The 450466-nt window shown below is 44.0% G+C and overlaps 1 protein-coding gene across 2 annotated transcripts; it reads left to right on the forward strand.

The window, feature by feature from the left end:
• Window positions 1–34572: 34572 nt before the first annotated feature.
• PPP2R2C (protein phosphatase 2 regulatory subunit Bgamma) lies at window positions 34573–416565 on the forward strand. Of its 2 annotated transcripts, XM_038745077.1 has the most exons (10): window positions 35184–35256; window positions 151828–151984; window positions 268379–268476; window positions 272664–272829; window positions 275137–275249; window positions 293399–293576; window positions 335098–335262; window positions 383088–383257; window positions 402060–402151; window positions 415331–416565. In XM_038745077.1, exons 2-10 carry the CDS (start codon window positions 151936–151938, stop codon window positions 415620–415622), a joined length of 1323 nt encoding a protein of 440 aa, XP_038601005.1. In that variant the 5' UTR covers window positions 35184–35256; window positions 151828–151935; the 3' UTR covers window positions 415623–416565. The 2 variants fall into 2 exon arrangements, with proteins under 2 accessions (XP_038601004.1, XP_038601005.1); XM_038745076.1 differs by lacking the exon at window positions 151828–151984 and having other exon boundaries at window positions 34573–35256.
• The last annotated feature ends 33901 nt before the right edge of the window (window positions 416566–450466 follow it).

Here is a 450466-nt window from a genome sequence, read left to right on the forward strand (position 1 = left end):
CCCCTTTTAGACTGTGAGCCCACTGTTGGGTAGGGACTGTCTCTATATGTTGCCAACTTGTACTTCCCAAGCGCTTAGTACAGTGCTCTGCACACAGTAAGCGCTCAATAAATACAATTGATGATGATGATGATGTTTGTTTTTGTTCTCTGTCTCCCCCTCTAGACTGTGAGCCCACTGTTGGGTAGGGACTGTCTCTATATGTTGCCAACTTGTACTTCCCAAGTGCTTAGTATAGTGCTCTGCACACAGCAAGTGCTCAATAAATACGATTGATTTATTAAGTGCTTACTATGTGCAAAGCACTCTTCTAAGCGCTGGGAAGGTTACAAGGTGATCAGGTTGTCCCACGGGGGGCTCACAGTCTTCATCCCCATTTTACAGATGAGGGAACTGAAGCCCAGAGAAGTTAAGTGACTTGCCCAAAGTCACACAACTGACAACGGGATTTGAACCCATGACCTGTGACTCCAAAGCCCGGGCTCTTATATTACTCTATTTATTTATTTATTTTACTTGTACCTATCTATTCTATTTATTTTATTTTGTTAGTATGGTTTTGTTCTCTGTCTCCCCCTTCTAGACTGTGAGCCCACTGTTGGGTAGGGACTGTCTCTATATGTTGCCAGCTTGTAATTCCCAAGCGCTTAGTACCGTGTTCTGCACACAGTAAGCGCTCAATAAATACGATTGATGATTGATTGATTGATTGAGCCACGCTGCTTCTCTACGTGTCATGACATTGTCCTTCCCACATGATTTACCTTAAAATTCTCCACCTGCGCCCTGCCTGAGAGGAGATAAAATAAATCTGACTGAAGTCCGATCACGGCTGTGGGCTCAGCTGGCAAGATGGACACGGAACCGACACCCCTATCCCTGTATTATGGCATCTGTTAACCGCTACTGTGTGGCTAACACCGCTCTAAGCCTTGAGGGTCGAGGAAAAGCAAAATTGCCTAGTGGATAGAGCATGGATCTAGGCCTCAGAAGGTCTGTGGGTTCTAATCCCGCTCCACCACTTGTCTGCTGTGTGACCTCAGGCGAGCCACTTCACTTCTCTGGGCCTCTGTTCCCTCATCTGTAAAATGTAGATTGTAACTCCCTGTAGGCAGGGAACATGTCTTTCAACTCAGCAGCATTCATTCATTCAATCGTATTTATTGAGCGCTTACTGTGTGCAGAGCACTGTACTAAGCGCTTGGGAAGTCCAAGTCGGCAACATATAGAGATGGTCCCTACCCAACAGTGGGCTCACAGACTATAAGGGGGAGACAGACGACAAAACAAAACATGTTAACAAAATAAAATAAATAGAATAAATATGTACAAGTAAAATAGAGTAATAAATATGTACAAACATATATACATATATAGATATATATTCATTCATTCAGTCAGTCATATTTATTGGGCGCTTACTGTGTGCAGAGCACTGTACTAAGCGCTTGGGAAGTACAAGTCGGCAACATATAGAGACGGTCCCTACCAAGCAGTGGGCTCACAGTCTAGAAGGGGGAGACAGACGACAAAACAAAACATATTAACAAAATAAAATAAATAGAATAAATATGTACTAGTAAAATAGAATAATAAATATGTACAAACATATATACATATATACATTCATTCATTCATTCAATCATATTAATTGAGCTCTTACTGTGTGCAGAGCACTATACTAAGCGCTTGGGAAGTACAAGTCGGCAACATATAGAGACAGGGTCCCTACCCAGCAGCGTGCTCACAGTCTAGAAGGGGGAGACAGATGAAAAAACAAAACATATTAACAAAATAAAATAGAATAAATATGTGCAAGTAAAATAAATAAATAGAGTAATAAATATGTACAAACATATATACATATATATACATATACATTCATTCATTCAATCGTATTTATTGAGCGCTTACTGTGTGCAGAGCACCATACTAAGCGCTTGGGAAGTACAAGTCGGCAACATGGCCTAGTGAACAGAGCACTGAAATGGGATTCAGAGGGACCTGGGTTCTAGTCCTGGCTCTACCACTTGCCTGCCATGTGACCTCAGAGATGTCACTTCACTTCCCCGTGCCTCGGTTCCCTCCTCTGTAAAATGGAGATTAAGAATGTGAGCCCTATATGGGACAGGGACTGTGTCCAACCTGATTATCTTGTATCTTGCTTTGCACATAGTAAGCGCTTAACAAATACCATCATCATCATTAGACTGTGAGCCCACTGTTGGGTAGGGACTGTCTCTATGTGTTGCCAATTTGTACTTCCCAAGAGCTTAGTACAGTGCTCTGCACATAGTAAGCGCTCAATAAATACGATTGATTGATTGATTGATTGATTGATCATCTACCCCAGTGCTTAGAACAGTGCCTGACACATAATCTTTCATTCAATCATATTTATTGAGCACTTTCTGTGTGCAGAGCGTTCTACTAAGTGCTCGGGAAAGTACAATACAACAATAAACAGAGACATTCCCTGCCCAGAGTGAGCTCACAGTCTAGGCAGGGGGAGACAGACATGAATGGAAATTTAAAAAATTAGAGATCTGTACATAAGTGGTGTGGGGCTGGGAGGGGGGGAGAGCAAAGAGAGCAAGTCAGGGCGATGCAGAAGGGAGTGGGAGATGAAGAAAAGTGGGGCTCAGTGTGGGAAGGCCTCTTAGAGGAGAAAGTAAGTGCTTACCGAATACCTCTATTATCATGATTATTATACTCTGCACCCAGTAAGCATCCAATAAATATCACTAATTTATTGATTGGCGGTAGCAGTTGCAGCATTTATTGGGCACCCAGGTGGTGTGGGGCAATATATTAGGTGGTTGGGAAGTATGGAATAAAACAGAGAAGCTGCGTGGCCTAGTGGAAGAAGCACAGGACCTGGGTTCTAATTCTGGCTTTGCCAACTGCTTGCTATATGACCTTGGGCAAGTCACTTCACTTCACTGTATCTTTATTTCGTCAATTGTAAAATGAGGGTTTGCTCTCAAGGCCCTACTGAGAGCTCACCTCCTCCAGGAGGCCTTCCCAGACTGAGCCCCCTCCTTCCTCTCCCCCTCATTCCCCTCTCCATTCCCCCCGCCTTACCTCCTTCCCTTCCCCACAGCACCTGTATATATGTATATATGTTTGTACATATTTATTGCTCTATTTATTTGTTTACTTTACTTGTACATATTCTATTTATTTTGTTAATATGTTTTGTTTTGTTCTCTGTCTCCCCCTTCTAGATTGTGAGCCCATTGTTGGGTAGGGACCATCTCTTTATGTTGCCAGCTTGTACTTCCCAAGCGCTTAGTACAGTGCTCTGCACACAGTAAGCGCTCAATAAGTACGATTGAATGAATGACTGACTGAATGAATGACGGTTAAATCCTATTCCTTCCTATTTAGACTGTGAGCCCCGTTTGGGACAGGGACTATGTCAATCAATCAATCATATTTCTTATGCACTTACCATGAGCAGAGCACTGCACTAAGTGCTTGGGGGAGTACAATCCCAACTCCACCAATTGTCAGCTGTGTGACTTTGAGCAAGTCACTTAACTGCTCTGGGCCTCAGTTCCCTCATCTGTAAAATGGGGATGAAGACAGTGAGCCCCTCATGGGACAACCTGATCACCTTGTAACCTCCCCAGCACTTAGAACAGTGCATTGCACATAGTAAGCACTTAATAAATGCCATCATTATTATTATTATTATTATCGCCTCACATCCTGGACATCAGAAAGACCTAAATGGAGGCTCTGCTCATTCTGTTGTACTCTTCCGAGTGCTTAGTACATAATAAGCACTCAGTAAACACCCCAGATTGATTGATCAGGGGTAGACATTAATATAAATAAATTACAGATATGGACATCAGTGCTGTGGGGGTGAGGGAGGGGTGAATAAAGGAGGCAAATCTTAAGTACAAGGGCGACGTGGAATGGAGTGAGAGGAAAGGAAATGAGGACTTAGGGAAGACTGACACGGGGAAGTGAAGTGATTTGCCCAAGGTCACACGGCAGGCAGGTGTCCCATAATCCTAGATTTTGGGTAAGGACACACCGCAGACCTGGTTTTCCAGAGAGGAGGAGTGGGATTTTTAGACTGTGAGCCCGTTGTTGAGTAGGGATTGTCTCTACCTGTTGCTGAATTGTACTTTCCAAGTGCTTAGTACAGTGCTCTGCACACAGTAAACACTCAGTAAATACGATTGGATGACTGAATAATCAAAGAATGTGTTTAATGGGTTGTGTGCTTTCTCCCACTCCCTTCTGTGTTGCCCTTGAAATTGGATAGAACTTGGGAGAGAACTATATAACAGAGTTGGTAATACTAATAATAATAACAATAATGGCATTTGTTAAGTGCTTACTATGTGCAAAGCACTGTTCTAAGCACTGGGGAGATTACAAGGTGATAGGGTTGCCCACGGGGGACTCACAGTCTTAATCCCCATTTTACAGGTGAAGTAACTGAGGCACAGAGAAGCTAAGTTACTCTATTTATTTATTACTCTATTTTACTTGTACATATCTATTCTATTTTATTTTGTTAATATGTTTTGTTTTGTTCTCTGTCTCCCCCTTCTAGACTGTGAGCCCACTGTTGGATAGGGACTGTCTCTATATGTTGACAACTTGTACTTCCCAAGTGCTTAGTACAGTGCTCTGCACACAGTAAGCGCTCAATAAATATGATTGATTGATTGATTGATTGATTAAGTGACTTGCCCAAAGTCACACAGCTGACAATTGGCAGAGTCTGGATTTGAACCCATGACCTCTGACTACAAAGCCCAGGCTCTTTCCACTGAGCCACGCTACTTCTCAGTCATAATCCTTGGAATCCTTGGTCGACGAAATCCTTGTCCAGTCAATCATATTTATTGAGCGCTTACTCTGTACAAAACACTTTACAAAGGGCTGGGGAGAGTAGACTATAAAAGACACATTCCCCGCCCACAATGAGCTTACAGTCTAGAGGGAAAGACAGACATTAATAAAAATCAATAAAATGACAGATATGTACGTACCAAGCTAGCTCTCTTTTTCCCTTCAAAGCCCTACTGAGAGCTCACCTCCTCAGGGAGGCCTTCCCACACTGAGCCCCCTTTTTCCTCTCCTCCTCCCCATCCCCTCCGCCCTACCTCCTTCCCCTCCCCACGGCACTTGTATATATTTGTACAGATATACTGCTCTATTTATTTTACTTGTACATATTTACTATTCTATTTATTTTGTTAATGATGTGCATATAAGCTATAATTCTATTTGTTCTGACGATTTTGACACCTGTCTACATGTTTTGCTTTGTTCTCTGTCTCTCCCTTCTAGACTGTGAACCTGTTGTTGGGTAGGGACCGTCTCTATATGTTGCCGACTTGTACTTCCCAAGCGCTTAGTACAGTGCTCTGCACACAGTGAGTGCTCCATAAATACGATTGAATGAATGAATGAATGCTGTGGGGCTGGGAAGGGGGATGAATAAAGGGAACCAGTCAGGGCAGAGCAGAATATTCCAGATGGGGAAGATTGACATCAAAATCCATTAGAGATGGGAGAAGAGATTGGAGGAGAGTAGCAGTAGTAATAATTACGGTATTTGTTAATAATAATAATAATAATGATGGTATTTGTTAAGCACTTACTATGTGCAAAGCACTGTTCAGCGCTTACTGTGTGTCAAGCACTAAGAGCTGGGGTAGATACAAGATAATCAGCTCCCACGTGGGGCTTACAGTCCAAGAAGGAGGGAAAAGAGGTGTCCCCAATTTACAGATGAGATAACTGAGGCCCAGAGAAGTGAAGCGACTTGACCAAGGTCACACAGCAGCCAAGTGGTAGAGCCGGGATTAGAATCCAGGAGCTCTGACTCCCAGGACCGTGCTCTTTCCGCTGGGCCCGAGGGACTGTTTGGAAGAAATGACTTGGGGCCTGGGGGATAATTTGAGGCCGGTTGAGATTTTAGGAAGGTTTTTAAGACAGGGAGAGCGGTGGTCTAATGGATTTTGGGCAGAGAGGGTGATGCGGGCTGGGGAAATTCACGAGCAAAGGTCAGAGTTGGGCAAGGAGAGGGAGGTGGGGGAAAGTTAGAAGGCTATTACAGAAACATCCGTGCAGCAGAAAACCAGAACAAGGGAGAGTGCGCTCTACTAGAAAACACTGCAGGAGCACAAAATCTGTTCAACTTCGATAAATGAGCCCAGTCGGGAAACAGAAGAGAGGTGTGAACACAACAAAGAATGATTTAATCCGACACCAGTAGGAGAGACCCAGTGGAATGGAGGAGAAGTCTAGAGTTTGAATAATATATCAGGAAATTTCTCTGCTGGGAAATCCCTTAGCAGATAGAGGAGCTTTGCACCTGGTTGTATCACTTCAAACTTGACTCCCCTTAAGGGGAAGCAGTGCAGTGTGGAAAAAGGGGAGGACGTGCATTGTAGGTAAGCGAATCATGTAAAGTCATGTGACTAGGCTTGCCAACTTGTAATTCCCAAGTGCTTAGTACAGTGCCCTGCACACAGTAAGGGCTCAGTAAATAAGATTGTATAAATGAATGAATATTGGATCTGTGCGGGGCACAGGGCTACCGACCGTATCTGAGCGTTATTAGAATGGAAAAATTCAAGTTGAAGCGGCATGGCCTAGTGGAAAGGGCACGGGCTTGGAAGTCAAGGGATCTGGGTTCTAATTCTGGTTCCACCATTGGTGTCCTGCCTGTCCCTGGGCAAGTCACTTTACTTCTCTGGGCATCGGTTTCCTCATCCGGAAAATGGGGATAAAGACTGTGAGCCCCCATGTGGGACATGGACTGCGGCCAAATTCAATTGAATGATTGAATGTGTCCAACCTGATTAGCTTGTATCTTCCCCAGTGCTTAGTACAGTACCTGGTACATAGTAAGTGCTTAACAAATACCACCACCACCGCCCCTGCAGAAGAACAAGTTGAACTACCAAATTTGCAGGTTCCCATCTCAGTTTCCCCTACTTTCTCTCACATCCCCTGTTCACCCACAGGGACTCAGAGGACTTGGGTTCTAATCCCAGCTCCTCCACCTGCCCGCTGTGTGATGACTTCTCTGTGCCTCAGTTTCCTCCTCTTTGAAATGGAGATTTAATTCCTATTCTCCCTACCCACTAGACCCTGAACCCCATATGGGACAGGGAATTTGTCCTTCCTGATTATCTTGTATCTACACTAGCAATTCCTTGTGGGCAGGGAATGTGTCTGTTTAGTGTTGTATTGTCCTCTCCCTTCTAGATTGTGAGCCTATTGTTGGGTAGGAACCATCTCTATATGTTGCCAACTTGTAATAATAATAATTATGGCATTTATTAAGTGCTTACTATGTGCAAAGCACTGTTCTAAGCGCTGGGGAGGTTACAAGGTGATCAGGTTGTCCCACGTGGGGCTCACAATCTTCATCCCCATTTTACAGATGAGGTAACTGAGGCACAGAGAAGCACTCAATAAGTACGATTGAAGGAAAGTGCTTAATATAGTGCTCTGCACACAGTAAATGCTCAATAATTACGATTGAATGAATGAATGAAATAACAGTGCTTAGCACATAGTAAGTGCTTAACAAATGCTATAAAAGATAAAAACACCCTCATCATTCATCAGTAATAATAATAATAATAATGATAATGATAGCAGTTATTAAGCGCTTACTATGTGCAAAGCACTGTTCTAAGCACTGGGGAGGTTACAAGGTGATCAGTTTGTCCCATGGGGGGGCTTACAGTCTTAATCCCCATTTTACATATGAGGTAACTGAGGCCCAGAGAAGTGAAGTGACTTGCCCAAAGTCACACAGCTGGCAATTGGTGGAGCCGGGATTTGAACCCATGACCTCTGATGCTGCTGGATTTACTTCTGAGGCAATTTAAGCAACTCCCCAGGAGTCTTATAACCAACTCAGTCAGTCACTAGGATTTATTGAGCATTTACTATGTGCAGTGCACTGTACTAAGCCCTGAGGAGAGTACAGTATAACAAAATGACAGACACATTCTCTGCCAACTCTACCTCGTATCATCATCATCATTATCATCATTATCATCAATGGCATTTATTAAGCACTTACTGTGTGCAGAGCACTGGCCTAAGCGCTTGGGAGAATACTCCTCTGTCAAGACGGGGTTATAAGAGTACAGTGCGGCACAGAACACATTCCCTGCCCACAAGGAATTCATTCATTCATTCATTCAATCGTATTTATTGAGCACTTACTGTGTGCAGAGCACTGTACTAAGCGCTTGGGAAGTACAAGTTGGCAACATATAGACAGTCCCTACCGAACAGCGGGCTCACAGTCTAGAAGGGGGAGACAGACAACAAAACAAAACATGTTAACAAAATGAAATGTGCGGAGGGAGGGCATTCCAGGCCAGGGGGAGGACATGAGACTTCCTGACTCCCAGTTCTGTGTCATCTGCTCTTCATTTTTCATCTTTGCTTTGCTTGTAACCTGTTTCAACTGCTCAAATATCTATTAGCAGCAATAATTACAAATAAGATAATCAGAAAGAACAAATTCCCTGTCCCCTATGGAGTTCAAAGTCTAATGGGGAGGCAGAACAGGTATTAAATTTCCACTTTAAAGTGGAGAAAACTGAGGCACAGGGAATAATAATAACAGTAATAATAATGATGACAGTTATTAAGCGCTTACTATGTGCAAAGCACTGTTCTAAGCTCTGGGGAGATTAAAAGGTGATCAGGTTGTCCCACGGGGGGCTCACAGTCTTAAGAGAAGTTATAGAAGTTATCGCACTCCAGGCAAGTGGAGGAGCTTGTGGGACGGGAACTGCTTCCGATCCGCTTCCTTGTATCTACCCCAGTTCATTCATTCATTCGTATTTATTGAGCGCCTACTGGGTGCAGAGCACTATACTAAGCACTTGGAAAGTACAATTCAGCAACAAATCAATCAATCAATCAATCGTATTTATTGAGCGCTTACGGTGTGCAGAGCACTGTACTAAGCGCTTGGGAAGTACAAGTTGGCAACATATAGAGACAGTCCCTACCCAACAGTGGGCTCACAGTCTAAAAGGGGGAGACAGAGAACAAAACCAAACATACTAACAAAATAAAATAAATAGAATAGATATGTACAAGTAAAATAAATAAATAGAGTAATAAATATGTACAAACATATATACAGGTGCTGTGGAGAAGGGAAGGAGGTAAGATGGGGGGATGGAGAGGGGGGCGAGGGGGAGAGGAAGGAAGGGGCTCAGTCTGGGAAGACCTCCTGGAGGAGGTGAGCTCTCAGTAAGGCCTTGAAGGGAGGAAGAGAGCGAGCTTGGCAGATGGGCAGAGGGAGGACTCAGTTCCTAACACATAGGAAGTTCTTACCAAATAACACTGTCATTATCATTCTCATCATTATTTATGCAAAGTTCTCCCAAGCAGGAATTTTTATTTATTTGAGAGAAACATTCTGACCTGACAGAGGAATTGGGTATTACGATAATAGTAATAGAATGAATATTCTACCGATAAAGCTCCTTTCCTCTAAGGAACTCAAAGTGCTTTCCAGACATTAGCTCATTAATCTCTTCAATATGCCAGGGAGACAATGCTTTATTTATTTTGTTTGATATATTAAACATACACGCATTACAAATGCACTGTCAACAACTAAATTAAATTAAATCCAGGAGCTATGATTTCCCATAAAAATGAGAAAAATTGAAGACTTAGTACAGTACACAGTAAGCACCCCATAAATACAGTTGATTGATTAATTGATTGACAGTTCATGGATCTGCACACAGTAAGAGCTCAATAAAGATGACTGATTGATAATAACTATGGCTTTTTTTAGCCATTTAGTATTTGCTGAGCATTAGAATAGATATAGAAGAGGTCAGATACTGTTTCTGTCCCACCCAGGGATCACCTTCTTCTCACTGTGCCTTGATCTCTCCTGTCTTGCCGCCGATCCCTGGCCCATGTCCTGCCTCTGGCCTGGGATACTCTCTCTCCTCAAATCATCATCATCATCATCACCAATCGTATTTATTGAGCACTTACTGTGTGCAGAGCACTGTACTAAGCGCTTGGGAAATGCAAGTTGGCAACATATAGAGACAGTCCCTACCCAACAGTGGGCTCACAGTCTAAAAGGGGGAGACAGAGATCAAAACCAAACATACTAACAAAATAAAATAAATAGAATAGGTATGTACAAGTAAAATAAATAAATAAATCCCACCGACAATGACTCTCCCCCCACTTCAAAGCCTTCCTGAAGGCCCATCTCCTCCAAGAGGACTTCCAAAACTAAGCCCCACTTTTTCCTCATCTCCCACTCCCTTCTTCGTCACCCCGACTTGTTCCCTTGGCTTTCCCCCCCTTCCAGCCCCACAGCACTTATGTCCATAGCCATCATTTATTTATTTGTATTGATAATAATAATAATAATAATGATGGTATTTGTTAAGCACTTACTATGTGCAAAGCACTGTTCTAAGCACTATTGATGTCCCTCTCCTCCTCTCTAGACTGTGAGCTGGCTGTGGGCAAGTATAGTCACTGTTCATTATTGTGCTGTACTTTCCCAAGTTCTTAGTACAGTGCTCGACACACAGTAAGCGCTCAATAAATCTGATTGAATGAATGAATCTGTTTTAACCCCATTTTGCAGCTGAAGAAACTGAGGGCCACAGTGGATATGTTTCTTCAGAAGCAATGTGGCCCAGTGGATACAGAACAGGCCTAGGAGGCAGAGGACCTGAGCTCTAATCCCAGCTCTTCCACTAATCTGCTCCGTGACCTTAGTCAAGTCACTTCACTTCTCTATGCCTCAGTTTCCTCATCTCTAAAGTAGGGATTAAATACCTGTTCTCCCTCCTACTTATACTGTGAGCTTAATGTGGGGCAGGGACTGTGTCCCACCCTATTGTCTTGTATCTACCTCATTGCCTACTACAGTGCTTAGCACATAGTAAACACTTAACACAGGAGAAGCTGCGTGGCTCAGTGGAAAGAGCCCGGGCTCTGGAGTCAGAGGTCATTTTACTTGTACATATCTATTCTATTTATTTTATTTTGTTAGTATGTTTGGTTTTGTTCTCTGTCTCCCCCTTTTAGACTGTGAGCCCACTGTTGAGTAGGGACTGTCTATATATGTTGCCAATTTGTACTTCCTGAGCGCTTAGTACAGTGCTCTGCACATCGTAAGCGCTCAATAAATACGATTGATGATGATGATAGGTTTAAATCCCTGCTCCACCAGCTGTCAGCTGTGTGACTTTGGACAAGTCACTTAACTTCTCTGGGCTCAGTTACCTCATCTGTAAAATAGAGATTAAAACTGTGAGCCCCCCATGGGACAACCTGATCATCTTGTAATGCTTTGCACATAGTAAGTGCTTAACAAATACCATTATTATTATTATTATTATTAAATACTTCAAAAAAGGAAGTTGTGATAAGTCCCTCAAGATCTATAAACGAAGGAGCGTAGATTTCAGAGCCGGATTGCATTCCTGGGGATTTCCTGGCCTCTCATCCCTTCCTCACAGTTGTTATTATTAAGTGCCATCAAGTCGTTTCTGATTCGTAGCAACTTCATGGATATACTTTCTCCAGAACGACCTGTCCTCTGTCATAACCCGCAACCTTTCTAACGGTTCTTCCGTTATCGTCATTATGGTCTCTATCCATCTACCTGCCAGTCTACGTCTTCCACATTGTCCCTGGACTTTTCCTAGCATTAGTGTCTTCTCCAGAGAACAGTCCTCCTGACTGTGTGTCCAGAATATGCTAATCTAAGTCAAGTCATTTGGCCTTCCAAAGACCATTTTGGCTTAATTTGCTCCAAAATCCATTTGTTTGTCTTTCAGGCAGCCCACGGTATTCCCAAAAGCCTTCTCCAACACCACATTTCAAAAGAATCAGTGTTCTTTCTATTCTGCTTTGTCACTGTCCAGTTTTCAGGTCCATGCACTGTCACTGGAAATACCAAAGAGTTGACAGTTTGTATTTTTGTGGCAATCGTTACATCATCACATTTCATGACTTTTCCCTGGCTCTTCATAGCTAGTCTTCCTAACATTAATCTTCGGCGTATTTCTTGGCTACTAGTTCCTTTATTACTGATTATCAATCCCAGGAGAGAAGAACTGTCAACGGTTTCAGTCTCCTCTCCCTCCACTACAAATGTGTTAAAACTTACAGTTGTCATGAACTTTGTTTTCTTGTCATTCAAATGTGGGCCCATCTTCTTGCTCTATTCCTTAACTTTTAATAATAAGCCCTTCAAATCTTCTCCACTTTCTGCTAGTAGGGTTGTATCATCGGCATAACAAAGGTTGTTTATATTCCTTCCTCCAATCTTTACTCCCTGTCCGTCTTCATCCAAACTGTCTTCTCTCATTAGGTATTCGGTGTAAAGGATGAACAGATAATAATAATAATAATGATAATGGCATTTATTAAGCGCTTACTGTGTGCCAAGCACTGTTCTAAGCACTGGGAAGGTTACTAGGTGATCAGGTTGTCCCATGGGGGGCTCACAGTCTTAATCCCCATTTTACAGATGAGGTAACTGAGGCACAGAGACGTTAAGTGTGGCTCAGTGGAAAGAGCGTGGGCTTGGGAGTCAGAGGTCATGGGTTTGAATCCCGGCTCCACCACTTGTCAGCTGTGTGACCTTGGGCAAGCCACTTAACTTCTCTGTGCCTCAGTTACCTCCTCTGTAAAATGGAGATTAAGACTGTGAGCCTCAAGTGGGACAACCTGATCACCTTGTATCCCCCCAGCGCTTAGAACAGTGCTTTGCACATAGTAAGCGCTTAACAAATATCATTCTTCTTCTTCTTATTATTATTATTAAGTGACTTGCCCAAAGTCACACAGCTGACAAGTGGTGGAGCTGGGATTTGAACCCACGACCTCTGACTCCAAAGCCCATGCTCTTTCCCCTGAACCATGCTGCTTCTCAAGGTGATATAAGGCTATAAATTACATCCTTCTCTTACACCTTTACTGATGGGAAGCCAATCTGTTTCTCCATATTCTGTTGTTATTGTAGCTTGCTATTTGTTATGCAGTTTCTGTATTAATGCAATGACATGGTCCTGCATGCCCATTTTCCTTAATGTGCTCCACAGTTTCTTGTGATCCACAGTCAAAAGCTTTACTATAATCAATGAAGCACAGGTTAACCTCCTTTTGATATTCTTTTGTCCTTTCGATTATCCAATGGACATCGGCAATCATTCATTCATTCATTCATCCAATCGTATTTATTGAGCGCTTACTGTGTGCAGAGCACTGTACTAAGTGCTTGAGAAGTACAAGTTGGAAACATAGAGACGGTCCCTACCCAACAGCGGGCTCACAGTCTAGAAAGGGGAGACAGACAACAAAACAGAACGTGGACAGGTGTCAAGTCATCAGAACAAATAGAATTAAAGCTAAATGCATATCATTAACAAAATAAATAGAATAGTAATTATGTACAAGTAAAATAAATAGAGTAATGAATCTGAATATGTAATTTATTTATTTCTATTAGCATCTGTTTACCCCTCTAGAATGTAAGCTCACTGTGGGCAGGGAATGTTACTCTTCCAAGTTCTTAGTAAGGTGCTCTGAACACAGTAGGTGCTCAATAAATATGATTGAATGAATGAATGAATTCAAATTCATGGGCCTGAGAGTCTTAGAACCTGGGTTCTATTCCTGACTCTGCCACTCATCTCCTGTATGACCTTGGGCAAGTCACTTCACTTCTCTGGGCCCCAGTTCCACCACCTGGAAAATGGGTATTAAATCCATGTTCTCTCTTCTGTTTGGACTCGGAGCCCCATGTGGGACCAGATCATCTTCTATCTGTCCAACTGCTTACTATAGTGCTTAGCACATAATAAGTGATTAACGAATAGCATTTTTATCATTGTGCTAATAATTCATATCTCAGAAACACTGGGCAGTTTCTCATCTGATTGTAACTGTCCTACAGAGCCCAGGATAGAAAGTGCATAATTGTTGACCTCAAGGCTCCTCCTCATCTTATCTTTTCTTGTCTTGTCTTACGCCACTGAGTCATCTCCCACCCATAGCGACACCATGGACACATCTCTCCCGGAATGCCCTGCTCTCGATCTGTGATCGTTCTGGTAGTGAATCCACCGAGTTTTCTTGGGAAAAATCCCGAAGCGGTTGACCACTGCCGCCTTCCGCGCAGTCAACTCGAGTCTCCACCCTCGACTCTCTCATGTGCCGCTGCTGCCCAGCACAGGGGAGTTTTGACCTGTAGCAGATTGTCTGCCACTTGCTAGCCACTGGCCAAGCTAGGAATAGAATGGACAGGCCTCTGCTTGACCCTTGACCCTTCCTTTTATCTCTCCGGTCGTTCATTCTCAGTCTCTTTTGCAGGCTCCTCCTCCTCCTCCCATCCCCTTACTGCGGGGGTTCCCCAAGGTTCAGTGCTTGGTCCCCTTCTGTTTTCGATCTACACTCACTCCTTTGGTGGCCTCATTCGCTCCCACGGCTTAAACTATCATCTCTACGCTGATGACACCCAGATCTCCATCTCTGCCCCTGCTCTCTCTCTCTCCCTCCCTCCAGGCTCGCATCTCCTCCTGCCTTCAGGACATCTCCATCTGGATGTCTGCCCGCCACCTAAAACTCAACATGTCCAAGACTGAACTCCTTGTCTTCCCTCCCAAACCCTGCCCTCTCCCTGACTTTCCCGTCTCTGTTGACGGCACTACCATCCTTCCCGTCTCACAGGCCCGCAAACTTGGTGTCATCCTCGACTCCGCTCTCTCATTCACCCCTCACATCCAAGCCGTCACCAAAACCTGCCGGTCTCAGCTCCACAACATTGCCAAGATCCGTCCTTTCCTCTCCATCCAAACCGCTACCCTGCTTGTTCAAGCTCTCATCCTATCCCGTCTGGACTACTGCACCAGCCTTCTCTCTGATCTCCCATCCTCGTGTCTCTCCCCACTTCAATCCATACTTCATGCTGCTGCCCGAATTGTCTTTGTCCAGAAACGCTTTGGGCATGTTACTCCCCTCCTCAAAAATCTCCAGTGGCTACCAATCAATCTGCGTGTCAGGCAGAAACTCCTCACCCTGGGCTTCAAGGCTGTCCATCCCCTCACCCCCTCCTACCTCACCTCCCTTCTCTCCTTCTCCATCCCAGCCGGCACCCTCCGCTCCTCTGCCGCTAATCTCCTCACTGTGCCTCGTTCTCGCCTGTCCCGCCGTCGACCCCCGGTCCTCGTCATCCCCCAGTCCTGGAATGTCCTCCCTCCCAACATCCGCCAAGCTAGCTCTCTTCCTCCCTTCAAGGCCCTACTGAGAGCTCACCTCCTCCAGGAGGCCTTCCCAGACTTCCCTTGCTTCCTCTCCCCCTCATCCCCCTCTCCATCCCCCTTATCTTACCTCCTTCCCTTCCCCACGGCACCTGTATATATGTATATATGTTTGCACATATTTATTACTCTATTTATTTATTTATTTATTTTACTTGTACAGATCTATTCTATTTATTTTATTTTGTTCGTATGTTTGGTTTTGTTCTCTGTCTCCCCCTTTTAGACTGTGAGCCCACTGTTGGGTAGGGACTGTCTCTATATGTTGCCAACTTGTACTTCCCAAGCGCTTAGTACAGTGCTCTGCACACAGTAAGTGCTCAATAAATACAATTGATTGATTGATTGATTGATAGACGAGACTGGTAGAGGACTGGAAACTCTCCAGATGCCATCTAGAGAGGGGTCCCCATCTTACCTATCCCTGCTTTTGCAACCCAGCATGCCCCAAGTCATACCCTTTGTTTATCTTAATTCCGCAATAGTTCTGATTGAGCATCTACTATGTGCAGGGCTATCAAATGCTTCAGTGTTCAGTGGAGGTTTTTTTTTTTTTAAATGTTATTGGTTAAGCATTTACTGTGTGCCAGTCACTGTACTGTTTGGATAGATACAAGCTAATCAATTTGGACACAGACAGTGTCCCACATGGGGCTCCAGTGTATCATAGTGGATAGAGCACAGGCCTGATAGAAGGTCATGGGTTCTGATCCCGGCTCTGCTGCTTGTCTTCTGTGTGACCTTGGAAAAGTCACTTCACTTCTCTGGGCCTCTGTTCCCTCATCTGTAAAAAGGGGACTGAGACTGTGAGCCCCACAAGGGACAGGGACTGTGTCCCACCCGATTTACCTGTACCCACCCCAGCGCTTATAGTACAATGCCTGGCACATAGTAAGGGCTTAGCAAATACCATAATTATTATTATTATTATTGTTATTATTTACAAAACAGCAGGAAAAAGAGGCACTAAAGTATATTGTAGATACAGGGAAGTCATGGAGTATAAAGATATGTAGATGAACGCTTTGGGCTCAGATGTTAGGTGGTGTGGAAGTGCTGAGTGGGAGTTAGGGCAATAGTGGATCAGGAGATGAGAGATTAATCTTGGAAGTCTTCCTGGAGGAAATGAGATTTCAGAAGGACTTTGAAGGGGTGAGCATTGGTCTTCTGGAGCCGAAAGGAGAGGGAGATCCAGGCAGGAGGAAGGACGTGGGGCAGGGGTGGGTGGCAAGAGAGTAGAGAATGAAGCAAAGTGTGTAAATTAGCTTGAGAGGAACAAAAAGAGCGAGCTGAGGAAGAGTGGGTAAGTGGGAGGAGAGAGCAGATTGAGTGAAAACCAATTGGCAGGAATTTCTGCCTGATGCAGGGAGGAATAAATAAATAAATAAATAAATAAATAAATAATAATGACATTTGTAAAGCACTTACTATGTGCCAAGCACTGTTCTAAGCACTGGGAAGGATACAAGGTGATCAGGTTGTCCCACGGGGGGCTCCCAGTCTTCATCCCCATTTTCCAGATGAGGGAACTGAGGGCCAGAGAAGTGAAGTGACTTGCCCAAAGTCACCCAGCTAACAATCGGTGGAGCTGGCATTTGAACCCATGACCTCTGACTCCAAAGCCTGTAGCTCTTTCCACTGAGCCATGCTGCTTCCCCAAACACTGTTCTAAGCACTGGGGAATTTACAAGGTGATCATAATAATAATAATGGTATTTGTTAAGCTCTTACTATGTGCCAAGCACTGTTCTAAACACTGGGGTAGATACTAGGTTTTCAGGTTGTCCCTCGTGGGGCTCACAGTCTTCATCCCCATTTTCCAGATGAGGGAACTGAGGCCCAGAGAAGTGAAGTGACTTGCCCAAAGTCACCCAGCTGACAGTTGGCGGAGCCGGGATTTGAACCCCTGACCTCTGACTCCAAAGCTCGGGCTTTTTCCACTGAGCCAGAGAGGGAATGTGGAGGAGTCTTTAATAATAATCTGTGGAATTTGTTAAGTGTTTACTATGTGCCTAGCACTGCTCTAAGCACTGGGATAGATACAAGGTAATAATAATAATAATAATGGTGGCATTTATTAAGTGATTACTATGTGCAAAGCACTGTTCTAAGTGCTGGGGAGGTAACAAGGTGATCAGGTTGTCACAGGTGGCTCACAGTCTTCATCTCCATTTTACAGATGAGGTAACTGAGGCACGGAGAAGTTAAGTGACTTACCCAAAGTCACATAGCTGACAATTGGCGGAGCCGGGATTTGAACCCATGACCTCTGACTCCATAGCCCGGGCTCTATCCACTGAGCCACACTGCTTCTCTATTACCTTCTCTCTAAGGTAATCAGGTTGGATGTAGTCCTTGTCCCTCAAGGGGCTCACAGTCTTGATCCCCATTTCGCAGATGAGATAACTGAGGCACAGAGAAGTGAAGTGACTTGCCTAAGGTCACAGTGTGGACACACAGCAGAGCCGGGATTAGAACCCATGACCTCTGACTCCCAAGCCTGGGCTCTTTCCACTAGGCCACGCTGCTTTCCCAGGTTGTGTTAGAAAAATCATCCAGGCTTTGGTTGAAGGACAGACTGCAGGCAGGGAGGTCTGCAAGGGGACGGAATGGAGGCAGGGAACTTGGTGAGGAGAGAGGCAGGAGGCAGGGAGGTTCATGAGGGAAGAGGCTGGAGACAGGGTGGTCCACGAGGGAAGAGGCTGGAGGCAGGGAGATCCACGAGGGGAGAGGCTGGAGGCAGAGAGGTCAGTGAGGGAGAGGCTGGAGGCAGGGTGATCCATGAGGGGAGAGGCTGGAGGCAGGGAGGTCAGTGAGGAAGAGGCTGGAGGCAGGGAGGTCAGTGAGGGAGAGGCTGCAGGCAGGGAGATCCACGAGGGGAGAGGCTGGAGGCAGGGAGGTCAGTGAGGGAGAGGCTGGAGGCAGGGAGATCCATGAGGGGAGAAGCTGGAGGCAGGGAGGTCAGTGAGGGAGAGGCTGGAGGCAGGGAGATCCATGAGGGGAGAGGCCGGAGGCAGGGAGGTTCATGAGGGAAGAGGCTGGAGGCAGGGAGATCCACGAGGGGAGAGACTGGAGGCAGGGAGATCCACGAGGGGAGAGACTGGAGGCAGGGAGGTCAGTGAGGGAGAGGCTGGAGGCAGGGAGGTCAGTGAGGGAGAGGCTGGAGGCAGGGAGATCCACGAGGAGAGAGGCCAGAGGCAGGGAGGTTCATGAGGGAAGAGGATGGAGGCAGGGAGATCCACGAGGGGAGAGGCTGGAGGCAGGGAGGTCAGTGAGGGAGAGGCTGGAGGCAGGGAGGTCAGTGAGGGAGAGGCTGGAGGCAGGGAGATCCACGAGGGGAGAGGCCGGAGGCAGGGAGGTTCATGAGGGAAGAGGATGGAGACAGGGAGATCCACGAGGGGAGAGGTTGGAGGCAGGGAGGTCAGTGAGGGAGAGGTTGGAGGCAGGAAGATCCATGAGGGGAGAGGCCAGAGTCAGGGAGGTTCATGAGGGAAGAGGCTAGAGGCAGGGAGATCCAGGAGGGGAGGGACCAGAGGCAGAGAGGTTCATGAGGGAAGAGGCTGGAGGCAGGGAGATCCACGAGGGGAGAGGCTGGAGGCAGGGAGGTCAATGAGGGAGAGGCTGGAGGCAGGGAGATCCATGAGGGGAGAGACCAGAGCCAAGGAGGTAAGTGAGGGAGAGGTTGGAGGCAGAGAGATCCATGAGGGGAGAGGCTGGAGGCAGGGAGGTCAGTGAGGGAGAGGTTGGAGGCAGGGAGATCCATGAGGGGAGAGGCTGGAGGCAGGGAGGTCAGTGAGGGAGAGGCTGGAGGCAGGGAGGTCAGTGAGGGAGAGGCTGGAGGCAGGGAGGTCAGTGAGGGAGAGGCTGGAGGCAGGGAGATCCACGACGGGAGAGGCTGGAGGCAGGGAGGTCAGTGAGGGAGAGGCTGGAGGCAGGGAGATCCATGAGGGGAGAGGCCGGAGGCAAAGAGGTCAGTGAGGGAGAAGCTGGAGGCAGAGAAGTCAGTGAATGGAGAATAAGTGCTAAGTAAATATTCATTCATTCAATTGTATTTATTGAGCACTTACTGGGTGCAGAACACTGTACTAAGAGCTTGGAAAGTACAATTCAGCAATAAAGAGAGACAATCCCTGCCCACACCAAGCTTACTGTCTAGGGGTGGGGGTGCGGGGTGGGGGGAACAGACATCAAAACAAGTAATCAGGCATCAATATACATGAATATAATTATAGATACATACAAACTAAAACAAGTAGATAGGCATCAATATAAATAAATAGAATTATACAAGTGTACATCTATACATAATAATAATGATGGTATTTGTTGAGCGCTTACCATGTGCGAAGCACTGTTCTAACCATTGAGGGGATACAAGATAATAATAATAATAATGATAGCATTTATTAAGCGCTTACTATGTGCAAAGCACTGTTCTAAGCACTGGAGAGGTTACAAGTTGATCAGGTTGTCCCACGGGGGGCTCACAGTCTTAACCCCCATTTTCCAGATGAGGGAACTGAGGCACAGAGAAGTTAAGCGACTTGCCCAAAGTCCCACAGCTGACAATTGGTGGAGCCGGGATTGGAACCCATGACCTCTGACTCCAAAGCCCGCGCTCTTTCCATTGAGCCACGCTGCTTAGGTTGTCCCACGTGGGGCTCCCAGTCTTAATCGCCATTTTACAGATGAGGTATTTGAGGCACACAGAAGTTAAGGGACGTGCCCAAAGTCACACAGCAGACAGCTGGTGGAGCCGGGATTAGAACCCGTGACCTCTGACTCCTAAGCCCGGGCTCTTTCCATTGAGCCACGCTGCTTCTCTTAAGTGCTGTGGGGTGGGGAGAGAGGGGGGAACAAAGGGAGGGAGTTGAGGTGATGTGGAAGGGAGGGGGAACTGAGGAAAATGGGGGCATTGCTTGACTGATTTTTCTTCTCTCGTTGGTTAAGTACCATGCTGTGTAGACAGTAATTGTCCAGGTCACATCTTTGATGGATTGAGGGATGGGTAGAGCGCCCTTCTCCTCTCCCTGTATCATCATCATCAATCATATTTATTGAGCGCTTACTATGTGCAGAGCACTGTACTAAGCGCTTGGGAAGTACGAATTGGCAACACATAGAGACAGTCCCTACCCAACAGTGGGCTCACAGTCTAAAAGGGGGAGACAAAACCGAACATACTAACAAAATAAAATAAATAGAATAGATATGTACAAGTAAAACAAATAAATAAATAGAATAATAAATATGTACAAACATATATACATATATACAGGTGCTGTGGGGAAGGGAGGGAGGTAAGATGGGGGGATGGAGAGGGGGACGAGGGGGAGAGGAAGGAAGGGGCTCAGTCTGGGAAGGCCTCCTGGAGGAGGTGAGCTCTCAGCGGGGCCTTGAAGGGAGGAAGAGAGCTAGCTTGGCGGATGGGCAGAGGGAGGGCGTTCCAGGCCCGGGGGATGACATGGGCCGGGGGTCGATGTATCACCCTTTGGCCAGGAGAAGTGGGCTCCTCCTCTCTACAGGGTTGGGGGGCTTGACTATGTTTGTACATATTTATTACTCTATTTATTTATTTATTTTACTTGTATATATCTATTCTATTTATTTTATTTTGTTAGTATGTTTGGTTTTGTTCTCTGCCTCCCCCTTTTAGACTGTGAGCCCACTGTTGGGGAGGGACTGTCTCTGTAAGTTGCCAACTTGTACTTCCCAAGCGCTTAGTACGGTGCTCTGCACACAGTAAGCGCTCAATAAATACGATTGATTGATTGATTGATTGACTAGGCCCCTATGCACTCATTCATTCATTCATTCATTGAATGGTAATAATAATAATGATGGTAATTTTTAAGTGCTTACTATGTGCCAAGCATTGTTCTAAGCGCTGGGGTAGATACAAGGAAATCAGGCTGTCCCACATAGGGCTCGCAGTCTTAATCCCCATTTTACAGATGAGGGAACTGAGGCACAGAGCAGTGAAGTGACTTGCCCAAAGTCACACAGCTGACAATAATAATAATGACATTTTTTTAAGTGCTAACTACGTACAAAGCACCGTTCTAAGCTCTGGGAAGGTTACAAGGTGATCAGGTTGTCCTACAGGGGCTCACAGTCCATCCCCATTTTACAGATGAGGGAACTGAGGCTCAGAGAATTTAAGTGACTTGCCCAAAGTCACACAGCTGACAATTGGCAGAGCCGGGATTTGAACCCATGACCTCCGACACCAAAGCCCGTGACCTTTCCACTGAACCATGCTGCTTCTCAGCCACGCTGTTTCTCAAATGGTGGAGTCTGAATTAGAACCCAAGACCTCGGACTCCCAAGCCCGTGCTCTTTCCATTAAGCCACGCTGAGTGCTTACTGTGTGCAGAGCACTGTACTGAGCACTTGGGAAAGTACAATACAACAGTAAATAGTGACATTCCCTGGAGGAGTGGGGTGGACTCTTCCTTAAACCTTGGGCTTCATAGTGAGATGGAACGCCCTCCCTCTTCATATTTGACAGACAATGACTCTCCCCCACCTTCAAAGCCTTATCGAAGGTCCCTCTTCTCCAAGAAGCCTTCCCTGACTAAGCCCTCCTTTCCTCTTCTCCCACTCCCTCTGGTGTCACCCTGACGTGCTCCCTTTAATAATAATAATAATAACGATGGTATTTGTTAAGCACTTACTTTGTGCAAAGCACTGTTCTAAGAACTGGGGGGCTACAGGGTAATCAGGTTGTCCCACGGAGGGCTCACACTCTAAATCCCCATTTTACAGATGTGGGAACAGAGGCCCAGAGAAGTGAAGTGACTTGCCCAAAGTCACACAGCTGACAATTGGCGAAGCCGAGATTTGAACCCATGACCTCTGACTCCAAAGCCCGGGCTCTTTCCACTGAGCCATGCTGCTTCTCTTTCATCCCCCTTCCTAGCCCCACCGCACTTTTGTATTTCTGGCACTTTTTAAGAGCTTACGGTGTGCCAAGGACTGTACTAAGCATCAGGGGAGACACAAGTTAATCAGGTTGGACACCGCCCCATCCCATGAAGGGCTCACTGTCTCAATCCCCATTCCACAGATGAAGCAACCGAGGCACAGAGAAGTCAAGTGACCTACCCAAGGTCAACCAGCAGAAAAGTGGCAGAGCTTATGTCCATATCTGTAATTTATTCATTTCTATTAAGGTCTGTCTCCCCTTCTAGACTGTAAGCTTATTGTGGGCAGGGAACGTTTCTACCAACTCCATTCTATTGTAATCTCCTGAGTGCTTAGTACAGTGCTCTGCATACAGTAAGCGCTCAATAAATATGATTGAATGAGAAGCAGCGTGGCTCAGTGGAAAGAGCCCGGGCTTTGGAGTTAGAGGTCATGGGTTCAAATTCCCGCTCTGCCAATTGTCAGCTGTGTGACTTTGGTCAAGTCACTTCACTTCTCTGGGCCTCAGTTACCTCATCTGTAAAATGGGGATTAAGACTGTGAGCCCCCCGTGGCTACTCCATCAGCCTCCTCTCCAATCTCCCATCCTCGTGTCTCTCCCCACTTCAATCCATATTTCACGCCGCTGCCTGGATTGTCTTTGGACAGAAACGCTCTGGGCATGTTACTCCCCTCCTCAAAAATCTCCAGTGGCTACCAATCAACCTACACATCAGGCAAAAACTCCTCACCCTGGGCTTCAAGGCTGTCCATCCCCTCACCCCCTCCTATTTCACCTCCCTTCTCTCCTTCTACAGCCCAGCCCGCAACCTCCGCTCCTCTGCAGCTAATCTCCTCACTGTACCTCGTTCTCGCCTGTCCCGCCGTCGACCCCCGGCCCACGTCATCCCCCGGGCCTGGAATGGCCTCCCTCTGCCCCTCCGCCAAGCTAGCTCTCTTCCTCCCTTCAAAGCCCTACTGAGAGCTCACCTCCTCCAGGAGGCCTTCCCACACTGAGCCGCCTCCTTCCTCTCCCCCTCCTCCCCCTCCCCATCCCCCCCGCCTTACCTTCTTTCCCTCCCCACAGCACCTGTATATATGTATGTATGTTTATACATATTTATTACTCTATTTATTTATTTTACTTGTACATATTTATTCTATTTATTTTATTTTGTTAATATGTTTTGTTTTGTTCTCTGTCTCCCCCTTCTAGACTGTGAGCCCCCTGTTGGGTAGGGACCGTCTCTATATGTTGCCAACTTGTACTTCCCAAGCGCTTAGTACAGAGCTCTGCACACAGTAAGTGCTCAATAAATACAATTGAATGAATGAATGAATGACAACCTGATCACTTTGTAACCTCCCCAGTGCTTAGAACAGTGTTTTGCACATAGTAAGAGCTTAATGAATACCATTATCATTATTATTATTATTATGAAAGAATGAATACAGTCAGTGATCAATAAGTAGCACTGATGGGTTGATTGAGGCCCCGGAATAGGGAATGGGGCAAGGCTGAGGAGACAGGGAAGAGCAGCGAGAGGTGGGAAAGCTGGAAGGAATAGGGGAGTGAAGGAATAGGGAAGCGATGGGAAGGTTCTTCAGGATCATTTTTATGGACTGTAGAGAAGCAGCATGGTGTAGTCAATAGAGCAAGAACCTGGGAGTCAGAAGGCCACGGGTTCTAATCCTGGCTCTGCCATTTGTCTGCTGTGGGACCTTGGGCAAGTCACTTCACTTCTCTGGACCTCAGTTACATTCATTCATTCATTCATTCAATCATATTTATTGAGCACTTACTGTGTTCAGAGCACTGTGCCAAGCGCTTGGAAAGTACAAGTTGGCATAGTAGAAGTTACACCCATCTGTCAAATGGGGATCGAGACTGTGAGCCCCATGTGGGACAGGGACTGTGTCCAGCCCGATTTGCTTGACTCCACCCCAGTGCTTCGTACAGTGCCTGGCACATAGTAAGCACTTAGCAAATGCCACTATTATCATTATTATTATGGAAGACTTGGCAGTGGTGTTGGTTGGTTAGTGCAATGTAACTGAACTAATTCACTGCTTTCGAACATACCCACGTCTCCCCCAACCTGAAAAACCCTCCCCTGGCCCCATAGTTCCCTCCAGTTATGTCCCCATCTCCCTCAAACCTTTCCTCTCCAAGCTCCTTGAGCAATTCGTCTACACTCACTGCTGCAAATTCCCCTCCTCCGACTCTCCCCCAGACCCCCTCCAATCTGGCTTCCATCCCCTTCACTCCACTGAAACTGCCCTCTTAAATGTCGCTGCTGATCTCCTTCTTGCCAAATCCAATGGCTCCTACTCCATCCTAATCCTCCTCTATCTCTCAGCTGCCTTTGACAATGTGGACCATCCACTTCTCCTTGAAATGTTCTCCAGCCTTGGCTTCACTGACTCTGTCCTCTCCTGGTTCTCCTCTGATGGCTGTTCATTCTCAGTCTTCTTCGCTGGCTCCTCCTCTGTCTCCCACCCCCTAACTATGGGGGTCCCTCAAGGTTCAGTTCTTAATCCCCTTCTATTCTGCATCTACACTCATCTACATCTCCCTTGGAGAACTCATTCGCTTTCACAGCTTCAACTACCATCTCTATGTGGATGCTCCCCAAATCTCCATCTCCTCCCCTGGTCTCTTTCCCTCTCTCCAGGCTGGCATCTCCTCCTGCCTTCAAGACATCTGTACTTGGATGTCCTCCTGTCACCTCAAACAAAACCAAAACAGATCTCCTTATCATCCCACCCAAACTCTGTCCTCTCCTGGACTTTCCTGTCACCGTGGGTGACACAACCATCCTTTCCATCTCACAAGACCACAACCTTGGCTTCAGCCCTGATTTTGCTCTCATTCACCCCATATATCCAATCTATCCCCAAATCCTGTCGGTATCACATTCACAACAACACTAAATCCACTCCTTCTTCTCCATCCATATCACTACCACATAAATACAATCACTCATCCTATCCCACCTAGATTACTGCATCAGCCTGCTTGCTGACCTCCCAACCTTCTGCTTCTCCCCACTCCAGTCTATACTTCACTCCGCTACTGGGATCACTTTTCTACAGAAACGTTCAGGGTATGTCACCCCCCTCATCAAAAATCTCCAGTGGTTGCCCATCCACCTCTGTATCAAACAAAAACTCCTCACCATTGACTTTAAAGCTGTCCATCCCCTTGCCCCCTCCTACCTCACCTCCCTTCTCTCCTTCTACAACCATGCTGGCACACTCGACTCCTCTGGTGACGCTAACCTTCTCTCTGTGCCTTGTTCCCACCTGTCTCGCCGCCGACCCCTGACCAGGTCCTGTCTCTGGCCTGGAATCCCCTCCCTCCTCAAATTCCACAGACAGTGACTCTCCCCCACCTTCAAAGCCCTACTGAAGGCTCATCTCCTCAGGGCCTTTCCAAACTAAGCCCCACTTTCCCTCCTCTCCCGCTCCCTTCCATGTCACCCCGACTTGCTCTTTTTTCTCTTCCCCCTCTCTCTGACCCACAGCACTTATGTAAATGCATCTGTAATTTCATTTATTTATATTGATGTCTGTTTACATGTGTTGATTTCTGTCTCCCTCCTCCTAGACTGTTAGCTTGTTGTGGGCAGCGATTTTCTCTATTGCTGTATCGTACTTTCTCAAGCACTTAGTACAGTTCTCTGTACACTGTAAGCCCTCAATGATGATGATGGCATTTGTTAAGTGCTTACTATGTGCAAAGCACTGTTCTAAGCACTGGGGGGGGATACAAGGTAATCAGTTTGTCCCACGTGGGGCTCACAGTCTTTAATCCCCATTTTACAGATGACAGAACTGAGGCTCAGAGAAGTTAAGTGACTTGTCCAAGGTCACACAGCAGACATGTGGCGGAGCAGGGATTCGAACCCATGACCTCTGACTCCAAAGTCTGGGCTCTTTCCACTGAGCCAAGCTGCCCCTCCTCAATAAACTTGTACTTCCCAAGCTCTTAGTACAGTGCTCTGCACACAGTAAGCGCTCAATAAATACGATTGAATGAATGAATGAATGAATAAATACGATTGATTGAATGAATGAACTAATTGCATATAAGTGCATGAGTAGATGCACCCCCTGGTAAGACCACTCCATTCTGGAGGAATGTAAACCCATTTTGTCTTGGGTTATGCTCCCATAGGGGAGAAGTAGTCCAGGCTAATAGAAAGAGACCAGTCCTGGGAGTCAGAGGAAGTGGGTTCTAATCCCAACTCCACCACCTGTCCTCCGGGTGACCTTGGGTAAATCATTTCACTTCTTTGGGCCTCAGTTTCCCCATCTGTAAAGTGAGAATTGAGACTGTGAGCCCTATGTGGGGCAGGGTCTGTGTACAACCCGATTATCTTGTATCTACCCCAGCACTTAGTTCAGTGCCTGGTACATAGTAAGCATCCAATAAATACTATAAAAAGAATACAACATGATAATAATGATTATGTTGTCACCTACTTTAATTTATTTCATTGATCAGATTAATCTGGTGTTTAAGCATTATAAAATGTCAGTGATTATTATCATTTATGGTCCATGGCGAATCAGATTCAATCAGTCAGAGAGACTTATTGAGCTATGTTTTATCAATTTCTTGAAGGTAGGGAACGTGTTTTCCTACTCTAACGTACTGTCCAAAGTGTTTAGTTCAGTGCTCAGCACACTTGAAATATTCAATGAATAACATTGATTCAGTAGTAAGTTAATAGTCTTAGAGAAGCCATGTGGCCTAGTGGACAGACTATGGGTTTGAGAGTCAGAGGACCTGAGTTTAATCCCAATCCATAATTTTCCTGCTGTGTGATCTTGGGTAAGTTACCTAACTTCTTTGTGTCTCAGTTTCCTCATCTATAAAATGGAGATTCATTATCTGTTCTCCCCCCCTCCCTAGACTGTAGTCCCCATGGGTGACAGGGACTGTGTGCAACCTGATTAGCTTGTATCTACCCCAATGCTTAGAAGAGTGCTTGGCACATAGTAAGTGCTTAACAAATGCTATTCTTATTATTTAACAAATACAACCATCAAGCATTATTAAGCACTCTGTGGCAAAACATTGTGTTAACCACTAGAGCAGATACAGTAATAACAATTAAGAACTATGGTACTTCTTAAGCACTTGCTACCTGCTAAGCACTGTTCTAAGCCCCAGTGTAGGTACAAGTTAATCAGGTTGGCAGAATTCCTGTCCCACATGGGCTCACTCTCTTAACCCCATTTTACAGATGAGGAAACTGAGGCCCAGAAAAGTGACATGACTTGACCAAGGTCACATGGCAGACACATGGCAGAGTCGGGATTAGAACCCAGGTCCTTCAGACTCCCAGGCCTGGGGTCTAGCCACAAAGCCACACCTCTTCCAATAATAATAATAATAATAACAATAACAACTATGGTATTTGTTGAAGTGCTTACTATATGCCAGCCTTTGTACTAAAAGCTGGCCATGTAATAAGTTAAATCAGATCAGTCAGAACAATAATAACAATAATAATGATGGTTTCTGTTAAGCGCTTACTATGTGCCAAGCACTATTCTAAGCACTGGGGGAGATACAAGGTTATCAGGTTGTCCCAGGTGGGGCTCGCAGTCTTTTCATCTGTAAAATGGGGATTAAGACTGTGAGCCCCCCCATGAGACAACCTGATCACCTTGCAACCTCCCCAGGGCTTTGAACAGTGCTTTGCACATAGTAAGTGCTTAATAAATGCCATTATTATTATTATCAATCCCCATTTTACAGATGAGGCACAGACTAGTTAAGTGATTCACCCAAAGTCGCAAGGTCACACAATCCCTCCCTTCCATGAGGCTCCCAGTCCAAGAGGAAGGGAGAGTGGGAATCTTCTCCCCACGTCACAGATGAGGAAACTGAGGCACAGAGGCAAGGGCTGAGCTGGGATTTGAACCTGGCTCCTGTGCCTCTTGGACTCATGTTCTTCCCACTAGATCATACCGCCTCTCAGATTCGAAGTACACTTTTGTTGCCTGGCAACCATGAATCTCCAGTTTCTTAAGATGCTCAGTATCTGTAGCACCACCCGACAGAGGACGGTCTTCTCAGTATTTGTTTTCTTACATCAATTAATCGATGATATTTATTGAGTCAGGTATTAGTACAGTGCTCTTCACAATGAACATTCAGTAAATTCCATCAATCGATTGTTGGATAAATTTTCCCCAGTGCCCAAATTCTTCTCTGGGAAGGAGTCCGGTGATTAGTAAGACATGTCCTGATTTAGTGCAGTGAGAGAGTCCATTTTAAAAGAAATAATGCCCTGCTCTGAGCACTTTCCAACAAAGGAGTGATTTTGGTACTGCTTTAGGGATTGAGTCCACTTACTCTATTGCACTGTACTCTGTCAAGTGCTTGTTACAGTGCTCTGCTCTCAGGAAGCTCTCAAAATGTCACTGGATCAGGAAAGCTAGAACCTACTATTTTTTAATTCTCACCCGGTAGGACCTTCTAGGAACAGCATATCAATCAATTGTATTTATTGAACACTTACTGTGTGCAGGGTACTGTACTAAGTGCGTGGGAGAGTAAAACACCACAATGTAACAGACACACTCCCTGCTCACAATGAGCCAGATGAAGTGCTTTGTACCTGGTGCCAAACAAGCAGAAGTCACCTCTGTGTTCTCCCATTTTTTTATGGTATTTATTAAGTGCTCACTATGTGTCAAGCACTATTCTAAGAACTGTGGTATGTTCAAATGAATGAGGTCAGACAATCAATCAATCAATCAATCATATTTATTGAGCGCTTACTGTGTGCAGAGCACTGTACTAAGCACTTGGGAAGTACAAGTTGGTAACATATAGAGACAGTCCCTACCCAACAGTGAGCTCACTCTCCCTCATGGGGCTCCCACTCTAAGTAGCGGGGAAAATAAGTGTGGCCAAATGGATAATGCAGTGCTTAGTACCATGTGCCGCACACAGTAAGCGCTCAATAAATACAATTGAATGAATGAATGGGCCTGGGAGTAAGAAGGACCTGGATTCTAATCCTGCTTCCGTCACTTGTCCGCTGTGTGACCTTGGGTAAGTCACTTCACTTCTCTGGGCCTCAGTTATCTCAAGTGAAAAATGGGGATTGAGAATGGGAGCCCCATGTGGGACAGGGATTGTGTCCAACTCAATTTGCTTGTATCCATCCCAGTGCTTAGTAAAGTGCCATAGGAAGTGCTTACTACTTGTTTTGTTTTGTTTTGCTGTCTGTTCCCCCTCTCTAGACTGTGAGCCCGTTGTTGGGTAGGGATTGTCTCTATTTGTTGCTGAATTGTACTTTCCAAGCGATTAGTACAGTGCTCTGCACATAGTAAGCACTCAATAAATACAATTGAATGAATGAATGAATGAATAAATAAATAGGGAAGCAGCATGGCCTAGTGGATAGATCACGGGTCTGGGAATCAGAAGGTCAAGGGTTCTAATCCCGGCACCGCCACTTGTCTGCTGTGTGACTTCACTTCTCTAAGCCTCAGTTCCCACATCTGTAAAATGGGGATAAAGACCCTGAGCCCTGTGTGGGACAGCGACTGTGTCCAACCTCATTATCTTGTATCTACCCCAGTACTTATGTATATATGTATATATGTTTGTTTGTATTTATTACTCTATTTTATTTGTACATATTTAGTCTGCTTATTTTATTTTGTTAATATGTTTTGTTTTGTTTTGTTGTCTGTCTCCCCCTTCTAGACTGTGAGCCCGCTGTTGGGTAGGGACCGTCTCTATGTGTTGCCGACTTGTACTTCCCAAGCGCTTAGTACAGTGGTGTGCACACAGTAAGCGCTCAAGAAATACTATCGAATGAATGAATGAATCCTTAGAACAGTGCTTGGCACACAGTAAGGGTTTAAGAAAGACCATTATTATTATTACTAATATTATTTAGAGTGGGTTGATGGACAATAGCAGGGAACCACTGAGGGGAACAGTCTTTGATCTACCAAAGGATAACCGGCTAGTGGAAAGGTCGGAGCTGGGAGCCAGAAGATCTTGGGAGAAGTGGCGGTGCTAAACCCCGCTCTGTCCCTGACCCGCTGGGGGACGTATAGCATGTCCGACAGACAATGACTTTCCCTCCCTGCAAAGCCTTATCGAAGGCCCATCTCCTCCAAGAGGTCTTCCCTGACTCAACCCGTCTTTCTCCAACTCCCTTCTGCGTCCCCCTGACTTGCTCCCTTCATTCATTCATTCCCCCTCCCAGCCCCACACCACTTTTAATAATTATGGTATTTGTTAAGTGCTTACTAGGTGCCGGACACTGTACTAAGCACTGGGATGCATACAAGCAAATCAGGTTGGACGCAGTCCCTGTCCCCTTTGGGGCTCATATTCTCAATCCCCATTTTACAGATGAGGTAACTGAGGCCAAGAGAAGTGAAATGACTCGCCCAAGGTCACCCAGCAGAGAAGTGGCAGAGCCAGGATTAGAACCCATGACTTTCTGTAATTTATTTATTTCTATTAATGTTTGTCTTCCCCCTCTAGACTGTAAGGTCACTGTGAACAGTGAATGTGTCTGTTTTCTATTGGACTCTCCCAAGCACTGAGTGCAGTGTTCTACACACAGCAAGAGCTCAATAAATACTATTTGATGAAGTGAATGAATGAACTTCTCTGGGCCTCAGTTTCCTACTCCACAGAGAAGCATGAGAAGCAGTGTGACTCAGTGGAAAGAGCACGGGCTGTAGAGTCAGAGGTCATGGGTTCAAATTCCGGCTCCACCGGAAGTCAGCTGTGTGACTTTGGGCAAGTCACTTAACTTCTCTGTGCCTCAGTTCCCTCATCTGTAAAATGGGGATTAAGACTGTGAGCCCCCACCATGGGACAACCTGATCACCTTGTAACCTCCCCAGTGCTTAGAATAGTGCATTGCACATAGTAAGCGCTTAATAAATGCCATCATTATTATTATTATTATTATTATTATTATTAATACAGTGACATATGGGGGTTCTAACTGAAGAGGTAGTTTTTCCCATTTTGGAGTGTCAAACAAGTCGAGAACTTTGAAGTAGGGAAATCTAAACAAGGAATCTTAGGGTACAGCATGCAGTAGCCCCCAGGGTAGGTTGACCTATCTTCCCTAGCACTTATGTTCCGAGAAGATTGGAAGAGGGAATGCTGAAGCAGTTGTTGACAGACACTACCCCTTTTCCCTTCAAATTTCCTAGGGGAGAAGGTCCAGAATCCTGCTCTGGGCCTTTAGAACGAAAATGGCATGCATGCAGCCTGCCTGCTTGCAGTCGTACCACATGTTTTATTTTGTTGTCTGTCTCCCCCTTCTAGACTGTGAACCCGTTGTTGAGTAGGGACCATCGCTATATGTTGTCGACTTGTGCTTCCCAAGCGCTTAATATGGTGCTCTGCACACAGTAAGCGCTCAATAAATATGATTGAATGAATGAATGAATCGTAGCACACGGGCATCAAGTGGACCGTATATAACCTTTATAAGTAATTCTGTCAAGTCTTGGAGAAGCAGTACAACCTAGTGGAATTCGCACGCGCCTGGGAGTCAGAGGACCTGGGCTCTAATCCCGGCTCTGCCGATTGCTTGCTGTGTGACCTTGGGTAAGTTACTTCACTTCTCTGGGCTTCAGATTCCTCAACTGTAGAATGGTGATCAAGTCCCCATTCTCCCTGCTACTCAGACTGTGAGCCCCATGCGGTACAGGGACTTTGTCCTACCTAATTAACTTGGACTTACCCCAGTGCTTAGCACAGTGTTCAACACATTATAAGTGCTTTAACCATAACCATTTAAAACAAAAAAAAAACCTATAAAATGGGGACAGCTACACCTGCTTCTTCCTACTTCCGAGGGACGATGTGAGGAAAATAAATAATAGACATGAAAGACAGCATTTCCTAGTGGAAAGAACAACAGCCTGGGAGTCAGGGGTCCTGGATTCTAATCCTGGCCCTGCCAAGTGTCTGCTGTGTGACTTTGGGCAAGTTATGAAACGTCTCTCTGCTTCCGTTTCCTCTTCTGTGAAAATGGGGATTCAGTACCTGTTCTCTCTCCTACTTAGACCGTGAACCCACAGTGGGACAGGAACTGTGTCCAACCTGATTATCTCATCTGTACCCCAAGGCTGAGCACAGTGTTTGCTTAAAACAAGCATTTAAATACCTCAGTTATCATTATTATTATTGGACATGCTATAGACATATAAGGCCGCATATTTTTTAATGGTATTAGGAAAGGCTTACTTCCTTCCTCTCCCCCTCATCCCCCTCTCCATCCCCCCATCTTACCTCCTTCCCTTCCCCACAGCACCTGTAGATATGTATATATGTTTGTACATATTTATTACTCTATTTATTTATTTATCTTACTTGTACATATCTATTCTATTTATTTTATTTTGTTAGTATGTTTTGTTTTGTTCTCTGTCTCCCCCTTCTAGACTGTGAGCCCGCTGTTGGGGAGGGACTGTCTCTATGTGTTGCCAACTTGTACTTCCCAAGCGCTTAGTACAGTGCTCTGCACACAGTAAGCACTCAATAAATACGATTGATTGATTGATTGATTATGTGCTAGACACTGTCTGACATGCTGGGATAGGTGAAAGGTAATCAGGATGGACACAGCCCCTGTCCGCCATGGGACTACCCATCTTAATCTCCATTTTGCAGATGAGTTAACTGAGGCCCAGAGAAGTGAAGTGACTCACCCAAAATCACACAGCGAGCAGGTGGCGGAGCTGGGATTAGAACCCAGGTCCTCTCCAGGAGGCAACGCTGTTTCTCTTAATATTATTTTATAAAAAGTATTCACCAAACAGGAATGACAGCAGCTAGCCAAACTCACGTCTTAGTGGACTTACCGGTCGGAACAAGTTGAGGCGTCCACCTGGTCTCGCTTCTCTTGTCCGTCAACTTGTCTTGCATCTCATGGTGCAGGTGGGCAGACCATTTCCCCTCAGCGGAGGAATTGAGCAATGTCTCAGAGACTCTTGTCCTTCCATCCTCAAGGGCTCCTTCTTCATATTCCCTTTGCAAGTGAAACAATAACCGTGAGAAGAAGCAGTGTGGCCTATTGGATAGAGCCCAGGCCTGGGAGGTAGAAGGACCTGCATTCTAGTCCCGGCTCCGCCACTTGTCTGTCGTGTGACCTTGGGCGAATCACTCCACTTCTCTGGGCCTCGGTTTCCTCATCTGTCAAATGGGGATTAATGCCTTGAGCCCCTTGTGGGACATGGACTGTGGCCGAACTGATTACCTCGTATCTATCCCAACGCTTAAAACAGTGCCTGGCACATAGTAAGCACTTAGCAAATGCCATAAAAAAAAATTGAAGCTTGAAACCGCTTCCCCTAAGCTTGCATTGGCAAGTCTTGCCCTTCTACCTCATTCATTCCTTCAGGAGCCAGAGGTTGTGGGTTCTAATCATGGCTCTGCCACTTGTCAGCTGTGTGACTTTGGGCAAGTCACTTAACTTCTCTGTGCCTCAGTTACCTCGTCTGTAAAATGGGGATCAAGACTGTGAGCCCCAAGTGGAACAATCTAATAACCTTGTATTTATCCCAGCACTTAGAACAGTGCTTGGCAGGTAGTAAGTGCTTAACAAATACCAACATTACTATTATTCAATTGTATTTATTGAGCACTGACTGTGTGCAGAGCACTGTACTGAGTGTTTGGAAAGTACAATTCAGTAACAAATAGAGACAATCCCTGCTCAACAATGGGCTCTCGTCCTTCTTCCCCTCTCCTGATTCTGATCCTGGGGGTCCGGGGACACTCCCCACCCAGCCCTCGTCATGAGGATGTTTTCCATTTTCCATTTAGAGAAACAGCATGGCATAGTGGATAGAGCCCGGGGCTGGGCGTCCAAAGGTCATGGGTTCTAATCCCAGCTCCAGCACTTGTCTGCTGTATGACCTTGGGCAAGTCACTTCACCTCTCTGGGCCTCAGTTCCCTCATCTGGAAAATGGGGATTGAAACTGCGAGCCCCACATGGGACGGCGACTGTGTCCAACCCGACTTGCTTGTATTCACCCCAGAACTTAGTCCAGTGCCTGGTAATCGCTTAACAAGTAGCATAATAATAATCATTTTTCTCCCCTCGTCCATGGTCCCAATTCCTTTCCCAACCAGGCAGCATCTCCCATCCTACTTCCAGAGAAACGGTCCTTTCCCCAGTTGCTACCATCATCCACATTGGCGTCACCCAGAAAGGGAGCTCTCCAGCTTCGACCCGGCGCGGAATCCCCCTCCTCCGACCCCTCCACACTCCCTGAAGTTTTCTCCTCCTTCTCCCCTTCCTCCTCGCCCCTCTCCCCAGCAGCCGAAGGGATTCGACCCGCATTCTCATTTTTCACTTTAGTCCGTGCAGTTCTCGTGTGGTTGGTCAGGGAGAGGCGGGTTGGGAGGGGCCTCCCCTGATGCAGTAAAAGCCTCTGACAGCAGCAGCAGCAGGAAAAGCAAGAGCAAGAGCAAGCCGAGAGCTTCCAGTTTTTGCTGCAGTCTGCTGATCGCCCCCCACCCCCTTTCCTAGAGACCCCGACGACTGCAAAATCAGGCCAGCACTGGGACGCCGAGCTGGACCTCACCGACTCCGAGCCGACCAGATCCAAGGACCGGCCGCCGTTCCGACTACGACCCGAGAGCATCGCTTGTCGATCGAACCATCGCTCCTTCGCCTTCTTGGTTTAGTGGACCGACCATCCCCGTTCCCTCTTCCCTCCACCTCCCCAGGTCCCCCTCCCCTCCCCGTCCCCCCCACCCAAATCTGGGTTGCATCGCTCTCTCCCTCATTATGCCGGGCTCCACAGGCCAGCCTGCTGTCCACCTCTGCTAGGCATAAGCAGCATGGATGGCAGACCCGCGAAGCCCTCTGCTGATTCCACCAGTCCGCTGCGGATCGGCATGCTGAGTAATTCTGCTCTAAATGGGCGAGGACACGGACACGCGAAAAATTAACCACGGCTTCCTCCGAGACCACAACTATGTGACTGAAGGTAACCCCCGTGTTGTCATTGAATTCTCCTGTCCGTGAGTGTCGGGAGGAGCGGAGGATGTGGGCTGCAAGGAGGTTTCGATGGGTAGATCGCATTTTTTGGGCTCCCCCCCAGCCCCTCGACCTTTCCCCTCCGAGCGGATGATTTAGAAGCCGGGATGGATTTGCTCAAATGCAAAAGTGTTCCCTGAGTCTACCCCTTAGGCCTAGCCAACTGGGCAGAATGGCCCATTCTGGGTTTTACGCTAGTGCCATTTCGGGGGCCGGGTGGGGGAGATGGGGAAGGAGAGAGGTAGAAGTGATGGTTGAGAAGATGAGGGCTTCTACCGGTGGAGAAATCACGCTCCAAGTTAATGACGGGAAGGTGTTGGCCAAGATTTCGCTTTTCATTTCGGCACCCATCTCAGGCGGAACGTGGAGGGAATTTTCTAGGTGGCTCACCCGCTGGGAGCATAAACGAACCTTGAGGAAAGATGTCCTTCTGTCTGTGCTGTCTGTTCCTCATCCTTAACATCTTCAAGGAAAGCAGGCTTTGAATTGGGAAAAGGTGGGGGGCAACAGACTGGATTTGCTGTTTTTTCATGATTTGTCTTAGACCAAGGTGACAGGAGTTATAACTGCCCCTCCCCACCCCCCCACCAAACTGGAGGTCAAGTGGATTTGAAAATCTACCTCATTTCCTCTCATAGAGAACGTTTCGGGTTCCATGTCTGAAAACTGGAAAGTTGGTTTTATAAAGCCAGGCCTTCCGAAGATGGGTCGAATCGCATGGAAATGGTGAAAGAGCAGGCCCCTCCCCACACGCAGTAACTTCCAAGAATATGCCGTTTTAGCCTTCCTCGATCGGAATGTCTCTGCTAATTTATTTACGTGCCAGCCACCAGAGATGATTAGAAGAGGGTCACCCCCAGATATTAGAGAATGAATTTCCAATAGTCCTCGGAAAAAGATTTAACCACATGACCCACCATCCCACTGCAATTTGAAAACCTGACCGGCGGATACTCTCTTGATGATTTTTTTTTTTTCAAAAAGCGAGGCCATTTCCCAGAATTGGAAATATGGAACAGGTTTTCTCTCTGTATTTAAGGAACATGGTGAAGCTCCTAAGCAGTCTCAATCAGTCATTCCACTGAGTAGCCCTGAGTGATTTTTATGTGCCTTTTCCTTGGCTGAGGGAATCTGTGCCGCGATTGACAGAAAATGCCTTTACGGAATTTTTGATTTGGAAGTGGGATGAGTTTGCTGTCATTCTAGTGTGTGTGTGTGTGTGTGTGTGTGTGTGTGTGTGTGTGTGTGTGTGTGTGTAAATCCTCATTCCTTCTTTTAACCCATGCAACGACAAAGAGCGATTGAAAAGAGGCTCGGAATGGGCCGGCAGAAAATCGATAAAAGCCGGTGACTTGGACCTGAAAGGTTTGGAGGTGGGGGGGTTTCTCCCAGGACATCGTGAGCCAACAGAATAGAGTTCCTCCTTTTCACTGGAGGGCTACCTGAGGCGGTGGGGAAGTGTTCATTTCAGGCTAGCTGCCGCTACCTGGTCTTGATCTGCATTTTAGAAGAGAATATTGAAATGTAAAGCAAAACTTCCTCGTCATCCCTCTGCTGACTCATGAATTGATTAAGGTTTCTGTCTCTGCTTCTGCGGAGGGGGTTTTCTAGGCCCTGACACAAAGGCTCTTACCTGACTCTCTCGGTGACATGCAGGATACGATAGAGCTGCAAAGTCCAAATTGCTGGTGTTTTTTTTTTTATTTTTGACTTCATGCGGGGGAGAAAGGAACATTTTAGTCTGTGACATTGATGGAAGGATGAGGAAGGGAAGCAGCATGGTCTAGTGGAAAGAGCATAGGCTTGGGAATCAGATGTCATGGGTTCTAATCCTGCTCCTACTCTTGTCTGCTGTGTGACCTTGGGCAAGTCACTTCACTTCTCTGGACCTCAGATACCTCATCTCTAAAATGAGGATTAAGACTGTGTGAGCCCTATGTGGGACAGGTATTGTGTCCAAACCAATTATCTTGTATTGACTCCAGTACTTAGTACAGTGCTTAGAACAGTGCTTTGCACATAGTAAATGCTTAATAAATGCCATCATTATTATTATTACAGTGCCTGGCACAAAAAAAAGTGCTTAGCAAATACCATGATAACTATTATTACTATTATTGTTATTTGGGGCAGTGTGGCTATTTTTATTTTTGCTGGACATAGGAGACCACATGGTAACTGGCTGAGAAGACAACTTTTAAACACTTTTCCATTAAACCTGAGGGTAATTCCTGAGGTGGATGCTTACAGGAAAAGCTTGGAAGTTGGGGCGAAATGGCCTCTTTCTTTAACCTGACACTGTGATTCGCTCCCTCCCCCCTCCCCGAGATTTGATTTCAAACAGCAGATTCCTCAGTTAGAAGGTCTCATATTAGGGAGAGCAGGATTAGATTTGCTTGGAGGAATTTTTTTAAGCCACTGTCTTCACGTTGTAAAATAAATTGGTATTAAATATGTTGCTGAAGGGAGAGCAGGGGGAACTATTTTGGCTAAGCTACTTCCACACATTTTGGATTAATGGAAAATTGGAAATAATGCCCAGAGTTATAGGAAAGAGATGGATTTAAAAATAAATTTATTTTGACGTGTTATTTTGACTTGGCCTTAAGCCAAATCTCAAATTTGCAAGGAGATAGCTTTAAAACATCCATTTTCTGTCAAAACAGAGAAGCGGCGTGGCCTCATGTGTAGAGCAAGGACCTGGGAATCACAGGGACCTGGGTTCTAATCCTGGCTCCACCACTTGTCAGTGTGACCTCGGGCAAGTCATTTCCCTTCTCTGGGACTCAGATCCCTCACGTGTCAAATGGGGATTGAGGCTGTGAGCCTCATGGGGGATGTGGACTCTGTCTAAATTGATCAGCTTAGATCTACCTCAGCACTTAGTACTGTGCCTGGCACATAGTAAGCGCTTAAACAAATACTGTGAAAAACCAAAAAAGCCCCCACTGAAGGAAAGACATCTTTTCTGCCTTACTAATGTTCAACAGAAAATCTGTGGGCTGTTTCTTAGTTTTAGAATCTGACACGGTTTGGCTAAAAATAGAAGTGCCTTTTCAGTCTGCCATCTTTTGATCTTGGAAAATGAGGAATTTGTCCTTTTTACAGAGTTCAAAGCCAGCAAGGTTTCTTCTGTCTTCCCAAATCTTTCTGTTTCAAAAAAATTATAGAGATATTAATTATATCTGTAATTTATTTATTCATATTAATGTCCATCTCCCCCTCTAGAGCAGAGAACCTGTCTATTAACTCTATCATATCATTCTCTCCCATGTGCTTAATACAGTGTTTTGCACTTAGTAAGCACTCCATAAATTCGGCTGATTGAACAATTAAAGGAAATTCCCTCAGCTTTCACTCCTGTAATTCCAAGGCGAACCACCTCCACCCCACCCCTTTCATGGTGTTTGTCAACCACTTTACTATGTGCCAGACACTGTACTAAGTGCTGGGGTACGTACAAAGTAATTGTGTGGGACACCGTCCTTGTCCCACATGGAGCTTGCAGTCTTAATCCCCACTTTACAGATGAGATAACTGAGGCCCAGAGAAGAGAAGTGACTTGCCCAAGGTCACACAGCTGACAAGTGGTGGAGCCGGGATTAGAACCCAGATCCTCCTGACTCTCAGGCCTTTGCTCTATCCTCTGGGCCATACTGCTTCTCTGTTATCCTGTAATCCTGGAGAAAAATAAACTAGTGAGAATCAAAAGGACACATCACAAACCCTCTGTCTACAATCCTGGTATTTGTTGTTTTTATTTAACACCCATCCCCTTTACCATCCACTAGACAGTAAGATTTTTGAGGGCAGTTAGCATGTCTTCTAACTGTATTGTATTGTCCTCTCCCAAGCCTTTAGGTAGTGCTCTGCACACATTAAGCGCTCAATAATTACCATCGATTGATAGGTTGAAAACAGAAGTAAAGAAGGTCCAGGTTTCTTCAAGAATCCCTCGGGGAACTGATCAACATATTCTTTAGATTTAAGTGAATGGGATGATCTATGTTCATCCAATTGTAGAATCCATCCAACCATCCTCTGTCCCCAGTTAGAAAGAATAAGGAAACTTTTCCTCATTTCAATTTTTCCACAGAGTGTTCTTTGCAATGGTGGGCCCAGGGCGCTGTTGAAGGAAATGCATGTTGTCTTCTTAGTGAGTCCCACATTGGGTTACAACTTAGTGATAGATTCTAAAAAAATTCCTCACCATTGGCTTTAAAGCAGTCAATCCCCTTGCCCCCTCCTACTTCACCTCATTACTCCTACTCCAACCCAGTCTGCATTCATTCATTCATTCAATGGTCTTTATTGAGTACTTACTGTGTGCAGAGCACTGTACTAAGCGCTTGGGAAGTACAAGTTGGTAACATACAGAGATGGTCCCCATCCAATAGTGGGTTCACAGTCTAGAAGGGGGAGACAGACAACAAAACAACACATATTAACAAAATAAAATCAATCAATCAATCAATCATATTTATTGAGCGCTTACTTTGTGCAGAGCACTGTACTAAGCACTTGGGAAGTACAAATAGAATATGTACAAGTAAAATAGAGTAATAAATCTGTACAGACATATATGCAGGTGCTGTGGGGAGGGGAAGGAGGTAGGGTGGGGGGGATATGGTTGGGGAGGAGGGGGAGAGGAAGGAGGGTGCTCAGTCTGGGAAGGCGTCCTGGAGGAGGTGAGCTCTCAGTAGGGCTTTGAAGGGAGAAGAGAGCTAGCTTGGTGGATGTGTGGAGGAAGGGCATTCCAGGCCAGGGGTAGGACATGGGCTGGGGGTTGATGGTGGGACAGGCAAGAACGAGGCACAGTGAGGAGGTTAGCGTCAGAGGAGCAGAGGGTGTGGGCTGGGCTGGAGAAGTAAAGAAGGGAGGTGAGGTAGGAGGGGGCAAGGTGATGGACAGCCTTGAAGCCGAGAGTGAGGAGTTTTTACACTTCGCTCCTCTAATGCCAACTTTCTCACTGTACCTCGATCTCATCTATCTCACCACTGACCTCTCGCCCACATCCTGCCTCTGACCTGGAACTCCCTCCCACTTCATATCCGACAGACAGTCACTCACCTCCACTTCAAAGCCTTATTGAAAGCTCTTCTCCTCCAAGAGGCCTTCCCTGAATAAACCATCATTTCTTCTTTTCCCACTCCCTTCTGCATCATCCTTGCACTTGAATTTGCTCCCTCTATTTTCCCCTCCCTCAGCCCCCTGGCACTTATGTATCTATCAGTAATTTACTAATTCATATTAACTTCTATCTCCCCCCTAGACTGTAAGCTCACTGTGGGCAGGGAACAAACCTACCAACTCCGTTACAATGTACTCTAGAAACAGTGTGACTTAATGGATAAGGCACAGGGCCCAGGAGTCAAAAGTATCTGGCTTTTTTTTTTGATGGCATTTGTTAAGTGCTTACTATGTGTAAAGCACTGTTCTAAGTGCTGGATAATAATGATGGCATTTGTTAAGTGCTTACTATGTGCAAAGCACTGTTCTAAGTGCTGGGGAGGATACAAGGTTATCAGGTTGTCCCACGTGGGGCTCACAGTCTTCATCCCCATTTTACAGATGAGGTCACTGAGGCACAGAGAAGGCTTCTAATCCTGACTCCGCCACTTCTCTGCTAAGAGACCTTGGGCAAATCACTTCACTTCCCTGGGCCTCAGTTACTTCATCTGTAAAACAGGGATTAAGACTGTGAGCCCTATGTGGGACATGGACTGTGTCCAGCCTAATTAGCTTGTATCTATCCCAGCACTTAGTGCAGCATCTAGCATATACTAAGTGCTTAAAAAATACCATAAAAAATCACCTAGTTCTGTACTCTGCACAAGATAGGCGCTCAATAAATATGACTGATGGATTCATATCTGACGGACTATTTCCCACCCTTACCCTTGGATTTGCACACTTCATTCACCACATCCTCAGCCCCACAATTTCATCCACAATTTATTTATTTTAATGTCTGCTTCCAGGTCTAGACGATGATCTCCTTTAGGGCAGGGAACGTATCTACCAACTCTTTTATACTATATTCTTTCAAACGTTCAGGACGGTGCTCTTCACACAGTAAGCACTCCGTAAATAGGATTGGTTGATCAATTGCTTGATTGATTGAATGGGTCTGGGGAAGCATGCTTTGATTGAAATGAGGTACTGCTTTTTAGAAATGCAATGAGTTACCCAGTTCATTTCTGTGACTTCCGTTGTAACATTTTCACCTGCATACTTTGTTGCTTTACAGAGGTTTCCTTTATAGGAGATAGGGTTTTTTTCCTCAGTTCAAAAGTCCCAGCTACAAGAAATGTTCTCATTTAAGTTTAATGGAAATCTGACTCAGGGTCAGTCAGTTGAGGCCAGAGAGTAGCAGGGGCCCTACTTGCTTTCGAAAATGAAGATCAAATTTTAATAAAGTTGATTGGAGCCATACCTTGTTGTATTCTTCCTGTCAGTATCATGAGGCTTACTGTTAAAAACTTCCACGTTGAACTGGGGAAAGGTTTGGGCTTTAGGTCCTGTGCACAGGGAATGCCTAACTGTGGTTCTCGAAAGGGGCGGAAACTGATCTTACTCTTCTGAGGAAAAAAAAGCATTCTTCGTTAACAAATCCTCTTTTATTCATTTATTCATTCATTCAATCGTACTTATTAAGTGCTTACTGTGTGCAGAGCACTATACTACGCGGTAGGGAAAGTACAATACAACAATAAGCAGTGACAGTCCCTGCCCACAACGAGCTCACAGTCATTAGAAGGGGAGACAGAAATCAAATGAATTTCTGTAATTCAGAAATTACAGAATGAATTTCTGTAATTCATTACAAATGACAAATGAATAAAATGACAGATATGGACATAAAGTGTGTTGGGGCTGGGAGGTTGGGGGAAGAGCAAAGGGAGCAAGTCATGGTGATGTAGAAGAGAGTGGGAAATGAGGAAAAGTGGGACTTAGTCTGGGAAGGCCTCCTGGAGGAGATGTACCATTGAAAGTGGGGAGAGTCATCGTCTGTCAGATTTGAGGAGGGAGGGCGTTCTAGGCCAGAGGAGGGATGTGGGTCAGGGGTTGGCAGTAAGACAGGCGAGATGGAGGCCCAGTGAGAAGTTTAGTGGCACCAGAGGAACGGAGTGTGCGGGCTGTTTGTAGGAGGAGAGAAGGGAGGTGAGGTAGGAGGGGGCAAGGAGATAGGGAGCTTTAAAGCCAATGGTGAGGAGTTTTTGATATGGAGGTGGATAGGCAACCACTGGAGTTTTTTGAGGAGGGGGTTGATGTATCAGCATTTTTGTAGAAAGATGATACGGGCAGCAAAGTGAAGTACAGACTTTGGAAGGTCACACTGGAGAATTCAAAGACTTTGGTCTGGTCTAGGCTTGGAATCGGTAGAGTTCCCGTTACCCGTGTTCGAACCCCGTTTCGACTCACTTGGAAATAATAATAGTAGTAACAATTATTGTGGCATGGGTTAAGCACTTACTATGTAGCCGGTACTGTTCTAAGCACTGGGGTAGATACAAGTTAATCAGTTTGGACACAGTCCCTGTCCTACATGGGGTTCACAGTCTTAATCCTCATTTTAGAGATGAGGTAACTGGGACCCAGAGAAGTTAAATGACTTGCCTAAGATCACACAACAGACAAGTGGCAGAGCCAGGACTAGAATTCACAGTCTTAATCCTCATTTTAGAGATGAGGTAACTGGAGACCAGAGAAGTTAAATGTCTTGCCCAAGATCATACAGCAGACAAGTGGCAGAGCCAGGACTAGAATCCAGGACCTTCTGACACCCAGGCCCGGGCTGTAAGGGGCATTCGTTCGAGGATGGTTGCGAACTCTGGTGTTTGCAGGGCCTCCTGGCCATGTTCGTCAGCTCCTGGCTCAGTCTTGTAGCCCCAGGAAAAATAAAATTGATATCCTCATCTAAAGGCCTACATGTCTCGCCATGTTATTCTCAGTTAAGAGGACATCATTCTCCCTTGCTGCTGTATTAAGGAATAATTAAGGCTGTCCATCACCTCGCCCTCTCCTACCTCACCTTCCCTCTCTCCTTCTCCAGCCCAGCCCGCACCCTCTGCTCCTCTGCCGCTAACCTCCTCACTGTACCTCGTTCTCACGTATCCCACCATCGACCCCCGGCCCACGTCCTCCACCTGGACTGGAATGACCTCCCTCTGCCCATCCGCCAAGCTAACTCTCTTCCTCCCTTCAAAGCCCTACTGAGAGCTCACCTCCTCCAGGAGGCCTTCCCAGACTGAGCCCCCTTTTTCCTCTCCTCCTCCCCCTCCCCTCCGCCCTACCTCCTTCCCTTCCCCACAGCACATGTACATATGTTTGTACAGATTTATTACTCTATTTATTTTACTTGTGCATATTTACTATTCTATTTATTTTGTTATTCTGATGACTTGACACCTGTCAACATGTTTTGTTTTGTTGTCTGTCTCCCCCTTCTAGACTGTGAACCCGTTGTTGGGTAGGGACCATCTCTATATGCTGCCAACTTGTACTTCCCAAGCGCTTAGTACAGTGCTCTGCATACAGTAAGCACTCAATAAATGCAATTGAATGAATGAATGAATGCATCTAGGTTTATTTCTATTTATTCTGATGACTTGACACCTGTCCACATGTTTTGTTTTGTTGTCTGTCTCCCCCTTCTAGACTGTGATCCCATTGTTGGGTAGGTCCCTTCCTTCTCTATATGTTGCCAACTTGTACTTCCCAAGCACTTAGTACAGTGCTCTGCACACAGTAAGTGCTCAATAAATACGATTGAATGAATGAATGAATGGTATTTTGGCATAGTGGATGGATCCCGGGCCTGGGGGTCAGAAGGTCATGGGTTCTAATCCTGGATCAGCCACTTGTCTGCTGTCTGACCTTGGGCAAGTCACTTCACTTCTCTGGGCCACAGTTACCTCATCTTTAAAAACAGGGAATAAGACTGTGAGCCCCATGTGGGACAGGAACCGTGTCCAACATGATTTGCTTATAGCCACCCCAGGGCTTAGCATAGTGCCTGGCTCATAGTAAGCACTTAACAAATACCACAATTATTAAGGAAGAAAGGGATATGAAAAATAAAATGCAGCAAAAGACAATCCTCTTGATTTTGAAGGATTCAAATGAAGAGAGGCAGTCTCCCTTTTGTGGTCTAATATCAAAAATTCTGGTTCCAAGAGAAAATGGTAGTACTAGGAGATTGGGAGCATACAGAATAGCAATAAACAATTCACATTTCCAGCCCAAGCTATCCATCATTAATAATACCAATAATAATGATTATTATTATTATTATTCTTATGGGGTTTCTCAAGTGCTTACTAAGTGCCAAACACTGTACTAAGCATTGGGGTGGATTCAAGCAAACGGGGTTGGACACAGTCCCTATCCCAGGTGGGGCTCACAGTCTCGATCCCCATTTTACAGATGAGGTAACTGAGGCCCAGAGAAGTGAAGTCACTTGCCCTGGATCACACAGAAGAGAAGTGGCAGAGTTAGGATTAGAACCCATGACCATCTGATTCCCAGGCCCGGGCTCTAGCCACTGTGTCATGTTGTTTCACTTCATTGGTTTTTCATCCCTTACAGTAAAGCATCACATCTCTCCCCGATCTCTACAGAGAGGAAAGAGCAGAGAAGCCATCCTGTTTTTTTGGATGGTATTTGTTAAGCGCTTACTACATGTCAAGAACTGTAATAAGTGCTGGAGTAGCTATCATCTAATCAGTTTAGACACAGTCCATGTCCCCGAGGAGACTCACAGTCTCAATCCCCATTTTACAGATGAGGGAACCGAGGCCCAGAGAAGCAAAGCGACTTGTCCAAGGTCACCCAGCAGACAAGCAGTGGAGCTGAGATTAGAACCCAGATCCTCCTGACTCACAAGCCCATGCTCTATCCACTAGAGCACACTGCTTCTTGTGTTGGCCCTGAGGGGAGGGCAAGTAGGGTAAATGGAGGCTGGGAAGGCTACACGACCGAGGCATTTAGCCCTGCCCATAAATCTAAACCTTGATGCCCCCTCTGTTCGGCCAAGACTTTGGATCTGGACCAGTTCCTGTTGGGCTCTGAAAAGGCATTGCCTCAGAACTATCTAAAGTGGCCTAATAATAATAGTTGTGGTATCTTTTATTCGCTTACTATTTACCAAGCACCAGGGTAGATACCAAGTAATCACATTGGACACAGTCCCTGTCCCACATGGGGCTCACACTCTTAATCCCCATTTTACTGATGAGATCACCGAAGCACAGAGAAGTGAAGTGGTTTATCCAAGGTCACACAGCAGACAAGTGGTGGAACTGGGATTAGAACCCATGTTCTCTAACTCCCAGGCACGTGCTCTTCCACTAGGCCATGCTGGTAAGGGCTTACAATGTGGCTGTCACTGTACGAGGCACTGGGGCTGATATAAGGTAATGGGTTGGACTCAGTCACTGTCCCACATGGGGCTTGTAGTCTTAATGCCTATTTTCTAGATGACGGAACTGAAGCCCAGGGAATAATAATAATTATTATTATGGTATTTGTGAAGTGCTTACTATGTGTCAGGCACTGTACTAAGCGCTGGGGTGATACAAGCAAATTGGGATGGACATAGTCCCTGCCCCGCAGAGGGCTCACAGTTTTAATCTCCATTTACAGATGAGGCACAGAGAAAAATGACTTGCCCAAGACCACACAGCAGACTGTGGTCTGTCTCCCTCCTCTAAACTGTGAGCCTGTTGTTGGGTAGGGACTGTCTCTATATGTTGCCAATTTGTACTTCCCAAGTGCTTAGTACCTGCACACAGTAAGCACTCAATAAATACGATTGAATGAATGAATGAATGAGCTGAGGTTGAAACCCATGCCCTTCTGACTCCAAAGTGAAGCAACTTGCCCAAGGTCACACAGCAGACAAGAATTAGAACCAGGATCCTCCTGACATCCAGATCCGCTTTCTATCCACTAGGCCATGGCTATTTATTGAGTGCTTATTCCGTGTAGAGTACTGTACTAAGCACTTGGGACTATTCAGTATAACAGAATTAGCAGACAGGCCTACGGGTGGGTTTCTCAAGCTTGACACTTGTTTGGAAACATTCATTGGAATATACTTGTTGGTCCCTGCTTGCCTTGAGAGAAAAATTTAGATTATTTCCTCCCTGACTAAAGCAGATGTTACATGAACATGCAGTAACTAACCATTGAGGGGGAAGAATAGTATATGCAGCATAACTATCACCATAATAGTGATTCCATTTTGCTTTTGAAGATCTTTGGAACTTCTGCATTCGACCTAATTTACCACAGTTCGATGTGGCTAGAGGATTTAGAGGTTGACAGATGTGGGTCTCGCATCAGTCTTAGGTGCAAAACTATAAAATAACATTGAATATTTTATAGTCCAGAAATAAGGGTGTATCACCACGGCAGCCAGGAAAAGATCATCCATCATTCCAATTTGCAGGGGACCACTGTTATTCCTCAGTTCCAGAACTTCATGTTTGTATGTGTTCACTCCCTCGAGTTTTTACGTGTTCACTCTCTCACATCAATAGAAGTTCGAAGTGCTATTTCTGCTAAACTAACATGAGGTTTTTTTTTTTCCTGAATAAAACCATTCCAGTCAGCTTTGATGGGGAAAATAATGTGTCTGCACAGCTGGTCTCTAGAGTAATCTGAAATTACAGGGGCGTTTATCATGAAATCTGTCTACCTCTCCTCTTCTCTTGCTTCCTTCTAATAATAATAATAATAATAATGGTGATATTTGTTAAGCACTTACTATGTGCCAAGCACTGTTCTAAGAGCTGAAGGGGATACAAGGTGATCAAGGTTGTCCCACGTGGGGCTCACAGTCTTAGTCCCCATTTTACAGATGAGGGAACTGAGGCCCAGATAAGTTAAGTGACTGGCCCAAGGTCACACAGCTGATAAGTGGTGGAGCCGGGATTCGAACCCATGACCTCTGGCTCCCAAGCCTGTGTTCTTTCCACTGAGCCACACTGCTTCTCTTCTACTTTCCCTCTCTTCATTTTTCTACAACTCTTCCTCCCCCCAAGGAGCCTAGACCATCTAAGCCCTCATTTCTTCTTCTCCCTCTCTCTTTTGGGTTACCCTTTCACTTGGATTCACACCCCTTATTCATCACACAGCACTTATTTCCGTGCCCAGAATTCATTTATTTACATTAATGTCTGGCTCCTGACGTAGACTGTAAGTTCCTCGTGGGCAGGGAATGTGTCTGTTGATTCTGCTGTACTCTCCCAAGTGCTTAGAAAGAGAAGCAGCATGGCATACTGGATAGGGCACGGGCCTTGAAGTCAGAAGGTCAGGGGTTCACACTTTTCTGCTGTGTGACCTTGGGTAAGTCACTTCACTTCTCTGTACCTCACTTACCTCATCTGTAAAATGGGGATCGAGCCTGTGAGCCCCACATGGGACAGGGACTGCGCGCAACCCAATTATCTTGTATACACCCCAGTGCTTAGTACAGTGCCTTGCACATAGTAAGGTCTTAACAAATACCATAATAATAATAATAATTTACTATTACTTATACACAGTAAGCACTCAATACATAGCCTTGATTGAGTTATTGATTTAAATAAGAAGATATATCCATTCTACCACATTGTGACCTTTCATCTCTTCGATCCCAAATATCACCAGGCTTTGGATATGATTGAGATGTACTGTGCCTGAAACCCTCTGTGTATGGGTGAACACTTGTCTTCTTGTCTTGTTGCCAACTTGTACTTCCCAAGCGCTTAGTACAGTGCTCTGCACACAGTAAGTGCTCAATAAATATGATTGATTGATTGATTCAAGGCAGAATGAGCTAAAGCCTGGAAAAGAGAAACAAAAGTCAAGATTTTCTGTTGCAAGAAATGATCAATGCCATTTTCAAATTCAATCAAATGTATTTATTCGGCCCTTAGTCATTTATTCATTCAGTCATATTTATTGTGCTTACAGTGTGCAGAGCACTATAACAAGCACTTGGAAAGTATAATTCAGCAATTAAGAAAGACAGTCCCTGCCTACATCAGGCTTACAGTCAAGAAAGGGGGGAGACAGACATCAAAACAAGTAAACAGGCTTCAATATAAATAAATAGATTTATAGATCAATCAATCAATTGTATTTATTGAGCGCTTACTGTGTGCAGAGCACTGTACTAAGCACTTGGGAAGTACAAGAGCGCTTGGGAAGTACAAGATATATATATAAACATAAAGATATATTTATATATAAAATATATAAATATATGTTTATATTTATATATTTTGTATATATTTATATATTTATGCATAAAAGATATATATGATATATATAACGTATATATATATATATATATATATATATATATATATACATATACGTTAGTGCTGTGGAGTTGGGGGGAAGAGCAAAGGGAGTGAGTAGAGCAGATGTGGAAGGGAGGGGGAGCAGAGGAATGTGGGGACTTAGTCTTTTTAAGGCCTCTTGGAGTTGATGAGCCTTCAGTAATAATAATTATAATTATGGTATTTGTTAAGTGCTTACTATGTGCCAAATACTGTTCTAAGCGCTGGGGTAAATACAAGGTAATCAGGTTGCCCCATAGGACTTTGAAAGGGGGAAGGGTGAGTGTTTGGCGGATTGGAGGAGGGAGGGTATTCCCGGCCAGAGGTAGTACATGGGACAGGGGGCAACGGCCGGACAGGTGAGATGGATTCTGAGATCGAGCCTCACTGTGCGCAGAGCACTGTACTAATTACTTGGGAGAGTATGGTAATAATAATAATAATAATAATAATAATAATGTTGGCATTTGTTAAGCGCTTACTATGTGTAAAGCACTGTTCTAAGCACTGGGGGGGATACAAAGTGATCAGGTTGTCCCATGTGGGGTTCACAGTCTTAATCCCCATTTTACAGATGAGGTAACTGAGGCTCAGAGAAGTTAAGTGACTTGCCCAAGGTCACCCAACAGATATGTGGCGGAGCCAGGATTCGAACCCATGACCTCTGACTCCAAAGCCCGTGCTCTTTCCACTGAGCCACGCTGCTTCTCTAGCCACGCTGCTTCTCTGAAGCAGAAGGTAGAACGGAGTTGGTAGACACGTTCCCTGCCCACAAGGAACTTCAGTCTAGAGAGGGAGGGGAGACATTAATATAAGCAAATACATTACAAATATACAATACATTACAAATATGGACATAAGTGCTGTGAGGCTTATGGACGGGTGAATAAAATGTGCAAATCCAAGAGCAAGGATGATGCAGAAGGGAGAGGGTGAAGTGAGTGGAATCCTAGGTAATCTTTTCATAGTGGGCATGGAATGTATCTAACAACTCTGTTATAAGAGATTCTCCTAAGTGCTTAGTACAGTGCTTCACATACTGTAAGCGCTCAATAAATAAAATTGATTGCTGGATCTGATAACCCTGTATAGAATATACTGTATACTGTTTTTTGCTGGTTAAAATGCTCTGTTAACTAAATCACACATGGGAACTGGGTTGTTTTAATGAAATCAACCTATCATTCAATCAATGGTGCACTGTATTAGGCACTTGGGAGAGTACAATATAATACTAATAATAATCATGGCGTTTATTAAACACTTACTATGTGCAAAGCACTGTTCTAAGCGCTGGGGTGGTTACAAGGTGATCAGGTTGTCCCACATGGGGTTTACAGTTTTAATCCCCATTTTACAGATGAGGGAACTGAGGCCCTGAGAAGTGAAGTGACTTGCCCAAAGTCACACAGCTGACAATTGGCGGAGCTGGGATTTGAACCCATGGCCTCTGACTCCAAAGCCCGTGCGCTTTCCACTGAGCCATGCTGCTTCAGTTGCTAAACATGTTCCCTGCCCAAAATGAGCTGAAATCTAGTTAATTACAGTATTTAAGTGTTAAATATGTACCAAGCATTATAGGTACAACATAATCAATCGATCTATCGCATTTTTTGAGCGCTTACTATGTGCAGAGCACTGTACTAAACACTGGGCAGAATTAGCAGATACATTTCCTCCCCACAGAGTTCAGGGCAGACACAGTCCCTTGTACCACACGGGTTTAATAGTCTAAGTAGGAGGGAGAGCTGGTATTTAATACCCAACTTGCAGATGGGGAGACTGAGGCACAGAGAAGTGAATTGCCCAAGGTCACACAGCAGGGAAGTGGCAGAACTGGCATTAGAATCCAGTCTAACACTTATTATGCTCTTCAACGACTTTAGTGAATTATCAATATGGCAGAGGATCTGGATCTATTTCATTACTACTGCTCTGGATTTTTCTTCACGTTCACAGATGCCTTTTTAGGCACGGCAAGGGCAGAAACATCAGATGGTATTAGTTTTACGTGACTTTCTGTAATCTATTTGGAGCTCGGAGGAAAAACACACAAAATAAACTCTGATTAGTTTAATGACCATTATTTTCAGCATAGATAGAATCTAAATAGGGCATAATTGATTTTATATTTTATTTCTTTAGACCAGCTGATTTCATTGGTAATGTGGCAAACTATTTCAAGTAGTTTATTGCTTGGCCCAGTGAAGCTAGATGAAAAAAACTAGGGCTGATTAATACTGTTCTGTAATTAAGCTGATGGCCTGATCATATAAAACTAAGAAAGAGTCCAGTGTTCTCCTAGGCCTTATCTAATTCATGGACTTTTGTGGATGAACTAAGCACCTAGTACAGTGCTCTGCACAAAATAAGCACTCAATAAATGCTATTGTTTGAATGTTTGATTGACGTCAACCAACAAATAGAGTATTGTCTCATTTTCCTTGTGATACCAAAAAATCAGGCTTTCAAGAGCAAAGACTTAAAGCACATTGTACTTTTGAGAGCAAATAGATGTGTGTTCACAAACTTGTTTTTGTCCCCTGTTCGGCTTTTTACCCTAAATGTTGCAAATTGATAGCCAAATAGAGTTTGCAAAGCTCCCGGTAGGAAAATATAAACTGAATTTCTCAGCTGTAAATATTTTCAACTCAAGAGCTCAGGATATAATGATTAACAAGGAGTTGATTTACAAGGTATTTTTACTACTACTACTACTACTAATAATGTTGGTATTTGTTAAGCGCTTACTATGTGCAAAGCACTGTTCTAAGCACTGGGGTAGATACAAGGTAATCAGGTTGTCCCACGAGGGGCTCACAGTCTTCATCCCCATTTTACAGATGAGGGAACTGAGGCCCAGAGAAGTGAAGTGACTTGCCCAAAGTCACACAGCTGACAAGTGGTGGAGCTGGGATTTGAACTCACGACCTCTGACTCCAAAGCCCGTGCTCTTTCCACTGAGCCACGCTGCTTCCCACTACTACTACTACTAATAATGATGGCATTTATTAAGCGCTTACTATGTGTGAAGCACTGTTCTAAGCGCTGGGGAGGTTACAAGGTGATCAGGTTGTCCCACAGGGGGCTCACAGTCTTAATCCCCATTTTACAGATGAGGTAACTGAGGCACAGAGAAGTTAAGTGATTCGCCCAAAGTCACACAGCTGACAATTGATGGAGTAGGGATTTGAACCCATGACCTCTGACTCCAAAGCCCGTGCTCTTTCCACTGACCCACACCGCTTCCCAAACAGACTCTATTTTGACCCTTCGTTACTATTTATTTGGATACTAAATATTTTATTTTACTAAATCTTTCCCTACATTTCCTGACCTTTTGATTGAACCAGTCATTGACACAACTCACTCACTATATTTTTCTGAATCTCAATTCTGAAGTCCTTATTACTGGAATCATTTTCTAAAAATGAGATTTAATGAGAAAGGGTGCTCACCCACATCCTACCCCTGGCCTGGAAAACCCTCCCTCCTCATATCAGAAAAATTAATTGCTCTCCCCAACTTCCAGTGCCTAGTACAGTGCCTGGCACATAGTAAGCGCTTAACAATTACCATAATTTATTCAAAGCCTTATCAAAGGCACATCTCCTCCAAGAGGCCTTCCCTGTCTAAGCCCTCCTCTCCTCTCCTCACACTCCCCTCTGAGTCACCCTGATTTTCTCCCTTCATTCTTCCTCCTTCCTAGCCACACAGCACATATTTATATATCTGTAGATATGTTATTTATTTCTTTCTATGTGTATATAATTGTCCATCTCACCCTCTAGACCGTGAGCTCTTTGTGGGCAGGGAATGTGTCTGTTTGTTGTTATAATGTACTCTCCCAATTACTTAGTGCTTTGCACACAGTAAAGTACTCAATAGATACAATTGAAGGAATTTTTCATGCAAAGTGGTAATATGATTATACTATCCTGCATTATATGTGTGTCCTATTTTTTCATCCAGTTGGCACTTAACTAGGACAGTTATGTGACTTTAAGGTAGGGACAAAGCCATAGAGTCAAAGGATGCTTACAAAATCGTGGTTTTCTACTCCCAAATCTTATATAGAAGAGAGGAAGGAGAGAGGAGAGAGAGACAGAGAGAGAGAGACAGAGAGTGTTAGTTTGACTGTTAACTCGTTTTGGGCAGGGAATGTGTCCATCTATTATTATACTGTCCTCTCCCAAGTGCTTAGTACAGTTCTCTGTACACAGTAAGTGTTCAATAAATATGATTGAATGAGTGAATGAATATGTGTGTGGCAAGCAAAGAAATAGTTATCAATTAAGCAAATACACTGTCACATAAATCCATATAAACAAGTATAGCTATTTTAAAAAGGGTTTCCAAGAAAAATGCGGAAGTTCACGCCTCTCTCTCCCTTTAGATTGTAAACTCCTTAATCAATCATTCAATCGTATTTATTGATTGATGTACTGTACTTATTGTGTGCAAAGTACTGTACTAAGTGCTTGGGAAAGTAGAGTACAAACATTGGTAGTCATGTTCCCTACTCAAAAGGAAGGACTTTCTCTCTTGTAGGGAGCCTGTCTATTAATTTATTGAATCCATAACTCAGTCAGTGATATTTATTGAGCACTTACTGTGTACAGATCACTGTAGTAAGCACTTACACTCTCCCAAACACTAAGTACAATCCTTTGCACAGAGTAAATGATCAATGAATACCATTGGTTCATCAACTGAAGTGGGGAATTTGGGTATTTAAAAGTAGAAGAGCTGGGATACTGGACAATATTATTTGGAGAAACTGCCTCTGAGCCAAATAGACTCTATTTTGACCCTTCGTTACTATTTATTTGGATATTAAATATTTTATATTAGAACTTATAAATTCATGGCATTCAGGCCATGCTGCAATGGGAGTTGTGAATATGAACTTCATAACACATGCACAGACACATGCACAAGTACTTGTCATCGTGGTAGGGAATGGTATTAAATCGGAGCAGCTGGGATGTGTAAGACAGTGGAATTTCTCATGTATTCTAAAATGAGTTTTTCCATGTTGGCTCCTTGAGCTCTTCAGATTTTTTCCCTGCAACTTTTTCATGCTAGGGAAGAAGCGTGGCTCAGTGGAAAGAGCACAGGCTTGGAAGTTAGAGGACTTGGGTTCTAATCCCGGCTCCACCATTTGTCTGCTGTGACCTTGGGCAAGTTACTTCACTTATCTGGGCCTCAGTTCCCTCATCTGTAAAATGGGGATTGAGACCATGAGCCCTCCTTCTCCCCATCCCCCCCACACCTCCTTCCCCTCCCCACAGCACTTGTATATATATTTGTACAGATTTTTTACTCTATTCATTTTACTTGTACATATTTACTATTCTATTTATTTTGTTAATGATGCGCACATATCTTTAATTCTATTTGTTCTGATGACTTTGACACCTGTCTACATGTCTTGTTTTGTTGTCTGTCTCCCCCTTCTAGACTATGAGCCCGTTGTTGGGTAGAGATCATCTCTATCTGTTGCCAACTTGTACTTCCCAAGTGCTTAGTACAGTGCTCTGCACACAGTAAGAGCTCAATAAATATGATTGAATGAATGAATGAATGACAGGGACTGTGTCCAACCCCATTTGCTTGTATCCACCCCAGTGCTTAGAACAGTGTCTGCCACTGTTTCCCCGTTTTAGACTGTGAGCCCACTGTTGGGTAGGGACTGTCTCTATATGTTGCCAACTTGTACTTCCCAAGTGCTTAGTACAGTGCTCTGCACACAGTAAGCGCTCAATAAATATGATTGATTGATTGATTGCCACATAATAAGCACTTAAACAAATATGGTAATTATTATTTATTATTATTATTATTATTAATAATAAAGGTGGCCAAGAACTCACTCCCCTTAATATGACAGATCACCACTCTCCCCAACTTTAAAACTCTCCTAAAGTCACATCTCCTCCAAGAGGCCTTCCCCGATTAAACCTTCATCACCCTACTTGCCTTCCCCTCTGAGTCAACTATGTACTTGGTTGTGGATCCCTTGAAACCTTTTCTTATTCACCCCAGCGCTCGATAAATAGTACTGAATGAATGAAATGAACAGCAGACCTGTGGTGGAGCCGGGATTAGAACCTACATCCTTCTGTAATCAATCAGTGTTATTCATTGAGCGCTTACTGTCTGCAGAGCACCGTACTAAGGACTTGGGAGAGGACAGTATGGCAATATAACAGACCCATCGTCTCCCAGTCCCACAGCATTTATCTGTAATTCATTTATTTCTATCAATGTCTGTCTCCCTGGCTCTAGAATGTAAGCTCGTTGTGAGCAGGGAATGTGTCTATTTATTGTTCTTTCACACTCTCCCAATATATATCCTTATATTCTATTATTTGCCCTCTCTGGAATGAATTTTAACATCTTCCTCCCCACTGTAGGCTTTAAGCTCCACATGGACAGCTATAGTGTCTACCAATTGTATTTTATTGGACTCTCCAAAGCGCTTACTACAGTGCTCTGCACATAGTAAGTGCTCAATAAATAGCACTGATTGATGAGGTGCTCAGACCGTGGAGCAGGTTCAGTCCAAGATTACCGCACAGATGAGGGCCTTTCACTGATCAATCAATCAAAGGTATTTATTGAGCGCTTACTACATACAGAGCACTGTCCTAAGTGCTTAGGAGAGGACAATACAGCAATGTTAGCAGACACATTCCCCCGCCCACAAAGAGAAATGCTCACAATGTACGTGTAGTAATAATAATAATGATAATAATAGTACTTGTTAAGTGCTTACTATGCGCCAAGTGCTGTTCTAAACACTGTGGTAAATACAAGATAATCAGGTTGGACAGTCCCTGTTCCATATGGGGCTCGCAATCTTATCCCCATTTTACAGATAAGGTAACTGAGTCACAGAGAAGTGACTTGCCCAAGGTCGCACAGGAGGTGAAAATTATTTCTGAAGTGCCTCACAAAATAATCAACATGGAAATTATTTCATGTAAAACTCAAAAAGTAATCAAACAATTGAAACTCTCTGCCTTTTTTGGAAAATTAAATAATGATTACTTAAACTGCCACGAAAAGTCAAACTTTGGATTCACAAATATAATGGAGGAAGTTGATTTTGATAAGAGTAGTTATCGCTAGCTGAAGGCACTTTAAGTTCCAGAAGAGTTCACTGGTCTGGCCAATTATATTATTTATTAGCTACTGGTTAACAAATTGTAACCTAGCAGTTGTAAAAACATTTTTTTTTATTATTTAAACCCCTTTCTAAAACATAAATACCATCTTTTTTCTCATTTTAGGCCTTACAGGAGCATGTATGATAGAAAATTTAAAAATTTTATTCACTTTACTCAACTACTGCAATTTCAAAAGCCGGTCAATCTGAGCTGGTGAATGTGGAAATAAATGTGTGTGCACAATCTGTAAACATTAAAGAAACACTTAGAACAGTGCTTTGCACATAGTAAGCGCTTAATAAATGCCATCATTATCATTATTAGTAATCAGAATTTTTTTTTTGGCAGGATAATCAAAAAGCCAAAACATTTTTTATCATCATCATCATCATCAATCGTATTTATTGAGCGCTTACTATGTGCAGAGCACTGTACTAAGCGCTTGGGAAGTACAAGTTGGCAACATATAGAGACAGTCCCTACCCAGCAGTGGGCTCAGCACACTGCACTGCAATATAGTTACAATTTACCTTTAGTCTTTAAATTGCTGCAGTATGAGTGTATGGACTCTATCATGGAGAAATTTATTCCAAACCACCTATAGCAAGAGCTGTGTAGAAGAAATGCTGACTACGGTTTCCGTGTTTGGGCTAAAGACTCAGTGTTACTTTTCTCCGTCTCAAAATAAAGAAAGCCTCGTTTTATGTGCTTTTCAAAGTTATCTGTACCACTTCATTTGATATATTTTTTTAAAAAGCAATTTATCTTTAAATAGACTTATTTGAAACGTCCATTAGCTCTCAGTCCTCTTCCAGCATCATTAGTTGGTGTCCACCAGGTAAGAACTCATATTTCATAGTTGACTATATTTTCAAAAAAGCCCTCATTTATGATATCTGTTCTGACGACTTGACACTTGTCCATGTGTTTTGTTTTGTTGTCTGTCTCCCCCTTCTAGACTGTGAGCCTGTTGTTTGGTAGGGACCGTCTCTATATGTTGCCTACTTGTACTTCCCAAGAGCTTAGTATAGTGCTCTGCATACAGTAAGTGCTCAATAAATACGATTGAATGAATGAATGAATTGGCAGAGTAAGCATAAAATCATTGCTGCCCAAATAGTGTATTTTCTGTCCAAACCTCTTCTGATGGTGGGCAGGGAATGAGTCTGTTTACTATTCTATTAGATTCACCCAGGTACTTAGTCCAGTGATCTGCAAACAGTAAGCGCTCAATAAATAGGATTGAGTGAATGAAAGGAACAGCGGACATGTGGTAGAGCTGGGTTTAGAACTCACGTCCTTCTGTGATCTATCAGTGCTGTTCATTGAGCACTTAATATGTGCAGAGCACTGTACTAAGTACTTGGGAGAGGACAATATAGCAATATCATAGACCCATTGCCTCCCAGCCCCACAACACTTATGTCCATATCTGTAATTTTATTCATTTCTATTAATGTGTGTCTCCTCCTCTAGACTGTAAACTCACAGTGGGTGGGGAACGTGTCTGTTATATTGTTGTGTTGGACTCTCCCAAGTGCTTAGTATAGTAGCATGCACATGGTAATCTCTTAAGAAATTTGATTTACTGACTGCCCACAGCAAGCTTGCAGTCTAGAGGGGGAGTTAAAGTCTTACAGGACCCCAAAGGCTTTGGAGAGGATGGGTTCTGAATGGTTGTTAGTGAAATTCCATGAAACCAGGATAAGCATATTCACGGAGAAGCTTGGAGATAGTAGCTCAGGTGGACTGTATCCAACCCGATTTGCTTGTAATAATAATAATAATTAATGATGATGATGATGGTGGTATTTGTTAAGTGCTTACTATGTGCCAAGCATTGTTCTAAACTCTGGAATAGACACAAGATGATCAGGTTGTCCCACATGGGGCTCACAGTCTTAATCCCCATTTTATAGATAAGGTAAGCACTTAGTACAGTGCCTGGCACATAGTGAGTGCTTAGCAAATACCACAACTGTTGATAGATTCCAGAATAAATGAAAGGAAAGAGAGGCAGCATGACCTCGTGACAAAGGCACGGGCTTTGGAGTAAGAGGACGTGGGTTCTAATCCCAGATCTGCAAGCCACTTAACTTCTCTGGGCCTCAGTTCCCTCCTGTGTAAAATGGGGATTAAGACTGTGAGCCCCACGTTGGACAACCTGATTATCTTGTATCTTCCCCAGTGCTTAGAACAGTACTTGGCACATAGTAAGCGCTTAAGTACCATTATTATTACCATCCTGATTAATAAAGGAAAAGCTTTTTCACAGAATCAGAAGGATCTAGAATCCATTAGCACAGCAGGACAGGCAGATTGAATAGAGAAGTGAATTCCAAAGACCAGAAGCTTCCTCTTCTCCTACTCCCTTCCCTGTCGCCTTTGCACATGGATTTGCTCCCTTTATTCCCCCCTCCCTCCGACCCACAGCACTTATGTCCATATCTGTCAATTATTCATTTATATTAATGTCTGTCAGTCCTTCTAGACTGTTAGTCAACTTGTACTTCCCAAGCGCTTAGTACAGTGCTCTGCACACAGTGAGCGCTCAATAAATATGATTGAATGAATGAATGAATGAATGAGTCCACTGTTGGGTAGGGATCGTCTCTATGTGTTGCCAACTTGTACTTCCCAAGTGCTTAGTACAGTGCTCTGCACACAGTAAGCACTCAATAAATATGATTGAATGAATGAATGAATGAATGTCTCCCCCTCTAGACTGTAACTTTTCTGTGGGGAGGGACCGTGTCTTCTATTTTGTTGTACTGTACTCCCAAGCTCAATAAATACGATCAATCGATTGATTAAGGGGTCTGTATTGGTTTATTAAGGGGGAAGGTTGAATCTGCTAGAAAGCACAACAAAGATGTGAATGGATTCATGACAAGGGATGTTCAGTGGGTTTTTAGAGGTGAAATTTAGGGGTGTTGGATGGTAAATTTCCAACCCAAAGGAGAGTTTAACAGATGATAAAATAGGGTGCCTTCATGTGCTTTTTGGAATAACAATAATAATAATGATAATTGTGGTATTTGTTAAGCACTTACTCTATTCCAGGCACTGTACTAAGCGCTGGGGTGGATACCAGCAAATCGGATTGGACACAGTCCCTATCTCACGTAGGGCTCACAGTCTCAATCCCTTTTTTACAGATGAGGTGAGGCACAGAGAAGTTAAGTGACTTGCTCACGGTCACACAGCAGAAAAGTGGCAGAGCCAGGATTAGAATTACTATCAATCAATCGTATTTATTGAACGCTTACTGTGTGCAGAGCACTGTACTAAGCACTTGGGAAGTACAAGTTGGCAACTTACTACCTTCAACTCCCAGGCCCAGGCTCTAGCTACTCATGCTGCTTCCCACGAAGACTATTAGAAAAGCAGCATGGCTCAGTGGAAAGAGCACAGGCTTGGGAGTCAGAACTCATGAGTTCTAATCCCGGCTCCACCACTTATTGGCTGTGTGACCTTGGGCAAGTCACTTAACTTCTCTGTGCCTCAGTTACCTCATCTGTAAAATGGAGGTTAAAACTGTGAGCCCCATGTGGGACAACCTGATTACCCTGTATCTACCCCAGCGCTTAGAACAGTGTTTGACACATAGTAAGCGCTTAACAAATATTATTATTATTATTATTATTATTAATAAAAGATTGCCTGACTGGGCAAACCAGTAAGTCTGTTCTGTCCAGCTTCATCTGTTGCAGAGATGCAGAGCAATGGTAATATAGGGAGGCAAAGAAATCCATATTCACATGTCTTTTGGAAGTCTTTTAGAGAAGCAGCATGGCTCAGTGGAGAGAGCACGGGCTTTGAAGTCAGAGGTCATGGGTTCGAATCCCAACTCCACCACATGTCTGCTGTGTGACCTTGGGCAAGTCACTTAACTTCTCTGAGCCTCAGTTACCTCATCTGTAAAATGGGGATTAAGACTGTGAGCCCCACATGGGACAACTTGATCACCTTGTATCCCCCCAATGCTTAGAACAGTGCTCTGCACATAGTAAGTGCTTAACAAATGCCATTATTATTATTATTATTAAGTCCACCATTTCCAATATGGTGTTCCTCTACTGAAGCCCATTTTGGGCAGGGAATGTGCCTATTATATTGTTACATTGGACTCTCCCAAGCCCTTAATTCTGTGCTCCACACACAGTGAGCCTTCAATAAATACGATAGACTAACTGAATGACTAAGGAATCTTTTAAACAATGGGAAAGCAATCGACTAAGGCCGAGCTTAAATTTTATTAGGCCTAATTCTGCCAAGGGTAAGGTTGGCTTTCTGTCCTGTACACTCTCCGTCACTACCACCGGTGAAGGTGTCAGCATGGAAGCAGCGGGGCCTAGTGGAAAGACTGTGGACCTTAGAGTCGGGGGATCCGGGTTCTAATCCTGACACTACCCTTCGCCTGCTGAGTGACCTTGGGTAAGTCACTTAACTACTCTGGACTTCAGTTTCCTCATCTGTAAAATGGGGATTCACTACCTGTTCTCTCTCCCCATGTTGGACAAGGACTGTTTCTCACCAGATTATCTTGTATCTACCTCAGCACTTAGTACGGTAACTGGCTTTTGCAATCCCTTAACAAATGTTAGTATTATTATTATTATAACTCTGTCTACCATGAATCTGGTATGAATTTGGTAGGACTCCTGGTGCTCAATATTGCCAAACTCTGCCCCTCTATCTCCCAAAGAATATGTTGGCTTCTTCTTACTACTACGTGTTCCTCTTTCTACTATTTTGTCCAACCATCCATGCGTCATTGGATAAAATTGTACCTGATAACACGGCATTTGGTGACAGCAATAACCTACATACTCCCAGTGAAAGAATTTGGTTGGATTAAGGGTTTCTCTGATTCTTGTTCAATTGTGTGCTGATTTTGAACTTGATAGCACAAAGCATTTCTCAATAATCTACATATCTTTTTTATGGTCTGTTAGATGCTTAGTATGTGCCAGGTACTATATTAAGAGATGGGGTAGATACAAGCTAATCAGGTTGGGCAGTATCCTTGTCCCACAGGGGATTCACAGTGTTGATCCACATTTTAACAGATGAGGTAACTGAGGCACAGAGAAGTGAAATAACTCACTCAAGGTCACAAGATGTGGTCATCAGCATGTCTGTCTTCCTGGGTCATCATCTCAAGGATTTAATGATCCTCTGCTGGATTATTATCTCCTTCAGGGCAGGGATCATGTCCACCAACTCTGTTGTAGTCTCCTGAATGCTTAGTACAGCACTCTACACGGAGTAAATACTCAAGAAATATCATTGATTGCTTCTCATAGGTACAAGCTGCAGAAGTGACCTGACTAAAATATTTTTGTTGAATTACAGTCATACATGGGGGCCCGTATCTAACATCATGGTGTAGTGGATAGAGCATGGGCCTGGACATCAGAAGGTCATGGGTTCTAATCCTGCCTCCACCACTTGTCTGCTGTGTGTCTCTGGGAAAGTCACTTTTCTGTACCTCAGTTACCTCAACTGTAAAATGCGGATTAAGATTGGGAGCCCCATGCAGGACAGGGACTGTTTCCAACCCTATTTGCTTATATCTACCCCAGTGCTTAGTACAGTGCCTGGCACACAGTAAGTGTTTAAGAAGTACCACAGTTAATATTATTGTTACTATAGGGATTGAGACTAGGAGCTCCATGTGGGACAGGGACTGTCAACTTGATTTGCTTGTATCCACTCCAGTGCTTAGTACAGTGCTTGGCACATAGTAAGAGCTTAAGAAATACCATTATGATTATTACCACCCTCCTCCCAGTTGAAGGAATTGATTTCTGGCCCGTTAATGAACCGATTCCCTTGATTGGTTCCTCTAGACAGGATCTGATTGATTGGAACATCTGCCACTCACACACAATTTTTCTCTCCGTTTGTTGCTTGTCATTACACCTTGGGGGAAGAAATTTCAGGCTACTGATGTTTGTTTGTTGTAAAAACTCCAACAAACCTCACGACACCAAATCCCAGCTCCTTGGGGGGCGATGGGGGTGGTCCTCGTGATCCATAAAATGTTGCGTCCCAGCTCCTTGGGGGCTGTCATTCATTCATTCATTCAATCAGATTTATTGAGCACTTACTGTGTGCAGAGCACTGTACTAAACGCTTGGGAAGTACAAGTTGACAACATATAGAGACGGTCCCTACCCAACAACAGGCTCACAGTCTAGAAGGGGGAGACAGACAACAAAACAAAATATATGGACAGGTGTCAAGTCATCAGAACAAATAGAATTAAAGGTAAATACACATCATTAACAAAATAAATAGAATAGTAAATATGTACAAGTAAAATAGAGTAATAAATCTGTACAAACATGTACAGGTGTACAGGGAAGGGGAAGGAGGTAGGGCAGGGGGGATGGGGAGGAGGGGAGGAAAAAGGGGGTTCAGTCTGGGAAGGCCTCATGGAGGGGGTGAGCTTTCAGTAGGGCTTTGAAGGGAGGAAGAGAGCTAGCTTGGCGGATGTGTGGAGGGAGGGCATTCCAGGCCAGGAGGAGGACATGGGCTGGGGGTCGATAGCGGGACAGGCGAGAACGAAGTACAATGAGGAGGTTAGCGGCGGCAGAGGAGCGGAGGGTGCCGGCTGGGCTGGAGAAGGACAGAAGGGAGGTGAGGTAGGAGGGGGCGAGGGGATGGACAGCCTTGAAGCTGTTGCATAGGTTGATAGGCAGCCATTGGAGATTTTTGAGGAGGGGAGTAACATGCCCAGAGCATTTCTGCACAAAGATCAATCAATCAATCAATCAATCTTATTTATTGAGCGCTTACTGTGTGCAGAGCACTGTACTAAGCTCTTGGGAAGTACAAGCTGGCAACATATAGAGACAGTCCCTACCCAACAGTGGGCTCACAGTCTAGAAGGGGGAGGATGATCCAGGCAGCAGCGTGAAGGATAGACTGAAGTGGGGAGAGACAGGAGGAGAGGATGGGAGATCAGAGAGGAGGCTGATGCAGTCATTCGGCCGGGATAAGATGAGAGATTGAACCAGCAAGGTAGCGATTTGGATGTCATGACTGTCATTACTGTCACCTCAGCTCTGGGCGTTCCCCTCTGTAACTCCAGCTCCCACCCCTCCATGAGAAGCAGCATTGCTCTGTGGAAAGAGCACAGACTTGGGAGTCAGAGGTCAAGGGATCTAATCCTGCCTCCGCCACTTGTCAGCTGTGTGACTTTGGGTAAGTCACTTAATTTCTCTGAGCCTCAGTTACCTCATCTGTAAAATGGGGATTAAGACTGTGAGCCCCATGTGGGGCAACCTGATCACCTTGAAATAATGTAATAATGATGGTATTTGTTAAGCACTTACTATGTGCAAAGCACTGTTCTAGGCACTGGGGATGTTACAAGGAGATCAGGCTGTCCCACTGGGGGCTCACAGTCTTCATCCCCATTTTACAGATGAGGGAACTGAGGCCCAGAGAAGTGAAGTGACTTGTCCAAAGTCACACAGCTGAGAGTTGGCAGAGTCGGGATGTATCCCCCCCCAGCACTTAGAACAGTGCTTTGCACATAGTAAGCGCTTAACAAGTGCCATTATTATTATTATTATTATTATTATTATTATTATTATTATGAGAAGCAGCATGGCCTAGTTCATTCATTCAATTCATTCATTCAATTCATTCATTCAGTCATATTCATTGAGCGCTTCCTGTGTGGAAAGCACTGTACTAAGCGCTTGAGAAAGCACAGCACAACAATAAACAGTGGCATTCCCTACCCTTAACGAGCTTACAGTCTAGAGAAGCAGCATCACCTAATGGAAAGAGCATGAGCCTGGAAATCAGAGGATGTGGGGTCTAATCTCGTCTCTGCCACATCTACTGTGTGATCTTGGGCAAGACACTTCACTTCTCTGTGCCTCAGTTCCCTCATCTATAAAATGGGGATTAAGAGTGTGAGCCCCTTGTGGGATCGGGACTGTGTCTGACCTGATTAGCTTGTATCTACCCCACCACTTAGTACAGTGTCTGGCTACTAGTAAGTGCTTAACAAATTCTGTAATTATTATTATTAATATTGTTATAGGATGCACAGAGGGTCTCTGGAGGGGTTTGCGGGACAGAGAGGTGACAGCGAGCTGGGGAGAACTCCAAGGATTGCAGGACCAGCGCTTAGTACAGTGCTCTGCACTCAGTAAGCGCTCAATAAATACGATTGAGTGAATGAATGACCAGTATCACAAAATGCCCCTTTTCTTCAGCTCTGCCCTCTCATCGCTAAGCTTGTGACTACGTAGTTCCCACCTCCTATACAGTGGAGGTGTCAAAGAAATCAAGAGGCCGTTTAGCTGGACATTTGTTCATTCAATCATATTTATGAGTGCTTACTGTACTAAGCGCTTGGGAGAGTACAATAGAACAATAAATGGACACATTCCCTGCCCACACTGAGCTTACAGTCTCTTGAAGGATTTCTCCAGATGAAGGGACGTGGTGATAACAGTAACAAGTAGTTCAAAATAAAGCTGTATAGTACAGTCCCTGGCACATAGTAAACGCTTAAAAAATGCCCGTAAAAAATGGCCGTGGGGACTTGGGGGTGAGGGGTAAAAACAAAGGAGGAGGGGTAGGTGATAGATCCAGGTCAGAAAAGACAGAGAGGAGATGATTGTGATAGTGGTCATTTCATTTTCCCTTTCTTCCCCCTGAAAGTGTCATGCGAGATTGCTTTTGGGGATAACCAGGTTCTTGGGTTTCCAGTAACTGATTACATTTTGCCTTTGTAAGCAGGCTTTGCCCTTAAGCCTATCAGTATTCGAACCCCACCTCCTTAAAAAATGTCCAATGAATCCATAACCCAGAAAGCTTCAAGGTTAATAGGCAAAACCTAAACCGAGTCTTCCGTCAAGTCGTCATACTTTTGTATTTCGTCGAGGAATTTACGATGCACGTTAGGATTTAATGTATTCCAAATTCAATTTTGCAAATTCATACTGTAGCCGGGGGTAGGGTAGAACCAGTAAAAAGCATAGACAAGAAAATGGATGCATTCTCTCCTGGGTTGCTTGATTGACTGCCTTAGAGGTCTTGAAGAAACTGAGGCAGGAAGTGACTAGGAAGCCTGTCTGTGTTTAAAAATGCAAGTAATTGTATCTGTTGCTCTTTCCCTCCCTCCCAGCCCCTCAGCACTTATGTTTATATCTGTAATTTTATTTATTTGTATTGATGTCTGTCTCCCCACCTCTAGACTGTGAGATCTTTGTGGACAGGGAATGTCACTCTTTATTGTTGTATTGTACTTTCCCAAGTGTTCAGTACAGAAGAAGTGTGGCTTAGTGGAAAGAGCACGGGCTTGGGAGTCAGAGGTCGTGGGTTCTAATCCCGGCTCAGCCACTTAGCAACTGTGTGACCTTGGGCAAGTCACTTAACTTCTCTGTGCCTCAGTTGCCTCGTCTGTAAAATGGAGATTAAGACTGTGAGCCCCACGTGGGACAACCTGATTACTTTGTATCTACCCCAGTGCTTAGAACAGCGTTTGACACATAGTAAGCACTTTCAATTTTAGAAGAAGCAGTGTGGCTCAGTGGAAAGAGCACGGGCTTTGGAGTCAGAGGTCATGGGTTCAAATCCCGGCTCCACCACTTGTCAGCTGTGTGCCTTTGGGTAAGTCACTTCACTTCTCTGGGCCTCAGTGACCTCATCTGTAAAATGGGGATGAAGACTGTGAGCCCCACGTGGGGCACCTTGATCACCTTGTAACCTCCCCCAGTGCTTAGAACAGTGTTTTGCACATAGTGCTTAATAAATGCCATGATGATGATGATGATTTAGTACAGTGCTCTGCACCCAGTAAGCACTTAATAAATAGGAATGAATGAGTGAATAATAATGATGGTATTTATTAAGCGCTTACAATGTACAAAGCACTGTTCTAAGCACTGGGGGGGATACAAGGTGATCAGATTGTCCCACGTGGGGCTCACAGTCTTCAGCCCCATTTGACAGATGAGAGAACTGAGGCACAGAGAAGTTAAGTGGCTTGCCCAAGGTCACACAGATGACAAGTGGCAGAGCTGGGATTCAAACCCATGACCTCTGACTCCCAAGCCCACGCTCTTTCCACTAAGCCACGCTGAATCTGTCTCTGGTTCAACTTGGGAGCAGAGACTGTGGAACCATACTCACCTCTGGAAAGGGATTCACTCTATGTGTAGAGAAGCAGCATGAAACAACATGGGCCTAAGAGTCAGAGGGCCTGAGTTCTAATTCTGGCTCTGCAAGTTGCTTGCTGCGTGACCTTGGTCAAGTCACTGACACCCGTGCCTGTTTCCTCAACTGTAAAAAGGGATTAAATACCTGTTCTCCCGCCTACTAATAACATGAACCCCCAAGTGAGACAGGGATTGGGTCTAACTCCATTCATTTGTATCCACCCCAGTGCTTAGAACAGTGCTTTATACATCATCATCATCATCATCAATCGTATTTATTGAGCGCTTACTGTGTGCAGAGCCCTGTACTAAGCGCTTGGGAAGTACAAGTTGGCAACATATAGAGACAGTCCCTACCCAACAGTGGGCTCACAGTCTAAAAGGGGGAGACAGAGAACAAAACCAAACATACTAACAAAATAAAATAAATAGAATAGATATGTACAAATAAAATAAATAAATAAATAAATAAATAGAGTAATAAATATGTACAAACACATATACCTATATACAGGTGCTGTGGGGAAGGGAAGGAGGTAAGATGGGGGGGTGGAGAGGGGGACGAGGGGGAGAGGAAGGAAGGGGCTCAGTCTGGGAAGGCCTCCTGGAGTAGGTGAGCTCCCAGTAGGGCTAAAGTAAATGTTTAACAAATGCAATGATAATAATGATAATAATAATTTGTTAATGGTGGTGTCCTTTAATGCTATTGGATTGTGTCTCATAACCTTTCTCTTTCCCAAACGTATGTCTACTTTAGTAGACCAGAGGACATTTCCTATATGCAGAATTCATCTTCAAGGATCTAGGTTGAGCAGAACATCTTAATCATTTCCCTTTTCCCCAAGGCAATTTGGCTTAGAGAGCAAGTATTTTTGAATGCCTGATTTATTTTTTTTTTTCTGGATCGAATGAAGTGCTGGTCATTCTGTGAGATAATTTGTTGAAATTTTTCCCCTTCAAAAACTACTTTGCACTAAAATGTCCCACTCCCAATCTGAAACTAATCAACAGACTTTCTCGTCAAACTGACAGTGCTTCAGAATAAAACACACTTTTAAGTTGGAAAGCGTGGAATAAGCTAAATGAACAACCTTTCCTAAATGTCAAGATCTGCCTGAGGGAATGATCAGGATCTTATTTTTGAGGGGTTGATAACGGTGACTGAGATTTTTTTTTTCAAATTAGCGTCATGGTATTTTTCAACAAACATGAATCGTTTTCAACTCAATGGCAGAGTAATACTGTATTCAATCAATCAGTCCATCATTGGTATTTATTGAGTGTTTACTCTGTGCAGGGCACTGTACTAAGCACTTGGAAGAGCACACTATTAGGAAGGAACATTGTACTATTCCTGCTTCAGTGTAGCGAACACAGTTTTTCCCTTTTCACTTTATTCCACTTTATAGTACCAACAAGTACTCAATTCTTACAGTAATGACTGCATGGATCCCGGCTCTGCCAATTGTCAGCTGTGTGACTTTGGGCAAGTCACTTAACTTCTCTGTACCTCAGTTGCCTCATCTGTAAAATGGGGATGAAGACTGTGAGCCCCCCGTGGGACAACCTGATCACCTTGTAACCTCCCCAGTGCTTAGAACAGTGCTTTGCACATTGTAAGTGCTTACTAAATGCCATCATTGTTATTATTATCATTACAGAAGGGTAAGGTGGTACTGTAATAATGCTTTAAATTACCTGGAAGGTTGTTAAGGGAGAATGGGAAGAAGTGTGGGCTAGTAGAAATAGGTCTGGGAGTGTGATCTAGGACATGTATTATAATCTGGCTACCACCCCTTGCCTGCTGTGTGACCTTGAGAAAGTCATTTAACTTCCCTGTGCCTCAGTTTCCTCATTTGTAAAATGGGATTTAACACGTGTTCTCCTTTCTACTTTGATTGTGAGCCCATGTGGGACGGGGGATTGTATCCATCCTGATTAACTTGTACGTACCCCAGTTCTTAGTACAGTGCCTGGCACATCGTAAGTGCTTAACACATTGAGTGTCATTTGACTGTTTTTCATATGCCAAGAAGACTAGAAAGAAGGTATTTTAAATCGTGAGAGATTTTATCATCTATCAGTCCGTAGCATTTATGGAGAATCTACTGTATCCTAAGGACTGCACTGATTGCTTGGTTAGTTAGCATCAATCAAGTAATCAATCAATCATAACTGGCCAATCAGTTAATCCATCAGATTTATTGAGTGCTTATTATTCATACATTCATTCAATCGCATTTATTGAGCACTTATTATGTGCAGAGCACTGTACTAAGCGCTTGGGAAGTACAAGTTGGCAACATATAGAGACGGTCCCTCCCCGACAACGGGCTCACAGTCTAGAAGACTGTGGAATGTGGAATGTGCAGAGCACTGTATTAAGCACTTGGGAGAGTACAATACAACAGAATTAGCAGACACCTTCCCTGCCCATAATGAGCTTACAGTCTAGACGGGGAGACAGACATTAATATAAATAAATTTTGGATATAATAATAATAATATGTACATCAGTCCTGTGGGGCTGAGGTTGGGGGGCGAATAAAGGGAGCAAATCAGGATGATGCAGAAGGGAGTGGGAGAAGAGAAAAGGTGGCTTAGTCAGGGAAGGCCTCTTGGAGGAGATTGGCCTTCGATAAGGCTGGAAGGTAGGGAAAGTCATGGTCTGTCATATATGAAGAAGGAGGGCATTTCGGGCCAGAGGCAGGACGTGAGCCCCATGTTGGACACGGATTGTATCCAACCTCATTTTTGTTTATGTCCACCCTAGTGCTTAGTATTACTGTCTGGCACATAGTAAGCATAGTACTTTTGGGTGGGAAGATGAGTTCTGTTTTGGGGGGTAGGTGGAACACCCAAGTAGAAACAGTGATTTTGAAACCACAGTGACATGGGTTGTTCATGATGGCTGATCATTCACTCATTCATTCGTATTTATTTATTCGTTTGTTAATGAATACCATATAAAAAATTTACATCTGAAGAGAAATGCAGGGAATGTCACTGTTTATTGTTGTATTGTAGTTTCCCAAGTGCTTAGTCCAGTGCTCTGCACACAGTAAATGCTCAATAAATATGATTGAATGAATGAATGAATGAATGAATGCATGCATGAATGAATGAATGAAATGGATTTCAGAAAACTTCACCAAGGGAATGGCACATCATCTCCCTGCCAAGCAAAAGCTGAAGGAGAAGCAAGCAGCCAGCGACACCAAGCCCCCAGAATAGCCATGACAAGAATTCAGGCCTGAAAAGTTTTTGCGATACCTATCAAACATTTCAGATAGAATATACTAGATTCAGCATGACTTCTCTGAAAAAATGATGGAAAAAGAACAACTATATAAAAGCCCCCAACCTATGAACCTTTGCTTTTTTTATAACCTCATCCTAACTGGGTGTCTTTTCAAAAGATGCCATGATTGATGGGGGGGACACAGCTTCTGTTAGACACTCAACAATGAGGTGCCATTGATTGCTTACGCTATGATTAATGAAATGAACTTCAAAGCCTCTCTCTCCACTTCAAAGCCCTATTAAAGGCCCTTCTCCTCCAAGAAGCCTTTCTTGATTAAACCCTCCTCTCCTCTTCTCCCATTCCCTTCTGCACTGCTCTTAATTGATCCTTCATTCATCCTCCCTCTCATCCCCACAGCATATATTAAATATATATATATATATATATATATCTGTAATTTATTTGTTTATCTATTTATTTCTTTATATATATTAATGTCTGTCTACCCCTCTAGAATGTGAGCTTGCTGTGGGCAGGGAATGTGTCTGTTATTCTTTTATACTCTCCCAAGTGCTTAGTGCATGCTTTGCACACAGTAAGTGGTCAATAAATACAATTGAATGAATGAATGCATGAATTTGCACACAGTAAGCACTCACAAATATGACTGAATGAATGAACTGCTGTGGTTATTCTAATAGAAAGGTCAGAACTAGTTCTGATCTTTTTGGATGGTATTTGTGAAACCATTGCTATGTGCCAGTCACTGTACTAAGCACGGGGGTAAATGCAAGCCAGTCAGGTTGGGCACAGTTCATGTTGTTCACAGTATTAACCCCATTTGCCGGATGAGATAACTGAGGCCCAGAGAAGTGAAATGACTTGTCCAAGGTCATTCAACAGACAAGTAGCAGAGAAGGGATTAGAACTCAGGACCTTCTGACTCCCAAATCCTGGTGTCTATCCTGGTGTCTATCCACAGAGAAGCAGTGTGGCTCAGTGGAAAAAGCACGGGCTTTGGAGTCAGAGGTCATGGGTTCAAATCCTGGCTCTGCCACACGTCTGCTGTGTGACCTTGGGCAAGTCACTTAGCTTCTCTGAGCCTCAGTAACCTCATCTGTAAAATGGGGATTAAGACTGTGAGCCCTACGTGGGACAACTTGATCATCTTGTATCCCCCCAGCGCTTAGAACAGTGCTTTGCACATAGTAAGCACTTAATCAATCAATCAATCAATCGTATTTATTGAGTGCTTACTATGTGCAGAGCACTGTACTAAGCGCTTGGGAAGTACAAGTTGGCAACATATAGAGACAGTCCCTACCCAACAGTGGGCTCACAGTCTAAAAGGGGGAGATGGAGAACGAAACCAAGCACACTAACAAAATAAAATAAATAGAATAGATATGTACAAGTAAAATAAATAAATAAATAAATAGAGTAACAAATACGTACAAACAAATGACATCATTATTATCATTATTATTATCCACTAGACCATACTGCTTCTTGAAGGTGGGGTCTATGACTTTGTTTTTCTCCCTTGTTTCGAATCTTAAAATATAAATTGGGACCGTTGGGAGAGTTTGAGGTTTGACTGTTCTGTATCACTTTTATTTTTCAAATGAGTGTTAGGAGTGCAGAACCCCCCTCAGATATGAGGTGCAGATGAGAGGAGAGAAGATTGGAGGGTCAGCCAGTAAGTCTTGTTTTCTCTTAGGCCGCGGAGTCGTCTCCCACCTAAAGCGACGCCGTGGACGCATCTCTCCCAAAACGCCCCACCTCCACCTGCAATCGTTCCGGTAGTGGATCCACAGGGTTTTCTTGGGAAAAATACAGAAGTGGTTTACCATTGCCTCTTTCCGACCAGCAAACATGAGTGTCCGCCCTCGACTCTCTCCCATGCCGCTGCTGCCCAGGACAGGGGAGTTTTGACTTGTAGCGGATGGCCTGCTGTTCGCTAGCCACCGGCCAAGCGAGGAATGGAGTGGGTAGGCCTCTCCCTCTTGTAGACCAGACTGGAAGAGTGCTGGAAACTCTTCAGGTGCCATCTTGACAGGGGAGTCAATCAGTCTGTCAGTCAATCATCATTTATTGACTACTTACTGTGTGCAGGGCACTGTACTAAGCACTTAGGAGAGTATAAGAAGCAGCCTGGCTCAGTGGAAAGAGCCTGGGCTCTGGAGTCAGAGGTCATGGGTTCAAATCTCAGCTCTGCCACTTGTCACCTGTGTGACATTGGGCAAGTCACTTCACTTCTCTGTACCTCAGTTACCTCATCTGTAAAACGGGGATTAAGACTGTGAGCCCCCCATGGGACAACCTGATCACCTTGCCACCTTCCCAGCACTTAGAACAGTGCTTTGCTTATAGTAAGTGCTTAATAAATGCCATTATTATTATTATTATTACAATAAAAGAATATACTGGACACATTCCCTGCCCACAATGAGCTTACAGTCTAGAGGGGGAGGCAGGCAGTGAGTCAGTCGGTTGATTGTATTTACTGAGTGCTCACTATATGCAGAGCACTGTACTAAGTGCTTCGTCCCCCTCTCCATCCCCCCCATCTTACCTCCTTCCCTTCCCCACAGCACCTGTATATATGTATATATGTTTGTACATATTTATTACTCTATTTATTTATTTATTTATTTATTTATTTTACTTGTACATATCTATTCTATTTATTTTATTTTGTTAGTATGTTTGGTTTTGTTCTCTGTCTCCCCCTTTTAGACTGTGAGCCCACTGTTGGGTAGGGACTGTCTCTATATGTTGCCAATTTGTACTTCCCAAGCGCTTAGTACAGTGCTCTGCACATAGTAAGCACTCAATAAATACGATTGATGATGATGGGAAAGTACAATGTAACAGACACATTCCCTGCCCTCAGTGAGCTTACAGTCTAGAGGAAGAGGCAGACATTAATATGAATAAATAAATGACAGCTATGGACCTAAGTGGTGTGGGGCTGGGGTGGGGGGGAGAATAAATGGAGCAAGTCAAGGTGACACAGAAGGGAGTGGGAGAAGAAGAAAGGAAAGCTTAGTCAGGGAAGGCCTCTTGGAAGGCTTGGAAGCTGCAATGAATAATTGTCGAGCACAGGCTTGGGAGTCAGAAGGATCTGGGTTCTAATCTCGGCTCCGCCACTTGTCTGCTGTGTGGCCTTTGGTCTAGCCATTTCACTTCTCTGTGCCTCAGGGATCTTATCTACAAAATGGAGATTAAAACTCCGAGCCCCAAGTGGGACAGGAACTCTGTTCAGCCTGATTTGCTTATATCTACCTCAGTGCTTAATGCAGTGCCTGGCCCATAGTAAGCGCTTAATAAATACCACAATTAGTTTTATTATTGCTATTGGCTTGTATCTACCCCAGCGCTTAGTACAGTGCTTACCAAATAGTAAGCACTTAACAGATGCCATCCTTATCGTTATAATTATTACATGAAGAGGGAGGGGTTTCCAGGCCAGAACTCAGGGGCGTTGCATAACTAGGTAGCGTGGAGGGTGTTTCCAAATTTGCACGGGACCAGAGCTAACACGGCTGTCCTAATGATGAATTAGCATCCGTGGAAGGGATTTTGGGAACCAGTTTGAATTCCACCGGTGTCTGACTGGAAATGTGTTGGGATAATCTTGAGAGAGAAAGTTTCTCCGTCTGTCCACCCTCTGGCCCGGACCAGAGAGGTCATTTTTGGAGATGCACTTTATGTGGGAAAAACCTCAGAAGGCAATTAGGAGAAAGAACCATTTTCCATAATTAACAAAGGGCAAATATTCCTTTGAAAACTTTAAGCTGGGAAAAAAAAAAAACATCTGGTCATGAAAGGATGGTAGCATGCTGATTTCTTCTCATTTGCTCATAAAACCATTTTCAGTATTATTAGTCTTTTATCGCTCATTAACACTTCCAAGGAAAGGCCGAGAAGCAGGTGCCAGAAGTGACAAATTCTACTTTTATTTTAATTCATGACTTCCATTGTCTGGAAAGAGTCATAGCTCTTAGTTTTTGCTTATGTGGGGACCATGTTGAAACTTGACCTTCAGCCAAATGTGGGGGGGAATCTGCCTGCCTAATCAGAGTTATTTTTGCAGAGAGACTGGAATTAGCAAATTTTCTTAATAAAAAAACCAAACATACTTTGACCAAAATGTCCTAGGGTTCATTTTCAAGGGCTTCAATCAATGACATTCCCTGAGCATGGGTTCACTGAGCTATGTGACTTTGGGCAAGTCACTTAACTTCTCTGTGCCTCTCATCTGTAAAATGGGGATTAAGACTGTGAGCCCCACGTGGGACAACCTGAACACCTTGTATCCTCCCCAGCACTTAGAACAGTGCTTTGCACCTAGTAGTGCTTAACAAATGCCATCATCATCATCAGAACACTGTAACAATGTAGCAGAGAATTATAGCTTGTTGTGAGCAGGTAACATGTATACCAACTCTGTTATATTGTACTCTCCCAAGCGCTTAGTACATTGCTCGGCACACATTATTATTATTATGTTATTTGTTAAGCACTTACTATGTGTCAGGCAATGTCCTGAGCACTGGGTTGGATGCAAGCAAATCAGGATGGACACGGTCCCTTGTCTCACGTGGGGCTCATAGGCTCAATCCCCATTTTACAGACGAGGGAACTGAGGCACAGAGAAGTGAAGTTACTTGCCCAAGGTCACCCAGCAGACAAGTGGTGGAGCCGGGATTAGAACCCAGGACCTTCTGACTCCCAACCAGGCCCGTGGACTCAATAAATACAATTGATTAATTGACTGCGAGTACAACTGATTTAGTCGACATGATCCTTGTCCACAAGAAGCTTAATTTGCGTCAGTCAGTCATATTTATTGAGTGCCTACAGTTTGAAGAGCATTGTAATAAGCGCTTGGTAGAGTAGAATATAACAATAGATATATTCCCTGCTGGAAGGCAAGCTGTTTCCATTAGGCTTGCTTTTGTATGCTCCTTTCCTCTAGATTATAAACTCACTGTGCGCAGGGAATGCATCTTTTAGACTGTGAGCCCACTGTTGGGTAGGGACTGTCTCTATATGTTGCCAATTTGTACTTCCCAAGCGCTTAGTACAGTGCTCTGCACATAGTAAGCGCTCAATAAATACAATTGATTGATTGATTGATTGATCTGTTATAGTTCTATTGCAGTCTCCCAAGCACTTAATACAGTGCTCTGCACACAGTAAGTGCTGAATAAATACGATTGACTTTCTGACTGAAGTTCTTTCATGTCGGCCTTTTCTGTTTCCATAGCAGCCATTCCCAATTGCTTATTTCTAAAACAACATATGGTAGAAGCAAAGTCTGTCTTGTTGATGTCCATTTGTCTCCAGCTTACAGTGATTCCTACTGATTTCTGAGGAGATATGCCTTTCAGTGCTCCTATATGAATGTGGAAATAATCCACCTGTCTCCAAATTCACTCATTCAATCGTATTTATTGAGCACTTACTGTGTGCAGAGCACTGTACTAAGCGCTTGGGAAGTACAAGTTGGCAACATATAGAGACGGTCCCTACCCAACAATGGGCTCACAGTCTAGAAGGGGGAGACAGACAACAAAACATATTAACAAAATAAAATAAATAGAATAGTAAATATGTACAAGTATAATAAATAGAGTAATAAATCTGTATAAAAATATGCAGGTGCGGTGGGGAAATGCTTATCTCCAGCTGAATCACTTTAGTGGCAACACGGATAAGCCGTTCAGAAGCCACTCTTCAAATTTTAAAGCAGCGTCCAACAATATATTGTCCTTTATTCATGGTTCAAAGTAAAGCACACATTCATCAGCCTAGAAAAAATCTAGAAGATTAGAAGTGAAGTTTACTTTACCCACCGGAAACCCAGGGCAAGGAAGTGTTACCAAATGTCGAAATGGCCATTATGTTGCAGCATGTTATGAAATAGCACTTGTCTGTGGTCTAGTGAAAAGAGCACTGGATTGATTGGAACACATGACCTTCTGACTACGAGGCCTGTGGTCTGTCCACTACGCCAGGCTGCTTGTCTGCTGGGTGGACAACTGGATCTCCAGGTCAGGGATGGCATCCCAGATCTGCTGTTGTCCAAAGACAATTAAGAGTATAAGAGAATGCAACTTCAAAAGAGGATTAATTTCTTTCATTCATTCATTCAATTGTATTTATTGAGCGCTTACTGTGTGCAGAGCACTGGACTAAGTGCTCGGGAAGTACAAATCGGTAACATATAGAGATGGTCCCTACCCAACAATGGGCTCACGGTCTAGAAGGGGGAGACAGACAACAAAACAAGTAGACAGGTGTCAATACCATCAAAATAAATAGAATAGAGTAGTAAATATGTACAAATAAAATAAATAGAGTAATAAATATGTACAAATATATACAAGTGCTGTAGGGAGGGGAAAGGTGTAGGGCGGGGGGGGCGATGGGGAGGGGAGGAGGAGGAGGAGAGATAAAAGTGGGGGCTCAGTCTGGGAAGGCCTCCTGGAGGAGGTGAGCTCTCAGTAGGGCTTTGAAGGGAGGAAGAGAGCTGGTTTGGTGGTGGATGTAGAGCTGGTTTGGCAGATGTGTGGACGGAGGGCATTTCAGGCTAGAGGTAGGACATGGGCGAGGGGTTGATTGTGGGACAGATGAGAATGAGGCCCAGTGAGGAGGTTAGCAGTGAGAAGTGGAGTATGTGGGCTGGGCTGGAGAAGGAGAGAAGGGATGTGAGGTAGGAGGGGGCAAGGGGTTGGAGAGCCTCGAAGCCGAGAGTGAGGAGTTTTTGCTTGATTCGAAGGTTGATAGGCAACCACTGGAGATTTTTGAGGGGACTGACATCCTGGGGCCTCCTTTTGAATAATAATGTTGACATCTTTTAAGCACTTGCTATGTGTCAAGCACTCTTCTAAGCATGGTGGAAGATACAAGCTAATCAAATTGGACAGAGTCCCTGTCTTATATAGGGCTATCAGTCTCAGTCCCCATATTGCAGATGAGGGAAATGAGCCCCAGTACTGCTTCCCCTCACTCCTAATCACGCCATTTCTCGCCTGTCCTGGAATGCCCTCCCTCCGCACATCCACTCTCTTCCTCCCTTCAAAGCCCTACTGAGAGCTTACCTCCTCCAGGAGGCCTTCCCACCCTCCCTCAGCGCCCCCTTCCTCTCCCCATCCCCCCGGCCCTACCTCCTTCCCCTCCCCACAGCACCTGTATAGATGTTGGTACAGATTTATTACTCTATTTTACTTGTACATATTTACTATTCTACTTATTTTATTTTGTAAATATGTTTTGTTTTGTTGTCTGTCTCCCCCTTCTAGACTGTGAGCCCACTGTTGGGTAGGGCCCGTCTCTATATGTTGCCAACTTGTACTTCCCAAGTGCTTAGTACAGTGCTTTGCCCACAGTAAGCGCTCAATAAATACGATTGAATGAATGAATGAATGAACATGCCCAGAGCGTTTCTGTACCAAGATAATCCAGGCAGCAGAGTGAAGTATAGACTGAAGTGGGGAGAGACAGGAGGATGGGAGATCAGAAAGGAGGCTGATGCAGTCATCCAGTCGGGATAGGATGAGAGATTGAACCAGCAAGGTAGCGGTTTGGATGGAGAGGAAAGGGCGGATCTTGGTGATTCTTCCGTCCATTAGGGCATGCTGTAGCAGCATGGCTTAGTGGAAAGAGCCCGGGCTTGGGAATCAGAGGTCGAGGGTTCTAAACCCAGCTCCACCACTTATCAGCTGTGTAACTTTGGGTAAGTCACTTCACTTCTCTGTGCCTCAATTACCTCATCTGTAAAATGGGGATTAAGACTGTGAGCCCCACATGGGAGATACTTTGTATCTCCCCCAGTGCTTAGAACAGTGCTTGGCACATAGTAAGTGCTTAACGAATACCATCATTATTATAATTGGGAGGTTCTGGTTTCAACTCACAGTCCAGTCACTTGTCTGCTATGTGACTTTGGGCAAATCCCTCAACTCCTCTCTGTCTCCCCACCTGTAAAATAGGGATAAAATACCTCATCTCCTTCCCTCGAAGACTGTGAGCCTTGTGGGGGCTTGTGGGGGAAGGGGACTAATCCTGATCTTGCTATCTTGTTTCTGCCCCAGTGCTTAGCAAAGTGTTTGGAACAGAGGAAGCGTGAATAAATGCCATTATGCTGATGTTGATCAACATTAGTGGTATTTATTGAGAGCTTATCATTCATTCATTCATTCATTCAATCATATTTATTGAGCACTTACTGTGCGCAGAGCACTGGACTAAGCGCTTGGGAATTACAAGTTGGCAACATATAGAGATGGTCCCTATCCAACAGCGGGCTCGCAGCCTAGAAGGGGGAGACAGACAACAAAACAAATCATATTAACAAAATAAAATAAATAGAATAAATATGTACAAATAAAATAAATAAATAGAGTAATAAATACGTACAAACATATATACATATATACAGGTGCTGTGGGGAGGGGAAGGGGGTAAGGCGGGGGGTTGGGGGCGAGCACTGTACTAAGGGCTTGGGAAAGGGCAGTACAGTACAGAGTTGGTAGAAATCAATCAATCAATCAGTGGTATTTACTGAGTGCTTACTGTCTGCAGAGCACTGTACTAAGCACTTGCTAGAGTATAAGGCATGTTCCTTTCCCACAGTGAGCTCTAGTCTAGAAAACGAGACAGACATCAATATAAATAAATGGTTTACGGATATAGACAGAAGTGCTGTGTGGCTGAGGGAGGGGTGAATAACAACAACAACAACAATAATAATAATAATAATAATAATAATAATTGTATTTGTTAAGTGCTTACTATATGTCAAGTACTGTTCTAAGATAAGATACAAGATAATCAGGTGGCCCCATGTGGGGCTCAAAGTCTTAATCCCCATTTTCCAGATGAGGTAACTGAGGCCCAGAGAATAATTTAATAATAATAATAATAATAATAATGACATTTATTAAGCGCTTACTATGTGCAAAGCACTGTACTAAGCGCTGGGGAGGTTACAAGGTGATCAGGTTGTCCCATGGGGGGGCTCACAGTCTTAATCCCCATTTTACAGACGCAGTAACTGAGGCCCAGAGAAGTGAAGTGACTTGCACAAAGTCACACAGCTGACAATTGGTGGAGCCGGGATTTGAACCCATGACCTCTGACTCCAAAGCCCGAGCTCTTTCCACTGCACCACGATGCTTCTCTGACCTCTGGCTCTCAAGCCCAGGCTTTTTCCACTAAGCCACATGGCTTCTTCATGAAGAATAAAGGGTATAAATCCAAGTGCAAAGGCAAGACAGGACAGAGAGGGAGTAGGGGAAAAGGACCTTAGTGAGAAATGCTCAAGCAACTGATCAAGCAACTGGGAAGCAGCGTGACTTAGTGGATAGAGCCCAGGCTTGGAAGGCAGAAGATCCTGGGTTCTAATCTTGTCTGCTCTGTGAACTTGGGCAAGTCACTTCACTTCTCTGGGCCTCAGTTACCTCATCTGGAAAATGGGGATTAAGACTGTAAGCCCTCTTTGGGACAGAGACTGTGTCCAACCCGATCTTGTATCCTCCCCAGCGCTTACAACAGTGCCTGGCACATAGTAAGTGCTTAACAAATACCATTATTATTATTATTATTATTAATCCCAGCTCAACCACAAGTCTGCTGTGTGACCTAGGGCAAGTCACCTCACTTTTCTGTGCCTCAGTCACCCCATCTATAAAATGGGGATAAGAGTGTTAGCACTATATGAGACAGGGACTGTGTCCAACCCAATTAACTTATAATAATAATAATAATGATGGCATTTATTAAGCGCTTACTATGTGCAAAGCACTGTATCTCCCCTAGTGCTTAGAACAGTGCCTGGAACATAGTAAACACTTACCAAGTACCATAATAATTATTATTATTGTTCAGTCAGCCATATTCATAGAGTGCTTACTGTTTTCAGAACACTGTACTAAGCACTTGGGAGAGTACAATGTAATGATAGACACATTCCCCACCCCCGATGACTTTACAGTCTAGAGATTCAAGTATATCTTCCAATGCCTGCACACCAGATCACTGCTTTTCTCCTTCTCACTGGCTTTGGGAAAACAGTCTTTTTTCAGTTAGCAAAGTACTGAAAAACGGACTTTCTGCAATGTTGTCAAGAGAAGCAGCATAGTGTAGCGAATTGAGCATGGGCCTGAGGATCGGAAGGCCATGGGTTCTGCTTTGTGACCTTGGGCAAGTCGTTTCACTTCTGTGGGCCTCAGTTACCTCATCTGCAAAATGGGGATTGAGACTGTAAGCCTCACCTGGGACAGGGACTATGTCCAACTTGATTTGTTTGTAACCATCACAGTGCTTAGTACAGTGCCTGGCATGTAAGAAGTGCTTACATGCAAGTTCAAATCGCGGCTCCTCCACCTGTCAGCTGTGTGACTTTGGGCAAGTCACTTAACTTCTCTGTACCTCAGTTCCCTCATCTGTAAAATGGGGATTAAGCCTGTGAGTCCCCTGTGGGACAACCTGATCACCTTGTAACCTCTCCAGCACTTGGAACAGTGCTTTGCACATAGTAAGTGCTTAATAAATGCCATTATAAAGTGCTTACCAAATACCATTATTATTATTATTATTATTATTATTATTATTATTATTATTATTATTATTATTGTTAAGGTATTGTGAGGGAAGCCAGGTGAAACTTGCAAAGGGGTAATGCAAATGGTATCATGCACTTGGGTGAGATTTGCCTATTTTGCCATATGCGTAACCCACAAAAGAGCCCTATAGGGTTTTATTTATTTATCTTTAATAGGACTTTCAAAGACGGATTCTTTTTTGCAGTTCTCTTTTGGGCATTTCTCCCTTTTTCACACTTCCAAGGGAGAAAGTGACACTTCAGAAATGGGCGTTGAGAACAGATCGAGCCAAATTTATCCCTGGCCCGCGGTTAAAGAAATCTATCCAAAGTTCTCTCAGCGGAAAATATCCCCGCAGCCTTCTCTCCTGCTTGGATCAAATCGTGAGGGGAAAACCATAGCCTTCTTTACCATAAAAGGACAGCTGGGCGATATTAGGTCAGTGAGATCTGGGTGTCGTCTTCCCGACCCCTGGAGTCCTGCAGAATTTAGAAAGAGCAGGGTTAATTCCTCAGGGGACAGACTCCTAATCCCTTCTGATCTAGGAGTCAGATCAGATCAGATCAGGCTCTGGTCATGTGTGGGCATATGTGTGTTGCCTTAATCTTTCATACACCCAGCCGAAATCCTCTCTGTCTCTGGTCTTCGGTCATATTCTGGTTCATGAGGAGCATTCACGCCTTTTTCAGGCCTAGTCCTGTCAGTCGGGTTACATCTCTTACCTCAGAGGCCATCTGCTGTGGTTGTGAGGTGGGCTACTGCCTGTCGGATTTTATTGCTCTCCAAATTGTAAGCCAGTAAGTGAGTCAGTCGTATTTATTGAGCACTTACTGTGTGCGGAGCACAGGCCTAAGCACGTGGGACAGCATGATAGAACAATAAACAGACACTGCCCCTCCCCACAACAAGCTTACAGCCTAGAGACCTGTATTAATATCAATGCTTAAATGTCATATAGACATAAGTGGTGTGGGGCTGGCATGGAGGGGGAATATTAAAGGGAGCAAGTCAGGGCAACGCAGAAGGGAGGGGAAGAAAAATCAGTCAGTGACTCAATCGTATTTATTGAGTGCTTGCTGTTGGCAGAGTGCTGTCCTAAACTCTTGGGGGAGCACACTACAACAATAAACAGTCACGTTCCCTGCCCAAAGTGAGCTTACATTAATATGAATAAATAAATTACAAATATGTACATATTTGCTGTGGGGCTGGGAGGGGGGTGAGTAAAGGAAGCAAGTCAGGGTGATGCAGAAGGGAATGGGTGAAAACTCAGTCAGTAAGTCAGTTGTATTGATTGAGCGCTTACTGTGTGCAGAGCACTGTCCTAGATGCTTGGGTGAGTACACTACACTGATAATAATAATAATAATTATGGTATTTGTTAAGAGCTTACTATGTGCAGAGCATTCTAGTAAGCGCTGGGGTAGATACAAGGTTGGACACAGTCCCTGTCCCATATGTCCCATATGGGGGCTCACAGTCTTAATCCCCACTTTACAGATGAGGTAATGAGGCACAGAGAAGTGAAGTGACTTGCCCAAGGTCACACAGAAGGCAAGTGGAGGAGCCAGGATTAGAACCCATGACCTTCTGATTCCCAGGCCCATGCTCTATCCACTATGCCATGCTGCTTCTCCATGATAACAGACATGTACTCTGCCCAAATCAAGCTTACAATCTAGAGGACTATTAAGGGCTCAATAAATACCATCAATGGATCTATTGTACTCTGCACATAGTAAATTCTCAATAAATACGATTGAATTAGAACTGATTCCTCAGGAGACGGTTCTATTCCAGCCGACCTGGAACGGAAATCCAGGCTTTTGGTCTGGGCTTTTCATCGTCAACGTCCAGCTGCTTTCCACCTCGGTTTTCCTGTAGCCCAGCTCCGTGCTGAACACACTAGGCTCCTCTGCCATGGGCTGGAAATCAGAGGACCTGGTTTCTAATCCTTTCTCTGTCACTTGACTGCTGTGTGAGGTTGGGCAACTTGCTTAGTTTCGCTGTGCCTCAGTTTCCTCATCTGCATAATGGGGATTCAATACCTGTGCTTCCACCCTGGGAGCACTTTGTGAGATAGGGACAGTGTCGGACCTGATTGTATCCTATTTACTCCAGAACTTAATTTAGCACTCGGTACCTTGTAAGCAGTTAGAGAATGCCACGGTTATTTTTATTATCATTATTGATTTGTTTTTGTGGAGACAATATATCACAAAATAAATGGAAGACTATTAATTACCCACTTGGTTTGAGGAGAAGGTTGATACAGAGGCCGAATATATATTAATCATAAGCTTTCATGTCACACTTTCTATCTGTGGCAGGTGGGATTTTAGAACTTTAATCAATCAATTGTATTTCTGTAATACAGTTGTAAACTCGTCCTCTAGACTGTAAGCTCGTTGTGGGCAGGGAAGGTGTTTGTTTCTTGTTATACTGTATTCTCCCAAGTGCTTAGTACAGTGCTTTGCATAGAGTAAGAGAACAATAAGTATAGTTGAATGAACGAAGCACTTGGTGCAGAGAACTGCTTTTAATACTTGGGAGAATTCAGTAGTTAGTAGACTTAATCCCTGCCCTCATGGATTTTACAAGTAAAGAAAGGCAAGAGGGTTAAAGCTAAACATACAACTCATGGGGCCAAGACGAAGGAGTTGTAGGACAGACTGTAAGCTCCTGAAAAACAAGGATCTTGTCTACCAAGTTTTTTGCACTCCCCCAAGGGTATAGTACAGTGCTCTGCACACAATAGATGCTCAAAAAAATTAAATTGACTGAGGGGTCATTGTTTTAAGATTACCAGCCGAGTTCACAGATTTCACTGAGATAACCATAGGTATTCAATCATGTTTATTCAGTCATATTTATTGAGTGCTTACTGTGTGCAGAGCACTGTACTAAGCGCTTGGGAAGTACAAGTCGGCAACATATAGAGACCCAAGGCCCTACTGAGAGCTCACCTCTTCCAGGAGGCCTTCCCAGACTGAGCCCCCTCCTTCCTCTCCTGCTCGTCCCCCTCTCCATCCCTCCATCTTACCTCCTTCCCTTCCCCACAGCACCTATATATATGTATATATGTTTGTATATATTAATTACTCTATTTATTTATTTTACTTGTACATATCTATTCTATTTATTTTATTTTGTTAATATGTTTGGTCTTGTTCTCTGTCTCCCCCTTCTAGACTGTGAGCCCACTGTTGGATAGGGACCATCTCTATATGTTGCCAACTTGTACTTCCCAAGCGCTTAGTACAGTGCTCTGCATACAGTAAGCGCTGAATAAATAAATAAATACAATTGATTGATATAGAGACAGTCCCTACCCAACAACGGGCTCACAGTCTAGTAGGGGGAGACAGACAACAAAACAAAACATGTAGACAAGTGTCAAAACCATTAGAGTAAATAGAATTATAGCTAAATGCACATCATTAATAAAAAAAGAGTAGTAAATACGTACAAGTAAAATAAACAAATTAATAAATACGTGCAAATACATACAAGTGCTGTGGGGACGGGAAGGAGGTAGGGTGGGAGGGTGATGGGGAGGAGGAGAGGAAAAAGGGGGCTCAGTCTGGGAAGGCCTCCTGGAGGAGGTGAGTTCTCAGTAGGGCTTTGAAAGGAGGAAGAGAGCTAGCTTGGCAGATGTGTGGAGAGAGGGCATTCCAGGCCAGGGGAAGGACGTCGGCCGGGGGTCGACGGCAGGATAGGCGAGAACGAGGCCCAGTGAGGAGGTTACTGGTGGCAGAGAAGTGGAGGGTGCGGGCTGGGCTGGAGAAGGAGAGAAGGGAGGGGAGGTAGGAGGGGGCGAGGGGATGGACAGCCTTGAAGCCCAGGGTGAGGAATTTTTGCTTGATTCACAGGTTGACAGGCAACCACTGTAGACTTTTGAGGAGGGGAGTGACATGTCCGGAGCGTTTCTGTACAAAGATAGTCTGGGCAGCAGAGTGAAGTATAGACTGAAGCAGGAAGAGACAGGAGGATGGGAGAAGCAGTATGGCTTAGTGGAAAAAGCACAGGCTTCGGAGTCAGAGGTCATGGGTTAGAATCCTCGCTCCGCTGCTTGTCAGCTGTGTGACATTGGTCAAGTCACTTAATTTCTCTGTGTCTCAGTTACCTCATCTGTAAAATGGGGATTAAGACTGTGAGCCCCATGTGGGATAATAATCATAATAATAGCATTTATTAAGCACTTACTATGTGCAAAGCACTGTTCTAAGCTCTGGGGAGGTTACAAGGTGATCAGGTTGTCCCACGGGGGGCTCACAGTCTTAATCCCCATTTTACAGATGAGGTCACTGAGGCACAGAGAAGTGAAGTGACTTGCCCAAAGTCACACAGCTAACAATTGGCACATCCGGGATTCGAACCCATGACCTCTGACTCCAAAGCCCAGGCTCTTTTCACTGAGCCATGCTGCTTTTCTAATTTTCTAAAATGTCCCTCATTTTCTAATGAGGGACAACCTCATTACCTTGTATCTACCCCGATGCTTAGAACCTGGCTTGGTAACAAATACCATCATTGTTACTATTATTATTATTATTATTAAGCAGAGGCCAAAGATATGCCAGAGGGAATGACATTTATTGTTTTAGAAAGTCTATTGACCTACCCATTGAAAACTTTTAGGACTATTAAGCCTATCATCCGTGTCTGTGACCATAGGTATATTTATTATTCCTGCCGTCCGCTTTCTCTTGGTTTCTGTCATCCGACTGTGGCATAAATAGGCCGGTAAGACCATCTTAAATGAGCAGAGTAAAGGTTAAATCTGCCCACAGGCACCGGCTAATTTATGCATCGGTCCGTTTGGTGATGGTGGGAAGTACACGATCCATTTTGCAAAGTGTTCGAGCTTTAGTCTATTGTCCCCATTGCCGCTTTTGAGTGCCTTGCCCTTTCGATGCATAAAAGGCTTGGCATTTTGGGAACAATGGGTTTAATTAATTGGGTAAAGTGCCTACCTTACTTGAAAAAGAGAATCCATTATGTTGATATTTCAAGTGGATTTCCATGGAAACCTATATGAAGGAGGCCTCATTTCTAGACTTTCAAGAATTTGGGTCTTATTTTAAAAAATTGGTTTCACTTACCTATTCTGTGGCAGAGAGAGAAATGGGCATGGTTATCGCAGGGGTTTCATATGCAGCTCTGATTGGAGTGCCAGGGATATTTACAGAGAAGGCAACTCTGATATTCTGGCCAGTGTAATAATAATGATAGTAATCATAATAATTACAGTACTTGTTAGGTGCTTACTATGTGCCAACCACTGTTCTAAGCACTGAGGTAGGTACAAGTTAATCAGGATGGACACAGTCCCTGTCCCACATGGGGCTCACAGGCTTATTCCCCATTTTACAGACGAGGTTACCGGGGCCCAGAGAAGTGACTTACCCAAGGTCACACAGCAGGCATGTGGCAGAGCCAGGATTAGAACCCAAGTCTTTCAGAGTTAGGAATGAGAAAATTAGGGCATGCCTGGATGTTAATGAGGCAAGATCAATGGAAGCAAGCAGTCAGTCACTGGTATATATTGAGCGTCAACTGTGTGCTGAGTACTGGACTAAGTACTTGGGAGGGTACTCTGCACAAGTAAGCGCTCAATAAATAAGATTGAATGAATGAATGGTAAATGGTATTTCTATACCCATTCTCCCTCCTACTTGGACTGTAAGCCCCATGTTGGCAGGGTCTGAATTCAACTTAATTATCATATATCTACCAGTGCTTGGCACAAAGTATTTGTTTAACAAATACTGTTATGATTATTATCATCATCATCATCATCATCATTGAGGTATTTGTTAAATCCTTACTATGTGCCAGGCATTGTACTAAGCTCTGGGGCAGATACAAGGTGAACAAGTTGGACACGGTCCCTGCCCCACACTGGGCTCCCAGTCTTAATCCCCATTTTTTTACAGATGAGGGAATGGAGGCACAGAGAAGTAAAGTGACATGCCCAAGGTCACACAGCATCAAGGTGGCAGGGCTGGGATTAGAACCCAAGTCCTTCTGACACCCGGGCCTTCATTGGATCTACAGTCATCATCGTCATCATTATAGGATTAGCAGATGTGATTTCTGCCCCCAAGGAGTTTACTACCAGTTGGAGGGAGTGATAAAGTATTTAAAATACGATAATAATGATAATTGTGGTCTTTTTAAGTGCTTACTATGTGCTAGGCACCGTACTAAGTGCTGGGGTGGACATGAGCAAATCAGAGTGGACACAGATGAAAATAACTGAGGGCAGTTGAGCACACTGAGGCCCAGAGAAGTGAAATGACTCACCCAAGGCCACACAACAGGCAAGTGATGGAGCCGGGATTAGGACCCATGACCTTCGGTCTCCCAGGCCCATACGCTCTCTCTCACTCCACTCCACTCCACCATAATTATAATAATAATAATGATGGCATTTATTAAGCGCTTACTATGTGAAAAGCACTGTTCTAAGCACTGGGGAGGTTACAAGGTGATCAGGTTGTCCCACAGGGGGCTCACAATCTTAATTGTAAAATTACCTGTAATAGTAAAATTACCTTACCTGTAAAATGGGGATTAAGATTGTGAGCCCACATGGGACAACTTAATTGCCTTGTATCCGCCCCCCCCCCCAGCACTTAGAACAGTGCTTTGCACATAGTAAGCGCTTAACAAATACCAGCATTATTATCATTATTATTATTATTAATCCCCATTTTACAGATGAGGTAATTGAGGCCCAGAGAAGTTAAGTGACTTGCCCAAAGTCATACAGCTGACAAGTGGCGGAGCCGGGATTTGAACCCATGACCTCTGACTCCAAAGCCCGGGCTCTTTCCACTGAGCCACACTAGCGCATGGAGGTGAGGGGAGAGAGCACTTGGGCGCTTAGGTGGCATGATGCAAAAGTGCTGATGAGACAGCAGTAGTGTGAGACTTGGGGGATATTTATGGGAGATTAGAAATGAATTGGGCAAGGCCCCTGGCAAAGAATCATATGGTGTTGGCATCAGTGTTTCATACTTGTAAAATGGGGTTAATATTTGCACCTGCTTACAGTGATAATAATAACACAGTACTTATGTATATATCTGTAATTTTATTTATTTGTATTGATGTCTTTCTCCCCCACCCTCCCTGCCCAAGTCTATGAGCGTTGTGGGCAGGGAATGTCACTTTTTATTGTTGTATTGTACTTTCCCAAGCACTTAGTACAGTGTTCTGCCCACAGTAAGCAATTAATAAATGCAATAGAATAAATGAATGAATAATTAATAATAATTATTGTACTTGTTAAGCATTTCCTATGAGCCAAGTATTCTTCCCAAATGGGGCTCACAATCTTAATCTCCATTTTACAGCTGAGGGAACTTAGGCCCAGGGAAGTGAAGTGACTTGCCCAGGGTCACACAGCAGACAGGTGGCAGAACCAGGATTAGAACCCAGGTCCTTCTGACTCCCAGTCCTGTGTTCTCTCCAATAAGCCATGCTGCTTCTCCAATGACCCACACATGTAAAATCTTAGAATCCCGGGGAAATGAAGTGTGTTCACTGCCTTTTGCAGAGGATGGTAAACTAAATTGTAAACTCAAGGGCAGAGATCATATCTACTGCCTCTAGTGACTTCTTCCAAGCTCTTAGAATTGTGCTCCACACACAATATAATAGTTATGGTATTTGTTAAGTGCTTACTATGTGCCAAGCACTGTTCTAAGCGCTGGGGTAGATACAAGGCCATCAGGTTGTCCCATGTCACAGTCTTAATCCCCATTTTACAGATGAGGTCACTGAGGCATGGAGAAATGCCTCATGTAGAGAGTCAGTTGGTCTAGTGGAGGGAGCATTGGCCCTGGAGTTAGAGGACTTGGGTTCTAGTCCTGGCTCTGCTGCTTGCCTGCTGTGTGGCTTTGGGCAAGTCACTTTACTTCTCTGTGCTTCAGTTCCCTCATCTGCAAAATGGGAATTCAGTATCTGTGCTCCCTCCCACTTAGAATGTGAGCTCCATGTGGGACCTGATTGACGTGTGTCTACCCCATAGCTTAGTACGGTGCTTGGCCCAGTCTTCTGAAAATGCCTTCAAGTTGTTTCTGACCCATAGCGACTCCATGAACACATTCTCTTCAGAATGACCCATTGTCTATTATGAAGTCTCTCTGGTATGTGTATCCATAGAGTTTTCTTGGTAAAGATACGGAAATGGCTTCCGATTGCCGCCTTCTGCACAGTAAAAGCTTGAGTCTCTGCCATTGTCTTGGATCAATATTTTGATCCCTTAATCACCTGCCTTTGACTCTTTCCCATGCCTGTATATTTGTTTGTACATATTTATTACTCTATTTATTTATTTTATTTGTACATATTCTATTTTATTTTGTTAATATGTTTTGTTTTGCTCTCTGCCTCCCCTTTCTAGACTGCGAGCCCACTGTTGGGTAGGGACAGTCTCTATATGCTGCCAACTTGTACTTCCCAAGCGCTTAGTACAGTGCTCTGCACACAGTGAGCGCTCAATAAATACGACAATGAATGAATGAATGAGAAATGAAGAAGCTTGCCTAAGGTCACGCAGCAGATGAGTGGTGGAGGCGGGATTAGAATCCACATCCTCTGACTCCCAAGCCCGGGCTCTTTCCACTAAGCCACGCTGCTTCTACCATCCCCTAATGAACATGTGCCTTTACCACCTCCCTTACCCTTTTTCTTAACATTGTTTCTTTAGACTGCAATCTCATTATGGGCAGGGAACGTGTCTGCCGGCTCCTTTGTATTGAGAAGCAGTGGGGCCTAGTGGATAGAGAACTGGCCTGGGAATCAGAAGGACCTGGGTTCTACTTCCCATTCAACTCTCGTCTGCTGTGTGACCTTGGGTAAATCACACCACTTCTCTGGGCCTCGATTCCCTCATCTGTAAAATGGGACAGGGGCTGGGTCCAACCCAATCGGCTTGTGCCTTAGAACAATGCCTGGCACCTGGTAAGTGCTTAACAAATACAAATAGCAGCAGCATGGCTTAGTGGCAAGAGCCCGGGCTTGGGAATCAGAGGCCATGGGTTCTAATCCCGGCTCCACCACTTGTCTGCTGTGTGATGGAGCAAGTCTCTTTATTCCTCTGTGGCTCAGTTACCTCACCTGTAAAATGGGGATTAAGACTGTGAACCCCACGTGGGACAACCTGATTACCTTGTATTTCCCCCAGCACTTAGAACAGTGTTTGGCACATAGTAAGTGCTTAACAAATACTATTATTATTGATAAGTACCACAATTATTGCAATTATTATATTACCATAGTCTCCCAAGTGCTTAGTACAGTGCTCTGCACATAGTAAGCACTCAATAAATACCATTGGCTGCTTGACTAGTTCCTAAAGTGTAAGCTCCCATTAGAATGGCAGTTCTTTGTGTTCAGAGAACGTATCGCTCTGTCATCCTGTACTTCCCAAGCGTCTGGCACAAAGTAGGTGCTCCGTATTTCTTACTTTGAAAGTTAGGCCCAGGCAGGCCTTTTTGATCACTTACCTAGCCGGTGGCACCGTTCTAATTTTGCAAAAACTCACATTATTTTGCTCTTGCTGTTAGGATCTAATTTAAGGATGTTCCCTGAGAGAGAGAATGTGTCACTGAGGTGAAGCAAAGTTGTTTACAGTATTCCTTCACCTTAGAAATCATTTTAATGGGGAAGGATTCCCTGGGGACCCCTTGGCTAACATGCATTTCTCCGATGTTATTCGGTGTAGGACGCTGGGAGACAATTGCCGTGGAAAATCTGCTCTGAAACTAATTGTGATGAAAGGCATAACAAGATGTAACCTGAGGGAATACTTTAAGACAATTGTCCTTTTCTCATTGAAAGACAATATTTCCATAGCTAGCTCTTTATCCAGGGCGACTCCTTCCAGTTTTTAACAGATTCTTCCCAGACAATATGAATATTACATGTGGGAAGCAGCATGTCCTAGAGAGAAGAGCACAGGCCTGGGTGACCGAGGACCTGGGTTCTAGTCCTGGCTCCGCCATTTGTCTGCTGTGTCGCTTGACTTTGCTTTGCCTCAGTTGCCTCATCTGTAAAATAGGGAATAAATCCTCCTTCCACCCGCTAGCTTAGTCTGGGAGACCCTTGTGGGACAGGAGCAGCGTGGCTCAGTGGAAAAGAGCCCTGGCTTGGGAGTCAGAGGTCATGGGTTCAAATCCCGGCTCTGCCAAATGTCAGTTGTGTGACTTTGGGCAAGTCACTTAACTTATCTGTGTATATGTTTGTACATATTTATTACTCTATTTCTTTATTTATTTTACTTGTACCTATCTATTCTATTTATTTTATTTTGTTAGTATGTTTGGTTTTGTTCTCTGTCTCCCCCTTCTAGACTGTGAGCCCACTATTGGGTAGGGACTGTCTCTATATGTTGCCAACTTGTACTTCCCAAGCGCTTAGTACAGTGCTCTGCACACAGTAAGTGCTCAATAAATACGATTGATTGATTATCTGTGCCTCAGTTCCCTCATCTGTAAAATGGAGATGAAGACTGTGAGCCCCCGTGGGACAACCTGATCACCTTGTAACCTCCCCAGTGCTTAGAACAGTGCTTTCCACATAGTAAGTGCTTAATAAATGCCATCATTTAAATTAAATTAAACCTTGTCCAACCTGATCATCTTGTGTCTCCACCCCAGTGCTTAGTACGTCTAACTCATTGTTGTTGTTGTCGTCTTATGCTGTCGAGTTGTGTCTGACCCATAGTGACACCATAGACTCATCTCTCACAGAACGCCCCATTTCCATCTGCAATCGTCCTGGTAGCGCGTCCATAGAGGTTTCTTGGTAAAAATCCGGAACCTCCTTCCCTTCCCCACAGCACCTGTATATACGTATATATGTTTGTACAAATTTATTACTCTATTTATTTATTTATCTTACTTGTACATATCTATTCTATTTATTTTATTTTGTTAGTATGTTTGGTTTTGTTCTCTGTCTCCCCCTTCTAGACTGTGAGTCCGCTGTTGGGTAGGGACTGTCTCTGTGTGTTGCCGACTTGTACTTCCCAAGCGCTTAGTACAGTGCTCTGCACACAGTAAGTGCTTAATAAATGCCATCATTTAAAATTAAATTAAACCTTGTCCAACCTGATCATCTCGTGTCTCCACCCCAGTGCTTAGTACGTCTAACTCATTGTTGTTGTTGTCGTCTTATGCTGTCGAGTTGTGTCTGACCCATAGTGACGCCATAGACTCATCTCTCACAGAACGCCCCATTTCCATCTGCAATCGTTCTGGTAACACGTCCAGGGAGGTTTCTTGGTAAAAATCCGGAACCTCGTTTCCTTCCTCACAGCACCTGTATATATGTATATATGTTTGTACATATTTATTACTCTATTTATTTATTTATTTATTTATTTATCTTACTTGTACATATCTATTCTATTTTTATTTTGTTAGTATGTTTGATTTCGTTCTCTGTCTCTCCCTTCCAGAGAGGTTTCTTGGTAAAAATCCGGAACCTCGTTCCCTTCCCCACAGCACCTGTATATATGTATAGATGTTTGTACATATTTATCACTCTATTTATTTATTTATTTATTTATTTATTTATTTTTGTATTTATCTTGTACATATCTATTCTATTTATTTTATTTTGCTAGTATGTTTGGTTTTGTTCTCTGTCTCCCCCTTCTAGACTGTGAGCCCGCTGTTGGGTAGGGACCGTCTCTATGTGTTGCCGACTTGTACTTCCCAAGCGCTTAGTACAGTGCTCTGCACACAGTAAGCGCTCAATAAATACGATTGATTGATTGATTGATTTTTTACCATTGTTGCCTTCCGTGCAGTAAACTCGAGTCTCTGCCTACGACTCTCTCCCACGCTGCTGCTGCTGCCCAGCGTGGGTGAATTTTGACTTGTAGCAGATGGCCTGCCACTCAGTAGCCACTGGCCAAGCTAAGAATGGACTGGGTAGACCTCTGCTTCACTCTCCCTCCTGTCGTTGTGACTGGTAGAGGACCGGGGACTTTCCGGGTGCCACCCTGAGAGGAGGCCTGACACGCAACAAGGACCATTTAAAAAGATAAAAGATCACATCTGTTCCTCTAGACTGCAAGCTTGTTGTGGGCAAGGAAAGGATCTGTTATACTGTACTTTACAAAGGGCTTCATACAGTGCTCTGCACAGTAATTGCTCAATAAATATCATCAATCATATCTCATCAATCGTATTTATTGAGCGCTTACTATGTGCAGAGCACCGATTGATATATGATATATGATTGATCGATTCTCCTCCCTGAGTGCCTCACTAATAATAGTAATAATAATAATTATTTAGGTATCGGTTACATGCTTGCTCTGCGATATTTGTTCGAGGCCAAACACTGAGCTAAACTCTGAGGTAGTTGCAATCCAATCCAATCAGATGTAGTCCCTGACCTAGACAGATCTCATCAACTAGGAGAGATGGGGAACCGGCATTAATAATGATAATAATAATAATAATAATAATAATAATAATGGCATTTATTAAGCGCTTACTATCTGCAGAGCACTGTTCTAAGTGCTGATAAATGCGATTGAATGAATGAATGCATGAATAATTATAATATACATAATATACAGTATAATTTATCATTATAATTATTATATTATATAATAGCAGCAAGCAGGTGGTGGTGTCAGGATTAGAACCCATGACCTTCTGACTCCCAGGCCCGTCATCTTTTCAATAACTGAGGCACAGAGAAATTAAGCGAGTTGGCCAAGATCTCACACAGCCAGTAAGTGGTAGAGCTGGGATTCGAACTCAGCTCTCCTGACTCCGAGTTCTGTGTTCTAGCCACCGGGCTACGCTGCTTCTCCCACCAAACTCCCCCATTTAAATTTGGACGAGGAGACACAATACATTTAAAATTGGCCAGTGATGGCTTTGTGCAGTAAAATCAGCCAGTAAAAGGTACCTCCAAAATACGTACAAAATATTTTGGAGAGTGTGTGTGTGTGTGTGTGTGTGTGTGTGAGTGTGAGTGGTGTGTGTGTGTACACACATAAACCCTCTCTATATAAACATTTTATACAATGAAATCAAAAGAGTAGAGTACCCATTAATACTTTCTTACTGAGAATTTCAGTACTTGGAACAGCGATTAGCCAAATCTGTTTAACCCGAATCTACCCCAATGTTTAACAAGCATTAATAATAATTCTAATAATATTATTCTATTTATTTATTTGTTTTACTTGTACATATCTATTCTATTTATTTTATTTTGTTAGTATGTTTGGTTTTGTTCTCACTGTGAGCCCACTGTTGGGTAGGGACTGTCTCTGTTACCAACTTGTACTTCCCAAGCACTTAGTACAGTGCTTTGCACACAGTAAGCGCTCAATAAATGCGACTGATTGATTGATTGATTGATTGAATAATATTTAATAATAATAATAATAATGATGGCATTTGTTAAGCGCTTTCTATGTGCACAGCACTGTTCTAAGCGCTGGGGGGGACACAAGGTGATCAAGTTGTCCCACGTGAGGCTCACAGTCTTCATCCCCATTTTACAGATGAGGTAACTGAGGCTCAGAGAAGTGAAGTGACTTGCCCAGGGTCACACAGCAGACATGGGGTGGAGTCGGGATTCGAACCCATAGCCTCTGACTCCAAAGCCCGGGCTCTTTCCACTGAGCCACGCTGCTTCTCTAAATTTATTTAAATTTTTAATTTAATTTAATATTTAAATGCTTCCTATGTGTAAAGCACTGTTCTAAGCTCTAGGGTGGATACAATTAGTGTCACTGGTCACAGTCTAAGTCAAAGGGAGGACAGGAACTATGATCATTATTAATTATTAATAATCATAGTATTAATAATTGATAATAATGATAACGATTAATAACCAATTAATTATTATCATTATTATTATTGTGAGAAGCACAGTAGCTTAGTGGAAAGAGCCTGGACTTGAGAGTCAGAGGACATGGGTTCTAATCCTGGCTCTGCCACTTGTCAGCTGGGTGACTTTGGGCAAGTCACTTCACTTCTCTGGGCCTCAGTTCCCTCATCTGTAAAATGGGGATGAAGACTGTGAGCCCCACATGGGACAACCTGATCACCTTGTATCCCCCCAGAGCTTAGAACAGTGCATTGCACATAGTAAGCACTTAAAAAATACCATTATTATTATTTTTATTAATCATTATTATCAATGTTTTATTATTCTTGTTATTCTTGCTGTTGTTATTATTATTATTAGTGCACAGAGTTGGCGGCAGGTTTAGGCTGATAGCCTCTAGAAAGCCTTGAGGAATCTTCTAAATGGTGTATCAGTAAACCTACGGTCCAAGCAACGAGTCCTGTAGGTTGGAGAAGTGTGTCTTTCTAGGGGATTCTTTCCTGACAAATCAATCAATCAGTCAATCAATCAATCATATTTATTGAGCACTTACTGTGTGCAGAGCACTGTACTAAGAGCTTGGGAAGTACAAGTTGGCAACATATAGAGACAGTCCCCACCCAACAGTGGGCTCACACTCTAGAAGGGGAAGACAGAGAACAAAACCAAACATATTAACAAAATAAAACAAATAGAATAGATCTGAACAAGTAAAATAAATAAATAAATAGAGTAATAAATATGTACAAACATATATACATATATATATAGGTGCTGTGGGGAAGGGAAGGAGATAAAACGGGGGGGATGGAGAGGGGAACAAGGGGGAGAGGAAGGAAGGGGCTCAGTCTGGGACAAATCACAGCCATCCTCCCTTCTAGAATGTGAGCCCACTGTTGGGTAGGGACCGTCTCTATATGTTGCCAACTTGTACTTCCCAAGCGCTTAGTACAGTGCTCTGCACACAGTAAGCGCTCAATCAATATGATTGAATGAATGAATGAATCCTCATGGGTCGAAGCCATATTAAAATCCCCCTTGTGCAGGAGTTCATGGCTAGCTGCACCCAAGCAGGTGTGCCATGTTGGATAAAGGGAAGCAGCATGGCTCAGTGGAAAAGAGACCGGGCTTTGGAGTCAGAGGTCATGGGTTCAAATCCCAGCTCCGCCACATGTCTGCAGTGTGACCTTGGGCAAGTCACTTAACTTCTCTGAGCCTCAGTTACCTCATCTGTAAAATGGGGATTAAGACTGTGAGCCCCACATGGGACAACTTGATCACCTTGTATCCACCCACAGCACTTACAACAGTGCTCTGCACATAGTAAGCACTTAACAAATGCCATTATTAAATTAAATTAAATTAAATTAATAAACGTTCCACAGTTCCCTCCGACGCTCTGGCCCACGTCCAGAGTGAAACCCCCGTGATCGGGGCTGGTGTCTTGTAGAAAATTTCAAAGCTCCAATTTAAAAAGAAAGTTATATGAGAAGCCTCATCAGTTTAGCATAAGTCTCTTTTTATATGGTGCTTTTTAAGCACTTACTATGTGTTCGGCACTGTACTAAGCCCTGGGGGAGATAAAAGAGCTCTCAGTTTAAATGAGGGAGAAGGATTTTAATTCCCATGAGGTAATAAGAATAATAATGATGGTATTTGTTAAGCGCTTACTTTGTGCCAGGCACTCTTCTAAGTGCTGGGGGAGATACAAGGTAATTCATTCGTTCATTTATTCATTCATTCACTCGAGCATATTTATTGAGCACTTACTGTGTGCAGAGCATGCTTGGGAAGTACAAATCGGCAGCATAGGATGATGATGGTATTTGTTAAATTCTTACTATGTGCCAGCACTGTTCTAAGCATGAGGGGTGGTGGGGGAGACAAGGTGGTCAGATTGTCCCATGTGGGGCTCACAGTCTTAATCCCCATTTTAACAGGTGAGGCAACTGAGGCCCAGAGATGTTAAGTGATTTGCCCAAAGTCACACAGCTGACAAGTGGCAGAGCCGGGATTTGAACCCACTACCTCTGACTCACAAACCCGGGCTCTTTCCACTGAGCCATGCTGAATGGTCCCTACCCAACAACAGGCTCCCAGTCTAGAAGGGGGAGACATACAAAAAAACAAAACAAGTAGACAGGTGTCAATACCATCAGAATAAATAGAATTATAGCTATATACACATCATTAATTAAATAGAGTAACAAATATGTATAAATATACACAAGTGCTGTGGGGAGGGGAAGGGGATGGAGCAGAAGGGGGGCCCCTCAGAAGATGAATCTTTAAGCAAAATGGAAGCCAGATTTGCTTTTAAAAAGACAAACAAATACAATGCAGTTACAGCTTATTAAACACAGCCACTGGATTTGAGTTAGAATCCTACATTTCTTCCAATAGTGCACACCTGTTTCAATACAGTAACTCCTCACTGACATTGGCAGTGGATAAACCAAAATAAAATTCACCACTGCAAAAGATTTATATTACCGGTGTCTAGGCATAATGTAGGAAAATCCCTCAAATTACAAGGATGTTTACAGTCAGACGAGAGAGCATAAAAATAAATGCAGCTTGGAGTGACATCTGGACACTCATAAAAGGAGACACTTTCTTCCTGCAGCTAGAAAGCCCGACATCTGGCATTTGAAGAGGCAGGTAAGTTTCTGTCAGTTTGGTGAGGATCACATTCCGTATTCTCCCAAGTGCTTAGTACAGTGTTGTGCACACAGTAGGAGCTCAATAAATCTGACTAAATGAATGCTTGAAAGAATGAGCTGGCTTCCAAAGAAGCAGCGTGGCTTAGTGAAAAGACCATGGGCTTGGGAGTCAGAGGTCTTGGGTTCTAATCCCGGCTCCACCACTTGTCAGTTGTGTGACTTTGGGTGAGTCACTTAACTTCTCTGTGCCTCAGTTCCCTCATCTGTAAAATGGAGATTAAGACTGTGAGCCCCACGTGGGACAACGTGACAACCTTGCATCTACTCAGCACTTAGAACTATGTGCTTAGCACATAGTAAGCATAGTTCCCCCTCGTCCCCCTCTCCATCCCCCCCATCTTACCTCCTTCCCTTCCCCACAGCACCCGTATATATGTACATATGTTTGTACATATTTATTACTCTATTTATTTATTTATTTTACTTGTACATATCTATTCTATTTTGTAGTATGTTTGGTTTTGTCTCCCCCTTTCAGACTGTGAGCCCACTGTTGGGTAGGGACTGTCTCTATATGTTGCCAATTTGTACTTCCCAAGCGCTTAGTACAGTGCTCTGCACACAGTAAGTGCTCAATAAATACGATTGATGATGATGATGAGTAAGCACTTAAGAAATACTGTCATTATTAATCCAAAGGGGAGTTCAGTCAAAGCCTCCATTATTATCCTGAGAAATGAACTTCACAATCAGGGTGTTTTCAAGCCTACCATTGCCTTGATACAAGAGATGGATTGGATTGCCTCCTCATGAAGTTCTCTGTAAGCTCCCTGAAGGCAGGGATCATATCTTCTAACTCTGCTGTCCTCTCCCAAGCACTTAATAGTCACTCAATCAGTCAATTCTATTTATTGAGCACTGACTGTGTGCAGAGCACTGTACTAAGCACTTGGGAGAGTAGAGTAGAACAGTATAGTTGACACATTCCCCCACAATGAGATTATGGTCTAAAGGGGGAGTTTGTAATCTAGAGGTCTAATACAGAATAGACCATAAATTCCTCAAGGGCAGGGCCTGTGTCTACTAACTTTCATTCATTTAGTCAGTCATATTTATTGAGCACTTCCAGGATGCAGAGCACTGTACAAAGTGCTTGGAAGGTACAATTCGGCAGCAAGTAGAGACAATCCCTATCCAACAACGGGCTCACAGTCTAGAAGGGGGAGACAGAAAACAAAACAAAACTAAACAAGTAGACAGGCATCATTCCTCTCCCTGTGGTTAATACAGCACACAGTAAGCACTCAATAAATATGAGGAGTTGATTGATCGATTGATTGATCGATTGATTGTTTGGTTTTGTTCTCTGTCTCCCCCTTCTAGACCGTGAGCCCACTGTTGGGTAGGGACTGTCTCTATATGTTGCCAACTTGTACTTCCCAAGCACTTAGTACAGTGCTCTGCACACAGTAAGCGCTCAATAAATATGATTGATTGATTGATTGATTGATTGACAGGGAGTATTGTTATTAACTCTATTGTACCCTCCCAATCCATCAATCTATGGTATTTATTGAGCTCTTAGTCAATAGTATTTACTAAACGATTACTATGTGCAGAGTTGTGCACTAAGCACTTGTAAGGGTACACTATAACACATGTTCCCTGCACACAATGAGCTTACAGTCTTGAGGGTGGGAGCCTCTGCTCCTCTGTTGCTAATCTCCTCACTGTTCTTCACTCTTGCCTGTCCCGTCATCGACCCCCAGCCCACATCATCCCCCTGGCCCGGAATGCCCCCCTTCCGCACATCCGCTGGCGTGGCTTAGTGGAAAGAGCACGGGCTTTGGAGTCAGAGGTCGTGGGTTCAAATCCCCGACTCTGCTGCATGTCTGCTGTGTGACCTTGGGCAAGTCACTTAACTTCTCTGAGCCTCAGTTACCTCATCTGTAAAAGGGGGATTAAGACTGTGAGCCCCACGTGGGACAACTTGATCACCTTGTATTCCCCCCCCCAGTGCTTAGAACAGTGCTCTGCACATAGTAAGCACTTAACTGTCGCCTGTCGCCTGTCCCGCCATCGACCCCCGGCCCACGTCATCCCCCAGGCCTGGAATGCCCTCCCTCTGCCCATCCGCCAAGCTAGCTCTCTTCCTCCCTTCAAGGCCCTGCTGAGAGCTCACCTCCTCCAGGAGGCCTTCCCAGATTGAGCCCCTTCTTTCCTCTCCCCCTCGTCCCCCCCTCCATCCCCCCGCCTTACCGCCTTCCCCTCCCCACAGCACCTGTATATATGTATATATGGTTGTACATATTTATTACTCTGTTTATTTATTTATTTATTTATTTTACTTGTACATTTCTATCCTACTTATTTTATTTTGTTGGTATGTTTGGTTCTGTTCTCTGTCTCCCCCTTTTAGACTGTGAGCCCACTATCGGGTAGGGACTGTCTCTATGTGATGCCAATTTGTACTTCCCAAGCGCTTAGTACAGTGCTCTGCACATAGTAAGCGCTCAATAAATACGATTGATTGATTGATTGATTGATTAACAAATGCCATCATTATCCGCCAAGCTAGCTCTCTTCCTCCCTTCAAAGCCCTACTGAGAGCTCACCTCCTCCAGGAGGCCTTCCCACACTGAGCCCCCTCCTTCTTCTCCCCCTCCCCATCCCCCCCACCCTACCTCCTTCCCCTCCCCAGCACACCTGTATATATGTTTGTACAGATTTATTACTCTATTTATTTTACTTGTACATATTTACTATTCTATTAATTTCATTTTGTTAATATGTGTTGTTTTGTTCTCTGTCTCCCCTTTCTAGACTGTGAGCCCGCTGTTGGGTAGGGACTGTCTCTATATGTTGCCAACTTGTACTTCCCAAGCACTTAGTACAGTGCTCTGCATACAGTAAGTGCTCAATAAATATGATTGAATGAATGAATGAATGAGGGGGAGATGGACATTATTTTAAACAAAATTACAGAAATGTACATAAGTGCTGTGTGGCTTGAGTGCTTACTGTGTGCTTAATGAAAATGACTTGCCCAAGGTCACACAGTACACAATTGGCAGAGCAGGGATTAGAACCCAGGTCCTTTGACACCCAGGCCTGTGCTCTCTCCACTAGGCCATACTGCTTCTTTTTCTGGGGGCACCACTGGTTTCACCTTTGAAAGGTTTTCTGGTTTTTATTTAATGGTGTTCGTTAAGCTCTTATCATGAGCTAAACACTGTTCTAAGCGATGGTGTAAATAAAGGCTGATCAAGTTGGACACAGTCTCTGTCCCTCATGGGGCTCATAGTTTTAATCCCCATTTTACAGATGAGGTAACTGAGGCCCAGAGAAGAGTTACTTGCTCAAGGCCACGCAGCAGACAAGTGTCGAGGCAGGATTAGAACCCAAGTCCTTCTGACACCCTGGCTGGTGTTCATTCATTCATTCATTCATTCAATTGTATTTATTGAGCGCTTACTGTGTGTAGAGCACTTGTACTAAGTGCTTGGGAAGTACAAGTTTGCAACATATAGAAACGGTCCCTACCCAACAGTGGGCTCACAGTCTAGAAGGGGGAGACAGAGAACAAAACAAAACATATTAACAGAATAAAATAAATAGAATAAATATGTACAAATAAAATAGAGTAATAAATACATACAAACATATATACATATATACAGGTGTTCTATATACAGCTGTTCTATCCACTGGTTATAAAGTTCATTTCATTTTTGCATAATTATGGAGGTATGAGGGATTCTTCATCACTCATGAACCTGTATGCATCTGAGCAGGAGCAGATCAAGTAATGGAAATTTCTTTTCACATTTAAAAAAAAATTCACGGAGCCTATTTTCTGATCGTGTGATTTTGTTTGTGGCGATGAATGTTGAAGTTAGGCTGCAAAATGGTTTCCATTAGTCTTGGATTTGGTTAGCGTCATGAAAATTGCACTTTGAAACATTATAATTTGTTTACAGCTAAGAACTGGAGAATGCGTTTGAGGAAAAAATTTGGTGAATGACATCTCGATTGACAGACTTGGGAAATAGATATTTTTTCTGACACTAGAGAAACAGGTGCTACTGTATGTGTCTGAAAACAACTGAACTGAATAGTCTGGCTGGATGGATTGAGTCCAGGGGTTGTTTTTTAATGGTATTTATTGAGTGCTTCCTATGTGTCTAAGCACTGGGGTAGCTATAAAATAATCAGGTTGGACGCAATCCCTGTCCTGCTTAGGGCTCATTGTCTAAGTCAGAGGATTTAATCCCCACTTTACAAATGAGGTAACTGAGGCACTGAGAAGTTAAATCCTTTGTACATGGCCACACAGCAGACAGGGTCATATTCAATTGGCCAGCTGACCTTCTCTGTGCCTCAGTTACCTCATCTGTAAAATGGAGATTGAGACTGTGAGCCCCACATGGGACAGGGCTGTGCCTAACCCGATTTGCTGGTATTCACCCCAGCGCTTAGAACTATGCCTGGCATGTAGTAAGCACTTAACAAATACCATGAAAATAATAATTATTTTTGTTATATAGCGTGTTGATCTCCTGGAGCCGTGGAATCAATCAGTGCTACTTACTGAATGCTTACTGTATACCCAAAGCCTCACTAGGTCCTTGGGTGAGAACGATACAGTAGAGTTGGTAGACATGTTTCCTTTTTATTTTTTTCTTTATGGTATTTGCTAGGCTCTTACTAGGCATCAAACACTGTTCATTCATTCATTCGTATTTATTGAGCGCTACTGTGTGCAGAGCACTGTACTAAATGCTTGGAAAGTACAGTTCAGCAACAAAGAGAGACAATCCCTGCCAACAACGAGCTCACAGTCTTACAACATTGTTTTAAGTGCTGAGGTAGATAGATGTTACTTAGGTCAAACACAACCCCTGTCCCGCCTGGGGCTCACTGCCTAAGTGGGAGGGAGAATGGGTATTTATTTAATCATCATTTTCAGTTGAGGAAATGGAGGCCCAGAGAAGAGAAGTGACTTGCCCAAGTTCACACAGCAGACAAGTGACGAGTCGGAATTAGAACCCAGGTCCTCAGTGATCTTTCCAGTAGGCCATGCTGCTTCTAAGTGTTTTGGAGGGTTTTGGAGGCACTTAAGAGGGGAGATCCATGGCTCCTGGAGTTCACAATGCAGTAGGGGAAACAAATATTGAAGGAAAATGAGCTCTGGACATGAATAAGTACCTCGTTGGTTTGGCATGGCAGCTATGCTTACCAGCAGTATCACAAGGAGAGATCTCCTGCCTCTTCTCAAAATCCAGTCCTGCATCTCTATCAAGCACTTAGTAAAGTGCAAGCTCGCTCTTAGTACAGTGCTCTGCACACAGTAATCACTCAAAAAATAAGATTGAATGAACTCCATCCCTTCACACCTTATCAAAATATTTGGTCCTTCTCTTCTTCCCTCCCTGACCTCCATCTTCAACTGTCTATTCTCCAGCGACTTCTTCCCCAACTGCTTTCAAACATGCTCATGTCTCTCCGAACCTAAAAATTACACCCTCCTTTGACCCCACGGCTCCCTCCAGTAATCGCCCCATCTCCCTCCTACCTTTCCTCTCCAGACTCCTTGAACAGGTTGCCTAGGCCCGCTATCTCATGTTCCTCTCCTCCAATTGTTGCCTTAACCCCTTCCAATCTGGCTTCCACCCACTTCACTCCACAGAAACCGCCCCCTCGAATGTCACCAATGATCTCCTTCTTGACAAATCCAGCTGCTTCTACTCCATCCTAATCCTCCTCAACCTCTCAGGTGCCTCAACACCATCGACCGCCCACTTCTCCTGGAAACGTTATCCAACCTCAGCTTCATTGACTCTGTCCTCTCCTGGTTCTCCCACTGTCTCTCTGCCCACTTATTCTCAGTTTCTTTCTCAGGCTCCTCCTCTGTCCCCCACCCCCTAACTTTGGGGGTCCTTCCAGGTTCAGTTCTGGGTCCTCTTCAGTCTTCAGTTAATACTATTTATAGTGCAGAGTACTGTACTAAGTGCTTGGGAAAATACACTATAACAATAAACAGACACATTCCCTGTCCACAATGAACTTACACTCTAGAGGGAGTGACATACATGGATATATTTTAAATTCAATTCTCCATCTACACTTGCTCCCATTAAGAAATCATTTGCTCTCAACTATACTTCCATTCGGATGATTCCCAAATCTCCATCTCCAGCCCTGTCCTCTCTCCCTCTCTGTGGTCTCACATTTCTTCCTGCCTTCAGGACATCTCTACTTGGCTGTCCTGTCGTCACCTCAAATTTAACACATCTAATGTAGAACACCTTATCTGCCCACCCAAGCCCTGTCCTTCCCTCTCTTTCTCATCACTGTAGACAGCACCATCCATCTACCCATTCATTCATTCGATCATATTTATTGAGTGTTTACTATGTGCAGAGCATTGTACTAAGTGCTTGGGAAGTACAGGTCGGCAACATATAGAGACAGTCCCTACCCAACAACGGGCTCACAGTCTAGAAGGGGGAGACAGACAACAAAACAAAACATGTAGACAGGTGTCAAAATCATCAGAACAAATAGAATTAAAGCTATATGCACATCATTAACAAAATAGAATAGTAAATATGAATAAGTAAAATAGAGTAATAAATCTGTACAAATATATATACAAGTGCTGTGGGGAGGGGAAGGAGGTAGTGCGGGGAGATGGGGAGGAGGAGAGGGAAAAGGGGGCTCAGTCTGGGAAGGCCTCCTGGAGGAGGTGATCTCTCAGTAGGGCTTTGAAGGGAGGAAGAGAGCTAACTTGGTGGATGTGTGGAGGGAGGGCATTCCAGGCCAGGGGAAGGACATGGGCCGGGGGTCGACGGGGAGACAGGTGACAATGAGGTACAGTGAGGAGGTTAGCGGCAGAGGAGTGGAGGGTGCAGGCTGGGCTGTAGAAGGAGAAAAGGGAGGTGAGGTAGGAGGAGGCGAGGTGATGGAGAGTCTTGAAGCCAAGAGTGAGGAGTTTTTCCTTGATTTGTAGATTAACAGACAGCCACTGGAGATTTTTGAGGAGGGGGGTAACATGCCCTGAGCGTTTCTGCACAAAGTTAATCCAGACAGCAGAGTGAAGTATAGACTGAAGTGGGGAGAGACAGGAGGATGGGAGATCAAAGAGGATCCACCATCCTTCCTGTTTCACTAGCCCATATCCTTGGCATTAACCTCAAATCTTCTCTCTTGTTTACTCTACATATTCAACCCGTCACTTAATCCTGTCAGTTCAACCTTTACAACGTGGCTAAAATCCACTGGTTCCTCTCTGTCCAAATGGCTACTATGCTGGTCCAAGCACTTATCCTATCCCACCTGGATCACTGCATCAGCCTCCTTGCTGACCTCCCCACCTCTTGTCTCTCCCCACTCCACTCCTTATTTTGCTGCCCAGATCATCTTTCTAAATCATCGTCATCATCAATCATATTTATTGAGTGCTTACTGTGTGCAGAGCACTGTACTAAGCGCTTGGGAAGTACAAATTGGCAACATATAGAGACAGTCCCAACCCAAAAGTGGGCTCACAGTTTAAAAAGGGGAGACAAAACCAAACATACTACAAAATAAAATAGAATAGATATGTACAAGTAAAATAAATAAATAAATAAATAGAGTAATAAATATGTACAAACATATATAAATATATACAGGTGCTGTGGGGAAGGGAAGGAGGTAAGATGGGGGGATGGAGAGGGGGGCGAGGGGGAGAGGAAAGAAGGGGCTCAGTCTGGGAAGGCCTCCTGGAGGAGGTGAGCTCTCAGCAGGGCCTTGAAGGGAGGAAGAGAGCTAGCTTGGCGGATGGGCAGAGGGAGGGCATTCCAGGCCCGGGGATGACGTGGGCCGGGGGTCGATGGCGGGACAGGCGAGAACGAGGTATGGTGAGGAGATTAGCAGCAGAGGAGCGGAGGGTGCGGGGTGGGCTGTAGAAGGAAAGAAGGGAGGTGAGGTAGGAGGGGGTGAGGTGATGGACAGCCTTGAAGCCCAGGGTGAGGAGTTTCTGCCTGATGCGCAGGTGCACAGATTGATTGGTAGCCACTGGAGATTTTTGAGGAGGGGAGTAATATGCCCAGAGCGTTTCTGGACAAAGATAATCCGGGCAGCAGCATGAAGTATGGATTGACTTCCTAAATGAAAATTAAGCCTCCATTTCTCCTTTCCTCAAAAACTTCCAGAGGTTACTCATCCACCTCTGCATCAAACAGAAACTCCTTACCATCCTTTTAAAGGACGCAGTCACCTGGCTCCCTCCTACCTTCTTACTTCAATCCTACCTCAATCCAGCAAGCTCACTTTGTTTCTCATATGCCAACCTACTCAGCGTATCTTGATGCCATCCATCTCACCGCTGAACCCTCGCCCACGTCCTGCCTCTAAGCCAGTAACTCCCTTCCCCTTCACATCTGACACACCACCATTAGCCTATGTTCAAAGCATTATTCAAAGCACATCTCCTCCGAGAGGCTTTCCCCAACTAAGCTCTTATTTCCCCTAATTCAACACCCTTCGGTGCTGTTCTTGGATTTTCACCCTTTATGCACCCACCCTCAGCCCCACAGCACTTAATGTCCATGTCCATAATTTAGTTTGATGTCTGTCTCCCCTTCTAGACTGTAAGATCCCTGTGGGCAGGGATTGTGTTTACCAACTCTGTTGCATTGTGTTACCCCAAGCACATGGTGCTTGCACACAGTGAGTGCTCAGTAAATACAACTGACTGTTTGTTAATAGCTATGGGTTGTAAGTCCTCAGAGCTTCAAAGTAGCACAGAAATGCCTAAGCCGGAGTTGGGGTGTAGGTGGGGTGGAATTTAAGCAGAGTGGATTAAGAATTTATCAGGAAAGCCCTCCTGAAGAGGATGAGATTTCAGAAAGACTTTGAATAGAGAGAGGGAGCCATAATCTGATTTGAAGGGGAAATGAGTTATCTAGAAACAGCATGGCTCAGTGGAAAGAGCAAGGGCTTTGGAGTCCACTAATTGTCAGCTGTGTGACTTTGGGCAAGTCACTTAACTTCTCTGTGCCTCAGTTAGCTCATCTGTAAAATAGTGATTAAGACTGTGAGCCCCCTGTGGGACAACCTGATCACCTTGTAACCTCCCCAGCACTTAGAACAGTGCTTTGCACATAGTAAGTGCTTAATAAATGCCATTATTATTATTATTATTATTATTATGGTGGTTATGTGGAGGAAAGGATTTGGCAGGGAAATAGGGTGGGACATCCAGGTACCGATGTCCTGGAGGCAAAAGGAGATGTAAGATTGCAGAGAATAGGAGAGTTCAGGGTTGGCTAGCTAGATTTGTGAGTAAATTCCCCAAGAGAGTGAGTGAAGAGCTCTGAGGGATGGTCAGTGTTAGCGGTTGAGAGGCAGAGCCAGAAAAGCAGATTAATTAAGGTCAGTTTCTCTGGTACTACTACTACTACTAATTCTGCTATTTGTTAAGCACTTGCTATGTGCCAGACACTGCACTAAACACTGGGGTAGATTTCACAGTCTAAGAGGAAGGGAGAACAGGTATTTTATTCCCATTTTAGAAATGAGAAAACTGAGGCGCAGAAAAGTTAAATGACTTGCCTGAGTTGACACAAGAGGAAAGTGTCAGAGACAGGTTTAAAACCCTGGACTCGTAACTCCCAAATCTAAAATCTTTCCACTAAGTCATGCTCCTGTCTCACATTTCCCTCATTTTCCAATCCTTCTTTCCTAAACTTGCCACTAACCAGCCTTTACCTGCCGTCGACACCCTGTCCCGCCGTCAACCCCCGGTTCACGTCCTCCCCCTGGCCTGGAATGTCCTCCCTCCTCACATCCTCCAAGCTAGCTCTCTTCCTCCCTTCAAAGCCCTACTGAGAGCTCACCTCCTCCAGGAGGCCTTCCCAGACTGAGCCCCCTCCTTCCTCTCCCCCTCCCCATCACCCCCACCCTACCTCCTTCTCTTCCCCACAGCACCTGTATATGTTTGTACAGATTTTTTACTCTATTCATTCTACTTGTGCATATTTACTATTCTATTTATTTTGTCAATGATTTGCATCTAGCTTTACTTCTATTTATTCTGATGACTTGACACCTGACCACATGTTTTGTTTTGTTGCCTGTCTCCCTCTTCTAGACTGTGAGCCCGTTGTTGGGTAGGGACCGTGTCTATATGTTGCCAACTTGTACTTCCCAAGTGCTTAGTACAGTGCTCTGCACACAGTAAGCGCTCAATAAATATGATTGAATGAATGAATGAATGGGGTGGATACAAACAAATCTGTTTGGACACAGTCCCTGTCCCACATGGGGCTCCCACTCTTAATCCCCATTTTGCAGATGAGGGAACTGAGGTACAGAGAAGTGAAGTGACTTGCCCAAAGTCACACAGCAAACAAGTGGAGGAGCCAGGATTAGAACCCACAATCTTCTTACTCCCAGGCCCGGGCTCTATCCACTAGGCCATGCTGCTCTGCACATGGTATGACTTGACACCAGTCCACATGTTTTGTTTTGTTGTCTGTCTCCCCCTTCTAGACTGTGAGCCCGTTGTTGGGAAGGGACCATTTCTATATGTTGCCAACTTGTACTTCCCAAGCGCTTAGTACAGTGCTCTGCACACAGTAAGTGCTCAATAAATATGATTGAATGAATGAATGAATGAATAGAGTCAGAGGTCAGGGGTTCAAATCCCCGCTCTGCCAATTGTCAGCTGTGTGACTTTGGGCAAGTCACTTAACTTCTCTGTGCCTCAGTTACCTCATCTGGAAAATGGGGATTAAAACTGTGAGCCCTGGTGGGACAACCTGATCACCTTGTAACCTTCCCAGTGCTTAGGACAGTGCTTTGCACTTAGTAAGTGCTTTATAAAATGCCATTATTATTATTATTATTATTATTATCTAGAATAAACTGGCTAGATTTTAAACTCTTTGAAAACAGGGATTATATCTATTGAGTATTCTACTCTCCCCAAGTGGTTAGTACAGTGCCTGGAATACCGTGAACACTTAGTAAATACTACTGAGAGAAAGAGAAGTTCCCAGAAGCAGAGAGGGTATGTACAAGATGTTGGCAAAAGGAGAGAAGAGAATTTGTACTGCAAAGTAGGGACAAAGCCAATTTGGGGTTAGCCACCCTAGTTCTATTCTCTTTAGAGTAATTCCGTTCCAAGAAGTGATGCCCTAGTCTTTCGCATAAAATCACATTTGATGAGGACCACGTATTGGATTTCTTGATAAGACTAAAGCTTAGTTTTCAAAGATTGAACCCAACATTTATTTACTGGGAGAGCCCTTTGTTTTCACAAAGCCTCTATGAACCGTCATTTTTTACAATGATCTTGTGCAGCTCAGGCCTAAATTAGAAAATGATTTTGTATTTTAGGATTGACCAAAATGCTGAAAACTCATTTGTTTCTGCCTCCCGAAATCTATACATAGCAACTTTCTCATCCTCTTCAATCTCATCCTTTTAATTCCCTGTGAAATCTCACCAGCTGATCTGGATTGGATGGGTTTTACTGTATTTGTTTATAGAAGGTCCTGGAAAGTTGCAAATGAAATCTGCTTAATGAATCAAGCACCAATGTGATTATCATATGATAGAGCAATGGGATGAAGCAGTGTGGCATAGTGGATATAGAGCAAAGGCCTGGGACTCAGAAGTCTTGGGTTCTAATCTTGCCTCCACCACATTCTTGCTGTGTGACCTTGGCAAGTCATTTAACTGCTCTGTGCCTCTGTTTCCTCAAAATGGGGATTCAGGTCCTGTTTTCCCTCCTACTTAGACTGTGAGACCCAGGTGGAACAGGGCCTGTGACCAGTGGGACAATCTTATATTTACACCAGTGCTTAGTACAGCGCTTGGCACATTGTAAGTGCTTAACATATACCGCCATTCTCATTGTTGTTACCATTACCATTATTATTACCATGAGAAGCAGCGTGGCTTAGTGGAAAATTACCACTATTATTACCACGAGAAGCAGCATGGCTTAATGGAAAGAGCCCGGGCCTCAGAGTCCCTGGTAGTGGGTTCTAATCCTGGCTCCTCCCCTTGTCAGCTGTGTGATGCTGGGCAAGTCACTTAACTTCTCTATGCCACAGTTACCTCAACTTTAAAATGGGGATTGAGACTGTGAGCCCCAGTGGGACAAACTGATTACCTTGTATCTACCCCAGCACGTAGAACAGTGGTGATGATGATGATGATGATGATGATGATGATGATGATGATGATGGTGATGATGGCATTTGTTAAGCGCTTACTGTGTGCAAAGCACTGTTCTAAGCGCTGGGGAGGTTACAAGGTGATCAGGTTGTCCCATGGGGGGCTCACAGTTTTAATCCCCATTTTACAGATGAGGTAACTGAGGCACAGAGAAGTTAAATGACTTGCCCAAAGTCACACAGCTGACAATTGGCTGAGCCGGGATTTGAACCCATGAACTCTGACTCCAAAGCCCGGGCTCTTTCCGCTGAGCCACGCTGCTTCTCTAGCCATGCTATGTATTTATATTGATGCCTGTTTACTTGTGTCTATAGCTATAATTCTACTTATTTACAGATGCCTGATTACTTGTTTTGATGTCTGTCTCCCCCGTTCTAGACTATAAGCCTGATGTAAGCAGGGACTGTCTCTCTTCATTGCTGAATTGTACTTTCCAAGTGCCTAGTACAGTGCTCTGCACACAGTAAGTGCTCAGTCAGTACAACTGAATGAATGAATGAGGAGATTAGTGAGGTGGTAGACATGATCCCTGTCCTCCAGAAAATACAATCTAATGGCTATTATTATATTTGGTAAGTGCCTACTATGTGTCAAGCACAGTTCTAAGCACTGGGGTAGATACGAGATAATTGGGTTGGCCCCAGCCCATGTCCCGCATGAGGCTCATGGTCTAAAAGATGCTTCGACTGTAAAGGGGAGCTGCCAGATGAGCAAACTGAGGTATATAAAAAGCACAGATGTGATTTATCACACAACAGATTAGTGGCAGAGCTGGCCAAGAACCCAGGCATTCTGGCTCCCAGACTTGTGGTCGCTAAACCATTCATTCATTCATCCAATCATATTTACTGAGCGCTTACTGTGTGCAGAGCACTGTACCAAGTGCTTGGGAAGTACAAATCGACAACATATAGAGACGGTGCCTACCCAACAATGGGTTCACAGTCTAGAAGGGGGAGACAGACAACGAAACAAAACAAGGAGATAGGTGTCAATACCATCAGAATAAATAGGAGTATAGCTATCTACACATCATTAATAAAATAGAGTAATAAATATGTACAAATATATACAAGTGCTGTGGGGAGGGGTAGGGGGTAGGGCGGAGGTGCGATGAGGAGGAGGAGGATGGGGAAAAAAAGGGGGGTCTCAGTCTGGGAAGGCCATCTGAAGGAGGTGAGCTCTCAGTAGGGCTTTGAAGGGAGGAAGAGAGGTATTTTGGCCTATGTTTGGAGGGAGGGCATTCCAGGCCAGGGGAAGGACGTGGGCCAGGGGTCGATGGCCGGACAGGCAAGAACGAGGCCCAGTGAGGAGGTTAGCGGCAGAGGAGCGGAGGGTGCAGGCTGGGCTGGAGAAGGAGAGAAGGGAGGTGAGGTAGGAGGGGGCGAAGTGATGGACAGCCTTGAAGCCGAGAGTGAGGAGTTTTTGCTTGATTTAAAGGTTGATAGGCAACCACTGGAGATTTTTGAGGAGGGGAGTGACATGCCCAGACGTTTCTTTACAAAGATAATCCGGGCAGCAGAATGAAGTATAGACTGAAGCCGGGAGAGACAGGAGGATGGGAGATCAGAAGGGAGGCTGATAGGATGAGAGATTGAACCAGCAAGGTAGCGGTTTGGATGGAGAGGAAAGGGCAGATCCTGGCGATGTTGTGGAGGTGAGACAAGCCCTGAAATCCAGAGGTCAGTAGGAGTGGAACTAATACAAGTGTGTAAGGACAAATTACTCACCCATAATGCAAGTCTTAATTAATAGCCACGTATGCAAATGACCTGATCGTACAGTCCCCATAAAAATGGGAGCTTCAGGTACTGTCTGGATATTCTTTTAAATTTGCTCTAAATTATTGCTTCTAATTTTTGTGGGCAATTTTTTCTTATTATTCTATATACATATTCCCTTTCTCGAATTGCATGGCATCTGTGGAACAGGGACCGAGTGTTCACTGCATATTTTTTGTGTACCTCAGTGTTTATTAAAGTGCTTGTTGCAGAATAATCCCCCAATGAATACAAATACTAGTAAGTATTCCTAAATCATAGGTATGACCAATGAGTGTTCATATATTCATGTGACCCAAGACACCACCAATAATAATAACTGTGGTATTTGCTAAGCACTTGCTATGTGCCAAGCACTGGGGTACATATAAGATAATCAAGTCAGACACAACCGCTGGCCCATACAGGGCTCACAACAGGTATGTGACAGGCCTTCCCAGACTAAGTACCCTTTTTCCTCTGCTCCCCCGCATTGCCCTCACCTGCTCTTTATGTATAATTATATTTCTATTTATTTTTATTAATGATGTGTATATATCTATAATTCTACTTATTTATAAAGACACTACTGATGCCTGTTTAGTTGTTTTGATGTCTGTCTCCCTGCTTCTAGACTGTAAGCCTGTTGTGAGCAGGGATTGTCTCTATTTATTGCTGAATTGTACTTCCCAATTGCTTAGTACAGTGCTCTGCACCCAGTAAGTGCTCAATAAATTCGACTGATTGAATTTATAGATGAGGAAACTGAGGCACAGATAAGAAAACTCACTTTGAGTAGGGAATGTGTCTGCCAACTCTGTTATACTCTCTTAAGCGCCTAGGATGGTGCTCAGCATGCAGTGAGCACTCAATATACACCAAAGATTAAGTAATTTGCCCTGGGTTACAAAGCAGGCAAGTGGTCCAACTTGTACTTCCCAAGCGCTTAGTACAGTGCTCTGCACACTGTAAGCGCCCAATAAATACGATTGATTGATTGACTGATTGATTGGTGGTGCCAGGCCCGTGCTCTTCATTCATTCAATCTTCCCAAGGCCACGACTGATAACAATAATAATTATAATGATGGCATTTGTTAAGCGCTTACTATGTGTGCAGCGTAGCTCAGTGGAAAAACAGCACGGGTTTTGGAGTCAGAGGGCATGGGTTCAAATCCCGGCTCTGCCAATTGATAGCTGCGTGAATTTGGACAAGTCACTTCACTTCTCTGGGCCTCAGTTCCCTCATCTGCAAAATGGGGATGAAGACTGTGAGCCCCCTGTGGGACAAATAATAATAATAATAATAATAATAATAATAATAATGATGGCATTTGTTAAGCTCTTACTATGTGCAAAGCACTGTTCTAAGCGCTGGGGAGGTTACAAGGCGATCAGGTTGTCCCACGGGGGGCTCACAGTCTTCATTCCCATTTTAGAGATGAGGTCACTGAGGCCCAGAGAAGTGAAGTGACCTTCCCAAAGTCACCCAGCTGACAGTTGGCGGAGCTGGGATTTGAACCCGTGACCTCTGACTCCAAAGCCCGGGCTCTTTCCACTAAGCCACACTGCTTCTCTAAGCAAACTGATCACCTTGTCACCTCTCCAGCACTTAGATCCTGGGTCACAGAGCGGATAAGTGGTTGATCCAGGATTGGCAGCCGGGTTCTTCTGACTCCCAGGCTGCTCTTTCCACTAGGCCATGCTGCTTCCCAATTGACAGTAAGCCATATATTCCAGCTGGCCATTTCAGGCAAGTCACAAGTTGCTCTGAGCCTCAGTCTACCCACCTGTAAAATGGGGGTATTGATATAATTCTATTTATAGCTATAATTCGCTTCGCACATAATAAGCACTTAACAAACAGCACGATTATTATTATTATTAATAATAATTTGTACTTATTGTAATTTGCCAATTTGTACTTCCCAAGCACTTAGTACAGTGCTCTGCACATAGTAAGCGCTCAATAAATACGATTGATGATGATGATGATTATTACTACTGTGTGACCTGGGACAAGTCACTTAACTTACCTTTGTCTCCATTTTTCTCAGCTGTAAAAATGGGGATTGGATACCCATTTTCTCTTTCCCTTAGACTATGAGTCCTATTGGGAGAGATACTGTGTCCAATCTGATTATCCCATATGTACCCCAGTGCTGAGCACAGTGTTTGGCACTGTAAGATGGCAATCACCAACTGATGGTGACGTTCTGATGATAGACATGCTGTAACTTAAAAGACCAGTATCCCATTGCATGGTGCAAACATGAACACATGTCTTTGGCTCCCACCTGCTTTTTTCCAGGAATAATGAATTATCTCTAAAGGTTTGACAGAAACTGGATCTGAAAGCCCTGGAGATTGCAGCTTCTATTTAAAAGAACTCTGGGAAAAATTGCATGAGTATATGCTCAAAAATGGTAGAAATAGTAGAAACAGAGAAGTGACGTGGTCCCTGCCCATATGGAGCATATGCCATATGGGAAAGAGATGCAAAATATGTAGAAATAGAGTCATCAAATGTGAAATTGTTGTCTCTAATATGTTTCCCCTACTATTTTGCATGCTGTTCGATAATATTTTTTTATCTTGTCTATCTCAGCACCGACTTCTTGCCCACATCCTGTCTCTGGACTGGAATGCCCTCCCTTTTCATATCCAACAGTCAGTTACTCTCCCCTCCCAATTCAAAACTTTATCGAAGGCCCATCTCCTCCAAGAGGCCTTCCCTGATTAAGGCCTTCTTTCCTCTTCTTCGACTCCCTTCTGTGTCACCCTGACTTGCTCCCTTTATGTCCCTATCCATCATTTATTGTTTTTAAATTTATGTTTCCCCCTCTAATAATAATAATAATAATAATGTTGGTATTTGTTAAGTGCTCACTATGTGCCAAGCACTGTTCTAAGCACTGGGGTAGATACAAGGGAATCAGGTTGTCCCATGTGGGGCTCACAGTCTTCATCCCCATTTTACAGATGAGGAAAATGAGACCCAAAGAAGTTAAGTGACTTGCCCAAAGTCACATAGCAGACAAATTGTGGAGCTGGGATTAAAACCCATGACCTCTGACTCCCAGTTCCGTGCTCTTTCCACTAAGCCACGCTGTTTCTTGTAAAATTATATCTAGACACTACGCTTATTGTGGGCAGGGAATGCTTCTGTTATGTTGTTATATTATCCTCTCTAAATGCTTAGTACAGTGCTCTGCACACAGTAGGCATTCAATAAATACCATTGATGTCATTTCTACACCGATGTTTTGCATCTCAGCACTGTCTTGGAGAATTATTTCGTACTTTAGGATTGACCAAAATTTGAAAATTCATGTGCTTTTGTCACTGCCAACACTCCATTAATTGTATTTATTTTGTATCTACTGCATTTATTTGGCACTGTACTAAGTGCTTCCCCTCTCAGCGTGGCACCTATAGAGTTTCCAGTACTCTACCAGTCTCAGCTATGGGAGGGAAAGTTAACCAGACTTCCCAGACTGAGCCCCTTCCTTCCTCTCCCCCTCGTCCCCCTCTCCATCCCCCCATCTTACCTCCTTCCCTTCCCCACAGCACCTGTATATATGCATATATGCTTGTACATATTTATTACTCTATTTATTTATTTATTTATTTATTTATTTATTTATTTATTTTACTTGAACATTTCTATCCTATTTATTTTATTTTGTTAGTATGTTTGGTTTTATTCTCTGTCTCCCCCTTTTAGACTGTGAGCCCACTGTTGGGTAGGGACTGTCTCTATGTTGCCAATTTGTACTTCCGAAGCGCTTGGTACAGTGCTCTGCACATAGTAAGCGCTCAATAAATACGATTGATTGATTGATTGATTGATTAAGCAGAGGCCTACCCGTTCCATTGCTAGCTTGGGCAGTGGTTAGAGAGTGGAAGGCAATCAGCTAAAAGTCAAAAGTCACCAGTGCTGGGCAGCAGCGGCAAAGGAGAAAGTTGAGGGTGGAGACTCTAGTTGACCATGTGGAGAAAGCATTGGTAAACCAATTCCGGATTTTTACCAAGAAAACTCTGTGGATTCACTACCAGAACGATTGCAGATGGAGAGCGGGGCGTTCTGAGAGAAATGTGTCTGTGGTGTCTTTATGGGTCAGAAACGACTTGATGGCATAAGACAAGACTAAGCGCTGGGGAGAGTTGATAGACACATTCTCTATCCACAGGGATCTGAGGCACAAAGAAGTTGAATGATTTATCCCAGATCACTCAGCACAAAAGAGGACAAGTTTTTAGAATGTGAGCCCACTGTTGGGTAGGAACTGTCTCTATATGTTGCCAACTTGTACTTCCCAAGCGCTTAGTACAGTGCTCTGCACACAGTAAGAGCTCAATAAATACGATTGATGATGATGACAAGTACTAGAGCTGGGATTAGAAGCCAGGTCTGCAGACAGAACCGCTGTAAGAACAGGGCAACAGAGTTGGTAGACATGATTCCTGCCCTCATGGAACTTACAGTCTTTAGGGGGAGACTGACATTAAAACAAATTACAGATAGGAGAAGTGGCAGAGTATAAAGATATGAATGTAAATGCTGAGGAGCTGGGGGGAGGTGAGAAAATACTTACATAGGCAAGGAAGACTGGAGACTGGATGGGATGAGGGAAAGGGAGATTCTTGGAAATCAACCAGTTGTATTTAGAGAAGCAGCGTGGCTCAGTGGAAAGAGCCCGGGCTTTGGAGTCAGAGGTCATGGGTTCGAATCCCGACTCCACCACGTGTCTGCTGTGTGATCTTGGGCAAGTCACTTAACTTCTCTGGGCCTCAGTTACCTCATCTGTAAAATAGGGATGAAGACTGTGAGCCCCACGTGGGACAACCTGATCACCCTGTATCCTCCCCAGCACTTAGAACAGTGCTTTGCACATAGTAAGCACTTAACAAATGCCTATTATTATTATTATTATTATTATTATCGAACACTTACTGTGTGCAGAACATTGTCCTAAGCACTTGGGAAAGTGCAATATAACAGAGACTTATTCCTTGATCACAACGAGTTTACAGTCTAAAGAGCATTTATAGAGCTTTTACTATGTGCAGAGCACTATACTAAGCCCTCAAAAAAGTACAAGAGTTGGCAGGCATGTTCCCTGCCCACAAGGAGCTTACAGTCCAGAGTGAGGAGGCAGACATTAAAAAAAATTACAGAAATGTACAGAAGTGCTGTGGGGCTGAGGGAGGGGTGAATAAGTTGTGAGCCGAATGAAGGCCTTTTTCCAATTTTGAATGGCCAAAACCAGGCCAAATTGGTCAAACTGAACCAAGGGGAAACAGACGCTACTATAAATAAATAAATTATGGATATGGACATGTGCTTTGGGGCTGAGGAAGGGGTGAATAAAGAGTACAAATTCAAGGGCAAGGGCAACGCAGAATGAAGTAGGAGAAAAGGAAATAAAGGGCTCAGTCAGGGAAGGCCTCTTTGTAGGAGATGTGCCTTCAGTAAGGCTTTGAAGATGGGAAGAGTCATTGTCAGGTAGGAAAAGGGAGGAAGTTCCAAGCCAGAGGTAGGACATGGATAAGAGGTCAGTGGAAAGCTAGACCAGATCGAGGTACAGTGAGTAAGTTGGCATTCGAGGAGCAAAGTGTGTGGGCTGAATTGAAGTAGGAATGCAGCGAAGTAAAAGTAGGAGGGGGCAAGGCGATTGAGTGATTTAAAGCTGATGTTAAGGGGTTTCTTTTTGATGTGGAAGTGGATAATAATAATAATGGCATCTGTTAAGCGCTTATTATGTACCAAGCACTGTTCTAAGCAGGGGTAGATACAATGTAATCAGGTTGTCCCACGTGTGGCTCACAGACTTAATCCTCCTTTTAACAGATGAGGGAACTGAGGCACAGACTAGCTAAGTGACTTGCCTAAAGTCACACAGCTGACAAGTGGCGGAGCTAGGATTAGAACCCATGACCTATGACTCCTAAACCCGTGCTCTTTCTACTAAACCACGCTGCTTCCATGGGAATTTCTTGAGGAGTGTGGAAACATGGCCTGAACATTTCTGTAGGAAAATGATCCAGGTAACAGAGTGTAGTAGGGACTGGACTGGGGAGAGACAGGAGGCAGGGAGGTCAGAGAGGAAGCTGATGCAGTAATCCAGGCGGAATAGGATAAATGCTTGGATTAATGTGGTGGCTGTTTGGATGGAGAGGACAGGGCAGATTTTAGTGATGTTGTGAAAGTGGAATCGACAGGATTTAGTGACAGATGGAATATGTGGGTTGAATGAGGGAGATGAGTTGTTGATCATACCAAGGTTACAGCTTTGTAAAGCAAGAAGGATGATGGTTCTGACTACAGTGACAAGAAAGAGAGGGAGGAGGACAGGGTTTATATGGGAAGATAAGAAGTTCAGTTTGGGACATGTTTATGTTCGAGGTGTCAGTGGGACATCGAGGTAGAGATGTACTGAAGTCAGGAGAAAATGAGAGACGGCAGAGAGGGAGAGAGATCAGGGTTTGAGATGGAGATTTGGGTATCATCCACCTAGAAGTGGTAGTTGAAACCATGGGAGTTCTCCGAGGGGAGTGATGGAAAATAGAAAGGGACCCAGAGCCTTAAGGTACATCCACAGTTAGGTGTGGCAGAGGAGGAGCCCATGAAAGAGACTGAAAATGAGATTAGCTAGAGTCAGAAGAACCAGGAGATGACTGTATCAATGAAGCTGAGGATGGAGGATTTTTCCAGGAGAAGGGAATGGTTGGTAGTGTTTAAGGCAGCTGAGAGGTCCAGAAGGATTAGGAAGGAGTAGAGGCCATTGGATTTAGCTAGAAGATCATTTGTGATCTTAGCTGGGCTGTGAAGGTGGACAAGCGGGGGTCTGTCAGATAAGAAGAAGGGTGGAGGATGTGGGCAAAAAGTCGAGGGCAAGAGAGATGAGATGAAGGTGCGGTCGTTAGGTTGGTGTTAGAGGAATGATGTGTGGAGGCTGGGTCATAATAGAAAAGAAGTTCAGTTAGGCCGGAGGGGGAGAGCCGATGGGTAGACTAACAGCAGAGTGGTTGCAGAGTGGTGTTCTGATGACTTGACACCTGTCCACATGTTGTGTTTTGTTGTCTCTCTCCCCCTTCTAGACTGTGAGCCCTTTGTTGGGTAGGGACTGTCTCTACATGTTGCCAACTTGTGCTTCCCAAGCATCATCATCATCATCATCAATCGTATTTATTGAGCGCTTACTGTGTGCAGAGCACTGTACTAAGCACTTGGGAAGTACAAATTGGCAACATATAGAGACAGTCCCTACCCAACAGTGGGCTCACAGTCTAAAAGGGGGAGACAGAGAACAAAACCAAACATACTAACAAAATAAAATAAATAGAATAGATATGTACAAGTAAAATAAATAAATAAATAAATACAGTAATAAATACGACCAAACATATATCCATATATACAGGTGCTGTGGGGAAGGGAAGGAGGTAAGATTGGGGGGGGATGGAGAGGGGGACGAGGGGGAGAGGAAGGAAGGGGCTCAGTCTGGGAAGGCCTCCTGGAGGAGGTGAGCTCTCAGTAGGGCCTTGAAGGGAGGAAGAGAGCTAGCTTGGCGGATGGGCAGAGGGAGGGCATTCCAGGCCCGGGGGATGACGTGGGCCGGGGGTCGATGGCGGGACAGGCGAGAACGAGGCCTGGTGAGGAGATTAGTGGCAGAGGAGCGGAGGGTGCGGGCTGGGCTGTAGAAGGAGAGAAGGGAGGTGAGGTAGGAGGGGGCGAGGTGATGGACAGCCTTGAAGCCCAGGGTGAGGAGTTTCTGCCTGATAACGCAGATTGATTGGTAGCCACTGGAGATTATTGAGGAGGGGTGCTCTGCACACAGTAAGCGCTCAATAAATATGATTGAATGAATGAATGAATAACTGCCAAAGGTGACCTGGGAGCCAAGAATACTCCGAGAGGTGAACCTTGCCTGTGGCTTAGTGTTCCGAGCCTTAACAAACCCGGAGGGATAATCCAGATCAAGTTGGCGCCTTGTAATCACTTAACCATCTCAACCCTGCATCTGTCATGCCCCTCCAACCCCATCGAGTCTGAATTTACTAAACAGTATATTCTTGTAGGAACAAGCGAAGGGCAGATTTGTTAAGAGAAAATTAGCTAAACAAACGAGCCATATTTGTAACCGTGACTTTTCATGGTTTGTCCAAGGGTGACACACTTTGCATTCTAGAAACATTCATTCATTCATTCTTTCAATCGTATTTATTGAGCACTTACTGTGTGCAGAGCACTGTACTAAGTGCTTGGGAAGTACAGGTTGGCAACATATAGAGATGGTCCCTACCCAACAACAGGCTCACAGTTTAGAAGGGGGAGAGAGATAACAAAACAAAACATGTGGACAGGTGTCAAGTCATCAGAATAAATAGAAATAATGCTATACACACTTGTGTATTCCATTCCACTTGAACTGAGCAAGCCCAAGTCCCGGCGCCTGAAAATCCAGCCTGTTCTTTTCTTAGACGACACAAACACCAGGATAGAGAAGAATGATTTATCTTAATATAATCATCGATATTGTTTGAGGAGTGCCTACTCTGTGCAGCGCACTGTGCTAAGAAGTTGGGATAATACAGTAGAGTTAGTAGATGTGATTCCTGGCCTCGAGGAGTTTGCAATCTAGGAGTGGAGCCAGCCATCAAAATTCATAACGGAGAGGAGGAAGGAGGGAAAGGGGATTTGTATCAGAAGTATTAGAGAAGCAGCATGGCTCACAGGAAAGAACACGGGCTTTGGAGTCAGAGGTCATGGGTTCGAATCCCTGCTCCGCCACATGTCTGCTGTGTGACCTTGGGTAAGTCACTTAACTTCTCTGAGCCTCAGTTCCCTCACCTGTAAAATGGGGATTAAGACTGTGAGCCTCACGTGGGACAAGCTGGTCAACTTGTATTCCCCCACCACCAGTGCTTAGAACAGTGCTTTGCACATAGTAAGTGCTTAATAAATGCCATCATCATTATTATTATTATTATTATTAAGTGTAGAGAAGCAGCGTGGCTCAGTGGAAAGAGCACGGGATTTGGAGTCAGAGGTCATGGGTTCAAATCCCAGCTCTGCCAATTGCCAGCTGTGTTTTTTTGGGCAAGTCACTTCACTTCTCCAGGCCTCCGTTACCTCATCTGTAAAGTGGGGATGAAAACTGTGAGCCCCCGTGGGACAACCTGATCACCTTGTAACCTCCCCAGTGCTTAGAACGGTGCTTTGCACACTGTAAGCGCTTAATAAATGCCATCAAAAAAAAAAAAGTGAGACTAGAAGAGATGCATTAATAAAGGAATGATCTGTGAATGGTCAGAAAAAAAATGATAACCAGTGAGAATTCAAGCTTGGAATTCCCCTTTCCCCATCTAGATGGACAGGAATTTTCTTCCAATTGTTGAGAAGCAGCATGGTGTAGTGGATAGAGCACGGGCCTGGGAATCAGAAGGTCTTGGGTTCTAATCTCTGCTCCACCACTTGTCTGCTGTGTGACCTTGGGAAGGTAACACAGCACCTGTATATATGTATATATGTTTGTACATATTTATTACTCTATTTATTTATTTTACTTGTACATATCTATACTATTTATTTTATTCTGTTAGTATGTTTGGTTTTGTTCTCTGCCTCCCCCTTTTAGACTGTGAGCCCACTGTTGGGTAGGGACTGTCTCTATATGTTGCCAATTTGCACTTCCCAAGCACTTAGTACAGTGCTCTGCACACAGTAAGCGCTCAATATATACGATTGATTGATTGAACCTCATTTCTCTGGGCCTCAGTTACCTCATCTGTAAAATGGGGATGGAGACTGGGAGCCCCACATGAGACAGGGACTGTGTCCAATCTGATTTGCTTGTATCCACCCCAGTGCTTAGTACAGTGCCTGGCACATAGTAAGTGCTTAACAAATGCGACAATTATACTACAATTACGAGAAGGGTTCACAATCTCAATGGGAGGGAGAAGCAACATGGTTTAGTGGAAAGAGCCTGTTTAGAGGTCATGGATTGTGAGCCTGTTGTTGGGTAGGGACCATCTCTATATGTTGCCGACTTGTACTTTCCAAGTGCTTAGTAAAGTGCTCTGCACACAGTAAGTGCTCAATAAATACAATTGAAAGAATGAATGAATGAATAAAAAATCCCGGCTCCGCCACTTGTCTGCTGTGTGACTTTGGGTAAGTCACTTAACTTCTCTGTGCCACAGTGAACTCATCTGTAAAGTGGGGATTAAGACTGTTAGCCCCATGTGGGACAACCTGATTACCTTGTATCTACCCCAGTGCTTAGAACAGTGCTTAGCATATAGTAAGCACTTAGCAAATACCATTATTATTATTGTGCTTTCTTTTCCCCTAGCAATTGTTTTCCATGGTTCATTTTTTTCGTCTACCATCATTCCCGTTTTTGGAACTGATTTTAGTTTGGCATTCTCCTTTCAAACCTGAGTGGGCACTCTGCTATTGTTTAAATCACAGTTTTTCTCTCTTTGGAAGTAGCTTTTTTAGCGTTTGAATGAGGTCCAAAGTCAGGTGTGAAAATGGTTGTATGGGCTTCAAGTGCGTTTGCCCGTGATGTTTTTTGCACAAATCTATGTAGGCGCATACCGACTTTTATGGTATTTTTTCACTGGATCCTTTAAAGTTTGTCGTAGTTGAATCATCCTGACCATCTCTCCCGCCTCCAGCTCAAGGTCATGGTGTTGAGATTGCCCATCCAATTCTCCCCTCAAAAATTCCCATCCACATCACCGAACAAGAACTCACAAGCAAATCTCCCATCAAGAATTTCCATCCAAATCTCCCATCAAGAATTTCCATTCACATCTCCCATCAAGAATTCAAATCCTAAGCTCCAATCAAGAATTTCCATTCACATCTCCCATCAAGAATTCATATACAAGTCTCCCATCAAGAATTCCCAACCAAATCTCCCATCAAGAAGCAGCGCGGCTCAATGGAAAGAGCCACACTCCAAAAGGCTTTGGAGTCAGAGGTCGTGGGTTCAAATCCCGGCTCTGCTACTTGTCAGCTGTGTGACTTTGGGCAAGTCATTTCACTTCTCTGGGCCTCAATTACCTCATCTGAAAAATGGGGATTAAGATTGTGAGCCCCACATGGGACAACCTGATCACCTTGTATCCTCCCCAGCACTTAGAACAGTGCTTGGCACATAGTAGGCGCTTAACAAATACCAAAATTATTATTATTATTATCTCCCATCAAGAATTCATGTGCAAATCTCCCATCAAGAATTCCCATCCAAATCTCCCACCAAGAATTCTCATAATAATAAAAATAATAATTATGGTATTTGTTAAGTACTTACTATGTGCTAGGCCCTGTAATAATAATAATAATGACATTTATTAAGTGCTTACTATGTGCTAAGCACTGTTCTAAGTGCTGGGGAGGTTACAAAGTGATCAGGTTGTCATTCATTCATTCAATCATAGAATAATAAATATGTACAAGTAAAATAAATAGAGTAATAAATCTGTACAAACATATATACAAGTGCTGTGGGGAGGGGAAGGAGGTAGGGCTGGGGGGATGTGGGGGAGGGGGAGAGGAAGGAGGGGGCTCAGTGTGGGAAGGCCTCCTGGAGGAGGTGAGCTCAAAGTAGGGCTTTGAAGGGAGGAAGAGAGCTAGCTTGGCGGATGGGCAGAGGGAGGGCATTCAATCAATCAATCAATCGTATTTATTGAGCGCTTACTATGTGCAGAGCACTGTACTAAGCGCTTGGGAAGTACAAATTGGCAACACATAGAGACAGTCCCTACCCAACAGTGGGCTCACAGTCTAAAAGGGGGAGACAGAGAACAGAACCAAACATACAACAAAATAAAATAAATAGGATAGAAATGTACAAGTAAAATAAATAAATAAATAAATAGAGTAATAAATATGTACAGGCATATATACATATATACAGGTGCTGTGGGGAAGGGAAGGAGGTAAGATGGGGGGATGGAGAGGGGGACGAGGGGGAGAGGAAGGAAGGGGCTCAGTCTGGGAAGGCCTCCTGGAGGAGGTGAGCTCTCAGCAGGGCCTTGAAGGGAGGAAGAGAGCTAGCTTGGCGGAGGGGCAGAGGGAGGGCATTCCAGGCCCGGGGGATGACGTGGGCCGGGGATCGACGGCGGGACAGACGAGAATGAGGCACAGTGACTAGGTTAGTGGCAGAGGAGCGGAGGGTGCGGGCTGGGCTGGAGAAGGAGAGAAGGGAGGTGAGGTAGGAGGGGGCGAGGGGATGGATGGACAGCCTTGAAGCCCAGGGTGAGGAGTTTCTGCCTGATGCGCAGATTGATTGGTAGCCACTGGAGATTTTTGAGGAGGGGAGTAACATGCCCAGAGCGTTTCTGCACAAAGTTGATCCCGACAGCAGCGTGAAGTATAGATTGAAGTGGGGAGAGACAGGAGGATGGGAGATCAGAGAGGAGGCACGGGGGGCTCACAGTCTTAATCCCCATTTTACAGATGAGGTAACTGAGGCCCAGAGAAGTTAAGTGACTTGCCCAAAGTCACACAGGTGACAATTGGTGGAGCGGAGATTTGAACCCTTGACCTCTGACTCCAAAGCCCGTGCTCTTTCCACTGAGCCACGCTGCTTCTCACGCTGTACTAAGCGCTGGGGTAGATACACACAAATAGAGTTGGACACAGTCTCTGTCCCACATGGGGCTCACAGTTTCAATCCCCATTCTCCAGATGAAGTAACTTAGGTCCAGAGAAGTGAAGTGACTTGTCCAAGATCACACAGGAGACAAGTGGTGGAGCTCAAATTGCAACCCAAGACCTTCTGAGTCTCAGGCCTGGGCTCTATCCATTAGGTCGTGCTGTCCAGCCAAGTTTGCACTACCAATAGCAACTCCAGTTAATGGTATTTATTGAGTGCTTAGTGTGGGCACAGCACTGTACTGAATGCTTGGGAGAGTACAAGACACGAGGGGTGGTAGACATGATCTCTGTCCATCAGGGGTTTAATTTTGAGATTGTCCTCTTTATCCTACAACTTATGTCAATTTGGATTTATTCCAGAGTAGATGAGAGTGGTTGTTCTTAGTTAAATATAGATTCCAAAGAGTCAGTACTTGAAAAAAACTAAACTTCTGAAACCAAATTCTAATTTCTTAGGCTTTTCATGAAGACAAACGTTTGAAGTATAGCCTAAGCAGAATATTCAAGTGCTTAAACACTAGCTCAGCTACAGAGCAATTCTCCTTTTCCTCCTATCTAGAATTAATAGTTGTGGTATTTGTTAAGCGCTGACCAAGTGATAAGCACGGTTCTAAACTCTGGGGTAGAAACAAGTTCATCAGGCCTCACATGGGGCTCACAATCTCAGTGGGAGGGAGAAGCGGCGTGGCTCAGTGGGAAGAGCCCGGGCTTGGGAGTCAGAGGATGTGGGTTCTGATACCGGCTCTGCTACTTGTCTGCTGTGTGACCTTGGACAAACCACTTAACTTCTCTGGGCCTCAGTTACCTCATCTGGAAAATGGGGATTAAGACTCTGAGTCCCACATGGGACAACCTTCCCAGACTGAGCCCTCATTTTCCTCTGCTCCTCCTCACCTCCCTATTGCCCCTACTCCCTCTCTCTGCTCTTCCCCCTTCCCTGCCCCACAGCACTTGTGTATATTTGTACATATTTGTAATTCTGTTTATTTTATTATTGATGTGTATATAGCTATAATTCTATTTATCTATTTTGATGCTATTGATACCTGTCTACTTGCTTTGTTTTGTTGTCTGTCGCCCCGTTCTAGACTGTGAACCTGCTGTTGGGTAGGGACTGTCTCTATGTGTTGCCGACTTGTACTTCCCAAGTGCTTAGTACAGTGCTCTGCACACAGTAAGCGCTCAATAAATATGATTGATTGATTGTTGCTGAATTGTACTTTCTAAGTGCTTAGTACAGTGCTCTGCATACAGTAAGCACTCAATAAATATGATTGAATGAATGAATGACAACCTGATTACCTTGTATCTACCCCAGCGCTTAGAACAGTGTTAAGCAAATAGTAAGTGCTTAACAAATACCATCATCATCATTATTATAGCAGGGATTGAGAAGCAGCATGGCTCAGTGGCAAGAGCACGGGCTCTGGAGTCAGAAGTCATGTGTTCAAATCCCAGCTCTGCCAATTGTCAGCTGTGTGACTTTGGGCAAGTCACTAACCTTCTCTGTGCCTGTTACCTCATCTTTAAAATGGGGATGAAGACTGTGAGCCCCCTGTGGGACAACCTGATCACCTTGTAACCTCCCCAGCGCTTAGAACAGTGCTTTGCACATAGTAAACACTTAATAAATGCCATTATTATTATTATTATTCCCATTTTGCAAATGAGGGAACTGGAGTCCTGAGAAATGAAGTGTCTTGCCCAAGGTCACACAGCTGACAAATGGCAGAGCTGGGATTAGAACCCAGGCCACCTGAGCCTGAGCTTCTTCCACAAGGCCTTGCTGGTTAATTGTTTAGGGTCTGTTAGATTATAAACTCCATGAGGGCAGGGTATTGTATCTTCGTACTCTGCTGAATTCACCCAGGTGGTTAGTAGAGTGTCCTGCTTACATTAGGTGTGTCAAAAATTCAATTCAATTCCATTCTATTCAACTGTATTTTTTGAGCACTTACTGTGTGCAGAGCACTGTACTAAGCACTTGGGAGAGTACAGTATAACAATAAACAGACACATTCCCTGCCCACCATGAGCTTACAGTCTAGAGGGGGAGACAGTTATTCATTCATTCATTCAATCGTATTTCTTGAGCTCTTACTGTGTGCAGAGCACTGTACTAAGCGCTTGGGAAGTACAAGTTGGCAACATATAGAGACAGTCCCTACCCAACAGTGGGCTCACGGTCTAAAAGGGGGAGACAGAGAACAAAACAAAACATATTAACAGAATAAAATAAATAGAATAAATATGTACAAGTAAAATAAATAGAGTAATAAATACATACAAACATCTATACATATATGCAGGTGCTGTGGGGAAGGGAAGGAGGTAAGATGAGGGGGATGGAGAGGGGGATGGGGGGAGAGGAAGGAAGGGGCTCAGTATGGGAAGGCCTCCTGGAGGAGGTGAGCTCTCAGTAGGGCTTTGAAGGGAGGAAGAGGGCTAGCTTGGTGGATGTGGGGAGGGAGGGCATTCCAGGCCAGAGGGATGACGTGGGCTGGGGGTCGACAATATAAATATAAATATACATATATCAATATAAATAAAGAAATGACAGAAATGGACATAAGTGCTGCAGGGTTGGGTGGGGGGTTGAATAAAGGGAGCAAGTCAGGGAGATGTAGAAGGGAGAGGGAGGAGAGAAAAGTAGAGCTTAGTCAGGGAAGGCCTCTTGGAGGAGATGGGCTTTCAATAAGGCTTTGAAGTGGGGGACAGTCATTGTATGTCAGACTGGAAGATAGAGGGTATTCCAAGCCAGAGCAACATTGGTTGATTGAATTTCATTAGCACGTCAACTCACAGTGCTGATTTACTCCAGGTAAAATGGGGTTTTCTTCTCTACAGAGTCAGTCAGTAGAAGCCTGATCTGAACACAGGGAATCAGAGTCACCTAGGGAACAGAACTCGGGCCTGGGAATCTAGGGACCTGGGTTCTAATCCTGGCTTTGCCACTTGCCAGCTTTGTGACCATGGGCAGGTCACTTAGCTTCTCTGTCCCTAAGTTATCTCTTCTATAAAATGGGGTTTCGATACCTATTTTCCCTCCTATTCAGATTGTGAGCCCACTGAAGGACGGGGACCTTGTCCAACCTGATCGTTTTAGAGTTTAGGGGATGAAGGCTTAGATGGGAATAAATTCAATCAATCAAACAATCAGCCAGTAGTAGCATGGCTCAGTGGAAAGAACACGGGCTTGGGATTCAGAGGTCATGGGTTCTAATCCCTGCTCCACCACATGTCTGCTGTGTGACCTTGGGCAAGTCACTTAACTTCTTTCAGCCTCAGTTACCTCATCTGTAAAATGGGGATTAAGCCTGTGAGCCCCACGTGGAACAACCTGATCACCTTGTATCCTCCCCAGCACTTAGAACAGTGTTTGGCACATAGTAAGCACTTAACAAATGCCATCATTATTATTAGTGGTAGTATTTTGCAAATACCATGGACTGCCTGAAAGACAAACAAATGGATTTTAGAGCAAATTAAACCAAAGTGGTCTTTGGAAGGCCAAATGACTCCACTTAGATGAGCATATTTTGCATACACAATCAGGAGGACTAATTCTCTGGAGAAGACACTAATGGTAGGAAAAGTCCTGGAAAAAGGTGGAAGAGGCAGAACATTTATTCATCATTCAATCGTATTTATTGAGCGCTTACTGTGTGCAGAGCACTGTACTAAGCACTTGGGAAGTACAAGTCGGCAACATAGAGAGACAGTCCCAACCCAACAATGGGCTCACAGTCTAGAAGGGGGAGACAGACAAAGAAACAAAACACGTGGACAGGTGTCAAGTCATCAGAATAAACAGAAACAAAGCTAGATGCACATCATTAACAAAATAAATAGAATAGTAAATATGTCCAAGACCAGCGGCTAGCTGGATAGAGACCATAACAGTGAGAACGAAAGAACCATTAGAAAGGTTGCAGATTATGGCAGAGGACAGGACGGTCTGGAGAAAGTCTATCGATGGAGTCGCTTTGAATCCGAAAGGACTCGACGGCACTTGATAATAATAATAAACTATGTTCAGCTTACTCAAGGCATTTGGAGTTGGTTGGGCTAAATTGGCACTGTAAGACTGTGGGACAGGGACTATGTCCAACCTGATGATGTTGTATCTACCCCAGCGCTCAGAACAATGGGTGGAACATAGTAATCACCCCCCCCCAAATTCATTCATTCATTCATTCATTCATGCAATTGTATTTATTGAGTCCTTACTGTGTGCGAAGCACTGTACGAAGCACTTGGAAGATTACTGAAAACAACAGACACATTCCTGCCCACAACGAGCTCACAGTCTAGAGGAGGAGACAGGCATTAATATAAATGAATAAGTAGATTAAATAAATAAATAAATAAAATAATAATAATGATGATGATGGTATTTATTAAGCGCTTACTGTGTTCCACACACTGTTCTAAACACTGGGGTTAATGATAATAATAATGGCATTTGTTAAGTGCTTACTATGTGCCAAGCACTGTTCTAAGCACTGAGGTGGATACGAGGTGATCAGGTTGTCCCATGTGGGGCTCACAGTCTTAATCCCCATTTTACAGATGTGGTAACCGAGGCACAGAGAAGTTAAATGACATGCCCAAAGTCACACAGCTGACAGTGAGCCCACTGTCGGGTAGGGACTGTCTCTATATGTTGCCAGCTTGTACTTCCCAAGCGCTTAGTACAGTGCTCTGCACACAGTAAGCGCTCAATAAATACGATTGATTGATTGACAGGCAGCGGAGGCTGGAGTAGAACCCATTACCTCTGACTCCCAAGCCAGTGCTCATTCCACTGAGCCACTCGGCCTTGGTAATCAGGTTGTTCCATGTGGGACACACAGTCTTAATCCCCATTTTACAGATGAGGTAACTGAGGGCTAGAGAAATTAAGTGACTTGCCCAAAGTAACACCGTTGACAAGTGGTGGAGCCGGAATTAGAACCCACAACCTCTTACTTCCAAGCCCATGCTCTTTTCGTTAAGGCCACACTGTTTTTCTTTTATTGATTTTTTAATGGCATTTGTTAAGCTCTTTTTTATGTTCCAGGTACTGTTCTAAGCACTAAGATGGATACAAGATCATCAGGTTGGATACAGTCCCTGTTTCACATGGGGCTCATGGTCTAAGTCATAGGGAGGAGGATTGATGTCCCATTTTACAGATGATGTCACCGAGGCACAGAGAAGAGGAGCCACTTGTCCAAAATCACACAGCTGAGTCGGGATTGGGACCCCGATCTGTGCTTTATAATAACAATAGCATTATTATCAATAGTATTAATAATAAATCAATGGTATTTATTGAGAACTTACCATGTGCACTTACTGAGAAGCAGCATGGCTTAGTGGAAAGAGCAGGGGCTTGGGAGTCAGAGGTCATGGGTTCTAATTCTGGCTCTGCCCCTTGTCAGTTGTGTGACTTTGGGCAAGTCACTTACCTTCTCCATGTCTCAATTTCCCCATCTGTAAAATGGGGATTAAGACTGTGAGCCCCACGTGGGACAACCTGATAACCTTGTATCTACCCCAGTGCTTAGAACAGTGCTTGGCATATAGTAAGCACTTAACAAATACCATTATTATTATTATTATTATTATTATTATTGCCATAATCATAACAGCTACAATAATAATTATAATAATAACATAATAGCAGTTGGGATCTTTGTGAAGTGCTTATTATTTGCCAAGCATCATACTAGGGCAGATACAGGATAATTAGGTCCCACATGGGGCTCACAGTCTAACTAGGAGGGAGAACAGGTATTGAATCCCCATTTTACAGATGAGGGAACTGAGGCAGAAACTTTAAGTGAACAAGGGAACAGCAGACAAGGAGGGAAGCTGGGATCAGAAACCAGGTCTTCTGACTCCCGGGCCCAAAAAGCAGCGTGGCTCAGTGGAAAGAGCCCGGGCTTTGGAGTCAGAGGTCAAGGGTTCAAATCCCGGCTCTGCCAATTGTCAGCTGTGTGACTTTGGGCAAGTCACTTAACTTCTCTGTGCCTCAGTTCCCTCATCTATAAAATGAGGATTAAAACTGTGAGCCCCAAGTGGGACAACCTGATCACCTTGTATCCGAACAGTGCTTTGCACATAGTAAGCGCTTAACAAATGCCATCATTATTATTATTATTACCCACTACACCACACATTCTCCAAGGGAATTGTCTCTGGGAATTGTCCTCTCCCAAGCGCTTAGCACAGTACTCTGCGCACTGCTCTCAATAAATCGGATCAAATGAATGAAGTCACCATTCCTTGTACATAGCCAGATGGAGACTGGGGTTGGGTGAAGAAGACCCTCCTTGGATGGCCAAGCTCTCCAGAGAAGGCCTTGGCGCCGATCCAGGGCAAATAAGTCATCTTGGATGGCAATCCAAAGCCGCTCAGCCTTCCTGGCTCAAGGCCTGGGCTACATCGCGGATTAACCGGAAACATTAATGAGTAGAGGCAGGTATTCAGGGAAAACCCCTGCCCTGCCAGGCGTCTACTTAGAATCCTAGTGAAATCACATTTCTATTTTCATCTCAAATCCATTTTCTATGTAACGTATGAAAAGTTTTAATAAAAGGCCCCGTATAAATATCAAGCTGTAAATCAATATGTGTCCCGTAACGCAGAGCGAGTCATTTCTACAAGAGCGCACATCGGTACGTTTGTAATAAATTGAATTCTTTCTCTTTTTAAGATTTAGATGAGAGCAATTAGTCATTTCAGCAGATAGGGGCACCGCAAGGAAGATGTTGTTCTAATTTTAAACCAATATCGTGAGCGGTTTCGCACGCGCTCTAAGAGTCTCTCTCTCCATGGCCAAACAAATATTCCACTTCCTTGTAGACGTTCCATGTAATTCTTAGTTGTGGAGAGGAAGGGAGGAATGGAGGAAATGGAAAAGGTCTGATAGCCAAAGTCCAGCCGACAGCTTGCCTCCCTTTGGCACGACTGTCGTCCCTCTGGCAGGTGTCGTGGTTTCCGTGGCTTAAATCACGAGGGTCTCAGTTGCAGTGACTTTTAAATGAGACTAGCTCGGTTTTGAGGTCTTGGTTGCAGAAGCAGAGAGAGGCGTCTTTTAATGCCAATTTCTTCTAGTCTACGAAGTGAGGTGACAGAATGCCAAATCTATTCCCTGAAGGCAGGGCAGAGGTGAGTTCAGATGGAAATCAAGTGGACAGCTTGGCCTAGCAGATATTCAGCCAATCATATTTACTGGGCGCTTACTGTGTGCAAAGCACTGTACTGAGCACTTGGGAGACCGCAGTACAGACAGATTTCCTGCCCACAATGAGCTTACAGTCTAGGATAGAGCACAGACTGGGAGTCAGAAGGAACTGAGTTCTAATTCTGGCTCTGCCACGTCTTCTGTGTGGCCTTGGGCAAATCACTTCACTTCTCCATGCCTCAATTCCCTCGTCTGTGAAATGGGGATTTAGACTGTGAGCCCCATGTGGGACAGGGACTGTGTCCAACCTGATTTGCTTGTATTCATCCCCACGCTTAGTACAGTGCCTGGCACTTAAATACCACAATTATTATCATTATTACTGTTATTCCCTCCCTGCTCTCCTCCTCTCTTCCCTCCCTGACCCCTTACCTCTCTTCCCTCCTTGCCCCCTCTTTTCACTTAATGATAATGATAATAATAATAATAATAGTATTTGTTAAGTGCATACTATGTACCAAGCACTGTTCTAAGTGCTGGGGTAGATACAGGGAAATCAGTTTGTCTCCAGGGGGACTCACAGTCTCAATCCCCATTTTACAGATGAGGTAACCGAGGCCCGGAGAAGTTAAGCGGCTGCCCATGGTCACACAACAGACAAGTGGCGGAGCCGGGATTAGAACCCAGACTGTGAGCCCACTGTTGGGTAGGGACTGTCTCTATATGTTGCCAACTTGTACTTCCCAAGCGCTTAGTACAGTGCTTTGCACACAGTAAGTGCTCAATAAATACGATTGATTGATTGATTGATTGATCTTCTGACTCCCAACCCCGTGCTTTTTCCACTAAGCCACGCTTCTTCCCTCCGAGCACCGCTTCCTCTTTTCCCTCCCTACCCCCTTCCCACCCTCCTCTCCTTCCTTCTGATTTCACCCCCTTGTCATTGTCTGTTTAAAGATCAGAGTCCTTTGAGCAGATGGAGAGAGGGGTCCTCAAATTTGGCACTGTCTGCCCAAACTGGAGCATCTGGTCACCTTACTTTAAAGTCCTGATAGCATTTAGAAAAGCAGCGATTCCTACTGGATAGAGCATGGGCCCGGGGTTCAGAAAGACCTAGGTTCTAATCCCAAGTCTGCCACGTGTCTGCTGTGTGACCCTAGGTGGGTTACTTCACTTCTCTGTGCCTCAGTTCTCTCATTTATAAAACGGGGATAATGACTGTGAGGCCCATGTGAGACATGGACTGTGTCCACTCTGATTAGTTCGTTTCTGCCCCTGTGCTTAGTAAAGTGCCTGGCACATCATAAGTGCTTAATAAATATGATTTTTTTAATAAGGGTCCCCACAGTGATATAGAGCTCTCCTTTCTCAAAGAAGACAATTGATGGGGAAATTGTGAAGCTTTGTTTGGCTGAATATGGCCATGTGAGATCCAGGGTTTTGTTCACACTAGGAACACAGAAAGGCTGGAACTGTGTTGTGTTGTGGTTATATGATTGTATACTGTGCCTGTGACTTCTTTTTCCCCCTCAGTTGCACGAGTAAGGCCAACAAAAGAATGGTCTGTAGATTTATTGGATAATCTCAGTTGTTTCATTTGGGTTTCATCACATGAATACAATTGAATTTGTCACAACCAAAGCCCTTAAGGAATATGGACATTTAAGGAAGCACTATCTTTATTTTTATGGTTTATGGTTATGTTAAGAACTTTTTCTGTCATTTGTTAAGTGCTTACTATGTGCCAGCCACTGTTCTTAAACACTGGGGTAGATCAGTTGGACACAGTCCATGTGCCACATTCATTCGTGCATTCATTCAGTCGTATTTATTGCGCTCTCACTGTGTGGAGAGCACGGTACTAAGAGTTTGGGAGAGTACAATGTTACACTAAACAGACACATTCCCTGCCCATGACAAGCTTACAGTCTAGAGGGGGAGACAGACATTAATAGAAAGAAATTACAGATTTGAACATAAACTTAGGTGCTTTCCCATAAGGCCAATGTCAGGTAACCATGCACACAAAATAACCAAAGCAATTTTAAAGCACTCCCATTAAAATACAACCACAACAGGAAAACACTCACTAGTGTTATTTACTCACTTATTTAAATAGTGTTATTTACCCACACAGGGCTCACAGCCTTAATCCCCATTTTCCAGATGAGAGAAATGAGGCCCAGGGAAGTGAAGTGACTCACCTAAAGTCACCCAGAAGGCAAATGGTGGGGACGGGATTACAACCCAGGTCCTTCTGACTCTCAGGTCTGGGTTCTAGCCATAAGCCACGCTGCTTCTCAACATCTGTCGAGGAGCGGTGAGGGGTGCCACGACTTTTTTGCTTAGGTTCTGAGTTCGTGGCGACTCCACTGGGCTGTGAGGTCAGGAGCTGGCAGCCTCCTTGGACCCCATCGTCGGGTTCCATGGCTCTGCCCATCGGGGCCCCGGTGGGAAATGAGATCTGTCTCCTTCAATCTAGCTCCACAGCCCATGCTCAGGATCACCGGGGACCTGAGATCCACGGTGTGAATGTGCTTCCAGCTTGAGGCAAACTGCACATATCATCATCCCAATTTGCTGGATCCACCCCAGCGCTTAGTACAGCACCTGGCATGTAGTAAATGCTTAACGAGTACCATAATTATTAATCAAGATGCTAAGCCGGTACGATTAAGCTGTCAAGAGAAGCAGCATGGCGTAATGGATAGAACACAGGCCTGGGAGTGAGGAGGTCATGGGTTCTAATCCCAGCTCTGCCACTTTTCTGCTCAGTGACCTTGAGCAAGTCACTTCTCTTCTCTTGGACTCATTTACTTCACCTGGGAAATGGGGATTGAGACTGTGAGCCCCGTGTGGGACAGGGACTGTGTCCAACCGATTTGCTTGGGTTCACCCTAAGCACTGGCACATAGTAAGTGCTTAACAAATATTATTATTATTATTATTATTATTGTTATTAGAGACTGTGACAGCAAGCTCACCACCAAACTAAGAGCTTCTTGGATTTCAGCGATCGGCTCAGGCGATTGAGGAAGGTGTGCTACCACGGCCTATTTGCACTTTGCGCTTCTTTCTATATCATTGTCCTATTGAATCGGTTGAGCTAAAAATAGTTACTTTGAATCAGGGACTCCCAACCTTCTGTTTCTCCCCACTCCAGTCCATAATTCACTCTGCTACCTGGATTATCTTTCTACAAAAACGAATAGGACATAATCACCCCACCCCTCACAAAACTCCACTGGTTTCCCATTCACCTCCACATCAAACAAAAACTCCTCACCATTGGCTTTAAAGCCCTCCACCAACATGCCCCCTATTATCTCGCCTCACTTCTCTCCTTCTACAACCCAGCCCACACATTTCACTCCTCTAGTGCCAACCTTCTAAATGTGCCTTCATTTCGTCTATCTCACTGCCGATTTCTTGCTCACATCCTGCCTCTGGCCTGGAACTCCCTTCCTCCTCAAATCCGACGGACATTTACTCTCTCCAGCTTCGGAGCCTTATTGAAGGCCCATCTCCTCCAAGAGGCCTTCCCGACTAACTAGCCCCTTTCCTCTGCTCTCATTCCCTTCTGCAAGCCCTGACTTGCTCCCTTTGTTCTTCCCCCCTCCCAGCCCCGCAGCACTCATGTCCATATCTCTCATTTTATTTATTTGTATGGATGTCTGTCTCCCTGCCTCTAGACTATAAGATTGTCATGGGCAAGGAATGTGTCTGTTTATTGTTGTATTGTACTCTCCCAAGTGCTTAGTACAGCATTCTGCACACAGTAAGTGCACAATAAATATGATTGAATAAATGAATAATAATAATGATGGTACTTGTTAAGTGTTTACTGAGATCCAAGTGCTGTTCTAAGAGCTGGGGTAGATACAATAATAATAATAATGATGATGACATTTGTTAAGTGCTTACTATGTGCAAAGATGGGGAGATCAGATGATCAGGTTGTCCCACAGCAGGCTCACAGGTTTAATCCCCATTTTACAGATGAGATAACTGAGGCACAGAGAAGTGAAGTGACTTACCCAAAGTCACACAGCTGACAATCGGCAGATCTGGTATTTGAACCCATGACCTCTGACTCCAAAGCCCGGGCTCTTTCCACTGAGCCACACAAGTTAATTAGGTTGGACACAGCCTCTGTCCCACATAGGGCTCACAGTCTTAATCCCCATTTTACAGATGAGGGAACTGAGGCACGGAGAAGTCAAGTAACTGGCCCAAAGTCACACAGCAGGCATGTGGAGGATTTGGGATTAGAACCCAGGTCCTTCTGACTCCCAAGCCTATGCTGAATGTGTCTGTTTTATTGTTGTAGTGTACTCTCCCAAGCGCTTAGTACACTGCTCTGCACATGGTAAATGCTCAGTAAATACCACTGACTGACTGAGTGACTTCACTAGAGAGAAGTAGCATGGCCTAGTAGATAGACTACGAGCCTGGGAGCCAGAAGGACCTGGGTTCTAATCCTGACTCTGCCACTTGTCAGCTGTGTGGCCTTGGGCCAGTCGCTTCACTTCTCTGGGCCTCAGTTACCTCATCTGGAGAATGGGGATTAAGGCTATCAGCCTCATGCGGGACAGGGACTGTGTCCCACCTGAGAACCCTGTATCTACCCCAGTGCCTGGCACATAGTAAATGCTTAACAAATACCATAAAAAACTGGAGAGGCTCAAGAGGTACTGGATTTGCATTCCCTCAGAGGAAGCCTGCTTACACACTTTGGGCAAGCATGTTGTACATAATAATGATGATGATGATGATGATAAAAATAATAATGGCATTTGCTAAGCACATATTATTTGCCAAAACTCTACCATGCATTAGGGTACATTTAAGATAATCGGGTCAGTCATAATCCCTGTCACTCACAGTCAAAGTAGGAGGGAGAACAGGGATTGAATCCCTATTATACAGAGGAGGAAACTGTGGCACAGAGAAGTGAAGTGGCTTACCCAAGGTCACACAAACAAGCAAGTGGCTGAGCCGGATTAGAACCCAGGTCCTTCTGCCTCTGAGGCCTGGACTCTATCCATTAGGCCATGCTGCTTCTTATCAACAGTTGCTTTTATTCAGGGGGCTCCTTCCAGTTATGGATAGCATGGAGAGAGACTACGTTCACGAATTGAGGAATAACAATAATAATTGTAGTGTTTGTTAAGCGCTTACTCTATGCCAGGCACTGTACTAAGCACTGGGGTGCGTACAAGTAAATCGGGTTGGACACAGTCCCTGTCCCACATGGGGCTCACAGTCTTAATCCCCATTTTACAGATGAGGTCGCTGAAGCCCAGAGGTCCTCTGACTCCGAGGCTTGGGCTCTTGCCACTAGGCCATTCTGCTTGTAGCTAATATGTTGCATATAATTCATTTTCCAGGCTCAACCTCTTAACCCTATCTGAACAACATTCTTCATTCCTAAAAGGAAGGACTGGGGTATTTTCTTCATTACCTAATGCCTCCCACATAATGCCGGGGACCAAATTCGAACTCAATTCATAGCTCAGCTGAAATGTCTAAGTTTTCCGCTTGTAACCCAATAAAAACTGGCCAACATGTCCACACTATATTTGGTTTAAAACAGAAGAGTAAGTGACAAAACCACTGAGTTCATTTGAAACCCAAATGAAATACCTGAGAAGCAACTTGGCAGAGGGGATAGAGCTCGGGTCTGGGGATCATGGGTTCTAATCTTGGCTCCGCCACTTGTCTGCTGTGTGACCTGGGACATGTCACTTAACTTCTCTGTGCTTCAGTTCCCTCATCTGTAAAATGGGGATTAAGACTGTGAGTCCCATGTGGGACATGGACTGTGTCCAACCTGATTAGCTGGTATCTACCCCAGCGCTTAGTACAGTGCCTGGAACATAGTAAGTGCTGAACAAATACCACCATCATCATTATTATTATTATTAGAAATTACAAAGAAACCTCTTCTAGATGTTTCAGTTCTTCTGACTTTCCTAGCACGGCGCTTGACTGTCCGACTACAAAGACTTCCATCAGCCCTCCTAAAGAGGACAATCATTATTACTTGTAAGGAAAATAGGTTTTTATAGTTACTCGCTACCTTGGGATTTTCCACAATCAATTATTAATTTGACCTTAAAACATTATGACCCAATCAGGAAAATACCGATGTGGTATTTCAGATGACCTTTTGAGGGCTTCAAAAATCCCCTGAGAATTTATGTAAATGAAATCCTAGAAAGTATTTCCATATCTACATCTACATAGAGATGGAGCCCCTCACGTAGTTGTTGATCTGTGACGTGTCCTTGAATTTGCAAATATTTTCTTCTTTGTGGCGTTAGGTGCTCACCGACTGTAGGTTTCCTAGTAATGGCAAGCAAACTCAGAGTTAAAAGAATTGATTCTCACGTTCCTAGCATACAAAGTACATTTCAGTGGTTTGGTAATAAAATCTGAAGTCGGCTATAAATTTGGCTCGCTCTTTTGTTACGAAAGATGAGACGCAGTATGTAGGCTGCATGTTATACAATGCGTTTCATTTAGAATTCCAGTTAAAACTGTCTAGGAATATAGGATTATTTATGTCCTCTGCTCTCGGATTGCCATTGTGAATTTACCAGCTGGAAAATCTCTTTATTATGCAGTCCTTTACCTACGCACTTAGTTCTGAATTCTACATTGGCCATTCCTACAGCAATACAGATTTTCTTCTCAGTTGGATATAAATCATGTCCCCGGCAACTATTGTGTGTTTTTCATCATCACCTTTTTGCTCCATAGCAATATTCCTAGGTTGGTGGTTAATTATTCATTTACATTTTCTCAATTAGCCATTGAGGTGACAAATTTAAAATGAAATATCTTGTTGGTTACTCAAACTATGAAGCAGCCCGGACCCTGCTCTTTGGCTATCGTTTGTAGAGATCGGGGTCTCGATTCCCACTTCAACACTCTGAACGATCAACTTTTTGACACTAAAATTTGCCGACGTTGAAGAAGATTCACAGATAGTATCCATTAAGCACTACTGCTGTGTGACTTCGGGCAGGTCAGTTCACATCTCTGTGCCTCAGTTCCCTCATCTAAAAAATGGGGATTCAGTATCTTTCCTCCCTCCTACTTAGACTGTGAGCCCCATGCAGGACCTGATTACCATCCTTCCCATCTCACAAGCCCACAACTGTGGTGTCATCCTCAACTCTGCGCTCTTGTTCACCCCACACATCCAATCTGTCACCAAAAACTGCCGGTCTCATCTCCGCAACATTGCCAAGATCTGCCCTTTCCTCTCCATCCAAACCACTACCTTGCTGGTTCAATCTCTCATCATATCCCGACTGGATTACTGCATCAGCTTCCTCTCTGATCTCCCATCCTCCTCTCTCTCCCCACTTCAGTCTGTACTTCACTCTGCTGCCCAGATCATCTTTGTGCAGAAATGCTCTGGGCATGTTACTCCGCTCCTCAAAAATCTCCAATGGCTGCCTGTCAACCTACAAATCAGGCAAAAATTCCTCACTCTCGGCTTCAAGGCTCTCCATCCCTTCACGCCCTCCTACCTCACCTCCCTTCTGTCCTTCTGCAATCCAGCCTGCACCCTCCGCTCCTCTGCCACTGCTCACCTCCTCACTGTACCCTATTCTCGCCTGTCCCGCTGTCGACCCTCGGCCCACATTCTCTCCCTGGCCTGGAATGCCCTCCCTCCACAAATCCACCTAACTAGCTCTCTTCCTCCCTTCAAAGCCCTACTAAGAGCTCACCTCCTCCAGAAGGCCTTCCCAGACTGAGCCCACTTTTTCCTCTCCTCCTCCCCATCACCACCCCTGCCCTACCTCCTTCCCCTCCCCACAGCACCTGTATATATTTGTACAGATTTATTACTCTATTCATTTACTTGTACATATTTACTAGTCTTTATTTTATTAATAATGTGCATATAACTATAATTCTACTTATTCTGATGGTTTTGACACCTGTCTACATGTTTTGCTTTGTTGTCTGTCTCCCCCTTCTAGACTGTGAGCCCTTTGTTGGGTAGGGACCGTCTCTATATGTTGCCGACTTGTACTTCCCAAGCGTTTAGTACAGTGTTCTGCACACAGTAAGCACTCAATAAACACGATTGAATGAATGAATGAATAATCCTTGACACAGCAGCAATTAATGGTAGGAGGTTGGGCAGAGAGAGAGAGCTACCATCTGTAGGTGCAGTAAACTTATCTGAGAGCCAGGGATTGGAAATATTTAGCTTCTACCTCCCTAGGGGTTATCTGGTTAATTCCATCCAAGTAGACAGTCAAGGGATAGAATACAGGTACTCACAACCTCTCATTTCAAGATGGATTTGCATGAATCATTTGTGGATTACTTCAACTCCCCACTTTGCCCATAGGAACTTTAATGACTCCCCCTCTAGACTTTAAACTAGTTGTGAGCAGGAAATGTGTCTGTTTATTATTATTAGTGGAAAGTGCACAGGCCTAGGATACAGAGGATGTGGGTACTAATCCTGGCTCCGCCACTTGTCCAATGTGTGACCTTGGACAGATCACTTCAGTTCTCTGGGCCTCAGTTCCCTCAACTGTAAAATGGGAATTAAGACTGTGAGCCCCACGGGGGACAGTTGCTACTTGCTACTCTCCTTCTCCAACCCAGCCCGCACACTTTGCTCCTCTGGTGCCACTAACCTTCTCACTGTGCCTCCATCCCGCCTTTCTTGCCTCTGGTCTAGAACGCCCTCCCTCCTCAGATCTGACAGACAATGACTCTCCCCCCATTCTAAGCCTTATTGGAGGACCATCTCCTCCAAGAGGTCTTCCCAGACTAAGCCTTCCTTTCCTCAGCCCCACTCCCTTCTGCGTCACACTGACTTATTCCCTTTGTTCTTCCCTTCTCTCTGCCCCACACCACTCATGTAGATATCTGTCAAGTACTTCTTCATACTAAAGTCTCTCTCCCGCCATGCCCCAACCCTAGATTGTAAGCTCATTGTGGGCAGGGAGTGTGTCTATTTATTGTTGTATTGTACTCTCCCAAGCACTTAGAATGGTACTCTGCACACAGTAAGCTCTCAGTGAATTGAATTGAATCAAATCGACATGGACTATGTCCAACCTGATTACTTTGTGTCACCTCAATGCATAGAACATGGTCTGGCATGTAGTAAGCACTTAACAAATACTATTAAAAAAATAGATGGATGGGAGTGGACACCCAGTCTAGCTGCCTGCCGGTCTCTGGTGCTAACAAAACAGAATCTCTCCCGCTCTAGACTGTAAGCCCATTGTGGGCAGGGAATGTGTCGGTTTATTAATCCATTGTACTCTCCCAAGTGCTTAGCTCAGTGCTCTGTACACAGAAAGCTCTCAATAAATATGATTGAATGAATAAGTGAATGAATGACTGAAATGGGTGCTGGGCTGCGGGCCCTTTGGCCAGAAGTGAATTTGGAAGCTGAAAATGCTGGTTTGTGCTCTGTGGCATGGTGAATGCTGTCAATCATTGAGAAGCAGCATGGCTTAGTGGATAGAACCTGGGTCTGAGATTCAGAAGGACCTGGGTTCTAATGGCGGCTCCACCCTTGGGCAAGTCACTTCAGTTCTCTGGGCCTCAGTTACCTCATCTGGAAATTGAGGATTAAAAATCTGTGCCCCATGTGGTCCAGGGACTGTGTCCAAGATGATTAACTTGTATCCACCCCAGTTCTTAGGACTGTGCTTGGCACCTAGTAAATGCGAAAGAGCCCGGGCTTGGTAGTCAGAGGACATGGGTTCTAATCCTGGCTCCACCACTTGTCTGCTGTGTGAGCTTGGGCATGTCACTTAATATCTCTGTACCTCAGATACTTCAACTCTAAAATGGGGATTAGTACTGTAGTCCCCCGTGGGACAACCTGATTACTTTGTATCCACCCCAGTGCTAAGAACAGTGCTTGGCACATAGTAAGAGCTTAACAAATACCATAATTATTAATTATTATTATTATTCTCTGAGCCTCAGTTAGCTCATCTGTAAAATGGGGATTAAAAATGTGATCCCCATGTAGAACAAGGACTGTGTCAAACCTGATTAACTTGTATCTATACCCGTGCTTAAAACAGTACTTGGCACATTGTAAGCCCTTAACCAGTGTTGTAATTATCTATCAGTGAGTGGTATTTATTGAGCACTTACTGCCCTCCCATTTGCTCTTGGCCCACACTTCCCCCTGGGAAAAATTGACCAGTATTTATGAGAGAGTGCGAGTGACACCATGAGAAGGATCTGATTTTACAGCTAGTGGTTTGTTCAGTGGTTTGTTGGAGGTCGAGAGAGGTAATCATGTCATGACACTTTGCTAGGAACAGTTCGGTCGTTATGAGAAGGATTCCCTTAAGTCCCTGAGCTCAAAACTGTGAATTGGTAGAATTCCTTTAGACTGTAAACTCATCCTCTAGTAAGGTCATTATGGGCAGGGAACATATCTGTTAATTCTCTTGTATTCTCCCAAGTGTTTAGAACAGTTTTCTGCAAAATAGTAAGCACTCAAAAAATACATTGATTGATTGATCGATTGAATTGCGGCCCACACATCCCTGCATTTTCCTTTAATGTAATTATCATAATTATTGTTTATTATTATCATTATTAATAATAATAGCACGGATCAAGTATTTACCATGTGCGGAGCACTGTAATGAGTACTAGCAAAAATTCAAGATAATTGGGTCAGACACAGCCTCTGCCCCACATGGACAGTGCGGAGGGAGAACAGGTACTTAATCTCCATTTTTCAGATGAGGAAACAGATCCAGAGAAGTTAAGTAACTTACCCAAGGTCACACAGCCAGCAAGTGGCCCAGCCAGGATTAGGACCCAGGTCTTCTGAATATTCCCTCCCAATGCTCCGTCTCACCCTCTAGACTCCAAGCTTGCTGTGGGCAGGGAATATGTCTACAAACTCTTTTACACTGTTACATTGTACTCTCCCAAGTGCTTAGTACTGGACTCTACACACAGCTCTCAATATATACAATTGATTTACTGATTGTTCTCCACTTACTCCAAGGCCTGTTCTTTTTCCACAGGTCTTTTGTGGCTCCATGAACCTTTGTGATAACAAGGGGAGAATCCCTTCACTCTTTTTTTCTTTATTAATGGTATTTCTTTGTCACTCACTATGTGCCAGGCACTGTACAAAGCACTAGAGTAGAGTAGATACAAGCGAATCGGGTTGGACACAGTCCTGTCCCGCGTGAGGATCACAGTATTAACCCCCATTTTACAGATGAGGGAACTGAGACCGAGAGAAGTGAAGTGACTAGCCCAAGGTCACACAGCAGACAAGTGGTGGAGGCAGAATTAGAGTCCAGGTCCTTTTTTTACTCCTAGGCCCGGACCCTATCTGCTAGACCACACTACTCTCAGGACTCTTACCTGAATTGCGGCTGGGAAAAGTTACCTCCTTACCTCCTTCCCTTCCCCACAGCACCTGTATATATGTACATATGTTTGTACATATTTATTACTCTATTTATTTATTTATTTTACTTGTACATATCTATTCTATTTATTTTATTTTGTTAGTATGTTTGGTTTTGTCTCCCCCTTTTAGACTGTGAGCCCACTGTTGGGTAGGGACTGTCTCTATATGTTGCCAATTTGTACTTCCCAAGCACTTAGTACAGTGCTCTGCACATAGTAAGCGCTCAATAAATACGATTGATGATGATGATGATGAAGTCTAGACTACTGCATAAATACGATTGATGATGATGATGATGATGATGACTCCTTCATCTACCTTTAAACTGGATGAACAGTGGGGGAAAGCGGGGAAGGGAAGATGAATGCAAACATCCTTGAAGGCGGGAGCTTATACCTTCCAGTTCTCCCAAGCACAATGCTCTGCACACAGTGTGGGTTCCACAAATACTTTCAACTTCCTGCGAGAACATATTTTTATCCAAACAGGTGGAAAAGTTTCAAAACTTGGTGCTTAATACCTTGTGAAAGAAAGTCATCATCAACTTGGGCAGTGGATTAGAAAACAATCAATCAATCAATCCATCGTATTTATTGAGCGCTTACTAATGTGCAGAGCACTGTACCAGGTGCTTGTTAGAGTACAGTGTAATAGAGTTGGTAGACAGGTTCCCTGCCCACAGGAGCTAACATTCTAGAAGGGGAGACAGATGTTAACTCTAAATAAATAAATTACAAATACGTAAGTAAGTTCTGTGTGGGTGAGGGAGGGGTGAATAAGGGGTGCAAATCCAACTGCAAGGTTGATGCAGAAGTGGGTGGGAGGAGAAGATTTGAGGTTTTAGTCAGGGAAGTGTCCAATCAATCAATCAATCGTATTTATTGAGCACTTACTGTGTGCAGAGCACTGTATTAAGCACTTGGGAAGTACAAGTTGGCAACATATAGAGACGGTCCCTACCCAACAATGGGTTCACAGTCTAGAAGAGTGGGCTCACAGTCTGGGCTCACTAAATAAGAGCTCAGTGTATAGGATTCCCAAAAAAAGCAGTGGAAAAAGGAGCAAAGAAAGTAACTTTTTAATGAAGATAGTAATTGTGGTGTTTGTTAAGCACTTACTATGTGTCAAGCGCTGGAGTAGGTACAAGGTAATCAGGTTGGATACAGTCCCTGTCCCACATGGGGTTCACAGTCTCAATCCCCTTTTTCCAGTTGAGGGGACTGAGGCACCGAGAAGTGCCGGCATTAGAACCCACAACCTCTGATTCCCAGGCCCGGGCTGTTTTTACAGGCCTGAGCAGAATGAAGGGAGCCACTTGGAGCTCAGGAGGAAATAAGAAAGTGTCTCCAAGACTGGAAAGCAGAGAAGAATGGATTTTGACTGTGGCATCTCCCTCTGATGGGAGAAACACAGAGCAGTAAAACCACGGACTGCAAGATGCATTCTAAGAGGTCCCTTAGGCTCATTCATTCATTCAATCGTATTTATTGAGCGCTTACTGTGTGCAGAGCACTGTACTAAGTGCTTGGGAAGTACAAGTTGGCAACATATAGAGACGGTCCCTACCCAACAGTGGGCTCACAGTCTAGAAGACTATCAGTCCCTCCCCGATCTTATCTGACAGACTACCACTCTCCCCATCTTCAAAGCCTTACGAAAATCATATATCAATCAACCAATCTTATTTATTGAGCACTGACTGTGTGCAGAGCTGTGTTCTAAGCACTGAGGCTCACAGGCCTGAGAGTCTGGACCTGGGTTCTAATCCCATATCCACCATTTCTCTGCAGGGTGACCTTGAGCAAGTCGCTTCCCTTCCTCTGGGCTTCAGTGACCTCATCTGTAAAATGGGGACTAAGACTGTGAGCCCCATGCGGGACAGGGACTGTGTCCAACCCATTTACTTGTATGCACCCCAGTGCTTGGTACAGTGCCTGGAACAGAGTAAGTGCATAACAAACGCCACAGTTATTATTGTTATTCCTTAGTTTCCTGAACATTCATTCATTCATTCATTCATATTTATTGAGCACTTACTGTGTGCAGAGCACTGTACTAAGCGCTTGGGAAGTACAAGTTGGCAACATACATCTCCATGCTATCCACGACTAGAACAAGCCCCCTGAATAAACGCAACTGTCACTGAAAAGCAGCATGGCCTAGTGGATAGAGTCCAGGTCTCGGAGTCAGAAGAATCTGGGTGATACTTCCGACTCTGCCAATTGTTTGCTGCGTGACCTTTGTCATCATCATCATCATCATCAATCGTATTTATTGAGCACTTACTATGTGCAGAGCATTGGACTAAGTGCTTGGGAAGTACAAATTGGCAACATATAGAGACAGTCCCTACCCAACAGTGGGCTTACAGTCTAAAAGGGGGAGACAGAGAACAAAACCAAACATACTAACAAAATAAAATAAATAGAATAGATATGTAGAAGTAAAATAAATAAATAAATAAATAGAGTAATCAATCTGTACAAACATATATACATATATGCAGGTGCTGTGGGGAAGGGAAGGAGGTCAAGTCACTTACCTTCTCCTCACTTCAGTTTCCTCAACTGTAAAATGGGGATTGAAAACATGAGCCCCGTGCGGGACAGGAACTGTGTCCAACCTGATTTGCTTGTATCCATCCCAGCGCTTAGAACAGTACTTGGCACATAGTAAGCACTTAACAAATACCGTCATTATTATCGTTCTTATTATTACTTAGACTGTGTGATCCATGTGGGACAGGGACTGTGTCCAACCTAATTGCATCGTACCTACCCTGGCTCTTAGAACTGTTTGTCACATAGTAAGCGCTTAACAAATACTGTCAAAAAAAAAGTGGCATGAAACGTCTTAAGTGTGGTATCTAAAACATTGGGGGCAGTTGTTAAGAACAAATATTAACGAGCACAAACTTTTATTCCATTATAAATTCTCGGGAAAATTTCCTGCTGCAGAGAGAGACAAGATTCTAGGGGCGAAATCATTTTCAGTGACTGAGTGGAAAAAAGGAACTGGGCTCCTCACGGCCATAAAGAGAGTTCACATTTCAAGTGCTTAGTACAGTGATCTGCACACAGTAAGCGCTCAATAAATACGATTGAATGAATTTTTCTGTGCTATCCTCTCACCTATCATTGCCTAGTGGACAGAGCATGAGTCTGGGAGTCAAAGGACCTAGGTTCCAATCCCGGCACTTCCTGCCTTGTGACCATGGACAAGTCATTTTAATTCTCCGAGCCAGTGACCTTATCTGTAAAGTAGAGCTTCCCACAACTTGTTTGCTGTGTGGCCTTGGGCAAGTCACTTCACTTCTCTGAATCTTCTCTGTATCTTCTTCTACACTGTGAGCCCGTTGTTGGGTAGGGACCATCTCTGTATGTTGCCAGCTTGTACTTCCCAAATGCTTAGTACAGTGCTCTGCACAAAGTAAGCGCTCAATAAATACGATTGAATGAATGAATGAATGAATGAATGAGAAGCAGCATGACAGTGGAAAGAACACAGGCTTGGAAGTCAGAGGTCATTTGTTCTAATTCTGGCTACGCCACTTGTCAGCTGTGTGACTTTGGGCAAGTCACTTAACTTCTCTGTCTCTGCCTTAGTTACCTCATCTGTAAATTGGGGATTAAGACTGTGAGCCCTACATGGGACAACCTGATCATCTTGTATCTACTCTAGCACTTAGGACAATGCTTGGCACATAGTAAGCGCTTAACAAATACCATCATTATTATCATTATTCTCTGGGCCTCGGTTACCTCATCTTTCTAATGGGGATCAAGACTGTGAGCCCCACGTGGGACAGGGACCATGTCCAACCTGATTTGCTAGATATCCACCCCAGCGCTTAGTACAGTGCGTGGCACATAGTAAAAGCTGAACAAATACCACAATTACTATCATTATTACTACCTTTTCCCCCTCTCACTTAGACTGTGAGCCCTACACGGGATGGGTTCTAAGTCCAACCCAATTATCTTTTATCCAGCCCAGCTCTTAGAACAGTGCTCGTCACAGAGTAAGCACTTAGTGAATGCCATAATTATCGTTATTATCATTGCTTGGGGCTGTGTATGACTGTTTTATACTCCTCTCTTTCTTATGAGTAGTTTTCAGTTTTGTGAAGTAAGAACCCTACCTACCCTGGAGCAAGATTTTGAGAAGCAGCGTGGCTCAGTGGAAAAGAGCACGGGCTTTGGAGTCAGAAGTCATGGGTTCAGATCCCAGCTCCTCCAATGTCAGCTGTGTGACTTTGGGCAAGTCACTTCTCTGTGCCTCAGTTCCCTCATCTGTAAAATGGAGATTAAGACTGTGAGCCTCCTGTGGGACAACCCGATCACCTTGTAACCTCCCCAGCACTTAGAGCAGTACTTTGCACATAGTAAGCGCTTAACAAATGCTATCATTATTATTATTATTTAGTCTTCCGACCTTCACTTGGAAGTTTCCTCCGCCTTTGACACATGCCCTCTCACACCCTGGCTGCCATTTTAAAACATCAGAACTCATTTTCCAGCACATCCGTACCAAAGGGTGTTTAGGCCCGGCACACTGAAGTGAGGGAGAAGTCACACAATGTGGAGACATTGTGGAGAGACTGTGGAGATGGAGAAGCGGCATGGCACAGCAGTTAGAGCCTGGGCCCTGGGAGTCAGAAGGTCATGATTTCTAATCCTGGCTCCTCCACTTGTCCGCTGTGTGACCTTGGACAAGTCACTTCGTGTCTCTGGGCCTCGGTGACCTCATCTGTAAAACGGGGATTGAGACTGTGAGCCCCACACGGGACAGGGGCTACATCCAATCCCATTTGTCATAGCCATCCCAGCGCTTAGTACGGTGCCGGGCACATAGCAAGCGCTTAACAGATACCACAGTTATTATTACTGTTACGTTGAGACGTTCGAACGCAAACATCCGCGTGCCGCGCTCACTCTCTGGCTCATTTAAACGAGGTTCACGCACCAGCGTGGCACAGAAACCCGATTCCAGCTCTCGCTCCACGGCAAGCCAGCTCAGTGCTTACTGACCCTGTCGGCTATTTAATACCAAAGTCCGTCCACGTTGAAAGAGCCGGCTCTACCGGAGGAAAGCGGACACAATCGCGTTGGCGCCGAAGGGGAAGCTCGAAGCCAACGAAGATAGAAAGATCATCCGATGGGAATCTTTTAGGTATGCCCTTTTTCTTACCGACGGAATGGCCTAGAATTGAAAGACTGAACCGTTGTGCATCTGTTATGCTTTGTCCTTAACAACAACACAAAGAGAAAGACATGGCGGGGACGGTTGGGGCGGGAGAAGGGAGGGCGAACACTTCGAATTCTGTCAGATCGGACCGGTTCCGTTCCGCCGCCGTTAATGAGGCTACATTTGGCTCCTTTGAAGGAGTGGCCCGAAAACAACTCCTCCGCCCCGTGCTCTGCACCCCGTGAGTGCTCAGTAAATACTATTGATCGATTCTATTCTGCCCACAGATAGGTGAAATGGGCCTGCTAAGAATCAGTTTGTAATTGTCTAAGGCCTGAGGTTGCTAGTACAGAGCCCAAGAATCCACTCTAAGTCATCAGACTATGGGCTGAACGTCCTTGATCTAGTCACTGCACTTAGAGATGATTCAAGATTTTGGCACAATATCTTGCCTTATATTTTATTCATCCTTTGAGTGACATCATCCCAAATGATTCATTCTAGTCTTTCGGCATTTTGTTGATCCTCTTGCCAAGTTTGCCCAGACCTAACAAGCCAACGAATCAATCCGTCGGCCGATGGTACATACTGAGCACTTATTGGGTGTTGAGCACCATACTGAGTGCTTGGGAAAGGATGATAGAATTGTTAGACGTAATAATAATAATAATAATGGCATTTGTTAAGTGCTTACTGTGTGCAAAGCACTGTTCTAAGTGCTGGGGAGGTTACAGAGTGATCAGGTTGTCCCACGGGGGGCTCACAGTCTTAATCCCCATTTTCCAGTTGAGGTAACTGAGGCATAGAGAGATGAAGTGACTTGCCTAAAGTCACACAGCTGACAGTTGGCGGAGCCGGGATTTGAACCCTTGGCCTCTGACTCCAAAGCCCGGCTCTTTCCACTGAGCCACGCTGCTTCTCTATCTCTCTGATTACCTTGTAACTACCCCAGCGCTTAGAACAGTGCTGGGCACATAGTAGGCGCTTAACAAATACCGTCATCATCATCATCATCAAGGTCACACAGCAGTTAGGTCTCCTCCCTGGCCTCAAGTTTGGTGTCAATTTCTCTCTCTCTGTTTTTATTTATTTAATGGTATTTGTTAAGCACTTATTATGGGCTGTAGTAAGTGTTGGGGTAGCTTATCAGCTTATAGGTCAATCAGCAGCATGGACTAGTGGCAAGAGCACAGGCTTCGGAGTTAAAGGTCATGGGTTCTAATCCCACCTCTGCCACTTATCAGCTTTGTGACTTTGGGCAAGCCACTTAACTTCTCTGTGCTTCAGTTACCTTATCTGTAAAATGGGGGGTAAGGCTGTGAGCCCTCGAGGGACAACCTGATTACCTTGTATCTACCCCAGAGCTTAGAACAGTGCTTGACACATAGAAAGCGCCTAACAAATACCATTATTGTTAATGTTTTATTGGACACAGTCCCTGTCCCACATGGGGCTCACAGTCTTAATCCCCATTTTACAGATGAGGGTACTGAGGCACAGCGATGTTGAGAGACTTGCCCAAGGTCACCCCACAGACTGGTGGCTGAGCCGGGATTGGAACATGGGTCTTTCTGATGCCAAGGCCTGAGTTCTGTCTACTAGGCCACACTGCTTCTCTTCTCTCTTCTCGTTAGATCCCCATGCTGGAGTGTAGAGAGAGATACTTATTCTCTATCTACCCCAGTGATTAGTCCAAAGCTTGGCCCAGAGTAAGGGTTTAACAAATATGACAGTTATACCTAACTGCGGAGCCCGCTGTTGGGTAGGGACCGTCTCCATAAGTTGCCAACTTGTGCTTCCCAAGCGCTTAGTACAGTGCTCTGCACACAGTAAGCACTCAATAAATATGATTGAATGAATGAATGAATGAGTCAGAAGGTCATGGGTTCTAATCCCACTCCGCCATTTGTCTGTTGAGTGATGATCTTGGACAAGTCGCTTCACTTCCCCATCCCTCAGTTACCTGGTCTGTAAAATGGGGATTGAGACCATCTGACTCCACCACTTGTCTGCCGAGTAACCTTGGGCAAGTTGCTTCACTTCTCTGTGCCTCAGTTACCTCTTCTGTAAAATGGGGACCGAGACTGTGAGCCCCTTGTGGGACAGGCACTGTGTCCAGCCTGATTTACTTGTTTCCATCCCAGCAGGTAGTACAGTGCCTGGCACATAGTAAGTGCTTAACACATACCATAATTATTATTAATAAAAACCCTAAATATTCCCCCGCAAAATCTGAGAATGTAGACTGTTGTATAAGGATAGATGATAGATGGATTTTTTTTATTTTTTGAGGGGTTAACTTTTGCCCTGGGCAGATTAGGGGAGAAATTTGCTTTAGGGCTCTCTAACAGCTTATGGAGATAAGTATAAGAACAGATCAATCAGTCAATCAGTGGTATTTATTGAGCACTTACTATGTTCCTGGTACTAAGTGCTTGGGAGAGTATAATGCAACAGAATTGATTAACACATTCCCTTCACCTGAGGAGCAGTGTGGCCCAGTGGGAAGATCACAGGCTTGGGAGTCAGAGAACCTGGGTGATTATTATGATTATCATTAATAATAATCATATTTATTGAGCACTTACTGTGTGCAAAGCACTGCACTAAGCGCTTGAAAGAGTACAGTAGAACATCAAGCACATTACCCTCAACGAGCTCACAGTCTAGAGAGGGAGACAGACATTAATATAAATGAATGGATAAATAAATAAATTACAGATATGTACATATGTGCCGCGGGGAAGGAAGAGAAAATGAATGAAGGAGCAAGTCCGAGGGGAGCAGTAGGGAGTGGGAGAAGAGGAGAGGAGGGCTCAGTCAGGGAAGGCTTCCTGGAGGAGATGTGTCTTCAATAAGGGCTTTGAGGTGGGGGAGAGCAACTAACTGTCTGCTATGAGGAGGGAGGGCATTCCAGGCCAGAGGCAGGATGTGGACGAGAGGTCGGAGGTGAGAGAGATGTGAAGGTGAGCACCAGAGGAACAAAGTGTGTGGGCTGGTTTGTAGAAGGAGAGCAGCCAGATGAGGTAGGAGGGGGAAAAGGTGGTTAAATGCTCTAAAGCCAATGGTGAGGTGTTTTTGCTGGATTCAGAGGTGGACGGGCAACCACTGGAGTTTCTTGAAGTGTGGGGAAACAGGGTCTGACTGGCTCCGCCACTTGCCTGCTTTGCGACCTTGGGCACGTCAAGTGTACTCCTCTGTGCCTCAATTTCCTCATCTGTAAAATACCAATTAAGACTGTGAGCCCTATGTTGGCCAGAGACTGTGTCCAACACGATTATCTTGCATCAACCCCAGCACTCAGTATGACACAGAGTAAATGCTTAACAAATGCCATTTAAAAAAATAAATAACTCCGTTCTTGCATAGGCACCATCTCTTTATGTTGCCGAATTATACTTCCCAAGCGCTTAGTACCGTGCTCTGCACACAGTAAGCACTCAATAAATACGACTGAATGAATAACTGAGCTTACGGTATAGACTGCTTGAATAGGGTGGTCCATGTGTTATACTGTAAGACTAGGACTCCAGGGAGAATATGGGTGTCGATTTGCCTTTACCTGCTTCTGCTGACTCTACAGGCAATGTACTCCATTCTATTGTACTCTCCCATGCTCTCAGTACAGTGCTCCGCACACAGTAAGCTCTCAATAAATACCACTGATTCATTGATCAATTGGATAATCTCTTTTAAGGATACCTCTGGAAATCCATTTTTCCAGATTTTTCCCTCTGGAAATCCATGCAAATGGAGCCAGTGATCTCCATTTTTCAAGGGGAAGGGGAGAAGCAGCGTGGCTCAGTGGAAAGAGTACGGGCTTGAGAGTCAGAGGACATGGGTTCTAATCCTGGCTCTGCCACTTGTCTTCTGTGTGAATTTGGGCAAGTCACTTAACTTTTCTGTGCCTCAGTTCCCTCATCTGGAAAAGGGGGATTAAGACTGTGAGCCCCAAGTGGGACAACCTAATCACCTTGTATCCCCCCCCAGTGCTTACAACAGTGCTTAGCACATAGTAAGCGCTTAACAAATACCATCATTATTATTATTATTGCTACTTTTTTATTCACTGCATTCTGATCGGTTGGAAGAAATCCCAGCCAATCAGCAACCCAAGGGACTGACCTGGAGCGCTGAGATTGTTGAAGGGCTCAGTGTTGTAGTAATTCTCGAGGACGTTGTGGGCGGAGAAGGTGTCTGCTACATTACACTCTACCATGTGCTTAGTACAGTGCTCTGCACACAGTAAGTGCTCAATAAATATGATTGATTGATTATTTTTCTTTAATGATATTTGTTAAGTGCTTACTATGTGCCAGGCACCGTTCTAAGCGCAGGGGTAGATACAAGGTAATCAGGTTGTCCCACATGGGGCTCACAGACTCAATCCCCAGACTGAGGACCAGATAAGTCAAATGATTTCCTCCAGGTCACAGAATGGGCAAGTGGCAGAGGCGGGATTAGAATCCAGGTCTTTCTGACTCCCAGGGCTGGGCTCTAGCCACTAGGCCACACTGCTTCTGGTTATTGATTGAAGAGGATTGAGGAGGCTGCTATGTCTAGAGAAGGCAGGAGAATTCTGGAGAGGAAATCACAGGAACTGGCTCTCAAAACCCCCCGGGTTTTGCCTCCCAGATGCCCATCTCTGCGTTTTCTGCAGACACTGTGATCTCTGGTGTTCTCATACAATGAACTCGACTCCACACGAATTAGCGATGAGCCCCGGTGAAATCCTTTCCCCATTGCCGCCACTCAATTTTCCCGAAATGATCCCAGAATGCTTGAGGTGAACCCTGCCAAACGATCAAGGAATGAGTTCATGAAGAATTGAATTTTTTTTTCTGGGGCCGGGGAGAGAGGGAGAAGGATTTTGTAAACGTGTAGCCGAAAGTACCCAATGGCTTTATTTTCACGTTTTGTTTGAAAGATCCTACTCGCCAGATGCCGAGTGTGTGGATTCAACTTTCCACGGGAGCCTGAACAGGTGATCCATCGCTGGGAAATTGCACACACTTAGCCGGCTCTTGTGGAGAACATGGAAGGGGAGAGCATCTATGAAGTGGACTCTGAAGATGGGGTCGGAGGTAAGGGCGCCTTGAGTATCACTTGTTGTTCGCCAGCAGACTGAGGGGTTTCAGGGAGAATTGGCAGAATCGGAACCCAAGGCGAGGAATCGGTGACCCTGGTGTGCGACATTTCATCGCTTTATTTGTTCCTCCTCCCAGCCCCCTAGCAATTAAGTCCACATTTGTCATTTATTTATTTCTATTCACGTCTGTCTCCCCCTCTAGACTGTAAGCTCTTGGTGGGCAGGTAACGTGTCAGTTTATTGCTTTGTTGTACTCTCCCAAGCGCTCGGTACAGTGCTCAGCACACAGTGAGCGCCCAGTAAACACGATTGAAAGAATGAATGAATGAATCCTGTGCAAAAAGTGTCTTTGAATAAAGGTGTATTTGAAAAGCAAACCTGCATATCGACCACACTGTAGTGGTCTGTGCAGTGCATGTTTTCTTTTTTTTTTTTCCTCTTCTCTCTGCCGTGACTGGGCTTTCACCGTCGTGGTTCGTTGCGACGGGGTCGGCCCAAATGGGTTCAAACATGGAGTCCAATAATGCTTCCTTCTCCCCTTAATCGTCACTTCCTTTTAAACGGAGAGGGCTCACCTCGCTTGGTCTTGTATCCTGGTTCCTTGTATCAACCCCCTCACTCACTCCAGTTGTATTTTGTTTTTTAAATGGTGTTCGTTAAGCGCTTACTAGTGCCAGGCACTGTAAAGAGCGTGGGCTAGATACAAGCAAATCCCATGTCCCACACGGGGCTCAAAGTCTTCACAGGCTACGCAGCATGACCTGGTGGAAAGAACACAGGCCTGGGACTTGGAGGAATTGGGTTCTAATCCCAACTCCGCCGCAAGCCTGCTGTTCGATCTTGGGCAAGTCACTTGACTTCTCTGGGCCTCAGGCTCTTCGTCTGTAAAATGGGGATTCAATACCTCCCTCTTACTTAGACTGTGAGCCCTGCGTGGGACAGGGATTGTGTCTGACTGATCTTCCTGTATCGTACCCAGCACTTAGAACAGTGCTTGACACATAGTAAGCACTTAAGAAATACCAAAGTTATTATTATTCATCCCCATTTTACAGATGAGGTAACTGAGACACAGAGTGACCTTTCTAAGGTCACACAGAGGAAAAGTGTTGGAGCCGGGATAAGAAACCAGGTCCTTCTTGCTCTCAGGCCTGGGCTCTATCCATTTAGGGCAAAATATCTCTGTTGCAGATAGAGATCTAGGAAAATTTGGTTTCATGCAGTTCCCCACACGTGTCTGTGCTGGACTCACCGGGTGTCTTTTTGAGGGATGGATTAAACATTTTTCCAAGCTACATGGTTGGAGGCAAATGTCCCACCTATCCAGTCGGCACTGTTTTTCTGACAGTCCAAGTTAGTGGTTTTAAGAGTATGGAAGCACATTTTCTGTGGAAGTTTCCAAGTTAGGCCTCTTTAGCAGTGTGTTGGCTATTTTCTTTTCAGCATAGAGTTCTGGTTTACTGCTTCTGGCTGGGCTGTAGCATGGTGATGGGATACACGAGGGTCAGCCACGTTGGCTTTTTGAAAAGCCGACTAGTTGGTGTGAATCCCAGGAAAGAGTTTTATAGCGGTAGGATATTGTTCATAAAACTTATTGCTCTCCCAAGGGCTTAGTACAATTTCTGCACAAGGGAAACGCTCAAGAAATACGGTTGATTGTTGGATTGATTGCTTGATTCGGGATGCAATTTGGTAATTGTGCATTGACTACCCTAAATGCAGGGACCTTAAAGAAGACAACAGGTAGTAGGAAAGTTCTTCTCTAGCAAAGAGGAGAGGTTTTCATGGTGGGCAATACAAAATTCTAAATGAAGGGAAGTGGATAGAATACATGTCTGGGAGTCAGAAGGACCTGGGTTCTAATCCTGGCTCCACCACTGCTGGGTGATCTTGGGCAAGTCGCTTAAGTTCTCTGTGCCTCTGTAAAATGGGGGGAAAAACAGTGAGCCCCATGAGGGACATGGAATAAGTCTAACCTGGCTCATATCTACTTCAGCACTTGGCCAAGGTTACACAGCAGACAAGTAGCAGAGCCGGGTTTAGAATAATAATAATAATAATAATAATGGCATTTATTAAGCGCTTACTATGTGCAAAGAACTGTTCTAAGCACTGAGGAGGTTACAAGGTGATCAGGTTGTCCCACGGGGGGCTCACAGTCTTTATCTCCATTTTACAGTTGAGGGAACTGAGGCCTAGAGAAGTTAAGTGACTTGCCCAAAGTTACACAGCTGACAAGTGGAGGAGCCGGGATTTGAACCCATGACCTCTGACTCCAAAGCCCGGACTCTTTCCACTGAGCCACGCTGCTTCTCTGAACACATGAACTTCTGATTCCCAGGCCTGAGCTCTATAATAATGATAATGATAATAATAACAATAATAATAATAACAATAATAATAATAATTATGGCTTTTGTTAAGTGCTTACTATATATGAGGCACTATACTAAGCACTTGGGTAGATACAAGCAAATCAAGTTAGACACCGGTCCTTTGTCACGAGGGGTCATAGAAGCAGTGTGGCTCAGTGGAAAAAGCCTTGGCTTTGGAGTCAGAGGTCATGGGTTCAAATCCCGGCTCTGCCACTTGTCAGCTGTGTGACTTTGGACAAGTCACTTCACTTCTCTGGGCCTCAGTTACCTCATCTGTAAAATGGGGATTAAGACTGTGAGCCCCACGTGGGACAACCTGATCACCTTGTAACCTCCCTAGCTCTTAGAACAGTGCTTTGCATATAGTAAGCACTTAATAAATGCCATTATTATTATTATTATAGTCTCAATCCCCATTTTACAGATGAGGTCACTGAGACTTGGTGAAAATCAAGAAGCCAAGAAAGATTTGGAAGCGGATACAGAGGCCATCATGGCCAACCCATCAACATAGAATAAAATGGATTTGGCAACCCTCTTTTCAGCTGGCTCCACAAATCCAGAAAGGATCTTGCTGGCAACAGCTGTCTTCAAATACAAACAACTGAAATAATAATAATAATAATGATAGCATTTATTAAGTGCTTACTATGTGCAAAGCACTGTTCTAAGTGCTGGGGAGGTTAACAAGGTGATCGGGTTGTCCCACGGCGGGCTCACTGTCTTCATCCCCATTTTACAGATGAGGTAACTGAGGCCCAGAGAAGTGAAGTGACTTGCCCAAAGTCACACAGCTGATAAGTGGTGGAGCCGGAAATTGAACCCATGACCTCTGACTCCAAAGCCCGGGCTCTTTCCACTGAGCCATGCTGCTTCTATGTATGAAGCAGCTATGTATGTTTCTAGTATGCTTCTAGTATGAAATTATGCATACCCACACAGACAGACACACATACACATATGTGTAAGAAGCAGCATGACATAGCAGATAGAGCCCAGGACTGGGAGTCAGAAGGTCATCGGTTTTAATCCCAGCTCTGTCTCTTGTCTACTTTGTGACCTTGGGTAAGTCACTTCACTACTCTGTGCCTCAGTTATCTCATTTGTAAGAATCGGAATTGAGACAGTGAGCCCCACGTGGGACATGGACTGTGCCTTATTGATTTGCTTGTATCCACCCCAGAGCGTAGTACAGTGCCTGGACCCTCTGTTGGGTAGGGACCACCTCTATATGTTGCCAACTTGAACTTCCCAAGCGCTTAGTACAGTGCTCTGCACACAGTAAGTGCTCAATAAATACGATTGAATGAATGAATGACACATGGTAGCCACTTAACAAATACAACAATTATGATTATTCATTTAGGCTGAGCCTAGTGATATTTGTTGGGTTTTTCTGCCCTTGCTGCTTTCTGACCCTGTGCTCCTCTTAGACCAATCTCCTCACTCTACCCCATCGTGTCAATAATAATAATAATAATAATAATAATAATAATAATGGAATTTATTAAGTGCTTACTATGTGCAAAGCACTGTTCTAACTGCTGGGGAATTTACAAGTTGATCAGGTTGTCCCATGGGGGGGGGCTCACAGTCTTAATCCCTATTTTACAGATGAGGTAATTGTGGCCCAGAGAAGTGAAGTGACTTGCCCAAAGTCACACAGCTGACAAGTGGTGGAGCTGGGATTTGAACCCTCGACCTCTGACTCCAAAGCCCGGGCTTTTTCCACTGAGCCACGCTGCTTCACTAAGCCATGCTGCTTCTCTTGCTCAACCTCTTGCTCACACCCTCCCCCCTGTCTGGAACCCCCTCCCTTTGTATATCTGACAGACCGCCACTCTCACTAAAATCCCCCCTCCTCCAGGAAGCCTTCCCCCTCTCATTCCCCTCTCCCTACCCCAGTTTTCCCTCCAGTTTTCAACACCCATTGACATGAGTCCATATCCCCATAACCTGAGAAGCAGCGCGGCCAAGAGAGAGAGCATGGGGCTGGGAGACAGAAGGACCTAGGTTCTAATCATGACTCCACCTCAGGTCTGCTGTGTGACCTTAGGCAAGTCACTTCACTTCTCTGTGTCTCAGTTCCCTCATCTGTAAAGTGAGGATTAAGAGCATGAGCCCCATGTGGGACAGGGATTCATTCATTCATTCATTCATTCATTCATTCAATCGTATTTATTGAGCACTTACTGTGTGCAGAGCACTGTACTAAGCACTTGGGAAGCACAAGTTGGCAACATATACAGACGGTCCCTACCCGACAACGGGCTCACAGTCTAGAAGGGGGAGAAAGACAACAAAACAAAGCATATTAACAAAATAAAATAAATAGAATAAATATGTACATGTAAAATAAAGTAAAATAAATAAATAGATAAATAAATAATAATAAATAATAAATAAATAAATGGATTGTGTCCAAGCTGATTAACTTGTATCTACCCCATGCTTAGAACATGCTTGGCACATAGTAAGTGCTTAACAAGTACTATTATTATTATTACTAATTATTATTATTATTATGGAAATATCAGTGTTCTGTGCTACTTCCCCTAATGTCTCTGTTTACCAGTAGATTGTGTGCTTCTTGAACACAGGGGTCATTTGCGGTCATTCATTCATTCATTCAATTGTATTTATTGAGCGAGCACTTGCTGCATGCAGAGCACAGTACTAAGCACTTGGAAAGCACAATTCAGCAATAAAGAGAGACAATCCCTACCCACAATGGGCTTAGAGTCTAGAAGGGGGGAGACAGACATCAAAACAAACAATAGGCATCAATATCATCAATATAAATAGAATTATAGATATATATACACATCAAAACAAGTAAACAGACATTACTGTAAATAAATAGAATTATAGGTATGTACATATATACACAAGGGCTGTGGGGTGGGGGGTAATAATAATAATAATGGTATTTGTTAAGCACTTACTATATGCCAAGCACTGTTCTAAGTGCTGGGGGGGATACAAGGTAATAAGGTTGTCCCACGTGGGGCTCACAGTCTTAATCCCCATTTTACAGATGAGGGAACTGAGGTCCAGAGAAGTTAAGTGACTTGCCCAAAGTCACGCAGCTGACAAGTGGCAGAGCCAGGATTAGAACCCATGACCTGTGACTCCCAAGCCCGGCTCTTTCCACTGAGCCGTGCTGCTTCACAATGGGAGCAAGTCAGGGTGATGGGGAGGAGAGAGGGAGCTGAGGAAAGGGAGGTCTTAGTCTGGGAAGGCCTCTTGGAGGAGGTGAGCCTTCGGTAAGGCTTTGAAGGGGGAATAATAACAATAATAATAACCGGACAGAGTCAGAAGCAAGTCCGTTATCATCAGTAAATATGATTGAATGAATTAATATTTTACCAGGTTGGCCTTTCCCCCCAAACATGCTTATAATAATAGGTAATAATAATTGTGGTATTTGTTAATAATAATAATAATAATGTTATTTGTTAAGTGCTTACTATGTGCCAAGTATTGTTCCAAGCACTGGGGTAGATACAAGGTAATCAGGTTGTCCCATGTGGGGCTCACAGTCTTAATCCCCATTTTACAGATGAGGGAACTGATGCAAAGAGAAGTTAAGTAACTTGCCCAGAGTCATCCAACTGCTTAGTGGTAGAGCAGGAATTAGAACCCACAACTCCTGATTCCCAGGCCTGTGCTCTTTCCACTAAGCCATGCTGCTTCCCTTAAGCACCTACAATGTAGAATGCACTGGACTAAGAGCTGGGGTAGATATAAAATAGTCAGATTGGATTCAGCCCCAAGACATTGTATTTATTAAACTTTATTATGTGCCTGGCTGGGGTAGAGAGCTAGAGGTATAGGGGCATGACTAGTACGTACTTGTTACTCTATTTATTTATTTATTTTACTTGTACATATTTATTCTATTTATTTTATTTTGTTAATATGTCTTGTTTTGTTCTCTGTCTCCCCCTTCCAGGCTGTGAGCCCACTGTTGGGTAGGGACCATCTCTATATGTTGCCAACTTGGACTTCCCAAGCGCTTAGTACAGTGCTCTGCACACAGTATGCGCTCAATAAATACGATTGAATGAATGAATATTTGTTAACGCTTACTATGTGCAAAGCACTGTTCTAAGCACTGGGGGGATACAAGGTGATCAGGTTGTCGCACAGGGGGCTCACAGTCTTAATCCCCATTTTACAGATGAGGGAACTGAGGCACAGAGAAGTGAAGTGACTTGCCCACGGTCACACAGCTGACAGTTGGCAGAGTCGGGATTTGAACCCGTGACCTCTGACTCCAAAACCCCGGGCTCTTTCCACTGAGCCACGCTGCTTATCTGTGATTGTTTGGTAGTTGATTGTTTGGCAGTTGTGAGGAGGGAGGGCATTTTAGGCCAGAGGTGGGACGTGGGTCAGGGGTCGACGGTGGGACAGGTGAGAACGAGGCCTAGTAAGGAGGTTAGTGTCAGAGGAGTGGAAGAAGAAGAAGAATGATGACATTTGTTAAGCGCTTACTATGTACAAAGCACTGTTCTAAGCGCTGGGGAGGATACAAGGTGATCAGGTTTTCCCACGGGGGGCTCACAGTCTTAATCTCTATTTTACAGATGAGGTAACTGAGGCACAGAGAAGTTAAGTGTCTTGCCCAAAGTCACACAGCTGGCAAGTGGCGGAGTCGGGATTTGAACCCGTGACCTCTGACTCCAAAGCCCGGGCTCTTTCCATTGAGCCACGCTGCTTCTCCTCCTCTAGTGGAGGATACGGGCCGGGCTGGAGAAGGAGAGAAGGGAGGTGAGGTGGGTGGGGGCAAGCTGATGGACGGCTTTGAGGCCAGTAGTGCGGAGTTTTTGTTTGATATGGAGGTAGATATGCAACAACCGGAGATTTTTGAGGAGGGGGGTGGACATGCCCTGAACGGTTCTGTAGGAAGATAATCCAGGCGGCGGAGTGAAGTATGGACTGAACTGGGGAGAGGCAGGAGGTTGGGAGGTCAGCAAGGAGGCTGGTGCAGTAATCTAGTCAGGATAGGACGAGTGATTGCTCTAACATGGTAACGGTTTTGTTGGAGAGGAAACGGCGGATCTTGGCAGATCATGGAACATTTTCATGTAACTCTACTGTACTTCTTCAAGTGCTGAGTACATTGCTCTGTACATAGTGAGCCCTCAAAAAATACTATCATGTTGATTAATTGATTGATTGTGACTGGCCCTTTTCAACTGGTGAATTGTAACAAGTGTTTGGGTATCTTGCCCTTAATGTCCTTAATGTCATCCCGGTCCCTTGGCTTGTGCTTTGAATGTGAACTATCTCAATTTGTTCCAGCGTGAGCCTGCAAACGGGATCCTCTGTGGACTCCTCGCTGCTGTTGGGAAGTGATGGGTTTTGAAGTGATGTTCTTTTGTAAAATGGGGATTAAGACTGAGTGCCCCATGTGGGACAGGGACTGTGTGACTGTCTCTATGTGTTGCCGACTTGTACTTCCCAAGTGCTTAGTACAGTGCTCTGCACACAGTAAGTGCTCAATAAATACGATTGATTGATTGATCGATTGCCCTCATCTGTTCTCTTCTCGTGTATCTGGTGAGGTTTTTTTATGTGTTGCTTTGGTGCTGGCTAAATTTCTCCATTCTAGGACCTCATTACTGGTGATTCTATCTTGTCATTCAATATTGAGGGGCATATACTATTATGATTATGATTCCTATAATACCATTACTTATTTTGTTTGTTTTACCCCGGTGAAAAACAGCAACAGTTTCATCTCTGAAAAGGCTAACGTATCAAAGCATTTTGCAATGGAATATATTCTCACCCACTTTACATTGACAACTTCCATTAATATTAATGGACACGCTACACTCAGCTCTAAAGAATCACAGATCGCTATGGAGAATGATAACATTTCAGCACAATACAGCAAAACTTAACTACTCAGCTCTACAATTGAGATTCATTAGCAGAGTAAGTCAAAGTAAACAAATTATTGATGTGATTGGAACAGTTCCTCTAGATGTAGCCCTGTTTATGATTCATTGACTCCAGGCGCAAGCGTTCTGTGCTAATGTGGAATTTAAGCCTTCTGCCATATGCTTTCTCTCCAGCGTGTAAAAACACCACCTTCAGATGAGGCTAGATTAAAGGTCTTATTGATTTAAAAGTAATGCCAACCTTTCAGAATCCAGGAATGTCATTCCATAATGTCATCCCGGTCCCTTGGCTTGTGCTTTGAACACGAACAATCTCAATTTGTTCCAGCGTGAGCCTACAAACGGGATCCTCTGCGGGCTCCTCGCTGCTGTTGGGAAGTGATGGGTTTTGAAGTGATGTTCTTTTGGGTTTCGATATTTCCACTGAGCAGAAAGGCCTGTGTAGTTGTGAAAGCACTAAATTCCCAGGGAGGCGTTGGGATTTCAGGAACTGAATTCACGGCTTGGTTTTAGGGAGAGCCGCTTGTCTTCTCCGCACTTGACTCCCATCTGCAGGGAGAGCCGATAAGAGGGCTGATGATAATAAACCTGTCAGCGTTCCTGCAGTAGAGTGTGTGTGTTTGTGTCTCTGGGTGTGTGTGTATGTGTGTGTGCGATTTGTGGTCAGTTGTCTGGGTCTTCTATTCATCTTCTGCAATCTTAGGATTTTATCTTCCCAGATTTCAGCAACTGCCTCACTCAGGAAAAGGATTATGATTTCCACCCATGATCTCAGGAGTTTGTGAATCATCCCTCTATATAAGCAGAAGAAGATGCATTATCAATTGCAGTGCAGCTCTGTGATGGTTGGCTCCTGTCTTAACTGCTTCATTGCCCCCATTCACACATATATATGTATATATATACATACACACACACACATATATATATGTAATAATAACAATAATATAATAATGATGGCATTTGTTAAGTGCTTACTATGTGCAAAGCACTGTTTTAAGCGCTGGGGAGGATACAAGGTGATCAGGTTGTCCCATGTGGGGCTCACAGTCTTAATCCCCATTTTACAGATGAGGTAAAATGAGGTGAAGTGATTTGCCCAAAGTCACAGAGCTGACAAGTGGTGGACCCGGGATTAGAACCCACGACCTCTGACTTCCAAGCCCAGGCTCTTTCCACTAAGCCACTTCTCATTCACATATATGAATATACATATATTTGCACACACACACACACACACACACACACACACACACACAGCTCACCTCCTCCAGGAGGCCTTCCCAGACTGAGCCCCCTCCTTCTTCTCCCCCTCCTGCCCCTCCCCACCCCCCCGCCTTATCTCCTTCCCCTCCCCACAGCACCTGTATAGATGTATATATGTTTGTACATATTTATTACTCTATTTGCTTATTTATTTTACTTGTACATATTTATTCTATTTATTTTATTTTGTTAATGAGTTTTGTTTTGTTGTCCGTCTCCCCCTTCTAGACTGTGAGCCTACTGTTGGGTAGGGACCGTCTCTATATGTTGCCAACTTGTGCTTCCCAAGTACTTAGTACAGTGCTCTGCACACAGTAAGCACTCAATAAATACGTTTGAATGAAGGAATGAATATATATAGTATATATACATACATACTATGACTGTCCATTTGTTACACTGTATGTCCCCTGAGGGCAGGGAACTATGTCTTTTATGTTAGAACAAAGGACATGAGTAAAGTTCCTCATTTTCAAAGGTTGCACAGATCACTAAAATGATTTGTATAAGTGTAACCTAAAAATGAACATAACCCTGACAAGATTCTCCATGGGTTTACAGGTTGACCAGTCTATTCCCTGACATCTTGTGCTTTTTCACCATTCATTCATTCATCCATTCATTCATTCAATCGTATTTATTGAGCACTTACTGTGTGCAGAGCACTGTACTAAGCGCTTGGGAAGTACAAGTTGGCAACATATAGAGACGGTCCCTACCCAACAGTGGGCTCACAGTCTAGAAGGGGGAAACAGTGGATGCCCCTCAGAAAGAATCATTTCTTTGATGTAATTTCCCCAAGTACATTCATGTAATTAATAATAATAATAATGATAATAATAATAATAATGGATTTGGTGTTTCTCATTTCACTGTAGAACTGTAATGTGTGGCAATCATCTATGTATCCATAATGAGAATATCTGGGAAATTGTTACAGAGGTCTGAATTTAACAAGCAAATAATAATAATAATAATAATGATGGCATTTATTAAGTGCTTACTATGGGCAAAGCACTGTTCTAAGCACTGGGGAGGTTACAAGGTGATCAGGTTGTCCCACGGGGGGCTCACAGTCAATCCCCATTTTACAGATGAGGTAACTGAGGTGCAGAGAAGTGAAGTGACTTGCCCAAAGTCACACAGCTGACAATTGGCGGAGTCGGAATTTGAACCCATGACGACTGACTCCAAAGCCAGTGAAAAAAAATGGTAACTTCAGAGCAGAAACAGTAATTAATATTTATTTAGAATCCTTGCAGAAAAACTGAATAAAATTAAATCAAAAGTCCCCGTTCACTACAAACTGTAGCAGAGTGGGCTGGTTGGTTACTTTTAGCTTTATCATCCAAGGAAGAAAAGCCAATTGTCTCAACACAGCGAGTTCCATAGCAATTGATTTGTGACCTATCTTCTGTGCAGTTGGTATTTTAACGTCCAAATCCAAACCTCAAGGGAAGGGAATAACTATCCTTTAGAGATGGTTGCATCTGTAGCTCATCGATCTTGATGATGTGCAGGGAAAATCTCCCAGCTACTGGTTCTGCAGGCAGTCTCAGGATTTTTCACCCCCACAAAAAAACATGAATTCTGCCCTTTTAATTATTACAAACAGTGCACCCAATGAAAAGAAATGGGTCATTGCTTAAATAAGGTGAACCAAAAGGTGAGTGAACCAAAAATATTTATTTTTCCCTGAATTGGGCTTTGTGGATAGTAACTTTATGAGACAATTATCCCAGGCTAACAGTTCTAAAGGAAATATTGAAGACAAAAGAGAAATCTCCTGAAAGAACACTTGGAAGGTAATAGCGGTTGCTGAAAAAATCATGCCAAAATCATGCACATTATCGTAGTGTCTCTTCAACAGACACAGCTAAGTTCTGCAACTAATCTGCTTTTGGTAAATCAATCGATCCTATTTATTTATTTTATTTTATTTTCAATGGTATTTGTGAAGCTCTTCCTCTATGCCAGTCCCTGTCCTAAAGGGGCTCACAGTCTTAATCCCCATTTTATAAATGAGGCAATTGAAACAGCGTGGCTCAGTGGAAAGAGCCCGGGCTTTGGAGTCCGAGGTCAGGGGTTCAAATCCCAGCTCCGCCACCTGTCAGCTCTGTGACTTTGGGCAAGTCACTTCGCTTCTCTGTGCCTCAGTGACCTCATCTGGAAAATGGGGATTAAGACTGTGAGCCCCCCGTGCGACAGTCTGATCACCTCGTAACCTCCCCAGCGCTTAGAACAGTGCTTTGCACATAGTAAATGCTTATTAAATTCTATCATAATAATAATAATTATTATTAATTGAGGCACTGAGCAGTGAAGTGACTATCCTACGGTCACACAGCAGACAAGCGGCAGAGCCGCAATTAGAACCCAGGTCCTTCACCTAATCTCCTAAGTGCTCTGCACACAGTAAGCGCTCAATAAATATGATTGATGATGATCCTACCTTAACTCACTACTCTCCTATTACACCCCAGCCTGCACACTTTGCTCCTCTAAAGCCAACTTTCTCACTGTACCTCGATCTTGTCTATCTCACAGCCGACCTCTCTGGCCCACATCCTACCTCCTGCCTGTGACGCCCTCCCTCCTCATTTCAGACAGATAGCTGCTCTTCCCCACTTCAAAGCCCTATTGAAGGCCCATCTCCTCCAAGAAGCCTTCCCTGACTAAGCCCTCCTCCCCTCTTCTCCCACTCCTTTCTGCGCCACTCTTGCTTGCTCCTTCATGCATCCTCCCTCCCATCCCCACTGTGAGCCTAATGTCGGGTAGGGACTGTCTCTATATGTTGCCAATTTGTACTTCCCAAGCGCTTAGTACAGTGCTCTGCACATAGTAAGCGCTCAATAAATACAATTGATGATGATGATGATCCCCACGGCACAAGCAAGATGGCTCAGTGGAAGGAGCATGGGCTTGGGAGTCAGGAGGTCATGGGTTCTAATTCTGCCTCCACCACTTGTCAGCCGTGTGACTTTGGGCAAGTCACTTCACTTCTCTGTGCCTCAGTTCCCTCATCTGTAAAATGGGGATTAAGACTGTGAGCCCCATGTGGGGCAACCTGATTACTTTTGTATCCTCCCCAGTGCTTAGAACAGTGCTTGGCACATAGTAAGTGCTAAACAAATGTGATCATCATCATTATTATTATTTTATCTGTATATACCTACCATTTATTTATTCACTTATCTATTTCATTATTTATGTATATTAATATCTGTTTCCCCCCTAGACTGTGAGCTCATTGTGGGCAGGATTGTGTCTGTTGTTGTAATGTACTTTCCTAAGTGCTTAGTGCAGTGCTTGCACACAGTAAGCGCTCAATAAATAAGATTGAATGAATGAATGACTGAACGAAAAGTCCTCTGACTCCCTTATTGAGCACTTACTGTGTGCTTCTAGACTGTGAGCCCATTGTTGGGTAGGGACCATCTCTATGTGTTGCCAACTTGTACTTCCCAAGCACTTAGTACAGTGCTCTGCACACAGTAAGCGCTCAATAAATATGATTGATTGATTGATTGATTGGTATGTTGCCAACTTGTACTTCCCAAGCTCTTAGTACAGTGCTCTGCACACAGTAAACGCTCAATAAATATGATTGAATGAAATGAATGAATGCAGCAGAACTACAGTTAGCGCTTGGGAGCGTTTGATTTGATAGGAATGATAGACGTCTTTCCTGCCAACAGTCTAGAGCGGGAGATGTGTTGTTTTCTACAGAGTCCATTGCAAGTTAGCAAATTCTTCCCCTAGATTATTCCATCAAAGGACAAGAGCTGGGTGTCCGCATGTTCAACTAATCCTCATCTGGATCTTGTTTCCTGGAATGTCTGTCCATGCCCTCTGATGTCGCCAAATCCTCTATACCAATGGCCAACTGCTTGTAAAGGAATGACTAACGTTAGATCCTTGTCCTGTCTTATGCCATCGAGTAGTTTCCGACCCATAGCGACAGCACGGACACATCTCTGCCAGAACGCCCTGCTCTCCATCTGCAATCGTTCTGGTAGTGGATCCACAGAGTTTTCTTGGTTAAAAATGTGGGAAGTGGTTTATCATTGCCTCCTTCCGCACAGCAAACTTGAGTCTCTATCCTCGATTCTCTCCCGTACCACTGCTGCCCAGCACGAGTCTATTCCCTGACATCTTGTGCTTTTTCACCACAGAGAAGCAGCATGGTGTGGTGGCTAGAACATAGGACTGGGATTCAGAAGGCATGGGTTCTAATTCCAGTCCTGCCGCTTGTCTGCTGTGTGACCTTGGGCAAGTCACTTCACTTCCCTGGGCCTCAGTTACCTCATCTGTCAAATGAGGATTGAGACTGTGAACCCCATGTGGGACAGGGACTGTGTCCAACATGATTTGCTTGTATCCACCCCAGCACTTAGTACAGTGCCTGACACACACTAAGTGCCTGACAAATACCACAATTATTATTATTATTACCACAGGCCTCAATCGGCACTTTGCAGGTAGCGGTGTATTATTCTTTCATTCAATCATATTTATTGAGCGCTTACTGGATGCAGAGCACTGCCCAGCATGGGTGAGTTTTGACTTGTAGCAGCTGCCACGTGCTAGCCACTGGCCAAGCTAGGAATGGGTAGGCCTAGCCTGACTCTCCCTCCCATAGCCGAGACTGGTAGAGGACTGGAAATTCTCCAGTTGCCACCCTGAGAGGCATTAGATCCTATCAGACAATAAAAGAGAATGGGTTGTTTCCAAGGGAATGAAAACTCTACATTTTAAAACCTTTCTTCTGGGGATTCCACTCATTCAGCCTTCTACAGGCCAGAGGACCAACAAACTTCCTTTCAACACCACAGTGTTATGTCTTGGACGAGCCAAAGTCATCCATCTGTCGCTCGTATTACAAGGAGAGCTTACTGTGTGCAGAGAACTGTAACTAAATGCTTTAGCGAGAACAATATAAGAGTTGGTAGACACGTTCCCTGCCCTCAACAAGCTTATAGACTGAAGAGTGTTTACAGAGCATTTACTATATGCAGAACACTATACTAAGCACTTGGGAAAGTACAATGTAATAGAGCTGGTAAGCAAGCTCCCTGCCCATGAGGGGCTTGCAGTCTAGAGTGGGGACACAGATGTTAAGATAAATTACAGATATGTCTGGAAGTCCTGTGCGGCTGAGGGAAGGGCGAATGGGTCATGAGTCGAAAGGAAGCTTTTCCTCTGTTTCGATCGGCTAAAACCAGGCCGAACTGGCCAAACCGATCAAAGGGTGGAACCAGAAGAAATTTCAGGTGGACCCTTGAATATTCTGGAAATGCTCTATGTACTTGAGAAGTAGCATGGTCTAGTGGACAGAGAACAGCCTTGGGAGTCAGAAGGAGCTGGGTTCTAATCCCGGCTCTGCCACTTATCTGCTGTGTGACCTTAGGCAAGCCACTTCATTTCTCTGGGCGTCATCTGAAAATCTTAATAGCTTGTGAGCCCCGTGTGGGACAGGGACTGTGTCCAAACTGGTTTACTTGTATCTACTTAGAACAGTGCCCAGTACGTAGTAAGTGTGTAATGTATGCAACAATTATTATTAATTATTAATAATAATAATGGCATTTGTTGAAGCGCTTACTATGTGCCAAACACTGTTCTAAGTGCTGGGGGGATACAAGGTAATCAGGTTGTCCCACATGGGGCTCACAGTCTTAATCCCCATTTTAGAGATCAGGTAACTGAGGCACAGAGAAGTGAAGTGACTTGCTCAAAGTCACACAGTTTACAAGTGGTGAAGCTGGGATTAGAATCCATGACTGCTGACTCCCAAGCCCATCTTCGTCCCACTAAGCCACACTGCTTCTCTTAATTGTTGCTATTATTATTATTGAAGGAATATTTCCTCCAAGAGGCCTTCCCAGACTAAACCCCACATTTCCTCATCTCCCACTCCCTTCTGCGTCACACTGACTTGCTCCCTTTGCTCTTCCCCTCTCTCCCAGCCCCACAGCACTTATGTATATACCTGTATTTTTATTTATTTGTCTTGATGTCTGTCTCCCCTCCTCTAGACTGTGAGCGCACTGTGGGCAGGGAATGTCACTGTTTATTGTTGTATTATACTTTCCCAAACACTTAGTACAGCACATTGCGAAGAGTAATCACTTAATAAATACGACTGAATGAATTGAATGAGTATTTGCGTTGGAGCGGGAACTGTTGTTAACCGTCGGTTGGGTGTCTCCTGGAGGCCTGAAAGTGTCCTCAGACTCCTGGCAGCTCAGAACTAGTATCCCAAGAGGTGTCTTTTCCGAGTTTGTCTTTCCAGCTGTGTTGGTCAGGGAATAATAATAATAATAATAATAATAATAATAATAATAATGGCATTTGTTAAGCACTTACTATGTGCAAAGCACTGTTCTATGCACTGGGGGGATACAAGGTGATCAGGTTGTCCCATGTGGGGCTCACAGTCTTACTCCCCATTTTACAGATGAAGGAAATGGGGCTCAGAGAAGTTAGGTGACTTGCCCATGGTCACACAGCAGACATGTGGAGGAGTAAGGATTCGAACCCATGACCTCTGACTCCAAAGCCTCTTTCCACTGAGCCACGCTGCTTCTCTGTAATAATAATTCTACTTCATCTCTACAAAACAGGACACCTATAGCTCCCTCGTGGGACCTGGGGATACAAGTGTCACATGCCATGAACCCTGGAGCCTGGAGTGAGGAGGTGGAGATGGCAATAGAGCTAGGGACTAAAAAAATATATGGCTCAAGTCCTCTAGCCAAAAAGGAGTTTCAGCTGTAACCACAGTGATATGACCAGTAAGCTAGCGTTGACGAGTCTCAACCTCTGCTGTGACAGAAGAGGGAAATTAAGCCTAGGACCATTGTTATATTGCTGAAAATCTAAACCAGGTAGGTTAGAGCCAATGAGTCATGGGTAATGCCTTCTCCACGTGAGTTTGCAGGCCACAGATTTCATCTCTTCCTTCATGCTGTGTAGAGTGTAGCAAAATCTTTGTGCCCATTAGCCCTGTGAAGGTGGAGGATGCGGGCTGTTCACCGGGCCCAAGGGATTTTTTGGGAAAAGCGGGGCAGAGCCTTCTTAGCAGCACTGCATTTTGGATACAAGCTAAGACCACATGGACTTGGGACATAGGGCCAAGGTGGATATGGAGTCTCCTTAGGATAGATGATATTTCTCTCAACTTCCTACTAGAACACTTGTTGCTTAACGCTCCCTGTAGCACTTATGTCCATATCTGTAATTTATCTATTTATACTAATGTCTGTCTCCTCCTCTAGACTGTAACCTTGTTGTGGGCAGGCATTGTGTCAGCTTATTGTTCCATCATAATAATAATGTGAATAATTATGGTATTTGTTATTGGTATTTGGTTATTGGTATATTGGTATTTAAGGCCCTACTGAGAGCTCACCTCCTCCAGGAGGCCTTCCCAGACTGAGCCCCCTCCTCCCCCTCTCCATCCCCCCCGCCTTACCTCCTTCCCTTCCCCACAGCACCTGTATATATGTATATATGTTTGTACGTATTTATTACTCTATTTATTTATTTTACTTGTACATATTCTATTTATTTTATTTTGTTAATATGTTTTGTTTTGTTCTCTGTCTCCCCCTTCTAGACTGTGACCCCACTGTTGGGTAGGGAACGTCTCTATATGTTGCCAACTTGTACTTCCCAAGCGCTTAGTGCAGTCCTCTGCACACAGTAAGCGCTCAATAAATACGATTGAATGAATGAATGAATGAATTTGTTAAGTGCTTACTTTGTGCCAAGCAGTCTTCTCAGCTCTTGGGTAGATACAAGGTAATCAGGTTGTCCCCACGTGGAGCTCACAGTCTTCATCCCCATTTTACAGATGAGGTAACAGGCACAGAGAAGTTAAGTGGCTTGCCCAAGGTCACCCAGCAGACAGGTGGCAGAGCTGGGATTAGAACCCATGACCTTCTGACTCCCAAATCCGTGCTCTTTCCACTAAGCCACGTGGCTTCTCAACTCTCCCAGGTGCTTAGAACAGTGCTCTGCACACATTTAGCAATCAATAAATACAATTGAATGAATGAATAAATGAATCATATCAAGAAAGGTCCTGCTTCTCAAATCGGCACCCTCCCATACAGGAGGAAATGGGGATGGAGGAGGATTCATGGCATTTTTCCTCCCTTTATCATGGGGTGTAATTTGTAGGCGACAAATTGAAGCCGTTTTCTGTTCTCCCGTTAACTGTGCCTTAATTTGATTTTTGAGCACTGGCTTGTTGATTTCTTTATCATACAGTAGAAAAACCAATCAGTCCATATCTGTTGAGCTTACTATGTGCAGAGCACAGTGCTAAGCACCTGGGAGCCTGGGATATAGACTGAGTTTACTGTCTGTGAATTAATGGGGTTTTCTCAATGTGTATAAAATGCTGAGCTCTTGATTGAGCCCTTAAAGTGACACATTAAAAATTAGATTTGTTCTTTTACCTCCATGGAATGTATAGTCTAATTGGATGGATTATGCAGTCGACCTACATATTCCAAACCTTAGTAGAGATAATAATAATAATAATGGTAATTGTTAGCTCTTACTATGTGCCACACACTGTACTAAGTGCTGGGTTGGATAATAATAATAATAATGATAGCATTTATTAAGTGCTTACTATGTGCAAAGCACTATTCTAAGCACTGGGGAGGTTACAAAGTGATCAGGTTGTCCCACGTGGGGCTCACATTCTTAATCTCCATTTTACCAGATGAGGTAACTGAGGCCCAGTTATGCCCAGTGGATCCAAGCAAACTGGGTTAGACACAGTTCCTGTCCCATGTGGAGCTCAGAGTCTCAATCCTCATTCTACAGAGAGATAACTGAGGCACAGAGAAGTTAAGTGACTTGCCCAACGTCACACAGGAGACAAAGGGAGGGAAGTCCTATTTTACAAATGAGGTCACTGAGGGCCGGAGAATTAAAATGATTTTTCCAAGGTCACACTGCAGAAAAATGGCAGGAAGCACTATTTTATGGATGAGGTCACTGAGGCCTGAAGAATTAAAGTGACTTATTCCAGGTCATACATCTGGGCTTAGAACCCAAGTCCTTCTGGCTCCCATGCCTGGGCTCTATCCACTAGGCCATGAGAGATTGACTTGCTCACTGAGATAGCGTTTTTTTGAGTGTGGCATTTGGTAAGGATTTGCCATGTGTGAAGCATCACGGTAGATACAAGATAATAAGGTTGGGCGGAGTCCTTGTCTCATCTGGGGTTCACAAACTAAGAAGGAAGAAGAAGAGACAATTTAATCTCCATTGTATTGATGAGGAAACTGAGTCCAGGAAAAGTTGTGACATGCTCAAAGAAATGCAGCAGGTGAGTGGCAGAGCTTGGATTAGAATCCAGGTCTCCTAACTTCCAGGCCTGTGTACTTTCAATTATTCATTCATTCATTCAATCGTATTTATTGAGCGCTTACTGTGTGCAGAGCACTGTACTAAGTGCTTGGGAGCACAAGCTGGCAACATATAGAGACGGTCCCTACCCAACAGCGGGCTCACAGTCTAGAAGGGGGAGACAGGCAGCAAAACAAAACATATTAACAAAATAAAATAAATAGAATAAATTTCTACAAATAAAATAAATAAATAAATAGAGTAATAAATACGTACAAACATATATACATATGTACAGGTGCTGTGGGGAGGGGAAGGAGGTAAGGCTGGGGGATGCGGAGGGGGAGAAGGTGGAGAGAAAGGAGGGGGCTCAGTGTCAGTCTGGGCTCAGTATGAACCAAGCACCATTCTATTAGGCCACATTCTTTCAACATCGTCCCAGAATTAATGTACTCTAGAAATAATTTGCTATCCAACAATTTTCTGTCCAATGATTGATTGCATGGCTATATTACCAACCATCAGAAATTCTGCTGCAGGGAATTTTCAGAGAATCTCTGGGTAATTATCACATTTTAGCTTTGGGCACCGCCCCAAATGTTTATTAATATTAGTAATAATGATAATGATAATAATAATAATAATAATACTAGCATTTGCTAGCCACTTACTATGTACCAGGCACTGTACTAAGCACCGGAGTGGATACAAGGAATTCGGGTTGGACACGGTCCCTGTCCCACATGGGGCTCAGAATCTCAATCCCCGTTTTACAGATGAGATCACTGAGGCATGGAGAAGTGAAGTGACTTGCCCATGTCACACAGCAGTTAAGTGGCAGAGTGTGATTAGAACCCATGACCTTAATAATAATTATTATGGAATATGTTAAGCGCTTACTACGAACCAAGCACCATTCTAAGCACTTGGGTAGATACAAGGTAATCTGGTTGGACACAGTTCCTGTCCCACATGGGGCTCACAATCTCAATCCCCATTTTCCAGATGAGATCACTGAGGCACAGAAAAGGGAAGCGACTTGCCCAAGGTTACACAAGAGACAAGTGGCAGAGCCGGGAATAGAATCCAGGACCTTCTGATTCCCAGGGCCGTGCTCTTTCCACTAGGCCACACTGCTCCTCTCTCACACACATACGAAGAAGAAGTCACTGACAGTGGAATTCTCATACGAGAACACGTGTGTCTGAATAGGCCATTGTAGAACCCACAACTCTGAACCTGGTGGGCACATAAAAGCCCTTCCCTTGTTATACTCAAGAATCAAGTGTTTGTTTATCAGTCAGTTGTATTTATTGAGTGCTTACCGTGTGGACAGCACTCTACTAAGCACTTGGGAGAGTACAATATAACACTAAACAGACATATTCCCTGCCCACAGCGAGCTTACATCACAACTGGCACTGTTTTCTCTTGGGTCTATTTGTCTCTCTTTCCTTAGGAAGCTTGTCCTCAAAAATGCCACTCTGTTCTTGACAGCAGAGTGCCATGCTGGTCTGCCTTCAGCCACGGTCTCCCAGTTTTCAGCTGGGTGGCTGCATTATCTGAATCCTTATTTTACCAGGGCCTCAAAACACTCCCTCCGCCCTCCTGGCTTTTGGTTTTCCAGTCTCAGCTCTCCGTTCAGCAGCTGTTTGGGTCATCCGCTTTTGTTCATTCTCCTCATATGATCCTCCCGGCGCAGCTGTGTTGTGGTGAGCAGACCTCCGATGCTAGGAGACTGACCATGTTCCACAACTTCAAGAGTTTGTGTTATGTAAATGTTCAATAAATACCACTACTTGATTGTTTACTCTGTGTTGAGCACTGTACTAAGCACTTGGGAGAGTGATGATAATAAGACTGATAATATTAATGACATCTGTTCAGTGCTTACCATGAGGCAAGCACTATACTAAGTGCTGGAGTAGATATAAGATGATCAGGTCCCCCATGGGTTGCACAGTCTAAGTAGGAGTGGGGAGAAATGCCTCCCCATTTTGCAGACGAGTGATCTGAGGCCCAAATAAGTTAAGTGATTTGCCCAAGGTCACATAGCAGGTTTGTGGTAGAGCTGGAATTAGAACTCAGATCCTCGGACAACCAGGCCCGTGTTCTTTCCATTAGGCCGCACTGTTTCTCAATACAGTAGAGGACAATGGAGAAGCAGCGTGGCATAGTGGATAGAACATAGGTCTGGGAGTGAGAAGGTCATGGGTTCTAATGTCTTCTCTTCTACCTGTCTGCTGTGTGACCTTGGGCAAAATACTTCACTTCCCTGGGCCTCATCCTCTCCCACCTGGATGACTGCCTCAACCTCCTTGCTGACCTCCCAGCCTCCTGTCTCTCCCATACTTCTTTCTGCTGCCCGGATCATTTTTCTTGAGAAACTTTCAGAACCTGTCTCCTCACACCTCAAAAAACTCCAGTGGGTTTCCCATCCACCTCTCCATCAGATAAAAACTCTTCACCAATGGCTTTAAAGCACTCAATCACCTTGCCCCCTCCTACCTCACCTCGCTACTCTCCTACCACAAGACTGCACACTTCGCTCCTCTAATGCTGACCTTCTCACTGTGTCTTGATCTCATCCATCTCACTGCCAACCCCCAGCCCACGTCCTGCCTCTGGCCTGGAATGCCCTTCCTCCTCACATCTGACAGGCAATGACTCTCCCCTCCTTCAAAGCTTTATTGAAGACCCATCTCCTCCAAGAGGCCTTCCCTGACTAGCCCCCTACCCTTTCCTCTTCTCCCACTCCCTTCTGCATCACCTTGACTTGCTTTCTTTGTTCTTCCCCCATCCCAGCCCCGCTGCACCATTTACATATTTTTCACTTATTTATTTGTATTGATGTCTCTCTCCCCACCTCTAGACTGTGAGCTCCTTGTGGGCAAGGAATGTGTCTGTTCATTGTTGTATTGTACTCTCCCAAGCGCTTAGTACGGTACTCTGCACACAAGCACCCAATAAATATTATTGAATGAATGAATAAATTATTATTTGTTTGTATTGATGTCTCTCTCCCCACCTCTAGACTGTGAGCTCCTTGTGGGCAAGGAATGCGTCTGTTCATTGTTGTATTGTACTCTCCCAAGCGCTTAGTACGGTACTCTGCACACAAGCACCCAATAAATATGATTGAATGAATGAATAAATTATTATTTAATGCCAAAAGGCAATTATTTTTACATTGACATGACTTTCCTCTAACCCCTGGAGAACTATGCATTTCACCCATACCATTCTCCAAATGCTAATTTTTGCATAATTATAGAGGGTGCTACTGATTAATGTATTTTGTTTGATTATACATTCTTCATTCATTCATTCAATCGGATTTATTAGGTGCTTACTGTGTGCAGAGCCCTGTACTAAGTGCTTGGGAAGTACAAGTTGGCAACATATAGAGATGGTCTCTACCCAACAATGGGCTCACAGTCTAGAAGGGGGAGACAGACAACAAAACAAAATATATTAACAAAATAAAATAAATAGAATAGTAAATATGTACAAGTGAAATGAATAGAGTAATAAATCTGTACAAACATATATACAGGTTCTGTGGGGAGGGGAAGGACGTAGGGCCGGGGGGATGGGGAGGGGGAGAGGAAGGAGGGGGCTCAGTCTGGGAAGGCCTCCTGGAGGAGGTGAGCTCTCAGTAGGGCTTTGAAGGGAGGATGTGCGGAGGGCATTCCAGGCCAGGGGGAGGACGTGGGCCGGGGGTCGACGGCGGGGCAGGCGAGAATGAGGCACAGTGAGGAGGTTAGCAGCAGAGGAGTGGAGGGTGCAGGCTGGGCTGTAGAAGGAAAGAAGTGAGGTGAGGTAGGAGGGGGCAAGGTGATGGACAGCCTTGAAGCTGAGAGTGAGGAGTTTTTGCCTGTTGTGTAGGTTGACTGATAGCCACTGGAGATTTTTGAGGAGGGAGTAACAAGTAACATTCTTGAGGACAGGCCCTCTTGAACTCCATGTAGAAGATATCCAAATCAAGTGCTTTTTGAGATTTGCTGGAAAAAATAATCTCTCTTTAGTATGGAATTAATGATTTGACTCTGGGCATATCTGTTTGAATTGTGACTAGCAAAACACTGTGCGTGTTCTATTGTTATGATTTTCCTGTTTGAGCAGGTTTAGGCTTTGGCAAAACCAGATTGATTAACCAGGATCTTTGAGTAATATTCCATACACTCAGTATGTGCTTCATGATGACGAATAATGAAATTGGATCAATTTCCTCCACATAATGATGGTTATTGTTAAGCGCTTACTAAGTGCTAGGCACTGTTCTAAGTGCTAGGTTAGATACAAGATAATCAGTTGGACACAGTCACTGTCCCACCTAGGGCTCACAGTCTCAATCCCCATTTTACAGCTGAGGGAACTGAGGCACAGAGAAGTAAAGTGATTTGCCCAGGGTCACATGGCAGACAAGCCCGGATTTTCTTTCTACAGAAGAGCTCTGGGCATGTCACTCCTCTCCTCAAAAATCTCCAGTGGTTGCCTATCAACCTACGAATCAAGCAAAAACTCCTCACTCCCAGCTTCAGGGCTCTCCACCACCTCGCCCCCTCTTATCTCCCCTCCCTTCTCTCCTTCTCCAGCCCAGCCTGCACCCTCCACTCCTCTGCCACCGCTAACCTCCTCACTGGGCCTCATTCTCGCCTATCCTTCCATCGACCCCTGTCCCACATTGTGCCTCTGGCCTGGAATGCCCTTCCTCTACACGTCCGCCAAACTAGCTCTCTTCCTCCCTTCAAAGCCCTACTGAGAGCTCACCTCCTCCAGGAGGCCTTCCCAGACAGAACCCCCCTTTTCCTCTCTTCCTCCTCCCCTCCCCATCACCCCCACTTTCTCCCTCTGCCCTCCCCCCTTTCCCTCCCTACAGCATTTGTGTATATTTGTACATATTTATCACTCTAGTTTTTTAATGATGTGTATATAGCTATAATTCTATTTATTCTGTTGGTATTGACACCTGTCTACTTGTTTTGTTTTGTTGTCTGCCTCCCCCTTCTAGACTGTGAGCCCATTGTTGTGTAAGGACCATCTCTATATGTTGCCGATTTGTACTTCCCAAGCACTTAGTACAGTGTTCTGCACACAGTGAGCGCTCAATAAATACGATTGAATGAATGAGTGAATGAAGCGGCGGAGTCAGCATTAGCACCCGTGACCTTCTGACACTCTGGCCCTAGGCTCTATCCACTAGGCCATGCTGTCCTCTCCCCATCCATCTCCCCAACCATCACAATGTGTGTGTGTGTGTGTGTTTGTGACTGTGAGCCCTAGACTGTGAGCCCGCTGTTGGGTAGGGACTGTCTCTATGTGTTGCCGACTTGTACTTCCCAAGTGCTTAGTACAGTGCTCTGCACACAGTAAGTGCTCAATAAATACGATTGATTGATTGTTTTGTGTTTGTGTGTGTGTGTGAGTGTGTGTATGTCTGTACCCCACTGTACCTCAGTGAGTCTCCCTTCTCAGGGCCTCAGTTCCTTCATCTGTAAAATGAGGATTAAGACTCCGAGCCCTTTGTGAATATAGCTTTAATTCTATTTGTTCTGATGACTTTATGATACCTGTCTACATTTTTTTGTTTTGTTTTCTGTCTCCCCTTTCTAGACCGTGAACCTCCCACTCCTTTCTGCATCACCCTGACTAGCTCCCTTTATTCTTCCCCCCTCCCAGCCCCACAGCATTTACATCCAAATCTGTCATGTATTTATTTGTATTGATGTCTCGCTCTCCCCTCCAGACTGTAAGCCTGTCATAGGCAGGGAATGTGTCTTTTAATTGTTGTATTGTAATCCCCCAAGCTCTTAGGACAGTGCTGTGCACACAATAAGTGCTCAATAAATATGATTGAATGAATGAACGAAAGGGAGTTGGAGGCAGGAGGGAGGGCATTGACCATGAGAGGGATGACCGCACGGCACAGTGAAGGTAGATGGTAGTGAGAAGGAGGGACATACGCAGGCTGGGTTAGAGTGGGTTACTGTGTTTGAGGGATAATAATAATAATCATTCTGATATTTATTAATTATGACTATGGTATTTGTTAAATGCTTATTATGTGCCAGGTACTGTATTAACTGCTGGGAGGTTCTCTGCCCACAACAAACTTATTTCCTGAAATCCTAAATTGATCTGATCACAATATGAAGTCCTAAAAGATAATAATAATAATAATAATTGTATTTGGTAAGGGTTTACCATGTGCCAAGCACTGGTCTAAGCTCTGGAGTAGATATAAGATAATCAGGTTGTCCCACATGGGGCTCACAGTCTTCATCCCCACTTTATAGATGAGGTAGGCTCACAGTCTTAATCCCCATTTTACAGATGAGTTAACTGAGGCACAGAGAAGTTAAGCGGCTTTCCCAAGGTCACACAGCAGACAAGTGGCAGAGCCAGGATTAGAACCCATGTCATCAGACTCCGAAGCCTGTGCTCTTTCCACTAAGCCACACAAGGGGCAGGATTATTTTTCCTTCTTTTCAATATTTATCATGGAAATGTTTCTCAGTTACATCCAGAGATCATCATCATCATCAATCGTATTTATTGAGTGCTTACTATGTGCAGAGCACTGTACTAAGCACTTGGGAAGTACAAATTGGCAACATATAGAGACAGTCCCTACCCAACAGTGGGCTCACAGTCTAAAAGGGGGAGACAGAGAACAAAACCAATTTCTTTATCCAGGTACATTTCAATCTACATTTTGGCCATTTATGAAAATGACTTGAAATTATCCAAGCTCACAGCGTGATATGAAAAACATTTCCAGCCCTACTAATGAAGGGGGTTCTAGACTTATATAATTATTGTGATGTATCAACATAGAGAGCCAGAACAATAAGAATGAAATATGATGAAGATAAAGAAGTGAAGGAGTGGCTAGACCCTGTAAACGGGCTGTAGCTAAATCCAATCCCTTCCTGAGTACAGCTTGGGGAGGGAGCCAATTTAGTTATATTACCCAATCATCAGTGTCTTAGCACTGTCACAAAGATCACTCTGCTAAAGGGGGAAAAAATACGAAAAGAAAAAAAAAGCACCCTTAAGGGATAGACCAGAAAATACCCATTTAGTGATTTAGAATAAGTTTGTTTGGGCTTTATCCATTACACTTTATGACTAATTAAATGGAGGCTAAGCTTTCACATCTATAAAACACAGCTTTTGATACCAGATTGCTTAATAGTCTATTATGTTTAAACCATTAATGTATGTATGTATTTATCCATACCTGTTAATAGAGAGGTAAATTCTGAGAAATCTCTTAAGGGTAGAACATTCGAGAATTGAAGGTGCATAAAAATGAATTTATGGGGCAATTGTTTTCTGTATCCTACTGTCAATTCCAGAATAAGTAAATTAGGTTGTCCTATTGTTCAGTAAAAATCTGAACACTTAGCAACTCAGCTAATAACTACACTGGAAAAGTTACAACAAGTAAATTAGGTTGTTGTCCCATCAGGCAAAATTTGAATACTAAGAAATGTGTACTGAAAGAGTTACAGTGCTTTTGACACTCAGTTTTATATGGCAGATAATTACAAGTTGAACACAGGAGTCATTAGCATAACTTGCCTTTTAATTATAAAGTCACTGAAACCAAGTTAATCACAGACCTAAGCTCTGACGATCTTAGAAGCTCTTATGATCTTGCCTAGATAACATTATTTTACACTGTGACTTTTCTTCCCCCAGAGACCCTGATTTAAGAGACTGTGAGTCTCCCAGCTCTTAACTGCGCTAAAGAAGTAAATGTCACCTGCCTTGCTCTGCTTTATCATTTCCTGCTGGTTAATAAAACCTTGGCTATTAAAGCAGCATGCCTAGTGGCAAGCACACAGGCTTGAAAGTCAGAGGTCGTGGGTTCTAATCCCAGCTCTGCCACTTGTCTGCTTTGTGATGTTGGGCAAGTCACTGAGCTTCTCTGTGCCTCAGTTACCTCGTCTGTAAAATAGGCATTAATACCATGAGTCGCATGTGGGACAACCTTGTATCTACCCCAGTGCTTAGAACAGTGCTTGGCATATAGTAAGCACTTAACAAATACCCTTATTATTATTACTGCGTGCCTCAGTTACCTCATCTGTAAAATGTAGATTAAAACCATGAGCTCCATGTGGGACAGGGACTGCATCCAACCTGCTGAGTTTGTATCTACTCCAGTTCCTAGAAGTGGCATATAGTAAGTGCTTCACAAATGCCATTATTATTATTATTATGTTTATCTTGCAGTCAGTTACTGGAGCGCAGTAACGGATCTTCTGATGCTTGCTGTAAATATCTTGTTAGCGCTACCACTGCTGGCATAGGAATGAATGAATAAATTGGAAAAATAAATGTACTTAAATTTGGAGATCTAAAAAGGGTGGGGGGGCAACAGTTCTTCATCCCTAAAACTATTTTCAGAGAAGCAGTGTGGCTGAGCCCGGGCTTTGGAGTCAGAGGTCATGGGTTCAAATCCCGGCTCCGCCAACTGTCAGCTGTGTGACTTTGGGCAAGTCACTTCACTTCTCCGTGCCTCAGTTACCTCATCTGTAAAATGGGCATTAAAACTGTGAGCCCCCCGTGGGACAACCTGATCACCTTGCAACCTTCCTAGCGCTTAGAACAGTGCTTTGCACATAGTAAGCACTTAACAAATACCATTATTATTGTTATTATTATATCTGATTGTACGTTTAGGGTAATAATGATAATTATGGTACTTGTTAAGCACTTACTATGTGCCAAGCACTCTTCTAACCACTGGGATACTTAGAAAAAATCTCCATTTTTTACAGATGAGGTAAATGAGGCCCAGAGAAGTGAAGTGAAGTGACTTGCTCAAGGTCACACAGCAAATATGTAGCAGGGGTGGGATTATAATCCAGGTCCTTCTGACTCCCAAGCAGGTGCTCTATCCAATAAGCCACACTGCTTCTCACTAAACCATGCTGCTTCTCACTAAGCCATGCAATTGTATGTGGAGAAGATGAAAACTGATCGATCAATCAATCAAAAGTATTTGTTGAGCGCTTACTGTGTGCAAAGAGCTGAGCTAAGAGCTTGGGAGAATACAGTGTCTAGACTGTGAGCCCACTGTTGGGTAGGGACCGTCTCTATATGTTGCCAACTTGTACTTCCCAAGTGCTTAGTACAGTGCTCTGCACACAGTAAGCGCTCAATAAATATGATTGATTGATTATAATGGAGTGGGTAGGCACGTTTCGCTGCCCACAACGAGCTTATAGTCAAGAGAAGATTCTATCTACAGTTGGAGATCTCTGGACTTAGTGTATCTCCAGCTCTCCTCATTACTAAAGCGTCTGTTGGGCACTCTGCTAAAAGTTGGGGAATGACACCTGTAGTATTGAGGTGCCTTTAGGGGAGGTGTTTACAGTTAAGTAGGTAATGGAGAATCAGCTTGGTCCAGTGGAAAGAGCCCGGGCTTTGGAGTCAGAGGTCATGGGTTCAAATCCCAGCTCCGCCAACTGTCAGCTGTGTGACTTTGGGCAACTCACTTAACTTCTCTCTGCCTCAGTTACCTCATCTGTAAAATGGGGATTAAAACTGTGAGCCCTCCGTGGGACAACCTGATCACCTTGTAACCTCCCCAGTGCTTAGAACAGCGCTTTGCACATAGTAAGCGCTTAACAAATACAATTATTATTATTATTATTATTAATGGAAGTAATTAGTCAATCAATCCATTGTATCTATCGATTGCTTCCTGTGTGCAGGGCATTGTACTAAGTGCTTGGGAGAGTACAACTCAACTATATTGCAGACATGTTCCCTGCCCACAGAGAGCTTACGGTTAAGTAAAATAGATTATTATTATTACCGATTGTATTTACTGAGTGCTTACGGTGTGCAAAGCAAAGAGTACGTGCTAAGGATGATGCGGGACACATCAAAGGCACAAGCTGGAAATGGGCTAGACATTCCACTGTGTGATGTAGGTGAAAATGGTCACACCTCCTCCAAGAGGCCTTCCCTGACAGCCCTCCTTTCCTCTTCTCTCACTCCCTTCTGCATCCCCCTTAGTTGCTCCTTTCCTTCGTCTCCCCTCCCAGCCCCACACCACTTATGTCTATACCTGTCATTTATTATTATTAGTCTGCCTCTTCCTCTCGACTATAAGCGCATTGTGGGCAGAAAATCTGTCTGTTCTATTGTACTCTCCCAAGCACTTAGTACAGGGCTCTGCATGCAGGAAACACTCAATAAATATATTGATTGAATGACTGACAAAGGGATTCTGTAACCATCCCACTGGGGAATCTATCTGGGGTTTCAGCAAGGACAGATTTCAGAGCCTTTGAGAGAGTAGCATTTCATTCATTCATTCATTCATTCATTCACTCATTCATCGGTATTTATTAGGCGCTTACTGTGTGCAGAGCACCGTACTAAGCGCTTGGGAAAGTACAACAATAAACAGTGATATTCCCCGCCCACAACGAGCTTACAGTCGAGAGGCGGGGAGACAGACATCAATACAAATAAAGTGACAGATATATATATATATATATATATATATATATATATATATATATATATATATATATATATATATATATATATCAGTGCTGTGGGGCTGGGAGGGGGAAGAGAACAGGGAGCAAGGCAAGGTGACAGAGAAAAGAATGGGAGATGAGGAAAAGTGGAGCTTGTCTGGGAAGGCCTCTTGGAGACGATCAAAGCAGATTGAATACGTGGATCTGTTCACGCTCAAAGAAGTCTCCACTGAGGGGGACATTTTCCTGGGCATTTCTGTGTGAGACTGACAGTCCCGATCTCACACTGTGCAGTTAAGCCGACTGTCATTGGTTGGGCTAATTCACGGGGCCCGGCACCACTCTGGCTCTTGCCTCCTGGTCTCATGATCTTTCTTTGGCATTTCCAAAGGAATGGCTTCTCTCTGGATTGTTGTGTGCCTGTCTGGTCTGTCTATTGCCTTTGTCTGAGGATTTGGTTGGCTCTTTCAGGTGATAGCTACAATAGCCGCTGATCAGGACCGCGGAAAAGGCAGGAGCGGATTCAGTAAGATGGTTCGAAATGAGCTTACTGGGCCGTTCTTCGACCTAATGATTATTGCTGTGTATTTTTAAGTGATTCCATTTTGATTTTCCGATGCCGCTTCAGCCTCCATCCCACATAGTTCACGAAAATGATGGGGATGGTAACAGCATTAATATCATCATCATCATCATCATCCATCGTTTTTATTGAGCGCTTACTGTGTGCAGAGCACTGTACTAAGCGCTTGGGAAGTACAAGTTGGCAACATATAGAGACGGTCCCTACCCAACAGTGGGCTCACAGTCTAAAAGGGGGAGATGGAGAACAAAACCAAACATACTAACAAAATAAAATAAATAGAATAGATAGGAACAAGTAAAATAAATAAATAAATAAATAGAGTAATAAATATGTACAAACATATATACATATATACAGGTGCTGTGGGGAAGGGAAGGAGGTAAGATGGGGGGGCATGGAGAGGGGGATGAGGGGGAGAGGAAGGAAGGGGCTCAGTCTGGGAAGGCCTCCTGGAGGAGGTGAGCTCTCAGTAGGGCCTTGAAGGGAGAAAGAGAGCTAGCTTGGCGGATGGGCAGAGGGAGGGCATTCCAGGCCTGGGGGATGACGTGGGCCAGGGGTCGATGGCGGGACAGGCGAGAACGGGGTACGGTGAGGAGATTAGTGGCAGAGGAGCGGAGGGTGCCGGCTGGGCTGGAGAAGAGGGTTCGAAATGAGCTTACTGGGCCGTTCTTTGACCTAATGATTATTGCTGTGTATTTTTTCTTTGGCCCAATTAAGTGATTCCATTTTGATTTTCCGATGCCGCTTCAGCCTCCATCCCACATAGTTCACGAAGATAATGGGGATGGTAACAGCAGTAATAATAATAATGATGATGGTATTAGTTAAGTGCTTACTATGTGCAAAGCACTGTTCTAAGCACTGGGGAGGTTACAAGGAGAGCAGCTTGTCCTACGGGGGGCTCATAGTTTTAATCCCTATTTTACATATGAGGTAACTGAGGCCCAGAGAAGTTAAGTGACTTGCCCAAAGTAGCACAGCTGACAGTTGGCGGAGCCAGGATTTGAACGAATGACCTCTAACTCCAAAGCCCTTGCTCTTTCCACTGAGCCACACTGCTTCTCCAGTAGCATGACCTAGTGGATTAAGCATGGGACTGGAAGTCAGAGGATGTGGATTCTAAGAATGCTATGACAGGATTTCCATGTCTGTCATTTGTAGGGAAGCAGCATGGCATAGTGGAAAGAGCCCGGGCTTGGGAGTCAGAAGACGTGCGTTCCAATCCCAGTTCTGTCACTTTTCTGCTGTGTGACCTTGGGCAAGCCACTTAACTTCTCTGGGCCTCAGTTCCCTCATCTGTAAAATGGGGATGAAGCCTGTGAGCCCCATGTGGGACAACCTGATTACCTTGTATCTACCCCGGCGCTTAGAGCAGTGCTTGGCACATAGTAAGTACTTAACAAATACCATCATCATCATCATTTATTCATATGAATGTCTGTCTTGCCCTCTAGATTGCAAGCTCGTTGTGGGCAGGGAATATAATAATAATAATAATGATGGCATTTATTAAGTGCTTACTATGTGCCAAGCACTGTTCTAAGTTCTGGGGAGGTTACAAGGTGATTAGGTTGTCCCACAGGGGGCTCACAGTCTTAACCTCCATTTTACAGATGAGGTCACTGAGGCCCAGAGAAGTTAAGTGACTTGCCCAAAGTCACACAGCTGACAATTGGCGGAGCCAGGCTTTGAACCCATGACCTCTGACTCCAAATCCCGGGCTCTTTCCACTGAGCTACGCTGCTTCTCATATGTCTGTTATAGTGTACTCTCCCAAGCACCTAGTACAGTGCTTTGAGCGCAGTAAGTGCCCAACAAATATGAATGATTGATTGACTGATCGATTACCTCATTTACCTCCACTGTAATTTTGGGATTAAGAATGTCAGGGACTGTGTCCAAATTGTTTGACCGGTTCCTTCCCCAGAACTTACTGCTTTGTTTTGTTTTGTTGTCTGTCTCCCCCCTTCTGGACTGTGAGCCCGTTGTGGGGTAGGGGTTGTCTCTGTTGCTGAATTGTACTTTCCAAGGGCTTAGTACAGTGCTCTGCACACAGTAAGTGTGCAATAAATAAGTTCAATAAATACGATTGAATTAATACAGTGCCTGGTACTCAGTAAGTGCTTAACAATGGCTATTAAAAAAAAGTGAAGGTGAAACCCTCTGTGTGACCAGTCAATCAATCATTGGTATTTATCGAGCCCTTACTATGTGCTGAGTACTGTACTAAGCTCTTGGGAGAGTAGAGGGTTTTTTTTGTGCAGATTGATGCAATACTTTGTGTGCTCAGAGAAGCAATATAGTATAGTGGATAGAACCCGGGCCTGGGATGGGTTTTAATTTCGGCTCTGTCACTTGTCTGCTCTGTGACCTTGGACAAGTCACTTCACTTCTCTGTGCCTCAGTGACCTTATCTGATAAATTGGGGATTGAGATTGTGAGCCCCACATAATAATAATAATAATAATGATGGCATTTATTAAGCACTTACTATGTGCAAAGCACCATCCTAAGCGCTGGGGAGGTTACAAGGTGATCAGGTTGTCCCACATGGGGCTCACAGTCTTAATCCCCATTTTACAGATGAGGTAACAGAGGCACAGAGAAGTGAAGTGACTTGCCCAAAGTCACACGGCTGACAATTGGCAGAGTCAGGATTTGAACCCATGACCTCTGATTCCAAAGCCTGGGCTCTTTCCACTGAGCCATATATGAGTCCCAGACTCAGCCCCCCTTTTCCTCAGCTTCCCCTCCCTTTCGCTTCATCCTGACTCACTCCCTTTGCACTACCCCACTCCCCCCACCCCACAGCACTTGTATATAACTAGAATTCTATTTATTTACATTGAAGCCTGTTTACTTGTTTTGCTATGTGTATATCTAGAATTCTATTTATTTACATTGATGCTATTAATGCCTGCTTACTTGTTTTGAGGTCCGTCTCCCCTCTTCTAGACTGTAAGCCCGGTGTGGGCAGGGATTGTCTCTCTTTACTGCTGAATTGTACTTTCCAAGCGCTTGGTACAGTACCTGGCACATAGTAAGTGCTCAACAAATAGGATTGAATGAGTGAATGAATGAATGAATGAACAGGGACTGTGTCCAACCTGATTTCCTTGTATGCACCCCAGTGCTTAGTACATTGCCTGGCACATAGTAAGCACTCAACAAGTACTACAGTTATGACGATATACATTGCCAATTTGTAATTCCCAAGTGCTCAGTACAGTGCTCTGCACATAGTAAGCGCTCAATAAATACGATTGATGATGACGATGATAATGATGATGATGATTGTTACCCAGTGTGGCTAGGCCTGAGGGTCTTTCTAGCCCCTCTTCCTCCCACCCCCTCACACATGCACTCAGTGATCTTCACCATCAGTAATGTCTTCTTCAGATACGAAGGACAACTATATCCTGAGAAGCAGCGTGGCTTAGTGGAAAGAACACGGGCTCTGGAGTCAGAGGTCATGGGTTCAAATCCCGACTCCACCACTTGTCAGCTGTGTGACTTTGGGCAAGTCACTTAACTTCTCTGTGCCTCAGTTACCTCATCTGCAAAATGGGGATTAAGACTTTGAGCCTCCCGTGGGACAACCTAATCACCTTGTAACCTCTCCAGCACTTAGTACAGTGCTTTGCACATAGTAAGCGCTTAATAAATGCTATTATTATTATTATTATTATTGTATGTTCGTGATTTCAGTTTACTTCAGTCTTATCAGTCTAATGGCAAACTGATGCAGCAAAGCAATCAACACCATTTGTCTATTTTAGTAAAAATTCACTTTAATTCATCTGTTGCTAAACTTTAAATCTTGATGCGACCACTTCAAATCTTGACGCGACCTGATGAATATTAATTCACAGAAGAGGAATGCAAGAATTTAATTCCAGTCTTTAACTAGAAATCAAATAATACGCTACTAATGAACTGATTAAATACTTAGTAGTAAATATGTAATGTATTTAACAAGGGTAATTTGATTTAGAGGATTACGAATGGGAAATAAGTTTGTAGAAGTGATTTCATTGAATTAAAGTTACATTTTTAATCTCCAACTGGGCCTACATTAGCCGAATTGACTGCAGGATTTATCTATTTTGAGCAAGTATATAGTGCTTTCTCTTTTGGCCTATATCAACGGATGAAAAAAAAAGGCAGACTTAGGTGCCTTTAAATAGTCCGCTTAATAATAAATAATAATTAAGGGCTTATTATCTGTCAAGCACTGTTCTAAGCTCTGAGGTAGATACAAGCTAATCATGTGGGGCACAGTTCCTGTCCCACATGGAGTTCACAGTCTTCACTCCCATTTGACAGATGAGGGAACTGAGGTACAGAGAAGTGAAGTGACTTGCCTAAGGTCAAACAGCAGACAAGTGGCAGAACCAGAATTAAAACCCATGACCTTCTGACTCCTAGGCCTGGGCTCTATTCATCCTTTATTCAGCCTCTCCTCATCCCCACAGCACTTAGGGACATATCTGTAATTCATTTATTCATATTAATTGTGTTTCCCTCTCTAGACTATATGCTCACTGTGAGCTGGGAATGTATCTACCAGCTCTGTAATATTGTATTCCTCCATGCGGTTAATGCAGCACTGCACCCAGTAAGTGCTTGATAAATAAAATTGATAGTCCAGCATAGATCCTATGCTATGGAAAAATCGAGGTTATACTCACTTCCACCTGCAAGGATAATGAGTGCCAACAGGACAGCAAGGAGAACAGAGGAAATAGTAAAAAAAAAGCTTCAGGGAAAGCTGAATCCCCATTGAAAACTGGGTCTCTGTTGTCGAGGAGACCAGCAAGACACTCTGCTAACAGCAAAGGGGCCTCTCCTTTTGAGAAAATCTTCGTCAGGAGCAAGATTCTGCACTGGTCTCATGTCCTCCAGACTGTGAGCTCATTGTGGGCAGGAATTGTCTTTATTGTTGTATTGCACTTTCCCAAGCACTTAGTATGGTGCTCTGCACCCAGTAAGTGCTTAATAAATACAACTGAAGAAGGAATCATCATCATCATCAATCGTATTTATTGAGCGCTTACTATGTGCAGAGCACTGTACTAAGCGCTTGGGAAGTACAAATTGGCAACATATAGAGACAGTCCCTACCCAACAGTGGGCTCACAGTCTAAAAGGGGGAGACAGAGAACAAAACCAAACATACTAACAAAATAAAATAAATAGAATAGATATGTACAAGTAAAATAAATAAATAAATAAATAAATAGAGTAATAAATATGTACGAACATATATACATATATACAGGTGCTGTGGGGAAGGGAATGTACCTGTAAACTTGAACTAAGATTATTATATTGTACTTTTCCAAGTACACTGATTTGCAGGCTGTAAGTGATCAGTAAATAACAATAATAGTAATGATGGTATTTGTTAAGTGCTCACTATGTGCCAAGCACTGTTCTGAATGCTGGGGTAGATACAACGTAATCAGGTTGTCCCACGTGGGGCTCACCGTCTTAATCCCCATTTTACAGATGAGGTAAATGAGGCACCGAGAAGTTAAGTGACTTGCCCAAAGTCACACAGCTGATTAGTGGCAGAACCAGTATTAGAATCTATGACCTTTGACTCCCAAGTCCGGGCTCTTGCCACTAAGCCACGCTGCTTCTCCAATGAATGTACAAGACACAGTGACAAAAGCTGTCTACTGTTTTGTTTTGTTGTCTGTCTCCCCCTTCTAGACTGTGAGCCCGTTGTCGGGTAGGGATTGTCTCTATCTGTTGCCGAAATGTACTTTCCAAGCTCTTAGTACAGTGCTCTGCCTACAGTAAGCACTCAATAAATACGACTGAATTAACGAATGAACGGAAAGCTAAAATAAGATTACACACTGCAAACAACAATCGGGACAACGCAACAAGATAATATACATAGGCCCATTTGAACACCCCACCCAATCAGCGATGAACTTTGCCTTCTGTGGTGGCTTCTTTGAATCCAAAAGTCAATCAAATTTATACCACTGAAAAGTAAGGTTAGGCATGAACTCAGTTATCCGATTTTGAATAATTTGTTTATCTTTTCCCAACAGGAGGCAATTTGGAGATACTCTCTTTTAAGTATTCAACTAGAGTTCCTGAGGACACGTCCAACAAATAACACTTATTTGTATCTCAAAACCTGCCAATGATATATATGGAGTGCAGAGCATTGCACTAAGTCGTTGGGAGGATTTCGTTCAGTAGAAAGAGTGGACATGATTCCTGTTCACAGGGAGCCCACAATCTAGTGGAAGAGTTTTTTTGTTTTTTTCATGGTATTTGTTCATTCATTCATTCATTCAATAGTATTTACTGAGCACTTACTGTGTGCAGAGCGCTGTGCTAAGTGCTTGGACAGTACAATTCAGCAACAAATAGAGACAATCCCTGCCAACAGCGGGCTCATAGTCTAGAAAGGGGAAGACGGACTTCAAAGCAAGTAAACAGGCAAGCCCAGGTAAGCACTTAATATGTGCCAGGCGCTGTACTGAACACTGCCCACACTGCTTTTCTTGAGAGTTTAGCAGTGGTCTAGCCCAAGATGTAATGATTCCTGTTTACTTGTTTTGATGTGCATATATCTATAATTTTATTTATTTATACTGATGTCTGTTTACTTGTTTTGATGCCTGTCTCCCCCCTTCTAGACCGTAAGCCCAATGTGGGCAGGGATTGTCTCCCTTTATTGGTGAATTGTACTTTCCAAGCATTTTGTACAGTGCTCTGCACACAGTAAGCGCTCGATAAATACGATTTGAATGAATGAATGAATAAATGGTGAAGTCTACCCTTGGGTGACCATGGTAGCCCTCACCACTGGCTTAAAAGCAGTCAATCGCCTTGCCCCTTTACCTCAACTCCTTATTCTCCTACTCCAACCCAGCCCACTTACTTTATTCCTCTAATGCCATCCTTCTCACTGTACCTCGATCTCATCTATCTCGCCGCTGACCTCTCATCTACGTCCTGCCTCTTGCCTGGAATCATCATCAATCATATTTATTGAGCGCTTACTATGTGCAGAACACTGTACTAAGCACTTGGGAAGTACAAATTGGCAACATATAGAGACAGTCCCTACCCAACAGTGGGCTCACAGTCTAAAAGGGGGAGACAGAGAACAAAACCAAACATACTAACAAAATAAAATTAATAGAATAGATATGTACAAGTAAAATAAGTAAACAAATAAATAAATAAATAATAAATATAAAATAAATAATATAATATAATATAATATATAATATAATATATAATATATAATATAATATAATATATAATATAATATAATATAATATAATATAATAATAATAATAATATAAATAAAAAATAATAAATAAATAAATAAATAGAGTAATAAATATGTACAAACATATATACATATATACAGGTGCTGTGGGGAAGGGAAGGAGGTAAGATGGGGGGGATGGAGAGGGGGATGAGGGGGAGAGGAAGGAAAGGGCTCAGTCTGGGAAGGCCTCCTGGAATGCCCTCCTTCTCTCCTATTCGACAAACAATTACTCTCCCCCACTTCAAAGCCCTGTCCCAAGGACGGTGTCCAACCTGACTAGCTTGAATCCACCCCAGCGCTTAGAACAGTGCCCGACACCTAGGAAGCGCTTAACAAATACCCTCATCAGCATCATTACAGCCATACAGAGAAGCTGAGCTTTCAGGACTGTTACATAAGTTGTTCAAGAGATCCTTAGTTCAGAGACTGGCCATCGCAAGATGCACCATGCTTCTGTTGCTGTATTTTCTTTGTTCCGTCCATCCATTGGGGGACTTGCTATTAATACAGAAAATCAAGGCACCGCTTTGACCAACCCCTCCAAACATTTCCAGAGTAGGAAGCCCTGAAGTCTTTGTCCATGTAAGAGATGATGATAATAATAATAATAATGTTGGTATTTGTTAAGTGCTTACTATGTGCCAAACACTATTCTAAGCGCTGGGGTAGATACAAAGTAATCAGATTGTCCGATGTGAGGCTCACACTTCTAATTTCCATTTTACAGATGAGATAATTGAGGTACCAAGAAGTTAAGTGGCTTGCCCAAAGTCACACAGTAGACAAGTGGCGGAGGCATGATTAGAACCCGCATCCTATGGCTCCCAAGCCCGGGATCTTTCCTCTAAGCCACACTACTACTCTAAGCAAAGCCTCCTTCGTTTTCCTTCTGCACACCTCCGCCTCCTTCTGATAATTATGGCATTAGTTAAGTGCTTACTATGTGCCAGGTACTGTACTAAACACTACAGCCCCTCCCTCCCTTCTCCACCCAACTCTTCTCTTGTCCTGTTCTGGGTTCATCCCAATCAATCAGTTAATAGTAATAATAATTACTCTAGTAATAATCAAAATTGTGAGCCCTTTGTGAGACACGGACTGTATTCTGCCTGACTAGCTTTTATCTACCCCAGTACTTAGTACTCACAAAGACCTTCTGTCCATATCTATAATTGTATTTATATAAACATCTGTCTCCCCCTTTTATTCATTCAATCATATTTATTGAGTGCTTACTTTGTGCAGAGCACTGTACTAAGCGCTTGGGAAGTACAAATCAACAGCACCGCCTCTACCACTTATCTGCTGTGTGACTTGGGCAAACCACTTAACTTCTCTGTGTCTCAGTTACCTCGTCTAGAAAATGGGGAGTAAGACTGTGAGCCCCACGGGGGACAAACTGATTACCTTGTATCTACCCCAATCAATCAATCAATCAATGTCATATTTATTGAGCGCTAACTGTGTGCAGAGCACTATACTAAGCACTTGGGAAGTACAAGTTGGCAACATATAGAGACAGTCCCTACCCAACAGTGGGCTCACAGTCTAAAATCAATGCTTGGCACATAGTAAGTGCTTAACAAATGCCATAATAATAATAATAATAATATAGAGACAGTTCCTACCCAACAACAGGCTCACAGTCTAGAAGGGGGAGACAGACAACAAAACAAAACAAATAGGTAGGTGTCAATATCTCTACACTGTAAGCTCATGGTGAACAGATAATGTGTGTTATATTGTTCTATTGTACTCTCCCAAGCGCTCTGTGAATTGCTCTGCCCAAAGAGTGCGCTCAATAAATACAATTGACCGAATGGCACAGATCGAGTGCTAAACATATAAAAAAAAATCGAACTTAAGGTTGAGAGCCCCGTTCTAAAGATTGGGGAGAGTTAAGAGACAACAACAGTGACATCAAGGAGCTAGTAGGGGAGAAATTAAAATAATAATAATAATAGCATTTATTAAGTGCTTACTATGTGCAAAGCACTGTTCTGAGCGCTGAGGTTACAAGGTGATCAGGTTGTCCACGGGGGGCTCACAGTCTTAATCCCCATTTTACAGATGAGGTCACTGAGGCCCCAAAAATAAATTGTTTTGCCTTATGCCATGGAGTCATCTTTGACTCATGGTCATGGGTTCTAATCCCGGATCCACTGCTTGTCTGCTGAGTGACTTTGGGCAAGTCACTTAACTTCTCTGTGCCTCACTTACCTCATCTGTAAAATGGGGATTAAGACTGTGAGCCCCACATGGGACAAACTGATTACCCTATATCTGACCCAGTACTTAGAACACTGCTTCACACATAGAAAGCACTTAATAAATGCCATAATTATTATTATTATTTGACCCACAGAAATACCATGGACACATCTCTCCCAGAGCACCCTGCTTCCCAGACTGAGCCCCTTCCTTCCTCTCCCCCTCGTCCCCCTTCCATCCCCCCTTCTTACCTCCTTCCCTTCCCCACAGCACCTGTATATATGTATATATGTTTGTACATATTTATTACTCTATTTATTTATTTTACTTGTACATATCTATTCTATTTATTTTATTTTGTTAGTATGTTTGGTTTTGTTCCCTGTCTCCCCCTTTTAGACTGTGAGCCCACTGTTGGGTAGGGACTGTCTCTATACGTTGCCAATTTGTACTTCCCAAGCGCTTAGTACAGTGCTCTGCACATAGTAAGCGTTCAATAAATATGATTGATGATGATGATGATGATGATGATGATGATGATGATGATGATGATGCTCTCTATATGCAATCGTTCCGGTAGTGGATCCACAGAGTATTCCTGGTAAAAATACAGAAGTGGTTAGCCATCACCTCCTGTGCAATAAACCTGAGCCTTTTCCCATTGATTCTTTCCCATGCCGCTGCTGCCCAGCACTGGGGAGTTTTGACTTGTAGCAGGCAGCCTGCCACTCGCTAGCCACTGGCCAAACTAGGAATGCAATGGACAGGCCGCGTGACCTTGGGCAAGTCACTTTACTTCTCTGAGCCTCAGTGACCTCATCAATCAATCAATCAATCAATCAATCGTATTTATTGAGCGCTTACTATGTGCAGAGCACTGTACTAAGCGCTTGGGAAGTACAAATTGGCATCACATAGAGACAGTCCCTACCCAACAGTGGGCTCACAGTCTAAAAGGGGGAGACAGAGAACAGAACCAAACATACCAACAAAATAAAATAAGTAGGATAGAAATGTACAAGTAAAATAAATAAATAAATAGATAAATAGAGTAATAAATATGTACAACCATATATACATATATACAGGTGCTGTGGGGAAGGGAAGGAGGTAAGACGGGAGGATGGAGAGGGGGACGAGGGGGGAGAGGAAAGAAGGGGCTCAGTCTGGGAAGGCCTCCTGGAGGAGGTGAGCTCTCAGCAGGGCCTTGAAGGGAGGAAGAGAGCTAGCTTGGCGGATGGGCAGAGGGAGGGCATTCCAGGCCCGGGGGATGACGTGGGCCGGGGGTCGATGGCGGGACAGGGCGAGAGCGAGGTACAGTGAGGAGATTAGTGGTGGAGGAGCGGAGGGTGCGGGCTGGGCAGTAGAAGGAGAGAAGGGAGGTGAGGTAGGAGGGGGCGAGGTGATGGAGAGCCTTGAAGCCCAGGGTGAGGAGTTTCTGCTTGATGCGCAGATTGATCGGTAGCCATTGGAGGTTTTTGAGGAGGGGAGTAATATGTCCAGAGCGTTTCTGGACAAAGATAATCCGGGCAGCAGCATGAAGTATGGATTGAAGTGGAGAGAGACACGAGGATGGGAGATCAGAGAGAAGGCTAGTGCAGTAGTCCAGACGGGATAGGATGAGAGCTTGAATTAGCAGGGTAGCGGTTTGGATGGAGAGGAAAGGACGGATCTTGGCAATGTTGCGGAGCTGAGACCGGCAGGTTTTGGTGACGGCTTGGATGTGAGGGGTGAATGAGAGAGCGGAGTCGAGGATGACACCAAGGTTGCGGGCTTGTGAGACGGGAAGGATGGTAGTGCCGTCAACAGAGATGGGAAAGTCAGGGAGAGGACAAGGTTTGGGAGGGAAGACAAGGAGCTCAGTCTTCGACATGTTGAGCTTTAGGTGGCGGGCGGACATCCAGATGGAGATGTCCTGAAGGCAGGAGGAGATGCGAGCCTGGAGGGAGGGGGAGAGAGCAGGGGCAGAGATGTAGATCTGGGTGTCATCAGCGTAGAGATGATAGTTGAAGCCGTGGGAGCGAATGAGGTCACCAAGGGAGTGAGTGTAGATTGAGAACAGAAGGGGACCAAGCACTGAACCTTGGAGAACCCCCACAGTAAGAGGATGGGAGGGGGAGGAGGAGCCTGCAAAAGAGACTGAGAAAGAACGACCGGAGAGATAAGAGGAGAACCAGGAGAGGACGGAGTCTGTGAAGCCAGACTCCTGGCTTCACAGTGAAGCTCATCACTACAATGGAGATTTAGACTATAAACCCAATGTGGGATATGTGTCCAACCTGCTGGTTTGTTTTTGCCTCAGTGCTTAGAATTCATTGATTCATTCATTCATTCAGTGGTATTTATTGAGCACTTGGGACAGTACAATACAAGAATAAATAGACAGCTTCCTCCCCACAACGAGCTTAAAATCTAGAGGGAGGGAGACAAACATTAATATAAATAAAGAAATAACAGATATGGACATAAGAGGTGTGGGGCTGGGAGAGGGGAAGAACAAAAGGAGCAAGTCAGGGTGATGCAGAAGAGAGTGGGAGAAGAGGAAATGGTGGCCTTAGTCTGGGAAGGTCTCCTGGAGGAGATGGTCCTTCAATAAGGTTTTGAAGAGGATGAGAGTAGTTGCCTGTCAGGTTTGAGGAGGGAGAATGTTTCAGGCCAGAAGCAGGACGTGGGCTAGGGGTCGGTGGCGAGATAGGAGAGATGGAGGCCCAGTGAGAAGGTTAGCGGCACCAGAGGAGCGGAGAGTGCAGGCTGGGTGGAGAAGGAGAGAAGGGTGGTAGGCAGGAGGGGGCAAGGGGATGGAAAGCTGTGAAGTCAATGGTGAGGTTTGATGTGGAGATAGATGGGCAACCAACAGGGTTTTTTGAGGAGTAGGGTGACATGTCCTGAACATTTTTATAGTAAAATGATCTGGGCAGTAGAGTGAACTATGAACTGGAGTGGGGAGAGACAGGAGGCTGGGAGGTCAGCGAGGAGGCTGATGCAGTCATCCAGGCAGGATAGGATGAGCAATAACATTAACATTGTACCAGTTTGGATGGAGAGGAAAGGGCATATTTTAGCTATATTGTGAAGGTGGGACCCACTGTAGTAATGATAATGGTGGTATTTGTTAAGCACTTACTGTGTACCAGGTACTGTACTAAGCTCTGGGGTTGATACAAGCTAATGAGGTTAGACACAGTCCCTGTTCCATGGGGCTCACAGTCTTCTTATTTGACAGAGGAGGTGACTGAGGTACAGAGAAGTGAAGTGACTTGCCCAAGGTCACCCATCAGACAAATGAAGGAGGCAGGATTAGAACCCATGTCCTTCTGACCATGCTCTGTCCACTTGGCCATGCTGCTTAGTAAGCCCCTAATAAACACCACCCCCCGCAAAAAAAAAAAAAAAAGATGTAGCTAGATGCTGTGGGTGTGGGGTGAGGATCAAATTGTTTAGGGGATAATAATAATAATAATAATAATGATGACATTTGTTAAGCACTTACTATGTGCCAAACACTGTTCTAAGCACTGGGGGAGATACGAGGTAATCAGGTTGTCCCATGCGGGGCTCACAGTCTTAATCCCCATTTTACAGATGTGGTAAATGAGGTACAGAGAAGATAAGTGAGTTGCCCAAAGTCACACAGCAGACAAGTGGAGGAGCCGGAATTAGAACCCACGATCTCTGACTCCCAAGCCCAGGCTCTTTCCACTGAGCCATGCTGCTTCTCTGGGAACAGACCCCAGTGAATAGGTAATGCAGAAGGGAGTGCGAATAGAATGGTGAAATGAAAGTTTATTTATTTATTTATTTATTTATTTTATTTGTACATATCTATTCTATTTATTTTATTTTGTTAGTATGTTTGGTTTTGTTCTCTGTCTCCCCCTTTTAGACTGTGAGCCCACTGTTGGGTAGGGACTGTCTCTATATGTTGCCAATTTGTACTTCCCAAGCGCTTAGTACAGTGCTCTGCACATAGTAAGCGCTCAATAAATATGATTGATGATGATGATGATGATGATGATGATGAAAGTACAGTCAGAGAAGGCTTCTGGGAAGAGGAATGATTCCATTCCAAGAGAGTGAAAGGAAATCCCATCAACCCAAAATCACTCAGGAAAAAACAAGTCATAACACCGGAGCCCAAGTCACCAATAACCTTCAACTTCCTGACATCTTTCCCATCCACCAATTAAATCCTGTTTAGATTACAGAACTCTATAAAGTGGAATTGTAACGTCAACCGAGACAACTTCTGAATACAGAGTATTGAGTTACGCCAAACAGACCTGGCGTTCCTAATTCTTTCACTCTGGGAAAAACATTAGCGAAGCCCGTGAAAGAAATCTGGACTAGAACAGCCTGGTATTCACAGATGTTTATAAACATGTTTGAAGGAAGGCAAGGTCGTCTTCATTATTTGGTGATTTTATCCTCTCTAGGAAATCCAAAACTTTCAGAGTAAAAGGTTACCTTCGTGATCTGTTGCCCTGACTGCCTAAAATAGGAATTGCTAAGGATTTTACAAGGTTGATCTGCTTGCAGGTTAATCCTTGGTTTCAGCAAAACTCTCGCGTCCTTCGGCATTGTTTTCTAGAAATTTTTAGGCAATGGGCCAACTCTGATTGGGTGGGGATTCAGCTTTTCATCAAGAGAAACTATCCTTCCTTGACCCTCCATAATCCCCTCACCACCCAGCTCAGGAGATGGGAAGGGTATACTTCGGTATGAATCCTCTTTCCTCCTATTTAGTTTCTATTCTCCTAGCCGCCTTACGTCAACACTGAAGCCACTCTGATCCATTTTCCAGCACAAAGAAAGGCCGTGGAGATGGTGACAAATAAAAAAAACAAGAATAGGGAAGCGAGGCAGAATTTATTCAATTGCTCTTGGCCTTCCGCTTGCTTTCCTTCAGCTCTCCTGCCTCCTTTTTGTCCTGGTCTGAGCAACTGACTCTTACTTTCATAGTTGATTTACTGCGTTCAAGTTGTGGTCTGATTAGTTACTCCTTTCCATAAATATGACAAGTGTTGGTTTTTTTAATTTCCCATGGAGACCGAAAGAAATGGCTGGAATGAAGTCAGGTTTTTAACTGAAACTCCAACCTAGGAATCTTCCTTTTGGAGTAACTGTGGTGCCATCTTGGGTAATGGGGAAAACCAGGGATTAGATCATTCTCAATTCATGATGGTATTAAGTCCTCGCCAACTAAGTATCAGAGTTCTGTTTGAATCACAAGGGAGATAGAAGATAATTAGATTGAAGGTAGTCCCTGCCCCAAAGAATCTAGCCTCTGAGCTCCCCTCTAGATAGTAAGCTCACTGTGGGCAGGGAAAGTGTCTATCAACATTTATTACAGTGCTCTGCAAACAGTAAGCACTCAATGAATACGATTAATTGATTGATGGATTGAACATCGTCCCACGGAGGCCCACTGTCAAAGAGATAAGGGCAGGGATCTTAGCCCCATTTGGCACATTCATTCATTCAATCATATTTATTGAGCGCTTACTGTGTGCAGAGCACTGTACTAAGCGCTTGGGAAGTACAAGTTGGCAACATATGATAGAACGGATGCCCAGAGAGTTTAAGTGACTTGCCCAAGGTCACACAGCAGGCTAGGGGGGGAGCTGGGACTAGAACCCAGGTCCCCTGTCTCCTAGGAATATACTCTTTCCACTAGGCCATGCTACCTCCCTATACCAAATTCGACTACACAAGGTAATAATAATGTTGGTATTTCTTAAGTGCTTACTATGTGCAAAACACTATTCTAAGCGCTGGGGAGGTTACAAGGTGATCAGGTTGTCCCATGTGGGGCTGACAGTCTTCATCCCCATTTGACAGATGAGGTAACTGAGTTAAGTGACTTTCGCAAAGCCACACACCTGACAGTTGACGGAGCAGGGATTTAAAGCCATGACTTCTGAAACCCAAGCCTGCGCTCTTTCCACGGAGCCAAGATGCATTCTAACCTCAGATTATCTGCTAAACAAGGCAGGGAAGCAGCATTGCCTAGTGGATAGAGGAGGAGCCTGGAAGTTAGAGGGACCTGGGTTCTAATCCCGGCTCTACCACTTGTCTGCTGTGTGACCTTGGGAAAGTCACTTTACTTCTCTGTCCCTCAGTTTTCTCAACTGCACAGTGGAGGTTCAATACCAGTTCTCTCTCCTACTTTAGACTGTGAGCCCCAGGCAGGACAGGGACTGTATCTGCCCTGATTAACTTGTAACTACCCCAGCACTTAGAATGGTGCTTGACACATAGCAAGCGCTTAAAAAAATACTATAAAAAAAACAAAGAAAGAGAAAGAGTCAGAGGACCTGAGTTCTAATTTTGGCCCTGCTGTTTATCTGCAGGCCACTTAAACTTCTCTGTGCTTTAGTTTCCTCATCTTGTACAATGTGGATTAATTCCTATTCCCTTCTTCTTAGATTGTGAGAGTCATGTGGGAAAGGGACTGTGTCCAACCTCGTTATTTTGTATCTACCCTAGCTGTAATTCTATTTATTAGCCATAATTCTATTTATTAGCTATAATTCTATTTATTCTTATGGTATTGACACCTGTCTACTTGTTTTGTTTTGTTGTCTGTCTCTCCCTTCTAGACCGTGAGCCTGTCATTGGGTAGGGACTGTTTCTATACATTACCGATTTGTACTTCCCAAGTGCTTAGTACAGTGCTCTGCACACAGTAGGCACTCAATAAATACGATTGAATGAATGAATGAATGAATGAATGAATAAATAAATGAATGAATCTACCCCAGATTTTAGTTCAGTGCTTGGTACTTGGTAAATGCTTAACAGATATCACAGTTATTGTGGTAAGAACTGAGAACCTCTGGTTTCATTAAAAAAGAAAGCTCAGTTTGCGGTCTTTGTACTTGCATATTTTAGCATGCTGGATCTTTAATAATCAATCAATCAATCAATCGCATTTATTGAGCGCTTACTGTGTGCAGAGCACTGTACTAAGTGTTTGGGAAGTACAAGCTGGCAACATATAAAGTCCCTACCCAACAGTGGGCTCACAGTCTAGAAGGGGGAGACAGAGAACAAAACAAAACATACTAACAAAATAAAATAAATAGAATAGATAGGTACAAGTAAAATAAATAAATAAATAAATAGAGTAATAAATATGTACAAACATATATACATATATACAGCTGCTGTGGGGAAGGGAAGGAGGTAAGATGGGGGGATGGAGAGGGGGGACGGAGGGGGAGAGGAAGGAAGGGGCTCAGTCTGGGAAGGCCTCCTGGAGGAGGTGAGCTCTCAGTAGGGCCTTGAAGGGAGGAAGAGAGCTAGCTTGGCGGAGGGGCAGAGGGAGGGCATTCCAGGCCTGGGGGATGACGTGGGCTGGGGGTCGATGGCGGGACAGGCGAGAATGAGGTACAGTGAGGAGATTAGTGGCAGAGGAGCAGAGGGTGCGGGCTGGGCTGGAGAAGGAGAGAAGGATGGTGAGGTAGGAGGGGGGTGAGGGGATGGACAGCCTTGAAGCCCAGGGTGAGGAGTTTCTGCCTGATGCGCAGATTGATTGGTAGCCACTGGAGATTTTTGAGGAGGGGAGTAACATGCCCAGAGCTTTTCTGGACAAAGACAAACTGGGCAGCAGCGTGAAGTATGGATAGAAGTGGGGAGAGACACAAGGATGGGATAAGCAATAACCACGCCACACACTCCGCTCCTCTGGTGCTGCTAACCTCCTCACTGGGCCTCGTTCTCACCTGTCCCACCACCGACCCCTGGCCCATGTCCTACCTCAGGCCTGGAATGCCGTCCCTACTCACCACCGCCAAAATAGCACACTTCCCCCCTTCAAAGCCCTACTGAAAGTGCACCTCCTCCAGGAGGCCTTCCCAGACTAAGCCTTCCTTTTCCTCTGCTCTTCCTCCCCTCCCCATCTCTCCGACTCCCTCCCTCTACTCTATCCTCCTCCCTGCCCCAAAGCACTTGTGTATATATGTACAAATTTATTATTCTATTCATTTTATTAATGATGTGTATACATCTATAATTCTACTTATTTATATTGATGGTATTGATGCCTGTTTACTTGTATTGATGTCTGTCTCCCCCTTCTAGACTGTGAGCCCATTGTTGGGCAGGGATTGTCTCTATTTTTGATGAATTGTACTTTCCAAGTGCTTAGTACAGCACTGTGCACACAGTAAGCGCTCAATTCTAGACTGTGAGCCCATTGTTGGGTAGGGACCGTCTCTATATGTTACCGACTTGTACTTCCCAAGCTCTTAGTACAGTCCTCTGCACACAGTAAGCGCTCAATAAATACAATTGAATGAATGAATAAATACGACTGACTGAATGAGTGAATGAAGCCGTATCATCAAGTGGAGAGACGACTGGTCTTGGAGCCAGGCGATTGTCTTCTAGATTGTAAGCCCGCTGTGAGCAGGGATTGTCTCTATTGCTGAACTGTACTTTCCAAGCACTTAGTACACAGTACACACAGTAAACTCTCAATAAATACGACTGAATGAATGAATCAGGATTCCAGCCTTGGTTCTGTGACTTTGGGGTAGTCCCATGACATCTGTGGGTCACAATTTTTCTGTCAGTAAAATGGGCATAACAATATCCCCTTCCCCCCACCCCCATCTGCTTTATCTCAAGGGTCTTAGAAGGCTAATCTCTGTGGAAACACTTCAGTCGATCAATTTTTAATACTTTTTAAACACCTACTACGTGTACAGAACCGTACTAAGCACTTGGGAGAGTCCAATACAACAGAAATAGGAGCCATGTTCCCTGTCCATGACCAGCTTACAGTCTAGAGGGACTCAGAGCTCTTTGGAAGAAATATAAGGCAGTGGTAGGTTCGTTCATTCATTCATTCATTCATTCATTCATTCATTCGTTCGTTCGTTCGTTCGTTCGTTCATTCATTCATTCATAATTATTGAACGGCTGTTGTGTGCAAAGCAGTGTACTAAGCGCTTGGGAGGATTCAGTATAACAACAAATAGATGCATTTCTGCCCATAACGAGGATGAATAAGATGTTCAAGATCATGAATAAAGTGAATAAGATATCTTGGGATCTAATCCCGGCTCCACCACTTGTTAGCTGTGTGACTTTGGGCAAGTCACTTAACTTCTCTGGACCTCAGTGACCTCATCTGTAAAATGGGGATTAAGACTGTGAGCCCCGCATGGGACAAGCTGATTACCTTGTATCCCCCCCCAGCGCTTAGAACGGTGCTTCGCACGTAGTAAGCGCTGAAAAATTCCATCATTATTATTATTATGTTGCCTTTGAACAATTGGCTCGTTCTAATTATTATTGATAAAAAAACTTTCCTTGTAAGCCAACACTCCCACGCACCCATTACTTACCGTTCAAGCCCATTTGATCCAGGTGTTTATCGCAGACCTCCATCCCAGAGGTAAAATGGGGCATTCACACTTTTCCTGCAGTATCCCCAAAGCGCGGCATTTAGGGACTCTTCCTCCGGTTATGATTGGTGGTTAGGGCATATATAGGTATGGGGGTTAATTAAATCAAGTGGTGAAGTTTGTAGAACAGGGAATGCTTCATTAGGCCCTGCGTGAATTAACATGTACAATCTGTTCACAATACCCTGAGTGCCATTCTCTGAGACAATGTAATTACAGCTTACACACAGTTTCATTAGTTTTGCCTTTCTTCTGCTGGGGATGACACGTATGTGGCCTCCAATGAAACGCGGGAAGAATTCGGAGATCAGTCGAAGATGGGCGTCTAAGCAGACTGAGGCTTGGGGGGTCTTTTTGTTTGGACGTTTGAAGAAGGAACCCACTGTTTAATTAAGTTTCTATTATTCCCAATGAACGTGTATTTTCATGCCATATCAACATCAGGTCATTTATTAATAATATAGTGTTCTGCACACAGTAAGCACTCAATAAATATGATTGAATGAATTGTAGAGCGCTCTGCACACAGTAAGTGCTCAATAAATATGATTGAATGACTGAATGGAGGGGGGGGCTGCACACTTGCGCATCCTCACCCTCCACCCCACTTCATCCTCACCCTGCTGGTCTCTTTCTCCCTTCAAAGCTCTCCTGAGAGCTCACCTCCCCCAGGAGGCCTTCCCAGACTGAGCCCCCACCCTTATCCTCTCCTCCCCCCCCCCCCCAACTCTCTCCCTCTGCCCTACCCCTTTTCCCTCCCTGCAGTACTGGTGTCTATTTGTACATATTTATTACTCTATTGTTTTAATGATGTGTATATAGCTATAATTCTATTTATTCTGATGGTACTGACACCCGTCTACATGTTTTGTTTTGTTGTCTGTCTCCCTCTTCTAGACTGTGAGCCCGTTGTTGGGTAGGGACCATCTATCTCTATGTGTTGCTGAATTGTCCTTCCCAAGCGCTTAGTACAGTGCTCTGAACACAGTAAGCGCTCAATAAATGAGCCCCCTTTTTCCTCTCCTCCTCCCCATCCCCCCTGCCCTACCTCCTTCCCCTCCCCACAGCACCTGTATATATATATATATGTTTGTACAGGTTTCTTACTCTATTTTACATGTACATATTTAATATTCTATTTATTTTGTTAATGATGTGCATCTAATTTTATCTCTTTAATCTGATGACTTGACACCTGTCCACATGTTTTGTTTTGTTGTCTGTGTCCCCCTTCTAGACTGTGAGCCCGTTGTTGGGTAGGGACTGTCTCTATATGTTGTCAACTTGTACTTCCCAAGCACTTAGTACAGTGCTCTGCACACAGTAAGCACTCAATAAATATGATTGAATGAATAAATACGATTGATTGAATGAATGAATGAAGAAGTTGCCGAATTGTACTCCTCAAGTGCTTAGTCCAGTGCTCTGCACACAGTAAGTGCTCAATAAATACGATTGAATGAATGAATGAATAAATGGATGACCAATCCAGAAATAATTCATTTCCTTTAATGTCTGTCTCCCTCCCTAGACTGTCAGCTTGCTGTGGGCAGGGACTGTGTCTGTTCTATTATTCTGTTATCTTTTCCCAAGCGCTTAGTACAGTGCTCTGCACACAGTCAGTGCTCAATTAATATGACTGAATGAATGAAAAGACTTGGTCTTTCAGTTTGATATTTCAAAGTTTTAGAAGGTAGTGGGGTATTTATGCATCCATTTCTCTCTGCTCTTTCCCTCTCTTTAAAAAACAGTATTTGTTAAGGGCTTACTATTTGCCAGGCACTGTACTAAGCGCTGGGGTAGATACAAGATACTCAGTCAAGTTGGATACAGTCCATGACCCACATGGAGTTCACAATCTTAATCCTCATTTTACAGGTAAAGCTACTGAGATGCAGAGAAGTTAATTGACTATTTTTTTATGGTATTTGTTAAGTGCTTACTATGTCCCAGGCACTATACTGAGCACTGGAGTAGATACAAGATAGGTTGGACACAGTCCCTGTCCCAACTGGGGTTCACTTACACTCTTAACCCCCATTTTGCAGATTGTATATATATGTACAATCTATTTATACTAATTAGAGGAGCAGTGTGGCTCAGTGGAAAAAGCCTGGGCTTTGGAGTCAGAGGTCAAGGGTTCGAATTCCGGCTCCACCAATTGTCAGCTGAGTGACTTTGGGCAAGTCACTTCACTTCTCTGGGCCTCAGTTACCTCATCTGTAAAATGGGGATTAAGACTGTGAGCCCCACGTGGGACAACCTGATCAACTTGTAACCTCCTCAGCGCTTAGAACAGTGCTTTGCACGTAGTAAGCGCTTAATAAATGCCATTATTATTATTATTAATGCCTGTTTACTTGTTCTGATGTGAGCATATATGGCTCTCATTCTATTTATCTATATTGATGTTATCAAAGTCTGTTTACTTGTTTTGATGTCTGTCTTCCCCCCTTTCTAGACTGTGAGCCTGTTGTGGGAAGGGATTGTCTCTCTTCATTGCTGGATTGTACATTCCAAGCGCTTAGTACAGTGCTCTACACACAGTAAGCATTTAATAATAATAATTGTAATAATAAAGGCATTTATTATTTGCACTTACTATGTGCAGAGCACTGTTCTAAGCACTTCATTCATTGAATGAATGAATGCCAATGAGGTTACAGAGGCACAGAGAAGTTGTGACTATTTTCTATTATTTTTAATGGCATTTGTTGAGCAGTTATTATGTGGCAGGCAGTGTGGCTCAATGGATAAGAGCAAGGGCTTTGGAGTCAAAGGTCAGGGGTTCAAATCCCACCTCTACCAATTGTCAGCTGTGTGACTTTGGGCAAGTCACTTCACTTCTTTTGGCCTCAGTTACCTCATCTGTAAAATGGGGATGAAGACTGTGAGCCCCCCGTGGGACAACGTGATCACCTTGTAACCTCTCCAGTGCTTAGAACAGTGCTTTGCACATAGTAAGTGCTTAATAAATGCCATTATTATTATTATTATTACTAAGCACTAGGGTAGATACAAGGCAATCAGGTCGCACAAGGGTCTCTCAGCTCAGTCCTCATTTTACAGATATAGTAATTTAGGAATAAAGGAGTTAAGTGACTTGTCCAAGGTCACACAGCAGATGAGTAGTGGAGTTATAATCAACTGTGCAGCTGAGACTTGATCGCCCTCTGATAAGTGGGAAAAAGGTGGAGTTGGACTCCGTCTAATGATGGTATTTGTTAAGTGCTTACTATGTGCAAAGCACTGTTCTAAGCACTGGGGGGATACAAGGTGATCAGGTTGTCCCACGTGGGGCTCACAGTCTTAATCCCCATTTTACAGATGAGGTAACTGAGGCACAGAGAAGTTAAGTGACTTGCCCAAAGTCACACAGCTGACAATCGGCGGAGCTGGGATTTGAACCCATGACCTCTGACTCCAAAGCCTGCGCTCTTTGCACTGAGCCACGCTGCTTCTCAAAATAATGATGTCATTTGTTAAATGCTTACTATGTGCAAAGCACTGTTCTAAGCACTGGGGAGGATACAAGGTGATCAGGTTGTCCCACGTGGGGCTCACAGTCTTCATCCCCATTTTACAGATGAGGTAACTGAGGCACAGAGAAGTTAAGTGACTTGCCCAAAATCACACAGCTGACAAGAGGTCAGCTTTTAGACTGTGAGCCCACTGTTGGGTAGGGGCTGTCTCTATATGTTGCCAATTTGTACTTCCCAAATGCTTAGTACAGTGCCCTGCACACAGTAAGTGCTCAATAAATACGATTGATGATGATGATGGTAGAGCCGGGATTTGAACACATGACCTCTGACTCCCAAGCCCGGGCTCTTTCCACTGAGGCACACTGCTCTGTATCCTTGTTACAGGCAGGGAACATGTCTGATAATCTGTTGTATTATGATAATAATAATAACGATGGTGTTTGTTAAGCACTTACTAGTCGTCAGGCACTGTGCTAAGCATTGGGGTGGATAGTAGCAAATCAGATTGGATGCAGTCCCTATCCCACATGAGGCTCACAGTCTTAATCCCCATTTTGCAGATGAGGTCACTGAGGCACAGAGAATTTAAGTGACTTGCCCAAGGTCACACAGCAGACAAGTATTCTCCCAAGCTCTTAGAAGAGCACTCTGCAGAAGGGAAGCACTCAATACAGAAGCAGCATGGCTTAGTGGAAAGAGCCCAGCTTTGGGAGTCAGAGGTCATGGGTTCTAATTCTGGCTCTGCCACTTAGCTGTGTGACTTTGGGCAAGTCACTTCACTTCTCTGGGCCTCAGTTACCTCATCTGTTAAATGGGGATTAAGGCTGTGAGCCCCACTTGGGACAACCTGATCACCTTGGACCTACCTTAGCGCTTAGAAGAGTGTGCGGCACATAGTAAGCACTTGACAAATACCATCATTATTATTTTTAGTAAATGCGATTGATTCACTGGAATAATTGCCTTTCAGATCTGAAATTTTGAGAAGAAGGAAAAGTAAATGATCCAAAATTGTTTGTAGGGGACAGAAAGGGTAGAATTCTATAAAATCAGGGGGTGAGACTGAATGGTTTCTGTTCTCTTTATATATACACTCCTAGAGAAGCAGCGTGGCTCAGTGGAAAGAGCCCGGGCTTTGGAGTCAGAGGTCATGGGTTCAAATACCGGCTCTGCCAACTGTCAGCTGTGTGACTTTGGGCAAGTCACTTAACTTCTCTGTGCCTCAGTTACCTCATCTGTAAAATGGGGATTAAAACTGTGAGCCCCCCGTGGGACAACCTGATCACCTTGTAACCTCCCCAGCACTTAGAGCAGTGTTTTGCACATAGTAAGCACTTAACAAATACCATCATTATTATCATTATCATAATGCAACAATGAGTTCAGTTTGTTAGAGATGAGTTTAAATCACAGAATTCTCTTTATTTTCCAATCATTCATAAAGTCACCATTAGTAATATATGTTGTCATGAGAAGCCGCGAGGCCTAGTGGAAAGACCACGGGCCTAAGAGTCAGAAAGACCTGGGTTCTAATTTGTAATAAATCTGTAATTCATATATTTCTATTAACGTCTGTCTCCTGTTCTAGACTTTAAGCTCTCTGTGGGCAGGGACTGTATCTCTTATATTGTTAAACTGTGCTCTACCAAGCACATAGTTTAGTGCTCTGCACACAGTAAGCGCTCAATAAATAGGACTGACTAATCCTGGATCTGCCGCTTGTCTGCTGTGTGACCTTGAGCAAGTCACTTCACTTCTCTGTGCCTCAGTAATCTCATCTGCAAAATGGGGATTGAGACTGTGAGCCCCACGTGGAACGGTGACTGTGTCCAACCCACTTTTCTTGTATTCCCCCCCAGCGCTTAGTACAGTGCCTGGCACATAGTAGGTGCTTTACAAATACCATAGTTTATTATTATCATTATTATTGTCATGGGGTTTAGGGAAGGACTGGGGCCAAAAAAAATGAAAATATACGTTTGTTCAGACTCTAGGGATGCTAGAAGTATCTAAAGGATAAATTTAATTAAGAACATAGCATTTGATATTAGCAGACACGTGAATCCAAGTAACAGTCAATCGACATAACCAATAAAAACTCTGAACGGTTAATGGTTTCGTCGTTCTGGTTTTACATTGGAAAAGCAAATGGAATTAAGACAAAATTCTTCATTTCTTCCTTATCCTTCTATACCTTGCCGAGCCGATATTTTTGCCCGTGTATTAAAGAAAAGTCTATTAAGCCTGACAAGATATCAGCAGCCAATGAATATAAAATCCAGTCATTTGATATGGAGCAAAATAGGGGGAAATGTCAAAACCTTTATTTATGATATATGGAAAACCCAGTAGAGTTCCATTAGATTTTGTCATTCTTGTTCACACCTCACTTTATCTGCACATATTTCTTTTATATGATCATCATGATGGTACTAATTTGGATTGGCAAATTAGCTTTGCTTGGTGTCGTCGTGTCAGCATCTGGACGCAAGATGTGCCGTTTCTCAAGCGCTCTCTCCGACTGGGGTTGAACAGGATTCCTCCTCTCCCCTCCCTTTTCCCCCTCCCCACAATCTAATTATTCACCGGGAACCTTGGGGATTGTGCTAATGGGCATCGAAAGCTATAAACAGTAATGAAAGTGGTTGTATCGCTACGCAGCAATTAAGTGCATATGGAAGGCCATTTGTATAATTAAATCCACACTCATTGTCACCAGTTTTGTATCCCTACGAAGGGTTTATCTTGGGGATCGGAGGTTACTGTGAGAGGACTTCTTCTCCAAGCTGGATGGGGATCACGTTGTCTAATAATAATAATGATGATGGTATTTGTCGAGCTCTTACTATGTGCCAAGCATTGATTAGTACAGTGCTCTGCACATTGTAAGCGCTCAATAAATACGATTGATGATGATTCTTTCATTCATTCAATCGTATTTATTGAGTGCTTACTGTGTGCAGAGCACTGTACTAAGCGCTTGGGAGAGTGCTTCTAGACTGTCCTCTAGACTGTGAGCCCACTGTTGGGTAGGGACCGTCTCTATATGTTGCCAACTTGTACTTACCAAATGCTTAGTACAGTGCTCTGCACACAGTCAGCGCTCAATTAAGAGAAGCAGCGTGGCTCAGTGGAAAGAGCACGGGCTTTGGAGTCAGAGGTCATGGGTTCGAATCCCAGCTCCACCACGTGTCTGCTGTGTGACCTTGGGCAAGTCACGTAACTTCTCTGAGCCTCAGTGACCTCATCTGTAAAATGGGGATTAAGACTGTGAGCCCCACGTGGGACAAACTGATCACCTTGTATCCCCCCACAGCGCTTAGAACAGTGCTTTGCACATAGTAAGCACTTAACAAATGCCATTATTATTATTATTATTATTATTATTAATAAATACGATTGATTGATTGATTGAGTACAAATTGGCAACATATAGAGACGGTCCCTACTCAACAACAGGCTCACAGTCTAGAAGGGGGAGACAGACAACAGAACAAAACAAGTAGACAGTTGGGTCATGGGTTCTAATCCCGACTCCTCCACTTGTCTTCTGTGGGACCTTGGGCAAGTCACTTCACTTCTCTGGGCCTCTGTTACCTCATCTGGAAAATGGGGATTGAGACTGGGAGCCCCGTATAGGGACAGGGACCTTGTCCAACCTGATTAGCTCACATCTACCCCAGTGCTTAGAACACCGCTTGGCACATAGTAAGCGCTTAACTAGTACCGTAATTATTAGTATTATTATTCCAGCCGGCATCCTCTTCCCAAGAGTCACCAGGATGCTGAGTTCCACTGTACTAAGTGCTGGGGTAGATGCAAGGTAATCAGGTTGTCCCACGTGGGGCTCACAGTCTTCGTCCCCATTTTACAGAGGAGGTAACTGAGGCACAGAGAAGTGAAGTGACTTGTCCAAAGTCACTCAGCTGGTAAGTGGAGAAGTCAGGATTAGAACCCATGACTTCTGATTCCCAAGCCTGTGCGCTCGCCACTAAGCTACACTGCTTCTCAGTTCTACTGTACTCACCAAGTGTACCTATCCATAATTCATTTACTTCTATTATCGATCAATTGAATTTATTGAGTGCTTACTGTGTACAGCACACTGTACTAAGCACTTGGGAGAGTACAATATAACAATATAACAGACACACTGCCTGCCCAAAACAAGCTTACGGACTGGAGGGGGAGGCAGACAATATAAACGAATGAATGAATGAATGAATGAATGAATGAATGAATAAATGACAGATGTAGACATAAGTGGTGTGGGGCTGGGAGGGGGGATGAATAAAGGGAGCAAGTCAGGACGACTCAGAAGGGAGTGGGAGAAGAGGAAAGGAGGGCTTAGTCAGGGAAGGCCTCTTGGAGGAGATAAGGGAGAAGCAGCATGGCTCAGTGGAAAGAGCCCGGGCTTTGGAGTCAGAGGTCATGGGTTCAAATCCCAGCCCTGCCAATTATCAGCTGTGTGACTTTGGGCAAGTCTCTTAACTTCTCTGTGCTTCAGTTCCCTCATCTGTAAAATGGGGGTTAAGACTGTGAGCCCCCCGTGGGACAACCTGATCACCATGTAGCCTCCCCAGCGCTTAGAACAGTGCTTTGCTCATAGTAAGTGCTTAATAAATGCTATCATTATTATTATGATTATTATTAACTGATTTTCATCTATCTTCTACAGTGGTTAGTACAGTTCCTGGCACATAGTAAGCGCTTAACAAATGCCTCAATTATTTTATTTTTAGTATGTTTGGTTTTGTTCTCTGTCTTCCCCTTTTAGACTGTGAGCCCACTGTTGGGTAGGGACTGTCTCTTTTTTTTGCCAACTTGTACTTCCCAAGCGCTTAGTACAGTGCTCTGCACAAAGTAAGTGCTCAATAAATACAATTGATTGATTGATTGATTGATAGTAGTAGACTGTAAGCTCGTTGTGGGAAGGGAATGTGTCTGTTTATTGTTGTATTGTCCTCTCCCAAGTGCTTAGTATAGTGAACTGCACACACATAGTGGCAAGAACACGGGCCTGGGAATCTGTAGACCATGGGTTCTAATCCCAGCTCCGCCATTCGACTGATGTGTTACCTTGGGCAAGTCACTTTGCTTCTCTGGGCTTCAGTTACCTCACCTGTAAAATGAGAATTGAGATCGTGAGCCCCATGTGGGACGGGGACTGTAACCAACCCAACTTGTTTGTATCCACCCCACATAGTAAGCACTTAAACTTTTCCAGTGCTTAGAACAGTGCTTGGCACATAGTAAGTGCTTAACAAATACCATCATCATCATCATTATTGTTATTAAATATGCTTGAATGACTGAATTGTAGTATTTATAGGGCTGATAGAGCAAAGTGTGCTAATGTATATCAGCCTCCTCTTCCCGCTGGGGTTAAGGTGGAAAGACTCAATCAGCTAACCCAGCCATGGCATTGATTTGGGGCAGACACCTGTGGTGAGCAATCGGAAATGTCAAAAACACAGTCTATATAATAATAACAATAATAATAATAATAACTGTGATATTTGATAAGTGCTTACCATGAACCAGACACTGTTCTAAGCACTGGGGCAGAAACAAGATAATCAGGTTGGCCACAGTCCCTGTCCCACATGGAGCTCACGGTCTTTATCCCCATTTTCCAGATGAAGGAACTGAGAGAAGTGAAATGATTCACCCAATATGATAATAATAATAATGATGGTATTTGTTAAGAACTTACTATGTGCAAAGCACAGTTCTAAGTGCTGGGGAGTTTACATGGTGACCAGGTTGTCCCGCAGGGGGCTCACAGTCTTAATCCCCATTTTACAGATGAGGTAACTGAGGCACAGAGAAGTTAAGTGACTTGCCCAAAATCGCACAGCTGAGAGTTGACGGAGCTGGGATTTGAACCCATGGCTTCTGACTCCAAAGCCTGTGCTCTTTCCACTGAGCCACGTTGCTTCTCCTACAGCATCACACAGCAGACATGTGGTGGAGCTGGGATTAGAATCCAGATCCTCCTGTATCCCAGGTCAGGGCTCTACATAATAGGCCACACTTTTCATTCATTCATTCAATCATATTTATTGAGCGCTTACTGTGTGCAGAGCACTGTACTAAGCGCTTAGGAAGTACAAGTTGGCAATGTATAGAGACGGTCCTTACCCAACAACGGGCTCACTGTCTAGCAGGGGGAGACAGACAACAAAACAAAGTATATTAACAGAATAAAATAAATAATATGTACAAGTAAAATACATAGAGTAATAAATCTGTACAAACATATATACAGGTGCTGTGAGGAGGGGAAGGAGGTAGGGCGGGGGGGATGGAGAGGGGGAGAGGAAGGAGGTGGCTCAGTGTGGGAAGGCCTCCTGGAGGAGGTGAGCTCTTAGTAGGGCTTTGAGGGGAGGAAGAGAGCTAGCTTGGTGGATGTGTGGAGGGAGGACATTCCAGGCCATGGGGAGGACGTGGGCCGGGGGTCGATGGCGGGACAGGCGAGAACGAAGCACAGTGAGGAGGTTTTCCTTATGGAGTATGAGGATTGGGCCATGGACTCTGCCACTTGTCTGCTCTGTGACCTCGGGCAAGTCTCTTCACTTATCTGGGCCTCAGTTACCTCATCTGCAAAACGGGGTTTGACTGTGAGCCCCATGTGGGACACGGACTGTGTCCAACCTGATGAGCTTGCATTACAGCACTTAACAAAGTGCCCAGTACAGAGTAAGTGCTTAAGGAATACTATTTAAAAAAAAAAACAAGAACCAAAATCAACTCTGAATCTCAAGGAGAAAGTCTACTCCTCTGATCACAGCTCCTTCTTGACTCGTGTTACTATTTTGTGGATTGTGTATTTATCCTTGCCATTCACACGGTTATTGTATTTTAGTGCTTTATTGGTCGTGATGTATCTATCTCCAGTCTTCTCTCACCTTCTATAGCCAGAGATTGTCAGCCCTTCCGGAGGCAGGGTCTGTGTCTAATTTCCACACATACGTTGAAGGTCACATTTTAAAAGCCCTTTCTAGGTTTTCCTTCTCTGTGAAGAGAAGGAAAAATCACTTGCAGGTGTCTCCATTCAGATCATCTGAGTGCTTTTTCTCAACAATGTTTGGGAACTTGAAAAACCATTTCAATTTCCCCCAGGATATTTTACTTGAGCCTTTTATCGAGTCAGAGAGAAATCTCATCTCTAAGATAGACCTGTCTTTTTTGATCAAGAAAAGATCTTAGCCCTTTATCATTTCCCTCCCATGAGTTATTCATGGGGACACGGTAGCCTCAAATTTCCCTTATTTTGGTGTCGAGATGGAAAAATTGAACAGATAGTCCATTTGTGACCACAGCCATATTTTGAAGGATAATTTTATATTTAGTTTTGCAAGGTGGCATGGGATAAAGCGTCAAAAGCTTTCAAATAATAACTACATTATACATATTAGTCCTTGTTATTTATAGAATTCACCACTGACGGCAAAATTTGCCAGTGAGCGCGTGTGGGGCTGTAAAGACTAAAGAGATCACATTATAATAATAATAATGGCATTTATTAAGTGCTTACTATATGCAAAGCACTGTTCTCAGTGTTGGGGAGGTTACAAGGTGATCAGGTTGTCCCATGGGGGGCTCACGGTCTTAATCCCCATTTTAAAGATGAGGGAACCGAGGCCCAGAGAAGTGAAGTGACTTGCCCAAAGTCACACAGATGATAAGTGGTGGAGCTGGGATTTGAACCCATGACTTTTGACTCCAAAGCCCATGCTCTTTCCACTGAGCCATGCTGCTTCTCCTGACATTAGGCATACCACACAGCTTAGTGGATAGAGCACGGACCTTGGCGTCAGAAGGTCATAATAATAATAATAATGATGGCATTTATTAAGCGCTTACTATATGCAAAGCACTGTTCTAAATGCTGGGGAGGTGACAAGATGATCAGGTTGCCCCACGGGGGGCTCACAGTCTTCATCCCCATTTTCCAGATGAGGTAACAGGCCCAGAGAAGTGAAGAAACTTGTCCAAATTCACACAGCTGACAAGTGGCAGAGCCGGGATTTGAACCCATGACCTCTGACTCCAAAGCCCATGCCCTTTCCACTGAGCCACGCTGCTTCTCTTGAGTTCTAATCCCAGATGCGCCACTTGTCTGCTGTTTATTTATTTATTTTACTTGTACACATCTATTCTATTTATTTTATTATGTTAATATGTTTTGTTTTGTTCTCTGTCTCCCCCTTCTAGACTGTGAGCCCACTGTTGGGTAGGGACCGTCTCTGTATGTTGCCAACTTGTACTTCCCAAGCACATAGTACAGTGCTCCGCACACAGTCAGCGCTCAATAAATACGATTGATTGATTGATTGATGGCTGTGCGACCTCGGGCAAGTCACTTCACTACTCTAGGCCTCAGTTACCTCATCTGCAAAATGGGGATTGAGACTGTGAGCCCCACGTGGGGCAGGGACTGTATCCAAACCGATTTGCTTGTATCCTCCCCGGCACTTAGTATAGTGCGTGGCACATAGTAAGCGCTTAACAAATGCCATAATTATTATTATTATTATTATTGTGTTGAACGTTTGTAGCACTTGTCCCTGTGTTCTCATTTATCTCCTCGACCTTCTTTCCTTAGGAAGCTTGTCCTCAAAAATGCCACTCGGTTCGTGATGGCAGAGCGCCATGCTGGTTTGCCCTCAGCCACGGTCTCCCAGTTTTCAGCTGGGTGGCCGCATTATTCATTCATTCAATCATATTTATTGAGCGCTTACTGTGTGCAGAGCACTGTACTAAGCGCTTGGGAAGTACAAGTTGGCAACATATAGAGACGGTCCCGACCCAACAGCGGGCTCACAGTCTAGAAGAGTGGGCTTACAGTCTAGAAGAATTATCTGAATCTTTGTTTTACCGGGGCCTCAAAACGCTCCCTCCGCCCTCTTGGCTTTTGGTTTCCCAGTCTCGGCTCTCCGTCCAGCAGCCGTTTGGGTCACCCGCTTTCGTTCGTTCTCCTCAAGCGACCCACCCGGCACAGCCGTGTTGTAGTGAGCGGACCTTCGATGCTGGGAGACTGATGATGTTCAGCGTGGCTCAGTGGAAAGAGCCCGGGCTTTGGAGTCAGAGGTCATGGGTTCCATTCCCGGCTCTGCCAATTGTCAGCTGTGTGACTTTGGGCAAGTCACTTAACTTCTCTGTGCCTCAGTTACCTCATCTGGAAAACGGGGATTAAGACTGTGAGCCCCACGTGGGACAACCTGATCATCTTGTAACCTCCCCAGTGCTTAGAACAGTGCTTTTCACATAGTAAGAGCTTAATAAATGCAATCATTATTATATTCCTCAACATGGTTGTTCATGATCTCATCTTGCCGTTTGATATTGAGTCCGGCCCGTAAGTGATGCCAGTGGAAACGTCCAAGGAGCCAGATGGACTTGACGGACTGTGAGTCCGTTGTTGGGTAGAGACCGTCTCTATATGTTTCCAACTTGTACTTCCCAGGCGCTTAGTACAGTGCTCTGCACACAGTAAGCGCTCAATAAATGCAATTGAATGAATGAACGAAACGGTCTAAGTCTCACAGCTGGAGAACAGGGGGAAAGACCACACCTCCGTTTGGGCCTTGAGGCTGACCTCGCACTGTCCGTCACTCACACTGTTTGACAGTTTCCAAAGGCTGTGCTGGCCTTCTTTGTTCTTTGCTCATTTTTTCTACTTTATATATCACTGTGTTGATAGTTAGTGAGTTGCTTAGGTGCGAATCAAAGCCCTACTGAGAGCTCACCTCCTCCAGGAGGCCTTCCCAGATTGAGCCCCCTTTTTCCTCTCCTCCCCATCCCCCCCCACCCTACCTCCTTCCCCTCCCCACGGCACCTGTATATATGTTTGTACAGATTTATTACTCTATTTATTTTACTTGTACATATTTACTATTCTATTTATTTTGTTAATGATGTGCATCTAGCTTTATTTCTATTTATTCTGAGGACTTGACACCTGTCCACATGTTTTGTTTTGTTGTCTGTCTCCCCCTTCTAGACTGTGAGCCCGTTGTTGGGTAGGGACCGTCTCTATATGTTGCCAACCTGTACTTCCCAAGCACTTAGTACAGTGCTCTGCACACAGTAAGCACTCAATCAATACGATTGAATGAATGAATGAATGAATGAATGAATCAATCAATAAATCGCGATAACATAGTAATTCATTTTCGTTGCTATTACTATGGTGTTTATACTACTACTACTAATAATAATGATGGTATATGACAAGTGCTTACTATGTGCCAAGCACTGTTCTAAGCATTGGAGTAGATACATTGAGAAGAAGCTTGGCCCAGTGGAAAGAGCACGGGTTTGGGGGTCAGAGGTCATGGGTTCAAATCCCAGCTCTGCCGCTTGTCAGCTCTGTGACTTTGGGCAAGTCACTTGACTTCTCTGGGCCTCAGTTACCTCATCTGTAAAATGGGGATTAAGACTGTGAGCCCCATGTGGGGCAACTTGATTGCCTTGTATCCTCCCCAGCGCTTAGAACAGTGCTTTGCACATAGTATGTGCTTATCAAATACCAAAATTATTATTATTATTATTATTGTTATTATACGAGGTCATCAGGTTGGACATAGTCCCTGTCCCACACAGAGCTCACACTCTTAATCCCCATTTTACAAATGAGGTCACTGAGGCCCAGAGAATAATAATAATAATAGTAATAATGATAGTATTTGTTAAGCACTTACTAGAGATTCTAGATGGTGAGCTCGTTGTGGGCAAGGAATGTGTCTGTTTATTGTTATATTGTACTCTCCTAAGCACTTGGAATAGTGCTTTGCATACAGTCAGTGCTCAATAAATATAATTGAATGAATAACAATAATAATAATAAAAATGATAATGGTACTTGTGAAGTGCTTCCTATGTGCCAAACACTGTTCTAAGCTCTGGGGTAAGTACAAGTTAAGCAGGTTGGACACAGTCCCTGTCTCATATGGGGCTCACACTCTCAATCGAATTGTACTTTCCAAGAGTTTAGTACAGTGATGATGATGATGATGGCATTTGTTAAGTGCTGACTATGTGCAAAGAACTGTTCTAAGCGTTGGGGGTATACAATGTGATCAAGTTGTCCCACGTGGGGCTCACAGTCTTAATCCCCATTTTTACAGATGAGGTAACTGAGGCTCAGAGAAGTTGAGTGACTTGCCCAAGGTCACACAGCAGACTTGTGGTGGAGCTGGGATTCAAACCCATGACCTCTGACTCCAAAGCCCGGGCTCTTTCCACTGAGCCACGCTGCTTCTCAGTGCTCTATACACAGTAAACACTCAATAAATGTGACTGAATGAATAATCCCGATTTTACAGATGAGGTAACTGAGGCCCAGAGAAATGAAGTGACTTGCCCAGGGTCACAGAGCAGCCAAGCGGTGGAGCTAGCATTAGAACCCAGGTCCTTCTTCTTATTATTATTATTTTGGTTTTTGTTAAGTGCTTACTATGTGCCAGGCACTGTACTAAGCGCTGGGGTGGATACAAGCACTCCAAGGCCTGTGTTCTATCCACTAAATCATGCTGCTTCCCTAAAGCAAACTGTTCAGCAGTTTCCAAAGGATGTGCTGGCCTTCTTTGGGTTTTTCACACTTTTTTGTCTATAGTTGTGTTGATATTCAGTGTACCACTTAGGTACACTGCCTGATGACATTTTAAATCATCATCGTTGCTATTACTATGGTGTTATACATGCTGCGACACGTACAAGATAATCAGCTCGAAAACAGGCCCTCTCCTTAATGCACCTCACTGTATAAGAAGTAAGGAGAACTGGTATCTTATTCTCATTATACAGACGAAAAGGACTATAATAATAATAATAATAATGGCATTTATTAAGCGCTTACAATGTGCAAAGCACTGGGGAGATTAGAGAAGCAGCGTGGCTCAGTGGAAAGAGCATGGGCTTTGGAGTCAGAGGTCATGGGTTCAAATCCCGGCTCTGCCGATTGTCAGCTGTGTGACTTTGGGCAAGTCACTTCACTTCTCTGTGCCTCAGTTCCCTCATCTGTAAAATGGGGATTAAGACTGTGAGCCCCCCGTGGGATAACGTGATCACCTTGTAACCTCCTCAGCGCTTAGAACAGTGCTTTGCACATAGTAAGCGCTTAATAAATGCTATCATTGTTATTACAAGGTGATCAGGTTGTCCCACAGGGGGCTCACAGTCTTCATCCTCATTTTACACACGAGGGAACTGAGGCCCAGAGAAGTTAAGTGACTTGCCCAAAGTCACACAGCTGAGAATTGGCGGAACCGGGATTTGAACCCACGTCCTCTGACTCCAAAGCCCGTGTTCTTTTCCACTGAGCCATGCTGCTTCTCTATGACCCAGAGAGATTAGTCAACTTGCCCAAGGGCGCACAGCAGTCCAGGAGCAGAACTGGGATTAGAATCCAGGTGTCCTGACTCCCAGACTCATTTTGTTTTGTCCCTGGAATCTCATTTTCCTCAATTTAATGGGTCTATTAGAAGTGAGAAGCAGCCATGGCCTAGTGGCTAGATGGAGCACTGGTCTGAGAGTAAGAAGGTCATGGGTTCTAATCCTGCCTCCGCCACTTGTCTGCTGTGTGACATTGAGCAAGTCACTTCACTTCTCTGTGCCTCAGTTACCTCATCTGTAATGTTAGGATCGCGACTGTGAGCCCCACATGGGACAGGAACTGTGTCTAATGTGATTAACTCGTACCTTCCCTAGTGCTTAGTACAGCGCCCGACACATAGTAAGTGCTTAGCAAAACCGTAAAGAAAACTAAAACTTGAAAGACTCTAATGTGGGAGATGCAGTAACAAAACAGGTTTGCAGGACACCTGTTTTGACACTGATGATGTGAAGCTTGCAGTCCTTGGCACATAGTAAGTGCCTGTATATATGTATATATGTTTGTACATATTTATTACTCTATTTATTTATTTATTTTACTTGTACATATCTGTTCTATTTATTTTATTTTGTTAGTATCTTTGGTTTTGTTCTCTGTCTCCCCCTTTTAGACTGTGAGCCCACTGTTGGGTAGGGACTGTCTCTATGTGTTGCCAACTTGTACTTCCCAAGCTCTTAGTACAGTGCTCTGCACACAGTAAGTGCTCAATAAATACGATTGATTGATTGATTGGATTAACAAATACCATTATTCTTATTATTATTATTATCTCCCTGGATGGAGTGTGTTCTGATTCTCACAAAATCATTCCTTCCTGCTTGTTAGATACGAATGTGTCAGTTTAAAGAGCTTCAGGAAAAAAAATCTTTTCATAAAGGGTGTGGAGGGGAAAGTTTTTTGGAATTGTAAAAGTAATACAATGTTTCACTCTTAAATCAGATTCCGGCTCTCTCTTTAAGCCAATTTATGTTATTGAAGCTCAGTTCCCTCAGATGAACAATACGCTCATCAACGCAAATTATAATTGATTTTTGGCCCTGTTTTTAATACTCTGCCCTGTAAACGACATCCCAGTGGAGTCTAATATCATACAGATGTTTGAAAGCTTCATCCTGCAGAGTATGATAATTGAAGTCTATAGTGTCATCAAACTGCACATTGTCTCTAATTAGCACCGAGCCATTCCTTCTAGCCTCTAAAAATTTTACTGTTCCCCTTTCGACGTTACTTTCCCCACTGGCTTATGGCATGTAATAGTTATTCAAGGAACAAGTGAAAACTGTACAGTATTTCCTTGGCTAATAATATCCTGTTTTTCTTCATTAGCCATTTTCTTTTAAAAAGAAGCTTGCTTCTAGATTGTTACTTTTAGCTATCAGTTAAATAGTGAAAAAACTGTCGTATTCCTTCAAGTGTTTGCAATGTGTGAAGCAATAGCGCTAAGACCTGGGATATATATAATAACAATAATGATAATGTTGGGATTTGTTAAGTACTTACTATGTGCCAAGCACTGCTCTAAGTGCTGGGGTAGATACAAAGTAATGAGGTTGTCCCAAGTGGGGCACACAGTCTTCATCCCCATTTTACAGAGGAGGTCACTGAGGTACAGAGAAGTTAAGTGACTTGCCCAAGGTCACACAGCGGACAAGTGGCAGAGCTGGGATTTGTGCTCACGACCAAGCCCATGCTCTTTCCACTAAGCCACACTGCTTCTCCTATCTTGTCCCGCATGAAGCCCACAGTCTGCGAAAGATAGAGAACAGGTACTGAACCTTCATTTTATAGAAGAAGAAACTGAGGCACAGAGAAGTTGAAGTGACTTTCCTAAAGTCCCCCAGCAGACAGGTGACAGCAGTGTGGGAAGCAGTGTGGCCTCCAGAAGAAGCGTGGCCTAATGAAAAGAGCATGGGTATGGGAGACAGAGGACCTGGGTTCTAATCTCAGCTATGCCACTGGTCCGCTGTGTGACCTTGGGCAAGTCACTTAGACTTACGGTTCTCTAGGCTGTAAGCTCATTCTGGGAAGGGAAGAGGTTTGCTAATTCTGTTGTATTGTATCTCCCAAGCTCTTACTAATAATAATTATAATGACATTTATTAAGCGCTTAGTACAGTGCTCTTATCAATCAATCATTCAATCGTATTTATTGAGCATTTACTACTACTACTAATAAAGATGGCATTTGTTAAACATTTACTATGTGCCAAGCACTGTTCTAAGCACTGGGGGGGATACAAGGTAATCAGGTTGTCCCACGTGGGGCTCACAGTCAATCCCCATTTTACAGATGAGGTAACTGAGGCCCAGAGAAGTGAAGTGACTTGCCCAAAGTCACACAGTTGACAATTGGCGGAGCTGGGATTAGAACCCATGACCTCCGGCTCCCAAGCCTGTGCTCTTTCCACTGAGCCACGCTGCTTCTCTACTCCATTCTACTATGTGCAGAACACTGTACTAAAGTGCTTGAGAGAGTTCAGTACAGCAGAATTAGCACATTGTAAGCACTCATTAAGTACCACTGATTGACTGATTGAGGTTATCTGGGCCTCAGTTTCTTCAAAAATAAAATGGGAATTTAATACCTCTCCCTCCTACTAATGCTGGGAGCCCTGAGATAGGGATTATGTACAACCTGATTTTCTCATATCTACCCTAGCACTTCGTACAGTGCTTAATACATAGTAAGCACTTAATTATTTTAAAAAAAGTTGAAGTGTTAAATTAGAACCCAGGACCTCTGATCTTTTCACAAAGCCACATTTTTTCACTGTTAAAGATTTCATCATACTATTTGCCTTTTACTGACCTTTGGGCCTAGTGGATAGAGCACAGGTTTGGGCACCGAAGGAGATGGGTTCGAATCCCGGCTCTGCCTCTTGGCTGCTCGTGAGAACTTGGGTAAGTCTCTTCACTTCTCTGGGCCCCAGTTCCCTCATCTGTCCAATGGGGATTAAGACCGTGAGCCCCATGTGGGACAAGCAACTGTGTCCAACTCGATTTGCTTGTATCCACCCCAGCGCTCAGTACAGCGCCCCGCATGTTGTGAGCTCTTACAAATACCACAATTATTATTATCATTAGAGAAGTAGTGTGCCTAGAGAAGCAGGGTGGCTTAGTGGGAAGAGCCTGGGCTTGGGCACCAGAGGATGCGGGTTCTAATCCTGCTCCGCCACTTGTCTGCTGCCTGACCTTGGGCAAGCCACTTCACTTCTCTGTGCCTCAGTTACCTCATCTGTAAAATGGGGATGAAGACTGGAGTCCCACGTGGGACAACCTGATTACCTTGTAACTACCTCAGTGCTTAGAACAGGTTATAAGTAACACAGTAAGCACTTAACAAATACCATCATTATTACCATTATTATTACTATTATCATAATTGTCATTCTGTAAACCTACTTTGGGGTCAAATGCCTTGTATAATGATGAGATGAGTTCTCTGCCAACTTGTACTTCCCAAGAGCTTAGTACAGTGCTCTGCACACAGTAAGCGCTCAATAAATACGATCGATCGATTGATTGATTGATTGAATTAATGCTTCTTCCAGTGACTTTCTCCTCCTGTGATTTTTGTCAACTGTAAAGCAGGGGCTCTTGGTGGTACAAAGCAGCAATGGTACCAGAAGCGGCGTGGCTCAGTGGAACGAGCCCGGGCTTTGGAGTCAGAGGTCATGGGTTCAAATCCCAGCTCTGCCAATTGTCAGCTGTGTGACTTGGGCAAGTCACTTAACTTCTCTGTGCCTCAGTTACCTCATCTGTAAAATGGGGATTAAGACTATGAGCCCTCCATGGGACAACTTGATCACCTTGTAACCTCCCCAGTGCTTAGAACAGTGCTTTGCACATAGCAAGTGTTTAATAAATGCCATTATTATCATTACTACAAAATGCCTTCATAAGCAGGACTCACCCAAGGCCACTAGGATGAAAAAGATTAATTGTAATTAAGTATTACAATTGTATTACCTGTACATATGTATATACCTGTATATATGTATATATGTTTGTACATATTTATTACTCTATTTATTTATTTTACTTGTACATATTTATTCTATTTATTTTATTTTGTTAATAGGGTTTGTTTTGTTGTCTGCCTCCCCCTTCCAGACTGTGAACCCGCTGTTGGGTAGGGACCGTCTCTACATGTTGCCAACTTGTACTTCCCAAGCGCTTAGTACAGTGCTCTGCACACAAAAAGCACTCAATAAATACGATTGAATGAATGAATGAAAGTTTAGAACGACAACACATGGCACATATCTTTATATCATATATTGTAAATTACTTATTTACTCCCTAGAGACTGTAAGCTCTTAATGCGTAGGGAATGTGTCTGTTAATTCTCTTGTATTGTACTCTTCCAAAAGTTTTGTTCAGTGTTCTCCACATAGTAAGCACTCCATAAATATGACTGATGGATTGATTAATACTAAACACCTGGGAAAGAATTAGCAGTCACCTTCCCTGCCCATAACGAGCTTACGTACTGGAGGGAGAGACAGACATTAATATGAATAAATAAATAATTTATAATATGTAATTTCAAGATAAGTATCTAAGTGAACAAAATACACATGTTATTCTCATTCTCATTATTATTGGCCATGCACCTTTCCTTCTAAGCAATTTGGTAAAATTCAGAACTGGTAATAAAATCATGTTAAATTTCCACACTTAGCGTACGATGCCCAGAAGCTAAGTTTGTATTGCAATCATTTTGTTGTGGAGAAACATTCTTTTATAGGGCATCTTAGGTCTTGGGGCAAGGATCCAATTTAATTCCCTGCTTTGTAAAATATATGGTGCTTTGAGGCCTAAAGAAGGTGTAATAATAGAAACACTATTTCTTTTCCTGCCTTTACGCTCACATAGACAACTTTAAGAGCAGCTGAAAATTGCCATTACTTCACATCCTACAATGTTAAGCCCCAACAGAAAGGTGCAGGGTTCAATTTGTTTTAAAAAATGTATAAATCAGCAAACGCTGACAGCCATTTTCCAAGAATGAGGACCGCTCTGGAATTAGATGATCTAAGTGAGTCTTTTCTTCATTCCTGGGCTTGAAATAAAACATGCCCTGTGCTGACAGTCTGTAAAATTCCATTAAAACGGTTCTGGCTTGTAACGATTCCGTGGCTTAGTGGAAAGAGCCCAAGCTTGGGAGTCAGAGGTCCTGGGTTCTAAACTGGCTCCGCCGCTTGTCAACTGAGTGACTTTGGTCACTTCACTTCTCTGGGCCTCAGTTACCTCATCTGTAAAATGGGGATTAAGACTGTAAGCCCCACGTGGGACAACCTGATGACCTTGTATCTACCCCAGGGCTTACAGCAGTACCTGGCACAAAGTAAGCGCTTAACAAATACCATCATCATCATCATTATTATTATTATTTTAAGTAAAAAGGAAAACACTTTAGATCGATCAGTAGTATTAACTGAACATTTACCATGTGCAGGACACTTCAGTGAGAAGTAGCTTGGTCTAGTGGAAAGGGCCTGGGGATCAGAGGACCTGGGTTCTAATCCCAGCTCTGCCAACTGCCAATCCCCCGCTGTAGGGCCTTGGGGAAGTCACTTAACATTTCATTCATTCATTCAATCATATTTATTGAGCGCTTACTGTGTGCAGAGCACTGTACTAAGCGCTTGGGAAGTACAAATTGGCAACATATAGAGACGGTCCTTACCCAACAACAGGCTCACAGTCTAGAAGGGGGAGACAGACAACAAAGTAAGTAGACAGATGTCAATACCATCAGAATAAATAGAATTATAGCTATATACATTTCCGTGCCTCCGTTTATTCAATTATAAAATGGGGTTTCCAAGCCTATTCTCCCTCCTACTTAGACTCTGAGCCCCATGTGGGACAGGAACTGTGCCTGTTCCAATTAATTTTCAGATTAATTTACTAACAGATTAATTTACCCCAGAGTTTAGAACAATGCCTGACACATAGTAAGCAGTTATAATCTGTAATTTATTTCTTATATACATAACTTATTTGCTGTGTGACCTTGGGCAAGTCACTTAACTTCTCTGTGCCTGTTACCTTATTTGTAAAATGGGGATTAAGATTGTGAGCCTTCTGTGGGACATGAGCTATGTCCAACCTGATTACCTTATATCTACACCAGAGTTTAGACTGAGTCCCTTCCTTCCTCTCCCCCTTGTCCCCCTCTCCATCCCCCCCATCTTACCTCCTTCCCTTCCCCACAGCACCTGCATATATGTATATATGTTTGTACATATTTATTACTCTATTTATTTATTTATTTTACTTGTACATATCTATTCTATTTATTTTATTTTGTTAGTATGTTGGGTTTTGTTCTCTGTCTCCCCCTTTTAGACTGTGAGCCCACTGTTGGGTAGGGACTGTCTCTATATGTTGCCAATTTGTACTTCCCAAGCGCTTAGTACACTGCTCTGCACATAGTAAGCGCTCAATAAATATGATTGATGATGATGATGATGCCTGTTACATAGTAAGCACTTAGCAAATACTTAACAATTATTATTATCATTATTATTGTTACTTACCTTCTACTAAGTAGAGATCCACAAGGTGGGTCATCTGAGCATATGATAATACTAATAATAATTAAGGTATTTGTGAAGCGCTTACTAGGCACTAAGCACTGTTCTAAGCGCTAGGGTGGTTACAAAGTAAATGTAACGATCTAGAATACTGCTCTAATAATAGTAGTCATAGCTTGGGAGTCAGAGGTTTGGGTTCTAATCCCAGCTCTGCCACTTGTCTGCTCTGTGACTTTGGGCAAGTCACTTCACTTCTCTGGACCTCAGTTCCCTCATCTGTAAAATGGGGATTAAGACTGTGAACCCCTCGTGGGACAACCTGATTACCTTGTATCTACCCCAGTGCTTAGAACAATACTTGGCACATAGTGAGTGCTTAACAAATACCCTCATTCATGTTTATTTAAGTGCTTACTGTGTGCAGGGCACTGTACTAAGCACTGGGGAAGAATCCAGAGGTGGGGATTGGATGCTATCCCTGTCTCTCCTGGGGCTTGTGTCTGAGATAAAAGGGATCTGTTTTGGTGATGAAGAAGAGAAAAGGGTCTGAGAACAGAAGGCTGCAGTCAATCAGTCAATCATTCAGTCAGTTGATAATTGTAAGGGGCTAAATTCAAGGGGGGGGAAATTTAAGGTGGTGAATTTAGGGCAGTGAATTTCTAAGAGCTGAGCTAATGTCTTGGCTGGGCAAAGGGCGTGAAAAAGTGGGAATTAGAGAACCTGGAATGAAAGCTGTTCGTCCAGCTGGCCGAATTAGGTTAACGAACAAAGGGCTCAGGGTTTCAGATCAGGGTTTCTGTCCAGGGCTTCAACAGCTCCAATTTTGAGGTTTGGAAGACCCGTGAGTATCCAAAAATCTCTTGCAATGGAGCGAGGTGTTTGGATGGTTACAGAGAGGGGCACGTTTCTCCTCTACATTTCGCACCCATGAAATTTATTAGCCATAACCAATAAGATTGTTTGTAATGGACCAGGTGTCTTTACCCGGAATCAGTCTTTGACGTTTTGCTGTCTAATGATCTGACACCTAAAATGGTCTTTGTCCTTTACAGTCTGCAATGGTGCGGAGGTAGTTAGGGCTTGTAATACAGATGGGAGGCACTTTATCGGATTTAAAATTACATGAAATGAGAGCAGCCTACAGTGCCCCACAAGGATCATAAATCTGGGGTCCAACCCTACCTCAGACCTTCTCTGGGAAGAATTGATGGTATTCTTTTTTTATTGTGCTGTAGGTACTATAATTTCCAATTTAATATTTACCTTCCATTCAGTAAATAGGATAAGCCCTTATTTTCTGACCCATATAAATCCGAATATTTTTTTTCTGGCTTTACAGAAAAACCAGAATTCCATAAATTGTACTGGAAATCAGCAGAGAGCCCCCATAAAATGGTGTTTAATAGAGAGGTATCCTGGTGTTAGCTCGGTTGTGACTCACTCCTCTCTTAACCAGCTGCTGTTTAAAAATGTTTTTGGTTTTGCTTTTTTATGGTGTTTGTTAAGCACTTACTATGTGCCAGGCACTGTCCTAAGCACTGGATAAGTCATTGTCTTTCATGGGGCTCACAGTCTTAATGCCCATTTTATAGATAAAGTAACTGAGGCCCAGAGAAGTGAAGTGAGTTGCCCAAGGTCACACAGCAGATCGGTTGCAGAGCCAGCCAGCAGACCCAGGTTCAGATCACTGTGGGCAGGGATTGTCTCTCTTCATTTCTGTATAATGATAATAATAATAATAATGATAAAAATGGCATTTGTTTAAGCACTTATTATCTGACAAGCCCTGTCCTAAGCGCTGGTGGGGTGATACAAGGTAATCAGGCTGTCCCACATGGGGCTCACAGTCTTAATCCCCATTTTACACAAGGTAACCGAGGCACGGAGAAGTTAAGTGACTTGCCCAAAGTCACATAACTGACAAGTGGCAGAGCTGGGATTAGAACCCACGACCTCTGACTCCCAAGCCCGGGCTCTTCCCACTGAGCCACACTGCTTCTCGTACTTTCCCAAATGCTTAGTACAGGGATCTGCACACAGTAAATGCTCAATAAATATGATTGAATGAATGAATTTCTCAAGCAAAAATTGCTCCTCCTTTTCTAGCAGTTCTGCTTGGACCTGAATTCCCATCCGCATGTGGTGTGTTTGTGTTTTTTTCTTTCAGTGGTCATTATTGTCTGAAGTGATACATCCACTGGACTGTTATGGGCAGGGAATGTGTCAGCTGATTGTTATATTGTACTCTCCAAATCACTTAATGCAGTGTTTTGTGCACACTGACCACTCATAAGATATGATTGAATGAATGAATGAATGAATTCTTTGACAGTTCCCAGCCCTGACATCCCACCCTGGTGTGGATGTGGATAAGGTTGGTAGATAGAGGTGGATTATCCTAGGCAAATCCAAAAGAGAGATAGGGAGAAAGGATGAAAAGAAGGAGGGGGGTGGGAGGGAGGCAGGGTGGGAAGAAAATAGGAGACAAGAGAGGGAGAAAAGAGTGGGAGAAAGAAGTGGACAGATATGCACTTATTTCACTGGGGCTTCTCACTTTGTCTCACACCCATCTAACCCTCATGGCTTAGTGGTTCATTCATTCAATTGTATTTATTGAGCACTTACTGCCTGCAGAGCAGTATACTAAGCACTTGGGAAGTACGTCAGCAACATTTAGAGACGGTCCCTACCAACAACGGGCTCACAGTCTAGAAGGGGGAGACAGACAACAAAACAAAACATGTAGACAGATGTCAAAATCGTCAGAACAAATAGAATTAAAGCTATATGCACATCATTAACAAAATAAATAGAATAGTAAATATGTACAAGTAAAATAAATGGAATAATAAATCTGCACAAACATATATACAGGTGCTGTGGGGAGGGGAAGGAGGTAGGATGGGGGGATGGGGAGGAGGAGAGGAAAAAGGGGGCTCAGTCTGGGAAGGCCTCCTGGAGGAGGTGAGCTCTCAGTAGGGCTTTGAAGGGAGGAAGAGAGCTAGCTTGGCAGATGTGTGGAGGGTGGGCATTCCAGGCCAGGGGAAAGATGTGGGCTGGAGGTTGATGGCGGGACAGGTGAGAACGGGACAGCTTTGGTTTAGTGGTTAAAGCTCAGGCCTAGGAGTTAGAAGGACCTGGGTTCTGATCCCAGCTCTGCCACATAATAACAATAGTAATGATGGTATTTGTTAAGTGCTTACTATGTGCCAAGCACTGTTCTAAGCACTGGGGTAGTTACAAGATAATCAGGATGTCACACATGCGACTCACAGTCTTAATCTCCATTTTACAGATGAGGTAACTGAGGCACAGAGAAATGAAGTGACTTGCCCAATGTCACATGGCAGACAAGTGGCAGAGCCGGGATTAGAACCCATGTCTTCTGACTCCATAGCCTGGGCTCTTGCCATTAGGCCCTGCTGCTTCTCTCACATATCTGCTGGGTGCTGCTGTGTGACATTGGGCAAATGACTACACTTCTCTGGGCCTCGGTTCCCTCATCTGTGAAATGGGAAGGAAGACTGAGAAAATCAGGTCCTGTTATCTCTGGAAGTGGAGGAACTGGGATTCAAATGCAGGTCCTCTGACTCCCAGGCTCTTGATCTTTCCACTAGGCTATCCTACATATAGCTGCCTTTATTATTATTATTATTATTTATCGTTATTATAGAAGGGCTCCCAGACTGAGCCCCCTCCTTCCTCTCCCCCTCCTCCTCCTCCCCATCCCCCTGCCTTACCTCCTTCCACCTGTATATATGTATATATGTTTGTACATATTTATTACTCTATTTATTTATTTATTTTACTTGTACATACCTATTCTATTTATTTTATTTTGTTAGTATGTTTGGTTTTGTTCTCTGTCTCCCCCTTTTAGACTGTGAGCCCACTGTTGGGTAGGGACTGTCTCTATATGTTGCCAACTTGTACTTCCCAAGCGCTTAGTCCAGTGCTCTGCACACAGTAAGTGCTCAATAAATACGATTGAATGAATGAATGAATGACTGTGAGCCCCACATGGGACAGAGACTGTGTCCAACCTGATTAATGTGTATCTACTCCAGTGAGTAGAAAAGTGCTTGGCACAGCGTAAACTCTTAACAAGTGCTATTATCTACCCTTTCCTCATGCCCTCTCTCCTGACTGTAACTCTCTCCTCCTTCATAACTGACAGGCTTCTGGTTCTTCAAAGCCCTATTCAAATCCCATCTCCTCCAGGAAGTCTTCCCAGACTAAGCGTTCAGCCCCTTTCACTATTTTCCCTCCCATGTATGTAATCCCACCCCCTAGCTCCAGAGCTACCCCTCTTCCCATCCCCATTCCTTAGATTTATATACATATTCTTATGCCCGGTTGCTTCCTCTAGCTGAAATTTAGTTTAATTTCAGTCCCCCTCATTAGACTAGAAAGTCCTTGAGGTCATTTTTTTACCAACTCTATTGTATTGTACACACAGTAAGTGCTCAATAAATACGATTGAATTGAACTGAATTACTCCCAAGCCCTCAGGGTCACCGCTGGAGAGTTTCAAAGACTCTACCAGTCTCAGCTACAGGAGGGAGAGTCAAACAGAGGCCTACCCATTCCATTCCTAGCGTGGCCGGTGGCTAGCAATTAGCAGGCAATCCGCTACAAGTCCAAACTCCCCTGTGCTGGGCAGCAGCAGCACAGGAGAGAGTCGAGGGTGAAGACTCGAGTTCATTGCGCAGAAGGAGACAGTGGTAAACCGCTTCCGTATTTTCAGCAAGGTCCACTATCGAACGATAGCAGATGGAGGTGGGAGAGATACGTCCATGGTCAGAGACAAATCGACAGTATAAGACAAGCCCTCATACTTTGCTCCTCTAATAATGATAATTATAATGATGATGGCATTTATTAAGCACTTACTATGTGCAAAGCACTGTTCTAAGCGCTGGAGTGATTACAAGATGATCGGGCTGTCTCACGGGGGGCTCACAGTCTTAATCCCATTTACAGATGAGGTAACTGAGGCGCAGAAATGCTCTGGGCATGTTACTCCCCTCCTCAAAAATCTCCAGTGGCTACCAATCAATCTGTGCATCAGGCAGAAACTCCTCACCCTGGGCTTCAAGGCTGTCCATCCCCTCGCCCCCTCCTACCTCCCCTCCCTTCTCTCCTTCTCCAGCCCAGCCCGCACCCTCCACTCCTCTGCCGCTAATCTCCTCACCGTGCTTCGTTCTCGCCTGTCCCGCCGTCGACCCCCGGCCCGCGTCATCCCCCGGGCCTGGAATGCCCTCCCTCTGCCCATCCGCCAAGCTAGCTCTCTTCCTCCCTTCAAGGCCCTACTGAGAGCTCACCTCCTCCAGGAGGCCTTCCCAGACTGAGCCCCCTCCTTCCTCTCCCCCTCCTCCCTCTCTCCATCCCCCTCATTTTACCTCCTTCCCTTCCCCACAGCACCTGTATATATGTATATGTATTTGTACATATTTATTACTCTATTTATTTATTTATTTATTTATTTTACTTGTACATATCTATTCTATTTCTTTTATTTTGTTAGTATGTTTGGTTTTGTTCTCTGTCTGCCCCTTTTAGACTGTGAGCCCACTGTTGGGTAGGGACTGTCTCTATATGTTGCCAACTTGTACTTCCCAAGCGCTTAGTACAGTGCTCTGCACACAGCAAGCGCTCAATAAATGCAATTGATTGATTGATACAATGTGATCAGGTTGCCCCACGGGGGGCTCACAGTCTTCATCCCCATTTTACAGATGAGGTAACTGAGGCCCAGGGAAGTGAAGTGACTTGCCCAAAGTCACACAGCTGACAAGTGGCAGAGCCGGGATTAGAACTCATGACCTCTGACTCCCAAGCCTGGGCTCTTTCCACTGAGCCACGCTACTTCTCCCAAGTGGTTCCCACGAGGCCGAGGATGTTAACTCAGCCTCCAAAATGCTTTTGTTTCACAACAAAGGCAAAGCTCCCACCATTGAAACGTCTGGTTGGTTAATGCTAATAATAAAAACAATAATGATAATGATGGTATTTGTTAAGCGCTTACTATGTGCCAAGCATTGTTCTAAACGTTATGGGGAGATACAAGGTAACCAGGTTGTCCCATGTTGGGCTCACAGTCTTAATCCCCATTTTCAGATGAGGGAACTGAGGCCCAGAGAAATGAAGTGATTTGCCCAAAATCACACAGCTGACAAGTGGCAGAACTGGGATTAGAACCCATGACCTCAGACCCCCAAGCCCATGCTCTTTCCACTGAGCCTCACTGCTTAATACCACATAGAGGCCTTTCTATATAATAAGGACTATGATTTTTCTTAAAGGCTTGCTTTGGGCCCAGAAGTGTGGTAAGCACTGATAACCAAATAAATCAGACTCAGTCCCTGTTCCACCCAGGGTTCATCATCTAAGCGGTGGTGAAGGCAGGTATTTTTAACCCATTTTACAGATTTGAAAATTGAGGCTCAGGGATTTGCCCAAGATAATGCAGTTGTCAAGCGGTGGAGCCGGGATTAGTGAGCCCACTGTTGGGTAGGGACCGTCTCTGTATGTTGCCAACTTGTACTTCCCAAGCACTTAGTACAGTGCTCTGCATTCATTCATTCATTCAATCATATTTATTGAGCGCTTACTGTGTGCAGAGCACTGTACTAAGCGCTTGGGAAGTACAAGTTGGCAACATATAGAGACGGTCCCTACCCAACAGTGGGCTCACAGTCTAGAAGGGGGGAGACAGAGAACAAAACCAAACATATTAACAAAATAAAATAAATAGAATAGATAGGTACAAGTAAAATAAATAAATAAACAAATAGTTATGTATTAATTATATAAATAACTATATATCGAATTAACTTATATCTGTATATACTCAGAAGAATGTATAATATAATGATATAAATATATGCTAATATATTCATTCATTCATTCAATCATATTTATTGAGCGCTTACTGTGTGCAGAGCACTGGACTAAGTGCTTGGGAAGGACAAGTTGGCAACATATACACAATAAGCGCTCAATAAATACAATTGATTGATTGATTAACTCATTCATTCACTCGTACTTATTGAGCTTTTACTGTGTGGAAAGCACTGTACTAAATGCTTGGAAGAGTTTTATAGAACAATAAACAGAGAGATTCCCTGCCCACAGTGAGTTTACAGTCAAGAGGGAGAGTCCTCTGATTTCCATTTCCGTTCTCTTTCCTCCGGGCTGTGCTGTCTCTCATTTGAATTAATTCATGAACAAAGAAGCAGCATGACCAGGTAGAAAGAGCCCGGGCTTCAGAATCAGAAGTCTTGGGTTCAAATCCCAGCTCTGCCATTTGCCTGCTGTGTAACCCCAGGTAAATCACTTCAATTCTCTGTGCCTCAGGTTCCTCATCTGTAAGATGGGGATTTAATACTAGCCCTTTTTCTCTCTCGGACTGTGACCCCCATGACAGGGACTGTGTCCAAACGGCTTATATTTTATGTATACCAATGCTTAGTAGACTACATAACACATGGTAAATGCTTATAAATACCAACAAAAACAAGATTAAAAAATGAACTGGTCTCCATTCTGTTGATCGTTCCCACAAGACATAACATAATAGCGAAGCAGCGTGGCTCAGTGGAAAGAGCATGGGCTTGGGAGTCTGAGGTCATGGGTTCTAATCCCAGTTCTGCCACTTGTCAGCTGTGTGACTTTGGGCAAATCACTTCATTTCTCTGGGCCTCAGTTCCCTCATCTGAAAATGGGGATTAAGAGTGTGAGCCCAACATGGGACAACCTGGTTACCTTGTATCCCCCCCACAACGTTTAGAACAATGCTTGGCACATAGTGGAAAGAGCACGGGCGTTGGAGTCAGAGGTCATGGGTTCAAATCCCGGCTCCGCCAATTGTCAGCTGTGTAACATTGGGCAAGTCATTTCACTTCTCTGGGCCTCAGTTACCTCATCTGTAAAATGGGGATTAAGACTGTGAGCACTTTGGGACAACCTGATCACCTTGTAACCTCCCCCAGCACTTAGAACAGTGCTTTGCACATAGTAAGCACTTAGTAAATGTCATTATTATTATTGTTATTATTATTATTCTTATTATTATTATTATTATTATTCTCTGGGCCTCAGTTTCCTCACCTGTAAAATGGGGATTAAGATTGTGAGTCCCACGTAGGACGACCTGATCACCTTGTATCCCACCAGTGCTTAGAACAGTGTTTTGCACATAGTAAGCGCTTAACAAATACCATTATTATTATTATTATCATTATAACACTTGCTAAAGAAGTCTTAAACCACCAGTAAATGCATCACTCTATGACATTTAAAAATGATCTTTTCATGTGAGCACCTTATGGGGTAGGGCTTATTCCCAACTTGAAAAGCTTGTATGTACTCCAGCACATAGTACAGTGCTTGACATGGAGAAAGCGCTTAGCACACACACCACAAGCATGGCACAGTAGATAGAGCACGGGCCCGGGAGTCAGAAGATCATGGGTTCTAATCCCACCTCTGCCACTTGTCTGCTGTGTGACCTTGAGCAAGTTACTTCACTACTCTGGGCCTCAGTTACCTCATCTGTAAAATGAGGATTGAGATTATGAGCCCCACGTGGTTTTCAACCCGGTTTTCTTGTATCTACCCCAGTGCTTAGTACAGGGCTGGGCACACAGTAAGTGCTTAACAAATGCTACAATTACATGTAAATTTTGAAGGGATTGATAATAACAATGGAATTTGTTAAATGTCTATTTTGTGTCAAGCCCTGTGCAAAATGCTGGGGTTGATAGACAATCAGGTTGGACTCAGTACCTGTCCCATATGGGGCTCACTGTCCAAGTAGGAGGGAGAACTGATATTTGCTTCTCATTATACAGTTGAGGAAATTGAGGCACAATGATAGTAATAATAATAATAATAATAATAATAATGGCATTTATTAAGCGCTTACCTTGTACAAAGCACTGTTCTAAGCCCTGGGGAGGTTACAAGGTGATCAGGTTTTCCCACGGGGCGCTCAGTCTTATCCCCACTTTACAGACGAGGTAACTAAGGCACAGAGAAGTTAAGTGACTTGCCCAAGGTCACACAGCAGGTAAGCGAAAAAGTCAGCAAACAGTCAGGATTAGAACCCAGATCTTCCAACTCCCAGGCTCAAGCTCTTTCAACTAAGCCATACTGTTTCTTATAGTGTTCATATAGGTAAAGTGGACTCTATCAGTCAATGGTATTTACTGAGCACTTAGAAGCACTGTACTAAATGTTTGGGTGAGTCCAATAAAACAGAAGCAGTGTGGCCTAAAGTACAGAGTTCAGGCCTGGGAGCCAGAAGGATCTGGATTCTAACCCCGGCTCTGACCCTTGTCTGCTGTGTGAACTTGGGTAAGTCACTTCACTTCTCTGAGCCTCAGTTACCTCGTCCGTCAAATGGGGATGAAGGCAGTGAGCCCCATGAGGGATAGGGACTGTGCTGAACTCGATTTGTTTGAATCCCTTCCAGACTGTGAGCCCGTTATTGGGTAGGGACCATCTCTATATGTTGCTGACTTTTACTTCCCAAGCACTTAGTACAGTGCTCTGCACACAGTATGCGCTCAATAAATACGATTGAATGAATGAATGAATGAATGAATGAATGAATGAATGTGCCCCAGTGGTTAGTACAGTGTCTGCCCTTCTAGACTGTGAGCCCACTGTTGGGTAGGGACCGTCTCTATATGTTGCCAACTTGTACTTCCCAAGCGCTTAGTACAGTGCTCTGCACACAGTAAGCGCTCAATAAATACGATTGAATGAATGAATGGCACACAGTAGGTGCTTAGCAAATACCACTTTTATTATTACTGGACCCGTTCCCTGCCCACTAGGAGCTTAATGTCTAGAGGACGTACTTCCCCAAGTCTGCGTTGCTAAATGTACTATTTTCTAAGGTGGAGGAATCAAGGCCCCACAGTTTACATTTATTTCTTCAGTCATATTTATTGAGCACTTGCTCTGTGCAGAACACTGTGCTAAGCGCTTGGGAGAGTACAATATAACAATAACCAAACGCGTTCCCTGCCCACAAGGAGCTTACAGTCTAGAGGGGAAGACAGACATTAGATATTCAAACTGCTACCATGTTTCAGCACTTAGAACAGTGCTTGGCACATAGAGAAGCAGCGTGGCTCAGTGGACAGGAGCCCCGGCTTTGGAGTCAGAGGTCATGGGTTCAAATCCCGGCTCCGCCAAATGTCAGCTGTGTGACTTTGGGCAAATCACTTAACTTCTCTGGGCCTCAGTTACCTCATCTATAAAATGGGGATGAAGACTGTGAACCCCCCGAGGGACAACCTGATCACCTTGTCACCTCCCCAGCGCTTAGAACAGTGCTTCGCACATAGTAAGTGCTTAATAAATGCCATTATTATTATTATTATTATTATAAATAAATGACAAAACTGCACATAAGTGCCGTGGGGTTGGGAGGGGGGATTCATAAAAGGAGCAAGTCAAGGTGATGCAGAAGGGAGAGGGAGAAGAAGAAGGAGTCAGAGAAGGCCTCCTGGAGGAGGTAAGGCTTTGAAGTGGGGTGGGAGAGTGATTGCCTGGAGGATTTGAGGAGACATTCCAGGCCTGGCTTCTTGCTTTATTCATCTTTCCTGGAGAGGGAGAGGAAGAGGAGTTAATAAAATGGCAGAGACAAGGGCAGCCCCATGAGAATCCGATTGGATTGGCACAGAGCAGTAAAAAAAAAACCCATCTTTGTCGTTGCCGTTCGCAAGCTGCCAGTAGCCCCTGGTAATGATTTGTGTTTCTACTCGGAGCGCTCTGCGGGGGCCTATGATCAGTGCACTGTGGACACATCAGGTCGGTAAACAGGGTCCAAGCAGGAGGCCGAGTTTTGTGGGCTACATTTGGCTCTCCGCGAGGACAAAGAGGACTGGTTCTTTCAAAATAGCTCCGGGAGCTGCAGTCAGATTGAGGCCGTGAGCCCAAGCCCAAGAGGGTTTCAATCTGCCACTCTGGTTACTTGCTCTTCTCCTCCGTCCTTCTGCTCTTGGCAATCCTTTCCTTTGGTTCCGGCAGAAGGGACAGGCGCATGGAGTCTTTCTCTATGACCCGGAGAGAGGGCTGAGCTCCTTGGTCTGATATGGAAATGATGCTACCAACTCTGGTGGTTTCCCCAACTCTGACATCTTGTACTCAGCCGAGCGCTTACTACAGTGCTGTGCACACAGTAAGTGCTGAATACATACCATTGATTGACTGGGGTGTTGTCCTTTCAGATTCCCATACCAGAGAAAAATCTCCGTTTGTATAATAATGGTGGTATTCAGTCAATCAATGTGAGTTCATTGTGGGCAGGGATTGTCTCTCTTCACTGCTGTATTTTAATCAATCAATCAATCAATCATATTTATTGAGCGCTTACTGTGTGCAGAGCACTGTACTAAGCGCTTGGGAAGTACGTGTTTTACTTTCCTAAGCACTTAGTACAGCGCTCTGCACACAGTAAGCACTCCATAAATACAATTGAATGAATGGATTAATTTATTCAGCGCTTGGGAGAGTACAATACTGTGTGCAGAGCGCTGAACTAAACACTTGGGAGAGTACAATACCACAGTAGAACTGACACATTCCCTGTCCACAGTGAGCTTATAGTCTAGAGGGGGAAACAGACATTAATATAAATATTTATGCTTCTATTAATGTCTAACTCCCCCTTCAGACTGTGAACTCATTGTGGGCAGGATTGTGTCTGTTTGTTGGTATGTTGTACTCTCCCCAGCGCTTAGTATAGTACTTTGCACACAGTAAACACTCAATTAATATGACAATGAATGAGTGAATAAATAAATACATTGCAGATATTGTACATAAGTAGTGTGGGGCTGGGAGGGGAAATGAATAAAGGGAGTCAGTCAAGGTGACACAGAAGGGTGTCAGTGAAAAGGGAAGGGGGGACTTGGTTAGGGAAGCCCTGTTGGAGGAGATGGGCCCTCAATAAGGGTTTGAATAGCAGGGGAGAGTCACCTGTATATATGTATATATGTTTGTACATATTTATTACTCTATTTATTTATTTATTTTACTTGTACATATCTATTCTACTTATTTTATTTTGTTAGTATGCTTGGTTTTGTTCTCTGTCTCCCCCTTCTAGACTGTGAGCCCACTGTTGGGTAGGGACCATCTCCATATGTTGCCACCTTGTACTTCCCAAGTGCTTAGTACAGTGCTCTGCACACAGTAAGCACTCAATAAATACGATTGATTGATTGATTGATTGTTGGGTATGAAGAGGAAGGGTAGGACAGAGGCAGGATGTACGCGAGAAGTCGGCCGTGAGAGAGACGAGATTGAGATCCTATGAGCAGGTGGGCATTAGAGGAGCGAAGTTTGTGGGTTGGGTTGGAGTAGGAGAGTAGTGAGGTGAGGTCGGAGGGGACAAGGTGATTGCTGCTCTAAAGCCAATGGCGAGGGGTTCCTGTTTGACGTGGAGGTGGATGTGTTCCTGAGAAGTAGGCAAATGGGGTCTGAACATTTTTGCAGAAAAATGATCCGGGCAGCGGAGTGAAGTATGGATTGGAGTGGAGAGAGACAGGAGGCTGGGAGGTCAGCAAGGAGGCTGATTCAGTAATCAAGGTGGGAGAGGATGAGTGATTGGACCAATGTTGCATCAGTTTGGATGGAGAGGAGAGGGTGGATTTTTGTGCTGTTGTGAAGGTCATCATCATCATCATCATCATCATCAATCGTATTTATGGAGCGCTTACTATGTGCAGAGCACTGTACTAAGCGCTTGGGAAGTACAAATTGGCAACATATAGAGACAGTCCCTACCCAACAGTGGGCTCACAGTCTAAAAGGGGGAGACAGAGAACAAAACCAAACATACTAACAAAATAAAATAAATAGGATAGATATGTACAAATAAAATAAATAAATAAATAAATAGAGTAATAAATATGTACAAACATATATATATATACAGGTGCTGTGGGGAAGGGAAGGAGGTAAGATGGGGGGGATGGAGAGGGGGACGAGGGGGAGAGGAAGGGGCTCAGTCTGGGAAGGCCTCCTGGAGGAGGCCTCCTGGAGGAGGTGAGCTCTCCTGGAGGAGGTGAGGTCGAACTGACACGTTTTACTGTTGGATTGAATATGTGAGTTGAATGCGAGAGAGGAGTCAGTGATAATGTTAAGTCAATTGTAAAGTTCCTTGAAGGCAGAGATAATGTCTACCAACTCTATTATACTCTCCCAAACATTCACTACAGGGCTCTGCAAGCAGTAACTGTTCAATAAATTGATTGATTATACTTCCTATGGGCCTTTGACCTATTTGGAAGGAGTTCGTTCATTCGATCTCATTTGTTGAGAGCTTACTGTGCGCAGAGCACTGTACTAAGTGCTTGGGGAGTGCAATACAGCAATAAACAGTCACATTTCCTGCCCAAGAGGAGCGTACAGTCTAGAGGGAAGAGGGGTTGTTCATATCATTGAAGAAGCTGTGCCTTTTAACCCCCTATATGGAATGGTGAAAAGAAACCATGCCTTAGTTACCTCATCTGTAATATGGGGATTAAGACTGTGAGCCCCCCGTGGGACAACCTGATCCCCTTGTAATCTCCCCAGCACTTAGAACAGTGTTTTGCACATAGTAAGCGCTTAATAAATGCCATTAAAAAATGGGGAAAAATGGCTTGGGGGAGCAGCATGGCATAGCGGTTAGAGCACAGACTTGGGAGACAGAAGGACCTGAGTTCTAATCCCGGCTCCGCCACTTGTCTGCTGTGTGACCTTGGGCAAGTCATTTCACTTCTCTGGGCCTCAGTTCCCTCATCTGTTCAATGGGGATTGAGACTGTGAGCCCCATGTAGGACAGGGACTGTGTCCAACCCGATTGGCTTGTATCCACCCCAGCACTTAGTACAGTGCCTGGCACAGAGTAAATGCTTAACAAATACCACAATAATAATAATAATGACATTTATTAAGTACTTACTATGTGCAAAGCACTGTTCTAAGTGCAGGGGAGGTTACAAGGTAATCAGGTTGTCCCACCTGGGGCTCACAGTCTTCATCCCCATTTTACAGATGAGGGAACTGAGGCCCAAAGAAGTGAAGTGACTTGCCCAAAATCACACAGCTGACAAGTGGCGGAGTGGGATTTGAACCCTTGACCTCTGACTCCAAAGCCCGTACTCTTTCCACTGAGCCACACTGCTTCTCTCTTCTCTCTCTTCTCTATTATCATTATTAATGTTGGAGTAGATAAGAGTACTTCACTGTGAGATGGTTTTTGATTCTCAAATTTTGGGGACCGTGGCTAAACTATGAAAGGTTGACGTAAATGGTGAGTAAATTGCTCACCATTTCAGATCCTGTGTCTGGCCTTTCATTCGTTCATTCAGTTGTATTTATTGACCGCTCACAATGTACAAAGCACTGTACTAAGGGCTTCGGAGAGGACACTATAACAATAAACCGACACATTCCCTGCCCACAATGACCTAACAGTCTAGAGGGGATAGTCTTTCTGTTGCATTAAAGTGTTTTTTGTTGGTTACTGTTTTTTGAATGATATGCATTTAGCGCTTACTGAATGCTAGCCACTGTGCTAAGTACTGGGATACAACCTAATCAGGTTGGACATGTCCCCACATGGGGCTCACAGTCTTAATCCCCATTGTACAAGAGGAGGTAACCGAGGCACAGAGAATTAAGTGACTTGTCCAAGGTCACGCAGCAGACAAGTGATCGAGCGAGAAGTCAAGCCCAGGTCGTTCTGATTCCCAGGCCCAGGCTCTATCCACTAGGCCACTCTGCTTTCTGATGTTCTACCACGTTCTACCTCTGGCCTGGAATCAATCAATCAATCAATCGTATTTATTGAGGGCTTACTGTGTGCAGAGCACTGTACTAAGCACTTGGGAAGTACAAGTTGGCAACATATAGAGACAGTCCCTACCCAACAGTGGGTTCACATCCGCCAAGCTAGCTCTCTTCCTCCCTTCAAAGCCCTACTGAAAGCTCACCTCCTCCAGGAGGCCTTCCCAGACTGAGCCCCCCTTTTCGTCTGCTCCTCCTCCCCTCCCCATCGCCCTGACTTCCTCCCTCTGCTCTACCCCTCTCCCCACCCCACAGCACTTGTGTATATATGTACATATTTATTATTCCATTTATTTATTAATGATGTGCATATATCATCATCAATCGTATTTATTGAGTGCTTACTGTGTGCAGAGCACTGTCTATAATTCTATTTATATTGACGCTACTGATGCCTGTCTACTTGTTTTGTTTTGTTGTCTCTCTCCCGTCTTCTAGTCTGTGAGCCTGTTGTTGGGTAGGGATTGTCTCTATCAGTCGCCAAATTGTACTTTCCAAGGGCTTAGTACAGCGCTCTGTACACAGTAAGCACTCAGTAAATACAACTGAATGAATGAATGAATGGATGAAAGTCATTTTCAGTAACACAGTTTGACTGTTGACTCCCTTGGGTCCATTACCAAGATGAGATGCGAATCTCAGGGCTGCTGAAGGGAGCTCAGAGAATAAATTTCAAACCCACCCTAAATCTGTCGTAAGCCATCTCCGTGTCAATCACGGGAGACTCTAGGACTTGATATATTTCCCTCAGCTGTAGCTTAGATTTGGATTCCCAAATTCCCGGATCAGGAATTCTTGGCAGAAATCTCGCCGCCTTAGCGTCTGCAGATTAGTTAATATCCATGCCCAGTGATTAGATTTTCAGGTTATGCCTTTTCCTGAGAGAGAACCCACCCTAGGAAGGCAACTTGATTTACGTGACAAGGATCGTTGAGTCCATCTTGGGTTGGGTTTTCGCTAACCCAATCATTCAGCATGGTTATCCCTGTCTGGGTGGTTCCCAGAAGGCACATAGGTTTGATTACTTGCTATCACGAGGAAGGTTTTTCCTTCCAAACGCCCTTTAATTTATATGTGGTTCATCAAATCAAAGTCAGACTCTCCAAAAAAAAAAAAAAAGAAAAAGAAATCAGGAAGCCAGCCACCGTGATGAAGAAGTTGCATTGCCTAGTGGATAGAGGACCGTCCTGGAAGTCGATCAATCAATCAATCGTATTTATTGAGCACTTACTGTGTGCAGAGCACTGTACTAAGCGCTTGGGAAGTACAAGACTTGGGTTCTAATGTGTTCTCCATCTCTTGTCTGCTGTATGACCTTGGGCAGGTCGCCTTCCTTATCTGGGCCTCAGTTACCTCATCTATAAAACGGGGATGAAGACTGAGCCCCACCTGGGGACATGGACTTAGCTTGCATTTACTCCAACGTTTAGTACAGTGCCTGGAACATAGTAAGCACTTAAACAAATGCCATTAATAAAAAAAAATCCTCGAGGACGTAGATTGTGTCTGTTTACTCGATTGTACTCTATAATCCTGTAGTACAGATGCTCAAATAAAATGATAGATTGATTGACAAGGTGACCAGAACTACATTTAGTTGATGACAAAACAAGTGTTCACAAAATGACAAAACTTGGCCTTTCTGTTTGCCTCTTCTGCCATCCTTGATTCTCTTTAAATAAAGAAAATCATACTTTTCAATGGTATTTGTTAAGCGCTTACTATGTGTCAAGCACGGTTCTAAGTGCTATATAAGACAATCAGGTCAGACACGGTCACCATCCCCCATAGAGCTCTCAGTAACAGTAATAAAAATAATAATGACCCAGGTGTCCTGATTTCCAGAGCCGGGCCGTATCCACTGGACTAACTCATTGCTCCCTTGATATAATAATAATAATAAAGAAGCAGAGAAGCAGCGTGGCTCAGTGGAAAGAGCACGGACTCTGGAGTCAGAGGTCATGAGTTCAAATCCCAGCTCCGCCACTTGTCAGCTGTGTGACTTTGGACAAGTCACTTAACTTCTCTGTGCCTCAGTTACCTCATCTGTAAAATGGGGATGAAGACTGTGAGCCCCATGTGGGACAACCTGATTACGTTGTATCCCCCCAGCGCTTAGAACAGTGCTTTGCACATAGTAAGCACTTAATAAATGCCATTAAAAAAATTAAAAAACATGGTATTTGTTAAGCACTTACTGTGTGTCTCAGCACTTAGAACAGTGCTTCAATCAATCAATCAATCGTATTTATTGAGCGCTTACTATTTGCAGAGCACTGTACTAAGCGCTTGGGAAGTACAAATTGGCAACACATAGAGACAGTCCCTACCCAACAGTGGGCTCACAGTCTAAAAGACAGTGCTTGGCACATAGTAAGTGCTTAACAAATACCATCATCGTCATCACTGTATTAAGTGCTGGGTGGATACAAGCAAATCGGATTGGACACAGTCCCTGTCCCAGGTGGGGCTCACAGTCTCAATTCCCATTTTACAGATGAGGGAACTGAAGCACAGAGAAGTGAAGTGACTTGCCCAAGGTCACACAGCAGACAAATGATGGATCTGGGATTAGAACCCATGACCTTCTGACTCTCAGGCCCATATTATATCCACTACACCATTCTGACACCCCAAACAGTAGGAGGGAGAACGGATTTTGAATCCCCATTTTATAATTGAGGAAACTGAGGCGCAGAAAAATTAAGTGACTTGCTCTGGGTCTCCCACCAGGCAAGTGGCTGAGCTGGGATTAGAACCCAAGTCCTCTGATTCCCAGGCCTGAGCTATTTCTGCTACGCCACGCTGCTTCTTTCTTTATTAATAATACTACTATTAATGATAATAACAACAATTATTGATATTATTATTGTATTTCCTAAGTGCTTACTATGTGCCAGGCACTAGAGAAGCAGTGTGGCTCACTGGAAAGAGCCCGGGCTTTGGAGTCAGAGGTCATGGGTTCAAATACCGGCTCCGCCACTTGTCAGCTGGGTGACTTTGGGCAAGTCACTTAACTTCTCTGGGCCTCAGTTCCCTCATCTGTAAAATGGGGATTAAGACTGTGAGCCCCCTGTGGGGCAACCTGATTACCTTGTACCCTCCCCAGCGCTTAGAACAGTGCTTTGCACATAGTAAGCACTTAATAAATGCCATTATTATTATTATTACTAAGTGCTGGGGTAGACACAAGGTAATTGGGTTGGACACAGTCCCTGTCCCACTTGGGGCTCACAGTCTCCATCCCTATTATACAGATGAGGGAACCGAGGCCCAGAGAAGTGAAGTGACTTGACCAAGGTCTCACAGCAGACAAGTGGTAGAGACAGGATTAGAACTCAGGACCTTCTGACTTCCAGGCCTCTGCTCTAGCCACTAAACTATGCTGCTTGAGGGCTAATGCCATATAGAGCACTGAACTAAGCACTTGGGAAAGTAAAATATAATCAAGTTGGTAGATTGAGAAGCAGCGTGGCTCAGTGGAAAAAGCCCGGGCTTGGGAGTAAGAGATCATGGGTTCAAATCCCAGCTCCGCCACATGTCAGCTGTGTGACTTTGGGCAAGTCACTTAACTTTTCTGGGCCTCAGTTTCCACATCTGTAAAATGGGGACTAAGACTGTGAGCCCCATGTGGGCCAACCTGATCACCTGGTATCCTCCCCAGCGCTTAGAACAGTGCTTTGCACATTGTAAGCACTTAACAAATGCCATCATTATTATTATTGTATTATTATTATATGATCCTTGCTTTCATCATCATCATTATCAATCGGATTTATTGAGCGCTTACTATGTGCAGAGCACTGTACTAAGCACTTGGGAAGTACAGATTGGCAACATATAGAGACAGTCCCTACCCAACAGTGGGCTCACAGTCTAAAAGGGGGAGACAGAGAACAAAACCAAACATACTAACAAAATAAAATAAATAGAATAGATATGTACAAATAAAATAAATAGAGTAATAAATATGTACAAACATATATACATATATACAGGTGTTGTGGGGAAGGGAAGGAGGTAAGATGGGGGGGATGGAGAGGGAGACGAGGGGGAGAGGAAGAGGGGCTCAGTCTGGAAAGGCCTCCTGGAGGAGGAAGGAGTTTAAAATCAAGTGGGTTACAATCTCTTCCCAGAGAGGGATTGCTTTGCAAATAGTAAATGCTTAAGAAATGCCATCATGATTATTATATTATTATTATATGATCCTTGCTTTCAAGGAGTTTAAAGTCAAGTGGGTTACATTTTCTTCCCAGAGAGGTATTGCATCTTGAAAAAGGGCAAAGGCCTCTCTGGTGGCTTCCACTCAACTTCATTCCAGGCGCTTCATTCCTGACACGTCGTCAGTCCCGAGGGAGAATTTTTCTGAACGCGCTGTTGGTTTCTCATATTTATAGCACATATTTGGGTTCCTGGAGCTCAATCAAAACTAGAAGCCCCTCTCCTCTAGGAACTTGCACAAAGCACTAAATGTTGCCACCGATAAAAAGCAGCGTGGCTCAGTGGAAAGAGCATAGGCTTTGGAGTCAGAGGTCATGGGTTCAAATCCTGGCTCTGCCACTTGCCAGCTGTGTGACTTTGGGCAAGTCACTTAAATTCTCTGTGCCTCAGTTACCTCATCTGTAAAATTGGGGTTAAGACTGGGAGCCCCCCGTGGGACAACCTGATTACCTTGTAACCGCCCCCCCCCCAGCACATAGAACAGTGCTTTGCACATAGTAAGCGTTTAATAAATGCCATCACTATTATTGTTATTATAAAGCATGTATGTTGGTTGCTGTAAGCTGTAAGCTGGAGTCAGAGGTCTGGGTTCGAATCCCAGCTCCGCCACATGTCAGCTGTGTGACTTTGGGCAAGTCACTTAACATCTCTGTGCCTCAGTTACCTCATCTGTAAAATTGGGATTAAGACTGTGAACCCCACGTGGGACAACCTGATCACCTTGTATCCTCCCCAGCGCTTAGAGCAGTGCTTTGCATATAATAAGTGCTTAACAAATGCCATCATTATTACGATATTATTATTATATGATCCTTGCTTTCAAGGAGTTTAAAATCAAGTGGGTTACAATCTCTTCCCAGAGAGGTATTGCATCTTGAAAAAGGGTAAAGTCCTCTTTAGTGGCTTCCACTCAACTTCATTCCCACCTCAACCTGACACGTGGTCAGTCCCGAGAGAGAATTTTTCTGAACGCGCTGTTGGTTTTTCATATTTATAGCACATATTTGGGTTCCTGGAGCTCAGTCAAAACTAGAAGCCCTTCTCCTCTAGGAACTTGCACGAAACACTAAATGTTGTCACCGATAAAAAGCAGCGTGGCTCAGTGGAAAGAGCACAGGCTTTGGAGTCAGAGTTCATGGGTTCAAATCCTGGCTCTGCCACTTGTCAGCTGTGTGACTTTGGGCAAGTCACTTAATAATAATAATAATAATAATGGCATTTATTAAATGCTTACTATGTGCAAAACACCATTCTAAGCGCTGGGGAGGTTACAAGGTGAACAGGTTGTCCCATGGAAGGCTCACAGTCTTAATCCCCATTTTACAGATGAGATAACTGGGGCACAGAGAAGTTAAGTGACTTGCCCAGAGTCACACAGCTGACAATTGGCAGAGCCGGGATTTGAACCCACGACCTCTGACTCCAAAGCCCGTGCTCTCTGTGCCTCAGTTACCTCATCTGTAAAATTGGGATTAAGACTGTGAGCCCCCTGTGGGACAACTTGATCACCTTGTAAACCCCCCCCAGCACATAGAACAGTGCTTTGCACATAGTAAGCGCTTAATAAATGCCATCACTATTATTATTATTATAAAGCATATATGTTGGTTGCTGTAAGCTCGTCATGGGCAGGGAACATGTCATTTAGGAGAAGCAGTGCGGCACAGTGGAAAGAGCCCGGGCTTTGGAGTCAGAGGTCATGGGTTCAAATCGCGGCTCCGCCAACTGTCAGCTGTGTGACTTTGGGCAAGTCACTTCACTTCTCTGGGCCTCAGTTCCCTCAGCTGTAAAATGGGGATTAAAACTGTGAACCCCCGGTGGGACAACCTGATCACCTTGTAACCTCCCCAGTGCTTAGAACGGTGCTTCACACATAGTAAGTGCTTAACAAATACCATTATTATTATTATTATTATTTACTGTTATTTTGTAGTATCCCAAGCACTTTGTACAGTGCTCTGCACACAAAAAACACTCAGTAAATATGATTAAATGAATGAATGAATAAAGAGGTCAATTGCATTTTGATGAGGTGCTATTTCCTTAGTGGATTGATGAGGAAAGGAGGCCGTAAGAAGTACAGTGACTTCTGTATTAGGGAAGTACAGAGAAGCAGCACAGTGTAAAGAAATAGAGCCCGGGCCTGAGAGGCAGAAGGTCATGGAACAGTGCTTTGCACATAGTAAGTGCTTAATAAATGCCATCATTATTATTATTATTCTAATCCCAGCTCCACCACTTGTCTGCTGTGTGATCTTGGGCAAGTCACGTCACTTCTCTGATCCTCAGTGACTTCATCTGTAAAAAGGGGGTTAAGACTATGAGCCCCATGGGGGCTGTGTCCAACTCGATTTCCTTGCAGCCACCCCAGTGCTTAGTACAGTACGGCCCATAGTAAGCTCTTAACAAATGCCATAATTATTATGAAGAGAGGAAGCCAAACTAAGCCAATGGAGGGTAAGCTCTGAGTCTATGTTTGTGATTCTTCCTTATAACGTAAACTCCTTGTGGGCAAGCAATCAATCCATCGTATTTATTGATAATTTAAAAAATAATGATTATGTTATCTGATGATGATGATACTTATTCAGTGCTTACTATGAGCCAAGCACTGTTCTAAGCGCTGGGGTAGATATAAGTTAATCATGTTGGACACAGTCCCGGTCCCCCATGGGGCTCACACTCTTATACCCATTTTACAGATGAGGCAACTGAGGCAGAGAGAAGTGAAATGACTTGCCCAAGGTCACACAGCAAATATGTGGCAGAGGTGGGATTAGAACCCAGGGCCTTCTGACTCCCAGGCTCTATCCACTAAGCCACGCTGCCTCTCGTTTTGTTGAGCAGTATGTAATAATAGTAATAATGATGATGACATTTGTTAAGCAGCGTGAAGCAGCGTGGCTCAGTGGAAAGAGCCCGGGCTTTGGAGTCAGAGGTCATGGGTTCAAATCCCATCTCTGCCATTTGTTATCTGTGTGACTATGGGCAACTCACTTCACTTCTCTGTGCCTTAGTTACCTCATCTGTGAAATGGGGATTAAGACTGTGAGCCCCCCGTAGGACATCTTGATCACCTTGTAACTTCCCCAGCACTTAGAACAGTGCTTTGCACATAGTAAGTGCTTAATAAATGCCATTATTATTATTATTATTATTATTATTATTATGTGCTCACCCTGCATCAGGCACCACTGTAAGCACCAGTGTAGATACAAGATGATCAGGTTGGACACCTCCCCCATCCCACAGGGGCTCACAGTCTTAATCTCAATTTTATAGATGTGGTAACTAAGGCCCAGAGAAGTGAAATGACTTGCCCAAGGTCACACAGTAGACAGGTGGCAGAGCAGGGATTAGAACTCAGGACCTTCTGACACCCAAGCCTGTGCTCTAACCACTAGGCATCACTGATCTTGACTGTTTCTTCCGACATCACCCCTCATTCTATCCAGGCAGACGAGTGTTGTCTGAGAAGGTTCCTTAAATTCTGAAAGAGTTTTGGACCAAACATCAAATGAAAATATGCGAGAGAACTGACTCTAATGAGGTATTGATCGTTACTCCTTAATTCCTTGTAAAGCAATTAGTCAATCATTTAGCCAATGATATTTTTTGAACTCTTACCTTGTGCAGGGCACTGTACTGTGTGCTTGGGAGAGTAATAATAATAATAGTAATAATAATAATGGTACTTGTTAAGCGCTTACTATGTGCAAAGCACTGTTCTAAGCGCTGGGGAATGCAAGGTGATCAGGTTGTTCCCACATGGAGCTCACAGTCTTAATCCCCATTTTACAGATGAGGGAACTGAGGCCCAGACAAGCTAAGTGACTTGCCCAAAGTCACGCAGCTGACAATTGGCAGAGCCAAGATTTGAACCCATGACCTCTGACTCCAAAGCCCGTGCTCCTTCCACTGAGCCACGCTACTTCTCTACAGTGTGGTAGTGCTGATAGATACCTTCCTTGCCTAAAACTGACCTCTTCATTCATTCATTCGATCATATTTACTGAGTGCTTTTTGTGTGCAGAGCACTGTACAAAGTGCTTGGGAAGTACAAGTTGGCAACATATAGAGACGGTCCCTACCCAACAGTGGGCTCACAGTCACAGAAGGGGGAGACAGAGAACAAAATCAAACATATTAACAAAATAAAATAAATAGAATAGATATGTACAAGTAAAATAAATAAATAAATAGACTAATAAATACGTGCAAACATATGTACATGTATACAGGTGCTGCGGGGAAGGGAAGGAGGTAAGGCAGGGGGGATGGAGAGAAGGAGGAGGGGGAGAGGAAGGAGGGGGCTCAGTCTGGGAAGGCCTTAAAAAACACTGATTACTACATAAATGCTGTGAAGCTGAGGATGGGGTAAAGTGCATAGGAAGTGACTGTGCACTGTGAACCCACTGTTGGGTAGGGACTCTCTCTATATGTTGCAAACTTGTACTTCCCAAGCGCTTAGTACAGTGCTCTGCACACAGTAAGCGCTCAATAAATACGATTGATGATTGAGGAAGTGAAGGGAGCGTGTGTAGGGGAAAAGAGAGCTTAGTTGGGGAAGGCCTCTTGGAGGAGATGGGATTTTAATAATCAGTCAATCAATCCACATTTACTGAGTGGTTACCATGTGCAGAGCACCATCCCCTCGCCCCCTCCTTCCTCACGTTCCTTCTCTCCTTCTCCAGCCCAGCCCGCACCCTCCGCTCCTCTGCTGCCACTAACCTCCTCACTGGGCCTCATTCTCGCCTGTCCCGCCATTGACCACTGGCCCATGTCTTGCCTCAGTCCTGGAAGGCCCTCCTTCCTCGCATCTGCTGACAATGATTCTCCCCCGATTCAAAACCTTACTGAAGGCCCATCTCCTCCAAGAGGCCTTCCCACAATAAACCCCTCTTGTCCTCAGCTCCCCCTCCCTTCTGCATCACCCCGACTCACTCGCTTTCCCCATCTCCCCACCCCACAGCACTTATGTAGATATCTGTAACTTTATTTATTGATATCGATGTCTGTTTCCCCCTGACCCCAACCCAGACTGTGAGCTCGTTGTGGGCAGGGACTGTCTCTCTTTATCACTTTATTGTACTTTCCCAAGCGCCTACTATAGTGCTCTGCACACAGTAAGCACTCAATAAATACGATTGAATGAATGAATGGTCTAGAGAGGGGTACAGACATTAGCGTAAATGAATAAATTACATGGATGTCCATAAATGCTGTAGAGCTGAGGTAAAGGGGAATAGATGACACAAATCCAAGGGCAAGGGTGACACAGAAGGGAGTAGAAGAAGTTTTTGAAGGTGGGGAGAAGGTAAATGTTAACATTTCCTGATCTAATTTTTGTTTAAGGTGAAAATGAATGGTACAGTTTTAGACCCATGAGCAAAGTTTTTGATACTCAATTTCACGATGTTTTCAGGCAGACTTGAATAATCAAAGGATTTGCCATTCAGATGTAAAATAATCAATAATAGACTCATTTGAATGTCTCTGGCCTTTTGTTTTTCTCTTTTTCTCTTGGTCTTCCTTGCTTTTTGTAAAAGTCCAAACTGTTGTATTCAGGGAAGCAGAACAAATTCAGTGCCAAGTTGAGACGATCACCAGGGAATTGTATCCTTAAAGTGCGGGGTAATCTTTGAATTCTTGTTAATACAATTGGAATTAAAAGGCTTTCCTTTGGGACCTATTAATTACTCCTTTGCAAAACTGCAGTAGTCTGTTAATGCAATTGATGGTTTCAGGCTATATTTGGCCATAAAATTCTCTTTTGGCAAAGTGACAGTGAAAGGAAATGGACTTGTTTAATCAGTGTTTCTGGTTAAAGACTTTTTTTAAGCAAAAAATGAATGCCAGACTGGGAAGGGTGGTGTAATATCGTCATCAGTGATATTTAATGAGTGCTTCTTGTGTGCAGAGCACTGTACTAAGTGCTTGGGAGAGTACAATACAACAGAGTTGGTTGATGCATTCCTTGTGCACAGTGGGTTTACAGTCTAGGGGATAGGTTGAAACTGTGCTGTGGGGAATTGGGCTCTGAAATGTGGTCTTAAGGTCAACAGCCAATCAATCAATCAATCAATCGTATTTATTGAGCGCTTACTATGTGCAGAGCACTGTACTAAGTGCTTGGGAAGTACAAATTGGCATCACATAGAGACAGTCCCTACCCAACAGTGGGCTCACAGTCTAAAAGACTGTGCCCTGTGCACACAGCCAAGTGCCCTGTACTTTGCTTAGTAGTAGTAGTAATAGTATTTCTTAAAAATAATTGTGGTATTTGTTAAGCACTTACTATATGTCAGGCACTGTACTAAGCGCTGGGGTAGATACAAGTAAATCGGGCTGGACACAGTCCCTGTCCCACATGGGGCTCACAGTCTCAATCTCCATTTTACAGGTGAAGTGATGGAGGCCCAGAGAAGTGAAGTGACCTGCCCAAAGTCACACAGCAGACATGAGCTGGGATTAGAACCCAGGTCCTTCTGACTTCAAGGCCCAGGCTCTATTCTCTAGGCCATGCTGCTTCTCAAGTCCTATGTGCTAAATATCAAGTGTTTAGTATGTACAGAGCACTGTGCTAAATGCTGGGAGAGAATATACAAGTGGGAATTACAAAGTGTCCCTGTCCCTTAAAGGCATACAATCTAAGCATATAAATGGGGATAAGGATTGGAGACAGGCGCATTAGGAATGAAGAAACTTTAAAACAGAATCAACTCATTAGTGGTATTTATTGAGCACTTCATTCATTCATTCAATCATATTTATTGAGTGCTGTGTGCAGAGCACTGTACTAAGCGCTTGGAAAGTACAATTAGGCAACAGATAGAGACCATCCCTACCCAACAACGGGCTCATTTGCACAGAACACTGTCCTAAGCGCTTGGGAGAGTACAGTATACAGTTGGTAATAATAATAATAATGTTGGTATTTGTTAAGCTCTTACTATGTGCAAAGCACTGTTCTAAGCACTGGGGGGATACAAGGTGATCAGGTTGTCCCACGTGGGACTCACAATCTTAATCCCCATTTTACAGATGAGGAAACTGAGGCACAGAGAAGTTAGGCGACTTGCCCATAGTCGCACAGCTGACAAATGGCAGAGCCGGGTTTCGAACCCATGACCTCTGACTCCCAAGCCCGTGCTCTTTCCACTGAGCCACGCTGCTTCATTCCCTGTCCACAACGAGCTTACAGTCTAGATACAAATATAGAGACAACACTGTAAAATAGGGATTAAGACTTTGAACCCCATATTGGACGTGGACTATGCACACAACCTCATTAGCTGGTACCTACCTCCAGCACTTAGTACAGTGCCTGGCCCATAGTAAACACTTAACTAACAAATTCAATTAAAAAAACAAACCAAAAACCTTTGGTATTATGTCCCCATAATGCAAGCTCCACAGGTTTTGCTGAGTTCCAGAGCTTCATGGCCATCAGACTTTTGTGTTCATTCATTTTGCATGTATTCAGATTTCTTTTGGAGAATAGATCCCAAAATTCACATCACACTGGAACGTTTGGAGTTCCATCCATTCTTATCATCCTTCAAAGATTTAAGCCCTCAGTTAAAAGTATTTATCAAGCACCGAATTTTACTCAGAGGTTGGGAGAATACAAAAAATTTATCATGCCTGGCCTCAAAGAGGAAGTAATAAATAATAGAAAATAATTCTGTCTTTTATTAAGACTTTCCCTTGTGCTAAGCCCTGAGATAGGCACAAGGTTATCAGATCGGACACCGTCTTCTCCCACGTGGAACTTGTGATCTATTTTATCCCCATTTTAGAGATGAAGAAACTGAGGGTTTTTTAATTTTTTTGTGTGGTCTTTGTTAAGTGCATACTTTGTGCCAGGCACTAGGAGAGATACAAGCTAATCAGGTTGGACGCAATCCATGCCCCACATGGGGATCACAGTCTTCAACCCCATTTTACAGATGCGGCCACTGAGGTCCAGAGAAGTGAAGCGATTTGCCCAAAGTCACACAGCAGACACGTGGCAGAGCCAGGAGTAGAACCATGACCTTCCGACTCTCAGGCCAGGGCCCTATGTACTGTTTTCTAGGCGGACAACAACTTTCTCAGACCCTATTTTGTGAAATTAATTGGTGATTCAACCCCCACACCCTCAACGCAAACAGCAATCCCCAACCCTTAAATGCATTTGATGCTAGAGTGGATGATTTTTTCTTTTGGCACCCTTACTGTTTCTTGGAACTGAGAGGGAAATTTTATGGTCTCCCCAGGTTAGTGGTCATAATTGGTTCCGGGAAAATAAAGGGTTGAGCAATTAAGCGTTTATAAAGAGCTTGAAACCAAATACAGTTTCTGACCGGAAATAACATCAAGAGTATTGATGTGCTCCCTAAGATTAACCTGAACCCCGTAAATATATTAAAAACAGTACTGTAGCAAAAATATATATTCATACAATTGTCTGACATATTTCAAGGAGACACTCCTGGTGGTGAAAATCAGCTGTGAAAGCATGCTCTGCACAGAGTAAGTGCTCAGAAAATACAATTGATTGGTTGATCAATGTGAGTGAAAATTCCAATAATATTAATAAATAATAATGATAATAATAATAATAATTGTGGTAAGTGTTACTGTGTTCCTGGCACTGTACTAAGTGCTAGGGTGGATACATGCAAATCGGGTTGGACAAAGTCCCAGTCCCACTTGGGGCTCACAGTCTCATTCCCCATTTTACAGATGAAGTAACCAAGTTCCAGAGAAGTGAAGTGACTTGTCCAAGGTCCCACAGCAGACAGGTGCTACAGCTGGGATTAGAACCCATGACCTTCTGACTCATCATCAATCATCATCAATCGTCTTTATTGAGCGCTTACTGTGTGCAGAGCACGGTACTAAGCGCTTGGGAAGTACAAATTGGCAACATATAGAGACAGTCCCTACCCAACAGTGGGCTCACAGTCTAAAAGGGGGAGACAAAACCAAACATACTAACAAAATAAAATAAATAGAATAGATATGTACAAGTAAAATAAATAAATGAATAGAGTAATAAATATGTACAAACATATACACATATATACAGATGCTGTGGGGAAGGGAAGGAGATAAGATGGGGGGATGGAGAGGGGGAGGAGGGGGAGAGGGCTCTATTTGCTATGCTGTGCAGTGCGACACCCAAAGTCCCAGCCACGTTGTGCACACAGAAAGCTGTCCCTTGTTATGTTGTCATGTTTGAAGTTTGTAACACCTAAAGTCGTTTTCTCTTTTTCATTCAATCGTATTTATTTAGCTCTTACTATGTGCAGAGCACTGTACTAAGCGCTTGGGAGAGTACAGTATAACAATATAACCAAGTTGGTGGACATGTTCTCTGTCCACAAAGTACTTACATTTCTTGGATCAAATCTAACTGCATCACTGTGTAAATAGAGACCAATATTGAAAGGTTAATTTTGTGTGTACAAGTGTCAGTAGAGTACTCAGTTTTCATAGTATTATCTTTCACATCTTATTCAGCAAAACTCCCAACTGTATCCTGAAGGGAAGTTTTATTCCCATATCTGCCTTGGGTAATATTGAACATAGTAGGTGGGTTTAGCCGTAGTTTGATGCATACAATCAAGTGGCCCCAGTTTTGATCTCCTGTGAGAAAATCTTATCCGGATCTGCCATTATTTATGCTGAGTAGTACCATTCCCTAGTGCAAAATCAAAACGGCCTTTAATCACTTATCAAATCAGTCAACATCCTTCAACAAGAGGGGAAAGGAAGTGCTTAATTATGGCATTTATTCAGTGCTTAGTCTTTAAACCTAGGTAAACTTGGTCACGCTAGCTGAAAATGAAAATGCCTATAATGTCAGCTCTGAAGTTCCATAGAACTATGATGACATTCAGAAACAGCACAGGCCTTGGAGTCAAATGGTCTTGGGTTCTAATCCCTGCTCTGCCACTCTTCTGCTGTGTGACCTTGGGCAAGTCACTTCACTTCTCTGAACCTCAATTACCTAATCTGTAAAATGGGGATTGAGACCATCAGCCTGATGTGGGACAGGTTCTATGATCAACTTGATTTGCTTGTATCAATCCCAGCATTTAGTACAGTGCCTGGCACATAGTAAGTGCTTAACAAATATTATTATTATTATTATTATTATTATTATTATTATTATTATTTCAAGGTCAGTGTGGCCTAGTGGAAAGAGCATGGGCTTAGGAGTAAGAGGTCGTGGGTTCTAATCCTGGCTCCACTACTTGTCAGCTGTATGACTTTGGGCAAGTCACTTCTCAGTGTGTCAGTTACCGTGAGACTGTGAGCCCCACGTGGGACAACCTGAATTCCCTGTATCTACCCCAGCGCTTAGAACAGTGCTCAGCACATAGTAAGCGCTTAACAAATGCCAACTTTATTATTATTATGATTATTATTAAGGGAACACTGAGTTGGTCCCAGTGGATAGATCCCGGCTTCGGGAATCAGGACACCTGGGCTCTAGCCACAGTTCTCTCAGGAGCTGGCTAATAAAATCAAAGAACACGCCTATGCCCCTGCCTGCTTTTCAATCAATCAATCAAGCAGTCCTACTTATTGAGTTCTTAATGTGTGTAGATCACTGTACTAAGCATTTGGGGAAGTACAGCAGTACAGAGTTGGCTGACATGCTCTCTGCCTGTAATGAGCTTACAATCTAGAGAAGGGACAGACATTAGTATAAAAAAATATGGTTATGGACATAACCATATTTTCTCCTACAGAGAGCTCACCTCCTCCAAGAGGCCTTCCCAGACTGAGCCCCTGTTTCCTTCTCCTTCTCCCCATCCCCCCACCCTACCTCCTTCTCCTCCCCACAACACCAGTATATATGTTTGTACAGATTTATTACTCTATTTATTTTACTTGTACATATTTACTATTCTATTTATTGTATTAATGATGTGCATCTAGCTTTATTTCTATTTGTTCTGACGACTTGACACCTGTCCTCATGTTTTGTCTTGTTGTCTGTCTCCCCATTCTAGACTGTGAGCCCATTGTTGGGTAGGGACCGTCTCTATATGTTGCCAACTTGTACGTCCCAAGCACTTACTACAGTGTTCTGCGCACAGTAAGCACTCAATAAATACGATTGAATGAATGAATGAATGAATGAATGAATCCAAGTGGAAGGATGAAACAGAAGAGAGTGGGAGAAGAGGAAATGAGATTCTAGTCGGAGAAGTCCTCTTGGAGGAGATGAGCTTTAAATAAGGATTTAATAATCATAATGGTGGTATTTGTTAAGCGCTTACTATGTGCAAAGCCCTTTTCTAAGTGCTGGGGGATACAAGGTGATCAGGTTGTCCCACTTGGGGCTCACAGTCTTAATCCCCATTTTACAGATGAGGGAACTGAGGCACAGAAAAGTTAAGTGGCTTGCCCAAGGTCACACAGCTGACAAGTGGCAGAGCTGGGGTTTGAACCCATGACCCCTGACTCCGAAGCCCACGCTCCTTCCACTGAGCCATGCTGCTTCCCCTGAAAGTGGGACGAGTGATCGTCTTCTGGGTATGTAGAGGAGAAGTAGCATGGGTATATAGCACAAGAAGCAGCGTGGCACAGTGGAAAGAGCATATGCTTTGGAGTCAGAGGTCATGGGTTCAAATACAGGCTCCCATCCCATTCCCTTCAAAGCCCTACTGAGAGCTCACCTCCTCCAGGAGGCCTTCCCACACTGAGCCCCCTCCTCCCCACCTTACCTCCTTCCCTTCCCCACAGCACCTGTATTTGTTTGTACATATTTTCCTCTCCCCCTCCTTACCTGCTTGCCCTTCCCACAGCACCTGTATATATGTATATGTTTGTATGTATTTATTACTCTATTTTATTTTGTTAATATATTTTGTTTCGTTCTCTGTCTTCCCCTTCTAGACTGTGAACCCGCTGTTGGGTAGGGACCAACCAAGTTATGTTGCCAACTTGTACTTCCCAAGTGCTTGGTACAGTGCTCTGCACACAGTAAGCACTCAATAAATTTGATTGATTGATTCTCTGGGCCTCAGTTCTCTCATCTGCAAAATGGGGATTAAGACTGTGAGCCCCCCGTGAGACAACCTAATCACTTTGTAACCTCCCCAGTGCTTAGAACAGTGCTTTGCACATAGTAAGCACTTAATAAATGCCATCATTAGAGGGAGGGTGTTTGTTCCAGGCTAGAGGTAGGACATGGACAAAAGATCGGCGGTGAGATAGGTGAGATCGAGCAAGTTGACCTTAGATGTGTGAAATGTGCGGAAATGAGGGAGATGAGGTAGGAGGAGATAAGGTGACAAAGTAATAATAATAATAATAATAATAATAATAGCATTTGTTCAGGGTTTACTATGTGCAAAGCACTGTTCTAAGCACTCGGGGGATAAAAGGTGATCAGGTTGTCCCACCTGGGGCTCACAGTCTTCATCCCCATTTTACAGATGAGGGAACTGAGGTTCAGAGAAGTGACTTGCCCAAAGTCACCCAGCTGACAAGTGGCGGAGTCGGGATTGGAACCCATGATATCTGCTTCCCAAGCCCACGCTCTTACCACTGAGCCACGCTGCTTCTCAAGTGCATGGAAGCCGACGGGGAGGGGTTTCTGTTTGATGTGGAAGTGGATGGGCAAATGCCGGAGGTTCTTGAGGAGTGGGGAAACCCGGACTCATCGGTTTGGTAGAAAAATGATCCTGGCAGCAGAGGGAAGTGTGGACTGGAGTGGGAGAGACAGGAGGCAGGGAGGTCAGCGAGGAGGCTGAGGCAGTAATTATGGCTGGACTGTACATATTAACTATTCTATTTATTTTGTTAATGATGGGCATCACCTTGTAACCTCCCCAGCACTTAAAACAGTGCTTTGCACATAGTAAGTGCTTAACTTAGGAGAAGCAGCATGGCTCAGTGGAAGGAGCATGGGCATTGGAGTCAGAGGTCATGGGTTCAAGTCCGACCACCAATTGTCAGCTGTGTGACGTGGGCAAGTCACTTAACTTCTCTGTGCCTCAGTTCCCTCATCTGTAAAATGGGGATTAAGACTGTGAGCCCTATGTGGGACAACCTGATCACCTTGTATCCTCCCCAGCACTTAGAACAGTGCTTTGCACATAGTAAGCGCTTAATAAATGCCATTATTATTATTATTATCAAATACCATTATTATTATTATTATCTACCTTTATTTCTATTTATTCTGCTGACTTGACACCTGTTCACATGTTTTGTTTTGTTGTCTGTCTCCCCCCTCTAGACTGTGAGCCCGTTGTTGGGTAGGGACCATCTCTATATGTTGCCGACTTGTACTTCCCAAGCGCTAAGTACAGTGCTCTGCACACAGTAAGCGCTCAATAAATACAATTGAATGAATGGATGAATGAATGAATGAATGAATAAGTACTTGGATCAACATGATAGCAATCTGAATGGAGAGGAAAGGGCAAATTTTACCCAAGTTGATGAAGGTGGAGCCCACAGGATTTGGTGACAGATTGAATTTGTGTGTTGGATGAGAGACACGTGTCCAGGATGAGGTTAAGGTTTTGGACTTGTGAGGCCGGGGGGATAATCTGTTACTTGTCTGCTATGTGACCTTGGGTAAGTCACTTAACTTCTTTGTGCCTCAGTTTCCTCATCTGCAAAAGGGGATTCAATACCTGTACTCCCTCCTACTTACACTGTGAGCCTCGTGTGGGACCTGATTGTCTTGTATCAACCTCAGTGCTTAGTACAGTGCTTGACACATAGTAAGCACTTAGCAAATATGACAATTATTATTGTTACTACAGGAAAGCTGGGGAAGGGTCAGATTTGGGTAGAAATATGAGGAGTTCTATTTGGGATATGCTAAGTTTGAGGTGTTGGCAGGATATCCAAGTAGAGATGTTTCGAAGGCAGAAAATGTGAGACTGCAGAGGACAGTGATCTGGGTTGGAGATGTAGATTGGGGAATTATCTGCATAGAGGTGGTAGTTGAAGCCAGAGGATCAAATGAGTTCTCCAAGGGAGTGGGTGTAGATGAAGAAAAGAAAGGGACCCAAAACTGAGCCTTGTGGGACTCCCACAAGTTTGGGGGTGGGAGACGGAGGAGGAGCCCACGAAAGAGACTGAGAATGAGTGGCCAGAGATCTAGGAGGAGGACAAGGGGAAGACAGTGTCAGTGAACTCACGGAAGGATAATGTTTCCAAGGGCTGGAGGCGGTCAACAGTGTCGAAGGCTGCTGAGAGGTCGAGGAGGATTTAAACGGAGTAGAGGCCATTGCATCTGGAAAGAAGGAGATCACTGGTGACCTTTGAGAGGATGGTTTCTGTGGAGTCAAGGAGGCAGAAGCCAGAATGGAGGGTGTTAAAAACAGAATTGGAAGAGAGGAAGTGGAGTCAGTGGGTGTAGACAGTGCACTCAAGGAGTTCAGTAAGAACTGTTAGGGGGGTGATGGGGTGATAACTAAAGGGGACCGTGGGGTCAAAGCAGTGTTTATTATTAGAATAGAGGAGTAACGAGTGGGTTTGAAGGCAGTGGGGAAGAAGCTATTGGAGAGTGAGCAATTGTTAGGGAGGGAAAAAGAGACGGGGAGAGGGCTTCGGTAAGGTGCAAGGGAATGGGTTCAGATGTGCGGTGGAGGGGGTGGCTTTGGAGAGGAGGCAGGAGATCTCCTCTAGAGATACTGCTGGGAAAGATGCGGAGCTTTCTGACTCGTTGCACCCCATGGCCCAGTGGAAAAACAACAGGCAAAGAGAAGAGGGTATGAGTCACCGTGTACATCACTAAACTAGAATCAACTTCAACTCCCGGCTAAGAAATCCTGGAGGCTTAAAACTGACACTCCTCTGTCATTCTTGATGGAAGACTCCTTCAGTGTTATCAATCAATCAGTCAATCGATGGCCTGGAGGTTTTGTCTGATGCAAAGATGGATGGGCGTTCATTTGAGGAGTTTGGGAAGTTGGAAGTTGTGCACGTAACGGCTTTCTTAAAACGTGATACAAGGATAAAGTATGGACTGGAGAGGGAGAGTCTGGAGACAGAGAAGTTGGCAAGTAGGTGGATGCAATAGTCAAGAAGGGATATAACACATGCCAGATGTGCTTTCTCCCATGATAATTGCTCTTTGGCCACCCTGAATAAAAATACTATTACTACTACTACTACTACTACTACTACTACTACTACTACTACTACTACTACTAATTGTGGTATTTAAGTACTTACTATGTGCCCAGAATTGTACTAAGCGCTGAGGGGCATTCAGGGTGATCAGGTCAGATGTAGTCCCCATCCCAACATGGGGCTCACAGTGTAAGTAGGAGGGAGGACAACAGGCATTTCATACCCTTTATAATAATAATAATAATAATAATAATAATAATAATAATAATAATAATAATGGCATTTGTTAACCATACTTGTTAACCAATACTTGTTAATGGTATTTGTTAACCATGGAGAAGCATCATGGCTTAGTGGAAAGAGCCCGGGCTTTGGAGTCAGAGGTCATGGGTTCAAATCCCAACTCTGCCAACTGTCAGCTGTGTGACTTTGGGCAAGTCACTTAACTTCTCTGTGCCTCAGTTACCTCATCTGTAAAATGGGGATTAAAACTGTGAGACCCCCATGGGACAACCTGATCACCTTGCAACCTCCCCAGTGCTTAGAACGGTGCTTTGCACATAGTAAGTGCTTAACAAATACCATTATCATTATTATTATTATTATTATTATTATTACTATTATACTAAGCTCTGAGGTGGTTACACAGCAAATCAGGATGGGCACAATCCCTGTCCATGTGGTGCTCACAGCCTCAATCCCGATTTACAAATAAGGAAACCAGGGCACAGAAAAGTGAAGTGACTTGCCCAAGGTCACACAGCAGACAAGTGGTGAAGTTGGGATTAGAACCCATGACCTTTTGATTCCCAAGGCCTATGCTCTATCCACTATGATGATAATGATGATGATGGTAGTTGTTAATCACTTCCTATGTGCCAAGCACTGTTCTAAGTGCAAGTGGAGATACAAGGTCATCAGGTTGTCTCAGGTGGGGCTCACAGTCTTAATTAGCACTTTGCACATAGTAAGCGCTTAACAGATGCCATCATTATTATTAATCCCCATTTTCCAGATGAGGTAACTGAGGCCCAGAGAAATTAAGTGACTTGACCAAGGTCACACAGCTGAAAAGTGGCGGAGCCAGTATTAGAACCCACAACCTCTGACTCCAAAGCCCTTGCTCTTGCCACTAAGCCATGCTGCTTTTACAGATGAGGAAACTGAGGCCTGGAGCTGTTAAGTGACTTACCCCAGGTCACACGCTAGGCTGATAGCAGACTCAGAATTAGGACTCTGGTCCTCTAATTAAAGGCTTGTGGTTCTGTCGCACTAGGCCACACTTCTTCTGCCCATATCTGATTTGATGATGATGATGCTGGTGAAAATGGTATTTGTTACTATGTGCTCACCGTCTTCATCCCCATTTTACAGCTGAGATCACTGAGACCCAGAGAAGTGAAGTGACTTGCCCAAGGTCACACAGCAGACAGGTGATAGATCCAGGATTAGAACCCACGGCTTTGAGACTCCTAGGCCCGGGCTCTAACCACTGGGCCATGGATGTTATTCCCCCTCGTCCCCGTCTCCACCCCCCCCGTCTTACTTCCTTCCCTTCCCCACAGCACCTGTATATATGTATATATGTTTGTACGTATTTATTGCTCTATTTATTTATTTATTTATTTATTTATTTATTTATTTATTTTGCTTGTACCTATCTATTCTATTTATTTTATTTATTTTGTTAGTATGTTTGGTTTCGTTGTCTGTCTCCCCCTTCTAGACTGTGAGCCCACTGTTGGGTAGGGACTATGTCTATATGTTGCCAACTTGTACTTCCCAAGCGCTTAGTACAGTGCTCTGCACACAGTAAGTGCTCAATAAATATGATTGATTGATTGATTGATTGATTGAAATACGCTCTGCCAGCCAGTTCTGTTTGGCAAGTCTTCTGAGTCTTTAATTTAGCAGATCAATGAAAGTGATTTTTTTTAGAGAAAGAACAGAGGAAACCCTCCCCCATGCCCTTTCCCAGAGGCCATGTGGGTAATTTTCTTAACTGCTCTCCAGTCAGTTCTAACTGAAACAGTCATTTCTTCTTGTGAACAAATTTAATCACATCAGAAGAGAAGCTGGATTCTTTCCTGTTAGGAAGGGTATCTGAATTCAAGGCCATGAGCCAGGATATGGAAAAGGGGTCATGGACTAGAAAAATGAGTTGATTTTTGTGTTCATAAAATATTTTACCACAGATATTTTACCCTGTGCGGTTCATTCATTCATTCATTCAATCGTATTTATTGAGCGCTTACTGTGTGCAGAGCACTGTACTCAGCGCTTGGGAAGTACAAATTGGCAACATATAGAGACGGTCCCTACCCAACAGTGGGCTCGCGGTCTAGAAGGGGGAGACTGTTGTGGCGGTTGGTGCCACAGAGTTGGTGTTCAGGGTTTCCAACTCAGTGAGTGCCACTGCCAAAGAATTTTGTTACAGATAATTCATGTTTCCGGATTTTAGACTGTCTTTTTGATCAATCAGTCCAACGATCAATGGTACTTATTGAATGCCTCCTGTTGGCAGAGCACTGTAATAATAATAATAATAATGATGGTATTTGTTAAGCGCTTACTATGTGCAAAGCACTGTTCTAAGTGCTGGGGAGGTTACAAGGTGATCAGTTTGTCCCACTTGGGGCTCACCGTCTTAATCCCCATTTTACAGATGAGGGAACATAGGCACAGAAAAGTTAAGTGACTTGCCCAAAGTCACACAGCTGACAAGTGGCAGAGCTGGGATTTGAACCCATGACCTCTGACTGCAAAGCCCGGGCTCTTTCCACTGAGCCATGCTGTACTAAGCACTCAGCAGAGAATATGATAAAACAGAGTTCATTCTTTCATCCAATCATATTTACTGAGTGCTTACTGTGTGCAGAGCACTGTACTAAGTGCTTGGGAAGTACAAGTTGGTGACATATAGAGACGGTCCCTACCCAACAACGGGCTCACAGTCTAGAAGAGGGAGACAGACAACAAAACAAAACATGTGGAGAGGTGTCAAGTCATCAGAATAAATAGAATTAAAGCTAAATGCACATCATTAACAAAATAATAGAATAGTAAATACGTACAAGTAAAATAAATAGAGTAATAAATCTGTACATACAAATTTACAGGTGCAGGAGGTAGGGCTGGGGGGGAAGGGGAGGAGGAGAGGAAAAAGGGGGCTTAGGCTGGGAAGGCCTCCTGGAGGAGGTGAGCTCTCAGTAGGGCTTTGAAGGGAGGAAGAGAGCTAGCTTGGCGGATGTGTGGAGGGAGGGCATTCCAGGCCAGGGGGAGGACGTGGGCCGGGGGTCGACGGCGGGACAGGCGAGAAGGAGGCACTGTGAGGAGGTGAGCGGCAGAGGAGCGGAGGGTGCGGGCTGGGCTGGAGAAGGAGAGAAGGGAGGTGAGGTAGGAGGGGGCGAGGGGATGGACAGCCTTGAAGCCAAGAGTGAGAAGTTAAGCACTTTACTGCATGCCCAGCACTGTATTAAGTACTGGGGTAGATACAAGGTGATCATTTTGGACACAGTCTGTGACCCACATGGAGCCCACAGTCTTATTTCCCATTTTTAAAGATGAGGTAAGGCCCATCTCCTCCAAGAGACCTTCCCAGACTAAGCCCCACTTTTCCTCATCTCCCGCTTCCTTCTGCGTCCCCTAGACTTGCTCCCTTTGCTCTTCCCCCATCTCGCCTCCCCACAGCACTTAGGTATATAGCTGTAATTTTTTTATTTATATTAATGTCTATTGGTATTGTTGTCTGTCTCCCCCCCTCTAGACTGTGAGGTCATTGTGGGCAGGGTTTCTTTCTCTTTATTGGTGCATTGTACTTCCCCAAGCTCTTAGTACAGTGCTGTGCACTCAAAAAGTGCTCAATAGATATGATTGAATGAATGAATGGATGAACGAGGCACAGAGAAGTTAAGTGAATTGCACAAGGTCACACACAACAGGCAAGCGGCAGAGCTGAGATTAGAACCCAGGTCCTCCTGACCCGTAAACACGGGCTCTATCCATTTGGCCACACTGCTGCTCTGTGGAGCCCTTACTGATAGAGAACACTGTTCTAAGGGGTTGGGAAGAATTCACTAGCGCTTAGTACAGTGCTCTGCACACACTAAGTGCTCAATAAATACAATTGAATGAATGAAGTAACACCCTCAGTCTCTACCCTTTGATAAGCAGTGTGGCTTAGTGGAAAGACCCCGGACTTGGGAGCCAGAAGGTCATGGGTTCTAATCCCGGCTCCACTACTTGTCTCCTGTGTGACCTTGGGCAAGTCACTTCACTTCTCTATGCCTCAGTTACCTCATCTGCAAAATGGGGATTAAAACTGTGAGCCCCAAATGGGACAACCTGATTATCCTGAATCTACCCCAGCATTTAGAACAGTGCTTGGCAAATAATAATAATAATAATAATAATAATTGTTAAGCCCTTACTATGTGCAAAGCACTGTTCCAAGTGATGGGGGGATACAAGGTGATCAGGTTGTCCCACGTGGGGCTCAGAATCTTAATCCCCATTTTGTAGATGAGGTAACTGAGGCACAGAGAAGTTAAGTGAGTTGCCCAAAGTCACACAGCTGACAAGTGGCAGAGTCCGGATTAGAACCCATGACCTCTGACTCCCAAACCCGTGTTCTTTCCACTGAGCCACACTGCTTCTCTGCTTCACGTAGTAAGTGCTTAACAAATACCATAATAATAATTATATTAATAACAGACTTTAAGCTCTTTGTGGCAGGGAATGTGTCTGTTCATCGTTCTATTGTACTCTCCCAAGCACTTAGTACAGTGCTTTGCCATCAGTAAGCACTCAATAAAGATGACTGAATAAATGAATGAATAATGATAATTGTTGCATTTGTTAAGCTCTTAGTAAATGCCAACTATTGTTTTAAGTGCTGGGGTAATAATAATGATATTAATAATGATGGTATTTGTTAAATGCTTACTATGTGCAAAGTACTGGGCTTTGGAGTCAGAGGTTGTGGGTTCAATCAATCAATCAATCAATCAATAGTATTTATTGAGCGCTTACTGTGTGCACAGCACTGTACTAAGTGCTTGGGAAGTACAAGCTGGCAACATATAGACACAGTCCCTACCCAACAGTGGCCTCACAGTCTAGAAGGAGGAGACAGAGAACAAAACCAAACATACTAACAAAATAAAATAAATAGAATAGATAGGTACAAGTAAAATAAATAAATAAATAGAGTAATAAATATGTACAAACATATATACATATATACAGGTGCTGTGGGGAAGGGAAGGAGGTAAATTGGGGGAATGGAGAGGGGGACGAGGGGGAGAGGAAGGAAGGGGCTCAGTCTGGGAAGGCCTCCTGGAGGAGATGAGCTCTCAGTAGGGCCTTGAAGGGAGGAAGAGAGCTAGCTTGGCGGATGGGCAGAGGGAAGGCATTCCAGTCCCGGGGGAGGATGTGGGCTGGGGGTCGATGGTGGGACAGGCGAGAACGAGGCCTAACGGTGAGGAGATTAGCGGCAGAGGAGTGGAGGGTGCGGGCTGAGCTGGAGAAGGAGAGAAGGGAGGTGAGGTAGGAGGGGGTGAGGTGATGGACAGGGTGAGGAGTTTCTGCCTGATGCGCAGGTAGGGCAGGGGGGATGGGGAGGAGGAGGAGGAGGAGAGGAAGTGGGGGCTCAGTCTGGGAAGGCCTCCTGGAGGAGGTGAGCTCTCAGTAGGGCCTTGAAGGGAGGAAGAGAGCTAGCTTGGTGGATGGGCAGAGGGAGGGCATTCCAGGGCCAGGGGATGACGTGGGCCGGGGGTCGATGGCGGGACAGGCGAGAACGAGGTACGGTGAGGAGATTAGCGGCAGAGGAGCGGAGGGTGCGGGCTGGGCCGTAGAAGGAGAGAAGGGAGGTGAGGTAGGAGGGGGCGAGGGGATGAAGAACTTTGAAGCCGAGAGTGAGGAGTTTTTGCCTGATGCTTAGGTTGACTGGTAGCCTCTGGAGATTTTTGAGGAGGTGAGTAACATGCCCAGAGTGTTTCTGCACAAAGATGATCCGAGCAGCAGCGTGAAGTATGGATTGAAGTGGGGAGAGACAGGATGATGGGAGATCAGAGAGGAGGCTGATACAGTAATCCAGTCGGGATAGGATGAGAGATTGAACCAGCAGGGTAGCGGTTTGGATAGAGAGGAAAGGGCGGATCTGGGCAATGTTGCGGAGGTGAGACTGGCAGTTTTGGTGACAGATTGGATGTAAGGGGTAAATGAGAGAGCGAAGTCGAGGATGACACCAAGGTTGTGGGCTTGTGAGACGGGAAGGATGATAATGCCGTCAACAATAATGGGAAAGTCAGGGAGAGGGCAGGGTTTGGGAGGGAAGATAGGGAGTTCAGTCTTGGAAGTATTGAGTTATAGATGGCGGGCAGACATCTAGATGGAGATGTCTTGAAGGCATGAGGAGACACGAACCTGAAGGGAGAGAGAGAGAGCAGGGGCAGAGATGTAGATTTGGGTGTCATCAGCGTAGAGATGGTAGGTGAAGCCATGGGAGCAAATGAGTTCACCAAGGGAGTGCGTGTTGATAGAGAACAGAAGGGGACAAAGAACTGACTCTTGAGGAACCCCTACAGTAAGGGGATGGGGGGGCGGGAGGAGGAGCCCACAAAAGAGACTGAGAATGAATGGCCGGAGAGATAAGAGGAGAACCAGGAGAGGACAGAGTCTGTGAAGCCAAGGTTGGATAGCGTGTTGAGGAGAAGGGGGTGGTCCACAGTGTCGAAGGCAGCTGAGAGGTCGAGGAGGATTAGGATAGAGTAGGAGCCGTTGGATTTGGCATGCAGGAGGTCACTGGTGACCTTTGACAGGGGAGTTTTGGTGGAATGTAGGGGACAGAAGCCAGATTGGAGCGGGTCGAGGAGAGAGTTGGCGCTGAGAAATTCGAGGCAGCGTGTGTAGATGACTCGTTCAAGGAGTTTGGAAAGGAATAGTAGGAGGGAGATTGGGCGATAACTAGAAGGGGAGGTGGGGTCAAGAGAGGATTTTTTTTAGGAGACGTGGACATGTTTGAATGCAGAGGGAAAGGAACAAGTGGAGAGTGAGCAGTTGACGATGGAAGTTAAGGAGGGGAGAAGGGATGGAGCGGGAGAATTGAAATACCTCTTGTTACTGTCATTAGCAACATAGGCCAGTCGTGGCTTGGGCAACTCCTAAAAACGCCTGTGTTTATTGAGCACTTACTGCATGCAGAGCACTCTATTCCCCAGTGTCAGGTTCCTGACTCTTTTCCTTCTGGATATTTCAGGCATATGTGCAAATCTTTAAATCCCCACATGGTTGGAGCCATCAGATTGCATCTCTTCTCCTCGCGCTTGGGAAGTTACAGAAGCTGACTGCTCCCTCTTTTTTAAATATCAGGGGTTGATCAGAAAGGATCTTTAAAGGCTTTTATTTTTGAATATTGCTTTACTTGGGAATGGACATGACTTGAGTTTGCTTTTTTGAATTCCCAAGGCTCCGTGCACAGTTGACGTTTGGCTTCTCATAATTGGTATGTGGGAAGGGAGGGAGGAAGAAGGGTTTTGTGTCTTTAACTGAGGCTTCGTTGTCCTCTGTCCTTAAAACACTTCCTTTGCCGAATTGCATAGGCTAAATGCTTTAGTTCAAAATTAGTATTTCATGTCATTGGAAAATGTAACTTCCACTGAAAGAATTTTATTTTATAATAAATAAACATAAGTTGTATTAATTCTAAGCATGCAGGTGAATAATGTAGAGAAGCCACGTGGCTTAGTGGAAAGAGCCTGGGCTTGGGAGTCAGAGGTCATGGGTTCTAATCCTGGCTCTGCCATTTACCAGCTGTGTGACTTTGGGCAAGTCGCTTAACTTCTCTGTGCCTCAGTTACCTCATCTGTAAAATGGGGATTGACTATGAGCCCCACGTGGGACACCCTGATTACCTTCTATTTACCCCAGCGGTTAGAACAGTGCTTGGCTTGTAGTAAGTGCTTAACAAATACCATCATTATTATTATTAGAAATATCCCATGCGCACGCACACATAAACACACACACACATGCGCACACAGAGGGATCCAAGTATATATACACACATTGACACCCCTGGGGGTCTCAGTAGGTGGAGGGGAAAGGACATGTCTGCTGTGTGACCTTAGGCAAGTCACTTCTCTTCTCTATGCCTCAGTTCCCTCCTCTGTAAAATGGCAAATAAGACCATGAGCCCTATGCGGGACAAGGACTAGGTCCACTGTAATTTGCTTGTGTCCACCCCAGCGCTTAGTACAGTGCCTGGCACATAGTAAGTGTTTAACAAATACCGTAATTATTATTGTTATTATTAGAGAAGCAGCATGGCCTAGTGGATAGCACACAGACCTGGGACTTAGAAGGAACTGGGTTCTAATCCCAGCTCTGCCACTGCTGTGGTGAATTTAGGCAAGTCACTCTCTTCTCTGTGCCTCAGTTTCCTCATTTATAAAATGGGGATTAAGACTGAGCTGTATGTGGGACTGGGACTAGATTTAGCCTCATTATAGTGATGGTATTTATTAAGCGCTTACTATGTGCAAAGCACTGTTCTAACCTCATTAACATGTATCTACCCCAGGGTTTAATCCAGTTCCTGACACATATCAATGAATTCATTGTCTTCATTCATTCATTCAATTGTATTTATTGAGCGCTTACTGTGTGCAGAGCACTGTACTAAGTGCTTGGGAAGTACAAATCGGCAGAGCACTGATTAAGTTCATGGGAGAGTCCATTACAACAGAATTAGCAGACACATTCCCTGCCCATAATGATCTTACAGTCTAGAGGTCAGATGAGAAGCAACATGGCCTAGTGGAAAGTACACAAGCCTGGGAGTCAGAGGACCTGGGTTCTAATCCCATCTCTGCTAAATACTTGCTGTGTGACCTCGGGCAGGCCACTTAACTTCTCTGTGCTTCAGTTCTCCTATTCTCCTTAGACTGCGAGCCCCATGCGGGCCAGGAACTGTGTCCAACCTAACTGACTTGTATATACATATACCCCAGTGCTTAGAAAAGTGTTTGACACATAATAAACACCTAACACCATTAAAAAAAAAAAGGCATGGACTCCCAGTTTTCAGCTGGGCAGCAAGGTTAAGTGGAAAGAGCCCGGGCTTTGGAGTCCGAGGTCGTGGGTTCAAATCCTGACTCCGCCAACTGTCAGCTGTGTGACTTTGGGCAAGTCACTTAACTTCTCTGTGCCTCAGTTACCTCATCTGTAAAATGAGGATAAAGACTGTAAGCCCTCTGTGGGGCAATCTGATCACCTTGTAACCTCCCTAGCACTTAGAACAATGCTTTGCACATAGTAAGCGCTTAACAAATGCCATTATTATTATTACTATTATTATTATCATTATTATCATCTTGTGGTCTGAGATTTTGTTGTAGCCTGTCCTTAAACTGCTTCCTCTGCTTTACTATTGGTATTAGGGACAATTGTGCCTATGTGTGCAAACACACACACACACACACACACACACACACACACACTCACACACATTCTATTTCTTATAATAATAATAACGACATTTGTTAAGCGTTTACTATGTGCAAAGCACTGTTCTAAGCACTAGGGGAGGAATACAAGGTGATCAGGTTGTCCCTCATGGGGCTCACAGTCTTAATCCCCATTTTACAGATGAGGTAACTGAGGCCCAGAGAAGTTAAGTGACTTGCCCGTCACACAGCTGACAAGTGGCAGAGCCAGGATAAGAACCCACGTCCTCTGGCTCCCAAGCCCAGGCTCTTTCCACCGAGTTACACTGCTTCTCTATGCACACACACTCTCTCACACATTATCATACACACACACTCAAACTCTCTCTCCTACACATTCTCTCACCTTCCCATATACACAGTCTCTCTCTCTCACACACACACCCTCTAACACAAACACTCTTTCACACACACACACACACACACACACCCCTCACAAGCACACTCTTTCTCACATGCACGTTCTTTCTCACACACTCTCTCACACACAGCCGTCTCTCTCTCACACAGTCTCTTTCTCTCTCACACCCCCCACTGTTTCTCACACACCCCTCACATATACACACACTCCCCCTCACACCCACACACCCTTTCTCTCACAAACACTCTCTCTCACATACTCCCTTACACACACACACACACACACACACACTCACACACACACACTCTCCCTCTCACTCACCCCCCCCCCCCCGCCCTCACATCCACAGCTGCTTCTCCACAAAAAAGCAGCATGGCTCAGTGAAAAGAGCCCAGGCTTTGGAGTCAGAAGTCATGTGTTCAAATCCCAGCTCTGCCAGATGTCAGCTGTGTGACTTTGGGCAAGTCACTTCACTTCTCTGGGCCTCAGTGGCCTCATCTGTAAAATGGGGGTAAAGACTGTGAGCCACCCCCTGATCACCCTGTAACCTCCCCAGGGCTTAGAACAGTGCTTTGCACACAGTAAGTGCTTAATAAATGCCATTATTATTATTATCCACACACTCTCTCTCTCACAGACACTCTGTCACACACTCTCTCTTTCACACACACCTCCTCACACACACATACTCTCTCTCTCAGACACACACGGGACAACTTGATCACATTGTATCCCCCCCAGCGCTTAGAACAGTGCTTTGCACATAGCGCTTAACAAATGCCATCATTACTATTACTATTACACTCTCACACAAATACACAAACACACCCGGTGTCACCTGCGGGTGTGCGGATGGGTGGAGGGGAAAGGATTACCCTGGCCTGCCCCTTTCCCGCCTCCTCCCCATTCTAACATCCACCCTCATCTTTGTGTCCCCTCTCTGTGCATCCAGCGGACATCATTTCCACCGTCGAGTTCAACCACACGGGAGAACTGCTGGCGACCGGAGACAAGGGAGGCCGGGTCGTCATCTTCCAAAGGGAGCCCGAGGTGCGTAATGGTCTGGACGCCTCTCGCCCACTTCTCTTGCCCATTGGCATCACGGCAGGGGGGGAGAAGGGGAGGAAGGCCGGGCAGACTCTTCACCGGGCACGTGATGGGCATGTGGGATTTGGGAGTGGGCGGTCGTATGTGTGTGTAAGCATGCGTGTCGGAGTGCGGATGGGTGAGCTGCTCGTTGTGGGCAGGGAATATGTCTGTTCTATTGTTCCATTGTCCTCTCCCGAGCGCTTAGTACAGTGCACAAAGTATGCACTCATCAATCATCAATCGTATTTATTTATAAACTTATTTATTTATTATCGTATTTATTGAGCGCTTACTGTGTGCAGAGCACTGTACTAAGTGCTTGGGAAGTACAAGAGCGCTTGGGGAGTTATTGACTGACTGACCTGAGTTTTCAAGAACGACGTATTTTTGGTGGGTTTTGAATCCCGTTAGCCAGCAGGAAAGGGGCTAACTCTTTTTTTAATCATATTTGTTAAGCGCTTACTCTGGGCCGAGCATTGTATTAAGCGCTGGGGGACTATACAAGCCAATTAGGTTAGACCCACTCTCTGTCCCACATGGGGCTCTCAATCTTAATCCCCATTTTACTCATTGTGAGCAGGGAAAGTGTCTACCAACTCTGTTGAATTGGACTCTCCCAAGAGCCTAGTACAGTGCTCTGCACCTAGTAAGTGCTCAATAAATACCATTGATTGATTGAAGGATTGCCTAGTTAAGGTCCCAGAAGCTTGTCCTAATGAAACCCTGGAAACTCAAACCTTATTTTTGTATGTTTAATGTTGTATTGCACTTTCCCAAGAGCTTAGTACAGCGCTCTGCACACAGTAAGCTCTTAACAAATACAACAGAATATATGAATGAATCACTGAACCTAGACAAGTCACTTAGGTTCCTGGGCCTCAGTTTTCTAAGCTGTAAAATGGGGAATATAGACCCGGCACTCAGGGATTTGGAAAGGGTGAATGCCACCCATGGCAAGGGCAGCATGTGGAAGACATAAGGAATGAAATTCTCTATCGGTTTTCGAACGAGGGTTTTTAGCAATAATAATGATGATAATTATGGCACTTATTAAGCATTTACTATGTGCCAATCACTGTTCTAAGTGCTGGGGTAGATAATAAGTTAATCAGGTTGGGCACAGTCCCTGTTCCACATGGGGTTCGCAGTCTTCATCCCCATTTTGCAGATGAGGTCACTGAGGCCCAGAGAAGTGAATTGACTTGCCCAAGGCCACACTGGACATGTGGTGGATCCAGAATTAGAACCCAGGTCTTCCGACTCCCGGGCCCGAGCTCTATCTCCTAAGCCACACTGCTTGTATTCGATGAACTGAACTCTGACCTCTCTCTGTCTCCCCCTTTTAGACTGTGAGCCCACTGTTGGGTAGGGACTGTCTCTATATGTTGCCAATTTGTACTTCCCAAGCACTTAGTACAGTGCTCTGCACATAGTAAGCGCTCAATAAATACGATTGATGATGATGATGATGTAAACTCCCATGAAATCTGAACTCCAAATGAGGATTAAGACTGTGAGCCCCTTGTGCGACAAACTGATGACGTTGTATCTATCCCAATGCTTCGAGCAGTGTTTGGCACATAGTAAGTGCTTAACAAATACCATCATTATTATTATTAATTATTATTATTATTAACTCAGGTCTTGTCACGGCACGTTGGAGCTTACCATGTTTCTACCTCTGTGCTCTTATTCTACTTGGGTCAACCAATCGATCAACCATTGGTTTTTATTGAGCACTTACTCTTTGTATGCAGAGCATGCCAAGCGGTCAGTCAGTCAATCATATTTACTGAGCACTTACCGTGTGCAGAGCACTGTAGTAAACGCTTGGGAGAGGACAATAACAGATACATTCCCTGCCCACAACAAGCTAAGCGCTTAAGTAAGTCAAGTAGAATAGAGTTGGTAGATGTGATTTCTTCCCTAGAGAGCTTGCAGTCTAGTTGGAAATGGGAATGTATCTACCAATTCTGTTATATTGTACCCTCCCAAATGATTAGTACAGTGTTCTGCGTCTAGTAAGTGTTCAATACTTATAATAATTGCGGTATTTGTTAAGCTTTTACCATGTTCCAGGCTCTGTTCTAAGTGCTGGGGTAGATACAAGCAAATTGGGTTGGACACAGTCCTCATCCCACATGGGGCTCACAGTCTTAAACCCGATCAGACAGATGAGTTCACTGAGGCCCAGAAAAGTGAAATGACTTGCCTAAGGTCACGCAACAGATGCTTGGAGGAGTGGAATTAGAACCCAGATCCTTCTGACTTCCAAGCCCATGCTCTATCATTAGGCCACACTGTTTCTCAATAAATAATGATAATAATTATGTTATTTGTTAGCTTGGGCCTTGGCGTCAGAAGGACCTGGGGTCTAATCCCAGCTCCACCACAGTCCCTGCCCCCAAGTGATGTGTATATATCTATAATTCTATTTATCGAGAATAATAATAATAATAATAATAATAATAATAATGGCATTTGTTAAGCGCTTACTATGTGTGAAGCACTGTTCTAAGTGCTGGGGGGGATACAGGGTGATCAGGTTGTCCCACATGGGGCTCACAGTCTTAATCCCCATTTTACAGATGAGGTAACTGAGGCACAGAGAAGTTCAGTGACTTGACCAAAGTCACACAGCTGACAAGGGGCGGAGCCGGGATTTGAACCCGTGACCTCTGGCTCCCAAGCCCATGCTGTTTCCACTGAGCCAAGCTGGGAGTCATAATAATGACATTTATGAAGCACTTACTATGTGCAAAGCACTGTTCTAAGCGCTGGGGGGGTTTACAAAATGATCAGGTAGTCCCACAGGGGGCTCACAGTTTTCTTCCCCATTTTACAGATGAGGTAACTGAGGCCCAGAGAAGTGAAGTGACTTGCCTAAAGTCACACAGCTGACAATTGGCGGAGCAGGGATTTGAACCCATGACCTCTGACTCCCAAGCCCGGGCTCTTTATACTGAGCCACACTGTTAGTAGAACCCAGCCCTCCTGATTCTCAGAACAGTGCTCTTTCACCTATTTATTACTCTATTTATTTATTTATTTATTTTACTTGTACATGTCTATCCTATTTATTTTATTTTGTTTGTATGTTTGGTTTTGTTCTCTGTCTCCCCCTTTTAGACTGTGAGCCCACTGTTGGGTAGGGACTGTCTCTATGTGTTGCCAATTTGTACTTCCCAAGCGCTTAGTACAGTGCTCTGCACATAGTAAGCACTCAATAAATACGACTGATGATGATGATGATGATCCAAAGCATGGCTCTGAAGTTCTAGATCTCCAACATAGTCCATCTATCGATCCATGGTATTTACTGAGTGCTCACTGTATGCCGAGCACTGTAATCAAGTCATTCATTCACTCGTACTTATTGAGCGCTTACTAGGTGCAGAGCACTGAACAAAGAGCTTGGGAGAGTACAATATGGCAATGAAGAGACACACACCCTGCCCACAACGAGCTTACTGTCTAGAGCGGGAATCAATGGTATTTGTTGAGCACTTACCTCATGCAGAGCACTGTATTAAGCGCTTGGGAGAGAACAACCAGATTGGCCGACACAGTCCCTGCCCATAACCAGATTTTGGTCTAGAGGGATGTTTGGGAGAGTCCAATAAAATACACAAAACAGATTGGCCTAGTGGGTAAAGCCCAGATCTCCTCTGAGAGTCAGAGGAATTGGGTTCTAGTCACATCTCTTCCATTTGCTGTCTGAGCTTGGTTAAGTCACTTCGCTTCTCTGTGCCTCAGTTTCCTCCACCGCAAAATAGGGATTTGATACCTCCTCCTCTTTGACTTAGACTGTGAGTCCCTTGTGGAACAGGGATTATGTGTGACCCGATTAATTTGTATCTACCCAAGGACTTAGAACAGTGTTTGATACACAGTAAGCCATTAATAAATACCACAGAAGGATATACAACAGAGTTGTTAGACATGTTCCCTGCCCACAAGGTGTTTAGAGTATAGGAGGAGACGGATATTTACATAAATAAATAAATTCTGGATCTGTACATAAGAGCTGTACATAATGAATATTTTCTTGATAATAATTCTTAAGAATGAACTTTCAGTGGGCAAAATTCCGAAATTGACAATGCTCTGTCATCCTCTGGCATGTTTCTTTTTCCCTTCTTTCACAGAATAAAAATGAGCCTTACAGCCAGGGTGAGTATAATGTCTACAGCACTTTCCAGAGCCATGAACCTGAATTTGATTATTTGAAGAGCTTGGAGATAGAAGAAAAAATAAACAAGATCAAATGGCTTCCCCAGCAAAATGCCGCTCATTCCCTTCTGTCCACAAATGGTGAGTTCACGACCGTCTTCTTTTGGCTCAAGCCAGGCATTTTTGACCCTACACTCCACTCGCCCTCTGAATTGGGAACATGTCACGTATTTTCAGGCCACAGTTCTTCATCCCCAAATCTGGCCTTCCTTCCTCCTCTTGTTTCCTCCTGGTTCATTTTCTCCTCTCTTTTTTCATGCTTTGTCACTTTCTTTACCGTGGAAAGGCGGGTAGTTGGTAGATTTGGATCTTTTCTTTCTTTCTTTCTTTCTTTCTTTCTTTCTTTCTTTCTTTCTTTCTTTCTTTCTTTCTTTCTTTCTTTCTTTCTTTCTTTCTTTCTTTCTTTCTTTCTTTCCTTCCTTCCTTCCTTTCTTCCTTCTTTCTTTCCTTCTTTCTTTCCTTCCTTCCTTCCTTCTTTCTTTCCTTTCTTCCTTCTTTCTTCCTTCCTTCTTTCCTTCTTTCTTTCTTTCTTTCTTTCTTTCTTTCTTTCTTCTTTCTTCTTTCTTTCTTTCTTTTTTCCTTCCTTCCTTCCTTCCTTCCTTCCTTCCTTTCTTTCTTTCTTTCTTCTTTCTTCTTTCTTTCTTTCTTTCCTTTCTTTCTTTCTTTCTTTCTTTCTTCCTCCCTTCCTCCTTCCTCCCTTCCTCCCTCCCTCCCTGCCTCCCTCCCTCCCTCCCTCCCTTCCTTCCTTCCTTCCCTCCCTCCCTCCCTCCCTCCCTTCCTTCCTTCCTTCCTTCCTTCCTTCCTTCCTTCCTTCCTTCCTTCCTTCCTTCCTTCCTTCCTCCCTCCCTTCCTCCCTCCCTTCCTCCCTTCCTTCCCTCCCTCCTTTCTTATTTATTTATTATTTTGGTATTTGTATTAATGTCTGTCTCCCCCTCTAGACTGTAAGCCTGTTGTGGGCAGGGATTGTGGAGCATTGTGGCTCGGTGGAAGGAACCCGGGATTGGGAGTCAGAGGTCATGGGTTCAAATCACAGCTCAGCCACTTGTCAGTTGAGTGACCTTGGGCAAGCCACTTAACTTCTCCGTGCCTCAGTTACTTCATCTGGAAAATGGGGATTAAGACTGTGACCCTCAGGTGGGACAACCTGATCACTTTGTATCCCCCCCGGTGCTTAGAATAGTGCTTCACACATAGTAAGCACTTAACAAATACCATTATTATTATTATTATTATTGTGTCCATTTATTGCTATATTGTACTCTCCCAAGCACTTAGTACAGTGCTTTGCACACAGTAAAGCTCAATAAATAATCAAATGAATGAACGAATGAAAATTTACTGAATTTGGTAGGATAATAATAATAATAATGTTGGTATTTGTTAAGTGCTTACTATGTGCCAAGCACTGTTCTAAGCACTGGGGTGGATACAAAGTGATCAGGCTGTCCCACTTGGGGACAACCTTCATCCCATTTTCCAGATGAGGGAACTGAGGCCCAGAGTAGTTAAGTGACTTGCCCAAAGTCACACAGCTGACAGTGGTGGAGCAGGGGTTTGAACCCACGACCTCTGACTCCAAAGACTGGGCTTTTTTCACTGTCACACTGTTGTATCTGATTTTGGGACTCCAGAGCCCCCAAATAGCTTTTCAGGTAGTAAGGTGGAATCAGTGATTCTCAAATCGATCAATCAATGGTACTCATTGAGCATTTACTCTGCAGAGCACTCAAGCACTCGGGAAGGTGCAATAATACGACATAGTTGGTAGACACATTCCCTGCCCGCAACGAGCTCACTCATTCGCTCGTATTTCATTCAGTCGTATTTACTGAGAGTTAAGTGACTGAACTTCCTATCTGCATTGGAGAAAATTTTCTAGGGAAGTAGCTTCCCTCCCTCTTGACCCTCTCTCATCCTTCCCAGACCCCGACATTCCTGAGGGCTGGCCCACGGAGGGAGAGATGGGTGGACCCACCCCACTACCCCAGTGGTAGCTTAGTACAGTGCTCTGCACACAGTAAGTGCTCAATAAATATGATGGATTGAATGAAGATGGAGAGTTTGGTCGTGATTCAAAGAAACAATGTCGTTTCGATATTTCAGTACAACAGAGAATGGTGCAATAACCCCATTTAAAAGATAATGTTGAGTTTTTACTGATACTGAGAGACCATTGAGGTGAATTTGGGGGTCAGAAGCCAAGTGGACATAATAGACGTTTTGATACCCTCCCAGAAACGAACCCTTCAACTGTGACATGTAGAGACCATTACAAATGGAGCCAACTCAGCTCTTGAACCCAGTAAGCGCTCAATAAATGCGATAGAATAAATGGATGGATATTCATGTCCCTGGGCGAATTTTAACTCTTACTCTCTTTTTTTCCAGATAAAACGATCAAATTATGGAAGGTTACCGAACGAGATAAGCGGCCCGAGGGCTATAACTTGAAAGATGAAGAAGGAAAGCTGAAAGATCTTTCTACAGTAACATCCCTACAGGTAAGCAATTGGGACTGAAAGACTTCAGAAGCTATAAGCCATTTAGTCCCCTCCCACCACTTCCTAATCAGTCAGTGGGTTATAATTTTTTGCACACTGTTTTGAGCACTGTACTGAACACTTGGGAGAGTAGAAAAAAATCAGATGAAATCCTTGCCCTCGGGAGCTTATAGTCTAGGCTGCTTCTAGAGAAGCAGCATGGCTCAGTGGACAGAGCCTGGACTTTGGAGTCAGAGGCCATGGGTTCAAATCCCGGCTCTGACAATTGTCAGCTGTGTGACTTTGGGCAAGTTACTTAACTTCTCTGTGCCTCAGTTCCCTCATCTGTACAAGGGGGATTAAGACTGTGAGCCCCACGTGGGACAAACTGATCACCTTGTATCCCCCCAACACTTAGAACAGTGCTTTGCACATAGTAAGCACTTAACAAATACCATCATTATTATTATTATTATTATTATTATTATTATTATTATTATTATTAAGGAGGCAGGTACAAAACACTGTGACCTAATGAAAAGAGCCCAATCCTGGGAGTCAGAGGACCTGGGTTCTGATTCTGGCACTGCCAACTGCTTTCCCTGCAACCTGGGGAGAATAATAATAATAATAATAATAATGATGGCATTTGTTAAGCACCTACTATATGCCAAGCACTGTTCTAAGTGTTGGGGGGATACAAGGTAATAAGGTTGTCCCATATGGGGGTCACAGGCTTAATCCTCATTTTACAGATGAGGCACGGAGAAGTTAAGTAACTTTCCCAAAGTCACACAGCTGACAAGTGGTGGAGTCAGGATTAGAACCCATGACCTCTGACTCCCAAGCCCGGGCTCTTTCCACTGAGCCACGCTGAATCACTCCACTTCTCTGGGCCTCATTTTCCTCAACTATAAAAAGGGGATTCAAGAGCTGTTCTCCCTCCTACTTAGCCTGTGAGCCCCATGTGGAACGGGAACTCTGTCCAACCTGGTAAATTAAGCTTTAGAAACATAAGATAAACTCTTAGCAAATACCATCATAATAATACGGACTTTTTGGACTGAGATTTTAAATCTTTCAGTTAGCCTACCTCAGCCATTCTCCCTGTCAAGATTGAACATTTAAGGTTTCTTCTCCACCTTGTCCTGCGTACTGAACAGAGAAGACCAATGAGTAGAAGCAGTGTTGCCTAGTGGATGGAGCCAAAGGACCTGGGTTCTAAGCCGGCCTCTGCCACTTCTCTGTTGTGTGACCCTGGGCAAGTCACTTCTTTGTGCCTCAGTTTCCTCATCTGTAATATGGGGATAAAGGTTGGGAGCCTCATGTGAGACAGGGAATGGGTCCAACCTGATTAGTGTGCCTCTACTTAGCTCACTTGTATCTGATGAGCTTGTTCCTACTGTATATCTACTGACCTTGCAACACTTGCACACATATCAATAGTATTTGTTGAACGCTTACTATGTGCAGAGCACTGTACTAAGCGCTTGGGAGAGTATAGTGCAACAGAATTAGCAGAAACGTTCCCGGCCCATAACAAGCTTACAGTCTGTGCTTAGTGGTTTCCCCTACCTGTTGTTTGTTTAATGTGTCAGCCCTGCTAAATTGTAAAGTCTTTGGAGGCCCTATTTGTGTCTACTTATACACTCCCAATCTCTCAGAACAGTGCTCTGCACACACTGAGCACTTTATAAATAATAATAATAATAATAATAATAGCATTTATTAAGCGCTTACTATGTGCAAAGCACTGTTCTAAGCGCTGGGGAGGTTACAAGGTGATCAGGTTGTCCCACGGGGGGTTCACAGTCTTAATCCCCATTTTACAGATGAGGCAACTGAGGCCCAGAGAAGTGAAGTGACTTTCCCAAAGTCACACAGCTGACAACTGGCGGAGCCGGGATTTGAACCCATGACCTCTGACTCCAAAGCCCGGGTTCTTGCCACTGAGCCACACTGCTTCTCTACATACCATTGAGAAGGACATTAGTCAGAAACATAAATAACATTTTCTATTGGATTCATTTCTAGATGAGCAGTTATATCATGATACTTTTGATTCTGAGTGTTTAAGGAGATAAACTCATTGATACCGTTAATTGACATATTGGTATACGTGACAGTGTTGTTGGGTCAGTTAATGATTCAGGAGTTTATGTGATGCCTTAAGGAGGGAAAATCGGAGGGGGAGATGAGCAATAAATCAGGGAAGGCTTCCTGGAAGAGATGTGTTTTATCTCATGGTGGGTAGGGAACATATTTACCAACTCTGTTGTATTCTACCCTCCCAAGCCCTTAGAACAATGTTCTGCACACAGTAAGTGCCCAATAAATACCTTCTTACTTCCAGGCCTGGGCTCTGCCCACTATATTAACCAGATCAGATGCAATCCTATCCCATGGGGATCTCATAGTTTATAGGAGGGAGAACAGGCATTGGATCCCCATTTTGCAGATGAGGGAACTGAGGCACAGATAAGTGAAGTGACTTGCCCAAGGTCCCTTGGGAAAAGAGTGGGAGAGCCAGGATTAGAACCTATGTCATCTGATTCCCAGATCCATCTTCTCTGACTGAGAACTTGTGAGGCAGAGAGGATGGTGTGTTGTCGGTGGTGATGGGAAAATCCCAGTGAGGAGAGAGGGTTTGGGAAGGAAGAAAAATAGCTCAAAGAGTACAGAGATGAGAGTCAGGATGCCTAAGTTCATTCATTCATTCATTCATTCATTCATTTATTCAATAGTATTTATTGAGTGCTTACTGTGTGCAGAGCACTGTACTAAGTGCTTGGTAAGTACAAGTTTGCAACATATAGAAACGGTCCCTACCCAGCATCAGGCTCACAGTCTAGAAGGGGGAGACAGACAACAGAAACAAAACATATAAACCAAATAAAATTAATAGAATAAATATGTACAAGTAAAATAAATAAATGAATAGAGTAATAAATATGTACAAATGTATACATATATACAGGTGCTGTGGGGAGGGGAAGGAGGTAAGGTGGGGGGATGGGGAGGGGGAGTAGGGGAAGAGGAAGGAGGGCGCTCAGTGTGGGAAGGCCTCCTGAAGGAGGTGAGCTCTCAGTAGGGCTTTGAAGGGAGGAAGAGAACTAGCTTGGCGGATGGGCAGAGGGAGAGCATTCCAAGCCAGGGGGAGGATGTGGGCCCGGGATCGATGGTGGGACAGGTGAGAACAAGGTACAGTGAGGAGGTTAGTGGCAGAGGAGTGGAGGGTGCGGGCTGGGCTGTAGAAGGAGAAAAGGGAGGTGAGGTAGGAGGGGGTGAGGGGATGGACAGCCTTGAAGCCGAGGGTAAGGAGTTTTTGCCTGATGCATTGGTGGATTGGTAGCCACTGGAGATTTTTGAGGAGGAGATTAACATGCCCAGAGTGTTTCTGCACAAAGACGATCCGGGCAGAGATGTGAAATATGGATTGAAGTGGGGAGAGACAGGAGGATGGGAGATCGGAGAGGAGGCTGATGCAGTAATCCAGTCGGGATAGGATGAGTATAAGAATGAGTAGGGTAGTGGTTTGGATGGAGATTAAAAGGTGGATCTTGGCAATGTTGCGGAGGTGAGACCAGCAGGATTTGGTGATGGATTGGATGTGAGGGGTGAACGAGAGAGCGGAGTCGAGGATGACACCAAGGTTGTGGGCTTGTGAGACAGGAAGGATGGTAGTGCCATCAACAATGATGGGAAAGTCAGGGAGAGGGCAGGGTTTGGGAGGGAAGATAAGAAGTTCAGTTTTGGACGTGTTGAGTTTTAGATGGAGGGCAGACATCCAGATGGAGATGTCCTGAGGGCAGGAGGAGATATGAGCCTGGAGGGAGGGAGAGAGAGAAGGGGCAGAGATGTAGATTTGGGTGTCACCGGCGTGGAGATGATAGTTGAAGCCGTGGGAGCAAATGAGTTCACCAAGGGAGCAAGTGTAGATAGAGATCAGAAGGGGACCGAGAACTGACCCTTGATGAACTCCTACAGTAAGGGGATGGGAGGGGGAGGAGGAACCCGCAAAAGAGACTGAGAATGAATGGCCAGAGAGATAAGAGGAGAACCAGGAGAGGACAGAGTCTGTGAAGCCAAGGTTGGATAGCGTTTTTAGGAGAAGGGGGTGGTCCACAGTGTCGAAGGCAGCTGAGAGGTCGAGGAGGATTAGGATAGAGTAGGAGCCTTTGGATTTGGCAAGCAGGAGTTCTTTGGTGACCTTTGAGAGGGCAGTTTCCGTGGAATGTAGGGGATGGTAGCCAGATTGGAGGGGGTCGAGGAGAGAGTTGTCCTTGAGGAATTCGAGGCAGCGCGTGTAGATGACTCATTCAAGGAGTTTGGAAAGGAATGGTAGGAGGGAGGTAGGGCGATAACTAGCAGGTGAGCTGGGGTCAAGAGAGGGTTTTTTTAGGATGGGAGAGACGTGGGCATGTTTGAAGGTAGAGGGGAAGGAAACAGTGGAGAATGAGTGGTTGAAGATGGAAGTTAAGGAGGGGAGAAGGGACGGAGCGAGAGATTTCATAAGATGAGAGTGAATGGGGTCAGAAGCACAGGTGGCCAGAGTAGCACTTGAGGGGATGGAGGAGATCTCATCTGCAGATGAAGTTCTAGTCTGTCCCATTTCTTTCCTTCTGTGTGACCTTGGGCAAGTCACTTAACTTCTCTGTACCTTAGTTTCCTCAATAGTAAAGTGGAGATAAAATCGTTGTTCTCCCTCCCTCCCTCTGAAACCGTGAGTCTCTTGTAAGGCAGACATTGCGTGTCTGATCTGATTTTTATTTTATGGTATTTCTGAAGTGCTCACTCTATGAGCCAGGCACTGTACTAAGCACTGGGGTAGATACGACTTCTCAAGTTGAACACAGTCCTTGTTCCACATGGGGCTCACAGTCTTAACTCCCATTTTACAGATGAGGCAACTGAGGCACAGAGAAGTCAAGTGAGTTACCCAAGGTCACATAGCAGACAAGTGACGGAGCCGATATTAGGACTCAGGTTGTTGACTCCTAGGAACCATGGTCTTTCCACTAGGCCAGGCTGCTTCTCTAACTAATCATCTTGCATCTATCCCAGTGCTTGGCACATAGTAACTGCCAGAATACATATAATTATCATCATCATCATTATTATAGTCATCAATAAAACGATATTTTAATTGTTCATCTCTGCTCTGGGCTACAACTTTTTGCATTTCTTCTGAATTTCCATGATGGGAATGAGATTTAAATCTCATCTCTGAGGAGGGCCTGAGCTTTTTATAAGGTCTGGTATCTGGTATTGAAATCACTTAACCATAAAATCAGTTTCGTCGGGTAAATGTATGGCAAGGTACAATCTCACGGCTGTTCTCAGAGCATGCGCGGAACTAGTCTCACATTCAGAAGTCATTCCGTTTTGCCCCGTGATTTTTCCAATTATCTTCCAATTATTCATTCATTGAAACATGGAAATATTTAAATCTGAGACCTTAAGGTTTTCCGTTACTTTATGGTCATGCTGAATCATGGGCTTTTTTTAAAATGGCATTTATTAAGTGCTTAAGCTCTGTGCAAAGCACTGTTCTAAGCGCTGGGGAGGTTACACGGTGATCAGGTTGTCCCACATGGGGCTTAAGTCCACAGAAGTCTCTCTCAATCAGTCATATTTATTGAGCACTTACTGACCTCCCAACCTCCTGTCTCTCCTCATTTCAGTTCATACTTCACTCTGCTGCCCGGATCATTTTTCTACAAAAAAATTCATTCCATGTTTCCCCACTCCTCCAGAACCCCCAGTGGTTGCCCATCCACCTCTGTGTCAAACAGAAACTCCTTACAGTTGGCTAAAACCACTCAGTCACCTCACCCCCTCCTACCTTATTTGTTTCTTAATTGCTGATGAGTCGTTACCGACTGACTTTATGGACATCAACCCATAGAGTTTTCTTGGTAAAAATACGGAAGTGGGTTACCATCGCTCTCTTCTGCGCAGTAAAAACTTAAGTCTCTGCCATCGTCTTTAACCAACATTTTGACCGCTTAATCATCCACTTTAGACTCCCTCCTATGTCGCTGTTGCCCAGTGCAGGTGAATTGACTTTGACTCTTCAGCTTAGACCTTTCCATTATGGGTAACCCTGATGACAGATGATCTCTCAGTGGCATAATTCTAAGCTTCATTGAGATATACAAACTCTCCTGGCCCAGTAAGACATTGATTCATAGAGCCTTTACCTTATCTCCCTGATTTCCTAGTCCACCCCAGCCCACTCACTTTGCTTTTCTAATGCCAGCCTTCTCACTCTGCCTCCATCTCATCTATCTCGCCGCCGACCTCTCAACCACCTCCTGCCTCTGGCCTGGAATGCCCTCCCTCCTCAAATCTCAGTTACCTCATCTGTAAAATGGGTATAAATGTATATGTGTATATATATGTATATATGTTTGTATGTATTTATTACTCTATTTTATTTGTACATATTTATTCTGTTTATTTTGTTTTGTTAATATGTTTTGTTTTGTGCTCTGTCTCCCCCCTTCTAGATTGTGAGCCCACTGTTGGGTAAGGACCGTCTCTATATGTTGCCAACTTGTACTTCCCAAGCGCTTAGTACAGTGCTCTGCACACAGTAAGCGCTCAATAAATACGATTGAATGAATGAATGAATGAATCCCACTGACAATGACTCTCTGCGCCCCTTCAAAGCCTTACTGAAGGCCCATCTCCTCCAAGAGGCCTTCCCTGCCTCAGCCCCACTTTCCTCTTCTCCGACTCTCTTCTGCGTCACCTTTGCACTTGGATTTTTACCCTTTATTCACCCCTCCCTCAGCCCCACAGCACTTATGTCCGTATCCAGAATTAATTTATTTATATTAATGTCTGTTTCCCCATCTAGACTCTAAGCTTCTTGTGGGCAGAACACATGTACTTTGCTATAGTGTGCTCTCCTAAGTGCTTAGAGCAATGCTTTGCACACAGCATGCACTCAATAAATACAAGTGATTGATTGATTCTAATCCCATCTATGCCACTTGTCTGCTGTGTGACCTTGTGAACTTCACTGTGTCCAACCTGAGCCGCTTTTTTCCTCAGCTCCCCCTCCCCGCCATGTCTCCCCAACTCTCTCCCTTTGCTCTACCCCCAGCCCCATAGCACTTGTGAATATATGTACATACCTATAATTCTATTTATTTATATTAATGCCTGTTTTACTTCTTATGATGTGCATACATATATCTCTAATTCTATTTATATTGATGCCACTGATACCTGTTTACATGTTTTGATGTCTGTCTCCCCCTTTCTAGACTGTGAGCCCATTGTGGGCAGGGATTGTCTTTCTTCGTTGCCAAACTGTACTTTCCAAGCACTTAGTACAGTGCTCTGCACACAGTAAGCACTCAATAAATACGATTGAATGAAGGAATGAATGAATGAATCTACCTCAACTTTTTTTTTTTAAAGATATTTGTTAAGCATTTACTATGTGCCCGGCACTGTATTAAGTGCAGGGGTAGATGCAAGGTTGGACACAGTCCATGCCCAACAATCAGCGTGGCTCAGTGGAAAGAGCACAGGTTTTGGAGTCAGTGGTCGTGGGTTCAAATCCTGGCTCTGCCAATTGTCAGCTGCGTGACCTTGGGCAAGTCACTTAACTTCTCTGGGCCTCAGTTACCTCATCTGTAAAATGGGGGTTGACTGTGAGCACCCCGTGGGACAACCTGATCACCTTGTATCCCCCCCAGCGCTTAGAACAGTGCTTTGCACATAGTAAGCGCTTAATAAATGCCATCATTATTATTATTATTATAGAGTCTTAAATCCCTCTTTACGGATGAGGTAACTGAGGCACAGAGAAGTGAAGTAGCCTGTCCAAAATCACACAGCAGCCGAGAGGTGGAGTTGGGATTAGAACCCTCATCCTTTTGACTCCCAAGCTCAATCTCTAGACACAGAGCCATGTTGTTTAGCATAGTTCCTGGTGCATAGGAAAGGCTTGACGAATCCCTTAAAAAAAATGGCAAAGCCGAGATTAGAATCCAGGTCTTCTGATTTCCAGGCCTTTGCTTTTCCCTCTAGGTCATACTGCTCCACACTATTGAGTATCTCCTGGTAACTCCCTCCCTAGACTGTAAGCTTGTAGAAGGCAGAGAACATGTCTACAGCTCTGCTACACTGTACTCTCCCAAGCGCTTAGTATAGTGCTCTGCACACAGTGAGCACTCAGTAAATAGACTCACATGCTCTACAAAGAAACTAAGTCAGTTTACTTTCCTTGAAGTTCTATCCACACTGAGCGTAATGTGGCAAATATTCACCTCCTTGCCATTGGCCAATAAAATGTTATTTTCAGTAAAACAAGATAAATGTTTAGTATGTTTGACATACAAGTGGCTCACAAATTACACAAACTAGGCGATAAAGAGTAAGCAAGTCACATATGAGAGAGTGAAATAGCATTGCTTGATGTTCCATAAGAACTTTCATTTCTCAGGAAGGAAAAAATTTTCACATCTTGATTGGTCTGTCATTTTTGAAGCTGACCTAATTATAATAATAATAATTATGATGCTTGTTAAGTACTTAATATTTGCCAGGCACTCTACTAAGCAATAGGGTGGATACAAGCAAATCTGGTTGGACACAGCCCCTGTCCTACATAGGGTTCAGTCTTAATCTCTATTGTACAGATGAGGTAATTGAGGCCCAGAGAGGTGAAGTGACTTGCTTAAGGCCACACAGCAGACAACTGGCAGAGCTGGGATTAGAACCCCTGACCTTCTGACCTTCTGAGTACCATGCCTGGCCTCTGTTCACTATAATAATAATAATAATAATGATGATGGCATTTGTTAAGCACTTACTATGTGCAAAGCACTGTTCTAAGCGTTGGGGAGGTAACAAGGTGATCAAGTTGTCCCACAGGGGGCTCACAGTCTTAATTCCCATTTTACAGATGAGGTAACTGAGGCACAGAGAAGTTAAGTGACTTGCCCGAAGTAACACAGCTGACAATTGGAGGAGCCGGAATTTGAACCCATGACCTCTGGCTCCAAAGCCCGTGCTCTTTCCACTGAGCCATGCTGCTTCTATGCAATACCATGCAATACTGCTCTCTTTTGAGTTCCTTCTAGTGCCCTCTGAGCTAATTATATTTTTTTAATATACAATACCAATAATAATAATAATGATGATGGCACTTGTTAAGCATTTACTATGTGCCAAGCACTGGTCTAAGCACTGGGGGAGGATACAAGGTAATCAGGTTGTCCCACATGGGGCTCACAGTCAATCTCCATTTTACAGATGAGGTAACTGAGGCACAGAGAAGTGAACTGATTTGCCCAAACTCACACAGCTGACAAGTGGTGGAGCTGGGATTAGAACCCATGACTACAAATCCCAAGAGATATAATTTAGCAAATTTACAAATGTAAGAGAAGAAACCAGAAGTCTTCAGCAGAATGAACTCTACTTTCTAAGCATGACCTACCGGAAACGGTCCGGGCTTGGGAGCCAGAGGATCTGGATTCTAATCCTGGTTCTGCCAATTGTTTGCTGTGTGACCTTCGGTGAGTCACTTCACTTCTCTGTGACTCAGGTCTCCTTCTCTCCCTCATACATAGACTGTGAGCCCCATTGTAGTACAGGGACTGAGTCCAAACTGGTTAGTTTAATAATTATGGTATTTGCTAAGCACTCACTATGTGCCAAGCACTGTTCTAAATGCTGAAATTATGGTATTTGTTAAAGGTTTATTTTGTGCCAAGCACTGGTCTGAGAGCTGGGTAGATACAGGGCAATCAGTTTGTCCCACGTGGGGCTCACAGTCTTAATTCCCATTTTACAGATGAGGAAACTGAGACACAGTTAAGTGGCTTGCCCAAGGTCACACAACAGACAGGTGGCAGAGGTGGGATTAGAACCCATGACTTTCTGACTCCCAAGCCCGTGCTCTTTCCACTAAGCCACAGTATTTACCCCAGCAGTTAGAACAGTACTTGGCACATAGTAAACACTTAACGAATACCATAATAATAATAATGATAATAATAATAATAATAATAATAATAATGTTGGTATTTGTTAAGTGCTTACTATGTGCAAGGCACTGTTCTAAATGCTGGGGTAGTTACAAGGTAATCAGGTTGTCCCACATGGGACTCACAGTCTTCATCCCCATTTTACAGATGGGGGAACTGAGGCCCAGAGAAGTTAAGTGACTTGCCCAAAGTCGCACATAATGAATATGTCATGAAAAATAGAGCAAGGGTTGAGAAGCTGAGAAATTTGATGTCTCCTATGAAGGAGGGGCTCGTTATCAGGAGATACTCAAATACTCACCTAGGCCTCATACTCTGCCATTTGGGCATTAGTAATGGCATTTAGTCGTGGCATTTATTAAGCGCTTACTATGTGCAAAGCACTGCTCTAAGCACTGGGGAGGTTACAAGGTGATCAGGTTGTCCCACGTGGGGCTCACAGTCTTAATCCCCATTTTACAGATGAGGGAACTGAGGCACAGAGAAGTTAAGTGACTTGCCCAAAGTCACACAGCTGACAAGTGGCAGAGCCGGGATTTGAACCCCTGACCTCTGACTCCAAAGCCCAGGCTCTTTCCACTGAGCCACGCTGCTTCCCCAGCGTGGGCAGGTTAGGATAATTAATTCATTGGACTCTACACACAGTAAGCACTCAATAAATGCAGTTGAATGAATTGAGGTCTTTGGACAGATCAATCAATTATTCAATCATTCAATCACTGGTATTTACTGAGCACTGTTCTAGACTATAAGCTACCTCTAGATTGCAAGGCCCTTTTGTCAGGGAATGGGTCTACCAACTCTCCAAGTGCTTAGTCAGAGGTCATGGGTTCTGCTGTGTGACCTTGGGCAAGTCACTTAACTTCTCTGAGCCTCAGTTACCTCATCTGTAAAATGGGGATTAAGACTGTGAGCCCCACGTGGGACAACCTGATCACCTTGTATCCTCCCAGTGCTTAGAACAGTGCTTTGCACGTAGTAAGCACTTAACAAATGCCATTATTATTATTAGTAGTAGTAGTAGTGGTAGAGTGCTCTGCACACAGTAAGCACTCAATAAATACCATCGATTGATTACATCATGCAGAACACCATTCTCAGCTCTTGGGAATGTATAGCACTCTCTTAGACTATAAATGATAATAATAATAATAATAATGGCATTTATTAAGCACTTACTATGTGCAAAGCATTGTTCTAAGTGCTGGGGAGGTTACAAGGTGATCAGGTTGTCCCACAGGGAGCTGACAGTCTTAATATCCATTTAACAGATGAGGTAACAGGCACAGAGAAGTTAAGCGACTTGCCCAAAGTCACACAGCTGACAATTGGCAGAGCCGGGATTCAAACCCATGACCTCTGACTCCAAAGCCCGTGTGCTTCTCATAAACTCCCCACGGGACAGGAATGTATCATAATAATAATTACATTACTTGTTAAGTGCTTACTAGGTGCTAGGCACTGTACTAAGCGTCGAGGTGCATACAAGCAAATCGGGATGGACCCAGTCTCTTTCCCCAGAGGGGGTTCACATTCTTAATCCCCATTTTACAGATGAGGGAACTGAGGCCCAGAGAAGTGAAATGACTTGCCCAAGGTCACACAACAGGCATGTGGCAGAGTCAAGATTAGAACCCAGGTCCTTCTGACTCCCAAGCCCATGTGCTATCCACTATGCCATGCTGCATTTCCAAGGAGCTCCTACTTGCCTACTGTGTGGGACCGAACATCAGAAACAAAACACATGCTCAATACAGTGCTTTGCACACAGTCAGTGCTCAATAAATTAAGCGCTCAGTAAATACGACTGAATGAATGAACATCCCATGCCCTCAAGGAGCTTGCAACATAACTGGGGTGATAGACTAAGCCCTCATTTCCCCTATTCCCTCCCCTTCTGTGAAACCTTGCCCATGGATTTATTGTCATATTTATTGAGCACTTACTGTGCAGTGTGGCTTAGTGGAAAAAGCCTGGGCTTGCGAGTCAGAGGTCATGGATCCTAATCCCGGCTCCACCACTGATCAGCTGTGCGACTTTGGGCAAGTCGCTTGACTTCTCTGTGCCTCATTTACCTCATCTGTAAAATGGGGATTAAGACTGTGAGCTCCACGTGGGACAACCTGATTACCTTGTGTCTACCCCAGAGTTTAGAACGGTGCTTGGCACATAGTAAGTACCTAATGAATGCCATTATTATCATTACTGTTATTATTATTATATAATGCCATTATTATTATTACTGTGAGCAGAATACTGTACTAAGTGCTTGGGAGAGTACAACAGTAAACAATCACATTCCCTGCCCACAATGGGGTTACAGTTTAAAGATGAGCTTACAGCTTAGTACAATGTTCTGCACAAGGTGGATGCCCCGTCAATACAGTTGATTGACTGGCTGATTGATTGTTTCAAGAGTTAGCTCAGTGGAAGGGGACAATGAGAGACCTGGTCTTTAGCATTAAGGAACAGTTCCATTTTTCCAAGGAACTATTCCAACTAAACAGACTTTGAGCATCAACCATGGCTCTACAGATGGTCACGCTATATGCACATGAACTGTGAGCCCATTGTGGGCAGGGATTGTCTCTCTTTGTTGCTGAATTGTAGTTTCCCAGCGCTTTGCACAGTACTCCGCAGACAGTATGCTCTCGATAAATATGATTGCATGAATGAATGAATGAGCATAATAGTAATGATGGCATTTGTTAAGCGCTTACTATCTCCTCCAGGAGGCCTTCCCAGACTGAGCCCCTTCCTTCCTCTCCCCCTCGTCCTCCTCTCCATCCCCCCATCTTACCTCCTTCCCTTCCCCACAGCACCTGTATATATGTATATATGTTTGTACATATTTTTTTACTCTATTTATTTATTTATTTATTTTATTTGTACATATCTATTCTATTTTATTTTGTTAGTACGTTTGGTTTTGTTCTCTGTCTCCCCCTTTTAGACTGTGAGCCCACTGTCGGGTAGGGACTGTCTCTGTTTGTTACCAATTTGTACTTCCCAAGTGCTTAGTACAGTGCTCTGCACATAGTAAGCGCTCAATAAATACGATTGATGATGATGATGATGCAAAGCACTGTTCTATGCGCTGGAATATGACATAGAGATTTGCATCCTTAATCAGCCCACCGTAATCCCCACAGCATTTTATTGTAAACATCCATAATTCATGTATTCATACTGATGTCTGAGAAGCATACTGCGAAGTTTCACGGCTCAGCGGAAAGAGCACAGGCTGGGGAGCCAGAAGTCCTGGGTTCTAATCCTGGCTCCGCCACTTGTCATCATCCTCATCATCAATCATATTTATTGAGCACTTACTGTGTGCAGAGCACTGTACTAAGCGCTTGGGAAGTACAAGTTGGCAACATATAGGGACAGTCCCTACCCAACAGTGGGCTCACAGTCTAAAAGTCAGCTGTGTGACCTTGGGTAAGTCATTTAACTTCCCTGGGCCTGAGTTCCCTCATCTGTAAAATGGGGATGAAGACTGTGAGCCCCACGTGGGACAACCTGATTACCTTGTATCTACCCCAGCGCTTAGAACAGTGCTTGGCATATAGTAAGCGCTTAACAAATACCAACATTATTATTATGTAAGTGCTGTGGGGCTGAGGGATGTGTGAAAAAAGGGAGCCAATCCAAATGCAAGGGTGATGCAGGAGGGATGGGAGAAAAGGAAATGAGGGATTAGTCAGGGATGGCCCCTTGGAGGAGATATGTGTTCAATATAGCTTTGAAAGGGACGGGGGAGAGTAATCCTCCATCAGATTTGAAGAGGGAAGGGCCTCTAGGCCAGAGGCAGGACGTGGGCAAGAGGTCGGAGGTGAGATTGATGAGATTGGGGTAGGGTGAGTTTGTTGGCACTAAAGGAGTCAAGTGTGCGGCCTGGGCTTTGGTAGGAGAGTAGCAAGGTGAGTTAGGAGGGGGCAAGATGGTTGACTGCTTTAAACCTTGTAAACCTTAAATCTGACAGTCAAGAGTTTGTGCTTGAGGCCAAGGGGAAATGGGCAACATTGCGGGGAGTGGAGAAGCGTGTGCTCGTCGATAGATTAAGTGCAGTATGTCCAGAGGGAATGACAACATTTTGCTCTCCCACATTCCACTGGGTAAAAGCTGCAATTTCCCTGAGGGTCAGTGTGTCACAGCAGCAAAATACCCCATCTTCTAAGAGCTGCCCGTCATCTTCTAATTTAATCTCACTGAGGCATTGCAGCAGATAACATGGATGGTTGGAGACAATCTGGCTGCTTTGATCATATTTATAAGGATTTATTTTCCTCATTATAAATGGCAAGACTTGAATGTTACTCAGGCAAAATAAAAGTTGCATGAGTTATAGGGGAGGGGATTTTTTTTTTCAAGTTTTCCTATCAGAATGATAGTGCCACCCAACTCTCTCGGCATTTATTGATTTTTGCAAGGAGCTGGTGAACTCCATTGCACTAGACTAGTAATCCCAGGATAATTTTGTGGGCAGAGAATGTGTCTATCAACTCCAATATATGATACTCTCCTAAGTGCTTAATGCAATGGTCTGCACACACTAAGCACTCAATTAATACCTTCAATTCATCGATTTATCTTCAACTGATCTACATCCGCGGCTTTACTGAAAAATCAGAGTTTTATCCAATTGGGTGAGATGTGATTCTATGTAACGAAGGAGGAGAGATGAGGTGTCTCCAAAATTTAGGCTATTTTTTTCCCCAAGAATTTTATATAATGATCCTTTCTCATTATTTGTCCTGATTTTTGATATTTGAATAGCCATGCCTATGACATTTAGAAAATATTTAGTTATTTTCAGTGGTAAGCAATTTTATTCCTATTTTTGACACTGATTCATTTTATGAAGTCACTTTACATCGTAATTTTATTGCTATGAATTCTAAAGAGAAATAGAGATCTACTACATTCATTCATTCATTCATTCAATTGTATTTATTGAACACTTACTGTGTGCAGAGCACTGTACTAAGCACTTGGGAAGTACAAGTCAACAACATATAGAATCGGCCCTACCCAACAACAGGCTCACATACATGTATGCATTTATATTGTCCCCCTCTCCCTCATCCCCGGGGTAGGGATTGTCTCTCTTTATTGCTGTATTTTACATTCCCAAGTGCTTAGTACAGTTCTCTGCACACAGTATGGGCTCAATAAATATGATTGAATGAATGATTATATGTATGTGTATATACATATGTCTCCTTATATGAAGACCAGCTTTTGTAAAGAAAAAACGAACCTCTTTTGCTCTCATTAACTCGAAAATCTCTGATACTTTTGATTTGTTTCATCTTCACTCTAAAAGTGGGACCTATTTACCTCATCTCTTATTAAATCATGGTGTTATCTCAGTCATGTGATTTTGTCATTCAAATCGGTGCATCTCACAGTAGATATGTCTTGAAAAATACATCTGTTCAGAAAGCAATTCCCTCCCCCGGGAAGATAAACATAAAATCAGTCAACACACCAACTTTACGGGTGCTAGTGTGATGAAGGATATTGCCCAGATTTCTCCCTGCCGAGTGTTTTGACAAATTCTCTTCTATTTCATGGTCGTTATACCCCAGCTAAAATAACCCCAGTGGTTGCCTAACTCTACCGCAGAGCCATTCCAGAGGAAACCGCGGAAGTTGCAGAAATCTCTGAGGGCTTTCTCCCCTCAGGGAGTCACAGAAAATAAGTTGTTTTCATGCATCGCTTGACTCTGCTGTAAAAGGAATGAGCTCACCAGCACCTAGGAGAAAAGCCACACGTTCACACTCTATTTTGTAACACTTCGGAGGTCTGTTTACAGCATTCCAATTATCGGGCTAGCTTTTTCCCCACTCCCTGCCAGATCCTCAGAGTGAGTTAGGCATTTAAGGGAGACCACAAACTCCTTCTGACAACCATGGAAAAGGAGCAATAAAGCGTTAAATAAGGGGTTCCCCAAACCTTTTAACCAGAAGTCTCCGAGACACTGTGTTTTATTTCTGTGGCTCTCTTTCTCTCTCTTCTACCTCCCCTAATATCAATCAATCAATCAATCAATGGTATTTACTGAGTTCTCACTATGTGCCAAGCACTGTACTGAGTGCTTGGGAGGGTACAACTGTGAGCCCATCTTCTAGACTGTGAGCCCATTTTTGGGTAGGGATTGTCTCTATTTGTTGCCAAATTATACTTTCCAAGTGCTTAGTACATGTTCTGCACACAGTAAGTGCTCAATAAATATGATTGAATGAATAAATTGAATGAATACAACAAAATTAGCATGCATGTTCCCTGGCCATAACGAGCTTAGGTCTAGAGGGGGAGACAGATATTAATATGAATAAAAAAGTAATTTATAGTATATAATTTAAAGATAAGTACATAAGTGTTGTGTTGTGTTGTGTTGTGTTGTGGGGTTGGGGTTTGGGGCAAATATTAAATGTCCAAAGGTCACAGATCCAAGTGTATAATCAATCAATCATATTTATTGAGCGCTAACTGTGTGCAGAGCACTGTACTAAGTGCTTGGGAAGTACAAGTTGGCAACATATAGAGACAGTCCCTATCCATCAGTGGGCTCACAGTCTAAAAGTGTATAGACAATATATAGACAGTTCTTTGTCTGTGTGACAAATTTCAGATAAAAATTGTTTTTATTTCACTTTTACTGTGTTTTTTTAACCTGGGAAGACAATTAAACTCTACTGCTTTTCCCTCCCTGTAGTTTATTTTCATCTGTCTCCCCTGCTAAATTGTACGTTCCTTGAAGAAACCAATCATGTCTATTGTCAAAGCCTTATTAGAGTCACATCAATCAATCATCAGTCAATGGCATTTATTGAGAGCTTACTGTGTGACAAACACTGTACTAAGCACTTGGAAGACTACAGTAGAACAGAGTTGGTAGACATGTTCCCTGTCTACAAGGAGCTTACAGTCTGGGGAAGGCCAGAGGGTTGCAAGGAGAAGCAGACCAGAACATCCTGTGTGTAATAATAATAATGATCGTATTTATTAAGCGCTTACTATGTGCAAAGCATCTGCATAGCCACACTAGACTGTATGCTCCTTGTGAGCTGTATGCTCTCTTCCTCCCCATCCCCCAAGCCCTACCTCCTTCCCCACCCCAGAGCACCTGTATATATGTTTGTACAGATTTATTACTCCATTTATTTTACTTGTACATATTTACAATTCTATTTATTTTGTTAATGATGTGCATCTAGCTTTACTTCTATTTATTCTGGTGACTTTACACCTGTCCACATGTTTTGTTTTGTTGTCTGTCTCCCCCTTCTAGACTGTGAGCCCATTGTTGAGTAGGGACCGTCCCTATATGTTGCCAACTTGTACTTCCCTAGTGCTTAGTACAGTGCTCTACACAGTATGCACTCAATAAATACGATTGAATGAATGAATGAATGAATGAGTAGGGAACATATAGTAATAATAATAATAATGGCATTTAAGTGCTTACTATGTGCAAGGCACTGTTCTAAGTGCTGGGGGGGATACGAGGTGATCAGGTTGTCCCACGTGGGGCTCACAGTCTTAATCCCCATTTTGCAGATGAGGTCCCTGAGGCTCAGAAAAGTTAAGTGACTTGCCCAAAGTCACACAGTACCAACTCTGTCCCACCGTAGCCCTCAAATTGCTTAGTACAGTGCTCAGCACAAGGAAAGCTCTCAATAAATACCATTGGTCGATCGATAGTCACCTAAACCCATGCCTTGTACATGTGTGAAATCTCAATCAGCAGTATTTCAGTCAATGGTATTTATTTAGTGCTCACTGAGTGCAGAGCAATGAACGAATAATCTCTCCCATCATTTCTTTTTTTAATCTCTAAGCATGTACTATCCAACTTGTACTTCCCCCAACTTGTACTTCCCAAGCCCAACTTGTAATTCCCAAGCGCTTAGTACCATGCTGTGCACACAGTAAGTGCTCAATAAATACGATTGAATGAATGAATGAATAATATCCAAGGAAACGCATGCACTCTGCCTTTCCATGGGCTCGATTTGCAGCTGCCTACTGCTCCCTGCCTCATTTCATTACCCCCCATTCCTCCATCTAATTCCCGAATCAGGTAGCCCCAAGAGCTTTCTACTTCCACAGTTTAATCCTCCTTTATTTCATCTGCTTTCATTGTAGGTGCCAGTGCTAAAGCCCATGGATTTGATGGTCGAAGTCAGCCCGCGGAGAATCTTTGCAAATGGTCATACCTATCACATCAACTCCATTTCTGTCAACAGCGACTGTGAGACATACATGTCAGCTGATGACCTCAGGATTAACCTCTGGCATTTAGCAATCACGGATAGGAGTTTTAGTATCCTTTATCTATCCCGCCACGGTTCTCGGGGCTTAATACTTAACATAAAACACTAAAGCCTAATTATCTTTGGAAGCTAAGGTATCTTTGCATTCATCACACCCAGGTTAATTTTGTTGTTTCTATAAAGCTGTGCTATTTTCTGGTGCTCTAAGGGGTGAATGTGGATCTGGGGGCTGCGAGGAGAAGTGGATTTTTTTTCAGAAGAGCCAGATTTTGCATGCACAGAAGGTAATAGTAATAATAATCATAACCATGGCATTTGTTAAGCGCTTACTATGCCCCAGGCACTAGGGGTAGAAACAAGCAAATCAGGTTGGTCACAGTCCCTGTCTCATGTGGGGTTCACAGTCACAATCCCCATTTTTCAGATGAGATAATGGAGGCACAGAGAAGTTAAGTGACTTTCCCAAAGTCACGCTGGAGGAGCAAGATTAGAACCCATGACCTTCTAACTCCCAAGTCCATGTGCTATCCACTATGTCACACTGCTTCTCTAGGGAAAGGGAGAATGAGAAAGAGAGAAATAAGGGGGAGGAAGAGAGTGGAGAGAGGGAAGAAGAGATGGGGAAAGAGAAAGAAGGGAGATATGGGGGAAGAAGGAAGGGAAGGTGAAAGGGAGGGAGGGAGAGAGATGGTGGGGGGGAGAAAGAGGGATGGTGAGAGGGAGAGAGGGAGGAAGGAAAGTATGGGGAGAGAGAGAGAGAGAGAGAAGGAATGAAGAGGGAAGAAGTAAGGGACAGAGAAGAGGCAGAGGGAAGGTGAAAGAGTGAGAGGGAAAGAGATGGTGGAGGAAGAGGCAGAGGGAAGATGAGAGTGAGAGAAGGAGGGAGGAAATGGAGACAGGGAAGAAAGGAAGAGGGAGGAAGAGAGAGAAAAAGAAAAAGAGGGTGGGGGGAAGAAGAGGGAAGGTGAGAGGGAGGGGGAGGAAGAGAAGGAAGGAAGAGAGAGGGAGAGAGAGGGAAAGAGGGAGAAAATAGAGGGTGAAGAGGCAGAGAGAAGGTGAGGGAAGGAAGAGGGAAGGAAGAAAGAGGGAAGAAAGAGAGGAGGGAGAAAGGGAGAGACTTGGTGGAGGAAGAGGCAGAGGGAAGGTGGGGGTGGAGAGGGAAGGAAGAGAGAGGTAAGAGAGAAGGAGGGAAGGAAGGAGAGAGATGATGGGGGTAGAGGAGGGGGAAGGTGAAAGGGAGAGAGGGAGGTGGGGAAGAGGGAGAGAGGGAAGAAGGGAGAGAAAGAGACAGAGTACAGAGACCGGCACACATATGAACTCATTCACTCACAGTCATGTACATGGAGACATGCATGACTCACTCACTCATACAGACCCACAGTTAAGACTCCAGGAAAACCTGCCAGATGCAGAATGAAATAGCAGGAGTTAAATGCGGGGTGGTCTAGAAGAAAGGGCATGGCCCTGGGCATCAAAACACCTGAGTCCTAATCCCATTGTGTGACCTTGAGCAAATCATTTCACTTCTCTGTGGCTCAGTTACCTCATCTGCAAAATGGGGATTAAGACTTTGAGCCTAATGTGGGACAGGGATCTTGTCCAACCTGATGAGTGTGTATCCATCCCAGTGCTTACTACAGTGCCTGTCACATAATAAGTGCTTAACAAATACCACTGTTATTAGTATTATTATTATTATTATTATTATTAGCAGAGACAGGAAGGTTGGGAGGCTGTTGGCATTGTAGTTGGCAGAGGGAGGAAGCCTGGGAGGAAACATGGTCAATGCGCTGTTAGTGCGTCCTCTTTCCTGACATAATTTGCTGAGCGCTGGGCTCTCTAAAGTTTGTGTCAGCTCCATAGAAACCATGACTGGAAACAGGATTGTATAGCTGGTCTCTCTGGGATCCTCTCAGGAGGTAGGATTCAGAGCAAAATTCGTCTCCAATACCCACAGCTTCAAATACCCAATTCATTCAGAGCGTGGCTCTGTGGAAAGAGCACGGGCTTTGGAGTCAGAGGTCATGGGTTCAAATCCTGACTCTGCCAAGTGTCAGCTGTGTGACTTTGGACAAGTCACTTCACTTCTCTGTGCCCCAGTTACCTCATCTGTAAAATGGGGATTAAGATTGTGAGCCCCACGTGGGACAACTTGATCATCTTGTAATCCCCCAGCGCTTAGAACAGTGCTTGGCACATCGTAAGCACTTAACAAATACCATCATCATTATTATTATTATTATTCATTCAATTGCATTTACTGAGCACTCACTATGTGCAGAGCACTGCACTAAGTGCTTAATAATATGAGTACCTATTAATTGACTACTAAGTACAAACACTGTACTGAACACTGAGTAGATTTTTTTTAATGGTTTATGTTAAGCACTACTATGTGCCAGGCACTGTACTAAACACTGAGGTAGATTTGAACTAATCAGGTTGGACACAGTCCCTGTCCCAACATTGGGCTCACAGTCTTCATCCCCATTTTCCAGATGAGGTAACTGAGGCCCAGAAAAGTGAAGAGATTTGCCCAAGGTCACACAGCAGACAAGTGGTAGAGCTGGGATTGAAACCCAGATCCTTCTGACTCCAGGCCCATGCTCTATCCACTAGTCCACGCTGCTTCTCAAGTTACAAGATAGATAATTAGATAATGTTTACAAGACAATTACAAGATAGATAATTAGATAAGAGTTACAAGATAATTCAATTGGATGCTGTCCCTGTCCCAGAAGGGTCTCACCTTCCAAGAAGGGAATCAATCAATCAATCAATCAATCAATCGTATTTATTGAGCGCTTACTGTGTGCAGAGCACTGTACTAAGCGCTTGGGAAGTACAAGTTGGCAACATATAGAGACAGTCCCTACCCAACAGTGGGCTCACAGTCTAAAAGGGGGAGACAGAGAACAAAACCAAACATACTAACAAAATAAAATAAATAGAATAGATATGTACAAGTAAAATAAATAAATAAATAGAGTAATAAATATGTACAAACATATATATATATATATATACAGGTGCTGTGGGGAAGGGAAGGAGGTAAGATGAGGGGGATGGAGAGGGGGATGGGGGGAGAGGAAGGAAGGGGCTGCTCGGGGGGTCGCGTAACTAGGGAAAGTAGGGGATTTACCCCCATTCTACTGATAAGGAACCTGAGGCCCAGAAAATATAATTATGATATTTGCTAAGTGCTTACTATGTGCCAGGCACTGTACTAAGTGCTGAAGAGCCAAGTGACTTGCCTAATGTCGCACTGCAGGCTAAACTCCCCTTCTAGATTATGAGCTCATTCATTCATTCAATCGTATTTATTGAGCACATACTGTGTGCAGAGCACTGTACTAAGCGCTTGGAAAGTACAATTCAGCAACAAATTGAGGTAATCCCTACCCAACGGGCTCACAGTCATTGTGAACAGGGAACGTGTCTACCATCTCTACTATATTGTACTCTCCCAAGCTCTTAGTACAGTGCTCTGCACACAGTAAATGCTCAATAAATATGACTGATTGATTCACTGAGAGTGGCAAGACTGGGACTGGAATCCAGGTCTGGTTGTCCATGTTCTTTCATTCATTCATTCATTCATTCATATTTATTGAGCACCTACTGTGTGCAGAGCACTGTACTAAGCGCTTGGAAAGTACAATTCAGCAACAGGTAGAGACAGTTCCTACTCAAAAATGGGTTGGGTCACCTTGCTTCCCTCATCAGGTGATTTATTCTTCAGAAATATTTGAAGGAGAATGCACATTCTCGCTTGCGAGAAAGGGAGGAGTTTAATATGGCATAGAGTGTAAAGAAAAGGTGTACACACACACACACACACACACACACACACACACACACACACTGCAATATCTTTGCACATTGAAACACCACCAAATCAGGCATGAAATTGTTGGACAGCTCATTTAGTGCATTGTCAAAGTTTTGGGATGCTGAGCGTGTTTCGGAGTGACTTCAGATGAACCGCTTTGGATGTATAAAATGGAAAAGTATAATTATGCATAATTTCTAACCGGCACGTACCTCAGTCGGGGCAAAGCTCGGAAGCAAAAACAACTGCGAGACATTCATAGAGATGATTTGAAAAAATAATTCAAACTCGCAGATTGAACAGGTTGGTCTGCACATTTCTTACAAGGGACCCCTGGTGTATGTCAGGTGGGTGCTGGTTGTTAGGTTTGATGTTAACCAATCAAATGTATATATTGAGCACTTACTGTGTTCAAAGCACTGTACTAAGCGCTCTGGAGAGTATGATATAACAATAAATGGATACATTCCCTGCCCACAACGAGCTTACAGTCTAGAGGGGGAGACAGACATTGATATAAATTAATAAATTAATCAATCAATCAATCGTATTTATTGAGCGCTTACTATGTGCAGAGCACTGTACTAAGCGCTTGGGAAGTACAAATTGGCAACACATAGAGACAGTCCCTACTCTGTACGTATGTACAGATACGTACATAAGTGCTTTGGGGCTCAGTGGCATTCCTTGACCACTTACTGTCCCTCTAGACTGTAAACTCGTTGCGGGCTGGGAATGCTTCTGCTATATTGTTATATTGGACTCTCCCAAGCTCTTAGTACAGTGCTCTGAGCACGGTAAGTGCTCAATAAATACTATTTAGTGACTGTGCAGAGCACTGTAGTAAGATCTTGGGAGAATACAGTATAACAGAGCTGGTAGGTATGTTCTATGTCCACATGGCTCGTATAGTCGGAGGGGGAAACAAGTGTAAATACATAATTTAAAGGATTTAGAGATATATGTATTAGTGCTGTGGGGCTAGCTCTTTATGGGCAGGGAATGTGTCTGATAATTCTGTTGAATTGTGCTCTCCCAAGCACTTAGTACAGTGTTCTGTACATAGTAAGTGGCTTGAGCATCAGCCTGAGAGTCAGAAGGTCATGGGTTCTACTCCCCGCTCTGTCACTTGTCGACTGTGGGGCCTTGAGCAAGTCACTTAACTTCTCTCTGCCTCAGTTTCCTCATCTGTAAAATGGGGATTGAAACTGTGAGTCCCACATGGGACAGGGACTGTGTCCAACCTGATTTGCTTGTATCCACCCCAGGAATTAGTACAGTGCCTGGCACATAGTAAGTGATTAATAAATACCATCATCATCAATCGTATTTATTGAGCGCTTACTGTGTGCAGAGCACTGTACTAAGTGCTTGGGAAGTACAAGTTGGCCCCTTTTAGACTGTGAGCCCACTGTTGGGTAGGGACTGTCTCTATATGTTGCCAACTTGTACTTCCCAAGCGCTTAGTACAGTGCTCTGCGCACAGTAAGCACTCAATAAATACGATTGATTGATTGATTGATTGATTGATTGATATAGAGACGGTCCCTACCCAACAGTGGGCTCACAGTCTAAAAGGGGGAGACAGAGAACAAAACCAAACATACTAACAAAATAAAATAAATAGAATAGATATGTACAAGTAAAATAAATAAATAAATAGAGTAACAAATATGTACAAACATATATACATATATACAGGTGCTGTGGGGAAGGGAAGGAGGTAAGATGGGGGTTGGAGAGGGGGGCGAGGGGGAGAGGAAGGAAGGGGCTCAGTCTGGGAAGGCCTCCTGGAGGCCTGTTAATAAATATAATTGATGGATGGATAACCAATGCCCAGCATGGCTCATTGGAAAGAGCACAGGCTTGGAAGTCAGAGTCATGGGTTCAAATTCTGGCTCTGCCAATTGTCAGCTGTGTGCCTTTGGGCAAGTTACTTAACTTCTCTGTGCCTCAATTACTTCATCTGTAAAATGGGGGATGAAGACCGTGAGCCCCATATGGGACAATCTGATCACCTTGTATCCTCCCCAGTGCTTAGAAGAGTGCTTTGCACATAGTAAGTGCTTAAAAATGCCATCATTATTAGTATTATCATCATCTATGTGCATAGAGTACAATACAACCGAGTTGCTTGACTGGATCCTTGCCCACAAGGAGCAAAAAGTCTCCAATGGGTGACAAGACATTAAAATCAATTACAGACAGTGGATGGGAGAAGCCACTAATATTTCAATCCAACTGCTTCTCCCTTGTCTATTGATCCAGAAGCTTTAAGTTTGTGCCTTATTTTTTAATATATGGGTCTTTTTTTGATCTTTTCTTAACAAAAACTGGGATTGAGATCCTGAAGTTAAGCATTTACTAAGTCTCAGGCACTGTATTAACCCCTGGGGTAGACACAAGATCATCAGGCTGGTCACAGTCTAACAGTGATTACAGTCTTAATACCCACAGTGATGTCTGTCTCCCCTCTAGACTGTAAACTCATCGTGGGCAGGGAACACATCCGCTAATTCTCTTGTATTGTACTCTCCCAAGTGCTTAGTATGATGATGATGATGATGGTATTTGTTAAGCGCTTATTATGTGCAAAGCACTGTTCTAAGAGCTGGGGAGATTACAAGGTGATTGGGTCGTCCCACATGGGGCTCACAGTCTTAATCCCCATTTTACAGATGAGGTAACTGAGGCCCAGAGAAGTTAGGTGACTTGCCCAAAGTCACCCAGCTGACAATTGGCGGAGCCGGGATTTGAACCCATGAACTCTGACTCCAAAGCCCGGGCTCTTTCCACTGAGCCACGCTAAAATGAGGGTTTAGTGAGGGAAGGCCTCTTAGAGGAGCCATCGCACCATAAAGTCACTCAGTCAAATTTATTGAGCGCTTTCTGTGTGCAGAGCACTGTACTAAGCGCCTGGGACCGTACACTAAAACAGGCACGTTCCCTGCCCACAAAGTACTTACAGTACTGAGGGGGAAAAAGTCATTCTATTCCGAATAATTTGACAGCTCACAAGTCCTTAGAGAGGAGACCCAAACTTGTATTCCTTGTCTTGGTTGGACAACATACTTCTCATTCAGTCTCTATATCCTCTTAATAATAATAATAATAATAATAATAATAATAATAATAATAATAATGGCATTTATTACTAAGCGCTTGACTGCACCACTCCGTTCAGTCTCTATATCCTCTTAATAATAATAATAATAATGATGGCATTTATTACTAAGCGCTTGACTGCACCACTCCGTCAGTCCCACAACACTCACGTACATATCCAGAATTTACTTATGTATTAATAATATCATGTCTTGCACGCAGTAAGCCTGCAATAAAAACAACTGATAGATTGTTTGATAATTCAAAAACACCTTGACTGGTTAATACTACTACTAATAATAGTGGTATTTGTTAAGTGTTTACTATGTGCCAAGTACTGTTGTAAGTGCTGGGATAGATACAAGGTAATCAGGCTGTCCCACGGGGGGCTCACAGTCTTAATCCCCATTTTACAGATGAGAGAACTGAGGTACAGAGAAGTCAAGCGACTTGCCTCAAGTCACACAGCTGATCAGTGGTGGAGCCGGCATTAGAATCCACGATCTCTGACTCCCAATTCCATGCTCTTTCCACTAAGCCACGCGGCTTCTCACAACAATGATTGTGGTATTTGTTAAGCCCTTACAATGTGCCAAGCACTGTACTAATGCTGGGTAGATGCAAAATAATCAGGCTGGACACACTCTCTATCCCACATAGGACTCATTATCCGAGTAGGAAGTAGTGAAATTCCTATTTTACAGATGAAGAAACTGTGGCTCAAAGAAGTTAAGTGTCTTGCCCAAGGTTACACAACACGGATGTGTGTCTTGTCTTGAATTGTCTTATGCTGTCGCATCATTTCTGACCCATAGCAACTCCACAGACACATCTCTCCCAGAACGCCCCACCTCCACCTGCAATCCTTCTGGTAGTGGATTCACAAAGTTTTTACCTCAAAGCTTAATACAGTGCCCAGAGCATAGTAAGCACTTAACAAACACCATTTTCTTAAAAAAGGCAGGGCCAGGATTATGACTCAATTAAGTTGTTAGGATGCCGCAAAAGATATGAATGTGTTTACATGTAGGGAAAAATTTGTCAGAGAGATGACGGTGGCCAGAGTTTCAGCATCTACAAATCCAAGAAAGACTGAAAATCAAAAAATGAAGCAGTGATGGCTGGTAATAATAACAATAATCCATTCATTCAATTCTATTTATTGAGCACTTACTGTGTGCAGAGCAATGTACTAAGTGCCTAATAATAATAATATTTGTTAAGCACTTACTATATGCCAAGCACTGTTCTAAGCTCTGAGGTAGATACAGTGTAATCAGGTTGTCCCACATGGGGCTCACAGTCTTAATCCCTATTTGACAGATGAGGGAACTGAGGCCCAGAGAAGTTAGGTGACTTGCCCAAAGTCACACAGCTCGTAAGTGGCGGAGCCGGGATTAGAACCCACATCCTCTGACTCCCAAACCCATGCGCTTTCCATTAAACCATGCTACTTCTCTAGTAGCGAGAGAAGAAGTGTGGCTCAGTGGAACAAGCATGGGCTTTGGAGTCAGAGGTCATGGGTTCAAATCCTGGCTCTACCAATTGTCAGGTGTGTCACTTTGGGCAAGTCACTTCACTTCTCTGAGCCTCAGTTCCCTCATCTGTCAAATGGAGATTAAGACTGTGAGCCCCCCATGGGACAACCTAATCCCGGCTCCACCAACTGTCAACTGTGTGACTTTGGGCAAGTCACTTAACTTCTCTGTGCCTCAGTTACCTCATCTGTAACATGGGGATTAAGACTGAGAGCCCCTCCCATGGGACAACCTGATCACCTTGTAACCTCCCCGGTGCTTAGAACAGTGCTTTGTACATAGTAAGTGCTTAACAAATGCCATTATTATTATTATTATTATCACTTTGTAACCTCCCCAGCATTTAGAACAGTGCTTTATAGTAAATGCTTAATAAATGCTATTATTATTATTATTATTATTATTATTATTATTATTATTATTATTATTACAACAAGCCGTGACCTGGAGTCAGAGGATCTAGGTTTTAATCCCAGCTCCACCGACTGTTTGCTGTGTTACCTTGGGCACGTCATTTAACTTCTCTGTGCCTCGGGTACTGCACCATAAAACTAGGATTAAGACTGTGAGCCCCATGTGGGACATGGACTGTGTCCAACCTGAACCTCAGCTCTTAGTACAGTACCTTGCACATAACAAACACTTAAATACCATTAAGATAAAAAAAGACTGAAGAATTTATTCCATCCTATCAAGTTCTAAATTGGTATCAGAAGCTCTTGAGCTCCTTCAGAAGACTGCCTCAAGACATTTGCCCTGAGTTTTTAACCTATTAATGATTTACCGATTAAAGTATTTTAGTGCTGCATCTGTTCATTATAAAATTAGATGTATTAAAATGTTTTTGCAACACTCCTAAATATATCAAACACCCTATTTTAGAACCCTGAAAGGCATTTTAGAAGCTTCAAGTGGACAAAAGGAATCTTGGCTTGATTAGACTCTTTTTTAGCCATCAGAATTTATGGATAATTCAATTATTTTTTTTTGAAAGCACTTTGTATGCTGAAAGCTTGGAAATAGGCCAGACGTTAGTCTAGTATCCATTTTTTATTTTAATTTACAAAGCAGGCCCCCCCCAAAAAGACTCATGGAATAATGGGTATTCTACTAATCAAATCTCCTGATCAGAAAATCATGTTGGATTAAACATTTAATCAATCAAATGTATTTATTGAGTAATTCCTGAGTTCAGAGCACTGTACTAATAGGTTGGGAGAGTACAATACGAATGAGTTGGTTAGACACGTTCCCTGCCCACAGTGAGCTCACAGAGGTTTTTGATTTTTTGGGGGTGCTTCATTGTGTAGCCTATGGTAAAGGTGAATGCCTACCAGATAAGAATTTATGCAGCGTGGCTCAGTGGAATGAGCGCGGGCTTGAGAGTCAGAGGCCATGGGTTCTAATCCCGGCTCTGCCACTTGTCAGCTGTGTGATTTTGGGCAAGTCACTTCACTTCTCTGTGCCTCAGTTCCCTCATCTGGAAAATGAGGACTAAGACTGTGAGCCCCAAGTGGGACAACCTGATTACTTTGTACCTCCCCTGCGCTTAGAACAGTGCTTGGCACATAGTAAGCACTTAACAAATACCAAAATGATTATTATTAAGAATTTCACCTGAGCTGAGGGCAAGGGACAACAGGTCATGTGGTTATGAAAAGAGGCATTGTGAGTGTGTGTGTGTGTGTTTGTGTGCCTATAGGTGGCTGTAAAGAAATCACCCCTTACCTGTAATAATAATAATAATAATAATAATGGCACTTGTTAAGCATTTGTTAATGCCTCTGTAGAGAGGCAGCATGGCATAGTGCATAAAGCATGGCCAGAGAATCAGAAAGTCATTCATTCATTCATTCATTCAATCGTATTTACTGAGCGCTTCCTGTGTGCAGAGCACTGCACTAAGCGTTTGGGAAGTACAAGTTGGCAACATATAGAGACGGTCCCTACCCAACAGTGGGCTCATAGTCTAGAAGGGGGAGACAGAGAACAAAACAAAACATATTAATAAAATAAAATAAATAGAATAAATATGTACAAATAAAATAAATAAATAGAGTAATAAATACGTGCAAACATATATACATATATACAGGTGCTATGTGGAGTGGAAGGAGGTAAGGCGGGGGGGGATGGGGAGGGGAAGGAGGGGGAGAGGAAAGAGGGGGCTCCGTCTGGGAAGGCCTCCTGGAGGAGGTGAGCTCTCAGTAGGGCTTTGAAGGGAGGAAGAGAGCTAGCTTGGCGGATGTGTGGAGGGAGGACATTCCAGGCCAGGGGGAGGATGTGGTCCAGGAGTCACAGTGGGATGGGCGAGAACGACGTACAGTGAGGAGGTGAGTGATGGCAGAGGAGCGGAGGGTGCGGTCTGGGCTGGAGAAGGAGAGAAGGGAGGTGAGGCAGGAGGGGGCAAGGTGATGGACAGCCTTGAAGCCAAGGCTCTTCTTTTTTCTCCCACTTCCTTCCTCTCCCCATCTCTCCTATTTTTCTACCTAGCTGTGGATCCCCAGCCTTTTATTATTATAATACAATGTATGTAGGTCCTCAATTCTTGTTCATTTTATGATCATTATTATAGTTATGATAATAATAATAATGATGCTATTTCTTAAGTGCTTACTAAGTGCCAAGCACTGCTCTAAGTACTGGGGCAGATACAAGGTAATCAGGTTGTCCCATGTGGGGCTCACAGTCTTAATCCCTGTTTTACAGATGAGGGAACTGAGGCACAGAGAAGTGAAGTGGCTTGCCCGAAGTCACACAGCTGACAATGGAGGAGTGGGATTAGAACCCACAATCTTTAACTCCCAAGCCCTTGCTCTTTTCACTAAGCCACGCTGCATATGCTCCCTCTCTGGACCGTAAACTGGTTTTGGGCAGGGAATGTTTCTGTTCTATTGGTGCAGCGTACTCTCCCAAGCATTTACTACTGCGCTCTGCACACATTGATTCAATCCATTCATTCATTCAACCTTCTTTATTGAGCGCTTACTGCATGCAAAGCATTGTACTAAGCACTTGGGAGAGTACACTATAACAAGAAACAGTCACATCCTGCCCACAATGAGCTCACAGTCTAGAGGGAGAGACAGACATTAATATAAATAAATCAATAGATAAATAAATGAATGAATGACAGGTATATAATAATAATAATGGCATTTGTTAAGCACTTACTATGTGCCAAGCACTGTTCTAAGTGCCGGAGAAGATACAAGGTGATCAGGTTGTCCCATGTGGGGCTTACAGTCTTCATCCCCATTTTCCAGATGAGGGAACTTAGGTGCAGAGAAGTGAAGTGACGTGCCCAAAGTCACACAGCTGACAATTGGCAGAGCCGGGATTAGAACCCATGACCTCTGACTCCCAAGCCCGTGCTCTTTCCATTGAGCCAAGCTACAGAGGTATATATATATGTGTGCATGTATACAGAGGTATACATATGAGACGCAGCGTGGTTACTGAGAAGCAGCATGGCTCAATGGAAAGAGCACGAGCTTTGGAGTCAGAGGTCTTGTGTTCAAATCTTGGTTCCGCTAATTGTCAGCTGTGTGACTTTGGGAAAGTCACTTAACTTCTCTGTGCCTCAGTTCCCTCATCTGTAAAATGGGGATTAAGACTGTGAGCCCCCCGTGGGACAATCTGATCACCTTGTAACCTCCTCAAGTGCTTAGAACAGTGCTTTGCACATAGTAAGTGCTTAATAAATGCTATTATTATTATTATTATTATTATTATTATTATTGTTATTATTATGTGCTGGGAGGATGGGAATGAGGATGAATAAAGGGAGCAAATAGGTGACCAGAAGGGAGTGGAAGAAGAGGAGAGGAGAGCTTAGTCAGGGAAGGCTTCTTGGCAGAGACATGCCTTTAATAAAGCACTCCTAGAGTCACAGACTAGGACGATGTTAATGATGAGAAGAATTCATCGATGGTATTGATTGAGTGCTGATTTTGTGCTTGGGAGAGTAGAATAGAACAGATTTGGTAGACATGCTCCCTGCCCACAGCGAGCTTGTAGTCTAGTGTGGAGCTTATGGTCTAGAGAATTAGCCTATTAGCAGAGTGTGGATGAGAAGACTCTGAGAATGCACTCTGGCTCAAGAATTCCAGGCTCTGTGTGTGGGAACTGGATCTGTCATACTACTACTACTACTACAACTACTACTACTACTACTACTACTACTACTACTACTACTACTACTACTTGTCGCATTTGTTGAGTGCTTTACCACGTGCTCGGCACCGTACTAGATACAAACTAATCGGGTTGGACCCAGTCCCTCATCAATCATCAATCATATTTATTGAGCGCTTACTGTGTGCAGAGCACTGTACTAAGCGCTAAGTCCCTGTCCCACATAGGGCTCCCAGTCTCAATCCTCATTTTACAGATGAGGGAACTGAGGCCCAGGGAAGTGGAGTGACTTACCCAAAGTCACAGAGCAGACACGTAATAGTCTTGCAGAGCATTATTCTGAGCATTTGGGAAAATACAAAACGGCAGAATTAGCAGACACGTTTCCTGCCCATAATAAGTTTACCACGCAATGATATATTTACAATTTCACACCCTCCCACATTACCATAATAAAATGGCAATGTAGAATATCGGAATATGAATAAGATATTTCATAAGCTGATATAAAACAGAGGATAATATCCTTTGATTTTCTTTGTCCGTTCCATTCTGGTCGAAGGGCTGCAGAAAACTCTTAGAGTGACCTTGAGTTTCTAAGTTTCTTTTTTAACGAAAATGTGACTTTTCGCTTGACTATGGTCTATGTCAAGCGGTCTAATTAGCTGTGCACAATATATGAGGTGTGTCATAAACAGCAGCGTGCTCTCAAAACACTCTGCTTAAAGTTCATTAAATCATCTATGGTCACTGCAAACAAGCGTTACTTGTCACACAGTGCATCAATCAATTTTGGGGATAATGGTTTTGCTTTAACTGTGCGGTAGTTAGGATCTTTACATTTCTAACTTTAATTTCTTCAGTTCTTGATTAGCAATGGTGTTTGTGTTTTCCTGGGACCACAGCTAGATAAAGAACTCACACTGAAGGTGGGCTTTGAGAGCATGTTCTGGTCTGTAATATCATTCATAATCATGGTACGTGTGTAATTCTCTGTCCTAAAGGAAAGCACCCCTTTTTCAGGAGTATATTCTAAAGGAAATCATACATTTGTGTAGCTGTTTCTTTTAACTTGCTTTCATTTAATTTCATTAAAAATTTGAACTAAGTGACCGGCATGCTGTCGGTTCTTGAAGCAGTGTGGTCTAGCAGTTAGAGACAGGCCCGGGAGTCAGAAAGACCTCTAATCCCGGCTCCTCCACGTATCTGCTTTGTGACTTTGGACAAGTCACTCTACTTCTCTGTGCCTCATTTCCCTCATCTGTAAAATGGGAATTAAAAATGTGAGCCTCATGTGGGACAGGGACTCTGTCCAACCTGGTTAGAACTTAAGTGCTTAGTAGAGTGCTTTGCACATGGTAAGTGCTCAATAAATACAGTTGAATGAATGAACCTGGTTACCTCAGCTCTTAGAATAGGGTCTGGCACATAGTGAGTGCTTAACAAATACCAGAATTATTATTATTATTATTATTGTTATTATTATTATTGTTGTTGTTATGGGCAGACTAAGGTAACATCCATTGTCAGGTGATGACAATGACGGTATTTGGTAAATTCTTATGTGTCAAGCACTGTTCTAAGTGCTGGGGGAAATCCCAATCCCTGTCCCCCATGGAGCTCACAGTCTTAATCCCCATTTTAAAGACCATAATAATAATAATAATGGCATTTATTAAGCACTTGCTATGTGCAAAGCACTGTTCTAAGTGCTGGAGAGGTTACAAGGTGATCAGGTTGTCCCACGGGGGGCTCCCATTCTTCATCCCCATTTTACAGATGAGGTAACTGAGGCACAGAGAAGTGAAGTGACTTGCCCAAAATCACACAGCTGACAATTGGCGGAGCCTGGATTTGAACACATGACCTCAAAACCTGTGCTTTTTCCACTGAGCCATGCTGCTTCTCTAATGTGGGAACTGAGGCCCAGAGAAGTGAAATGATTTGCCCAAGGTCACCCAGCAACAGGTCAGGAGCTGAGATTAGAACCCAGGTCCTTCTGTCTCCCAGGCTCGGGCTGTATCCACTAGGCTGCTCTATCCACTAGGCCATGCTGCTTCCCTGTCTGTCCTCCCATTTAGAGAAGCAGAGAAGCAGCGTAGCTCAGTGGAAATCAATCAATCAATCAATCATATTTATTGAGCGCTTACTGTGTGTAGAGCACTGTACTAAGCGCTTGGGAAGTACAAGTTGGCAACATATAGAGACAGTCCCTACCCAACAGTGGGCTCACAGTCTAAAAAAAGAGCACTGACTTTGGAGTCAGGGACAAGGGTTCAAATTCCGGTTCCATCAGTTGTCGGCTGTGTGACTTTGGGCAAGTCACTTAACTTCTCTGTGCCTTAGTTCCCTCATCTGTAAAATGGGGATGAAGACTGTGAGCCCCCCGTGGGACAACCTGATAACCTTGTAACCTCCCCAGAGCTTAGAACAGTGCTTTGCACATAGTAACTGCTTAGTAAATGCCATTATTGTTATTATTATTAATCCCTATTTTACAGATGTGGGAACTGAGGCCCAGAGAAGTGAAGTGATTTGCCCAAGGTCACCCAGCAGATAGGTGGTGGAGCTGAGATTAGAACCCAGGTCCTTCTGACTAGCAGGCCCGGGCTCTATCCACTAGGCCATGCTGCTTCCCTGTCTCTCCTCCCATTTAGCCCATTGACAATGGCATAATATTCTATTTATTCTATTTATTCTATTTATTTAATTTTGTTAGTATGTTTGGTTTTGTTCTCTGTCTCCCCCTTTTAGACTGTGAGCCCACTGTTGGGTAGGGACTGTCACAGAGAAGGTGATTGCCTTGTCCAAGGTCACAAAGCAGGTGAGTAGCAGAGCTTGGATTAGAACCCAGGCCTCCATTCCCTCACCCGCACTACCTCATCAGGTAGTGACCACTTCCCCTGGTCTCAACCAGGCAAAGAGGGAAGACCCGACTAAAATATACATTCCTTGTAAGCAGAGATGTTATTATTATTATTATTGCTTGTCCTGTATTTTCCAAACACCTGCAACATGGCCTAATAATAATAATGATAATGATGGTACTTGTTAAGCGCTTACTGTGTGCAAAGCACTGTTCTAAGCGCTGGGGGGATACAAGGTGATCAGGTTGTCGCATGTGCGGCTCACAGTCTTAATCCCCATTTTACAGATGAGAGAACTGAGGCACAGAGAAGTTAAGTGACTTGCCCGAAGTCACACAGCTGACAATTGGCGGAACCGGGATTTGAACCCATGACCTCTGACTCCAAAGCCCGTGCTCTTTCTACTGAGCCATGCTGCTTCTCTAATGGCAAGGGCCCGGGCTTGTGAGTCAGAGCTTATGGGCTCTAATCCCTGCTCTGCCACTTGTTTGCTATGTGACCTTGGGCAAGTCACTTCACTTCTCTGAGCCTCAGTTACCCCATCAGTGAAACGGGGATTGAGACTGTGAGCCCCATGTGGGACAGGGACTGTGACCAACCCTATTGCCTTGTATCTATCCTAGTGTTTAGAACAGTACTGGGCACATAGAAAGCACTTAAATACCATTATTATCATTATTAGTAGTAAAAATATTTATTCAGCATATACTGGGGGCAGAGCTCTGTGCTAAACACTGGGAAGAATACACAGTTGGGAGTTCGACACGTTCGCTGTCCCCTGGGGGGCTCATGGTCTACTATTACTGCTTATACTACTACTACTACTACTACTACTACTACTACTACTACTACTACTACTACTACTACTACTACTACTACTACTTCTACTATGATTCATTCATTCTTCCATTCAATCGTATTTATTGAGTGCTGATTGTGTGCAGAACACTGTACTAAGCACTTGGGAGAGTGCAATATAACAATAAATGGATACATTCCCTGCCCTCAACGAGCTTACTTCTATTATGACTACGAGAGTGAGAGAAAGGGGTAGAAACATCTTTCCTCTTCTGCCTCTGGGTTCCAATCCTGGCTCCACCACTTGCCTGCTTTGTGACATATTTACTATTCTGTTTATTTTATTTTGTTAATATGTTTTGTTCTCTATCTCCCCCTTCTAGACGGTGAGCCCGCTGCTGGGTAGGGACTGTCTCGATATGTTGCCAACTTGTACTTCCCAAGCACTTAGTACAGTGCTCTGCACACAGTAAGCGCTCAATAAATATGATTGAATGAATGAATGAATGAATGTGACCTTGGGCAAATCATTTTATTTCTCTGTGCCTCAGTTTCCTCATGTGTCAAGTGGGGATAAAATACCTGCTCTCACTTCTTCTTAGACTGTGAGCCTCATGTGGGACAGGGACTGTGTCCATTCTGCTTATATGGTATTTACCTCAGTGCTTAGTACAGAACTTGGCACATAGTAAGCACTTAAATACCATTGTCATTATTATTATTATTATTGTTATTATCACCATTATTATCATTTTCATTCCTAAGGAAAAAATAGAATTGAAGTCAGTTTCATTGATTTTCATTCTGTTCCCTAGCAGCTTTCCAAGTTTTAGAGAATCATTTCTGAGGGAGTGAAAAGGGGGCCTTTAAAAAGCCCTGTTTTTGGATTTGATCTCTTTTCCGTGATTTCCAAGAAATGTGTACACTAGTTTATTTCAATGAAGGCTATTTTACTCAGCTGTGGGAAGAGCCGTCCATGACTATGTAATAACAATGGAAGAGAGGGAGAGGAGGAGAGAGAGAGGAGGCAGACTACTCAGAATCTTTTTTGCTTCTTTACTTAGAAGTTTGAATGGCTTCAGTGGCGTTTCCCAGAGAGAGATGATGAAGCCTTGATTCTAGCTGATTTATTCTCCTCTGGAAAAAAAGAAAGGCGGCAAAAGGTTACTTTGCCTGTTAGTGTTCAGTCTGCCTGCTTTTGCTAAGCTGCGAGATGATAGTTCATCTCAGACACAATGGAGGCGAATACAGATCTCCTGGAAAGGTGGTGATAAAATAAAGCTTCCTTCCCAGTCTCTGGACTATCTCCTGTATGGGACCGTCTTTCTGAAAATGCGTTTGGATTGCTCACACAAGTCTCCAGATTGCAACCCTTCAACTCCCTCCGATAGTATTTCACTCTCGAGGCTACCGTGGCATTGCTATGGTAACGGCATCCTCCTCTCCAATATGTTCTCGTCTCCAGGCACATCTTGACTAAAATACTCATTTCTCTGTTAGATCAATATCGTCCAGGGTCACGTTATCCTGCGTTTAATAAAGCAGTCCTTTCTAGACGATTCCCGGTGGGTAAAGTTAATTAGCAAATCACCCCGGGTTCCACGTAAAATTCAGATGCATCCCCGCACTTGGAATCCGGCCTGGTTTACCTCCTCACTAGGGTGGTTTGGGTGGGAGTTGATTGATTGAGGAATAGGAGGCATGGAAGAGTGTGAAATCCAATTCTCCTCACGGAGGGGGGTTACTCCCGGGAACCTGAGAACAGTATCAGCTGGGCTGTATCTTCCTGTAAAGACAGAAGAGACTATTAGTGGACAGCCAGATCATTTCTTTTAGGGAAAAAAATTTCTGGTGAAGGTGCTTGGTGATATTTAACTCTGTGTGCGTATGTGTGTGTGTGTACCTATATATATGTGTGTGTATGGAGACCACATATATAGTAGACTATAACTTGCATTGACTTTTTTAGAGCTGCTTTGCTGATGAATTTATGTCCTTGGCCAGAAGATAATGGCAGTCCTGTAAAAATCTCTGTTAACTGTACAGAAAGGCTGCTTGGATTACATGGGAAGAAAAAATGCTCTAAAATAACTGGCACTGGGCAAAGATTCTTGTGTCAGTAAAATTGATATATTAATTCAGTCATAATTATTGAGTGCTTACTTTGTGCAGAGCACTGTACTAAGCGCTTGGAAAGTACAATTCAGCAACAGAGACAATCCCTACCCAACAATAGGCTCACAGTCTGGAAGGGGGAGACAGACAACAAAGCAAAACAAGTAGACAGGTGACAATACCATCAAAATAGATGAATAGAATTATAGATATATTATATTATTAATAAAATAGTGTAATAAATATGTACAAATATACACAATTGCTGTGGGGAAGGGAAGGAGTTAGAGCAGAGAGAAGGAGTAGGGCTGAGGGGGAGGGGAGGAGGAGCAGATAAAAAGGGGGGCTCAGTCTGGGAAGGCCTCCTGGAGGAGGTGAGCTCTCAGTAGGGCTTTGAAAAGTGTATGAGAGCTGAAGAAAATAATCACCTCTTGAATTTGCAGAGTATTTCTATGTTTCTAGACTTGGTTGTCTCATTGCTTAGCTCATCCTTCAAACATCCCTTGGATATAAGGAGAGGCTGACGCAAAGGGAACGTGTCCCTCAGGTCTGCTATGTTGGTCTCTCCCAAGCCCTTAGTTTCATTCTCTGCATATGGAAAGCGCTCAATAAATACCCTCTATTGATTGAGCCAGAGAAGAAACAGATCCAGACAGGTCATATGGAGCCCGAGGTCAAAGAGCAGGCCAGTGGCAGAGCAGTGCTGGCCTCAGAACCCAAGTCTTCCAATTCCCAGTCTTGAGCCTTTTTCTCTGTACAAATTAATCCATTTCAGGTATTTATGGATCGGCTACTGTAGGCACGTGTGATATTCAACACTTTGGAGAGTATCACAAAATGAGTAATAGTGAAAGGGAAGCAGTGTGCTTAGTGGAAAGAGCAGAGGACCTGGGCTCTAAATCCAGATCCTCCACTTGCTGCTATGTGGCCTTGGGCAAGTCAATTCATTGCAGTGCCTCAGTTACCTCATCTGTAAATTAAGGATTGAGACTGAGCACAGTGTGGGACAAGAACCGTGCCAAACCTGATTAGCTTGAATCTACCCAGAACTTAGTACAGTGCCTGGAATGTAGGAAGTGCTTAGAAACTATTTTATTATTGTAGCTGAGAGGAGTGGGAAAGGTTGGTGGTTAAAAATTTGAGGAAAGCCACTGTCATTCATCATCATCATCATCATCAATCGTATTTATTGAGCGCTTACTATGTGCAGAGCACTGTACTAAGCGCTTGGGAAGTACAAATTGGCAACATATAGAGACAGTCCCTACCCAACAGTGGGCTCACAGTCTAAAAGGGGGAGACAGAGAACAAAACCAAACATACTAACAAAATAAAATAAATAGAATAGATATGTACAAGTAAAATAAATAAATAAATAAATAGAGTAATAAATATGTACAAACATATATACATATATACAGGTGCTGTGGGGAAGGGAAGGAGGTAAGATGGGGGGATGGAGAGAGGGATGAGGGGGAGAGGAAGGAAGGCGCTTAGTCTGAGAAGGCCTCCTGGAGGAGGTGAGCTCTCAGTAGGGCCTTGAAGAGAGGAAGAGAGCTAGCTTGGCGGATGGGCAGAGGGAGGGCATTCCAGGCCCGAGGGATGACGTGGGCCGGGGGTCGATGGCGGGACAGGCGAGAATGAGGTACGGTGAGGAGATTAGCAGCAGAGGAGCGGAGGGTGCGGGCTGGGCTGGAGAAGGAGAGAAGGGAGGTGAGGTAGGAGGGGGCGAGGGGATGGACAGCCTTGAAGCCCAGGGTGAGGAGTTTCTGCCTGATGCGCAGATTGATTGGTAGCCACTGGAGATTTTTGAGGAGGGGAGTAACGTGCCCAGAGCGTTTCTGGACAAAGATAATCCGGGAAGCAGCATGAAGTATGGATTGAAGTGGAGAGAGACACGAGGATGGGAGATCAGAGAGAAGGCTGGTGCAGTAGTCCAGATGGGATAGGATGAGAGCTTGAATGAGCAGGGTAGTGGTATGGATGGAGAGGAAAGGGCGGATCTTGGCAATGTAGGGTGGATCTTGGCAATGTGTATATATATATGTATATATAGTTAGATATAGATAAATATATATCTTGTATCTGCTCTAGCTCTCAGTACAGTGCTTGGCACATAGTAAAATCTCAAGAAAAACCACAATGCTTGTACATGTACATGCATATATGTAAGCGTGTGTGTGTGTGTATATATATATATGTATATATACATATATATATATACACATGCATACATATGTATGCATATATATATATATATACATATATATATATATATATATACTATTTCCCACCATACTCAAATATATACATGAATTCAATCATATGAATATGTATTTATACAAGAAATAGGGGGAAAACCCAAAGATTAAAATTAATGGAACATTTCCTCATTCTCATCTCAATCACTATTGGCTCTCTCACACCCTTTCTCTGCCTGGAAACCTTCTCCCAGTCAATCAATCAATCAATAGTACAGCATTGTCTAGTGGCTAGAGTCCAGGGCTGGGAGTCAGATGGACAAGGCTTCAAATCCCGGCTCTGTCACACATCTGCTGTGTGACCTTGAACAGATCACTTCACTTCTCTCTCTACTTCAGTTCCCTCATCTGTAAAATGGGGATTGAGACTGTGAGCTCCCTGTAGGACAGGGACTGTGTCTAACTCGATTTGCTTGTATCCACCCCAGTGCTTAGTACAATGCCTGGCACATAGTAGGTACTTAAGAAGTACCAATCGATCGTATTTATTGAGTGCTTACTGTGTGCAGAGCACTGTACTAAGCGCTTGGAAAGTACAAATCAGCAATAGAGACAATCCCTGTCCACACTGGGCTTACAGTCTAGAGGGGGAGGAGAAAGACATCAAAATGAGCAAACAGGCATCAATATAAGTAAATAGAATTACAGATATATACATATCTACATAAGTGCTGTGGGGCAGGGAGGGGGGTGAAGAGCAAAGGGAGAGAGTCGAGGTGACACGGAGGGGAGGGGGAGCTGAGGAAAAGGAGGGCTTAGTCTGGGAAGGCCTGTTGGAGGAGATGAGCCTTCAGTAGGGTTTTGAAGCGGGGAAGAGTGATTATTTGGCAAATTTGAGGAAGGAGGGCATTCCAGGCCAGAGGCAGGTCGTGGACGAGGGGTTGACGGAGGGACAGGCGAGAACAAAGCACAGTGAGAAGTTTAGCGGCACCAGAGGAGTGGAGTGTGCGGGCTGGGGTAGAGAAGGAGAGAGGGAGGTGAGGTAGGAGGGGGCAAAGGGATGGACGGCTGAGCCAATATTGCGAGCTGAAGGATGATGTTTGTCCAAGGTCTTCGGAGAGAAGAGAAATCTGTCTAGGGAGTAGGGAGAGGATTGCCGAGGGATTTTCATCCCTTTCTGACCGTCCCCAAAAGTTCCGTTTAGAGCAACACAATGCTCTACGGTCAGCAGAGATGATAAAGTCACATCCTTTCCAAGAGGTCTTCGCCGGAGACTCCCTCTTTTTCCCAGCTCACTCTCTCTTCTGTGCTCTTGGACCTTTGGACCACTGATATTCACCCCACCCTCAACCCCACATCACTCATGTACTGGCTCAGTGGATAGAACATGGGTTTGGGAGTCAGAGGTTGTGAGTTCTAATCCTGCCTCCACCACATGTCTGCTGTGTGACCTTGGGTAAGTCACTTCATTTTTCTGGGCCTCAGTTACCTCATCCGTAAAATGGGGATTAAAAGTATGAGCCCCACGTGGGACAACCGGATTACCCTGTATCTGCCCCAGTGTTTGGAACAGTGCTTGGCACATAGTAAGCGCTTAACAAATATCGTTATTATTATTATCCTTAAGTTATCTATTATAAATTATTTATTTACCCATGTTAAAAATGTCTGTCTCCTCCTCTAGACTGTAAGCTCCTTGTGGGCAGGGAACATGTTGGCTAATTCTGTTGTGTTGTACTCTCCCAGGAGCTTAGGACAATGCTCTGCACATAGTAAGTGCTTTATAAATTCCACTGATTGATTGACAGATAAGCACTTAGTACACTGCTTCGCACACAGTTGGGTATCAGTAAATTTGTACTTCCCAAGCGCTTAGTACAGTGCTCTGCACACAGTAAGCGCTCAATAAATATGATTGATGATGATGATGATTTGATTGACTAAAGAATGAATGATGGATTGAGATGCAGTGGGATCTGTTTTAATGTCTGGCTCCCTTGCTATACTGTAACCTTCTTGACTGACGGGATCATATTTACTTTCATTTTTTAAAAATCATATTCATTAAGTGTTTATTATGTGTCAAGCACTGTTCTAAGCACCGGGGAAGAAGCAAATCAATCAGGATGGACAAACATCCTGTCCCACAAGGGGCTCTCAGGCCCAGACACTATCCATTAGGCAACCCTGCTTCTCAATTATTGTGGCATTTATCAAGTGCTTGCTCTGGACTAAGTACTAGGGTAGATTTAAAACAATCCTATCTGATGCAGTCTCTCTGTCCCACACAGGACTCAGAGTCTAAGAGAGAGGAAGAATAGGAATCATCCCCATTTTACAGATGAGAAAACTGAGGCACAGAGAGGTTAAGCGATTAACTCAAGTCCTCATAACCCCCTGACATTACTTCCTCCTATCTATAATTTACACAGGCCTGGGAATCAGATGATCATAGTTTCTAATCCTGGCTCCGCCACTTGTTTGCTGTGTCCTCGGGCAAGTCACTTTACTTCTCTGTGCCTCAGTTCCCTCATCTGTAAAATGGAGATTGAGACTGTGAGCCCCATGTGGGACAGGGACTGTGTCCAACCCGATATGCTTGTATCTATACCCCAATGCTTAGTACAGTGCCTGGCACATAGTAAGTGCTTAACAAGTACCGCAATTGTTATTATTTTTAGTGTCTGCTATTTCCTTTTAGAATGTGAGTTCCTCAGAGGTCCCTTCTAATAACTACTGTACATACTACTGTATGGGAAGCAGCGTGGCTCAGTGGAAAGAGCACGGGCTTTGGAGTCAGAGGTCACGGGTTCAAATCCCTGCTCTGCCAATTGTCAGCTGTGTGACTTTGGGCAAGTCACTTAACTTCTCTGGGCCTCAGTTACCTCATCTGTAAAATGGGGATTAAGACTGTGAGCCCCACGTGGGACAAACTGATCACCTTGTAACCTCCCCAGCGCTTAGAACAGTGCTTTGCACATAGTAAGCGCTTAACAAATACCATCATTATTATTATTAAGCGTCTAGTACAGTAGGTGCAAAGTAAATACTACTGATTGACTGATCAGGAATGAGGTGTCAACTCATTTCCTCTAGACTGTAAACTCATCCCTCTAGACTGTAAGCTCATTGATTGCAGGGAATGTGCCTACCAACTCTGTTATATTAACTCTCCCAAGCACTTGGGTACAGTACTCCGCACAAAGTAAGCGCTCAGTAAATACCATTGATAGAGTGTGGCTTTTAACTTATGAAAGTAAAATCTTAATGGAGTGAAATTGTTGGAAAAACATAAAAACCCCAGAAGGACCTTGCGCCCTCTGTAGAGAAAAGGCTTTCACCTTTGAGCCACGGTAAATTCAGCACTTAGTACAGTACTCTGTACGGACTAAGCACTCAGCAAATAGCATTGATTGATTTCAGCCTTAACCACATTAGTAGGTGTCATTTAGAGATTAGATTGGTGCTTTCCACATAGGAAGCACTTAACAGTGAGAAGCATCATGGTCTAGAGGATAATTGCTCTCCCCCCCTTCAAAGCCTAATTGAAGGCCCATCTCTTCCAAGAGGCCTTCCATGATTAAGCCCTCTTCTCCTTTTCTCCCACTCCCTTCTGCATCACCCTGACTCTCTCCCTTCATCATCAATCGTATTTATTGAGCGCTTACTATGTGCAGAGCACTGTACTAAGCGCTTCATTAATCCTCCCTCCCAGCCCCGCACCACTTATGTATATATGTCATCTATTTTTTTTGAATGCATATTAATGTCTGCCTCCTCCTTTAGACTGTGAGCTTCTTGTGGGCAGGGAACGTGTCTGTTTGCTGTTATATTATACTCCCCCAAGTGCTTATTACAGTGCTTTGCACACTGTAAGTGCTCAATAAATACGATTGGATGAATGACTGACAATGAATAGAGCATCTGGAAGTCGGAATGGGCTGGGTTCTAATTCCAGCTCCACCATTTGACTCCTCTCTGACCTTGGACAAGTCACTACACTTTTCTGTGCCTCAGTTCCCTCATCTGTAAAATGGGGATTGAGACTGTGAGCCCCATGTGGGACAGGGACGGTGTCCAACCCGATTTGCTTGTATCTACCCCAATGCTTAGTAAAGTACCTGGCCTATAGTAAGTAATCGCTTAACAAATGCCATTAAAAAATGCCATAAAAAATTTACCTTTTCACACCAGGTATCGCCAACATTCAGAGCACATTTTTGACATTTCAATCTATGCCAAATGACCAGTTTATCAAATCTTGCCAAAACAGAATGGGCAAAACAAGAGTGTTGCCAATAACTGAGTGGGTGTAATAGAAACAGCATGGCTCAGTGGAAGGAACCTGGGCTTGGGAGTCAAAGGTCATGGGTTCTAATCCCTGCTCCACCACTTGTTAGCTGTTTGACTTTGGGCAAGTCACTTCACTTAGAGAAGCAATGTGGCTCAGTGGAAAGAGCCCGGGCATGGGAGTCAGAGATCATGGGTTCAAATTCCGGCTCCATTAACTGTGTGACCTTGGGCAAGTCACTTCACTTCTCTGGGCCTCAGTTCCCTCATCTGTAAAATGGGAATTAAGACTGTGAGCCCCACGAGGGGCAAGCTGATAACCTTTTATCTATCCCAGCACTTAGAACAGTGCTTTGCACATAGTCGGCACTTAACAAATACCATCATCATCGTTATTATTATTATTATTATTATTATTATTATACTTTCCTATTTCTCCTATCCCTAATCTACTTTACAGCATGTATCCCCCTGTAGCTTGGAAACTCTGCACACAGTAAACACTCAATAAATACCATTAAGAAAAAGAGTCTTAAACCAATCCAAACAGACCAGCGTAATAATACTAATAATACAAATAATAATGTGTTTGTTAAGTATCTACTAGGTGTCAAGCACTGGTCTGGTAGATAAAATCTAATCAGGTTGGGCACAGTCTCTGTCCCCCATGGGGCTCACAGTCTAATTCCTCATTTTTCAGACACAGGAACTAAGGCCCAGAGAAGTGAAGTGACTTTCCCAAGCTCACCCAGAAGACAAGAGATGGAGCGGAATTAGAACCCAGGCCCTTCTGTCTCTCAGGCCCATGCCCTAGCCACTAGGCCATGCTGCCATACATGTTAAAGATGACATTATCATAACCTTCACCTGGGGATAATGAGGAAACAGCAAGGCATCATTTGTTTTGAAAATGACCAAATTTCCTTGCTTATCACACCTGCCCATTCAGGGTTTGACTGAATTAAGCACTCAATTAAGATATCCTTTTAATATGTCTTTTTTTTTTTTAATCTTCACAAGACATTCTCTGTGACTCAGCTGTCCCCACAAAGAGATCGGAGGAGCCTTCTCCTTGAGCTGGTCTGAGAAGACGTCGGCCTATCATTAAAATTCATGAGATTCCCAAGGCAGCACATTGAAGATCGTTATTTATGGAGGTGTATTTTTATCACCCGGTATTCTTATCTTGTAAATATATTTAATCTCCGCACCTGGCACCTATTGCTTCCACGGTGGCTTAGGGGACCTTAATGGAGTAGGTGAGATATCAAATTATTTTCTGGATACCTTAATGATACTGCTGAAAAGTGGTTGACAATAGGGCAATTTTTCCCTGACAGACTCTAGTGATTCTTTCTTTGAGAGGTGTGGGAGATAGTGTTATCCCCTGATTCATTGGATTTCTTCGGGAGGGTGTTTCCATATTCATTCATTCATTCAATTGTATTTATTCAGTACTTTGTGCAGAACACTATGCTAAGCACTTGGCAGAGCACAGAACAACAATAAACAACAAATTCTCTGCCCACAATGAGCTCACAGGAATGTTAGTCCTTAAATGAATTTTATTCCTGATCAGGCAATCCATCAATGGCATTTATAATAATAATAATAATAATAATAATGGCATTTATTAAGTGCTTACTATGTGCAAAGCACTGTTCTAAGCGCTGGGGAGTTTACAACATCATCAGGTTGTCCCACGTGGGGCTCACAGTCTTCATACCCATTTTACAGATGAGGGAACTGAGACACAGAGAAGTGAAGTGACTTGCCCAAAGTCACACAGCTGACAAGTGGCGGAGCCGGGATTTGAACCGATAACCTCTGACTCCAAAGCCCGGGCTCTTTCCACTGAGCCACGCTGCTGTACTAAGCACTAGGGAGAGTACACCTAGGGGAAAGAGCCTCCCCATTCTAGACTGTGAGCCTGCTGTTGGGTAGGGACCATCTTTATATGATGCCAACTTGTACTTCCCAAGTGCTTAGTACAGTGCTCTGCCCACAATAAACGCTCAATAAATACGATTGAATGAATGAGTGAATGAAAGACCCAGGGCCTGGGAGCTAGAGGACCTTGGTTCTAGTCCTGGTTCCCCCACGTGTCCGCTGTGTGACCTTGGGGAAGTCACTTCACTTCTCTGTGCCTCGGTTACCTCATCTTACCCTCATCTCACCCTCATCATGACCTCTGATTCCAAAGCCCGTGCTCTTTCCGCTGCTTCTCGAATCAATCATTGGTACTTATTGAGTGCTTTCTGTGTGCAGAGCACTGTATTACGTTCTTGGGAGAGTACATTATAACAGAATCGGTAGACATGTTCCAAAACCATCTAGTAAAATGAAGTTTCTGTGAATTCACGCTAACCAAAAACCCACTCAGTCAGTCATTCATTCAATCCTATTTACTGAGCACTTAATGTGTACAAAACACTGTACTAAACGCTTTTGAGAGTACAATACAGTAACAAACAGACACATTCCTTGACCACAAAGAGCTTAAAATCTAGAGGGGGAGACCGATATTAATGTACATAAATAAACAAATAAATTACAGATGTATACATACATGCTGTGGAGCTGGGAGGGAGGATAAATGAAGGGAGCAAGTCAGAGCAATGCAGAAGTGGGGGGGAGAAGAAGAGAGGAGGGCTTAGTCAGGGAAGGCTTCTTGGAGTAGATAGACCCCCAATATTCAGGGGGGATGAAGCAAATTGTCCTCAGCAGGACTCTAGGATCTGCCTTATGATGAAGAATATTATCGAATAATGAAAAAGAAGAATATGACCTTCCTCTTCTTTTTACAAAAATATAGGAATGCAAAGTGCATTTCTTACCATTCCTGTCTTCAGTGGCTTAATTTACCACTGCCCCTTTCCTTCAACATTGGAACTGATCAATAAGCTCCTAGTTCAGCAAGGAATCAATTTCACAGGTTTAGAGAAAATAGTCATGAATGTCAATTTTCAGGACCACAAACTTATTATGCATTTTTCCCCCATATTGCAAACCATGTTTTTTTTTTCCAACTATACTACTAGTTACTTGGGGCCATGTCGTTCATAGAAATACAATATCCCCAACAAAGAGGACATTTGAAAAGATTCCTCAATTGAAAGCATTTCCCAATCCACATCTTGCTGATCGCCCCTATTGTGAGCCAGAGACCCCATTTTCAGTGAGGAATGTGTATTTGAGGGCCAGATCTCCTCCACCAAATTAATCTCTGGGAAGCAATTAAACATTCCTTTAAATAAATTAGAAAGGGTCATTAATCACAATAAGAGAGATGCATTGGGAAATTCCATTCGGGTCTTCAATCTCTGCATCTCTGCAGGTCTTTACACCAAAAGATTTTTCAACAACATATGGGAAGGGATGATTTTTAGTACTAATGGGAGGCTGAGGGCTTTTAAAAGGAGAAGTTTAATCCCTCATCCGTTTGAATGACAATGGTATGCTCAGACCTCTTCTATTCCAACATTTTGCAGGATCATATTTAATGGTCCCATTTGAGCATTCTACCCCCGAGGTTTCCTCATGGTAAGCGTCCAGTACAGTGGCACTCAATAAATGCCGCTGTTCGATTAACTAGATTTTGGTCCTGGTACTTTGGTTGGGGCGAAGCTCTGGTTTACCTGTCTGGGAAAGGATGTACAGCATTTCAAAGCAGTTGCTCTGCTTCCAATCAATCAGTCAATCAATAAATGGTATTTATTGAGTGCTTACTATGTGCAGAGCACTGTACTAGGCACTTGGGAGAGTAAATTACAACAGAATTTAGCAGATGTGTTCCCTGCACAAAATGAGCTTAAGGTCTACAGTAAGTGACATAAAGTCATTGTGGGCACGGAACCAAATCTGTTGTAGTTTACTCTCCCAAGCGCTTAGTACCGTGCTCTGCAAAAAGTGCTCAGAAAATAATAATTAATAATTATGGTATTTGTTAAGCGCTTACTGTGTGCCAGGCACTGTACTAAGCATGAGAGTAGAGACAAGTAAATCAGAGACACAGTCCCTGCCCCACGTGGGGCTCACAGTCGCAATCCCCATTTGACAGATGAGGGAACGGAGGCCCAGAGAATGGAGGTGACTTGACTAAGGTCACATAGCAGAAAAGTGGCATAACCGGTTTAGAACCCATGACCTTCTGACTCACAGGCCTGGGCTCTATCCACTCTGCCATTGAAATAATACCTTTGATTTATTACTACATTTAGTTTGGGAGAAACAGATGACGCCAGAGAAGCAACGTGGCTCAGTGGAAAGAGCCCGGGCTTTGGAGTCACAGGTCATGGGTTCAAATCCCGGCTCTGCCATTTGTCAGCTGTGTGACTTTGGGCAAGTCACTTAACTTCTCTGTGCCTCAGTGACCTCATCTGTAAAATGGGGATGAAGACTGTGTGCCCCCCATGGGACAACATGATCACCTTGTAACCTCCCCAGCGCTTAGAACAGTGCTTTGCACATAGTAAGCGCTTAATAAATGCCATTAAAAAAAAAGAGCACAGGCTTGGGAGTCAGAGGTCATGGGTTCTAATCCTGGCTCCGCCACTTGTCAGCTGTGTGACTTTGTGCAAGTCACTTCACTTCTCTGCGCCTCAATTACCTCGTCTGGAAAATGGGGATTAAGACTGTGAGCCCTACGTGGGACAACTTGATGACCTTTTTTTTTTGTTTAATGGCATTTATTAAGCGCTTACTATGTGCAAAGCACTGTTCTAAGAGCTGGGGAGGTTACAAGGTGATCAGTTGACCTTGTATCTCCCCCAGTGCTCAGAACAGTGCTTGGCACATAGTAGGATCTTAACAAATACCATCATTATTATTATTATTATTCAAAGAGAATTGAACTCTGAAAAATTTGACTGATAGCATCAATAATAATCATAACAACAATGTGATTCCTTAAGTAATTATTATGTGCCAAGCTCTAGGGTAGACACAAGATATAATCAAGTCAGAAAGCATCCTTAACAAGACAACAGCTATAGGTTGGAATAGGGTGGATCACAGAAATCCAAAGCAGAGAAGCAGTGTTGCCTAATGGAGAGCTCACAGGCCTAGGTTTCAGAAGGATGTGCATTCTCATCCCAGCTCCACCACTCATCTGCCGTGTGACCTTGGGCAAGTCATTTCACTTCTCCGGGCCTCAGTTCCCTCATCTGGAAAATGGGGATTATTCATTCATTCAATCAATCATGTTTACTGAGTGCTTACAGTCCAGAGCACTATATTAGAGAAGCAGTGTGGCTTAGTGGAAAGAGCCCGGGCTTGAGAGTCAGAGGTCATAGGTTCTAATCCCAACTCTGCCATTTATTAGCTCTATGACTTTGGGCAAATCACTTAATTTCTCTGTGCCTTGGTGCTTCATCTGTAAAATGGGGATTAAGACCGTGAGCCCCACATGGGACAGCCTGATTACTTTGTATCTCACCTAGTACTTAGAACAGTGCTTGACACATAAGAAGCGCTTAACAAATACCATCATTATTATTATTATTACTAAGTGCTTGGAAAGTGCAATTTGGCAACAAATAGAGGTAATCCCTACCGAACAACGGGCTCGCAGTCTAGAAGGATTAAGGCCGTGAGCCCCATGTGGGACACAGACTGTGTCCCACTTAATTAGCTTGTGTCCACCTCCGAGCTTAGTATGTTCATTCATCCATTCAGTTGTATTTACTGAGCACTTACTCTGTGCCAAGCACTGGAGTAGTGCCTGGAACATAGTGCTTAACAAATACCATAAAAAAATTTTAAAACATGGCAACACAATTCCATTCCCAAGCACCGAGTCGATAATAACTTGCATTAGCTGAGATTAGCCTCAGTAAAAACATCATACTTCTTCTTGGGCCTGTGACGCTATGGATCAGAAAGGTTCAATTTGGTGATGGTGGTAATTGAGGCACTTTTGATTTTAAAAAGAGCATTCGCTTCAAAGCCTGCTCTTATCCGAGCATGCGGGGAGGAAGGAAAAGTGCTATACAGTGATTGAAGGTAATTGTCAGGATGGCTATTAGGAGTAGTTAAACTAAAAAGTCTGGGTCATCTTTCTCATCCTTCTTCTGTCTCAGCATCATTCTCTTAAGCAAGACAAAAGGGCGAACCCATTAACCTATTGATGAGTCTTTCTAAAAATGACTTTGAACGTTGGGTTGGAATAATAAAGATACAGGAATTTGAGGTTAGCTCCACTCTTGGGCGTGTAATCCATTTCCTTATTTTGTGGAAGGCACGCGGAGAGGTTCGGAGAATCTGGGAGGGTTTGGCAAGGTTGGGGGCACAGTGGAAATTCTGTCTGTTGGACAAATGCTAGGCCCTTTCATTCATTCATTCAATCGTGTTTATTGAGCGTTTAATGTGTGCAGAGCACTGTACTAAGCACTTGGGAAGTACAAGTTGGCAACATATAGAGAAGGTCCTTACCCAATAACGGGCTCACAGTCTAGAAGGGGGAAACAGACAACAAAACAAAACATGTGGACAGGTGTCAAGTCATCAGAACAAATAGAATTAAAGCTAAATGCACATCATTAACAAAATAAATAGAATAGTAAATATGTACAAGTAAAATGAATAGAGTAATAAATCTGTACAAACATATCTACAGGTGCTGTGGGGAGGGGAAGGAGGTAGGGCGGGGGGGATGGGGAGGAAGAGAGGAAAAAAGAGGGCTCAGTCTGGGAAGGCTCATGGAGGAGTTGAGCTCTCAGTAGGGCTTTGAAGGGAGGAAGAGAGCTAGCTTGGAGGGTGTGTGGAGGGAGGCCATTCCAGGCCAGGGGGAGGACGTGGGCCAGGGGTCGACAGTGGGACAGATGAGAACGAGGTACAGTGGGGAGGTGAGCGGTGGCAGAGGGGCGGAGGGTGCGGGCTGGGCTGGAGAAGGAGAGGAGGGAGGCAAGGTAGGAGGGGGCGAGGGGATGGACAGCCTTGAAGCCAAGAGTGAGGAGTTTTTGCTTGATCCGTAGGTTGACAGGCAACCATTGGAGATTTTTGAGGAGGGGAATAACATGCCCAGAGCGTTTCTGCACAAAATGATCCAGGCAGCAGCGTGAAGTATAGACTGAAGTGGGGAAAGACAGGAGGATGGGAGATCAGAGAGAAGGCTGGTGTAGTGATCCAGTCAGGATAGGATAAGAGATTGAACCAGCAAGGTAGTGTTTTGGATGGAGAGGAAAGGGTGGATCATGGCGATGTTGTGGAGCTGAGACCGGCAGGTTTTGGTGACGGATTGGATGTGCGGGGTGAATGAGAGAGTGGAGTCGAGGATGACACCAAGGTTGCGGGTTTGTGAGACAGGAAGGATGGTAGTGCCATCTACAGTGACGGGAATGTCAGGGAGAGGGCAGGGTTTGGGAGGGAAGATAAGGAGTTCAGTCTTGGACATACTGAGTTTTACATGGCAGGCAGACATCCAAATGGAGATGTCCTGGAGAGCACTGTACTAAGTGCTTGGAAAGTACAATTCGGCAACAGATAGAGACAATCCCTACCCAACAATGGGCTCACAGTCTAGAAGGGGGAGATCTATCCTTATCCTTTTGAAGCATCAGCTTCTATATATGGGTCATATTAGGTTTTTCTTATCCAGATAAATGTTTCTTTTTATTCATCTGGACCTCAGCAGAGCCCCTGATCCAGAATGAAGCAAAGACTCTCATTCATCTCTGCAGATTCAAAGCGGGTATTGCATTGCCAAATGCAGTCTAGCCCGTGTTTTCAAGTGTTTCAGCTGGGAAATGGAATATTTAATTTGATCATTCAACATGGTGAGTTATTCATTCTGCACAAGGGAGGAAATTCATCAGGCTTGCCTGCCTTCAGCTCCTGAAAAAATGATACCAGCTCCGACTGTTAACGTACTCTCGTTATATTTTATACCTTCCTCATCACTCAGCAATTATTCATTCATTTTTTTTCCCTAAATGTGTGAACAGCTTGCGACAAGTTACTATACTTTCAATGGCTTTCAGAAAGAATGTAGCTGTGAACAATGATTGATTTTTTGGAAAGAAAACCCAGAATGGGAAATATCTGTGAAAACACAACCGCTGAATGGTGTTTTTTCTCGTTAGCTTTGTGGGAAAATTTGCCTGTGGCTTATTGACATTCAGCTCTGCCAGTCCTAGATTTTTTTTTCAACTCCTGAGTATTTACAAGTCAGGCTTCTTTTGAGAAGTTTAATCCTTTTAAAATGTTTAACCATATGTGTGTCTCGATAGTCCTTTTGCAACAGTTCGGTATCCAACCTATGACCTGGTGCATTCTCCAGCCAATCTAAAAATGGTCTTGACATTTTGTAACTAACTATGCCCTTCCCCGCTAAATACACTTTAAGATTATGGCAAAACAGAAATGGATTTCAGAAAAGTTACAAGTCTATTCAAGGATTTGTAGCCTGTATTATAGGCCTGGGCCTGCGGGTTTGCAATATTTCCATTGATTCAGTCAGTCAGTCAATCGGTCATATTTATTGAGTGCTTGCGGTGTGCAGAGCACTGTAGTAAGCTCTTAGTAGAGTACACTAGAACAATGAACAGATACATCCCCTGCCCACAACAGGCTTAGAGTCTAGAGGGGAAGACAGATTCAAATACTACTACTAATAATAATGGTATTTGTTAAGCACTTACTATGTGCCAAGCACTGTTCTAAGCACTGGGGTAGATACAAGGTAATCAGGTTGTCCCATGTGGGGCTCACAGTCTTAATCCCCATTTTACAGATGAAGGAACTGAGGCCCAGAGAAGTGAAGTGACTTGCCCAAGTTCACACAGCAGGCAAGTGAGGGAGCCGGGTTTGGAACCTCTGATTCCCAAGCCCGTGCTCCTTCTGCTAAGCCACGCAGCTTCCGTTCAAATTTAACTGCGTTTGTCCTTTCTCGTTCTTTATATTTGATTTGTTATTCCTTATTGAACTTGCATTATTACCATTCTAGAAGAGCAATGGCCTCAGAGTTTATTGAGGAGTAATTGTGCTGAAAGAAAACAATAATGTTTTTCTAACTGGGCCTCTAGTAGCCACAGTGCAGTCCTCCTCTAAACACCCAAAGAAGCAAAGTTGCTTAGTGGATAGAGCACAAGCCTAGGAGTCAGAAGGACCTGGGTTCTAATTCTGACTCTGCCACTTGTCTGCTGTGTGACCTTGGGGAAGTCACTTCACTTCTCTGAGCCTCAGTTCCCTCATCTCTACAACAGAAATTAAGACTGTGAGCCATCAAGTTCAGATTTCTTAATGCATCTGGTTCATGTTTATTAATAATGATAATAATAATGATGGCATTTGTTAAGTGCTTACGATGTGCAAAGCACTGTTCCAAGAGCTGGGGAGATACAAGGTAATCAGGCTGTCCCATGTGGGGCTCACAGTCTTAATCCCCATTTTACAGATGTGGTAACTGAGGCTAAGAGAAGTTAGGTGATTTGCCCAAGGTCACAAAGCAGACGTGTGGCAGAGCCAGGATTAGAACCCATGACCTCTGACTCCTAAACCAGGGCTCTTTCCACTGAGCCACGCTGCTTGCATTGGAAGCTGTGGACAAATAAATGTCTACACCCATAAGTGGAAGAAAGTTGGCTTTTGGTTTCATTTCAATTGTAAAAACTTGTTTTGTTGGGTTTTTTATGATATTAATGATAATAAGAATAAAAAGAATTATGGTATTAGTTAATTGCTTGCTATGTGCCAAGAACTGTACTAAGTGCTAGGGTAGATACAAGTTAATCAGGTTAGATGCAGTCCATCTCCCATGTGGAGTTCACAGTCCTTATCCCCATTTTACAGATGAGGGAACTGAGGCCCAGAGAAGTTAAGAGATTTGCCCCAGGACGCACAGCTGAAAAGTGGCAGAGCTGGGGTTAGAACCTAGGTCCTCCGATTCCTTGGTCAGGACTCTTTCCACTAGACCAAACAGCTTCTCTAATATATTATTATTATTATTATTATTATTATTATTATTATTATTATTATTATTATTATTATTATTATTATTAGACCCCTCAATTCTGGCATGGGGGGGCCCTGCCTGCATGAGTAGGTCTTCCTGCCCGCCCCCCGGGGTCCCCCAGGCCCACTCCCAGATGGTAACCCCAACGAGGGGAAAAGTAGTGTGGCTCAGTGGAAAGAGCCCGTCTTGGGAGTCAGAGGTCATAGGTTCTAATCCTGGCTCTGCCACGTGTCTGCCGTGTGACCTTGGACAAGTCACTTAACTTCTCTGAGCCTCACTTACCTCATCTGGAAAATGGGGATGAAGACTGTGAGCCCCATATGGGACAACCTGATCACCTTGTATCCCCCCAAGTGCTTAGAACAGTGCTTTGCACATAGTAAGCACTTAACAAATGCCATCATTATTATTATTATTATCCTGATAGTCTTACCTTATCTGCTTCCACTTCTGATACTGTAAAAAAAAATTGCTGGTTTAGAAAAGCTAGAAATTTACTTTAAGTATATTCCAATTTGATGATACTGAACAGACATACCACTAGTAGAGCTTATAGCCTAGTCACTATACTATAGAAGCAGCGTGGCTCAATGGTAAGGGCACGAGCTTTGGAGCCAGAGGTCATGGGTTCTAATCCCAGCTCCGCCACATCTGCTGTGTGACCTTGGGCAAGTCATTTAACTTCTCTGAGCCTCAGTTACCTCGTCTGTAAAATGGGGGTTGACTGTGAGCCCCACATGGGACAACCTGATCGCCTTGTATCCCCCAGCACTTAGAACAGTGATTTGCACATAGTAAGCACCTAACAAATGCCATTATTATTATTATTATTATACCCAATGGGCGCTCAGTAAGTATTAATACTACTAGTCCCAGAAATACCGTTCCAGGATTGGGTGTGTATTGGAGTTGTGGTAGTGGCCTCTCTCCTTTCAGCGCTCCACTCCAGATAAGCAGTATGGCTTAATGGGTAGATCATGGTCACGGGCATGAACAGGACCTGGGTTCTAATCCCGGCTCCTCCATGTGTCTGCTGTGTAACCTTGGGCAAGATATATCTATAATTCTATTTATCTGTTTTGTTGGTATTGATGCCTGTCTACTTGTTTTGTTTTGTTGTCTGTCTCCCCCTTCTAGACTGTGAGCCCGTTGTTGGGTAGGGATTGTCTCTATCTGTTGCCGAATTGTACTTTCCAAATGCTTAGTACAGTGCTCTGCACACAGTAGGAGCTCAATAAATATGATTGAATGAATGAATAAAAGTTACTTCACTTCTCTGGGCCTCAGTTACCTCATCTGTAAAATGGAGATTAAGACTGTGAGTCAATCAATCAATCAATCAATCAATCGTATTTATTGAGCGCTTACTGTGTGCAGAGCACTGTACTAAGCGCTTGGAAAGTACAAGTTGGCAACACATAGAGACAGTCCCTACCCAACAGTGGGCTCACGGGCAGGGACTGTGTCCCATCCAATTGGTTGTTTTATTCCACCGCTTAGTACAGTGCCTGGCTCATAGTAAGCACTTAACAAATACTGTCATCATTATTATTATCACTCTCCAATAATGATGGTGGCATTTGTTAAGCATTTAGTATGTTCTGTGTATTGTACTAAGCAGTAGAGTGAATAAAAGATAATCAGGTTGGACCTATTCCTTGTCCCAACTTGGGGCTCACAGTCTAAGTGGGAGACAGAAGAGGTGCCAATTTTACAGATGAGGAAACTGAGGCACAGGGAAATGACTGGCCCAAGGTCACACCACAGGCAAGTGGCAGAAACAGGATTAGAACCCAGGTGCTGTGACTCACAGGCCCAAGCTCTTTCCCCTATCAGCCACTTAATGGAATTTATTGAATGATTACTGTGTGCAGACCACACATTGTATCCCCCCAGCGCTTAGAACAGTGTGTTGCACATAGTAAGCGCTTAACAAATGCCATTATTATTATTATCATTATTATTATTATTATAAAGCACTTGGGAAAGCATGATATCATAGATTTGGTAGACACCTTCCTTGCCCACAACAGTTTACAAAGCCATCACCCTGAGACTATTAGCTCATCTCCTCACAACCCTCCTAGAGGACCTACTTTTTTTAAAAAAAATATGATATTTATTAAGCACAAACAATTTGCCCGGCAGTGTACTAAGCCCTGGGGTGGATACAAGCAAATTGGGTCGGACATAGTCCCCGTCCCACATGGGGCTCCACAGTCTCATTCTCCATTTTACAGATGAAGTAACTGAGGCCCAGAGAAGTGAAGTGGCTTGGGACTGGGACTGTGAGCCCACTGTTGGGTAGGGACCATCTCTATATGTTGCCAACTTGTACTTCCCAAGCGCTTAGTACAGTGCTCTGCACACAGTAAGCGCTCAATAAATACGATTGAATGAATGAATGAATGAATTAGAAGCCAAGACCTTCTGACTCCCAGCCCGGTGCTCTAACCACTATGCCATGCTGCTGATTGCGTGAAAGAAATAGATTATAGACGTTTCACACAAACACACACACATATACACAAACATTTCTTTTTACTATGACAAAATAAGACATATTGGCTGATTTTTCTTCCTCACTCTCAGTCTTGCTCTACTTTCCCAGAAGTCACTTTAGACCTTCGCATTTATGAGCAGAAAATGGTGTTTGATCATGAAAATCGGGTGTTCCCGGTACTATTCCTATTTCAGTTGGAAAGGACGGAATGCCATGGTGAGTTGGAAACAAAGACGTGTGATCTGTTTTCACTGCGAAATAGAAACCAGTTGAAAAAATTAGTCAGCTCTTCAAAAGGGCTGATTTGGAATTAATTAACTTGGCTTTTTATCTCTGAGGAGCGGGTTTTCAGTGGCGGAAAGTGCAAAGATAATGTTTTTATTGATCTCATCAGGGTCCAGGGTCAAGTGAACATTTAAAGGGCATGAATACAACAAAATGATGGGTATTAACTGAAATATGGTGGGGTGGGGAGGGATGAAATTATCTAAATTTCTGGGCACCACCAACAGCTGAGATTTCGACTCCTGGATCCCAAACGACAGTAGAAGAGCTGTGAGGAGAGAATGGTTTTGGAGGGGGAAATCCCCTGCCTGAGCCATTGAGACACTTGTCTGCTTTGGGCAAGTCACTTCACTTCTCTGTGCCTCAGTTACCTCATCTGTAAAATGGCGATTTTGACTAGGAGCCCCATGTGGGATAGAGACTGTGTCCAATTCAATTTGCTTGTATTCACCCCAGTGCTTAGTACAGAACCTGGCACATAGGAAGCGCTTATCAAATGCCACGGTTAATAGTAATAATAATAATAATAACAGTATTTGTTAAGCGCTTATCATGTGCCGAGCACTGTTCCAAGTCCTGGGATAGATAGAAGGTTATCAGCTTGTCCCAGATGAGGTAACTGAGGCACAGAGAAGTTAAGTGACTTGCCCAAAGTCACACAGCTGACAAGTGACAGAGCCGGGATTCGAACCCATGACCTCTAACTCCCAAGCCCAAGCTCCTTCCACTAAGCCATGCTGCTTCTCTAGGACCTGGCCTGCTGAGCTCCTCTTGGAGAATTCAGATCTGGGTTTTCAGAGTGTCATTTTGTTGACTGTGCTCTGTAGTGACCTTTTTTGGCTGTTTTAAGTTTTTGTTCATTGTCAGCCAGTCAGTCGATTGAATTTATTGAGCCCTTACTGTGCACAGAGCACTGTACTAAGCGCTTTTGAAAGTACAATAAAACAATAAGCAGACACACTCCTTGCCCACAACGAGCTAATCATTTATTTGAGTCCTGGGATAACAATCCCGGAGAGTATAATCTTGGAAAATCCATTGTCCCTAACCACTGGACAGGGCCATCGCATGGTGTTGTTTGTGTTTTGGCACAACGTTCATGTGTGCATTAGCTGGACACTCATTCTATTTCGAAGAGACGATACGGAAGGATTGGACAGAGCACTGAGCTTTGAGAAGCGACATGGATTTTAGACTGTGAGCCCACTGTTGGGTAGGGACTGTCTCTATATGTTGCCAACTTGTACTTCCTAAGCGCTTCGTACAGTGCTCTGCACACAGTAAGCGCTCAATAAATACGATTGACTGATTGATAGAACACAGGCCTGAGAGTCAGAAGGATCTGGGTTCTGTTATTATTATGCTGTGTGATTGTGGGCAACTCACTTAACTTCTCTGTTCCTGAGTCACCTCGTCTGTAAAATGGGGATTTGACTGTGATCTCCATGTGGGACACGGACTGTGTCCCAACTGATTTGCCTGTATCCACCCCAGCACATAGTGCAGTGTCTGGAACTTAGTAAGCGCTTAAAGAATGCGACAGTTATTATGATTATTATTTAAATACTGTGGTGTGAATTTTCCAAATATTCTGAGAGACAGTGTGTGGCCTCCAGGCCAGTTTAGGGTCTGTGGATATAATGATAATAATAATAATGGCATTTATTAAGGGCTTACTATATGCAAAGCACTGTTCTAAGGGCTGGGTGATCAGGTTGTCCCACAGGGGGCTCACAGTCTTAATCCTCATTTTACATATGAGGAAACTGAGGCCCAGAGAAGTTAAGTGACTTGCCCAAAGTCACACAGCTGACAATTGGCAGAGCCGGGATTTGAACCCATGGCCTCTGACTCCAAAGCCTGTGTTCCTTCCTTTGAGCCACAAAGCCATCGTCCCAGTTCTGCCACTTTCATTCATTCAGTAGTATTTATTGAGCGCTTACTGGGTGCAGAGCACTGTACTAAATGCTTGGAAGGTACAATTCAGCAATAAAGAGAGACAATCCCTGCTCACACTGGGCTTACTTGCTAAATGACTTTAGGCAGGCTACTTAATCTTTCTCTCCATTTCTGCAGCGTGGCTCAGTGGAAAGAGAATGGGCTTTGGAGTCAGAGGTCATGGGTTCAAATCCTAGCTCTGCCAATTGTCAGCTGTGTGACTTTGGGCAAGTCACTTAACTTCTCTGTGCCTCAGTTACCTTATCTGTAAAATGGGGATGAAGACTGTGAGCCCCCTGTGGGACAACCTGATCACCTTGTAACCTCCCCAGTGCTTAGAACAGTGCTTTGCACATAGTAAGCGCTTAATAAATGCCATTATTATTATTATTATTATTATTATAAACAACCTGATCTTCCTTTTCAGACTGTGACCCTTTCGTGGGACAGAGACTGTGGCCGATCTGATTATATTTATTCATATTTCTGTGTGTCATTCATTCATTCAGTTGTATTTATTGAGCGCTTACTGTGTGCAGAGCACTGTACTAACCAGTGTCCTCACCTCTACACCATAAGCTCATCGTGAGCAGGGAACCTGTCTCTAATTCTATTATATTCCTTGTTGTGGGCAGGGAATGTGTCTATTGTTATATTGGAGTCTCCCAAGCACTTAGTACAGTGCTTTGCACACAGTAAGCACTCAATAACTACCAGTGAATGAAGGAATGAAAGACCATTGTACTCTCTCAAGCACTTAGTACTGTGCTCTACACATAGTAAGCGCTCAATAAATACCACTGATTGATATCGTTTTGACCCCAGGATTTACTTCTTGGCAAACAGTAGGCGCTCAGCACACCACACTTCATGATTATTAATATCATTAGAGAAGCAGCAAGGTGTAGTGGATAGAACCCAGGTGTGAGAGCCAGAATGCAATGGGTTCTAATCCTGGCACCTCCACTTATCTTCTGTGTGACCTTGGGTAAGTTACTTAACTTCTCTGTGCCTCCGTTCCCTCATCTGTCAAATGGGGATTGAAACCGTGAGCCCCACATGGGACAGGGACTGTGTGTCCAACCTGATTTGCTCGTATCCACTCTGGCTGTTAGTGCAGTGCCTGGCACATGGTAAGTGCCTAACAAATACCAGAATTATTATTATTATTATTATTATTATTATTATTATTATTATTATTATTATGACATATTACCTTCCTCTCCCCCTCCCCATCCCCCCTGCCTTACCTCCTTCCCCTCCCCACAGCACCTGTATATATGTATATACGTTTGTACGTATTTATTACTCTATTTATTTATTTATTTATTTTATTTGTACATATTTATTCTACGTATTTATTGTACCTATTATTACTCTATTGATTTATTTTATTTGTACATATTTATTCTATTTCAATCAATCGTATTTATTGAGCGCTTACTGTGTGCGGAGCACTGTACTAAGCCCTTGGGAAGTACAAGTTGGTAACATGTAGAGACAGTCCCTACCCAACAGTGGGCTCACAGTCTATTTTATTTTGTTAGTATGTTTTGTTTTGTTCTCCGTCTCCCCCTTCTAGACTGTGAGCCCACTGTTGGGTAGGGACCGTCTCTATATGTTGTCAACTTGTACTTTCCAAGCGCTTAGTACAGTGCTCTGCACACAGTAAGCGCTCAATAAATACGATTGAATGAATGAATGAATGAATCCTCGCTCAGTGTGATGATGGACCGGGTTCTTGTTCTAAGGTGTAATGCTAAGGACTCCGGATTCTGAATCGAGCGATCTGAGTTCGAACTGCCATGCGACCTGTTGAATTTCACTTCCCTCTAGGCTGTCAGCTTGTTGTGGGCCAGGAATGTGTTTGTCCATTGACGTATTTTCCTGTCCCAAGCCCTTAGTCGAGTGCTCTGCACACAGTAAGCGCTCGAGAAATGCGATCGAATGAACAACGTTGATAGTTTGCGGCCAAACGATTGTTTTTTCCTTCATGAGAACGCCTCTCAGACATTGTAGATATCAAGCCCGCCAACATGGAGGACCTGACCGAAGTGATCACCTCATCGGAGTTCCACCCCCATCACTGTAACCTCTTCGTCTACAGCAGCAGCAAAGGGTCGCTGAGACTGTGCGACATGAGGGCCTCGGCCTTGTGTGACAAACATTCGAAGCGTGAGTGACTCCTTCCCCCCTCCGTACGGTCATCCCTCTGGGCCTCGGAGTCCGCTCCGTCCCGGGTCCCAGGGCCCTGGAAGCTTCGAGAGTCCAGTTTTCCGGGGAGACGTGGCCCCTGAAACCAATCAATCACTGGGAATTTGATAATCTGGATTATTGAAAAGGAGTGTGGCCTAGTGGAAACCAATCAGTCGATCACTGCAAATTTGATAATATGGATTAGCGAAAAGCAGCATGGCTTGGTGGCCTGGGGGTCAGAAGGGCCTGATTTCTCATCTTGGCTCTCTCCCTTGTCTTCTGTGTGACCTTGGGTAAGTCACTTCACTTCTCTGGGCCTCAGTTACCTCATCTGTCAAATGGGGATGAAGGTGGTGAGCCCCATATGGAACAGGGACTGTGTCCAACCCAATTTGATTGTATCCACCCCAGTGCTTAGAACAGTGCCTGGCACTCAGTAAGTGTTTAAGAAATACCACAGTCATTATTATCATTACGATTATCATAAATGTTCTTCTTCCATAGCATGGCTTAGTGGATAGAGCACGGGCCTCCAACTCAGAAGATCGTGGGTTCCAATTCTGGCTCTGCCACCTGTCTGCTGTGTGGCCTTGGGCAAGTCACTTCACTTCCCTGGGCCTCAGTTACCTCAGCTGTAAAATGGGGGTTAAGACTCTGAGCCCTATGCAGGACAGAGACTGTGTCCAACGTGATTTCCTTGTACCCACCCCAGTGCTTAGTACGGTACCTGGCTCATAATAAGCATTTAATAAATACCAGAATTAATGAATCAAGTAATCATTATTATCTTTATTATCATTGAGCATTTATTCTGTGCAGAGCACTGTAATAAGCACTTGGGAGAGTCCAGTACGGCAGAGGTGGAAGCATGTTCTCTGCCCACAGTGAGCTTCCAGTCTAGAAGGGGAGAGAAACCAGACTGTGTGCCAGGTACTGTTCTAAGAGCTGGGGTAGATACGACATAATCGGGTTGGAGACAGTCCCTGTCCCACATGGTGGTTACAGTCTTAATCCCCGTTTTACAGATGAGGGAATTGAGGCCCGGAGAAGTGAAGTGACTTGCCCAAGGTCACTCAGTGGATAAGTAGCATGGCCGGGATTAAAACCCATGATCTTCTAACTCCCAGGCCCGTGTTCTAGCCACTGAGCCCTGCTGCTTCCCAGGGTTCTCTACAGTATCCTGCACAGAGTGTTTAATACATCAATCAATCAATCAATCATATTTATTGAGCGCTTATTGTGTGCAGAGCACTGTACTAAGCACTTGGGAAGTACAAGTTGGCAACATATAGAGACAGTCCCTACCCAACAGTGGGCTCACAGTCTAAAAGGGGGAAACAGAGAACAAAACCAAACATACTAACAAAATAAAATAAATAGAATAGATGTGTACAAGTAAAATAAATAAATAGAGTAATAAATATGTACAAACATATATCCATATATACAGGTGCTGTGGGGAAGGGAAGGAGGTAAGATGGGGGGGATGGAGAAGGGGATGAGGGGGAGAGGAAGGAAGGGGCCTGATTACAACCTGATTAGCTTGTATCACCCCCAGCACTTAGTACAGTGCCTGGTACATAGTAAGCGCTCAACAAATACCATAATTATGGTTATTTATTGGAGGATTGGGCAGGGAACATGTCTGCCAACTCTATCGTATTGAACTTCCCCAAATGTTCAGTTCAGTTCTCTGTATCCAGGAAGCAATAAATGCTTCTGACTGATGGAAGCAGCGTGGCTGAGAAGCAGCGTGGCTCAATGGAAAGAGAATGGGCTTTGGAGTCAGAGGTCATGGGTTCAAATCCCGGCTCCACCAATTGTCAGCTATGTGACTCTGGGCAAGTCACTTAACTTCTCTGGGCCTTAGTTACCTCATCTGTAAAATGGGGATTAAGACTGTGAGCCCCACATGGGACAACCTGATCACCTTGTAACCTCCCCAGTGCTTAGAGCAGTGCTTTGCACATAGTAAGCGCTTAATAAATGCCATAATAATAATTATTATTATTATTATGTGTATGTTGCCCTATTCAGTTTGTGTGTGTGTGTTGTGAGTGTATATATACTCTCACAACACACACACACACACACACACACACACTATCACATGCATATACATGTGTGTGGGTGTATATATGTATTCATATACACATATGTGTGTGTATTGTGAATGTATATATAAATGCAAATATACACACACAAACATACATGTATATGAATAGAGAATACATGTAGATTCACTTCTCTGGGCCTCAGTTACCTCAACTGTAAAATGGGGATTAAAACTGTGAGCCCCCCGTGGGACAACCTGATCACTTTGTAACCTCCCCAGCACTTAGAAAAGTGCTTTGCACACAGTAAGTGCTTAACAAATACCATTATTATTATTATTATATACATATGAATACATGTAGATAAGCAGCATGGCTCAGTGGAAAGAGCCCGGGCTTGGGAGTCAGAGGTCATGGGTTCGAATCCTGGCTCTGCCACATGTCTGCTGCATGACCTTGGGCAACTCGCTTAACTTCTCTGAGCCTCAGTTACCTCATCTGTAAAATCGGGATTAAGATTGTGAGCCCCACGTGAGACAACCTGATCACCTTGTATTCCCCCAGCGCTTATAAAAGTGCTTTGCACATAGTAAGTGCTTAACAAATGCCATCATTATTATTATTATTATTATATACACACCCATACACATCTAATAATAATAGTGATGGCATTTGTTAAGCACTTACTATGTGCCAGGTACCGTACTAAGCATTGAGATGGATACAAGCATATCAGATTGAACACAGTCCCTGCCCCATAAGGGGCTCCCAGTCTCAATCCTCATATTACAAGTGAGGGAACTGAGGCCCAGAGAAGTGAAGTGACTTGTCTGAGGTCAAAGAGCAAACAAGTGGCGGCACCAGAATTAGAACCCATGACCTTCTGATTCTGAGGACTTTCCACTACTCCATGCTGCTTCTGTACAAACACACACATACACACATATGTTTATAAATATATCCATATATCTATCTATCTAATCTATCTATCTATCTATCATCTATCTCTATCTATCTATCTATCTATCTATCTATCTATCTATCATCTATCATCTATCTATCTACCTATCTATCTACCTATCTATCTATCTATATCTATCTATCTATCTATCTATCTATCTATCTATCCATCCATCCATCCATCCATCCATCTAATCTATCTATCTATCTATCTATCTATCTATCTATCTATCTATATCTATCTATCTATCTATCTATATCTATCTATATCTATCTATCTATCTATCTATCTATCTATCATCTATCTATCTATCTATCTATCTATCTATCATCTATCATCTATCTATCTACCTATCTATCTACCTATCTATCTATCTATATCTATCTATCTATCTATCTATCTATCTATCTATCTATCTATCTATCTATCCATCCATCCATCCATCCATCTAATCTATCTATCTATCTATATCTATCTATCTATCTATCTATCTATATCTATCTATATCTATCTATCTATCTATCTATCTATCTATCTATCTATCTATCATCTATCTATCTATCTATCTATCTATCTATCTATCTATCTATCCATTATATATATATGAGTGCCTGACTGCAAATTGCAATTTTCAGTGTTGGAAGCATAGGATCCTTGTTCGGGAACATATTTTTAAGTTTGTGCCCCTCACAGGGAGAGCTGATTGACAGGGTGTGGTCATCTCCCGGGGCAAATCCATTCTGTCTCCACAATAGATCCTGACAGCACAATCTAGAAATCCTCCCTCTGATCCATGACCCAAATTCAGACAAGCAGCAAGGCCTACTGGAAAGAGGACAACCTGGGATTCGAAAGTCCGGGATTCTCCTGACACCGCCACCTGTCAACTTGGTGACTTTGGGCAAATCATTTCACTTCTATGTGCCTCAGTTTCCACGACTTTTAGAGGGGGTTTTGATACCTGCTCTCCCTCCCACTTAGGCTGGGAGCCTCATGTGGGACAGGGTCTGTTTTCTATCCAATAATCTTCTAGATACTGCAGGGCTGGGCAAAGAGTAAGCACTTAATAAATACTACAATTATTACTATTAATAATACCATTATTACTTTCTTAGGTGGAGAAACTCCTTTGAGCCTCTTCATTAAAATCCTGCTGGAATTAGAATGGGATTAACTGTAAACCCGGTGAAGTGGGTAGAACCCGAGAAGGACCAGGGTTCTAATCCCGGCTCCACCACTTGTCTGTTGTGTGATCTTAGGCAAGTCACTTCACTTCTCTTTGTCTCAGTTCCCTCATCTGTAAAATGGGGATTAAGATTGTGAGCCCCATGTGGGACAGGGACTGTGACCAGCATGATTACCTTGTGTCTACCCCAGTGCTTAGAGCAGTGCCTGGTACATAGTAAGCGCTTAACAAATATCATTATTATCATTAATTGTCCCGAGTCCTTGCTGTAGTAGATGATGTCACTTATTCAAGCAAGCAAGCAATGGCATTTTTTGAGCACTAGTTTTGTGCGGAACACTGTTCTAAACACCTGGGAGGGTAGAATAGGTAGAATTGTCAGCTGTGTGACTTTGGGCAAGTCACTTCACTTCTCTGGGCCTCAGTTACCTCATCTGCAAAATAGGGATTAAGACTGTGAACCCCCGTTGGACAACATGATCACCTTGTAACCTCCCCAGCACTCAGAACAGTGCACATAGTAAGCACTTAATAAATGCCATTATTATTATTATTATTATTGTTATTAGAATAGATTTGGTAGACATGATCCCTGTTCTCGAGGAGCTTATAGGCCAACGGGGGAGACAGACTAAAATAAATTGCCGACAGGAGAAATAACCAAGCATGAGGCTATGCACATTAATCCTGCTGTAGTGAGATTGTGGGGGGGAATACTTAAGTATTTAGAGAGTGGGATAAAGTGTTTAGGAGAGGCAGTAGGGAGGGAAAACATGGAGGGGAGTGGGATTCGGGAGACATCCTGGACACCCAGTCTAGACTATATCCCCTTCTCTAGACTGTGTCCTCCTTGTGGGGAGGGGGCATTCATTCATTCTTTCAATTGTATTTATTGAGCGCTTACTATGAGCAGAGTACTATACATATCTACCAACTCTGTTCTCTTGTACTCTACCAAGGGATTCAGCGCTTGGCACACAGTAAGTGCTCAACAAATACTGAGTATGGTTCAGTGGAAAGAGCATGGGCTTGGGAGTCAGAGGTCATGGGTTCAAATCCCGGCTCTGCCGCTTGTCAGCTGTGTGACTTTGGGCAAGTCTCTTAACTTCTCTGTGCCTCAGTTACCTCATCTGGAAAATGGGGATTAAGACTGTGAGCCCCACATGGGACAACCTGACAAGCTTGTAGCCTCCCAAGTTCTTAGAAGAGTGCTTTGCACATAGTAAGCACTTAACAAATGTCATTATATATATATAGATATATATCTATATATCTATATATATATATAATTATTATTCTTATTACAGTGCTTGGTGCATGGTAAAAATATATTTATATTGTGTATATATTGTTTTGTTGTCTTTCTCCCTCTTGTAGACTGTGAGTTTGTTATTGGGTAGGGGCCATCTCTATATATTGCTGATTTGTACTTCCCAAGCACTTAGTACAGTGCTCTGCACACAGTAAGTGCTCAGTAAATGCAATTGAATGATATATGTATATATTTGGTATTTGTTAAACAATTACTATGTGCCAAGCCCTGTTCTAAGTGCTGGGGTAGATACAAGTTAATCAGGTTGGACGCAGTCCTGTCTCACCCTCTTAATCCCCAATTTACAGATGAGGTAACTAAGGCCCAGAGAAGTGAAGTGACTTGCCTAAGGTCACCCAGAAGACATGTGGCAGAGCTGGGATTAGGACCTAGATCTTTCTAACTTCCAAGTCCTTGAAACCTCCTCAGTGCTTAGAACAGTGCTTTGCACATAGTAAGTGCTTAATAAATGCCATTATTATTATTATTATTATTATTATTATTATTATTATTATTAAGTCCATTCTCTATCAACTGAGCCGCACTGCTTCTCCATAATAATAGTGGTATTTGTTAAGTACTTACTATGTGCCAGGCATTGTACTAAGCACTGGGGTGGATACCAGCAAATAGAGTTAGACACAGTCCCTGTCCTACAGGGAGCTCACAGTCTCAATCCCCATTTTACAGATGAGGGAACTGAAGTAGAGAGAGAAGTGAAGTGATCTGTTCAAGGTCACACAGCAGACGTGTGACAGAGCCGGGATTTGAAGCCTTGTCCATCTGACTATGTTGCCAATTTGTACTTCCCAAGCGCTTAGTACAGTGCTCTGCACATAGTAAGCGCTCAATAAATACGATTGATGATGATGATGATGACTCCCAGCCCTGGGCTCTAGCCACTAGACAATGCTGTACTATTGATTGATTGATTGACTGGGAGAAGGTTTCCAGGCAGAGAAAGGGTGTGAGAGAGCCAATAGTGATTGAGATGAGAATGAGGAAATGTTCCATTAATTTTAATCTTTGGGTTTTCCCCCTATTTCTTGTATAAATACATATTCATATGATTGAATTCATGTATGTATTTGAGTATGGTGGGAAATAGTATATATAGTATACTATATATACTAGTATATATATATATATATATAACAGTAGTAGTATATATAGTATATATATATATGCATACATATGTATGCATGTGTATATATATATATATATATATATACACACATGCTTACATATATGCATGTACATGTACAAACATTGTGGTTTTTCTTGAGATTTTACTATGTGCCAAGCACTGTACTAAGAGCTAGGGCAGATACAAGATATCTATTTCTCTATATCTAACTATATATACCTATATATACACACACGCATATATATGTGTGTGTGTGTATAAGATATCTATTTATCTATATCTAACTATATATACATATATATACAATCAATCAATCAATCGTATTTATTGAGCACTTACTGTGTGCAGAGCACTGTACTAAGCGCTTGGGAAGTACAAGTTGGCAACATATAGAGACAGTCCCTACCCAACAGTGGGCTCACAGTCTAAAAGGGGGAGACAGAGAACAAAACCAAACATACTAACAAAATAAAATAGACTAGATATGTACAAGTAAAATGAATAAATAAATAGAGTAATAAATATGTACAAACATATATACATATATACAGGTGCTGTGGGGAAGAGAAGGAGGTAAGATGGGAGGATGGAGAGGGGGATGAGGGTAGAGGAAGGAAGGGCTCAGTCACACATGCATATATCTATCTATCTATCTATCTATCTATCTATATATATGTATATATATATATCTATCTATAGATACATATATATATACATATATATATATATATATATAGTTAGATATTGATAATAGATATCTTGTATCTGCCCTAGCTCTTAGTACAGTGCTTGGCACATAGTAAAAGCTCAAGAAAAACCACAATGTTTGTATGTGTACATGCATATATGTAAGCATATGTGTGTGTGTGTGTGTATAAATATAATAGCGCTTTTTCTTGAGACACTTACGACGTCCTCATCACCTGTTTTTCTAAAAGACATCGATTCGAAGCATGAAGTGAATGCGGTCTATATTATAGTCAAGTGGCAATCAGCAAACACCCGCTATTACGGAAGAAAATATGCAGAGTAAATTCCTTTCGAATCAGGGTCTCGGAGGGGATAGTCAAAGTGGAGTGTGATTTCAGTTGTCGAATTCTTGAGATGGAGTGGGCCCTTGTCATTGTAAAGGAAATCTGATTTGGATGAGAAAGGATTAAGGATATCATTGAACAGCAGCAACAAAAAAAATAGACTGGAAAAAGCCACTTAAACCACTAGATAGATAGCAGGGAAGTTGGAGACAGTCTGCTTTTTGGGGGTTAGAGATGTGTGTCATGCTGACATTTTCCTTTCCATGGTTCTCATAGTGAGGAATTGTGTTGGTTATACTGTTATATTGAACCCCCTGAAACACTTAGTTCAGTGCTCTGCCTATGGTAAGCACTCAATGAATGCAATTGATTGATTGATTGACTGAATGGGCACTTGAGTCCTCCTCCTCATCATCAATCGTATTTATTGAGCGCTTACTATGTGCAGAGCACTGTACTAAGCGCTTGGGAAGTATCAAACAACCAATCAATGGTATTTACTGAGCACTTACTGTGTGCAGAGAAGGTGAGCACTGAGCACTTGGCAGAGTAAGATGCACCCAATCGCTAATCACTTAGGTACCCATCCCTCTGTATTTATATAATTGTGGTATTTGTTAAGGGCTTACTCTGTGTCAGGCACTGTACTAAACATTGGGGTAGATACATGATAATTGGATTGGACACAATCCCTGTTCTACGAGGGGCTCATAGTCTTAATCCCTATTTGACAGATGAGGTAACTGAGGCCCAGAGAAGTGAAGTGACTTGCCCAAGGTCACACAGTGGGCAAGTGGTGGAGCTGCAATTTGTTGGGTAGGGATTGTCTCTATTTGTTGCCGAATTCCACTTTCATTCAATCATATTTATTGAGCACTTACTGTGTGCAGAACACTGTACTAAACACTTGGGAAGTACAAGTTGGCAACAAATAGAGATGGTTCCTATGCAACAACAGGCTCACAGTCTAGAAGGGGGAGACATAACAAAACAAAACATGTAGACAGGTGTCAAAACCATCAGAATAAATAGATTTATAGCTATATGCACATCATTAATAAAATAGAGTAGTAAATATGTACAAGTAAAAGAAATAGAGTAATAAATATGTACGAATATATACAAGTGCTGTGGGGAGGGGAAGGAGGTAGGGCAGGGGGGCGATGGGGAGGAGGAAAGTAAAAGGGGGGCTCAATCTGGGAAGGCCTCGTGGAGGAGGTGAGCCCTCAGTAGGGCTTTGAAGGGAGGAAGAGAGCTAGTTTAGTGGATGTGAGGAGGGAGGGCATTCCAGGCCAGGGGAAGGATGTGGGCCAGGGGTCAATGGCGGAACAGGTGAGAATGAGGCCCAGTGAGGAGGTTAGTAGAGGCAAAGGAGTGAAGGGTGAAGGCTGGGATGGAGAAGGAGAGAAGGGAGGTAAGGTAGGAGGGGGCGAGGGGATGGAGAGTGTGCTCTGCACACAGTAAGTGCTTAATAAATACTATTGAATGAATGAATGAACCCAGGTCCTTCTGACTCTCAGGCTTGTGTGACAACACTGCTTATGATTATGTGTTTAAGTTCTGTTATTCCTCCCTACCTGTAATTCGTTTTGGAGTCCATTTCCCCTGCAATACAGTAAGGTCCTTGAGGGCAGGGATCATGTCTTCCAAATCGATTATAATCAATCAATCAATCCATTGTATTTATTGAGCACTTACAGGTTGCAGATCACTATGCTAAGCACATAAGAGAGTAGAATATAACAATATAACAGACACATTCCCTACCCACAACAAGCTTACAGTCTAGAGGGGGAGGCAGACATTAATATGAATAAGGAAATGACAGATAGGGACATAAGTGCTATGGGGCTGGGTGGGGAGGATGAATAAAGGGAGCAACTGGACTAGGAGAAGAGGAAATGAAGGCTTAGTCAGGGAAGGCCTCTGGGAGGAGATGGGCCTTCTGTTAGGCTTTGAAGTTGGGGGAGAGTCATTGCCTGTTGGATATGAACAGGGAGGGCATTCCAGGTCAGAGAAAGGACATGGACGAGAGGGAGGTGGTGAGATTGAGGAGATTGGCATTAGAGGAGCAAAGTGTGCGGGCTGGATTGTAGTAGGAGAATAGCGAGATGAGGTAGGAGGGAGCAAGGTGACTGGGGGCTTTAAAGCCGATGTTAAGAAGTTTTCGTTTGATGTGGAGGTGGATAGGCAACCCCTGGAGTTTCTTGAGGAGTGGAGAAACATGAACTGAAAGGTTTTGTACAAAAATGATCCGGGCAGCAGAGTGAAGGATGAACTGGAGACTGGGGTGGGGAGAGACAGGAAGCAGGGAAGTCAGCAAGGAGGCTGATACAGTAATCAAGGCAGGGTAGGATAAATGCTTGGATTGATGAGGTCGCAGTTTGGGTGGAGAGGAAACGACTGACTTCAGTGATGTTGAGATGGTTGAACTGACAGGATTTAGTGATGGATTGGCTATGTGGGTTGAATTACAGAGAGGAGTGAAGGATAATGCCAAGGTTACGGTCTTGAGAGACAGAAAGTATGATGGTGCTGTCTACAGTGATGGGAAATCAGGGGGTTGACCGGGTTAGGGTGGGAAGATAAGGAGTCCTGTTTTGAACATGTTAAGTTTGAGGTGATAACAGGGCATCCAAGTAGAGATGTCTTGGAGGCAGGAGGAAATGACTGCAGAGAGGGAGAGAGATCGGGGCTGGAGATGGAGATTTAGGAATCATCCACATAGAGGTGGGATTTGAAGCTGTGGGAGCAAATGAGTTCTCCAAGGAGCGGGTGTAGATGAAGAACAGAAGGGTACACAGAACTGAACCTCGAGGGACCCCCACAGTTAGGGGGTGAGAGGCAGAGGAGGAGCCCATGAAAGAGACTGAGAATGAGCAGGCAGAGAGATAGGAGGAAAACCGGGAGAGGACAGTGTTGGTGAAGCTGAGGTTGGATAAGTTTTCCAGGAGAAAGGGGCAGTCCACAGTGTCAAGGGCAGCTGAGAGGCCAAGGGGGATTAGGATTATGCTCTTCCAAGTGCTTACTCCTGTGCTCTGCTCACACAAGCGCTTAGCACAGTTCTCTGCACACAGTAAGCGCTCAATAAATACGATTGAATGAATGAACGAATGAAGGTCTCAGTAAGTACCATGACTCGATTGAGTAATCCTCCTCAGGTTGCCCGCCCACACCTCATGTGAATGTAATTCCTTTTCTCACGTTGTAAAAACTTCCTGGACGGCCGCATTTCTATTTATTCCAAATGTTAGGTCTTCCTGCTATTCATCAGTGCTATTTCTTGAACACTCATTATGTGCAAAACACAACACGAGCGCTTGGGAGAATACAATACAATAAAGCTGTAGAAGCATTGAGGCCTTATCGGAAGGGTATAGGCATAGGAGTCAAAGGATCTTGGTTCTAATTCTGGCTTTTCCAAATGCTTGCTGGGCAATCTTGGGCAAATCACTGAACTTCTCTTTGCCTCAGTTCCTCTTTTCTCCTTCCTACTTTGACTGTGAGTCCCATGTGGAACAGGAGCTGATTAATTAGCTTTTCTGCTCTGTTCATTCATTCATTCATTCAATCATATTTATTGAGCGCTTACTGTGTGCAGAGCACTGGACTAATTAACTTGTATCTACCCCAGTGTATACAGCAGAGTTTGACACGTCGTAAGCAGAAGCAGCGTGGCTTAGTGGAAAGAGCCCGGGCTTGGGAGTCAGAGAATGTGGGTTCTAATCCCACCTCTGCCACTTGTCTGCTGTGTGACCTTGGGCAAGTTACTTAACTTCTCTATGCCTCAGTTACCTTATCTGTAAAATGGGGATTAAAAGTGTGAGCCTCACTTGGGACAACTTGATTACCCTATATCTACTCCAGTGCTTAGAACAGTGCGTGGCACATAGTAAGTGCTTAACAGATACCATAATTATTATTATTATTAAGCACTTAACAAATACCATGAAAGAAAAAAAACGGAGTTGGTGGACATATTCCCACAAGGAGCATATAGTCTAGAGGGGAATAATACTAATACTAATACTAATAATGTGCTTAGTGCAGTGCTCTGCACACAGTAAGTGCTCAATTAATATGATTGAATGAATGAATGAAGGTGGTCACTATTTATTCTATTTATTTTACTTTGTTAATATGTTTTGTTTTGTTGTCTGTCCTCCCCTTCTAGACTGTGAGCCCGCTGTTGGGTAGGAACCTTCTCTATATGTTGCCAACTTGTACTTCCCAAGCGCTTAGTACAGTGCTCTGCACACAGTAAGCACTCAATAAATATGATGGAATGAATGAATAATAATAATAATAATGGCATTTATTAAGCGCTTACTATATGCAAAGCACTGTTCTAAGCGCTGGGGAGGTTACAAGGTGATCAGGTTGTCCCACATGGGGCTCACAGTATTAATCCCCATTTTACAGATGAGGTAACTGAGGCACGGAGAAGTTTAGTGACTTGCCCAAAGTCACGCAGCTGACAATTGACAGAGCCGGGATTTGAACCCATTACCTCTGACTCCAAAGCCCGTGCTCTTTCCACTGAGCCACGCTGCAACGTGGTATAGTGGATAGAACACAGGGCTGGGAGTCAGAAGGTCATGGGTTCTAAACCTGACTCTGCCACTTTTCTGCTCTGTTCATTCATTCATTCATTCAATCGTATTTATTGAGCGCTTACTGTGTGCAGAGCACTGGACTAAGCGCTTGGGAAGTACAAGTTGGCAACATATAGAGATGGTCCCTACCCAACAGTGGGCTCACAGTCTAGAAGAGTGGGCTCACAGTCTAGCTCTGTGACCTTGGGCAAGTCACTTCCTCTCTGGGCCTCAGTTACCTTCTCTGTAAAAGGGAGATTGAGACCGTTAGTCGCACGTGAGACTGGGATTGTGTCCAACCCTATTTGCTTGTATCTACCCCAGTGCTTAGTACAGTGCCTGGCACATAGTAAGCACTTAACAAACCAGTCACCACAATTACTATTATTATTATAGTTCTGGAGGGGCTACCAAGGTAAAGTCACCAATGCCACCCACACCATTCTTCCTTGACTCACAGAGCGGCTTAGTGGATAAAGCCCAGGCCTGAGAGTCAGAAGGACATGGGTTCATTCATTCATTCAATCGTATTTATTGAGCACTTACTGTGTGCAGAGCACTGTACTAAGCGCTTGGGAAGTACAAGTTGGCAACACATAGAGATGGTCCCTACCCAACAGCGGGCTCACAGTCTAGAAGGGGGAGACAGACAACAAAGCTGGGTTCTACTCCAGCTCTGCCACTTCCCTGCAGTGGGACCTTGGGCATATCATTACATTTCTCTGGGCCTCTGTTTCCTCATCTATAAAATGGGGATTAATCAATCAATCAATCAATTGTATTTATTGAGCGCTTACTGTGTGCAGAGCACTGTACTAAGCACTTGGGAAGTACAAGTTGGCAACTTGTAGAGACAGCCCCTACCAACCGTGGGCTCACAGTCTAGAAGGGGGAGACAGACAACAAAACAAAACATATTAAAAAAATAAAATAAATAGAATAAATAGGTACAAGTAAAATAAATAAATAGAGTAATAAATATGTACAAACATCTGTGCATATATACAGGTGCTGTGGGGAGGGGAAGGTGGTAAGGCAGGGGATGGGGAGGGGGAGGAGGGGGAGAGGAAGGAGGGGGCTCAGTCTGGGAAGGCCTCCTGGAGGAGGTGAGCTCTCAGTAGGGCCTTGAAGGGAGGAAGAGAGCTAGCTTGGCGGATGGGCAGAGGGAGGGCATTCCAGGCCCGGGGATGACGTGGGCCGGGGGTCGATGGCGGGACAGGCGAGAACGAGGTATGGTGAGGAGATTAGCGGCAGCAGAGGAGCGGAGGGTGCGGGCTGGGCTGGAGAAGGAGAGAAGGGAGGTGAGGTAGGAGGGGGCGAGGGGATGGATGGACAGCCTTGAAGCCCAGGGTGAGGAGTTTCCGCCTGATGCGCAGATTGATTGGTAGCCACTGGAGATTTTTGAGGATTGAGATGGTGAGCCCCATGTGGGACAGAGACTGTGTCCAATCTGATTTGCTTGAATCCAACCCAGTACTTAGAACAGTGACTGGTACACAGTGAGCACTTAAATACCTTCATAATTATTATTATTATCATTATTATTATTTACAGGAAGGAGGTTTGTGGGAGAGGAGGAAAGGGAGGAAGTTGTGCTCAGTTAGATGGATTTCAGAGTTGGTGAGGGCAGAGATTGTGCAGTGGTTAGAGTATAGTAAGCATATAGTAGCCATCTCAGGATGTCACCTGGAGAGTTTCCAGTACACGACCAGTCTTGACTATGGGAGGGGGAGTGAAACAGAGACAGACCCATTCCATTCCTAGCTTGGCCAGTTGCTAGTGAGTGGCAGGCAATTTGCTACAAGTCCAAACTCCCCTGTGCTGGGCAGCAGCAAGACGGGAGAGAGTCGAGGGTGGAGACTCAAGTTTACTGTGTGGAAAGAGGCAATGATAAACCACTTCCAGATTTTTACAAAGAAAACTCTGTTGATCCACTACCAGAACGATTGCAGATGGAGAGTGGGGCGCTCTGGGAGAGATGGCCACGCAGTCGCTATGGGTCGGAAACGACCCGTCAGCATAAGACAAGACAAGATTCATTCATTCAATCATATTTATTGAGCGCTTACTGTGTGCAGAGCACTGTACTAAGCGCTTGGGAAGTACAAGTTGGCAATATATAGAGACAGTCCCTACCCAACAGTGGGCTCACAGTCTAGAAGGGGGAGACAGAGAACAAAACAAAACCTATTAACAAAATAAAATAAATAGAATAAATATGTACAAAGAAAATAAATAGAGTAATAAATTCATCATTTAAGATGCATTCATTCATTCATTCAATCGTATTTATTGAGTATTTCTGTATGCAGAACACTGTACTAAGTGCTTGGGAAGTACAAGTCGGCAACATATAGAGACGGTCCCTACCCAACAACGGGCTCACAGTCTAGAAGGGGGAGATGGACAACAAAACAAAACATGGAGACAGGTGTCAAAATCATCAGAACAAATAGAATTATAGCTATATGCACATCATTAACAAAATAAATAGAATAGTAATTATGTACAAGTAAAATCAATAGAGTAATAAATCTGTACAAATATATACAAGTGCTGTGGGGAGGGGTAGAAGGTAGTGTGGCAAGGGATGGCTTACCAAATATCACAATCATTATTTTTATCACCAACGTCTGCTGTCTGAAAAATCTCCAGTGTCTTAAAATAGAGACGTGTTCTGCTTACATCCCCGGCCCAACCTCAAATCACATCCCGTTCGAATGCGACAAAAGATTCCTGGAGGAATAGAAAACATTTTTGGCCAGAGGAACGGTCACTGATTAAACCCTGTTTTCCAGATCTGTGAGTTAGAAAATAGCCATTTTATGGCGCATTGCAATGAGGAACAAGAGCCGGGATTATTGAGTGTGTTCATTGTGTTAAAACTGATAAGTTTAGTGACAGAACTTCTAAGGAAGGAGGCTGAGCTTCCTGGGCTTTAAGCAAACTGTAAGGTTGTTGTGGGCCGGGAATATATCTGTTACATTGTTCTATTGTACTCTCCCAAGTGCTTAGCACTGTGCTCCACACACAGTTAACAATCACTAAATACGATTGACTGACATGCCCTACAACAGTAATAATAATAATGACATCTGTTAAGCGCTTACGATGTGGAAAACACTGTTCTAAGCACTGGTGAGGATACAAGGTGATCAGATTGTCCCACGTGGGGCTCACAGTCTTCATCCCCATTTTCAAGTAACGAGTCGGTTTATCATTATACTGAACTCTCCGAAGCACTTAATACAGTAAGTCCTCAATATGTAATAATTGTGGTATTTGCTAAGCACTGACTAAGTTCCAGGCACAATAATAGAGAAGCAGCGTGGCTCAGTGGAAAGAGCATGGGCTTTGGAGTCAGAGGTCATGGGTTCAAATTCCGGCTCCACCACTTGTCAGCTGTGTGACTTTGGGCAAGTCACTTCACTTCTCTGGGCCCCAGTTCCCTCATCTGTAAAATGGGGATTAAGACTGTGAACGCCCCCGTGGGACAACCTGATCAACTTGTAACCTCCCCAGCGTTTAGAACAGTGCTTTTCATTCATTCATCCATTCATTCATTCAATTGTATTTATTGAGCGCTTACTGTGGGCAGAGCACTGTACTAAGCGCTTGGGAAGTACAAGTTGGCAACATATAGAGATGGTCCCTACCCAACAATGGGCTCACAGTCTAGAGGGGCTCACAGTCACATAGTAAGCGCTTAATAAATGCCATTATTATTATTATTATTATTATTATTATTAATAAAGTCCTGGTGTGGATACCAGAAAATCAGGTTGGACATCTTCCCTGTTCCACGTGGGGCTCACAGTGTCAATCCCCATTTTATAGATGAGGGAACTGAGGCCCAGAGAATTGAAGTGACTTATCCAAGGTCACACAGCAGACAAGTGGTGGAGCCAGGATTAGAACACATGACCTTCTGACTCCCCAGCCCAAGACTATATCCATTTGAATGAATGAGTAGAGCATTTACTCCATGCAGAGCAGTGTATTAAGATCTTAGGAGAGAATAGTAGAGATTTCAGATATTATCCCAGTCTGCTAGATTCAATCCAGGTAGGATCATGTCTACTGATTCTACTACTTTGTATTCTCCCATGAGCTTAGTACAGTGCTCTGCACGCAGTAAACACTCAATAAATACCAACAATTGATCGTCCTCCAGGAATTTTTCAACTGGGGCTTGTATGCCTCACAAAGTAAGTGCTTAACAAATGCCACTATTATTCAATCACATTTATTGAGCCCTTACTGTGTGCAGAGCACTGCACTAAGCGATTGGACAGTAGTGTGCGTGCGCCACGAGGGCCGAACTTGCTGCTGAGGTACCTCGGCTCCAGGAGCTCAGAGCGTCCAGACCGTCGATGAGGGAACTGAGGCCCAGAGAAGTTAAGTGACTTGCCCAAGACATGTGGCGTAGTCGGCATTTGAACCCATGACATCTGACTCCAAAGCCCGTGCTCTTTCCACTGAGCCACGCTGCTTCTCTGGTGAAGGGGAGAGGGGCCCGGCTGAGAGGCAGAGGACGGACAGGGGTAACAGGGACAGCGGGACGCTGAGACGCTCGGGCAGATGGCGGGAGGGGAAGCCGTCCGCACGGGAAAGTATCGCCGACGTTTCGAGGTTTTCCGCTGGATTTTCAGTCTCAGCCCAAGGAAGATGGTGTGGGACCATGTTTTTGATCCTCTCATGAAGGACGACTGATTCAGAGCCATGAGTAAGAGCACTCATCGAGTGCCATTGGAGAAGGAGCTGGGCCAAATACAAAACAGAAGCAACCTGTTCCCTGCCCACAGGGCTCTTCCTTTCTAATGGGACCAGCCAATTCCGAGAAGGCCAGGGCGACGGCGGCCCAGCCAGGAGGTGTCGGCCCTCCCGCCGCACAGCACGGATACAACAAAAAATCCATCCAGTGGAACTTCCCTAGAATTCTGTACTCTGGAAAGTGAGGGATTGGGATTGCTTTATGGGTCGCAGATCATTGAATAACAAAGAAAGTAAGAACCCAGGGATAGAGAGGACTTCTCTTTTCAGTAATCGTCCCCCTGCCCTCCCCACCCCAAGAGTTTTCTTATCACTGAGTGCAAGAGGTAGGCGGTTGTCATCAAAATGGCCCCTGCCGCCTCTGCCAGTAGGGTGGTAAACTGTATATATGTATATATGTCTGTACATATTTATTACTCTATTTATTTATTTATTTTATTTGTACATATCTATTGTATTTATTTTATTTTGTTAGTATGTTTGGTTTTGTTCTCTGTCTCCCCCTTTTAGACTGTGAGCCCACTGTTGGGTAGGGACTGTCTCTATATGTTGCCACTTTGTACTTCCCAAGCGCTTAATACAGTGCTCTGCACATAGTAAGCGCTCAATAAATACGATTGATGATGATGATGATGATGATGACTCAGTGGAAAGAGCATGGGTTTGAGAGTCAGAGGTTCTAATTATGACTCCCCCACTTGTCAGCTGTGTAACTTGGGGCAAGTCACTTAACTTCTCTGTGCCTCATTTCCCTCATCTGTAGAATGGGGATGAAGACAGTAGACAGTGCTTAGCACACAGTAAGGGCTCAATAAATAAGATTGAATGAATTAGCAAATACCTTCATCATGAGCATACAGTAAGAACTCATTAAATGCCATTAATTGATTGATGGGCAGAAATTCCCTGGACCATTCCCCCATTGACTGTTAATAATGGCTTTTCACCCCTTTTGAACACTCACCAAATATGGCCTCGGGCAAGTGGAAAAACACCACAGGGAAGCAATTTGCTGGCATTTTAGCGGTTTTGAATGTTCTTAAATTTAGCAGAATTGCCTTTGATTTCTTGCCAATGCTTTGGGTTTTCATTTAGCAAGGCAGAGATGGCATTTTCTCCCACCTACATTGAATGAGAAAGGTAGGAGAATTGAGAATCTGGTGGAAGTAGAGGATCTGTCCTTTTCAAGCTGACTCACTGGCAATTCCTGACTCACCATCAATTTAGCCTCCAGAGCAGTGAGAAATGGAAACTTTCCAAAATGTGAATGGAAGTCCTTTACATTAATAATAAAGCGGTGCAGTGAAAATTTGCTTCTGGGCCTCTCAATTCTAAAGTTAATGGGAGAGTGATGTTTTTGAAAAGATTTCCTTTGTAACTGGAATTAGCCCCTGTTCTGCTTTTCTTTCTTTTTCGGACACCAGTTTTCTAAAGATTGGGTTTTATAGGCTCCTGGAAGGATTTTATCCCTCTACAGTGAGAAATGATTTTTCTGTAAGAAGTTTTGCAATATTTGGGAACAGTTTAGGGATGAGTTCCCTAGATTCCTGCTCAAATTTGTTCCCTTGTTTCTCATCCTCTTTTTTTTTTTTTTTTGTAGTATTTCTTAAGTACTTCCAATGTGCCGGGCACTCTTCGAAGCACTGGGGTTGATGGACAGGCCTCTGCTTCACTCTCCATCCCATAGCTGAGGCTGGTAGAGGACGGGAAACTCTCCAGGTGCCACCCTGAGAGGAAGCACTGGAGTATGTGTTGCCGACTTGTACTTCCCAAGCGCTTAGTACAGTGCTCTGCACACAGTAAGCGCTCAATAAATAAGATTGATTGATTGATTGAGTAGCTACAAGCTAATCAGGTTGGACACAGTCCGTGTCCTACATGGGGCTCACAGTCTTAACCCCATTCATTCATTCATCCAGTCATATTTATTGAGGGCTTACTGTCATTCATTCATTCATTCATTCAATCATATTTATTGAGCGCTTACTGCGTGCAGAGCACTGTACTAAGCGCTTGGGAAGTACAAGTTGGCAACATATAGAGACAGTCCCTACCCAACAGCGGGCTCACAGGCTAGAAGGGGGAGACAGACAACAACACAAAACATATTAACAATATAAAATAAATAGAATAAGTATGTACTAATAAAATAAATAGAGTAATAAATACATATATGCATATATACAGGTGCTGTGGGGAGGGGAAGGAGGTAATGCAGGGGCGGGGGGAGGAGGGGGAGAGGAAGGAAGGGGCTCAGTCTGGGAAGGCCTCCTGGAGGAGGTGAACTCTCAGTAGGGCTTGGAGCAGAGCTGTGTGCAGAGCACTGTCCCAAGTGCTTGGGAGAGTACACTATAGCAATAAACAGACACATTCCCTGCCCACAGTGAGTTTACCATTTGGCAGATGAAGTTACTGATTCACGGAGAAGTGAAGTGACTTGCCCAAAGTCACACAATATTAATTCATTCATTCAATCATATTTATTGAGCGCTTACTGTGTGCAGAGCACTGTACTAAGCACTTGGAAAGTACAGTTTGGCAACAGAGACAATCCCTACCTAACAACAGGCTCACAGTCTAGAAGCAGATAAGTGGTGGAGCCAGAATTAGAACCCAGGTCCTCTGACTCCTAGGCCCCTCCTCTATTCACTAGGCAACACTGCTTCTTTCCTCTCACCTTGAGTCTCCCCTAAGGTTCTATCATCATCATCATCATCATCATCAATCGTATTTATTGAGTGCTTTCTGTGTGCAGAGCACTGTACTAAGTGCTTTGAAGTACAAGTTGGTAACATATAGAGACAGTCCCTACCCAGCACTGGGCTCACAGTCTAAAAGGGGGAGACAGAGAACAAAACCAAACATACTAACAAAATAAAATAAATAGAATAGATATGTACAAGTAAAATAAATAAATAAATAAATAAATACAGTAATAATTATGTACAAACACATATGCATATGTACAGGTGCTGTGGGGAAGGGAAGGAGGTGAGATGGGGGGATGGAGAGGGGGACGAAGGGGAGAGGAAGGAAAGGGCTCAGTCTGGGAAGGCCTCCTGGAGGAGGTGAGCTCTCAGTAGGGCCTTGAAGGGAGGAAGAGAGCTAGCTTGGCGGATGGGCAGAGGGAGGACATTCCAGGCCCGGGGGTCGATGGCAGGACAGGCGAGAACGAGGTACGGTGAGGAGATTAGCAGCAGAGGAGCGGAGGGTGTGGGGTGGGCTGTAGAAGGAGAGAAGGGAGGTGAGGTAGGAGGGGGCGAGGTGATGGACAGCCTTGAAGCCCAGGGTGAGGAGTTTCTGCCTGATGCGCAGATTGATTGGTAGCCACTGGAGATTTTTGGGGAGGGGAGTAATATGCTCAGAGCGTTTCTGGACAAAGATAATCCGGGCAGCAGCGTGAAGTATGGATTGAAGTGGGGAGAGACACGAGGATGGGAGATCAGAGAGAAGGCTGATGCAGTAGTCCAGACGGGATAGGATGAGAGCTTGAACAAGCAGGGTAGCGGTATGGATGGAGAGGAAAGGGCGGATCTTGGCAATGTTGCGGAGCTGAGACTGGCAGGTTTTGGTCACGGCTTGGATGTGAGGGGTGAATGAGAGAGCGGAGTCGAGGGTGACACCAAAGTTGCGGGCTTGTGAGACGGGAAGGATGGTAGTGCCGTCAACAGAGATGGGAAAGTCAGGGAGAGGGCCAGGTTTGGGAGGGAAGACAAGGAGCTCAGTCTTCGCCATGTTGAGCTTTAGGTGGCGGGCAGACATCCAGATGGAGATGTCCTGAAGGCAGGAGGAGATGCGAGCCTGGAGAGAGGGGGAGAGAGCAGGGGCAGAGATGGAGATCTGGGTGTCATCAGCGTAGAGATGATAGTTGAAGCCGTGGGAGCGAATGAGGTCACCAAGGGAGTGCGTGTAGATCGAGAACAGAAGGGGACCCAGCACTGAACCTTGGGGAACCCACACAGTAAGAGGATGGGAGGGGGAGGAGGAGCCTGCAAAAGAGACTGAGAAAGAACGACCGGAGAGATAAGAGGAGAACCAGGAGAGGACGGAGTCTGTGAAGCCAAGGTCAGATAGCGTGTTGAGGAGAAGGGGGTGGTCCACAGTGTCGAAGGCAGCTGAGAGGTCGAGTAGGATTAGGACAGAATATGAGCCGTTGGATTTGGCAAGCAGGAGGTCATTGGTGACCTTTGAGAGGGCAGTTTCCGTGGAATGTAGGGGACGGAAGCCAGACTGGAGGGGGTCGAGGAGAGAGTTGGTGTTGAGGAATTCGAGGCAGTGTGTGTAGACAACTCGTTCAAGGAGTTTGGAAAGGAATGGTAGGAGGGATATGGGGCGATAACTAGAAGGTGAGATGGGGTCAAGAGAGGGGTTTTTTAGGATGGGAGAGACATGGGCATGTTCTACTCCCTCTACTTTTCTTGGTTTACATCCTTTCTCATAGGGAGCTCCTCCTGGCTTTATTTACCTCGTACAAACAATTCCTCCATGCACTTAATAATAATAATAATAATAGTATTTGTTAAGCACTTACAATGTGCGAAGCACTGTTCTAAGTGCTGGGGGGATACAAGGTAATCAGGTTGTCCCACATGGGGCTAACGGTCGTAATTGCCATTTTACAGATGAGGTAACTGAGGCACAGAGAAGTTAAGTGACTTGCTCAAGGTCACACAACTGACAAGTGGTGGAGCCGGGATTTGAACCCATGACCTCTGACTCCCAAGCCCCTGCTCTTTCCACTGAGCCAACAAATACCATCATTATTATTATTATTATCATTGTACTCTCCCAGGTGCTAAGTACAGTGCTCTGCACTCAGTAAGTGGTCACTGAATAGGGCTGAATGAATGAAATGAAAGATACATTGCAGAGCTAGGATTAGAACCCAGAACCTCTGACTCCTGGCTCACCGCTCATTCTGTTAGGTCATTCTGCTTCTATCCACACGAGGTGCTACCATGGTGCAACAAGCTCTCAGCTTGCCATGGCTTGACAGTGTATTAGCCTCCTTGCTGACCTCCTCTAAACTGTAAGCTCACTGTGGGCAGGGAATGTGTCTGTTGATTGTTGTATTCTATTCTCCCAAGTGCTTAATACAGTACTCTGCACTCAGTAAGCGCTCAATAAATACAATTGAATTAATTAATTAATCATCATCATCAATCATCAATCGTATTTATTGAGCGCTTACTATGTGCAGAGCACTGTACCAAGCGCTTGGGAAGTACAAATTGGCAACACATAGAGACAGTCCCTACCCAACAGTGGGCTCACAGTCTAAAAGGGGGAGGCAGAGAACAAAACCAAACATACCAACAAAATAAAATAAATAGGATAGATATGTACAAGTAAAATAAATAAATAGAGTAATAAATATGTGCAACCATATATACATATATACAGGTGCTGTGGGGAAGGGAAGGAGATAAGATGGGGGGATGGAGAGGGGGACAAGGGGGAGAGGAAGGAAGGGGCTCAGTCTGGGAAGGCCTCCTGGAGGAGGTGAGCTCTCAGCAGGGCCTTGAAGGGATTAATGAATTAATGAATCTCCAACCTCACCTTGCTCCAATCTAATTCCGTGTTGCTGTATAGATCATTTTCTTGAGAGATGCCTTGGCCCGCATGTATCCTCTAATAATAAAAATCGTGGTATGTGTTAAGCGCTTACTATTCATTCATTCAATCGTATTTACTGAGCACTTACTGTGTGCAGAGCACTGTACTAAGCACTTGGGAAGTACAAGTTGGCAACATATAGAGACGGTCCCTACCCAACAATGGGCTCACAGTCTAGAGAAGTCTAGAGTCTAGAGTCTACTTAGAGAAGCAGCGTGGTACAGTGGAAAGAGCATGGGCTTTGGAGTCAGAGGTCATGGGTTCGAATCCCGGCTCTGCCACATGTCTGCTGTGTGACTTTGGGCAAGTCACTTAACTTCTCTGAGTCTCAGTTACCTCATCTATAAAAGGAGGATTAAGACTCTGAGCCCCACATGGGACAACCTGAGGGGAGAATGCTTCGGAAAGAAACATCTTTCCTAAATCCTCCATCTCATAAATCACTCAATGCTATTTATTGAGTGCTCACTGAGTGCAGAGCACTGCACTAAAACAATCAGGAGAGTGATAATAACAATAATGATAATAATGATTGTGGTATTAGTTAAGTGCTTACTATATGCCAGGCAGTGTAATAATAATGATGGTATTTGTTAAGTGCTTACTATGTGCCAAGCACTGTTCTAAGTGCTGGGGTTGATACAAGGTAATCCCACGTGGGGCTCACTGTTTAAATTGCCATTTTAGAGATGAGGGAACTGAGGCACAGAGAAGTGAAGTGACTTGCCTAAGGTCCATCTTGGCAAGAGGCAACCAAGTAAAAAAATTCATACAAAAATTTGTGTGGATGGAGGTGGGCACCTGAATGCTTAGGTGACATATGTTTGTACAGATTTATTACTCTATTTATTTTACTTGTACACATTTACTATTCTATTTATTTTGTTAATGATGTGCATTTAGCTTTAATTCTATTTGTTCTGATGACTTGACACCTGTCCACATGTTTTGTTTTGTTGTCTGTCTCCCCCTTCTAGACTGTGAGCCCATTGTTGAGTAGGGACCGTCTCTATGTGTTGCCGACTTGTACTTCCCAAGCACTTAGTACAGTGCTCTGCACACAATAAGCACTCAATAAATATGATTGATTGAATGAATAATAATAATAATGGCATTTATTAAGCACTTACTATGTGCAAAGCACTGTTCTAAGCATTGGGAAGGTTACAAGGTGATCAGGGTATCCCACGGGGGGGTTCACAGTCTTAATCCACATTTTACAGATGAGGTAACTGAAGCACAGACAACTTAAGTGACTTGTCCAAAGTCACACAGCTGACAATTGGTGGACCCGGGATTTGAACTCATGACCTCTGACTCCAAAGCCCGTGCTCTTTCCACTGAACCACACAAGTGCACAGGTCTCTGAAGGGAGGGAAAATAGGGAGGAGAGATGGGGACTTAGTCAGGGAGGTTTACTGGAGGAGATGTGAATTTGGTAAAACTTTGAAGATTCATTCATTCAATCGTATTCATTGAGCACCCACTGTGGGCAGAGCAATCAATCAATCGTATTTATTGAGCGCTTACTATGTGCAGAGCACTGTACTAAGCACTTGGGAGAGGACGATGCAGCAATAAACAGTCACATTCCCTGCCCACAATGGGCTCGCAGTCTAGAGCCTTACTTGTACATATCTATTCTATTTATTTTATTTTGTTAGTATGTTTGGTTTTGTTCTTTGTCTCCCCCTTTTAGACTGTGAGCCCACAGTCGGGTAGGGACTGTCTCTATATGTTGCCAATTTGTACTTCCCAAGTGCTTAGTACAGTGCTCTGCACATAGTAAGCGTTCAATAAATATGATTGATGATGATGATGATGATAGAGTAGAGGAGGCAGACGTCAATGCAAATAAATAAAGTAACAGACATGTGCATAAGTGCTCACCTCCTCCAGGAGGCCTTCCCAGACTGAGCCCCTTCCTTCTTCTCCCCCTCGTCCCCCTCTCCATCCCCCCCATCTTACCTCCTTCCCTTCCCCACAGCACCTGTATATATGTATATATGTTTGTACATATTTATTACTCTATTTATTTATTTATTTATTTATTTTACTTGTACATATCTATTCTATTTATTTTATTTTGTCAGTATGTTTGGTTTTGTTCTCTGTCTCCCCCTTTTAGACTGTGAGCCCACTGTTGGGTAGGGACTGTCTCTATATGTTGCCAATTTGTACTTCCCAAGCGCTTGGTACAGTGCTCTGCACACAGTAAGCGCTCAATAAATACGATTGATGATGATCAGTGCTGTGGGGCTGGGAAGGGGGAAGAACAAGGGGAGCAAGTCAGGATGATACAGAAGGGAGTGGGAGATGGGAAAAGGTGGGGCTTAGTCTGGGAAGGCCTCTTGGAGGAGATGGGCTTTCAGTAAGGCTTTGAAGCGGGGGGAGAGCGACTGTCTGGTGGATGTGAGGAGGGAGGGCAGTCCAGGCCAGAGGCAGGATGTGGGCCAGAGTTCGGTGGCGAAACAGGTGAGAAGGAGGCCCAGTGAGAAGGTTAGCGGCACCAGAAGAGCGGAGTGTGCGGGCTGGGTTCGAGGAGGGGCCAAGTGTGCAGGCTGGGTTGTAAAAGGAGAGAAATGAGAAGAGAAGATGGAGGCCAGGGGGGCGATGGTCTGTAGGATATGAATCGGCAAGGGGCTTCAGGCAGGTGAGGAAGATGAGGCGTGGACAGTCGGTTGGTTTTCGGGAGCCAAGCGTGCAGACTGGGTCTTCGCGGGAGAAGACCGAAGGCTCCGTGTGGGGGGAACCGATTGAGTGACATAGCTGCTGGCAAGGAGTTTCCGCTTGATGCCAGAGATGGAGGGGCATCCACTGGAGTCTAGAGTAGACTGGAGTCTTTTAGACTGTGAGCCCCCTGTTGGGTAGGGACTGTCTCTATATGTTGCCAACTTGTACTGCCCAAGCGCTTAGTACAGTGCTCTGCACACAGTAAGCGCTCAATAAATACGATTGATGATGATGATGGAGGTTTCTGCAAGAGCACGGGCTTTGGAGTCAGAGGTCATGGGTTCAAATCTTGGCTCCTCCAATTGTCAGCTGTGTGACTTTGGGCAAGTCACTTAAGTTCCCCCTCATCCCCCTCTCCATCCCCGCCGTCTTACCTCCTTCCCTTCCCCACTGCACCTGTATATATGTTTGTACATATTTATTACTCTATTTATTTATTTTACTTGTACATATCTATTCTATTTATTTTATTTTGTTAATATGTTTGGTTTTGTTCTCTGTCTCCCCCTTCTAGACTGTGAGCCCACTGCTGGGTAGGGACTGTCTCTATATGTTGCCAACTTGGACTTCCCAAGTGCTTAGTACAGAGCTCTGCACACAGTAAGCGCTCAATAAATATGATTGATTGATTGATTCTCTGTGCCTCAGTTACCTCATCTGTAAAATGGGGATTAAGACTGTGAGGCTCCCCGGGACAACCTGATCACCTTGTAACCTCTCCAGTGCTTAGAACAGTGCTTTGCACATAGTAAGCGCTTAATAAATGCCGTCATTATCATTATTATTATTCTGAGGATGGACAGGGAGATGGGCAAGGAACGATTTCTTGGTAAAATGATCCGGGTGGGAGAATGAAATATGGACTAAAGTTTAGTCCAGTGCTCTGCACACAGTAAGCGCTCAATAAATACGATTGATGATTGATGATAGAGAGAGGCCAGAGGCCAGAGGCAGAGAGGTCAGCAAGGAGGCCGAGGCAGTAGTTGAGGTAGAATATGACAGGTATTTGGATCAGTGGAAAGAGCCCGGGCTCGGGAGTCAGAGTTCATGGGTTCTAATCCCGGCTCCGCCACTTGTCTGCTGTGTGATCTTGGGCAAGTCACTTCACTTCTCTGTGCCTCAGTTACGTCATCTGTAAAATGGGGATTAAGACTGTGAGCCCCACGTGGGATAACCTGATTATCTTGTATCCCCCAGTGCTTAGAACAATGCTTGGCACATAATAAGCACTTAACAAATGCCATTATTATTATTATTATTATTATTATTATTATTATTATTATTATTATTATTATTATTATGTACTTAGACCAGCATGGTAGCTGTTTGGATGGAGAGGAAAGGATGGATTCTAAAGATATCGTGAAGATACAACCAGAAGGATTTGGAGCCTACTGAATATTCAGGTTGCAGGAAAGAGATCAATCAATGATAATGCCAAGTTTGTGGGTTTATTAGACAGGCAGGTTGGTGGTATTAATAGTAATAATTTTATTTATTTATCAATCGTATTTATTGAGGGCTTACTGTGTGCAAAGCACCATACTGAGTGCTTGGGAGAGGACCATAGAACATCAACCACATTCCCTGCCCACAATGAACTCAGAGTCTAGAAGGGAAGGCAGACAGTAATATAAATAAATGGATAAATAAATAATGAGAAGAAGAATGACAACAATAATAGTAATAATGGTATTTTTAAGCACTTATTATGTGCAAAGCACTGTACTAAGTGCTAAGGAGCATACAAGCTAATCAAGTCCCACATGGAGCTTACAGTCTAAGAAGAAAGGAGAACAGAGCCCACTGTTGGGTAGGGACCATCTCTATATGTTGCCAACTTGTACTTCCCAAGCGCTTAGTACAGTGCTCTGCACACAGTAAGCGCTCAATAAATACGATTGAATGAATGAACCCCCATTTTTCAGATGAGGGAACCGAGGCCCAGAGCAGTGATGTGACTTGTCCAAGGTCACATCGCAGGCAAGTCCCAAGCACTTAGTGTAGTGCTTTGCGATAGAATGAATGAATCAATGAATGAATGAATGAATGAATGAATGTGGCAGAGCTGGGATTAGAACTCAGGTCATCCGACTCCCAGTCCGGTGCTCTTTCCACCAGACCATGCTGGGGTTGTCTGAGTTCAGGTTAGTAGACAGAGAAAGAGTTTGGCTTAGAATCAATCAATCAATCAGTCAATGAGTGGTATTATTGAGTACTTAGTTTGTAGAGTATATTTACCTGTATATATGTATATATGTTTGTACATATTTATTACTCTATTACTCTATTTATTTATTGATTTTACTTGTACATATCTATTCTATTTATTTTATTTTGTTAGTATGTTTGGTTTTGTTCTCTGTCTCCCCCTTTTAGACTGTGAGCCCACTGTTGGGTAGGGACTGTATATGTTGCCAACTTGTACTTCCCAAGTGCTTAGTACAGTGCTCTGCACACAGTAAACGCTCAATAAATGCGATTGATTGATTGATTGATTGATTGATAGAGCACTCTATTAAGATTTTGGGGTAGAATTTAGATTAGGTAGCCCCAGTGGAAGAGCAGCCAAGTATAAGAATATATAACTCTGCTTACTAGTTTACTCGAGAAGCAGCATGCCATAGTGGATAGAGCCCGGGCTTGGGAGTCAGAAGGACATGGGTTCTAATCCTTGCTTGGCCACTTGTCTGTTGTGTGACCTTGGGCAAGTCACTTTAGTTCTCTGGGCCTCAGTTACCTCATCCGGGAAATGGGGATTGAGACTGTGAGCCCCACATGGGACAGGGACTTTGTCCAACTCTATTTGCTTGTATCCACCCCAGCACTTAGTACAGTGCCTGGTACATAGTAAATAATGATAATAATGATGGTATTTATTAAGAGCTTACTATGTGCCAAGCACTGTTCTAAGCACTGGGGTAGGTTACAAGGTGATAAGGTTGTCCCATGGGGGGCTCACAGTCTTAATCCCCATTTTACAGATGAGATAACTGAGGCACAGAGAAGTTAAGTGACTTGCCCAAAGTCACACAGCTGACAATTGGCGGAGCCAGGATTTGAACCCATGATCTCTGACTCCAAAGCCCGTGCTCTTTCCACTGAGCCACACTGCTTCTCTGCACTTAACAAATCCATTATTGTTATTATTATTATTATTATTATTATTATTATTATTATTATTATTATTATTATTTACAAGCAAATCAGGTCGGACACAGTCTCAACTGTCCCACGTGGGGCTCACAGTCTCAATCCCCATTTTCCAGATGACACAACTGAGGCCCAGAGAAGTGAAGTGACTTCCCCAAGGTCACATAGCATCGTTTTGTCACCTGTCTACTTGTTTTATTTTGTTGTCTGTCTCCCCCTTCTAGATTGTGAGCCCATTGTTGGGTAGGGATTGTCTCTAGCTGTTGCCGAATTGTTCTTTCCAAGTGCTTAGTACAGTGTTCTGCACACAGTAAGTGCTCAATGAATATTATTGAATGAATGAATGAATGAATGAATGAATGAATGAGTGAATGAATGAAGTGGCATTGCTGGGATTAGAACCCATTACCTTCTGACTCCCAGTCCCGGGCTCTAGCCACTAAAAAATACCATAAACAAAACCTGGTATTTATTGAGCACCTGCTATTTGCAGGACACTGTACTAAGCACATGGGAAAATACAATATAATAGAATAAGGGAAGACATGAATCCCTCCATACAGAAGCAGCATGGCTTGGGAGTCAAAGGATGTGGGTTCTAATCTTTCCTACTCTACTTGTCTTCTGTGTGACCTTGGGCAAGTCACAACTTCTCTGTGCATCAGTTTCCTCATTTGTAAAATGGGGATTAAAAGTGTGAGCCCCACATCAGACAACCTGATTACCCTGTATCTACCCCAATGCTTAGAACAGTGTTTGTCACATAGTAAGTGCTTAACAAATACTATCATTATTATAATTATTATTTTTCTTTTGTGTGTGTGTGCTGCTCCTATCCACTTTGGCTCTGCCAACGCAGAGGGCTGTTGTCAAAAGCTACACTTCCCAATCACTTACTACTGTGCTCTGCACACAGCAAGCACTCAATAAATAAGATGGAATGAATGAATGAATATTCCACCCAGTTGTGCCTTTAAAAAATTATTGGCCAGTAAAATTTAGGCCAAGTCCACTGCTTCATCTTTCAAACATTATTTCAGTCAAACAGAAGGCTAAGACCTTGGTTGTACCTTGCAAATTTCAGAAAGAATACTTAGGAAGGAAGATTAACATCATGGCTCAGTGGAAAGAGCCCGGGCTTTAGAATCAGAGTTCATGGGTTCAAATCCCGATTCCGCCAACTGTCAGCTGTGTGACTCTGGGCAAGTCACTTAACTTCTCTGTGCCTCAGTTCCCTCATCTGTAAAATGGGGATTAAAACTGTGTGCTCCATATGGGACAACCTGATCACCTTGTGTCTACCTCAGGGCTTAGAACAGTGCTTGGCACATAGTAAACGCTTAACAAATGCCATTATTAATATTATTTTTTTTTATTCTCTGTGCCTCAGTTCCCTCATCTGTAAAATGGGGATTAAGAGTGTGAGCTCCCCGTGGGACAACCTGATCACCTTGTAACCTCCTCAGCGCTTGGAACAGCGCTCTTCACATAGTAAGCGCTTAACAAATACCATCATTAGTGAATTAATTAAATTAACATCCTTTTTTTTTCTCAACTCCTGGGTTCAGCTCTCTCTTCTAATCCTTCCCATATTCCTGGGAGGGAGATGCGGATATCCCAGGAGGGGAGCCGGATTGGAAATGAACTTTCAGGGTCGCTGAAAACGTAGGAAAAGAATCCAGCTTTCTGGCTTAGCCGGCGGCCTCTGGGTAACGATGCGGGTTAGTTAGCTCCCCCGGGTACTCAGGGCCAGATCCTCCATCCTGTTTTTTAAACTTATCCCTCCTTCGAAGCGAAGAATTGCCAAGCGCACACACACAGTTAGACACTGGAAAGGGTGAGCTAATTAATATTGACCTTTCCATGGGAATGACAGCTTCTGCCGGGCTGTAGAGGAGAGATGTAACCTGTCCTTACCTCGAAGAAACTGTCATTCGATTACTGCTTCTCCACATACTCAGTTCTTCCCTGGGAAGGGAAGCGTACTGTCGGCTTTAGAGGGGGTCAAGGGTCGGCTGAGGGTGACTCCATCACAAGGGCAAGTTGTCACGTGTGACCTGGAACATGAAGACTGGTCAGGCCTTTATTACTCTATTTATTTATTTATTTATTTATTTTACTTGTACATTTCTATCCTATTTATTTTATTTTGTTGGTATGTTTGGTTCTGTTCTCTGTCTCCCCCTTTTAGACTGTGAGCCCACTGTTGGGTAGGGACTGTCTCTATGTGTTGCCAATTTGTACTTCCCAAGCGCTTAGTACAGTACTCTGCACATAGTCAGCGCTCAATAAATATGATTGATTGATTGATTCCGTGACACGTCACCATCACGTGTGAACATGGGTGCTCAGTTTACCAGCTATGGAATGAGTCACAAACCAGTGCCTTCTTTTGGGACTTCCATTTGGAGTCATTCATTCATTCATTCAATCGTATTTATTGAGAACTTCTGTGTGCAGAGCGCTATACTAAGCGCTTGGGAAGTCCAAATCGGCAACATATAGAGACGGTCCCTACCCAACAACAGGCTCACAGTCTAGAAAGGTGACTTGTTTCTTTGGCTTCCCCTAAATTTCTTCATTATAGCTGTCACGAAGATATATTAGAGCAGTCACAAAGCGTATGGACTTAATACCCCCAAACCCTCCATTCGCTAAGGACTGTGGATGACACTCGTTGAAAATGATAAAGCATTGCTAGGGAACTGGATTCCGACTGCTATGCCCTTAATTATGCAAAATTATTAAAATGAAATCAGGAGAAAGGGGGCTGCTGATTCATATACCTGTGACTCTCAAATAATTCGAAAAAAAAAATCGGGCAATTGAATCAGTCACAAATGATATACGATTTTGAAAGGTGTTCCTTTACTCTCCCGGCAGTGAATAATCACCGTAAAATTCCCTAAATTATTCAATCAATTAGAGAGCCATCTTGTTGTTTTTTATAAATGTCATAAAAAGATCACACAACGAATATCGCAGGGCTTTGTCTTTTGGAAAATGAGTTTTTGGTGGCAAAACATTTCACAGAAATAAAAATCCCCTAGGAATAATACCAACATCTTCGCTGCTAATCTATTTTGGTATATCTTTCTATATAATAATTGTGGTACTTGTTAAGCACTTACTGTGTGCCAGTCACTATACTAATGGGGTGGATAGAGGCAAAGAATAATAATAATAATCATCATCATCAATCGTATTTATTGAGCGCTTACTATGTGCAGAGCACTGTACTAAGTGCTTAATAATTATTATAATAATGGCATTTATTAAGCACTTACTATGTGCAAAGCACTGTTCTAAGCACTGGGGAGGTTACAAGGTGATCAGGTTGTCCCACTGGGGGCTCACAGTCTTAATTCCCATTTTACAGATGAGGGAACTGAGGCCTAGAGAAGTGACTTGCCCACAGTCACACAGCTGACAATTGGTGGAGCCGGGATTTGAACCCATAACCTCTGACTCCAAAGCCCGAGCTCTTTCCACTGAGCCACCCTGCTTCTCTAACAGGAATCTCTAAATAGGATTGGACACAGTCCCTGTCCCACATGGGGCTCCCTGTCTCAATCCCCATTTTACAGATGATAGAAATGAGGTATGGGGAAGTAAAGTGACCCGCCCAAGGTCACACTGCAGACAAGAGGTGGCGCGGGATTAGAACCCATGACCTTCTGACTCCTAGGGCCATATTCCATCCACTACGATTGAGAAGCAATCACTATTGAGAAGCAGTGTGGCTTAATAGAAAGAGCACAGGTTTAGGAGTCAGAAGACGTGGGTTCTAATCCCAGCTCTGCCACTTGTCTGCTGTGTGACCTTGGATGGGTCACTTTACTTCTCCGTACCTCATTTCCCTCATCTGTAAAAGCCAAGTGACTTGCCCACGGTCACACAGTCAGTCAATCGGTCAGTCAATCACAACGATTGAGAGCTTCCTGTGTGCAGAGCACTGTACTAAGCAGCAGAAGCTGCTTAGAAGAGAAGCAGCGTGGCTCAGCGGAAAGAGCATGGGCTTTGGAGTCAAGAGGTCGTGGGTTCAAATCCCGGCTCCGCCACTTGTCAGCTGGATGACTTTGGGCAAGTCACTTAACTTCTCTGGGCCTCAGTTCCCTCATCTGTAAAATGGGGATGAAGACTGTGAGCCCCACGTGGGACAACCTGATTACCTTGTATCTACCCCAGCGCTTAGAACAATGCTTTGCACATAGTAAGTGCTTAACAAATACCAACATTATTATTATTATTATTATTACTAAGAGCTTGGAAAGTGCCCAACAACAGGCTCACTTTCCCATCCAGACAGTCGGCTTATCCACCGGCGACTCCGAAGGCTCCCGGCCTCCACTGTAGTGAGATTCTGCGGGGCCAGGAAGGGGAGATGGAGGGGAAGATGATTACTTGATTGAACAAATAGAATTAAATTCTCAATCACGGAACTTCTCCCTCTTACATGCAGGGTTGACTCAATTATGCAAATCAGAGATTTCTAGCTCCCAGACATGGACCTGGCAGCAGGAGATCTTTCGCTCCACACAGTAGCGTGTCAGTAAAGATCATAGGTTTTTCGTTTCTTTTTATTCAATCTGAAATTTTAGTTTCCCGGGAATAATAATAATAATAATAATGGCATTTGTTAAGCACTTACTATGTGCCATATGCACTGTTCTAAGCGCTGGGGAGGTTACAAGGTGATCAGGTTGTCTCACAGGGGGCTCACAGTCTTTATCCCCATTTTACAGATGAGGGAACTGAGGCCCAGAGAAGTTAAGTGACTTGCCCAGAGTCACACAGCTGACAATTGGTAGAGCTGGGATTTGAACCCACAACCTCAGACTTCAAAGCCTGGGCTCTTTCCACTAAGCCATGCTGCTTCTCTATGTAACATAGAGAATGTAACATCAGTGTCTCCTTTAGTGAGCACTCTAGGGGACGGGCTTTATTACGGGGTTATTTTAATAGACCTTTGCAATATTCGCTCCATCCACATTTGGAAATATAAAATCAGGGTTAATCCAAAATCCTTGGAAGCGAGTTACAACCCTGTTGACAAAGTGAACACGGAGCGTGTCTACCGGTTCATTCTTTCATTCATTTATTCAGTTACATTTACTGAGCTCTTACTGTGTGCAGAGCACTGTACTAAGCGCTTGGGAGCGTACAATAAAACAATAAACAGGCACCTGCCCTGCCCACAGTGAGCTCACATTAATAAAATTTCTGAGCTAGACATTAATAAAAATGAATGAAAGAAGCAGCGTGGCTCAGTGGCAAGAGCCCGGGCTTGGGAGTCAGAGGTTCTGGGTTCTAATCCCGGCTCTGCCACTTATCAGCTGGGTGACTTTGGGCAAGTCACTTCACTTCTCTGTGCCTCAGTTCCCTGATCTGTAAAATGGGGATTAAGACTGTGAGCCCCACGTCGGACAACCTGATTACCTTGTATTTACCCCAGTGCTTAGAACAGTGCTTGGCACATAGTAAGCACTTAACAAAATGCCATCATTATTATTGTTATTATTATTATTAAATAAATAAATAAATAAATAAATTACAGATATGTACGTAAGTGCCTTGGGGTTGGGAGTGGGGGATAAATGAAGGCAGCAAGTCAGGGCAAAGCAGAAGGGAATGAGCCCGCTTTTGGGTAGGGACCGTATCTATATGTTGCCAACTTGTACTTCCCAAGCGCTTAGTACAGTGCTCTGCACACAGTAAGCGCTCAATAAATACGATTGAATGAATGAATGAATGAAGGGAGTGGGAAAAGAAGAGAGGAGGGCTTAGTCAGGGAAGGCTTCTTGGAGGAGATGGGCCTTCAATAAGGCTTTAAAGGAGGAGAGAACATTCAGTTGTATTGTACCCTCCCAAGCACTTGGTTCAGTGCTCTGCGTGCAGTAAATGTTCAATAAATACCATTCTTTGATTGACTGAATGATAATAGGAATAATAATGCTATTTTTAATAGGATCAGTGTGCCCTAGTGGAAAGAATATGGTCTTGGGAGACAGAGAACCTGGGTTCTAACCACGGCTCCACCACATGGCCTGCTGTGTGACCTTGGGCAAGTCACTTCACTTCTCTGGGCCTCAATTACCTCATCTGTAAAATGGGCATTGAGACTGTGAGCCTCATGTGGGCCAGGGACTGTGTTCAATCCTGTTTGCTTGTATCCACCCCAGTGCTTAATACAGTGCCTGCCATATAATTAGTGCTTAGCAGATAACATCCTTATTAGTATTATTATTGTTATCTGAAAATGAGGATTAAAACTGTGCACCCCATATGGGACATGGACTGTGTCTAACCTGCTTAGGTTATACCTACCCCAGTGCTTAGTATAGTGCCTGGCACATAGTAAATGCTTAACAAACATCACTTAAAAAAATGGTACTTATTATGTGCCATGCCCTTTACTAAGCAGTGGAGAACATACAAGACAATCAGATTGGATAGGTCCCTGTCCCACTTTGGGCTCACAGTCTAAAAGGGAATCACTTAGGCAGTGGTATTTATTGAGTGTTTATTAGGTGCAGAACACTGTAAAAAGAGCTAGGGAGAGGTGAAAAAACAGAGTTGGTTGATGCGATCCCTACATGCAAGGAGTTGACAGTCTATAGGGGATAACAATAATGATGGCATTTATTAATTGCTTACTATGTGCAAAGCATTCATTCAATCGTATTTATGGAGTGCTTACTGTGTGCAGAGCACTGTACTAAGCCCTTGGGAAGTACAGGTTGGTAACATATAGAGATGGTCCCTACCCAACAGTGGGCTCACAGTCTAGAAGACAGTGGGCTCAGCAGTGCGAAAAATACTGTTCCAACTGCTGGGGAGGTTACAAGGTGATCAGGTTGTTCCACTTGGGGATCACAGTCTTAATCCCCATTTTACAGATGAGGTAACTGAGGCCCAGAGAAGTGAAGTGACTTGCCCAAAGTCACACAGCTGACAACTGGCAGAGCCGGGATTTGGAACCATGAAATCTAACTACAAAGCCCGGGCTCTTTCCACTGAGCCATGCTGCTTCTCAAGGCATCAGAGAAATAGTAGAGTATAAAGTGCTGTTGGGGCTGGGGTGAGCATCAGAGTTCTTGAGAGATAGCCAAGAATGTAATCATCATCATCATCATCATTAATCGTATTTATTGAGCACTTACTGTGTGCAGAGCACTGTACTAAGCGCTTGGGAAGTACAAATTGGCAACATATAGAGACAGTCCCTGCCCAACAGTGGGCTCACAGTCTAAAAGGGGGAGACAGAGAACAAAACCAAACATACTAACAAAATAAAATAAATAGAATAGATAATAATAACAGGAATAATAATTATGGCCTTTATTAAGTACTTTCTATGTGCCAGCTACTGTACTAAGAATTGGGGGGGAATCCAGGCAAATTGGGTTGGATGCAGTCCCTGTCCCACAGTCTCAATCCCCATTTTACTGGTGAGGTAACTGAGGCCCAAAGAAGTGAAGCAACTTGCCCAAGGTCAAACAGCAGATAAGTGGCGGAGCCGGGATGAGAACCTATGACCTTCAAACTCCCAGGCCTGGGCTCTAGCCACTGTGCCGCAATTCAGTGGGGAGGGTGTAGAGGGAAAATAAAGGACTTGGTCTGGGAAGGCCTCTTGGAGGAGATGTGATTTTAGGAGGATTGTAAAGGTGGGGAGAGTGGTGGATTGTTGGGTAGGGAGAGGAGGCTGTTCCAAGTTAGAAAAAGAAATTGAGGAAGGGGTCAGTGGTGGGACAGGTAAGATGGAGGTACAGAGAGTAGGTTTTTTTTTAATGGCATTTATTAAGCACTTACTATGTGCAAAGCACTGTTCTAAGCACTGGGGAGTTTACAAGGTGATCAGGTTGTCCCACAAGGGGCTCACGGGCTTAATCCCCATTTTACAGATGAGGGAACTGAGGCACAGAGAAGTTAAGTGACTTGCCCAAAGTCACACAGCTGACAATTGGCAGAGTCGGCATTTGAATCCATGACCTCTGACTCCAAAGCCCGGGCTCTTTCCACTGAGCTACGCTAGGTTGGTGTTAGAAGAGTGGAGTGTGTGGGTTGGGTTAGAGAAGCAGTGTGGCTTAATGGAAAGAACCCAGGCTTTGGAGTCAGAGGTCATGGGTTCAAATCCCGGCTCCGCCACTTGTCAGCTGTGTGACTTCGGGCAAGTCATTTAACTTCTCTGGGCCTCAGTTGCCTCATCTGTAAAATGGGGATGAAGACTGTGAGCCCCCTTGGGGCAACCTGATCACCTTGTTACCTCCCCAGTGCTTTGCACATAGTAAGCGCTTAATAAATGTCATTATTATTAGTCATAGTAGTAGTAGGAAAGCAGTGAGGTAAGGTAGGAGGGGGAGAGCTGACAATTTTTCATTCACTCATATTTATTGAGTGCTTACTGTGTACAGAGCACTTTACTAAGTGGTTGGAAAGTACAATTCAGCAATCAAGAGAGACAATCCCTGCCCACACCAGGCTCACAGTCTAGAAGGGGGAAGACAGACATCAAAACAAGTAAGCGGGCATCAATCTAGATAAATAAAATTGTAGATATATACATATATACATAACTGCTGTAGGGCCGGGGGAGAGGGGAAGGGCAAAGGCAGTGAGTTGAGGTGATGTGGCAGGGAGCGGGGGTAGAGGAAAAGGGGGCTTAGCCTGGGAAGGCATCTTGGAGGAGGTGAGCCTTCAGTAAGGCTTTGAAGGGGGGAAGTGAGCTAGTTTGGCGAGTGTGAGGAGGGAGGGAGTTCCCGGTCGGAGGTAGGACGTGGGCCAGGGGTGGACGGCAGCACAGGCAAGAATAAGGCCCAGTGAGGAGGTTAGCGGCGGCAGAGGAGTGGAGGGTGTGGGCTGGGCTGGAGAAGGACAGAAGGGAGGTGAGGTAGGAGGGGGCGAGGGGATGGACAGCTTTGAAGCCACTAGTGAGGAGTTTTTGTTTGATATGGGGAATATGAATTAACAATAATAATTATAATAATGATGGTATTTGTTAAGCACTTATTATGTCCCGAGCATTCATTCATTCATTCATTCAATCGTATTTATTGAGCGCTTATTGTGTGCAGAGCACTGTACTAAGCGCTTGGGAAGTCCAAGTTGGCAACATATAGAGACGGTCCCTACCCAACAGTGGGCTCACAGTCTAGAAGGGGGAGACTGGTAATCCGAATCGTGCTACTTAATAGTAATAATAATAATGGCATTTGTTAAGCACTTACTACGTGCAAAGCACTGTTCTAAGCGCTGGGGGGATACAAGGTGATCAGGTTGTCCCGCACGGAGCTCACAGTCTTCATCCCCATTTTACAGATGAAGTAACTGAGGCTCTGAGAAGTAAAGTGACTTGCCCAAGGTCACACAGCAGACACGTGGCGGAGCCGGGAATCGAATCCACGACCTCTGACTCCAAAGCCTGTGCTCTTTCCACTGAGCCACGTTGTTCCAAGTGCCGGGATAGATTCAAAGTAATCAAATTGTCCCACGTGGGGCTCACAGTCTTAATCCGCATTTTACAGATGAGGTAACTGAGGCAGAGAGAAGTTAAATGATTTGCCCAAAGTCACCCAGCTGACAAGTGGTGGAGCTGGGATTAGAACCCAAGACCTCTGACTCCCAAACCCATGCCCTTTCCACTACACCATGCTGTTTCTCAATAATAAGGATATATAATAATAATAATAATAATGGTACCTGTTAAGCCCTTACTATGTGCCAAGCACTGTTCTAAGCACTGGGGTAGATACAAGTTAGTCAGTCAGGTTGGACCCAGTCCCTGTCCCACGTGGGACTCACAGTCTTGATCCCCATTTTACAGCTGAGGTAACTGAGGCCCAGAGAAGTGAAGTGACTTGCCCAAGGTCACACAGCAGACATGTGGCAGGGCTGAGATTAGAACCCGTGACCTCCCAGGCCCGGGTTCTAGCCACTATGCCATGCTGCTTCCCACTAAGCCAAGCTGTATTCAATCCTCAATTTACAGATGTGGAAAGTCGGGCACAGAGAAGTGAAGTGATTTTTAGACTGTGAGCCCACTGTTGGGTAGGGACTGTCTCTATGTGTTGCCAATTTGTACTTCCCAAGTGCTTAGTACAGTGCTCTGCACATAGTAAGCGCTCAATAAATACGATTGATTGATTGATTGATTTGCCCCAGGTCACATTAGGCAAGTCACTGAGTTGGGTTTATTCATTTATTCATTCATTTAATGGTATTTATTTAGCACTTAACTCTGTGCAAAGCACTGTACTAAATGCTTGGGAAAGTACAATATCACAATAAACGGAGACATTCCCTGCCCACTATGAGCTCAGAGCCCAGGTCCTCTGACTCACATTCATTCATTCATTCATTCATTCATTCATTCGCATTTATTAAGCACTTACTGCATGCAGAGCACTGTACTATTATTATTAGTAGTAGTATCATTATCATTATTATTATTATTATTCATCATCATCAATCGTATTTATTGAGCGCTTACTATGTGCAGAGCACTGTACTAAGCACTTGGGAAGTACAAATTGGCAACATATAGAGACAGTCCCTACCCAACAGTGGGCTCACAGTCTAAAAGGGGGAGACAGAGAACAAAACCAAACATACTAACAAAATAAAATAAATAGAATAGATATGTACAAATAAAATAAATAAATAAATAGAGTAAAAAAAATATGTACAAACATATGTACATATATACATATTATATCATTATTATTATATCATTATTATTGAGAAGCATCATGGCTCAGTGGAAAGAGCCCTGGCTTTGGAGTCAGAGGTCGTGTGTTCAAATCCCAGCTCCACCAACTGTCAGCTGTGTAACTTCGGGCAAGTCACTTCACTTCTCTGGGCCTCAGTTACCTCAGCTGTAAAATGGGGATCAAGACTGTGAGTCCCACGTGGGACAGGGACTGGGTCCAACCTGACTGACTAACTTGTATCTACCCCAGTGCTTAGAACAGGGCTTGGCACATAGTAAGGGCTTAACAGGTACCATTATTATTATTATTATTGTCATTATTATATATCATTATTATTGAGAAGCAGCATGGCTCAGTGGAATGAGCCCGGGCTTTGGAGTCAGAGGTCGTGGGTTCAAATCCCAGCTCCACCAATTGTCAGCTGTGTGACTTTGGGCAAGTAACTTCACTTCTCTGGGCCTCAGTTCCCTCATCTGGAAAATGGGGATTAAGACTGTGAGCCCCATGTGGGGACAACCTGATCACCCTGTGTCCCCCCGGCGCTTAGAACAGTGCTTTGCACATAATAAGTGCTTAACAAATACCATTATTATTATTACTAAGCACTTGGAAAGTACAATTCAGCAACCAAGAGAGACGATCCCGGCCCACAACAGGCTCACAGTCTAGAAGGGGGGAGACAGATATCAAAACAAGTAAACAGGCGTCAATAGCATCAATATAAATTAATATAATTATGGTAAATACACATCAAAACAAGTAAATAGAAATTAATATAAATAAATAAATAGAATAATAAATATGTACATATATACACAGGTGCTGTGGGGTTGGGAGGGGGGTAGAGCAGAGGGAGGGAAGGAGGAGCAGAAGAAAAGGGAGGGCTCAGTCTGGGAAGGCCTCCTGGAGGAGGTGAGCTCTCAGTAGGGCCTTGAAGCAGCGTGGCTCAGTGGAAAGAGCCCAGGCTTTGGAGTCAGAGGTCATGGGTTCGAATCCCACTCCACCACATGCCGGCTGTGTGACCTTGGGCAAGTCACTTAACTTCTCTGAGCCTCAGTTCCCTCATCTGTAAAATGGGGATGATTACTGTGAGCCCCCCGGGGGACAACCTGATCACCTTGTATCCCCCCCACCCCTCCGGCGCTTAGAACAGTGCTTTGCACATAGTAAACGCTTAACAAATACCATCATCATCATCATCATCATTGAAGGGAGGAAGAGAGCTAGCTTGGCAGATGGGCAGAGGGAGGGCATTTCAGGCCTGGGGGATGACGTGGGCCGGGGGTCGATGGCGGGACAGGCGAGAATGAGGCCTAACGGTGAGGAGATTAGCGGCACCAGAGTAGCACAGGCCCATGCTCTTTCCACTAGGCCATCTAGTTTCCCTGAGGTAGATCCCAAATAATGAATAATAATAATTCTGGTGTTTGTTAAGCACTTCCTACATGCCAGGCACTGTACTAAATGCTGGGGTGAACACAAGCATATCAGTTTGGATGCAGTCCCTGTCCTAGATGGGGCTCACAGTCTCAATCCCCGTTTTACGGATGAGGTAACTGAGGCAGAGAGAAGCAAAGTGACTTGCCCTAGGTCACACTGCAAACAAGTGGCAGAGCTAGGATTAGAAACCATGACCTTCTGACTCCCAATTAAGTTGGGCACAGCCCCTGTTCCTCTTTTTACTCAACTCCCTCTCCCTTCTTTGTCACCCATGAACTTGGGTCTGTACCCTTTAAGCACATGTTTTACGAGAAGCAGCGTGGCTTAGCGGAAAAAGCCCAGGCTTGGGAGTCAGAGGTCTTGGGTTCTAATCCCGGCTCTGCTACTTCTCAGCTGTGTGACTTTGGGCAAGTCACTTAACTTCTCTGTGTCTCAGTTATCTCATCTGTACAATGGGGATTAAGACTGTGAGCCCCACATGGGACAACCTGATTACCTTATATCCACCCCAGAGCTTAGAAAAGTGCTTGGCACATAGTAAGCACTTAACAAATACCATTATCATTATTATTATTATTATTATTATTATTATCATTATTATTATTATTATGTTATTTACCTCACACCTGTCTTCTAGATGGTAAAGCCCTTGTGGGCAGGAAATGTGTCTACCAAGTCTGTTGTATCAGACTCTCCAGAGTGCTTAGTAAAGTGTCCTGCACATAGTAAGCACTCGGTAAATACCGATCATTGGCTGGCCTCACAATCCTAGTTTGAGGGAGACCAGATATTGAATCCCCATTTTACAGAGGAGTAAACTAGCATCTAGCTTTACTTCTATTTATTCTGATGACTTGACACCTGCCAACATGCTTTGTTTTGTTGTCTGTCTCCCCCTCCTAGACTGTGAGCCCATTGTTGGGTAGGAACCGTGGCTATATGTTGCCAAGTTGTACTTCCCAAGCGCTTAGTACAGTGCTCTGCACACAGTAAGCACTCAATAAATACGATTGAATGAATGAGTGAATGAATAAACTGAGACACCGGGGAGTGAAATGACTTGTCCAAGATGACATGGCAGAAACGTGATGAAGCTGAGATTAGAAGCTAGTTCCCCTGACTTGCAACCCTGGGGTCTTTCCATTAGGTTGCATTACTCTAATATTAGTAGTTAGTAGGAGGGGGAGGAGGAGGAGTGATAATAGGTAGTAATAGTAGAAGTAGTAATAGTGGTATTTATTAAGCATTTACTATGTGCCAGGCACTGAATTAACCCCTGGAGTGGATACAAGTTAATCGGGCAGGAGGCCTTCCCAGACTGAGCCCCCCTTTTCCTCTCCTCCTCCCCATCACCCCTGCCCTACCTCCTTCCCCTCTCCACAGCACTTGTATATATATATTTGTACAAGATTTATTACTCTATTTATTTTACTTGTACATACTTACTATTCTATTTATTTTGTTAATGATGTGCATCTAGCTTTACTTCTATTTATTCTGATGACTTGACACCTGTCCACATGTTTTGTTTTGTTGTCTGTCTCCCCTTTCTAGACTGAGCCCGTTGTTGGGTAGGGACCGTCTCTATATGTTGCCAACTTGTACTTCCCAAGCGCTTAGTCCAGTGCTCTGCACACAGTAAGCGCTCAATAAATACGATTGAATGAATGAATGAAAGCTAGCTTTGGCTGAATAAATTACATTGCTCGACAGAAAGGTTAAAAAAGAGAAAGCTCCACACGGAAACCGCCAGAGCATCACGGCAACTGTGGAGCCTCTAATGGTGGCTTATCCTCGTAATCGTCAGGTATTTTTTGCTAGGCACTTAACTCCACGCATCAGGGATGGAAAGCCAAGGAGGGAAAATAACCTCAATAGTTATTGCTTCTTAAAGTGTTTCTGACATTTCTGATTTTTAAACATATCAAAAATCTCACCGGTTTTTGTTCTTTTCCTGAAAAAAAAAAAAAAAGACAATTTTCTCCAAAATTGACAAGCGATTTTTGTGGGGGCTTGGGAACAGGCAAAGGTATAAATTGAGATAAAATGACTGTTCTTGGAACTCTCAGCATGTGGAAAAGAAATGAGTGGTAGAAAGGGAATGTAATGATAAAAGGCAGTTTAATCCATGGCTCAGTGTGCTTTCCAGCCCAGTTTGCGGACGGGGAAGTTCCGGAAAAGTTTGGCGAAGGGGAGAATGTAGTTCATTCATTCGTTCAATTTAATCACATTTATTGAGCACTTACTGTGTGCAGAGCACTGTACTAAATGCTTGGGTGAGCACAATCGGACAATCAACTGACACATTCCCTGCCCACAAAAAACTAGTCTAGAGGGACTATAGAAAGTGATAAAGATAACAGTGCTACTAGTTAAGTGCTAACTATGTGCCAAGCACTGGGCTAAGTGGGGCCCACCTACTTTCCATTTCCTTCCAGGCACGGGCCCGGGAGCCAGAAAGTCATAGGTTCTATTCTTGATCTACCACTTGTCTGCTGTGTGACCTTGGGCAAGTCACTTCACTTCTCTGTGCCTCAGTTACCTCATCTGTAAAATGGGGATTAAGACTGTGAGCCCCAGGTGAGACAGGGACTGACCAACTTGTATCTACCCCAGCACTTAGAAAGTGCTTGGCACCTAGTAAGCACTTAACAAATACCATTATTATTGTTATTCTCTAGCCCTCAGTTACATCATCTGTAAAATGGGGATTGAGACTGTGAGCCCCATGTGGGACAGAGACTGTGTCCAACCCAATTTACTTGTATCCACCCCAGTGCCTAGTACAGTGCCTGGCATATAGTAAAATGTTTAACAGCTACAATTATTATTACAAATCGCTCAGGTTGTACACTTCTTCTTGTCCCACATGGGGCTCGCAGTCTAAGTAGGAGAAATAACAGGTATTGAATCCCTATTTTAATCAATCAATCATATTTATTGAGCACTTACTGTGTGCAGAGGTACTTGGGAGAGTACAAGATGACAGAACTGGCCATCATGTCTACCGCCCATGATGAGCTTACAGTCTAAAAGACTGTTGAAGAAACTGAGACACAGATAATTTCATCATCAATCGTATTTATTGAGCACTTACTATGTGCAGAGTACTGTACTAAGCGCTTGGGAAGTACAAATTGGCAACATATAGAGACAGTCCCTACCCAACAGTGGCCTCACAGTCTAAAATTTCAGTGACTTGCCCCAGGTCACACAGCAGACAAGTGGCAGATCAAGATTAGAACCCAGGTCCTGTGACTCTCAGACTTGTATTCTTTTCACTAGGCTATGAAGCTTCCCATGGTGATTATCTTCCTCTAGTTCAAAGGGAAGGGAATTACTGAGAGGGCTGTGAGCTTCACGTGGGTTTAGCATCCCAAATTGTATCCAAGTCTATTTTCTCTTACAAGGAAAAATAAAATGTTTTCGTGTTCCTGCCATTCTTGACACTCTAAAAAACAGAACCTGTGACAGCTTTTCAGTTCTGCAGGGGTGTGACAATCAACCCGGTTAATTTAAAAGAGTTCACTGGAGCCAACTCGGTATCATAATGCGGAGGATGGCGTTCCTGCCATGTGCAATACACAGTTTGGACAGATTAGAGGGAAGAAGTGTGAGAGATGATAATTGCTTTGTGCTCATCAAACCTCTATTGAGAAACAGACAAGATAATTGCAAAAATATCTACCTTAACTGTATGTCTAGGGGAGTTTTTAAAGAGCTATTTAAAAGTATTTTGTTTAAATGTCTGGCTAAAGAAAAGTTTGTTTTTGCTTTTCCCATAATTTATTTTCTTTCAGATTTGTTGGGCAGTCATACAGTTTCAGGTTCTGTACAGAACCAGGTATAGGAACTTTTTATTTTGACATTCCTGTCACACAAAAGTACTTGTCTCCTTTTGGAAAAACCAACCCAAATTCCAATGGTTGGTTTTCTACTGAATATTCTCTGGTCATTAACTGTGCCTCAATTACTTTTATAACTGTTATACATTTAAGAGCCCAACGGTAATGACACTTTCTTTCCTCATCTTTAAAGGACCAAAACCTTATTATTACTTAGGAAATATATTCTCAATGTATGAGAAGCTCTCCCCCTCTAATAGTTTAGAGAAGCAGCGTTGCCTTCCCAAGCGCTTAGTACAGTGTTCTGCACACAGTAAGCTCTCAATATATACGATTGATTGATTGATTGATTGATTGGAAAGAGAATATGCCTGGAAGTCCCAAGACATGAGTTCTAATCACTGCTCTGCCATTGGTCTGCTTTGTGTCCCTGGACAAGTTACTCTACTTCCCTATACTTTGGCTTCCTCATCTTTAAAAAAGGGATTCAATACCTGTTTTCCCTCCTACTTAGCATGTGAGCCCCAGGTGGGACAGGAATTGTGTCTGGCCTGCTTCTCTTGTATCAACTTGTACTTCCCAAGCGCTTAGTACAGTGCTCTGCACACAGTAAGCACTCAATAAATACAATTGATTGATTGATTGATCTTCCCCAGAGCTTAGTACAGTTCTTGACACACAGTGAGCGCTTAACAAACACCGTGGTTTTATTGTGTGTTAGACACTATTCTAAGCATTGGAGTATATTTGTATATATGTTTGTTTGTATTTATTACTCTATTTATTTTACTTGCACATATCTATTCTATTTATTTTATTTTGTTAATATGTTTGGTTTTGTTCTCTGTCTCCCCCTTCTAGACTGTGAGCCCACTGTTGGGTAGGGACTGTCTCTATATGTTGCCAACTTGTACTTCCCAAGCGCTTAGTACAGTGCTCTGCACACAGTAAGCGCTCAATAAATACGATTGATTGATTGATTGATTCCTTTCCCCTACTCCCTCTCCCTTCTATGTCACCTATTCATTCATTCCTCGATCATATTTATCAAGCACTTACTGTGTGCAGAGCACTGTACTAATCAATCAATCAATCAATCGTATTTATTGAGCGCTTACTGTGTGCAGAGCACTGTACTAAGTGCTTGGAAAGTACAACTTGGCAACAGATAGAGACAATCCCACCCACCAATGGGCTCAAACACATGATGTTCATTCCACCCTCAGCCCCACAGGATTTATGTACAGATCCTTAATCTATTGATTGATATTAATGTCTGTCTCTTCCTTTAGATTCATTCATTTGATCATATTTATTGAGCGCTTACTGTGTGCAGAGCACTGTGCTAAGCGCTTGGAAAGTGCAATTCAGCAACAAAGCGAAACAATCCCTGCCCACACCGGGTTTACAGTTTAGACTGTAACCTTGTTAAGGGCCGGGAAAAGCGTCAACTGATTCTAATGTATTGTACTCTCCCAGGTGCTTAGTACAGTGCTCTGCACGCAGCAAGCACTCTATAAATCCCACTGAAGATGATAGAGGAGGCTGGAGGCAGGGAGGTTAGCGAGGAGGCTATTGCAGTACTCGAGAGGGTTAAATGCAAGTAGGAAGGAGACGAGGAAGTAGGACCAGGAGATGTAGCGTAGTATGGTGGCCAGAGCACAAGCTTGGGCATCAGAAGGTCCTGGGTTCTCATCCCGGCTCCACCACTGGTCTGCTATATGACCCTGGGCCAGTCATTTCACTTCTCTGGGCTTCAGTTGCCTTATCTGTAATAATAATAGCAATAATAATGGCATTTATTAAGCGCTTACTAAGTGTAAAGCACTGTTCTAAGCGCTGGGGAGGTTACAAGGAGATCAGGTTGTCCCACGGGGGGCTCACAGTCTTAATCCCCATTTTACAGATGAGGGAACTGAGGCCCAGAGAGAGCCCTTCCTCTCCCCCTCGTCCCCCTCTCCATCCCCCCCATCTTACTTCCTTCCCTTCCCCACAGCACCTGTATATATGTATATATGTTTGTACATATTTATTACTCTATTTATTTATTTATTTTACTTGTACATATCTATTCTATTGATTTTATTTTGTTAGTATGTTTGGTTTTGTTCTCTGTCTCCCCCTTTTAGACTGTGAGCCCACTGTTGGGTAGGGACTGTCTCTCTATGTTGCCAACTTCTACTTCCCAAGCACTTAGTACAATGCTCTGTACACAGTAAGAGCTCAATAAATACGATTGATTGATTGATTGATTAATTGACTTGCCCAAAGTCACACAGCTGACAATTGGCAGAGCTGGAATTCGAACCCATGACCCCTGACTCCAAAGCCCGTGCTCTTTCCATTGAGCCACGCTGCTTCTCTTAAAATAGGGATCGAGACTGTGAGCCCCACGTGGGACAGGGATTGTGTCCAACCTGATTAGCTTGTATCAACCCCAGTGCTTACAACAGGGCTTGTATTTCCATCCCGATTTGCTTGTATCTGCCCAAGTGCTTCCTACAGTGCCTGCACTTAGTAATAATAATAATGATGGCATTTATTAAGTGCTTACTATGTGCAAAGCACTGTTCTAAGCGCTGGGGAGGATACAAGGTGATCAGGTTGTCCCACGGGGGGCTCACAGTCTTCATCCCCATTTTACAGATGAGGTAACTGAGTCACAGAGAAGTGAAATGACTTGCCTGAAGTCACACAGCTGACAAGTGGCGGAGCCAGGATTTGAACCCATGAGCACTCAACAGATTCCATAATTATTACTATTATGAGGATGAAATGGCTGGACAAACAATTCATTCAATCTTATTTACTGAGCGCTTACTGAGCACAGACCACTGTACTAAGCACTTGAGGGAGTGCAATACAACAATAAACAGACACATTCCCTGCCCTCAACGAGTTTGAGCATTCATGGCTGAATCAAAGTGCCTCCAGAGAAACACCATAAAACCATCCAGCGCAGTGGAAACGGGGCTTAGTGGCTAAGGCACAGTCCTGGGAGCCAGAAGGCCCTGGGTTCTAATCCCGACTCCGCCACGTATCTGCTGTGTGACCTTGAGCAAGTCACTTCGTTTCTCTGAGCCTCAGTTCCTTAATCTGGAAAATGGGGATTAAGACTGTGAGCCCCACGTGGGACAGGGACTGTGTCCAGCCTGATTAACTTGTACCTACCCCAGTGCAGTAGGCGCTCAGTATTATTATTTTTAAATGATTGCTCCTGTATCTTCCATCCTCCTCCCCCTGCAGTTTTTGAGGAACCAGAAGACCCCAGTAACCGATCCTTCTTCTCGGAAATCATCTCCTCCGTTTCGGACGTCAAGTTCAGTCACAGTGGCCGCTACATGCTCACCAGGGATTACCTCACCGTCAAAGTCTGGGATCTGAACATGGAGACGAAGCCTATAGAAACCTACCAGGTATGGGTATTCTGAGTTCTAATCCTGGTTTATCATGTGCAGAGCACTATACTAAGCGCTTAGAGAGTACAATAATACAATATGATAGGGTATTCCCTCTTTATTTAGGTCGAACCCACAACATCGTGGAAGCTTCTACGTTTCTAGGTTTCTAGAGGCTTCAGAGAGGGATGGGAGGGGGGGACTTTTGTGGTGTCGCCCGAGAGATGTCTCGTTGGAAAATCCCACCCTGTAAGCGGTTGTTCGCGTAAAAGCATTCAAAGTGGTTGTCTCTACCATCACCTAGAGCTGATCGATACTAATCGATTGTATTTATTGAGCACTTATGATTTGGAGAGCACTGTGCTAAGTGCTTGGGAGAGTATGATACAACAGAGTTAGTAAACTCATTCCTTGCCCACAAGACTGTAAGCCTGTTGTGGGTGGGGATTATCACTCTTTATTGCTGAATTGTAATAATAATAATAATAATAATGGCATTTATTAAGTGCTTACTATGTGCAAAGCACTGTTCTAAGCGCTGGGGAGGTTACAAGGTGATCAGGTTGTCCATTGGGGGCTCACAGTCTTAACCCCCATTTTACAGATGAGAGAACTGAGGCCCAGAGAAGTGAAGTGACTTGCCCAAAGTCACACAGCTGACAATTGGCGGAGCTGGGATTTGAACCCATGACCTCTGACTCCAAAGCCCGTGCTCTATCCACTGAGCCACGCTGCTTCCCCAAGCAGTGCTTTCCCAAGTACTGTACAAGTACTAACCTTGTACTTTCCAAACGCTTAATGCAGTGCTCTGCACACAGTAAGCGCTCAATAAATATGATTGAATGAATGGATGAATGAAGGTAGATACAAGATCATCAGATAAGGTGGTCCCAACTCCCAAGGGATTGTCTTCTAAAGCATAATAATAATAATAATAATACAATTGTTGCCAACTTGTACTTCCCAAGTGCTTAGTACAGTGCTCTGCATACAGTAAGCGCTCAATAAATACAATTGAATGAATGAATACTAATAACTGTGGTATTTGTTAAGCAATTACTATGTGCCAGGCACTGTACTAACCACTGGGTGAGTAGAAGGTAATCAGGTTGGATTCAATCCCTGTCCCATGTGGGGCTCACCATTGTAATCCCCATTTTACAGATGAGGTAACTGAGGCCCAGAGAAGTAAAGTGACTTGCCCAAGGTCACACAGCAGACAGGTGGCAGAGCCGGCATGGGATCTAACTTTCTGAGTCCCAGGCACAGCTGGTCCTGCATGTAAAAATTCTTTGCCTGCCTCCTCCCTCGCTGTCTTCTAGACTGTGAGCCCGCTGTTGGGTAGGGACCATCTCTAGATGTTGCCAACTTGTCCTTCCCAAGCGCTTAGTACAGTGCTCTGCACACAGTAAGCACTCAATAAATGCGATTCAATGAATGAATGAATGCTCTATCCACTAAGCCATGCTGCTTCTAATTATCATCGTTAGTATTTATCGAGTGCTTATCATGTGCAGAGCACTATACTAAGCGCTTGGAGAGTACAATGATACAATATGATAGAATTAGCAGGCACGTTCTTTGCCCATAATGAGCTTACCAAATAGAGACTGTCTGGGGTCCATTCTGGTACTGTTCACCCCGACCTGCAGTGAAATAAAAGTAGCATAGTCTGGTGGATAGATCATCGGCCTGGGAGTCGGAAAGACCTGAGTTCTAATCCTGGCTCTGCCACTTGTCTGCTGTGTGACCTTGGGCAAGGCACTTCACCTCTCTGGACGTCAGTTCCCTCATCTGTAAAATGGGAATTAGGACTGTGACCCCCCCCCCATGTGGGACATGGACTGTGTCCAACCTGGTTAGTTGTATCTACCCCAGTGCTTAGTGCAGTGCCTGGCATATTCATTCAATCGTATTTATTGAGCGCTTACTGTGTGCAGAGCACTGTACTAAGCGCTTGGGAAGTGCAAGTTGGCAGCATATAGAGACAGTCCCTACCCAACAGTGGGTTCACAGTCTAGAAGGGGGAGATAGAGAACAAAACAAAACATATTAACAAAATAAAATAAATAGAATAAATATGCACAAATAAATAGAGTAATAAATATGCACAAACATATATACATATATAAAGGTGCTGTGGGGAGGGGAGGGAGGTAAGGCGGGGGGAGGAGGGGGAGAGGAAGGAGGGCATATGTAAGTAGAGAACAAATACTAAAGTTATAATTATTGTTATTATGAAAAAACCTTCAGAAATCCTCTCAGGTGCTTGACAGACAATAATAAACCTTTGTTCATTTTTGCTGAGAAAAAACAGAAGAAATACACTTGGAATACAGCGGAAAAGATTTAGGTTGGCTGTAAGGAGGATTTTCTTACAAATTAAGGATTTTAGACAGTGCAATGGTCACTCCAGGGTAGGTATGAAATATCTTTGTCATCATCATCATCATCATCAATCGTATTTATTGAGCGCTTACTGTGTGCAGAGCACTGTACTAAGCGCTTAGGAAGTACAAGTTGGCAACATATAGAGTAACAGTCCCTACCCAACAGTGGGCTCACAGTCTAAAAGGGGGAGACAGAGAATAAAACCAAACATACTAACAAAATAAAATAAATAGAATAGATATGTACAAGTAAAATAAATAAATAGAGTAACAAATATGTACAAACATATATACATATATACAGGTGCTGTGGGGAAGGGAAGGAGGTATGATGGGGGGATGGAGAGGGGGATGAGGGGGAGAGGAAGGAAGGGGCTCAGTCTGGGAAGGCCACCTGGAGGAGGTGAGCTCTCAGTAGGGCCTTTATCTGGAGAGCTGAAAATCTGCTCAGTTCTCCTCTGTCTGTTCTGGTTTGAATGTGAAGGAGGGTGAGAAAGTTTGATGGGCTTGAGTCCCACAAGGGAACAAGATGAAACTTGATTTTCTGCAGAGAGGAGTGTTTCAATAATAATAATAATAACAATAATAATAATAATAATAATAATAATAATAATAATGGCATTTATTAAGCGCTTACTATGTGCAAAGCACTATTCTAAGTGCTGGGGAGGTTACAAGGTGATCAGGTTGTCCCAGGGGGGACTCCCAGTTTTAATCCCCATTTTACAGATGAGGTAACTGAGGCCCAGAGAAGTGAAGTGACTTGCCCAAAGTCACACAGCTGACAATCAATCAATCAATCAATCAATCAATCGTATTTATTGAGCGCTTACTATGTGCAGAGCACTGTACTAAGCGCTTGGGAAGTACAAATTGGCAACACATAGAGACAGTCCCTACCCAAGAGTGGGCTCACAGTCTAAAAGGGGGAGACAGAGAACAGAACCAAACATACCAACAAAATAAAATAAATAGGATAGAAATGTACAAGTAAAATAAATAAATAAATAAATAGATAGACAACTGGCGGAGTCGCGATTTGAACCCATGATCTCTGACTCCAAAGCCCGGGCTCTTTCCACTGAGCCACGCTGTTTCAAGTGGTTTCAGTTTAATATCAAGGTCTCACAATGGCTCATTTAAACTGGTCACCTTAGGGAGGTGGGGGATGAGAGAACACTGTTATTTGTTAAGTACTTACTATGTGCCAGACACTGTACTAAGCACTGGGGTGGATACAACCCAATCGGGTTGGACACAGTCCCTGTCCCACGTGGGGCTCACAGTCTCAATCCCCACTTTACTGATGAGGTAAGTGAGGCACAGAGAAGCCAAGTGACTTGCCCAAGGTCACACAGCAGATAAGTAGCAGAGCTGGGATTAGAACCCATGACCTTCTGACCCCAAGGCCCGGGCTCTAGCCACCATGCCAAGGCAGGACTAAGTGGGATGGGGTTTTTTAAGGACTAGGAATAAGGTACCTTTAGGAGTAGGGGGTGAAAGGAAGCTCTCAGCTGGTGTCGGAGATATGGGGTCTGTTTTCCCCATTTTGGGGGTAACCTCTAATGCCAACTTTCTCATCAGAAGGCCATGGGTTCAAATCCCTGCTCTGCCACTTGTCTGGTATGTGCCTTTGGGAAAGTCACTTTGCTGCTCTGGGCCTCAGTTACCTCATCTGGAAAATGGGGATTGAGACCGTAAGCCCCATATGAGACAGGGACTGTTACTTGTATCCACCCAGTGCCTGGCACACACTAATAATAATGATGATGGCATTTATTAAGTGCTTACTATGTGCAAAGCACTGTTCTAAGTGCTGGGTAGGTTACAAGGTGATCAGGTTGTCCCACGTGGGGCTCACAGTCTTAATCCCCATTTTACAGATAATAATAATAATAATAATGATGGCATTTATTAAGCGCTTACTATGTGCAAAGCACTGTTCTAAGCGCTGGGGAGGTTACAAGGTGATCAGGTTGTCCCACAGGGGGCTCACAGTCTTCATCCCCATTTTACAGATGAGGGAACTGAGGCCCAGAGAAGTGAAGTTACTTGCCCAAAGTCACACAGCTGATAATTGGTGGAGCCAGGATTTGAACCCATGACCTCTGACTCCAAAGCCCAGGCTCTTTCCACTGAGCCACGCTGCTTCTCTAAGGACAGTAAGGACTTAACAAACACCACAGTTAGTAGTAGTAGTAGTAGTAGTAGTAGTAGTAGTAGTAGTAGTAGTAATAATAATAATAATGTTGGTATTTGTTAAGCGCTTACTATGTGCAAAGCACTGTTCTAAGCGCTGGGGTAGATACAAGGTAATCAGGTTGTCCCACGTGGGGCTCACAGTCTTCATCCCCATTTTACAGATGAGGTAACTGAGGCCCAGAGAAGTGAAGTGACTTGCCCAAAGTCACACAGCTGACAAGTGGCAGAGCCGGGATTTGAACCCACGACCTCTGACTCCAAAGCCCGTGCTCTTTCCACTGAGCCACGCTGCTTCTGTAGTAGTAGTAGTAGTAGTAGTAGTAGTAGTAGTAGTAGTAGTAGTAGTAGTAGTAGTAGTAGTAGTAGTAGTAGTAGTAGTAGTAGTAGTAGTAGTAGTAGTAGTAGTAGTACCTCAATGTCATGTATCTCACCACTGACCTCTCACCCACAACCTGCCTCTGATCTGCAAAGCCCTCCCTCTTCTTATCTGGCATTCATTCATTCAGTCAGTCGTATTTATTGAGTGCTTACTGTGTGCAGAGCACTGTACTAAGCGCTTGGGAAGTACAAGTTAATGACTCTCCCCTGCCTTCAAAGCCTTACTGAAGGCCCATCTCCTCCAGGAGGCCTTCCCTGACTAAGCCCCCCTTTTCCTCATCTCCCACTCCCGTCTGCATCACCCTGACTTTCTCCCTTTATTCATCCCCCCTCCTAACCCCACATTTCTTATGTCCAGATCTGTCATTTATTCATTTATATTAATGTCTGTCTCCCCGCCCTCTAGACTGTGAGCTCATTGTGCACAGAAAATGTCTGTTTATTGTTTTATTGTACTCTCCCAAGGTCTTAGTACAGTGCTCTGCACACAGTAAACTGTCAATACATCCAATTGAATGAATGAATGAATGAATGAATGAATGCAAAACTATGCACTGAGCGTTCCAGTGTCTACTGTCCCTCAAACTCCCCTGGGATGGGTCCCCCTTCTAGACTGTGAGCCCACTGTTGGGTAGGGACTGTCTCTATATGTTGCCAACTTGTACTTCCCAAGCGCTTAGTACAGTGCTCTGCACACAGTAAGTGCTCAATAAATACGAATGATTGATTGATTGATTGATTGATTGATTACTCACAGTTGGCTCTGGAAAAAGACAAAAGCATACAAATTGCAAGGGACCGCTTCCAACTTCTGAGTTCATTCATTCATTCATTCATTCATTCATTCAATCACATTTTAGAGAAGGAGTGTGGCTTAGTGGAAAGAGCCCAGGCTTGGGAGTCAGAGGTCATGGGTTCAAATTCCGGCTCTGCCAATTGTCAGCTGTGTGACTTTGGGCAAGTCACAACTTCTCTGTGCCTCATTTACCTCATCTGTAAAATGGGGATTAGGACTGTGAGCCCCAAGTGGGGCAACCTGATCACCTTGTATCATCCTAGGTGCTTAGAACAGTGCTTGGCCCATAGTAAGTGCTTAACCAGCCTGAACTGGAAACCCCCAGAAAGTTTTCTTCGGGACTTTGATCTACCAATCAAGGGTGTTTATAGAGCACTTACTCTGTGCAGAGCTCTGCACTAAGCCCTTCAGAAAACACAACAGAATCAGTAGACTCATGATTCCTTTCATCAGTGATTATTCTTATTATAAATCAATTGTAGTTATTGAGGAGTTATTGTGTGCAAGGCACTGTACTAACTGCTGGAGAGAATATGATACCCCAGAGTTAATAATAACAATAATAATAATGGCATTTATTAAGCACTTACTATGTGCAAAGCACTGTTCTAAGCACTGGGGAGGTTACAAGTGATCAGGTTGTCCCACGGGGGGCTCACAGTCTTCATCCCCATTTTACAGATGAGGACACTGAGGCACAGAGAAGTTAAGTGACTTGCCCAAAGTCACACAGCTGACAATTGGTGGAGCAGGATTTGAACCCATGACCTCTGACTCCACAGCCCGGGCTTTTTGTGCCACACTGCTTAGACATATTCCCTGCCCACAAGGAGCATACGGTTATTATTATTATTATCATTATTATTATCATCATTATTATTTTTGTTAAGACTGTGAGCCCATTGTTGGGTAGAGATTGTCTCTATTTGTTGCCAAGTTGTACCTTCCAAGCCCTTAGTACAGTGCTGTGCACTAAGTGATTGAATGAATGAATGAATTTATTATGGGCCAAGCACTGTTCCAAGCACTGAGGTACATAGAAATTAATCAGATTGGACACAGTCCCTGTCCCACGTGGGGTTCAAAGTCTAAGTAGGAGGGAGAACAGACATTAAATCCCCATTTTACAAATGAGGAAACTGAGGCCCAGAGAAGTGAATTGACTTGTCCAAGGTCACACAGCAGGCCAAAGTGGTGGAGCCGGGATTAGAACCCCATTCAGCTAGAAACCACTACAGAAGTTCTCTGGTTCCATGCTGAGAACTGAGAAATAAAAAAAAAAGTTTTTCTCTTTTGAAAAATGAAAAATTTATATCTAGGACTACTTCCGTTAGCCTTCAGTCTCCCTGAGCTTATTAAATCACTGTGTGCCAGCTTGATAAACTCGTAGGTAGCTCAGTGCTTAAAATAGTGCTTCACATGTAGTAACCACTTAACAAATATCATTAAAAAAAGATAAAATACCTAAGTGCTAAATTTTAATAACTTAAATCAATAGTACTCATTGAGCTTATACTAAACTCTTAATAAATATAATAATAATAATCATTGAGCACCCACTCTGTGCAAAGCACTGCACTAAGTGCTGGGGAGAGGACAATAGCTTTAGGAGACATAATTCCTGCCCCCAAGGAGTTTACAATATATTTGGGGGATGTAAGGGAGAGACACTAAAATATATCACAGGAAGAAGAAGGGTAGAGAGTATAAAGATATTCAATCAATCGATAGATCAGTGCTTTCTTTTGAGCATTATGTGTGCGGAGCACTGTACTAAGTACTCGGAAGAATACAATATATCAGAATTCCGTCTCTATATGTTGCCAACTTGTACTTCCCAAGCGCTTAGTACAGTGCTCTGCACACAATAAGCGCTCAATAAATACGATTGAATGAATGAATGAATGAATTCCATGGAAGAAAGGAGGATTTGAGTAAGATGTTGGTTGCAGGAGAGATGAGAATGCGGCCCAATGAGGACGAGAATCCCTTGGGGTTTGAGAATAAACAAAAATGTAGCAGCTGAGCAAACAAAGAAAAACTCGAGCATGTGAGTGATTTATGAGGCCGCCTGAAGGATCCATTGGAAAATAACTGTTTAGAAGTGTGTAGATTTTACTCCAATTCAAGCTGCTCTCAAATGGTTCATTCATTCATTTATTCAATCGTATTTATTGAGTGTTTACTGTGTGCAGAGCACTGTACTAAGCGCTTGGGAAGTACAAGTTGGCAACATATAGAGATGGTCCCTACCCAACAACGGGCTCACAGTCTAGAAGGGGGACACAGACAACAAAACAAAACATGTGGACAGGTGTCAAGTCGTCAGAACAAATAGAATTAAAGCTAAATGCACATCATTAACAAAATAAATAGAATAGTAAATTTGTACAAGTAAAATAAATAGAGTAAAAAATCTGTACAAACATATATACAGGTGCTGTGGGGAGGGGAAGGAGGTAGGGTGGGGGGGATGGAAAGGAGGAGAAGGAGGAGGAGGAGAGGAAACGGTTGCAATGGGATACTGTAGTATTAGGAAGAATAATGATTGATCATAATAAATCTGGTATTTGTTAAGCGCTTACTATGTGTCTGGCACTGTTCAAAGCTCTGGGGTAGATACAAGCTAACCGGGTAGGGCGCAGTCCCTGTCCCACGTGGGGCTCACATTCTTCATCCCCATTTTATAGATGAGGTAACTGAGGCCCAGAGAAGTGAAGTGGGTTGCCCAAGATCACACAGCAGATAAGTGGTGAAGCTGGGATTAGAAGCCAGGTCCTTCTGATTCTCAGGTCCGGGCTCTTTCCACTGGGCCAAGCTGCTTCTCTATCAATCATGTCGAAGACTGAACTCCTTGTCTTCCCTCCCAAACCTTGCCCTCTCCCTGGCTTTCCCATCTCTGTTGACGGAACTACCATCCTTCCCGTCTCACAAGTCCGCAACCTTGGTGTCATCCTCGACTCCACTCTCTCATTCACCCCTCACATCCTAGCCGTGAACAAAACCTGCCGGTCTCAGCTCCACAACATTGCCAAGATCCGCCCTTTCCTCTCCATCTCAACCGCTACCCTGCTCATTCAAGCTCTCATCCTATCCCGTCTGGACTACTGCATCAGCCTTCTCTCTGATCTCCCATCCTCGTGTCTCTCTCCACTTCAATCCATACTTCATGCTGCTGCCCGGATTATCTTTGTCCAGAAACGCTCTGGGCATATCACTCCCCTCCTCAAAAATCTCCAGTGGCTACCAATCAATCTGCGCATCAGGCAGAAACTCCTCACCCTGGGCTTCAAGGCTGTCCATCCCCTCTCCCCCTCCTACCTCACCTCCCTTCTCTCCTTCTACAGCCCAGTCCACACCCTCTGCTCCTCCACCGCTGATCTCCTCACTGTACCTCGTTTTCGCCTGTCCCGCCATCAACCCCCGGCCCACCTCATCCCCCGGGCCTGGAATGCCCTCCCTCTGCCCATCCGCCAAGATAGCTCTCTTCCTCCCTTCAAGGCCCTGCTGAGAGCTCACCTCCTCCAGGAGGCCTTCCCAGACTGAGCCCCTTCCTTCCTCTCCCCCTCTTCCCCCTCTCCATCCCCCCATCTTACCTCCCTCCCTTCCCCACAGCACCTGTATATATGTATATATGTTTGTACATATTTTTTTTACTCTATTTATTTATTTATTTAATTTATTTGTACATATCTATTCTATTTATTTTATTTTGTTAGTATGTTTGGTTTTGTTCTCTGTCTCCCCATTTTAGACTGTGAGCCCACTGTTGGGTAGGGACTGTCTCTATATGTTGCCAATTTGTACTTCCCAAGCGCTTAGTACAGTGCTCTGCACACAGTAAGCACTCAATAAATAGGATTGATGATGATGAAGTGAAGTGCCTTGCCCACGGTTACCCAGCAGACAAATGGCAGAGCTGGGATTAGAATTTATGTCCTTTGAATTCCCAGGCCCGTGCTCTAGCTACTAGGCCACAATTCCTCTGGTTAAAAAATAAAAACATATATATTAATATATATATATACATATATATATGTATATAATAACAACATAAGCCTAGTGATAGAAGGGCTTTTATTCTTTCTGGGGAAAAAAATCTCTGTTTAAATAAATGTGGTCATTTGAGATTCAGTGATGGTAGCCTGGATTTTAACAACGGCTTCTCTAATCGGTCTGTCACAGCAATACATCACACATAGGGCAGGAGAGAAAATATGATTAATACCCATGGCATAGAAATGGTTTGGGATTGGTGTGATAATGACAAAATAAGCACGCATGCCAGGAAGTAACTGAAAAAGATAAAAACAACAACCAATAAACAGGTTTCTCATAAGGCCAGCACAGAAGGGCTATACTGCAACGATTTATTTTAGGCTTTTTTTTTGTGCTAAATCTCTTCCATGAGCCTGGATTGTCAAAAAGAGTGAGAGAGATAATAATAACAATAATAATGATGGTATTTATTAAGCGCTTCCTATGTGCAAAGTACTGTTCTAAGCACTGGGGAGGTTACAAGGTGATCAGGTTGTCCCATAGCGGGCTCACAGTCTTAATCCCCATTTTACAGATGAGGTAACTGAGGCACAGAGAAGTTAAGTGACTTGCCCAAAGTCACACAGCTGACAGTTGACAGAGCAGGATTTGAACCCATGACCTCTGACTCCAAAGTCCGTGCGCTTTTAACTGAGCTGCTTCTCAGTGTCTAGAATGGAAACTCATTGTTTCTAGATCATGAGCCCATTGTGGGGAGGGAATGTGTCTGTTATACTGTAATATCGTACTCTCCCAAGCACTTAGTACAATTGATTGACTGATTATCCTTGGGTAGGTACTTTCTTGTGCCTAAGTAAATATATTATGGTGGAATATATGCGGAGTCTACTGATGACTTCAACCATCTGTGTATACGTAGAAAATTTTTTCAAGGAAGAGGTAATTATATAATAAAAGATAATAGTATTTCTTACAAAGTGCCAAGCATTGTATTAATCGCTGGGGTTGATACAATCCAAGCAACAGAATTCATATTTTCGGTATATTTTTGAGTGGAAGCAGCTCGAAGGGGAATCATCTTTGTTCCCTTTGGCCCAGCTGACTGATATGGTTTAAGTTAAGTCTCTTAATTTCAACATTTTATGTATCAATCAATCAATCGTATTTATTGAGTGCTTACTGTGTGCAGAGCACTGTACAAAGCGCTTGGGAAGTACAAGTTGGCAACATATAGAGACAGTCCCTACCCAACAGTGGGCTCACAGTCTAAAAGGCCCTGCTGAGAGCTCACCTCCACCAGGAGACCTTCCCAGACTGAGCCCCTTCTTTCCTGTCCCCCTCATCCCCCTCTCCATCCCCCCATCTTACCTCCTTCCCTTCCCCACAGCACCTGTATATATGTATATATGGTTGTACATATTTATTACTCTATTTATTTATTTATTTATTTATTTTACTTGTACATTTCTAGCCTACTTATTTTATTTTGTTGGTATGTTTGGTTCTGTTCTCTGTCTCCCCCTTTTAGACTGTGAGCCCACTGTTGGGCAGGGACTGTCTCTATGTGATGCCAATTTGTACTTCCCAAGCGCTTAGTACAGTGCTCTGCACATAGTAAGCGCTCAATAAATACGATTGATTGATTGATTGATTGATTAAAAGGGGGAGACAGAGAACAAAACCAAACATACTAACAAAATAAAATAAATAGAATAGATATGTACAAGTAAAATAAATAAATAAATAAATAAATAGAGTAGTAAATATGTACAAACATATATACATATATACAGGTGCTGCGGGGAAGGGAAGGAGGTAAGATGGGGGGGATGGAGTGGGGGACGAGGGGGAGAGGAAGGATATATGTATGATATTTGTTAAGCATTTACTTTGTACCAGGCACTGTACTAAGCACTGGGATAGATACAAGCTAATCAGGTTGGATACAGTCCCTGTCCCACATGGGGCTCAAGTTCAGTGACTTGCCCAAAGTCGCACAGCAGACAAATGGCAGAACCAGGATTATAAATCAGGTCCTTCTGACTTCAAAGCCTGTGCTCTATCCACTAGGCCACGTTGTGTTTCCTCCTTCTCCTCTTCCTCAACTATCTCTTCCTCCTACTCTTCATTATCATCAGTTTTTAATCCACCCCATTCACTAGGCCTCTCTTTTTTTTTAATGGTATGTATTCAGCACTTACTCTGTGCCAATTACTACAGTAAACCCTGGAGAGATAATCAGGTTGGACACAGCCCATGTTCCACCTAAGGCCCACAGTCTTAGCCCCCATTTTCCAGTTGAGGTAACTGAGGCCCGGAGAAGTGAAGCAACTTGCCCAAGGTCACTCAAAAGACATGGGGCGGAGCCGGGATTAGAACACAGGTCCTGTGACTCCGAGACTCGTGGTTTTCCAACTAGGCCATGCTGTTTCTGCTTTTAATTTGGGGGTTGAGAATTAATCAGGAATTTTCCAACTAGGCCATGCTGTTTCTGCTTTTAATTTGGGGGCTCAGAATTAATCAGAAAGGGCCTGTTTTCTCTACAGGGTAAGACATTTGCACAAGGTCCAGGGATTTGGCAAAGTCCTATCTCATCCTCAAGACTGGAAGCTGATTGTGGGCATGGAATGTGTGTGCTTATTCTTGTATTAACAATAATGATAATATTGATGTTTTTTGTTAAGCATTTACTATGTGCCAAGCACTGTTCTAAGCACTGGTGTAGATAGAAGGTAATCAGGTTGTCCCACGTGAGCTTCACAGTCTTAATCCACATTTTACAGATGAGGGAACTGAGGCCCGGAGAAGTTAAGTGACTTGCCCAAAGTCACACAGTTGATTAGTGGCGGAGCTGGGATTAGAACTCATGACCTCTGACTCCTTTGTACTCTCTCAAGCGCTTAGAACAGTGCTGTGCATACAGTAATCAATCAATCAATCAATCAATCATATTTATTGAGCGCTTACTGTGTGCAGACCACTGTACTAAGCGCTTGGGAAGTACAAGTTTGCAACATATAGAGACAGTCCCTACCCAACAGTGGGCTCACAGTCTAGAAGGGGGAGACAGACAACAAAACAAAACATATTAAAAAAATTAAATAAATAGAATAAATATATACAAGTAAAATAAATAGAGTAATAAATATGTACAAACATCTATACATATGTACAGGTGCTGTGGGGAGGGGAAGGAAGTAAGGCAGAGGGATGGGGAGGGGGAGGAGGGGGAGAGGAAGGAGGGGGCTCAGTGTGGGAAGGTCTCCTGGAGGTGGTGAGCTCTCAGTAGGGCTTTGAAGGGAGGAAGGGAGCTAGCTTGGCGGAGTCAGAAGGTCATGGGTTCTATTCCCAGCTCCACAACTTGTCTGCTGTGTGACCTTGGGAGAATCACTTCACTTCTCTGGGCCGCAGTAACCTCTGCTAAATGGAGATTGAGACTGTAAGCCCAAAGTGGGATAACGAAAGTATCCAACCCAGTCCTTACATCATCTCCTACCGCTGCACTATCTCCACCCTCACCAACTCTGAAATGCCTCTCTCTGATCATAACCTTCTCACCTGCCTCCTCACTCACACTCCTCCCCCCATAAATCTATATTACTCCCCCACAGAGACCTCCACTCTCTCGACCCCATCCATCTTTCTCAGTGCATCACACTGTGTATATGTATATATGTTTGTACATATTTATTACTCTACTTATTTATTTATTTTACTTGTACATATCTTTTCTATTTATTTTATTTTGTTAATATGTTTGGTTTTGTTCTCTGTCTCCCCCTTCTAGACTGTGAGCCCACTGTTGGGATGGGACCGTCTCTATGTGTTGCCAGCTTGTACTTCCCAAGCGCTTAGTACAGTGCTCTGCACACAGTAAGCGCTCAATAAATATGTTTGATTGATTGATTGATTGATTGATCACACCCCACCTTGCCTCCCTTTCCTCTCTACCCAATCTTGATAACAAGATTACTGCTCTCGACTCCATCCTCTCTACTCAAGTTGCTTGCTCCCCTTTCCTCTCGCCGCTCTCGTACCACTAACCCACAGCCTTGGATCATTGCCACTGTCTGCCTCCTTCACTCTTACGTTCGAGCTGCTAAACTCTGCTGGTGAAAGTCTAAACACCAAGCCAAACTTGTTCACTTCAAGTTTATCCTTTCCTGCCTTAACTCTGCCCTCTCCTCTGCCAGGCAAAACTATTTCTCCTCCTTTATTGACACTCATGCCCATCATCCCCATCAGCTCTTCCATACATTTAACTCCCTTCTCAGGCCCCCTGTTCCTCCCCCTCTTCCATCCCTCACCCCCAACGATCAGGTCTCCTACTTCATTAGTAAAATTAACTCCATCAGGTCTGAGCTCCCCAAAGTCACCTCTCTCCCTTTTCCATCCCCCCCCAGCTCTAAACCCTCTCCACTACTCTCCCATCCTTCCCAACAGTAACTTCAGATGAGATCTTCTCCCTCCTCTCAAGTGCTACTCCATCCACCTGTGCTTCAGACCCCATTCCCTCTCATCTTTTCAAATCTCTCGCCCCTTCCCTCCTCCCCTCCTTAACTTCTATTTTCAACCACTCATTCTCCATTCTTTCCTTCCCCTCTGCCTTCAAACATGCCCATGTCTCCCCTATCCTAAAAAAACCCTCTCTTGACCCCACCTCCCCTTCTAGTTATCGCCCTATCTCACTCCTACCCTTCCTTTCCAAACTCCTAGAATGAGTCATCTACACCCGCTGCCTCGAATTCCTCAAAGCGAACTCTCTCCTTGACCCCCTCCAATCTGGCTTCCGTTCCCTACACTCCACCAAAACTGCCCTCTCAAAGGTCACCAATGACCTCCTTCTTGCCATATCCAATGGCTCCTACTCTATCCTAATTCTCCTCTAATTCTCAACTGCCTTCAACACTGTGGACCACTCCCTTCTCCTCAACATGCTATCCAACCTTGGCTTCACAGACTCTGTCCTCTCCTGGTTCCCCTCTTATCTCTCCAGCCATTCATTCTCGGTCTCCTTTGTGGGCTCCTCCTCCCCCTCCCATCCCCTAACTGTAGGGGTTCCTCAAGGGTTAGTTCTTGGTCCCCTTCTGTTCTCTATCTACACTCACTGCCTTGGTGAACTCATTCGCTCCCATGGCTTCAACTATCATCTCTACGCCGATGATACCCAAATCTACATCTCCACCCCTGCTCTCTCTCCATCCCTCCAGGCTTGCATCTCCTCCTGCCTTCAGGACATCTCCATCTGGATGTCTGCCCACCACCTAAAACTCAATATGTCCAAGACTGAACTCCCTTATCTTCCATCCCAAACCCTGTCCTCTCCCTGACTTTCCCGTCACTGTAGACAGCACTGCCATCCTTCCCATGTCACAAGCCCGTAACCTTGGTGTCATCCTCGACTCCGCTCCCTCGTTCACCCCACACATCCAATCTGTCACCTAAACCTGCCATTCTCACCTTCATGACATCGCCAAGATTCGCCCTTTCCTCTCCATCCAAACTGCTACCTTGCTGGTTCAATCTCTCATCCTATCCCGACTAAATTACTGCATCATCCTCCTCTCTGATCTCCCATCCTCCTGTCTCTCCCCACTTCAGTCTATACTTGACTCTGCTGCCTGGATCATCTTTGTACAGAAACACTCCGAGCATGTTACTCCCCTCTTCAAAAATCTCCAGTGGCTGGCTGCCTGTCAACCTATGAATCAAACAAAAACTCCTCACTCTCAGCTTCAAGGCTGTCCATCCCCTTGCCCCCTCCTACCTCACCTCCCTTCTCTCCTTCTCCAGCCCAGCCCACAACCTCCACTCCCTGCTGCTGCTAACCTCCTCAATGGGCCTCGTTCTCACCTGTCCCACCATCGATCGCTGGCCCATGTCCTTGCCCTGGCCTGGAATGCCCTCCCTGCACACATCTGCCAAGCTAACGCTCTTCCTCCCTTCAAAACCCTACGGAGAGCTCGCCTCCTCCAGCAGGCCTTCCCAGACTGAGTCCTCCCTTTTCCTCTGCTCCTCCTCCCCTCCCATCACCCCCACTCCCTCCCTCTGTCCTACCCCTAGGTAGAGACCCTTCTAGTCCCTTCTAGACTGTGAGCCCGTTGTTGGGTAGGGACTGTCTCTTTATGTTGCCAGTTTATGCTTCCCAAGTGATTAGTACAGTGAGCCCTCAATAAATACGATTGAATGAATGAATGAACAGTGCTTGGCACACAGTAAGCACCTAACAAATATCATAGTCGTTATTGTTATTATTAGTGGAGAGAGCATGAGTCTGCTATTTGTCTGCTGTGTGTGACCTTGGACAAGCCACTTCACTTCTCTGGGCCTCAGTTATATCTGGAAAATGGGCATTAAGACTACAAGTACCATGTGGGGCAGAGACTATGTCCAAACTGATTCTCTTATAAACTATTTTAAAAGTTAGTAGTATTTATTGAGCACCACTTGGGGCATTGTAATCTGGTAAGGTTTTGGGAAGTACAAGACAAAGGACTGGCACATTCCCTGCCCACAAGGAGCTTACACTCTAATGACACAGGAGACTACCCCTGAGGTGAATGCAATTCTAAATAAAGCAGCCAGTAGATAGTGTTGTATGTATTTATTTACCTCCTCCTTAGAACTCATGGGTAAATCAATGGTCTTTTAATCAATAAATGGCATTTACTGAGTGCTTACATTGTGCAAAATTGTGGTACTTATTAGGCCCTTACTAACTGTCAAGCATTGTACTAAGTGCTGGGCTAGATACAAGATAATAAGGTTGGACACAGTCTCTGGCCTCATGGGCCTCACAGTCTTGGGGGAGAGAGAACAGGGGTTGAATTCCCATTTTAGAGATGAGGAAACTGAGGCACAGAGAAGTCAAGTGGCTTACCCAAGTCACACAGCTGGCAAGTGACAGAGCTGGGATTAGAACCCAGATCCTCAGACACCCAGGCCCATGTTCTTTCCACTATTATTATTATTATTATGTTATTTGTTAAGCGCTTGTTATGTGCCAAGTACTGTTCTCCGTGCCGGTGTAGTTACAAGATAATCAAGTTAACCCACATGAGGTTCACAGTCTTAATCCCCGCAGCGTGGCTCAGTGGAAAGAGCATGGGCTTTGGAGTCAGTGGTCATGAGTTCAAATCCTAGCTTCACCAATTGTCAGCTGTGTGACTTTGGGCAAGTCACAACTTCTCTGTGCCTCAGTTACCTCTTCTGTAAAAAGGGGATTGACTGTGAGCCCCCGTGGGACAACCTGATCACCTTATAGCCTCCCCAGCGCTTAGAACTATGCTTTGCACACAGTAAGTACTTAATAAATGTCATTATTATTATTATCCCCATTTTCCAGAAGAGGTAACTGAGGCACAGAGAATTTAAGTGACTTGTCCAAGGTCATACAGCAGACAAGTGGCGGAGCTAGGATTAGAATCTGCTAGGCCATAGAGTGTCTGATGCCAACCTCCTCACTGAACCTCGATCTCATCTATATTTCTGCCAAACCCTTGCCCAAATCCTGCCTCTGGCTAGAACCCCCTCCCCCTTCACATCTGATAGACCACCACCTCCCCACCTTCAAAGCCTTATTAAAATCACACCTCCTCCAAGAGGCCTTCCCCGACTAAGCCCTCATTTCCTCTTCTCCCTCTTCCTTCTGTGCTGCCCTTGCACTTGGATTTTCACCCTTGATTCACGCACCCTCAGCCCCACAGCACTTATAATGTCCATATCTATAATTTATTCACTTATATTTAACACCTATCTCCCCCTCTAAACCGTAAGCTCATTGTGGGCAGGAATCTTGTCTTCCAACTCTAATATTTTACTCTCCCAAACACTTAGCACAGTGCTCTGCATACAATAACAACTCAATAAATATGATTGATTGGCTGATTGGTTCTGTAGATGTATACTGTAATCATCTCGAGATGATTAGAGGGGCGGTGTGGCTTAGTGGAAAGAGAACAGGCTTGGGAGTCAGAGGTCATGGGTTCTAATCCCGGCTCCACCACTTGTCAGCTGTGTGACTTTGGGCAAGTCACTTAACTTCTCTGGGCTTCAGTTACCTCATCTGGAAAATGGAGATTAAGACTTTGAGCCCCACGAGGAACAATCTGATTGCCTTATATCTACTCCAGCACTTAGAACAGTGTTTGGCACAAAGTAAGCACTTAACAAGTACCATCATTATTATTATCATTATTTTCTTGCAGTTGCCTACCCACCTCTGTATCAAACAAAAGGTCCTCACCATTGGCTTTAAAACTCTCCATCACCTCGCTCTCTGTGACAGTGAACCCCGTGTGGAACAATGGACTGTGTCCTTTATAATAAAAATAATAATGATGGTATGTGTTAAGCGCTTATTATGTGCAAAGCACTGTTCTAAGTGCTGGGGAGGTTACAAGATGATCACGTTGTCCCACGGGGGGCTCACAGTTTTAATCCACATTTTACAGATGAGATAACTGCAGCACAGAGAAGTTAAGTGACTTGCCCAAAGTCACACAGCTGACAGTTAGCAGAGCAGGGATTAGAACCCATGATCTCTGACTCCACTGAACCATGCTGCTTCTCATCTTTATCTACCCCAGTGCTTAGTACAGTGCTTGGTGCATAGTAAGCACTTAACAAATACCATTAAAAAAAAAATAATCAGGAGACCCTTATTTTAGTCCTAGCCCTGACTCAGGTCTGCTCTGTGATTTGGGGATGTTCCCTTAAGTTATTTATCCCAGCATTTAGTACAGTGCTTGACACATAATAAGAGCTTAACAACGCAGTAATTGTTATCATTCTTACCATTATTGTTGAATCTCTGCAGTGTTTGCCTTGGGTACTCACTGAAACATTTGCCTGACATTTGTGCTTTGCAGTTTAAAAGTTCCCCAGGGGGTTCTTTAAAGCGAGAAGAACCATAAAAAAAAATATTATGAGCCACATCACTTTAGAGTGCTGGAAGTAAACTGTTTTCGAAAACCCAATAAATTGTAGAGATAATGTTCAGGAGAAGATTATTGCACTGTTCATTTAAAATAATTGCGTTCATTTTCCCTTACAGGTCCACGATTACCTTAGAAGCAAGCTGTGTTCCTTGTATGAAAATGATTGCATTTTTGACAAGTTTGAATGTGCGTGGAATGGATCTGACAGGTAAAAGCACACGTGTGTTTTAACTATGTAGAGATTCCCTCTGATTTAAGGGACCGTTTTGACCCGATGGACCAGTAAGCGCTTAGTACAGTGCTCTGCACACAGTAAGCGCTCAATAAATAAGACTGATTGATTGATTGATTGATAGAGTATTCAGGGTTTCCTACCTTCTCATAGCTCTGGCTACGAGGAACAACCTGATCACCTTGTATCCTCCCCAGCGCTTAGAACAGTACTTTGCATACAGTAAGCACTTAATAAATGCCATTATTATTATCTGTACATGACAGTGAGGTGTCGTGGAAAGAGTCAGGAAGTCCAGCGGTGTAGGTTGAAGTCTCAGATTTGCCCCCGGCCTGCTGTGTGACTATGGGCAAGTCACATAACCTTTCTGGGCCTGAGTTTCCTCCTCTGGAATACGGGAGTAATAATATCCGACTTTTCCTACAACACAGGGAGGTTGGACTAAGATTGTAAGGACCCCAGTGAGAAGCAGTGTGGTTTAGTGGGTAGAGCCTGGGCTTGGGAGTCAGAGGTCATGGGTTCTAACCTTGGGTCTGCCACTTGTCAGCTGTGTGACTTTAGGCAAGTCACTTAACTTCTCTGTGCCTCAGTTGCCTCATCTGTAAAATGGGGATGAAGACTGTGAACCCCACGTGGGGCAAACTGATTACTTTGTAGCTTAGAACAGTGCTTGGCACATAGTAAGCGCTTAACAAATACCATCATCATCATCAGCCTAATTAATGTGTTTCTATACCAGGGCTTAGAACAGTGTCTGATACATAGTGAACACGTAACAAATACCACAATAATAATAGGTACAGTGATAGCACTTAGACAACTAAGAACACTATATAAATTCAGTTGTTATTAAGCACCTACTTTGTGAGAAGCGCCGTGTTAGACTCTGTGGAGAACTGCAAAGGAAAAACAAATAAGAGGCCTTTAGGAGTTTGCAGTTGATTAGCAGGGAAATCGTATCAAACTCAAGTAAACGCTATATCTACAATTCTATTTATTTATAATGATGCTACTGATGCCTGTTTACTGGTTTTGATGTCTGTCTCCCCCTTTCTAGACTGGGAGCCCATCGTTGAGTAGGGATTGTCTCTGTTGCTGAATTGTACTCTTCTAAGTGCTTAGTACAGTGCTCTGTACACAGTAAGCACTCAATAAATATGATTGAATAAATAAATGAATGAAAGTTACTAAAGTTTTGTTAGCCACCGTGCTAATAGAGAAAGAATGATAATGATCATAACAATAATTGTGGTATTTGTTAAGCACTCTGTGCCAAGTACTGTACAAAGCACTGGGGTAGATAAAATTTAACAGAGCAAGTACAATCCTTGTTCCATACGGACTTCAAGTTCTAAGTAGTAGCAATATTCTTGTTATTATTGCTAGTCATCATGGGCAGGGAATGTGTTAGTTTACTGTTGTATTGCACTCTCCCAAGTGCTTAGTACAGTGTATTGCACACAGTAAGCGTTTGATAAATAAAACTCAATTTGCCCCCTTTATTCACCCCACCCCCAGCCCCACAGCACTTCTGTAATAGATGTAATTTATTCATTTATATTAACGTCTACCTCCCCTGCTAGACTATAAGCTCAATTTGAGCAGGAAATATGTCAGTTTTACTATTATGCTGTTCTCTCCCCACCTTTTAGTACAGTGCTCTGCACACAGTGAGAGCTCAATAAATATGATTGATTGATTATTAAGCGCTTACTGTGTGCAGAGCACTGCACTAAGCCCCTGGAAAGAATACATAGGTGGGAGTTAGATGTGGCTCCTTTCCCGCAGAGGGTTTGCAATTTAAATAGGAGGGAGAAAAGTACTGAAATCATATTTTATGTGTTGAGGAAACCGAGTCACTGAGAATTTACCTCATCTGTAAAATGGGGATTAAGACTGTGAGCCCCATGTGGGACAACCTGATTACCTTGTATCTACCCCAGCCTTTGAAACAGTGTTTGGCACATAGTAAGCGCTTAACAAATACTATTATTATTATTATTATTATTATTATTATTATTATTATTATTATTATTATCATCATCATTATTGAAGCAGCATGGCTCAGTGGAAAGAGCCCAGGCTTTGGAGTCAGAGTTCATGGGTTCAAGTTCCGGCTCCGCCAATTGTCAGCTGTGTGACTTTGGGCAAGTCACTTCACTTCTCTGTGCCTCAGTTCCCTCATCTGTAAAATGGGGATTAAGACTGTGAGCCCCCCGTGAGACAACCTGACCACCTTGTAAACTCCCCAGTGCTTAGAACAGTGCTTTGCACATAGAAAGCGCTTAATAAAATGCCATTATTATTATTATTATTATTATTAAGTGAAGTGACTTGCCCAGGGTCACATAGCAGACAAGTTGCAGAGCTGGGATTTGAACCCTGGTCCTCTGAATCTCAGGTTCTTGATCATCCCACTAGGCAGAGGTGCTTCTCACTTTAGCCCAGATTATTCTGGAAGCAGCGTGGCTTTGTGGAAAGAGCACAGACCCGGGATTCAGAGGACATGGGTTCTAATCCAGCTCTGCCACATGTCCGCTGCATGATCTTGGGCAAGTCACTTCATTCATTCATTCATTCATTCATTCATTCGTATTTATTGAGCGCTTACTGTGTGCAGAGCACTGTACTAAGCACTTGGGCAGTACAAGTTGGCAACATATAGAGACGGTCCCTACCCAACAGAGGGCTCACAGTCTAGGCGGGGAAGGCAGACAACAAAACAAAACAAAACGAAACATATTAACAAAATAAAATAAATAGAATAAATATGTACTAATCAAATAAATAATCAATCAATCGATCATTCGTGTTTATTGAGTGCTTACTGTGTGCAGAGCACTGTACTAAGCGCTTGGGAAGTGCAAGTTGGCAACATATAACTTCACTTTTCTGTGCCTCAATTACCTCATCGGCAAAATGGTGGTAAAGACTGTGAGCCCCAGGTGGGACAGGGGCCGTGTCTGACTTGATTATCCTGTATCTACTCCAGTGCTTAGAACAGTGCTTGGCCCGAAGTAAGTGCTTTACAAATACCACGATTATTATTATCATTATTATTATTGTTATCACTGGGATGAGCAACATTTTCATTTCTAGAACAGCACCTGACTGGTCTATACTGGGTCTCTAAAAGAATTATTTTCCAAATGGGATCCTCTACTTGATGGCAAGCTCCTATTATTATCATTATTATTATTGTCATCACTGGGATGAACAACATTTTCATCTCTAGAACAGCACCTGACTGGTCTATACTGGGTCTCTAAAAGAATTATTTTCCAAACGGGATCCTCTACTTGATGGCAAGCTCCTTATGGACAGGGATCCTGTCTACCTAGCTTTGAACTCTCCCAGTTATGCAACACAGTGCTCTGTCCACATTAAGGGTCAATCGTATTTATTGAGTGCTTGCTATGTGTAGAGCACTGAACTAAGCACTACGAAGAGTAATGAAAATAATGATAATGATGGTATTTCTTAAGCGCTTATTATGTGCCAAGCACAGTTCTAAGCGCTGGGATAGATACAAGGTTATCAGGTTGTCCCATGTGGGGATCACAGTCTTAATCCTCATTTTACAGATGAGGGACCTGAGGCACAGAGAGGTTAAAACAGCGCTTTGCACAAAGTAAGCACTTAACAAATACCATCATTATTATTATTATTAAGTGACTTGTCCAAAGTCACACAGCTGACAAGGGACAGAGCCAGGATTAGAACCCCTGACTTCTGACTCCCAAACCCGGGCTCTTTCCACTAAACCACACTGCTTCTCTGCAATATAACAATATAACCAACATGTTTCCTTCCCACAATGAGCTTACAGTCTAGAAGGGGAGACAGGCATTAATATAAATAAATGAAATTACAGATGTGTATATAAGTGCCGTGGGGCTAGGAGGGGAGATCAATAATATTAATAATAATTGTGGTGTTTGTTAAATGCTTATTATGTGCTAGGCACTTTACTAAGCGCTGAAGTAGATACAAGGTAATTGGGTTGGTCCCACATGGGGTTCACTGTCTTCATCCCCACTCTACAGATGAGGTAACTGAGGCCCAGAAAAGTGAAATGACTTGCCCAAAGTGGTGTAGTGGATAAAGCACGGGCCTGGGGGGGCAGAAGGATCTGGGTTCTAATCCCATCTCCGTTACTGGTCTGCTGTGGGACCTTGGTCAGTCACTTCACTTCTCTGTGCCTCAGTTCCCTCATCTGGAAAATAGGGATTAAGAATGTGAGCCCTATGTGGGACAGAGACTCTGTCCAACTCAATTATCTTCCCCAGCACTTAGAGCAGTGCTTGTCACATAGTAAGTGCTTAACAAATACCATTATTATTATATATTATTATTATTATCTACCCCAGAGCTTAGAATAGTGCCTGGCCCATAGTAAGCACTTTAACAAATGCCCTAATAACAATTATAATAATAATTATTATTATTATAAGTGTTGGAGCTGGGATTAAGACCCAGATCCAACAATTATAATAATAATAATTATTATTATAAGTGTTGGAGCTGGGATTAAGACCCAGATCCTTCTGGCTCCCAGGCTGGGCTCTATCCACTAGTCTACACTGAATAACACAGATGAATTAATCGATATTGCATTGCCAATCTACAAACTAAGGAGTCTGTTACTCCTTGCTGTATAAAATGATTCACAGTATTGACAGGAAGCAATTAATGGACACAAATTTCATACCCCGCAGATGAAATTGATGGTGAACAGGTAATACAGAGGCTAGAGATACAATCCCTGCCCATGCAAGAGTTAATAATAATAATAATAGTAATAATATTTGTTAAGCACTTATTGTGTGTCAGGGACTCTACTAAACACTGGGGTGGGTACAAGCAAATCTGACTGGACACAGTCCCTGTCTCACATGGGGCACACCATCTTAATCCCCATTTTACAGATTCATTCACTCATTCAATCGTATTTATTGAGCGCTTACTGTGTGCAGAACAATGTACTAAGCGCTTGGGAAGTACAAGTTGGCAACATATAGAGATGGTCCCTACCCCATTGGCCTACACAGGGTGCTCTAGCAGGAAAATAGGTGCTGGCTAAATCAGTGGTAATGGATATTGATTATTGATTAGAACGTGATTGATGGCCAGAGGCTCCAGTGAATGAGAACTAATACAATCAGACAGACCTGATCTTATTTGGAGAAGGATGCATTAATCAGCCTCTACTTGAGAATGAGCATCACTTAGTGGATAGTGCACAGACCAGGCACTCAAAATGACCTGGGTTCTATATCCGACTCCACCACTTGTCTGTTCTTTGACCTTGGGCAGTCCTTTCACTTCTCTTGGCCTCAATTCCCTCATCTGTAAAATGGGGTTTAAGATAGTGAGATATCCGCATGGGATAGGGACTGAGTCCAACCTGATTAGCTTGTATCTACCCCAGTGCTTAGTACAGCGTCTGGCACATAGTAAGTACTTAACAGATACCACTAAAAAAAAAAAAGCAAGTTAAAGCAGGCAGCCACCACAGAAAGCTATATCTGACCCATTAATGGAGGACGGTAATATTTCAAGTAACATGGCTCATGCAATGTTCAGGCAAAAGGGGACAACAAATCATCAGCCTTTTTAGGAGAAGCGTGGGTTGGGGAATAGAGGCATGAGCTTCCACATGTCCCTCCTTCACTGGAACTTGTTCTCTCCTGCCCTGCCGTTGACCCCTGGCCCACGTCCTACCTCTGGCCTGTGGTTTTACTCCCAAAACCTTGATCCTGCCACAACCACATCAGTGGCCCAGTGAGGAAGTTAGTGGCACCAGTGGAGTGGAGTGTGTGGGCTGGGATGGAGAAGGAGAGAAGGGAGGGGAGGTAGGAGGGGGTAAGGGGATGGACAGCTTGGAAGCCAATAGTGAGGAGTTTTTGCTTCGTGCAACCACTGGAGATTTTTGAGGAGGGGAGTGACATGCCCAGGTGGTTCTGTACGAAGATAATCCGGGCAGCAGAGTGAAGAATAGACTGAAGCGGGGAGAGACAGGAGGATGTAAGAACAGAAAGGAGGCCGATGCAGTCATCCAGTCGGGTTAGAATGAGAGATTGAACCAACAAGGTAGCGGTTTGGATGGAGAGGAAAGGGCGGATCTCGGCGATGTTGTGGAGGTGAGACTGGCAGGTTTTGGTGACGGATTGGATGTGTGGGGTGAACGAGAGGGCAGAGTTGAGGATGACACCAAGGTTGCGGGCTTGTGAGACAGGAAGGATGGTAGTGCCGTCTACGGTGACGGGAAAGTCAGGGAGAGGACAGGGTTTCAGAGGGGATATAAGGAGCTCAGTCTTGGACATGTTGAGCTTTAGGTGGCGGGTGGACATCCAGATGGAATTGTCCTGAAGGCTGGAGGAGAATCGAGCCTGGAAGGAAGGAGAGAGAACAGGGGAGGAGATATAGATTTGGGTGTAGATTTGAATCTACCCCAGTGCTTAGAACAGTGCTTGGCACATAGCAAGAGCTTAACAGATACCTTAATTATTATTTTATGCGGCTCATGCTGTACCTCAAGGTATACTTTTGCATTGGAATTTTTCATCTACAATTCGATAGTGGGCGTGTCACCACCAACCATCGCCAAGATCCACAGTAGGAGCATTTCAAAAATCATCTTCGTTTCTCTATTTTCTCTTTTTGAAATATTTATCAACTCACCGATATCAACTTGCTCCCACTGGCTAGCATTTTCTAAATAAAGGAAATTGCAGGCTGGACTCTTGTGAATGCTATGCTCATATTTCATCAGAGAGTGTGACCTTGTATAGAAATGCCTTCTTTCCATTTCCATAATGCTGCTTAATCTCAGGCCTGGGAATCAGAAGGTCATGGGTTCTAATCCCAGCTCCACCACTCATCTGCTGTGTGACCTTGGGCAAGTCATTTCACTTCTCTGGACCTCGGTTACCTCATCTGTAAAATGGGGATTGAGATTGGGAGTCCCTTGTGGGACAGGGACTGTTTCCAACTTGATTAACTTGTATCCACCCCAGCACTTAGAACAGTGCTTGGCACATAGTAAGCACTTAACAAGCACCATAATGGTTATCATTATTATTTCTAGGGTCGCTGAAATGTAGTAAACAGGCTGGCTTGAAAAGCAGCCAATGACTTACAGAATCGGAGATTTGGGAGAGAATAATAATAATGATAATAATGATGGTATTTGTTAAGCACTTACTATGTGGCAAGCACTGTTCTAAGCACTGGTATAGATACAAGGTAATCAGGTTGTCCCACGTGGGCTCACAGTCTTATTCTCCATTTTACAGATGAGGGGACTGAGGCACAGAGAAGTTAAGTGGCTTACCCAAAGTCACACAGTTGACAAGTGGTGGAGCTGGGATTAGAACCCATGACCTCTGACTCCCAAGCCCGGACTCTTTCCACTAAGTCACGCTGGACTGTTTTGTATAAATTCATTCATTTATTCATTCATTCAATCGTATTTATTGAGCACTTACTGTGTGCAGAGCACTGTACTAAGCACTTGGGAAGTACAAGTTGGCAACATATAGAGACTGTCCCTACCCAACAGCGGTCTCACAGTCTAGAAGGGGGAGACAGACAACAAAACAAAACATATCAAAATAAAATAAATAGAATAAATATGTACAAGTAAAATTAATAAATAGAGTAATAATTACGATAAATACGTACAAACATCTATACATATATATAGGTGCTGTGGGGAGGAGAAGGAGGTAAGGCGGGGGGATGGGGAGGGGGAGGGGGGGAGAGGAAGGAGGGGACTCAGTCTGGAAAGGCCTCCTGGAGGAGGTGAGCTCTCAATAGGGCTTTGAAGGGAGGAAGAGAGCTAGTTTGGCGGATGGGCAGAGGGAGCAGGGCATTCCAGGCCAGGGAGATGACGTGGGCTGGGGGTCGACGGTGGGACAGGCGAGAACGAGGCACAGTGACGAGATTAGTGGCAGAAGAGCGGAGGGTGCGGGCTGGGCTGGAGAAGGAGAGAAGGGAGGTGAGGTAGGAGGGGGCGAGGTGATGGACGGCCTTGAAGCCGAGGGCGAGGAGTTTTTGCCTGATGTGTAGGTTGATGGGTAGCCACTGGAGATTTTTGAGGAGGGGAGAAACATGCCCAGAGCATTTCTGCACAAAGATGATCAGGGCAGCAGCGCGAAGTATGGATTGAAGTGGGGAGAGACAGGAGGATGGGAGATCGGAGAGGAGGCTGATGCAGTAATCCAGTCGGGATAGGATGAGAGGTTGACAGAGCAGGGTAGCGGTTTGGATGGAGAGGAAAGGGCGGATCTTGGCGATGTTGCGGAGGTGATACTGGCAGGTTTTGGTGACGGATTGGATTTTTGTGGGTTGGTACTGGATTTCACAAAAGTTCAAGTTGAAAAAGAGATACTAGGGAGTTTTGATTTGTGCCACTTGCTGATCAGCAGAGAACTGGAGTCTTGGAGCTGGTCTGTTTCCATTCATTCATTCATTCAATTGTATTTAGTGAGTGCTTACTGTGCGTAAAAGCACCATACTCATCGCTTGGGAGAGGACAATACAACTATGAACAGACACCTTCCCTGCCCATTATGAACTCACAGTCTAGAGGAGCAGACAAATATCAATATTCATAAATAAATAGATTATTCATTCATTCATTTGTATTTATTGAGTGCTTACTCTGTGCAGAGCACCGTTCTAAGCACTTGGGAGATTGAGGATGGGAAAAAGGATAAATGAAGAGAGCAAGTCAGGGTGACGCAGAAGGAAGTGGGAGAAGAGGAGAGGAGGGCTTAGTCAGGGAAGGCCTCCTGGAGGAGATGGGCCTTCAATACGGCTTTGAATTCGGGAAGAGGAATTATGTGTCTGATATTAGGAGGAGGGCATTCCAGGCCAGAGGTAGGAGGTGGGTGAGAGGCTGGTGGAAAGAGCACTGGCATGGGTGTCAAAAGACCTGGGTTCTAATTCCAGCTCTCCCAGTTGCTTGCTGTTTGAGCTTGGGTAAGTCTGTGCCTCAGATTCCTCAACTGAAAAATGGGATTCAGTACTTCCTACTTAAGACAGTGAGCCCCATGTGGGACAGGGGCTGTGTCTGAAATAAGAATAATAATGTAGTTTATATTGTTATATTGTCCTCTCCCAAGCACTTACTACAGTGCTTTGCACACAGTAAGCACTCAGTAAATATTATTAACTGGTGCTCTGTATGCAGTAAGTGCTCAATAAATAAGACTGACTGATTTACTAATAAAAATAATAAAAACAATAAATGCGGTATTCATTAGGTGCTCTGTGCCAATCCCTGTTCTACGCACTGGAGTAGATTCAGTATAATCAGGTCAGACATGTCCCTGTCCCACATGGGGCTCCTCTTAATCCCCATTTTCCAGATGAGGTAACTGAGGCCCAGAGAAGTGAAGTGACTTGCCCAAGGTCACATGGCAGACAAGTGGCAGAGTTGGGATTAGAACCCATGACCTTCTGCCTCCCAGAACTTTGCTCTTTCCACTAGGCCACTCTGCTTCTCCAGTTGCTGCCTTGCGTCCCCAATGTTTAAAGGCAGCAAGGCCAACCAGATTCAGCCCCACAAATAACTCAATCAAGGCTCCATCTCCATCGAAAAATCCCAAATTTGTTTGGATTTTTAGAGAAAAAAATGGAAATGACATGCCATGCGATGGCTGTCCTTAGCTGTCAAACGTTTAGAGACATTTGCTCCTGGGTGAAAATTCTCTCACACAGAGATAAAAATCAAAATAAATTGGGAGTGCGCTAGAGGGAATTGGACCTTAGAGAAATTGGAAATTGGAGAAAGGCACTGAGACAGAGAGATTAAGACAGAGAGCAACATAGAGAGTAAAAGAGGCAGACAGAGTACTGGAGTGACAGATGTGAAATCAATCTGTCAATCGATGGCATTTATTGAATGCTGACTTTGTTCAGAGGACTGTACTAAGCGCTTGGGAGAGTACAGTGAAGCAGAAAGGGTAGATTGTAAACTCACTGTGGGCAGGGAATATGTCTATCTTATTGTTCTATTGTACTCTCCCAAGTGCTTAGTACAGTGCTCTGCACACTGTAAGTGCTCAGTGACTGACTGACCTGTTCCCTGCCCACAACAAGCTTACAGTTCAGACCTCTTACCATTAAGAAATCTGCAAAAAAAGATGGAAAAGGGAAATCCTTCAGTCAGGCAGTCAGTCCATCATAGGTATTGAGTGCTCACTGTGTGCGGAGCACTGTACTAAGTGCTTGGGAGAGAACAGTGAAGCAGAAAGGGTAGATTGTAAACTCACTGTGGGCAGGGAATATGTCTATCTTATTGTTCTATTGAACTCTCCCAAGTGCTTAGTACAGTGCTCTGCACACTGTAAGCACTCAGTGAGTGACTGACCTGTTCCCTGCCCACAACAAGCTTACAGTTCAGACCTCTTACCATTAAGAAATCTGCAAAAAAAGATGGAAAAGGGAAATCCTTCAGTCAGGCAGTCAGTCCATCATAGGTATTGAGTGGTCACTGTGTGCGGAGCACTGTACTAAGTGCTTGGGAGAGAACAGTGAAGCAGAAAGGGTAGATTGTAAACTCACTGTGGGCAGGGAATATGTCTATCTTATTGTTCTATTGAACTCTCCCAAGGGCTTAGTACAGTGCTCTGCACACTGTAAGCACTCAGTGAGTGACTGACCTGTTCCCTGCCCACAACAAGCTTACAGTTCAGACCTCTTACCATTAAGAAATCTGCAAAAAAAGATGGAAAAGGGAAATCCTTCAGTCAGGCAGTCAGTCCATCATAGGTATTGAGTGCTCACTGTGTGCGGAGCACTGTACTAAGTGCTTGGGAGAGAACAGTGAAGCAGAAAGGGTAGATTGTAAACTCACTGTGGGCAGGGAATATGTCTATCTTATTGTTCTATTGAACTCTCCCAAGGGCTTAGTACAGTGCTCTGCACACTGTAAGCACTCAGTGACTGACTGACCTGTTCCCTGCCCACAACAAGCTTACGGCCCAGACCTCTTACCTTCAAGAAATCTGCAAAAAAAGATGGAAAAGGGAAACTTATCCCTCCTTCACACTCATCTGAGCCAAAAGGCAGTCTCCTCTGGAGACGTACCCCACTCCTGGCATCATTCTCCTTCCCCCTCTAGGCTGTAAGCTCCTTGTGGGCAGGGAATGTGTCTGTTTATTGTTGCGTTGTCCTCTCCCAAGCACTTAGTACAGTATTCTGAGCATAGTAAGCGCTCAATAACTACGATGCACTGACTGCCTGACTGAAGGAGTGATAAGTTTGTATTTGTTGAGACCTTACCCTTTTTTATGTTATTTGTTAAGAGCTTACTGCATGCCAAATACTGTTCTAAGCACTGGGGTAGATACAAGGTAATCAGGTTGGACAAAGTCCATGTCCCTCATGGGGCTCACAGTCTTGATCCCCATTTTACAGATGATGTCACTGAGTCATGGAGAAGGTAAGTGACTTGCCCAGGGACACACAGCAGACCAGGGGTGGAACCAGTTCATTCAGACTCCCAATACTCTATCCACTAGGCCATACTGCTTCTCCAGTCACTGTCTGGAGACCCCAGGGTTTAAAGACAGAAAGGCTAACCGGATTCAACACCCCAGGCAACTCAGTCAGTGGTATTTATTGGGAACTTATTGTGGGCAGAGAATTGTACTACAACTAGTATTAAAAATAAGAATCATCACTATAATTGTATCTGTTCAGCACTTACTATATGCCAAGCACTGGGGTGGATACAAGCTAATCAGACTGGACCAAATCCCAGTCCCACAGGGGGCTCCCAGTCTTAATACCCATATGACAGATGAGGGAACTGAGGCCCAGAGAAGTGAAGTGACTTGCCCAAGGTCACACCACAGACCAGGGGTGGAGCCGGGATTAGAACCCAGGGTCTTTCTGGCTCCCGGGCCTGGGTTCTATCTGCTAGTCCATGCTGCCTCTCCATTTGCTGTTAGAGCCTCTTCCTCCCTTCAAGGCCCAACTGAGAGCTCACCTCCTCCAGGAGGCCTTCCCAGACTGAGCCCCTTCCTTCCTCTCCCCCTCGTACCCCTCTCCATCCCCCCCCATCTTGCCTCCTTCCCTTCCCCACAGCACCTGTATATATGTGTATATGTTTCTACATATTTATTACTCTATTTATTCATTTTACTTGTACCTATCTATTCTATTTATTTTATTTTGTTAGTATGTTTGGTTTTGTTCTCTGTCTCCCCCTTCTAGACTGTGAGCCCACTGTTGGGTAGGGACTGTCTCTATACGTTGTCAGCTTGTACTTCCCAAGCGCTTAGTACAGTGCTCTGTACACAGTAAGCGCTCAATAAATCATCAATCATATTTATTGACTAATTATATTGATTTAATAAATCAATTAATAAATAAATACTGATTTATCAATCTATAAATGCGATTGATTGATTGATTGATTGATTGATTGAGTCCCCTGGGTTTCAAGAAGCAAGGCTGACCAGTTTCCACACCCCAAACGACTCAATTGAAGGTATTTATTGAGATCTTACTTTCGTTCATTCATTCATCCATCCAGTCGAATTTATTGTGCGCTTACTATATGCAAAGTAAGCACTTGGGAGAGTACACAGCGTGGCTCAGTGGAAAGAGCACTGGCTTGGGAGTCAGAGGTCATGGGTTCTAATCCCGGCTCCGCCATTTGTCAGCCCTGTGACTTTGGGCAAGTCACTTAACTTCTTTGGGCCTCAGTTCCCTCATCTGTTGTACTTCCCAAGCACTTGGGACAGTGCTCTGCACACAGTAAGCGTAAAATAAATATGATTGAATGAATGTAAAATGGGGATTAAGACTGTGAGCCCCACGTGGGACAACCTGATCCCCCTGTATCCTCCCCAGCGCTTAGAACAGTGCTCTGCACATAGTATTCGCTTAACAAATGCCATTACAATTATTATTATTATTACACTGTACTAGTGTTGTCACACTATAACAACAAGCAGACACATTCCTGCTCACAACGAGCTCCCAGTCCAGAATGGGGAGACAGACATTACTATAAATAAATAAATAGATAAATAAATCAACTCTGTGGGCGGCGCACTGTACTAAGCTCCTGGGAGAGTCCAATACAGCAGAGTCGACAGGGGCCTGACTGACCTGTCACCTTTCCCCTCACAGCGTCATCATGACGGGGGCATACAACAACTTCTTCCGCATGTTTGACCGGAACACCAAGCGAGACGTGACCCTGGAGGCCTCGCGGGAGAGCAGCAAGCCGCGGGCCGTCCTCAAACCCCGCCGCGTCTGCCCCGGCGGGAAGCGTCGCAAGGACGACATCAGCGTCGACAGTTTGGATTTTACCAAGAAAATCCTCCACACGGCCTGGCATCCCGCCGAGAACATCATCGCCATAGCAGCCACAAACAATCTGTACATATTTCAGGATAAAGTGAACTCAGAAATGCACTAAGTGTATCTGTATTTATAAACCAGCCTTTGGGCGAGTTGTACGAGATGATCTTCTCTCCCTCCCCCCCCAACCCCCCAAAAAAAAGCCTTCTCCGTGATCCCCAGTTTCCCCTCAGCCGGAATCTCTATTGGCGATAACCAACTGTCGGAGTCAAATCACACGCGGAAAAGCTCACGGCAACTGAAGAGCCAAAGGCGCTGTTCCAAATTGAAATATTTGTCGCTTTTTCTAAGATCTGGCATTACAAGATGTTTGGCGTTCACTAATCTTCTCTCTTTTCTTGGTCTGCAGCATTGACCACTTTAGTTAAAGCATTTGACCTCTCAGTTGTTAATTTGTCGCTGTAACTTTTCCTGCTACTTCAGTCTCCACCCAGATTTCCTTGGGGGGAAGGAGAAAAGATTTCTTTCATACTCCGGTGGGCATGGTATATGACTCAAAGGACGATCGATAGGCTTAGTGGCGACCCAAAAATCACTTTCCTGGTCAGGTATCAGACAGTTTTCTTTATTCCAGAGTTTTGTTCTCTTGACGTTGAAGCTGATCTCCAAACACTTTTGCCCTGGGGAGGAGGAGGGCACTTTTAGTTTAATCTCCATCGAAAAATCCCAAATTTGTTTGGATTTTTAGAGAAAAAAATGGAAATGCCATGCCATGCGATGGATGTCCTTAGCTGTCAAACGTTTAGAGGCATTTGCTCCTGGGTGAAAATTCTCTCACGCAGAGATAAAAATCGAAATAAATTGGGAGTGCGCTAGAGGGAATTGGACCTTAGAGAAATTGGAAATTGGAGAAAGGCACTGAGACAGAGAGATAAAGACAGAGAGCAACATAGAGAGTAAAAGAGGCAGAGTGCTGGAGAGACAGATGTGAAATCAATCAATCTGTCAATTGATGGCATTTTATGAATGCTGACTTTGTTCAGAGGACTGTACTAAGCGCTTGGGAGAGTACAGTGAAGCAGAAAGGGTAGATTGTAAATTCACTGTGGGCAGGGAATATGTCTATCTTATTGTTCTATTGTACTCTCCCAAGGGCTTAGTACAGTGCTCTGCACACTGTAAGTGCTCAGTGACTGGGTGACCTGTTCCCTGCCCACAACAAGCTTACAGTCCAGACCTCTTACCATTAAGAAATCTGCAAAAAAAGATGGAAAAGGGAAACTTATCACTCCTTCAGTCAGGCAGTCAGTCCATCGTAGTTATTGAGCGCTTACTATGTGCAGAATACTGTACTAAGTGCTTGGGAGAGGACAACGCAACAATAAACAGACACATTCCCTGCCCACAAGGAGCTTACAGCCTAGAGGGGGAAGGAGAATGATGTCAGGAGTGGGATATGTCTCCAGAGAGACTGCCTCTTGGCTCAGATGAGTGTGTTTCAGATTTGCTTAATGGTTTCCCAGGGCTATTTTCCGGCTAAGATTTTTGTCATAAATACATGACACAGTGGCCCTCCTCCTGCGGTGGAGGAACTTAAGCGAAGGTGATCGCCGTTGTAGACTCCCTTTTAAAACTGAGGTCAATTCTACCGAGACGCCTTGCCCTTTGGCGTGTTTTTTGATGGTATCAGGGGAGGGGAAGTTGTTTGTGTGTGAGTGTCTCTGCCTCTTCTAAAGTAAACTCGAATTTCAAAACCACCATCAGTTCAGAATGTCCAGTTCAACGAGCCCCTTGAAAATCCTTAAGCCGCTGTCGGCTGAAACAAGATTCACCGGCCTTGTCGATCATTGGCTTTAGCTCTGGGGCCAAGCGGAGATGGCAATGTTCTCACAGGTGTTTTTGATGTTGATCTTTGACAAAAAGGAGGAAAGCGTCACCGTGGCTACAACTTTTGGATAAAACATCTTGACACGACACCCGAAGTCCTCGCGGTCCGAATTTTTCTAGATCGATGCTGTATATTTTTTTGTGTGTGTGCAGCACAAATGCATGTGCAACCCTTTCAGCCATACCCTACACACACAATAAGATGTGTGTGGGTTCATTTTACGCAAAGGGAATGAGGAATGTTTTTGGTTTATCATTACCGTATACTCTAGGAGACAAGGACAGTATTATATGTACATATTTATTCTAACTGAATTGAACGGTCCAAGTTGTTTTGTTTCCTTGTATAAAAACAGGTCTAAGGACGTGGTAAATTGTATAGAAATCTCATTAAAGCCAAACTACAGCTTCAAGGGCCTCATACAATTACTTTGTCTTTCGGCATTATCCATACCTTTGTGGTTCTAATTGCTAACAGTTCGAACTTGCATTTACAGCTCGCCGTACTGTCAAACCATATATTTAGCTTTTAACATCTTCCAAGTAAGAGTCTTTAGATAATGTATTATAAAGCAGGTCTTAACACAACAGTTATAATTTGTAGCTCTAGAACCTTATTCTGTTTTGAACTTTGGGTACCAAAAAGATCCTACTAAAAGAAGTGAATGTTTTGCGAGCTTTGAGAAATGAAAGATTTCCAGACAAGGAATATAGATGATAGAATGAGTTGATTAAGTTTTATGGAAGGGTGGGTGGGGGGCTTGGTGGGGGTGGGGATAGGGGCCGGGGACTGGGGTGGGGGGTGGGATTTAGGAATTACTTAAGGACCAGTGTCCTCGTCATATATTTCACATTTTTACTGTGATTACATTTTCTGGTCTTCTTGAATCTATGAAAGGTAACATTGTCATCGTGAGGTTCTTTTCAAAAGAAAAAAGAAAAAAACTTTCATTTGGGGTTAAGCTTTCAGTGGTGTAGAGTAAGTGACGGTAAAGTCGGTTGATTCTGATTGTTTCGAAAGCTGTTGTCCATAGCTGCATTCCTTTTTGTGTTTCACGAATTAGCTAACTGTTGTTGATTCAGAATATAAATATGTTAATACCAGCTTTTTCCAATAAAAGGACTACAAAAATTGCATATACAGCTGACCTGGTGCTCTGCTTTCTTTTTCAGCTAATAATAATAATGGTATTTGTTAAGTGCATACTATGTGCAAAGCACTGTTCTAAGCACTGGGGAGGTTACAAGGTGATCAGGTTGTCCCACCGGGGGCTCACAGTTTTAACCCCCATTTTACAGATGAGGTAACTGAGGCCCAGATAAGTTAAGTGACTTGCCCAAGGTCACACAGCTGACAGTTGGCTGAGCCGGGATTTGAACCCATGACCTTTGACTCCAAAGCCCGGGCTCTTTCCACTGAGCTACGCTGCTTCTAATGTAATTAAGCGCTTAGTACAATGCTCTGCACATAGTAAGTGCTCAATAAATACGATTGAATGAATAAATGATGTGGAGATCTCTTTCTGTACAGGTGCAGAAAGATTCCTGCAGTGACAGTCGCAGAACTTCCACAGCTCAAGCAATCAATCACTGGTATTTATTGAACACTTTCTCCGGGCAGTGCACTGTACTAAATACCTAGTACTGGATTTAGCACTGCTTTGGCTCCTCTGTTTATATTTGATCTTGCTGAGCAGGAACAGAAGTGGTTTCAAGGGGAAGGGGAGTTGACATTTATTGCTAAAAAAGCCACTTAGGACTGGGGAGTGGGAATGGGAATGAAACTCAGCTGGGAGCCAAGAATGGAGAGTCACCTACTGAGAATAATAATAATATTTGTTAAGCGCTTACTATGTGCCAGGCACTGTACTAAGCCCTGGGGCAGATGCAAGAGAAGCAGCGTGGCTCAGTGGGAAGAGCACGGGCTTTGGAGTCAGAGGCCGTGGGTTCGAATCCTGGCTCCGCCATGTCTGCTGTGTGACTTTGGGCAAGTCACTTCACTTCTCTGAGCCTCAGTGCCCTCATCTGTAAAAATGGTGATTAAGACTGTGAGCCCTACGTGGGACAACTTGATCACACTGTATCCCCCCAGCACTTAGAACAGTGCTTTGCACATAGTAAGCGCTTAACAAATGTCATTGTTATTATTTATTATTATTGTGCAAGGCAAATTGGGTTGGACACAGTCCCTGTCCCATGTGGAGCTCACAGTCTCAATCCCCATTTTCCATATGAAAGAACTGAGGTACAGAGAAGTTATGTGACTTACCCAAGGTCACACAACAGACACGTGGCAGTCAGGATTAGAACCCATGCCCTTCTGACTCCTAGGCCCAGGCTCTGTTCATTACTGCTCTTCTTCCCTAAGCTTTCGGGAATGAGATATGGGTGCTAATTCCAACTCTGCTGCTGGCCTGCTTTTTTAAAAATAGTTTTTGTTAAGGTCTTACTATGTGCCAGGCACTATCCTCCTCATCATCAATTGTATTTATTGAGCGCTTACTGTGTACAGAGCACTATACTAAGTGCTTGGGTAGAGAGAAGCTAATGATTGGACACAGTCCATGCTCCAAATGGAGGCCTCACAGTGTTGCTCCCTGTTTTATAGATGAGGTAACTGAGGCACAGAGAAGGTCAGTGACTTGCCCCAAGTCACTCAGCAAGCAAATGGCAGAGTCAGGATTAGAACCCAGGTCTTTCTGACTCTCAGGACTGTGCTCTATCCGCCAGGCCATGCTGCTTCTGCATGAGTGACCTTTAGCCCTTAACCTCTCTCGGCCACAGTTTCTTCATCTGTAAAGAGGAAAGAAACCTGCTGTGGGCAGGGAATGGCACTGTTAATTGTTGTGTTGTAATTTCCCAAGCGCTGAGTACAGTGCTCTGCATACAGTAAGCGCTCAATAAAAACGATTGAATGAATGAATGCATGAAAGATGATACTTGCTCTCACTTCCTCCTAGACCATAAGCCTCATGTGGAACAGCAACTGGCTCCGATCTGATAATCCTCTATCTGCCCCAGCATCTAACTCAGTTCTTGGCATTTGGGAAACATTTAACACCTTTATTTAGCACCAAGTGGATTTTGGAGCAAATTAAACCAAAGTGGTCTTTGGAAGGCCAAATGACTCATCATCATCAATCGCATTTATTGAGCGCTTACTGTGTGCAGAGCACTGTACTAAGCGACTTAGATTTGCGTATTTTGAACACATAATCAACAGGACTAATTCTCTGAAGAAGACACTAATGCTAGGAAAAGTCCAGGGAAAACATGGAAGAGGCAGACGGGCAGCTAGATGGATAGATGTACACATTTATTACTCTATTTATTTATTTATTTTATTTGTATATATTTATTCTATTTATTTTATTTGGTTTATGTGTTTTGTTTTGTTGTCTGTCTCCCCCTCCTAGACTGTGAGCCCGCTGTTGGGTAGGGACTGTCTCTATATGTTGCCAACTTGTACTTCCCAAGCGCGTAGTACAGTGCTCTGCACTCAGTAAGCGCTCAATAAATATGATTGGATGAATGAATGGAGACCATAACAATGATAATGGAAGAACCGTTAGAAAGGTTGCGGAATATGGCAGAGGACAGGACGTTCTGGAGAACGTATATCCCTGGAGTCACTATGAATCAGGAAATGACTCGATGGCACTTGATAATAATAATAATAACACCTATCCTAATAATTGTTATGACTCTCACGGTTCTCTAGTCAATCTGTCAATCACGTTTCTTGAGCACTTGTTATGTGCAGAGCACTGTACTGAGCACTTGGGGAGAAGCAGTGTGGCTTAGTGGAAAGAGCACAGGCTTGGGAGTCAGAGGTCATGGGTTCTAATCCCTGCTATACTACCTGTCTGCTGTGTGACTTTGGGCAAGTCACTTCACTTCTCTGGGCCTCAGTTACCTCGTCTGTAAAATGGGGATTTAGACTGTGAGCCCCACGTGGGACAACCAGATAATCTTGTATCTACCCCAGCGCTTAGAACAGTGCCAGGCACATAGTAAGTGCTTGACAAATACCACCATTAAGTACAGATATAATTAATTAATGCTATTTATTGAGCGCTTACTGTAAACACAGCACCTTACGCAGCACTTGGGAAAGTACCAATATAACAGAATTGGTAGACACATTTTCCCTCCCATGAGGAGCTGACAGTCTAGAGACAGAGACAGACATTTAAACAAATGACAAATATGGACATAAGTGTTGAGGTGTTTGTACTAGGATGTCAGAAGAGCCACAGGTGCTTCATGATTCATGGTTCATCCATTAAGCGCTTAGTACAGTGCTCTGCACACAGTAAGTGCTCAATAAATACGATTGAATAAGATTGAACGATTTCTTCCCAGAAGTCAAGAGGCTTTGAGAGACTGTGACCAAACGTTTGGTCTGAGATCGCACATCCACAGTTGCAAGCTGACCATCTGGGTCCTGACCGGGATATGGTTTATGATAGAGCCAGGATTTTTGAATTTTATTTGTTTGTCATTTGAAGTATTTTATGGTATTTGTTAAAGAAACAGCATGGCCTAGTGGACGGAGCACAAGCCTGGGAGTCAGAAGGACCTGGGTTCCAATTCTGACTCCTCCGCTTGTCTGCTGAGTGACCTGGGGAAAGTCACTTCACTTCTCAGTGCCTCAATTACGTCATCCGTAAAATGGGGATTAAGACTGTGAGCCCCACATGGGATAGGGACTGTCTCTATATGTTGCCAATTTGTACTTCCCAAGTGCTTAGTACAGTGCTCTGCACACAGTAAGCGCTCAATAAATGCGATTGATTGATTGATAGGGACTGTGTCCGATCTGATTTGCTTGTATCTACCCTAGAGCTTAGTACAGGGGCTTAACAAATTCCATAGATACCACTGACCATGTGCCAAGCTCTTTTCTAAATGCTGGGGATATTGTGGGGATCAATCAATCAATCAATCAATCGTATTTATTGAGCACTTACTGTGTGCAGAGCACTGTACTAAGCGCTGGGGAAATACAAGTTGGCAACATAGAGAGATGGTCCCTACCCAACAGTGGGCTCACAGTCTAGGAGGGGGAGACAGAGAACAAAACCAAATATATTAATGTGGTCCTCTGGTTGTTTTCTGTGGTGTCATTTTTCGGGGCTCCTTATATAGAGCATCGGTTACAGCCTAAGGACACGGATACTAATTCAGCTTGTGGAGATCTGATCAAATTCTTTCCCTAAGCGAAAGATGAGAATGATGGATGTTGATGGTCATAATAATGATAATAATAATAAGATTATCTAAGCATTGGGGTAGATAATAATAACAATAATCATAACCATCATAATGGTACTTGCTAAGCACTTACAATGTGCCAGGCACTTTACTAAGCACTGGGGTGGATACTTGCAAATCAGGTTGGATACAGTCATTTAACTTCTCTGGGCCTCAGTTGCCTCATCTGTAAAATGGGGATTAAGACTGTGAGCCCCCCGAGGGACAACCTGATCACCATGTAACCTCCCCTGCGCTTAGAACAGTGCTTTGCACATAGTAAGCGCTTAATAAATGGCATCATTATTATACAGTCCCTGCCCCATGTGGGGCTCACAGTCTCAATCCCCATTTTGCAGATGAGGGAACTGAGGTCCAGAGAAGTGAAGTGCTTTTCCCAAGGTCATACAGCAGATGAGTTGCGGAAACAGGATTAGAACCCATGACCTTCTGACTCCCAGGCCGGGGCTCTAGATAAAGCTAATTGGTTTGGACACAGTCCCTAATTAATGATAGTACTTGCTAAGCACTTACTATAGAGAAGCAGCATGGCTTAGTGGAAAGAGCCTGGGCTTGGAAGTCAGAGGACATGAGTTCTAATCCTGACTCTGAACCCACTGTTGGGTAGGGACTGTCTCTATATGTTGCCAACTTGTACTTCCCAAGCGCTTAGTACAGTGCTCTGCACACAGTAAGCGCTCAATAAATCAATCAATCAATCAATCAATCAATCAATCGTATTTATTGAGCGCTTAATATGTGCAGAGCACTGTACTAAGCGCTTGGGAAGTACAAATTGGCATCACATAGAGACAGTCCCTACCCAACAGTGGGCTCACAGTCTAAAAGGGGGGAGACAGAGAACAGAACCAAACATACCAATAAAATAAAATAAGTAGGATAGAAATGTACAAGTAAAATAAATAAATAAATAAATAAATAGAGTAATAAATATGTACAACCATATATACATATATACAGGTGCTGTGGGGAAGGGAAGGAGGTAAGACGGGGGGATGGAGAGGGGGACGAGGGGGAGAGGAAGGAAGGGGCTCAGTCTGGGAAGGCCTCCTGGAGGAGGTGAGCTCTCAGCAGGGCCTTGAGGAATAAATACGATTGATTGATTGATTGACCTCTGACTCCCAAACCTGTGTTCTTGTCACTAAGCCATGCTGCTTCACATAATAATAATAACAATAACAATAATAGATACAATCTGCACACTTCTTCCTCCTAATTTATTTTTGACTGTAAAGTCTTTTAGGGCAGATGTTGTGTCTAATAACTCTATTGAGCGCTCCCAATCGCTTAAATACAGTGCTCCGGACACAATCAGCCTCAGTAAATGTTGTCGTTGGATTGTATGTGTCTAATGGTTGTGTGCATATTTATTCATTCCTGTTCTGAAAGTTTTGTGTTTGTCTACTGTGTGTGTGGGAAGGGTTTAGGCATCCTCCTCTAGGTTGTTTTAAATGTGTCTAATCCGGATATTTCCCCTCTCTACCTTGCATGTTTTGTGTATATGTAATAATGATGATGGTAATAATAATAATAATAATGCACTCATTATGAGCCAAGCACTGTAGCACTGAGACAGATAGACTATGAGCCACCGTGGGGATAGGGACTGAATCTGACCTGATTATCTCGCATCTTCCCCAGCGCTTATCACAGTGCTTGGCACATAGTAAGCGGTTAATGAATTCTACAATTACTATCACAATATAAGCGGATCGGACAAAGTCCCTGGCCCATGTGGGGCTCAAATGGGTAGTATGCATGCCCTTAATAATAATAATGGTGGTATTTGTTTAGCGCTTACTATGTGTGAAGCACTGTTCTAAGCGCTGGGGATCAGGTTGTCCCACAAGGGGCTCACAGTCTTCATCCCCATCTTACAGCTGAGGTAACTGAGGCCCAGAGAAGTGAAGTGACTTGCCCAAAGTCACCCAGCTGACAGTTGACAGAGCCGGGATTTGAACTCCAAACCCCGGGCTCTTTCCACTGAGCCACACTGCTTCTCCACGCTGCTTGCCCTTGTGTTGGGTGAATTTATTGTTGGTTTCCCACATGTTTTAGCTAGTGTATTTCTGTGCCAGGTGCATGTATAGTAAGCGCTTAACAAATACCATAATTATTATTAATGTTGTAATGTCTACAGAAAGCCAACGGTACGATTTGCGTTTAATTCATGCTTCTCCCCGCCCCCCGCCCCCGCCTGTTTCCAAATGGCGTTCAGTATCAGCCCCAATGCTCAGCACAGAGTAAGCGGTTACTAAGTACCATTAAAACAGAAAAGAAAAAGGCTTCTTGCGCGAGATAGGGCGAGCTAATAATAACAATTATTATTATGGTATTTAAGTGCTCACTATGTGCTAAGCACTGTTCTAACCGCTGGTGCCAATTTGTACTTCCCAAGCGCTTAGTACAGTGCTCTGCACATAGTAAGCGCTCAATAAATACAATTGATGATGATGATGGTGTAAACACATGGTAATAATAATAATAATGATGGTATTTGTTAAGCACTTACTACGTGCAAAGCACTGTTGTAAGCACTGGGGAGGTTACAAAGTGATCAGGTTGTCCCACTGGGGGCTCACAGTCTTCATCCCCATTTTCCAGATCATCATCATCATCATCATCAATCGTATTTATTGAGTGCTATTTATTAAGCGCTTGGGAAGTACAAATTGGCAACATATAGAGACAGTCCCTACCCAACAGTGGGCTCACAGTCCAAAAGGTAACTGAGGCCCAGAGAAGTGAATTGACTTGCCCAAAGTCACACAGCTGACAGTTGGCGGAGCCAGGAGTTGAACCCATGCCCTCTGACTCCAAAGCCCAGCCTCTTTCCACTGAGCCAGCAATCAGGTTGTCCCACCTGAGGCTCAGTCTCAATCCCCATTTTACAGATGAGGTAACTGAGGCACAGAGAATTGAAGTGGCTTGCAAAAGGTCACACGGCAGACAAGTGGTGGAGCCGGGATTAGAACCCATGATCTCTGACTCCTAAGTCTGTGCTCTTGTAACTAGGCCAGGATGCTTCTTTTAGTTCTTTTAGGTGTCCTGGGTCCCCGCCCCCCCTCCCCCCGCCACGCCCCAGATCCCACCTGTCCCAGGCCTGGTTCGGCATTCCCTTCCCACTCTTCCCACAACTCCTCGGGAAACTGGATCCCGAGCTGAGGGGAAGCGAAAAATTCGGATCTTCCCTCTCTTGGCCTTTGGGGAAATTCACATTAGCACCACTGTACCTATTTACAGTGCACAGGGCGCCTTTTATTTTATTTTTATTTTTTTAGTCATAGCCTCCAAGATTTCTCCCTACGGCAGTTGCACGTTTGGGGAGGTTTGCCTAGAGGGAGAGTCAAAAGTGTTTGTGTGCTTGTTTGGTTGTGGGTGTGTACGTGTGAACATACCGGCATTGTTTGGTATGTGTACAGGGGGTAAGTCTCTATTTGCATATACGCATGGATGTGCATGCGAGTGAATGTGTGCATGTGAGCCCGTTGTTGGGTAGGGATTATCTCTATTTGTTGCCGAATTGTACTTTCCAAGCGCTTAGTACAGTGCTCTATACGCAGTAAGCAGAGGCCTTCCCAGACTGAGCCCCCTCCTTTCTCTTCCCCCCGCCTTACCTCCTTCCCCTCCCCACAACACCTGTGTATACGTATGAATGTTTGTACGTATTAATTACTCTATTTATTTTATTTGTACATATTTATTCTATTTATTTTATTTTATTAATATGTTTTGTTTTGTTTGTCTCCCCCTTCTAGACTGTGAGCCCGCTGTTGGGTAGGGACCATCTCTATACGTTGTCGACTTTAGTGTGGTTGGATCAGGTTGGATACAGTCATTTAACTTCTCTGGGCCTCAGTTACCTCATCTGTAAAATGGGGATTACAACTGTGAGCCCCCCGAGGAACAACCTGATCACCGTGTAACCTCCCCTGCGCTTAGAACACTGCTTTGCACATAGTAAGCGCTTAATAAATGCCATCATTATCATACAGTCCCCGCCCCATGTGGGGCTCACAGTCTCAATCCCCATTCTACAGATGAGGGAACTGAGGTCCAGAGAAGTGAAGTGCTTTTCCCAAGGTCATATAGCAGATGAGTTGCAGAAACGGGATTAGAACCCATGACCTTCTGACTCCCAGGCCGGGGCTCTAGATAAAGCTAATCGGTTTGGACACAGTCCCTAATTAATGATAGTACTTGTTAAGCACTTACTATAGAGAAGCAGCATGGCTTAGTGGAAAGAGCCTGGGCTTGGGAGTCAGAGGGCATGAGTTCTAATCCTGGCTCTGCCACTTGTCTGCTGTGTGACCTTGGGCAAGCCACTTAACTTCTCTGTGCCTGTTACCTCATCTGTAGAATGGGGATTAAGACTGTGAGCCTCATGTGGGACAACCGCATTACCTTGTATCTACCCCAGTGCTTAGAACAGACTGTGAGCCCACTGTTGGGTAGGGACCGTCTCTATATGTTGCCAACTTGTACTTCCCAAGTGCTTAGTACAGTGCTCTGCACACAGTAAGCGCTCAATAAATATGATTGAATGAATGAATGGCACATAGTAAGCGCTTAACAAATACCATTATTATTATTATTATTATTATTATTATTATTATTTGCTAAGCACTGGGGTAGGTACAAGTTAATCAGGTTGGACACAGTCCCTGTCCCACATGGGGCTCACAGTCTTCATCCTCATTTTACACATGAGGTAACTGAGGCCCAGAGAAGTGACGTGAATTGCCCAAGGTCACACAGCAGACGTATGTCAGAGCCAGGATTAGAATCCATGTCCTTCCGACTCCCAGGCCCGGGCTCTTTCTGTCCCACATGGGGCTCACATTCTAAGAGGGAGAATGACGATGAAATATTTGTTCTCCTTAACAATAATAATAATGATGGCATTTATTAAGTGCTTACTGTGTGCAAAGCCCTGTTCTAAGCGCTGGGGAGGATCCCAAGATGATCAGGTTGTCCCAAGTGGGGCTCACAGTCTTAATCCCCATTTTACAGATGAGGTGACTGAGGCACAGAGAAGTTACATGAGTTGCCCAAAGTCACACAGCTGACGAGTGGCGGAGCCGGGATTAGAATCCATGACCTCTGACTCCCCAAGCCCAGGCTTTTTCCCGTGAGCCATACTGCTTCCCCACGCTGCTTCTTGCTTAGACTGGAAGCTCCATGTGGGACAGGGACTGCGCCCAACCTGCTTAACTTGCATCTACAGTTATTGAATCCCCATTTTACAGATGAGAAAATTGAGGCACAGAGAAGCAAAGTGACTTGCCCCAGGTCACAGATCAGGCAAGTGGAGGAACAGAGCCCAGGTCCTTTAACTCCCAAACTTGTGCTCTAGTAGTAATTATTCTGAGGGTATTTATTATGAGCTTACTACTACTACTACTACTACTACTACTACTACTACTACTACTACTAATAATAATAATATTGGTATGTGTTAAGTGCTTACGATGTGCCAAGCAGTGTTCTAATTGCTGGGGTAGATACAAGGTAATCAGGTTGTCTTACGTAGGGCTCACAGTCTTCACCCCCATTTTATAGATGAGGTAACCGAGGCACAGATAAGGTAAGTGACTTGCCCAAGGTCACACAGTTGGCAGGCGGCGGAGCCAGGGTTAGAACCCATGACCTCTGACTCCCAAGCCCGTGCTCTTTACAATCAATCAATCAATCGTATTTATTGAGCGCTTACTGTGTGCAGAGCACTATACTAAGCGCTTGGGAAGTACAAGTTGGCAACATATAGAGACAGTCAATAGTCAGTCAGTGCCAAGCACTGTACTATGTATTGGGGTGGATGCAAGATGAGCAAATCAGACCCAATCTCTGACCCACAGAGGGCTCACAGTCTAAGAGAGGGTGAAAACAGGTATCCATTTTTTACAGTTGAGGAAACTGAGGCACAGAGAAGTTGTGACATGCCCCAGATCACACAAAAGGCAAGTGGCACAGCCTGAAGGGCAACTCCTTTGTATCCACCCCAGCACTTAGTACAGTGCCTGGCACATAGCAAGTGCTTAACAAATACCATAATTCATTATTATTATCTTTGTTCTTATCAATAGTGACAATCGGTCTCTAGTATACATGGAAAAATTGAAATTCTGAAGGAAATTCTATGTTCTATTCAAATCCAGTGGAATGTGGGAATATGTGGCAGAGTTTTAATGATCTTGTCCTTGGCTGTTTCCCACCAGTTTATGCTGATAAAGTGAATAATTTTCTCTCAGATGAAGGTGTCCTTCTGTTAGACTACAGGTATTTTATTCCTGCAAAAACATGCAAAATAAATGAGCGTGAGCATAGCTAGTCTACTAAAATCACCTGGGAAAAATTGTTCAGAGTATAAAGGGCCAAATAGTTCCACCAAGGACTGATGGATTACTGTAGGATTTTTAACTTGGATATTTTTTACCAAGCACACGGATGTCATAGTCATCAGGGGATATAATTCATTGAAGAGTTTGACGAACACATATAAGTGGCATGAGTGAATTATCATCAGCTTACTTTGGGACTTCTTTAATTGCTTGTTTCCTCATAATTACATTCCACTGTGATATGGGCTAAGACATTTTCAGAAATGAGGTAACCTGTCACCATGCCTAGGAAAATAGCTGAGTCGGAAGCAACTTGAACTCTCAGCAGATTTATCAAAAGGAGTTTGAAGAGAAATCTGATTAGCCACAGGAGGACGAATCCTTCCTGGAAAGAGGAGATTATGGTTAAGTAGTCACAGAATGATGAATGAATTAATCACTCGGATTTATAGTGTTTACTGTGTGCTGAGTACCATAACAGTGCTTTGCACATAGTAAGCACTTAATGAATGCCATCATTATTATTATTATTACTAAGTACTTGGGAGAGTATAACATAACAATATAACAGAGTTGGTAGACACATTCCCTGTCCATTACAGGCTCAGAGTCTAGAGGGGGAGACAAACATTAATATAAATAAATCAGTGACAGATATGGACATAAGTGCTGTGGGGCTGGGAGGCTGGGAATGAATTAAGGGAGAGAGTCAGAGTGACGTAGAAGGGAGTTGGCGAAGAGGAAAGGAGGGCTTAGTCAGGGAAGGCCTCTTGGTGGAGGTGTGCCTTCAATAAGGCTTTGAAAGAGGGAGAGAGTCATTGTCAGATTTGAGGAGGGAGGGCAAAGAGTTGGCTATTCTCCCAAGTAATAATTTTAATAACTGTGGCATTTGTTAAGCACTTACTTTGTGCCAAGCACTGTTCTAAGCACTGGGGGAGATACAAGGTAATCATGTTGTCTCACGTGGCGCTCAGTCTTAACCCCCATTTGACAGATGAGGTAACTGAGGCCCAGAGAAGTGAAATGACTTGCCCAAGATCACACAGCTGATAAGTGGGGGAGCCGGGATTAAAACCAACATCCTCTGACTCCCAAACCAGGGCTCTTTCCATTGAGCCGAGCTGCTTCTCTAAGTGTCATTCAGTCAGTCAATCGCATTTATTGAGTGCTTATTGTGTGCTAAGCACTTGGGAGAGTACAATAGAACAATAAAACAGACAGATCCCCAGCCCACAACTAGTTTACAGTCCAGATGGGGAGAGATCTGCAGACAGTAAGTGCTTAAGTACCATTAACTGATTGAGGGACCTCATGTTTAAGGAAATGGTGCTAGAGTAACCAGTGAAGTTGAGGGGGTATTATTATGCTCTTTATTTGGGCAACTGATCTTTTCCACAGCACTTCTGTCCACTATCTTGGGGTTTGTCGCCATCACAAAATCGGGCCCCATCACCAAATCTGAGGAGAGAAGGTGGAGAAAGGGAGATGTTGGCTGGTTTCCGAGGCCTAGTCTCTTCTGAAGAGAGATAGATTTTTCGACAACTGTTTTGTTTTGTTGTCTGTCTCAATCAATCAATCAATCAATCAATCGTATTTATTGAGCGCTTACTATGTGCAGAGCACTGTACTAAGCGCTTGGGAAGTACAAATTGGCATCACATAGAGACAGTCCCTACCCAACAGTGGGCTCACAGTCTAAAAGGGGGAGACAGAGAACTGAACCAAACATACCAACAAAATAAAATAAGTAGGATAGAAATGTACAAGTAAAATAAATAAATAAATAAATAAATAAATAGAGTAATAAATATGTACAACCATATATACATATATACAGGTGCTGTGGGGAAGGGAAGGAGGTAAGACGGGGGGATGGAGAGGGGGACGAGGGGGAGAGGAAAGAAGGGGCTCAGTCTGGGAAGGCCTCCTGGAGGAAGTGAGCTCTCAGCAGGGCCTTGAAGGGAGGAAGAGAGCTAGCTTGGCGGATGGGCGGAGGGATTGGGGGCATTCCAGGCCCGGGGGATGACGGGGGCCGGGGGTCGATGGCGGGACAGGCGAGAACGAGGGACTGTGAGGAGATTAGTGGTGGAGGAGCGGAGGGTGCGGGCTGGGCAGTAGAAGGAGAGAAGGGAGGTGAGGTAGGAGGGGGCGAGGTGATGGACAGCCTTGAAGCCCAGGGTGAGGAGTTTCTGCTTGATGCACAGATTGATCGGTAGCCATTGGAGGTTTTTGAGGAGGGGAGTAATATGTGCAGAGCGTTTCTGGACAAAGATAATCCGGGCAGCAGCATGAAGTATGGATTGAAGTGGAGAGAGACACGAGGATGGGAGATCAGAGAGAAGGCTAGTGCAGTAGTCCAGACGGGATAGGATGAGAGCTTGAATTAGCAGGGTAGCGGTTTGGATGGAGAGGAAAGGGCGGATCTTGGCAATGTTGCGGAGCTGAGACCGGCAGGTTTTGGTGACGGCTTGGATGTGAGGGGTGAATGAGAGAGCGGAGTCGAGGATGACACCAAGGTTGCGGGCTTGTGAGACGGGAAGGATGGTAGTGCCGTCAACAGAGATGGGAAAGTCAGGGAGAGGAAGGTCTCCCCCTTCTAGACTGTGAGCCCGTTGTTGGGTAGGGACCATCTCTATGTGTTGCCAACTTGTACTTCCCAAGCACTTAGTACAGTGCTCTGCACATAGTAAGTGCTCAATAAATAAGATTGAATGAACAAATTGATTCACTCATTCATTCAATGGTATTTATTGAGCACTTAATGTGTGCAGAGCACTGAACTAAGTGCTTGGAAAGTACAATTTGGCGATAAATAGAAATAATCCCTACCCCACAATGGACTCAAATTCCTATAGCACTACCATGTTCCCAGTAGAAGTAGTAGCATTTATTAAGCACTTACTGTATGCGAAACATTGTAGAAAGCACTGGGATGAATGTACTGTAGTGAAGTAGACACAATCCTTGTCCCACAAGAGGCTCACAATCAAATAATAAGGGTGGGAATGAGTAGACTGGTGATAAATGTATAAGAAATGTAGCATAAGACCGCAGGGACGAAAAACCGAAAATAAAAATGCTGAAAAAGTGAACAGTTTTCTTTTAGATAAAAATGTCATTCAGATGATCTACAGGTGTTTTAATATTGTGAAATAAAATAGTATATAATAATATTTAATATTATATTTGTTATAGTATTCTTTATAATATTGCGAATGACAGCGAGTGCGGTAATGCTACTAGAATCACCTGGAGAGAATTGTTCATGGTAAGAAGGGCCGAACAACTTCTCCAAAGGATTGGATTTTTAACTTGGATGTTTCCTACCTAGGAGACTTGAAGAGCAGCAGTCAATTAATCAATCAGTGGTATTTCTGGAGTACTTACTGAGTGCACAGCACTGTTCTAAAAATCTTGGGAAAGTCCACTATAATAGAGTTGGTAAACATAATTACTATGCACAAAGACTTAAAGTGTACAGGGGGAGACGGTCATTAAAATAAATTACAGATGGACAGAGCCACCTGGGGACCTGGGTTCTAAACCCAGCTCTGACAAATGCTTGCTCCCTGACCTTGGGCAAGTCCCTTAACTTTTCTGAGCCTCAGTTTCCTCACCTGCATATAATGGGGATCATATATCCATTCTCCCTTCCCATTAGATAGTGAGTCTCAAATGGAACAGAGAATGTTCCCAATCCGATTATCAGGATAACTGGTATAGCATACAGTGATTTAGATATTCATTTATGGTTTTATTTTGGAACCAAATTCCCAGTCAATCTCCTCCAGTTTCAAAATAGGCGAGTCTCAGCATGAAGCAGTGTGGTTTAGTGGAAAGATCACAGGTTTGGGAGTCAGAGGTCATGGGTTCTAAACCCGGTCCACCACATCAGCTGTGTGACTTTGGACAAGTCACTTAACTTCTCTGTGCCTGGTATTTGTTGAGTGCTTTCTATGTATCGAGCACTGTACTAAGCAATGGGTTAGATTCCAGGTACTCTAGTTGGACATAGTCCCTGTCTGGCAGAGGGCTCACAGTCAAAGTAGGAGGGAGAACAGGTATTGAATCCCCATTTTGCAGATGAGGTGACTGACACACGGGGAAGAGAAGTCACTTGTCGAAGGTCACACAGCGGACAAGTGGCAGAGCCAGGATTAGAACCCAGGTCCTTTGACACTAGGCCCTGAGTTCTTTCCACTAGACTATATGCTAGACATTGATTCATTCATTCAGTTGTATTTATTGAGTGCTTCAATGCTTAGCAAAGCGCTTAACAAACACTACAGCTTTGATTTTTATCATGACACAGTGGTTCCTCGTGGCCCTGCAGAGATCCGGTCGTGGGATTCAAGAAGAAATGACAAGAGGATGAGGTCAGTGGCTGGCATTGAGGTCAGTTCCGGGGTCCCCCTGTCTGGCTTGGTTCGGCCTGGGAGAAGGGAGGGAGTTCGCTCTGCCCAAATATGACCCCCATACCCTGCTTTAGGAGGGACAGTCACCATTTAGAGGGACACTTCCTGCCACTTTGGGTGAGATGGGCACCATTTTACAAGGCACTTCCTGCCGCTTTACATGCAATGGGCACCGTTATGGGGGGGCAGCTCTCGCCCCTTTAGGCGAGCTGGTCACCATTTTATTTTATTTTTATTTTGTTAGTATGTTTGGTTTTGTTCTCTGTCTCCCCCTTTTAGACTGTGAACCCACTGTTGGGTAGGGACTGCCCCTATATGTTGCCAACTTGTACTTCCCAAGTGCTTAGTACAGTGCTCTGCACACAGTAAGCGCTCAATAAATACGATTGATTGATTAGTGGGGCACTTCCTGCTACTTGGGGACCTCGGGCAGGATTCCTTAGGGCAGCAGGAAGTTGCTCTGTTAGCCAAGTCAGTAGTGGTGGTAGCCCTTTGAAGGGGAGGCAGGTTACCCCATCTTCTCCTCCTCACCCTCATCTCCCTCCTCCCCTTTGGCAGCAACGGCAGCAGAGGTAGGTGCCAGCCCTGCCATCTGACTATAGTATCTCTAGCCACTAGGCCACCCACTCCCAGCTCCACAGTTTCCTAAAAGAGAAGGGATAAAGGTTTCCAGATGACGTGAAGATATGCAAAGCTGAAAAAATTAGTGAGAAAGCATAATTATAGAACTGAATGGAATTTGGTTTTCTAAAGATGGTAGGACTGTTTCTTATGGACACAATTAATAATAATGATGATGATGGCATTTACTAAGTGCTTACTATGTGCCAAGCACTGTTTTAAGCGTGGGTGTAGATACAAGGTAATCAGGTTGTCCCACATGGAGCTCACAGTCTTAATCCCCATTTTACAGATGAGGGAACTGAGGCACAGAGACGTTAAGTGACTTGTCCAAAGTCACACAGCTTATAAGTGGCAAAACAGTATTAGAACTCATGACCTCTGACTCCCAAGCCTGTGATCTTTCCACTAAACCACACTGCTTCATGCTGAGACTCCCCTATTTGAAATTGGAGGAGATTGACTGGGAATTTGGTTCCCAAATAAAACCATAAATGAATATCTAAATCATTGTACTCTATAGGGTTTACACACAGTAGCAGCTCCCTCCTTGTGCATGAAAGACTGTTATATATACTTTGGATAACTGGGGCAAAGAGCTGAGCTCTGGGAATCAGGAACCCTGGGTTCTTGTCTACAACTCGACAAGCTGCAGAAATAGTGTGGTCTAGTGGTTAGAGGATGGGCTTCATTCATTCAGTCGTATTTATTGAGCTCTTACTGTGTGCAGAGCACTGTACTAAGCACCTGAAAAGTACAATTTGGCAACTAATAGAGACAATCCCTACCCAACAATGGGCTCACAGTCTAGAAGCGGGGAGACAGACAACAATGTGTATCTATAACTTTTTTATTTATTTAATGCTATTGATGCCTGTCTACTTGTTTAGTTTTGTTGTTAAGCTTAAGCGCTCAATAAATGTAATTGAATGAGTCTGGTTTTAATCCTAACTCTGTCACTTGTCTGCTGCATCGCCTTGGGCAAGTCACTTCACTTCTTTGTGCCTGAGTTATCTCATCTGTAATGGGTTTATGACTGTGAGCCCCGTGTAGGACAGAGAAACTGTGTCCAACCTGATTAGTTTGTATCTACCCTCAGGGGGATTTCTGAATAACAGCTGGCTCTCATGGTTGGTGAAGAATGCAGTGCTTATCAGAAATGCTAACTGTGGTCTTTGTTAAGCGCTTATTATGTGCCAAGAACTGTACTGAGCACTGGGCTAATAATAATCACCATGGTATTTGTTAATCACTTACTATGTGCCAAGCACTGTTCTAAAAATTGAAAGCAGAGTGCATTTAGAGTGCGATTGAAGTAGGATTTGGGTTAGATGGTGAGTTCAGAGGAGTGGATCAGTCTGTAATACTTATTGAGGACTTACTGTGTGCAGAGCATTATACTAAGTACTGCGAAGACTGTAAACTGGGGTCATCTTGCTAGCAAGGTCTCCTGATTAGCTTGTTTCTACCCCAGTGCTTAGTACAATGCCCGGCACATAATAAGCACTTAACAAATACCCAAAAAATATAAAAAAAATCCCTCCAAATCAAATTATATTACAAGTAGTTGCAAAGTATTTCAGAATCCTCTAGAGTGAAGGAGGGGAATGTTGTCAGAACTTCCTAAAATCAGCACCCTTATGATTAATGTGGTAGAATGCAGCGTGGCTCAGTGGAAAGAGCACTGGGAAGGGGGATGAAAGAGAAGCAGCATGACTCAGTGGAAAGAGCACGGGCTTTGGAGTCAGAAGTCATGGGTTCAAATCCCATCTCTGCCAATTGTCAGCTGTTTGACTTTGGGCAAGTCACTTAACTTCTCTGGGCCTCAGGTCCCTCATCTGTAAAATGGGGATTAAGACTGTGAGCCCCCCATGGGACAACCGGATCATCATCATCATCATCATCATCAATCATATTTATTGAGTGCTTACTGTGTGCAGAGCACTGTACTAAGCGCTTGGGAAGTACAAGTTGGCAACATATAGAGACAGTCCCTACCCAATAGTGGGCTCACAGTCTAAAAGGGGGAGACAGAGAGCAAAATCAAACATACCAAGAAAATAAAATAAATAGAATAGATATGTACAAGTAAAATGAATAAATAAATAAATAGAGTAATAAATATGTACAAACATATATACATATATACAGGTGCTGTGGGGAAGGGAAGGAGGTAAGATGGAGGGGGATGGAGAGGGGAACGAGGGGGAGAGGAAGGAAGGGGCTCAGTCTGGGAAGGCCTCCTGGAGGAGGTGAGCTCTCAGTAGGGCCTTGAAGGGAGGAAGAGAGCTAACTTGGCACTTTGTAACCTCCCCAGTGCTTATAACAGTGCTTTGCACATAGTAAGTGCTTAATAAATGCCATTATTATTATTATTATTATTATTATTATTATTATTATTAGAATAGAGAGCTTTCAGATGAGTTCTATGAACATGAGTATAAAGCATTAGTATTGAGTATTGGCCCTTCTCCGGGTGGCATCTGGAGAGTTTCCAGTCCCCTACCAGTCTCGGCTATGGGAGGAAGAGTGAAGCAGAGGCCTCTATTCCTAGCTTGGCCAATGGCTAGCGAGTGGCAGGCTAGTAATTAAGTCTAATGACTCCATAAAAGACAGCGGTTGAGACCCATCATTTCCATCCTCATCTTTTTGTGGACGGGGCTGCATACAAACATGAACCAACCACAGAAAGTTATCATCAATGGTATTTATTGACATGCTGGCTCTGTACAGAGAACTGTACTGAGTGGGAGGGGACAATACCAGGCAGTTGGCAGACACACTCCTTGTCCACAATGAGCTTGGATGACTTCTCTGTCCTAGGAGCTGAGGAGAAAATTGAAACTTAAAAGCAACTCAGAGAAAAGAGGTGAAAAAATAGGAAACGCTGTTACTATTTTGATTTGATCCTTGAAGGGGTTTGATAGACAAGGAGTTGTAACGTCAAGATTGACTTTCTCAGACATTCTTTCTATAAAAAGATGGGATGACAAAGTCTTCTGAAATTATCTCAGGGGAGAGAAGCACCGTGGCTCAATGGAAAGAGCCCAGGCTTGGGAGTAAGAGGTCATGGGTTCTAAACCCGGCTCCGTCACTTATCAGCTGTGTGACTTTGGGCAAGTCACTTAACTTCTCTGTGCCTCAGTTCCCTCATCTGGAAAATGGGGATTAAGACTGTGAGCCCCATGTGGGACAACCTGATTACCTTGTATCTCCCCAGCGCTTAGAACAGTGCTTGGCACATAGTAAGTGCTTAACAAATACCAAAATGAAGGGACCATCTCTATATGTTGCCAACTTGTACTTCCCAAGCACTCAGTACAGTGCTCTGCACACAGTAAGCACTTAATAAATGCGATTGAATGAATGATTATTATTATTATTATTATTATTATATAATATGCACATAGCAGATACTATTATTAGCATTATTATGATCCTGCTTTCATTAAGTCAATTCTCAAGATTATGAAGTGCTTGCCAGCTGTTTTCAATTTCCTGGGAATGGTGGAGGAAAGGAGGAGTTCAGTATTGATCATATTGTGATGCTGGCACTAAAAATCAGCTAAAATTTTCTAGCCTTACCCAATGGGCCTCATTCCAATTTGTCTTTTGGGAGGTGTTACCATTTATTTTGCAAAGGAAACAGCCAATTTAACCTGTAATAATAGATTGAGATGAAATGGCCCTTCTGGCTGAATATTTAAATCAAAAGCAAATGATCTAATTAGCAAGGGGAAGTAAATACGGGGATGTCCGGTATAATGCAAACGCATATTAAGGTGCGCAATTAATTTGCTCAACCACTTTGCCAAAGTAGGGGAAAAAAGCCATCCATGCTTTGTTTAATCACACCCATTTCAGGTAAGTTACACTTTCCAATGTGTCCAGATCATAAAATTCAATTTGCTTCTCTAACAGCTCGGCTTTGAAAGATTTCCAGAATGCATGCAGCAGTTTCCTAGCAACCACGGAGAACCCAGACTTAATTCTTGGTTTTAATGTTTCCCCCAGCCAGCCACAGACAGGGAAACCTTGCCTACATTCCAATTCCCCTTCTTCTGTCACCCCAGTCTCACCCCTTATAGTATTTATTAAGCACTTAAGATGTGACAGCACTGTCCAGATTCCATCCTGCTGTGATGCAAATTTGTGCAACTCAGACACGGAGTGGAAGGTTACATCTTCCTCCTTTGACTTTGAGTAGAAAGTCGGGATGCCCTGCAGAGAAGTCAGGTAACCCTCAACTTCATAGCTATTTCTGTTCACCCATGAACTTGTTTCTGACAATATCTTAAACCATCACACAGCCGCTCGGGTAAGATTTTTCCCTCCTCTATTAGACCGGTGATAATTCATTCTCCCCAAATTATTAAGTAAATAGGTCCCTCTAGACTGTAAGCTTATTACGGGCAGGGGATGTGTCTACCAACATTGTTATACTGTACTCTCCCAGGGGCTCTGCACGCAGTAAACGTTCAAGAAATATGATTTTCAAGCGCTTAGTACGGTGCTCTGCACACAGTAAGCGCTCAATAAATACGAATGAATGAATTGATTCATGCATTCAATCATATTTATTGAGCGCTGTGTGCAGAGCACTGTACTAAGTGCTTGGGAAATACAAGTTGGCAACATAGAGAGACGGTCCCTACCCAACAACGGGCTCACAGTCTAGAAGATTGACACTACTGGTTATAGAGGAGGTGAGCAAAATACAATCTAGAATTCTAATCGCATCTGTTGGGTGGGGATTGTCTCTATTAGTTGCCAAATTGTACTTTCCAAGCACTTAATACAGTGCTGTGCACACAGTAGGCATTCAATAAATACAGTTGAGTGAATGAATGAATCTGTGCCATCGGATTGTTGTGTGGCCTTGGGACAAGTCAAACTCCATCTCATCTGAAAAAAGGAAAATAAGATTATTTAAATAATAATAATAATAATAATAATAATCATAGCATTTGTTAAGCGCTTACTATGTGCCAAGCACTGTTCTAAGCACTGGGGGGGAATACAAGGTAATCGAGTTGTCCCCCACGCGGGCTCACAGTCTTAATCCCCATTTTACAGATGAGGTAACTGAGGCCCAGAGACGTTAAGTGACTTTCCCAAAGTCACACAGCTGACGAGTGATGGATCCGGGATTAGAACCCATGACCTCTGACTCCCAAGTCCGGGATCTTTCCACTGAGCCATGCTGCTCCTTAACTGTGTAACTTAAGTAACTTCTTAACTTAACTTCTTAATAATAACTGTGGTATTTAAGTGCTTATTATGTGCCAGGCACTGTACTAAACACTGGGGTGGGTACAACCAAATCAGGTTGGACACAGTCCCTGTCCCATATGGGGCTCGTAGTCATCATCATCATCATCATCAATCGTATTTATTGAGCGCTTACTGTGTGCAGAGCACTGTACTAAGCGCTTGGGAAGTACAAATTGGCAACATATAGAGACAGTCCCTACCCAACAGTGGGCTCACAGTCTAAAAGGGGGAGACAGAGAACAAAACCAAACATACTAACAAAATAAAATAAATAGAATTATAAATAAAATAATAAATAGTCTTAATCCCCATTTTACAGATGAGGTAACTGAGGCCCAGAGAAGCGAAGCGACTTGCCCAAAGTCACCCAGCAGACACGTGGCAGATCCGGGATTAGAACCCAGGTCCTTCTGATTCCCAGACCCGTGCTCTATCCACTAGGCCATGCTCTCTCAACACCCTTAGACCATGAATCCCAACAGGTCTGGTTATCTTGTTTCTTTCTAAGTGCTTAGCATAATGCTTGGTGCATAGTTAGTGCTTAATAAAACTGTAACTACCGTAACAAGAACTAAACCAGCCCTCCCTCTGCCTGGCCTAGAACTATTGATGTAGTTATTGCTATTAATAATTTCAATAGTTAAAATATAGCACAGTGAATTTAACATATCATATTATTAATAATTAATGCATGATATGGTAAATGTATTACATTATTAATAATTAATTTGTGACACAGTAAATATATTATGGTATCAATAATTAATATATAATACAGTAAACACATTATATTAGTAATCATTAGTATATAATGTAGTAAATATATTACAGTATTGATAATTAATATATAATATAGTAAATGTTATTGATAATAACTACTCAGTATTTTACTTTGTATCATTATTATTATTGCAATAAGAATAATAATGATTACATGCATATTTTTACTTTACTTTTACACTTAGAACGGTGCTCTGCACATAGTAAGCACTTAACAAATGCCATTATTATTATTATTTTTATTCTTCCTCTCCTCGTCTCCATCGCCCCACCCTACCTCCTTCCCCTTCCCACAGCACTTGAGTATATTTGTACAGATTTATTACTCTATTTATTTTACTTGTACATATCTACTCTTCTATTTATTTTGTTAATGATGTGCATATAGCTTTAATTCTATTTGTTCTGATGATTTTGACACCTGTCTACATGTTTTGTTTTATTGTCTTTCTCCCCCTTCTAGACTGTAAGCCCATTGTTGGGTAGGGACCGTCTCTATATGTTGCCGACTTGTACTTCCCAAGCGCTTAGTACAGTGCTCTGCACACAGTAAATGCTCAATAAATACGATTGAATGAATGAATGAGTGATTGTCTCTGTTGCTAAATTGTACTTTCCAAGCGCTTAGTACAGTGCTCTGCACACAGTAAGCACTCAATAAATACAATTGAATGAATGAATGAATAGTAAAATACTACTAGATACAGATATCTAGGGGTAGATACAGGATAATATATATGTATATTATGTATATATTATGTATTATGTATATATGTATATATGTTTGTACATATTTATTACTCTATTTATATATTTTACTTGTGCATATCTATTCTATTTATTTTATTTTGTTAGTATGTTTGGTTTTGTTCTCTGTCTCCCCCTTTTAGACTGTGAGCCCACTGTTGGGTAGGGACTGTCTCTATATGTTGCCAATTTGTACTTCCCAAGCGCTTAGTACAGTGCTCTGCACACAGTAAGCGCTCAATAAATATGATTGATGATGATAATGATGATAATCAGGTCCCGCATGGGGCTCACAGGATAAGTAGGAGGGAGAACAGGGATTGAATACCAACTGGGCCATGGGGGAATTGAGGCACAGAGATGTGAAGAGACTTGTTCAGGATCACAGAGCAGGTAAGTGGCAGAATGGGGATTAGAACCCAGGACCTCTGACCCTCAGGCCCATGCTCTTTTTACTAGGCTATGCTGTTCACTAATCAATCAATCAATCAATCAATCGTATTTATTGAGCACTTACTGTGTGCAGAGCACTGTACTAAGCACTTGGGAAGTCCAAGTTGGCAACATATAGAGACAGTCCCTACCCAACAGTGGGCTCACAGTCTAAAAGGGGGAGACAGAGAACAAAACCAAACATACTAACAAAATAAAATAAATAGAATAAATATGTACAAGTAAAATAAATAGAGTAATAAATATGTACAAACATATATACATATATACAGGTGCTGTGGGGAAGGGAAGGAGGTAAGATGGGGGGGATGGAGAGGGGGACGAGGGGGAGAGGAAGGAAGGGCCTCAGTCTGGGAAGGCCTCCAAGCAGAAGAGAATGCTTCTCTTCTGAGAAGCAGTGTTGCTCAGTGGAAAAAGCACAGGCTTTGGAGTCAGAGGTCATGGGTTCAAATCACGGCTCCACCGATTGTCAGCTGTGTGACTTTGGGCAAGTCACTTCACTTCTCTGGGCCTCAGTTACCTCATCTGTAAAATGGGGATTAAGACTGTGAGCCCCCAGTGGGACATCCTGATCACCTTGTAACCTCCCCAGCGCTTAGAACAGTGCTTTGCACATAGTAAGCGCTTAATAAATGCCATTATCATCATCATCATCATTCTCTTCCCATATTCAAAAACCTTCTGAAATCCCATCGCCCCCAGGAGGCCTGCCTTGATTAATTTCTCCACTCCTCCAACTATTTCCCCAACTCTCTCAGCTGTATTTCCACATCACCAAACTACTTGAGTACTCACCTCCTGTAGAATTTATGTACATACCTTCTTAGTTCTTCCTCTCTACTTGCAATTTATTTTAGTATCTGCCTCCTCTGCTAGACTATAAACTCTCTGAAGGGCAGGGAATCCCCGCACTTCAAAGCCTTATTGAAGGCCCAACTCCTCCAAGAGCCCTTCCTAGGCAAAGCCCCATTTCTCCTCATCTCCCACTCCCTTCTGCATCACCCTGACTTTCTCTCTTGGCCCTCCCCTGCCCAACCCCGCAGCATTTATGTATATATCTGTCATTTTATTTATTTGTATTGATATCTCCCCCTCGTCCCCCTCTCCATCCCCCCATCTTACCTCCTTCCCTTCCCCACAGCACCTGTATATATGTATATATGTTTGTACGTAATTTTTACTCTATTTATTTATTTATTTTATTTGTACATATCTATTCTATTTATTTTATTTTGTTAGTATGTTTGGTTTTGTTCTCTGTCTCCCCCTTTTAGATTGTGAGCCCACTGTTGGGTAGGGACTGTCTCTATGTGTTGCCAATTTGTACTTCCCAAGCGCTTAGTACAGTGCTCTGCACATAGTAAGCGCTCAATAAATACGATTGATGATGATGATGATGATATCTGTCGCCCCCCGCCTAGACAGCTCATTGTGAGCAGGGAATGTCACTGTTTATTGTTTTCTTGTACTTTTCCAAGCACTTAGGAAGTGCTACGCACACAGTAAGCACTTAATGAATACAATTGACTGAATGAATACTGATTCAATCATACTTTCATTCAATCGTATTTATTGAGCGCTTACTGTGTGCAGAGCACTGTACTAAGCACTTGGGAAGTACAACTGACTGATCAATTGGTAAATAAACTGTAGAGCGTAAGCTCATGGGCAGAAAACATGTCCACCAACTGCTGTACTATACCCTCCTAAATACAGTGCTGTATGCACGGCAAGCACTCAGTAAATAATCATAATAATGGCATTTTCTTAAGCACTTACTATGTGCAAAGCACTGTTCTAAGTGCTGGGGTTGTTACAAGGTGATCAGTTTGTCCCATGGAAGGCTCACAGTCTTAACCCCCATTTTACAGACGAAGGAACTGAGGCGCAGAGAAGTAAAGTGACTTGCCCAAAGTCACACAGCTGACAACTGGCAGAGCTGGAATTTGAACTCATGACCTCTGACTCCAAAGCCCATGCTCTTTCATTGAGCCATGCTGTTTCTCTAAATACCATACTCCACCAATTGTCAGCTGTATGACTTTGGGCAAGTCACTTAACTTCTCTGTGCCTCAGTTCCCTCATCTGTAAAACGGGGATCAAGACTGTGAGCCCCCTGTGGGACAATCTGATCACTTTGTAACCTCCCCAGCACTTAGAACAGTGCTTTGCACATAGTCACTGTTGACGGCACCTACCATCCTTCCCGTCTCACAAGCCCGCAACCTTGGTGTCATCCTCAACTCCGCTCTCTCGTTCACCCCTCACATCCAATCCGTCACCAAAACCTGCCGGTCTCAGTTCCGCAACATTGCCAAGATCTGCTCTTTCCTCTCCATCCAAACCGCTACCCTGCTCGTTCAAGCTCTCATCCTATCCCGTCTGGATTACTGCATCAGTGCATCAGGCAGAAACTCCTCACCCTGGGCTTCAAGGCTGTCCATCACCTTGCCCCCTCCTACCTCACCTCCCTTCTCTCCTTCTCCAGCCCAGCCCACACCCTCCGCTCCTCTGCCGCTAATCTCCTCACCGGGCCTCGTTCTCGCCTGTCCCGCCATCGACCCCCGGCCCACGTCATCCCAAGGGCCTGGAATGCCCTCCCTCTGCCCATCCGCCAAGCTAGCTCTCTTCCTCTCTTCAAGGCCCTACTGAGAGCTCACCTCCTCCAGGAGGCCTTCCCAGACTGATCCCCTTCCTTCCTCTCCCCCTCGTCCTTCTCCATCCCCCATCTTACCTCCTTCCCTTCCCCACAGCACCTGTATATATGTATATATGTTTGTACATATTTATTACTCTATTTATTTATTTATTTATTTTACTTGTACATATCTATTCTATTTTATTTTGTTAGTATGTTTGTTTTTGTTCTCTGTCTCCCCCTTTTAGACTGTGAGCCCACTGTTGGGTAGGGACTGTCTCTATATGTTGCCAATTTGTACTTCCCAAGTGCTTAGTACAGTGCTCTGCACACAGTAAGCGCTCAATAAATGCGATTGATGATGATGATGATCAGCCTCCTCTCTGATCTCCCATCCTCCTGTCTCTCCCCACTTCAATCCATACTTCATGCCACTGCCTGGATCGTCTTTGTGCAGAAACGCTCTGGGCATGTTACTCCCTGCCGCAAAAATCTCCAGTGGCTACCAATCAATCTGTGCATCAGGCAGAAACTCCTCACCCTGGGCTTCAAGGCTGTCCATCCCTGCGCTCCCTCCTACCTCACCTCCCTTCTCTCCTTCTCCAGCCCAGCCCGCACCCTCTGCTCCTCTGCCACTAAGCTCCTCACCGTGCCTCGTTCTCGCTTGTCCCGCCGTCGACCCCCCAACCCACGTTATCCCCCGGGCCTGGAATGCCCTCCCTCTGCCCATCCGCCAAGCTAGCTCTCTTCCTCCCTTCAAAGCCCTACTGAGAGCTCACCTCCTCCAGGAGGCCTTCCCAGACTGAGCCCCCTCCTTCCTCTCCCCCTCTTCCCCCTCCCCATCCCCCCCCCACCTTAACTCCTCCCCCTCTCCATCCCCCCGCCTTACCTCCTTTCCCTCCCCACAGCACCTGTATATATGTATATACGTTTGTACATATTTATTACTCTATTTTATTTGTACATATTTATTCTATTTATTGTATTTTGTAAATATGTTTTGTTTTGTTCTCTGTCTTCCCCTTCTAGACTGTGAGCCCACTGTTGGGTAGGGACCGTCTCTATATGTTGCCAACTTGTACTTCCCAAGCACTTAGTACAGTGCTCTGCACACAGTAAGCACTCAATAAATACGATTGATTGAATGAATGAATAGTAAGCACTTAATAAATGCCATTATTATTATTATTATTGATAAAGGAGAAAGAGTGGAAAAGACTGAAGGGAGGAAGAAGAGGAGAACGAAGAGGAAAAGAGAAGCCTTAGACTGCTTCTCTTGTTTCACATTTTGGAGTCAGGCAGCTTCTAAGGTACGTGAGAAAGGCCAGAATAACTGGCAGCAAATTCTCTGTTCATCATCATCAATTGTATTTATTGAGCGCTTACTGTGAGCAGAGCATTGTACTAAGCGCTTGGGAAGTACAAGTTGGCAACATATAAAGTCCCTACCCAACAGTGGGCTCACAGCCTAAAAGAGTGGGCTCACAGTCTAACACATATATCTGTTGTTGATATATGTGATCTGTTCTGCTCCTAGTCGAGGGGCGGGAACAAGGGGAACTGATTTTTGGTTACATAGATGGATTGTTAGATAGATGGATTGTTACAGAGATGGATGTTTGGAGAACCTGGGAGTCAAAGGACATGGGTTCTAATCCCGGCTCCACCGCTTGTCTGCTGTGTGACCTGAGGCAAGGCACTTCAATTCTCTGGGCCTCAGTTACCTCATCTGCAAAATGGGGATTGAGACTGTGAGCACCACATGGGACAGGGACTGTCTCCAACTAGATTTTCTTGTATCCACCCTAGTGCTTAGTACAGTGCCTGGCAATAATAATGATGGTATTTGTTAGGCGCTTACTATGTGTGAAGCACTTTTCTAAGCACTGGGGGGATACAAGGTGATCAAGCTGTCCCACGTGGGGCTCACAGCCTTAATCCCCATTTTACAGATGAGGTAACTGAGGCACAGAGAAGTTAAGTGGCTTGCCCAAGGTCACACAGTTGACAAGTGGTGGAGCGGAGCAGGGATTCGAACCCATGAACTCCGACTCCCAAGTCGTGCTCTTTCCACTGAGCCATGCTGCTTCCCATACATAGTAAGCTGCCAGTTGTCAGCTGTGTGACTTTGGGCAAGTCATTTCACTTCTCTGTGCCTCAGTTACCTCATCTGTAAAATGGGGATTAAGACTGAGAGCCCCATGTGGGACAACCTGATCACCTTGTATCCCCCCCCAGTGCTTAGAACAGTGCTTTGCACATAGTATGCACTTAACAAATACCATTATGATAATTATTATTATTCTACTGGCTCCATTTCTCTCCCACACCCATCAACCCCATAAGCTGTTCTATCCCGCAATGGGGAACCCACAAAATCTTCAAACTTCACTAGGATTTTGATCATGGATAAAAGTGAATTGATGCAGAATATTGCCCGGTTTGAGTTCAGAGTCTTTCATTTCATGTCCGTATCTGTAATTTATTGATATTAATGTCCGTCTCCCCCTCTAGACTGTAAGCTCATCGTGGGCAGGGAACATATCTGTTTATTGTTATAACGTACTCTTCCAAGTGTTCAGTACAGTGCTCAGCACACAGTAAGCACTCAGTAGTTACTGGGTTCCGTTGAATGTCAAGTCTGTCCAGATTCTTTCAAATCTTGAGTCCCTAGTGATAGAAATATACAATTGTGAGCCTTGCAGAGAGGAGTAGAAAAGGTCTTTCAGTCCACAAAATCTCTCTGGTTTTCTCCCCCTGTACACATATGAACCTTGAGATCCGAACAAGTATCAATGTCAGTCGGACTCTTCCCCTTTGATGATTGACTCTTCCTTGCCTGTGATGATTGCCTGTGGACTGATTTCTATTTGAGTATGCCTGATGCTTTTGGGCTTAATTCCTGAAAGCCCTGATTAATTAGCCTGGCCTGGTGAAGTTGTGCGATGGGAAGCATTCATTCATTCATTCATTCAATCGTATTTATTGAGTGCTTACTGTGTGCAAAGCACTTTACTGGCACTTGGAAAGTACAAATTGGCAACAGCGGTATAGCCTATTGGGAAGACCATGGGTCTGGGAATTAGAGGACCTGGCTTCTCATTCTATCTCCACTATTCATCTGTTGTATGACCTTGGGCATGTCAATTCACTTCTCTGTGTCTCCGCTATCTCATCTGCATAATGGGAGTTGATGCCTGTTCTCCCTCATACTAAGATTGTGAACCCCATGTGGGAGCTGATTATTTTCTATCTAATCCAGCACTCAATATAGTGCTTGGCATGTTATGAAAAGTGCTTGACAAATGCCACAGTTATTATTATTATCATTATCATTCCTGCAGTCAGTTTTGCCCATGTTCCATCCCATATCAATCAATCAATCAATCGTATTTATTGAGCGCTTACCGTGTGCAGAGCACTGTACTAAGCCTTTCAGAATATCCTGAATATCCTTTCAGAAGTAGCCTGGCTCGTGGAAATAGCATGGGCCCGGGGGTCACAGGTCCTAGGTTCTAATCCTGAATCCTCAATTTGTCCACTGTGTGACCTTGGGCAAGTTGCTTCCCTTCTCTGATCCTCAGTTTCCTCATCTATGAAAGGGAAAAGTAATACCTGTTCTCCTTTCTTCTTAGACTATGAGCCCCATCTGGGACAGGGATTGTGTCCAACCTGATGATCCTGTATCTACCCCAGAGCTGAGCTAAGCTTAGTGTTAGGTACACAGTAAGTGCTCGACAAATAAAACTGTTATTATGTGTCCAGATATTTCCAGCACCTAAAGGGAACCAAAGCTGGGGAGAACACTTTGCTTAGTTTGGCCAAACTACCGGAAGAAAGCAAAGTCAGACTGTTTGGTCCATACAATCAAATTTTGTTGAGAGCCCAGAGAGATAAGTTCATTTATTCATTCATTCAATCGTATTTATTGAGCGCTTACTGTGTGCAGAGCACTGCACTAAGCGCTTGGGAAGTACAAGTTGGCAACACATAGAGATGGTCCCTACCCAACAGTGGGCTCACAGTCTAGAAGGGGGAGACAGAGAACAAAACAAAACATATTAACAAAATAAAATAAATAGAATAGATATGTACAAGTAAAATAAATAAATAAATCGAGTAATAATTATGTATAAACATATATACATGTATACAGGTGCTGTGGGGAAGGGAAGGAGGTAAGGCGGGGGGATGGAGAGGGGGAGGAGGGGAGTAGGAAGGAGGGGGCTCAGTCTGGGAAGGCCTCCATAGTAACCTTGAAGGTTACTATGTGTCCAGATATTTCCAGCACTTAAAAGGATCCAAAACTGGGGTAAACACTTAGCTTAGTTTGGCCAAACTACTGGAAGAAAGCAAAGTCAGACAGTTTGATCCATACAATCAAATTTTGTTGAGACTCCAGAGAGGTAAGTGCGATCCTGCAATCTCCTGTGTGGACAATTTTAAAGTAGTTTGCTTTGGGACTTCCTTAGAACAGTGCTCAGCACATAGTAAGCGCTTAACCAATACCTCAATTATTATTGTTATTATTATTATGTTGCTTTCTTGTTCTTCTGAATCTTTGGCCTGAGGTCTTGAAGAAAGGGAAGAGACTTCAGTGCAGGCTTGGACTGCCATCTGATGGAAGGGATGGAAAAAATATCCCAGATTAGGCCCCCCCTTTTCCTCGGCTATCCCTCAACCCATAGCCGATTCACTCCCTTTGTTCTACCCCTCTCCCTGCCCCACAGCGCTTGTGTATATATGTACAGATCTACAAATCTATTTATTTATATTAATGTCTGTTAACATTTTGATATATATCTATAATTCGATTTCTTTATATTGATGCTATTGATGCATGTTTACTTGTTTTGATATATGTCTCCCCCCTTCTAGACTGTGAGCCCACTGTGGGCGACCGCCCGAGCCCCAGACTGAGCCCCTTCCTTTCTCTCCCCCTCGTCCCCCTCTCCATCCCCCCCATCTTACCTCCTTCCCTTCCCCACTGCACCTGTATATATGTATATATGTTTGTACATATTTGTTACTCTATTTATTTATTTATTTATTTTGCTTGTACATATCTATTCTATTTATTTTATTTTGTTAGTATGTTTGGTTTTGTTCTCTGTCTCCCCCTTTTAGACTGTGAGCCCACTGTTGGGTAGGGACTGTCTCTATATGTTGCCAACTTGTACTTCCCAAGCGCTTAGTACAGTGCTCTGCACACAGTAAGCGCTCAATAAATACGATTGATGATGATGATGATGATGTGGGCAGGGATTGTCTCTCTTTGTTGCCGAATTGTACTTTCCAAGCGCTTAGTCCAGTGCTCTGCACACAGTTAATTGCTCAATATGTACAATGAATGAATGAAAAACATTCATTCATTCATTCACTCAATCGTATTTATTGAGCGCTTACTGTGTGCAGAGCACTGTACTAAGCGCTTGGGAAGTACAAAGCGCTTGGGAAGTACAAAATATCATCATCTCTTGGAATGAGCAAAGGCCCATGTCATCCCAGCAGGAGGGACTGTACACTGACAGACAAGAATTCGAGAGAAGCAGCGTGGGTTAGTGAAAAGAGGACGGGCTTGAGAGTCAGAGGTCGTGGGTTCTAATCCCGGCTCCACCACTTGTCTACCGTGTGACTTTGGGCAAACCACTTAACTTCTCTGCGCCTCAGGTACCTCACCTGTAAAATGGGGATTAAGATTGTGAGCCCCACATGGGACAAGCTGATTACCCTGTATCTACCCCAGTGCTTAGAACAGCGCTTGGCACATAATAAAGTGCTTAACAAATACCATTATTATTATTTATTATTTATTAAACGCAAAAGGTATGGTTTAAATGAAAGATAAAGACCAATTTCTTTGCTCACACATATCTGGACTCAGGCAGGTTCGTTTAGAGGAAGCATCCTCTTTTGTTTCATCATTATATTCATTTATGTTATTTATAAATTATATTTATAATTACTATTATTATTTTATTATTATTGAGGATCAGTGTAGCCTAGCGGAAAGAGCACAGGCCTAGGAATCAGAGGCCCTGGGTTAATAATAATAATGATGTCATTTGTTAAGTGCTTACCATGTGCAAAGCACTGTTCTAAGCGCTGGGGAGGATACAAGGTGATCAGGTTGTCCCACAAGGGGCTCACAGTCTTCATCCCCATTTTACAGATGAGGTAAGTGAGGTCTAGAAAAGTGAAGTGACTTGCCCAAAGTCACACAGCTGACAATGGGAGGAGCTGGGATTTGAACCCATGACCTCTGACTCCAAAGCCCGAGCTCTTTCCACTGAGCCACACTGCTTCTCGAACCAGCCAAGCTGGTTCTAATTCCGACTCCACCACCTGCTTGCTGCGTGACCTTGGGCAAGTCATTTCAGTTCTCTGGGCCTCAGTTCCCTCATCTGTCAAATGGGGATTAAGTCTGGGAGCTCCATGTGGGAGAGGGACTGGATCCACCCGGATTTGCTTGTATCTATCCCAGAGCTTAGTACAGTGCCTGACAGAGAGTAGGCGCTTAAAAAATATC

Source organism: Tachyglossus aculeatus, chromosome 4 (genome assembly GCF_015852505.1).
Source record: "Tachyglossus aculeatus isolate mTacAcu1 chromosome 4, mTacAcu1.pri, whole genome shotgun sequence".
Classification (NCBI taxonomy): Eukaryota; Metazoa; Chordata; class Mammalia; order Monotremata; family Tachyglossidae; genus Tachyglossus; species Tachyglossus aculeatus.

Excerpts from the sequence above, each read along its gene's own strand:
- PPP2R2C (XM_038745076.1), top strand. The coding sequence starts at position 35,187 with ATGGGCGAGGACACGGACACGCGAAAAATTAACCACGGCTTCCTCCGA. Across the intron at positions 275,250-293,398 it reads CTACAGTAACATCCCTACAG|GTGCCAGTGCTAAAGCCCAT; the intron begins GTAAGCAATTGG and ends CTTTCATTGTAG. Across the intron at positions 383,258-402,059 it reads AGCCTATAGAAACCTACCAG|GTCCACGATTACCTTAGAAG; the intron begins GTATGGGTATTC and ends TTTCCCTTACAG.